Source organism: Puma concolor, chromosome D3 (genome assembly GCF_028749965.1).
Source record: "Puma concolor isolate L17-30 chromosome D3, mPumCon1.1.hap2, whole genome shotgun sequence".
Lineage (NCBI taxonomy): Eukaryota > Metazoa > Chordata > Mammalia > Carnivora > Felidae > Puma > Puma concolor.
This window is the reverse complement of record NC_141678.1, coordinates 94,404,045-94,903,880: the sequence shown is the minus strand read 5'-3', so window position 1 is coordinate 94,903,880 and position 499,836 is coordinate 94,404,045. Positions and strand designations below refer to the sequence as shown.

The 499,836-nt window shown below is 53.8% G+C and overlaps 8 protein-coding genes, 3 long non-coding RNA genes, 1 other non-coding gene and 1 pseudogene across 36 annotated transcripts; 4 read left to right on the top strand and 9 right to left on the bottom strand.

Moving 5' to 3' along the window:
* Window positions 1-7,944: 7,944 nt before the first annotated feature.
* Window positions 7,945-39,651, bottom strand: ADNP2 (ADNP homeobox 2). 5 transcript variants are annotated; one of them, XM_086683313.1, is made up of 4 exons: window positions 39,521-39,651; window positions 31,457-31,577; window positions 17,600-17,689; window positions 7,945-12,706 (listed from the first exon to the last, which is right to left on the bottom strand). In XM_086683313.1, the coding sequence occupies exons 2-4, from the start codon at window positions 31,562-31,564 to the stop codon at window positions 9,431-9,433; spliced, it is 3,474 nt and encodes a 1,157-aa protein (XP_086539439.1). In that variant the 5' UTR covers window positions 31,565-31,577; window positions 39,521-39,651; the 3' UTR covers window positions 7,945-9,430. The 5 variants fall into 5 exon arrangements, with proteins under 5 accessions (XP_086539439.1, XP_086539440.1, XP_086539437.1 ...); XM_086683314.1 differs by lacking the exon at window positions 39,521-39,651 and adding an exon at window positions 37,652-38,925; XM_086683311.1 differs by lacking the exon at window positions 39,521-39,651 and adding an exon at window positions 38,590-38,610.
* Window positions 39,652-56,586: 16,935 nt separating this feature from the next.
* On the bottom strand, window positions 56,587-56,693 carry LOC112868468 (U6 spliceosomal RNA). Its single transcript, XR_003224292.1, has one exon. It is a non-coding gene; the product is annotated as a U6 spliceosomal RNA (small nuclear RNA).
* Window positions 56,694-65,308: 8,615 nt separating this feature from the next.
* On the bottom strand, window positions 65,309-108,849 carry RBFA (ribosome binding factor A). Of its 3 annotated transcripts, none has more exons than XM_086683310.1 (7): window positions 108,664-108,849; window positions 106,005-106,047; window positions 105,204-105,380; window positions 104,512-104,624; window positions 101,894-101,978; window positions 65,763-65,864; window positions 65,309-65,647 (listed from the first exon to the last, which is right to left on the bottom strand). In XM_086683310.1, exons 1-7 carry the CDS (start codon window positions 108,822-108,824, stop codon window positions 65,567-65,569), a joined length of 762 nt encoding a protein of 253 aa, XP_086539436.1. In that variant the 5' UTR covers window positions 108,825-108,849; the 3' UTR covers window positions 65,309-65,566. The 3 variants fall into 3 exon arrangements, with proteins under 3 accessions (XP_086539436.1, XP_086539434.1, XP_086539435.1); XM_086683308.1 differs by lacking the exons at window positions 65,309-65,647; window positions 65,763-65,864 and adding exons at window positions 94,043-96,939; window positions 98,005-98,078; XM_086683309.1 differs by lacking the exons at window positions 65,309-65,647; window positions 65,763-65,864 and adding exons at window positions 94,043-96,939; window positions 98,005-98,078 and having other exon boundaries at window positions 108,644-108,761.
* LOC147575724 (uncharacterized) lies at window positions 83,444-89,067 on the top strand. Its single transcript, XR_015242688.1, has 3 exons — window positions 83,444-83,718; window positions 87,002-87,655; window positions 87,851-89,067. It is a non-coding gene; the product is annotated as an uncharacterized LOC147575724 (long non-coding RNA).
* A 1,031-nt stretch (window positions 108,850-109,880) lies between the features above and the next one.
* Window positions 109,881-140,863, bottom strand: LOC112868363 (uncharacterized). Of its 7 annotated transcripts, none has more exons than XM_086683296.1 (8): window positions 140,770-140,852; window positions 121,439-121,664; window positions 120,586-120,660; window positions 118,187-118,571; window positions 117,160-117,331; window positions 115,558-115,736; window positions 112,800-112,896; window positions 109,881-110,089 (listed from the first exon to the last, which is right to left on the bottom strand). In XM_086683296.1, exons 4-8 carry the CDS (start codon window positions 118,566-118,568, stop codon window positions 109,915-109,917), a joined length of 1,005 nt encoding a protein of 334 aa, XP_086539422.1. In that variant the 5' UTR covers window positions 118,569-118,571; window positions 120,586-120,660; window positions 121,439-121,664; window positions 140,770-140,852; the 3' UTR covers window positions 109,881-109,914. The 7 variants fall into 7 exon arrangements, with proteins under 7 accessions (XP_086539422.1, XP_086539425.1, XP_086539426.1 ...); XM_086683299.1 differs by lacking the exon at window positions 140,770-140,852 and adding an exon at window positions 119,376-119,479 and having other exon boundaries at window positions 121,062-123,958; XM_086683300.1 differs by lacking the exon at window positions 140,770-140,852 and adding an exon at window positions 119,376-119,479 and having other exon boundaries at window positions 121,439-123,958.
* Window positions 140,863-154,211, top strand: TXNL4A (thioredoxin like 4A). 2 transcript variants are annotated; one of them, XM_025931208.2, is made up of 4 exons: window positions 140,863-140,948; window positions 141,219-141,391; window positions 150,752-150,855; window positions 153,827-154,211. In XM_025931208.2, the coding sequence occupies exons 2-4, from the start codon at window positions 141,239-141,241 to the stop codon at window positions 153,996-153,998; spliced, it is 429 nt and encodes a 142-aa protein (XP_025786993.1). In that variant the 5' UTR covers window positions 140,863-140,948; window positions 141,219-141,238; the 3' UTR covers window positions 153,999-154,211. The 2 variants fall into 2 exon arrangements, with proteins under 2 accessions (XP_025786993.1, XP_086539428.1); XM_086683302.1 differs by lacking the exons at window positions 140,863-140,948; window positions 141,219-141,391 and adding an exon at window positions 143,817-143,890.
* Window positions 154,212-154,968: 757 nt separating this feature from the next.
* HSBP1L1 (heat shock factor binding protein 1 like 1) lies at window positions 154,969-165,498 on the bottom strand. Of its 5 annotated transcripts, none has more exons than XM_025931414.2 (4): window positions 165,302-165,498; window positions 164,234-164,300; window positions 163,152-163,246; window positions 154,969-155,486 (listed from the first exon to the last, which is right to left on the bottom strand). In XM_025931414.2, exons 1-4 carry the CDS (start codon window positions 165,350-165,352, stop codon window positions 155,466-155,468), a joined length of 234 nt encoding a protein of 77 aa, XP_025787199.1. In that variant the 5' UTR covers window positions 165,353-165,498; the 3' UTR covers window positions 154,969-155,465. The 5 variants fall into 5 exon arrangements, with proteins under 5 accessions (XP_025787199.1, XP_086539433.1, XP_086539429.1 ...); XM_086683307.1 differs by lacking the exon at window positions 154,969-155,486 and adding an exon at window positions 159,562-160,645; XM_086683303.1 differs by lacking the exon at window positions 154,969-155,486 and adding an exon at window positions 162,414-162,655.
* A 17,138-nt stretch (window positions 165,499-182,636) lies between these two features.
* Window positions 182,637-234,196, top strand: SLC66A2 (solute carrier family 66 member 2). 5 transcript variants are annotated; one of them, XM_086683295.1, is made up of 6 exons: window positions 182,637-183,312; window positions 190,813-190,946; window positions 198,262-198,315; window positions 218,582-218,665; window positions 224,318-224,534; window positions 232,529-234,196. In XM_086683295.1, the coding sequence occupies exons 1-6, from the start codon at window positions 183,110-183,112 to the stop codon at window positions 232,734-232,736; spliced, it is 900 nt and encodes a 299-aa protein (XP_086539421.1). In that variant the 5' UTR covers window positions 182,637-183,109; the 3' UTR covers window positions 232,737-234,196. The 5 variants fall into 5 exon arrangements, with proteins under 5 accessions (XP_086539421.1, XP_086539420.1, XP_025786859.1 ...); XM_086683294.1 differs by lacking the exons at window positions 218,582-218,665; window positions 232,529-234,196 and adding an exon at window positions 225,371-227,554; XM_025931073.2 differs by lacking the exon at window positions 218,582-218,665 and having other exon boundaries at window positions 183,098-183,312.
* On the bottom strand, window positions 217,284-218,942 carry LOC112868123 (mitochondrial glutathione transporter SLC25A40-like; annotated as a pseudogene).
* A 4,493-nt stretch (window positions 234,197-238,689) lies between the features above and the next one.
* Window positions 238,690-308,162, bottom strand: KCNG2 (potassium voltage-gated channel modifier subfamily G member 2). The gene is made up of 4 exons (XM_086683293.1): window positions 307,944-308,162; window positions 282,936-283,028; window positions 265,894-266,484; window positions 238,690-239,533 (listed from the first exon to the last, which is right to left on the bottom strand). The coding sequence occupies exons 3-4, from the start codon at window positions 266,446-266,448 to the stop codon at window positions 238,724-238,726; spliced, it is 1,365 nt and encodes a 454-aa protein (XP_086539419.1). The 5' UTR covers window positions 266,449-266,484; window positions 282,936-283,028; window positions 307,944-308,162; the 3' UTR covers window positions 238,690-238,723.
* A 663-nt stretch (window positions 308,163-308,825) lies between these two features.
* LOC147575722 (uncharacterized) lies at window positions 308,826-310,725 on the bottom strand. Its single transcript, XR_015242687.1, has 2 exons — window positions 310,528-310,725; window positions 308,826-309,963 (listed from the first exon to the last, which is right to left on the bottom strand). It is a non-coding gene; the product is annotated as an uncharacterized LOC147575722 (long non-coding RNA).
* A 30,178-nt stretch (window positions 310,726-340,903) lies between these two features.
* On the bottom strand, window positions 340,904-397,777 carry CTDP1 (CTD phosphatase 1). Of its 4 annotated transcripts, XM_086683289.1 has the most exons (13): window positions 397,118-397,770; window positions 387,139-387,222; window positions 386,421-386,514; window positions 385,052-385,180; window positions 382,205-382,355; window positions 379,669-379,759; window positions 377,731-377,897; window positions 375,650-376,639; window positions 374,139-374,280; window positions 373,362-373,565; window positions 364,651-364,810; window positions 352,760-352,920; window positions 340,904-341,460 (listed from the first exon to the last, which is right to left on the bottom strand). In XM_086683289.1, the coding sequence occupies exons 1-13, from the start codon at window positions 397,420-397,422 to the stop codon at window positions 341,319-341,321; spliced, it is 2,820 nt and encodes a 939-aa protein (XP_086539415.1). In that variant the 5' UTR covers window positions 397,423-397,770; the 3' UTR covers window positions 340,904-341,318. The 4 variants fall into 4 exon arrangements, with proteins under 4 accessions (XP_086539415.1, XP_086539416.1, XP_086539418.1 ...); XM_086683290.1 differs by lacking the exon at window positions 352,760-352,920 and having other exon boundaries at window positions 397,118-397,774; XM_086683292.1 differs by lacking the exon at window positions 352,760-352,920 and having other exon boundaries at window positions 341,324-341,460; window positions 373,362-373,596; window positions 397,118-397,777.
* A 2,162-nt stretch (window positions 397,778-399,939) lies between these two features.
* On the top strand, window positions 399,940-411,826 carry LOC147575721 (uncharacterized). Its single transcript, XR_015242686.1, has 3 exons — window positions 399,940-400,919; window positions 407,533-408,257; window positions 411,195-411,826. It is a non-coding gene; the product is annotated as an uncharacterized LOC147575721 (long non-coding RNA).
* Window positions 411,827-499,836: the final 88,010 nt, after the last annotated feature.

Genomic DNA, 499,836 nt, shown 5'->3' with positions numbered 1-499,836 from the left:
GTATGGAGGTTCTCTCCGAAGGGGGCTGCATGTGTGAACTTCCCTTGAACCTGAAATGAGGTGAGGCCCCGACGTGAAAGCAGGCGGGCCTGGGCTGTGTACCGGCCCTCGTTTGTAACCTCAGACACGACTGAGTCCCGAGCTCTGCACACCTCTGCACACTTTTTCAAGTATGTCCTGAGCTGGGGACAATACAGGATCCATCCTTTTCGAACACGGGAACATTTGCTGATGTCGGGATTACAGGCAGGGATTCTGCAGTCACATTTGCAACAGCTTCAACAGGCTGTTGTGATTTGTTAGACTTCCAGATTGCCCCGGCTTTGGAAGGATCTCTTTCTCTCTTTCCTTATCTTTCTGTGACCTTCTCTCCTATAGTTTCCTACCCTCCCTGGGGGGACAACATCCTTAGAGGGCATGAAAGCCAACACAGGTTGACTCACTTGCCTGGTTTCCTTCATCCGGAGAAATCATACCGATTTAAAGCAACAGGCCATGTTATTCCTACACCAGGAACAGTGTTCAGGTGTGACTTAACCCCTCCCTCAGGCTCCTTCCAGCAGGGGAATCAGTGAGCTCATGCAGCAGCACCTTGGCAGCCTCAGCTTCTCCCCATTTCTCCTTTAGTTCATTTGTTACAAGGCGAAAACATCGTTTTTTAAAGACCTGTCATCATTATGACATAGCTTATGCTAGGAAACAAGGCAATAGTTCCAATTTAAATCTGGTTCTACCACCCACTGTCCCATACGACCTAAGAAAAGTCACTTAATCCTCTGGGCCACTTTGCTCATTTGTACAAAGAAAAGCCTAATGTGCCTCTTGCACAGGATTGACAACACTCAGATGGGCACAGACTGCAGGTGCTATACAAATGCAGAATATATACTCTCAGGAACCATAGTCTATTGAAATACCAAAAAAAAAAAAAAAATCACACCCATTCCTCACCGGATTTCCAGAAAGTTGCCTTTAAAGTAGTCTCCCTAATCACCATACAGTATAAGTAATAAAAATGCTCTCCCTACCACCCAGAAAGACAAGCTTAGGAAGGTAGGTTTCTTAGCCAGTCAACAGGGAATAGGTATTCAATTCTAGCTCAGGTTATGATGCAGGCAGTGGTGAGGTGTGTCCACCTGGGCATGCTCCCTCTGCCACCATTATTTAAGTTGTCGGGAACGACGGGACGACCGCAGGGAGAGATACTTGGATGGCCGTATGTGCCCGTCCACAACTACTCTAGTCGCCACTGTCAGTAACTGCATCACACATTTGGCATGGCACCACAGCATACGATAAAGATGTTTTCAGTCTGTACACTTTAATTACACTTTACTACATGTTGGAAAGTACAGCCCTTGTTCCACTCTCCCTGTCGGGCATACAAATGGCGGTAATGGAAACAAGAAAAAAGAAGTTAGTCAAATTGAATTAATGGCTACTTCTAGGAAGCAACTTCTATCAACTTAAAAACATAAGCATTCCATGTGAAAAGTTTTGCTATTCAAACTATCAAGCTAATAACCAATGCTATTCTTTGTACAGCCATTAAAAACTTTTTAACGATTCCATTCATAAATTGTACAAATTTAGTTCATCCTAAAGTAATATTTATCACAGACCAAAGCCTTTGATAGGAGTCTGGAAGATCTATAGAATTGATGAGCTTGTGAGCGTGTGAGACATGCTGTGTTTGGGTTAGATCTCAAACACTGCTGTGATTTAAACACTAAGACGTAGTTGTATATTTAAATTAAAACGATTTGGATTTTAAGCTAGCTGAATACTTAGATTCCAACTGAATTTGCAACAGATAAAAGAAAGCTATTTGATCTATTTACTTTCTTTTCATTTCAGGCTATTAGCACTTGGCAAAGAGTCAAATGTTAGAAGATAAATCTCCAGGAGCCTCCAGTGATGAGGGATGGGGTCACTAGAACTCTTTTGGTGCAACGTTACTGACTTTGATTTTAGAAACCTAGAATATGTAATATAGTAGTGAAGACCATGCTAATCTAAACTTATGAAGTCAGAGGAACTTAACTTACTCTTTTTAGATTTTGGACTTGCAGTAACTGCACATCTTGAAATGAGGCGGATATAGAAAACCTTGATGGAAGACATTCTTAACGGCTCAAATGGGAAACTCACAAGCAATGTGTTCAATAGCTGAAGCACTTCATCTTGTTTCATTTGGTCTCAAGCTGCCTTTGTATTTTTGTTACCATCTTTCTACTACCAGACACATCATCTAAATTGACGTATCTTTGAGGGGCAGACACATGTATATAGCATAGACTCAGGGAAACTGGGTCCAAAAACACTTCATTGTTGAGGAAGAAAGAGTTGCACTATTACACCCATAGTGAAATATTTATAAAATACTGGATTGTTGCTGATAATCTTAGAGGATGCCCACAAATAGAGCTTTAATAGTGAGAAAACACTATTAGAATATAACATTATCAAATGAAGGGTAGCTGCTTAATTTTTTAAATAAATATTAAATTCTAAAAAGAAAACAAATCACTCTGACACTCTCTTCCTGCACATGGCTTATCATCACAGCCAGAGGGACCTGACTATTGAGGGTGCAGGTGTAAAGAAAGGAACCTCTCGAGACTTTTATGCTAACCTAAGTAGTCTGAGTTAAGTGATGCAACCAAATGACTGGGATTGAGGTAGACTTTATGTTGGAAAGCAAAAACACTGTTACGGGGTGGGGGGGGGGGCAGTTGGCTGGCTCAGTTTGGTAGAACATGTACCTCTTGAACTCAGGATTGTGAGTTCAAGACCCATGTTGGGCATGGAGCCTACTTTAAAAAAAAAAAAAAAAAAAAAAAAAAAAGACTGTTATGGTTACCCTCGAGAATATACTGTGTTCCAAACTCTTTGAATCTGCCTGTCTAGTCTTTTTTGTGTAGACATTGGCAACCCTGTGGGAAAGCAAGTTATAGACATTAATTTGTCTTTATGCAGGTTACTACAAGTAAGCAGCTTGCTGATTAAGTGCCTAGGAAATGGCAAAGACCCATTCTCTATTTCCAGTGGATGGAAAATAAAATGTATGATTATATTGAGACTGTTTCTTATGAAACACAGAAGGAAACACTTACCATCCCCCGCCATTTTGTAAATGGAAAAACAGGCATATGGGGCAAGAACTTGGCATACGTTCTCAGAACGAATAAGGTTAAATAGTTCTTTTTCAGAACTTCGTAAGTATTGAGAAATTAGATAGGAGATATTGCTTAAATTATACTAAATCCCTCAGACATTATGGTGAGTATTTTGATCCTGGAAGCAAAATAGGTTTCATTTGGACAACAGTGTGCAGTCCTAAACATATATTTAAGGATTCATTTCTAAAGTGGGACCCAAATAGATTAGAACTTATAGACATGGTAATGTCCTTAGACCATTTATTACCGAATAGATCTCATACTGAATTTACCAAGTTTTTCATATTAGTTTTTAAAATACTGAATCAACATGTTTAACATTTCAGTAGTAATGAATCTATTTTTGGTACCTCAATCTTACCTTTAGTCACTAAATCAGTTAACACAAAATATTATGTAGACTCCAAGCATCAGCAATGTCAATAGCTAGAATATGGCTAGAAAATTGTACAGTACCGGGTGTTGATATATGTGTGTTCTGCTTACTTCTAAGTACCTTACCGGATGAAAATGGTCACTACCATCACCTGCAAATAAAAACGAAGTGAACAGTGAAACAGACTGTGACTAGGAAGCAGGGGCACCTAGAACCAGTGTCATACAACATCCAGTTCGTATGTTATTGATTTTCTAAGTTAGAGAAGCATAGTAGAACTGAATGTGGCTAAAAGGCCCTCATGGATGTATTTGGGGTCATGTGACCAGAGTGGAACAGCAAGTCACAGAGGCTGAGTGTGGGTCTCCTTGTGCATTTCAAAAATTCCTGCCTCAGTTACTGTGCCTCCTTTTGTGTAAGTTATCTCGCTGACCTACACACGCACTCTATTTAGTTATTTGAAAGCACATATTAAAATCTAGACTAGTTTTTTAAAATAACCCCAAATTACCTTCCCCACAAAGTGCATGATTTCACAAGTCCTGTCCCACGGAAGCGCCAACTGTAGAGGCGCCTTCTGTCCTTTTTAGGGCCAAAGACACTTTCCTTGTAATGAGAAGACCTTAAATGAAATCTACATGAAAACACTTTCCAGCACTCACTGGGCTATGGTCTATGTGATCGTATTAACGTGTGTGTGGTGTTGAGAGCGTGCGCTTTTCTGCTTATTCTCCACCGCTCTTCTCACTGTGAGTATTTCATAGACAGCGCAGGGTTTTCCATGCCTTTGGTCTCCTGACAGCTGCTTGGTAGGGGGCTGGGGAAGCAAAAGGAGGCAACCTATCTGTAAACCCTGGAAAAACTTTTTTTTTTTATGGATTTTACAACTCAACTAACAATATTATTTTGAGATATATCTATGTATCTGTAAAGTTGTCTTAAGAAAAACTACTGAACCGTTAAAACTTTATTATTCATTGCTATCAGTCATTCAATTTTCTCTAGCTTACTTCTACTTCTAGGTAAATGGTAACTTATTTAACATTACATTAAACTTTCCACATCATGGATTTGTAAGCTGTAAGAAACCAATTTCTGAAAAAATATATGCATTTATGACAACTAATTCTGAATCTGTACTTGTAGAACCACACAATCTTAGTTTGTAGTCACTATGTCTATATGGTTGCTGAAGTTTGGTTTATAATTTAAATCTTAATAAAATTCTAAATTTTTATTGGAAAAGCTTGCCTTCTGAAAAGGACTCCATATATTTTTTCTTTAAAAATAAACATATAGCTCATGAGTTTGAGTGGGACACAGAAAAGTGGTCAGAAGCGCACCTCTTTAAAGGCTATGAAAAGCTCATCTGAGCGACTACTTACCACCTTAGAAATATTTCCCCTCAAAATGTGTCAACAGATCAAATGCATGAATGACTGGTATTAGTGTTTGTTCTCGATATGACTATATGGTGGACAGACACAACAGATTTTGTTTGACCTTAATCTATTTTATGAGGTCTTTCTATTAGGATGCACTATATATCTTGATACACAAAGAACTAAGTACATGTATGGAGAGAGTAGATGTAGTATTAGAGACAGTATTGCATCATCGTTAAGTGACAGGTCACCTGGAGTAAATTAACGTCAAGTAGGGTGACCAACTTGTCCCTACTTGCCTGGATGTTCCCAGTTTGGGCACTGGAAAGTCCAGAGAAATACCTCAAGTCCTCAGCACACTGGGACAGCTGGTCATTCCACTTCTAACCCCATTTCTCCATCTATGAAATAAGAGGCACCATATCTCGTCCATCAAGGGCATGAAGCTCTCCAAGCCCCCTACCTTGGGCAACAAAAGGGCCCGCTTTATGCATCAGGTGCCATCTATGTAAAATGGAACAGTATCACCTATCTAAGCAAATGTTAAAGTGCAGATGGCCCTTTAGCAGACAGCACAGCGATCGCTCAGTGTGACATGACATTGTCACTAGTACTATTGTTCAAGTATTCAGCCCATTTCCTAGCAACAGTAAACAGCTGATAAATGTCTAGAAACACTGCTTAAAAGCTGAAGTAAAACTAGGTTAGAGTTTGAGGCTGAGTTTTTCTTCTTTTTTTCTTAGGGTTATTTGTTGCTTCATTTAGTGAGCTCTTAAGAAATCTAGAACTGGGGGCGCCTGGGTGGCTCAGTCAGTTAAGTGTTCAACTTCAGCTCAGGTTATGATCTTGTGGTTCCTGAGTTCAAGCCCTGCTCCCTCTTTCCCTCCCTCTCTGCCTCCCCACCACCACCACCCGCACCCCACCCCCACGGCCCACTTGTGCTCAAGTGCTCTCTCAGATAAATAAACTTTAAAAAGAATGTTTTTAAAGAAATCTAGAACTGCACGGTACTCATCAGATTAAAGGGGCAGCTGGATGAGGCTGGAAGAGGCGGGCAGCTGTCCTCCCACACGCACCTGGGAACTCGGCAGAAGGAGCTTGGTGTGCCAGGCTGCCTCAGAGAACACTCTTGTTCTGGAGGCTCCACCAGGGCTGCTGCCTTTGAAAGCGAGGGAAGGTCGGTCAAGTATCGACTACTGCACAGCAGAGAATTTCCAGGGCTCTTCAAAACTTATGAAGAAATGAGGGCAGAGAGTTCTAAGAACTGTCCATGTGGACTTTTATGAGGGAGATGAAACCAACCTGAGTTTGAGGGAAGGGATAACATGAGCCCAACCCAACACCAAGGAGGCCAGGTGGCCAAAGGTCTCTTATGAGCAACAGCCCTTTCCTGATAACTATGTGGGTCATTTTCTAAAAGAGCTCCGGAAAAACATCTATGCCCAGAGATACGAGTCCAGTGCGGTAACACAGCAGCTGTGCAGGGTCTCCGTTTTGGTGGTTATCTATGGTGTGTGCATGAAGGTCTTCTGGCTCCTGACTGGCTTCGTCGCTGACTGCAGTTCGGTCTCACTGATGGAGGTGAAGGGCAGAAGAGTCAGCACACAGGTGGCTGACCCGAAGAGCTCCCTGGAACCACCTGCGCTATGCAGGTCTCCACGCCACTGGGCCAGCTCCCCTTCTTGGACTAAGGCACCAATGCTGCTGTTGTATCCGGCACTGTCCTTGAACATGGCCACCTTTGCTTCTGTCTGGCCTGTCTGCCCCAACCCTGCACACTTCCATCATGGTGATGTCTGCCATCCAGATGCTGGCCCACGTTACAGAAGCGGCAAAAGGCACATCTTTCCCGTGACCGTGCTATTGGGAGTCACCGTGCTATTTGCACTTGCAGCCTTGGGAGACCTGCCATCCATTAGCGCTGTGGGAGCACCCTCCGGCCTCCTGCTGGCTTCCACCTCGTGCCTCTGCCCTGTACCATTCACCTGCAGCTTTTTAAAGAAGACATTCACAGGGTCCCTGGGTGGCTAAGTCGGTTGTGTCTCACTCTTGATTTTGGTTCAGGTCATGATCACAGTCTGCAAGACTGAGCCCCAAGTTGGGCTCTGAGCTGATAGCATAGTGCTTGCTTGGGATTCTCTCTCTCCCTTTCTCTCTGCCCCTCCCCTGCTCATTTGTTCTCTCTCAAAATAAATAACTTAAAAAAAAAAGAAAGAAAGAAAGAAAGAAAAGAAAACATTCATGACCCTTAACATGAGGCTGAAATCCAAGAGGACTTATCCAGATCTCTCAACCATATTAGAAACCTCCATTCCATTAGCAAGGCAGTGACCCACTCTGGAAGCAGCATGCTGGTGTGGGTGGAGGACAGATCAAAGAAAAGCGTTCACATAGAGACTTAGCATCAAAGGCTGACCGACAGCTACAACACAATTAGAAATGAGAATTCCTGTCACAGTGGTTCTCATCAGGGCAGATTCAATGACATCTTTGGTTGTTATGACGGGGTGGGGGTGGGGGCGGGGGGGTGGCAGTGCCGTGACTGGAGCAGCTGAGGCCACGGGTGCCAGCCCAACACTGCACCGAACAGGGCAGTCACCCCCAACAAAGAATTATCACCCAAGAGGCTAACAGAAACCCTGACTTACATCACTTAACAAAGGTGGGCCAGGTGCTCCCCTCACCGCTGCACACAGTAAACTGCTGCTGTCAGCACCTCCAGACTGGCCTCCACCACACGGACAGTCACCAGCACAGCCTCAGGACAGGCGAGTTCGACGCTACTTGACATCCGATTTGACGGTGGAGGCCAACATCACAGACACGTCAAGAGGATTTAGCCACATCTACCGTGGAGGCACTGGTAACTAGCTCTTCGGGGTTATCCTGACCTACTTTCACAGTGACAAGCAGTGTTTTTTAGCAAATAAATGTGGTATGTATTTCTACATTTAGATGATTACTAAGTCACAGTGACACATCTGTTAAAAGAATTAAACAGTTCTGTTTGCAGTGGTATAACAAATTTTAATTCAAAATAGACACTCTGAAACAATAGGTTAAAAAAAAAATAAACTTCAACAAGCTCTTTTTGGATTTACAACAGAGTACACCAACAATCACAGACCAGTTTCACAATTGCCTCAAAAATGCACATTATAGCAATTACATGCAAGAATTCTACTTTTTAAAATCCATAGAGTAACATTGTCTTATTTCCCAGAGACCGTCATATCCTCTGAGTACGTCGGACAGGTGCCTCTGCTGGGTACCACCAGGAATATGATTTAAGGTCAAAACTGGCTGGTCTCCATTGCTGGCTCTGGTGCTTTTAGTTATTCTGTGTGTGGAAAAAAACCCTGGAGGTTTAACTGTCCAAAGGACAGTAATACAGTGGAGTTCTTCAGCAATCCCCACCCCATTAACCCAGACAACTGGGCCAGAGGAAAGCCCATCTCCCCAGAACAAGTACGTTTACCTCTAGAAAACTGTCAAAGATGTAATACGGCAACACGGATACAGCTCTTGCTCTACTCATTTCGCTTCGTTCTCTGAAAACCTATGTCTACACTCTAGTTAGCTTCCACACTCAGGGGGAAAAATTTTATTCCTGAGTCACATGGTCCTTTCCTTTCACTGGTTTATGAAGAGTTGGATTGGGAGGAGAGTCTGAGTGTGCGTTCAGCATGTATTCTAAAGGCACTAAAAATGTATTGTCTTACTTTTGAACGGGGAAATGACTTACCACCATATCAAAAAGGGGAGAAGTCCACACTAAAAAGGATTTCCGCACCTACAAAACTGCTTTATTTGAAAATAACTCTTAACGAGCTAAATAGCAAGCTTCAGGTTCAGTATATTTTTAACAAAGGAAAACATTTGGTTTTCTATGAGTTGTAATAAAAGACAGCAGCTAGGACAAACTTGAAAAAATGTAAATCAGAATCACAATCTAGAAAGCAAGTACCTTGAGAAGAAGAAACCAGCGCAAGTTAACGCAGTGCGTCCTGAGGGAAGCACACACATCACAGGGGTGTGTACTCACTTCTGTCAGCCTCGGCGCTTACCGTTTGCTGCTACACGTGAAGCTAACTGAGGGAGATCAATGCAGTTAATCAAGTATTCTGAAACAAGCTGAAATTTCCTTAAATGAAAACACAAACATACAGGTTTCAGTTTTCATCCTACGATACTGACACTACGAGGAAACAAGACGTGCATGAAAGAGCTAAGGATTTAATTTACATGACAGGGAAGAACTAAAAATAATTGTTACAAAATCAAACTGCAGGAAACAATAAATCCGAAACAACTATTCACTTCTTTTATATAGAAGTCTTTCTGAGCACCTGAAATAAATCTAAAGAGCAGCATAAAGACCACTGAAATTGATTAGTTCAACATACAGTGAAGAAAATAACATTTTTTTAAATCTCAATTGAAAAAACTACTAAATATCTAGTACTTCAGATTTCCTATTTTTTTTTTTACAAGTTTTGTGGCTCAAACTCAAAGTTCAATCTGTGTTTAACGTTTTTAAGTTCAGACATATCAAAGCCTAAAAGCACAGAAGGCTTGTGATTTTTTATTGCTTTCATGCAAATGTATCTTCTTTTTCCAAAAAATGAAGCCACATCAATCTTCCACACCCACAAGAGTGAGGAAAGAAGTTCTATTTCCTTTTTACTAGGATATGGTCTCTTGTGGAAATAATCTCTAAGAAATTGCTTTTTTTCCTCGTAAGAACGGTCTTCATATTTTTTAGGATTTAATGCTAAAATCTGAAGGGCATCCTCACTAATGAGCGGTCCCTCTGTCCTGATTTCATTCCTTTGTCTTTTAAAAGGCACCGCACTCGTCACCTTTTCGGAAGCCGGGGCTGCGTCGGTGTTTATGACGAGGGGCCGCTCCTCTACGTCCCTCTGGTCTTCTGTCCCAAAGTGGCCATCGGGCAGCTTCCTCTTCACAGAAAAACTGGAGTCGTGGATCACTTCCCCATTCACCAAGAGCAGCTCGCTGTTCTCAATAAAACTAGGCTGGATCTGGAGGTCTGAGCTGCTGTCCTTTGGGGCACTCCTGCAGCGCAGCAGGTGGATGGCGATGGCTGCCAGGGTCATGTTGCCCGTGTAGACCCCACAGCAGTGGATGCACTTGAAGGCCGGAGACTTCAGGATGGTGTGGACCGTTGGCGTGATGTGGTGCCTCTCCTTCAAATGCAGCTCGTATGCCTCCGTCGTCACAAAGGTGCCAAAGCAGAAGGGGCAAGTCAGAGCCTGTTTGCTGGGGCTCCCAGAGGCGCCCTCCGTCTGGGGCCTCACCTTTATATACACAGGCACCAGTGACTTGGAGTGTATCCCCGCCAGTATCGCCAAGTAGACTTCCCGCTCCCCAAGCTCCTCCTTTGGCAATATGGTAATGAAGTCAAGATGGGGAAACAGCAGGTTGCCATTAGCATCGATATCCAATTGAAAACCTTTGTTACTATAATCCACAGGTAACTTCTTCTTCCCTCGGTGCACAGTCCTACTGTGCTCCGAAAGACCTTTAATGTCATGAAAAGTGCACGGACAGAACAAGCACCCCAGGCCGTGCATGAGCAAGTGATGGATAAGCTCCTCCTCGGACACTAAGCACTTACAAGAGAGACAGCGAACGGTTTTCTCTCTCATCCACTTTAAAAACGGCGCACACGCTGCCAGCTTTTCAGGCTCCAGTTTTTCAGCAGATTTGGACTCACTGTGCTTATGAGCCACTTCCATATGAACCTGGTAGACATTGGAAGGGAAGAGCTCATTACAGACCGGACAGGTTTTCCACTGCTTCGCCTGTTTGAGCGCCTGACTGGCCTCTGCCACAGATGGAGACGCCTGAACAAACATATTCTGAGTGGCATTTACCACCACTGGAGGAGAGGGCATGCTGGCCATGGAACTGGCCATCTGCGCAGCTGTGCCCGACTGCAGGAGCTGGATGGGCACCTGGGGTGGGGGGACAGTTGCAACACCTCCTGGAGGCACAGGCAAAGTGACAGATACGGGGGCAAGTGTGTACGTGGGAATCCCATTCACCTGTTTCCCTGTAGGTATCAGCTGTCTGAGAATAGAGCCTGACGTGAGGAAAGTGGTGTTCTGAGAAGCGCCAGGTCTAACTGGCTGACCTGCAGGCAGGATGTTGGTGCTCACAGGCTGATTCAGTTGCAGGACGCCAGGCCTCACTGGCTGGCCCACAGGGAGCACTCCTGACATGACAGGCTGGCTGAGCTGTAGAACACCGGAATTAATACCCTGGTTCACAGGGAGAACACCCGACGAGACCGTCTGGTTGGGAGAAAGGAGCCCCGGTGGGACGACCTGGCCTGCAGGCAGAACCCTCAGCGGGACCGTCTGGCCCGCAGACAGAACCCGCGAAGGGGCCGTCAGCCCAGCAGGGAGAACCCCCGATGGGGCCGTCTGGCCAATGGGGAGAACCCCTGACTGGACCATCTGGCCCGCAGGAAGCACCCCAGAAGTTGCCGTCTGTCCCGAAGGGATGACCCCGGCAGGGGTCATCTGGCCTGCAGGCAGGACCCCTGACGGGACTGTCCGACTCACAGAAATCACCCCTGGTGAGACGGCCTGAAGAACGCCGGGAGTGACGGACGGACTGACAGGAAGAACTCCAGGCCCAGCAGGTCTGTTTACCGAAAGAACTCCAGGCCCAACTGGTCTGTTTATGGGCCCGACCGGCTGGCTAAGGGATACAGCCCCTGGGCGGATGGTCTGGTTTAAGGGGAGGACACCAGTTGCAACAGACTTATTGATAGGTCCGACTGGCTGACTCAAGGGCAACACAGGAGGATTTGCAGACTGGTTAAGCGGGACTCCATGAGAAAGAAAGACAGGCTGCGGGGCTGAGGGCGGCAGAGGGAGGTTGCTCTGGCCCACCGGCAGAGGACTGGAGACCAGGGTCACGTGGGACTGGGCAACAGCAGGCGGAGAGTGGGTGAGGCTTCCAGAAGTGCCCGAGGCCACAGTCACTGGCTGGACTGCGCCCTGCACTGGCTGCACGACGGTCTGGCTTTGGCTGTTCTGTGGCAAGGCAAGACGAAAGCAGGGAGATGTGGCTGCGATGCCCGGAGCTCCGCCGTTTGGGGGCACGGCCAAGGGTGCCACTGGCTTTGGAGCAATGTGCATCTGCTTCAAAAGGCCGGGCTTCTTAATATGTTCTGAGATCACAGATCTGAGTTTATTTTCCAAATCCCTGTGTATATCTGAAGTCAAAATATGGTACATTAAAGCATCCTGGCTGCTGGCATTGGCGTTGCACTTTTTACAATAGTACTTGTCAGACGGTGGCATCTTCTCAGTAGAAAGACTTTCGTCGGTTTTCGGTTGCTCACCCGTTTCCTCAGTTCGCAGGCCAAAGTAGGAGTTAATTAAGTAGTGAAAATGGGCTACCAGCACATGCTTCTTCATACTGTAGTACAAAGTGTTTGAAAAGTTACATTTTAAACATGTAAAACTTATCACATCACTCCTAGAAGACTTAGGTTCGCCTAAAATATTCACTGTGTAGTTCTGGACTTTCCGGACAGGTGCATGAAACATTCTGAAGTGCCTTCCCACAACTTTGGGTTGAGAGGAAAATACACAGTTTGGGCAAGGGATCACCAGCTCTTGATCAATTTCGTCTTCATGGTAGCGATGTAAATGATTTTTGAATGAAGTAAGCACTTTTGTAGAGTATTTACAGAGACTACAACAGTATGGCTTTGTTCGATATCTCTGTAAAAAAAAAAAAAGAAAGTCAAACATACTTCAATAAAAATACCAGATCCTACACCTTCTACAGTTCACAAGTATAGGATTCTTTTTCTTCTAATGTGCCAGATAATGTAACACTATCATCCCTCAGGGAATGGTGTTTTTCTGAGCCAGGGCAAGCTTTTTCTTAGAGGGCCAGAGAGTAAATACTGCCTCTATGCCAACTACTTGGTGCAGCCATCATAACACAAAAGCGCCTGTAGATAATATGCAAGTCAACGAGCGTGGCTTTGTGCCAACAAAACTATACGGACACTAGTTCAAATTTCAAAGAATTTTCATATCACAAAACAGTATTCATTTTTCGCCTCAAACGTCTAAAAATGTAGCAGCGATTCCTAGCTGCAGACGGTGCTCACAGGACCTGGCCCATAGCACGTCACTCCAACCCCTTCCAGGCCATCTACTAAAACCTGAATCTCCTCACTCCAGTACAAGAAACTCTGTTCTCTGCTACAGAAACTTAGTTTCTCCCTTTCACATCCCATTTCCCCTAGTTCCAATGTTGTTTGTACTTCAAATTCTAAAACCTCTAGAATTTACCTGCAAATAACCTAACATGCAAATTGTTAAACCGTCATTACTGTTATTTCCCTCACTCCTGGAGAAGGTAGGAGCCAAATGGACAGTGCTTACAACACGCAAGTGTCCAATACGCTATGTGACAAGTTGTAAGGAAAGAGGCTGTTCCTCAAGAGCTACAACAATCCTGAACGAGTTCCAGGCCAGAACGCAGACCAACCACGCAGAACTTCTCTTCGGGGCAAACATAGGGGAATCCAATAGGCTTGGGGCATAAGAACAGGCATCTGTATAAGAGCAAGACAACGGAGCAATGCAATGTTCTAACATCCAAAAATTTGCTGGGTTTGTGAAGGTCCGACAGCCATGAAGTCTTTGGTCTCGCCAGTCTCCAGACCCTAGAGGTGCTGAACCACAGAACACCTGGCCCTAGTGTCACTGAGGAGGAAGGTAAGACCTGGACCTTCATGCTGGGTCCCAGCATCGGCTGTAGGGGAGATGGGCTGTGTCGTAGATCTCTCTAAGACACAGATTCTTGCTGCCACAGCGGATCACCCCACCCTTCCTAAGCTTGTGTTCTCATGCCCCCACACACATTCTGTAGCTTCTGTCACCCTCTATTTGTACAGGTTTCCCTCTTGTCACAAGTCAGAGAAGTCACCCAAACATGTTCAGCAATGCGGACCTGCCTTCTCAGCAATTAGCAATATCCCAGGTTCTGCCATTCTGATAGCACGCAGAATAAACCTAAGGCAACAGCCAACCCTGGACCAAAAACTAAAAAAACAACAACCCGTATTTCACAGATTCATATTTTATTATCTCAGAAATCTGGATACACCTTACAACTAACAGTTCAACAGTACAACAAAGTTTAAGCATTGCTTTAGGTTTTTTTTTATTAGTGGTTCGTTAAAAAATGGTGTGTCTCAGAACATAGTCAATAATTTTGTAATAACATTGTATGGTAACTGACTACACTTATCGTGGGGAGCACTGAGAAATGTACACAGTCGTTGAACCACTGTGTACATCTGAAACTAACATTACACATCAACTATACTTGACTAGTACAATTTTTTTAGCATTTTTAATTTTTATCTTTTATATATATGTGTGTGTGTGTGTATATATATATATATATATATATATGTATTTTATTTTAGAGACAGAACACGCATACGTGCAAGCAGGGGGAGGGGCAGAAGGAGAGAAAGAGAGAATCTCAAGCAGGAGCCACGCTCGGCTTGGAGCCTCACACAGGCTCAATCCCACAACCCCGCGATAATGACCTGGGCCAAAATAAAGAGTTGGACCCTCCACTGACAGCCACCCAGGTGGCCCTAGAATTTTTTATTTTTAAGTAACCTCCACACCCAATGTGGTGCTCAAACTTACAACCACGAGATCAAGAGCCTCATGGTCTACCAACTGAGGCAGCCAGGAGCCCCAATAATACATTTTTTAAATGGTGTGTGTTATACTTAATGAAATAGCGTAGTGAAAAACCAGTTAATGAAAATTACACTCAATGAAAGAGCCAAAAGCAATTACTAACAACTGCACGTTACTATACATTAATGTTGAACAGATCTTTGGATTAGGGAAAGATTTCTTAAATATGAAAACAAAAACATAATCCATAAAAAAAAAAAACTGATAAACTGGACTCCATCAAAGTAAGAAAGCTTCTGCTCCGTGAAAGACACTGTTGGGGTGCCTAGGTGGCTCAGTCAGTTAAGTGTCCGACTTTGGCTCAGGTCATGATCTCTCGGTTTGTGAGTTCAAGCCCTGCGTCGGGCTCTGTGCTGACAGCTCAGAGCCTGGAGCCTACTTCAGATTCTGTGTCTCCCTCTCTCTCTGCCTCTCAAAAGTGGAAGGGAGGGAAGGAGGGAGGGAGGAAGGAAGGAAATGAAAGAAGACAAGCCACTGGCTAGGAGACAATATTTGCAAACCTCACACCTAATAAAGGACTTATATCCAGAATACATGTTGTAGACATGTTCAAGTCCCAATAAGAAAAAAATAACCCAAATTTTAGAAAATGGGTAAAAGAGGGGCGCCTGGGTGGCGCAGTCGGTTAAGCGTCCGACTTCAGCCAGGTCACGATCTCGCGGTCCGCGAGTTCGAGCCCCGCGTCGGGCTCTGGCCTGATGGCTCAGAGCCTGGAGCCTGTTTCTGATTCTGTGTCTCCCTCTCTCTCTGCCCCTCCCCCGTTCATGCTCTGTCTCTCTCTGTCCCAAAAATAAATAAACGTTGAAATAAATAAATAAATAAATAAATAAATAAATAAATAAATAAATAAATAAAAAAGAAAGAAAGAAAGAAAATGGGTAAAAGACTTTTACACTACCGGAGGGCATCCAGCTGCCAAATATACACATGAAAAGATGCTCAACATCATTAGTCACTAGGTAAATGCAAATTAAAACCAGAAAAGGTACCACTACAACCCTATTAGAATGGAAAATAAGTAGATAAAACCATTAAGCACCATAAATGAGACAGAATTGAGGCTAGCTTGTGTGCACAGTAACTAGACTCCCCCCCCCCCCCCCATCACAGAGGGAAAGCAAAATGGTATAGCCACTTTGGAAAACAGTGTGGCATCTGTCATAAAGATAAATATGTACTTCTTTATCATATACAATCCAGCAATCTCAAGCCTAGGCACTTATCCAAGAGAAATGAAAGTCTACGTTCCCATAACAGCCCCCTGCGGAAGCTCTGGGGTGAATATCACTGGGGAACATGGGGAGTGGAGACCTGGGCCCTACTGGCAACAGAGGAAGAAAAATGACCAAGGACAGATGCAGAGGATGGAGTGAGGCATCTAGGTGCTGGCAGAAACCCCTGCCCTGGACAGTTCACCGTCTCCCCGTCAGGCTGCTTCCTCAGGTCTTGCACTGAGCTCCGTCACCTGACAGGACCTTAGCACGTCTCTCTCCCCAAAACCCGAATGTTTAACAAATCTCTTTTTTCTGAGCCCCTGAAGACCTCACTGTAGCACAAGCCACAGAATCAATCCAGCATGACTGCACATTTCTGCCACCTTAGGAACAAACAGGAATAAGGCCCTGAGCTAGCAGACAGCACAGCCTCTGCCACACCAGGCTTCGGTGGCTTTTCTGAACATGGTGTCTAGTCAACAAATCCAAACACCACTATTTCATACTGATTTAACACGTTATGCCTAGGCTCTATTCACCCCAACAAAAACATACACACCTTGAGGAAAAAACCTAACTTGTACCTCTTTGTATTAGGCACTCAGAAAGTTTTACCTACTTTGTAGCAGGTTTCAAAAAGTGTTTCTTGATGAAAAGCATATAATTATATATTACAGTGCATGTTGCGTTATAGGATCTTCTGAGAATTTGGAAGACAGAAATCAGTGAGATGTAAGAAAAGATTCATGAAGTCAAGGTCTTCAAAGCAAGGCATATCTGAACAGCCATATGCTGTTCCAAGCAGGAGAATTACCAAGTCAAAGGGGTTTCAAGGCATCTTGTGTCTGATGGTAGAGAGGGAAGTGTTGGGTCAAGGAGGGCAGGAGACCAACAGGTGTGACACAAGACAGGCAGAAAAGTGGAACTGAGAACAGCTGACAACAGAAATGTTGATACAAAAAATTGTGACAGAACAATGACTGACTAGTGATAGGAAAAGTTTATTTAAAGTCAAAAGTCCTGGGGAGCCTGGGTGGCTCAGTCAGTTAAGTGTCCGACTTCAGCTCAGGTCATGATCTCGCGGTCTGTGGGTTGGAGCCCCGCACTGGGCTCTGTGCTGGGACAGGCTGAGCATGACAGTGAGGAAGATGCTAATGTTATGGATGGCTGGATAGTAGGAAAGGGTTTCCAGAAAACACTTTAATGAGGAGAATTTAGCTTGAATCTGCTTGGGTTTGGTCTCAAATTATTATAAATTGTATTCCTCAACTAAAAGATCTGTATTTTTAAATTGTAAGCTTTCAACTTTAAATTTCTGAAACCAGGATGTACTTTCATCACACATAATGTCATGGCATTTCTTTTTACTCAGAATGGTTAGAAACCAAGGCCCTTCTTATATGAGTAGCATCTTATGATCAAGGACAAATAACAGTTTCACTACATCACTTTTTCAACTTTATGTATAGAAACCTCTCAAAGCATCAATGATTCTATATTATAAAGCATTTCACTTTCTCCTGCTCCTTCCCTGAGTGTTTACATTTACGCCTCTCCCCCTCACTCATCAGCAATCCAAACACATGTGATGTTCCTCAAAAGTAAACTGAAACTTACCCCCAGCTTCTGAGGAAACATAAAAATCAAATACAAAAATACATACCACTTTCTTTCCAGAAGGTTCCCAGAGAGAAATATCTCCCCATGATGTGTTAAAAAAGTACTTCTCTCCTGGATCAAAGCCTTTAAGGTCCTTTTAAAAAGGGAGAAAAAGAGAGACCATTAAGCAATTTCAGAAGATAAATAACCTGAAGGGATTACTTAGCACCTAAGAAATCTGCGGAAAGTGAAATGAAAATGTAGCCCATGAGCAAACTGCAGCCATAAAGCACGAGAACAGAGGAAAAGGCTGAAATAATCCAATTAAATATTAAAGTCTTAAAGATCTTTTGAAAAAAAATATTTTATGTTTTTAATTTACATCCAAGTTAGTTAGCACATAGTGCAGCAATGATTTCAGTAGATTCCTTAATGCCCCTCCCCCATTTAGCCCATCGCCCCTCCCACAACCCCCCCAGTACCCTGTTCGTTCTCCATATTTAAGAGTCTCTTATGTTTTGTCCCCTTCCGTTTTTAGTTTCCCTTCCCTTGTGTTCATCTGTTCTGTGTCTTAAAGTCCTCATATGAGTGAAGTCATATATTTGTTTTTTTCTAATTTCGCTTAGCATAATACCCTCCAGTTCCATCCACGTAGCTGCAAATGGCAAGATCCCATTCTTTTTGATTGCCAAGTAATACTCCATTGTGTACATATACCTCATCTCTTTTACCCATTCATCCAGGGACGGACATTTGGGCTCTTTCCATACTTTGGCTATTGGTGATAGTGCTGCTGTAAACATTGGCATGCACGTGCCCCTTCGAAACAGCATACCTGTGTCCCTTGGATAAATACCTAGTGGTGCAATTGCTGGATCACGGGGTGAAAAATTTTTTTAACATTTATTTTTGAGAGAGACAGAGAATGAGCAGGGAAGAGGCAGAGAGAGAGGAGACACAGAATCTGAAGCTGTCAGCACAGAGCTCCGAGCTGTCAGCACAGAGACTGAGGTGGGGCTCGAACTCACAAACTGCAAGATTATGACTTCAGCCCAAGTTGGACGCTTAATCGACTGAGCCACCCAAACACCCTTAAAAATTAAAGTTTTAGGGGCGCCTGGGTGGCGCAGTCGGTTAAGCGTCCGACTTCAGCCAGGTCACGATCTCGCGGTCCGTGAGTTCGAGCCCCGCGTCAGGCTCTGGGCTGACGGCTCGGAGCCTGGAGCCTGTTTCCGATTCTGTGTCTCCCTCTCTCTCTGCCCCTCCCTCGTTCATGCTCTGTCTCTCTCTGTCCCAAAAATAAATAAACGTTGAAAAAAAAAAAATTTAAAAATTAAAGTTTTAAATTGTAGTTAAAAACTATAGTTTTATAAGAAATAAACAGATGAGATTTCCCACTAATGATTTTTATTTTTTAAGTTTATTTTGAGACGGCGCAAGCACAGGTGGGGCAGAGGGAGATGGGGAAGGAGGATCTCGAACTCATGAACCCTGAGATTATGACCTGAGCCAAAGTTGGACACTTAACCGACTGAGCCACCCAGGCGTCCCCCTGCCCCCATAATTTTCAAAAAAGAGAAGCTCCGTAAGCAAACACGGTCTTCTGTCAGGGGTGAGCACTTGGGAGGCTCCTGGGAGAGTATCAAGTAGGAGCTCCAAGTGTGTGCCTGACCAAGGACACCAGAGTCCGTATGGGGAGGACAGTGTGGACAAGGGTGCGGCCAACACAACAGAAGGGGGTGAGGAGACAGAGGGAGGGATGGGGATAGTGAGAACTGGACAACCAGATGCAACAGTGTTCACACTGAATCCTGCGTCAGATAAACCAAGTGCAAAACGTATCTGGAGGAAAACTGGAGAAGTCAGAATGTGGACTAGGTATCAGATGAGAAAGACAAGCGTTAACAACACCGAAAGATGCAGGTAACTGAAAAAGCATGACCAGTAAGAGAGTAAGAGCTCACTGTGGTAAAGACTCTACTCACACAAGTGTTTGCACAAAGAAAGAGAAGGCTAAACAATAAGATGTCAGTAGCGGTAATCTCTGAATGGCAGAAATGTGGCATTTAAAATTTTATTTTCTAAAGAAAGGATTACCTCCATTTTCTAACTTTCCCAATTTACACTGCTGTTTTTACAATGATTAAAGATTATTTGTAATACAAAAAAGAATTAGTTAAGCCAGATAATAATATAAAAGCTGTCTTCAAATAGCTGTAATATGCTAATACACTGCTTACCAAGTCAATTCAGAACTAGAGAAAAGTGCAAATCCGTACAAAGATTTAAATTGGAAATAATGTATTCTGGGGTGATAACATATGTACAAGTAAAATGTATGACAACAATAACACAAAGGCTAGAATGGGAAACGAGAGCATAGTATTGATGTTTTTTCTTTTAATCTTTATCTATCAAGTAATCTCTATACCCCATGTGGGACTAGAACTCACAACCCTGAGATCGAGTCGCATTTTCTACCAACTGTGCCAGCCAGACACCCTCTGTAAGGTTCTTATATGTGGAGCAGTATTATATTAGAAGGTAAACAGGGGCGCCTGGGGGGCTCAGTTGGTTAGGCATCGGACTCTTGATTTCAGCTCAGGTCATGATCTCACAGTTCGTGAGTTCAAGCCTTGCATCAGGCTCCATGCTAACGGTGCGGAGCCTGCTTGGGATTCTCTGTCTCCCTCCCTCTCTGCCCCTCCCCTGCTTGTGCTCATGCTCGCATGCTCTCACTCTCTCTCAAAAACAAATAAATAAACTTAAAAAAAAGGTAAACAAAAACATACAGCTAATAAGCCAATAATGGGAGATAAAATGGAATCATAAAAACCGTTCAATCCAAAACAAAGCAGAAGAAGAATAAAAAAGGAAGCACAGAAAAGACAGTAAAAAGAAACAGTGACATGGGCAATTTAAACCCAACCATATCAATAACCACATTAACGAACAAGAGCTGGAAACTTTTTCTAAAGTAAAAGCCAGATAACAAATATTTAGGGCTCTGGCAGCCATGCAGGCTCTCACACAATTACTCAATGCCACCATCATACACAAAGGCAGCCATGAACACTAACAAGCATGGCTACGTTCCAAGACAGTTTATTTACAAAATAGACAGCAAGCCAGATTTGGCCCACGAAGCATAGTTTGCCTACCCCTGGTCTAAATACTTAAATTAAGAGGCACAGAGTATCAGACTGGGTAAATAAAAACAAGATCCAATTAAATGCTATCTACACAAATTTCATTTTAAACGTTTTTTTAAATGTTTATTTTTGAGAGAGAACAAGTGGGGGAGGGGCAGAGAGGGACGGAGACAGAGAATCTCCAGCCGACTTCGCACTGTCAGCAACAAGCCAACTTGGGGCTCAAATTCAAACTCACAAACCAGGACATTATGACCTGAGCCGAAATCAAGAGTCGTACACTTAACTGACTGAGCCACCCAGGCGCCCCCAAAATTTCACTTTAAATACAAAGACAGGTTAAAGGTAAAAAGATGGAAAGAGAGGTGTCATGCTATCACTAATCAGAAGAAAGCTGGAGGAATCACATTACCATCAAACAAAGCAGATTTCAGGGGGAGAAAATATTAATATGGATAGAAGGTCACTTTGTAACAACAGGACAATTCATCAGCAGAACAAAGCAATCCTAAACGTGTATGTACTCAGAGAAAAGTACATGAGACAAAAACTGATTAAATTGAAAAGAGAAATAATCAAATCCAAATATACAGTTGGAGACGTCAACAGCCCCTCTTCTCTCAATGAGAGAATATAACAAATCCACAAAAATCAGGAAGGATAAGGATACACAGGACTGAACACAACCAACCACCTGACCACCTGACCGAACGCTAATAGAGCTCTCTAGCCAGTAACAGCAAATCCACATGAAACACTTACCAAGACAGAGCTTGGGCAGAGCCCTAAGTCTCAATAAATTTAAAAGAATTAGAATAATTATAAAGTATATTCTCTAACCAAAGCAAAATTTAACAGAAATCTGTAACAAAAAATAATCTAGAAAATCCCCAAATTCTAGAAATTAAACACCCTTTTAATTCATGGATCAAAGAAGAAATCATGAACAAAATTAGACAGCATTTCAAAACTGAATGAAAGTAGAAACACAGTAAATCAAATGTGAAGGATACTTCTGCAATGCTCTCAAGGGACATTTATGGTGTTAAGTACTAAGAAAACAAAGGCCTAAAAAACAAGATCACTACAGCTCCTACAGATAAGAAATAATATGAACAACTTTATGTCGATAAATAGGACAACTTAAGTTGAAATGGATAAATTCCTTAAAAAAAGACCACCAAAGCTGGTTCAAAAAAAAAAAAAAAAAGAGATGATAACTTGATATCTAGTCAAGAAATTGAATTCAAAGTTAAAAACCTTCCCACAAATAAAACTCCAACTCCCGATGGCTTCGTTGGGAATTCTAAACATTTACAGAAAAAATATTATCAATTCTACACTATTCTTAAAGAGGAAGAAACAATTCCCAGTTCATTCCACAAGGCCAGCATTACCCTGACACCAAAACCAGACAAAAGATATTACAAAATTAAAACAACAGACCATGTCACTCATGAACATAGATGGAAAAATCCTTAAGAAAAATTCTGCAAATCCATCCAACATATAAAAAGAACCAAGTGAGGCTCCTGGGTGGCTCAGGTCACGATCTCACAGTTCGTGAGTTCTAGCCCCACATCGGACTCCCTGCAGACAGTGCCGAGCCTGCTTAGGATTCCTCCCCCCCCAAATAAATAAATAAACTTAAAAAATGGGGCTGACAATCACACTGCATGGTAACATAATGAACATTCTTACTGCTATTTTAAGCTTCATTTCAATTTTTTTTTTAATTCAATACCACCAAATGTTAAGGATACAACTGAAACCCTCACACGCTATTTTTTTTTAATGTTTATTTATTTTTGAGACAGAGGGAGACAGAGCGCAAGTGGGGGAGGGGCAGAGAGAGAGGGAGACACAGAACCTGAAGCAGGTTCCAGGCTCTGAGCTGTCAGACCAGAGCCCAATGCAGGGCTCAAACCCACGAACTGTGAGATCATGACCTGAGCCGAAGTCAGACACTTAACCAACTGAGCCACCCAGGTGCCCCCCTCACACACTATTATTAACAGGAGTGTGGAATCACACAACTACATAAAGGTCTGGCCGTTTCCTATAAAACTAAACAAATAACCCCATAAACAGATGTCCACAAAAATACTTTTATAAGAACATTCATAAGAACCTTATTCACAATAACTAAAAACTAACGAGAGCCTAGGTGTCGAATGTCAAAAGAAAGGATCAATAAACTAATCCATGTAGGTAATGGAATACTGCAACCACACAGAACAATCTCTCACAGGAGCACATACAATTTCATTTACATAAAACTGTAGAATAGGCAAATCTAATCTATAGTACAAAATTTCAGAACAGTGGTAGTCAGTGGAGTGGGGCAGGGACTGACTGAAACAGGGCCAGAGGAAACTTTCTGGAGTGAAGGAATTGTCCTACATCTTGATGGAGACTCGTATTTCATGAAGATATGCATGTCACAAATCATCATCTGAAGACACTTTAGTGCATTTCACAGCGTATGAATTCCCCACCCCCCAAATGCTGTAACAAACACTAAACTCTAGTGACATGTAAGCTGAATGTTAAGGGTAAAATGTACTGTTGCTGCAACATTCTTTGGAATGCATCAAAAAATAAGAATGATGGGCTAAAGACAAACACATAATTGTTTAATATATGGAGTTATTCCTATATACATACAATATAATTGTTTTACAGATGATGATTTTTATATATGCACACACACACACACACACACACATATATATTAATTTTGTAGAATTTAGGTAGATGAGCTTTCACTGTACAGTCCTTTCAACATCTCTGTAGGTTAAATTTTTCATAAGAAAACACTGGAAAAGAAAGAAACAGCAATGTTTTGTCACAGGAGATAAGGGAGGAGAGTTTATTATTTTTTTAAATATAATTTATTGTCAAGTTGGCTTCCATCCAATACCCAGTGCTCATCCCAACAAGTGCCCTCCTCAATGCCCATCACCCACTTTCCCCTCTCCCCCACCCTGCACCAACCCTCAGTTTGTTCTCTGCATTTAAGAGTCTCTTATGGTTTGCCTCCCTCCCTCTGTAACTCTTTTTTGCCCCTTCTCTTCCCCTCCCCCATGGTCTTCTGTTAAGTTTCTCAAGATCCACATATGAATGAAAACATATGGTATCTGTCTTTCTCTATTTCACTTAGCATAACACCCTCCAGTTCCATCCACATTGCCGCAAATGGCAGGATTTCATTCTTTCTCATTGCCGAGCAGTATTCCTTGTGTATATAAACCACATCTTCTTTATCCATTCATCAGTTGATGGACATTTAGGCTCTTTCCATAATTTGGCTACTGTTGAAAGCACTGCTCTAAACATTGGGGTACATGTGCCCCTATGCATCAGCACTCCTGTATTCCTTGGGTAAATTCCTAGTAGTGCTATTGCTGGGTCAGAGGGTAGTTCTATTTTTAATTTTTTGAGGAACCTCCACACTGTTTTCCAGAGCGGCTACACCAGTTTGCATTCCCACCAACAGTGCAAGAGGGTTCCCGTTTCTCCACATCCTCACCAGCATCTGTTGTTTCTTGAGTTGCTAATTTAGCCACTCTGACCCGAGTGAGGTGGTATCTCAGTGTGGCTTTGATTTGTATTTATGGGAGGAGAGTTTAAAGGAAGTGTTCTCCAATGCCAGGTGTGTGTGGGGGGGGGGGGGGGGCTAGTAAGAAAGAAAAAACAATTATTAGGAAATAAATAGATACTAACAATATTCCAATATATTTTTATAGATAAGATATAGAAACAACAGGTTAATAAGCTCTTAAACATCTACTTATACATATATAGGTCTCTTAAAGATTGGTATAGGGGTGGGCTCACAACATGACAATCTGTAACACTGGTTTAAATGTCAATTCAATCCAAGACTTGACCCACAGAAATGGCTACTCTGAACACAACAGCACAAACTTGATGCGGTGAAGAACCAAGAATAAGTACCTAAACAAACAGAAAGACATTCAATGTTCATGGGCAGGCATACTGTCAAGATGTCAATACTACCCAAAGTGATCTACAACACAATCCTTATCGAAATTCCAAGTCTCTTTTGCATAAATGGAAACCCAACCTTCAAATTCATATGGAACTGCAAGGGAACCCAAATAGCCAAAACAATACAGGAAGGAAGGAAGGAAGGAAGGCAGGCAGGAATTGGAAGGCTCATACCTCCTGATTTCAAAACTTACCATAAAGCTACAGTAATGAACAGTATATGGGCACCTAGCTGGTTCAGTCTGTGGAGCATGATTCATGATCTCATGTAGCACCAGCATGAGGACAGACATATAGACCAATGGAACAGAACTGAAAGCCCAGAAATAAAACCCTAACATCCATGGCCAAATGATTTTTGACAAAGATGCCAAGTCCATTCAATGAGGGAAAAACAGTCTCTTCGATAAATGGTGCCAGGATAATGAATTTCCACAGGCATAAGAATGAAATTGGACTCCTACTTCACACCACATACAAAAATTAATTCACAATGAATCAATGATCTAAACAGAAAGAAATACAACAATAAACCTCTTAGAAGAAAACATATAAAAGGATCTTCATGACTGGATTTGGCAATGGATTCTCTGATACTACATAAAAAGCACCAGCAACAATAAAAAAAGAAAAAAACAAGAAAGAAACTGAACTTTATCAAAATTTAAAACTTTTGTGCATTGGAAGATACTATCAAGAAAGTAAAAAGAAACCTACAGAATGCGAGAAAGTACCTGCAGATCATATCTAATAAGAGTTTAACAACCAGGATAAAGAACTGCAATTCAACAAGAGAAAGACAAATAATCCAATTGAAAACTGGGCAAAGGATTTAAACAGAAATCTCTAAAGAAGATCTACAAATGACTAGTGTCCGATTTCAGTTCAGGTCATGATCTCGCGGTTCGTGAGTTCAAGCCCCACATCAGGCTCACTGCTGTCAGCCTGTCTGTGTAGAGACCACTTCGGATCCTCTGTCCCCACCTCTCTGCCCCTCCCCTACTTGTGCTCTCCCAAAAATAATTTTTTTTTTTTAAAAAAGAAGATACACAAATGGCCAAAAAGCACATGAAAGATGCTCACCCTTGTTAGCCACTAGGATGGTAAGGGAGGGAGAGAGAGAAAGGAACAGAAAAAGAGAGAAAGAGGACAAGGACGTGGATAAACTGGAAATCTCATACACAGCTGGTAGGAATGTAAAAGGGTACAGCCTCTGTGGGCACAGTTTGGCAATTCCTCAAAAAGCTCAACATAAAATTATCACATGATCTAATAATTCTACTCCTAGGTATATACCCAAAAAACTGAAAACAGAGGCTCAAATAGATACTCGTAAGCCAAAGTTCACTGCAACATCATTCACAACAGCTAACACATGGGACCAACCCAAAGTCTACCAAGAGATGAACTGCTAAACAAAAAAGGTGTATTCACACAATGGATATGATTTAGCCATAAAAAGGAACAACATTTTGATACATGCTACAACATGGACTATGCTTAAAAACATTTACCTAAGTGAGATAAACCAGGCACAAAGGGACCAGTATTACAATTCCGCTTACATGACACATCTATAACAGGCAAACCCATGGAGATAGGGTAGATGAGAGGTCACCAGGGGCCGGGCTGGGGAGGACGGAGAGTTACTGTTTCATAATTAAAGTTTCTGTTTGAGGTGATGAAAATTTTGGAAACACAGTGGACCGTGAAACAACACAGGTTTGAACCATACAGGTCCACTTATACACACACTTTTTTCAATGAATATGTACATAGTACTGTAAATGTATTTTCTCTTATGATTTTTTTAACATTTTCTTTTCTCTAGCTTACTTTATTACAAGAACACAGTACATAATACATTCAACATACAACTGTTGGTGTTGACTTTTGATTCTGGTCAACAGTGGACTATTAGTAGTTAAGTCTGGGGGGAGTCAAAAGTTATGCCCGGATTTGACCACGCAGAGGAAGGGAACTCAGTGCCCCCAGCCCCCACAAAGTTCAGGAGTCAACTGCAGATACTGTGGATAGTTGCAAAAACAGTGTAAATGTTATTAATACTAATGAAGTGTGTACGTAAAAATGGGAAAAATGGCAAATTCTACGTTATATATGTTTTGCCATAATAAAAAACAACTTTAAATATCCTTGGAAGATTCAGGAGAAAAAAGAGGGCGAAATATTTCATTACTTACTTTACATGGATTATATGCTGAAATATTTTGAATATATTAGGTTAAGTAAACTAAATTTTTAAATATAAAAAAAAAAATCTGAGGTCTTAGAAAATACCAGTGAGAGCCAACTCCAAGGGCACAGGACTAGTGCAGCTGTATGGGGCCCTGTGCTCAGAAGGGCCAGTGCTGGGGTTTAATGCTCTGCTGTCACCATCTTGAAATTGATAAGTATTTTATCTTTGAACTTGTTTTGTAAAACCAAGTCTGATAGGACAATGGGGCACATGGTCCTACCTCCAGTTTTCCTGGGGAAGAGTCTGTGCCTGCTCTCCACTCCTCACCCTGCAGTCATTCCCACTCTCATCCACACCACCTGGGGGCAGTGACCAAGCCGTTAGGAAGTCCACATTCCATCATCACCTCCAGTGGGAGCCTGGCACAGACTCAGGCAGGGGAGGGCCCAGGTGGGGACCCTGACCCCTGCCTGGATCCAGGTACCACAAGCACCCCAGCACAGAGGCTGCAACCCCTTGGGAGTCACTCACGTGCTGTGGGTTGGGACAACAGGCCTATGGGCCAGCGCAAACCCACTTTTTTATTTTGTACAGTGCCCTGTAAGTTACATCGCCAGCCCCTACTTTAACCAATCAAATGTTAACTTTCAAAAAAAATCAAGAGACTCCAATGAGTAGCAGGATTTAGATCTACTTTTAGAAAAGAAGATGAGGTTCTTGGAAAAGTCTATCTTCACTAAAGTTCATTTTTCTCATACAGGCTTTCAACAAGACTGTGTTGCCTAAAATCTGAAGTCCTAACTCTTGGGAAAGTACAGTCCCAGACACTCTGGAAATCAGAGAAGGTAGCATGACATCTCACTGAACTTGAAATGCTGGGTAAGGAAGAAGGAAGAATCATGACAGGTGTCCGCTCCTTAGCTCCTCCAGTTTCCAATGCAAACTCTGCAAGCCTCACAGTCTTCCGCTAAATTCCCTTTGGCTCAAACTGGTCAGTGTTGGTTTCTATTGCTTGAAACCCAGATTCTAAATACTATGGGGGATTAAGAATAAATGCATCTGACATGGAAAAGAATTATTCATATAAAATTCAGCGAAAGACAAAAACAAAGCTAGTATACTATCATATATAGGTTGATCACTCTCACTTAAATCTAGAAAAATACACAATGTTAACAACGGATATTTTGGGGTAATGGCTTACAAATGAGTCTTCTTTTCTTATCTATGTTTCTGCATATGTTTTCTAATTTTTCTAAACTGAACTTTACATTCCCTGAATTTTAAACAATTTTATAAAATATAGGACCAGCTACAAATTAAAAAAAAAGACAAAAAAACTTCTCCCTCAAAAGAATTAGCAACATTTAACCCAACAGTTAATCTAAATGAATACTTGTAAACCATTCAGATCTCTCAATTTCACCTTATAAAGTATGTACATATCTGTATCCACATAATCAAGAAAGTAAACAAGTCTTGAACAAATTCAGATGACTAAACACATTCTTAGGCTGACGAAGGAAGTAAAAGTTAGTGTACTGTTCTACACAATGTCAAAAACAAAGGACACCAGGATGAAAATTTTCGTTGTTACTGGTGTTTTATCTAAGAATAAAACAAAACCAATTTTGGAACAGAATTCCATTTATAAACTGAATTCACATTCAAGGTCACGAAAGAGACATGACAGCCAAAGGCCTGACCCTAGACTAGGTCCATCATGGACAAGGAGGATGTGCTATAAAGGATCAGAGGATATAAAAATACCAGTTTGCTTCAGTTGATAACCATCCTGTGGTAACGTCAGACTATCCTTATTCTTAGAAAACACACACTTGAAGTACTACACACACACACACACACGCGCGAGCAAATGTTAAAGCAAACTGTGAATGACTGGTTAATTTGGTTTAAGTGTAATGTGTTCTTGAATTCACTCTGCTGGTTGGATGGGGGTTAATCAACTGGGTTGTGGTTCTAAATTCCATGTTCCTGGAATACCCTTTCTAATTCTTCCCACTGAGTAATCCTACCCATTCTTTAAAAATAAAGAAAACATTTCAAATCTCATCTCCATAAAGGCCACACTAGCCTCCCCAGCTAGAAGTGATCTTTCTGCCTATTTCTCACTATTACTGTTAACTATGTCTTTTGACTCCTATTAAACTGCCATCTCTTTAACAAGGGTGAGGATCCTGGTATCTTAATTCTCTATGTTCCTTCACTGTAATAAGGACGCTGAGGACCAAAGATTAACTGATTTGCCCAAAGTCACATAACTAGCTAAGAGCCAAGATTAAAATAAAAAGCATCTCTTTATATCCCCCCAATGATCCAAAAACATTCTTAGTCTATTTACTGAAAGATGCTACTACCCTTCAGGGCCATTTTTTGAGCATCAACCACATGCCAGGCACCACTGTAGGAGGTTCCCACATGTTATCATTTGAAATATCCTGTGTCTATATGTACACACTTGTGTTCTTAGCTTATATATTCTCCACAAATATTAAATACACATACATAGTGCGATAAAGTGATTTACAAGAAAGTTATAAGAAATGATTAATAAGGTTATTCAGATGACCTAATATGTATTTCTCAGATAAATTTGGTCTTCGTTCACAGTTCCTGAAAACGCTTGCAAGCTGTAAAGGTGCAATGGTATTTTGTTATTAATGACGGTGACTGGTAGAACCATCCCCCATCCCCCACCCCCCCCACCCCCCGCCAAAAAGTGCAGCTGGTTTCCAGGATGACCACCCCAGCTTCTGGGGAGGTGAGAGGGGCTGGAAGTTGGACAGACCAAAGACTTAATCAATCGTGACTATAAAAATTTTATTTCTCTCTTCAGGGAGCTTCCACACGTGGGAAACCAGAACACTTCTGTTATATGAGGGTGGGGGAACCCCCCTTACACACACACATTGTAATTGGGTATGCAAACTTTATTATTGTTTTCTTTAATTTTAGAGAAAGAGAGAGGGAGAGAATGGGGGAGAGGCAGAGGGAGAATTTTAAACAGGCTCCATGCTCAGTGCAGAGCTTGATGCAGGGCTCAATCCCACGACCCTGGGATCATGACCTGAGATGAAATGAACAGTTGGACATTCAACCAATGAGCCACCCAGGCACCCTGGAATTGGGTCTAGGAACTTTAAAAGACTTCTCTATTACTAATGGCCTATGTCTACTATCAGCCTTCTCAATCTTGTCTCCAAATAATCACCTTGCTTTCTTCCTCATGCATAAAACATGACTTATAAACACAGATGCAAAGAACTCTTGAGAATCCTCTTACTTTAAGACTGCCGCTGAGCAGTAGCATCTCCCCAAGAGCTTCGACTTCAGTATCTCCCCCATCCTTATATTTGCAGATGGACTTTCCGTCATAGTCTGTTATTAAAAGTATTGCTCTACATGGGTTTTTACTTTCATTCATTCGTTCACAAAATATTTGTTAAAAATATATATAGATATATGTGCGTGTGTGTGTCTGTGTGCGCACACCAGATCACAATTCTGATCACAGTTATTACAGTGGATTACGAAACAAGGAGGTTCTTGTCTTCTTCCATTTAAGTGGGGGAGACAGATAATAAATAACATCAGGTACTATGGGAGGTTTGAAGCAAAACAGAGCAGGTAACACAACAGAGAGTAGAGGGGAAGGCAGCATTTGAGAACAAAGATCTCTCTGCGACAGTAATGTCTGAACAGAGAATTACCTGGAATCCTTCAGAAATTAGTATTTGTCTACTTGAGAGCAACAACCAGTTCTGGCCATAACGAGGATCCTGGTAATTAGTTTTACACCAACTTTTAATAAATAAAATCAATCTGGCTGAAAGTCTGAGATTTAACCCTTCTCAGGCCAATACTGTGACTCAAACTGCTCACGAGTTTAAAAACCAAAAAAAACAAAGAGGACACGGTCTTATTTTGTTAGTTATGAATAAAACATGCATACAATTACCAATGGCTTCAAGGATACAAACCAGACCTTAACGATATTTATTTCTTTACTACATATGCCAGCCATATATTCTCAAGTTATAAGAAAGGAAAAAATTATACGAGAACACAACTTATCAGAGTATGTGACTGTGACTTTAATTTTTAAACTTTTGTTAAGACTGCACATATCAAATTCACAAATCAGAAAACCCTTATCACATCATGTACAAATTCCCATCTGGTGATTACTCCAACAATAGCGGGAAATCAAGTTAGGGTCTTCTTTTGCTAAAATAACAAATAATTCAATACACTCCCTTCAAGGATCAAAAACCAATATATTTGATAACTAATGATGATAAAAAGGCCCACCTGAAAGTAACTTTAAAAACTCGAACAGCTTAAGGTAGCTCACTTTAAGTCAGAAGACATAAAGAACTAATGACGCTCTCACGCGGTCATTTGAATTATTAGCAATTTCCACCTTGAAGAACCTTATCCATTCTTCAAAAACTCCCCGCTCAAATCTCGCCTCCATAAGCCAACCTCGCGCCTCCAGCATCACTGTCCTCTCTCCATCTGCCTCATGCACTCTTACCTTCAGCAACTCCTTGCAGCTGTCAAGCCCAATATCCACAAGAATGCCTTTCACCTTTCTTCGCACCTTCCTGATGTTGTCAAGATTTTCCACAGGAATTTGAAACATTTTTGAATCTTTCCTTAAAAAGAAAGAAAACAAAACTGAGTACCTGCATCTGTATCTTTAACAGAGTTCATAAAACACTAAGAACAGAGTAATTTTCAACAAATTATGCTAGGACAACTACATATCCATATGCCAAAAAATGAAGTTCGACTCTTTCTTACCACCATACACAAAAATCAACTCAAAAATGTATCATACACCTCTGTGTTAAGAGCTTAAACCTTAAATCTCAAAAGAAAACAGGCATAAATCTTCGTGACCTTGGATTTGGCATCGGATCCTTAGATATGACACCAAAAACCACTAACAACTAAAGAAAGAGTTGGACTTCATCAAAATAAAATACTTTTACACCTCAAAGAAAACCATCAAAAAAGTAAAAAGAGAATCCCACAAAAATGGGAGGAAACATTTGCAAATCGTATTTCTGAGAAGGAACTTCTATCCAGAACATATTAAGAAAATACCTCATAATTCAATAACTAAAAGACAAAGAACCCAACTTAAAAATGGACAAAAGATCTGAATATTTCTCCAAAGATAATATGCAAATAGCCATTAAGCACAGGAAAAGACGCTAAACAGCATCAGCTGTGGAAATGAAACTCAAAACCACAATGAAATATGTAACTTTACACCTACTAAAATGGCTATAATTTTAAACAAAAGAAAAAAGAAAACAAAGACAACAGCGCTGGACAGGATGTGGAGCTACTGGACCTCTCATACCTAGAGGGAATCGTGTAAAATGGTGCAACCAGTTTGGAAAATAGTCTGGCAGTTCCTCAAAAGATTGAATATATAAGTATCACATGAACCATTGATTCCACTCAAGAGAAATTAAAAACATGCATCCAAACAAAAACCTGTTCACAAATGTTCACAGCAGCATTATTCATAATAGCCAAAAAGTGGAAACAACCCACATGTCCATCAACTGATGAATGGATCAATAAAATGTGGTATATCCATACACTGAAATATTTGGTCATAAAAAGAAATAAAATACTGACACGTGCTATGATGTGGATTAGCCCTGAGGAACACTGTGCTAAGTAAAAGAAGCCAGACATGCAGGACCACATATTCTAAGATTCCATTCTTATCAAGCATCCAGAACAAATTTATAGAGACAGAAAGTAGCATATTAGTTGTCTAGGGCTGAAGAGGAACTCTACGGTGATGGCTAAGGAGCAACACCAATGTTCTAAAAATCAAATGTGACGATGTATGCACAACTCTGTGAATATACTGGAGGACGGTGAATTATTCACTTTAAACAGGTGAATTGTACAGTATGTAAATTACATTTCCATAAAGCTGTTTTTTTCATGTTTATTTTTTTATTTTTGAGAGAGAGAATGAGAGGGGCGGGGCGGGGGTGGGGAGAACAAGAGGATCTGAAGCAGGCTCTGTGCTAACAGCAGAGACCAAAACACGGGGCTTGAACTCACAAGTTGAGCTTAACCAACTGAGCCACCCAGGCACCCCTCCATAAAGCTATTTTTAAAATATCTGAAAAGGCATAAAATTAAACTAAACCCTGTGGTACCTGACCAGAATAGGAGGTACAGGTGTGACCTTATTGTTTGTAATATATACTTAAATAAAAAATAAGTACAACCGTAAATGTGTGTGTATATATTCCATAGCTTTGTCACTAAGATGGCCTAGAAGCAGCTGCACACTCCAGTAGCAGTGAGCACTCCTAAGGCCCAAATCTTACTTTCTAAATAGAACTTTCCATTAAAAAAAGAACCAGGACTCCTTAGAGAAATGGCTGATTCTAGGGCTGGATCATGGAAAAGACAAGATGAGCTGAGATTGTCCTGTACCAGAAAATAAGGAAGTTGCTCAAAGAATGAAGAGACATGTCAAAAGGACTCAAAAGAAGCCAGGTTAAAGAAGTTCCCACAACCCAAATATGGGACAATTTGGGCATCCAATAGATTACAACCCGTGCCAACAAATTTTCCAAAGACAACGCGACAATATCTCCCATCCCACATGCCGTTTTAAAACATGATCTCGACAGGCCTCCTCAAAGGTGGGGCACAGATGCCCTTGGACCTGGGCAGAACTTTTGTGGCTGCCTCAACCAACGAAGTATGGCAGAAGCAATGCCACGTGACTTACCAGACTAGAGCACCAAAATGCCACACGCTTCTGCCTGTCTAGGAGCCTTCACTCTTGAAATCCAGACACCACATCGTGAGGAAACCTAACTGGCCCACGTGGAGAGACTACATGGAAATGCTCCGACATCAAGCACCAGACACGTGAACGAAGACACTTCTAGACACCTGCCTATCATGTCACCTAGGCCTTAGAGTCTTCCCGGATGAGGAATCAAACAAGTCATCTCCCCTGCTCCTGCCTGAACTCTGGATTCAAAGAATGAGAGTTTCAGAAAATGTTTTATTCTATGAAGTTTTGAGGTGCTTTGGTATATAGCAACAGTGACTAAAATATAATCCACCAGAACATAAATTTAAGTCCATGGTGATTTAAACAAATACACTGAAACTCTGATCAGGAATGGGATATGTACATGATTTCCAAGCGGCTCCCTAAACATTACTTAATAATAACCAAGAGTAATTCACAGAAGTCTGGTAGACTTCTTAGCCCAAATTAAGAGACCCTGTACAAAATAGCCTATATTTATCCAGTGCCCAGACCATACAAGGTAGCACTACTCATAACAGCCAAAAGATGGAAACAATTTAAGTGTCCACAGAATAGTAAATGGATAAACAAAACATGGTACACCCATACAACACAATGCTACTTGGCATTAAAAACTAGGCACTGATGCATGTCACAACAGGAATGAATCTCAAAAACATACTAAATGAAAGAAGGCAGACGCAAAAGTCCTCACTGACTCCATGTACGTGAAATATTTACAAGACAACTCTAGAGATAGAAGGTAGGCAGCTGTCAGCTGGGAGTGGGAACACGTTATTGGAGTGTGCCAGAAATGTTGTATCATTAGACTGTGGTGATAGTCATACAACTCTATATGAATTATACACTTATAAAAAAAGATCATGAAGAAAAAAAAAAGTTACAGAGAGGGAAGGAGGCAAATGTAAGAGACTCTTAAATACTGAGAACTGAGAGGATGGGGGGGGGGGGGGAGTGATGGGCATCGAGGAGGGCACCTGTTGGGATGAGCACGGGGTGTTATATAGAAACCAACTTGACAATCAATTATATAAAAAATAAAAATTAAAAAAATCATTAAGAAAAACTAAAGACCATTTCCCACTGAAACAGTTCCCACTGAAAGATACTAAAAATAAGTAAATACAATGGGCCAGTCTAACTGGATTCTTTTACTAGAAATGTTATCGGAGCTGGCAAGACTTAGTGGGATCTGAGGGTTCCATGGTAATCATGTATTTATTTCCTGACTCGGCTGTACTCTGGATATGCAGGATGCTTCTCTTGTGCTAAACGCATTGGGGGTAATGTGGCATCTTGTTTGGCAACTTACTTTCAAATATTTCAGGGGGAAAAGTTCTTTGTATTATACTTGCAACTTTGTATAAATCTGCAACTATTTCAAAAAGCTTTTTGGTGGCGCCTGGGTAGCTCAGTCAGTTAAGCATCAGACACTTGATTTAGGTTCAGGTCATGATCCCGCACAGTTTATAGATCAAGCCCTGCGTCCAGCTCTGCACTCACAGTGCAGAGCCTGCTTGGGATTCTCTCTCCCTCTCTGTCGCTCAAAAATAAATAAACAAACCTAAAAAAAAATAATTTAAAAAAAGGTTGGGTTTTTTTTAATGTATAAGCTATCAAAGCTAAAAAAGTCAAATTCAAGTTAAAGAACACCAGGTAAAATAATGAATGCCAATTTTTTATCAAAATAACTTTTAAAGATTGATAATATCTATTGATAGTGAAAGTAAGTACACAAATCATAATTTCTACATGTTTAGAGGGTAATTTGGCCATATCTCAAGATTTAAAAAAAATTTTTTTAACGTTTTATTCAGTTCTTATATTGACTTATTTGAGAGAGAGAGAGAGAGAGAGAGAGAGAGAGAGAGCAAGCAGGGGAGGGGCAGAGAGGGAGACACAGAATCCAAAGCAGGTTCCAGGCTCTGAGGTGTCAGCACAGAGCCCGATGCGGGGCTCGAACCCACTGACGGGGACCTAAGCCGAAGTCAGAGCTCAACCAACTGAGCCACCCAGGTGCCCATATAGCCAAAGATTTTAAATGACAATTTCTATGAGTCAGCAATTCCACTTTCACACCCCTCTTGTAACCCCTCCTCCCCCAGCATAAACCTGGTGCCCCTCCAAGTTCACACTTCTTTTTTTTTTTTCAACGTTTTTTTTTTTTAATTTATTTTTGGGACAGAGAGAGACAGAGCATGAACAGGGGAGGGGCAGAGAGAGAGGGAGACACAGAATCGGAAACAGGCTCCAGGCTCTGAGCCATCAGCCCAGAGCCTGACGCAGGGCTCGAACTCACGGACCGCGAGATCGTGACCTGGCTGAAGTCGGATGCTTAACCGACTGCGCCACCCAGGCGCCCCCCAAGTTCACACTTCTTGCACGCACCAGGTTGCAATTATCTATTTATATATCCATTTCTCCTACTCGACTGAACTTCTCAGAGTAGGAATCATGTTTTATTTGCATGTCTGGGGCCTATCACTGAGTGTAATATACAGCAAGTGTTCACAGTAAATGAACAAGAAATTAAATAAAACAGGCTAAGAATCATAAGACATGCAGACAAAGGTTCAAAAAGGTTATGGAGGATTAGAGCTGGAGCCCAAGACAGTCTAAGTGAACAGACCAGCATCAAAAAACGATTGAGGTAAAGGAAAAGTCAATGTATTTGGCAAAAGGTAAGTAAAACCAAAAAGGCAGCCTAGAATCAAATGAGCGGGTTTGGGGGGAAGAGGGGTTAACATGTAAGAGGGAGAGTCTCAGGGTGGGTACAAAGGAAACGCAAAGTTCCTCAGAAGCTATCCTGAAATGAGTTTTCCAAACCCCATTATCTAGGTCAGAAGTGTATCTCAGGCTCCAAAGGAGAGACTGAAGGATCATGCAGCACTTTATAACTGAAGGATATTAAGTCACAGGAAATAAAGTAAAATACTAAAAATATTGGAAATGAAATGCACCGAACTGGGTTCTAGCTTTCAGAAGCCTCACCTCACAGAGGAGCTGTCAGGAGCCTCGTGATGGTGTCCCTAAAAACTAAACCCAAGGTCACTGTCAAGCCCACACTGGCTCCTATGGCCAGAGCAAGGCTCAACTGAACAGTCATTAGATGCTTTCCACTCAACTCCACCAGACTTGCTTTCGTTCCCCCCCTAGAGTTCCATCACCCTCTCTGCCTTTGGGGCTCTTCTTGCCCAGAGCCAGCTGCTGGTTAGAAGTGTCCAAGATTAAAGCCACCACCCACATGTACCTGAAACAAGGAAGCTAACTTTGTCACTTGCAAAGAAGTATGGCTTTACATAGTAAGCACTGGTCTTACAGGGTTTTCACAAGCACCGCATACAGGTATTGGTGGCCTTTCAGCAGCACTAGCTTAGGGGCTGGACTACTGTCACAGGCTGCTTCCTGGAGGCTGCTGCGGACTGCTAGCTGGCCCTATAGCTACTTGTTCAAGGCTTGGGAGTAGGGCCAGGAACTGTCAGTCTTCTTCCTTGAATCTAGAGAATAGGCACTTTTTATTTTCAGACAGAGGTGCCCCCATTCCCACACCATTGCTAAGGCGGTCCCCCCCCCCAAAACAAGTACATTAAATCCTTCTCCGCCACGAAACAGGAGACTAATGCAGCTGCACTCCTCTATCAGTCTCAGTTCACTGATCACCAAAAATCCCACTGATGTGCACCATAGTATTTCCCAAAGGAGCATGTGTAGGGTTTCCTTTGTTGTTTTTTAGCATCTTGATCATTTAAGAACACTCCATTCTGGAAAAAATAACACTTCAAAAAATAGCCATTCAGGTAATAGACGAAACTTTTCAAGCCAGAGAACCCTTGTTCTTGTGAAATCTAAGTTCCAAAAGGGTTTCACATGAGAGGCAACACTACACACTAGTCTCACCGGCAAAGACTCTGGAACTGGGGGGCACCTGGTGGCTGAGTCAGGGAAGCCTCCGGCTGGATTTCAGCTCAGGTCACGATCTCACCGTCCAGGGGTCTGAGCCCCGCTCGGGCTCTGCGCTGACGGTGTACAGCCCGCGTGGGATTCGCTTGCTCTCCCTCCCTCTGCCCCTCCCCTGCTCACTTGTTCTCCCAAAATAAACAAACATTTTAAAACACAAGTATATTCTTTAACCGTACTTCCTGGGTTCAAATCAACTCCACAATTTATAAGCTGTAAAAATCTGGCAAATTACTTAATCCCAGGGCCTCGGGTGACCGTAAAACAGGAGCGCACAACCTCGGAAGCAGTTGGTGAGGATGAGTGAGCGAATACAAGAAAGGCACAAGCCCTGTGCTTGCTATCATCTAACTTCAAAATCCTAATGAAACGTCCCGGCCACTGGAATGATACAGGACTTGCTTTTCAAGCAACTTGAGAAACACGTAATGCCCGTGCCCTACGTGAGAGCACAATTCGAAGGCCCCCGGCCGCCTCCTCACCGGGACACACTGCCTGGCACAGGGCGGCAGCCAGCGGAGGGCAGGGCAGAAATGCGGCCGCGCACACGCGCATCAAGAGCACACGCGCACCAGGAGCACGCGCGCATCGAAAGCACACGCGCACAAAGCTCACAGGTGCCCCGGGGCCGCTCCAGGTGACAGCCTGGCCACAAGTCGGCCTCCGTCTCCCGTAACCAATCAACATCCAGCCACTCCCCCTCGGTCACACAAGTCAACGGGTCCCCCACTCCTGGCCGTCTCGCAAGCGGCACCCCTTCCCCTTTCCCGTACAGATCCGTGGTGCCACGCGTAAAGACCAGCGGCTCAGCGGTCCCAGCTCCAACCGAATTATCAAAGTTCGTTCACAAAACCGCCAGTCACGCCTCCATCACTTACCTCGGACCAGAGCGGAGCCTGCTCTCGTCACCTCCACTTTTACTCGCGGTCCCCCCCACCCCCAGCCGTGCGCAGCCCCCATCAGACCTGTGTGGCCCACCGGCCCAGCTCCCGCCGCGGGCGCCTCGTGGCGCCAGGGCCCGGGGCCGCTCGTTCGATTCCATCAGAACCAGCGTTAACCGCATTCTAGCAAGCCTTCCACTCAAACGCAGAGAAAACACTTCAAAATAGTTAACTATCATCAGGCAACTGCGCACTACTCGAACTGGCAGGTTAGCATTTTTGACGTCCCAAAGCCCAACGTTCGCAGGAAACTCGCAAACACCATCTCTGCCGGCGCAGGCAGCGGAGGCACACGGAAAGTTACAATTTTAATGTCAACATCTGCATATCCATCGTCGCCATTCACGTCAACAGCTCCGGAGTGTCTGTCGCGGTCCGGGGCTGCTCCAACGGTCCCTCTCCGCCGGAGGACAAGCGCCCCCGGGCAAACCTCGGGGCGGCCGTGCCCGCCCGGTCGACGTTAGCGGCCGCCCCCGGCTGCTCCGAGAACAGGCTCCGGGGCGAAGCTCGGGGGGCTCGGCGCGGCGGGAGGCGCGCCCCGCGGAGACCGCCCTCACCTGGCCCCGGCCCGCGCGTCCCTCGGCTCCGCTCCGCCCGGCCCGCCCCTCACGCCCCCGCCTCCGCCGCCCGCGCCCGCCCCCCGCCGACCACCCCCGACCCCCCACGTGACGCGGAGGGATGACGGGCGCCGTACGGGCCGCGAACCCGGCGCCCAGAGGACGTCTCGGGATTCGTGAGGCGGCCGCGGGCCGCGGGCTGTGGGCGGGGCGGGGCGGGGCCGCGGTCTCGGCCGCCGTCGGGACTTCGCGGGCCTGGGCCGGGCAGGGCCGGGGGCGTCGCCGCGGGGCTGGGCCGGGGTCGTACCTACCGCTGGGCGCCAGGAGCGCCGCCGCGTCCCCCGCCGCCTCTCGCCGCGCCGCCGCGGCCCGCCGGGGCCCCGCGCCCGCGCCCGCCTCCGCCCCGAGCGGCGGGACCCCCGCCTCGGCGCGCGCCCACCCCCGCGCGACCCCGTCCCCTCCTCCCAGCACGGCCAGAAAGAGAAAATGGCGCTCGATTTGCCTCCGGAAGTGACGCGTGCCCTCATTTGCATGCCAATACAGCCAGCCAATGGGAGGAGAGTGTGCCTGGGACCCCCTGGACACTGCCCCACAGGACCCTTGGGGCCCCTGCCTAAAGCTGGACTGGAGGCTCAGGAGTGAGAGTGGGGGTCCCCTGTTGGAGCCCCCGCCCCTCCCCCCCTTCCTGCCACAGTGGGCTGGCCTGCCAGCCTCTCACTAGCATCTCTGCAAACTCTCGAGAGAGTTTGAGGAGGTGATGACGTCATTAAAGGAGGGGTGGAGCGAGGGTGGCGTCGACCACGTGACCGGTCACGTGGGCTCTCCAGAGCTTTGACTTCATTTGCATGGAATGGGGGTGGAGCTAGTGGCAGTAGCAGGAATGGGTGACCCCGCCCACATCTCAGAGCCAATAGGAAACCGGGCGTGAGGACAATCTTGCCCTGCCATTGGAGAACAGAACTTGGGCTATCAGAACTTCGACAAGTGTGCCCTTGAAATTGACACATCTTGGTGAACTGGCTGGATGGGGGTCTCTTGAACTCATCATTCTTTTCTGAGAAAACTGTCACACTTTTTCTTGAGAATTCTGATTTTTAAGTTAGAGTCACACTATATGTTGTGTAGGGAAGAGGTTAATTGCATACATTTGTAAAAACTCTTAACTGCCCTAAAAGTTCACTTTTGCCCAGATTTTAATTGTGAAGCAATACTATTATATTTCTCAAAACGAGGTAACACGTGAAGTAGGAGCTTTCAAAATAGCTTTGGGTATTCATCCGTTGAGTCAAACTTGCATGGGGGAAGAGAAGGACCACTCCGCCTTCAGGGATCTTGCACTTTAATGAGAGGCCAGGTGTGTATGCAAACACCTCCTTTTACTTATCCGGTCCTTGTCCTATTCCTGCTCCTTAATGACCATTCCACCCCTTTCCCATCTCATTGACCCTCTCTGGGCAACACCTGCCCTTCCTCGACTTCATTTTCAGCAGAAGACCATGTCTCCTTCCAGAACACCAAGACCATCAGACTTTGTCTGCCTCAATCTCCCAGCTGCTACGTGCACACCTATTTCCTCAACAGCTACCCCGACCCGGGAGTCAGTTTCACAGGATGTGTCTGCCCCTGTTCACAACCAGTCCGTCCCTCCTGGGACCTTGTTTGCCCTGCCCAGCACCTCATGTTCGGCCATTCTCTCCCATAATTTCAGCTTTTTCCCCTTTACCGGTACCTCCTGCTCAGTAGAGCCCAGAGACCAAAAACAGCAGGCACTAAATAAATGTCTGAATTCATTTAAAAATTGTGTTAAATTCAGGGCTGATATTACATAACCACAGTTTGCTTCTTTACAGGAATTCCCTGCAGGGATACAAGTCATGATTGAAGAAGTGTTTGTTCCTTACGTGTATTAATGAATTATGATTTAATATGATAATGAATCAGTGGTAAATGGGTATGATATACCTATATATATTCCATTGAGAAATCATGAGTGTAATGAACAGTAAAGTTAAAGCTTTCCAGTCCCCCTTGATTCAGATAAAGGTGCTCTAAAGAGAGCATTTTGTCACATTTCTCCCAACATTGCCTGGGCTCCCTTGACTCTGCGTCCTCGTGTTCTCCCGCTGCAACCCTTACCACTGCAGAGACGCCTGGGTCACCCGTGACCTCGCAATTGTCAGACCCAAGAACAGATGTGAGTCTTCACCTTCCATTGGTAATCACTCTCCCTTCCTGAAGCTCTCCTCTCCCTGACAACTCCTAAACGTGCCCTTTTATCATCTCCAAGCTCACGGGCTGTTCTTACGTCTTCATCAGCTTCCCTTCCTCAGCTGATCCTTAAATGTGGCTCTCCAGGACTATGCCCACTTTCATTCATTTTCAACCCATGTTCATTACCCAGGTCCTATGTGCCAGGCACTGTAATAGGTATCAGAAGCCCCACCCCTCTCATTTTATTTCTCTGCAGACTCTCCCTTCTTCATTTCCATTGCAGACTCAAATGTCACCACTTCAAATCCCAATCAGTATATCTACCTCTTTCCTAAGCTTCACTTTTATTTTTCTGGCTGCCAATTGGCAGCCCCACTTGGGTCTCCCACAGGCACCTCAGATTTAAAATGTTCCAAACAGCCCATCAGCCCTCCTCGTAATGACAGTGAGCAGTGTGCTTAACTGTCCTTCACTTTCCCATCTCCAGTTCTCCCGTTTTACATCCTAAACATTCCTCCAACCGGTTCTTTCACTGGCAGCCTTGGAACTCACGTCATTCCTGACGAACACCAACACAAGCACCTACCTTATCTCTAGCTTTGGGTCCTCAGGTATATTCTCTAGTCAGCCATTCTACCAAAATAGCTGAGGAAAGCTGGGCCCTGTCATCCTCTTCCTGTCTTCATCCTTCCACATCCCCCCCAGCATCAAGCCCAGTGGGGAACAGGGCACACAGCTCCCCACGCTTGACCAGTCCCAGCCCATCTGCTCCCGAAAACACCACACAGTGTTTGTTCACAGAATTCCTTTACTCCCCACTGCCTGAGCTAATTTTCATTCCGTTGCCATCCAAGGCTGAGTTCTGCTGGCCTCTCTTCCAGGAAGATCTCCCTAACCACAACCACTAGACACAGAAACATCCCAGAATGTGGGAGGCGCTTCTCCTTGGTATTCCAGAACATTCTGTGTGTGTCTGTCACTGCACTCACCGTGTGGTTTTGTCAGCATCTGCTAATGTGTCTCCTTCCCCAGGAGTGCTGACCAACACTCTGACCATGCCTTCTTCAGCACTGTATCCCTGATGCCTAGGCTACTTTAGTAAATATAATGTAAATAAATATTATAATAAATATAATAAAACTTCAATAAATGTTGAATAAAAGCTTTCCCCACTTATTCTTTTTCATTTTTTTAATGTTTATTTATTTTTGAGACAGAGAGCAGAGTGTAGCATGGGAGGGGCAGAGAGAGAGGGAGACACAGAATCCGAAGCAGGCTCCAGGCTCTGAGCTGTCAGCACAGAGCCTGACGTGGGGCCCGAACTCACAGACAGTGAGATCGTGACCTGAGCTGAAGTTGGACACCCAACCGACTGAGACACCCAGGCGCCCCTCCCCTACTTATTATGAAAAATTTTGAACGTATTGAAAAGTTGAAATAATTTTACAGTGAATACTGTCACCGAGATCTTACACTTAACATTTTACTCTATTTGTTTTATCACCCAGCCATCCAGACATTTACCTCTTGATCCACCCTTTTTTTTTTATGCATTCAATGAAAGTTGCTGACATCAGTCCAGGTCACTACATCCCTACATACGTAAGCATGGATATATAAGGAATGATGTTTAAAACTACAATCAACAGCTTTGATGTTGAAAGGACTGTCCCTCTCTCTCCTGCACAGAAGAAATGAGCAATCTGACCCAGCGTGACTCATCAAGATCATTTTCAAAGACTCGGGAAAATTCACTGCGGAGATGTCAGCCAGTCATTCAAAATCAGAAGCCATATCTGAGGAATTATCTTCGAGGCATGTCACGGCACACACGAGTTTGTTCTGCTTTTTCTTAACCAAATTGGTGTCAGAACAAATACAGGTGATTTGATTTTAGTTGTTCAGTTGGGTTTTTAAAAGTGAAGGTGCTGTGCTGAATCTTTCCTACTCTCACCTCTAGTTCACCCCATAATCAGCATTAGCTTTGTGAGTCCAGCATAGAGAGAGCAATCTGGGTGACCACAGAACAGAGAAGAATCTTAAACTAGTCTGACACGTCAGCCCACAGGTACTTTTGTACAAATTTAAAGGGTGGGAAGCCCTTTGGGCTTCTTGCTGCCCCGAGGGCCCTAGCTTAGAGAGAGAAGTGCTATTATAAGTGCCTTTATATGTAAAGAAGGGGGTGGGGGGAGGGAAGCATCCTATCCTCTGGGCAGACCCCAACCCACATCAAGACACAGACGGGTGAACAGAACGGCCTTGATTTCAGCTCCACCCGCCCACCTCAGCTTGTCCCCATGTAGGGTATGCACACTCTGCAGCTACATCTGGCAGCTGTGACTGATATATGCACAAAGAGACAAACTATACACGTGCTCATGTACAATAAAATAAATTGCTAAGGTTAACCTAAAACCACTGAAATTCCTACAGGAAAGAGGAACAGTTATTCTTTGTGAACAACTTATGTGTAATCATGCCTTTTTTTAAAAAATGTTTATTTATTTTTGAGAGAGGGAGACAGAGTATGGGCGGGGGAGGGGCGGGGGGGGCGGGGAGACACGGAATCTGAAGCAGGCTCCAGGCTCAGCACAGAGCCTGATGCAGGACTGGAATTCACAGACCCCAAGATCATGACCTGAGCCAAAGTTGGACACTTAACCAACTGAGCCACCCACGCACCCCGTAATCATGCCTTTCTTGCCTTTGTTCTACATACACATTTTGTGTGTCTGTTGGGTGCTAAAGAGACAGCAATGACCAAGAAACAATAGTTTAGAATCCAGTGGATAAGATCACTAGTGAACTAGCTACACAGTGAGAGTTTAATTATAAACAGAAGTAAACACTCCTGAAGAATGTAGGCTCTCCACACTTCTGTGATGCAGAAACCTGATCTAGAGTAGAAGTCTTTTTCTTAATTCAAATTAGTTAATGTACAGTGTAATAATGGTTTCAGGAGCAGACAGAATTCAGTGATTCATCACTTACATATAACACCCAGTGCTCATCCCAAGAAGAGCCCTCCTTAATGCCCATCACCCATCTAACCCATCCCCCACAGACCTCCCCCTCCAGCAACCCTTAGTTTGTTCTCTGTATTTAAGAGTCTCTTATGGTTTGCCTCTCCCTGTTTTTATCTTATTTTTCCTTCCCTTCCCCTATGTTCATCTGTTGTGTTTCTTAAATTCCACATAAGACTGAAATCATCTGCTATATTTCTCTGACTTCCTTCACTTAGCATAATACCCTCTAGTTCCATCCACAGTGCTGCAAATGGCAAGATTTCATTTTTCATCGCCGAGTAGTATTCCACTGTGTGTATGTGTATGTGTATACATATATGTATATATATGTGTGTGTGTGTGTGTATGGATATATATATATATATATATATATATATATATTGCACATCTTCTTTATCCATTCATCAGTTGATGGACACTTGGGCTCTTTCCATAATTTGGCTATTGTTGATAGCACTGCTATAAACATTGGGATGCATGTGCCCCTTCGAATCAGCATTTTTGTACCTTTGGATAAATACCCAGTAATGCAATTACTGAGTCATAAGGTAGAAGTTTTTATTTTTTATTTTTTTTATAATTTTTTTTTACATTTTATTTATTTTTGATAGAGAGAGACAGAGCACAAGTGGGGGAGGGGCAGAGAAAGAGGGAGACACAGAATCTGAAGCAGGCTCCAGGCTCCAAGCTGTCAGCACAGAGCCCGATGCGGGGCTCAAACTCATAAACCGCGAGATCAGGACCTGAGCTGAAGTCGGATGCTTAACCGACTGAGCCACCCAGGCACCCCAGAAGTTGGTTTTTTTTTAATGTTTATTTATTTTTTGAAAGAAAGAGACAGAGCACGAGCTGGGGGAGGAACAAAGAGAGAGGAAGACACAGAATCTGAAGCAGGCTCCAGGCTCTGATCTGTCAGCATAGAGCCTGACGCGGGGCTTGAACTCACAAATTCGAACGAAAGTTGGATGCTCAACTGACTGAGCCACCCAGGTGCCCCATGGGTAGAAGTCTTAAAGAAGCAACAACCTGGGGCGCCTGGGTGGCGCAGTCGGTTGGCGTCCGACTTCAGCCAGGTCACGATCTCGCGTTCCGTGAGTTCGAGCCCCGCGTCGGGCTCTGGGCTGATGGCTCAGAGCCTGGAGCCTGTTTCCGATTCTGTGTCTCCCTCTCTCTCTGCCCCTCCCCCATTCATGCTCTGTCTCTCTCTGTCCCAAAAATAAATAAACGTTGAAAAAAAAAATTTAAAAAAAAAAAAAAAAAAAAAAAGAAGCAACAACCTGAAGTCAGAAGTACAGGTAAACATTAGTGGCTCAAAGCAGTGAGAGGAGGTAAGAGGAGGTGACTCCAGGCAGCAGGAGCACCCCTGAAAAGGCCCTGGGACTGGAGGGAGCATGGGGTAGTCAGATTGATCAAAGAGACCAGAATGATGGAAGTGCAGATCACAGGAAGAAAAATACTATGAACGGAGGCTAGAGACCAAGTCATGAAGTCATTTTGGTCTTCTTAAGAAGAAGCCAAGTCAGTGTTTTCAGTAGGTGGGTTGATAGAATTAGATTTGCATTTGAAAAGTATAGCTAGCTATAGCAGAAAGGCACCAGTGGTGATGGAGGAAGGGTGGCCGTAGCAACAAGAGTTAGGAGCTTGTTGGAGTGGCCCAGAAGGAAGATGGTGGTAGTGTGGAGTTGAGATTACGGCAGTAGCTCTGAAGATGAAGAGAAGCAGACAGCTGTAAGAGATATTTGGGAGGCGAGGTGAACGAGGCTTGATGATAGTTTGGACACTGCTGTGAGTGAAGTATCAGGAAGGATGGCATTAAGCAACTCAACACCAAAGCCCCCAAAGTAATTCAATTAAAAAATGAGGAGAGGATTTGGATAGACATTTCTCCAAAGAAGACATCCAAATGGCCAACAGACACATGAAAAGATGCTCAACATGACTCATCATCAGGGAAATGCAAATTGAAACCACTGTTTTACTCCTGAAGCCAAGACTACCCTGTACATTAACTAACTTGAATTTGAATATTCCCAAGTTTATTTATTTTTGGGAGAGAGAGAGAGAGAGATCGTGAGTGGAGGAGGGGCAGAGAGAGAGGAAGACACAGAATCCGAAGCAGGCTCCAGGTTCTGAGCCGTCAGCACAGAGACCGACGTGGGAGCGGCTCGAACTCATGAACTGCCAGATCATGACCTGAGCCAAAGTTGGACACTCAACCAACTGAGCCACCCAGGCCCCCCCTTAACTAACTTGAATTTAAATTAAACAAACAAACAAACAAACCACAATGAGATATCACCTCACACCCATCGGAATGACTAGACTCAAAAAGACAAGAAATAATAAATGTTGGTGAGGATGTGGAGAAAAAGGAACCCTTTTTCTATTGGGGGAAATGCAAACTAGTGCAGCCACTGTGGAAACCAGTATGAAGTTCTTCAAAAAATAAAAAATAAAGATGCCATATGATCCAGTAATTCCACTACCGGATATTTACCCAAAGAAAATGATGAATTGAAAAAGGTATATGCACCTCTATGTTTATTTACAATAGCCAACATATGGAAGCAGTCCAAGTGTCCATAGATACATGAATAGATAAAGAAAATGTGGCATATATATATATATATATATATATAGTATATATATGTGGCATATATATACATATATACACACATATATATACACACATATATATACACACACACATATATATATATATATATATATATATATATATATATAATATTATTCAACCATAAAAAAGAATGAGATCTTGCCCTCTATAACAACACGAGTGGACCTAGCGGGTATGCAAAGGGAAAGAAGTCAGACAGAAATACATATACTATATGATTTCACTTATACATCCAATCTATAAAACAAATGAACAAACAGACCCTTAAATACAGAGAGCAAACTAATGGTTGCCAGAGGGGAGGGGTATAGGGAAATGAGGAAAATGGATGAAGGGGATCGGAGGCACAGGATTTCAGTTATGAAATGAATAAATCACAGTAAGAAAAGGTACAGCATAGGGAATGTAGTCAGTGGTAGTGCAGTAGCACAGTGTGGTGACAGGTGGTAGCTATACTTGTGGAGAGCATAGCATAACATACAGAGACGTTGAATCCCTGTTGTATACCCGAAACTAATGTAACACTGTGTGCCACCTATATTCAAATAGAATAAATAAATGAATAATTTTTTAAAATGCAAAGCCTCAAGAAAGAGGGAAAAAGAAAATGATTGTGTTGAGGATGGATAGTGGAAACACTAGAAAAAGAATGAGGGATCACAGATTTGGTCTTGACCACATTGAGCATGGCTGTTGAGACCTCTAGGTGTTAATATCAAACAGATAGTTGGAAACAAGGTCTGAATCTAAGAAGAGAGCCTGGCATAGAAATATACATTTGAAGTTACCATAATATAGATGATAATTAAGCCCTGAACATGGATGAGAGAGAGGAAAGAATGGAACACAAAGGTTCTAGTATAAAAAAGGTACTAGGGGCGCCTGGGTGGCTCAGTCGGTTAAGCAGCCGACTTCAGCTCAGGTCATGATCTCACGGTCTGTGAGTTCAAGCCCCGCGTCGGGCTCTGTGCTGACAGCTCAGAGCCTGGAGCCTGTTTCAGATTCTGTATCTCCCTCTCTCTGACCCTCCCCCATTCATGCTCTGTCTCTCTCTGTCTCAAAAATAAATAAACGTTAAAAAAAAATTTTTTTTAAAAAGGTACTAGATGGAGGTTATTTCTTGGAGTCACTTCTACCCTGTGATTCTATATTTTAATACAATAATAAAGTTAAAGTACAAATCACTTTGTAGACAACCACTTTCCTAGGTTTAGTATGACAACAAGATAATGGAAACTTGTAAATTGTATAGTTGGTGTTGGTGTTATTATGTAATTGGCAAAGTATTAGATCCCATACTGATAGAAAAGAATTCTATCATAATAATTCTAGAAGTAATTTCTTCAGAAGAAAATTTTCAGATATGTTCATTTAGATTATCTACATGAACTATTGTAACACTTTGGGAAAGTTTGACAGGGTCAAGCTTGGTGAGGTGTATAACCAGTGTAATTCAGCTTACGATGGTGGGTAAACACAGCCAAGTAATCAATGGGACAATGACCAGTGGAATAATGGTGTAGTCTGGTGCCGATAGGAGGGGCAACTTACCCAGGCAGGCACTGGGGAGAACTGACCAGAGGAAGTGATGTCTATACTGAGGATGAACCCAGGTGAAGAGAGAAACAGAAGGAGTATTCCAGGTAGAATAAATAGCCTTTCCCAAAGCCAGAAAGGAAAAGAAAGCAAGACACATTACAGAGAATAAAAGGTCAATTTTGTTATCAGCTCAAGAGAGAGGACTGGAAAACCAGAGATACAGAGAGTGAATTTATTCCAAGGGCAATGGGGAGCCATGAAAAGACTTAAAGCAAGAGGGTGACCTAAACAAGTGTGTGCTTTGGGAAGGTCACTCCAATTTCAACTTTTAGTACCTGTTTGTTTCAGGCAGTTTCATAATCTACATGAATCCAGTTTGTCATGTGGAAACAAATGAAGATCACCCAAGTGAGAACACACAGCAGTTATTTATTCAGATCTTCCTCTAACAAGTGAGTCAGCCACCAACACATGCGTTTGGTAGAGTCTCAGAGGGGGCAGAAGAGGGTGCTCCGATTGGAGGCTGTTGGCACAGGAAAGTTGGAGGGGGGCTAACTAGATTTGTCACAGTGTGTGTCTGGGGGCATACAGGTTCAGGGAACATGTTTGGCTTTCTCTTGCTGGTCCTAATTTGGAAGAGGAGAAAACAAATAGGGAAGCTGGCAGTCACTGACCAAGCCCAGATCATTCTGGGCTGATGGCTACAGAGAAGGTTGCAAATGTCCATTTGTATAGTTAGTCTCCTGGTTCTTCTCCCTTTCAGATATTCTGTCACTTGTGAGAGGCTGACCAGTTCATGGGAGGCTGGGGATCCAGATCTTCACAGCTTGGGGACTGTTTGGTGCATCCACAATCACTCACATGATGATAGGTGGTCTTTCTGTTGCTGCATCATCTGACCTGAGAGCAGCAGCTGCCCAGAAGCATTCAAGATCAGACAGGATGTGACAGATCAGCATCATGACCACTAACAATTCATAGTCTTGTAGGGTGCTTTGGAACTAGGAAACCCATTTGCCCAACCCAGGCAAGAAAAACTATCCCATAGGCCATGATGATTAACCTTAAAGAGACAAATGACTTTTCCTTGAAGCAAAGTATGGTCTGTCCTCCTTTGCCTGTTTCATTGATCCAAGTACAGCAAGAAGCATCAGCAGTGACATAGAATGGGCCTGACAGGCCAGCAGGAACTCAAGAGCAAGCCCCATCACCCATCAGCATTTACACGGATCTGTAGCTCCCCAGGGCAGCAGGGACACAGCTTCTCTAGGGTAAACAGCAACTCTCCTTCTCTTTGTAGCGTTCCCACCTTTAGGAACATTGCTCTGGTTGCTGGCATTATAGTGAGTCAGAAATCCATCCAGAAAAAGTGCCTGAATAATCAAGGTAGCCTCATGTTGGAGCTCATGTCTGAGTTAGGGTTTCTAGTGTAGAGGTCTCTAGAATTAGGGCCTCTGTGGACAGACACGCCTCAGAGTACTGTTCCTAAAGTGAATCAGGTGTTAGTCTAATGTGGTAGAACTCCTCCTTAAGGAATGTGGTGAAAACCTCAAGACAAGGGAAGGCAACCTGGCTATGCGTGCACGCGCGACGCTCCTCACAACTCTGTAACACAGACCGCCCATTCAGACTGTATGTTACCACATATGGGAGACAAAGGAGCAAAAATTGTACAAAAGTCTACATCCCACTGAGCTGGGGTCTCAGTTTTTTGGGTGCGAATCCACTGAGCCCGGGCCAACAAGACAAAGTTGCTTCCTGGACAGAAAAGCCTCGCTGTCCCGTCTCTCTGTGTGAGAATCCTGCTACACAGAGGCAAGCAGCGCCAACTGTCCTGGCCCCCAAAGTAGTATCCAGCAGGGGCACATGGAGATCCAGGAACAAAGGACTTACCTGTGACACAGGTGGAGACTAAGGCCCTACTTTAGCTGGTTGTGTATCTGGGTCTCTATTTGTCTCTTTCAGGTGGCAGGTATCTGGCTCATTGTTCTATGAGTTATCAAATCAAAATTTAGAATTACCTAGAGTCTGATCAATAGATTTTATTGATTGATTCTTTATCTGGGAGAGAGGGACATGAGCAAAGTCACGGGTTAGGAAGATTTATGATGAGGAATTGGCTCACACAATTAAAGAGGCTGAGAAGTCCCACATTCTGTTGTGCGAGCTGAAAATCCAGAAAGCCAGTGGTGCAATGCCAATCCGTATCCTGTTGGTATGAATCCTGGTCTAGGACAGGAGAAGACTCTTTCCAGCTCATGCAGCCGGGCAGGAAGAAGAGTGAAGTAATTCCTCCTTCCTTTTGTTCTGTCCAACCCCTCAGTGGCTTGGTGGCTTGAATGATGCCCACACACATCGGGGAGAGCAGTCTACTTTACAGAGCACACCAATTCAGATGCTAATCTTATCTGGAAATACACTCACAGACACACACAGAAATAATGCTTGGTCTGGGGACCCCATAATCTTCATACTAAAATTAACCATCACAACGGGACATGGCCAGGAACCAAAGCCTCAAGGGTCTTTTAAATATCTTCAATGAATTTTATCTGGCAGCTACTCTCCATGGGATTTGAATATGTTTTAGTTATTATATGCATATTTTCAGGATCAGTTGAAGTATTTCCTTGCCAAAAAGCTGTAGCCCTTTATAGTTGCTAAAAACTGTTTGATTTTGTGTTTCCAACCAGGGGCATCCCAACTTTTCTATCAAGTGATCAAGGCACACACTATTGGAACCATTATGAAAGAACTCAATGAAGTGTCCCTACTTGCTCAAAAACTATCCTGCCTCTGTCATCTGCAACATTCCGGAAATGCTGAAAGAGCTAAAGGCATCCTTAAATTAGCAAAATTTTCAGAAAGTCAGGACTCCTTTGGCCAAAAGTACCCCACTAGCCCTTACAGCCACATGGTTTACACCCTCAAGTGCACATCAGTTACCCTATGACCTGGTAATGGGGAAGGCCTGCGCATTAAGGGACTTTCCCTCTGAGACTAAACCCTGCCCTGCTGCGCACAGACATGAGAAAATGTTGCAAAGGACTCACGTACTAGCCCCTCCATCACCAGCAGGTAAAGGAGGCCTTGCCACATCATTCCAAATAGCCTCTTCGTGACCTTCAACTCGGAGCTTTTGTCTATTGGAAGAGACATCTGAGAAAACTGCTCTTGAACTTCATTGGAAGACCCCTCACCTTCCAACCCAGGGACAGATGTATCACTAACATCATATCCAGCAGTAAAACTCAAGAGAGTCAGATTTCACAACGTGATTCACGAGTTACAACTAAAGAAGCAATCCAGAATTACACCCAGTTGGAAGACTATTTCCATAAGGGACCTCAAACTTCAGCCCATCTTCAGAAGCAGGCAGTGGACCTGACACCTGCAGAGCAAGCTGATGGCCTCACAGGGTGGAGCTCTTCCACCCACAGCTATAGTAAATGATGGGCTTTGCTGGAGGTTGAGTTAAAACTCCAGTGGCTTATCTGGATTGTCCCTCCACAAACAGATGATGGGGAGTTTTATAGTTAGGGATGCCAGGGAAGGAGGCTGGTGAAGAGCTTTCTTCAGGTTCCAGAATGCCTGATCAGGCTTCAGCTCCAGGACAAGAGATTCCTCAGGCCCTCCCTGAAAACTTAGTTAATTCGTAAAGAGGTGTCAAAATCTCAGAAGAAAATGGCCTCCATTATCAGTAATATCCAGTTAAACTTGTAAATCCTCCCAAATGCCATTTTGTAAGAGACTTGGGATAAGTTAGGCTGGTCTTTAGTCTACTGGAAGAGTGGATTTTTTTTCCTCCTGAGCTAGGTTATGCCCTAAATAATGGACCATGCTTTTGCAAAATTGTAATTTATCTTTTGAAACTTTATGTCCCTTTTCTGCCAAGGCTGAAAGTGAATGGAGTCCTTTTCACAGGATTTGTTGCTTGAGCAAAGTAGAAAATCATCTACACAGAGTGTCAGAATTGAATCCTGAGAGCAATTTAGATCCTTTCAGTCTTGATTGAGGACCTGAGCAAAATAAGAGGAAGGGTCAGTGAGCCCCCAGGGCATAACCATCCAGGTATACTTTTGTGCTTCCCAGGTAAAGGCAAAAGGCACCACGTGTCTTTATCAAGGGGCCCACCGAAAAGGGCAAAGATCCACCATACTGAGTATGTGGCTTCAGGAGGAATTGATGGCAAAATGGTATTTGGGTTAGTGGGAAGGGAAAATGACAAATTTGTTGATGCCTAAGGTCCTGAACAAGTTGATATCCTCACCCATTTTGTTCCTTTACTGAAAGAACAGGAAGATATGTGGGCAAGTATGGGGCACAAGAAGGCCATGGGTGAGAGGCCTTCAGCTAGAGGCTTGATCTCTTCCTTTGCTTCTGGCTTCAAGGAATATGGGGGAAGTTCAGATGTTTTAGTAGGATCTAGCTGAACTTTTACAGTATAAATGTCCCATGTCCATGGAGTTTTTACACTTGTCAGGTATAGGATCAAGATCTTTATATCTAGGGTCTGCATCAAATATCATGGAGGAGGCAGACTCAACGTGATTATGAAGACATGAGTTGTCTGGGATTCAAGGAATCGTCCTTGTGGTGTGCATTTATGGTCTAGTCAATTTTTACAGGAAATGTTTCAAGTATGACTTTGGAGATGTCAATCTACTTTTCTGGCTTTCTTTGGACCCTCAGGTTTATCATGGAAAGATGGATCCTGTACGTCCCTTTCCAGGTCAGCCCAATTGGCTTTTGCCATCCAGGATTTGGAATATGAAATTCTGTTGATATAGGCCAGATAACCCTGGGTCACATGGATCCAAAAGAATTCTAAATCCAATGAATAGTTGTTGGCCTTATCTGGTTTCAGAGAAATCCTTAATTATAGTTCTTAATTTGCCTTGGGCCCAAGGGTTAAATTCCACAGCTGCCTACATATCTGACTTATGGAAGGAAAAATCTCTAGAGGCAATTGGTAATTTGGGGTTTTAATGGAATTTTGGGGAAAGTGAAGGGGGTCTGGAAGATGGGAGAAGGAGGGCAGAGTTGATGGAAGTATGTATAGAGAGCAACCAAGGCAGATCCCAGGGGGATGAGTCGCTGGTTGTTGCCAAAGTGTGTTAAGTTGTTCATTAGCTTTAATCAGATAATCTTCTGGTGAAATAATTTCCTATTCAGAATATAATTTGGAGGGCTCTGCATACTAATAAAGCCCAGCAGGTGGGCCAGCAGGTGGAACACCAGAGAAAATGCTCTCTCTGAGTCAAAGCCAGGCTCTCAGGACACAAGACTGAGACAGAAGGACAACCTCATCTGGTTTCATTGGTGACTCACAGTAGTTTGTCCAAGAAGACACCAGTCCATGGGAACTACAAACCCAAGTTTTGTGAGGCTGGCTCAGACAATAGGCTCGTGGGCCTATGCTGAGATTCTACTCTGAGATTCTTGTCATTATGACCAAACACTTTTATTTTTTTATTTTTTTTTTTTTAATTTTTTTTTTTTTCAACGTTTATTTATTTTTGGGACAGAGAGAGACAGAGCATGAACGGGGGAGGGGCAGAGAGAGAGGGAGACACAGCATCGGAAACAGGCTCCAGGCTCCGAGCCATCAGCCCAGAGCCTGACGCGGGGCTCGAACTCACGGACCGCGAGATCGTGACCTGGCTGAAGTCGGACGCTTAACCGACTGCGCCACCCAGGCGCCCCCTGACCAAACACTTTTAGACAGCACAACAGAAAACCGCAGTGTAGGGGCACCTGGCTGGCTCAATTGGTACAGCATGCGACTCTTGACCTCAGGGTTGTGAGTTCGAGCCCCACATTGGGTACACAGATTACTTTAACATCTTAAAGAAAAAAAAAAAAAAAAAAAAAAAACAAGAGGGCTGCCTGGATGGCCCAGTTAAGTGATCGACTTTTGGTTTTAGCTTGTGTCATGATCTCACAGTTCATGAGATCAAGCCCCACATCGGGCTCTATGCTGAGAATGTGGAGCCTGCTTGGGATTCTCTCTCTCCTTCTCTCTCTGCCCCTACGCTACTCATGCACAGCTCTCTCGCTCTCTCTCTCTCTCTCTCAATTAACAATAATAATAAATATAAAATAAAATAATAAAATAATATAAAAATAATATAATAAATACAATAATAATATAAAATAAATAGTAAATATTAAAAAACAAGAATGCAAAGACAGCAGAGGGAAAGGATGCCATACAAACGGGAACTAACAAGACCTGGGCAGCAGCCTGAGGACAGCTTATATATTCCAATCAAAGATTGCAGAGTCCAGGGGCGCCTGGGTGGCTCAGTCGGTTAAGCGTCTGACTTCAGCTCAGGTCATGCTCTCACGGTTCATGGGTTCGAGCCCCGCGTCGGGCTCTGCGCTGACGGCTCAGAGCCTGGAGGCTGCTTCGGATTCTGTGTCTCGCTCTCTCTCTGCCCCTCACCTGCTGGTGCTCTGTCTCTCAAAAATGAATAAAAACGTTAAAAAAAAATTTTTTTTTAAAGATTGCAGAGTTCAGACCCCATGCCAAATTACCACAAGAGCCTCTGTGGGGACCACACCTGGTCAGAGGTGGGGGGCTGCAGTGACAGACAGGGCAGACCAGACCTTGGCAGAGCCTGCACCGCAGTGGAAAGAAATGAAGACCACGTGAATGAGAACAAACACAGTCTACTTATCCAAAGCTTACCATGACCAAGGGTTCAGCCACCATCACTTGGCTTTTCGGAGACTCAAAGTGGAACAAAGGTCACCTCAGGTATGTCCTGATAGTGGCTGTGAGCCTGCGGACGCTGTAAGTGGCCACAATCAAAGAAGACTCAATTATAAAACAAAAAAAATGTACTGACAAGCGTTGACTATTTTCAACTATAATCATTTGCCTTTTGGTCACTCATATATTAAAATGATGGCATTGACATATATTGCCTTACTTAATAGATAAATTATCCTTGGTGGCACAGTGACTGATGGAGCTCTAAGGAACTTGCTAGAATGGCATAGTATATTGGAGTTGCTAGAATGGCATAGTACATTGGAGAAGCCACATTGGCTTTGGGGTCAGGCAGAGCTCAGTCTTAACATGGGTTTTTTCCATATGAGCTGTGTGCCCTCAGGCCACTGTGGAACTCCACTGTATGTCACCACATTTGTTAATTGGGGATAATATTTATCTCAGGACTTTTTATGAAATGGAATGAAGTATCGTGTATAAGTAGCTGAGCATAGTGTCTGAAATCTAGTTAGCACTTACTTACTGTCATGTCTCCCTCTCACTTGCAGGTATGTATCAATTGAGTGCTGCTATAAGCCTTATTTGTAGAGAATGGTAACATAAAGACAAGTTGTAATTGCTCATTATTGATTGGAAAATGGCAAAAGAGTCCCAATAATTTACTTTGTTACTTGACTTTACAATAGATTGAGAAGGGGAAAGGAGAGACTTTAACATATAGCAATACATCATGGCAATGTTTAGTTATGGTTAAAAAATATAAGACAAGTGATAATTTTGAGTGAAAATGATCAGTTGAAGACAGAGGATGAGCTACGGATTACATTTTCTTTTATTGAGGTGAAACTCACATAACATATAGTTAATAACTTTAAAGTGTACAGTTTAACAGTATTTAGTACATTCCATCACTTCTCTCAGTTCAAAACATTTTCATCACCCCAGGAGAACATCCTGTATCCATTAAGTAATCACTCCTCATTCCCCCTCCCCCAGCCCCTGACCACTAATCTTTCTGCCTATGGGTTTGTCTATTCCAGACAGTTCGTGTAAAAGGGATCATATGCTGTGTGATTTTTTGTATCTGGCTACTTACACTTAGCATAATGGTTTTGAGGTTCATCCAAATTACAGCATCCACCATAATGCATTCTTTTCAATAACTGAATGATATTCCATTGTCTATATAAACTACATTTTTATTTTATCTTTTTTTTTTTTTTGAAAAATATGGGATGCCTCATGAATTTGTGTGTCATCCTTACACAGGGGCCATGCTAATCTTCTCTGTGTCATTCCAATTTTAGTATATGTGCTACTGAAGTAAGCACTAAATCACATTTTTAAAAATTCATTCATCCATTGATGAACATTTGAGTTGTTTCCACATTTTGGCTATTATGACTAATGCTGTTATAAACATTCATGTCCAAGTTTCTATGAAGATATATGTTTTCATATTTTTTGGATATGTATGTAAGAGTGAAATTGCTGGATCATAGGGTAATTATGTGCTCACCTTCTCGAGGAACCACCAAACTGTTTTTCATAGCAGCCACACCATTTTACAACAATAAATGAAAGCTCCAATTTATTCACACCCTCGCCTATGCCTGCTATTTTTCATTGCTAAAATAATTAATAATAATAATAATAATAATAATAATAATATCATAGCACCTAGAAATATTTAAAAATGTCCAGTTCGCAACATAAATGTACAAAGCATACAAAGAAACAATGCAAGCATGAGCAGGGGAGGGGCAGAGAAAGAGGAAGAGAGAAATTCCCAAGCAAGGTCATGCTGTCAGCACAGAGCTCGACATGGGGCTAGATCTCAGAAACAGTGATATCATGACCTGAGCCAAAATTAAGAGTCAGATTCTTAACCAACTGAGCCACCCAGGTGCCCCAACTTTAAGTGTCTTAAATGTTCACAGGGAGCTGAAGGAAACCATAAACAAGGAACTAAAGGCAATCAGGAGAATGAGGCATGAACAGTAGGGAATATCAAAATAAAGGGATAGAAATTATAAAAGGAACCAAATAGAAATTCTGGATCTGAAAAGTATAGTAGCTGAAATTAAAAATTCATGAGAGAAGTCCAGCAGCAGATTTGTTCAGATCTTTCTGAAAGGATTGACAAACTTCACTATAGGGCAACTGAAACTACCCTGTCTGAGGGGCAGAAAGAAAAAGAATGAAGCAAAAAGAACAGAGTCAAGGAACTTACAGGACATTATTAAATGTATCAATATACACATTATGGGAATCCCATAAGAACAGAGAGAGAAGGGGAGCGGAAAATATTTGAAGAAATAAAGGCCAAAACCTTCCCAGATGTGATGAAAGACATGAATCTACACATCTAAGAAGTTCAATGAACTCCAAGCAGGATAAACTGAAAGAGATATACAATATACAAACCATCAAAAGACCAAAGAGAAAACCTTGAAAGCAGCAAGAGAGAAACAACCTGTAACATACAAACAATCTTTGAGAAGGCTAACAGCCAATTTCTCATCAAAAACCATGGAAGCCAGAAAGCAGTGGGATAACATTTAAATAATGTCAGCTAAGAACTTTATAGCCAGCAAAATTATCCTTCAAGAATGAAAGAGAAATTAAGACATTCTCAAATAAACAAAAGCTAAAAGAATTCATCACTAGTAGACCCATCCTACAAAGGAAACCTAAAGAGAATTCAGTGTAAAACAAAAGGAACCTAGATGGTAACACAAAGCCATACAAAGAAATAAGACCTCTGTAAACATACAAATAAATAAAAGCTGGTATAATTGTATTATTGGGCTATAACTCCTCTTTTTGTTTCCTAAATGATTTAGAAGCCACAGGCATAAAACAATAATTATATATTTATATAATGGGCACACAACATATAAAGATGTAATTAGTGACAATGACAGCATAAAGGGAGAGATGATGCTTGATAGGAGCAGAGTTGATGTATGCTGTTGAAGCTAAGTTTGTTTCTATCCCATCTAGAGTCATAAATTTAGGATTTAACTCTAATCCCCAGTTTCACTAAAAAAATAACAAAAAATTATATAGAAAAAAATGAAATAAAAATCAATCTAATATAAAAGGAGACAGCATTGGAGGAATTAAAAAACAAAAAAATAATAAATATAGAAAACCAAATAGCAAATGGACAGATCTGGAGAGCCTAGCTGGCTCAGTAGGTACAGCATGTCACTTGATCTCGGGGTTGTGAGTTCAAGTCCCACGTTGGGGGTAGAGATTACTTAAAAATGAAATCTTTTTCAAAAAATTGACAGAAGTTGGGTGCCTGGGTGGCTCAGTTGGTTAAGTGTCTGACTTCAGCTCAGCTCATGAAATCACAGTCCGTGAGTTTAAGCCCCATGTCGGGCTCTATGCTGACAGCTCAGAGCCTAGAGTCTGCTTTGGATTATGTGTCCCCACCTCCCTCTCTACCCTCCCCTACTCACACTATGTCTCTCTCTCTCTCTCTCTCTCTCTCTCTCTCTCTCTCTCTCTGTCTGTCTCTCTCTCTCTGTCTCTCTCTTGAAAATAAACATTTAAAAAAATTTAATTGACAGAACTAAGTCCTTCATCATCCATAATCACTTTAAATGTAAATGGATTAATCTCACCAATTAAAAGGCAGATATTGGCAGAATGGATTTAAAAACATGATTCAACTATACAAGAGACTCAATTTAGACCCAAAGACAAATAAGTTGAAAGTGAAATGATCAGGAAAGATATTCCATTCAAATAGTTACCAAAAGAGCTGAAGTGGCTATACTAATATTAGACAAAGTAGACTTAAGTTAAAAAATTGTTATAAGAGAGAAACAAGGGCATTACATATTGATAAAAGGGTCAATTCATCAAGAATATATAACAGTTATAAACATATATGCACTAAATAGGTGGAGCCCCAAAACATAAGTAAATATTGATAGAATTGGAGGTAAAATAAACAGTTCTGCATTAACAGTTGAAGACTTCAACACTCCACTTCAATAATGGATAGACCATCTATACAAAAGATCAACAAGGAAACAGAATTTGAACGATATTAAAATCATTTAAAGCTAGGGGCGCCTGGGTGGCTCAGTCAGTTAAGCATCTGACTTCAGTTCCGGTCATGATCTCACAGTTTGTGAGTTCGAGCCCCACATCGGGCTCTGTGCTGACAGCTCAGAGCCTGGAGCCTGCTTCAGATTCTGTGTCTCCCTGTCTCTCTGCCCCTCCCCCACTCATGCTCTGTCTCTGTCTCTCAAAAATAAATAAACCCTAAGAAAAAAATTTTTGATCAATTAAAGCTAATAGACATATACAGACCACTCCACTCACCAACAGCAAAATACACATTCTGAAGTGTACATGGATCATTAAATTTTAAATCAACAATTGAATGACTGCTCTTTTGATCAGTTGGCTATTGGTAAGAAAAAAATAGAATTACTTATTTGGGTCTTTGTAACTATGGGCAGTCCTTATTTCTAATACTTCCAATGTGCTTTGAAGACAGCCTACAGTACAACATCAAGCACAAACAAGCATTGCCTTGGGTGTGCAGTTTCTTGATGTGCATGAAATCATGTAGAATGATTGTTGATAAGTGTAACATTGTATTTGAACTAAAATTATACTGCTGTTTTCCCACTTGCCAACTTTTTCAGAGGGAGAGATGTCCTTCTCACATTAGGAACGTGAAAATTCAGTCTTTGACAAGTCCACTGTCTCTACTGATACCAGCATAGTAAAGAGGTCATGAGGTGGGCATCCCTGATCCATCATTCCAGAGTCAAGCCTAGTTAGTGCTTTCTCCTTGAATACCAGGAATTCTGGAGAAGGTGCTCATTTCAGGTATAACTAAAAGGAGGTAAAGCTCTTCTGCACACATGAAAAGGAGAAAAAATCACTTTCCTTTTTGTTAACATTTATTTATTACTTAGAGATAGAGACAAAACACAAGCATGGGAGGGGCAGAGAGAGGGAGACACAGAATCTGAAGCAGAATCCAGGCTCTGAGCTGTCAGCACAGACCCCGACGTGGGACTCGAACCCAGAGACCGTGAGATCATGACCTGAGCCGAAGCCGGACACTTAACCAACTGAGCCACCCAGGTGCCCCCAAAATTAATTTTATTTATTGACATGGAGGTGAACTTGAAAATCTAGGGAACTGACAGTATGGTGATGCATGAGGGATCTCACTCCAATCCATTATTATCATAAATCTATTTGTTCATTTCTAACTCCTTAGGCCTGGAGATTTCCTCCTGTACGCTAAATCAAGGAAGTTATGGATCTCAAATTCATTTATTGTGGCCACCAATTACTCCAGCTATTAGTCAACCAACAAAGCAAACTGTAGGAGTCACAACCAGCTGCTCATGCTAACAACAAATCCAGAATATTTGCTTAGTACCTCTATATCAATACATTCAGCTCAATCCAACATTGCTCTACTCCTTATTATCAATAAAATCACTTTCAAACATTTTACTCAGGATTCTTCTGACAATAACTACAAAAAAAATCTTCATATGTGCCTTTTTACCTAGGTTAGACTTTGTATTCTTCTTCCATGATGTGCAAGTGATGAGTTTAGAGGCAACAAAACATGGTGGGATGGGAATAGCATTCTCTTGCAAACTAATTACCTCAGTGAGAACATACAAAGTCTGCAACAGGGAGGCAGAAGTTCATGGAAGTTCATTGTTCTCATATTCATCAGAATCCACTCAAAGATCCCCATTCCAATTCTTAGGGCTCCACGTTTCCCCAGTCAATGTCCTAACTTTTGGTAAAATGTCTGGAGAGGCTGTAGTGTCAACTTGTATTGTTCTCCAACAACTTGAGGGGCACCTGGGTGGCTCGGTGGGTTAAGCGTCCGACTTCGGCTCAGGTCATGATCTCACGGTCCGTGAGTTCGAGCCCTGCGTCGGGTTCTGTGCTGACCGCTCAGAGCCTGGAGCCTGTTTCAGATTCTGTGTCTCCCTCTCTCTCTGCCCCTCCCCTGTTCATGCTCTCTCTCTGTCTCAAAAATAAATAAACGTTAGAAAAAAATTTAAAAAAAAAACAACTTGAAAGATAAGATTTGGGTCAAACAAAGAAGTGCGCTCTTTTATAGCTTGGGGTCCAGCCCACTTGCTGGAACAGCTTATGAAAGTTTAATCAACTTGGTGTCCTTGGAACTCTGTGCATAGGAAATCCCTGCCTAGCCTACGGAGCCCCTTTACCCATTAGCACTTGCAAGGCTCTGTCTCCCCAGGGTACTCTCTGGTTCCCTCTCAGCCCCTTTCAAGAACCCCTGACAGCAAAAATAAGCTGGAACATGTGAAAAATAATAAGCAAAAATAAGCATGGAACAGTTCTTAAAAAGCCTGGAGCAGGCTTGAGGTTTAGAGAAGAAGCAAATTTTTTTTTTTAATGTTTATTTATTTTTGAGACAGAGAGAGACACAGCATGAATGGGGGAGAGGCAGACACAGAACTGGAAGCAGGCTCCAGGCTCTGAGCCATCAGCCCAGAGCCTGATGCGGGGCTCGAACTCACAAACCGTGAGATCGTGACCTGAGCCGAAGTCGGACGCTCAACCGACTGAGCCACCCAGGCGCCCCGAGAAGAAGCAAATTTAAAGAAGCAGAGTGCAGTCACTCTTGTTCCTTGTAGCCTTATTTTGTCGGGTTTGTTTTGCTTACAAATAGAAAGTTAAAACATGCTATCATCTGAGGAAGATTTTTATCAGTGACATATTCAGCACTCATCTTTCCTGGGCCACCCCAGGCAGCAGCTCAGAGAACAGCACCCTATGTAGTCCCCAGGAGGGAGTATCTGGCTCAGTATTTGACACACCTGCAAACTTCACGCCCTGTGATACCAGTGGCTAGTTTCTGAGCACCCACCATCTGCCACACCATGCCAACCACAGTGCTTGAGGCACCCGGCCCTGCTGAGGTTGAACAGGGAATGTTCTGCTTTCTCGTTTCAGCTCCTATCATAAGTGTGTCCTTTCTGTGGCCCATTCGGTGCCACATTTTTTTGTTGTTATTGTTGCTATTGCATTTTTGTGCTTTTTCTTGGCGTTTTCAGTGTTTAAAAAGTCCCCAGGCGTAGTGCTGAAGTGCTATCTTAGTGTTCTTACATGCAAGAAGGCTGTGATGTGCCGTATGGAGGAAATGTACGCGTTAGATGGGCTTCATTCAGGATGGGTTAGAGCACTGCTGGCTGTGAGTTCAATGTTAATGAATCAACAATATATATTAAATAGGGTGTCTTTAAACAAACACACACATAGAACAAGGTTTTGTATTGATCGGTTGCTGAAAATGTTGTGACCAGAGGCTTGTAGGAACCTAACACTGTATTTCCTGAAGAGCGATGGTCCATATTCACTAATTCAGTGCTGGCAGCAGCTTCATAGTGCCTCAGGACCACGGTTACAAGACTCAGTGTATCCGTCTCCATTTTGCTCTAGAGAGAAGCAAAACGACACTCTGTCCTTTTGGCGGAAGAGAAAACCGCAAGCCGATGTCCAAGTATAGTGCAAGCTGCTATTAGCAGAAGCACAGAGCAGCCATGTCCCAAGCCTGGACTGGTTTCACCTCATTTTCTATAATGTTTCTAGTGTTTCCTCCAGTGATTTCCTCCTGCATAGGGTTCTCCAGAGTTCCGTCTCAAGCTCTTTTAAACAGATCCACCTGCCTTAACAGAAAAATAACAGAACAGTTGGATTGCTGGCCTCCTAATGGTATTCTTATGGTGTTCTTAGAAGAGGGATACAAATATTTTTTAGGGAGAGAAAGTCATCATTTAAAAATTGGTTTATAGGAGCACCTGGATGACTCAGTCAGGCGTCCAACTCTTGATTTCAGCTCAGGTCGTGATCTCATCATTCGTGGGATCGAGCCCCGCATTGGGCTCTGTGCTGACAACGCAGAGCCTGCTTGGATTCTCTGTCTCCCTCTTTCTCTGTGCCTCTCCATTCTTCATGCACGTGTGCTCTCTCTCTCTCTCTCTCTCAAAAAAAATAAATAAACTTAAAATATTTCGTTTACACACAATATATGCCTGATTCCCAAACCAAAACACACACACACATTCATCATATGACGTAGAGAAGGGAAAAAGAACGAACATTTAATTCTCAAAACATCCTTAGAGATGTTCTTGTCTCCTTTTACAGAGGAGGAAACTGCAGCTCAGGGAGATTCGGATGGTCCCTAAATCCACACCAGCAATGGCATGCAGAGATGGGCCATCTGACTCCACGCTCCTGGTGTTCCCATTTCTCCACAGGAATCACCCTTCAACACTGGCCTTCAGGACCAGAACGGAGCCCGGCCTGACAGAGTGCAGCTATGACTCCTGACAGACAGCACCAGCAGGAGGGAGCCGAGCAAGCAGTCAGCCACCTTGAGCCTGATAGCAACAAGTTCACATTAAAGACTTCTCGATCTCATTTTTGGTCGTCATCTTCCTCTGTATCTAATTTTTCCTCATTTTCCGGGTTTTGTGTGTTCACATCACCACCGAATAACATTGGGACTTGGTCACCAAAACCTTTCTCCTTATTCTTCCCTCTCCAAGATGTTCTCTTCTCTCCTTGCCATATATATTTTTACATCATGATGCAGTCTTTCAAAATCACCCTCTGTAATTTCAATAACTTTTAGCTTCCTGGATACTCCAACTCCCTCCTCTCTGCCTTTTCTACCAGCTTCCTTTCCTTCCATAAAGTGCTGGCTCCAGGCGGCTGAAATGGGGGTGATTTCTCTCCATTTGCACATCAGGACATACTCCGCATTTGTTTTAAAACACACAAGAAAACGGATTTCTAAATTATTTAGGAGGAAAGTTGATGAGTTTCTTTTAAAATAAAATACAGGTGAGGCTCACATTGAGAACTCAGACTCTGAACCTCAGCTAAGTGTGTGGCTTTCCACGTGAGACACTCCCAGATGCATCCACATCCGTCTCTGCTCTGCAGCGCACGCCCGGTGAGGAGGGCAATGACCTTGGGGAACCTTTGAAATTAGTTATTTACCAAAAAGTAAACATTTTGTATGGAAAACTGCATAATACCTAGTTCAGAATTTGTCCATTATCATAATTGTCATGTTTTAATAAATCTTACTCCTTTTCCTTTTATAAAAGCAGAATGCTCACATACTTCAAATAGGTGCCAAGCTTAAAACTTACCCTTTAAGACAGAAACCATTTCCCCGTATCTGTCTCCATCATTACGTATTTCACACACAATCCTGTCTGCACCATGCAATGTAATTTTATATACGTCCGCTCATTTCTTTTTCCTTTTAGTGATTTTATCTTACACTTCTCTTTTGGCTTTACTGTCCTTTATCCAACTCCAGATTATAAGATTAGAAGTGAACATTTTTTCTGGCCTTGCCCTGGTACACGGCCAACGCTCAAAAATAATAAACATGAGAGGCGCCTGGGTGGCTCAGTCGTCAAGCGTCTGACTTCGGCTCAGGTCACAAGCTCACAGTTCATGAGTTCCAGCCCCATAGCTCAGAGCCTGCTTTGGATCCTCTCCCTACCTCTCTCTCTCTCTCTCTCTCTCTCTCTCTCTCTGCCCCTCCCCCACTCATGCGCTCTCGCGCTGTCTGTCTGTCTGTCTCTCTCTCTTTCAAAAATGAATAGACGTGGGGCGCCTGGGTGGCTCAACCGGTTGAGCGTCTGACTTCGGCTCAGGTCATGATCTCACGACTCATGACTTCACACCCCGCATCCGGCTCTGGGCTGACAGATCAGAGCCTGGAGCCTGCTTTGGATTCTATCTGTCTCTCTGTGCCCCTCACCCCCTCTCAAATATGAAGAAACATTAAAAAAAATTTTTAATGAATAAACATGTTTTAAAAATAAAAAATAATAAACATGAACAGACACGGTCCACCCCTTGTAAGGTTGGGTCTGTACCGCGATTCTTAGCCATTCTGGAACACAGCTGCACAGGCACGGGCAGCCGCGTGCCCGGTGAGGGGTCCTCTCTTGAGGGTGTGGCCGTGGAGGCACAGAAAACAGGCAACCGGAGTCGCTAGTCCCGTCTTAGGTCATCCGACAGTGCCGCTGAATGGACAGACTGCGACAGACCCAAATCCCGTACCGTGGAAAAGACCCGGGGCTTTCCTTCCCTCCGCCACCACGTGAACAGCAGTCACACAGCGTCAGCTTTAAAAATGTCAGAGCTTGCCCTTTGCCGTTGTAAGACCTGATCTTGTCCTGGACGTTGGGTCCGTTCTCTTGGAAGATGCAGAGGGGCCCTGCAAGGGTGGGGTCAGAAGACGACGGCCGCGAGCGAGGTGTGAGGGTCGCCCCTGCCCCTCGCCGGACCCTCCCTTCTTCTCACGGCACTTCGGACCCCGGGTGGACACCCACACTCCATTTCTTGGGCCCGTCCTGGCAACTCCACTCTGCGTCCAGTGGGTCGAAATAAGGCGGGGCCTCCCGGAGCTGCCTGCCGTCACACACCTGTCCCATCTGCGAGGGAAACCGCGGAAGAGCCGAGCTTGCGGTCGCTACCCCTGCACGGCAGGGGGCGGACGGGGCATGCGCGGCGGGGCGCCCGTGCTAACAAGGACGCTCGCACGTTCAGCCGACGCACTGTATCTCCTCTGGCGATGAAAACTCGGGGGCAGGGGAGGGGTGGAGGAAGGCCTACCTGGTTCCGTGGGGCAGAAGGACCAAAACAGCCCCAAGAAACGCGGAGTGCTCTGACCTTCCCCAAGAGGTTCCCAGGTCCGCCTCCACGGTTGGCTTTGCTGTCTACACCCCTCACTTCCCTGGCGGGTGGACTCTGCTCCGGGCCTCGCCCTGAGCTTTCCCTGCGCCAGGGAGGCCGGACATAGATCAGGGGTGCCCGCCACGGCCGGGCTGCACTGCCGGGCTCCCTCTCTGTGGGAGCCATCACTGCGGTGCTAAAGGCCACTCACAGGTGAGCCACTGAAAGGAGTCCTTGACGCCTGCTAACCAAAAAGTAGGGAAACCACACACGCCATGCCACTCAAGGGGAGCAAGTATGGAATGCCTAGAAACCAACACGTCAGGAAAACCACCTCATGAGCAAAAGAGAACATTCGGGCCAGAAAAATTGCTGCAAATCTCTGAAATGCTAAATGTTCCGGTTTTCTCTAAGAGACCCCTTCCAAATAGAGATTGGAACATTTCAAAAGTAATGGTTTGTGTCAAAAGACATGCATTTTGGGATGCCTGGCTGGCTCAGGGTTGGGCACACGGATCTTGATCTCAGGGTCGTGGGTTCAAGCCCCACTTTGGGTGTGGAGCTCACTTTAAAAAAAAAGAAAGAAAGACAGTCATATTTTTTCAGATAACAAACAATATAAACGACGGATGCCCAACTATGATCGATTTGGCCTTGGAATAATCGTCATCGACATTCTTATTACCAAGCTTTCATCTGTAAAGAAGGTCACGGGTCACATGATTATCAGGTATGTGGGGCCAGGATCTAAGCCGGAGGACTGGGGACATCCCATCACAAAGGAGGTGGAGCCATCGCAGAGAAGAGCCCCACGTCTGGTCCAACAGAGGTATGGGCGATAAATGCCTTCCCTATGCAAGCAGCCGACCCAGCCCGATGCAGAGTGAGGCCACGATGGATGAAACAAAACACGTGTAGTTTAGGAATGTTTCCATTCTCAGGGGCTCAGATTAAAAAAAAAAAAAAAAGGCACGATGCACTGACTGTATCACTGGAAGACAGTCATTACGATGTCCTGTGTACACAGCGAGTCTAAATCACCATGTCTAATCTCTGTAGATACCCTCCCCAAGCATTCGGACACAAAACTTACCAATATACTTATTTCACCCCTGCCTAATGATTTTAAGGAACAAATTTTCATTTAGAAAGCCCAAAACTCAATACTCACATAATTCTCTTCAGAGAATACAAATTTGGAGAATACTTAAAAATAAAGAACACTGTCCTATCCAAAATCTCCCCACACTTCTTTGACAACAGATATCGTTCGCTAGGGTTGGTCGAATTACATAAGCTGTTTTCACTTCTGACCCATCTTGGAGGAAGGACAGGTAGGAACAAAGTGCTCCCTGCTTAAAGCAGCAACTGAAACGCGGTCCTGCATTGTTTCCTCCTCTGACTCAGGGGCTGCGGAGGTGGTGGCCGGGCCTCACTAGATGCTGTGTGCCCCGCAGGCCCGATTTGCACAGCTGCAGATCCCTAGCATGACCAAAAGGAGACCGCGTCCCAAGGAAACACCAGCGTACAAGTAATGGCGTGTAATGCAAATGTTTGGTTTGCGCCTGGCTCCGGCCTGCTTCCCCAAAGGCCAAAGATCAAACTGCAAACCCTCAACTCCACATATGCCATTAGCAATACATTTCCAGAGGTTTCAGACCAGACTTCTTGCTTTTTCATTTAAATTTAAGACTTAGGATGTTTATGGTATCATAATACAAAGTTTTAGTCTTGTGAAATTTTGCCATTTTCAGAAGTATCCCTTTGAAGTATTTTTTATGTGTATTTATTTATTCTGAGAGAGAGAAAGAGACGGTACCAGCAGGGGAAAAGCAGACAGAGAAAGAGAGAGAGAGAGAGAGACCGTGAGCAGGGGGGAGGGACAGAGAGACAGAATCCCAAGCAGGCCCGCCCTGTCAGCACAGAACCTGACCAGGGGCTCGAACTCACACACTGTGAGATCACAAGCTGAGCCGAAATCAAGAGTCAGACGCTCAACCTCTGAGCTGCCCAGGTGCCCCATTTTGAAGTATTAAAATTACATGTCCAACGCAATAGTGGGGTTGGCTCAACGCAATGCCAAGAGAGAACATGACACGTTTGTGGTAGGAAACACGTTCACATCTTCCACTATCCGAAGTGCAGAGCCCACGCTGTGTCAGCGGTCATGCCACAGATGTCCTGAGCCACAGAAACTACCTGGTCAGAATCAACTGCTTGGCCAGCTAATTTCTGACTGAACACAAAATGGGAGCCCTCTAACCAGAAAACTTAGTTTCAAAACATGATATTTCTTTAGAGGTTTTGGGAGTTTTTCTATGACCACAAGATTAGGAAAACTTACTTATTCCAGGTTACCTTGTTAGGTACCATCATATTTCTTGATACTCCTGATCATTTTTTTTTATTTTGAAGTTTATTCATTTTGAAAGAGAGAGCATTCATGCGCACGGGTGGGGGAGGGGCGGAGAGAGGGAGAGAGAGAGACAGAGAGAGAGAGAGAGAAAATCCCAAGGAGGCTCCACACTATCACCGCAGAGCCCAGCGCACGGCTCAAACTGAATGGTGAGATCACGACCTGAGTCAAAACCAAGAGTCAGACACTCAATCGACTGAGCCCCCCAGGCGCCACCCCCACCACTGGATCGTTTTCTTCAGACCCACCTTTGTAAGGTGTGAGTTTACACAGCACTATTTTCTTCTCTCCTACTTATTAGAAAACCAAAAAAGCAGAAATGTTTCTGATCACACACATAGTTTTGGAGAACCCACCAGGAACGCCACCCCCTCAGCTGTCATTGCATGTTGTGTCTACGAAACTGTCCCTTCCCCTTTATTTACTGAACTACTCCCAAGCAAAAAGGAAAACAAAAACAAAAGTGCTGTGCTCCTTGCATTTTTCTTAAGTCAAGCCAAACTGGTAGCAGCATGAAGAGCCCACGTACAAAGCAGTCAGTGAAACTTACAGGAAGCCACTCAAAATATCATCAGGGCAAGTCCAACTGTGATTCAAGTTCTTCAGAACAAATAACCGGAGAAACTGAATAAACATCCCCTCCTCTTCTACCTTCAAAAAGAAAAACAGAAGGAGACTTAGCCCCCGTGTCACAAACGCGCCCGACCCAGTGGTCGCAGGACACGGAGCCACCACCAGAAAGCTTCCGTGTGTGTGTGTGTGTGTGTGTGTGTGCGCGCGCGCGTGTGCGCGGCCACCCTGCCTCCATCCGCACTCTGCTTTGCAGCTTGAGAGCAGAGTGTTTCTCATTTTGATAGAAAAAGCTCTTCCGGGAATTTTCTGTACCGGGTCCGTCAGTCCAAAGGACACAACCAAGTCCGTATTGGGCCCCCAGAGAATTCGGCCCTGGCTGGATATCAGCTCTCATTAATGCTGGTTTTAGAGCCGACTCTTGGATGTTATGGAGCACACACACTGATTTTAAAAACGTGTTGAAGAAATTCATCTTCGCAATGACCATGCTGCTCACCACGGTGACTCTTCCTCACTGCCCCTCGACGCTGGGACTCAGACGCCGGGCACACGGCCACACGTGGCGTGGGGGCCACGGAGAACGCACTGTGACTCCAGCAGACGCCGGTGAGCTGCTCCCCGTGAGGACGCCCACCTGCACCCCACGACCACCTCAGTGTGGGAGAGCACATCACCGACAAAGGTGCTTCCACTCACTTTGATCGTCACCCATCCAACAGGAGAAAAACAATTCCGTTTCCTTTTCTTTGACTACAGTCGCCTCCTGGAGCATTTGCTTGCGAAGACCAAGTCCCCCACGGGCACCCCAGGGGCTCTCTGGCTCCCGGTCCTCAGTGAGCATCACTCTGGGCCGCAGGGGGGCTGCCCAGGATCTGAAGGATCAGCCAGGACGGTCACAGGGTTGGGCCACCCCCACAGGCTCCAGAGAGCCTCTGACCTGGACAAGGGCATGGGGCTCAAAAAATCAGTCCGCGAAGACACTGCCCACTTTAACCCCACGGGGAGTGTGAGGTTGGCACGGAGGAGGGTGCCTCCGCCTGCAATTGCCAGGAGACTCAACGTGCAAACATGTGACCCCTCCCCTTCAGTTCCCCGCAAGCGTGTCAGGATGGATTGTTGTATCCCGACTGATGGTCGCGGGATGTGACGGCATGGGGATTTTTTTGAATGGCATGTTCTGCTAGGAGGAAAATATTTTCGATATTTGGGTTTTAGGGGCGCCTGGGTGGCTCAGTCAGTTGGGCATCTGACTCTTGATTTTGGCTCAGGTCGTGATCCCCAGGTCATGGGATGGAACCCCGAGTTGGGCTCCATGTTGGGTATGGAGCCTGCTTGGGATTCTCTCTCCCCCTCAGGCCCTCTCCCCTGTTTGTGCGCGCGCTCTCTCTCTCAAAATAAATAAAATAAAATGAAATAAAATAAAACAAAACAAAATAAAAATTTGAGTTTTAGTTAAATGAGTATGTATTTAACTTAATTTAAAACAACAATACAATACCCAAGGCCAAGCACCCATATCCCATTGACTTTTTAATCCCTCAAAGGGAGCTCTTTTACATTATAAAAACTTTCTTGAAAACTTTAATCTCTGAGCTTCCAGAACTTGAACCTCCCCAGCCCCACACCCTCCACAACCTCCTCCTCCAGAAACAGGCCCCGGGGGCTTCCTGTGTCTCCCTCCGGACCACGGGACCCTCGTGTCTCTAGGGGAAAGAGCTGGGGCTCAGTGGGCCTGTCTGAGGCAGCCCCTCCCTCTGATCTTCCTGCACCCCACGAGCAGACACCCACTTTCCAGGCCAACGGCGGCGCCGACTGACTGCAGAGAAGCCGCTCCTGCACCTCCCGCTGAGGAAGGAAACACACAGGCCGCTGTGCTTGCTCTGCGGGAACCCTAGGTTTCTCATTCCCAGATCCTAGGGTTTCTCATTCCCAGGTCCTAGGGTTTCTCATTCCCAGATCCTAGGCTACACAACGACAAAATAGGTTTCAAATAAACAATAAAAGAGAAGGAAAAAGGAACTATTTCCCATCTTAAGAGGATTATGTAAAAAAATCAGTCTTTAAAATGTTGACTTTCAGAACTTCAGCCACAGCAAAACTGGAAACCAAACACATCCTGTTTCCACACAGTCCCCAAGCCTGACGGTGCCACCTGCAAGAGAGGGGCTGCCTGACTCCACGGGTCAGAAGCCACCGAGGTCCCTGGGTGTGCGCCTGCGGGGGGCGGGGGGGCCGCCACCCCCACCCGCCCCACCCCCACCCCTCTAGTTGGCCCCGGCCGCCCAGAATTCCAGGTCTTCCCCCTGCCCAACACCTGGGAAACCCTTCAGGTTCCGCATGGCCTTCAGGGCCCGGCGCTCGGCGCTGGCATCCTGGTCAGGGTGGCCTGGGCTGGGCTGACCCCCGCCTGCACCCCCGAGGCCCCGTGGGCAGGAGCGCAGGTCGGTCTCGCAGTTCGTCCTTCCTGTCCAGCCCCCGGGGGCGCCCCCTTCACGGCCCAGTCCTCACGGCCTACCCTCCACCACTTTCTCCCCTTTCCAAAGTAATGGAGAATCATCACCGAAGACAGAAAAACAAGAGAAAACAGAATCGCCTAAGCCTACCTCCCAACCCTGCGGTGTGTGATTTGTACCGCCTGCCCGTGAGTTCTGCACGGACCGGAACTTTCTGTGGCTCCCACTTGCCTGCGCGAGCGTCTGCCCTCGGGATTCCGGCTGGTGAAGTTCGTCCCTTCAAAGCCGTGCCCGTCCAGGTTCCAACTTTGACCAATTCTTGGGAGCTGCAGACACCGGTGAATTCATGAACAGCGAGGCCCATGTGGCTGCTGGCCTGCTGTCCCCGCACAAAAGACACAAACGCCCTTCTGCCTCTTGTCTCATGGGCCCTCCCCATGTCTGAGGCATTTTAAAATCCAGTTCTATCATCAGAGTGATTCAATACACCCACACTACAGAAGGCACTAACTCGGCAGGCAGCCTTGGCCACGGGGAGAGGGCCCCGGCTCGGGGTCCGTCAGAGCTGATGGAGGCCCCGGGTCAGGGCCCAGCTGAACGAGAGGCACTGAGCAGATCATGTTCACAGACCCGCAGCAACTCAAGGTGTGGGGACAGGAAGGACTGCAGACAAACACGGCCTTTTCTGCCCCACGGAGGCCGGCTGGCCGGGAGATCACCTGCAGACGGGCCTCCAAAGTCACCAGTTACAAGGACGAAGCTCGTAGGTGATCATCAGGGACGGGGGCTAGAGGGACCCCTGAGAGACTCACGGGTCCGGAAGACACTGCCAGGCTGCCATGTCCCTCGGAAAAGCACATCCCCCCACGCTGGCCGGGACCGCCACAGGGAAGCGGTGTGAGCCGGGGGTGCGGAGACTGGCTCCTGGGAAGACCTGGTGAGGCTGGGGGCTGCAAAAGCACACCGACCCTCGCCTCACACAGGAGCCAGGCATGGAGAAGGAGCACCCCAGCGGAACATGCCCCCGGCCGCCCTCAGCAACACGGCTCCCCCGGGCCCAGAGCAGTGTCCTGCCCCTGCTTGGCAGCCAGGGTGTCCCCTTAGTTTAGTCGCCTCTCCAATAACTTTCTGCACAAAGTCCCGCACTTTCAATGCTTCACTGAAGATTTAGATAATTGTATTTTTTATTTTTATTTATTTTTTTTTTTTTTGAGAAAGAGAGAGAGAACAAGGAGGGGAGGGGCAGAGAGAGAAAGAGAGAGAGAGAGAAAGAGAGAGAGAGAGAGAGAGAGAGAGAGAGAGAGAGAGAGAGAGAGAACCCCAAGCAGGTTCCGCACTGTCCGCGCAGAGCCCGGTGCGGGCTCCATCCGAAGAACCATGAGATCATGACCTGAGCCAAAATCAAGAGTCAGGCACTCAACCGACCTAGCCACCCAGGCATCCCTAAGATTTAGATAATTTTAAAAGCATCACATACTAGAAGCATCATCCTCGGTAAAGGACAAATGTAAAATGTCACTCCCGAAGTGCAATAACCTCCCTCAAAATCAGCATCCCCTGGAGAGGATTCCCGACGAGTGTAACTCAGGTCTGAGGCTCCCTGTCTGCTCTGTGGCCGAGGGGCTGGAGGTCACCGTGGTGGCGCTCCTGGTGCTAGGGGGAGGGGGGAGGGGGCTCACTGCGCCCGGGGGGCCGGCTCTGACAGCGCGAACGCAGGCAAGCAAGACAGCCCCTCCGCAGCTGGGACCACCCAGGCGCCCCGTGTACACTCACACCCAAGCTCCCCATGCACACTCACACCTGTCTGCACCCTGCCGGGGATGCGCCAGCTCCAGTGGCCAACGTGTCTGGAACCCACCACCTCCACACCAGGCGGCTCCCGGTTGGCCAGGCGGCTTTTGCACTTCCGATAACCTATTCTCCACGAGGCAACCAAACTGCAACCACCACCAGGGAGCCACGGCTCCCACCACCAGGGCCCGGGTCCTGGCAAGGCCGACAAGACCCCTCCCGTGCCACGACTGCCTTGAACAGAGGCTCTTCTCTCAGCAGGTGCACCGTGGGCAGCCGGGCGGGAACACGATGCAGGGGTGAAGTCCCGAGTCTGAGCTCGGGCCTGAGCTCGCCACGAGGGGGCAGGGGATCCGTGGGGGAGGACTGTCCCGTGGGGACCCCCACGCTGCAACCCTATGGGGTTAGGAACCTGAGAGCCTGGGACTAAGGGCGTTGTGCACCTGCTGCGCAGACCCACCCACGGCTTCCCGAAGCTGCTCTCCCGAAGCTATTCTCCCTCCCTGGAGGGAGGGAGTTCTGCAGTGGGGAAGAGGGAGAAAAAGCCGACTGAGTTCTAAGAGCTGGGTGGCCACGGGAGGGCTAGGGAGGGGCTGTGGGGACACGCACATGACCTACAAGCGGGGGTCCCGGTGTCAGCGCAATGTGGGCTGGCCAGACACAGGAAGAAACAGCTTTGGGAAGATGATTTCTTCCAAGCCCCCACCCCCCTCTGCCTTCTGCGTTCCTCCTGCCGGGCTTGGACTCCTGCAACCCCAGAACGACCCACCTGGCTTCACCCTAGCCCCTTGGCCTGGTGCTCTGGGTCCAGGAACCCTGAAGCTGGGTGTTTATGGGTCTTTTGGGAGAAGCAGACCCCAGCTCACAAGACATTCCCAAGGGCCTGACCAAAGACAGACTCAGAACTCTGCAGCTGTACCCAGCCTGGCTCTGGCAGACGCCGTGGTCCAGAACCCTCGGGTGGGGCACCTCCTCCCACAAGTCTGCCCCCAATTTCAAACCATCCCCTTCCTCCTCCTTTACACAATGGACCCCGCCTGGCCCTAGCCCAGAGCTTCGGCTTCTGGATGGGGCTGGTCACCAGAGCCCAGCCAGAGTAGACGCCTGGGGCCTGCAGCCCCATACCTGTCCTCAGGGAGGGGAGGGGGCTGGAGACTGAGTTCATGACCCATCACGCCTCCTCCACAAAGATCCCCAAAGTGCGGGGTGCGGGGAGCTCCTGGGTTGGCGAACGCACTCACGTCCCGGCAGGGTGGCCCGCTCCCAACTCCACGGGGACAGAAGCTCCTATGCTCAGGACCTGTTGGGACCTCACCCCATGTGGCAAGATCTTCATCTGGCTGTTCCCCTGTGTCCTGTCACATCCTTTATGACTCGGTAAGCCACTCAGCGTAAGCAAGAGTGTCCCTGACTTCCGGAGCTGCCCTATCAAATGATGGAACCCCAATCGCAGCCGGTCGGTCACAAGTACGGGGGACAACCTGGGACCCCCCGCCTTGTGCCTGAGGGTCTGTGTGTGGGGTCTGCACGAATCCCAATGGTCAGTGTGAGTTCCGAAGTGAACTGAAAGACTGCCGGCTGGTCAGAGAGCTGCAGGATTGGTTGGTGGGGTGCGTCCCACACATCTGATGTCGGCAGAGCTGTGAGTGGCTTTTGCTTTAAGTGCTGGGGTCCACAACTCTGCCCTCCGTCACTGCCGCCCCTGCGTGCATGGAGCTGGTCCCGTGTCTACTTCTCCTCAGCTCAGGCTGAGAGCCTTACCACCCTCCTGCCCTCCTGCGCCCCTCTGTGTCCCCCGCAAGGCCGGGGGCCTGCATCCACCAACACCACCTGCCGCACCCGAGGCCGGAGCTGACCGCGTCACCTGCACTGCCCAGCAGGCGGCTGTCCCAGCTCAGCTCCAGGCTTCAGGGGGCTCCGGGGCCCCTACCTCCCAAGCCCTGCAGACTCAGAACTGGAGCCTCCGCTGCACTTGCAGGAGGCCTTGTGCCTCCCCACCGGGTCCTGGGCAGACAGATGCCTAGTGGGGCCCCTCCCTGGCCTCCCCTGTCTCAACCAAGGGCCCCTCTGCCCTCCCAGGCACAGGAAACCTGCTGTGTCATCTGTTCTGTCACACCCAGCACCCAATCCAGCCACAGGTCCTGCTTCAAAGTTCATCCTGGATGGCCAGCTGCAGAATCTAGGGCACGAGAACCCCCAGAGTTGTGCTGTCCGATGAGGCAGCCTGCTTTACCAGTGCTGTTTGAGTTCCAGTTAACTCAATAGGATACAACTTAAAGTTCAGTCCCTCAGGGACAGTAGCCATATTCCAAGTGTCCAGAGACAACATACGGCCAGGGGCTGCCTGGCTGGACACAGAGCATTCCTGTGGTGCAGAAAGTCTACGGTGGACGGGTTGTTCCAGAAGTCACATCTCCAGCCTTTTCAAAGTAAATTTCAATTCAAAAAATAGGGAACCTAGGGGCACCTGGAGGGCTCAGTTGGCTAAGCAGCAGACTCTTGATTTCGGCTCAGATCATGATCTCGTGGTTCATGGATCTGGCCCCACGTCATTCTCTGTGCTGACAGTGTGGAGCCTGCTTGGGATTGTCTCTCTCTCCCTCTGCCCCTCCCCTGCTCTCTCTCAAAATTAAAAAAAAAAAAAAAAAAGCATTAAAAAAAATAGGAACCGGGGTGCCTGGGTGGCTCAATCGTTTGAGCATCCGACTTCAGCTCAGGTCATGATCTCGTGGTTTGTGGGTTCGAGCCCCGCATCGGGCTCTGTGCTGACAGCTCAGAGCCTGGAGCCTGCTTCAGATTCTGTGTCTCCTTCTCTCTCTGCCCCTCCCCCACTGGTGCTCTGTCTCTGTCTCTCAAAAATAAATAAATGTAAAAAAAAATTTTTTTTAAATAGGAACCTGGAAACTAACAGATTTAAGAAGCATCAACTAATTGCAATATCTGAACCTTTTTTGGATCTCATTCTGGTAAACAAACTTCTTAAAAAGCCTCATGGGCATCCCTGTTCATGTTCCTGACCTTACGGGGGAAGCTCTCGGGTTTTCCTGAGAAATGGATGAGGTCAGCTGGGGGTCTTTCAGATATGACCTTTATGACGTTGAGGTATGTCCCATCTATCCCTGCTTTGTTGAGGGTTTTTATCAAGAAAGGATGCTGTATTTTGCCAAATGCTTTTTCTGCATCTATTGACAGGATCAGATGGGTCTTATCCTTTCTTGTATTAAGGTGGTGTATCACATTGATTGATTTGTGAATAGTGAACCAGCCCTGCAGCCCAGGAATAAATCCCACTGAATCATGGAGAATTATTATTTTAATGTGCTCTTCAATTCGATTTGCTCCAATCTCATTGAGAAATTTTGCATCCACGTCCAGGGGTATTGGCCTATAGTTCTCCTTTTGAGTGGGGTATTTGTCTGGTTTTGGAATCACTTTAATGCTGGCCTCATAGAATGAGTTTGGAAGTTTTCCTTCCATTTCTTTTTTTGGGACAGTTTGAGAAGAATAGGTATTAACTCTTCTTTAAATGTTTGGTAGGGGGCGCCTGGGTGGCGCAGTCGGTTAAGCGTCCGACTTCAGCCAGGTCACGATCTCGCGGTCCGTGAGTTCGAGCCCCGCGTCAGGCTCTGGGCTGATGGCTCAGAGCCTGGAGCCTGTTTCCGATTCTGTGTCTCCCTCTCTCTCTGCCCCTCCCCCGTTCATGCTCTGTCTCTCTCTGTCCCAAAAATAAATAAACGTTGAAAAAAAAATTAAAAAAATAAAATAATATAAAATAAATGTTTGGTAGAATTCCCTTGGGAAGCCATCTGGCCCAGGACTCCCATTTTTTGGGAGATTTTTGATAACTGATTCCATTTCTTTGCTGCTTACGGGCCTGTTCAAATTTTCTATTTCTTCCTGTTTCAATTCTGGTAGTTTATATGTTTCTAGGAATTTGTCCATTTCTTCCAGATTGCCCAGTTTGTTGGCACATAATTTTTCATAGTATTCTCTTATACTACTATGAATATAATACTATGAATAGGGAATTGGAGTATTTCTGTGGTGTTGGTTGTGATCTCTCCTCTTTAATTTGTAATTTTATCTATTTTGGTCCTCTGTCTTTTCTCTTTGTTAAGTCTAGCCAGGGGGTTATCAATTTTCTTTATTCTTTCAGACAGCCAGCATTTAGTTTCGTTGACTTGTTCTGTTTTTTGTTGTTGTTGTTTCTATATCATTTTTTTCTGCTCTAATCTTTATTATTTCCCTTCTTCTGCTGGCTTAGGCTTTATTTGCTGCTCCTTTGCTAGTTCCTTTAGGTAGGAACTAGAAAGGGTAGTTGTGTATTTGGGATCTTTCTTGCTTCTTGAGATCGGCCTGCATTGCGATGTATTTTCCTCTTAGGACTGCCTTTGCTGCATCCAAAGTGCACTGTCATGTTCTCACTTTCATTTGTTTCCATGTATTCTTTTATTTCTTCTTTAATTTCCTGGTTAACCTATTCATTCTTTAGTAGGATGTTCTTTAACCTCCATGTATTTGAGGGCTTTCCAGTAATATATAATGAAACATTATTCAGCAATCTAAAGGAATGACATCGTGCCATTTACAACAATGTGGATGGAACTGGAGTGTATTATGCGAACCAAAATTAGTCGGAGAAAGACAAGTATCATGATTTCACTCATATGTGGAATTTGAGAAACACAACAGATAAACAGAGGGGAAGGGAAGGAAAAATAAGATAAAAAAGAGAGGGAGGAAAACCACAAGAGACTCTTCACTACAGAGAACGAACTGAGGGTGGCTGGCGGGGAGGCGGGTGAGGGAGGGGCCCGGTGGGTGCCGGGCACTGAGGAGGGCGCGGGCTGGGATGAGCGCCGGGTGTGGCCCCTGAGTGACGCATCACCGGAGTCTACTCCTGAGACCAATACCGCACTGTGTGTTTACTGACTTGAATTTAAATAAATAATGTAGTCTTAAAAAAAAAAAAGCCTCCTAGGAAGTAACCACGTGTGGAGATTTCACATTAATTAGCTTGACTGCGGTAATCATTTCACTGTGAAAGTCGCAGGCGAAATGTTATGATGTCTGGGGTTCGCTTCAGAGCAGGTCAGGGTGAGGGAGGGACACGGGAGTGGGGAGGTGGTGGGTACCAGTGACCAGGAGTCGTTAACAGTTAAAGCTGCTGGCGGGAAGGTGCGGACCCACTGAACTATTCTACTTATCCGAGTGTCAGATGACAAACAGAATGGACGGTAAAATATACAGAGCTAAGTAAACACAGCGGGAACCCTGTGCAACCGCTTCTCGTTCCCTCCACGCCCCACCCCTCCCATCTGGGTCCCTGTAACAAGCGCATCACCCACCCCTGCACCCCTTGGCCCTCCCCATTTTCCAATCACAAAGAAAGATTGTTCCAAATAAAAATGTGCATCGACACAGTGCTGTCCTTCTGAGCGTTCCACGAACACCTCCCTTCTGTCAGAGCCAGCGCAGAAACTCCTCCACACCCCAGCTGGTGGCTTCTAGACATGGCCTTTGGAGGGCCCCTCTGGGGGGCCAGAAGCTTTAAGTACTTCACCGGTGAGGGAAGGGAAAGGACAGTCCCTGCCAGGAGTTAGCATCCCTACAATGCCGGAAGAGGAGACATTGGGGGAGCCCTTCCTGTCAGCCGTGTCTGGTCTTATGTAGGTCCCTACACCTGCTGTGGGTGACCCTGAGCCTCAAGCCCAGGAAGGGACCACAGAAATCCCAGGGCTGTGCAGAAGGTACGGATCTCGAACAGAAAGGCTGCACTTGGGGAAGCTGAGGAGACGTGCTCCAGAGCGTCCCCGCAAACCTTTTTATATAGCTGCAAGAGGCCCTGAAGGGGCAAAACAGAGGGGCCACGGGCTCTTGAGGCCAGACTCGAGGTGCACCCCAAGCCCTAGAGCTGATTCAGATCCAGCAGGACGGGGGGGGGGGGCACCACCTCACCAGCGCCACGGAGCAGAGCAGGACGCCTCGCTTTGAGACCCACTGGTTGGATGGGCTCTCTTGGGACGGAGAGACTGGATGAGTTAAAGGAAGGCAGACTCTTAGAAGGGCGGCGAGTCGACAATGTTACCCAGGCCCAACGAGAAAACCTGGGGAGTTTTAAAAAGGATGCACTGGGGAGAAATCGTTCAAGTTGAGAACTGTTTCACCCCCCACTTTTTCATTTCATTAGGGGATGGTTTCATGGGTACTTTAATGGACTTCCCAACGCAGCAGTGGCCATCAGTGGAGCTGCTGCCCTGTCAGCTCCGGGCGACCAGGGTCCCAAGGCCTGGAAGAGAGCTGCCCAGGGTGGGGGCCAAGTTCACTCTTCTTGGCCCGAAGGGTGTTCATCTGATGCGCTTACCTTGGCGTCTGCGGGTTGGGACACGTTATATGTTAAAATGTTGCCAAGCTGACATGGTTTCCCCTTCAAGGGAAACAGCTGATGAGTCCCAGCTGCCTCTCAGACTCCATGTTCCTAAAACAAGGTGCGCAATTCTCATCCCCTCATCCTATTAGAAAACCACAAAACTAAAATATACACAGATGCCAATACCATGATTTTCCCAAACTAAAAAAATAAGGATTGAGTTTAGGAAGCTTGGAGCCCTCTCATTTTATGCGTCCCTCCCGTGCCAGTTCAAGTGCAACAGGGTCCACGGAACCCAGATCATGCCTGCGGTCTGTGCTGACCAGCAGGGAGAAGAAAGGACTGCACCGCGTGCAAGGTGACGCCTATGAAGACAGTGGCCGGCTTGCTCCCGTCAGCGTCACAGTGCTGATGACGGACACGGACGAGCTGGCTTCGGCTTGCTCCCACACAGGGATCGCAGCCAGTTTACTCAAAGACTTGGTGCCGACGGTAGAAGGCTAACAGGCAAGCTCGGGAGGCTGGGGGAGGGGGGGGGTGCTCCATTTTCTCCAACAGGCTGTCAGAACTGCAGGCCAGCAACCAGTTCTGTGCCAATTCACCAGAACCCCAGGGCCTGGAGGCCCCACACAGGAATCACCAAAGGTGACCAAGGTCCAGAGGGTGTTGAGGAAGAACGGTTAGCAGGAGAGGGCCGGGAAGAGGTTTGACTGCCTGCCAATACTGAGGAGTTGGCAGAAAGACATGAAACTGAAGGAGAAGTTCCGGAACACAGGGACGGCCACCATCTTTTTCAAGGATCAGAAATACGGATGTGAGTGAGGCTCACGTCCGGGACCTACCTGTCCAAGGCAAATCTGGACACTAGAAATGGAAGCATTCAGCAAACACTTGAAGCTCTTCTAATTAAGGGAATGCACTGATGCGTTCAGGGTCTCTAATCCACAAATCCAAACTGCAGAAAGCTCTGGAAACCGCAAGTCCTTAACTGACAGCAAGACACGTCCCAGCGAGAAACCAGTGTTATTATTTATACGTTCAAGAGTCTCTTCGTGTTGCGCTACAGAAATTGTATCACGTTTGATAACGGGTTCGCCTGGAGCCTGCTACATAATGTCCAGTCTATGTGCACTTCCCTGTTTTAAAGTCCAAAACATTCCGAAGTCTAAAATGCACCTGGGTCTGGGCTCCAGGTGAGGGAGGATGGGTCTCCATGATATCTAGGGGGTGAGAATTGCACAAATCCACTAATGCATCAGGAGGCCATGAAAGTTGGTGGTAAGGGAGTGTGTGACCACTATTTCCCTAATCCCAACAAGCACCCAGACATAAACACGACCTGAGGAATCCCCTTAAAACATCCCGGAAGCACTCATGAGGGGCTAAGATCAGGGGGCCCGCCCACCTTTAGGGCTCACACACAGTAAGCGGCATGACGCATGACGTTTTCCGCAAGAACGGAACTGCCACTTACCCCGGGGGAGGAGCTGTGAGGTAATCTGGGGTAGCCGGTGTTGAGGTGCCTATTCCTACCCTGGGGAGAGGTCCTCCTGGAGCATTAGGGAAGCATCTTTCAACCATCAGCTAAAATTTAAATAAAAGCTACAGTGAGATCATTGTGTAATTGGAAAAGGCTTTATGTTGAGTTAGTGAAACCAATTATTTATTATCCTTGATGGTATTTTTTTTTAGTTTTTTAAGTTTTTTTTTAGTTTTCGTTTTCTTAGTTTTTTTAATGTTTATTTATTATTTTTTAGTTTTTTTAATGTTTATTTATCATTGAGAGAGAGAGAGCACGAGCAGGGGAAGGGGCAGACACAGAATCTGAAGGAGGCTCCAGGCACAGAGCCCAAGGCGGGGCTCGAACTCACAAACCCCGAGATCACGCCCCAGCCGAAGTCGGACGCTCAACCGACTGAGCCACCCAGGCGCCCCAGATGAAGACATTTTCTATAAAAGTGTCTTCTATATAATTTAGAAGATATTTTCTGGAAGTTTCTATCTCAATGTAAATTCCTAACCGGGAATTCTCCAGGTGGATTTTAATCCCCAATGCAGGGTGGGAGGGCGCCTAGCAGAAGGAAGAAGGAAAAAGCCTTAGTCTACTCGGTCCCGCCCTGGCCTGGGGGGGGGGGGGAGGGGGCGCCTCACCGGGAGTCCAGGCACCGGCATCAGGGAGCTGGAAGGTGAGGCCCTCTGAGGAATGACCCCACACCGCGGGGTAAGAACCCTGAGACCCAACAGAGATCAGCCACCCACGCACAAAGCTGGCGTGAGCAGAGGCACCGCCCCCCCCCCCCGACCCCGGCAGGGTCGAGCGTGGAAGCGCGCACGGTGGGCGACCCAGGCCGCCCCCGCAGGGCCTCTGCCAAGGGACCGAGCGGCACCCGCGATCTGAACAGGCAGGCTCAGGGCTCGCTGACCTGACCTGGGGCGAGCCCCTTACCCTTCGGAACCTCCAGCTCTGGCTGGTGTCGCGGGGACTAGCCCGGGCCCGCACGGACCCGCACAACCGAGGCTGCGGAACCGCGGGAACCCCCCAGCGTCTTCCAGGACTCGCGGTGTGGCCGGAACAACCAGCCCCGGGAGAGCGCAGCCCTGCGCCTCAGGCCTGCACCTCCGCCTCTCCGGCCGCCGCCACTGACCCCGGCCCTTCCCCTGCTTCCCAAGCCCCTGCTCGGCATCCCTCGCCCCTCGGCAACCCACAGCGACCCCGCCCCATCCCCGCCCCTTCCCCGCCCCGTCCGCGCCCACACCCGCACCCCTACCCCCTCCGTCCGCCCCCTTTCACGACCCCGCCCCTTTCACGTCCCCGGCCCGCACCCCCGCCCCTCGGGTTGCCCCCACAGACCCCGCCCCTTCCGCGCCCCGGGCCCGCATTCCCCACCCCCCGCCCCTCCCCCCGCCCCGTCCGCGTCCCGGGCTCACATCCCCCGCCCCTCCGGCCGCCCCAGCGACCGACCCCGGCTCTTCCTCCCCCTCCCGCGCCCCGGGCCGGGGTCGCTCTGCAATTTTGAAACAAACGGCTGGAACCCCAAAGCCACACCTGCTCCCAAGTGGACTGGGGGGGTCCCAAACAGCCGAGCCGAGCGGACGACCTTCACCTCAGCCCCTGGGCGCCCGCAGCGCCCGCCCGAAGCTCACGCGGGCCGGGGCGGCCTTGGGGAGGGGGGGGGGGGCGGCGTTGCCCCGAGGTTCCAGCTTTTCGCAGCCGGTGCGCGGACTTGGGTGACTGGGGTCGGAAGGAGTCTTCTCGGACCCGAGGGCAGCGAGGGCGGCCGGAGGGGACGCTGGTCCGGAATGTCCCGACCCCGGGGTTGCGCACGCCCGGCTCCGGGGGCTCCAGGTACGAAAACGTCAGTAAACGTCCCTCCGCAGCTCGTGGGGCACAACGTGGGCGTGAGGGTGATGGAAACACCGGAGTTTCTTGCTACTGAATCGTTTTCTCCTGCCTTTTGTAAACGTCAGCAAAGGGGGTGGGACTGGAAGCCGCTGCGGGACAACCTCGTTCTGGGGGCGCCTGGGTGGCTCAGGTCGTGATCTCAAGATTCCTGAGCTGAAGCCTTGCATCGGGCTCTGCGCTGACAGCTCGGAGCCTGCTAGGGTTCTCCGTCTCAGAATAAAATAAATATTAGGAAGGAAGGGAGGGAGGAAGGAGGGGAGGGAGGAGGGAAGGGGAGGAGGGGAGGGGAGGGGAGGGGAGGGGAGGGAGGGAGGGAGGGAACTTCGTTTTGGTTCTCTGACCTGATTCCTGAAGAAGCCCTTTAAAAGGGCTGGTATCACAAGCAAGGAAGGCAGGCCCCAGAGGACCAGCCAGGGTGGGCTTTTCTGAACTGGCGATTGTGAATCCAAACCATCCACTGTACGCTCTGGTCTGAGCTGTAAAAGCCAGGAGCCCTTTGCTTGGCTTTACTCCCGTATCCCCTGAAATGGTGAGGCCGCGTATCCAGGTGAAAACTGTGTGTTGCGAGGAATGCCTCATGTGGATCTTTGCCGTGAGCTGAAGCCCGGTGAGAGTAACATCCGACGGGTGTAGACATCAGTCCTCACAGGCTCGAGTTTTGCCTGACGCCAGGGGCCGCGATCTGGGGCCGGGAAGGGTCAGGGCGCCCTTCCTTTTAGGTTGGGTCTGAAGGGGAGGGGAGGGTGGGTGAGCCCACCCACAACAAGAACCGTGAAGAAGGAGAGAGAATGGGGCTGTCTTCCACACTCTCGAGGAAAACAGATATGGAACCAGAGTACAAGACTCTCAGGACTTTACGGTTTTCTAATTCCTCACATTTACAAGTATTAATTCCTTGTTTTCCCATAATAATTAACAGTAAACCCCTTATACCGGAGGATCTTGGGAGGAGGAGGGACCTGTTTTGTTTGTCAGGAGCTAAATCCCCAGAGGGGGTGGGGGTGGGGGTGTCGGCAGCCTGTGCAGGAGGTGGTCCAGCCCCAGGCCCCCAGGACAGCAGCTGAGAAACAGTGAGTTACCATATCCAGAAAAATCCACGAGAAACTGGCATCTGTGGTCTGGATGCCATTTTAACAGGCCATGAACAGGGGGAAAGGGGTTTATGGATGCAAAACGAACAAGCCTTTTTTAAAATTAAAAAAAACAAAAACAAAAAGTTTTATTGGAGCCCAGGTGAGGACAGCTCCCGGGGACACACAATCTCCACAGAGAAGCCAGTGAGTGCTCCGGGGAAGGAACGTTTGCTGCAGGGTCATACGTGTGTTTTACATAAAGAGTTCCAAATCATCAGGAAGAAGGACATTCTGGAAAGTTACAGACAGGTTTTTACTATGTGCACTATGTGAGGGGCTGTGTGATTTTAATCTCACGGGAACCAAGGAGGTTTTTTTCCTCTTATTTATGTCGGATGCTATTTTGATAACGAAGCACGAGTGCAGTGTGTGCCCAGGGCAGAAATACAGCCACAAATCTGAGGTTTTGCCAAGTCTTTCTGACCTTGGTAAATGTTACAGTGTAGCTTCTCTGGGAGCCCAGGAGCAGGTCCCACAAATAGGAAAACTTGGAAACTTCCCTGATCAGGTCTGAGGTGGGAGTGCCACGGGCAGGGCTGCAGGATCTCAAGGCCCCCTCATGCTTTGAACCAGCCCTGGGAGGCCTCTGCTCCCTTACCTGGACCTGTGTGGGCATCTGTGCCTTCCTCCTCAAACCCCTCCTCCTGATCCTGTATTTCTGTCCCTATTCTTACCCCTTGTCCCAGGTAATTGCCCCTCATTCATTGACGTAAATACACCTGTGCCCCCTCCCTTTCAAGGCAGCGGACAGCTTTGAAAGGACCTGTGATTTTTTTTTTTTTTTTTGTCTTTGAGAGAGAGAGCACACAGGTAGGGGAGGGGAAGAGAGAGAGGGAGACCCAGAATCCGAAGCAGGCTCCAGTCTCTGCGCTGTCAGCATAGAGCCCGACCCGGGGCTTGAACCCATGAACCGGGAGATCATGACCTGAGCCGAAGTTGGACACTTAACTGAGCCACCCAGGCGCCCAAGGACCTGTGATTTCTCATCTAACACCTAGACTTTCCTTCCTGGACATGAAAGTAAGCTACAAAACTAGACTTCTGTCCTTCGAGGGGGTCCGGGTCCTTGGAGGAGCCAGCGACTGTACCACACGGGACACTGGAAGACTTGGCCAAGGGAAGTCACCCACAGAGCAGGGACTCTCCACGCCAGCCTCTCACTCGAGCCACTAGGACCTTTGCCCAGGCAGGACCTGGCCCCACGCTGCAGATGCACTGGTGTGGGAGGGGCCCGGGACAGGGGTCTTGGCAAGCACCCTGGGGGCTTGGGTGTGCGGCTGAGGTTGAAAGTCGCTGTTGGCCGTGGCCTCCCTTCTTGTGGGCGCGTCCAGAGGACAGCGAAGCTTCCCTCCTCTCCCTCGAGGTGCCCTCGTGGTTTGCATAGCGTGCTTCCTGAGCTGGCAGCGTGGGCACCACCAGGGCAACGGAAAGGCAGCCGCGCAGCTCGCGGCCGCTGAATCGGGAAGGCCGGGGCGGGCCAGGGTCTGGTTTAGAAGCCCCCCCGGAGACGTGCACTGAAGCTGGACAACCTGCCCTGCCCCAACAAAGTCACGGGTGGCGAGACAGGCGAGTCCGTCGGATTGCACTGAGCAAAGCGAGCGCCCGCAGCCTCACACCCAAAGGCAGCTGTAGGAAGTCAGCATGCGGACGAGCTCATTAGCCTGCTCACGAGGCTGGTGTGAGGGTTTCGCTGGGTCAGTGCTTCCCAGCCTCCTCGTGCGGGACGTGCGCGTGAGGCATCTGTGGAGCCTGGAAGACCCCCAGGTGTGGACTCGCCCTGGGAATGGGGCTCTAGCTCCCGCGCTTCTACTGGGGCCACCCTGCGAGCGGCGAGGGTCTAGGGAAACTTTCTCTGAAACGTGCCCGTGCGTTGTCTTTTTGGAGGCACCAGCATCCACTGTTACGGGCACGGGCTCTGACCTGGGTGCCCGGCGGGCTCACCTCTGCCTGGGCCTCAGTTTCCGTGTTCGTAAGACGAGCACTGGTCTTGCAAGCCCGCACCCCGGCATGGCGAGTGGCCTGGGGCTCGCCGGCCAGGGCGCCTTTCTGCCTCCCCCCATCATCCCCCCCGCCCCCTTTTGTCTTTTCCCCGATTTTCTCTAGTGTCCCCACTACCCCAGACACACTGAGCCTGTCACATACTGGAGGGGACCTCCAAGAAAACACGAGGGCGATGACCTCTTTCGGCAACCAGAAAATTGCCAGAATGTAGTAACCGGCTGGCCTGTGGGCTAAGTGCATATCGGATGTAAGGTTGCACAGTTCCGGCCACGGCCTGGGCTCGTCCCCTTGCCGGGAGCCCTCGCCCCATCCCAGTGGGGCTGGCCCGGTGGCCAAGCTCTCTCTACCCTGGCAGGAGGCGGGTGTGGGAGCCGCGGCCTCTCGCGCTGAGGGGCTCCCCTGCCCACAAATAAGGGGTGCAGCAGAGAAGCGCGGCTGCAGGCTGACTCTGGCTCTGTGATGGGTTACGTCGCCTCTGCCTCCCAGGATTAAATGAATACAAAGTGCTTCCAGTCATGCCAGAAGGACACACGGAGCGTAAGACTTTGTCGTTGCCAATCCTCTGGCGCCATAGGCTCATCTTTGCTCTTCAAGATGGCAGTTGGTTGCCCAAGTGACTCATTAGCACTGAGGTGTTAATGGCGAATAATGGGCTGGCCCACACCCCTTCCCGGCCACAATTCCATTTCAGTTGGGGAATCAGGATGCTTTTAAGGGCAATTAACAGGACTAAGTGAATTTGTTTTAACAACACAGATACTTCTCATTTCGCCCAAGAGGAGGACAGAGACAGGACAGTGAAGGAAGTTCATTCGCGGCTCAGACAAACCCACGCCATGGTTTCCTATGCGGTCACGTCTGCCCGGCACATCTCCGATCAAGTGTCCAGAGGCAGGCAAAGGGGCCTCTCCTCTTGCCCCCTCGCCTCTCACTGGCCAAGTGCCCATTTCTAAACCTGGTGCTGGCGAGGACGGGGCCACCTCGATGCCTTGGCTTTGAGGAGGTCCACGTGTTGCCTCAGCCGGATTCTGGCTGCCTGGGCAGAAGGTAGGGGACCCCATCGTCGCCTTGCTGTAATGCCTCAACCCCAAGGAAGGCATCGGGACCAGTGGAGCCTCAGTTGAGCTGGAGGACGATCCCAGAGCCGCTCGGAACCTCCGCATCTTCCTCTGTACCACGGGCTGCCGGCACCCGCAGGCGGCTGTGAGGGGTACGCGGCTGTGTCCACACAAAGCACGGTTTGCACCATTCGAGCCTTCAGTCAGCGTGTGGTGAATGTCAACTATCACGATTATCATTACCTCCTTTTCCCCCAAAGTCCTTCCTCTGGTGAAGCTACTCAATGTGAATGTTTAAACGTTTAACAATGTTTTTGATACAATGTGCTGCTTCAGACCCGAAGGATTTCAGGTAAGGGTTTGCAGACCTGTGTATGTTTTTCACAAGTATTACAAATGTAAATAAGATAAAACTTTACCTTTTTCTTGAATCTTTGAGCGATATTTGTACTTTTTTTCCCATTTCATTTTCTTCTGATTTTTTAATCGTTGTAAAATACACACAACAGAAACTTCACTGTCTAAACCATGGAAACGTACATTTCAGTGTAATGGACTGACGTGCAGCTGTGACCACCATCCATCCGCCCCTGTAATCGCTTCCGTCTTGGAAAACTGAACCTCTCTGCCCACTGACACTAGCTCCCGGCTCCCCCAGCCCCTGGCACCACCACAGGTATGACGGCGACTGCTCTAAACACCCAGTGTAAGTGGAATTCTCTAGGATATGTGTTTTTGTGACTGGCTTATTTCACTTAACATGGCCGTATCCTTGCCAATACTTGGATTTATTTTTTAATTAAAAAAAAATAACCTGTATTTTATCACATTTAGCAGAAACTATGGTTCCAAATGACCTGGTGCCATTTTAAAAAGTTTTTTTATTACATTTATTTATTTTTGAGAGACAGAGTGAGACAGAGCACAAGCAGGGGAGAGGCAGAGAGAGGAGACACAGAATCTGAAGCAGGCTCCAGACTCTGAGCTGTCAGCACAGAGCCCGACGCAGGGCTCGAACCCACGAACCGTGAGATCATGTCCTGAGCCGAAGTTGGTCACTTAACCGACTGAGCCACCCAGGCGCCCAGACCTGACACCACTTTTTCTAACATGTATGAGTTTTCTATTGTATGGGTGCAGTTTTTTGTTTGTTTTTTGTTTTGAGTAAACTGTACCTCCAATGTGGAGCTAGAACTCACGACCCCAAGACCAAAAGTCACTCGCTCATCAATAAAACCATCAGGGACAGGGCTTTTCTCTGTAGAGATTTTTGGTTACTGATTCAATCTTACTTAAGTCTACTCAGATTTTCTAATTTTTTGTAACTTAGTCTTAACAGGTTTGTGTCTCTAGGAATTTGTCCATTTCATCTAGGTCATCCAATTTATTGGTGTACAAATGCTCATAGTGAAAGGGCGGGCCTACGCAGGCCGACTCCATCTTGTTCTGTGTTCTCCACCTTGAGTGACTATGTCCCCGACATGACCCCTTTTCCGGGAAAATCGCAGAAACCTCAGATCGCGCCTCCTCCCCTTGAGTAACCTCCCGCTCACCCGTTCAAACTTCCTGATCAAAACACGCCCAGCGACCTGCGTAACAGGACTCTGACCCTTCCCCAGCCAATCGGCTGCCCCTAGACCCCTATAAAACCTTTGTGCTTTTGAAACTCGCTCTCTCTCCCCGGTATCTCACCGCTGCGTCGGTGCAGGTAGGGGACTGAGCTCGAGCTAGCTCGAATAAAGGCTCTTTTGCTTTTGCATCGGACTCGGCTCCCTGGTGGTCTTTGGGGATCACGAATTCTGGGCATAACAATAGTACTCTTTTTTTTTTTTTTAATTTTTTTTTTCCAACGTTTATTTTTGGGACAGAGAGAGACAGAGCATGAATGGGCAAGGGGCAGAGAGAGAGGGAGACACAGAATCGGAAACAGGCTCCAGGCTCTGAGCCATCAGCCCAGAGCCTGACGCGGGGCTCGAACTCACGGACCGCGAGATCGTGACCTGGCTGAAGTCGGACGCTTAACCGACTGCGCCACCCAGGCGCCCCAACAATAGTACTCTTAATAATCCTTTTTCTTTTCTTAGAACTGATAATTTCTCCATTTTCATTTCTGATTTTAGAAATTTCAGTCTTTTGTTCATCTAGAGTCTTGAGGGGGCCTGGGTGGCTCACTTAAGCGTCTCTTGAGCTCAGGGTCCTGAGTTCAAGCCCTACATTGGGCTCCGTGCTGGGTGTGAAGCCTACTTTAGAAATAAAATAAAGCTTTGTCAATTTTGTTATCTTTTCGAAGAACTAACATTTATTGATATTCTCTACTTCATTTGTCACCGCTCTAGACTTCATTTCCTTCCTTCTAGCTTTGGGTTTTTTCTGCACGTCCTTAAATTGTAAAGTTAGGTGGTTGATTTTCTGCAATCTTGACTTTTTTAACGTCAGCATTTATACCTATAACCATCCCTTTAGCACTGCTTTTGCTGCATCCCGTAAGTTTTGATGTGTTGTTTTCATTTTCATTCATCTCAAAGTATTTTTTAATCTCCCTGTGATGACTTTTCTGTTGGTTATTTAAGACTGTGTTGGTGTAATTTCCAATTTTATTTGTTACTGATTTTGAACTTCATCCCATTATGGTGATAGATTGCAGGACAGCCTTGTTTTTAAATTCTTGAAACTTAATCTGTGGCCTGACATACGGAAACATGTCCCACGTGCACCTGAGAGCAACGCACGTGCTATTGTTGGCTGGTGTCTGGTACGTGTTCGCTCTAGTTGGCTTATCGTGTTAAGTCCTCGATTTCCCTGCTTCTGTCTGGTTTATGTGCCCACGGTTATGAGAGGAGTATTAAGGTCTCCGACTATCATTGTAGAACTGTTTCTCCATTCAGTTGTGTCAAGTTTTGCTTCACGCATTTCGGTGGCCTATCATTAGATGTGTAAATGTTTATAATTGTTATGTATCGTTTCACTGAAATTTGTATTTATAGTGCCCTCCCTTATCTCTTGTAATTTTTGAAAATTTAAACACATTTTTATCTGATATTAGTGTAGCCACTCCTGCTATCATTGGTTATTATTTGCATGGAACATCTTTTCACATCCTCTCGCTTTTCACTATTTATAGCTTTGGATCTAGAGTCTCTCGGAGACAGCATGTTATTTGGATGATGGCTTTTTATCCATTCTGGCAATCTCTGTCTTTACATTGAAGAGTTTAATCCACTTGTAATCCACATGTAAGATAACTACAGAGAAGGACTTTTGTCATTTTTCTATTTGTTATGTGCCTTCAGCTTCTTTTTGTCCCTCATTCCCTGCATTACTGTCTTTTGTGTTTAGTTTGTTATCGCCGTTGTTTAGTAGTGAAACATTTAAATTCCTTTCCCATTTCTTTTTGTATATATACACTACAGCTGTCTCCTTTGTGGTTACCGTGAGGATTACATTCGACACCCTGTATTTATACCAGCTTGATTTCGGTAACACACACACACTCTCCTTTAACGTCTCTGTCCCCAGCCCTCTCAGTTGTTGTCACAAAACATAAATTAACAAGTATTCCGAACGCACTAGTCTCTTAAATTACGTAGAAATCAAAATGTGGAGTTACAAACTGTCCTAAAAACACTAGTTTTTATCATTGGCCATGAATTTTTCTTTACTGAGATCTTTGTTTCTCCATACAGCTTTAAGTTACACTCCACTGTCTTTCATTTCACCTGCAGGACTTGAGCATCGCTTCAAGGGCAGGTCTAATAGTAATGGCACTCCCTCAGCTTTTATTTACCTAAAAATGTCTTAATTTCTCCCTCACCTTTGAAGGACATTTGCTGAATACAGAATACCTGGTTGAAAGTTTTTCTTTTCAGCATTCTGCGTATATCAACCCACTGCCTCCTGACCTCTGGTTTCTGATGGAAATCTGTTAATCTTATCTGGGGTTCCCTTATATGTATTGATTTACTTCTCTCTTGCTGCTTCAAGATGCTTTGTTTGGCTTTTCGCATGTTTATGTGTCTGGGGCGCCTGGGAGGCTCAGTCGGTTAAGTGTCTGACTCTTGATTTCTGCTCAGGTAGTGACCGGGCTCTGGGCTGGCAGCATAGCACCTGCTTGGGACTCTCTCTCTCCCCTTCTCTGACTGCCCCTTCCCCACTAATGCTGTCTGCCTCTCTCAAATAAACTTAAAGCGGGGGGGAGGCACTCCTGGGTGGCTCAGTCGGTTAAGCATCCGACTTCAGCTCAGGTCATGATCTCACAGTCTGTGGGTTTGAGCCCCACGTCAGGCTCTGTGCTGACAGCTTGGAGCCTGCTTCGGATTGTGTCTCCCTCTCTCTCTCTGCCCCTCCCTCACTCACACTCTGTCTCTCTCCAAAATAAACATTTAAAAAAAATTAAAAAACAAAAAGTTTATGTGTTTTAGTGTGGGTCTCTGAGTTCATCTTGAGAGTTCACTGAGCTTCCTGGGTGTTTCCTCAAACTTGGGAAACGTTCAGCCATTGTTTCTTCCAATACTTTCTCTCTCTCTCTCTCTCTCTCTCTCTCTCCTCCTTCTGGGACGCCCACAATGCATACGTTGGTCTGCTTGGTGGGATCCCACACGTCCCTTAGGTCCCATTAACTTTAACTTTTTTTTTCTTTCTGTTCCTCAAACTCAGCTTCCTAGAGCTGTACAGTATTCAAATTAATGCTAACAAGTCGCACAGGCACGTGCTCACATTCTTCAAGATAAACCTGAGGCCGGAACGCTGAGCCTCTGTTCTCACAACAGGATTTTAGGGTCCTAGAGGGACGTCTTCACCTATGAAGCTCTGTGTTTGTTGCCGGCAGACACACGTGACTTCCAATAGGACAGACTCTGCTCTCCTATCATCTTGGCGTGTCACCAAGACGTGAAAACCTAGCCGTGTCCGTGGGGCCACACTGCAGAGGGCCGCCGGGCCTCCAGTGCGAGCACGTGTACACGGTGCTCCGCGCGTCCTCGTGAGGTAGGCCGTGCACACCCTCCACCAGACACTGAACGAACGCTTCCCCTCGATCCCTTTGCTCGTCAATAAAACCAAGCTCCTAAGCAGAAGGGGAATACAAAGCACGTGCCAGGCTCCACTAAGTCGGCGTTCACGCATTTTAGTATACCCTCATTGACCTTTGAAGCGGATGCCGTTCTCCCCACGGACACCGAGGGTGCTGAGCACGGAGGTCGCTGTTGGCGGACTGAGTACTGAGCCCAGAGCGGCAGGCTTCAGAGCCAAGCGGACGGAAAGTCCTTCCCTGCAGCACGAGGCCGGCACCTGTTCTCCCTGAATATACAAAAGCTGCACCTTGCCTTCTTCCTGTTTCTTTTAACCCGAAGCCCTGGTTTTCTGCTGCAATCTGGTCACAGGTGGCTCTTTCTCAGTCTTCCTTTTGGCCGTATGTTCTGCTTTGCCTCAGCTTTTCTCAGGCCCAGGGTGAAAAAGGGCCTCAGGCCACGCCTGCGTCTACTGCCCACGTTCTCCTCTGAGCCAGCGCTAACACCTACCCCTGACTCGAAGCAGACCCCGCCAGTCCATTAGTCGATCAACACGTACTATACTCTGGCCTGGGAAACCTCATGCAAGAGGCAGACAAGACGCTGACTCAGCAATCAGTGCAGTGAGGTCGTAGCTATGGGAATTTAGGGCACCGCAACCAAAATTGGGCGTTCACAGAAGGCTCCCCAAAGGTGGCCCCCTCCCCAAGGTGAGACAGAAAGGGGGGAAGAGCATGTGCAAACATGACGTCACAGGAACGGGGGCAGGTGACGGGTGGTGCCAAGTGAGGCTCTGTTACAAGTGATGCCACCAGGGTCCTGAGAGAAGCGAGCCCGGAGGCTGGTGTGGGTGGGGGCTGGGCTCATGACTGCAGGGGAAAAGGGCTTAAGTGTGAAAGTGGAAGGATGCTTAGCAAGAAGCTCTGACTCCCAAGGCAAACCTACAGGCAAGGCCGACTCTGACTTGGGGGGTGCGGGGGGGGGGGGGGGTGCGGGTGGTGTCCAGGCTGGGAGTTCAGGGTCGAGGGCACTTTGAATCTGCCTCGTACTTAGTGTCTGCTGTCGGGTCCCGGCCGGGGTGCCCCGCTGCCACGGGATCACCGCACCACTTCTGGAGGCTGCCTCCCCCTCCCCCTCCCCTCTGGCCCTTCCCACTACGGAAGTCCTAGGTTTCAGGAACTGAACGTTAGACGACAGCTGGCTGTGTAGACGAGTACAAGGCAGGGCCGGCCTCCCTCCATGGCCTCCTGCCACCACCTCCTTCCCCCTCCACCACCTCCCCCCTGCCTCCAGCCACACCGGCCACAGACTGGTTAGGACACATGCTGCAACCACCAGACTGCTTTCACGGACGGTGCAATGCTGCAGTTGAATAATATTTTAAATCTTAATCACAAGAATTTACATATAGCCCTATCAAGCTTCACTTGATTAACTTTGGTTCTACATCTCAACCTACCGAAAGGCAATTGTGAGTTCTATTTTGTCACGTGACACATTCTTCCCAGTTCTACACTTTATGTAATTTCGATAGCCTTTAAGGAAGAACTGAGCAAATCCTGGGACACGGGATTTCAGAAACAGGTCTCCACACCTCAACAGGAGGGCGCAGAACACAAGGGAAGTACGGGCCGGAGGAGCACAGGCTTTTCTCCCTCCCACGGGTGATAGGGAGCAAATGGGTCATTTATTTCACTCTAGAGCTTACATGTGTCATAGATTTAACTCGGGCGCGTTGAATATGCTTTATTCTAAGCACTTTTCAGTTTCAAAAAAACAATGCATGTATCACAAACGCTTGAACAGAAAAGGTGCCGTAAAAAAGTTGGAGATATCCTCGGGGCGCCTGGGTGGCTCAGTCGGTTGAGCATCTGACTTCAGCTCAGGTCATGATCTTGCCATTCGTGGGTTCAAGCGCCACGTCGGGCTCTGTGCTCACGGCTCGGAGCCTGGAGCCTGCTTCCGATTCTGCGTCTCCCTCTCTCTCTGCCCCTCCCCTGCTCATGCTCTGTCTCTCTCAAAATAAACATTAAAAAAATTAAAAAAAAAAAGTTGGAGATATCCTGAACTTTACTGATAGGACCTAAAAGGCCAAGACGTCAGAGGGAAGACTCGAGGGAGGAAACCCTTCTGAACATGAAGTGAGTGTTCAAAGACTGAAAACGATGGTCTTCCGGGCAGTCTTCCCATGGAAGCCTGTCAAATTTTCTGTCCTGTTCGGTGTTTCAGCTGCTTGATACGTGGTTATTTTCAGTTCTGTTCTCAGGCTACTCAGTCCTTTCCAGGGTGGGACTGCTGGCTGCCAGCTGAAGCTCCCCCATAGACGCCTGGCTTGCACGAGAGGGAGTGGCCTGGGACGAGGCAGAAGAAGGCACCAGGAAGGCACAGAGCTGCCAGGCCCACCCCCAAACCTCCACACGCACAACCCAGAAGCTCCGTGAACACTCTGTACCTGAAGTTCCAAGTCCTTCTAACAAACGCCAAGGTGAAGTAGGAAGTACTCTCTGCACTCAGAGGTCCTGTGCTTACTGAGGGTTCTTTCTACCCCAAAGAGAAGATGAACCCTTACAAAGGTGCAGAGTACCAAATGCCAGCAGCTAACAGAGATGCTGTTAGCGTGACCTTTAAACCTGTAAAACCAGTCCACACCACCAGGCAGCCCCTCGGTCTCCACTCTAGTCTTGGCCCCGTTTCTGGTCTCCAACTGTACTTACAGGGAGAACCTAAGACAATCGGTAGGAGTACAGAGCACAGAATTTCCCGGTCTGAAAACACATCTTTTTCCTGCCATTTGTTGACTTTTGGAAGCACAGGTGGAAAAGAGGAAAGAAAAGAGCAGGCCAGCACCCTGCACCGGCCTCTCCCAGTGCCCGTTACTTGACACACAACACAGACGGGCACGTCCCCGTCCATGGCACACTGACCTCACAATCCAGGAATCCAGGCTTGTTCCCGCTGCTCCGCACAGACGTCTGGACACCTTCGGCAGTGGAGACCAGATCTACGGTCAGCAGAACGGGCTGCCTGGTGCTGCAGGGTCCCGTATCAGTCAGGGTTTTTATACCGTGTATTTGTGATGTTATAACATCACGGGGGCCTTGCTGGCTGCGGAGACACTGCCCCTCCCAGGGCTAATTCCTACAGACAGTGAACCATTCCCCTGTAAACTCACATTTTATGTACAGACCCACAGATCCAGAGCCCACACTCCCAACCACCTCCTTTATCTGGCTCTTGCACACCAGCCAGTATTTCCTCTGCCGCACATCCCCCAGGGCCAGGACTCAACACGCAGAAAGCACTCCTATAGCCCAGAGCCTGCTGAAACTACTCACACTATCCAGCCTCGGCCATTCATTCCTGCAGAAGCCACACGTTCTCCTCTCCCTCAGCCTCCTGACCGACCCTGGAGCTTCCCCGAGTGGCCCTGCACGGCACGTCCCCACCTCCCGGGAATGTGGTGAATGAACTCCCCTTTCCGGACAGCAGGCTCAAGGTGTATCTTCCCACTCCTGGTTAGAGCAAAGCACGTACATTTCCACAAGCTGACAGTCTGCACGCCAGCAACCGCGCTCCCAGGTGAAATGCTCCACACACGCGGCTACGAGCACCTTCCGGGGCAGACGGGATCACCCGAGTGCCACCTGGGCAGCTACGTGCCTAGAGCTTCCCAGTGGTCCGCCCGTGTCCCATGACAGGTCCCTTCAACAGGGGCTGCTGTGCCCACAAAGGCGGCATTGCCGGTGCTGCCTGCCTGCTGGGCACCGGCCCTGGTACCAGATGCCAGAAGGTGCCCAGGGGACAGCAGTGCTTCCTTCCTGACACTGTTTACAAAAGCCAAGTCCCGAGCCTCCTTGCTCCACCTCACTAGCGCCCGTCTCATCATCCAAGCCGCGCTGATGCCGTCCTCAGCATCTTGACACTGATGGCACTCGGGAAACGGAGGTGCCCCTCGCCCGGGAGCAGCTGCTCTAGGTCACACGTGGAGCAGGGTTTCTTTCACTTCCTTCCAACAGTGCTGTGACGCCCCTGACCCACACTCCCTGCATGGCAGCGGTCCTGCCCGGGGGAAAACTAGACGTGGGGCCGTTCCAAGTCCGCCAGGAGGACAGCGCTTAGGGAATGAGCGGGATCACACACAAGGCGACGCTCTGCCTTGCTTGCTGGGAGCCCGCGAGGGGTGAAAAGCGGGACAAAGACGCCTGACTGTCCCCACAGGCCCCCTTCCTTCTCAGGCTAAGGCACAAGGCTGCCCGGGCGGTGGGACCGTGGTTCCGCCCAGCAGAGCCTCACACCTCACCCCCTCTCCGCCCGCCCCTCAGTCACCTCCGCCCTTCCTGCCGCCCCTTGGGAGCCATCCAGGTCAGGGTCCGGGTGGCCGCTCGCCGCCCCCGACAGGTGGTTCTCGCGGGAGAGGTCACCATCTGCGCAGGGTGTGGCTGCCACGTTTCCCTCTCGTGTGTGTGTCAGTGGAGACTCCGCGGGGCTCTCGCTCCTGCACCCTCGCTCTTTCCTCCTCTTATATTCCATGATCTGTTTGTTGAGTGCCTCGTGATCAATCCCACACAGACTTGAGCAGGCGGCAGGGCCCTGGGTGCTGCGTGAAGGGGCGTCCAGGGCCCCACAGCCCCTGGAGGGGAGAAGAGACGTCAGGTGAAGCGTGGGTGAAGCCGGGCGGTGTGGGGGCTCCTGGCCACCTCCTGGTGGACCCACTGACGTCCGAGGGAGGCTGGGGGATACGGCACGGGGAAGGGGCTCCGCCCCCATGTATGGTGCAGCCCAGGACAGCTTGGACACAGCCCTCCCGTCAGATGCCCTCTCAGTTGCTTTTCCCCAAATACAGCCAGAGTGCTAGGCCCGTCAGGCAGAATTTTGAGTATGGTCCTTTACATGTGCCACTCAGGGTACTTGTCAAAACCCAAACATGGCCGTGTCCTGCCTCTGACCCCCCTCCTGCTCAGCTACGGAAGGCTCAACTCCCTGCTCGTCCGGGATGTGGGCACTCACTGCTGCCTGGGGCCCTCGGGGCGCAGCGTCCCCTCCCCTGGCAAGCAGGTTGCTGGGGGCCCCACCCAAGTCCTGACAGTGCTGCCCCTGACGCTGAGGCGCCCGCTCTGAGAACACAGGCTCAGGACCTGCTGAAGCTCTTCCAGAACCCGGAACGGGGCTCCTCCACATACAGCTCACGTCTCTTTCTCAGCTGCAGCACCGCTCCCACCTCCTGACCCCCCCCCCCCACCGGAAGGGGTGTCCTACATGCCCTTCTTGACACACAATCATCTGTGGATTCACTGCTCCCTGTGGGTCTCCGCCAGCAAAATGCAAGCTCCAAAGACCCCAATGTCTGTTCTATTCACATACGTATTGTACATGCTAGAACAGAGCCACAGGACATGCTCAGTAAAAATGTGCCGAATGGAAAAACAGGGCGAGGGAGAGACACCTGTCCCCTCTCCAGGAGTTACCACAGCGATGGCAGATGCCATGGGCTCCAGCACTGTCGGGTAGACCACCGAGGCACTCCGAGCAGCCTTGCTGAGTACTCAGAACCACTGCAGACTGCCCCCAGGACCCGCCACAGGTCACTGCCAGGCTGCTGGGGCAGTGCATGGCCAGGGGTGCAGAACTGGGCAGCTGCCGTGGGAATCACACCAGGGCATTTGCCCAGGACAATCAAAACCATGTCCACGTGTACCTGGCATCACTTTGCACACGGTCTTCTCTTTCCTCTGGGGGCCCAAAATCAGCATTTGCCAGTAACCAATCAACCTGGAAAGGGGCATAGAGAGCAATTCAGTAAGCCACACCTCTGTGCACCTGCACCACGGCCCAACTCAGACACAGGACTTCCAACTGTCCTCCGTGCCCCTCCGGTGACATCCCCCAGGGATGAGGCCATTCACCAGTCTGTGCTTTCAAACACCTGTTACTTAACAATCACATTTTCTCTAATAACGAACCGAGGCTTTCCTAAAACTACACTTAAAACTTGTAAACTTCAGGCAAATTTATGAAGAAACCAGTTAACTATTAGCTCAATTAAGTAACGTTTCCTGATTCCGAATGAAGTTGTATAAAACACTTAAACTGAACTTTGCCACAGAACTTGTGTGTTTGGGAAAAGAAAGCCTCCTGGCATAGCAACAAAGCCACAGCCAGGGGCGCGGCATGCGAATCCAGCTCCAAGGTGTCTGAGGGGCCCAATCTGGAAACAAGAGCTCCCCTCGGTGGGGGAACGCACAGCACTGCTGAGCCCAGGGTGCTACACAGGCCCCTGCTCCCCGGATACCAGGGGCGGCTCCCACCTCTACCTGAGTGCCCAGGACACACACCTGGACCCTACCTGGCCACAGTGCCGGCCCGGGACGGCCCAGATCCGGGACCAGGGCCCGGCGTTCTGCAGCAACAGACTGCATCATCGCAAACCAACGGCAGAACCAAGGGAAAAGTCAGTCCACAGAAAATACCAGAAACAGCACTAACGATGCCACAACACGAGGACCAAGCACGGGTCTCCCAAGCTGGCTGGGAGAACGTGTGCTTGCGCCCGACAAGGACAGGACGCGTGGCCATCCTGTGAAGGTCCACCCTGAGCACAACTCACAAGACTGGGCAAAAGACCTGGTGGGACCTGACGAAACAAGGAAAGGCCACCAGGCACAGGGGAAGGTGCTCGACTAGTCATCGAGAAGACACACGTGAGCCATGCCACGGCGCCCCGCTCACCTGCAACCAGCGGCTTCCTCACAATTACAGACACTTGCCACTCCTACGTGCTGACCTAAGAGACACAGAAACATCCATCCACACAAAAACGTGTACACACGTGTTCACAACAGCTTCACTCAGAGCAAGCGAGAATTAGAAAGACAGACAAACGTCCGTGAAGTGAACAAATGAAACGTAGTGTATTCGTATAATGACCCCACTTACCAAGAAAAAAAGAACCACTCACACCGAAACAACGTGAATCTCAAAAACAGTGCTGAGCAAAAGCAGCCAGGTGCCAAGACAACGTCCTTGGTGTGAAATTGCAGAAATCTAACAAGGAAAACTTGGGGCACCCTGTTGGCTGGGTCGGAAGAGCATCCGACTCCTGACCTCAGGGTCACGAGTTCAAGTCCCACGTTGGGTGTAGAGATATAGAACTTAAAAAAAAAAAAAAAAAAAAAAAAAAAAAGATGGGTGGTGGGAAGGGTGAGGACGGGGCGGGCCTCTGGGTAAATCCTGCCGCACCAAAGCTTTCGTTAAAAGTCTTAACAAAGAACCAGTGCAGACACCACCAAACCCTAACACGTCAACACAGGCTGCAGGGCTGAGTCCCAGCCGAACTCCGCATGCACAGAACCTCGGGCGAGGACGGAAGCGGCTCAGTGCCCACCCCAAGGAGAAGTCCAGGCTCTAGCATGAGGCCCGTGGGACGAGGCGAGCACGGCCCAGCCACGCCTGCTCTCAGAAGCGGGGAGACCAGCAAATGTGTAATAAATCCCAATGCTGGGAACACAGTTTATGTATTTTCTTTAAAAATCTATTTTTCGTCCTTTGTAATTATGACAAAATCGACATTGTACAAACCCTTTGACTGAAACGTAATACACGGGAAAAGCGCAAGGACATCAAGGCATACGGCTCAATGACATGTCACAAAGGGACTGTGCCTGTGGACATCCCCCTGACATTTAAGGAGACGAACCCCAGGAAACTTCGAGCCCCTCCTGCCCACTCCCTGCCCAAAGACAGGCACTATTGACTTCCGTCACCACAGACCGGTCGCACGTGTCCCTGCACGTCCCACAGACAGAATCACAGGGACCATGGCCTCGCCTGGGGCTCCGCGTTCACCCCTCCACGGCTGAATCAGAGCTAGGCACCTACAAGAAACCCCAACACCAGCACCCGCACACCTCTGGCAGACACGCGTTTCCGTGGGCCCACCCGCGGGAGCTCTGGGTCACAGGATGTGCGTGCGCGGCTTCCACGGGACCACGGGGTGGCGGGGCCGCAGCCCCGTGATTCCTCCACGCTCGGTGTGGTCACCGTTTAATGTCAACCGCTGTGGAGGAAGGGCACGTGCCGTACCTCCCTGTGGTTTCCGTTCCCGCTTTCTTCCCGACACCAGTGACGTCGGGGCCTACCGGCAGTGACGGCAGCGAAGCCAAGTGCCCCTCGGGGCTCGGCCTGGACGGAGCTGGTGCCGCTCTGCTTCCTGACACCGCAAAGTACGCGCTGCGACCACCGCCGGCCGCTACCACTTCCCACCACCCGCGACGCCTCCACGCGTGCAGCCCACATGACACACACGTACGCTGAGGGTACGAGACTCCAAGTTTCACCCACAAACCCCAACTTCAAATCTGCGTGTCTATCCAGATTACTTTGCCACTGGCTGACTTCAACTCTCTTACAAACAGACATAAGGGTCTCAAAACCACCGCACTGACTTCCGCAAGAGCCAGCCCACAATGACCGTGATGACTGTGCACTCGGCTAGCCACCTGCCCCCCTCAGAGACCCCTCGGTCGGGCCCCTGCTTGCTTCTAACTACAGTGACAGCGAGCCAGGCAGAAGCCTAACTCTGCCCCTGGCACAGGAAGGGCACAGAGGACAGACGCGGAGCCTCCACCGCGAATACCCAGCAGCAGCATCTCTGGAGAAAGAACCGCTCCAGGATGCTTTGAGCACTGTCTGCGCCTCCCTCCTTCCAATCACTTTTTCTAGAAAGGAGCCCACGGAGCCAGGTAGGACCTCGCTGGCAAGAGAGGGACAAGCCTGGGATGGTGAGAGCAGAGGTACTTCCTTCCACCAACTCAACCGGACATGCACGCATGAGCTCCCTGCTGCACTCTCCCCGGCAAACGCCTAACCTGTGCTCTCCTGGGTTCTCTAAAGCTGGCACTGGTCACTTCACTCCTCCGTCTCCTTCTGTCGCTAGGAAAAGCCCCTACCTGTCAAGGTTATTGTTTGTATAAGGTTTTCAGTGTTGCTTGTATAATGAATAACAAAGATAAAAATGTCCGACTAGACTTGTTTTCCTCTGTGGCTCTAAAAACTACCTAGTCCTGCAGTGAATAACAGCTACCTAATTATAATCATAAGTGCTACTTACTGGGGGTTTTGTAAACTTTTTAAAAGTGTGACGTATCTTAATGACCACCAGGTAACACCATAAAGATACAAATATATACACACATATATTTACACACAGGTTTTAGACCTCATAATTAACAGTATTTAAAGTAAGGGAAATTATACAAAACGGTTACAGAAGTAACCTCTGGTGTAAAGTAACTGCAGACGGTCAGATCCAGGGAGGGAGGCAGCTTTGCCTGCATCAACTTTGTAAGACAAGAAACAGAGACTTGGTGTCCTGGTGAGAGATACAGTGGTAAGCAGTTAAAATTTAAAGCCTGAAGAGTGGTTCCTTCTGGGGAGTCTGGCTGGGACAGAGGCATGGGAGCCTCACTTTTCATTTGTACCCGCCAAGGGTTGCTTCCTTTAACTGTACACATCATCTGAATCTCTCAAAATTAAATATAAAATCTTACCCATAGAAAAGCTCATTATGGAAAGTCACTTAGCCTTACCTCAGCTAGAGCCGCATTTCCTTTGTCCTGAAGAAACACTATCGGCGGCACGTTCCTCAGGGTCTGCTGGGACATCAAAATGTGCCTGGAGAGAGACAAGGCACACTGTGCGTTGCAGGTGACACTTAGCGGACAGAAAAATATACAGTAACCTCACGGAGAGGTAAGACAGAAGATATGCTTATCACGTTACTCAAAACACCAACACGTCAGCCCAGGAAAGTCTTCCGCAGGCAACCGCCACATCACAAGAGGGATACAAAACACATCATCACAACTATTTTTAGCTGCCTAAATGCAACTCTTGAGATCCTAACGAATAACCTGATCTTCACTTAGACGCCTCCCGGGCAGCACCGTGGCAGTGGGCTGCGTGGTCTGGGCACCGACAACCCGCCTCGGCTTCGTTCCAGTGGACATCCACTGGCACCAAGGCCACACAAGTGCACCGAGGTCCTCAGCCATCCTCAGGCACATGTCATTCTCTGCATCAGTCACTGATACAAGCAGACTAAGGTGAACTGGCTGCAGCCAGTCCGCGGCAAAAACACTGGTGAGCACAGCCTCTCTGCACACAGCGACAGCAGGTCCTGGCCCGTGATTACAGGAGAGCCTCTACACCAAACCTCAGGTGAGCAGAAGAGCTGCGGAAAGGGACGGTCTGTTCGGTTGGATTTTCTGATTACCCAAAAACTCATCAGAAAGCAATGCTGTTAGTACACTTGTCAGAAATCTTTTTCTTGTTTCTGTTAACAAGAGAAAAATGAAATTAACTGAGCACTCCTTGATACACAATTAATACTCTCCTCTAAAGAGACTCCTAGGGCCTCCTGGGAATGATGTCAGCTGAGCTGAAGCAGACGGTATGTGCAAACCCTAGTTCCACATAGGATTCCATCCCCCTATCCTAAAAGTGAAGTGTGAGGTACAAGGAAGAGGCGAGAGGAACAGAGAGAGGAAGGAAGCAGGAAGGAGGGAGTCCAGTTCTGAGTGCTGCTTGGTTAGGTTTCTGCATTTCTTAAGACTGGGGAGAAAACACAGTAACTCCTTTCCCAGCACCCACCTCAGTAGTTCTCAACTTTTTAGTATCAAGACCTCTTTATACTCTTAAAACTTACTGAGCACACCCAAGAGCTTTCGTTGATGAGTGTTGTATCTATCTGTATCTACTACACTATAAATTAAAAGTGAGAATTTGAAAAACAGACATTCGTTCATTCAAGATAACAAACCTATTAAATGTTTACGTGGGATTTTTAATGAAAAATAACTAAACCATTGAAGATAATTATTCCCAAAAAAATGATTGAGAAACTTGGCCTTGTTTACATAGTCACAAATCTCTCTAATGCCCAGCTTAATGGGAGACGTTCTCCCCGCTGCACCCAAGCTGTTCTGTTATTCTGGCTGGACTAGAAGATCCGGCCTCACACTGCCCTGTAACTGGAAAAGGAGCAAATGAACACCACTCCAGAAAAGAATGGATCTTCTCCAACACTCCACAAAAACTCAACAAAGGATACTGTTAAAGTTAGTTGCAGCGTGGAATCTGAAACCAGATCAATGAGTGTCACTGTCATATTAAAATCCACTGGTGTATCTTGACCTCGAATGGCTCTTTCCCTAAGCTTGAGTTTGTAACTTCAGGCATTAGTCATTTGGAATACACTGGCTCACCAAATTACCCAGATTTGCAGAATGTTGACACACTGAACAGTATGACACTGCATTTGTCAACACGACCAACGTTCTCATCGAGAGTCTTTAAGTATCAGAAAGCTACCAAAATCACGGTGGTGGATACAGGTTTTCTAAAATCAACTTTCACTTGAAAGCTTGAATTTTATCACTGGCAACAAGTATAGTCAGTTGTTTTCCCTGAAGGGACAGGTTCACTTTGCTCATTTTAGAGAAAACGTATCAAATACCCAAATCTGAAAAAACCACAGCTTGTGGTTCACTTGTCATTTCCAGTGAACAGTGTCTATTGCAGCTCACAATCAACTGTGTGTTTCCCAGACAACCACATCAGCACAGGTTATTTTAGGCTTCCTTCCCACCACACAGAACATTACAACGACAGGTACCCAAGAGTTAGAATATAATAAAATTAGTAACTTTTGCTTATTCATCATGGATAGTTTTTTTTTTTTTTAATGTTTATCTATTTTTGAGACAGAGAGAGACAGAGCATGAACAGGGGAGGGGCAGAGAGAGAGAGACACAGAATCCGAAGCAGGCTCCAGGCTGTCAGCACAGAGCCCAACGCTCACAGACCGTGAGATCATGACCTGAGCCGAAGTCGGAGGCTCAACCGACTGAGCCACCCAGGCGCCCCATCAGAGAGATCCTTAAACCGAAGTGGCATTGTGTTTTACTGGGAGCACATGGCATGAAGCTACAATGACCACAGGGACACCTGGGTGTCAGCAGTCCCCAGAAGTCTGGGGCCACGCTGTGAGAACTGCTGTCCAAGATGACATCTCACGTGCAGATGTAAACTACATCTTGAAATTTAAGAAAATGCGTCCAAAATTTTCCTTCAAAGCAAAAAAACTTAATGCAACAAGAGGGAAACACAAGGTGCGTGCGGAAGCAGACACGAAGAGCGCGGTCACCTCATGTGCGCGGCGCTCCTCCGCAGGACGGCCTCTGTGTGCGCGTTCTGCTCGGCCGAGACGGTCGTCCTCCAGTACACACGGCAGGCCGAGAAGTCTGAAGTCAGAGACACCTGAGTCCCACCCACCCCAGCCTCAAGTCACTGTCCGCTTCCGTGGGCTTCCGCGGACCACAGGCCGCGGCTGAAGACCAGCTCATCGGCAGTCTTCAGCTCCAGGCACCCACCACCCAGAAGCAGGCACTCCCGCGGGTACCGCGACAGGCCACCATCTCCGGCCACACACTCACAAGGGGTGAAGCCGGGCCCAGAATGCAAACCCTCATCGTCCCTGACCCCAAGCCCACAGCGCACATCAGAACCGCCAGAACTACCACTTATTTTCCCATTTCCCTCCAGCTCAGCTCGCTCTAGGGACAGGGAGACTGCAGGGAGGCACCTGCTGTCTCCTCACCAAGACAAACGCACACGCGTCCACCCATCGTGCTTCCCGGGCATCTGACAACGCCCTCAGTGCTTGCACACCACACACACACGTGCACACGTACCCTCCGTCTTCACAACTCGAATGGTCCCACTTAGCATCACTACAGAACTTCAAAGACCCTGAGTCTAGCGTGGCGCCTTCTTTCTAACCACTAGACGCAGGCCTGCAGGCCTCACCCCGATTCCTCCCACCCGGGCCCAGTCTACCTTGGAGAGCTGCACATTCAGGTCACAGATCTCCTGGCTCACTTCAGGGGTGCACAGCAGATCAGTCAGCGCTTTGTAGAGGAGGCCGTTCAGGGCCCTCAGGCGCACCTGGTCGTCCTTCCTGGTTTTCTTTGAGGTGGTCTTCGTTAGGAATTCCAACTGGGACGGCTTGTACATCTCCATCAAGAAGAACAGACAGAAAGGCCAACGTTACAACCGTATATGTTAAACTTGTCCTAATCTACAAAAAGGGAGCTGGGAAGGACTTAGCACCTTGAAAAACAAAAACCAACGTTACCCTCAACCATCTCAGCTTGATTCATTAAGATACAATTTACAGACCTGGATCCTTCATAGATTTTACCTAGCGCCCCTCCAAAATTAAAAGTACTGTCAGTATATATTTTTTCCTCCCCCAAAATCTCATTGAAACATAATCCACATACCATAAAATTCTCCCTCTCTAAAGATACACAATTCAGTGGTTTTTAACACACAATGTAATTTTTCTAACAAGAACCATTTATTATATAAACTTTTACAGCACATCTACACGTGTCATGCACACACACTAAAAACCACTGTTAGTATTTGATAACAGAGACAACATCCCAGAAAACTTTAGTATGACTCTTTTTTTTTTTTTTTAAGTCAAAATTCACTCTACCAGTGTATCTAGTCCCAGCCTGCAGACCTTGTGCATTCAAACTTGGAAATGGAAGGACGGCCAGGCTGGAGTTTTGCCGACTTCTGGAACCTCACGCCCACCAGAGTCTACAGCAGCTGCTACTCTGGACTTACCAAGTGAGAGCCCAAGGAAGGACCTTCATACCAAAACTTCTTTCTGTGGAGAGAAAGTAAGAACTATAACACTGAAGGCAAATGAAAGAAAAAAATATTATACACACCAACTCAATACTATGATACAAAAATTCTTTTTTTATATTTTTTTAATGTTTATATATTTTTGAGAGAGAGAAAGAGACAGAGCACGAGCAGAGGAGAGGCAGAGAAAGAGGGAGACACAGAATCAGAAGCAGCTCCAGGCTCTGAGCTGTCAGCAAATTGCCCAACATGGGGCTCAAACCCACGAACCATGAGATCATGACCTGAGCTGAAGTCAGATGCTTAATCGTCCGAGCCACCCAGGCGCCCCAATACCAAAATTCTTTTTAAGGGGCTAAACTTGGGCACAGAAATTATGTCACTGGGATGCTAAGGAATTTAGAATCTAATCAACAAGGGTTGTAGGGGAGACAAGACAGTTTTCATTCAACCTTCTGATGTTTACTTAAGGTCTACTTCCAATCCCGAAGGTGCAGAAAGAGAATCTTAAAAGAATGTCTACCAAGCTGCACTGAGCCCCGTACCACACTTGAGAAAGCAGTTTCCCAGGGCCGCGCGGCCATGCACGTGCTGGGGTTGGACGAGTAACAGGGTGGTGGAGGGGAGGCCGGCCGCCTGCTGCAGGGGGAGGTTACAGATAAGCGAGGAAAGGGCGCCAGATGAGCCATGTGGACATCAGTATGGGCTCGTCTCTCTGTGTACCAACACGGTGGTCACGTATAGAAACGTTTACAGGCAAGCGTATGTACAGAGTTAAAGTTAACGTACGTTCTCCTTTGTCAGCTGAAAAAGTCTAACAGACAGGCCAGCTCTCAAACCATCGTTTCTGATGGCGTTCTGCAGTAACAGCAACCAGAGCCCGTTGGAGCAACAGCTGATTCTTGGGCCCACAAAGGATGTGCCAGGAAAAAAGTGCACAAAAGAAAACTTTTTTTTTTAAACCCACCACAAAACCCACAATGAGGAGTGTGTCTAAATGAAAGAGCTAAAACAATCTGAGCAAAATAAAGTAGTATTAGTTAACACCTGTTAAGTCCACACTGACATAAATTAGTAAACGCAGGACAAGAAACGCATCTCTCACAGAATTCCAAACAATTCAAGAGTATGACTCCCCCTCCTGAGATGTGGGTTGCACACGGTGAGGTCCCCCTAAAGAAAATAATAGGGGGGGACACCCGGGTGACTCGGTTGAACGTCTGACTTCAGCTCAGGTCATGATCTCACGGTTTGTGAGTTCGAGCCCCACGTCGGGTTCTGCTCTCAGCCTGGAGCCTGCTTTGGATCCTCTGCCTGCCCCCCTCAGAAATGAACAAACACTGAAAAAAACAATAGTATGGAATGGGGAGTAGGTCTTTCCTTCTACGGTCTTCCGCCCAAGAACCCACAATGCCAACATAATCGTTAGAAGAAAAAAAATCACACAAATCCAAAGAGAGGAGCAGAAAATATCTAGAAATACGTAGAAAATATCTAACCGTAACTCCTTGAACCCATCAAGGTCACAAAACAGACAGTCAAGAGCAGTGGCTAAATGTAATGGGGTCCTTGGATAGGCTCCTGGGACAGAAAAAGGGTGTTTTTACTAAGGAAACTGAGGGGCACCCAGGTGGCTCAGTCGGTTCAGCACCCAACTTTGGTTCAGGTCACGATCTCGCGGTTCGTGGGTTCGAGCCCCGCGTCGGGCTCTGTGCTGCCGGCTCGGAGCCTGGAGCCTGCTTCCGATTCTGTGTCTCCCCCTCTCTCTGCCCCTCCCCCGCTCAAGCTCGCTCTCTCTCTCTCTCTCTCTCTCTCTCTCAAAAATAAACATTACAAAATTAAAAACAAAAAAGTTAACTGGAACAAGGCATATGCTTCAGTTAATAATCACGTATCAGTACTGGCTCCTTAAGGTGACAAATGTGCCCCGCTAACATGTTAACGTAAGAGACGTGGGGTGTGGTTACGCGGGAACTAACTGTACTCTGCCAAGTTTTCTGAAAATGTTTTTAAAAATTAATCTATTAAAATAAAACAAGCACACAACCCTATCTACCACAGTCAGAACTGAAAGTGTGCGACGAAAACCAACACACTGTATTCTACTTCTCTCACGGTAAGAAAACTATCCTCACATTAGGCCAACAAAGGAAGCAGTAACATGGGAAGAAAACGCGCGCGCTTTCTTCCTTCCCTCTGATGAATCTACAAGAACCACCAGAAATGTCCGCACCACTTTGCTTCGTACGTTCCTGACGTACCGTCAGGTTATGACCTCCACTACGGAAGCCGGCTGAGTGGGGACACGAGCAAATGCTAACCAGTGAGTGCGACTGCCTGCGAGTCTTCCGTAAGCATCGGTCTAACGGGCAGACCGCAGCGAGGGCCCCAGGGCAAGGCCTGTGCGTGAAGCCCCGCCCCGTGGACCCATCTCCGTGGGCACCAACCCCCGCCCCACTGACCCATCCCCGTGGGCACCGACTCCGCCCCGTCGGCCCCCCCCGCCCCCTACCCACCCCAGGGACTCCCCCCCCCGTAGACATTGCCCCCTGCCCCCTGACTCGAGAGCGTCGCCTCGGCTGCATGGGCACCGCCCCCACCCCGGAGCCCCTCACCCAGACTCGGTGCGCATTACTTGGTTTTCGAAGCAAACTTCTTGAGTAGGTTCTTGCCACACGGGACTGGCGAGCTGTGCACGCCTCGGACACCGCCCGGAAGGAGAGCCGCTTGCCGTCCGCCGAGCGGCGCCCGAAACGTCTCTCGAAGCCCCCACACTCGCAGGGCCGAAGCCCACATGGCTGCCGGGAGAGCGCCGGGGCGGGGCGACGCGGGGCGGGGCGACGCGGGGCGGGGCGACGCGGGGCGGGGCGACGCGGGGCGGGGCGACGCGGGGCGGGGCGACGCGGGGCGCGCGTGGGTCTGAGCGGAAGCGAGCTGAGTGTGGCGAGTTTGGGAGCGCGGTGTCACCTGGAGGGGGCGGCCCGCTTGTAGAGCGACATTGGGCGGGGCGACGCGCCTCCGGGGACACTAGGGGAGCGTGGTCTGCGTGAATAGCGGGGCGGGGTCTAGAGGCCGGGGAGAGGCGCTGTGAAGCGACGGCCCGCCCCCGAGCGCGGCTGGCGGCGTTCGTGGTGGTGAGCTCTGGGGCGGGCCGGGAGCGCGGTTCACGCTCCCTCGCGGAGCTGGGGAGGGCGCATCGCAAGGCCCGTGCCCCTTCCCCGCCCCATCGTTTGAGGAAGGCATGGGGGCGGCTTGAGCGGCCTCGGGCGCCGGCAGTGGAGCCCCTGCCGCCTCGCCGGTCTCCCCTCCGCTCCAGAAAGGAGGCGCGCCCATTCCGGGGCCTGCCCGCAGACCCCGGCTCGGTGCCCCGCGCTCCTGTCGCCCCCACCAGCGGGCCAGCCCCCCATTCCGGGACGCCGTTCCCGCGGAAGCCCCGGAGCTTCGAACAGCACGCGCGCGCGGCACGCAGACGGTGCTCAAAAACCGCCGGTGGAATAACGGAAAGAAACGAGGGGTTCGGGCTCCAAGTGTCACGGGTACTGGGGTCCGAGGAGCTACGAGAGTTTAACGGGACGGAAGGCAGCGTGGCCCACTGGGAAACGCGCAGACCTGGCCCAGGGTTTTCATCCAAGACCGAGTATTTGCAGGCTGCCGGGACCTCAGACAGGGAATTCTCTGTGCTCCATTATGAAAACGGGGGGAGTTCACTCAGAGCGGCCTGGAGGCTGCGGCGGGAATGGAAGAGAAGCGCCTGCCAAGTTCTCAACAAATGTTACCGCTGTTCTTGAGGCTTTTCGCCCAAAAGAGTATTAATCTGCATGATGGGCTTTAACGTAGATACACAAAACAAGATTTTTTTTTTTTTTTTCATTTAATCTGCCACGTGTCATGCCACGGAATTATCCCAGTTAAGTCGCACTTCATTAGGAATGGGAAGGCCATGGAGAGAAGCCAGGATGCTTGCAACCAAATTTTCCATCATCTGTCTCCTGGCTTGATGAGTAGCACTCCCAGCGTGAGGTGTCAGAGTGACGTTCTCCAACTTCAATAAAGGATGATCTCTGAAATGCAGATTAATTGATGAAAACTATTCCACATTGCCTGCTCTAATTCCATACTCTGGGTTTCTAGCCCCACGCTGAGAAGGGGCCTTATGGCATATTCTAAATTATACCTAGGTATGACCACCACTCATCTAACCCCACTATGGGGGGGCCCAGCATTTTTTGGGTGCAAAACATGTATCCTAATGGCACCCCGGCCATTAGCACACAATAGCACAACATATGTGGTGGTTTAGACAACACCGGTCCACAAAAATGAAAAGGCTCCCGGGGATATGGGTGCTAGTCTAGGCATCATGCGATAAGCTGAATGTGCCTGTAGTGAGTGGTGGCATTCAGAGGGAAAATATTTATGACCTAGAATTAGATGAGAGGGAGTTCTCTCCCAGGAAGAAGGGAGAGGATGGGAATCAGCCTGGGAAAATAAGGAAGTGTTAATGAAGTGATCCACCAGACTGAAACGATGGAAAACGCTAGAAACCAGCATGATGAAAGGGCAGTCACCTGCCCAAACAGGACCTCTTGACTTTTAATACAAAGGCCAAAGCAGACAGGCAGCAGTAACCCTTAATCCTGCCTGAGGCTCAAGGAGCACACCTCTGGGACTTGCCCCCAAACCTGTGGAAGTTCTTTGGGGCACTTGTTATTTATACCAACACTCTGTCCTTGCCCCCAGAATTGATTGAAATTAAGATACAGCCTAGAACACAGCAAGGATAGGAGTTATTCTGAAAAAAAAACAAAAACAAAAACAAAAAAACACTTCGGTCCTCCTAATAGGAAGGAGGTGGGCCCTACTATAACAGCACATATTGGAAACCAGTCTCAGTATGACACAGTGAATTGAGACAGGGTGACTGGTTTTGTCTCTCAACTGACTTGGAACTCAGAAATAACTGAATCATGGCCAATTGTAACAACACCTGTCCATAATATGAGGTGTATAGGCAAGAGCCAACTCTGTTAAGAAGGCGTAACAAATACCTCTGTAACTGTCACTGATTTGTTATATAATAAAACTGAAAACTAGTGAATGAAGCTAATAAAATCTCATCTTGGCAGACTAGCCAACAGGTGAGCATTAGACTTCCAGGTTTCTAAGTTGACAACTGTCTAAAATGCTCAAGTTTCTTAATTTACATTGAAAAAAATTTCTATTCTACGTTAGTGGTTCCCAAACCTTTGGTCTTAGGACCTCTTTACACTCTTAAAATTGAGAACCACAAAGAACATTTGTTTACGTGGGTTGTATCTATCAACATGCACTATGTTAGAGATTAAAACTAAAAAAATTTTAATACAATAACCTGGAAGCACACACTTCATTAGTTGTCAGAGTGATAATCACATGTCATTAGTCTCTGGAAAACTCCACTGTACGATGTACCGAAACATGAGTGAACAGGTAAATAACATCTTACAATATTGTGAAAATAATTTTGACTTCACATAATAATAATTTTGACCCCTTGAAAGGGTCTCCAGACCATGTTTTGAGAAAGGCTGTTCTAGATAAACTATTGTTTTTCTCAGAAATGTAAGTTCTATGGTCAATCTTGATAAACTTAGATATTAAATTTGGTTGTAATGGCAAACATTCAGACAGTAATTTGTTTACCAGACAAATCAAAGCTGGAGGAATCAAACCTGGGAATCGCTAGCTTAACGAATGACAGAATCAAGACTGTAGTCCTAATGGGCTGGATCAATGGGTCAAAACACACAAGCAAATGGCATTAAATGCACAGAAGTGTAAAGCTCCACACATGTACTTAAAGAACAATTGCAAGAATAATTTAAGTTCTTGCTGACTAAAAACGTAATGAACTAAGGGTGCAATGAGGCTGCTGATACAACTTCTGAGCAAGTTTTCTGCGTGGTCAGGCCACAATGTGGACACTATGCTCCGTTCCTGAGAGCACATTTTCAAAGGCCCTTTAAAACTGCAGTGCCAGAAGGCAACAATAATGACCAGGTGTCTGGAAATGCTATCATTTAGGCTGTGATTGAAGGATATTTAGGGGAGAATAAAAGTAAGAAGAAACAGGGGCGCCAGGGTGGCTCAGTCAGTTAGCCATCTGACTTCAGCTCAGCTCATGATCTCATGCACGATTCATGGGTATGAGCCCCGTGCTGGGCTCTGTGCTGACAGCCTGGAGTCTGCTGCATATTTTGGGTCTCCCTCTCTCTCTGCCCCTTCCCTGCTCACAGTCTGTTTCTCTCTCTCAAAAATAAACAAACGTTAAAAAAAATTGTTTTTAAAGTAAGATGAAACACAGTGGTTGTCTTAAAACACAGAAGGTTTGTAAGAGAGGAGAATGATCAGGGGCAAACTGGAGTCAGTGGGTAAGGGAAGGACTATTTTGGTTTGATCTGAGCAAGAATATTCTGTACAGTCTCCATCCATGGGGACTGCTGCCTGCGGGCCTGGAGCTCCCTGTCCATGGTGGTGTTGAAACAGACATCTGATGATCTGCAGGACTGGACAGGCCACCAGAGGCCTTCTCAGGCCCCTGCATGGCCAAGACTCGACTACAGGTCTGTGACAACACATCTGAAAAAGCCCAAAGCAGTGACTATTTGAGGACACCCTACGTGGACCAGGAGGAATGACCGTTGGGGACTGCCCTGCGTGGACCAGGAGGAATGACCACTGAGGACAGCCCTACGTGGACCAGAGGATGTAGATTCTGTCCAGCTTTCTTACCTGGGCAAGGGCTCCGGGTGCGTCACGTCCAGTGCTGCTCCTTTAATAACCCCAGTCTGAAGAGCCTGCACCAGGGCGTCCTGATCGACTAATAGACCTGCGTCAACAAGACAGTTCCTCTGCAGTCGCTACCATTAAGAGTACATGGGATAGATGCTTTGGTCACATTAGCCGCTATTCCAAACACATCCTGATCTTGTCAAAGGTCTGACAAAGAGCACGTGAGTGTCATTCTGCCAGTTCATCATCAGACATTGTGAGCCCACCACATACTAGGCAGCGCACTCAGGCCTTCACCGAATCCTCCACTAACCTGGCAAAGTCAATATTCATTTTATACTTGAGGAAACTGAGGCCCTTAGTTTACAAACACCCAAAGTCACACAGCTTCTAACATATAGACTCAGATCTGAGCCCAGGTTTGTTTGACCTCAAGCCGGGGCCCGTCTCATTTTATTACACCACCTCCCAGCACCACCTAGGAGTTCAGGCTGAGGACACAGCCCCCAGATAGCTGTATATGCACACGAAAAAACTAAGCCACAAGCACGATCCTGTAACTGTCATTTCAAATACAGAAAAGCAGGACATGTTTGAGTAGAAGCTGAGAAGAAAGCCCTTTCCTTCCAGCAGAGCCCTGCAAGGGGCCCAAAGACTGAGGGTGCCTCCTTTCTGCTGACGGGCTGGAAGCGGCCGGCCCGCCGGTCGGGACACAGCCCTGGTATGCTGGTGCTGCTGGGGGAGAAGCCCAGTCCCAGAGGCTTTCCTGGGGCGTTTGCTTCTCCAGAATCTGTAGTGTGCTCGCCAGCCTCTGACATTCCTGAAGGTACCTAATACGCACTGGTCCTTCCTGCTCACCTAGACGGCCTGAATTTTCAGAGAACTCTGAAGCGTATTATCTCAGTCCCATGAGGGTTTTTGGTCTTTCAACAATTGTTTTAGAGTTCTTGGACCCGGTTCCAAAGTTGGGGTAGGGAGGGTCCCACACACACAAGCTCAGGCAGTTCTCGGGACACCTGCAGGGTGCCTGCGGATTCTGACACTGTCCACCCGGAGGCAGCATCAGATCCTGCGCAGTAAGGGCTCAGTCCTGTAAGATGCCCCCACCCCGACTTCGGACACCGGTCGGAAGTCCCAGGCTGTTTGTTACTCGTGCTTCTGACCAACTGGCAATTTGCTGCCGCGGCTCACAGAACTCAGGGGAACACTGCCGCTCACCTGGTGGCTCAAGGAGGTGACAAAGGCTAAGAATCAACCGCCAGAGGAAGAGATCATAGGGACAGGTCTGGGGAAAGGCTGTGGGGCTTCCATCCCTCCCCGCACAGCACTCTTCCCAATCTCCAGAAGCTTCTGAACCCGGTCCTTTGGCATTTTTACCGAGGCTGCTTTGTATAGCCACAGTTGATTAGATCTTTGGCCATTGGCTGATTCAGCCTCCAGCCCCTCCCCTCCCTGGGAGTCGGGGGTGTGACCGGAAGTTCCCATTGGCTGATTCAGCCTCCAGCCCCTCCCCTCTCCACAGAGGTCGGGGGTGGGGCTGGAAGGGCCAACCTTCTGATCACATGGTTGGTCGTCCTGGCAACAGCCCCGCCCTTGAGTGGGGGGTCCAGCCGTCTCCATTAACAAGACACCTTTATCACTCTCAACACTTAGTCAATTTGGTGAGGAAAGAGCCAGGAATTATGGATGAAAACCACAACTGAATGACAAAATATGTATTTCTTACAAATTACACTATCTCATGTGGCAAGCATTGTTTTCCTTCTTTTACAGATGATACACGGGTGGCTGTTGTTAGTCATATGTACTCTGGCCCCCCACCCCACAAAGGTGAGTGGCCTGGATGTCTGATGTCAGCACTGATCCTCTAGTCTTTATAAATGTCACACCAGCCCACAATATTTGGTATCAGCACAGGGCCAACTCCCTCTTGCCTGTAAACACAAAGCACTACATAAATGCCAAATAACCAAACTAACACTGTTATTTATTTTTTAAAGTAAAGTATCAGAGGGGCGCTTGGGTGGATCAGTTGGTTAAGCGTCCAACTCTTGATTTCAGCTCAGGTCATGATTTCTCAGTTCCTGAGTTCCAGCCCCGAGTCGGGCTCTGTGCTTGTGCTAACAGTGTGGAGCCATTTGGGTTTCTCTCTCTCTCTCTCTCTCTCTCTCTCTCTCTCTCTCTCTCTCTCTCCCTGTCCCTCCCCTGCTTATGTGTTCTCGCTTTCGCTCTCTCTAAAAATAAACAAACTTAAAAACAAAAGTGAAGGGGTACCTGGGTGACTCAGTTGGTTAAGCATCTGACTATTGGTTTTGGCTCAGGCCACACTGGGCTTCACGCTGACAGTGCAAAGCCTGCTTGGGGTTTTCTCTCTCCCTCTCTCTGCCCCTCCCCGCCTCGTTCTCACACTTAAAAGAAATTTTTTTAAAGTGAAGGCTCAGAAAATGTATCCCCATAAATTTTGCTTAATCACACCTAGAAGACCAAACTGTGATGCCCCAAAGTAGATGCCCTAATTGGGATGTGAAAACCCCATACTGTACTATTCTCATCCTTTTTGTTACTAATTTGAGGCTCGAAATGATGTGAAAACAAAAATCAGAAATATTTCTAAATAGAAACTCCCTTGAGCTCATCACCCGCCAGTGCGCACGGACTCTCTGGACCCACAGCTGTCCAGGAGAAAGTCGAGCTGGGCCGACTTTGCAGACTTTGCAGCCCCGCGGGCCTCCGCACAGACCGTGGTGCAGGCAAGTACCTCTGCCGATGTTGACGAGAATGGCAGTGGGCTTCATCAGATTCAGCTCCCTCTTCCCAATCAGCCTCTGGGTCTGGGGCGTCAGGCTCACGGCCAACAGCACAAAGTCCGATCGCTGAAGCAGGTCATCCAGACTCTCACAGTAAGTGGCTCCAACAGCCTCCTCCTCCTCTAATTTCCTATGAAGGGGACAAGGAAGAAACACCATGTTCTCCAGTCAGGAATTCATCACGGCACCTCAGGAAGGAGTTTCTGAGGGGAGCCAAAGACTGGGCCTGTTGCTGCTGGGTCCAGGATCCTCCCCCACCATGGAAACACTGGGGGCCCCTCGGGACCTCTGAGGCGAGGCCTCTGGGTCTGCAGAATTGCACCCCACATTGAAGCTCCTTGCGGCCAGGAGCTTCTTCTCATTTGAGCCCCCAGAGACAGGTGTGACCCTGACTGTGCATCGGACATGCACTCAGCAACGACAGAACATTACTGGCAGGAAGTGGGTCCCACTCCCAAGTAAGAGCAGGAGTGTGTACTTCTGTGACCACAGAGCATTGATGAATGCAGCAAACACATCACAGTCTCTAGAAAACAAACAAAACAGGAGAGGGCCTTGGAACGTTGCCTATGAAACGCAAAAGCAAAGATCCAAGGGTCCGATGCAGGCAGGATTTGTTTAACTCCTGCTCTGGCCATCCCAAACAACTGATTATTCAACAGAAATCCAAGATCCCGGAGGCCACAGCATGCCGGGTAACCTCCACTGCTATGCAATATGGAATACATATACGGAATACAAAACACATGTTTGGGTCAGGGGACAGCCCAAAGGAAAGATGAATACGTTGCCCACACCACACACCTTGTCCTGGGAGAACCCTGGCCTCTGTGCCTGCGTGTTCATCACAAGGAAAGTCGTCACATCTACCTAAGTCCCTCCACTGCCCATGGTGCAAACAGTGACTGAAAAACGGGCATAGTTCTAATGCACAAACTCTCAGCTCCCCATACATCCACAAACTGCTCACCAGCCGGAAATGCGTTCCATGTGCAGTGGGAAGCCAGTAAAGGTTGTAAACAATGGCCATCATCTGGCTGGTTTGCAAGGAGAGTGGGAGGTTCAAGAGCAGATGTGAGCAGACTGTTAGGAGAATATGTATTTCAGGTGAGAAAGGACGGGGCCTGAGCCCAGTGGCATCGATGAGGTGAGAGAGAACAGGCAGGTCTGAAGGCTGTTTGGAGAGAGAATCAGTAAGACCGGGTGTCAGGCTGAGGGAGGAAGTGCACATAAAGGAACCAGTCAAATTGCTCAGTGGGTATGGAAAGCTTCCTTGAAAAAAAAAACACTTTAGAAATTAAAAAAACAAAAAACAAAGCTGTGAGTTAAAATCTCTTTTTTGGTGAAATTTTTCAATAAAAAAGTCACAGCCACATTCCTAGGTAATTATAAAAATATCACAATCCCTTTCTTGACAATCAGTCCTATTTTTTGGAGAGAAAGAGTAGGAGAGTCTTATGAAAAGCAGAGGGCTCCTATATCCAAGCCACTTTAAGGCAGTGATGGTATACGTTCTGCTCAGTTAATTTCAAGTCCATTTTCCGAATGTTTACCTGCGTTTCCTATTGTGATACAGAATCTTCATTTCGAATGCTCTGGCCCTCTGAGCAATCTTATAGCCAATGCTGCCCATGCCGATGATTCCCAGAGTGGCCCCTGTAACTTCCTGACCCATCCAGTTTGTAGAAAAGTTCTCTGTATCCGGTGCAATAGCCAACCTATGACCTAAAATATACAAGGGACAGAGTGGTCAGAGCGGATGTCACCAGACACAGAAATCCACAACCTTACTGGGGCAGAGTAGTGAGTTAGAGGGTGCCTGTGGCAGACACAGCCCTCAGGCATCTCTTGACAGAAGACAAGGGTTTCTGCAAGGGGTGAAGGAAAGGGACAAAGACAGTTTCCTCATAACAAAACCAGAGCGTCCTGGTGCAAAGCTTTGAAATACCAACTTCTTTTACATTACGGCAGGATTTCTGGTTAAAACTTGCTGGTGTCGGTATGTTGGTGTGTGTGCATGTGCGTGAACCCGCAACCAGAATCCGAACCAGACCCTGATTCCTGTCTCCTCTTTCCTCAAGCCTCTTCATCAAAGCTTCATCTTCCTCTTTGCTCAGAGCTCCACCAGGAGGATTGGGGGACTGAGGGGTGCGGAACTGCTGCCCTGCCTTTCCTGGGGATATTCCCAGAGATGTCCCCGGTGTGGAGAGGTCAGATTCTGCCTATTCGCTCGTGGGTCTTTAACCAAGAGTAGCATGCTGACTGACCAAAGAATCACCCCAAGGGCATTTCCATAGTAATTTCGATGTTGAAATTACTCCACACACACGTTTACTGCCTGTGAATGAGAGGAATCTGGTGGGGGAGAAAATGGCCGATATGTGCTGGGAAGCGGGGCTCAGGCACTAAGTACGCGGCAAACGACTGAAAGTGACTCCAATTCTCAAGTGCAACAAAGTCCTGGAAGAAATCAGGGCCCAGGAAAGACCTGTAGTTTGAAGATAACATTATGTAATCATCTGCGTTAAGTATCTGTCATCTGCTGTCTTTGGAAAACCAGCATCTCCAAAGCCTGGGTACCTTCCACGACTCTGCGAGCTGCGGCCAGCAGTAAGGCCATCCCCATGTCTGCTGTGGGACTGGAAACCGCCTGTGGTGTGTTGGCCACCTTCACACCACAGCTGGCAATGAGCTTCAGGTCCAGGTGATCTAGACCTGCTCCTGCACTGGCAATTATCTTCAAGGAGGGCAGACTCTGCAGGAGCTCCTGGGTAACGGCTGGCTTTCCGCCCCAGATGTATACAGCTTGGACCTTTGGACCGAATCGTGTGTTATTTTCCAAAAATTCTTGCAGAGTAATGAGAGTAAAGTGTTTCTGCAGATCTCCAATGTGATCCTCACATATACCATGAGGTCCTTCCAATCCAGACACCAAAACGCCGGGTAAGTCCTGATCCCCCATGGCCTGCAGGAAGGGAAGCACAATTTCTGCTGTCAAAGACAGTCTTTAAGAGACAATCAATATGCTCCTCTGTTGCTCTTTTAAGGTTCTGAGCACCAATTTCCAAGTCCCCCACCCGCAACTCCAAGCAGTTCTCGGGATCCCAGCAGCGTGTCCCAGAATTCAATTCAATTCTGACACTATCTACCAGAGACACCATCACATCCTACGGGTTAAGGACTCTGTCCTATAAGATGCCCCCTCCCAGCCCCCACCTTCAGACTCTAGTCACAGGTACCAGGTACCTGTGCCTCTGACCAACCGGCAGCCGATTCTGCAGAATCCTTCGATTCTGTTAACTTGTTCGAGAGCCTCACAGAGCTCAGGGGAAGGCTGACCCGTGCTTACCGGTTCCTTAAAGATACAGAGAGTATGTAGCAACACGCAGATGGGAGAGATCCACAGAGCGAGGTGCCCAACTCGAGTTTCTGTCCTCATGGAGCCTGGGGCCCGGCCCACCGGCACACGGAAGAGTTCGGGTGCCGAAGTGTGGGCCGTCTCCAGAAAAAGCTTTTATAGAGGCTTCTTTGTATCCCCACCATTTATTAAATCATTGGCCATTGGCCGATTCAGCCTCTAGCCCCTCCCCTCTCCAGGCGGTCGGGGGTGGGGCCGGAAGTTTCCATTGGCTGATTCAGCCTCCAGCCCCTCCCCTCTATGCAGGCGTCAGGGGTGGGTCTGGAAGTTCCCATTGGCCAATTCAGCCTCCAGCCCCTCCCCTCTCCGCAGGGGTGGGGGGCGTGCCGGAAGTTCCAACCCTCTGATCACCTGCTTGGTCGTCCTGGCAATAGCCCCGCCCTTGAGTGGGGTCCAGAAGTCTCCTTCATTAAGACACCCTTGTCACCTTTCTGGCTCTGAAGTGTTCCCAGGAACTATGGATGAAGACCAAATATATCTGAGAAGTAGTTTGGTCCTCTGAACGATGAAATATGTATTTCTCATAAATCATTATATTGCAGTTACTCTAGATTTTCTAAATTACATCAACACTGGGATTCATTTTATTTCCTGGACAAGTCCCTAAAAAACCTGAAGGACAATAGACCCACCCCTCTGAAGTTACCAATGTCTCCATCACACCCACTTTCCTCCCTATTCTGCCTGAGTCTTTATTTCTGCCCTTCAGCTGTGATGGCAGCCTCTCAGGTGGCCTCCAAAGTCCTCCTCCTGTTAATCGCACCTTTGTGGGACCCCAACCCCGGTGCTTCTAGTGAAGAGAATACGGCAGAAGCCACGGGAGGTCACAGCTTGGGCTCTCTTCCTCCCTCTCCAGGGGGGAGCCAGGGCCAGGCCGGAGGCTTCCCTGTGCAGAGGCCCACATGAATGAGCTTGGAAGCTGATCTGAAGAGGCCTGACACCAGCCTGGCGAGCCCTGAGGTGACCACAGCCCTGGCCAACCCTCAATTAAAGTGTCATAAGATCTGGGCAGAACCACCTGGACAAGCTACTCCTGGATTCCTGACCCAAAAACCTGGGAGGTCATAGAGTTTGTTTTTACAGCCACTGGAATTTAGGAAAATTTGTTATGTCTGCAGCAATAACTAACACAATTGGCCATTTTTTACTGTGTAAGTAAAAGATATATGTTATTGTCTGCAAAATGGACTAAAGGTTTTATTTATTTTATTAAGATGACTATTTAATTTATTTTATTTTTATTAGTTTTCTTTCGTTTTGAGAGGCAGAGAGAGACAGAGTGTGTGTGTGGGAGGGGCAGAGAGGGAGACACAGAATTTGAAGCGGGCTCCAGGCTCTGAGCTGTCAGCACAGAGCCCGACACGGGGCTCAAACTCACGAACCATGAGATCATGACCTGAACTGAAGTCAAATGCTTAACTGACTAAGCCACACAGATGCCCCACGTTTCACTATTTCTACCTCAAGAGCATAAAAAAGCTCTTAACCACTGACTTGCAAAACGTGAGTATTACCAGTAGTCACAAAAGATTATTTTAAGTTTTATTACTGTCCAACCTACCCAGGGTGCTCCATCAAATTCAGCCCAGCAAGAATCCAAATTGCCAGAATCTCTGCTGTTTTCAGTTGGAAGTTACTGTATTAAAAAAATAAGAATTTGATAAAGCTGGATTTAATTTTTAATTAAATGTGTAACACATTTAAGTTATAAATGTTATTTAATTATTTATAACACATGCAAGTTATAAAAACAATAATCACATGAGCCCATTAAGTGCCGCCAAGCTTAATAAATGTACCACTACCATTACCACTCCCTGCTGCTCAAGAGGTATCCCCTACTTGGAATTTAGTGATCTCCAAGCACACCTTGGAGATATTGCAAGTCTGGTTCCAAACAAACCACTGCAATAAAGTGAATATCGCAATACAGCAAGTCAAGTGATTTTTATTTCCCAGTGCATGTAAAAATTATGTTTACACTATACTGTAGCCTATTAAGTACGCAAGAGCATTATGTCTAAAAAAAGTTCATACCTCAATTTGAAAAGCTTATTGCTAAAAAATGTTAACCGTCACTGAGCTTTCTGTGAGTCATCATCTTTTTGCTGGTGGAGGGTCTTGCCTCGGTGTTGACGGCTGCTGACTGATCAGGGTGGTGGTTGCTGAAGACTGAGGCAACCACGACAATTTCTTAAAACGAGACAGCAGTGAAGTTTGCCACACCACCTGACTCTTCCTTTCACAAACGATTTCTTTGTAGCCTACAATGCTATTTGATAGCATTTTACCCACAGTAGAACTTCTTTCAAAATTGGAGCTAATCCTCTCAAATCCTGCTACTGCCTTATCAACTAAAGGTATGTCATCATATTCTAAATCCTTTGTTGTCATTTCAACAATTTTCACAGCACCTTCACCAGCAGTAGATTCCATCTTGAAAAACCAACGTCTTTGCTCATCTGTAAGAAGCAACTCTCCACTGGTTCAAGTTTTACCATGAGATGGCAGCAGTCCCGTCTGCAGGCTCTACTTCTCGTTCTAATGCTATTTCCACCACATCTGCAGTTACTTCCTCCACTGAAGTCCTGGACCTCTCAGTGTCATCCATGAGAGCTGGAGTCAACGGCTTCCAAACCCCTGCTAATGTTGATATGTTGACCTCTTTCATGAATTATGGATTTTTTAAAAATGCTAATTCCAGTGTAGTTAACATACAGTGGTCTATCAGTTTCAGGTGTACAATATAGTGATCCAACGGTTCCATACAGTACTCAGTGCTCATCAAGTGTTTTTATCCCCTTCACCTATTTCACCCATCACCCCATCCAACTCCTCTCTGGTCACCACCAGCATGTTCTCTATAGTTAAGAGTGTTTGGGGCACCTGGCTGGTTCAGTTGAAAGAGCATGTGACCCTTGATATCGGGGTTCTGAGTTTGAGCTCCATGTTGGGTGTAGAGACTACTTAAACAGACAAACTTTTTTAAACTTTTTTTTAAAAAGGAGTATTTTGGTTTGTCTTGTTTTCCCTTTGTTCATTTGTTTTGTTTCTTAAGTTCCACATTTGAGTGAAATTATTATATGGTATTTGTGTTTCTCTGACTTGTTTATTTCACTTAGCATTATACTTTCTAGATCCATCCATGTTGTTGCAAATGGCAACATTTTGTTCTTCTTAATGGCTGAAAAATATTCATATAAATATGAATATGTGATATATCATATATATATATATATATCATATCTTCTTTATTCATTCACTTATCAATGGACACTTGGACACTTGGGTTGCTTTCATAGTTTGGCTATTGTACATAATGTTGCAATAAACATAGGACAAATCCCTTTGAATTAGTGTTTTTGTATTCTTTGGGCAAATACCCACTAGAGCAATTCCTGAATCATAAGGTTTCAGTAATTAATTTTTTGAGGAACCTCCATACTGTCTTCCATAGTGGCTGCACCAGTTTGCATTCTCACCAACAGTGCACAAGGGTTCCTTTTTCTCCACCTCCTCACCAATACCTGTTGTTAAGTCTTGTTTTTGATCTAGTCATTCTGACAGGTATGAGGTGATACCTCATTGTGGTTCTGATTTGCATTTCCCTAATAATGAGTGATGTTGAGCCTCTTTTCATGTGTGTGTTGGCCATCTGGATATCTTCTTTGGAGAAATGTCTGTTTATGTCTTCTCATTTTTTAATTGGATTGTTTTTTGGGTGTTGAGTTTTGTGTGAGTTCCTTATATATTTTGGATACTAACCCTTTATTGGACATGTCGTTTGCAAATATCTTCTCCCATTCAGTAGGTTGTCTTTTAGTTTTGTTGGTTGTTTCCTTTGCTGTGCAGAAGCTTTTTGTTTTGATGTAATCCCAACAGTTTATTTTTGCTTTTGTTTCCCTCGCCTCCGGAAACGTATCTAGAAAGATGTTGCTGTGACCAATATTGGAGAAATTACTGCCTGTGTTCTCTTCTACGATTTTTATAGTTTCAGGTCTCACATTTAGGTCTTTAATCCATATTGAGTTTATATTCGTGAATGGTGTAAGAAAGTGGTCCAGTTTTCCCAGCACCATTTCCCAACACCAAAGAAGAGACTGTCTTTTTTCCCATTGCATATTCTTTCCTCCTTTGTTGAAGACTAATTGACCATATAAATGTGGGCTTACTTCTGGACTTTCTATTCTGTCCCATTGATCTATGTGTCTATTTTTGTGCCGGTAACATGCTGTTTTGATTACTACAGCTTTGTCATATAACTTGAAGCCTGGAGTTTTGAAACCTCCAGTTTTCTTTTTCTTTTTCAAGATTGCTTTGGCTATCTATTCAGAGTCTTTTGTGGTTCCATACAAATTTTAGGATTGTTTGTTCTAGTTCTGTGAAACATGCTGTTGGTATTTTGGTAGGGCTTGATTTAGATTTGTAGGTTGCTTTAGGCAGTGTAGACATTTAACAATATTTGTCCTTCCAATCCACAAGCACAAAATGTCTATTTCTTATGCATCATCTTCAATGTCTTTTATCAATGTTCTATAGTTTTCAGAGTACAGGTCTTTCACCTCTTAGGGTAAGTTTATTCCTAGGTATTTTATTTGGGGGGGGAACACGAATTTTTTTAAATTTTTTATTCAGTTTTGAGAGAGTGCAAGCAGGGGAGGGGCAGAGAGAGGGAGACAGAGGATTTGAGGTGGGCTCTTTGCTGACAGCAGCAAGACCAATGTGGGGCTCGAACTCATCGTCTGTGAGATGGTGACCTAAGCCGGAGTCGGAAGTTCAACGGACTAAGCCACCCAGGTGCCCCGAATCATAAATGTTCTCAATGGCATCTAGAATATTAAATCCTTTCCAGAAGGTTTTCTATTTACTTTGCCCACATCCATCAGAAGAATCACTATCTATGGCAGGTATAGCCATACAAAATGTATTTCTTTTTTTTTTTTTTAACATTTATTTATTTTTGAGACAGAGAGAGACAGAGCATGAGCAGGGGAGGGCCAGAGAGAGAGGGAGACACAGAATCCGAAACAGGCTCCAGGCTCCGAGCTGTCAGCACAGAGCCCGACGCGAGGCTCGAACTCACGGACCGCGAGATCATGACCTGAGCTGAAGTTGGACGCCCAACTGACTGAGCCACCCAGGCGCCCCAAATGTATTTCTTAAAAAGATCTGAAAGTTGAAATTATCCTTGATCCGTGGTCTACAGAATGGATGTTGTGTTCGCAGTCAGGAAAACAACACTAATCTCATCGCACATAGCCATCAGGGCTCTTGGGTGACCAGGTGCATTGTCAATGAGCAGCAATGTTTTAAATTTTTTTTTTTAACATTTGATTTATTTTTGAGACAGGGAGAGACAAAGCATGAACAGGGGAGGGTCAGAGAGAGGGAGACACAGAATCTGAAACAGGCTCCAGGCTCTGAGCCGTCAGCACAGAGCCCGACGCGGGGCTCGAACCCACGGACCGCGAGATCATGACCTGAGCCGAAGTCGGCCGCTTAACCGACTGAGCCACCCAGGCGCCCCTGAGCAGCAATGTTTTAGAAGGAACCTTTTTTTTCTGAGTGGTAGGTCTCAACAGTGGATTTAAACTATTTAGTGAACCATGTTGTAAACAGGTGTGCTGTCATCCAGGCTTTGTTGTTGCATTTCTAGAGCAGGCAGAGTACATACAGCGTAATACTTAATGATTTTCAGAAAGGACAGTGAGCACTGGCTTCAACTTAAAAGTCACCGGGGACTTTAGCCCCTAACAAGACAGCGAGTCTGCCTTTTGAAGTGTGAAGCCAGGCACTGACTTCTCCTCTCCAGCTTAAAGTCCTAGATGGCATGTTCTTCCAACAGACGACTGCTTCATCTACATTGAAAATCTGTTGGTTAGTAGCCACCTTTGTAAATTACCTTCACTAGATCTTCTGGAGAATTTTCTGCAGCTTCTACATCAGCACTCGCTGCTCCACCTTATACTTGTATGTTATCGAGATGACTTCTTTCCGTAAGCCTCACAGCCAACCTCTGCTGGCTCCAAGTTTTTCCTCCGCAGCTTCCTCACCTCTCTCAGCCTCCATAGAACTGCCAAGAGTTAGGACCTTGCTCTGGATTAGGCTTTGGCTTAAGGGAACGTCATGGCTGGTTTCACTTCTATCCAGACCAAGCTTTCTCTGTATCGGCAATAAGGCTGTTCTGCTTTCTTAACATTTGTGAGTTCACCGGAGCAGAACTTTTTAACTTCCTTCAAAAACCTTCCTTTGCATTCACGACCGGACTGTTTGGCACAAAGACGCCTAACTTTTGGTCTATCTCAGCTTTCGAAACGCCTTCCTCACTAACCTTAGTCATCTCTAACTTTTGATTTAAAGTGAGAGTCGCGCGACTCTTCCTTTCACTTGAACACCGAGAGGCCGGAGTGTTATTAACGGGCCCAAGCTCAATATTGTGGTGTCTCAGGGAATAGGGAGGCCGGTCGAGAGGGAGAGAAATGGGGAATGGCCAGAGGGCGGAAGAGTCAGGGTACACACTTTCGCCAACGAAGTTCACCACCTTATACTGTAATGGAACCCGCGTGTCTGCCCAGCACACAGCAGACACGAACACTGAGACACCAAGTATGCAGCCAGGAAAGGGTTTGCCGGAGGGGCAGCCAAACAAAGACGTGGAGGACAACCTCCCCGTCCGTCTCCCCAAAGGAGGGGTCGGAGACATGTAAAGGCACACAAAAAGGTCTGGGCGCAAAGTTGCCGCTGTGCGGATCATCCGCGGTCTCCCTTCGGTTACTGGTTTCAATACGGGCACAGATCACGGTGCTCCAAAACGTTACAAAAGTAACATCGAAGATCACTAATCACAGACCACCACGACAAATACAATAATGAAACAATCTGGACTACTGCGAGAATTACCAAAACACGAAAGACTGGAAGTGAGCAAACGCTGTTGGAAAAGCGGCACCGACAGACTTGCCACAGACCTTCCATGTGTACAAAATGCAGCGTCTGTGAAGTGCAGTAAAAGTAGATAAGAGAGAGAGGTAAAAGTAGATGAGAGAGAGAGGTAAAAGTAGATGAGAGAGAGAGGTAAAAGTAGATGAGAGAGAGAGGTGAAAGTAGATGAGAGAGAGAGGTAAGAGTAGATAAGAGAGAGAGGTGAAAGTAGATAAGAGAGAGAGGTGAAAGTAGATAAGAGAGAGAGGTGAAAGTAGATGAGAGAGAGAGGTAAAAGCAGATGAGAGAGAGAGGTAAAAGCAGATGAGAGAGAGAGGTAAAAGTAGAGAAGAGAGAGAGGTAAAAGCAGATGAGAGAGAGAGGTAAAAGTAGATGAGAGAGAGAGGTAAAAGTAGATGAGAGAGAGAGGTGAAAGTAGATAAGAGAGAGAGGTAAAAGCAGATGAGAGAGAGAGGTAAAAGCAGATGAGAGAGAGAGGTAAAAGCAGATGAGAGAGAGAGGTGAAAGTAGATAAGAGAGAGAGGTGAAAGTAGATAAGAGAGAGAGGTGAAAGTAGATAAGAGAGAGAGGTGAAAGTAGATAAGAGAGAGAGGTGAAAGTAGATAAGAGAGAGAGGTGAAAGTAGATGAGAGAGAGGTAAAAGTAGATGAGAGAGAGAGGTAAAGAGAGAGAGGTAAAAGTAGATGAGAGAGAGAGGTAAAAGTAGATGAGAGAGAGGTAAAAGTAGATGAGAGAGAGAGGTAAAAGTAGATGAGAGAGAGAGGTAAAAGCAGATGAGAGAGAGAGGTAAAAGCAGATGAGAGAGAGAGGTAAAAGCAGATGAGAGAGAGAGGTAAAAGTAGATGAGAGAGAGAGGTAAAAGTAGATGAGAGAGAGGTAAAAGTAGATAAGAGAGAGAGGTAAAAGTAGATGAGAGAGAGGTAAAAGTAGATAAGAGAGAGAGGTAAAAGTAGATGAGAGAGAGGTAAAAGTAGATGAGAGAGAGAGGTAAAAGTAGATGAGAGAGAGAGGTAAAAGTAGAGAAGAGAGAGAGGTAAAAGCAGATGAGAGAGAGAGGTAAAAGTAGATGAGAGAGAGAGGTAAAAGTAGATGAGAGAGAGGTAAAAGTAGATGAGAGAGAGAGGTAAAGAGAGAGAGGTAAAAGTAGATGAGAGAGAGAGGTAAAAGCAGATGAGAGAGAGAGGTAAAAGTAGATGAGAGAGAGAGGTGAAAGTAGATAAGAGAGAGAGGTGAAAGTAGATAAGAGAGAGAGGTGAAAGTAGATAAGAGAGAGAGGTGATGAGAGAGAGAGGTAAAAGTAGATGAGAGAGAGGTAAAAGTAGATGAGAGAGAGAGGTAAAGAGAGAGAGGTAAAAGTAGATGAGAGAGAGAGGTAAAAGTAGATGAGAGAGAGGTAAAAGTAGATGAGAGAGAGAGGTGAAAGTAGATAAGAGAGAGAGGTGATGAGAGAGAGAGGTAAAAGTAGATGAGAGAGAGAGGTAAAAGTAGATGAGAGAGAGGTAAAAGTAGATGAGAGAGAGAGGTAAAAGCAGATGAGAGAGAGAGGTAAAAGCAGATGAGAGAGAGAGGTAAAAGTAGAGAAGAGAGAGAGGTAAAAGCAGATGAGAGAGAGAGGTAAAAGTAGATGAGAGAGAGAGGTAAAAGTAGATGAGAGAGAGAGGTAAAAGCAGATGAGAGAGAGAGGTAAAAGTAGAGAAGAGAGAGAGGTAAAAGTAGATGAGAGAGAGAGGTAAAGAGAGAGAGGTAAAAGCAGATGAGAGAGAGAGGTAAAAGTAGAGAAGAGAGAGAGGTAAAAGCAGATGAGAGAGAGAGGTAAAAGTAGATGAGAGAGAGAGGTAAAAGTAGATGAGAGAGAGAGGTAAAAGCAGATGAGAGAGAGAGGTAAAAGTAGAGAAGAGAGAGAGGTAAAAGTAGATGAGAGAGAGGTAAAAGTAGATGAGAGAGAGAGGTAAAGAGAGAGAGGTAAAAGTAGATGAGAGAGAGAGGTAAAAGTAGATGAGAGAGAGGTAAAAGTAGATGAGAGAGAGAGGTGAAAGTAGATAAGAGAGAGAGGTGATGAGAGAGAGAGGTAAAAGTAGATGAGAGAGAGAGGTAAAAGTAGATGAGAGAGAGAGGTAAAAGTAGATGAGAGAGAGAGGTAAAAGCAGATGAGAGAGAGAGGTAAAAGTAGAGAAGAGAGAGAGGTAAAAGTAGATGAGAGAGAGAGGTAAAGAGAGAGAGGTAAAAGCAGATGAGAGAGAGAGGTAAAAGTAGAGAAGAGAGAGAGGTAAAAGCAGATGAGAGAGAGAGGTAAAAGTAGATGAGAGAGAGAGGTAAAAGTAGATGAGAGAGAGAGGTAAAAGCAGATGAGAGAGAGAGGTAAAAGTAGAGAAGAGAGAGAGGTAAAAGTAGATGAGAGAGAGAGGTAAAGAGAGAGAGGTAAAAGCAGATGAGAGAGAGAGGTAAAAGTAGAGAAGAGAGAGAGGTAAAAGCAGATGAGAGAGAGAGGTAAAAGTAGATGAGAGAGAGAGGTAAAAGTAGATGAGAGAGAGAGGTAAAAGCAGATGAGAGAGAGAGGTAAAAGTAGAGAAGAGAGAGAGGTAAAAGTAGATGAGAGAGAGGTAAAAGTAGATGAGAGAGAGAGGTAAAGAGAGAGAGGTAAAAGTAGATGAGAGAGAGAGGTAAAAGTAGATGAGAGAGAGGTAAAAGTAGATGAGAGAGAGAGGTAAAAGCAGATGAGAGAGAGAGGTAAAAGCAGATGAGAGAGAGAGGTAAAAGCAGATGAGAGAGAGAGGTGAAAGTAGATGAGAGAGAGAGGTAAAAGCAGATGAGAGAGAGAGGTAAAAGCAGATGAGAGAGAGAGGTGAAAGTAGATAAGAGAGAGAGGTGAAAGTAGATAAGAGAGAGAGGTGAAAGTAGATAAGAGAGAGAGGTGAAAGTAGATAAGAGAGAGAGGTGAAAGTAGATAAGAGAGAGAGGTGAAAGTAGATGAGAGAGAGGTAAAAGTAGATGAGAGAGAGAGGTAAAGAGAGAGAGGTAAAAGTAGATGAGAGAGAGAGGTAAAAGTAGATGAGAGAGAGGTAAAAGTAGATGAGAGAGAGAGGTAAAAGTAGATGAGAGAGAGAGGTAAAAGCAGATGAGAGAGAGAGGTAAAAGCAGATGAGAGAGAGAGGTAAAAGCAGATGAGAGAGAGAGGTAAAAGTAGATGAGAGAGAGAGGTAAAAGTAGATGAGAGAGAGGTAAAAGTAGATAAGAGAGAGAGGTAAAAGTAGATGAGAGAGAGGTAAAAGTAGATAAGAGAGAGAGGTAAAAGTAGATGAGAGAGAGGTAAAAGTAGATGAGAGAGAGAGGTAAAAGTAGATGAGAGAGAGAGGTAAAAGTAGAGAAGAGAGAGAGGTAAAAGCAGATGAGAGAGAGAGGTAAAAGTAGATGAGAGAGAGAGGTAAAAGTAGATGAGAGAGAGGTAAAAGTAGATGAGAGAGAGAGGTAAAGAGAGAGAGGTAAAAGTAGATGAGAGAGAGAGGTAAAAGCAGATGAGAGAGAGAGGTAAAAGTAGATGAGAGAGAGAGGTGAAAGTAGATAAGAGAGAGAGGTGAAAGTAGATAAGAGAGAGAGGTGAAAGTAGATAAGAGAGAGAGGTGATGAGAGAGAGAGGTAAAAGTAGATGAGAGAGAGGTAAAAGTAGATGAGAGAGAGAGGTAAAGAGAGAGAGGTAAAAGTAGATGAGAGAGAGAGGTAAAAGTAGATGAGAGAGAGGTAAAAGTAGATGAGAGAGAGAGGTGAAAGTAGATAAGAGAGAGAGGTGATGAGAGAGAGAGGTAAAAGTAGATGAGAGAGAGAGGTAAAAGTAGATGAGAGAGAGGTAAAAGTAGATGAGAGAGAGAGGTAAAAGCAGATGAGAGAGAGAGGTAAAAGTAGATGAGAGAGAGAGGTAAAAGTAGATGAGAGAGAGAGGTAAAAGCAGATGAGAGAGAGAGGTAAAAGTAGAGAAGAGAGAGAGGTAAAAGTAGATGAGAGAGAGAGGTAAAGAGAGAGAGGTAAAAGCAGATGAGAGAGAGAGGTAAAAGTAGAGAAGAGAGAGAGGTAAAAGCAGATGAGAGAGAGAGGTAAAAGTAGATGAGAGAGAGAGGTAAAAGTAGATGAGAGAGAGAGGTAAAAGCAGATGAGAGAGAGAGGTAAAAGTAGAGAAGAGAGAGAGGTAAAAGTAGATGAGAGAGAGGTAAAAGTAGATGAGAGAGAGAGGTAAAAGTAGATGAGAGAGAGAGGTAAAAGCAGATGAGAGAGAGAGGTAAAAGTAGAGAAGAGAGAGAGGTAAAAGTAGATGAGAGAGAGGTAAAAGTAGATGAGAGAGAGAGGTAAAGAGAGAGAGGTAAAAGTAGATGAGAGAGAGAGGTAAAAGTAGATGAGAGAGAGGTAAAAGTAGATGAGAGAGAGAGGTGAAAGTAGATAAGAGAGAGAGGTGATGAGAGAGAGAGGTAAAAGTAGATGAGAGAGAGAGGTAAAAGTAGATGAGAGAGAGAGGTAAAAGTAGATGAGAGAGAGAGGTAAAAGCAGATGAGAGAGAGAGGTAAAAGTAGAGAAGAGAGAGAGGTAAAAGTAGATGAGAGAGAGAGGTAAAGAGAGAGAGGTAAAAGCAGATGAGAGAGAGAGGTAAAAGTAGAGAAGAGAGAGAGGTAAAAGCAGATGAGAGAGAGAGGTAAAAGTAGATGAGAGAGAGAGGTAAAAGTAGATGAGAGAGAGAGGTAAAAGCAGATGAGAGAGAGAGGTAAAAGTAGAGAAGAGAGAGAGGTAAAAGTAGATGAGAGAGAGAGGTAAAGAGAGAGAGGTAAAAGCAGATGAGAGAGAGAGGTAAAAGTAGAGAAGAGAGAGAGGTAAAAGCAGATGAGAGAGAGAGGTAAAAGTAGATGAGAGAGAGAGGTAAAAGTAGATGAGAGAGAGAGGTAAAAGCAGATGAGAGAGAGAGGTAAAAGTAGAGAAGAGAGAGAGGTAAAAGTAGATGAGAGAGAGGTAAAAGTAGATGAGAGAGAGAGGTAAAGAGAGAGAGGTAAAAGTAGATGAGAGAGAGAGGTAAAAGTAGATGAGAGAGAGGTAAAAGTAGATGAGAGAGAGAGGTGAAAGTAGATAAGAGAGAGAGGTGATGAGAGAGAGAGGTAAAAGTAGATGAGAGAGAGAGGTAAAAGTAGATGAGAGAGAGGTAAAAGTAGATGAGAGAGAGAGGTAAAAGCAGATGAGAGAGAGAGGTAAAAGCAGATGAGAGAGAGAGGTAAAAGTAGAGAAGAGAGAGAGGTAAAAGCAGATGAGAGAGAGAGGTAAAAGTAGATGAGAGAGAGAGGTAAAAGTAGATGAGAGAGAGAGGTAAAAGCAGATGAGAGAGAGAGGTAAAAGTAGAGAAGAGAGAGAGGTAAAAGTAGATGAGAGAGAGAGGTAAAAGTAGATGAGAGAGAGAGGTAAAAGTAGATGAGAGAGAGAGGTAAAAGTAGATGAGAGAGAGAGGTAAAAGTAGATAAGAGAGAGAGGTAAAGAGAGAGAGGTAAAAGTAGATAAGAGAGAGAGGTAAAAGTAGATGAGAGAGAGGTAAAAGTAGATGAGAGAGAGAGGTAAAGAGAGAGAGGTAAAAGTAGATAAGAGAGAGAGGTAAAAGTAGATGAGAGAGAGGTAAAAGTAGATAAGAGAGAGAGGTAAAAGTAGATGAGAGAGAGAGGTGAAAGTAGATAAGAGAGAGAGGTGATGAGAGAGAGAGGTAAAAGTAGATGAGAGAGAGAGGTAAAAGTAGATGAGAGAGAGAGGTAAAAGTAGATAAGAGAGAGAGGTAAAAGTAGATGAGAGAGAGAGGTGAAAGTAGATAAGAGAGAGAGGTGATGAGAGAGAGAGGTAAAAGTAGATGAGAGAGAGAAGTAAAAGTAGATGAGAGAGAGAGGTAAAAGTAGATGAGAGAGAGAGGTAAAAGTAGATGAGAGAGAGAGGTAAAAGCAGATGAGAGAGAGAGGTAAAAGTAGATGAGAGAGAGAGGTAAAAGTAGATAAGAGAGAGAGGTAAAAGGTAAAAGTAGATAAGAGAGAGAGGTAAAAGTAGGCTAAACAACATGTCGTTTGGTTTGGCATATTTTTGCATTTTATGTTCACGGAATTACACCTTGTCTAGTCTTTGGTGATCTGCTTCTTCTAAGTTTATTAGTCTGTGGGATTCATGCCTGTTTATATGTGGAGGGACACTCATTCCTCTTTACAGCTCTATGTGCCAATAAGTACACCTCGGTTTATCCATTTTCCTGCAATGGGATAATTGCATTTCTCTTAGTATAAGGTTGAGCATTGGCCACTTTCATAGAGAACATACTCTATAAATTGGAGAGTTTCTCCCAAGAGCTCAACTCGGGTCCCTTCAGCAGGTCTGGACATAGAGATTTCTACAGCTAAGCAAACTTTCACTACTAGGTGACAGGTTCTTTCCCTCCTGACCATCTCCTACCCAAAGTGAGGAGGTCCTGGGGCACCTGCGTGGCTCAGTCGGTTAAGCGTCTGCCTTCAGCTCGGGTCATGACCTCACAGTTCCTGAGTTCGAGCCCTGCGTTGGGCTCTCTGCTGTAGCACAGAGCCCGCTTCAGATCCTCTGTCTCCCTCTCTCTCTCTGTCCCTCCCCAATTCTCTCTTTCTCTCAAAAATAAGTAAATAAAAGCTTTAGAGGGGCACCTGGGTGGCTCAGTTGGTTGAGCGTCCGACTTCGGCTCAGGTCATGATCTTGCGGTTTGTGGGTTCGAGCCCCGCGTCAGGCTCTGTGCTGACAGCTCAGAGCCTGGAGCCTGCTTTGGATTCTGTGTGTCTCTCTCTCCGTCCCTCCCCCGCTCCTTCCCTCTCTCAAGAAAAATAAACATTAAAATTTTTTTTTTAAAGTGGGGGATTCTTTTGGGGCTCCTTTGCTTGGCTTGAGGTGGGGTGGAATACCCCTTTCTTTTCCAAAGGGAAGAGAACGCACATGGAAATACACATGTGCACAGCTTCCTCCAAAGAAATGATGGCACACTGTTCCCCAAAACATTTTTGCACTTCCTCTTGTGTATCCTAAGGAGTGATGGACAAACAATATGCAAATTATTCTTTCTTCTGCAAGATCTGGAGAAAGCCAGTGTGGCCTCTTGCCCTGAAACATGTAAGCATTTTATTTTATTTAAAAAAAATTTTAAGTTTATTTATTTTGAGAGAGAAAGCACAAGGGGGGAGTGGCAGAGAGAACCCCAAGCAGACTCCACGCTGTCAGTGAAGAGCCTGATGTGGGGCTGGAACCCACAGACTGTAGGATCACGACCTGAGCCGAAATCAAGAGTCAGATGCTCAGCCGACTGAGCCACCGAGGCGCCGCTGAAACGTGTAAGCATTTTAAATCATTTATTTTCAGTTTGGGGCCTCTGCTGAAATTTGAGAGAGAGGAAAGTCTCACTTTAACATTGTCTTACATCTGACTTAAAACATTTTTTCTTTTAAAAATGAAAATTCCTCTGGGAGGGTTACAAGGCTCTCCAGTCACTTTTCATCAGTAACAATTAGTTCAGTCAAATTGCTCTCTTCCTCAACTTACTTCAGGCCAATTGCTCTGAAGGAAGGGGCACTCTGTTTAGACACATGTATCCTTTCACAATTCGACACACAGGGACACCTGCTCCTTCCAAATATCTGTCTTGCTCTTGAGAATTCCAGAAAGCAATACTTAATGCTTATGTTTAGTCATTTTTTAAATGAAAAATTCAATTTCTAACGATCAAATGTAATTCAAGCAGTCTGATTCACTCAGAATGATTTAGCCTACTTATTTCCATTTTCTAGATGATCGGATACGTTGTGAATGAATGGAAGGAAAGATGAGCAGCTTTGGCCAAATAACCAATTTTTCTTGCCTATATTGTTGGCTTTTCAATTCAGTCTATGGGGCCACTATCAGCAAAATCAAACAAAGACAACAAGAAAACTACACACTGATATGTCTTATGAATTAGACACAAAATCTTCAAAAAACACTAGCAAACTTATTCCAGCAATATATTGTTAAAAGTTAATGTGACCTAATAGGATTTTTCCCAGGAATGCAAATTTGATTTAACATACAAAAGTCAATGGAATACTCCATATTAAGGGAATAAAAGACAAAACCCACATGATCATCTCAACAGAGGCATAAAAAGCATTTCACAAAACCTAACAACTTTTCATAAGAAACAAGACAAAAAACTCTCAACAAAATAAGAACAGAATTTCCTCAACCTCATAAATGGCATTTGTGAAAAACCCATAGCAAACCTCATACTTAATAGTGAAAGTCTCAATGCTTTCCCCCTAAAATCAGGAACAAGAGAAGATGCTTGCTGTCACCACTTCTATTCAACATTGTACTGCACGTCCCAGCCAGGGCAGTTAGGCAACGAAAAAAAAACATCCAGACTGAAAAACAAGAAGTAAAACTGTGCTTATCTCCAGATGGCAAGATCTTATATAGGGAAAATCCTAAGGAATGCAAATAAAGAACTTTTCCAAGTAATGAATGGTTCACCAAGATTGCAGAATGCAAGATCAGTATACAAAAACCAATCGTATTTCTGGGGCGCCTGGGTGGTTCAGTTGGTTAAGCCCCCGACTTCAGCTCAGGTCATGACCTCACGATTCTTGAGTTCCAGCCCCACATTGGGCTCTCTGCTTTCAGCACAGAGTCCACTTTGGATCCTCTGTACCCTTCTCTCTGGGCCTTCCCTGCTCTCAAGCACATGAGAGCTCTTTCTCAAAAATAAACAGGAGAAAATAATAATAATCAATTGTATTTCTATACACTAGCCATGAATAATCTGAAAATATTTAAAATAACAATTCCATTTAAATATCATCAAAAAAGAATACTTAGGGATAAATTTTACCTCCTCCTAAAAAAAAAAGTGCAAGATGTGAACACTGGAAAATATAAAAGTTATAGAAATAAAGAAGACCTACATAAATGGAAAGACATCCTATAACCATGGAAGACTTAACATCGTTAGGATGGTAATATGGTATTCTCTAAATGGTGTACAGAGTTAGCACAATCCCTATCAAAATCCTAGGTACCTTTTTTTTTTTTTTGCAGAAATTGACAAGCTAATCCTAAAGTTCATATGGAAATGCAAGGGACCCAGAACAGCCAAACCAATCATGAAAAGGAATAAAGTTGGAGGACTCACATGTCCTAATTTCAAGACTTACCACAAAGCTACACTAATCAAGACAGTGTGGTACTGACATAAGGCTAGACATATAAACCAATGGAATAGAACTGAGAATCCAGAAATATATCCTTACATTTAAAGTCAATTGATATTCTGGAAGGGAACAAAACACCCAGAAATGGACCCACAACAGTATGGTCAATCAATCTTTGACAAAGCAGGAGAGTATCTAATGGAAAAAAGACATCTCTTCAGCAAATGGAAATGGGAAAACCGGACAGCAACATGCAGAAGAATGAAACTGTACTGATAGGGAGAAGTCTGTTATAAGACGGCTGACAGGACAGGGGGATTCCAGTCCCTGCCTAAAGACTCCCCTTCTGGGTTTTTCTTCCCATCCCACTTGCCACACTCCAACAGACTATAAATCATCCGGCTGCTGATGCTCTGGGCTCAGACCTCTGGAGAATGATCTCCTCTGAGCCCACCGGTGTAAACTAAACCTCCTGCCTTCCAAGATCTCCGAATGCTGCTTGGTTCTTCTGCCGGGTGATTCAGACCAGTTTCCATAACAGTACCACTTTCTTACACCATACACGAAAGTAAATTCAAAATGGAAGAAAGACCTAAATGTGAGACAGGAAACCATCAAAATCCTAGAGGAGAAAACAGGAAAAAATCTTTTTGACCTCAGCCAGAGCAACTTCTTTCTAGACACATCGACAGAGGCAAGGGAAACCAAAGCAAAAATGAACTATTGGGACCTCATCAAGATAAAAATCTTTTGCACAGAAAAGGAAACAACAAAACTAAAAGGCAGCCTATGGAATGAGAGAAGATATTTGCAAATGACATATCTGATAAAGGGTTAGTGTCCAAAATATATAAAGAACTTATCAAACTCAGGGCGCCTGGGTGGCTCAGTTGGTTAGGTGTCCAGCTTCAGCTCAGGTCATGATCTCACGGCTTGTGAGTTCGAGCCCCACGTCAGGCTCTGTGCTGACAGCTCAGAGCCTGCAGCCTGCTTTGGATTCTGTGTCTCCCTCCCTCTCTACCCCACCCCTGTTCATGTTGTCTCTGTCTCTTTCTCAAAAATAAATAAGCATTAAAAAAAAAATACCAAAAAAAAACAAAACCATATCAAACTTAAAACCCAAAAAACAAACAATCCAGTTAAGAAATGGGCAGAAGACACAAATAGACTTTTTTTTCCAAAGAAGACATCCAGATGGCTAACAGATACATGAAAAGATGCTCACATCACACCTGTCAGAATGGCTAAAATTAACAACACAAGGCACAACAGATGTTGGTAGGGATGCAGAGAAAGGGGAACCCTCTTGCACTGTTGGTGGGAATGCAAACTGGTGCAGCCGCTCTGGAGAACAGTACGGAGGGTCCTCAAAAAGTTAAAAATAGAACTACCCCATGACCTAGCAATTGCACTACTAGGTATTTACCCAAAGGATAAAAAATGATGATTCGAAGAAGACACATGCACCTCAATGTTTATAGCAGCATTATTAACAATAGCCAAACTATGGAAGGAGCCCAAATGTCTATCAACTGATGAACGGATAAAGATGTGGTGGGATGCATCTCAAGGTTCATGAGACCAAACCCCATGTTGGGCTCCATGTTGACAGTGTGGAGCCTCCTTGGGATTCTCTCTCCCCCTCTCTGCCCTTCCTCCAGTCATACATATGCATGTGTGTGCATGCTCTAAGTGAAAAAAAAAAAAAAAAAAAAAAAAGACGTGGGGCGCCTGGGTGGCACAGTCGGTTAAGCGTCCGACTTCAGCCAGGTCACGATCTCACGGTCTGTGAGTTCGAGCCCCGCGTCGGGCTCTGGGCTGATGGCTCAGAGCCTGGAGCCTGTTTCCGATTCTGTGTCTCCCTCTCTCTCTGCCCCTCGCCCGTTCATGCTCTGTCTCTCTCTGTCCCAAAAATAAATAAACGTTGAAAAAAAAATTAAAAAAAAAAAAAAGACGTGATGTATGTATATACAGTAGAATATTACTTAGCTGTCAAAAGGAATGAAATCTTGCCATTTGCAAGATGTGGATGGAGCTAGAATGTATTATGCTAAGTGAAATAAGCCAGAGAAACACTAATACCATGATTTAACTCATATGTGGAATTTAAGAAACAAAACAGATGAACATATGGGAAAGGGGAAGAAAAGAGAAGGAAACAAACCATAAGAGACTCTTAAATAGAACAAACAGGATTGTTGGAGGGACATGGGTGGGGGAAGGGCGAGATGGGTGATTGGCATTAAGGAGGGCACTTGTCATGTTGAGCAGTGGGTGTTACATGTAAGTGACAAATCACTAAATTATGCTCTTGAAAACAGTATTACACCATATGTTAATTAACCCGAATTTAAGTAAAAATTTGAAGAAAAAATATAATATTTAAAACTATTTTCAGGGGCGCCTGGGTGGCGCAGTCGGTTAAGCGTCCGACTTCAGCCAGGTCACGATCTCGCGGTCCGTGAGTTCGAGCCCCACGTCAGGCTCTGGGCTGATGGCTCAGAGCCTGGAGCCTGTTTCCGATTCTGTGTCTCCCTCTCTCTCTGCCCCTCCCCCGTTCATGCTGTGTCTCTCTCTGTACCAAAAATGAATAAACGTTGAAAAAAAAAAAATCTTCTAAAACTATTTTCAATTAGGGCCACCCACTGGTGGTGGCAAATGAAAATTCTAATGATCTAGCTTAAAACCTATGAACATGGTTCATACTCAAATAAAGAAAACAATGGAAATTTTTAAAACAGCATGGAGGTTCAAACCTGCTTTGCCATTTACTAGCTGGTTATCTTGAAAAAAATACGGAAACACTTGGGGGTTTGGTTTCTCCATCCAGTCATTTCATCTGGGGATGATAACCATAGCACAATTATCTTATAGGGCTGTTGTGTGGGTTCCATGTTCCCACACAGAGTTCCCCTATAGAGTACTGTGAAGAGTGCCTGGCACATCATATTGTGTTTGTTAGCATGGAAAATAAAAATATTTAAAAATTTAAAACTAATATAAAACAATAAAGTCAATTGATTTTCAATAAGGGTGCCAAGGCAATTTCATAGGGAAAGAATAAACTTTCCAAAAAATGGTACCAGAACAACTGGATGGCCACATGCAAAAGAATGAAGTTGGACACCTTATACATAAAAGTTAACTCAAAGTGATCATAGACCTAAATGTAAAAGTTAACGGGGGCACCTGGCTGGCTCAGTCTGTGGAGCATACAACCCTTGATTTCCAGGTCTCGAGTTCAAGTTCCACATTGGCCTAGAGCTTACTTTAAAAAAAAGGTTAAAATTATAAAACTCTCAGAAGAATGCAGGAGGAAATGTTCACAACCTTAAGTGAGGCAATGGTTTCTTAGATATGATACCAAATGCACAAACAACTAAATAGATGAATTGGACCTCATGAAAATTTAAAACTTTTGTGCTGCAAATGATAGCAATAAAAAGCGAAGTCAATCAACAGAATGGGAAGAAATATTTTTAAATCATATACCTATGAAACTCTTAAAACTCAATAATAAGGGAGGCTCAGTCTGTTAAGCATGCGACTCTTGGTTTCAACTCAGGTCATGATCTCATAGTTCATGAGAGGTGGAGCCCCTTGTTGGGATCTGCACTGAGTGCACACAGCCTCCCTGGGATTCTCTCTGTGTGCCCCTCTCCCTCCTCTCTCTCACAAAATAAATAAATAAACTTTAAAAAACTCAATAATAAACATAAGTAATCCATATTTTTTATTGGGCAAAGGATATGAACAGACATTTCTCCAAATGGAGAAAAAGTACATGAAAAATGCTCTCTATATTGCTAACCATCAGGGAAATGCAAGTCAAACAACAGTATCACTTCATATCTACCAGGATGTCATAATAAAAAATACACAAATAACAAGTGTAGGTAAAGATGTGGAGACATCAAACCCCTCACACATTGCTGTTGGAAACGTTAAAAGGTGCAGCCACTTTTGAAAACAACTTGCAATGCCACAAAATGTTAAACGTACTTACTATAAGACAAAATGATTCCACTCATATATAGTCAGAGAAATAAAACTTATATCCATACAAAAATTTATACACATTGTTCATAGCAGCATTATTCATAATAGCCAAGAAATGGAAACAACCCAAATGTTAATTAGCTGATAAATAAAATGCAGTGTATCCATACAATGGAATGTTAACCATCAATAAAAAGGAACTAAGTCCTGACGCCTGCTACAATATGAACCTTAAGATCATTATGCTAAATGAAAGCTGTCACGGGGGCGCCTGGGTGGCTCAGTTAATCACCCCACTTCGGTTCAGGTCATGATCTCATGGTTCCTGGGTTCGAGTGCTCAGGGATTCAGCTGTGCTGACATCTTGGGGCCTGGAGCCTGCTTCTGATTCTGTGTCTCCCTCTCTCCGCCCCTCCCCTGCTTGTGCTCCGTCTCCCTCTCAAAAACAAACATTAAAAAATTTTTTTAAATTAAAGACTACATACATTTCCATTTGATCCCTTGAGATGTCTAGAATAGGCAAATCTGCAGAGATGGAAACAGGTTAGTGGTCATGAGGGAAATGGCAATGATGCCAAATGGGTACAAGATTTTTTTCAGGATGATGAAAAAGTTCTAAAAATAGATCATAATGTTGGTCCCACACTTTTTTATTTTTTTGAGAGCGAGACAGAGAATGAGAATCCCAAGCAGGCTCCATACTCAGCAGGGAGCCCCCACACAGGGCTGAATCCCATGATCTGGGGTCATGACCTAAGCCAAAATCAAGAGTCCAAGGTTCCAGGTTCCAAGTTCCACCGGCTGAACCACCCAGGCCTCAAGGTTCCACAACTCTCGAGAAAAACCACCTTAACTTGAATGAATGAAATCTTGTAGCATGCAAATGAGATTGCAGCAGAATTTGTTAACAAAGAATTGTTATCTGGAGGTGGATATTGCACCACAACACGAAGGGGCTTAGTGCCGCCGAGCTACAAGCTCAGCTCAGGTGGTGCGGTTGGAAGGGTAACTTCCACGTTGGCTCTATCTCACTGCAGGATCTGACCCTCCGCGGGGAGTGCTCTTCTGAACACATCGGTTTCACATGTCAATCAACTGCATTTATGTCCAGAAAACAGGATCGCCCTGATTAATCTGGGGACCTGGTGTGGGAGTGAACAGGACAAGCCTTTCTCCCGATGTCATCCTCTGTGTCCAGCGGTCCTCCAACCCCCAGTCACGGGGGTCATCTCTGTCCACCCCGTCCCCCCTCCCCCCGAGTCACGGGGGTCCTCAGTCCAGCTCCCATTCCCACACCTCAGGTCAAGTGGTCCTCTTTGTCCAGTCCCTCCCCCGCAGTCACGGGGATCCTCAGTTCAGTACCCCCTGCCCACCCCCCACCCCCCCGCCCGCCCAGCGTAGCGGGCGTCCTCTCGGTCCAGACCCGAACCCATCTCGTTGGTCCGGTCGGCCCCCTCCCACCCCCGGGGTCACCGTGGCGGCGCGGTGAAGTTGGGTCTCTGACGGGCCCGACTGGGACCGACAGCAGGTCTGGTAAAGACAGGCTCCTCTCAACCGCGGCGGCTCCCCGGGAAAACCCCGCTCGCGCGGCCCACGCGGAGACCACCTACCCGCCCGCGCACCGCCAGCGCGCAGACTCCAGCCCCCGGCTCCGGACGTCGCGCCCAGCTGCGCCGGACGCGCGCCGCACGTCGGCGGGCACGCGCACGCTCACGTCGGCGCGCACGCACTGTCCGGCGCGGGTCCACGCCCGGAAGGACCGCAGCGCGGGACTCTCTCGGTGTCAGAGGTGCGTGCGGTTGGAGCGGGAGTGGACGGGGGTCCGGGGAGGCAGGGGGTGGGGAACTGAGGTGGGGGGAGACCCCCTCGGGGCCCCGCTCCCGGGCAGTGGCCCGCCGGGCGTCCCCTCGGTCCAGGCCCCCTTCCAAGGGTCTCGTGCTGGCCCTTGCGCCCTCCCCGCGGCGGGACCGAGGGGTGAGGGCGGGGGCGACGCGTGGCCCCTCTGCCGGCAGTGCGGTCTGGCCGGAAGGAGCGGGTGCGTGGAATTCCTGTCCCGCAGGTACCCAAGCGGCCCTGAAGATGTCGTACATGCTCCCGCACTTGCACAACGGCTGGCAGGTGGACCAGGCCATCCTTTCGGAGGAAGACCGGGTGGTCGTCATCCGGTTTGGACACGACTGGGACCCCACTTGCATGAAGATGGACGAGGTCCTGTACAGTATAGCCGAAAAGGTAACGCAGCTCCGCCGCTTCGTGTTGCGTTCCGTGATCAGCTTGCTCATTTCACCGGCATTGCTTTTGCTTGTCTGTTTGGCGGTAGAATTTAAAAGTGGGGTTAGAATCCGTCCAGTGCTCCTTCCTCGTGCCTTTATTCCTGGCGTGCAGCACATTCGCTAGATTAGCACACGGATTCTTACCTTGTGGTGGGAGGCTGTGGTCCTGAAACTATACAGGATAGGTCCTGTGGTTTTTCTGGGAGAAGTTTCCGCAGATTTTCAAATTTTAAAAATGATTCATGATACCTTCTCTATAGTGCCATGAACAAACGCCTACAGGTTTTGGCAAGAACGATCGAGTTTACTTAAATAGTTTAGTTTAAAGGGTTGTCCATTTTTGCTACCTTGTTTATTGTACTCGTAAAGCAGAACTTTCATGTTAATCTGGTTTTCTTCTAGTCTTTTTTCCCCTTTACTCCACGATGCTCTTTGTAAGTCACTTGATTTATAGCTTAGAGTGATTCATTTGCAGGAGATGTTAGGAGAGAATAGAATTGTGCTTTGTGGTACTAGTTTTCCTGATGTTTAGTGTTAGTCCCCTGGCTAGTCAGTCTTGCTTGATAACAGAAGTGCAGTCATTGGCACTATTGTATAACGGGGGGCTGAGCGCTTTTCTAAATTTCCGCATGGCGATTTTTTTTTTAATGTATGTTTATTTTTGAGAGAGAGAGAGAGAGAGAGAGGGAGAGACCGAGTGTGAGCGGGGGAGGAGCAGAGAGAGAGGGAGACAGAATCCAAAGCAGTTCCAGGCTCTGAGTTGTCAGCACAGAGCCCATCGTGGGGCTCCCCGCCAACTGCCAACTGAGAGTAAAAGTAATGGAAGCGTTGAAGCCATCTTTTCTTAGGGATAAGGGGTTAAAACAACACCTTTTAGTAGATAGCAAAGATGTGAGGATGTATTTTGTATTTAGGAAAGGAAAAACTATCTGACGTTCAGAACGCCTGGCTGGCTCAGTAGAGCATGCGACTCTTGATCTTGGGGTCATTAGTTCGAGCTCACAATTGGGTATAGTTTACTTAAAAAAAAAAAAACAAAAACGACTATCTGGGGGCACCTGGGTGGTTCAGTGGTTTGAGCGGCTGACTTTGGCTCAGGTCATGATCTTGCGGTCTGTGGGTTCGAGCCCCGCGTTGGGCTCTGTGCTGACAGCTCAGAGCCGGAACTGCTTCGGATTCTGTGTCTCCCTCTCTCTCTGCCCCTCCCCCACTCACACTCTGTCTTTCTCTCTCTCTCAAAAATAAATAAACATTAAAAAAAAACTATCTGATCTTCTATTGCTAATTTTTACTGTTTCCTATTTGGTAAGAGAGGCAAAGTGAGATGGGGTGATGGCATTGGGGACATTAGGGACCATTCGTGTGTGTCAGTCATCATGAGTGTCACTTGGGATACTTCCCCAAGTGCATCTCAGATATTCTGATTCTTTTGATCTGGGGTGAGGTCCAGAAACAGGCCCAGCTCCCCTGGGAATTCTGATGTGACTTTCAAAAACCCCTCAACAGAGGTCAGGATCAGAATATGGGTGCTGTGATTAGCAGTCATTCCCCTCCTCTTCCCCAAGGAGCTTGAGGAGGTGCCTGGGGAACTCAGGAGAGCGGCAGTTTTCTGACGCTGGGGGTCCTCCCATTTGGGGTCAGAGGGCATAAATGAGGTGGTGCCAGGGGGTCACGCCTCGCTTAGGCTATGGTGGTCAGGGGCAGATACTAGCCAGTTGAGTCGAGAATTGCCTAAGGGCACTTTTCTGAGAAGCAAAGTGTCGCTCTGTTGACTTTGAAATAACTTCGGGTGTGTGCCCCGAATTCTGTGTTGCAGGCGACCGTGTGAACACCAGGCGACGTCCAGCTCTCGCCGCCCTCAGTGCGAGGGTACGGTAATTAGAGATGTGAGGCTCGTTTGGCTTCTCATATCTGAGCAAAACCCAGCAAAATGCTTTTAGCTAGGAGACAGATTTTGTGTGTGAATGTAAGTTTTTAGGGACTTTTACCAGAGCTGTTCTTTTCTCATCCGTTTCTGTCGGTTACAGACGAATCACTGTCGCTGGTGGACGTCCTCTTTCTGGTATTGAACCTGTTGATAAGAATGGCTTAATTGGGCTCATTTTGAGTATTTTTCTTTGTTTTTTTTTAAGGTATTTTTTCTTTTGTCCCAAAATTTGGATTTCTGTCCTAATAAACTTTTAATATAATGTTATAGTATAGTTATTAAAAATGCAAACTTGAAACGCATCACAAGATTATTGTTTTATTTTTTTCTTGGTATAAAGGCAAAATATGAGTTTATAATTCTGGAAGCCCTTTTTGGGGAATCTCAACAGGAATATTTGAAATTTAAAGTTTTAGTATAAAGAACAACTTAACTCTCTATTTAAAAATCTCCCTCTGCAGAAATGGCAGATAGTGGGGGATCTTCCTCATCTTGTTACGAGCCCTGTTTGGATACCCCAGCTGTTTTAAAGTGAGTAAAAGTTGCGCCGTTTAGGCTGGACTTGATTAGATCGTTCTCCTGGAATGTAGTGTGTTGACTTGATGCTTTGACGTTGCCGACCTCCCGACCCCACCTCATGCCGGAGTGGTCTGGAGCTGCTCTGAAGACGTAAGAGATGTGCTGAGCGATTCGACAGATGTCTGGAGCTTGCTGGAGTGGTAATAAGCAAAGCTTCCTGATTAACAGCTGATTTTATACACAGCTTCAAAGAGAGACTGTTTGGTGTATCTCTGAGCTGTCTTGAGCTGTCTTGCCGTTTTGTAGGAAGTTTGTGACAGCTCGCTGTTACCGAAATCCCATAATGGGGAAGAATAAACGGGACATTTCATTTTTGTGTGTTAAAAGCCCAAATAAGTAGTTTAAAATATGCAAAACTTGGGGCGCCTGGGTGGCGCAGTCGGTTAAGCGTCCGACTTCAGCCAGGTCACGATCTCGCGGTCCGTGAGTTCGAGCCCCGCGTCGGGCTCTGGGCTGATGGCTCAGAGCCTGGAGCCTGTTTCCGATTCTGTGTCTCCCTCTCTCTCTGCCCCTCCCCCATTCATGCTCTGTCTCTCTCTGTCCCAAAAATAAATAAAAACGTTAAAAAAAAAAATTAAAATATGCAAAACTTCAATGATATCATTGACTCATGAGCATACGTTCTCATTAAATTGTATATAAGACAAATATATGTATGGAACATTTTAGAAATGACTTTAGAGAAGAGCTTTTTTTTTTTTTTTAATGTTTATTTTTGAGAGAGAGCATGAGCGGGGGAGGGGCAGAGAGCAAGGGAGACACAGAATCTGAAGCAGGCTCCAGGCTCTGAGCTGGCAGCACAGAGCCCGACACGGGGCTTGAACCCACGAACCACGAGATCATGACCCGAGCCAAAGTCAGCCGCTCAACCGACTGAGCCCCCCAGGCACCCTTAGGGGGATCATTCTTAAACCTCGCATAAAGTAAGTTGAACTCTACTGGAAGTTGATGTTCTCATAAGAGCCAACAAAATGTGTATGTTTGCTCTGGATTTGTGTTTCTGGAAATAACAGTCTTGCAGCTAGGAGCAAGCTATGAGGGGCAGTAAGGGTAGAGACCAAGCTTGTTTCTGCTGCTTACTACCCGTATGACCTTAAATAACTTGTCTGTGCCTCATTTTACTCATCTGTGGGAAAGGGATGGTAGTGCCTAACCCAGAGGGCAGTCATGAGGATAGAATTAATATAAAAGACTTCCAGAACACTTCTTGTCTCATAGTAAGCAGTATGTTCCATAATTCTTAGCCACTGTTGTTAGTATCGTTACCACTCACATCGCAGAGTTTTCGAGAGTTATTGTTGAGCTAATCAGGCAAATAGTAGTGGGGGAAAATAAAGTTATCGTGCAGTTTTTTGATGGCTTTGACATGAATTATCTAAAAATTGACTTATAAATAAAATACATAGTGCCAGTTGGCAGCCCATAAGATTTTTTCCAGCATTTTAGGTGGGTTCTTAGCCAGAGGAGGAGTCCCATACAAGAGGGTGGAGTGGTGGTTGGGGTCATGTGCCAGCCTCAGTCTCAGTGATGTGCAGGAGTTACTTTTTGGAGGCAAGTTGAGTGGCTTGTAGAAGGACTACCGAACAGTTTAATCAGCGACTTGGTGACGAAGAAGGAGGGGTGCTTGTAAAACGTGTAGGCAGTCGGGTTGGAAATCATAGTTACTGTTGTAGACAACCAAAAGAATATGTACATTAAGAAACAACTTGAGGGGCGCCTGGGTGGTGCAGTCGGTTAAGCGTCCGACTTCAGCCAGGTCACGATCTCCCGGTCCGTGAGTTCGAGCCCCGCGTCGGGCTCTGGGCTGATGGCTCGGAGCCTGGAGCCTGTTTCCGATTCTGTGTCTCCCTCTCTCTCTGCCCCTCCCCCGTTCATGCTCTGTCTCTCTCTGTCCCAAAAATAAACGTTGGAAAAAAAAAAAAATTAAAAAAAAAAAAAAAAAAGAAACAACTTGATAATAGAAATGAAATTTGTACATAGAGTCGTTGGTTTTTAAAAGATACTGTTGAACAGCCAATTAAAATTACTGCAAATATAGCAGGCAAAATGCTATTTTAGACATAGTAGACTTAGGCGAATAAGTTTAAAGTGCCATTTAAAAAGATGACTCCTAGAAAATGAAATAAATAGATAAATCCTGTGGGTAGAGAGGCAAGGAACCTAAAAAAGAGGAAATTCTCATGGTTAAGTAAACTTCAGAGACACACACATTAAAATAGTGTGCTATCGTTTCTTAGATATAGCAGAGCTAAAAAGGTGAAAGTTAACATTGAGGTACCTGTAGAACGGATCTCCTTTCAGGAGGCAGTTTGGCATCGTATAAAAAGCCTTGAGAATAGTCATACCTTATGCCCAGTAACCCCGCGTCTTCAACAGACGAAGTTTTATGCTCCACAAGACCTTTGCTATAACTTCTGTCCTACCTGGAAACAACAGCAGTGTCTCATGATAGGAGAACATGGTGATGACCGTGAGCTCTAGCGTTTGAACCCTGAGACGCATCCAGTTGCCAGGTGGGAAACAGACCTGTCCTGTGGTCCTCACGATGGCTCCCAGAGGTAGGTGCTGGCACGTAGTTTGTCCAGGCTCAGAAACAGACGGTTGGGATTTAAACTGGGAATGTCCTGTTCACGGGATGGAATGTTATGTGGCTGTTAGAAGTTATCTTCTAAGAGCTTCTTTAATAACATGGGCATCAGTTAATGACGTCAGCCGGAGAAAGCAGAATGTATATGATTTCCTCACAAGTGAGCTTGTGGGTCTGGGGAAAGGGAAACACTTTTTGCTTTCAGACACCCATACTATTGATTTTATTTGGCTGTCCTATATTTTTAAGTTTTGGGTTTTTTTTCCTTTTAGGTAGCCTGTATACCCCACATGGGCCTGAACTCCCAACCCTCAAGATTAAGAGTTGCACGCTGTTCTGACTGAGCCAGCCATGTGCTCCAGCCCAGTGTTTTTTAAACAAGTTGTATAACTTAAGGGCATCTGGCTGGCTCAGTCCGAAGAGGATGCTACTGTTGATCTCAGGGTTATGAGTTCAAGGCCCACGTTTGGGGTAGAGTTTGCTTAAAAATACGGGACTGGACACATAGTAGTGGTTTTTCTTTCTTTTTTCTTTTTGTTTAAAATTTTTTTAATGTTTATTTATTTTTGAGAGGGAGAGAGACAGAGTGTGGGCAGGGGAGGGGCAGGAAGAGAGAGGGAGACACAGAATCCAAAGCGGGCTCCAGGCTCTGAGCTGTCAGCACAGAGCCCGACGCGGGGCTCAAACCCACGAACCGTGAGATCATAACCTGAGCCAAAGTCGGACGCCCAACTGACTGAGCCACCCAGGCGCCCCAGTAGTGGTTTTTCCACTCCATTTCTATATTTTCAAAATGAACATTATTTGTTTATGTGTATTTTATTTTTGAGAGAGTGGGAGTGAGGGAGGAGCAGAGAGAGAGGGAGACAGAGGATCTGAAGCAGGCTCAGTGCTGAGAGCGTAGGGCCCGACGCGGGTCTCCAACCCACGAACCCCAAGACCACCACCTGAGCCAAAGTCGGACACTTAACCTGCTGAAGCACCCAGGCACCCCAAAATGAACATTATTTTTTAATTTTTTTTTTAACGTTTTATTTATTTTTGAGACAGAGAGAGACAGAACATGAACGGGGGAGGGGCAGAGAGAGAGGGAGACACAGAATCGGAAGCAGGCTCCAGGCTCTGAGCCATCAGCCCAGAGCCCGACGCGGGGCTCGAACCCACGGACCGTGAGATCGTGACCTGAGCTGAAGTCGGACGCTTAACCGACTGAGCCACCCAGGCGCCCCTGAACATTTTTTTAAATGGAGAAAATACAGTAGACTCCTAGCTTCATTTCACTTTTATAAAACATACACAGAGTTTTAGTTACCTGTAGGTTCGTCAGTGGGTGTGAAACGTTCAGACCATGTGGAAAGCATCACGACAATTCATGTAACCCGCATTAGAAGCAGCTTGGATAAATGGTAGCTTTTCCAGGGGAAAGACTGGGTAGGTTGCACAGGTTTCTAGGAAGGCCCCTCGGTGCCGCGTGCGGTTCTCATCTGGCCGCCCAGATGGGTGAGCAGCCCCTTGCTTTCTGCAGGTGTTTGAGCTGCAGGAGCTTGAGAGCCTCCCGTCAGACAGAAGTGGCACCCCACCAACCCTGAGGGCAGGTCTGTTTGAACTCAGCGTTACGTGATTAAGCTCACACTGTCCAAAAACACATTTTTAGTGACATTAATGTGTTTCTTGTATTTCAGAATACAAGCTTATTGTTCAAATTCACTCGATAAGCATTTCCTGGTCCCGTGTATGAGTCAGGTACTGCTTGGCTCTGAGGACACGTCAGTAAAGAGAACAGACGTGGTTCCTAGCCTCGGGAAGCCTTAGATTTATCTGGAGAACCATAGTGTACTGTACATAGAGGGGAAGAGAAGAATTAAGTACTGTGCTGTCGTTAGTTGTTTTACTTCTGAACGAGCTACCGTTTTCTTCCTCCTCATTGAAGGCAAAGGGAAGTAGGGCCTGCTCTCAAAGTCTCGCTGTAAAAACCAACGTTTATAGTGAAGATTATATCGTTGAGTTTGGGTAATTGAATATCTTCATGTATAAAACAGGTGGTATATTTTGATCACTTTAAGAGGACGTGGTTTCTTGTGTCAGTTTCTGCTTTAACTTGGGAGATGTGGAGGTTCTAGGAACTGGAGCCAACTGGCTAAATAATTCACATTGAATCCGAAAGGCATCTTGGGCTCTCACTGCATTGGCAGTTTACGCTTTAGGGGACACAAGTGGACGTGTTTGTTTGGTTTTACTATAAGGTTAACATCTGTCAGTGTAAGTTGTGATAGCTCTGTTGTATTACATGGAAAGTAATAACGGAATAATGATAGAGTGAAACGTAGGGGTAGGCAGCACCTATGGATGCACAGGGTCCCTTTCGCCGGACAGCTCTGCAGAGGCGTGTGCTGTGCTCCGGCCCTGCTGTCTGAGGGCCACGGCAGTATGAAAAGAACACTTGCCACAGAGGCCATCTGGACACGCGGTGTGTGGCACACTCGATTCCACAGCTGCCTTGTCTCTGTCACCAGGAAAGAGGGAATTGGGGGTGGCCGGAGGGGCCCCAGCTCCATGCCTGGGTCCCTCAGTAACTTCCCTCCTTTCGCAGCCAGGCTCTTTGTGGGACATGTCCATATTTAATGCCTTCTGTTGGTCAGACCTCAGCCCTGCGCCGTGTTGCACTGTTTATTTTGAGAGAGAGAGAGAGAGAGAGAGAGAGAATATGAATGAATCCGAAGCAGGCTTCACGCTGTCACCCTAAACACATGAACCATGAGCTCATGACCTGAGCTGAAAGCAAGAGTCGGACCCTCAACCAACTGAGCCACCTAGGCGCCCCTATAGGGGCCATTAAAATGTCATGTCTTTTGTTGGAGAGATTCTATTTTGGGAATTTGTTCTTTGGAAATAATGACATATGTACATAGATTTAAAGGTAAGAATGTTCACAGGTGAATAATTGGTACTAATGAAAAATCTGAATTATTTATTTTCGGGAAAAATCAGAAAATAATGGAAGAATGATAAACTAATGACATAGCTGTTTGATGAAGTATTATGTAGCCCTGAAAATTGTGCTTTGGGAAAGTATGTAATTTGTATAAGAGAATGCTCATAATTAAAGCAAGATATAAAATACTGTGGCATGGAATGATCACATTTTGTTAAAACAGTATAAACAGATTTATATGTGTGTGTGTATGCCAGAAAAAATGGGAAAGAGTTTACCAAAAATATATTTGTAGCAGGGTGCCTGGGTGGCTCAGTGCGTTGAGTGTCTGACTTAACTCAGGTCATAGTCGCATGGTTCGTGGGTTCACACCCCACATTGGGCTTTGTGCTGACAGCTCAGAGCCTGGAGCCTGCTTCAGATTTCTGTCTGCCTCTCTCTCCCGGTCCCCCACTTGCACACACACACTCTCTCTCAATAATAAACATTAAAAAAAAAATACATTTGTAGCAATTCTGGTGGTTGGGACTGGAGGTGATTCTGTCTTATTTACAGTTTTCTGAGTTTTCTAAATCTGCTATGATGAATCTGCAATTAGAGAAAAAAATGAAAGAAAATTTGTTGTGTATAGTATTATTTGGAGTAGTAGTCTTTTTTTTCAACATTTATTTATTTTTGGGACAGAGAGAGACAGAGCATGAACGGGGGAGGGGCAGAGAGAGAGGGAGACACGGAATCGGAAACAGGCTCCAGGCTCCGAGCCATCAGCCCAGAGCCCGACGCGGGGCTCGAACTCACGGACCACGAGATCGTGACCCGGCTGAAGTCGGACGCTTAACCGACGGCGCCACCCAGGCGCCCCTGGAGTAGTAGTCTTAGTATCTGCATGTGTGCACCCCTGAATCAAAAAGGCAGGTGTGCAGCAGATTCTAGCAGTGGGTTTTAAAATAGTGGTTTCCTGTGTGCAATTAAGTATTTGTAGAAGTACAAATCTGGAAAAGTTGAGATAGGTTATTACTAGGTCAGCATGAATAACGTACCTGTGGACGTTTTCTGTGGGACTCTCATCACTTGCTGTTGTGAAAATGGTAAAGCGAGGTGTAAGCAGCCAGTTGTCAGGAGCCCGGACGTGCCGAATCATCTCCCTGTGTACTAGCTCTGCCGGGAAAGAATGTTGGGGACTTGGTTTGAAAATTGTCCGCTTATATACAAATTCTCGTGTTTGTTTTTAACGTGCTTTTGCAGAATAAAAAAATGGTGTGTTACTGTACAGGGTTGTTTCAATCTCTCCTAGGTGAAAAATTTTGCAGTTATCTATCTTGTGGATATTACAGAAGTGCCTGACTTCAACAAAATGTATGAGTTATACGATCCATGCACCGTCATGTTTTTCTTCAGGTATGTTCTCTTAAATTTGTCATTTCAGTTGAATATTGTTGGTCTGGAAGTTTGACGTAATCAGGAGATCTTTCTATTTGATGGTATTTAGGTAGTAGAGTCAAGTAACGTCGTGAATTTTAAAAAAGTTCTGTCGTGGAGATTTAATTTAGAAAGGAATCACCATTTGATGTTTGGTCAAAATTTCTTACTGTTTATTGTTAATACAGAAGTTGGTAAATAGCAGTGTTAAGCCTCAGAGCATGCTCCGAAAGTAGAGCTCCCTGGCTGGCAAGGAATGTTTGCGTGGATTGTATAGGGTGTGGATTAGCTTTATAGTCTGTGTAACAAATGAGCACAAGTTGAGTAGATAACACAGCACCACTTATGAGCTCAGTGCTGTGTCAAGGTTCGGGCAGGCTCAGTGGGTTCCCGCTCAGGGTCTCACCAAGTCAGAATCAGGGGCTGAGCCCTTACCTGGACCGTCAGCCTGGGAAGAAGCCACTTGGCTCACTTGGGTTGTTGGCTGAATGCAGTTCCTGGTGCTCACGGGTCCGAGGTCTCTGACTCCTTGCTGGCTGTACGCTTGGACCCCTCCCTGCTCCTGGAGGCCCTTCCGCCTTTGAAGTCTGCACAGTCCCTGAGATTTCCTGTTCTGCTTTTAAGGGCTGTGATTGGAATAGACTCATCCAGATAATCCAGGATTATCTCCTTATTTTAAAGTCAATCGATCAGAAACTTTTGGGACATCTGTCAGAGTCTTTATGCCCCATCATATCACAGTCCCAGGGGATCGGGCAGGAAATTCACAGGGTTTAATGTAGGATTTTGCCTACCAGTCTGCCCTCTGGCTCCGAAAACTCACATCCTTCTCATATGCAAAATCAGGGATGGACAAGGCTTCTTAGGCTCCCGGACACCACTTGTCTGTGGCCCCAGCTCTCCCAGCACACAGTGTGCGACAGCATAGGAAACAGGTCTGGTTTCCCAAGGGGACGTGAGGAGGAAGGGGGCCGACGCCCCAGCGCTGGGAGGGTGCTTGCCTGGATTTTCCTCCCTTTTTCGTGAAAGGCATTCGCAGCTGGGCCATTTTCCAGCCTCCTTCAGCCAGCAGCACATTGGGTTCTGTCATCTCCTTTGGCTGTACCCTCTGTCCCTTGCAGCCGAGTCCCCGGCCTGGGCATCGGGGAAGATCCGTGAGGCACGCCTCCCTCTCTTGTGACTGAACGCTTTGGCCTTTAGGGCTTTCCTGGGCTTCAGCAGTAGGTCGTGTGGCTTCCTTTTCCCTGTACCCCCCGTTCTGCGGCCGTGTCTGGATTTCAGCACCTTCTGCCATCTGGAGAGGCTGAGAGTTGAGTCTTTGTTCTCAATTCTCACACTAGGTTGGCTCTCTCGTTTTGCTGTGAGCACCAGGGAGAAACCAGACAGCACTTTCAAGACTTTGCTTGGCTTTCCTTCAGTTGAATATCCAAGGGCATCAGTCGTTGCAAGTCCTTCCCACAGAACCGCAGGATCCCATCGCGATGTCCTGCCAAGTAACAGGGTCCCTTTCCTCCACCCCCGGCAACGCGAGGTCCTCCCTTCCTCTGGAGCCGGCACCAGCTGTGCTCTCCAAGTCCGTGTTTCTTCTCACAGGCTCTTGGAGGCAGTCTAGGCCTTTTCTGTCGTGCTCTTCGAAATTCTCCCCTAGCCCTTCAGGTGGGAGTGAGGCTGAAAAAAAGAAGCCCCCCGCCGTCTGTGCACATGGGTGTTTTAGGACGGAGGCTGCACCAGAGAAGACAGAACGTCTCTTTCTGCCACCCAGAGTTCTAAGACGAGGCGTGGTGGCACTTCAGTTAATGTTTTCACTAAATGTATATATACTGAGTCCTGCCAGGTTTTGTGGTCTAGTGCTGGGACGCGGATCCTGCCATCAGGGAACTTCGTAGGTTGGGAACAGCTGAGTAAATTAGCAGAGGGAAACAGGTGCCAGAGGGCGGGTATTTATAGGCACACAAATACTGAGTCAGGGTGGCGGGAGCTAAGTGGCAGCTGGGGTAGGTTTGGGATGAGCTCCAGCCTTCTGGGGGACGGGCACACGGCACGAGCTTCATGCTACGTTTGGGAGCCCGAGAGGACACGGAGTGGCTGGTGGGTGATGGTGGGAGACTGGTGGGGGAGGGGGCGGGAGGGAAGGGTCCAGACACCCAGATCCCCACCCCCCCCCGCCAGGGAGGGGGAGGGGCAGGGTCCAGACCCCCAGATTCCTGGGCCAGAGTGAGGATGTGGAATGTTATCCTAGAAGTGAAATTTTGTGGCAGAAAAGGAACATCGGATTTGCCTTTTGGAGGCTCACTCTGGTTAAAAGGTGGCCAGACCAAAGACTGCAGGGTGGATGGAGCACTTCATTCTTAGGGAAGTGAGAAGTTAAAGTAATTAAAACTAATCAGTCTTCAGCAAACCTGGAAAAATTAGTGCATCAGGGACAACCAGGGTTACTATCTTCTATAAAGTGCACATATAAATCATTGTTAAAAGTAGCCTCTTAAGAAATACATTTGTAAAGAATTGTCTATGTCTCTAATCATAAAAATCCAAAACATTATTAATTTCACAGTTAGTAGGATTTTTAATGAAATGTACACTAGGTGCTCACAAGAGCACCATGAAAACTCATCCGTTGTGTTTCCTGAGTAAATTAGTACAACCCTCTGGGTCCAAGTGACAAACACTGTGTCCTTTGAGCTTTCGACTACCCTGTAGGGTATTTGTCCTGAGGAGACAGAGAAGAGTACAGAAAGAGCTTGCTCCCCACGCAAGCTGTGTGTTTTTAAATAGCATTTAGGTTGTTTTCATCTTCTCCTGAATCATGGTGGATCCTCTTGACTGTGTGTTCTTCTCTTAAATGATGTTTAACGAGAGTTTGTAAAGGTGCAAAACGGAAGGCCTCTTCATGGAACTCTTTTTTAGAAGGATTTTTGTGAGCACTGACCCCCCTGTTTCCTCTTTGCAGGAACAAGCACATCATGATTGACCTGGGTACTGGGAACAACAACAAGATCAACTGGGCCATGGAAGACAAGCAGGAAATGATAGACATAATCGAGACCGTGTACCGAGGCGCCCGGAAGGGTCGGGGCCTGGTGGTGTCTCCAAAGGACTACTCCACAAAATACAGATACTGAGCTCTCAGCCCATTCTCTGTGCATATAAATGTTGTGGAGTCCTTTTCATGTGGAAATACCTTGAACTATTTAAAGCCTTAGAGCATTTGGACACGAAGAAGTAAGGGTTGCATGGCCTCAACTTTCCGGCCGCCGGGCCATTGTATTTTTATATTAGCAAATATCTGTAAATACCTAGCTGAGATAAATAAAATACGCAGTGATGGAAAGCCACGATTGCTTCTTTCTTGAGAAACTTGACATACAGATCACTGATCTTGGTAGTCAGAAATTAATCGTAATCTTTACCATTGGGAGCGGAATTCAGGCGCATGTCCTATGGGGCCGCCATGTTTTATACGCCTGGCCGTGGGCGTCTCTGAGGCCTGCCGTCACCCACGCAGACGGGGTGACAACGGAAGCGAGTGGGCTCGCACATCCTGCCGGCTAGGACTCCAGATCCAGGCGTGCTCGGGCTGGGGTCTTTGGGGCTGTGATGGAGAATCTGTTCCCTGCCCCTCCCCCAGATTCTGTAGTTTCTGGCAATCTTTGGCTTGACGCTTCACCCGGATCTTCACGGGGCCTCCTTCCTGTGTGCGGGTCTGTGTCCAGATTTCCCCTTCTTACAGGGACACTGGTCATTGGATGAGGGCCACCCTTCCCCAGCATGACCTCATCTTAACTAATTACATCTGTGATGACCCCATCTGCAACTAAGGGCACATTGTACTGGGGGTAGAACTCATAGGAATTTATGGGGGTCACAATTCAACCCACAACAGAGTCCAAAGGCTTGAGTTCAGAAAGAATAGACACTTGAGGGAAAAAGTATTTTTTAGTCTTCTGGCTATAAAAGCAGTGCAATAAAATAATAAGTCTTATTTTCCTTTTAAATGTAAAGAGTAAGAAGTCGTTTCTTTTTTTTTTTTTAATTTTTTTTTTAACATTTTTATTTTTGAGACAGAGAGAGAGCATGAACAGGGGAGGGGCAGAGAGAGAGGGAGACACAAAATCTGAAACGGGCTCCAGGCTCCGAGCTGTCAGCACAGAGCCCGACGCGGGGCTTGAACTCACGGATCGTGAGATCATGACCTGAGCCGAAGTCGGATGCCCAACCGACTGAGCCACCCAGGCGCCCCAAGAAGTCGCTTCTTATTCCTCCAAACATTGTATCTAACGAACTTCAGCAGGCTGTATTTTCTGTAGAAACCACAGCTCTTCAGTACATGCAGCTGGTTTCCTTATCACAGTGTTGAGTGTCTCTCACCCCAGCAGCATGTTGATGGGTGGGTGGTTAGGATATTCCCAGGAACATCTTGTGGGGAGCCAGGGCCACACCCTGCAGCCCTGTCTGGTTTCACCGCCAGGCTCTGCCGCTTACTGTGGCAAGTGGCCTCCTGGAGCTCCGTTGTCTCTGGAGTGTGGGGGTGGTAGTGTCTGCTGTCCCATGTCTTGGAATAGTGTCTTTGGATGGTGCCTGCTGGGCCCTCACTGCTGTGACCAGATTGACTGTGGTTGGAACACAAGTACAAAGGAAGTGTGCTTTAAATGGATTTAAAACTCAAATGCAAATCCTCAGCTTCATTCCTCCAGCCTAAACTTGCCCATTTGCAGAATAGGGTGTATGATCCCATATCAAACGAGGGGCTGGTGGGAACATCAGCACGACCCCAAGTACCTGACATAATAGACAGTATTCTACTTCGGACGTGTATCCAAGATAGAACAGCCAACAATCCTAGGAAGAGCTCGCTGTCATTACTCATCAAGGAAATGCAAATCAAAGCCAGGAGATGCCACTTCATGCCCACTAGGATGGCTGTGAGTAGATTCAAAGGGTCAGATTACTACATGTGTGGTCAAGGACGAGTAGATTCAAGGTCAAGGACATGGAGGCGTTGGAGCCCTCGTGCACTGCTGGTGGAGAGGTGGAACGCTGCAGCCACTTTGGAAACCAGTTTGACAGTTCCCCAATAAAATCGGGAATTACCATTTGACCCAGAAATATCAGTCTTGCCTATATGCCCAAGAGAACGAACACGTATGGCCACACAGGACCTTGGACAGAACATTGGTGGCAGCGTTATTCATGATCGCCAAAATGGGGAAACAACTTGTGTGGCCATCAACTGAAGAATGGATAGACAAAATATGGCATAGCCATGCAATGGAGTATTAGTTGGTCACAAGTAAACTACTGACGTGGGCTACAACATGGTGAACCCTGAAAACGTCAGGGTAAGGGAAAGAGGCTAGATGCTACGTATTGTGTGATTCCATTCATAGGAAATATCCAGACTAGGCGTAGGGACAGAAAGTAGATTAGTGGGTGCTTGAAACTAGGAGGAGGGGAGGGGGTGCAGTGGTAGCTAATGGGAATGGGGTTTCTTCTTGAGATGATGAAAGCGTTCTAAAACTGTGATGGTTGTACACATCTGTGAATATACCAAAACCAATGAAGTGTGTGTGTTGACTGGGTGAATTGCATAACATGTGAATTATGTCTTATTGATAAAGCTTTATTGCTATTAACAAAAAAATAAGCAAAAAAATTACACTCCACATTTGTAAACTTACTCTGTACTTGCTGTAAACTTGTATTTATAAGTTGTAATAAGTTCATTCACATTTGACTTTAATAACTATCTTTTTCACTGGAAGTGCTTTGTGACTGCAATATAGTTGAATTTATAATAGTTTGGTCTCTTCATTCCAAGTTTATATCTTATCATTATGTACCTACTGTTTACCTTGCCCAGAGCTAAGTGATTTGCAAACCATTTGCCAACCACCTGCAAGGTGGATAGTTTGTAGAGAAGGAAATTAAAGCTTAGGTTGCCCAAAGTTACAACTCCTTACCCAGGGCATGAATTCAAACCTAGATCTTCATGGCTACCGAAACGTGCCTCATCACTGCACCAGGTTGTTTTATTCAAGTTGAAATTAGCTAGTGCAGAAAGTATACCAGTACCCTTGGTTCTCTGAATCTGAATGATTTCTGTTTCCCATCCTCCCCAGGATGGTTTTTATGCAAAGTCCAGGAATTAGTCGTGGCAGCTGACACAGAGGCAACAAGCCTAGAAAGTACAGAATATATTCAGGGACCCAGTAAGTAATCAAGTACCCCAGGGAAACTGACACAGAAGAGATACGCAAGAGTGTTTATTGCAGTATAATTTGGAAACAGTACTGTCAGTGCAAAACAATTCAGAAGGCTATTACACAGCAGTTAGTGACTCAAGTAGAGCTACACACATCAACATAGATGAATTTGAAACTACTGACTGGAGAAGCTGGGCGCAGGATACTATGGTATGATGTCATTTACATACAGTCCTCAGACATTCCAAAGATCCGAAACATTAAAACAACCAGCAACCTTGTGTGTTTGCGGTAGATTGTTACGTGTGGGTCCCTAGACTGCCTTTTTCTAACTTCTGATCCTATGCAGAGGAGAGAGGAGTTGCTCAGAAAGCTACAACTACTCTAAAACCACACCACTGATATTTCTAAAATCTGCACCCTAAATGTCGTTTCTCAAGCTGCTCAGTTAAAATATAGGATGTGTTCGTGGCCTCACCAGGTTTCTTTTCTTTTCTTTTCTTTTCCTTTTTTTAAATTTTTTTAATGTCTGTTTATTTTTGAGAGAGACAGAGCCTTTTTCAGATCCTCTGAGTCCCTCTCTCTTCCCCCCCTTCTGTGCTCTCTCTCAAATATAAACATTTTAAAAAATATTTAGGGGCGCCTGGGTAGCTCAGTCGGTTAAGCGTCCAACTTCAGCTCAGGTCATGATCTCACAGTTCGTGGGGTCAGGCCCCGCATCCGGCTCTGTGCTGACAGCTCAGAGCCTGGAGCCTGCTTCAGATTCTGTGTTTCCCTCTCTCTGCCCCTCCCGGACTCTGCTCTATCTCTCAAAAATAAATAAAAATTTTAAAAATATATTTTAAAAAAGTCTATGGTGATAGGTCAGGCAAGAGACCATAGTTGTAAAGAAAGGAAATTAGGGGCGCCTGAGTGGCTCGGTGAGTTCAGCTTCTGACTTTGGTTCAGGTCATGATCACATGGTTTGTGTGTTTGAGCCCTGAATCCACCTCAGTGCTGACAGCAGAGAGCCTGCTTGGGATTGTCTCTCTTCCTCCCTCTCTGCCCCTCCCCGACTTGTGCTTTCTCTCTCTCAAAAATAAGTAAATAAACTTTAAAAAACAAAAAGGAAATTAAATGTGAGAATTAAACCTTCAGACAATTGCATCCGGAAATGCTGCCTTACAAAGTTAGCCCTTGGGGCGCCTGGGTGGCGCAGTCGGTTAAGCGTCCGACTTCAGCCAGGTCACGATCTCGCGGTCCGTGAGTTCGAGCCCCGTGTCGGGCTCTGGGCTGATGGCTCAGAGCCTGGAGCCTGTTTCCGATTCTGTGTCTCCCTCTCTCTCTGCCCCTCCCCCGTTCATGCTCTGTCTCTCTCTGTCCCAAAAATAAATAAAAAACGTTGAAAAAAAAAAATTTTACAAAGTTAGCCCTTTATTATTAAGCTTGGTGTTCTCATAAGTTCAAAAATTTTGTGTTAAATGAGTTTTAAATTGCAAGTATATGAATACAGCATTTGATACTGAATTCGCAACATTTCACTTAAGTATTCTATGAATAAACTGCTTGCTACTGAAGTTCCGTATCAATCAAGTTTAGATTGGAATAAGCATGGTTAAGCACGTGTAAACCCATGTGCTACGTCCCCCTTTTTCCTTATGGAAGCATTTGATTTCTTTTAAATATATGTAACAGGGTGCTGGAGAATAGCAATCCTTTGCAAAAATGTTAGGAACATGTTGAAACAGGTATGATATTCTAAAATGTCGAATAATCTCTCTAAAGGTTTGAATGAATCATTGAGATGTTTAATGTCAGACGGTTAAAGAGGATCCACAAAGAAGTTAGTATTTTTTGGACAGTATTACTGTTTTTATTTTATTTTTTAAGTAGGCTCCATGCCCAATGTAGAGCTTGAACTCACGACCTCGAGGTCAAGAGTCACATGCTTTACCAACTGAGCCAGTCAGGTGCCCCTCGTGTTTTTATTTAGTTAATAACTAATAGAAGTTTTCTTTTCTACCTACTTTAATCTCTTAAAAATCCTGGATTTTGAATTGTGATCTATGTTATTAATGAGGACTCAAATCTGTTTGGTTTACTTCAATTCAAATATCTACTTTAGTTTCTGCTAAAATTATAATAGCAGCTAAAATGCTTTGGGATTTTTCACATAATCCAATAGAACTATCATGATCTTAAGTCCCCAAGAATACTCAATTAAAAAATTTTTTTAAATGTTTATTTATTTTTGAGACAGAGGGAGACAGAGCGCGAGTGGGGAGGGGCAGAGAGAGAAGGAGACGTAGAATCTGAAACGGGCTCCAGGCTCTGAGCTGTCAGCACAGAGCCCAACGTGGGGCTCAAACCCATGAACCGTGAGATCATGACCTGAGCTGAAGTCGGACGCTTAACCGACAGCCACCCAGGCGCCCCAGAATACTGAACTTAAATGATGCCATTTTAAAACTTTGGATTAAAAAAGGAAAGACATACACCACTGTTGGGAGTATAAAATGATGCTTCATTTCTTAAATGCATTTGACTAATGTACTCGGTCTTCAGTCACACTTCTGACCCTAATGAGACATGCAGAGAATTCACGGTAACAGTGTTCCTTACAGCATTATTTATAGTAGCAAGATGGTGGGAAATATCGTCAATGTCCAAGGAACAGTCAAGGAAATGGTTAAATTATTACATCCATATGATAGAATAGTAGTCAGCCATAAAAAAATATATATATAAGAAGTGTGTGAAATTTTCAGATGGAAAAATGTTTATGATATGAAGAGAACAGGATATGAGATTATAAACAACATCATCAACCGTGTATAGAATTGTACGTACAGAAAAATGTTTACAGTGGCTAATTCAATTTAAATTGTAGAATTATGGGTGGTTTTGACTTTTGTATGAAGAATAAAATCTATCTCATGTGCAGGAATCGTGGTATTTTTACAACGAGAGCCTATTACCGACCCTGTTCTGCTTGACTTTGGCTCAGAGAGGCAAATTGGATAATTATTTGAAAACGTCTCCATATAACCTACAGAATAAGCTGAACTGTGATCTTTGTGCTTCTTCTTGGTGACCACCTCCTTAGGAGCAGAGTGGGCAAGGGTGACCTGGGACGAGGCGGGCTGTTTTCCTGGGTTTTGTTCGGTTTGGAGAACATTGCTATCAGGATGTGTTTGGACTAGACAGAGGACCATATGACTGGAAAAGCTGAGTTGGAATGCAGGTATTGAAAAAGAAATCTCAATCACAAAACAGCTTATGATTTTTTTAAAAAGATCTACCTAGAACTTAATTCAGGAACAAGAGCTGACCTGATATAGCTTATGCTTCCCTCCCATGACTTGTAAATACTAGGTATGCGTTGAAACATGTTCTGCCATTTTAGAACCATCTGGGTCAAGTGGTTAATCGCCTTCTAAACTATGTTCTTATTGCATTGTTCTTTTAATCTTTCACTTCATTAAAATGAATTTTTAAATTAAATAGTAAAAACCAGAACACATACTACGCAAATTGTCATTCAAAAAGTACAACTTTGACTTTATCATATTTTCAAGTCTTCAGGTCTGTAAGAAAAAATTTGAAAGAGGTAATGGTTGATTTATATACCAATTAATGCACGGTTAAATAACCTGGACTCCAAAGCTTTCAATAAAATACCTTAATTTCCTGTAATTTTTTAAAAAAAATTTTAATGTTTATTTATTTTTGAGAGAGAGAGACAGAGAGAGCACAAGTAGGAGAGAGGCAGAGAGAGAGGGAGACACAGAACCCGAAGCAGGCTCCAGGCTCTGAGCTGTCAGCACAGAGACCCGCATGGGGCTCAAACTAACAAACTGTGAGATCATGACCTGAGCCGAAGTCAGGGGCTCAACTGACGGAGCCACCCAAGTGCCCCAATTTCCCTTAATTATTAAAACATTTTGTGGATAGGAAAAATTGAGTGTATAGAAAACCACAAATTTTTCATGTTTGACGGATGGAGTCAGTGTGGATTCACAACTGCAGGTGAATAAACTGCACGTTCTCTTACCGAAACGTGACTCCTGCATCAGTATTCCACCGCGGCGACTGAGCACACAGTACCCCAGAGGGAAGCACCCTGCTCCCTCCACCCACTCCGCCCACACACTCACCGCCTATCTGTGCCCAAGTAATTGCGGGAAAGGTGTTACAACGTCATTTAATGGGGAGACCGACAAAGTACCAGATCTATCGGAATATAGAACAGTAGTTTTTAACATCTTGGGTTCCCCACAACTGGAACACAGGTTTAAGGGGTGTGCACAATCCCTGAGATTTACAGCGCAAGCCGGTCCTGTGTTAACCCTGACCTAGTGCGACCAAGCACAACCAACAAGTACAGATTTGTGCAAACATCTCAGTCTGTTTAGGTCTTTTCATTTAGAAGGCAGTACCACTTTTAAACACACTTGGAGATCTGACCTTCTCTCAGGCTGCGTGCACATCACGTAGTGAGGTTTCCACACCTACTTGATCATTTAACTTGATGCCTAATATTTAGTGGTTTTGACCAAATTTAAAACAGCAGCTAGATCTGAGTGATGGAGGGCAGGGACCTGGTCACCTGGCTGCCATCCCATGCCTGCAGTGTGCCAGATCTCTTCTGGGCACAGGGCTTCCTGCCCTGAGGCTCTCCTCTCCTCACTCAGTCAGCCCTGCAGGGGGGCGGGGGAGGGCCTCCTCGCCCGCCTCAGGACTGGTGGGCCCCGTCGAGGGAGCCTGATTGAAGCTATGTCTTCACCTCAGAGACAGAGCGTCCTCTACAGCGTTTTATGGTGGCAGCAGGACGCAGGTTACGATTACCTTTGTTACCAGGATACCAGATGTGGGTATTTGTAAGTCGCTGATAGGTGAACTGGCCCTGATTTAGCAGGATTAAGTGGGGATCATTTGCCAGCTGACTTAGGATAATTATAAAAGAGACAGTAAAACAAGGGAAACAAAGACACCTAATTGTTCAATGAGAATAATCTATTATTCTTATCTATCAGAATAAAATAGACATAAGTATCTTAATGAAGTTGCGAACCTCCACATATAGCACATGGATACAGATCCAGTCTGAGACCTGAAGCCAAGCATTTCCTTGCATCTTCAAGATTAAATGCAACATTCCACTGGAAAGGTTTGCATTGTGGGAGGCCAGGATGGACGGCCCATGAACCACTGAGAAACGGGTTGAGGGCTTAATGCCCGTATGTCTTCTTCAAATGGTTATATAAATATATTGTCTGAAACAGAAACTACGTTATAATCTCCAGTCTCCAATTCATCATGATTTGTGTTTTGATAGAAGACTAATTTGAGGGGTGGTTGTGAAAAGCACTTTAATAACATCCATTTTTTAAATAGTAGAGCTTGTCATTTAAACTGTACACTTTTTGGGGCGCCTGGGTGACTCAGTCAGTTGGGTGTCCGACTTCTGCTCAGGTCATGATCTTGCAGTCTGTGGGTTCGAGCCCTGCGTTGGGCTCTGTGCTGATGGCTCCGAGCCTGGAGCCTGCTTCAGGTTCTGTGTCTTTCTTTGCCCCTCCCCTGCTTGTGCTCTGTCTCTATCTCTCAAGAATAGATAAACATTAAAAAATTTTTTTTAAATAAACTGTACACTTTTTAAGGAACTATGACAAGGAGTGTTTCTCTTAGTCTATTTAGAAAAGAGCATTTGAGGGGCGCCTGGGTGGCGCAGTCGGTTAAGCGTCCGACTTCAGCCAGGTCACGATCTCGCGGTCCGTGAGTTCGAGCCCCACGTCAGGCTCTGGGCTGATGGCTCAGAGCCTGGAGCCTGTTTCCGATTCTGTGTCTCCCTCTCTCTCTGCCCCTCCCCCATTCATGCTCTGTCTCTCTCTGTCCCAAAAATAAATAAACGTTGAAAAAAAAAAAAATAGAAAAGAGCATTTGTAAATGTCTTATTATTCCTGAAGATTTTCCATGAAGTACAGAGGCAATAATCCCCACAGTGAACAAATACGGGATTGTATTTTTCAAGATGAAAGCAATCAAAAGATATGCAAAAGACAAACATATTTAGTTTCCTAATAATGGCCTTACCATTTGTTCTTTAATAGAATTTTCAATCCCAGCTTGCACCATTAAGTCATTCACATTCTTCTGTAAATCTTCGATGCGATTTCCCATTTCTTCCAGTACAATGTTAAGGACAATTTTACACAGGGTACAGAGCACCAGCCAGAAAGTCCTGAGAGATCCTTCAGATTGCAGCTACTCATCGAGCCTATTGATAAAATGCCCTGGCAGTGCAACACTTAAAACGAGGGATTCAAAGACTACGCGTACTAATACCTTACGGTCAGTGCAAATTAACTATTCCCCTGAGGTTTTTGGAGTGTGTCTTTAACCTCTGAATTGTAAGCTCAGTTCTTTTTTCTTTTTTAATTTTTTAAAATGTTTATTTTTGAGAGAGAGAGAGGGAGATACAGAATCCGAAGCAGGCTCCAGGCTCTGAGCTGTCAGCACAGAGCCCCACAGGGGGCTTGAACCTACAGACGTGAGATCATGACCTGAGCCGCAAGCGGATGCTGAACCGACTGAGCCACCCAGGCGCCCCTTTTTTAAACAATTTCTATGGAATGAATTCAATTAGTAAAGTGAGCTCTAGCGCTCTAAGTCTTAGGACCGATATTACAGCTTATCTGGATTTGCTCAAACTGGAAACAAACATTTTACTCTAATTCTGTTTGAATTCATGTCTTAAAACGGCTGCTGAAGTTGCAAAACCAAACAAAACAAAGGTCAGGAGAGCCATATATGGTATCCTCGGTTGAAGACATTCCATGTGATGTTTGCAAGTTTCTGATTCCGTGGAAGTGCATAGATGTTATTCAGCAGACTACTCAGATTTAGTAGTCTGTAGGCTCAGAAAGCCCCACTGGGTAGTATTGTGCATTGCGTCCTTGTATCGTATTGCTCTCATACAAAATGCCCCGTATGGCCAAGCAGGAAGTAATTACCTGTGAGTGGTAGTTAATACACCAGGGTATCATGGAAAGGCACAGTGTAAACACCAGGACATCGTAGGTCAACAATTATCCATAATAGCAGACAAAAGATATTCCTTGATAATATTACAGTTCAAAAGCATTATAGTATTTGTTATTAGATAGAAAGGATATTTCTGAGGTTCAGAGTTGCAGTTAGAGCTTGAAAATGTTCTTGAAGTTCCTGAAATAGGTTTTCTGCCTGAAAAAAATGAACCATAAGACAATTGAATATAGTATTTACTCTTGATGTAGGGCCTTTTAGCATCATGGAATAGAACCTCCATATAAATATATAGTTAGTTAGTTAGTTAGTTAGTTAGTTAGTTAGTTAATTAGTTAGATTTTGGACAAGGTGCCCAGAGCTTTCTATTCAAAGGCGAAGGAAAATCTTTTGAAAACAGTGCTGGGACAATGAGATAGCCAAACACATAACTAACTAAATAAGCAGAGGTACTTCACACCATACCCCAAAATTAACTCCAAATCATCATACACCTGAATGTAAGCACTGAAACTATCAAATGTCCGAGAGAAAGTATAGGAGAATGCCTTAATAACCTTGAGTCCCTCAAAGAATTCCTAAGTAGAGCTGAAGCAGCCATCCAGAGCACACGTGGGCCTCACGTCTCCCCTGCACTCTGGGGTAGTTACCAGCTGGGGTGGGATGGGCAGGATTTGTTGACCAGGCCATAAGCGAGTATCGGTATTGTTGGTGACGGCAAGCCATATTTGCATATTGCCTCCTTGTGGCTTACCAAGTGAAATCCGGAACCAGGGATAATTGCCTCCCCGCACCTGTCTCTGTCCCCATTTTGGAGATGAGAATACAGAGACGGGTATCAGTGCGCAACCCGCACGTGCGTATGAAGGTGCTGCGGCCTTATCGGGAGCAGTTTCCCTTCGGAGGGTTTGGTGTTTCTGTTTCACTTTTGTCAAGAAAATGTAGCCTCAAGTATGTATAACATCTAACAAATTCTCTTCAAGAAGACAGACTTGCGTTTGAAGTCGCTTCCTGACCCGCAGCCTGGCGCTCCTGCTCCGGGAGCTCCTCCCGGCGAACCGGAAGCGGGAAGGGGGGTGGCACGAAGGGTTTGCGCCCCATGGGGGGGTGGGGGACGCACAGTCCGGGAGGAGGTGCGGCGCCCAGACGGTGAGGAGGGTGAGGAGGGACGCGGAAGAGGGGAGGGGGGCCCCACTCACCGCGTCCCGCAGCGCGTCCCCGCCCGGGGCTTTGGGGCTCCGCGCGTCCATGTCGGGTGATCCGGGTGGTCCAGGTGGGTCGTGGGGGGGAGGGGGGCAGGTGGTCCAGGTGGGTCGGGGTGGGGGCAGGTGGTCCAGGTGGGTCGTGGGGAGGGGGGGCAGGTGGTCCAGGTGGGTCGGGGTTGGGGGCAGGTGGTCCAGGTGGGTGGGGGGTGGCAGGTGGTCCAGGTGGGACGGGGGGGGGGGGGGGGGGGGGAGGGAAGGTGGCTGTGGCTGTGGCGGATGGGCAGCACCTCACCCACACAGATCCCGGCAGCGATGACTGCGGCGGCTGCAGAGATGCTCGGGCTTCGGAGACAAATACTGGAAGAGCCTGGATGTTCGTACTCCTGACCCCCGGACGCTGGAAAAGGGCCCAGAAGGGAATCCCTGGGCAGGGCGTGGCTGTCCGCGCCGGGCACCCTGGGTACCGGCGTCAGGTCCTGGGAGGAGGCCCGGGGAGGTGAGGGCTTGGGGAGGTGGCCGCTCCAGCCCGGCAGTCAGCCCCCACCCCCGGGGGGGGGGGGGTAGGGAGGGGAGACCCCGTGCAGGGAAAAGGTAGCTCGTCCAGTTTGACGGCTTCCCCTGCGCAGGACTGGTTTGCTTTGTTTTCATTGCGTCAGAGACGGAAGAGGGTAGCTAGAGAGTGAGCCTCATCTTTTTACTATTATGACAAAGTATACACAGTATAAAATTTACCATCTTTAATTTTTTACTTTGAGAGAGGGAGTGCGAGCAGGGGAGGGGAAGAGAGAGAATCCCCAGCAGACTCCCCTCTGTCAACAGAGCCCCACGAGGGGCCAAACCCACAAAACCCGTGAGATCATGACCTGAGCTGAAATCAAGAGTCTGACGCTTCACCAACTGAGCCCCCCCAGGCGCCCCTGCCATTTATCATCTTAGCCCATAACCATGTGCAGGGTGCAGGGGCGGGGAGCACCTCACGTTGTGTCACCAGCACGCACCTGCGCAGCCCCTCCCCAGCCCCTGGCACACATTGGCCTGCCTCCTGCCTTTAGGTTTCCTCCGTTTTTATGCAATGTGGTCACTTCTCTAGTGGGATCACAGAGACCCTGGGTGACTTAGCTGCAGCCTGCACATGGCCTCTTGTGCATCCCCGTCCTGGGCCCATAACCACCCAACCACCAGACAGCCAGCTCTTTATATCTCCGCCATTTCTACGGTCAACTTTAAACCTAAGGACGTGACCAAGTCCTGGCACACCGCCAACACTTGTGCCCCTGTTCTGATTTTACTGAAGCCCTGGAAGGAAGGTCTCATAACCCATTTCTCTCCGGGCACCCTTCAGGCCTGTCTGGATTGTGGCTCGTGGGTCACTTCATGGTGACCCCCAGGACCCTGTTTTTAGCAGGTACCTGTTTTGGTTATGTGTCTGTACCCTTCTGGACTCAGAGCTCTGTGGGGCGGGGCTGTGTCTGTCTGGGTCACCCCCGTGTCCCAGGGCCCAGCCTCATCAGGAGAATGCACATCAAAACCACAATGAGATCCTACCTCACACCCACTATGATGGCTGGAATCAAAAGACAATGAGAGTGTTGGCAAGGGTGTGGCAAAGTTAGAGCTCTTACACACCGCTGGTGGGATGTAACATGGCCCAGCCAGTATGGAGAACCTTCTGGCAACTCCACGGAAAGCTACACATAAAGTCACCATATAGCCTTAGTTCTACCTCCAGACATAGACACGAGAGAAGTGACAGCATACACGTGACACAGACGTTCACGGCAGCACCGTTAACAATAGCTAAGGGGTGGAAACAGCCCAGGAGGCCACCATTAGACAAATCAAAGAAAATGTGGTCCATCCATTCAGTGGAACGTTACTCAGCCATAAGGAAGGAAGGAAGCACTGAGGGGCGCTATGACGTGGGTGAACTTGGGAACTTCATGCTAAGAGAGGGAAGCCAGTCACAAAACTCCACATATTGTGACTGGCTTCCAGTTACATGAAACGTCCAGAATTGGCGAATCCATAGAGGAGGAAAGCAGAGTGGTGGTTGCTGGGTGTTGTGGGAGGAAGGGTATAGGGAGAGACTGCTCAATAGTTAAGGGGTTTCTTTGGGGGGGCAAAATAGTCAAAAATTAGGTTAGGATGATGGGTGCACGACCCTGTGAATAAAGTAAAAATCATTGAATTGTATGCTTTAAAGGGCGGATTTGTGGTATGTGAATTATATCTCAATAAAGCTGTTAAAATACCTTTTTAAGGGTGCCTGTGGCTCAGTCGGTTAAACGTCCTGCTTTGGCTCAGGTCGTGACCTCACAGTTTGTGGGTTGGAGCCACGTCTGGCTCTGCAGGGATTCTCTCCCTCTCCCTCTCTCTGCCCCTTCCCCCACTTAAACACGGGTGTGCGCGTTCTCTCTCTCTCTCTGTCTCTCAAAATAAATAAACTTAATAGCTTTTTTTTTTTAATTTTTTTTTTGACGTTTATTTATTTTTGGGACAGAGAGAGACAGAGCATGAACGGGCGAGGGGCAGAGAGAGAGGGAGACACAGAATCGGAAACAGGCTCCAGGCTCTGAGCCATCAGCCCAGAGCCTGACGCGGGGCTCGAACTCACGGACCGCGAGATCGTGACCTGGCTGAAGTCGGACGCTTAACCGACTGCGCCACCCAGGCGCCCCCTTAATAGCTTTTTAAAAGCATGGCCGTGTTGCCACTTTTCGTGTCTTTTTAAGGATCTTTCAGGGACTGAGGAGGAAGCCTTGCAGTAGGGACCTTGGCCCAGGGAGAGGGGGGTGGCAGGAGGTGCACTGGCTAAGCCCTGAGCTTCAGTCTCCTCTCCAAGGATGGTTCTCAGGTGAGGAATCCTGTCCTACGGCTTCTGGTTTCTCTTTGAAGGATGTGGAGGTGGAGAGGCCTCATGCTGGGTGATCTCCGGTTCTCCCTCAGCCACTAAGGACTCAGGGAAAACCTGCTTGGCCAGAGGGCCCAGCCCGGATTCTCTCAAGACCGGACCCACCTTGTCTGCAAGGGCAGGTTCCCTTGTGGAAGCAAACGGCTCCCCAGACGCTCCTTCACACAGGGCAGGGCTGCGTGGTGCTGGACACTTCTGACATTCTGTGCAGAGCTAGGCTGGGGTGGGCCTTGGGAGCACCCTGGGAAGCACGGATTCCCGGGAGGACTCCCGGTGCTAACAGCTGGTCCTAGCTGAAGGGCCGCGTTAATGTGCACGCTCACACCCCACGCAGGCTATGCCTTCCTTGTTTTTAATTACAGACAGTAGACAGCAGGCAGGGAGCACGGCCTGGCCCACGGGAGCCTGGAATTAGACACACAGAAGAGCAGAGGCTCTTGTCTCTGAGGCCACGGGCCTCTCTTCTGCCTGTGTTTCTCTCCTCCAAGGAGCCTCTGTGAGGCTGCCCAGCCTGGCCTCGAGTTGTCTTCAGCCCGAGCTTCCAGGAACAGCTTGACCAAGGCAATTGGAACCTGCTGCGCCCAGCAGGCCACTGGGACATGAGTCTGAGAAAACAAAGGCAGGCCCCCAGCTCAGAGGGTGGCTGGAGGTCTGGGTGGGTGATGGGGTTCTCTCCAGGTAGATCTGGTAGAGGCGGCCCGGCACTACCCTTGAGGGGACAGAGCCTCTGAAACTCCCACCAGAATCTGAGGCCTGGGGGCTCCCTAAGAAGGGAGGGGGCTCAGACCCAGTTCCCTTACTCAGTTGGGAATGATAAGAAAGCAGAGGCAGTGTGATGTGAGGGCTCATGCGGTCACCGAGAAAGAGAACCTGTAAGGTATGTAGGAAGATTCTAGAAGTCCAGCTGTTAGGGGCTCAGGTGGCAAAGACCTTGATGTGGTCATGGAAATAGGTGGTTGTCCTGGAACAGAGGCAGAAGTCACCGGAGGTGGGATGTTCAGGGTCTGGGTGGTTAAAACAGCGCATCCTAGCATGGTTCTCAAGCCACAGCATCCACGTCACTCGGTGCCCTTCCTGAGCCCAAGAATCTACTTTTTTTTTTCAGTTTGAGACAGAGAGAGAAAGAGAGAACCCATGTTCAGGTGAGGGGGGCAGAGAGAGAGAGAATCTTGAGCAGCCTGTTGTAGGGCTCAATCCCATGACCCTGGGATCATGACCTGAGGCAAAATCAAGAGTCGGATGTTCAACCGACTGAGCCACCCCAAGAATCTGCATTTGGACAAGCACATCATGTAATACCTTTGCTCACCCATGATGCTTGATAGTGTTGGGCCAGAGTGAAAGTGAGCTCGATGACTCTAGGGGAGAGGAAAAGAAAGGCTTAGTCCCGTGTTTGGGGTTGCAAGCACTTCCAAGTTCCCAGGTACTCTAGGGGTACGGAACTGGGAGACAGACAAGGTGTGTCAGCTGACTGGGAAGGGTAGGAAAAGTGTTATAGAAAGGGGAATGCCCAAATGCTATTTCTGGAAGAGGGGCTAATACTTTTTATTTCCACTTTCTCATTCATCTCCACAATAACACACTCAAGGCAAATATTATTGCCTTGCCACTTCACACATGGGGCCCTAAACTTCACTAAGTTGTTTGAGATTATAGTACAGTGCCAGGAGTGGGGTGTAGCACCGAGAAAGTCCATCAAAGGATACTATCAACAGAATGAAAAGGCAACCTTCAGAATGGGCGAAAATATTTCCAAGTCATATATCAGATAAGGAATTGATACCAGAATATATAGAGAATTCCTAAAACTCAACAACAACAAAAAATAAACAACCTGATTAAAAATGGGCAAAGGACTTGAACAGACATCTCTCCAAAGAAGACATACAAGTGGCCAACAAGCACATGAAAGGATGCTCAACATCACTGGTCACCAGGGACATGCAAATCCAAACCACAGTGAGATACCCTTTCACATTCATGATGACGGTTATTATCAGAAACACAGAAACAACAGGTGTGGGTGAGGATGTGGAGAAACTGGAACTCTGGTGTATTGCTGGCCAGAACTTAAAATGGAGCAGTTGTTGTGGACAGTGAGGCAGTGGGTCCTCAAAAAATTACAAATAGAATCACCATATGAATCAGCGACTCCACTTCTGGGCATATGCCTCCCAAAGTGAAACCAAAGTGAAAACGGGGTGGGGGGGGTGCTCAGTGGGTTAAGCATCTTATTTTTTTTTAACGTTTATTTATTTTTGAGACAGAGAGAGACAGAGCATGAACGGGGGAGGGTCAGAGAGAGGGAGACACAGGATCTAAAACAGGCTCCAGGCTCTGAGCTGTCAGCCCAGAGCCCGATGCGGGGCTCGAACTCACGGACCACGAGATCATGACCTGAGCCAAGGTCGGCTGCTTAACCAACTGAGCCACCCAGGCGCCCTAGCATCTGACTTTTGATTTCAGCTTAGATCATGATCCCAGTATCATGGGATCGAGCCCTGCATCGGCTCTGTGCTGATTGTAGAGCCTGCATGGGATTCTTTCTCTCTCTCTCTCTCTCTCTCTCTGCCCCTCCCCTGCTCTCTCTCTCAAAAAAAGTTTAATAAAAAAAAAAGTTGTTTAAAGTATATTTTTTCCAGCTTCAAACTCTAGGCTAACAATTCCAGGACCAAAATGAACAAACAAACAAAAAAACATACAGTTTCAACTTAAAAAAAAAAAAAAAGAATTGCAGGACCTGGACCTGGGAAACCTGTGATTCTCTTTCGCCTTTGTGTTTTGTTTTTTTTTTAATTTTTTTTTTCAACGTTTATTTATTTTTGGGACAGAGAGAGACAGAGCACGAACGGGGGAGGGGCAGAGAGAGAGGGAGACACAGAATCGGAAACAGGCTCCAGGCTCTGAGCCATCAGCCCAGAGCCCGACGCGGGGCTCGAACTCACGGACCGCGAGATCGTGACCTGGCTGAAGTCGGACGCTTAACCGACTGCGCCACCCAGGCGCCCCTCGCCTTTGTGTTTTTAAACACACGTTTTATGTTTCCGAAGTGTAATCTCTCTGGTCCAGTGAGAACCTACTCAGAAAGTCTCTGAGAACCACCCCCCTCCCGCCGGAGATACAGGATCTGTCCTTCTAATCTAGCACCTGGGTGGTTTTCACCTATACCGGTTAGTTAGGGAGCAAAGTCTTACTCCTGCATCCACGTGAGACAAATTCATTAATATGGAAGCAAGCATCACTTAATAGAAACCCACCTTAGGAACATTACATTTAAGGAACTAGGTTTGGGGAGAAGAATCCTCTAATGTAGCTGAGGTGGGGCATCCACAACATGAGAACACTGAAATGTGCCAGGAAACTGCAGACGTCAGATGCTGTGGGTGACGTCTCGCCGGTCCAAGGCTAGAGGGATCAGAAAAGAAAGGAGGCAGCAGAACATATTTGTGAAACCAAGGACGTGTCCATTTAGCTTCCTCTACAAGCTAAAAAGGAAGCAAAGCTTTATCTCAACTGGAAACTAAAATTTTGAGAGATGAGAGCATCACTGTGACCAAATGTGAGAGGCAGTTCTGTGCCCGAAGCATCAACGCCAGGGAAGGCTCAGGTGCCCCCGGCTCCATGTGGGGCCTTCACCGCAGGGCCTCACCTGTGCACGCTGCGGACCCAGGCGCCTGCAGCTGCTGCGTCAGGACAGGTCAGAGTGCTCTCTTTCGTCCTTGTCTCATGTTCGTTAAAAGGGCTCTCTTATAGGTACCGATGCAGAATGCGGGATATGGGGCTCCCAGTCTCCCGTCTCTACCTTTGATCTGTTTGCAGATTCTCATTTATAAAATCTGTTAGAAAAGGGGTTCTTTTGGGGTACAGATTTGGATACACAGATTTGAGTAGAAGGTTTCTTGCTTTTTATTCTAAAATAGTGGCAACATTTTCCTAATTTTGAATACTGTTTGTAATTATTTTAGTTTCATGACTTTTTCATGTTTTAATGCAACATTATCCACTATTTTGTAATCCACTGATTATTTACTGTGCCATCTGGCCCCCTTTGTTCAAGTGTCCTCTCCTGGAAGCAATTCTCCTAAGCCATGAGGACTTCCTGCACTGGGTGTGAATTTGAAAAGAGTGGCTCTCAAACCTGGCTGCACGGTGACCAGACTCAGCACTGTCCTATTTGTCAGTGCTCTGGGGTGGCTTTAAATGTTTTTTGTTTTTTGGGTTTTTTTGAGAGAGAGATCGAGCACGTGCGTGAGCAGGGGAGGGGCAGAGTGAGAGGGAGAGAGAGAATCCTAAGCAGGCTCCTCACCGTCAGCCCAGAGCCTGACACGGGGCTCCACCCCACAACGTTGAGATCATGACCTGGGTGGAAACCAAGAGTCGATGCTTAACAGACTAAGCCCCCGGGTGCCCCTGGGGTGGCTGTAAAGCCTCCAGGGTTTCAGTGTGTGACCAAGTGTGCAAAAGCTGTGAGTGAGCAAAGACCTGGGGAGACAGGAGAGAAGGAATTGAGTTTAAGCCCTGCCCCCGCCCCCCCAAGCAAAAAGACCTTCACTGTCTCTGATTTGGATACAGACTAATGAGCCACTGTGAGTTGTCTACAATTTGAAACAGGACAGATTTTCAAAATATTGTCTCCTTTGTGTGCTCAAATCCGCCTTTGATTTATCTGGTGAATTTTTCATTTCAGGTGCTGTAATTTCAGCTCCAGAATTTCTTTTGGTGTTAGGTTTTCTTTCTTGTTGTCAGTAGTTCACACACTGTCTTCTTGACTTTGTCACTCTCCAGCTCTTTGAGCATCTTTAAGACCATTGCTTTAAAGTCTCTCTAGTAGATCTGACACCGGGTCCTTTTTAGGGACAGATTCTGTTGAATTATCTTTTTCCTTTCAATGGGCCGAAGTCTCCTGTTTGTGTGCCTTGCGATTTGCTGAGCGCTGGACATTCGAATCTCATGATGCGGTTACTCTGGAAATCAGATTCTCCCCCTTCCCCAAGGTTTGCTGTTTTGTTGTCGTCGTTCTTTTCATGGTTGCGGGCTCTGTGCCGGGGGTCAACCTGAGGTGTCCATTTAATGTCTTCCCCGGTCTTTTCTGAGCCTTTCCTTGGACATGTGCCGTCGCTTCCTAACTTCCCCCAAATAGGCAGCTGTTTTTCAATGTCCTAGTCTTTAACGTGTGGCTCCCAAAAGGGGAAAAGTGGAAAACAAAAGGGGGATAAGAGGGCACTTATCCCCTTGAAGTCACTCGAGCTGGAGCTGGAGGGGTGACAGCAATGGCCGCCAGCCTCTGAGTCCGCACCTGTGTGGTCAGAGCATGGCCTCCTGCCGTTTGGGGGACAGGGTCCTTTTCGTCCACCTGGCTTCTGCGGGCCGCTCCAGAAACACGTACCCGGCTGCCTGCCCCATGGCTGGGGCGCGGGACGGGTAGGTGCTGCTGTGCTGCGAGCTGGAATGGACCAAAATCGACGACTTCTCCCGGACACGTGGCAGGCCTCGGGCAGAGTCCACAGTTCCAAAGCAGTCCCATCACACAGGTTCCGCCCCTGCTGTTGTCATCTGGGGGGGAGAGATTCCCGGGGCCCCTGCTCTGCCGTCTTCCCTGAATCCTCTCCAAGGTTATAAGCACCTTAAAAAGAGTGCGATACATAATTCCAAATGGCCCCAACAAAGGCTTCCTCATTTCGCACCTTGACCAGCCTTGTGTCTGGTTTTTATTCTGGACTGGGCACCACCAGTGTGGCTGCAGTCTCCTCTCAAAAGCCACCCCGAGAAGAATACAATAAAAAAGTAGCACTCTTGTTTTTTTTTTGTAATGTTTATTTATTTTTGAGAGAGAGACAGAGCATGAGTGGGGGCGGGGCAGAGAGAGAGGGAGACACAGAATCCGAAGCAGGCTCCAGGCCCTCAGCTGTCAGCACGGAGCTGGATGCGGGGCCTGAACCCACGAACCGTGAGATCATGACCTGGGCCGAAGTCGGACGCTTAACCGGCTGAGCCACCCAGGCGCCCCTAAAAAGTTGCATTCTGTGTAGAGTAGAAATAAAATCAGTTCTGCTGTTTCTGTGGATCAAACACGGTGGCACGGGGCTCAGGAAACTCAGCATCTCGTGCCTGGGGGCTTAGTCGAAGCGCCTGGGGACTCAGTCGGTTAAGCGTCCAACTCTTGGTTTCGGTTCAGGTCATGATCTCGGGGTTTCGCGGGTTTGAGCCCTGCATTGGGCTCTGCTCTGACAGCCTGCTCAAGATTCTCTCTCTCTCTCTCTCTCTCTCCTTCTCTTTCTGCTCCTCCCTTACTTACTCCCTGTATCTCTCAAAATAAATAAGCTTAAGAAAGAAAAACCAGTGTCTTCCCATCAATCTCTTTAGGTGGAAACTCTGGAGCTTTGGCCTGGCTCTTGGCCATCAGTGCCTCTCCCCTTAAGTACCTCCTCCCTGTCCGTGGGTCACAAGTGTCTTGGGAACAAAACCCCAAACCTGAGGAAAACAGCTCTTTTCTTTCAGATGAACAATTCATCAAGTCACAGTCTTAATGAGGAGAGCCAAGGAAGCAATCACACGGGCGGGGGCCGGAGGGCACGCGTTCAGCTCCCGGGAGGCTGGGGTGCCGGTTCCAGGCGGAGCACGGGGACCCCAGGAACGGCTCTAGCACACCGAGTGGGAGGGAGGGAGAGAAACCTGTAAGAAGGAAGAGTCTCGGGGACTTGGTAGCCAGTCGATGTGCATTTGTATTAAAATATTCTCTTCAGTTCAATTTATTTTCCTTTCCTGAATGGTTTTGCAAACGTAAGAATTGTGCTACTTTTTGCCACTGCTCAGACCAAGATCATAGGATTTAAAATACTTTAAGGCGTGTGAATAAAAACAGAAAACTAAAGCTGCCTGAAGCTTTTCTGGAGCCCACCCAGGAAGGCGAGTAGGAGGGAGGCTCTCAGGGGGCTGGAGCTGGGCTTCCCTAGGCAGCGGGCGGTGGCGACGGACCGGCCTCCTGCTCCCGCAGGTTTCAGCGGTCACATGACCCCCATGCGAGAAGCCACATACCAAAGGTCACATGTCGTATGATTCCGTTCATAGGAAATAGCCAGAAAAGGTAAATCCCCAGAAACAGAGAGCAGATTGGTGGTTTCCAGGGGCTGGAGGGAGGGGCTTGGGGAGGAGCGAGGTTTTACTTTGTGGCGATGAAATGTGTGGGAACTGGACAGAAATGTGCGGGCAGAGCAGCGTGACTGCACTGGCTGCCACCAAACTGTGTGCTTTAACAGTGCCGATTCTGTGTCGCACGAATTGTGCCTCAATTTAAAAAGAAAAGGGGAAGGTTCATAAGCAAAACCGCGTGCTTCTAGAGCTAGAAAGCCCCTTGTGCGTGGTGTGCACGCGTGCGTGTGCACGCGTGCGCGTGTACGTGGCTTGGACAGGCACTGGCTTCCTCGGTTCGCTCTGGTCGTGTCTCCCCCGGGCGCGCTGCTTCTCCCCAGCAGGGGCTCTTCCGGCCCAGGGAGCTTCCCTCGGTCACACGGAGTCTGCACAGACCGGTCGGCTTCCGCACACCTTCCTCCCTTTCTTGACTGCTCTGTGACTTGTCGTTTCCTTCGCTGCTAATGCCTTCGGCTCATTCTGTTGTCATCCCTACTGTCCCGAAACAGCTCCCTTTGCAGAGTCACATATTTCTGCTAAATAAGCTCATGGGACATCTTTTTTTTTTTGGTACAAGATCTCACATTCATTTTCCAGTGGATTCTTAGCCAAAGACCGTAAATGAGAGTCATGTTACAATTTCTTTATTTGTTCGTCTCATGTGTGGCTGCCATCTTATTACCCAGTTTTTGTTTGAAATGGTCTCTATTCCAGTTATTTAACGAGTTTTGCTCGCAAGACAGCCTGGTATATCTTCTCCTCTCTCTTATCCTTCCTGCTGATGACCCTCCAGCCAGGCAGCAGGACAAGCCAATGACGCGGAATTTCCATTTCACTTTTTGAAAAGTAAGTAAAGCCCTTTCTAGGTCTTTGAGAATTTTTTTTTTTTTAAGTAATCTCTACACCTCACATGGGGTGCAAACTCACGACCCCAGTATCCAGAGTCACATACCCCACTGACTGAGCCAGCTGGGCGCCCCAGTCTTGGGACTCCTGATATGAGCTCACCGGTGCTTTGAGCTCCGCACGTCCCGTGTCTGGACTCAGCTTCTGCGGGTAACTGTACCCGCTCATTCTGGTCTTTTTAGGTTCGGTCAAATTCTGACTGTCTTCTCTCAGTTTAATTTCATAATGGGTTATTTTTCTCTCTGAATGTTTCATAAAATAATTCCTTGAAAAATTTTATAATCATTCCGTAGACCTCTCTCGAGCTTTTCTCTAGCAGATCGCCCACCCGCGTAGGTTTAGTTTCTTCGAACTGCAGTTACACCCTTGAGCCCAGCCTCTTTCTCAGAGAGTGCCTTGTTGGGTAGACAGTTCCCGTGTCCTTCGCCCAGCCTCCCCTAAAAACGTCTTCCACGACCACAGGGCGCTGTCACCACCAGGGACCCAGGACACCAGGACATGGGGCACTGCTGTCAGCTACACTGCACACTTCATCCAGACTTCCCTCCTCCCCTCCCTCCCTTCCACTTTATATACTATCATCATCTGACAAATTTTAAGAATTGCATGTGTTTCTCTGAAATATTTCACCTATTTTAGTGTTTATTTATTTTTGAGAGAGACAGGGAATGAGCAGGAGAGGGGCAGAGGGAGAGGGAGACACCGAATCCGAAGCAGGCTCCAGGCTTCCACTGTCAGCACAGAGCCTGACGTGGGGCTCGAACCCACGGACCGGGAGATCGTGACCTGATCCAAAGTCGGAGGCTTAACTGAGGGAGCCCCCCAGGCACCCCTGAAGATATTTTAAAACAACACACACCCTCTGCTGCCCGGTCACTGATCTGTCACACTTTCGGGACAGTTAGGTTTGCATCAGAAAGGTGGCAAGGCGCTCGGGTCCCGACAAGGCGGTGGTGGCTGTCAAGCTCCCAGGTGCTTCATGAAAACCAGGCTCTGGCCTGAGCCCCGTGGGGCGTCACCGGGCACCTCTGCTCTCCTCCCCGGTGAGGCTCACAGATGCTTCCGAAGTAGGATTCACGAAGATCTCCTACACTGTTTTGGGCTGTTGTTTTCTATTTTCTCTTTGTTGACTAGTTCTGGAATGTTCCTAGCAGCAGCCTGTCAACCTTGTTCCCCTGCTGCAAGTTAGGGGTTTCATTTTTGCAGCTCAGATGCCCCGCAGCTGGTGTTCCCCTGGCTCTCTCTGGACCTGGGTCCTCACTTCCTCCTCTCTATGGCCCGTGCAGGTGGCCTGTCTCCACACCCCAGCAGCTCGGAGCTCCCGCTTTCTCCCGGTCTCACTGCAGGAGGACTTTCCATTTCTGCTACTGTTCTCACGGATTTGGGGAAAGGGGAAATACTTGTCATGGGCTGGTGGCTCTGCCTGGACTGGGTTAGCGCCTTCTCACCGGGAAAAGCCATGCAGCTTCATGAGCAGGAGCTGATTGGGGCACCTCTTAGGGCCCACCCCTTTTCTTTCCTGTTTTTCTGAATATTTCCTCCCTTTTGTTGTCCTTTTATCTATTTTCATGATTTTGATGTTCAAAACTAAAGCAGTAACAATGTTCCTGCGTGGGGTCTCAGCAATCTGTCAGCCACCTGGACATTCCTGCCCCAATGGCTGAGCAGGTCCTTGCAAACTCAAGGCTCTCAAAGGCAGAAGTAGGGCTGAGAAGGGTGGTATTACCCTTGACCTCTGGATGCCAGGGGCCTTTCCTGAGTCCAGACGAGGCCAGAGAAGGCCTGGAAGGTCGGACCACCGTTCCCACGGCCCAGGGAAACGGGACAGGCAGTAGGTCTGTGGTGCTGGAGTGTGGTTCTGTCCTCCGCGTAGGCGATCTGCATTTTAAGAGCCATCTTTTAGGGGTGCCTGGAGGGCTTGGTCCATTAGGTGAAACTCTGGGTTCCAGCTCAGGTCATGACCTCGCAGTTTGGTGGGTTTGAGCCCTGCATCGGGCTCTGCTCTGGCAGGTGGGGAGCCTGCTTGGGATTCTCTGTCTGCCCCTCCCCCACTCATGCTGGCTTTCTCAAAAAGAACCGAACTTAAAAAAAAGAGCCATCGTTTATGAAATTTAAAATAGTTGCAGAGCTGCTCTGCTGGTGGAGTCTTAGTGCGAGGTGCCAACCAGGTGGGAGCTGCATTTGGTCCACGTCTGGCTGGGCAGACACTGCAGGGCTCACAGTGGCTCTTTACGTAACAATATGGGTGTCGGTTTGAAAGATTAGAAGTGGGCTCAACTGGGTTTTTAGGAGTCCTCAGTCTGGGGCTTTGTGCAGTGTGTGTGAGTGTGGTTAAGTGCCATTTGGGAAGTGGTAAGGTGGTGGACATTTAAGAATTCGATTGTATGTTACAGGAAGTAATGCTCATCTGTAATGAACAATCCCAGATTCCAGTGGTTGAGCCCAGTGAAACTCATCGATGTCACAGTCCGACATGGGGGCTCTGCCTCATGTCGTCAGTCAAGCGTCACGTCCCATCTAGCCGGGAGCCACATCCTAGGCCACATCCCAGTGGATTCTCCACTGTCTTGTTTGCACCTGGTCAGCAGGTGAAGGCAAGCAAGGAGGGTCCGGTGGAGGCCCAAGGGGTCAGGCCTGCAGGTGGGGTGAGTCAGTGTCCCCTACCCTCATTGGCTAGAGCTCGGCCACTCGGCACCAGTGCAGGGTGAGGACACAGAGGCTGGTGGTGGGCCCAGCCTCGGCCACGGGTGATGAGCTGCCCGAAGGAAAGGCTGAGCTCAGAGTACAGGCACACAGACGTTCTTTGCCCCACTCCACCAGGCGAGGGCTACGGCTGGGTCGACGAAGACAGCCGGGGTGGGGGTGAGAGTCATCGGGGGACCAGCACCAAGTGCTCTGGGGCTGGCGCTGGAAGTCCGTGTTCCGGAACTTTACAACCCAAGTTCCTTGAGTGAAGCCTCCGATCTGTCTCCTTGCAGGTTTCCTGGACACGGGGGCAGGCACAGCAGCGGAGGGAGGTGGCCCCGCCTCTTCTCTGCCCGTGACGCTGACCATCTTGTTAGTCACTCCCTGGGGACTTCTAGATTCGCTTCCGGTGGTGGCTGTCACCATACACTGCCTGGCAGAAAAAGCAGACATGTGTTCTCTCGCAGTTTTGAAGGCTAGAAGTCCAAAATCCGTTTTACAGGCCCAGGTCAGGGTCCTGGCAGGGCTGTGCTCCTTCCGGAGGCTCCTGGGGACAGTCCCTCCAGTGCCTCCAGCTTCTGTGAGCTGCCTGTGTCCCTTGGCCTGTGGTGGCCTCTGCTCCTTTGTCTTGTCTCCCGCCTTCTTCTTGTAGAGACACAGGAGATGGCATTTAGAGCCCACCTGGGTAATCTAGGGTGATCTCCCTACCTCAAGATCCTTTTTGCAAAAGAAAAAAAATATTTATTTTGAGAGAGAGAGAGAGAGCATGAGTGGGGAGGGGCAGAGAGAGAGGGAGAGAGAGAATCCCAGGCAGGCTCCGTGCTGTCAGCACAGAGCCCAACACAATGCTTGATGTCACGGACCATGACACCGTGACCTGAGCTGAAATCAAGAGTCAGATGCTTAACCAACTGAGCCACGCAGGCGCCCTGCTGTCTCAAGATCCTTAATGTAATCACAGCTGTATTTTTAAAAAACAGTTTATTTTGGGATGCCTGGGTGGCTCAGTCGTTTAAGTGTCCAACTTCAGCTCAGGTCATGATCTCGAGATTCTTGAGCTCGAGCCCCGCGTCGGGCTCTGTGCTGACAGGTGGGAGCCTGAAACCTGCTTCCGATTCTGTGTCTCCCTCTCTCTCTGCCCCTCCCCTGCTCATGATCTGTGTGTGTGTATGTGTGTGTGTGTATGTGTGTGTGTGTGTGTGTGTGTGTGCGTGTGTGTCTCCTTTCTCAAAAATGAATAAATGTTAAAAAATATTAAAAAAATTTTATTTATTTTTATTTTTTAAAAGGTTTCATTTTTTGAGTAATCTCTACACCCAACATGGGGCTCAGACTCCTCAACCCTGAGATCAAGAGTCACACACTCCACCAACTGAGCCAGCCAATGCCCTGCATTTCTTGTCCTTCTCCTTCTCCTTCTTCTTCTTCTTTTTTAATAAGGTAACATTCACAGGTTTCTGGGGATTAGGGTGATATGCTTGGGGGCCATTTTCTGGCCTAGCACAATTTGGCTTCTTTTGTTTGCGGGAAGTCACGTAACACATTCACCATCTCAGATGAGCTGTCCTTCCTTCTCCTGACTGACCGACGGTTCCAGACCAGAGAGTGCCACTCGGATTCCAGACAGTTGGTGTTTAAAACGATTACAAGCCCACTCTCAGTCATCAGCTCACTTTCGGGGTGAAGTCCTGGGCCAAGAACGCAGGGTTGTATCCACTTAGCAGGCTCTGAGACGTGCCCTGATGGATCCAGGGGAGTGGGCGGCTGGGGGCCGGTGACCAATCTGCCCGCCTTTGCCAGCATGAACAGGACCAGTGGACGTGACTCCACGTGATCCAGTGAGAGTAGGAGGGGAGCCTGTCGCTCCACCCCAGCCTCCAGGACAGAGTGGAACGCTCTCGGGCCTGCAGAGGTCAGGAGAGGCGGTTAAGTAGGAACACCTACTTCTTTTCTCCCAGTCTTGCCGCCACTTCCCTCTCTGCGTGTGTATTTTCATTTCCCTGTACATTCCTGCTGCTGTGTTCTCAGTTGTTCCCTGTGGATCCTCTGAGTAGCTGTGACTCAGAAAACCTAACAACAGCCTGGGACACGGGGGGGAAGTAAGCATGACCCTGTGCTTTAAGGAGGCCCTTCTCATCACCCCAGGCTTGTTTGGGACTTAGTCTCAGTGAGGTCCGTGCTGTTCCCATGATTTCTCACAAAATCTTCCCGGTAGGAAGCAGGAGACCAGGTCGGACCTGCGGGCGGGGAAGCTGGCCGACCGGGTGTGTGCCCCCAGGGCCACCTGCTCTCATCCACCAGGCCTTCCCTTTTGGGGTGTTTCAGGTCCCACCGCACTGAGATGGGAGCAGAACCTTGGGGCCCTGCAGTTCTCTGCCCTGAGTCCCTCCTGCAAGAGGCCTGGGCACACAGGGCTCGCTGGTTTCGTACAAGGGTCCTCACGGCTCACCATCCCACCGGGCATAGGGCTCCATGCACACCCAGACCGCCAGCATGCAGGCGCGGTGCACCTGCTAGGGCCCCTGGGGGCTCACCTGGGTCGGGGAAGAGCTCTGTGAATGGGCCGAGGCTGGGAAGCACTTGGCAAGTCAGGGAGCGGCATGTCCAGCACGTCCTTCGGTCCTTCGGTCACGATGTGTCTGAGAGACTGCGCCCCGACCAGCAGTCCCGGCTGCCGCCCTGGGCCTGGGGTACCTGCGGCGGGAGCGGAAGGCGGGCCTGCGGAGGCTTCGGGCACACGGTGGGCCTGTTTCCGCCTCACCGGAGACCAGGTGAGGTTCCTGACACGGCTCACTTCTGCATCCTGCTTCTCAGGGCCCCGCCCGCATCGGGACGGGCAGCCCCCCCCCCCCCCCCCTGACTCCCCAGGTCGTCGGAAAACGAAGGTGCGGAGGGACCGCCGGCATCACCGGGGGCGGGGGGGAGGGCAGACCCAACCCGGGCCCCCACGAGGGGGGTCCCCAGGCCTCGCGCAGACCTCGGCCGTGGACGGCACCCTGTCCTCTGCTCTCCGTGGCGGCGCACCGCGTCCACACGGCCCCTCGCCCAGGCACAGGTCGGGGGACGCGTCTGGTGCGTCCCTGGCTCTCGAGGCGCGGTCTCACCACGCAGGTGTTTCCTAAGCGGGGAGGGGCGGGCCGGGCCGGCGGAGCAGCATCGCCGCGGCGACCCTCAATCCACCACTTCGTTCTCCGTCTAGCTCCGACCCCTCCCTGACAGACAGGTGCGCTCTAGGACCCAGCGCCTCTCGGCCTGCCGCCTGGGTGGGCGGGTCCCCTGCATTGTGACGTCACTCGGAGGCGGGGCTGCGGCGCTGGGACGGACAGACGGAAGGTGCACGCAGAACAGACCGGGCGGGGCCGGCGCGGGCGCGGGTGCGGGCGCGGAGGGTAAGGGCCGCGCCTCGGATCCGCAGGCCGCGTGTGGACGCGGGCGCGGCGCGGGGACCGCCCTCCCCTGGCTCGGGGCTCGGGGCTCGGGGCGGGCGGTGGGTCCCAGGACTGAGTGTGTCTCCCCACCCCCGGGCCGTGCGTCCCACCCCAGACCGAGCCACCCCGCTCTCCTGCTGAGCGCGCCCCCCGGGCCTGAGCGCGCCCCCGGGGCCGAGCGCGTCCGCAGGGCTGAGCGCGCCCCGGGGCCGAGCGCGTCCCCAGGGCTGAGCGCGCCCCCGGGGCCGAGCGCCCCACCAGGGCTGAGCGCGTCCCCAGGACTGAGCGCGCCCCCAGGACTGAGAGCCCCACCGGGGCTGAGCGCGCCCCCGGGACTGAGCGCGCTCCGCCCCACCCCGGCCGCGTGTTCCCGCTGGGACGCAGCCATCGCCCGCCCCCGGACTGAGCGTGCTTCCCAGGCCCGCGTCCACCGCCGTGCGCCCCGCGCCGCTTTCCCCCCGCGGGTGCCGGTTCGCGTGCGCAGGGCTCCCGGAGGCGCCGGTGTCTGAGGAGGGGGTCGTGCCGCCGCCGTGAGCCTCCGCGGGCTTCCGGGAGCGCCCTGGGAGCGCGCCCCTCGCTTTGCCTCCAGGGCCCTGCGCCGGAGTTCACCTCCTTTCCTCTCTCGCCAGGCCCCGATGGTGGAGGACTGCACAAGGTAGCGGCGGCGATGTGGGGGTGACCGTCAGCGCGCGTTCCAGGACCGTGAGAGCGGAGGGCCCCCGGGCCAGGTGGACGTCAGTCGGGATGGAAGCAGAAGGCTTGGATTGGCTTTTGGTCCCCTTGCACCAGCTGGTGTCCTGGGGGGCAGCCGGGGCCATGGTCTTCGGAGGGGTCGTGCCCTATATCCCACAGTACAGGGACATCCGGAGGACTCAGAATGCTGAGGGCTTCTCTACCTACGTGTGTCTGGTGCTCCTGGTGGCTAACATTTTACGGATCCTTTTCTGGTAAGTTGGGAGCTTTCTGTGGGGGTACTTCCAGGGTGATGGCTTTCTCTTTTTGGGGTTTCGGAGTGGGGTGGTGGTGCAGGCGGCTGTACTTCCTAGGAGGGAGCTGGTGAAGTGGGCGGGACTGTTCCCCGGAGAAAATGGTGGGATTGGAGTGGAGAAACTTACTGTAGTCTCACGTCCGCGTCTTCATTTTCTGTCCTTCTTACGTTGTCAAATATTTTCCCACGGACTTCTGTGTGCTGGATAAGGTCCTAGAACTGGGTCCCTGTCCTTAGAATTTGCATGGGAGTGGGAAAGAGAAAACAAGGAATGAGTAAGTGATTAAGATGAAGAAAAAGGGATGAGCTGTAGGAAGGGGACCTCACAGCCTGACCACTGACCAGTGGAGCCCCTTAGGAGGGGACATCACAGCCTGACAGGAAAGAGCATTCAGGGGTCATGTACAGGGACGGTGGTCCCCTCAGCCTTCCTGTTGTGTGTACGGTTTTGTTTTGTTTTGTTTTAATAGGAAAGTCAACTTTCTGGATAATACTTAAGAGACTATTTTTTCTTGCCACTCCCAGCCCAGCTTCCTCTTATTATCATTTGCATTCGGGTAAGGAACCGGAAATTAATTTTAACAGTTGCTAAAGTGAGACATGTTTGGGAGGGGGAGTTTTTAGAGGAAATGAAATGAGATCTTGGAGCCTCATTCTAAGACTAAAAAGGTCTGGAACTTTCCTTTCTACTTGGTGGCGCCCGGACCCTCTGTGAGCACAGATAGTGAGGAAAGTTGCTCCGGAGGGTGGGTGGGTGTGGAGGCCGGATAAGGGCACCAGGCGGGGGTGTCCAGAGCTCTGCTTCTGGCCCTTCCTTCTGACTTGTTCGTTACTGAGTAATCACGTTTTTTGCTAGTTCTTTTTCTTAAGTTTATTATTTATTTTGAGAGAGAGAGAAAGAGAGCGATCAGGGGAGAGGCAGAGAGAGGGAGAGAGAGAGAGAGTCCTAAGCAGGTTCCACAGTCGGCTCAGAGCCTGGTGCGGGGCTTGAACTCACAAACTGAGAGGTCATGACCTGAGCTGAAATCAAAAGTCAGACTCTTAACCGACTGAGCCACCCTGGCTCCCCAGCTAATTCATGTTTGAGTCCGCCTTACGGAGGTACGATTTTCGTGGAATAAAAGCATCCATTGTAAGCGTACAGTTCGATGAGTTTTGACAACGCCCCCTTCCCGTCACCATCACAACCAAGAGATGACTGTTCTGAGTCCCGAAGTTCTCTCCTCTGTGTTCCATCCAGCCGTGGCCCCATGCCTTTGATTTGTGTCCACTGTGCGTTAGTTTTGCCCTCGTCCGGGGCTTTTAAAAGGTGAGCTGGTAAGTTGGCTCCTCCCCGGAGAATGTGTCACACCGCCAGGTTTGTCTCTGGGCCGGGCTGCTTTGAAAGGAGGGCCAGTGGGTGCTTAGTTTTTTCTTTGGCACAAGTTGAAGAACCCCATTTTGAAGATTCTTCTTTTTCCTTTGGGGACAGAGCTCACTCACTTCAGGGTGACACGTGGCTTCCCTTTTCTAAAATGGCCTTAATCCGGTCTAAGGTTGAACGGAAGCAGGTCCCAAAATGCAGTAGCCTCTGACACAGTTGTTAACCCTGAGCGCACTGGAGGGCACTCAGGGAGCCCCTGGCCTGCCACCTGCCTGGTGTCACAGCGTTGGCCAGGAAGGGCACTTCATTAGGCGCTGGAGTGAGTTTTCTCTGGCAGCGGAGGGGAAGTGCCCGAGACTGGCTTCCCTTATGGGAAGGGGGGGCGGGACAGAGAGCAGTTGAGACGTCTTTTCCTTAAGAATACTCATCCTTCGGGGCGCCTGGGTGGCTCAGTTGGTTGAGGGACCGACTTCGGCTCAGGTCGTGATCTCGCGGTCTGTGAGTTCGAGCCCTGTGTCGGGCTCTGTGTTGACAGTTCAGAGCCTGGAACCTGCTTCGGATTCCGTGTCTCCCTCTCTCTCTGCCCCTGCCCCATTCATACTCTCACTCTGTCTCAGAAATAAATAAACATAAAAAAAAAAAAAAAGAGTACTTATCCTTTACGATTGCAGAGAAGAGAATAGGGTATCTAATCTACGTCCAAATACCTGGTTTGGAGAAGGCAGAAGTTAAACTAATTTCTTGAAAGCCAAGTCACCAGGGCCTCTGGATTTAACTGGCATTTAATGCGTTTGGACTAGAAGTTCTCCCTTCACTGCCGGGCCTGGGACTTTGAGAACGAGTGTGTGCTCTCTCCTAATTCAGCACAGGGGGCCTTTAGTGATTCTCAGTTTTGTCCACGGGCCAGCGTATTTCTGTGCATCCGATTGGTCCTTCCCCGGAGTCTGCACCCTGAACCGTCCTGGGTCACTTCAGGGGTCCTGTGGCTACCGTGTGAACCCCAGCGCTGCCTTCAGGCAGTATTCTGGGATGAAGGGGGGCTGGCAGAGGGCACTGGTCCCTCCTCAGGAGTCTCTCTGGCCTGGGCATGTGCTTCTCACATAGGGCAGTACTTGGATTTCACGGGGTGAACCCCAGCAGGCAGGCTGGGCTCCGCCTGTGGCTTGTGACTAACATGTACCTCTCTGCCCACCTAGTCCTAAGACCCCACTCCTGGGCCTCCTCCAGGCTTCATGGGTTAGTGGCCCACATGATTTAATAGGTTTTAGAGGGTTTCCCATGTTCCAGACGCTGCAGATGCCGCAGGGTTTACGCTTCAGCAGAAGCATTGTGTGGAACGTACCATTTACACACATACGGGTCATGGCGGGCGCCCCCTGAGGGGGAAGCAGGGTCTACACTGGAACAGTGGTGAAGTTAGAACTGAAGAGTGTGTTTCCTAGAGCTGGCTGAGAGCGTGGTCCTCAGAGCTCCAGGCTGGGAAGCCCCCTGCAGACTCATGGAATGAGCTCGTGGGTGGCCCTGCCGCCCAGGGAGGCCAGTGGAGCTTGTAAACCCCAGGTTCCTGAAACTCGTGAGACCCTAGCGCTTTATTTCTTACAATTCTTTTTTTTTTTTATGTTTATTTGTTTTTGAGAAGAGAGAGAGAGTGAGCAGGGGAAGGGCAGAGAGAGGGGTACAGAGTTTCTGAAGCCAGCTCTGTGCTGACAGCAGAGAGCCCAACGCGGGGCTCGAACTCATGAACCGTGAGATCATGACCTGAGCTGAAGTCGGACGCTCAGCGGACTGAGCCACGCCGGCGCCCTGATTTCTTGCGATTCTTATCATCCTTTTGCAAAACTAGCATTCAGCAGATTATATTCTATAAAATGCTGATGAATAGGATTTTGCCTCTGTGGTGTCAGGAGAAGCCAAGAGAAAGGCTAAATGATGCCTCGTAGCTCATGTTTGCAGGCTTGTGATTTTGTAGAAGGGACGAGGAGGGAGGGGCCACGGTGCACGGATGATGTTGCAAGGCCCCCCCAGAACTTTGTGTCTTGGTAGAGGTAGTTCTCAAGCTCCATTTGTATTGGATGAACACGAACACACTGCATCAGAGATACGGTAATGTTGGATCAGATGCGTAATAACATTGTATTGGATGCAGTGACGTTGTATCAGGAACGTGGGCACACTTCAGCCATGTAATGACACCGTATCAGATGTGGTAACGTAGCATCATCTATCAGAGATGTAGCAGGGCTGTATCGGAGATGTATTAACACTGTATCAGACGTGCAGTAAACAAAGTAACTGAGACGTGATAACACCGCATTGGAGACCTGCCTTAGCGCTGCACTGGATACGGCAACGTTGTGTCAGCGACGCCGTAAGCTGTTTCCGAGGTGTGGTAACACTGTATTTGGACATGCAGCCTGACACTGGATGGGAGATACAGGAACACTGCCAGAGATACCACACTATTGAGGACGTAGTAACATTTTGCTAAGGGTGTAGCAGTTGGCGTGACACAGGGAAGTAGATACACAACTTCTTTCCGCTTGAGCTTTACTCTGTAACTTTGAAGACCCGGAGAAGGTGATCTCTGTGGAAACTTTGGGTGAAATGTTTGCCTGTCCCCTCTTCGGTGTGTACCTTCCTGGGGGGTGAGACCTAGGGACACTGCAGTTAAGGGAGAACTTTTTTTATTTAATGTATTTTTTTTTTTTTTTAGTTAAAATATTTTTTTTGATGTTTTTATTTGCTTTTGAGACATGAGCTGGGGAGGGGCAGAGAGAGAGGGTGACAGGAACTGAAGTGGGCTCCGTGCTGACAGCAGAGAGCCTGACATGGGGCTCGAACTCCAGCCGTGAGATCATGGCCTGAGCCGAAGTCGGATGCTTCGCTGACTGAGCCTCCCGGGCTCCCAGGCGCCCTGAACCCTTTCAGAGTGGCTGCGTGAGCGGCAGGCCCTTCACCTGTCTGGTAGGCTGTCCCATCATTTGTTCTAAGAAAAAGTTGTGCCAACCCATATTGTCAGGGACAGGCGAGGGCAAAGTGCTGTCACGACATCCCCGTCAGTACAGATTATTAGCATCAAAGGAAGAAAAGCTTAACTAATTTGACAAGTAAAAAATGGTATCTTTGTATTTTAATTAGTTTATGAAGTTGCTAATGACATTGAACCTTGTTTCGTATTTATTTTGTCTCTTGTGTATCTTTTGTGGAAAGTTGTGCCTTTTGAAATTTTGTGTCTCAGCCTGTCTTCACCCTAAGTACTCACCTCTGCTCCCTCTCACTTCACTTTAAATGGTCTTGTTTTTACTATAAATACTGAGCTCATCTGGATTCGATTTTTGGTGGTTTTTTTTTTTTTTTATGTTTGTTTACTTTTGAGAGAGAGAGAGAGCATGTGCGACGGGGGAGGGGCAGCGAGAGGGGGACAGAGGATCCCAAGCAGGCCTGTGCTGACAGCAGCAAGCCTGATGTGGGGCTTGAACTCTCAAACCATGAGGTCATGACCTGAGCCCAAGTCGGACGTTTAACCCACTGGGGCACCCAAGCGCCTCTTTAGGTGTGTGGTTTAAGGAGAAGTGCAAACCTTGATTTCTTTGCCCAGTTTTTCCAGTCATTGTTTCTGTTGAGCATTTAAAACATGAAAGTGGCCTTTCTTGCATGATGAGCTTGGTGTGAGAGGCCCCAGGGCAGCTTATTTATTGTGGTTCTTCCCAGCCTGCTTGGGAAGGAAGCATCTCCAGTGTTAGTAGGCTGACATCTAGCTTCTGCTGGCCCTTTGTCTGACCTTCACCTATAGATGAGTTGACCCCTGGGGTCAGCTGGGTAACCATGGGATCCAGTTCCTAGAAATGACTAGGAACGTCCTTAGATAGTCCCCGGTGTTATAGTCGCACTCTACAGCAGAGATGAGGTGCAGGGGCAGTGGCTCACGGGTGCCAGGGGCCTGGAGCCCGTATGAGCCTACGGAAGCGCCCCCAGCCTGTGCCTCTGACCTAGAAAGCCCCAGGGCACTGTCACCTCTTTCTTCTCGTACCTTCTCTTCACCCAGGCCTGGCTCATCAACCCTTTCTTGCTCCAGTCACTTAGCATTTCCTTTGCAATTCCTGAGGCACCTCAGGAGAGGCCTGACGAAGGAGCGGGGTCCCAGGTGAGCCGAAGTGACATTTCCTGGGGAGGCAGGAAGAAGCTGGTGGTCATGGAGCCGTCTGCTGTGTCCTGGCCCCTCTGCCCTTCCTGGACCCAGGTGGCATGGGCCTGAGCCTCTGTGACCTCAGGCCTGCTCTGTCCTTTGCTCAGAGGACATGGGCCTTGGCGTCAGGAACCAGTGCAGAATGCCAGTCCTGGAACCGGTGTCTGGAACCCCCACTCCGCAGGGAACATCTGTTTTTTCCTGGTTGCTTGACCTCCTGTGGGAGCCCCAGCTGGTGTGGCTCCCCTCCAGGTGGCACATTCTCACCTGCTGGGCCGGCTCACCGTGGCTGTGGCCGTGGCTGTGGTCGTGGCAAATCCTCATCGGAGGTGCTGTCTGCTCTCTCCTGAGAGGCAGGTGATCCGAGCTTGGCGGTGAGGTGCTCACAGACGTGGGCTTGAAGACGCCGAGTCGGCCCTGGAGCGGGTGCAGGGGTCAGTGTCTCTACCTTGGGGACATCGCTGTTTCTTTACCTTGTAGGTAAGACTTGTTAGCATAGGCACAGCTTCCAAAGACATGCCCTGGCCGGCGGGGAGGGGCTGCCTCTGGTCTCATCCTTTACCACGAGCCCGGCCGCTGAGTTTTTGTCCCGATTTCTCATTGATTTGGTGCAGTCCCAGGGGTGGCCCCTCAGGGAGCTCTGCCCCAGCTCTGTGTTGTGGGCGTGGTCGGCCCCCGGTGAGCCCTCTCTGCAGGGGGAGCTGGGTGTAGGCTCAGGCCCGAGGGAGTGAGAGGACGTGGGAGGTGGGGCCCGGGTGATGGTCTCTGTGTTTTCTTGTTTTCGGGAGCAGCTGGGAAATCAGACTGCAGGCTCTCCTGACTTAGAGGTGCTGACCGCCAGCCCCAGTTTTGGGAATACCCTTCAGGCCATGTTGTAGGCAGACCTAGCGGGGTTCCTTCTCCAGAGCAGCTGGGCTAGAATTGGGGCTGGGCCTTGAAAGAGCACGGTGCTGTGCCCTGGCCTCGTCGATGGTAGTCCCGCAGGCCTGCGTGGCCCGACAGGTCACGGCTCTGGTGGTTCTGGTGGCCGTGGCGGAGACCCCGAGCTGCCCCCCCGAAGGGCCGGGCTGTTCTCAGCCCCTGGGGTTCGGGTTCTGCCGACAGGCCCAGCCTGCGCTAGTCACTAGATTGCGATCTCACCTCCTCGAGCTTGTGGCTGAGTTGGTGAGAAGTTCTGCCCCTGGAGGGAAAACCAGCAGGGAGGATGTGAGAGCCGGGCGGGGTCGGGGCCCAGAGAAGAGCGCGAGCCACTAGGCCTCGGCTGGGGGTCAGCGAGACCTGGGTGGGGAGGGAGATTGGACAGAGAGGCCTGGGGGGGGGGGCGGTCAGGGCCTCAGGTCGGGAGGGGGTTGTGCCTTCAGCTGCCTTCTCCTCTCTGGGGTGCGGGGGTGGGGGGTGCCCTGGCCCCCTTCACTGGTCTGCTCACAGCATGGGCTGCTCTGGCCTGCTGACCCCACTCGTCTTCGTCAGGGGGCAGGGCTTCCTGTCATTCCTGGACTCTGGAATGCATCTTCCCAGGGCATCAGGTGGTCTAGGTGCCTCTGCAGGTGCCTCTGCAGGTGGGGTGTTGGGCACCTGGCTGTGCGGCGAGGGAACGGGGAGTCCCGTCCACACCCTCATCAGCGGCTCCTGGGGAGGTGAGTGTGGCTTTTGAGGAGCCGTGCACATGATTCTGAGAGGTGTCCCCGCGCCCAGCCGTCCAGGAGCGTCCCTGCTCACCCAGCTCTGTGCACCGTGGAGCCCGAGGCCGAGGCAGTCGGTGCCAGAGGCTGTGACGGATGTGAGAGACCCTCTGGGGGCTGCTCAGGATGTGGCCGTGGGGGCCTTGGTCGGGACCTGGGCAGGGAGAGGCGGTGAGGCCCCTGGTGTGCGGGGGCCCTCCTGATGCCGTGGTCTCTTTACCTCCCCAGGTTTGGAAGGCATTTTGAGTCGCCGCTCCTCTGGCAAAGCATAGTCATGATCTTGACCATGTTACTGATGTTGAAACTCTGCACCGAAGTCCGCGTGACAAATGAGCTGAACGTAAAACGCCGTTTCTTTGCAGGTTGGTGGTCTGCAACTTTGGGAATAAAGCACTAAATCAGCAAGCAAAGTCATCCTGTGCTCGTGGGTGAAGTAGGGAGCCGCGTTAGTGTTACCTGAGCAGCTTTGAAGCCACCAAATGCTCGGTTGTGTGTCACCGATGTCCGTGTTTTCAGCACGTTAAATGTTTACGAACTAATCTCAGTGTGCCAGCATCCTCTGTGATGATTATGAGGGGATGCTGAATTGGGACAAGATCGGGTCACAGAAAGATGCTGTCTGAGGAGGCAGTTTTATCTCTGTGTGTGGCTTGTACATGAGACATGCCCTTCACTTGTACCATTTACCTGTGGCCGGGGTAGCGGGGATCTTCTCACACACCTTACTGAACATTCACCCAGAGTCATGCTGCTGTGGGGCCTGGTGGGTTGTCCCCTGGAGCGTGGGCAGGACGGGTTACATGCTCGGCCCGCGCTGCTCCGTGACTGTTTGTGGCTCAGCAACGAGAAAATTCTTCTCGTTTTTGCCTTTTCCTTTGAAAAAGCTCTTCCTCAGCTGATGTTCTGTGTTTGAACACGCAGGGGGTTAATGCCTTACTTCTGGTTTTCTTCTAGTTACTACATTGAAGACAGCTCTCGCTTTGATTTTGTCTGAAATAGTGTGTGTTTATCTCCACTGTTGCTCAGAGAAGTGTTTTTGCTAGTTTGTTTGCTTTGGGGACTCCTGTGGACTCGAGGTCTTGCCCCTGAATTTTATTCCTGTCGGTGATTTTCTTTCCGTTTGAGCGGACCCTTTCCCCCTGTAGCTTCTGTCTTTAGAGACGAAGGTATGCTAATTTCAGTCTTTGTAGAAAATAGGTCAGCCTCCAGCTCTGACGGGTGGCCTGGACCGATTAGTGTCACGTCAGCTGTAGAGATCAGCACCATGTGCTTCTGTTGTGTGTTTGTTCTTTCTCGTCTCTCCCTCTTGTGACCTGGGAAATCGCACCACCGGAGGCGGGGCTGCTTGTATCGCTGGTCCTTCCTTGAGAGCGGGCGTGTCCGGCCGGTCCCTTAAGAGGCGAGGGGCTGGGCCTTTACTTGCTCTTACCTAGCAGTTTTCTCTGCTGGCACAGCTCCCGCCCGCTTCTGTCTGTGATCTGGGAACCCCACCTTTCGTGTGCGCAGGGTCTCAAGGCCGGCTGCAGAGCGCCGGCGTGGGGGGGGCGTCAGTAACGGTCCTCCTGCCCCAGGGACAGAGGAGCGCCGGGAGCGGGCACGTGGTGCCCACAGTTGCTTGGTGTCCTGAGCCTCAGGCTTTGAATCATGAGCCTGGGTTTTGTGATCTTGTGCGAAATGGGGTGTAAGCTCGGATGAAGTAGGGTGCCAGATATCCTGCAGGTGTGCGAGCGTCCGGGCCCTGGACAGTCCTGGAGTTTAACATTTATGTGACCTTGCTGAAATACGGGAACGTAGGTACAGTGAGGGTGAGGCAGGGGCCGACCTTGTCAGCGGGAAGCCGGGCCTCTCCTCTCCTGTCCCGGGGGTTCGTTCTGTCTTGACTTCCAGTGCTCTATGTAGATTCTTCCAAAAGCAGCATTTCTCTTCTGGTTAACTAGAACGGGTAGGGTTAAGACCGTGAATCCCGGTTTCCAGGGATAGGGCTGCCATCTGAATTTTGGCAAGTAACCCTCTCTGTGATGAGCCAATTAATGGAGCCCGCTTCGCCCACACTTGGCAACCGTGGTGCTACCTCACGGGGCACAGGGGCTGCAGGCAAGGTGAGTGTGAGGCCTCGGAGGCGGGGGGAGGTTGGCCTGGACTGTCTGGGTGGACCCAGTGTCCACCGGGCCCGTGGAGTGGAAGAGGAGAGCCCGTCAGGGATGGACGTCAAGAGGATGTGGTTCTGGCTTTGGACGTGGGGGAAGGGCTAGGAGCCAAAAGCACAGCAGGCCTTTGAGGCTGGAACAGTCTTCATCTTCCAGCCAGCAGGGACATGGGGGCCTCAGCCCCCAGGATCCAAATTCTGCCAACAGGTTGCAATCACGGGAGGACCTGGGTTCTTGCCTGGAAACTTCAGAAGGAATATGCCCTGACTTTAGCCCAGTGAGACCCATGTCAGACTTCTGGTCTCCCAAATAGTGAGGTGATAAGTCTGTGTTGTCGGCCGCCGAGTTTGGGGTAACCTGTTATGGCAGCTGTGAGGTCCGCAGCGTCTGGCGGGTGTCTGTTGGCGGGCGTTGGCAGCTGGCCAAAGGGCTGGCTGGAAATCCGCAGACGTACAGGTGGGAGGGGCTGCAGGGGCTTTGACCTTGCAGCAGGGAGCAGCCGTCTGCTGGTGACGGCCAGGACTGTGGGGGCAGTTGGCCTGCCCTGCCGGCCTCCGCTTTGCTGGGGCTCTGGTGGGGTACGGAGGGCCAGGCTCCTGACCCCTGGGCTCCCTGCTGGGCCCCAGACGGCCTCAGGGGGAGAATCTACCCTAAACTCCGCATCTTGGGATCGTATCCTGGGATCCGGGATACAGTGTTTGAGAGATCTTGAGATTCATACTTAATTTTTTTTTTTTATTTTTTTTTTAATGTTTATTTATTTTTGAGACAGAGAGAGAGACAGAGCATGAGTGGGGGAGGGTCAGAGAGAGAGGGAGACACAGAATCTGAAACAGGCTCCAGGCTCTGAGCTGTCAGACCAGAGCCCGATGCAGGGCTCAAACCCATGAACTGTGAGATCATGACCTGAGCCGAAGTCAGCCGCTTAACCGACTGAGCCACCCAGGCGCCCCAGTACATGGTCATTGTCGACATTTTGGGGACGAGAGGAACGTGAAGTAAAAACAAAGAGCTTTCCACCCAGCCGTCCAGAGGTGACATCGGGGGTTCCTTCTGTGCCCTCGCTCATACCTGGGGGAGGTCAGACTGGGCTGTGGGTCCGAGGGGGCCAGGCCCACAGGCTTCAGGGGGAGATCTCCAGAAGCTACTGTGGACTCTCCGTGTGGCCGCACAGAGGGCATGAGGTCCAGAGTGGCTTGCGTGTGCTGTATGTTTCCTTTTCGTCCCTCGTGTTTTTTCGTGGAGAACCTCGAACACACATGGAGTCGGAGAGAGCGTGTCTGAGCCCCCCCCCCACCAGTAATCACACCCGCCTCCAGCTGTCCTGAGACCCTGTTCACATCACCTGCCTGCAGTTTTTGAAGCAAATTCCAGACATAGTCTGTATATAGTTCATAACGGATCTCTAATAGATAAGGACTTGAAAAAGTATCCATAATACCATTTTCAGCCGTAAAAAAGTAATCCCTTAATTGTCAAACACCCAGTATTTGTGTAAGTGTGCAGCTTCCTCCTCACTTCCCGACTCGGGGCTGGTTTCTGTCCGTGGGCCGCAGTCGAGGCGGCACGCCGAGGTCAGCTGCAGGTTCTCCCTGATGTCCCTTGTTCCTCGAAACGTGTCTGCTGTGTCTGCCCTGCACATGGTGCCTGCTGTGCACCAGCCCTCCGTCTGTGGCCTGAGCGGTACACGCGGGGAGTGTGGGGATGCGGAATTGAGACCCCGGCCCTGCTGCCAAGCCATGCCTGCGTGTGGACCAGACTCCCGCGGCTGCACGGAGGTGGCCCCGCCTGGCTTCTGCCACACCCCGGGGTGGTGCGTCGAGGCTTCCTGTCTCCGGGACACCCTGTGAAACACGTTTTGAGAAGCTAATTGGATCCAGAGGTCTGGTCAGATCTAGGTCTGGCTCCTTTTTGCCGGACTGTTGTTTCTTCCACAAGGGGCACATCCCGTCACCTTGGCTGACTTTGGATGTGGGTGGTGGAGGGTGCCCCGTGCCTAAACCCATCAGCCGTGGGGCTGCAGAACACCGATGCCCCGTCAGCCTTCGCTCGGCTGTTAGCCACGGGGCTTCTCCGGAGAGGAACTTCCCTGGAAATGCTGTTCTAGCAGTGCAGTTATCCAGGGTGTAATTTGTAAATTAAAGGCAGGCAATTGCTTCCTTCTCTTTATCTGCCAGTTCTCAGAATTGGTCCCTCACATCCTGCAGCTGCGTTCACGTTTGTTTTTCCACTCTCCCGAGTGTGTGGATGTGAACATATTTGATGTGTTCGCCTGATTGCCATTGTCGCGTCCCTTCAAGGCCCCGCGGACCCACCCGTCTGCCAGCGGGAGCCTCTCCGGTCAGCTCTTGACTTTTCGGCAGAGATGAGTGGTCCCTCGGAGCCGTGTCCCTGGTGTGACAGGGTGCTCTGGGCGCGTCATCTTCTGTTCCTGCCCCAGACCTGGACTCGGCCGTTTCTCCCAGGAGCGCTTGTGGCACTGGGCTGTGGCATGTGGAGACCACGGTCTGGCCCCTGGGACAGCTGTGGATTGGGGGTGGGTTTTGGCTTTTTCAGTGGGTGGAGCTGGGAGATTCGTGGCAGACGAAATAGTTCAGGTGTGCGTGCTGACGCGTCCTGTGACCCTTCACCGAGCTCTTCGGTCGTGGCTCTGATCTTCCACGGGCCGAGAATGAAAGAGCCACTTGCTTTGTCCCTGCTCGCAGGGGTCTCGGTGAGGAGGCTCCTGGAACGCTGTTTTGTCGGGGGTCCCGGGATGACATGTTCTTACCGCCAGATGACGTGGCTTATCGGCTCTGGGAACGGTACCACCAGCGGCACACAGGGGCTCACTTGTTCCTTCTTCAAGAGAGAGAAATTGTCTGCGACTCAGTCACATTCACTCGACGTTTGCCCCAAGCCTCAACAGTCCGCTTCCAGAATGGAGTTGGCTGGGGAGGCGGGTGGGGGCCCGGGGGTGCTGCTCACGGAGACGGGGCTCTGTTGTGGGGGACGGAAGTGTTCCAAGACTGCGGTGGTGGTCGTACAGATCCGAACATGCTAAAAACCACTTGATTGTACACGTTCAACGAGTGAATCCTTTATGATATGTGGTTATGTCTGCATTAAACTAAAAACTTGGGCGGGGAGGGTCACATTCCATTCCAGCAATGAAAGCTGAGGACTCCCACTCCCACTCAGTACAATGTTTGTCTGTAAACCATTCTGTATTTTCGAGGGCTTATTGATGTCCTTGGACGTGAGACTACAAATCCTGACCTGCCCTGTCCACAGCCACGACCCTGATGTAGGTCTTGTCTCTCCTTGCCCGGACCTCCGCCCGGTCTCCTGGTCTCTAGGGCATCGTGTGAGGCACCTGTGGCCATCGCCCCCCCCAACCCTCGCGCACTGCAGCGGCTCTCACACTGTGACAAAGCCCAGAAGCCCCTGGGAGCGGTTGATGGTCTGGCCTCTGGTCAGCTCACCGGCCCTCCCTCCTGCTGTCCCGTGGCATCCAGGACGGCCACTTCTCCTGTCTGAGCTCGTCCCAGACTTCTGTCCCATCAGGTTCTGTTCCAGTCTCTGTGGCTGCTCCACAAGTAACCCCACGCTTGGTGATTTGCAAGGACGCAGTGACGCTCACGAGTCTGGCTGGACAGCGACAGTATGGTTGGCCGTTTGCCGGGGCCCTGCCTCCCTCCCTCTTTCTGTGTCTTTCACCCTCTAGGTCCCTCCCTTTCTCTCAGTTGCTCCCGTGTTGGGGGTTCTGCTGGGAGATCTTCACATGGCCTTCTCTTGTGGCCTAAGCTTCCTAGCTTCCTCGCGGCATGGCAACCAGGTCGCAAGGGGAGCATGAGAGGGAACCAGGTGGAAGCCGTGTCTGTGCTCTGGTCTTGGGAAGCATGCGTCGCTTCTGCAGAATGGAGTGGTCACAGGCCCCCCGTAATCAAGGGGCGAGGACATGCACGCCGCCTCCGATGGGGACGATGTGGACACGTTGCTGAGGCTGTTTCTGGACCTCGGTGCCTGGAGTGGGTGTTCACAGATGCCTGAAAGTATGTGACTGTGGACGATGCCCCCTGGTCTCTCAGCCTGGGGACTGGCCCTCCTCCCGTCTGTCCTGCGCAAAGATGATTCTCTAAGGTGTAGGCCTGATCTCACTACTTTCTAGCCGAGAAGCCTTAGGTGGCTTGACTCTGTCCTCCGGAAAGTCTGACACAGGGCAGACTTCCCACCCTGACCCACACCCCCTACCAGCTGCTGCCTTTCCTTCCCCCATCATTGTGACCCGAGAGGCCCCCGGCCGCACTCTCCCGCTCCGGGCCTCCACCCTGGCCTTGCCCTGCTGCCTGGCGTGTTTCCAGCTTGTGTGCCGGGCACGATCAGGCCCGAGGCGAGAGGGGAGACGGCATGGGTGTGTCTGAACTGCACCGGAGCCACGGTGAGCAGTCCCTCCCGCGTCCCCTTCCTTCCCTCCCCTTCCACTTTGGGACCCTGATCTTTAGAGGAAGTGTCGGTGAGCAGTAAACTTGGCCTCAATCAAGAAACAGATGCAGGAAGCTGAGGAAGTCCAGCTGAGTCTGGCTATTCAGAGCCCAGCGGTTCCCGGAGGTGGTGCTGCTGGGTCAAGAAACCCTCAGGTGGGAGGGGCAGCGACTCCTGGTCAGCAGGGTCTGTGGACATGTGCCGTCCCCAAGCCCACATAGCCAGTCTGGCATTTTCTTTTAGCCGTTTACTTGCAAAATGTCCATTTGTAGGCGGAGCCTGCCTCGCCTGGGGCGGATGACACACACCTGCCCCCCGTTCTGTGGCCAGGTCCAGTAACTGCCTGAGTCTCACTCTTCCCACCGTGGAGGGACTCTGGCCGAGTCTTCAAGGGCCGCGGGCTGCGTCCTGGGCAGTGCGGAGCGGGGGGACTCGGGTGGGGCTGGGCTCCCTCCAAACGGAGGCCTTGCGTGCTTGTCTTGGGTGCTGTGGCGGGGCTCAGGGAGCGGTCAGGGTACCACGGTACCCCCGATATAACGGGCCGTCGCTTCTGAGCCGCACGCTTGGCCAGTTCACATGCTGCACTAGTTCCCTGTTCCCAGAGGGCATTTTGTTGAGTGTCCTCTGAAAACGGCTTTATCAGGCAGCCTTCTGAAGAGCTTTGACCTGGGACAGCTGTCTTGCAGTCAGAGCTTGTGTATGGACGAGCTTTTAGGGGAAATGGGGGTACCGCCTGCTGTCTCTGTCAGCAGAGCAGGCAAGCCGTGGGCTTTATGCCATCTCTGACCTTAGAAATTCAGTGAAAATGTGGTGACTTTTCGTTTTGGCCTGAGATTTCCTCCTCCTTCCCCGGGGACTTACATTGGAAGAGGGTAGGTTTGGAGGAAAATCACTCAGAAAGTAAACTTCCTCAAACTCAGACACCAAGATTTGTCCTTCTTTTCCGGTGTTTCTTAAAAAAGGAAATGCAAAATGGACTGGGAGACACAGCCGCTTGCCCGTGTTAAAATCGGTCTGTTTTTCTTTTCTCTTCCTCCTTTCTGTTTTTCTCTCTTTTTAAATGTAGCTGCGGATACCCAGGATGAAGCAATCAAGCCCCCGCCCCGGCGGTCATATCTGGGTACGTACCACACCGCACGAGGCTGCCCGCCCGCTGGAGCCCCTGCTTCGTTCATTCTGTGCGGCTCTGTCCCCGCTCAGCCCTCACGGCCATGCTTGCCCCGCGCGTGCGCCTCATGGTACCAGTGTGCCCACGTCCCCAGCAAACTAACCAACACATAGCCTGCTACTGTTAAGCATGAACTAGTTCCTAGAAACCTGCCCATTGTGTGTGTGTGTGTGAGTGTGAGTGTGAGAGAAAGAGGGAGGGAGGGTAGGAGAGAGGCGGGGACAAGGAGGTGGTCGGAGTTCAGGTTTCCGAACGCTTTTAAGTCTGTTCTTTTTGCTGCCGTGGCGGACGGAATTGTTTTCTTGATTTCATTTCGCATTGCATGTGGCTATCTCCTAGAAATAAAATAGATTTTCATACGTCGATCTCGTATCCTGCAGCTTCGTGCGTCTCGTTTATTGGTGCTGTTAGCTTTTTAGTGGATACTTTAGGACTTCTGTATGTAAGATTACATCATCCGCAAATAGAGATACGCTTACTTGTTCCTTCCCAGTCTGGATACTTTTTCTTTTTCTTGCCCAATTACCCTAGAGTCCGAAATGGCTACAACGGTGAGCCTGGCCGAGCTGGTCTTGCTCCCGAGTTGAGTGAGACGGCATCCCTTCGCCACTACGTGTGATGTCAGCTGTGGGTTCTCACAGATGCCTCAGATTAGCGGAAGCAAGAACCTTTCTGTTCTGAGTTTGTTGTTTCGTTTGTTTGTTGTAGCCCTGAAACAACGTTGAAGTTTGTCTACTGCTTTTCTGTGTCTGTTGAGATGATCGTGTGGTTTTTGTCCTTTATTCTACATTGACTGATTTTTGTATGTTGAACCAACATTGCATTCTTGGGATACGTCCCATCTGACCATGATGTGTAACCCTTTTTATAAGATGCTGGATTCTGTTTGCTAGTATTGTGTTAAAGATTTTTGTGTCCATGTTCACAAGAGATATTGGTGTGCGTGTGTATGTGTGTGTGTGTGTGTGTGTGTGTGATGACTGTGGTTTTAATATCAGGACAGTACTGGCCTCGTAAGGCAGGTTGGGGATGGGAAGTGTTCCCTCCTCTTCCATTTTCAGTTGTGAAAAATTGGTACCAATTCTTTATTAATTAAAGTTTTTTGAGGTGTAATTGATACATGACATCACTTTCAGGTGTATGTTATTGGACGTTCGTATGTACTGTATATGTGGTGAAGTACGTTGTGAAATGCGTGTGTTGTACATAGTCTAGTTGACGTCAGTCATCTGACATGGTTACAAGATATTTTCTCCTTAGGATGAGGACTTTTAAGATCTACTCTCGCTAAGCCAGTTTCAAATGTGCAACACAGTATTGTTTTTTGTTTGTTTTTTTTAATGTTTATTTATTTTTGAGACAGAGAGAGACAGAGCATGAACAGGGGAGGGGCAGAGAGAGAGGGAGACACAGAATCTGAAACAGGCTCCAGGCTCTGAGCTCTCAGCACAGAGCCCAACGTGGGGCTCGAACTCACGGACTGCGAGATCACGACCTGAGCCGAAGTCGAATGCTTAACCGACTGAGCCACCCAGGCGCCCCCACAGTATCGTTAACTATAGGCACCATTCTGTAAATTACATCCCCATGGCGTACTTATTTTGTAACTGGAAGCTTGTACCTTTTGACCACCTTCGCCCATTTTACCCATCCTGAACCCCCCACCTCTGGCAACCACCAATCTGTTCTCTGCGTCCATGGGCTTATTGTGGCTTTGTTTTGTTGTTGTTGTTGTTAGAGTTCCACATATAAATAAGTTCATATGGTATTTTTGTCTTTTTCTGTCTGACTTATTTCACTGACAATGCCCTCAAGGTCCATCCTTGTTGCCAATGGCAGAACTTCCTTCTTTTTTCTGGCCGAATAATATTCCACCATACATATTTACATCACATCTTCTTAACCGACTGAGCCACCCAGGCGCCCCCACACCACATCTTCTTTATCCATTCACCTGTTGGTGGACACTTGGGCTGCACCCACATCTAGCCTACTGTAAATAATGCTGCTGTAAACACAGGGGTGCACACATCGTTTTGAATTATTGTTCTTGTTTTCTTTGGATACATACCTAGTAGTGGAATTGCTGGGTCATGAGGAGTTCTAGTTTTAATTTTTTTAAGTTTATTTATTTATTTGGTGGGGGGGCGTGCAGAGAGACAGAGAGAGACAGAGAGAGAGAGAGAGAGAGAGAGAGAATCCCAAGAAGGTTCCTCACTGTCAGCACAGAGCCCGACATGGGGCTCAATCCCATGAACTGTGAGATCATGACCTGAGCTGAAATCAAGAGTTGGACGCTGAACTGACCTAGCCACCCGGGCACCCCTGCCCTCCTTTATCCTTTATGATTGATTTCCTTTAGTTCTTTGAACATATTTATGATAACTGTTTTGAAGTCATTTCTGCTAAGTCTGATAGCTGTTCCCTTTCAAAAGCAATTTTGTTTTTATTTTTCTTCTCTGTGCAGGCCACTTTCCCATTTCTTTGCATTTCTCAATGTTTTGTTGAAAACTGTATTGCAAAATACTGTAGCAGTTCTAGTTACTGATCCCTGACCTTGGCTGCGGGGAGGCTTGTTTGCTTATTTGTTTAGTGACCTGGCTGGATGAGCGCTGTCTCTGCACCTCTCCTCCCCCAGGTGAGGCTGTGGTTGGTTGATGTACTTGGTCCCCTCCAAGCCCCTGGGTGATCTGCCTCCACTGCTGTCACACTCACCTGTTAGCCTCCTCTAATGGCTAGCTGATTGCTCTGTTGGTTTTGATGACGTGCTGGGGCGTGCACAGGTCTGGTCCAGTTGAGGCCAGGCAGGGGGTCAGGGGGTGTCTTGAGGGCAGTCTTTGAGAACTGCTGTGTCCCCAGGATGACTCTCCTTGGCTGTTTGTGTCTGGTAAATGTCGACCGGGTCTGTTTCCCTTGTTGCCATAGTGGAGCTTCCAGCTTCCTGTGATTGCTCAGGTACCAGATTCCTCACTGTTCTGTCAGCGCCCTTAGGCTTGAACTTGTTCATACTGTGTTCTAAGCAGAGGTTCTCCCTTTCGGGAGAGCTGCAGAACTGGCTGTTCTCACACCCCCCGCTTCCGGGACAGAACCTCTGAACCCCTGCTCTGGCACCCGTGCTGGGGCGGCGTGCTGCTCCTCCCACCGTGGGACCCGTAAACCCCGTGAGCTGGGTCAGGACGGTGCTCTCTGTTGGCTGCGCCCGGGGTGGAGTGTCTGTCCCGGTGGGCAGGGAGCCCTGACTTGTCTGCCCTTCTTGCCAGGAGGAGAGCGGGAGCCCAGCCAGAGGTGAGAAGTGTCTGTGCCCGCACTGGGAGCTCTGGCCGCCCCGCCCGGGGTGGAGCTTTTGCCACGCGGGGTCATGTCTCAAACCCTCTTTTCTTAAGTAGATGTTTCTTCGTTGCTGTATGGCCATAGGACGCTTTCCAGAGATTGTCAATGGTGGTGTTTTAGAGTTCACAGCGGTTCTCTTATTCTGCCGGGGAGAGCGTCTGCAGAGACCCTCACGTCGCCACTCCGTCCCATTCACTGGGTTACCCGACCGGAGCCCTGGCAGCCGGGATTACACGGGATGTTTCGGGCCAGGAGAGCACGATCTGTTTTTATTTGGAGCTTCCCTGAAGGCTGGACTCGGGGCCTGACCGCTTCTTGGTTGGTTTCGTGTTCGTGTGAATAGGACATGTCCTCCGTTGAGTTTTTGGAGGTCGCCTTCAAACTGTAATTGTAAGTGAGGGTGCTGTTTTGACTTGGAGTAAAACTACGTCCCCGTCCCTCTGTGTCAAGGCCTCCCTTGCTCTTTCCCCCGAGTCCAGGGTGCTTGTGTGGAGAGTCACTGCTCAAGCACTTGTCTGCGGGACTGTTGGCCGGGGTGACCAGCCTCCTGCTGGACTGTTGGTGCAGGGCACGGGGCCTCAGCCTGTGGCCTCTTGTCCAGTGTAGGATGCCCACTAACCAGAAATTAGCAGCAAAAGAAAGAGCCAGAAATGCAGTAGGATAAAAGGAAAAGGCTGCTGCAGTTGAGGGGTGCCAGAAAGGCCAGCCCGTCACGGAACCCAAGACGGGCTCACCTCTGCTGGGGGGTCGGCCACGAGGACGTGATGGGCTTACTCTCTGAGAGCATTTTGCAGTGAGGGCCAGTGCTCTGGCTCACTGCTCAGTCGTGCTCAGCTCCCTCGGGTGGGTTGGGGCCTCTGGATCCCTGGATCTGTGTCTCACAGCAGCGGCCCGCTGGTCCCCTGGCCCGCCCGCTGGTCCCCAGGCCCGCCTGGTGGGGGTGGGTGTGGGCGGATGGGGCAAAGGTGGCTCAGTACAGTGAACCCCGGCTCTGAAGGCTGACGAGGGCGTTTGCAGTCCTACAGCCAGATGGCGCTGTTGTCTCTGCTAACCCTGTTTCCCTGTCCAGGCAGAGTGGTTGCAAGCCACCTCCTCCCCTGCCCTGTGGCTTCCCTCCCGCACAGCAGGAGCCCCGCAGGCCCCTGTCCTGAGCTTTCTCTGGTGGCCCCACAGGCGCCACATGCCCCCCCAGAGCCTGGCGTCCCCCTATTCCTTGTTGGAGTGTGAGCTCGGGGACGTGGGGTCGTAGGTCAGGGCTGTGTTCCTGTGTCCCTGGATTGAGCGGGCACTCGGCAGGGTCACAGAGACAAGCACAAGTGCTTGGGCAGGGGCGGAGGACGGGGAGCTTCCAGGAGAGCAGTGTGGTGAGAGCTGAGTGTCTCTTTGACCCGGGGTGGTTTTGTTTTCACGGAGAGTTGATTTTTAAATATTTAAAAATTTTTTGAGAGACCGTAGAGTTAAGGTGGGAATCTGGTAGTGTGTTTTCGAGCTGTTGGAGAACAAGTTGCTGACTCGGTGCTTGGTGACACCCACGTCCTCCAGTGTTCCCTCTGGAAGGCAGGACCTGTGCCTCCACGGCCACAGCGCAGCCTGGTCCCACGAGCCTGGCGCCTGCGGCCTCACCACGCCAGAGCTGCCCTCGCCGTTGGCCGTCCGCTCCCAGGGCTCAGTTCCAGATCTTTGTCCTGGGGGTCCTGGGGCAGTTTGGCTGAAGGTCCCCCGTGCTTCCAGTGCTGGGGGGGGGCCACACGGCGCTGTTCCACCGGCCCCCACGCCTCTGCGGGTGGTTTGTACCCGTTGGGGGACACTTTGAAAGGATGTAAAGAGCCCGTTCCCCCTCAGTCTTTCATCCTGTTCCCGTGTGTGATGGCCATGACAGGGACGCATGGCCTTGTGCCTCATTCACTGACCAAACCCCGTGTCTGGTTGGCCTGCTGCTGGGTCCCCACGTCCCGTCACCTCAGGGTGCCGCGGGTGTGTCCGGTGATCTGGACTCTGCCAGCAGGGAGCCGGCTGGGAGGGGGCGCCGAGGGAGCGGGGACCTGAGTGCAGGGAGAGGCCTGGGCTGGCCCCCGAGCCCCACCAATTTCTGTTCTCTTCATCAGAAACTGGTGATGGGCAGGTCCCCTGCTGGGCTCGGTGGGGTGGGGGGTTGGTGAGCTTTTAATCTCAGGAAGCAGCACAGCACGACTGCCATTGGATTGGAGGGGTGGGGTGAAGGCCACCTGCCGACTGGGAAGTGGCCCCTGGGGATTTTGTTTGGTAGACTTTGTTTTTAAACGTAGCTGACGTTCAGTGCTCAGTAGGTGCCAGACGCTGTTTTAAGTCTTTTACGGGAAATGGGAAATCGGTCGTTTAATTTTCATGCTGGCCTATGCACAGTGTGCTGTGATTCCCCCATTTTACAGGCACAGAGAGGTTGGATCACTAGCCAGGAAGGCACACAGCAGTAAGAGGCGGGCTGGGGCCCCAGAGCCATGTTCACAGCAGGACCATGCGTCCCCCCATCTTTGCTGGCAGCCTTGTGTGTGTTTGCTCCTGGGTCACCCTGGGGCCCTGCACTCTCCGATGGGTGGGCTCTCACCATAGGTGCAGCCCCCCCCCCCCCCCCCCCCCCCCCGTCTGCATGTTACTTCTGCCCTCGGTGGTTCTCCTGCCGGCTGTGCCCCCTTCCCGCTCCCGCGGGGACCCCAGCCTGTGGACCTCGGCCTGCCGCACACACCGGGGCAGAAGCCGTACAGTGTGGAGCCACAGCCTGTCTGCGGGATGGGGGCGGGGGGTTGTGTGCCCAGGCGCGGGGGACACCAATGGACCAGGCAGTGTGAGGGCCCACAGAGTGACCGCGACAAGTGGGGCGCTCGGCTCTGTTCCTGGCGCCCACCGCGTGCAGCATGTTGTCTCTGTGGCTGCTGTATGAGGCCCTCTGGGAACCTGCCTTCCCCCCTTGGGCAATGGCCCTGCTCGCTCTGTAGCTGCCTGCCACGCGGGATCAGGGCGTCCTCTCCTGTAGGACAGAGCTAGCAGCCCTGGCCCGCTCAGCAGCTCAGCCCTGGCTGGCCCGCTTTACTTTGTCACGGTGTGTGTCGCGGACCCTGGGAGCGCCCCTGTCCCCTGGAGGGCAGCCCTCCATTCACAGCCTCCCCTTGGTTTGTGGGCATCTGGGGGCAGGGGCCGGGGAGGCCGGGAGCTGGGGTCCGGGACCAGCCACGGTGGCCAGAGCCCCCAGCATTGTCCATGCCGCTCGGGGCACGTGGGGGTCTTTTGAACGTGGCTCGTGTGGAGAGCCCGTGGCTGTGTGGTTCACAAGACTTTCTCCAACAGCTTCTGGTTGTGGTTGTGGCCTCTGGTGCTGGGCCTCCCTCCACCTGCGGCGCCCAGGCCTGAACCCTGGGCCCCCATGGTCTCTTGCAGTGTTTTTCCAGCAGGAAGGAACTTGCCTGCACCGGCGGGGACAGGCCACACGGGGGTGCTGGCGGGCTTCGAGGTCTGGGAGGCGCAGGGACCGCTCCAGGTTATGTAACTGTTCCGTCATTAATGGGGTCTGCGATGGAGCCCTAAGAGATGACCCGAGAGGGCGGGAGTCTCCTCCTCAGGGAAGGCTGGGGTCTCTGCTGCTCTCGTTCCCTGGGGTGGAATGAGACAGCTGATGAGGCACTGGTTCTCTCAGCAGCCTGACCACCAGCTGCCTCCCTGGGGTCAGGCCACAAGCTGCGGGGCTGCACTTGGCCTTGGTCCCTGCCTGGCCAGGCCCTCTGTGACCCCACGAGGCCCGGGGCTGTGTGGAGGGGCACCCGGCCCCCTCGGTGGCATGCTGGCTTTCCTCAGCCCTTGGCTGAGAGACAGGAGGTGAAGCTGCATTGGCAGGATCCCGTGACAGCACGTGGTCTCTGGGCCACCGTGGAGTCCCTCAGCCATGCAGAGGCCGGTGGCTGCCCCTGCCCCACCAGGGCACAGAGGAGGGGCGCCCTGCCCCAGTGGGGGTGCAGAGGAGGGGCCCCCTGCCCCAGTGGGGATACAGAGGAGGGTCCCCTGCCCCAGTGGGGGTGCAGAGGAGGGGTCCCCTGCCCTGACGGGGACGCAGAGGAGGGGCCCCCCGCCCTGGTGGGGATGCAGAGGAGGGGCCCCCTGCCCCGACGGGGATGCAGAGGAGGGGCCCCCTGCCCTGGTGGGGGCGCAGAGGAGGGTCCCCTGCCCCAGTGGGGATGCAGAGGAGGGTCTCCTGCCCCAACGGGGGTGCAGAGGAGGGGCCCCCTGCCCTGGTGGGGACGCAGAGGAGCCCCCCCCCCCGCAGTTTGTTCAGTGGGAACTCCCACGGCAGCTGTAACAACCTCCTTTTCTCTGTGAAATGTGTCTTCGTGATCTGAGAGTGGAGTTAGTGCATGGAGGTTGAAGAAGGGGGTCTGTTATTTAAAAAACGTCTCCATGTACAGTTTACATACAAGAAAATGCTCCCTTCTAGGTGCGCATGCCCATCAGGGTAGTCACTGGGGGCACTAGAAGGGGGTTTTGTTTGGTCGGTGGGGGTGGTCCCTGGCGCCTGCCCCTCCCGTGTGCCATGAGCCATGTTTGCCCCTGGGGAGTGTAGACCGCGGGAGCCAGATGCTGTTCCTGGTTTCTCATCGCTGGAGGAGCATCGGGGCAACTCCTGCTTCTATCGGCCAGTGAAGTGTTGGGATTCGAGGTTCTTGGGGTCCCATCCAGCTCGAGGGACTGTAATTCCCATGTGGTGGGTCAGAGGGCCCAGGGCCAGAAGGACACTGACCGGCCTCCTCGTCCTTGTGCTGGGCCCACTGGACCCTGTGGTGAGGGAGATGAGGTGCCATACCGCACACACACCTGTGTCGGTGCCCAGGGCCCCCTGGGTCCCTCTGAGACCGCGGCCTCCTGGCCGAGCACCTGTGTGCATGTCTCGGGAAGAAGGCGTGTGGGTGGCTTCACCACGAGGGCTGCCGAGGGTGGGCCGAGCTCGTTCTGTGCCCGTGGGTCTTAATTACCAGACGGCGTGACCTCATGGGGCAGCGTGGCATCCTGAGGTGCTGTGAGGTTAGGCCCTTGTCTCAAGGTCACACAGCTGGGGTGTGTGCATGCCCGATGCTGGCGTGGTGTCAGCACTTGTGAGGGACTGGCCGTGACCCCAGCAGCAGGGGCTCCTCCCCGGGACACCTTTTCACTGGAGCTGGCTCTGCGCGACCCTGGCTGTTCCCTGGGGACGTGGCCGGGTCTGTAGGCCTGCCGGGGGGCTGTGGCGAGGAGAGGGCACCCGTGTAAAGGACTTGCCTGGTGAGGAAGAGGAAGGGGTCGGTAGAAAGGACTAGAGTTTGCTCTTTGGAAAACTTCACGGGTTCAGGGTCAGCAGAGGGGAAAGGAGCTGGGGATTCCTTCCACCTCTCGTACCATCTGCGGCTCGTGTGGCCACTGCACGGGGCAGGCTCCTGCAGTGACTCTGGGCCATCTGTGGTCACCTCGGCCAAGGCGATGCTTCCATCATCAGGGTGACCGTCCGGGCTGCGGAGGGAGTCCACTCCCGCAGTCAGAACAGAACTGACTCTAATTCTGGAGCCCTCGGCTGTAAAAAATAGCTTCTGTGCCTTCTCACACCACACCTGATGGATGGTGGTTAGAGTCAGTCCCTGGGAAGCCTTCTCTAACCTGATCTCCTGCCTCAGGGGAGGCCAGTAGAGACAGGGGGCTGGGGACAGAGGGGGTACTAGGGGACAGAGGGGGGACTGGGAGACAGAGAGGGAGGCTGGAGACAAAGAGGGGGCTGGGGGACAGAGGACTGGGGTCAGGGGGGAAGTGAAGACAGATGTGGTGAGGCTGGTGATGGGGGGGGCTTGGGTCTGTCTGAGCTGGCCTTGGGGGAGGGGCTGCCTGGGTGAGGGTAGGGAGGTGGTCTGGTGTGGCTGAAGCGTGTAGTGTGTGGGGCATGTGGGGTGGGGGTGTGACAGTTGAGGGAAGGCTTTACCACTCAGCCTGTCTTCTGGGGGGGGGTCCGCTGGGGGCTTGTGAGGCAGTTAGTGTCACCACGGCCCCTTCGGGCTCCGGTAGGAAACAGCTTCCGGGTACAACTGTCTGTTCGCATCTGGAGCCAGCATTGCGGTGTTTTTCCTGCACTTTCCTCCTGACTCACGAGCTTCCTCAAAGTGCCTGCTCTTTTCACGTGCGGCTTGCTCAGCATCCTCTTAGAAAGACCAGATCTCTTTCGTCGCCTTTGGAGCATCAGAACGCCAGCGGGTGAGAAATCGGGTCCCTGTGCCCATCAGGACGCCGTCTTCTGGTGCAGATTCCCTGTCCGCGTTCTCCAGACGGTGAACCTGGAGGGGGTGAGGCTGAATGGGAACCCTCGTGGGCTGCGGGCAAGGAAGGGGTCAGTCTGCCAACCCAGGGAAGCCACTGCCCTGACAGGTAGGGACTTCCAGACGTTTAAGTAATGAGGAATCCCTCGTGGCTATCAGCCGTTCTCTGAGCAGCAGTTAAGGGGCAGGGAGGGCTGACCGTGGCTGGGAGGAGGCTGGCCTGTCCTTCGCCCTGCACACATCTGTTCAGCGCTAAACTCCTTGCTTTCAAGTCTTGTCTAGAAAACACCCTGTGGGACCTAACACATCCCATCTTGGTCGGTGTGCGGGTTGTAAAAATGCTGAGGGGGTGTGACTCGGGTTGGCCCTCCCGTGTCCTGTCCCAGCGCCTGGAGCGCGGGCTCCTTACCCGCACCTCTCCCGGGACACTCACTGTAGGTGCAGGGGTCACCTCGGGGGCTCCTTTTGAAGAGTGGGGCTGCCTTCCCCTGTGCCCGGGTACAGCACCTGTTTTTCCTGAGAGGGAAGCCAGAACTCTCTTTAAGTTTATTTTAAAATTTATTTTAGTATTTATTAATGAAATTGTGTGGACATAGGAATCTCTCAGAAGTGTAGAAAAAGTTTGGTTCTATCTGATACAGATCAGGAATCTGTACTTTTTAAAAAGCATCTTCTGGGGCCCCTGGGTGGCGCAGTCGGTTAAGCATCCGACTTCAGCCAGGTCACGATCTCGCGGTCCGTGAGTTCGAGCCCCGCGTCGGGCTCTGGGCTGATGGCTCAGAGCCTGGAGCCTGTTTCTGATTCTGTGTCTCCCTCTCTCTCTGCCCCTCCCCCGTTCATGCTCTGTCTCTCTCTGTCCCAAAAAAAATAAATAAACGTTAAAAAAAAAAAAAAATTTAAAAAGCATCTTCTGTGTTCCTCATTGCAAATCTCATTTCATGCTTTCTGTATTTACCCAGTATTATCCTCGGCTGACATTTTTGCTTATCTAGTTCCCACTTTTCTCTCCCTACCGCTTGGTTTAATTCACTGCAATGTATCAGTTACACCTGATGGGTTCATGGGTTGCTGAATTTATTTTAAATGATCCAGGATACAAAGGACAGCACCTTATACTTGAAGTTTAAAAGAAGTATTTTAACTCCAGCATTAGAAAATATACTTACTAACATGGCTGTTTATATCTGTAGTTTTCTCTATAAAATATCATATACATTAAAACTATTTTGTTCACTAAAATTTGTCTTTTGAGGTATAATTCACATACCATAAAATTTACCCTTGAAATTTTCTTGAGATAAAATTCACAGCAAATTCACCATTTTAATCACCTTAAAGTACACAATTCAATGGTTTTTAGTACCTTCACAATGTTGTATTATCATCGCCACTATCTAATTACAGAACATTTCTTGGGGTACCTGGTTGGTTCATTCAGAAGAGCATGTGACTTTGGAGTTTGAGTTCAGGCCCCATGTTGGGTGTAGAAATCACTTAAAAAAAAAAAAGGTTTAATTATGGAACGTTTCCATCACCCCAAAAAGAAACCCTATCCCTCCCAATTTCCCCCTGACCCCAACCTTGGGAAACCACTCCCCTGTTTTCTGTCTCTGGATTTGCCTGTTCTGGATATTTCACACAAGAGAGTCATACCAGATGCAGTCTTTTGTGACTGGCTTCTCTCACTCAGCACCCTGTTTTCCAGATTCATCCATGCGGTAGCGGGCCTCAGGGCTTCGTTCCTTCCCAAGGCCAAGCCAGATCCGTTATATGGATAGACTGCGTGTTGCTTATCCATTCACCCATCGAAAGACACTTGGATTCTTTCTACCTTCAGGGATAATGCAGCTGTGAATACTCGTGTACGAGTCTGTACACGATGCATGTTTCAGTTCTTTGGGCACGCACATGGGAGTGTTGCTGGCCACAGGTAGCTCCGTGTTCAGTCATTTGAGGAACTTCCAGAACGTTTTCCGATATTCCCACCAGCTGCACATTACATTCCCAGTTTCTCCATGTCCTCACCAAAAGTTTTTATTGCCTCGTTTCGTTCCCGTCATAGACGCTGTGAAGTGGAATCTCAGTGACGCTGTGATTGCACTTCCCTGACGACCTGTGATGCTGAGCACCTTTCCATGAGCTTCTTGGTCATTTGTGCGTCGTCCTTGGAAAAATGTCTACTTAGGCCCCTTGCCGTTTTCTAAATTGTGTTGTCATTTTATTGTAAATCATATATATTCAGAAGGAATATTTCTTCTTCAACTGTCCTGGGAATGCTGAACGATGTTTATTTTATAGATCAGTTTTTATTGGTGCTGCTGTCTTAGGAGATAAACCTGGGATGTGTGCGTTTTCCCCGGCAGCAGCCCTCAGTCTTCCCCGGGGTCTCAGGATAACTGCCTTGGGACCGGCTCGGTGCCAGGAGGGGTCAGGTGGTGGAGACTGAGCTGCTCTCTGGGGTCCCCTGGTGACGGCCGTCACACTGAGGAGGTGCTGAGGACACGCCCAAAGGAGGCTCTGCTAACTTCTGGAATCCAGAAGGCAGAGGCAGTGGACGAGGCCCCTCTGGCCTCAGGTCCCTCATTGGGGAGTCGGGCCCAGGGGCCTGATGAGCCCCAGAGCTTGGCGCTCTGTGCGCACCCCACTCCCCTTGCCCTTTGCGGGAGCTTTGGCCCCGGAGGGGCTGACACACGTGGCCATCGGGCTGGCCCTGCCGGGCCTTGCCGCGTGCCCGTGATTGAGGCTCTGCGGCGGAGCCCTTTGCCGCCGAGCGGTTCGTGTGTTTGCAGGTGGGTGACGCTGTGGTGAGAGCACTAGGGCGCTGCCAGAGCTCCAGGTCGGCTCGTGTGCACTGTGCGCACGCTGCTGGGTGTACTAGTGCCCGGGGCCGCTGCCCTCATCGCGGCTTCCGTGGGTGCCATTTTTATGTTCCTTCAAGCTTCGGCTGTCTTGTTTTGTTTCCTTAATGACATTCAAAAGCGTGTTTGTCTCACACTCTTGGGTAAAATTACTGGTTGGGCTTAGAAACGGTCCTTCTCAGGTCGCTTCTGCTGCAGATGGAAATTCGATCCCTTCTGCCTTCATCTGGTGGTACAGGTGCAGGCAAAGTAAGCCAGTCCTGCCGGGGGCTGCTAATCTGCAGAGTTTAGCGCAGGCAAGCTGGTCTGCACAGGGGCTGAGATCTGTGGAAACCTTCAGAGCTGCAGTTCTGTTGGAGAAGGAGGCTTTAGGGAAAATCCAGCCTTAATCTAAGAAGAGACTGCTGTGTCCTTCAAGTGTCGTTTTCCTTGTTAAAGACGTTTGTGCGCAGAAGGATCTGGGACAGCCCTTGGTAATCGGCGTTCTGCGCTGAAGTACCTCCTGGGTGCTGTTGGCAGAGACTTGTCCCTGGTGAGGATTGTCATGCAGGGTCCCCGGGTCCGTGTGGGACAGTCCCCTCCTGTGCTGTGTGTGGGGAAGGACGCCGGGCACTAGGGGTGCAGAATTTCTTGGTGGGGAAGAATCAGGAAGGATGGTGCTGCTGGGGGCCAGGCGCGCAGAGGGGGTGTGGTGGTGGGAACGGCGTCAGGGGCGGTGTCCTCGGGGCCAGGGGCCACCCTGGGCTGCTTCTCATGTGTCCCTGTTATGTGCTCCGTGGACACGCTGTTTGAGTGCCCTGCCCGTGAGCACAGAGGCCGGAGTCAGGGAAAACCGGGAAGCCCTCCGTGTCCTCGGCTGTCCCTGCAGATGTCCGAGTTGCTTGGAGGACCCGCTGCCTTACCAGAGGGGACGTGTGCGTGGGCCGTGATGCCTCCCCCTGTAACTCCAGGTTAGGAAATGGTCCCACAGAAAAGGCGAGGTCCCCCATGTGTGAGGGACAAGGAATGTGAGCCCAGAGGCTCTGATGGCTGTTTCCCACAGAGGTGGACGTGTGTCCTGTGGTCTGGGGAACGTGGCTCCTAAGAGCCCCGTGGCGGCAGGAGAGCAGCAAACTTGAAAGTCCTAGGCTGTGGAGGTGATGCTGCTGGGCTCCCTCGGGTGGCTGTGCGGCCTGGGGTGGGTGTCACCGTCACCATCACGTCACTGTCGCTGTGGGAACGACATGGGCCCCCACACAGCGCTCCAGCCCGCAGGCACTCGCCGCGGGGAGCAGAGGGGGCAGGCTCGCGTGGCAGGGTGCATGCGAGGGGTGCCTGTGGGCTCGGGTCCCCCACGGGCTGGAGCGTGTCCCTCCAGCCACCCAAGGAAAGTGCCGTGACCTGGAGAGGTAAGGCCTGGGACCCGGCAGTAGCCCGGGTCTCATCTTGGAGGGGGATAAAGCTTCGGCAAAGCTTCGGGGAAAACTGCCGTCATATTCGGTTGACCGTGGGCAGGGCTCAGGAGGCTTGGGGCTGCTGTCACGGACGGACGGGCGCCCCGCCGCGGTGCCTGAGGACTGGGGGGCCCTGTTGTCCTGGTTGTGTGGCTCTGGTGCGCCCCCGGCCCCTGGAACCTTCTCCCTGAGCTTCGGGCAGCTCAGCTGGCTTTTCGCAGCTTTTCTGCGGTGTGATCAGTGCAAGGTGAACACGTGTTTAAAGTGTGCGGTTTGGGTAGGTTTTGACACGTGTTCACCATGGAACCTTCACCCGTGATCTGAGACAACGTGCTTCTCACCCCCCAAAATCTCCTCTTTGTAACCCCCACCCCCCCAAGCAGGCAGCTCCCGTCTGCTCTCCATCACTACACATTCGTCGCCTTTACTAGAATTGGGCGTAAATGAAATCACATGGTGTGTACTCTGTTTTGTCTGCCTTCTTTCACGCGGCAGAATTATCCTGAAATCTGTCCACACTGCAGCGCGCGTCAGTGGGTCCTTCCTCGTTAGTCCGTCTTGATTGTGCTGCCGTTTTTCTGCTTACTCACTGGGGGCGGGCATTTAGGTCACTTCCAGTTTCTGGCTGTTACAGATGAAGCTGCCGTGGCCATGGGGGTACAGGTCTCTATGTGAACGTATGCTTTCTTTTCTCGGGTGTGTACCTAGGAGTGCACGGGCTGGATCCTGTGGTAAGTGCGTGTTTAACTTTTTAAGAAACCGCCCGCTGTCTCCCCAGCAGTGTGTGGGTGCCTGCTGCCCCACCCCCTCGTCTACACCGTGTAAACCTGTCTTTGGTTTTAGTCGTCTGTGGTGGGTACTGGCAATATCATTGCGGTCTTCGTCTCACGAAGGATGTTGAGCATCTTGTCCTGTGCTTGTCTGTCATCCTGTGTCTTCACGGTGAAGTGTCCACGTCTGCCAACTCAAAAATCGTTCGTCCTGAGTTTTAACTTTCTTTATTAGTTTGGCCGTAGGTCCTCTGTCAGACGTGTGGTCGGCAGTATTTTCGGTCGGTTCTTTTTTTGTTCCCTTAACGTTACCTTTGGCGAGAAGTCTTTCAGCTTTTAAGAAGTCTGCTTTATCAGTCTGCTCTTTTGTGGGATTGGGCTTTTGGTGTCCTAGCGGAGATGTTTGTACGACTGTAGTTTCAGGTTTTACATTCAGATCTGTGATCCACTTTGGGTTAATTTTGTCTATGATGTGGGCACAGGCCCAGCTTTGTTCTTGCGTGTGGTCGTCCAAAGACTATCTTTTCTCCACCAAGTTGCCTTTGTGTGCTTGTCGAGGATGAGCTTCTGTGGTGGGGGGACTCTGTTCTGTTGCACTGATTTGCTTCTCTAGCCCTGGGCACTGCCACATGTCTTGATTACTGTCGCCTGGTAATAAGTCTCCGGATCGGGCAGCGTTAGTCTTCCAACTTTGCTCTAGACGCTGTGCGTTTCTGTATGGCTTTTAGAATCAATGTGTCAATTTCTACAAAAAACATGCTAGGATTTTGATTAGGATTATCTTGGATCTTAGATTAGTTTGGGTAAAATTACGATTATGCAGAAAGTGTTAACACAGCAGCCTCATAACTGTGGTCTCTGGAGAGGCCTGCTTGCAAAGGTGGCCCCTGGCTGGTGTCCGGGAACTTGCATTGTAGGAGACTTTGCTTCATTCCCAGAACCGGTGGAGTGGCTCTCTGTGCCGGGACTGTTGGCCCGACATGGTAGACGGTGAACACCTGCTTCCCTTCTGGAAGTCTGGGATTTTGGTATGTGCCAGGCAGAGAGCGTCTACATGGCCGGCACCCAATGAAAACTCCGGGCCTTGAGTCTCTAATGAGCTTCCTTGGTCGACAACGTTTCACACGTTGTCAGTAGTCAGTAGTTCTTTGCTGAAGGAATTAAACTCATCCTGGGTGAGTCCTTCTAGAACAATCGTCAGACCTGGGGATGCTCTGGGAACTCTTACACATACAACATTGAGACCTCTGGACACGAGCACTGTGTGTGTCTCCGTTTATTTACGTTTTTTAAAATGTCGCCACTGCTTCCCTCCCAGTCTTCACGTACTGGTATTGCACATCGTCAGATTTATCCCTGAGTATTTCATACTTTTTGAGGGTATCATATATGGTATTGTTTTCTAAATTTCCGTCTCTTTTCTCTTGCTTACTCGCCACAGTGAGGCGGGTGTGGCGTTGGGCAGAAGGTGGCACGTGCACTTGCCCTGCGTCTGATCTTAGGGAAGGGCATTCGCTGCTCCCCACGAGGACGATCGTTGCCTGCAGGTTCTGTGTGGGGTTGTTTTTTTCACAGGTTTGGGATGTTCCCTTTTATTCTTCAGGTGTTGAGGATTTTTATCAGGACCGAATGTTGAATTTTGTCAGATGCTTTTTTTCTACATCTGCTGATGTGATCCTGTGTTTTTCTTTTTTAGTTTAGTACGATATAGTGCATTACCATTGGTTGATTTATGGACATTGGCACAGCCTTGCATTCCTGGGATAAACCCTACTTGGTCATGATATACTAACCCTCTTATATATTGTTAGATTTTATTTGCTGAAGTCTGTTCAGAGTTTTTACATCTATGATCATGAGTGATATTGGTCTGTAGTTTTCTTGTAGCACCTTTATTTGGTTTCTGTGTCAGAGCAGTGCTGGCTTCATGGAATGAGTTGGGAATTATCTCATACTTTTCAATTTACTAGATGAGTTTTTGGAGGATTGTTATTTTTTCTTCTTCAAATATTCGATAAAATTCCCTAGGAAAGCCCTCTGTGCCTGACGTTATCTTTGTGGGAAGTTTTTAATTCAAATTCAGCGTCTTAATGGATATAGGGTCATTTGTATTACCTTTTTCATTGGGAGCGCATTCACACCTTTTCTGTTTTTCCTAATCATTCGGGCTGGAGGTTGATCCATTTTATTGATCTTTTCCAAGCACCAGCTTTGGTTTCATTGATTTTCTCTATTTTTCTGTTTTCTGTATATTGGTTTCTGTTATCCTTCTTATTTCCCTTTATCTGTTTCCTCTGGGTTTACTTTGTTCTCTGCTCACCCCACAGTGTGCTTGCCCTCCAGTGTGGGCATCGAGGGCCATGCGTGCGGCCGCGAGTCTTTCCCAGCACTGCATTCAACTTGATGTAGCTTTTTTGTTTCAGTCGGTTCAAAATATGTTCTAATTTCTCTTTCCTAATTTCTTTTTGAGTTTTCCTTCTAACACATTTATCTATCTATCTACTATCTACCTATCTATCTATTATTTGAGAGACCATGCAAGTGGGGGAGAGTGGTGGAGGGAGAGAGAGAATCTTAAGCAGGCTCTCTGCTCAGTGTGGAGCCTGATGGGGCTTGATCCCGTGACCCTGAGATCATGACCTAAACCAAAATCAAGAGCAGATGCTCGACTGACTGAACCACCCAGGTGCTCCCTAATTTTTTAAAACGTTTATTTATTTATTTATTTATTTATTTATTTATTTATTTATTTAGAGAGTGATCAAGCATGAGTGGGAGAGAGGCAGAGAGATTGGGAGAGAGAAAATCCTAAGCAGGCTTCACAGTGTCAGCTCAGAGCCCAATGTGGTGCTTGATCTCACGAACCGTGACATCATGACCTGAGCCAAAATCAAGAGTCAGACACTTAACTGACTGAGCCACTCAGGTGCCCCTCTCTTTCCTAATTTTAAGTTTTCTTTCTTTATTCACGTGTTGATGGGCATTTGCTGTGGGTTTATGGTCCACCCTTACCTTTGTCTGCCTCAAGTGACATCCTGCCACCTGCACATGCTGCTGAGAACCTCACCTGCAGGGCGTCACTGACCCCTCCTGTCCCTGTGATTGTTTGGCATATCTAGCTTTATATATGCTAAAACTCTACTGTTTCTTATGTTTGTTTGATAGTCAATTGTGTATCAAAGAGATTTAAGTTATAAGAAGAAAAATCAAATACATTTACCCCTTTAGTTACCATATCTTAAAAAAAAATTTTTTTTTAATGTTTATTTATTTTTGAGAGAGAGAGAGACAGAATGTGAGCAGGGGAGGGGGAGAGAGAGACACACACACACACACAGAATCTGAAGCAGGCTCCAGGCTCTGAACTGTTAGCACAGAACCCAGCACGGGGCTCGAACTCATGAACTGTGAGATCATGACCTGAGCTGAAGTCAGATGCTTAACTGACTGAGCCACCCAGGTGCCCCAATCCATTTAGTTACCATATCTAAACTGAAGATGTTAGATCTGTATTTCCATCTAGTGTCGCTTTCCTTCTGTCCAAAGGACTTCGTTTAACATTATAGAGAGTCTTTAATTATCAAAAATATCTATATCATATAAACAGTTAATTTTGGTTCATAAAGATACAAAATAGCCATACCTTTGAGTGAAGAAATCCTAACTCTGGTGAAGCCTTAAAATAGCAACAGGAAGTTAAAAAAAAAAAACAAACGAATGCATTTGAATTAAAGAAGGTATCTAATAGGTATTATTTGGTAAATGCGAATAATGTTATTTAAAGCCTGCTATCTATTATATACTTCGCTGAAATACTTAAATATCTATGTATATGATTTAAGTGTGCATAAAAGACTTGGGCATTTTTCTTCCAGACTCTCTACATCATTCAGCACACAATTCAAAGTATTATGATGTACCCGAAACATTCTCAATTATAAAACTCTCAGATTATTGCTTTCAGCGCTAAGGAATAATTTTTCTTTTCCTTACAAGAACATTTAATGGTTGTGATTTCTGGAATACCGTTTTCAATATCTCAAAAATGAGAGTAACAAAATTTATTTTTAAATTAGGATTATGATTTAGAGGCAAAGTAGAAATTACTACTTATTTAAATTATAAAATAGAAAATAATAAAATCATTTCAAGATAATGGTGAAAGAGTTCTTGCCTAAGAGTCTCCGACTTATTATTTGGCTCTGGTTGTTATTTCAGGTTGAAACAGCATCACTAGTATTGCTGTCTTAGAGCATTTTGCTTCTGGGAAAAGCCTTCCCAGATTCATAGGTGTTGATCATAATGGCCCAAGCAGGAAGAGTTTTAATTAAACGGGGAATGAGTCCCGTAGATAATCCTGCATACCCATTCTTAGCAACAGTGTTCTTCATGATAGTTCACGCTGACACATGCAGAGGCATAGAAATTTTAGGACATTCACATATCCAAAGTTGTGTCTGCTTTTGTGTTTTTGCCACGTCAAAGGGCAAAGCTGCGATAGCTGCAGAAAAACCAGACGATGCCCCGGAAGTATAACCAGACAATGCCCCGGAAGTATAACCAAGACTACCCCAGAAGTAAAGTGGATCATAAATGTTGGTTCATATAAACCAGATTTCACACACAGCGGCTTCTTTAAGACTTCATAATTATACCAGTACAGTGATCTGGCAACAATTCCAGCAACAGTTGGTATATGACTTTTATTTTCTCCTAATTTTGATTTCAGAAAATTAGTTAATTGATCATAGCAGGTAAACTAAATGACTGTGGCAGGAACTGCCATCACTAAAGTAGGGGGAAAGCCACTCCACAGGGATTTAATGTCCTCATTTCGAATGGTTTTCAAAAAGGCATCCAATGGGAATGTCCTGGCTTCTTACACCATGCTTTGTTGCCTTCCGCTTCGCAAACACATAAATGATCCATAAGTCCATTACTCTGCACAAAACATTTTCCTTTGGAGAATGGGTTGCATTGGGCTTGGAGTTGAAACTTCACAACATCCAGAGGAGTTACCATTAGTGATATCAGGATAGCTCCAGCACGAGAGGCAAACATTTGTTGAAGAGGTGTCACTTTGATAATCTGTGGTCCCTGTGATTCAGGATCCATATTTTTAACTGATTGAAGAAAAATCTGATTTAAGTCTTTTCCTCAACTCTATGCTCCATTATTTTATTGTTTGTAACATCGGTAGCTGAAAATCTGGCGAAGGAGGGCAAGAGGTCCCGGCAACCCTAGTAGGCGGGAATGACCCTTGTAGCGGGTTGGGCTAGCCTCCTGGGCTAACTGCATTCACTATGTTAGGTCAACAAGGAGCCATAAGGACTCTTCACGGTAGTGGAGGGACCCGAAGCCACCGGCCTTTTTAAGCTGTTAAATGTGAAAAAAATCTTCATTATCTGCCTTCATGTTGAACAATAGTTTCATTAGGTATAAAATTCCAAGCTGACACGTTTTTCTTTCAGTCTGTTCAAGACGTTGCTCCGTTGCTGTCTTGTCTTCTACTGATGAGCAACTTGACATTATTCTTCTTTGTTCCTCTGAATGTAATATATCCTTTTTTCTTGCTGCCTTTATAATTTTCTTCTTATTACTGGTTTTGGTGAGAAGTTTGATTATGTTGTGCCCTGGTGTGGTTTTCTTCATGTTTCTTGTGCTTGGGATCCGTTGCACTTCTTAGATTTATGACTTAGCGTTTCCATAAAATTTGGGAAGATTTTGGCCCTTTTTTTCCTCCAGCAATTTTTTCTGCCTTCCCCCAACCTTGAAATTCAGGGACTCTAATCACACAAATATTATGTGCTTTGAAGTTGTTCCACAGCTTACTAATGCTCAGTTGATTTAAAAAATTCTTTTCTCTTTTTTTTTAAATTTATTTTTATTTTTAAAAATGATTTACTTATTTATTTATTTTTTAATTTTTATTTTTTTAATTTTTAAAAAATTCTCTTTTCTCTTATATTTTGCAATTTCTCTTCCTATGTCTTCAAGTTTCCTAATCTTTTCTTCTTCATCTAATCTGATATTAACCCCATCCATATATTCATTTTTCATCTCAGATGTTGTGATTTTTATCCCTAGATGGTTATTTTGGGAGGGAGTAGAGTCTAAAAATATGTATATAATTTTCTGTATCCCTACCTAACTTTTGAACAAATGGAATATAGTTATAATAACTGTTTTGATGCCCTTGTCAGTTCTAACATTCATGTTGGTTCCAATTTTTTTTTTTTTTTTTTTTTCCGGTTGGTCTATTTGTCTCTTCATTATAGATCACGTTTTCCTGTTTCTTTACATGCTTGGTAATTTTTGAGTGGATGTCAGACATTGTGAGTTTTACCTTGCTATCTGCTGAATATTTTTAAGTTTCTATAAATATTTGTGAGCTTTGTTCTGGGGATGTGGTTAAGTAACTTGGAAACAGTGTGATCTTTTTAGATCTTGCTTTTAAGATGAGTTAGGTGGGAGCATTGCTCAGCCTGGGCTAGTTACTCCCCACTGCTGAAGCAATGTTCTACCTAAAGCCCTGTGAATTTCGAGGTTTCCCATTCTGGCTGAAAGGAAGACACTGCTCCTGGTCCTTTGGGAATGCTGCATCCTGTGAATGCTTACCTTTTTCGGCGGTTCTTTGCCCGGTCTTGTGATCGGTGCTTGCTTTGTCCTGCAAACTCCAGCCGCCTCATGTCCTAGACCCAGCTCTGTCTTCCCTACTGGGTTTCTGGGGGCTTGGCCTGGTTCTCACTTCATTTTCTGCACCCTGGAAACTCCAGGCCGAACCTGGGACAGTTTGGGGCTCACTTCACCTGTATTGCATCTCCTAGAGATCCCTGTCCTTTACTGCCTCGTGTCCAGTGTTTTGCAGACATCTATTTTGCCCAGTTTGTGGCTATTGGGACAGTAAGTCTGGTCTCTGTTGTTCCATCTTGACTGGAAAAAGAGTGGCAGCTCAGTTTTCATTTTCCTGGCTTTTGCATTCCCTTAACCGCTCCTAGCTGCTTATATGTGTGACTACCTATCTGATATGGGTTTTTCTTCCTCCTCTCGACACTGGACTTTGCCAGAGTGGAAGGATGCCTCACCCTTCCTTTGGGAAGCAGTGGTGACCGATTGGCTGTTCCTTTTGCCACCTTTGCTTTGTTAGAATCGCTGTCCTGGGCAGCATTAGGGGTCTGCTTTCCCTTCTTTCTTGTACCTGTCTTATTTCACTCAGTATCATGCTCTCAGTTCATCCATGTTTTAGCACGTTGCAGAATTTTCTTCCATTTTAAGGCTGAATAATTCTCCACTGTTTGTACAGACCACATTTCGCTTACGCATTTACCTGTTGGTGGACCCTGAATTGCTTCTGTGTTTCAGCTATTGCCAATAATGCTGCTGTGAACATGGTTGTACGAATATCCGTTTGAGTCCCTGCTTTCAGTTCTTTTGGGTGTATCCCCAGTAGTGGAATTGCTGGGTCATGCGATTCTGTGTTGAATTTTGTGAGGTCCCTCTATACTGTTTTCCACAGCGGCTGCACCATTTCACATACCTGCCAACAGTGCACAGGGTTCCAGTTTCTCCCCGTCCTTGCCAACGATTGTTTCTGTTTTTTTGTTTTTAATTTATTTTGAGAGAGAGAGAGTATATGAGCACGAGCCGGGGAGGGGCAGAGAGAGAGGGAGAGAGAGAATCCCAAGCAGACTCCAGGCTCAGTGCAGAGCCCGACGTGGGGCTCGATCTCACAAACTGGGAGAGCATGACCTGGCCGACATCAAGAGTCGGATGCTCAAGTGACTGAGCTGCCCAGGTGCCCTGTGTTGTTTTGTTTTGTTTTTAAAAGCAGCTGTCCTAATGGTTGTGAGGTTGTATCTCATTTTGGTTTTGATTTTCATTTCCCTAATGATTAATAACATTGAGTATCTTTTCATGTGCTTATTGGGCATCTATAGATGTCCTTTGGAGAGAGGTCTGTTCAACTATGTTGCCCCTTAAAAAAATTTTTTTTTTGAGTTGTAAGCATTCTTTGTATATTCTGGATACAAGTTCCTTATTGGATATGTGATTCACAAATATTTTCTCCCATTGCGTGAGTTACCTTCTTACTCTGTTGATTATGTTATTTGACACAGAACTATTTAAAAAATTTCATTTTTTCAGCTTTATTGAGGTATTATTGACATATAACCTATTTAAGATGTACAATGTGATGACTTAATACACTTATATATTGTGATATAAGTACCACAGTAAGGTTCATTAATACTTCCATCCCTTCACATTATTTATTTATTTATTTTTTTGGTGGAGGTAACATTTAAGATCTACTTTTTTTTTAATGTTTATTTATTTTTGAGGGAGAGGGAGAGCATGAGTAGGGGAGGGGCAGAGAGAGAGGAGGACAGAGGATCCGAAGCAGGCTCTGTGCTGACAGCAGCGAGCCTGTGGGGCTCGAACTCACGAATCGTGAGATCATGACCTGAGCTGAAATCAGGTGGTCAGCTGACTGAGCCACCCGGGCACCCCAGGATCTTTCTTTTTTTTCCTTTTTTCTTTTTGAAGTAAACTCTGCACCCAACATGGGGCTTAAACTCATGACCCCGAAATCAAGAGTCGCACACTCCACCGACTGAGCCAGCCCGGTGCCTCAGCCACGTTCAAGTGTGTAATACAATACTGTTGATTATAGTTACCATTCTGTACATTAGATGCCAGAACTTATTCATCTTACAGCTAGAAGTCTGTGCCCTTTGACCAACATCTCCCTACCTCCCCCACCCCCAGTGCTGGCAACCGCCATTCTGCTCTGTTTCTACAAGTTTGGCTTTTTTGGATTCTACGTATGAGTGAGAATACACAGTGTTTGTCTTTCTCTGACTGATTTTACTTAGCATTATGCTCAAGGTTCTCAAGGTCTATCTATATTGTCACAAAAGCAAGATCTCCCTTTTTTATGGCTAAATAATAGTCTATTATATATATATATACACCAGTCGTCTTTCTCCATTCATCTCTTGGTGTGGACGCTTAGGTTGTTTCCATGTTTTGGCTATTGTAAATAGCGCTGCTGTGAACGTGGGGTGCAGATGTCTCTTCAAGATAGTGATTTCGTTTCCTTTGGATAAATGCCCAAAGGGGAATTGCTGGATCATGTGGTGTTGCTATTTTTAATATTTTGAGGAACCTCCATGTTGTTCTGCACAGTGGCTGCCCCAGTTAGTGTTGCCTTTTCTCCACATCCTCACCAACGCTGATCCCTTTTTTGTTTTTATTCTAGCCATTCTGACAGGTGTGAGATCGGATCTCATTGTGGTTTTGATTTGCATTTCCCTGATGAGTGATGTGGAGCATCTTTTCATGTGTCTTTTGGCCATTTGTATGTCTTCTTTGGAAAAATACATGTTCTAGTCCTCTATTTTTTAATTGGGTTGTTTGTTTCGTTTTTGTTTTTTGTTTTGGCTACTGAGTTGTATGAGTTTTGCATATATTTTGGGTATAAACCCCTTATAACATGACGGTCTGCAAACATTTTCTCCCATTCTGTTGGTCTCCTTTTCATTTTGCTGGTCGTTTCTTTTGTTCTGCAGAAGCCTTTCAGTTTGATGCGGTTCTCCTTGTTTATTTTTGCTTTGCATTGTTGGTGTCCTATCCAAAAATCGTTGCCAAGACCAATAATTTCAAAGAGTTTTTTTTTCCTAGAAACACAGAAGTTTATAATTTTGATACAGTCAAATTGGTCTATTTTCTCTTCTGTTCTCATATCCAAGGAGCTGTTGGCAAATCCACTGTCCTGACGCTCTCCCTCTGTGTTCTCTGCTGAGAGTCTTACCGTTTTCTCTCTCATGTTTAGGTCTTTTTGAGGCAATTTTTGTGTCTGCTAAGGTAAGGGTCCGGTCTCAGTCTTCTCTCAGAAATTTTGTAATGAAGGTATTCTGTTAGTCATTTGCCAGTTGACCTGCTCCTTGGGAACCTAAAATAGAAAGACTTGTGACCGACTGACCTCAGACCCTGTTTCCTAAAGCCCCCTGGACCTCGCCTGGTGTCCTCAGCTCGTCTGTTCGCAGTCCATCCCTGTCCTGGCCCAGGTTCTCGGTTCTGACCCTGTTTTTCCACTCCTTGGGCACGAAGTCAGGAACTTCATCCGGGTCTGAGATCCGCCCCCTAGTCACATCCTCTCATGACTTCATACTCTCTGTAGGGAACACCTCAGTGTTTGCCCCCAGCTCCCCTGCACGCTCAGGCCACCCCCGTGTTACAGCTGGGGTTTGTTCCTGAAGCAAGCCTGGCTCATACCCCGCCCTGCTCTAGGAGGTGACCCCCACTCTGGTGTGACGTCACACCTGCAAACCATGCCCCGCCTCCTGCCTGCGCTCCCCCTTTCTAGCTCAGACTCTGGGCAGTGTTCTCACGCAGAGTGAGGGAATGGAGCCTGAAAAGGGGGGGGGGGGGCGGGGCTGGCAGGACAGGAACATGTGTGCAGGTTGAATGATTCCCTGCCAGCACTTCCCGGGCCCTGGAGGGCCGGACCCGCCGCCCCATACTGGCGCCCATGCCTGCAGCCCTTGCTGGGTCCTTTTCCCGGCAAGGTGCCCTGGCTCCAGATCCTGCCATTCTAAGGGCTGGGCCAGGATCGGGTGCATCCTGCACCCTCAAGCCCTCTTTCTATTTATCCCCATTTCCCTGACCTGCCCTGACGCCGCTTCTGTCCCCAGGACCTCCTGTGTTTATCTGCCAAAGCCCAAGAAATTCACGTAGTTTGCCGATTTGTGAGTGCTTATGGATTTGGTTTCTGCAGGACACATCTATCTGTCAGGCGAACGATAACATTCTATCAACTGTGTAGTGATGATAAGTACATACTTTTATTGGCCCTTATTATGGGCCGGGCACTTTATTGGGTTTGTAAGATTAACTCATGTAACCGTTAGAGTAACCATAGGAGGTAGGTTACCTTATTCCTTTCACACCTGAAGACACCGAGACACCTGGTTAACTGATCCACTTGTGGAGGAAGGGGTGAGGATTCTAACCCAGGGAAGAGACTTCAGAGGCTCCGGTACAACCCCTGCACTATACTATCACAGGATTTAAGGATTTTAACGTCTTTACGGTGACTAATATCAAAGCTCCCTCGCGAGGGCCCTGCCAAGAGCACACGGAGCCCCACGGCCCACGTCCATCTCACGTCCATTGACTTTGACCTCCTCGCTCCGCTCACGTCCTCTCCTCACGGCGCCCTGACCCGTACGCCTGGCTTACCTTTGTCTCGCCTCTCGCCCTAGACTTTGACCCTCGCCACTTCTGGCACTGGAGCAGCTTCGGGGACTACGTGCAGTGTGTCGTGGCCTTCACGGGCGTGGCGGGCTACATCACGTACCTGTCCATCGACTCGGCCCTGTTTGTGGAGACCCTGGGCTTCCTGGCCGTGCTGACCGAGGCCATGCTGGGTGTCCCGCAGCTCTACCGCAACTATCGCCACCAGTCCACTGAGGGAATGAGGTAGGCGGCCCCTGCGGCTCTCACTGGACCCAGTGGTGGGTGCCAGTGCCTCCAAGTTGGTAAGAACGGAATGTGCACGAACACGGCTGCCGTGTTTTCGGTCACGCTTGTGAAACCGCCGGGTGAAGAGCAGTGTAGGTTTGAACATGTTGGCCCTTGATGTCTGGGTGTGTGAGCAGAGACGTGAGTGTGGGACGGGTTGGGGGAGGCCACGGCCCTCTCCCGAGGCAGGTGTGCGGTGCAGGATCTGAGCGCCGCTCTTTCAGGCTGGCCCTGAAGCATGACGGTGGGAGGGACGTGCCGAGTACAGAAGGGGGGGCGAGGGGACAGCGCTCTGGCTGCGGAGCACAGAGGTGCACTCAGCGGTGGGGGCCCTGTGTCATGGGATTCGCTCTTGTCAGGGCGGAGCAGGTGTGCCGATGCCATCCGTGACTTCAGATGTCCTCCGAGTAACGGGAGGCCGGTGGGGCGCAAGTCTTGAAGGCGTTGGGTAGGGCCCTCCCCTGGCCTGGCCTGATGAGAGTCACCTGTGCCATTGGAACGGGGTGTCCGTTGGAATCCCAGGGGCCCCCCGGATTGGCTGGTTCAGAATCTTTGCCATTCCTACTGGTTGTTCCTCTGGCACTTGCTCGCTTCCTGCGATGGGGAGCTCCCTCCCCGTGCAGCACTTACAGCTGTGCAGGGCTCTCTTCGAAGCCTGTAGTAGTACCTGAACCTCTCATGCATTCTTGCCTAGATCCATGCAGACCCTCAGCCCCTCCCAGGGTGGTTGTGTGTGTGTGTGAAGGCAGCATCGTGACCCTACCTCCCCGGGGGCCTCTTCTCACCCTCCTCAGGTGCATTGGCTCCCTCTCCCGTGATATGGCTTACAGGCCCTTCCCTCCCCACTTCTCCCTGGATGGATGTCCATTCCACTGAAGCATGACAGAAGACGACTGGTGTGCACTTTCAGATACGAATGTGCGGCGGGAGGCCTGTCCGGTGGCTGGGGCATGGTGCCCCCTCCTCTGGGGACCCTTGGCACCTGCGGACTCACTGAGGCTGACCACCTGATTTGTGGCCACAGCGTGCTCAAAGTGGGCTCATGTTGATCCCACACCTGCTGCTTCCAAGCCCACCTGCCTGTGTCTGTGTGCTTGCTGCACCTGCACTGTCACTGTTTACTGGTCAGATCCTGTAGGCAACTTACTGTATCCGGCATGTAGGGCATACCCGGGCAGTTGAATCCAACATTGTCTCAATTTTCCAAGTTCAACTTCTGTGATGGGAAAGAACTCTCCATGGGTCAGAGGCAGGCCAGAGTGGAGGCTGCCAGCACCCAAGGTTGGAGGCCGTGATCCACGGAGAGGAAGCTGGGTCCACAGACATCGCCAGAGGCAGGAGATTCAAGCTTCTTAATGTGGGAAATGACACAACAGCTTAATTCCCCCAGTGCCACCAAGAGCAGCTTGCAGGACGCTCGGGAAATTACAAAAACAATTCTAGTTATGGTAATATTAAGAGCGTAAAATACTTAGAAATTAACTTAACCAAGGAAGGGCGCCTGGGTGGCTCAGTCGGTTGAGTGTACGACTTGGGCTCAGGTCATGATCTCACGGTGCGTGAGCTCGAGCCCCACATCGGGCTCTGTGCTGACGGCTCAGAGCCTGGAGCCTGCTTCGGATTCCGTGTCCCCCCACCTCTCTCCGTCCCACCCCTGCTTGTGCTCCGTCTCTCTCTGTCTTTCAAAAATGAGCAAACCTACAAAAATTTTTTTTTCTGAAAAAAAATTAACTTAACCAAGGAGATAAAAGACTTGTACAATGAAAACTACAAAACAGTCTGCTGAAAAAAATTTAAGACATAAGTAAATGGAAAGACATCCCATGTTCATGGACTGGAAGACTCAATATTGTTATAATGTCAGTACTACCCAAAGCAATCTCAGATTTAATGGAATCCCTGTCGAAATCCCAGTGATTTTTTTTTTTTTTTTTTTGCAGAAATAGAAAAACCAGGCCTAAAATTCATATGGAATATTAAGGGACCCCCAAATAGTCAAAACAATCTCGAACAAAACTAGAAGACTCATACTTTCAGATTTCAAAAATAACTAAAAAGTACAATAATCAAGACAGTGTGTTATTGGCATAAAGACAAATAGACCACGGGTCTAGAGAGTCCCGAAATGACATTTACATATATGGTTAAGTGATTTTCGGAAAGGGTGCCAAGATCATTCAGTGGAAAAAGGACAGTCTTTTCAACAAATGGTTCTGAGAAATGGCATATCCACATGCAAAAGAATGACATTAGACTCTTACCTGGCACCGTATACAAAAATTAACTCAAAATTGATCAAAGACCTGAATGTAAGACCTAAAGCAATGGAATTCTTAGAAGGAAACAGGAGAAAAGCATCATGACATTGGATTTGGCAGTGATTTCTTGGATGTGACACCAAAGGCACAGGAAACAACATAAAAAATACATGTTGGGCTTTATAAAATCGAAAAGTTTTGGGGCACTTGGGTGGCTCACCTGGTCGAGTGTCTGACTTTGGCTCAGGTCATGATCTCACAGTTCGTGAATTTGAGTCCCACATCGGGCTCGCTGCTGTCAGCCTGTCAATGCAGAGCCTGCTTTGGATCTTCTGTCCCTCTCTCTCTGCCCCTCCCCTGCTTGCGCTCTCCCCCACGTCCCCACTATCCTGGTGGGTGTCCCGTGGGATCTTGTTGTGGTTTTGATTTGCATTTCCCAAATGACTAATGATGTTGAACATCCTTTCATGTGCTTCTTGACCGTTTATACGTCTATGGAGAGATGTCTGTTCAGACCTTTTGTCTGTTTTTAAATTTGGTTGTTTGTCTTTTTATTACTGGGTTGTAGATTTCTTTATCTACACTGGATACTGGAACTCTGTCAGGTATATGATTTGCAAGTTTTTTCTCCCATCCTGTGGATTGTCTTCACTTTCCTGATATTTTCCTTTTCAGCGCAAAAGATTTTTAAATTGAATGAAGTCCGGCGTGTTTGTGTGTGTGTGTGGCTTATGCTTTAGATGTCATGCCCAAGAAACCGTTGTCTGACCTAAGGTCACAAAAGCCTGCTCTTTTGGGATGTGTTTTGGGTGGAGTTTGATGGGTGGGAGGAGGGCAAGGTCTGGGCCTGGGCTCGTGAGGGGAGGGCTGGGGAGGCCACGGGGCTTGGCCTGCCTGACCTGTGTGCTGTGGGGGAGGCTTTCTGGACTGCGGGGCAGGGCAAGGATGAGGTGAGAGGTATTTTAGGAGTAGTCCGAGAGGAAAACATGCAGGAGCCGAGAATGACGTAATGGGAGCTGGGATTAAAATAGTGGGAGGGGGTAGGGATGGCCAGGTGTGGGAGGAGCTGGTGGCCTGACCAGGACTCCAGCCCCCAGGCTACCAGCCTGAGCAGGAAGGACCTGGCCTGGGGCCTGGGAGGCGACCAGCTGGGCTTCCTGCGTGGTGGAAACCCTGGGCTCCGTGTAGGAGGAGGAGTCGGGGTCTCCCTTGGGTGGCACTCCAGACACCCCAGACATACTGAAGAGTGACAGCCCGACCTCTGCGGCTCGCTCCTCCGTCCCACAGCTGCTGCAAGTGATGGGAATTCACAGCTCACTGAAGGTCCTGGGAGTCTTGGGGGCAGGGCACCACACAGTCTCGGGGTGACAACGTGAGCTTGTACATCAGAGTCCTTGCTGTCTGCACAGGGGCGTTCCTTCCTGACAAGCAGATTGCTCAGGGTGTTGGTTTTCTCCTGCACCGGACGGGCGGGAACAACTTGGTTAATATTTGACCTAGGCGGCTGGTCGTGGGACCTCAGCGAGGCTGTCACATTCCTGACCCCGAGCCATAGCTGACTCAAGGGCCGAGGCTGGGTGAGGCGTCTGGTCTGCGCGGCTGAAAATGTTCTTTACATCAGGTGACCTCACGTCTGAGCAGTGACCGCACGTCTGCACGTGCACCTGTGCACTCAGGACCCAGAGGGGCTCTGACAGGGCGCCAGGGGAGGGGTGGCCTCGGGTCCCGGGACTGGCCTCAGCTGCATTTTCTGCCCGCCCCATAGGGAGTGCCGCCGTGTGGAGTCCTGTCTCTCTCCGAGCCACCAGGGGAGGGAGGGGCCAGCTTCTGGCCAGGGGGCCGTCGAAGGACCGGCACCCTCACCCCAGGAATGGCCTGGCCCTGAGGGGCTGGGGACACAGGGCTTTTCCAGGCTGGTGTCACTCCGGCTCTGGCTGCAGCCCCAAAGCCCCACTTGAGAAGGCTCCAGCCCGGCTGTCTGCCCGACCCTGCTGCCTGAGCTGGATCTGTCTCTGCGGCTCGTTAGGCTTTCCTTGTGTTTTGAGGAGGGTCTGTCAGTCCCCTCCTAAACTTGGGTGTCTCTGGGGGAGACCGTGCCTTGAGCGCCGAGTCCGTAGAATGGAACGAGCCTCTCCCTCTGAGCGCCCGTTGCTTCCCTCCTGTCTTCATGGCACAAACCTCGCTTGCTTTTGGAGCTTCTCCTTGAGGTGCTTGCTTTGTGGCTGTGGGCTTTCCTCGGAAAGTGTGGTGTCGTGAGTGTGGGGGCTGTGAGCAGCTCGGACAGGCCGGCCCTCCGCGGTGCAGTTCACTCCGTGCACCCGGGCCCCAGTCTGGCAGGTGCCTGCGGCCTCCTGGTGGCCCAGCCCAGGCCTGGAGGGGACCGCGTGCTGTCAGCTCCGTCCCCCGTTCACCCCGCTTCCCTCATTCAGCTCGTCTCCGTGGTGTGCCCCCCACCTCCACGGTTCCCCCGGTTCTAAGGGTGCCATCAGCCCAAGTCCCTGCCCTGCCCTGCGGCCCCACTGAGGCCCTGAGCCATGATGCCGAGTCACCCCCAGGCAGACATCCCCAGCTGGTGCTCCAGACCAGGACAGTTCAGACCGAGAGAGAGGCACGGGGTGGGAAGTGGAGGGTTTTGATTACCGCAGGTGACAAATCCCCATGGGAAATGTCACAGCAGCCAGCACCGTCCCTTCTGCTCCTCGGCCACGCTGCCCAGGGTGGACCAGGTCCGATGTCCACAGGGACCAGTCGGGGAAGGCGGCCAGTGGCAGAATGCAGACCCAAACTTCCAATCTCGGATCTTTTCCACGAGGCTGCACGGGGCAAGCCCATCTCTCCCCCTGAGCACGACTGCAGGCCCGGACAGAAGGCACGGAGCAGCTGTGGGGACTCCAGGAAGTCAGCCGGCGCGGGCAGGTCACGGGAAGGAGACCGCAACTTGACACATGGATGACTGACCTGAGTTCCGTTTTCCCGTCCATCTCTGCCAGCCTGGAACTCAGCACTGTGCCCTGGGTAGGGTGGAAAGAGCTCCACGAGGGGCCTCCTCCACTGGTCCCAGCGTGGGGCAGGGCCCCCTCCAGGGCAGAGAGCGAGGAGACGCCCGAGGTTGTTGTCGTTGCTGTTTTGGCCTTGCTCTTATGTCCTGGCTCCAGGCAAGTCCCAATCCTGAAGGGCTGTCTGCCGAGCCGGGGCCGTGTGAGCGGTGGCTGGACAGACACCTGCCCCTGAGAGTAAAGGGGGATCCTGGGGCTCTTTCCCTCCACCCTGCCACCACGTGGACCTGGACACTAAAGCCCTGGCTTTCCAGCCAGAGGACCTGGGAAAGGAGTGTCCCCGAGGCACAGAGTCAGGGAGATGGACAGGAACATCTTGGGACAGGGATCCTGTAAAGTTGCATGTGACTCCTGGGCTCACGCCAAGCTATGCATGCGTGGACTTGGCCCTAACCTACATCCCAGAGGCGTTGAAAACTGAATGTTGGGGAGGACCACCACCCACATCCCAGCCCGACCACTGAGTGCTGCCTGCACAGTCCGGACCCAGACGGCTCTGCAGACGCCTTGAAAACTGAGCTGAATTGACCTGCAGCCCACATCAGCTGCTGTTAGGACACAAGACCCGACATTCTCCATAGGGTTTAATAAGGCACACAGTCTCATTATATGTTAACAATGTCCTGGATACAAACCAAAATTACTCAACATATGAAGGAACCAGGAAGATCTCAGCAGCTGTCAAAGGACACGGGAACCAGCTGACAACAAGGACCGTGAACCAGGTGACAGAGGCACTGCGGTCGCTGGAAACCACTCTAGAGAGCGAGAGCGGACACTCTGGAGATGGATGAAAAACAGAACATCTCAGCAAAGCCGTGGAAGCTATAAAAAAAGAACCAAATAGAAGATCTTAAATTAAAAAATACAGAAAACCAAATAAAAATGTACTTCGTGAGTTCGGTAGCAGAATGAAGGTAACAGGAGAAAGAGTCTGAACCTGAAGACAGATCGATAAAAATCGTACATTCTCAACAGCAGAGAAAAACTGGGCGTAAAAGTGGACGTAGGGACAGGACCAAAAGATCTGACACTGATGTCGTCTGAGTTTAGGAGACGAGTGTGGAGCAGACAAAAATAGTTAAAGAGGTAATGGCTGAAAATTTTCCAAATTTGATGTTAGATAAACACAGATTTCAGACGTTTGGCAAATCCCAAACATGTATCACATCACAATCTGCTAAAAACCAACGTTAAATGTGGAAAGCAGCCAGAAAAAGATGTGTTATGTATAATAAATCTGGATTTTCAAAATGCAGAATTAGTTATCAGCTAACTCAGAACAAACATTTTGAAATACTACGTGAGCCAACACTACAGGCCAAGTGAGATGTATCCGTGGGCCGTTTGGATGTGGATGCCTGCCCACAGACAAGCTGGATGGAGCTCGGCCTTAGGCCATCTCCCCAGCGGCCGTCCCGGAGAACCTCAGGCTGTCGTGAGCGGAAAGGTCAGGAGATGTCTCCGCTTCCCGTCGGTTCTGCATGGCCGGTGTGACACTTCAGCGGGCGGAGGATGGGACCAAGAGCAGTGTTTGAGCGCCTGCTGCCTCCGTGCGCTGGGGTTCAGGAGACGGGGCTCCTCACCCGGTTCTGTCAGAACCAGCCTGGGGCTTGAGGTTGTCCGAACGCCAGGGCTCTGGGGTGGAGGAGTGCCCACTTCCAAGAGCCCACAGCGCCTGCCTCGCCCTCGACGTAAGTTCTCCTCGGTCTGGTGCTTGCGGCTCTGACGGGCACCCTGTCTGCTTGGGGGAACTTCACTGTCCTTCCTGCTGCCTGGTGGCACCACCCCCAAACTCTGTGGCCTGGTTTCGTTAGTTGGAGAAGGTTCGGCCTGCTGGCGGAGGCGGTCCGATTTAAACATAGCGTACGCGGGAAGGCACAGCGGTGCTCCGTTCGTCGCTCGGGGAGCCAGGGCTCGGTGGTGTGCATGTGGGCTGGGGGCAGTGACGTGAGTGACAGTTCCCTCTTTACTCACCAAGGGTCCCTGTCCCCCTACAGACGGGTCTGAGGTGTCTGAGGGGGGTCGGCGTCCATGACCGGGAAGGGAATCACCCTCCAGTGAGCTTTCGCCTGGAGGGGCGGGCTCTGGCCGGGCAGGGATTTCCGAGAGTGGCCGGCTTTGCTCCGCTTCTCCTGACAGCCCCTGCTTTTGTCCCCTGGGTGCAGACCGGGGGCTCCGCGGCCAGGAAGAGAAAGCTGAGGCTCAGGGGGCCACCACCTGTCCTGGGCCAGGCTCCTGTGGCCGGGTGCGGCCGTCCTGAAGTCCTGTGGCTGTGGCTGCTGCCCCTGCCTGGTCGGCCCCCTGGGATGCAGCGTGGGGAGGGGTGGTCTCCCCTGTCCTAAGGCCACGGCGAGTCTCCTGGGGGGCACGCGACAGACGTGCCCGCAGCCGCGAGGGGCAGAGCACCTGTGAGGCTGTGGGGGCCCCACCGCTGTGTCGGCCTTTTCCCGCCGCACACAGCTGAGGCCCCTCCGGCCGCAGGGCCTCCCTGTCCCCGTGGCGGGACATGCAGGGCCCTCATGGCGAGGATGGGAGGGATGGGAGGGACGGGTTGGGGCCGGTGTCCCCCGACTGCCCCGTCTGCTGAGCCCCCAGCCCCGTTTTGTTTACTGACCCCTGGCTGGTGTCTCTGCAGCATCAAGATGGTGTTCATGTGGACCAGCGGGGACGCCTTCAAGACCGCCTACTTCCTGCTGAACGGCGCGCCCCTGCAGTTCTCCGTGTGTGGCCTGTTGCAGGTGCTGGTGGACCTGGCCATCCTGGGACAGGCCTACGCGTTCGCCCGCCACCCCCCGAAGCCCGCCCCCCACGCGGCGCACCCCGCCAGTGCCAAGGCCCTCTGAGGCAGCCGGGGAGGAGGACAAGGACGCGTGGCGGTCTCCAGCCGCAGGCGCCGCCCGGCCGCCCGGCCTCCCCGTCGGGGCGGGCAGGCACCGTGGCCCCAGAGGGGTCTCGGCCGTCGGGATCTCTGTCAGCCTCTGTGGGTCTGGGGTGGGCCGGTGGGGGGGCCTGGGTGCCGGCCTTTGTGCCCGCCCGCCCCGAGGACGGGCGCCAGTGGGGTTCACAGCGAGGGCCGGGCTGCGGCTGCTTTCGGGCGATGGAAAAGCGAGCGTTCTCTTCCTTCCTCTCACAAGACGCCTGTCTGCAGCCTGGAACGTGCTCACAAACCCGGGAAAGGCTGACCTGGGGCTGCGACAGGACAGAGGACACCATGAAGCCCCTCCGGAGTGCAGAGCCCGGTCTCAGAAGGGCCCGGGCGCAGAGCCCGCCTGATACATGTGGAAAGGAGGCCGTGAGGACGCGCGTCACGAGTATTCTTGATTATCGGGCCAGAGTTGGCCCTTTCGGGGCCACCTGCAGTGCAGCTGCCTCACGGGACTCAGGACTCGGCCGTCAGCTCGGCAGTGGGGCCCAGGGCTGTCCTGTGGGCCCCCTGGGCCTCACTGCTACGCTGGCTTCTTCCTGGCAGGCACCGGTGTGGACCCTGCTGGGGCTCGGGGGTGTGGTGGGGTGCCGGTGGCCCGCGTGTGCTCCCAGGAAAGCCAGGGGCCCGCGACCGGGTCCCCCAAGGAGGGCTGCCTTGCGGGGCGTTTTCCCTGTATCCTGGGGAATGCACGTGTCTGCAGCACACAGCCTTCCATCTTCAGGACAGGGGGCCGGTCTGCGGGCCAGGAGTGGGGACACGCGTGGCCCGTGTCCCTGCTGCCGAGCCAGTCCCACACCCCACACTCTGGGCCCTCAGGCCTGGGGTGACCTTCCGGGGTAGGGGGCCTGGCCCCGGCATCTCTGCCCGCCGAACCCCTGGTCCTCCACATCCCCTGCATCTGGCTGCGGTGGGGGCTGCTGGGTGACTCTGGTCGCCCCGTATTTCCCCCCTTCACTGTCACATGAGCATCTCAGCCGTGCCCAGCAGCCCTGGGCAAGCTCCCAGGCCCCCAGAGCCTGTGTTCTGGATGCTTCCACGTGGCTTCCCTTCTGCTGGGCAGAGGGGCAGCTCTGGGGGGGGGTTGACCGGGGTGCCACAGCCCTAGTGGTGTCTGCTGTGGACAGCCGTTCCCTCCTCCAGAGTTTTCCTCAAAAACTCCTGCGTGTTTGAGCGAGGATCCTGCCGAGTTAATGGCTGTGAGATGACCTGGAAATGCTTAGTTTATAAAAATGAAGGGACATGTCTGCAGCAGTAATTGCCTCCGAATTAAAACGTCACCGATTGCAGTGGTGACCGGCCGCGCCCAGGTTGGGGGTGGGGGGGCGCTCCGTTCTGTCAGTGTGGTGACTGTGAATCAATAAACCGCTCGCGGATCCAGTGTGGCCTCGTGAATGGAGTCGGGAGCGAGGGCCCAGGACAGAGGGAGGAACCGGTCCCCGCCCTTACTTCACCTCAGGGTCGCCAGGGAAGGGTGGACGCCCCTTCCTTGGGGTGCGGCTGTCCTTGTGAGACCCGGGCTGCTCGCTCAGGTGCCCCCTCCCCAGGCAGGCCAGCCCCGGACCGGTGACGGCCCTGTGCCGGCAGGGCCCCGACCGTGGAATGCTTTGGAAGGGCGGGAAGTGCCTTGTTTTAGGCCAAGAGCTGTGTCTCAAGAATAATCGACAGTTCTGTATGGCAAGTACGGCCGAAGCTGTTTGCACTGAGCAATTTTCTTTTTTTTCTTGGAGACAATTTACACTGGGGGGCAAGATACAAAAAATGTCAAAATGATACACAAAGTGAAGGTACGTGGAAGTGATAGTTTAAGTTTTGGGATGCGTCACCCCCCAGCCCTGGATTCTAGTCTGAGAGCGAGTCTGGTCTGGGCCGATCCAAGGTGGTGACACAGGTGTGGCCCTCGTTCCGGCAGCAGACATCCCCGGCGTGGGCCCTGGGGGCCGCTTACTGCCGCAGGACAACAGTCCTGCCTGGCGGTGGCTTTTTATTTGCTTTCTGATCATGTGTTACTTAAATCAACTTAAGTTAATGCATGCAGTGAAAACTTCCACAGTAAGATGAAAGGCGGCAAAATATACAAAGGTGTCTTTTTTGTGAACCCATCTGTGTTCCTGAAAACTCACCTGCGGCCTCTTCCTGCGGCTCCACTGACGAGCAGGGCAGTGGCACGGAGAGAGTGCCGTGTCCCTCTGAGGAGTCTCCGAGCAGAGAGCCTCTCAGAGCGGAGAGCCACGGGGCCATTGTCACCCTGGCCGGGACAGCACGTGCCCTGAGCCCTGGACACAGCTGTCTGTCGGGGGGAGGGCACAGGTTTTAACAGCCCCAATTAAAAACAGGTGAAGGCCACCCTCCACAGCCTTAAGCCTCCTGTTTGTTTTCATGGCCCTTCCTCTGACAGGACCGCATTTGGGAGGTGGGAACAGTGCGGGGACGCTGTCACAGCTTCCGGGGTGAGCGCCACGGTCTATCTCATCCTGCTGGGCCTCGGAGAACTTACACACATGGAGGCTTGTGAATGTGCCGTGGCCCTGCCCACGGCTCTGGGGCCACTGATGCTGTCCCGGTCTCCAGCTGGCCAAGGACCGGAGAGAGAGAGAGAGAGAGAGTGTGTGTGTGTGTGTGGGGGGGGGGGGGTGCGTTTTTCCCAAAAGCAAAGTGTGTAGGGATTTTCTGGGCAGCAAGTGTGGGGGAGGGTTTCAGACTCCCCAGCACCGATGCTGGAGCTGGTTCCGTCCTGGGGCTGCCGTGCTCGGCCCGCACGGTTCTCCAGGTTGTCCAGAAACACAGTTCAGCCAGGGTGGGTGTGGGGGGAGCGGGTGGGTGTGATGGGTGTAGGTGGGGGGACAAGGCAGGGCTCAGGTACAAGAGGGAAAGCACTGCATATACACAAAGCGGCCCCGAGGGTAAGGGGGGTGGTTTCTGGAACGTCAAGGCCCCAAATCACACCCCTTACACACTCAGGACGGTTTCTGGTGAGCCAGAGGCCTCTGGCTGGCCTGATGGTTTGGGACAAGTCACTGACCGGTGATCATAACCTGGTGTCAGAGCCTGCCTCCCGAGTCAGTGATACTCCGGGAGCTGGACAGAGCTCTCCGCATAATTCTGGAGGTGATAACGGCCACATTTCCAAACTGCCCCCCTTCATTGCCTTTGCGCATTTCGAACAGATTGGCAAGGTCAGTGTCACGTGTAGGGCTCGCACAATTCTATCCCACAGCAGATGTTTCAGTACAGATTTTGTCAGAGTGTGTGAGGGGGCAGTTGGTGGGGACCTGGCGAGTTCCCGGTCCCTGACCCAGAGGGGGAAAGTGAGGCCACAGGCAGCAGAGGCCTGCCTGGCGCCCAGCGGCAGGAGCTCGGACTGTGTGGAAGGGACAGCGATGGGCTGGGGGGTGGGGAGGCGGGGTGGCTGGTACCGTGGGGGAGGGGAAAGCAAACCTGGGGCTCGCTGGGAAAAGCGCACCCCACGCAGAACGGCTGACAGGTGGGTGCCCCTCCTTCCTGGGACCTGTGGTGTTCCACGGGCTCTCCTAGTCTTGGGGGGGGACTCCGGGGCACCCACAGAACCACTGAGGCCCCGGGCGAGGAGGACAGGGGACAGGTCCCTCAGGCCATCCACCACCTCTGACCTGGTCCTGGAGAGACAGCTCGGGTAATTTCTGGAGGTCTTCGTGGTGATGCTGAGCGAGCCCCACGGCACAGGAAAAAGCAGTTTGCCCCTGGGGCTCATCGGCCGAGCCAAACGAGGAGCAGAGGGGTGGGCACCCTGAGTGTGGCCTCCACGCGTGGGAACCCCACGGGCACCAGCTATGGCACCCGGGTCGAGCAAGACCCAATGCTGTCACTGCAAGAGCGCGGCCACCCTTGGTGTGTTTGTGGCTTCCCGAGCCCCATCCTCTGGGGGTTCAGCTAACCTGGCACATCAGGAAGAGGCAGGGCTAGGCTTCTGGGTTTCGTCTGCCGAGAGCCTGCACTCAGGGGGGTCCCCTGGCCCCCAGTTCCCTGCCCTCTCTCCTGGCAGAGCGCTGCTGGCCTCTGCTTGAGTACGTGGACCCAGGAAGGAAGGAGCAGGGGAGCCTGCCCCAGGGAGTGCGGGTTCCAGGGCAGGAGCCCAGCCTCCCACCTGCCGGGAGCCTGCCCCAGGGAGAAGCTTGGGCTGGGGGGGCAGGTGTCAGGCCGGGTGCGAATGGCCTGGTCTGTGGACAGAGTGTGTCCCATCTGATACGAGGGGACCCTTTCTGCCTCGGAGCTGATGTGAGCATCCGTGCGAGAGCAGACGGTGGGAGACAGCCTTCACCTGCATGTGGTTTGGGGACCCTCAGCTCATTCTGATCCCAGAACGTTTCTCGGCTGCTGGTGAGACCGTAATTTCAGCCTCCCTACTCCTCACTGCCCTTGCCCACTTGACACTGACCTATAGACTCCAGCGGTGGAGCCCAGGTACTTGTGTGTTTGTGAGTGTGTGGAAGTGAGGCTGGGAGTGAGGAGGAAGCAGATACAGGGGAAACTTGTCTGCCGAGAGGCAGTCCACCCCGCCCCAGAGCTGGGGCTGGTTGTGTAAACCCTGCAGTTCCAGCCCCGGGTTCTATTCCAGCCTGGTTCCCAGAGAACGACCAGCCCCCCGGGGGGGTGGGTGTCACAGTGTGGTTGCAGATTTAGGTACAGGGCTCTTTGCGGTAGGACTCGGAGGGGTACAACCCGGCTTTGCGTGCGAGGGCTTTGTCCAGGCAGAGGTGCCCCGCCACCTGCACACACGGACTTCCCTGCGATGGCAGGAAACCCCTTCCTGGCCTGGGAGCCCCTGTGCCTGGGGCAGACGCTGGTGCTGCCCACAGGAACTCAGCAGAGGTATGTGCAGGAGAGGTGGCACTTTTTATTGGTTGCGGTAGCATTTTAGGAAATGTCCACAGAGCAAGGGTCCCCCCCCCCCAGCCCCCCCCAGCCTGTCCTGGCTCTGGCCTCGCACCAGGACCCCTGCCAAAGCTGTGATGGTGGCAGGGTGGGTGCGGGTGTCAGCAGGTCCCCGGGTGGCGGGGGGGGGGGGGGGGGGGAGGGATGCTGCGGGTGATCCTCCCAGGGGCCTGTGGCAGCAATGTCTCCCATGTCATGGCCCGACTCATTAACATGAAAAAGTACAAAGTAACATGATTCGAAAAGTTCCATTCCTTCATGCCCGCAGCAGAAACAGGCTCATGCTTTGGTGAGGACGGGGTTCCAGCGGCTGCACACCCAGCCCCTCCCCCACGGCCCTTGGAGAACCAGGGGGTGTTCCTGAGGCACCCCGGAGGGTAAGCACATCCAAGGCCAGCACAAGGGCCGGGAAGCATGCAGGCCTTGAGCTTTGCAGTCTTTTTCAGGGAGAGCCTGTTGGAGGAAGGGGGGGGGTGTCCAGGAAGCCCCCACGGAGCTGGCCTGCGGGAGGGAGGTCAGAGGTCTGGGCGTGGGTGGCCGTGTGGATGTGACACCTCTGCCCCTGTCCCTGTCGGGGGTGTGGGCTTCAGCAGCGCGCCATGTGCAGGCAGGGGCTCCTTCGCGGTGGGGCACGGCCCCTAGACCCCCTGCGGCCGGCTGCTCCTCAGGGAACTCCCCTACCCGCCCCCCCCCCCGCCCCCGCCCGCCCCGGGCCGGCCGCAGAGCCTTCTGGCATTTGCTGCAAGCTCGGAGTTTCTGGGCCAGAGGCCGAGCTCCAAAGGGAAGGCGGAAAGCGGATGAGGGAACGACCGGGCTGGAAGCGCTGTTCTCCCGCACCTCGCTGGCTCCAGCGACATGCAGTGGACGGCCCGCGGGGGGGGAGGGCGCGGGGCGGCCGTACGGGGTGGTCCCTCCCCTCTCCCCTCCCCTCCCCCGTCTCCCCCCCCCCCCCCCCCCCGCCGGGTCGCGCGGCGGGCGGGAGGAGAGGCGAAGGCTCTACTTCTGCAGAGGCTCTTCGGGAGCGGGCCCCGGGCCCGGGCGGCAGCCGTGGCCGCCCCCGGGCCCCTGCGCGCCGTCCTCGGTGGCGGGGGCCGAGCGCGTGCTGTCCGAGCGCGTGCTGTCGTCGCGCGGGGCCCGCTCGGGGCCGACGGCGCGCCGCTGCTGCTCCTTGAGCTCCGAGTAGGAGCGCGAGAAGGTGTGGAAGATGGACGTGGCCGGGAAGGCCATGAGCAGGATGCCGCTGAGGATGCTGCTGAGCGCCACCACCTGGCCGGGCAGGCTGCGGGGCACCATGTCGCCGTAGCCCACGGTGGTCATGGAGATGACGGCCCACCAGTAGCTGGCCGGCACGCTGGAGAAGTCGCGGCGCGCGCCCAGCTCGCGCTCGGCCAGGTGCACGAGCGGCGCGAACAGGGCCAGGGCCACGCACAGGAACAGCAGCAGCAGGCCGAACTCGCGCGCGCAGCGGCGCACCGTGAGGCCGAGCGAGCGCAGCCCGAGCGAGTGGCGCGCCAGACGCATGACGTAGAGCACGCGCAGCGCCCGCAGCAGGCGCAGCGCCAGCCCCGCGCGCTCCAGCAGCGCCGCGCCGCCCGCGCCCGCGCCCGCGCCGCCCGCCGCCAGCCCCGCGAGCAGCGACACGTAGAAGGGCAGGATGGCCAGGATGTCGATGATGTTGAGCGGCGTCCGCAGGAAGGCGCACTTGCTCTCGGCGCGCAGCGAGCGCAGCAGGAACTCGAAGGAGAACCAGGCCACGCACACCGTCTCCAGCACGAACAGGCTGCGGCACTTGGGGGAGCACTCGCCCTGCGGAGGAGAGGGGGCGGGGGTCACGCCCGGGCCGCCCTTCCCGGCGGGACCCCGACCCCCGCCGGAGCGCCGCCGATGGGGGCGGGGGGGGGGGGGGGACGGTTCCTGTGCCGGACGGTCCCCGATCCCGCCGGAGGCGGAGGCGGCTGGCTTCCAGATCGGGGGCGGGGCGAGGAGCTCTGCCCACGGCCCCCAGCGCCGCTGGGAAACGTCACTGAAGCCTCTGCAAATGGGCCCCGGGGCAAACTGCAAATTGGAACATCTCTTCAAGAAAATGGAGGAAGTTTCGCTTACAAAGGCGAGAGGAGGAGCCCCTCCCCACCGCCACCCCGGGCTCAGGGAGGACACCCCACTGCCCAGCGCCACGGGGCTCCCCCTGGGGGAGTGCGCTTGAGGAGAGGGGCGCCCTGTCCCTGGGCTTGTGGGGTTGCTCCGCGCCCCGCCCTCAGCTCAGAGGACGGGAGTCACCAAAGCCCCCATTCCCAACTCCCCGCCCCTGCGCGGAGGTTTTGCCTGGGGGCAGAAGCGGGCTCCCGGAGCAGCTCATTTCTTGCACAGGCTTCATTTGTAACACGGTAGGGAGAAGTTCCACTTTCAAGGGGTTCTCCGGAACCGTGCGGGTGGTAGTGAAGGAAAACGGAGGCCATTCAGACCGTGGGCGTCCCCAAACTGTGCCTCCGGAGGGGCAGCGTCAGGGGCTCAGCTCTGTGTGTGTCTGGGTGTGTGGGGAGGGCAAGGATATACTCCACCAAAAGAGTCCGGCCAATCACTAAACAAATGGGCAAATAACAGTAGCCCTGAAAAAAAGCGGGGGGGGGGGGGGGTATTACCCAGGGCTGCTACAGTGTACTATGTAAAATGCCCAGTTTCCAATGAAAAAATCATGCCAGGCAAAGACACAGTAAAGTATGATCCACACAGCAGAAAAAAACCAGGCAACAGAAACTGCGTTTGAGAGGCCCCAGTGTCGGATTTTTCAAAGGAGCGTCACCGATGTGCTCACGGAACCAGAGGCAGAGGGAAGAGGTGAAAGGTGCGATGACAAATCCATTGCATCGAACGGAGAATATCAACAAGGAGAAACTTTTTAAAACAACCACATGGAGATTTTGGAGTTGAAAAGTACAAGTAGATATCACGGGAGGAGCTCCACAGTAAGATGTGAACCGTCAGAAGAATGAACTGGTGAACTAGAAGATTATGCCGAGAAGAGAGAAGGGGGACCGAGGAGAGTGTGAAAAGCGTGGGGCGAGTTTGTAAAACGCCAGTGCCGGAAGGAGCTGGGAGAGGGAGGAGGAGACACACGCTTTTAGAAATAAATAAGGGCTGAAAAGTCACCAAATCTATGGAAACACAGTGACCTGCACATCCCGGGAGCTCCACGGATCGCAAGCAGGCTAAATGCAGAGCCGCCCCACCCCCTACCCCAACCCCGGGCAGGCAGAAGCAGCGTGTCCTCGCAAAGTGACTCGGATCAGGCTAACGTCTCAGCAGAAGCAGCGCAGGCCAGAGTGCCGTGGGGAAACGTGTTCAAAGTGCTCGGGAGAGGTGGCCATCGAGAATCCTGTACCCAAGCAAAGCCGTCATTCGAGGGTGAGGGTGAAATACAGACTTTCCCAGAGAAGCAAAAACTGAAAGAATCTGCTTCTAGCGCAGCTGCCCTGCAAAAATTCAGAAGGAAGCTCTTTAGGCTGAAGATCCCAGCATCTTCATGACCTTGGATTTGGCAAAACATTCTTAGAGATGATGCCAAACACATGAGCAAGCAAGACAAAATAGATACATTTAATCAAGATTTAAGACTTCTGGCTTCAAAGGACACTGTACGGCCTGAATTGTTTCTCTTCAAAATCCGTATGTTCAAGCCCTGACCCAGAGCACCTAGAAAGGGGACTGTATTGGGACACAGGATCTTTTTTTTTTTTTTAATGTTTTACCTATTTTTGAGAGAGAGAGAGAGAGAGAGAGAGAAAGCATGCATGAGTGGGGGAGGGGCAGAGAGGGCGACAGAGGATCGGAAACAGGATTTGCACTGATAGCAGTGAGACCCAGACGGGGCTCGAACTCACGAGACCATGACCTGAGCCAAAGTCGGACGCTCAACCGACTGAGCCCCCCCAGGTGCCCCTGGACATAGAGTCTTGATTAAGGAGGTGACTCAAGTTCAATGAGGTCACGAGGGTGGCCCTAATGCAACATGACTGACGTGTCTATAAAAAGAGGAGATCAGGGCACAGTCTCATACGGAGGACATGGGAAAGAGAGTGTCTACAGGCCACAGAGAGAGGCTTCAGGAGAACCCAGCCCTGCCGACACCTTGACCTCAGACTTCCAGCCTCCAGACCTGTGAGAAAATAGGTTTCCATCGTTTAAGCCACACGGTCTGCGGTCCTTTGTTACAGTGGCTGGAGCAACTATGACAGACACCATCTGAAAGCAAAGGATGACCCAGAGGACGGGAGAAGATATTTGCAAGTGATACATCTGATGAGGGAGTTGTGTCTAGAATATATAAAGGATTCCTACAACTCAACAATTAAAAGCCCCAATTAAAAGACGGGCAAAGGAATAGACATTTTGAGAAAGATACACGAACAGCCAAGAAGCCCGTGAAAAGATGCTCAACATCATTAATCATCAGGGAAATGCCAATTGAAACCACCAAGAGATACCGTTTCCCTCCCCCCGGGACGGCTGGAACGAGCCCAGCGAGTGTTGGGGGGCGTGGAGGAAATGGGGCTCTCACGCACAGCTGGCGCGCATGACACAGTCCAGCCACTTTGGAAGAGAGTCTGGCACTCCTCGCGCAGCTGAACATGGCATTCCCACATGCCCCAGCGATTCCACTCCTGGGTGTGCGCCCAAGAGAGGTGAGCACATGTGCACACAAAAGCGTGCACCGGTGTTCGCCATGGGGTGCCGCACGAGCCAACCCGAATGTCCACCGGCGGACTGAAGGGTAAACACAACTTGCTGAATCCATACAGTGGGTACCACTGGGCCATCGAAAGGGACGAGTACTGATTCGTGTGCAACACGGGCAGATCTTCACAGATGTGACCTGAAGGGTGCCAGCCACGGAGGGCCTGCTGTCTGACGCTGCTCCCGCCGGAGCCCAGGACACGGAACGCGTGAAGACAGATTAGTGGCTGTGCAGGGCTGTGGGGGGAGGGGGAGAAGGGGGCTGAGTGCCAGGGGCACCGGTCTCCCTTGGGGTGATAGACACGTTCAAAAATTAGATTGTGGTGATGGCTGCACAGTGCTGTGAATGTACTAAAGACCACCGAATCGCTCACTCTACATGGGTGAATTGTATGGCATGTGAATTATAGATCGGTAAAGCTGTTTTGAAAGAACACTTAGTCTCTAGGCAAACCTGAGTGTGTGGGGGGTCCCAGTGCCGGGGCCTTCCCGGACATCTGCTGATGCGGCGGAAGGCAGAACGTGCGGACCTTTGCAAGCCCCCAGCTGCTGGCGGGCCCTGGTCCGGCCCCGTCTCACCTCTGACCCTGAACCCCCACCTGGAGTGAACCCCCTCCCCGGGGGCTGGAGAGAACACGCCAGACTCAGCCGATGCCCGCGTGCTCTCGTGGACCCACCCCGTGCTGGAGGAGACAGGGAACGGGGGCCTTGCGCTGTCCCCCACTGGCTCACGTCCCTCACACCTGACACTTGCCCAGCTCCTGAGCCCTCTCCAGGGGGCCAGTCCTGGCGAGTTTCTGTCACCCACAGACAGCTGCTGCTGCTTCCAATGGGGGCAGGTGGTGGCTTGCGATCAGTTTTTACGCACTGCAAACATTTACCGTAGCGTTGAGCTCGGCGCTCTGGAGGCCAGCGGTGAGTAGGACCCCATAGGGCTTCTCCCCAAGTCCTGTCTCGCATGTCCAGGGCCAGGCGCCAATTCGTCGTGGGTGTTCAAGGAACCCGAGGCAAACTGGGCTCCCGCAAACCTGTCTCCAATCTGTACTCCCAGCCAGAGGCTCACTGCCTCAGGCGGTGTGTATGCACCCAGCAGAGCTCAGCCCTTCCATTAACGAGCTGTCAGAGCCCAATGCCTCAGCCACCTCATTACTCATCGTCTCTGTTTGGCGACTGGAAGTAATGGCCACGCGCTTGCTGCTTCTGACTTCCACATGCCTGATTGCAGGTGCACAGCTTAGGTGTAAGTCCCCTGAACACCACTTGGCAGGTCTGTCCCGAACAGAGGCCGTGGTGCCTCAGCCCAGATGAAGGGGTTTTCGGACCCTCTCCCGGGGTGTGCAGGCCACCGATTGGGGATCCTCGGCGGCCCATCTTTCCAAGAGGCTTTTTCCTCCCAGGGCTGGTGGTGTCTCGGCCAGTCCAGAGACTTCCCAGGGGTCACCTGGCCCATCCTGGCTCGGGAGTGGACAGCTAGCTCACTGCAGGTGCCAGCGGTGCTGCGCCTGTCCCAGAAACTCCTGTGGCGTCTCTGCTGCCCTTGATTTAAAGACAAGCGGGGGCTGCAGCCTGACTGGAGGGGCCCAGCTTCTTTGTGGACAGGTCTGCAGCACAGCTTGGGGGCCTGAGAGTGTCCAGTCTGTGGCATCGTGTCAGCCCCTGGGCCTGTGTCCCTCTGTCGCATGGAGAGAGCAGAGCTGGGATCAGGGGCTGCTGTATGTGGAGCGCCCCAGGGCTGCTGCCCCAGCCACGCTCTGGGGGTGCCCTGGCCTCTCCACCTGCTCCCACCTGTCAACCTCAGCCCTGCAGATCCCGGGTCCCTGGAGAACACCAGTGAGGCGGGGATATCACCTGCTGGGCTCCCGGGGTGGGGTGCCAGCTGCTCTCCCCCCGCAGACGGTGTTGCAGGCTGGCTCTGCTCATGCTCACCCGGTGGCGGCTGGCGAGGCACAGGTCCTGGCAGGAGGGCACTCGAGGGGCGAGGCCTGGTGGGAGGACAGTCCACAGCGACTGGGGGCACGGACACAGCGAGGGCGTCTGCCGTTCATCCTTCCGGAAAGTTCCTTAGGACCAGGGCCAGCTCCCATTTATTTTCTGCAGGACTCCTGTCCCGGGTGTGCAGAATTTGGCATCACCAGCAGCCGATCGTGGCCGCTGTTATCCCACGGGCTCGGTCAGGCCTCCCCAGCGCTGCTCCGTGCCAGCTGGCGCTCGAGGCACCGAGGACCCCTGCTCCCGGAGCCACCCTGCCCCCAGGTTCGGGTGGGAGTTTTGTCCCAGCTCTTTGTGATGCTTATTTATCCCGGCAGACAAGTCGAGGCTGGTTGCGCTGGGCGATGGCGGAAGGGCTCTGAGTCCTGAACCCCAGGGGGCAGGCGAGCCTGGGGGACATACCCTCCCCAGGATGGGGTCCCGCTGTCACACCCCCGGTGTGGAATCAGGCTCAAGCTAGGTCAGGCTCAGGGAGGTCACGGGACTTCCCCAGGGCAACACCTCAGCACCCGGGCTGGTCAGAGAGCCTGAGGCCTCAGGAGTGGGAAAACTGGATCCAAGGGGGAACCCGACTGACAAGTTTTCAGTAAAGAGACGGCCGGCCGGGGCCCACGGGGGCCAGTGTGGTTAGAAAAGTCCCAGCTTGTGGAAGGACCCGGGACGGGGCGGAGGAGGGTGGCTGAAGTCCGGCCCAGAGCCAGGTCTGGAAGGTGAAGGCAGGGCTCTGAGGACCACGGCACAGGGACGCTCGGTGTCCTGCGGCCCCAACCCCACCCGCACCCCCATGAGGCCCCTCATCCGTCTGGGCCGACTGTGGCCCAGCCCCCGCCACCCCGGCCGGCCGAGTGCAGCTGTGTGAGTCCCCGTCCAGGCGTGACCTCCATGCTCAGAAGGAGCAGATGTAGAGACCCTGGGCCCCTCGGGGGGTGGCCGGGGAAGGCCGTCCCCCAACCCCGCGCACGCACAGTGACCCCAGCATGCTCGCCTGAAGCCAGCCCGACCCCGGTGGGTTCGAGATGACACAGCTTGTCAGAGCCCACCAGAGCCCTGCCCCCGGCTGCCCTCTGCTTAAGGACCAGCCGTGGAGGTTAATTGGAAGGAGCTATTTCTGGAACTTTAACCCAGAAAACAGACCCTGATTTATCATAATTTGACACATCTGGCCTGTTTGGGCAAAATCGGTCAGAAATGAACCCACGTTTGGCGTGGCTCACCCAGTTTTGAAGGGCTCCCTCTCATTATCTGCCCTTGTCTGGCCTCTGCTTCTGTTTTCCTGGGCGTGTGGAGCTGTGCCCAGGTCACAAACCGCACCCGAATGGATATAACACGTTTGTCTGCGCACCAGTCCTGCTGAGCGGCACAGGCCTGCTGGCTGTCCCCGCCTGCCCCGGTGGGGCTGGGGTCCCCGGAGCCCTCTCTCTGCCGGGGCTGGGCCGATGCCTTTTAATCTCTGCCTGCTTGGCTCTAGGCTGCAAAACACCGTCTGTTTCTTTGTTGTGGTCACTCCCTGCTCCCACTCGGGAGCTGGCCTTCGGGAACTGGATGGGGTGTCCAGCCGACGGCTTCTGACCGTCCGCTCGCTGTCGGGGGCAAGAGGAGGGGGCTGTGGCCCTGGGGTCTTGGAGACGACGCAGGGACTCTGGTACAGACACTTGTGAACGGACAGAAAGCGGACCCCAAACCCTGAGATGGGTCTGGGCAGCACCGGTGCTTGCAGACCCCCGGGGACTGTGGGGGCCGCTTGACCCCCACACCCCCTCCACATGTGCATGTGGGACACGTCGCCTCCCATGTGCCAGGAGGTGCCAGAGAGCCCCACATATGCGCAAAACCCCTCCCCGCCGCCCCCGGGCGCAGGTAAAGCGGCTCCAGAACCCATATGCGCTTCACCTCCCAGCCCCGCAGGAATATAAAGTGATAATAAGGGGATCCCAGGAATCAGAGCTCTCTTGCTCTGGCCACACGGCTGCCACGCTGGGGCCCCGGCCCCACGGCAGCCGCAGCGGAGGATGAAGCCTCAGTGAGTTCCCTTTGCCGACACATGCCGGACGGTGCCGTGGGGCCGGTGGACGCCAAGAGGGACAGTGACAGGTGCAGGGGCTTCTCATCAGGGGTACAAGCGTCAAGCTGGGGTGTGTCGGGAAGGAGGGGCCCCTGCAGGCGGGTGGAAGCCCTGGAGACAGGTGGAAAAAGCAGGGGATGTCTGGGCCATGTGGGGCCAGGCCTCAGCTCCTGTGGACGGAGGCAGGGACGTGGGCGGGGAGGTGAGAGCCAAGCCGTGAAGCAGCGTGAGACGAGAGGAAATGGCAGGAGGGCTGGGGTCCGGAGATGGAGACGTTAGGGTCGGGGGGACGGTCCCAGCCCAGACAGGGGTGGTAATGGGGCGGCTGGAGCAGCGCGGAGTGGACACCCCTGCAGGAACGGCCAGGAGCTGTGGGTTATGCTGCACTCAGGAGGGTCAAGGCTGGTGTGGGCCTCCGCTGCCAGGACTGGCCCCAGGCAACGACAGGGAGCAGGTGGCATCCAGGCTGTGGGGGAGGGGCTGAGGACCAGGAGAGCAAAGGCAGAGGAGACCCGGCCTCAAGGCCCAGACAACATGAGGCCGGGGCCAGAGGTCACGGCCCCAGCCCTGGACCCACCGCCAGGAAGCCTGGGGGGCATTAGGTGGGGGTGGTGGTGCTGGGGAAGGCGAGGCCCAAGGGTCTCTAAAGCCTGTGGAAAGGGTTCACTGATGTGGGGATAGGCCCGTGGTTGGGGGAAAGAAAGAGCCCAGTGCAGGGTCATCCTCGGGGACGGCAGGTTGGGAGCCACAGCTGAGTCAGCACACAGGCCTGCTCCCAGCAGGGGCTGAAGGTAACGGAAGGGCCCTAACTCTCTGAGCTCCGAGACGCAGAGCCCTCCTGCCGGGAGCCCCCACGGTCATCCCGACCCCTCCTCCGGAGACGGGCTTGGACACCCTCACCGGGCTCCTCACTGGCAAACTTTCCTTCTCGGTGAAAGGCCACAAGACACTGTGTGCCCTTCCCCAGTGGCCGCCCGGGTCTGGGTATCAACCTTCAAAGTCAGCACGTGGCAGGGAACAAAGTCACCCCAGCTGGCACCTGAGCCCTTGGGCCGTGAGTCCATCCTATTTTTCTTTTGCTTTCTTTCTAGGATAGGAACTGGCATCCTTCAGTGACTTGTGGCTCAAGACTCAAAGGTCAGCTGCCTACAAGGGAGCCAGCTCAGCTAGCACGTTCCGCAGCTTCCGTGTCCCTGTATGTCCAGGCACTACGAAGCCGAACGTCAGACTGGGAACATGTCTTTAAACCTTAGGTAGATGTTATCATTCGCCATCACCGAGACAAAACGCACAACAACAACAACAAAACCCAACACAGGCAAACGAAACTGGGAATATTCTCGTGTGCACCTGCTAGAGCTTGTCTAGGGCTTTCCTGCTTTGTCAGGTGGGACACTTTCACGTTTGTCAGCAATTGCTGAATTGTTCCCCTAAGTAGCTACACAGATTGAACTCCCTCCCCAGGCCAAGGGTCTGGAGGCCCTGGGTGGTTCCAGGCAGATCCCCGGTCACTGGGCAGAGAATAAATTTGTACAAATTCTCACAAATATATTTTCAAAGCCTTCAAAGTGTGTGTACATTTGACCTGGAAATCCTGGTCTGGGAAATGGGTTCTCAGGAAACAGCGGACACGTGCCCACGGATTTACGTGGGAGGATGCGTGCTCCTTCCGGACATGCGTCGAGGCCCGCGAGCACCACCGTGGTCCCCGCCATCTCTGTGCCACCTCTTTGTAGCCAGACTGTCCCCACCCCAACGTGGCAATCACTGACGCCCTTTGCCCCTTCCAGAACGTCCCAGAGATGGAATTATGCCAGATCTTTGCATCTGGCTTTTCCCACTTAGTATAATCCGAGACTCGGTCATGTTGTTTGGGAATCAGTGGTTTGTTCTTGGTCTCTGACTAGCACACGTACGCACGTACGTTTGTCACATCTGCTGGTGTGCGTTGTGTGGTTTCCAGTTTGAGGCTGTTTCAGATCAGCCATACGCACCTTCCTGTACCCAATCTACGGATGGATGCACGAGTCACTGCTCCTGGGTGAAGACTCAGAGTGGGCTGCTGGATGGCATGTGAGCGTACTCAAGTCCTTGTTCTTCAAGCTTTTTCATGCATTTAAAAATCTACAGTTTTCTTTCTTTCCAATCATTTACCTATTATTTCTTTTTCTTGCTTCATTGCACTGGCTAGGACTTCTAGTGCAGGACTGCCAGGCTTTGCTCCCGATCTCGGGGGGGGGGGGGGGGGGGGGGAGGTTTCCATCTTTCATTACTGCATATGTCATCAGCTGCAGGTGTTCTCGATCACGTGAAGGAAATTCCCTTCCATTTCTATATTGTTGAAAGTTTTTGTTTTAACCATTAATGGATATTGAGTTTTTTCAAATGCTTTTTCTACATCTATTGAGATGATCATGTGACTTTTCTTTTTCAGTGCGTTAATATTATAAATTATACTGATTGATTTTCAAATGTTGAACCCGGATTGCTTTCCTGGGAAAACTCATCCTGGTCATGATGTGGTATCCTTTTTATACGTTGCAGTTGATTTGCTAATATGTGTTGAGGAGTTTTGCCTCTATGTTCATGAGATGTTGGTCTGTATTTTCTCTTTTCTTGCAACGTCTTTGTCTGGTTTGGCACCAGGATAATACTGGTCTCACAGAGTGAGTTGGGAAGTACTCTGTCTTCTTCTATTTTCTGGAAGATAGTGTGCAGAAATGATATTATTTCTTCCTTACATTTTTGGGTAGAATTCACCAGTGAAACCACTAAGACTGGAGTCTTCTTTTTCAAAGATTTTAAACTGTGAATTGAATTAAAAAAAATTTTTTTTTACATATATTGATTTTTGAGAGACAGAGAGAGACAGAGCACGAGCGAGGGAGGCGCAGAGAGAGAGGAAGACACAGGATCTGAAGCAGGCTCATCTCCTAGCTGTCCGACGCGGGGCTTGAACCCACAAACCGTGAGATCACGACCTGAGCCCAAGTCAGATGCCCAACTGACTGAGCCACCCAGGTGCCCCTATCCACGTCTTCTTGAGTGAGTTTTGGTGATTGAACGTGTTTTTAATTTTAATTGTCTTACAAAACGAACACATGTGTATAATTAAACAAAAACTCGATAAATACTAAAAGGCTTATTGGCAAAAAAGAGTACTCTCACCCCAACTCTTATCTCCCGGAGGCAATAATTTTCTATTTTACTCGGTTTTTCTGACAGTCATTTCCGTACTTTTATTTCATAATATGTGTATCTGGCTCCTTACAGGCATACTAACTTCATAAATTTATGCTGACTTTGTGTTCAGGATCTGGTTCCCTTACCTCCCCCACCTCACCACCCCCACCACACCCCTGACCCTTTTCCTTCAAAAATAGTTTTGTCACATTCTGGGGTAAAATCAGGAATTATTAAGATAATGTAAATCTTGTTCACTGCTGGCCCCAGGTAGCGGTGTACGATTACGGCTTTTTCCCTCATAAAGTGTTTTCCTTTTCTTAAAGTTTTATGGCCTCATTCTAAAATTGCTTAGCTTGCTATTTTGAAGCACGGTGTATTTTTTCCAAATGCCCAAACACATCAAGTTGTTAACGGGTTCTGTTTGCTTTCCGAGCCCCGCCTGCCCTGCGGGGACCCCGGCCCTCTTGCTGAACGCTGTGTCTGGAGTTTCTCCGCCGCTGATTTGAGCTGCTTAAACGCTGTGCCCCCCACCCCCACTGTTTGGTTTATCCCATTACTCTGTTGAGGTGTAGCCTTCACTTTTCATGAGAAACGGTCGTGGGGGGTGACTTTTTGAGCCTCTGCACGTCTGGGAAGCCTTCGTTCTACCCCCAGCCTGGATTGCTATGACAGTTTGATGTCGAACTATGGGTAGAAATTAATCCCATGCAGGATTTTGTTTTTTTTTAATTTTTTTTTTTTTCAACGTTTATTTATTTTTGGGACAGAGAGAGACAGAGCATGAACGGGCGAGGGGCAGAGAGAGAGGGAGACACAGAATCGGAAACAGGCTCCAGGCTCTGAGCCATCAGCCCAGAGCCTGACGCGGGGCTCGAACTCACGGACTGCGAGATCGTGACCTGGCTGAAGTCGGACGCTTAACCGACTGTGCCACCCAGGCGCCCCAGCCATGCAGGATTTTTAAGGTGCTCCCCGTTACGTCCAAGCTTTCCATGTAGCTCCGGAAGTTTAACATTCACTCGGAAAAGCACATAAACCGTGTCAGGGCAGTTCCAAACGGAGCCCGCAGTCCAAGGCCACCGCGACCTTCACCCTGCACCTGCAGCCCGGTCCTCTCCCTCTCTCCACGAGGCAAACAGAGGCTGCGGGGCCCTCGGCACACGGAGTTCGGGCGAGGCCACGCCGCACAGCCTCCCATCTCTGCCCTGTTCTCGTTTCAGAGCACCGAGCAGTGAGCTCTGCGGGCTCCACCACACTCTGTGCCGTAACTCGCGTGGGTTCAACCGGAGAGTAAGGGCGTGGGGCGGGGCCAGGGGGGCGGGTTTCTCTCTGTAAGCCACACAGCAAGGGCACCTCGGGGCTCCCGGCCTGAAGGCCCATCACCCCGATGTGAGGGGTCTGAACGCAGTGAGGGTCTCGGCAGAGACCCCGAGGCCTGCAGACTTGCCCTGTGTTTACCTGGCGTGTAATTAAATTCTTAAATGGTCACGTGCCTTTGCCGCCTGTGTATTTTCTGGACACCGATGCCCATCTCGCTGTTCATGGGCCCGGTGTAGGCGGCAAAGCAGTCCAGGAAAGCTGGTGTCCTCAGCTGCAGGGCTGGGTCAAGAGTCCACCTCCGTCCCCACGCCGGCCACCGTGAAGGACACACCCTATGAAAAGGACATACCCTTATTGACTTATCTACTCATTCGTGAATGACTTTGTGTGCAGATTTTATCTTCAGCCTCCCATAAGTGCCTGAAAGAAAATATTTATTAACTCATCTCACTGTGAATTTATAATAATTTGACTTTGAACTGAATTGGGATTTATTCTTTCCGATTATCTATGGAAAAAGGTTCTTGTAGTGCAAATAGAAAAGTGAGAGAATATTAAATCTACTTCAGAGAACAGATTGTTTAAAAATAGCGAACATTTACATAGAGATAATGAATGTATTCATTTCAAATTATCTCCACCGAGGCAGGGTGTCAATTCACGTTCCTGCTATCGCTCCGTTGACTAGTTTCGTGCCGTCTTTCGAAAAGAAATGGTTCCAGCTTCACTGTAAAGTGTTCCGTACTCTGCCCGCCCCTACTTGGAACTGGCCTGGGCTTCCAAAGGGCCCCAGTCTGGCGTCGTTGGTTTCTCCTGTGAGCAGCGTCCTGGACTAAATGCCACGAAGGGTCTCTACACAAACGAGGAAGGGCCCACAGTTTGGTGCCCTGAGCAGGGAAGGAGACTGTGCGGTGCCACAGCCTCGAACACACGTGTACCGAGGAGTGTCGTTCGTTCAGCACATAATTTGCAGCCACTGTCCTTCATTTGGGGCCTTAGCTTCCCAGACACGCAGCACCAGTGACCCAGGCGCACTGCGTGGGTTCAGTGGCGAGCACGCTTAGGTGTCTCCAGTGGCCTTCCCTTGTGGGAGTCCCTCCCACTGGACGCGAGAGTCGCGCGGAGCTCGCAAACGCTGGGTGCGGCCGATGACCTCCTTTCGTCTCTGCCGGTAGGAAATGTGCTTCTCTGTCTTTTTTGAAAGAAACTAGACTATTTTTAATTATTTATTGATTTCAATTCTTGTTTTAATGACTTTTTAAGTTTATTTGTTAATTTTGAGAGAGCTAGAGAGAGAACCAGCAGGGGAGGGGCAGAGGAGGGGGACAGAGGATCCAAAGCAGGCCCTGCGCTGACAGCAGAGAGCCTGACTCAGGGCTTGAACTCATGAACCGCGAGACCACCACCTGAGCGGAAACCAAGACTCAGCCCTTAACCGACCGAGCCACCCAGGCGCCCCGGGGGAGTGATTTTCTCATTCGAGACCGTGATGTGCCTGCCTCTCCTCATTCAGCCATTTTGTGTCACACAGTAGAGTTACATTGTTTTTTCTGTTATAAATATCCAACCTTTCTCGCTAAGATTATTCCTGGGCATTTCGTGTGTTTTTTATTAGTGACCAGGATAGTTTTTCCATTAAATTTTCTATTACTGATAATATATTGAAAAGTGGCTGACATTTACATGTTTATTTGGAAGCCAGCGACGTTGACAAATTCATTTACTTATAACAACTTCTCAGCTAGTCCTCTTGGGTTTCATTTGATGTGCAAATAACACAGCAACTTAGCTCTCAGTACAGAACACGGACAAAAGCCTTCCACCTGGTGATGCAGTCACTCAGCTGTGCAGCCTGAAGGGGCGAACGGTGTGTGTGCGAAACAGGGCTCGACACAGCTGTCTGCAACGGGTCCGCCGATGCTCGCGCTCGTGTCCTCGTCTCCCGCAGCTCCTGGACGTCACGGCTGATGGCAGTGTGTTCACAGATCTAGATCCATCTTCTTTATCACTTAGAATTTTATGTGTGAAAGGAACATTTACGTTTCCTTTACCATTCACATTTTATACTTCCTAAGTAAAGAAGTTGATTATGCCAACTGTACTAATCGCTTATTAGAAATAAACGCGTCTGTGGTCCGTCTTCTGTCACCTGCTAACCAGATGCAGTGTGTGCACGGAATCGTCACCCCTCAGGCCTGGTGCCGGGAGGAGCACTCAGGTCAGAGGCAAGGTTCTGGGGAGCCAGGCGGCCACAGGGAGCTTGCAAAGCCGCACCGGACGACGGGCAGCGGGAGGTGGGCACTCAGAGCCGGGGCCTCACCCCAAGTGCGTGCCCCGCCCTCAGATGCGGCTCTCCCTCCCCCTGCAGGTGTGACCTCGGGTGCCCTTGGGGCGCTGGGACCTCCGAGCGCATTCTGAGGCTGTGTCTGTGCCCGCCTGTGCCAAGGCCACGTGGTTTCGTCCGCTGGGGGCACAGGCTGTGCCTTTCCTTGGGCTAAATCCCTCCTTCTGGATTCCCAGGGTGTCTCCTGGGCCAGGGTAGCGGCACCCTCACCTCACAGCCGTCACTCGCATCTTTCCCGTGAGGACCCGCCGTGCGTCTCTTCACTGGGGCTCCTGGGCGTGAGGGAGGCACAGCCAGACACATGTCAGGAGGGTCCCAGTGCCTGCTGTCAGTAAAACAGGTGCAGAGGATGACGGGGGCAGCGCGGGAAGGCTTCTACAGAGGTGGCCTTGGAGGGGCAGCCGCAGGAGCCCCACAGAGAGGCCACCTCGGGCGTGGTGACGTTAACGGGACAGAGGACAGAGGGGCCCACGAGGGCCAGCAGGGGAGGAGGCCACAGGCAGCGTGAGGCCCCTGGGGACCCTGAATGTGGCGGAGGCTGGAGGCCATCCTCCCCGACCCCATGGCGGATGCAGGGCCACTGGGAAAACAGCTGCTGTGCACACAGAGTGAAAAGCAAAGCCACAAGCCAGCGAAGCAGAAGAAAAGAAACCCTCAAAGTGTAAGTGGTAAGTAAACATGTGGCCGGGCGTTGGCCTCCGGCTGATCGAGTGCGCGTCCCACCGGGAGCCGGCTTTCTTTGAGACGCAGGCGAACTGTTCGAGGACACGGCCCAGCGTTCGGGGACACGACCCGTGAGGTGCTCACGTGACCGCACGGGGCCCTTTGGGGCAGAAGTGGGGCCTGCAGCGTGACGGATGAGAATACCCAGGAAACAGCCAGCAGACGGTGGAAGGTCTGTGAGCGAGAACATTCATCCCAATGTGGCCTTACGTCCGCAAAGAACTAGAACCAAAAGCGGTGAGGAGGGATACTCAAGAGTTACACAACGACACGACTGTTCCACGCTGCACTGTCCGCGGACTGCATGCTGCTTTGCGACGGCATAAAGAGGCTCTGAGAGGCAGGGCAGGAAGGTGTGTGAGGCTCTGGACCTTTCTGTAGGCAGCAAGTGGTATGCTTAGCCAGGAAGGCACTTGTGAGGAGCTGCAAATTCCCCAGGCTGGTGACAGGGGTGGGGGGGGGGGTGCAGACGGACAGGACGCCCGGGGACCCCTAGGGCTGCAGTGACAGCGCAGGAGGCAGGTGGGAGGCACCTGACGCACCTGTCCCGGGACAGGACCCCGGGCTCGGCAGCTGTGTTCCCCCAGCTCCGCGGCACCCTGAGCCCACAAAACCGCTCTCGGGGAGGAGCCCGGCTCTGTCTCGAGATGGACATTTCCAGGCCAACTCAGAAAACATCCACCCCTGTGAGTCCTGCCTGGAAACGCAGCTCCGACAGAGCCCGGGCAGCACGGGACCCCGACTGCTCCCCGCAGAGGGCCCAAGAGCCCCCGGTTTACAAATTTCACAAATGTATTTCCTACCGGTGTCCCAACTCCAAACCTTTAGCAAACTACATGTGTTGATAAATTAATATTTTTGGTAAAATAAACAGCAGAAGCTCCTCATTTGGGAATAGCCATTTTGCTGAATTAGAATAATGTATTATTATTAAAAATATCCCTTCATGGGGCGCCCGGTGGCTCAATCCTTTGTGTCTGACTCTTGGTTGCGGCTTAGGTCATGATCTCAAGGTTTGTGAGTTTGAGTCCTGCTTGGGATTTTCTCTCTCCCTCTCTCTCTGCCGCTCCCCTGCCCATCCCTTCTCTCTCTCCCAAAAATAAATAAACATTAAAAAAAAAAAACAAAAAACCAACCCTGATGTCATACTTAATATTTCAGGCTTAGGTGGAGCCTAAAATCGTCTGAATTCTCAGGTCTGTTCTCCTGGGTGGTGATGCCTGATGAATTTAGGTCCCTTAAAAATGCAGCTTCTAAGTCAAAATAGTTCAGTCCTATGAGGGAAACGCTGGGAGGCAATGAGATTATATATGCTTGGAGAGATCTTTCTATTTCCACTTATTTCCTAAAAGCATTTAATATTCTCATAGCTGCCGGCAGCAGCAGGGAAAGAAGGGACAGAAAGACTCCTTCAATGTGCAGTGACAGTAAAGCCCACCTTCTCCCTCTTGGGCTGTGGGGAGTGGGGGAGGGGGGGTCTTGTCTGCCGGCTGGTGGGAGTCCTGCTCGAACCCGGGCTGCAGGCAGTCCCGGGGCTCCTGAAGGGGCCAAGAGGGAGGGTGCGGACCTGGCCAGGTGCTCTGAACCCCAGTGAGCACCCGGAGGGGAGGCAGAGGTCAGAGCGGTGGCCACATCTGGGTCACATCCTAGGTGTGACAAAGCACCTGCTGATCTCCATGCGAGATCGGGCGTCTGGTTTGCCGATGTCTTAGGATTGGCTTTCTCTGCTGCTCCACAGACCATTTACAGAAACCAGCTTTGGGAGAAGAAGGCTCTCCTGGGCACTGCACCCCCCCCCCCACCGCTGCCATATCCTGCACATAGTTTAGTGCCCTCGTTCGCAGAAAGGCAAAGAGAGTGGCCACATATTCAATTCTGTGTGCAAAGCACCATCCAAAGTAATTTACATGAATTATTCAGTTTAATCTCACTAGCTCTGAAGTGTCTGCATCTACAAGATGAGGTGGCTGCGGCTCTGGAAGGAGGCAGGAGTGTTGCAAGGTCTTGCAGCTGTCGGGCAGGAAGTGGGAAGGGCCCTGCTCTGTGTGTAGAGCCTGAGAATTGAACAGGCACCCAGTTTTGCCTCTGACGGTGACAGGGAAGGAGAGCCTTGGACAGGTTCTGGCAAAAAGAACCTGGGAGCTTGTCTCCGGTTCTGCATCAAAGGGTTTCGTCCTACCAATTAAAAGCTGAACAGATGGAAAGATCGGCGGCTCTTTTGGAATCCGGGAGAAGGGAGAATGTGGCCCCAAGACCGGAGAGACAGCAGATATGCGGAGGCAGACGCTCCAAACCGCCGCGGGAGCCGGCGCTGGGCAGGAGAACCCAAACTGTGATCGCCAGACGGCTGGACACTCAGCGTGGGCAAGTGTGCGAGGCTCCAGCCACGGGGTGGCCCCACCACGTGCTCAGACCTGCCTCCAGGAGCTTGACCACGTTCTCACAGACGATACGCGGATGGCAAGTAAGCGCAGGAAAGCACGTTTCACGTCGACGTCATCAGGGAAATGCAGATTAAAACGACGACCAGATGCCACACGCACCTGTCAGAATGACCAAAATCCAAAATACCAACACCGAATCCCAGAGAGGACGCGCAACACCAGAAACTGTTATCCGGCGTAGTGGGAATGCAAAATGGTGCGGCCACTTTGGAGGACAGTTTGCTGGTTTTTGTAAAGCTAAGTGTCCTCTTAGGTTCGATCGCATAATTGCACTCATCAGCTATCCAGATGAATTGAAAAACCTGTATCTACGCAAAAGCCTGCACACGATAAACACAGCAGCTTTATACATAATCTGTCTATTCCTAACTGCCAAAACTTGGAAGCAACCAAGATGTCCTTCAGTAGATGATGGATAAATTGTGGTCCATCCAGACAATGGAATATTATCAGTAATAAAAGGAGATATGTTATCAAGCCACGAGAAGCCACGGGAGACCCTTAAATGCCTATTGCTGAGTGGAAAAAGCCAGTCTGAAAGGCGACATCCTGTGTGATTCCAAGTATAGGACACTCTGGGAAAGACAGAACTGTGGAGACAGGACGACCAGTGGCTGTGGGGGGCGGGTGGGGGGGAGGGACAAACACGCCGAACACAGTTTGTAGGGCAGTGAGACTGCTCTGCGTGATGCCATAACCGTGAATACGTGACCTTCTACTTTGGTCCCAACCCGCAGAATGTACACCAAGAGTGACCCCTAATGTCCACCGCGGACTTTGGTTGATAATGACGCATCAGTGTCGCTTCATCAACAGGGACAAATGCACCACTCTGGGGGGATGCTGGTGATGTTGGAGGCCGTGCATGTCAGGGCGGGGGTCTAGTGGAAATCTCTGTGCCTTCCTCTCAATTTTTCTCTGAACCTGAAACTGCTCTAAAAATGGTTTTGAAAAAAAAGAGGGGCGCCTGCGTGGCTCAGTCAATTAAGTGCCCAACTCCTGATTTCCACCCAAGTCATGATCTCACTGTTGTGGGGCCAAACCCTGCGTCCGGCTCCACTCAGGAGAGAGAGCCTGCTTGAGATTCTCTCTCCTCTCCCTCTGCCCCTCCCCTGATCATGCTCTCTCAACAACAACAACAACAACAAGAATCTTGAAGCCTCTATTCTAGGCATTTGAGTACAAGGCTTTTTTTTTTTTTTTTTAATGTGTATTTATTTTTGAGAGAGACCGAGCGTGAGTGGGGGAGGAGCAGAGAGAGAGGGAGACACAGAATCCGAAGCTGCTCCAGGCTCTGAGCTGTCAGCAGAGCCCGAGGCGGGGCTCAGACTCACAAATGGTGACACATGACCTGAGCCGAAGTCAGACGCTCAACGGACTGAGCCACCCAGGTGCCCTGAAGTCTTTTTTCCAGACTGAAGCACAAATCCCGCATTTTTCCTGCCAGATGTGTCAGAGGCGGAGCAAAGTCCTCACATTTATCTCCCGGCACTCCTGGCCGTTTCCAGCCTGTAAGGCTCTCGCCAAAGGGTCTCCTGCGAAAGCAGGCAATGGTCTCTCCAAAGCGGCGCGGACGACGGCCTGAGGCCTTGGACCGGAGTTGTGGGCAGGCTGGTGGGGCCGCTGGCGCCCAAGACAGCAGCCCCGGAGGAATGATCACCTAATTTTACCGAGAGGAGGGTGAGCCAGGGCCCACACCGGGCGTGTCTGTCCCCCAGAACAGGCGTGGTTCGCTGCACAAAATTTGCCACTGGAGTTCGCTGATCATCGGATCAGATCTTTGCAAACGGGAAAATGAACCAACCAAACTCATTCTCTGTTTCTGGAAGCCTCTTCTCCTGGCAGTGGTCCTGTGGCTTCCTTGGCCACCAGGGGCAGGCACCCCCTGTGCTGTTCTCCACCGTCCGTATCCCTCAGCCGCGGTCTGTCGGGCCCGGCTGTGGGGGCACAGGCTGCTGACCTGTCTTTCCTTCCTCCCGTCAGCAGAGAGCAAGCTGAGTGTCACCTGGGCCTGTGGCCGCCCGGTCAGGACAGCGGTCCCAGCCCCTCCACGTGTGTGCACCAATGGCACGTAGGACACGGGCCGCTCCCTGGGCAGCTACATTTCCTTGTGGAAGCCACCCGTTCCCTGCTGGGCGGGGCCGGAGCCTCTCGGGACGAGGGGGGCGCTGCACGCTGAGCGCTCACAGCTGCCCGTGGCCCCCGCTCACCGCCCCTGGACACGGAGGGGAGACGCCCGTCGTCTGGCCCTCCGGCAGCGGCCCCGGCCGGCACAGCTCTCTCGTGCTGGACAGAAAACTCTGGTGAGAGCTCGAGAGGAAAGCCCAGTCCCTGCGCTGTGCTCAGAGCCCGGGCTTCCTCCGCCTGCTGGCTTTGTCCGTTAGCGGTGTGACAAGCACAGAGCGGGGGCCGGGTAGCAGACATTTGTTCCTCGGGGTTCTGGAGGCTGGGTGTCCAAGATCAGGGCGCCTGCAGATTCAGTGAGGGTCTGCCTCCTGGTTTGTAGACGGTGTCTTCTCGCTGTGCCCTCCTGTGGCAGGAGAGGGGAGGGGGCTCTGGCCTCTTTTTTAAGGACACTAATGGGGGCTTCATCGCCCCCTTGACCTAATGGCCTCTCAAGGCCTGACCCCCTAAAAGCATCCCCTTGGGGTTGGGATTCAGTGTGTGAGTTTGGCGAGACAGCCGCAGTTCCTGTCCTTCCCACAGGCAAGACTCCTCCGTTCTTTTTTTTTTTAATATATTTTTAACATTTATTTATTTTTGAGGGAGAGAGAGAGTGTGAGTGGGGGAGGGGCAGAAAGAGAGGGAGACACAGAATCCAAACAGGCTCCAGGCTCGGAGCTGTCAGCACAGAGCCCGACGCGGGGCTCGAACCCACGGACCGCAAGATCACGACCTGAGCCGAAGTCAGTTGCTTAACTGACTGAACCACCCAGGCGCCCCAAGACTCATTCGTTCTATCCAACAGCCCCACAGTCTCACGTCATTGCAACATCAGCTCCAAAGTCCAAAGCCAAAGCCTCGCTGACCCTTGTCTAAGGAGGGGCAGGCGATACTCCAGATGTGATCCATCAGGGCAAAGTGCCCCCCCCTGCCCCCCCCCACCCCGGCTGTGAACTGTGAACTGGACCAGGCGTGTGCTCCCAAAATGCAACAGTCGGCCGGGGACAGGACAGACATTTCTGTCCAACAGGAAGAAAGAAGGAGGAGAGATAGGTCCCCTTTCGTTGGCTCTGTTTCTGTTTCTCTGGAAAACCCTAACAAAGCTCACAAACAGCGAGGCTCTTACTCAGAGCACCTGGCAAAGCTCCGTGTGTGTGTGTCACGGCCACATGCAGTGGGAGCTTGGCCACCAGCTTTTCGATGCTGTTGCCAAAATGCTCCTGGTGAATTCAGGCTGCAATCACAGTCATGAAATCTGTAATACGCGGGTCTTGTTTTGATCATGTGGGCTTTAAGGACAAAACCTGACTTAGCCCAAGACCGGCACCACCTCAGAGCGAGTGACGGCTCTGACACGCACCGCCTCCCCGAGCGCCTTCCCCGAAGACACCCTGTTCTCCGACAGTCTGCTGTGCGTGGCCCGTGCCCACGGCCAGCCGCGGGGTGGGCGCTCAGCACCGTCTCCCAGCAACACCCCAGCTGCCGCCGCACAGAAGGAACCCAGGAGCCATTTGCCGGAATTAAACTTCCTGTGGCCCGTCCTCCAAACAGTTCGGAGGCCTCCGTTCCGAGCACGGAGTCGCCAGAACCGAGGTCTCCCTGCCAAGTCTGGCTACAGCCCACACTCAGCACGGCCTTGGCCTCTCCCGGCCACTGGAGTGAGCTGGGCCTCGGTGACCTTGCTCACTCCTGATGGAGGGTCGACACAGTAATTCAAGCGCGTGCTCACGGGCGCCCCCACGTGGGTGTGTGGGCACCACAGCAGAGGGGGCGAGGGAGACGGGAGAGCCTCCACCCTGCAGGTGCAGACCACAGATGTCATGGGGACTTGCCGAGCCTTCTAGGGAGAGGGAGCTTGGAGACGACCCTCAGCCTGGGGCCTGGGGTCTCCTTGTAAACAGCGGCGACAGCACCACTCCGGCTCTGTCCCCCCCTCATCCCACACTCCCTGCGAGCTCCTGGCGTCAGAACGTGGACTCATCTGCCGAGTGGAGACCCTCCCACGTGGTCACAAAGGACGCCTCTGGATTCTCACTACTGTGCTGCGTGTTCCGGGAACCGTGGGAAAGAGAGGGTATGCACTGGGCATGTTCTGGTTTAGTAAGTATTTTTTGACGATCAGAGAATTCAGTGTAACTTTCTTTGGCCACGGATGTTTATGTTACCAATGTTGGTCTCTGCGCACAAGGTGGAACCACCGGGCAGATTGCCCCAAGACCTGGCCACGAGTTTTGAATTCAGGATGCCGCCAAGCCTTTCGTCCTGGGACTCCACAGCTGCCCGTGGACCAGGTGCTGGGGAGTGAGCCCCGCTGTTGGCGGGAGCCACGGGAGTGGGGGCCAGCTCTGAGCTGCAGACCTTCTGGGGCCCGGCAGGGTAGGTCCTGCAGGTGGGGGCCGAGAAGCCGGCGGCTGTGGCCCTGGGGGCTGCTATTTGGCCGGGGGGTTGCGGGGTGCAGTGGGGAAGGGGCGGGGTGTGCTCAGAGAGGCCCCTGAAACGAGGAAGCATGCCTCAAAGAGCTGTCGGTGACACATGGCGCCCGGCCCACGGATGAGTTAGGGTTGGGGTGTGGTCCACAGCGCTCTAGGCAGCTGACTTCCCATTACAGACACACGTGCCCGACGGTAAGGTCTTCACTCAGTACAGGTTCACCCTTGCCTCCCCCCGCAGACTCTGCAGGGTGCAGGTCTGACGCCATGGGCCCAGCTACCACTTTTCATGGTTTTCAGGCCCAGACGCCCTCCCAGGAGGGGGGTTCGTTACTGGAGGAGGAGCTCTCGCCCATCTGCTCAGCGGAGATTGTGAACACAGCACAAGCAGCCTGAGGCAGCAGCTCACAGCGGCGTTTACCGTCCCCTGGGCACAGTCCTGGATTAGGGGCCCGATGTTATCCAGGGTCCTCACGAGCCGGAGGCCTGAGGAAGGAGAACACGAAGGGGGCAGAGGCCACCGACCAGGAGCACACCTGCCCTGCAAGCTGCAGGGGGAGGCCGGGGCCGTCCTGTAGCCCCCGGAGGCTGGCCCAGCCCACCCCAGCGGTCTGAGTCCAGCGGGCTGGGGGCCAGGACTGGGGGGAGCCGCGTGGGCGTTGCCACCAGGCAGTCTGTGGCACTTTGTTTCAGGCCGCAGGGAGCACACGCAGTGACCCGCGATGCAGCCAGAGTCAGATACGAGGTGCTCTCCATGAGCAGCACCCACTAACTGGGCCTGACCACGCACACTGTCGCCCTCAGAACGGCAGGGTTTGGCGCCTTGGGCTAAGCCCTGAGGGTGACTCCAGCCGTAGGAGGGGCCCTAGGGTCCCCTGGCTGCACTTCTCGCTCTGGGGTCATATGGGGCCAGCACTGTGGCCTGGCCCAGTCCCCACCTGCTGCTCGGCCTGACCTGGGGTCCTCTGGGCACCGGGGTGCTGGTGCTTCTATGCCAGCATCTGGACGGTCACGGGCCGCCGAGTTGGGGGAATAGTTCTGGGCCCCCCTGGCCCTCCTCATCTTAGAGGGAAGGAGCAGGAGGCAGGGATGAGCTGGGAGGGGGCTGTGCGTCTTCTCTGGCCTTTTGGGAGCAGCCCTGAGGGGCTGCCTGCTGGGGAAGTCCCTCTAAGCTCACGAAGGCCCCCAGAACTCACTGTCACTGCGGTGGGAGAGCTGAGTCCGGGAGGGACGCTTCCCGGCCCGGGTCCTTGGTGTGTTAGGAAGTGGGGCCCGTGGCCCTGGGCAGAAGAGCCTGGCTTCTGTGTTGCCCCAGGCCCCACCCACCCGATGGCAGCAGCTAGTTCCAGAACATTGTGTGCCCCAGGGTGAGTGAAGGGACTCCAGAAGGGACCGGAGAGCAGGAGACCCCGGGACCTCTGCTGAGTCAGGGCAGCTGTGGCACCAGGTGACCCCGGCCATCGTGCAGCTCGAGTCTCCAGGTGCTTGGCTTTCCCCAGCGTGTGGGGAGGCACCTTTACGCCCTCAGCCTCACGCCAAGCTGACAAGCACCCCCAGCACAGGGGTGGACGCGGGGACGGGTGGACAGACAACCAGGGCAAAGGGCGAGCCCTGGCCAAGGCCCCGGGGTCTCTGCTACGTTCTCCCACCCACACAGGCGAGCAGATGACTTTATGCGTGTGTATGCGTAAAATATGCGAAGCGTAACATTTACCACCTCAGGCCTTTTAAGTGCACGGCTCAGGGGCGTCAAGTACAGGCACAGGTTCGGCCAGCTGCCGGCCCCCCCCCCCCCCCCCCCCGCCCCCGCCCCGCCCCCTCCGGGCCGCAGAGTCCCGCCCCTCCCCGGCAGTCACCCCATCGTGGGGCCCCAGAGCCCCGCCCCTCCCCGGCAGCTGGGTTACTCGGCTGGCCGCAGAGCCCCAGCCCGCCTCAGGGAAGGGGTTTCTGTGTGGCAGTGATCCCGTGATGCCCACAGGAGGATCCCGTGTGGGGCCGAGACAGACGTGGACGGAGACGGCCTCCCCGGAGCTGAGGGCTGGGACCCCTGGCAAGGGCACTCGCTCAGTCACAGAGGCATTTTAGGGACCAGCCCTGGGAACCACACAGCTGTTCTCCTGCAAGCCCTTTAATCCCGGGGAACGATGTTTTCTCTCCTCCGTGCTTCTCCGGGCCAATACGCGAAAACGACCGCTGATGCTGGCACTTCCGGAGAGGAGACGGCTGATGGGAAGCACTTGCACTCACCTCTGCTTCTCCAGGCCACGCCCTGCTCCCCCAGCGCGGTTTTCCAGAAGACACTGGGTGCCTGTGGTCAGATCGTCCACTCGAATGTGGTTCAGGAGAAGCAGTTCTGTGGCCCACGCACATCAGAGCCGGTGGCCCACGGGCCTGCCGACCCGGCCTCGGAGGGCTCACTGGGAGCTTCAGAACAATGCTTCCACTTTAGAAAGAAATCTCTTAGCCACTTGTTTAGAACCAGAGATCACACACGGAATATTTTAACCCTGTAACTTTCAAGTTAAATTCTACTGGAAAAGACCCACAAAAAAATAATCAAAGGCTCCCAAGTTTCTCTCTTCCTCTCCGCCCTCCACCCCGTCTGCCTTGTGCCTGGACAGAGTCGGTGGTGCAGCCACGGCAGAAAACAGTCTGGAGGCTCCCCGGAAAAGTACGCGTAGAATGACCGTATGGTCCAGCGGTTGTACTCCTGGGTGTCTACCCAAAATGACCAAGAGCAAGGACTCAGGCAGATGTTTTTACGTGAACGTCCACGGCAGTATAATGCGCCGTGGCCCAAAGGTGGAACCAACCCACGTGTCCACTGATAGACGAGCAAATAAGCAGAAGTGGTGTACGCGTACCACTGAAACGTTATTCAGCCTTAAAAAGGAAGAAAGCATAGACACCTGCTACGACACGGAATAACCTTAAGGACAATACGCTCAGTGAGATGTCAGTCCCCAAAACATAAATGCCGCCGGATTCCGCTTATGTGAGGCTCTCAGAGGAGTCGCAGTCCTAGAGACATGGCAGATGGAGGATTCCAGGAGCCGGGGGAGGGCGCCCAGTGGGGAGCTCATGTTTAACCGGACAGAGTTGCGGTTTGGAAAGGAGAGAAAGTCCTGGGTATGGGTGGTGGTGATAACCACACGATGTGAATGTATTTAATACCACCGGGCAGCATACTTTAAAATGGTTAAGATATTGGTACATTTTGTGTATATCTCATCACACCTAGAAAGGTGACGAGAGACAGCACCTGCTGTTTATTCAGCACCTGCCACGCGCAGCGGGCCAGATGCTCCGTCGGCGTCCCTCACGAGGCAACGGGGAGCGCACAGACATACGTCACCACGTGCTCACCGACACTGGATTATTACCCCGCAGTCTGATAACTGATTTGGTAAAACAGGACCTGGGCGGCATGAAGTGACGTTTCAGGAAATGGGGAGGGGGGCTGGCGAACGTGAACAGTGGGTAACATGGAGGCCAGTGGTTGCTCTGAGAGGGCCAGCTCGACTCCTGGGACGATGTCACGAACTGAGGCACCTCCAACTTCCCTTGTGTCCTGACTCTCACGTAAATGGCTCCCCTCCTATGTGCTGTATGGCGTTACCGCCATTTAGAAAAACCTAAGCACAACCGGGAGCCACGGCTCAGGAATCGGACGCCCAAACAGCCACGGGAGCCAAACCAATTTCCCGACAGTTACATTTACACGCGATCTGTGGTCAGGGTCGCCCTGCTCTCGGTCCAGCTGGCTAATGCCTAATGTTTCAGCTCTCCACCGTGTCTCTCGGTAAGGAGCTGACCCCACCAGATGTGTTCCAGGCACGACCTCCTGACCTCTGAAGGGCTCTAAGCTTTGACGGTGAGCTCTCTGCCCAGGAAAGGGGTTCATTCAGTCAGAGCCTCTGTGCTGCGCCTGGAGGGCGGGGCAGGGGGACTGCCGAGGGGTCATCCCCACCCCCCAGGAGGAAAGGCCGCGCTGGGCTCTGTCCTGCAAACACTGCGGTGTCCTCTCGCCTTCCATCCCTCTCGCCCCAGACAGCACACTCCAGGCTTTCCCCGAATGTTCCCTGAACCTTCCACGGTGCACTCAGTGCACAAACGCTGGTGAGCGTGGCGACATCCTAACCCGGAAGCAACATTTCTGGCCACACGAGCTGGGTGCTGACAGTGTCACAGACCAAAGAGGGGCAGGAAGTCTACCATTTGCTGGGAGACAGCCCCCAGCACCTCAACAGACCGGTAGACTGGGTCTGCCTCAGCAGACGCCCGTCCCTGGCTCCCGTGACCCGCAAGAATGTGGCGGTCACGTCCCCTTGCTTCGAGATGACGGGACTTGGGATCAGAGCACACAACTCCCTAGACCTTCAGGACACTGAACGTTTTAGCTCCAAGTTGTCCAGGCTTTGAAGGCCCGACTGTTGGAGAGGTTCAGGGAAGGCCTGCTGACCAGAGAGAGGCCTCTCACTGGGTTCTCGAAACTGTCTAGTCAGGGCACAGCAGCCGGTCCGATGTGGGGGCCTCCTGGAGAAGGCCCACTCGGGGTGCCCTTAACCGGAGCAGGGGGGCGTCTGGCACCTGCAGGCGCCAACCACCCAGCGGGGGAGGCGTGTCACGGACCATGGCTCGGCTGGCTCTCCCTTGGCCCGGCTGCCTCCAGCCCCCTCCCCCATCCCGGCTGGCCCCAACCTCCCCCGCCGCCACCACCGCCACCGGGTCCCCCCCCTCCCCAGGCCGCCCCCCGCACCCCCGCCCGCACTCACCCGCTCCTCCTCCGCGCGGATGTCCGGCATGGTGCTCAGGCACAGGCCGACGGCCGTGGCGGCCACGAAGGCGACGGATACGCAGGCGAAGAGCTTGCCGGCCGGCCCCGGGCGCGGGTCGTCCAGCAGGTCCCGAAGGCGGCGGCCCGGGCTCCCCGGCGGCCCCGCGCGCGCCTGGGCCGCCTCCTCCTCGCGGCGGCGCAGGCGGCGCAGGCAGCAGCGCTCCAGGCGCGCCTCGTCGATGCCCCAGTAGGCCAGCTCGTCGCGGAAGGCCAGCGCGCACGGGCCGCGCAGCAGCCGCAGCTTCCCGGCGCGCAGCAGCGCCACGATGGCGCGGAAGGCGCACGGGCTGCGGTCGAAGAAGAACTCGTCGCGGCCCGCGTCGTAGTCGTCGCACACGCGCAGCAGCTCGTCGCGGCCGCGGCAGGCCCGCAGGCGCTCGAGGCGCGCGAGGGGACAGCGCGCCAGCGCCGCCCAGGCCAGGCGCACCCTGCAGCCGCCCACGTTGATGGTGACGACGCGCCGGCCGCCCGCGGGCTCGGGGCGCAGCGCCATGGCCCCGGGCGCCCGGCCGCGCTCAGGACGCAGCGCCTGCGAAGGAAAGGAGGCGTCAGGCGGGGCGGGGTGTGGTGGACCCCGCCCGGGAAGGGGCCCTGCTGCCCCCACGTCCGTCCGCGGGGGGCCCGCGGAGCAGACCCGCTGCGTCTCCTGGTGACCGGCACCAAGGGCGGCCGCCCCGGAGGTGCCCCGCCCCCAGGGGATCCAGGCCGGGCTCACCCGATCCTCAAACGAGGTCGAGGGAGGAGGACCACCTGTGGAACAGGGCGTAGGTGGGCTCTGGAAAGCCAAGCTGGGTGCTGGATGTGACAGAGGGTGACCAGAACTGAATCTTGCGGGTACCTGTGCCTGCATTGCGGAGACCATGAACACCTGGGGGGTAGCCTCCCGGCACCAAGGACATGGCTCCTTGGAGTCACAGTTTGGGGTAGGGACAGCCTGGCACCCCCAACTGCAAGGTGAGCTCTGTGTGAGAAACGGGGGGGGGGGGTGCTCTGGAGGGCACCAGGAGGTCCGGGGCAGCCAGGAGGGCTTCCCAGAGGCAGCTGACTGGGCAGCAAGTTGGGGGAAATGTGGAAGAAATTGTGCTGGAAGAGACAGACCTGGGTTACTTAAAATCCAGTGTTTGGGTGGTGAACACTGGGTGCCACGATTTCCCGAGCTGCTTCCTCAAATCGGAGACCCCGAGGGGCTCGGGCTCTGAGGGTTCCAACTCACACGAACTCCAGGGCTCACAGACTGAACTTCTTAATGAGGCAACAGGACATCTGAACACGCGCACTTGAAACTGTGGGGACTCAGCGGCGGCAGCACTGTGCCCGGGAGGCCTCCTGGGGGTGGCCCGTGGCCCTCCTGGGAGACTCTGTCCAGTCCCTGGAGCCACAGAGGCCGGCTGGTTGCAGTTCCGGGACAGGCTCAGGAGGTGCCGCGCCCCGAGTCTGTGAGCTAAGGCAGAGGTGAGCCTTTGTGTGGATCAAGAGCCCCAGGGGGCGAAGCCCACACGCCCTCTCCTGGGGCTGCTGATGTCGCAGGTGGGACGACAGTTTCTGCCTGGAATACAAGTCCGGCTTCACCACGAGGGCCAGGATAACCCGGCTTCTATAACACACATGCTGGAAAGCCTGCTTGGGTTGCACGTGGCCTTGACCCCTCCCCCTTTCCAGGCTCCCTGCAGTCAGTCACACACGAAATTTGCGGAACAGGAGGGAGCATTCCTTTTGTGGCTAAAGCAAATGTGTGCTCCGAAGTCTCTTAGGCAAATGGATTATCAGTAAGAGGGCCAGAACCTGGAACTCCTGTAAACAGTGTTCTTCCCCCGAATATACACTTAGAAATATAACTGTAGGGCTCCTGGGTGGCTCAGTCGGTTAAGAGTCCGGCTCTGGATTTTGGCTCAGGTGATGACCTCACAGTGGAGAGACCTAGCCCCAAGGTGGGTTCCAGCTGGGTGTGGAGCCTCCTTGGGCTTCTCTCTCTCCCTCTGCCCCTCCCCCAATTTGTGCACATGCTCCCTCTCTCTCTCGTCTTCAAAAAAAGAAAAAAAAGCAATACAATCATAAATCATATGTGAGTCTGAAAGTGTTTTAAGTCAACTTCCTGTTGACCTAAGAGGCTGCACAGTCACTTCCAAGCAGCCTGCACACACACCCTGTTCCCAAGGTGCAGCGTGTAATGAGGAGGTCTGAGCACTCTGTTGTCAAGGGTGTGGGCTTGTCAGACGCGCCCACCTCTGGTAAGTGGGTTCGGCCATTAGGACAGCTGAGGGCGTGAACTAACCGGGCCTCGGTTGGGCTACGTCTTCAGGGAAGAGAAAAACTGGGAAACACGCAGCTCCCAGTAGAGGAAGATCGTGAGAGTTCTCTGCCTGGCTCTAGGTGAAAAACGACAGCATGGACCTAAAAGCCCACCTGCTGGGAACACAAACCGGTGCAGCCGCCCTGGAAAACTGTACGGAGGGTCCTTAAAAAGTTAAAAATAAAGCTACCCTCTGACCCAGCAATTGCACTACTATTTATCCAAGAGATAAAAAAAAGGCTCAGTCGAAGGGGCACATGCAGTGCTATCGGCAGTAGCCGAAGTAGGGAAAGAGCCCAAATGTCCATCGACCGACGAATGGATAAAGGAGGTGTGGTAAATATATATATAATGGAATATCACTCGGAAATCAAAAAGAATGACATCTTGCCATTTGCAACAATGCGGATGGAACTGGAGGGTATTATGCTAAGCAAAATAAGTCAGTCAGAGAAAGACAAATATCATGTGTTTTCACTCATATGTGGAATTTAAGAAATAGAACAGATGAACCTAGGGGAAGGGAAGGAAAATAAGATAAAAACAGAGAGGGAGGCAAACCATAAGAGACTCTTAAATACGGAGAACAGACTGAGGGTTGACGGAGGGAGGTGGCAGGGGGATGGGCTAGATGGGTGACGGGCGTTAAGGAGGGCACGTGTTGGGGTGAGCACTGGGGGTTGTGTGTGAGTGCTGAATTACCAACTCCTATTCCTGACACCATTATGTTAACGAACTTGGATGTAAATTAAAAAAAAAAAGTCCACCTGCACAATGGTTTTGAGGTTGGAATTTTGGTTTGTGAAATTCAAAGCCGGGAAATAACCCTCACGGTGGGCAGTCTCAGGAAGTCACCCCCCTGCAGCCTGTGTTAGACCCACACACTGGTCTAGAGCAGTCACTCACAGCCTGCCCCAGGGGGCATATGGCAAGGCCTGGAGACATTTTTCATTGTTGTGACCGAGTGTGACCGACAACGGTAGGCAGGGACCATGGGTGCCGCTAAGCCCTCCAATGCACAGGACACCACCAGAACCAAGAGCTGGAAACCAGCCCCAGTGTCAACAGAGCCACTGGTCTAGAGGGACAAACTCTCACCTCCAGTCTCAGGGATTCCCACAGATGAAGCCCTACCTAAGATGAATTTACAAAACAAAATTATAAAACACCCAGGGCAATAACCCACATGAGCCACACGAAGAAGAAAATTGAGCTCCTGGGAACTTTAGATAACACAATTTTAAAAGATATATAAAGATGTGAAAGAAGGAATTTAAACACCAGAGAAAAAAGACATCTTCAAAGAGACCAGGAGGACCTGAACAAGAAACTGAGTCTCCCTGGGCCCCACATCCCCTGGCTTCAGGCCCCTTGGCCCCCAAGTCTCCCTGAGCTGCACATTCCCCTGAACCCATGTTCTTCCCCCTCCACAATCTCCCTAGACCCACATCCTCTGGTCCCATGTCCCCTGGCTCCAGTCTCCCTGGGTCCCATGTCTTCCTGGTCAAGTCCCCCTGGGCCCCACGTCCCCCTGGACCCATGTCCCTTAGCCCCCAAATCTCCTTGGGCCACACGTCCCCCTAGCTCCCCGTCCCCCTGGGCCTGTGGGCACACTGGGTGAACACCCAGCTACAGCACCTGTGTCTCTTTGCCTGGGCTTCTCTGGCTACCAGGCCTGCACAGACCAGGGATACTTGAGACTCAGTGTCCCCAGGGACAGCTCTCACCAGGACTGAGAAGCCGGGGTGAGAGACCTCTGGAGCCCTCTGGTCCTGGGAGGGGCCTCTCAGGCTGACCTGCTCTGCATTCCCTTCCTGGTCACTCCTGACTCCCAGACTGGCATTCCTGGGGTTGCTTCCCGAGGAAGCTGCCTGCTTCTGCACCCCTGCCCTAGGGTCTGCCCTGGACAAACTGAGCTCAGACATCTGGGAAGTGTGAGGCCAGCTCTGGGTTTGGAGTGCACAGTTGCTGGAACTTTAAAGAAACAGGAACATGCAGGGAAAAGGGTCTAAAAGAGAATGCTATCAGTGGTTTCGTTCAAGCATGCATCTGTCCTTCTAACTAATGATTATTCAGAGCCTCCTCTGTGTCACACTCTTTGATTCAAGAATGGGACCTTCTAGACCCAATGCTAATATCATCCTCAATGGGGAAAAACTGAGAGCTTTCCCCCTAAGGTCAGAAACAAGACAGGGATGTCCACTCTCGCCACTGTTATTCAACACAGTATTGGAAATCTTAGCCTCAGCAGTCGGACAACACAAAGAAATAAAAGGCATCCAAATCGGTCAGGAGGAAGTCAAACTTTCACTCTACACAGATGACATGATACTCTATATGGAAAACCCAAAAGATTCCACCAAAAAACTGCTAGAACTGATTCATGAATTCAGCAAAGTTGAAGGATATAAAATCAATGCACAGAAATCGGTTGCATTCCTATACACCAACAATGAAGCAACAGAAAGAGAAATCAAGGAATCGATCCCATTTAAAATTGCACCAAAAACCATAAAATACCTAGGAATAAATCTAACCAAAGAGATGAAAAATCTATACACTGAAAACTATAGAAAGCTTATGAAAGAAATTGAAGAAGACACACAAAAAAAGGAAAAATATTCCATGCTCCTGGAGAGGAAGAACAAATATTGTTAAAATGTCAATTCCACCCAAAGGAATCTACATATTCAATGCAATCCCTATCAAAGTAATACCAGCATTCTTCACAGAGCTAGAACAAATAATCCTAAAATTTGTATGGAACCAGAAAAGACCTCGGATAGCCAAAGCAATCTTGACAAAGAAAACCAAAGAAGGAGGCATCACAATCCTGGACTTCAAGCTGTATTACAAAGCTGTAATCATCAAGACGGTACGGTACTGGCACAAGAACAGACACTCAGATCAATGGAACAGAATAGAGAACCCAGAAATGGACCCACAAGCGTATGGCCAGCTAATCTTTGACAAAGCAGGAAAGAATATCCGATGGAATAAAGACAGTCTGTCTCTTCAGCAAGTGGTGCTGGGAAAACTGAACAGCGACATGTAGAAGAATGAACCTGGACCACTTTCTTACACCAAACACAAATATAACCTCAAAATGGATGAAAGACCAAAACCTAAGACAGGAAGCCATCAAAATCCTCGAGGAGAAAGCAGCCAAAAACCTCCTTGATCTTGGCTACAGGCAACGTCTTACTCAACACGTCTCTAGAGGCAAGGGAAACAAAAGCAAAAATGAACTATTGGGACCTCATCAAAATAAAAATCTTCTGCATAGCGAAGGAAACAATCAGCAAAACTAAAAGGCAACCAACAGAATGGGAGAAGATATTTGCAAATGACATATCAGATAAAGGGTTAGTATCCAAAATCTATAAAGAACTTATCAAATTCAACACCCAAAAAACAATCCAGTGAAGAAATGGGCAAAAGACATGAATAGACACTCTCCAAAGAAGACATCCATTTGGCCAACTGACACATGAAAAAATGCTCAACGTCACTCATCATCAGGGAAATACAAGTCAAAACCACCATGAGATACCACCTCACACCTGTCCGAATGGCTAACATTAACAACTCAGGAAAAAACAGACATTGGCAAGGATGCAAAGAAAGGGGAACCCTCTTGCATTGTTGGTGGGAATGCAAACTGGTGCAGCCACTCTGGAGAATAGTATGGAGGTTCCTAAAAAAACTAAAAATAGAACTACCCTACGACCCAGCAATTGCACTACTAAGCATTAACCAAGGGATACAAGAGAGCTGTTTCGAAGGGACACATGCACCCCAATGTTTATAGCAGCACTATCGACAATAGCCAAAGTAGGGAAAGAGCCCAAGTATCCATCGCTGGATGAATGGATAAAGAAGATGCTATACACACACACACACACACACACACACACACACACACACACACAATGGAATATTACCTGACAATCAAAAAGAATGAAATCTTGCCATTTGCAACTATGTGGATGGAACTAGAGGGTATTATGCTAAGCAAAATTAATCAGAGAAAGACAAATATCATATGACTTCACTCATATGAGAACTTTAAGATATAAAACAGATGAACAGAAGGGAAGGGAAGCAAAAACGATATAAAAACAGGGTGGGGGACAAAACAGAAGAGACTCTTAAATATGGAAAACAAACAGAGGGTTACTGGAGGGGGTGTGGGAGGGGGGATGGGCTACATGGGGAGGGGCGTTAAGGAATCTACTTCTGAAATCATGGTTACACTCTATGCTAACTAACTTGAATGTAAATTAAAAAAAAAAAGAATGGAACCTTCTGCTTTTTGTAGAAAGAAAGGGGATTTAATGCCATTACCTTGGCTGGTTTACTGGGTCTTTTATAGGAGCTGCTGCTGTTTATGATACTGTTTCTGCGAACCTCGCAGTGCCAACTTCTGCCCATTACCTTCCTCCCCCGTGCCACGTAGCCTATCCTCCAAACTGGGGCACTCTTCAGGAGGCAAGGGTGCTGTTAACAATGACAAGGGACAACAGAGCCAACTGAGAGGGATGTTACCCTGCCCCAGGGGAGCAGAAGGGACCCGGGCAAAGCTCTTGGTGCCCTGCGGAGGGTCCCCTGGGAGAGGCTGGTGCATCAGCTGGAGTTCATGCCCTGGCGGTCTGTTTCCCACCCGATCTCGAGACGGCTGGCTTGGTAGCTTGTGCATTGTGCAGAGGGGACGCAGCCCCTAGAGAATCCTGAGCTCGTTTACTGGCGAAAGCAACAGAACCCAGGCCCAGAGGAGAAGCACGGGGTGGAGGAGGGAGAGGAAGCCCGACCAGGGAGGCACTTCTCACCCTCGGGAGCAGGGCAGACATCAGGAGCTGGGGGGTGGGCACGGTCCAAGGGCAGCGCCAGCTGCTCGGGGGACCATCTAAGGGCTTGCGAGGTGGGAAGACTTCCGTGAATACCGTGTCATTTCTGTGCACCGGGACCCCAAGAGGCAGGTTCTGTCGGCTGCGTCTTGTAGGTTGCAAACCTAGTATCACGGAGTCTGAGTAGTGTCCTCACTGTGGAGTGACAGAGCTGGGGCTCTGGTCCTGGTCTGCACTGGCCGCTGGCCACCCCCACACTCACCTTGCCCTGCTAATTCATCAGTAACGGGTTCTGCTAACCTGTCTGCCTTCACCTTTCTGCCGGATCAACTGACATGTGGTGGTGTTTGCTTAGCCGCCTGCTCTTTCGGCGGTCAGCGGGGGCCCACAGAGCTGTGAACAAAGGCCACGCCGAGCGGGGCCGGGTCTGCAGGCCGAGCTGTGCTGCCTCGTGGCGTCCTCCGGATGGAAGGACGTCCACTTTTTTACCCATGCTTTTTTACCCATGCTTTGTGCATCTCTGTGGCGTTTACTGCTGGCAGTGGTTGGCACGCCGCTGGTGGCTGGGCACCATCCGCGTCCTGACGGCGGCCCGGACAGCAGTGAAGCCGGGCCGCGTGTCCCGCTCTGCCTCCTCAGGGTGGGACCCTCAGGGTGCGTTGGCTCCTAAATGCCTCCTAAACCCCTTCTGGTGCCGGAAGTCCTGTTCACCCCCAAGTCTCCCACTGGTATTCTTTGACTCCTCCTCAAAATTTGAGAAGACTATAGTTTTGAGACTCGACAGCATTTTCCGGACGTTTTATGTGTGTTGTGGAACGTGTAAGAAGGCCTTTGCTTCCTCGCTTTAAAATCCAAGCATACTTAGGAAAGCTCACAGAAAACAAACAGGAAAGAGCTGCCAGCTAGCCCGCTGGGGGCCATGGGACGATGGGGGCCGTGCTCCAAGACGATCCCAAGAACTCGGGAGCTGGTGTGGACACTCAGTGGCCGCACTCAGGAGGTGCCTGGCCTGGGGCGCTTCACCACACAGTGCCTGACGCCTGAAGCCGTGTTCTGTGGTTGTGACACGGGGCCCCCAGCCCACGTCTGTAATGCACACACACTCCCAAGGCCGGCTGCAGAAGCGGACATCGAAGCTGGCCTTGCAGCTCACGCACTCGCGTCCAGCTCAGATTCAGGGGAATGAGGTCTGTGCTCCTGCCCTTACGGCATTTTATAGGCCTGGGCCCGCAAGGCCGCGCACTGGATGAAGAGGGCCCAGACCCCCGTGCGCCAGGAGGCTCACGGCGAGGACAGGCCAGCTTCCCCTTGAGTGGCGTCAGCACGCGGGAAGGAGGCCGCGTCGGCGCCCAGCAGGCAACGCACCCCGACCTCCTCGCCGGCCCGCACAGCGCTGGCGGCAGCCTCCGAGCCGTCCTGTGGTCCCAGCCGCGCCAGCTTCCGCAAGAATCCGTCCAGCCTGGTCACGGCGGCGGGCCGCTGACACCACGGGCCTGACCCCGGGGGGATCTCCTGACTGGTGTGGACGAGCGGTGCAGGCCAGCCACCGCACGGCTCTGAGCCACCACCCCCTCCTGTCAGGACTGCTGGTAGCCGCCCCGACGGGTTTCCTTGCCAGCCCCCCGCCCTTTGCTGCCTGTGCCCAGCACCACAGCCGCGGGGGCTCCTGAAGCCCGCCCGCCCACCATCCCTCCGACCGACCTCCACGCTCCGGGTCTGTTCCCGCGGACAAGGCTGCTCTCCACACGGTGCTGGCGGGGTCGGTGCCGTGCCCTCCCCCTCGCCTCCCGGCACGCTCCAGCTAGGGGTCCCTGTGCTGGCTGTCCCCCTGCCCCGAGCACCTGCCCAGATGCCGCAGCCACAGCTTTGTTCACACTGTGCCTCTTGTTGGGGCCTCCCTCGCTCAGTTTACACCACCACCCACACCCACGTCCTTCCCCAGCCGCGCACCTGCCGAGTACTTTCCTGTCTCCATAGCACTTTTCTCCTCCTGAAGGAGCAGGTAATTCGTTGTTTCACCAATCGCTTATTTTTTTTTTTACTCCTGCGAGAATCTGAGCCCCGTGAGGGAATGGCTGTCATTCTTCTGTTTTGCCCAGGACGTATCACACACCCCAACACCGTCCCTGGAGCATAGCGGGTAGTCAGGAAATATTTGCTGGAGGGACAAGCCAGTGGATGAATGAGCCTCAGACTTGCCCCGGATGTTCCTAGCACATATGGCCCTGACACGTCACCTGCCCCCTGAACGGTGGCAAGAGTGGGTGCGAGTGTGGCTGTCCAGTACACGGACACAGGAGGCTGCTGTTGAACCGCTTTGAACCGACGCAGGGTTGCCCACTAATGGAGCCCACGTAATTTCCCTGGAAGAAGCCACAAGGGTTGTACTAGGGTGGGAGTCGGGGTCCTCACCTGTGGCACAGAAAGAACACCGAGCGGGGTCAGAGGCCCGGGGTTGACCTGTGGCTCTGCTGCGATCGGCTGGGGCCCCACCGAGGAGCTCTGGTCTCCTCACCAGTGAGACGAACACCCGGCTCTGACGGGCCACAGCCCACCCTGGCTGGGGGAGCCCTGAGGGGCGTGAAGTGTGTGACCGTCACGGGTGTGGGGAGACCCAAGGTGGCCAGGGCACAGGCAGGGACGCCAGCAGCCTGCAAACAGGGCTCCGCATTCTCCTCCCGTGACGCTGCCGGGTAGTGCCACATTATCCGGGAACACGTCCTCTCCATTAACTAACGTCTGAACCTCTTGGGTGATTCAACACGTCCTGATTCAACACGCGGGCTCCCGGACATGATTTAATATCGCAGAAATAGAGTGAGGATTAAGTTAATACGAGATGTTCCTCAGGGAATGAAGAGTTCAGACCAGCGTCTCTCTGAGCAGTAGGAGATTCGTGGTGCCTTACTGGAAGTACCAATCGTGGCCTCATCCCCGTGAGAAGGGAGAAAGCTCACTCCTTACGTACTGTCACCGAGGGAGTGGACAGTCGATTTGGTGGCAACCACGGCAACTTGTAATGCCCTCCGTTCCAGCCACCATGGGACAGGTGGAGCCCACGCTCAGGGCATGACGGTGGCCAGGCGGCTGGGCCGACACCAAGCTCCTGCCCTCAAGAGCCGTGCAATCTCAGGAAGTCACTTGGTTTTGCTAGAGCCACAGATCCCACGTGAATAAGCCGGAATAAATAATAGTACCACAGCACCCGCCTCGTGAGGAAGGCAAAGGCCACGTGAGCGTTTAGGACAGTCTTGGCACGGGAGTCCTCTGCAGATGTTAACGCATACATGTGCCTACGCGTTGTTGAAAGTGTATTGCAAAGGGCCTCTTGGCCAAGAGCAGCGTGGTGTCTGTCCTTATCAGCTTTGTGCCGTAGCTGTCCTCTCTGGGGACGGCACCTCAGATCGGCTTTTGAGTAGGACACAGAGCAGGAGCCCACTCCGTCCAGTGATGCTCCTTCCGTGGTGGATGCCGAGCTCTGGGGTCTCTCAGGACAGGCTCCCACTCTCCCGGGAACCTCGCCGTGGGGCCCAGGTGCCACACGTGAGGAAGCCTGGGTGACACAAGGAGGCCATACGCGGGCTTTCCAGTCGCCCGCTGAGGCCCCGGGCGTCGCGGATGCCGTGCCGCAGAGACGTGAGCGTGTGCTGGCGTCATCTGTTCCACAGAAGGGGTGACCACACGCTGGCGAGGGAGGGCTTGGGGCGCCCCGGGCCCGTCACTGCCCCTGGGCCTCCACACCTGCACGAGGCCCCTGTCCCTGACCGAGCCCAGGCTCAGGCGGTGGACGGCCGGGGAGGGACACGTATCTCAGAGCCAAGAGGGGGCTCCTGTCCACTCACAGGTCGGCCCTAGGAGGGCACACTTGTGTCCGTGTTGCTGCTGTGTCTCGAATGCCCAGAACACCACCTGCACTTAGTAGGTGCTTGGAAAAAAAGTCTGAATTTGAATCAAGGCTAAGGGTGGACCAGAGTTGAGTAAGTACTTCCCAGGGCGTCCCTGGCGTTTCCCACATGCGTATGTGTGTGAACAGAAGGGTGTGGTCACCCCAGTGTCACCGAGGCTTTTTGGGAGATGTAACAAATAAACAGCAGGTGCCGGGACATCATGACATTTGCAGTTGTGAACCGGAATGGCTCAGCCCCGAAAGAGCTCCTGTGGGGGCCTCGCAGTCACAAGGGATGCCTTCCCCCAGGGGGCGCCCGGCAGGCGTGCCTGTCCTACAGGTTAACACGCTTCAGAAGGCGGCCCTGGGGAAACAAGGTCATCGGTCCTGCAGCAAAGACAGACCACAGGGCCCCCTGCATGGTCCCAGGGCCACAGGGTGCCATCTGCTCACATTGTGGGTCATCACAACCGGCACCAGAGGTGGAGGTCAGGGCTCCACGGGGCACAGGACGTCCACGGCAAAGAGCTATTCACCCAAATGTCAGCGGTGCCCAGGGGAGACCCCGTTCAAACTAGCCCGTCTGACTCACGGAAGCAGCCGTGCAAGGAGAGATGGTACAGCCCGGCTGAGGCTGGGGGCGTCCCGACGGGGGCGTCCAGGCGAGGAGGAAGCTCAGAGTGGTTTGGCCTCAGCTTACAAGCCATTACTTTAGGATCTAAAAATGTTTTCACACTACAGATGTTGCAAGATAATTAATGCAGCAATTAAAGCCTTTGGTTGTTGCTCCTGCCTCACTTTTGGTTCCAGTGTCTTCACGGAGCCGACTCCCTCTCTGCTCCTCACCGGCCACCGCGGCCTGCGCTGTCTGTCCTCGGGGCAGGGGCGCCTGGCCTTCCCAGGCCCCCTCGGCCCTCCCGGCGTGTCTGGTCCTCTCCCGGGCACACACGCTGCCTCTCAGTCCAAACACTTAACCTCTGAGATGACCCAGTTCACAAGAGCAGACGCATGAACCAGGCCCTGTGACAGCAGGGACACATGATGCCCTTCGGCCGGCCGGCTCCCGTGGGACGGCATCTGAGACCGCCGAAGCCCAAGCACCCTCCCCTCGTGACACGACAGCTCGCAGGCTAGTACTGGGCCAGGAGCCGCTCTGTCTTTAATTCTTACTGTCCCGCCAAGTAAAGGTAAAGATGAGTTAAGGTAAAGATCACCTATCAGTTAAAAACAAAGAGGCAACTGTAAATAACTAATTAAAACATTTTGTTTAATGTTGACTGATTTTTGAGAGACAGAGAGCAACAGAACACGAGCGGGGCAGGGGCAGAGAGAGAGGGGGAGGCCCAGAATCCGAAGCAGGCTCCAGGCTCTGACCCATCAGCACAGAGCCCGATGCGGGACTCGAACCCAAGAACCGCGAGATCATGACCTGAGCCGAAGTGGGACACTTAACCGATTGAGCCGCTCAGGTGCCCCAGATAACTAATTTCAAACAAAACATGATTCTTCGGAGATTTTCATAGTCTTAAAAATTAGTACTCTTAGGATCATTCCTATAATGCCTTTCTGATTTTCAAACCCACATGTGTTCAGTTATTTTGTTTTGAAATGGATTATTTTCTATATGTCAAAGCGACACAACTTAGAAAAGTCTCTAAAGTGTATCTGAACAGACCTGAAGATGTGCTAATTAAATGTATTTGTAGCTGTGTCATCGACGGAAAAATCGACGATTATTTTTCAGTCATGATGTATTAGAACTACATATCATCTCCAAATCTGTAAGACACACGGAAATCTGGCAATTACCCGCACAGCACAGCTGCAAATAACTGCCTCGAAGGTTTTTTAAAATTAAACTTTTAAGATTGCAGTGGCCCCGTGATGCCAGGCAGTGGCATCGTGCAAACTTGCAGGCCCGTCTCACGGCCAGGGTGTCATGTGGGCACTGACCCGGTCAGAACCCCAACCAGCAGGAGGCCCCTGATGCCCCCTCCCTCCCGCCCCTCCCTTACCCTGGACTCAGTTCGCCTGCCCCTCCCCTCCCCTGGACTCAGCTCCCCCTCCCCTCCCCTCCCCCGGCCTCTGCTCACCTGCCCCTCCCTGTCCTCCAGTCAAACCCCGGAGTGGCGTCTTGATGGGCCATTAGGAAGCCGTCCGGGACTGGCTCCCTTTGCTCGGCATCGGTCTCTGGAGGGTCATCCACGTTCCTCCTCCTCCTGGTGATCACTCGTGGCACGGAGGGGCCACAGTCTGTTAACCACCCACAAGTTGTGGCTTTCTTCCTCGTTCTTCTCTTTTTTAAATGTTTCTTTATTTGTTTTGAGAGACAGACAGAGAGAAAGAATCCCAAGCAGGCTCCTCAATATCAACCCAGAGCCAGATGTGGGGCTCCAGCCCACGAACCGTGAGACCATGACCTGAGCCACCAGCCGAGCCACCCAGGCACCCCTGATTTGGGGGAGTTTTAAGTCATTATTTCTGCAGGAACTTTCAGCCCCACCACTCTTCTCCCCTTCCGGGACTCCGACAGCATGAGTGTCGGATCTGGTTATGGTACCGCAGTCTCTGAGCCTCTGTCCATTTTATTTTTGGTCCGTGTCTTCGCTGCTTTTCAGGTTGGGCGAATGCGGTTGTTCTGCTCTGCGTCCACGACTCCTCTGTCCTTCCTGTTGGAGGCCGAATCCACCCACCGAGCTTCTCATATCACGTATTGTGTTTTTCTGTTCTAGAGTTTCCATTGCCTTCTTTTTTATGTCTTCTCTTCCTTCACTGAGACTTTCTATGTCTTTGCTGAGACTCTCTTTCCGTGTCTGCTTCAGGCATGTTTGTAACCACTTGTTGAAGCATTTTTACAGCAGCTGCTCAAATAATTCTGTCATCTTGGTGTTGGTGTCTGCTGATTGCCCCTCATTTGGTTTGCAATCTTCCCGGTTCTTGGTGTGATGACTGATTTTCCAGTGAAACCTGGAAACGCTGGGTTTTATGTTACGGGCTCTGGATCTTATTATAACCTCCTGCTGTAGCCGTTCGGGAGAGTAGAGTGAACACTCCCCACGTAGCCCATAAGATCACACACATAAATGCTAACAACGCACTTAGCCATCAGGGACCGGTCCTTCCCACCTGAGCCGTGTTCGCCAGAAGCGCCGATTCCTGAGGGGAGGCAGGCAGAGTCCGGGGTGGGATCTCGTGCTTTGTGTCCAGAAGGAGAGAGGCACTCCGGTGTGAACAGGCACACGGAAGGGACCTACCGCAGATGCCAAGAGTCTAGACACGGAACGACTCAGCTTCTTGTCAAACATTAGCAAATAGAGGCCGCGAGTCTGTAGTGACGCAGGAATAAAAGAGAAACAGAGAGGAGGGAAAAAACCTTCGCCGCCATCGGAGGGCGGGCGTCTGCACTGCGCCGGCTACCCAGCCTCCGAGAGGGGGACGTGGCTTTACCATGAGGACGTTTGGGCTCACCCCTTAATCCGGTAGCACAACTCAGCACGGCCATCCTGACACTATGTGCCTCGAACGTGACGCAACGTGCAGAGTGACTGGCACCACGGGCAGCCGTCTGGCTCTGCCCCGAGTACACACTCCGATCAGACACGTAGACCCACACCCCAGGGTCCAGAGAATACGGGGCGATAGAGAAACACCACACAGAGACGAGAGCAGAGGCCTTCCTGCAGAATGACTCCTGCATTCTTCACAGAGTCAGTGATGTGGGGGATCAGCCAGTGGGAGGAATGTTCTAGAATCAGGATGGCCTGATTCTCTTTGATGGAGTCAAAGTGATTGAGACATACCAAGCGATGAAGTTTATAAACCAGATTAATTTCATCCAAAAAAATCTATAAAAGACAGTGTTCGGACAATTGGGGAAATCTTCAGTGTTACGTGGTATTGTGGTTATGGAAAAGAGTCACCTTATTTTTTAGGAAATTCATACTTAATTATTCAGGGATAAATGTCTTGATTTCTGTAAGCTAGTTCCAGAACGGTTCATTATTTCATTTTATATGAACGCACACACGTTTCGTGGATGTACACACACATACATGGGTTTCCATCACACTACTCTTCCTACTTTGTGTATGTTTGAATCTCGGTGAGAAAAAACCTGGGGAAAAACAGCCAAAAGCAAAGCAAAACAAAACACAAACTCCAAACCGACCGAACGTAATTCTCGTGATGTTACTTTCTGGGTTGGGCATCCATACCCTTGACCGTCTGCTGTGGGTCACGAGGGTTTCCCTTTCTCTCTCGATCCCGCTCAGTCTGACGGATCCAGCCGCCACCTGCAGCCTTTGGATGGAGCCCGGGTCCGGGACACAGCGTGGCCCCAGGCCAAGGACCCAGCTGGGGTGCGCGCTCGTCTGCTGTGTCGTATGTCCGCTCCCGGGAACCCGTCGACGCACAACGCTGGTCTCTGACCAGACAGGACAGGTTAATCTCGTGAAAAGACATTCACACTGATCTGTCCCTTTCATTCGCGCAGCACACGTTGACCTGCGCAGCCTCTGTCCATCCGTGGGTCTCGGTGAAAGTGCACTTCTGCAACTGTTGTAGCCAGATCTGGGTTTCGTTCTCTCAGGTCCTGCTTTCTCACTCCCCAAACGCCACGCGGATGCGGGCGTTAAATTAGAATCACACGTGACACCGTCCGCCACAGGACCGGTCACGTCAAGGCGCAGCAAGAGACTCAGGTGAGACGTCAAGAGACCTGAGCTAGGCCCGGAGCCTGAGGCCCGCAGAGACACCACGGCAAAGGAAAGTCACAGGGTATCCCTCTCTGCCAAATTCTAAGGGACACGAAGCTTCTACCTTCCCTGAGGAGGGGGGAGTCCGGGCTCGCAGCAGGGGGGGCCCAAGTCTATATTCCGGCTCATGACGACCTGCCTCCCACGGGGCCGTGGGGAAGGGATGTCCCCTTGAGACCACGCTGAAACGACACGTCCAAATGCTGGAGGTTCCCTGCCAGCCGGGCGCTGTGCCCAGCAGGACTCTCGCCGCCCAGGCGGGGAAGCCGGGGGATGAGTCAGAGGACAGGGCTGGGAGACGCGTCCTGGCTGCGACGGCTGTGTATCTGGGGCCCGTCACCCGGATCCCTCAGGGTCCCAGAGTCCAGGTGGTAAACCCAGGGTCGGATGAAACTCTCTACCTCTCCTCCAGATTTAAGGTCTGTCAACGCCAGGTAAGAGTGGACGGCAAGGGAGCCGTGGTGTTTTGGAAAATAGCAGACTGGGGAGGAGGAAAGTAGCAGCAAAGACGGAAGAGGGGAGGGGCTCAAGCCCGTGAGGAGAGCCTGGGGGGCAGGCAGTGCAGGTGGGGGGGGTGTAGGTGAGGGACCCCCTGGGGGGGCAGGTGCGGGACCTTGGGGGGCACAGGTGAGGGAAGGGGTGTAGGTGAGGGACCCCGGGGGACAGGTGAGGGACCCCCGGGGGGCAGGTGAGGCAGGTTGGCACGGAGCTGGTTGTGAGCTATGACATCATCCCTTCTCCGGGTGGTGAGCACCCCAAATCCCCTTCAAGCCTTCAGTCTGGGATCTTGGGAGGGGCTGGAAGAATAAACAGTCCTGTGGGGGATGGGGAAGGCCGGAGCCTCGGGGACTCACAGGACAAAGGATGGGGCTGGGGGACAGCGGACACAGGCTCTCTGGGGGATCCCAGTCCATCCCGCTCTGCAGTTAAAACTCAAGCTGGCACCCTTGACCGCCTCCTGCCGGCCTTCCCGAGTAGCCCTGGGCTCCGGGGAGCCGTCCTGAGGGGACAGGTGTGCAAAGTGGCCTAGCTCAGGACACAGGTCATGGGCTGGCTCCTTCCTATCCCTCACCTAACCCCTGAGGAAATCAGTGCGTTTGTGGCATCGTATGGTAAGGTTCTTTAAATGAGATGGTTTCACCGAAAAGATCAGCCTCCCAGTTTTCTCGGGAGTGGGACGTTGGGGACAGGCACGCTTCTTACCTCCTGTCGGCTTCCCCGTGCGGGGGCTCATCCCAGGCGGCCCTTTGCAAATGCTGCCATCTCATCAGACCCCTGCCAGTGCTTCTCAGGTCCCTGAAACGACACGTCAAATCCCCCTTTAGGGCACGGCTTCTTGACCGTGGTTGGGTCATGAACTTGTCAGAGAATGTGACGACCACAACCCATCTCCTCGGATATAATCTACATCAGCACACACATAATCGTGGCTCGGCCTGGGCCCCCCCCGGCCCTGTGCGTTCCACCCAAGGTCATATGGACCGGCGTGCGGTTAGGACAGAGAAGCCGGGTCCTGGCTCCTCACCTCTCTCTCTGCACCTGGTGGCTTCTGACCTCCTCCCGGACGTCTGGGCACCGCCAGTGCTCGCCACATCCTACGCGCCCAGAGCGTCTCCTTCCTTCCCCCCGAGAACGAGCCGCCCCTGCATCGATGAAGCTGCTGGAACACAAGTCGCTGTAACCGGGGCGCCTGCTCCCCCTGCCTCGGTGTCCCCGGTCCAGCCGACCCCAGGTGTGCACCACGTCCCCTCCGGGTCAGCCATACCGCGGGGCCCCACGAGACCCGTGAGGGGCAGCCTGGGCCCCCCACCCGCGGTCCCATTAGTCTGCAAAGACAGACACACACGCCCTCGTATGTGCCTAACACACCCCTCTCTGCCCGGTGCCTATTTTTGAGAAGACGAGCTGCTCCAGTCCAATTGTAACTGCTAAATCTGTTTCAGCGTATAGGTAAGAGGATTATAATTAGCATACTTGTATGCAAATGTACTGTCAACTTCATTTTTCCTCTGAAGCAGCTATTTATGGGAGTATTTTTGCTTGTGGAGTCCAGAGAAGAGAGACTTCCCTCCGCCCACCACACTCCAAGCGAGCGCTGTGAGCAGCGGGCAGCGGACGGGTGGGCAGGGGAGTCGCCCATCTGCTCGCCGGTGCTTTCCGGGCCCGCAGCTTGCAGGAAACGCAGTCCTGGAGGGAGTGGCTGACACTCCTTCTAGCATTTCCCAAGTCCGCCCTGAGCACCTCTCACCCGCGGTGGGAACCTGTGCAGCCCCTCATCCGGGCAGGGGCTGGACCCTTGGCCCGTCCAGGGCACGGCCCTCAGGGCGCTTCTGCCCGTCCGTTTCTAGCCTGGCGGTGGTGCTACACACGACCCACGTGAAAACCCAGCTCCTTGAAGGCCGTGGAGACGTGTGAGAGCTGCTACCCTCAGCCACTGAGTCCCCTGCCCTGTCCCGGCCCGAGCCCCCGCTCCATCCGGACGCCACGGCCCTGGTGCGGCTTGGCCCTGGCTTCCGGGACAGAGCCACCGAAATAGCAGGGGAAATAATGGGAGCTCGGTTTGAACTTCCCATGGGTTCCGGTAGTTTCCCTGTTCCCGCCCTCTGCCCACGGGCACCCCCGGCACCAGACAGGCCGGGGTGGGGGCTGCAATCCGAGGGCACAGGGTCTGTTTCGGACAAGCCGCCAGGCTCCACTCTGGCTGCACGACCCCGGGGAGTCTCTGCCGAGCCCTCAGTGAGGGGTCCCCAGGCTGGTCCTCAGGCCTCTGTCGCGTCCCCATAAAGGACCAGCGGAGACCAAAGCGGGCCCCCCTCCCCACCCCAGTGACAGCAGGCACAAACGGCAAATCTCGCTGACCCCAACAGGAAGGGAGCAAATTTCCCAGATGATTTAATTTTACTTTTCAATCACGACAACTCTTAATTGGTAATTTCTTTCTCAAATCAATTTTATAAAACAAGCGATTAATCACTGCTCTGCCCCTGAAACAGAACGTAGCGCACATAATTCAACTTTCTGTGAGAAGCCGTGTGCACAGTTGTGAAGTTGCCTCGCCGTGGTGCCAACGGCACGTGTGCGGGTGGGGGGGGGGCACCGATGGCCCGATTTCTGAGTGGCCGTCATTTCCCCACAGAGGGGACAGCACGCCTCCACAGGGTCTGGTGCTGCCCACTTTTGCAAAAATAAGTCTTCACGTAAAGTCGGAAGCAGCAACCTTCACGTGGAGAACTCACCATCCAGGGTTCCCTCAGCCAGTGTGACGAGAACGCTGTCGCGCTTGCCCCGACTTTCGTGCGCCGACACCGCGGGGCCCCCCCTCGCTGCCAGGCTGGGGCAGATGCGGACCCAGGGGGCACGTCCCACAACCTGAGCCCACAGACCCACAACGTCCCCTTCAGGGAGCTTCCTTTCTGCGTCGCTTTCAAGACAATCTTTTCAAGCCTGGGCAACGATGGGGGGACAGTCGCGTCCTACGGGTTTGTGTGTGATGAGAGGGAAACCCCATGAAATGGTGATGTGATACGTCTACCTTTGTGAGTCGTCTGTATTGGCACGGACCACCCCGGTATTTGCTCTGGAAGCTGTGTGAGCCGGCAGCAGGGATGGTCAGAGCCTCCCCGTCGCCGGGCTCCCGTGATTCCCAAGCACTGAAACTACTTTCACGGTGGGCAGTTCTCCAACCGACAGCACGGAAGGGGCATTTTGTAAAACCACACGCTGGCTTATTCTCTGAAAACTGAGAGTGAACAGTAGTCTGTAACGTGTTGCTTTGAAAATAATCATGCTTAAGATTCTAGGATGGCAGGGGCGCCCGGGTGGCTCAGTCGGTTAAGCGTCTGACTTCAGCTCAGGTCATGATCTCACAGTCTGTGAGTTCAAGCCCCGCGTCGGGCTCTGCGCTGACGGCTCGGAGCCTGGAGCCTGCTTCCGATTCTGTGTCTGCCTCTCTCTGCCCCTCTCCCTCTCATGCTCTGTCTCTCTCACTCTCAAAAATGAATAAATGTTAAAAAAAATTTTTTAAAAAAAGATTCTAGGATGGTAGTCTTTTCTGGTCACTCAAACTTCTCCCCCGCCCCCCGCCTTTTTTAACCACATGACTATATTCAAAAAAATTTAACTTTTGAAATAGAATATAAAAAATCATGAGACACTTTGAAGTCTTCTATGCAAATAAGTCTGGAAACCTAGAGGAAATACAGACCGTCAAAACTGATCCCACGAGGGAGATGTAAACATGCCAATCACCACAGAGACAGAGGAAACAGAGAAAGTTATGAAGGAATTACCTAGCCTACGAAAAGTACCAAACCCAGATGAGTTCACTGGGAATTCTACCAAACCTCATAAAAGACCTGATAGTCCTGATGCTCTAGGAATTATTCCAGAGCATGGAAAACAAAGAAAACTTCTGATACTTAAGCCAAACATGATTAGTGCAAAGAAAGAAAACGATAGTCCAGTATCTCTCATGAATATCAATGCAAAAAATCTAAGCAAATATTATAAACAGAAAAAAACCCCAATGTGTCTTTAAAAAAAATACTAGAGGGGCACCTGGGTGGCTCAGTCGGTTAAGCCTTGATCTCTTAATCTTGGCTCAGGTCATGATCTCATGGTTCGTGAGTTTGAGCCCTGAGTCGGGCTCCGTGCTGACAGCACGGAGCCTGCTTGGGATTCTCTCTCTCCCTCTCTCCCTGCCCCTCCCCACTCTTGCGCGCACGTGTTCCCTCTCTCTGAAAATAAATAAATGAACTTAAAAAAAAATACTAGGAAAAGTGGAATTTATTCCAGGAATGCAGGACAGGTTCAATAGCATCATACACCATAAAAATAAATCTAAGGGGTAAAGAATCATCTGATTATCTCCATAGACACCAAGAAAGCCTCTTAACAATGTCAAGAAGCTGAGGAATATTTCATTAACACATAAACTACCACGTGAAAAGCCAGTCTCTGGTTCAGTATGAGAGGTGTTCCCAGAAAAAGCAAGGGAAGGACACCCGCTGTCTCTGAAATCACTCACCACCCTCCTTGAGGCGCGAACTAATGAAATCGCACAGCAACATGAATTAGAGGAGGGGGTAAGCGAAGGAGGGAAAGCCGTGTCCGCTTGGAGACGACAGCACGCTCGGAAAATTGCAGGGAACCAATGGTAAAACTTTAATGACGGAACAAAAGAACTGAGTGAGGTGGCAGGCCACAAAGCCAACAGTTTTCTTCACACACACAAGAAACAGAGGACGTGACGATCGAGAAGTCCATTTATGACAGCAACAGAAGAAAACCAAATACGTGGGAAAATGTTTCCCAAGGAATGTGTACAGCTTTTACAAGGAGCAATTGAAACACACTCCAGAAACACAAAAGGAGAGCGGAACACAGGGAGGGCATCCCTTGTTCTTGGACAGGACAACCCAGCATTTTACACAAAGAAGTTTTCTCCTAAGGTCGGTTTATACGTTCAATTCAATCCCAGTAAAAGGGCAAGCCTTTTATGGAGTCAGTCACATAACGCTATGATTCAGATACGCACGCGTCGTCAGGAACACTCTGAAGAAGAAGTTAGGAGAAAAGCCAACATATAAAGAACTCTTACAACTGAGGGACAAAGAACCACAAACCCCATGGAGAAACAAGGGAAAAAACACAAAAAGGCAATCCACAAAAAAGACAAAAATGGCTCTCAGACGTGTGAACAAATGTTGACGCACACTCATCGTCAGAGAAACAACAGTGCGACGTCATTTCTCGTCCGGGAGGCTTGAACGAGTTACAAAGCCAACCGCACGGCACCGTGAGGCCGCCTTGCAGGTGCAGCCCCCCGGAGCAGGTCTGCAGACAACCTCAGAGCGCGCAGCGCGGGTCCCCCGCAGCAGACATCGGAAACGCCCGTGCGGGGGAGGGACCGCACACACCTGGGGGTCCATACGTGGGGTGTTGCCGGGCGCAAAGGTCCCTAGACCTGGTGTGCGCTCCGGGGCAGGCCATGAGGCGAAACGCAAAGGGCAGAGGAAAACGCAGAGTGCGACACGCTTTGGGTGACACAGAGGTACGTGACAATACACACGTGTCTGACTACAGGAAGAAATTCGGGAGGGTGACCCCCTCCGAGCACCCTCTGCACGGCTATGACCCTTAGAAACATGGTGGTCTCCACAGCCCCTCAGATGCCACGAAATAAATGAGACTTCAGCTCACATGCCACATAAAGCACGACGTCACTGCGGCTGAGGAGGCGGGACCCGACCCGAGGAGCCGTGGGGACAATCCAGGGCAGTAAGAGCTGTGCACAGAGGGCCGGCTCAGGCCCGCACCTTCTCACGGGCTGACAACGGCCCTCTTCTCAGCCAAGGGGCAGGGGACAGGCTGAGAAGGCCACGCCAAGTGTGCTGTGGGGGCCTGGGCAGGGGCCTGGGACAGACGTCAGCAGGACGTGGGCACAGCCGAGGGAGGCTTCCAGCCCGGTCAGTGCGCAGGACGAGCGTCCACGGCCTGGTTGGGTCACTGTGTTCTCGTCAGGTGAGACGTGACATTAAGGAGACGGGTGAGAAGGCCCTGTACTAATTTTGCAGCTTTTCTGTAAGCCTGAAATAGTTCAAATAAAGCCTTTTTGTTTTTGGTTTTTTTAAATCTAACTCTTCTGCTTCAACCCTGGGGCACTGGAATGAAATGTCGTGAGTCTGCATTTGACCAGTTTTCCTGGAAACCTCACACCCTCCCCCAAATATTAGTGCTGGGAGTTTCGCACAGGCCAAACCTACCAGGATGTTCAGCCCACTTCTAGGGTGGCCTCTCAAAACCCCAACGGTGTTTTCTTTCCAGAAACAGAAAAAACCTATTCTAACATTCATGAGGAACATTGGGGACTCGGAATCGCCAAAATAACCTTGAAGAGAACAACAAAGTTGGAAGTCTTGCACTTCCCAACCTCCAAACATACCACAAAGCTACAGTAATCAAGAGTACGGCCCTGGCAGAGGCACAGACACACTGATGAGTGTCACGTACCAGGAAGTCCAGAAATAAGTCCTCACATCCGTGTTCTGCTGATTTTAGACAAGGGTGCCAACACCACTCAATGTGGAAAAAACAGTCTTGTCCGCAAATGGCACTGGCAAAACTGGGCGTCCGCATGCAAAAGGGTGAACTTAAATCCCTACCTCACACCATTGATAAAACTTAACTCAAAGTACATAAAAAATCTAAGTTTAAGAACTAAAACTATAAAACTCTTAGGGAAAAACACAGTGTGAAACCTTCACAGCTTTGGATTCGGCAGTGGTTTCTTAAACATGCCACAGAAGCACAGGCAACAAAAGGAAAAAATAGATCAATTGGGCTCTATTAACGACATTTGTTCTCCCATGGACACTATCAGCAAAGTGAGAAGATAGCCCACAGAAAATACGCAGAAAGTATTTCCCCATCACGTACTCAGTAAGGACTTAACATTGACAGTGTGCAAGAGCCCCCACAACTCCACAACAACAAAACAGCCCAGTTAGAAAACGGGCAAAGGACTGGAAGAGACATTTCTTCAAAGAAGACATACGTATGGCCAATAAATGCCCAAAAAGATGCTCACCGTCATTAGCTATTGGGGAAACGCAGATCACAGCCGCAATGACATTTCACCTGCCACCTCAGGGATGGCTAGGATCACAAAGACAGAAAGCAACAGGTGTGGGTAAGGATGTGGAGAGACCAGAACCCCGTGCACGGCTGGTGGGATGTAAAGGTGCAGCTGCTGTGGAAGAGTCTGGAGGGTCCTCAAAAATTAAACATAGAATTATAATATAACCATGCAATCCCACCCCTAGGTAATGCTTAAAATACTCGGAAGTAGGGACTCCAGCAGATACGTGTAAGCTAATGTTCACAGCGGCCTTATTCACACTCGCCAAAAGGTGGGAGCATCCTCCAACGGATGGATGGATAAAGACAATGGTATATTTGTACAATCTTCTGTGTTTTTTTCTTGAAGTTAAGAGAAGAAATGAAAAAATAATTACAGGGTAATTTAAATTAAACTACGTATTTTTACCAAAAAAAAAAAAAAAAAAGAAATAAAATGAGGTCTAAACATGCACTGGGATGTTTTCAGCCGCAAGAAGGAGGGAGGTACTGATCCGCGCAGCGACACGGAGAGACCGCGAAAACATTGTGCTGAGTGAGTAAGCCAGACACAGGAAGGACAGACGGCGCGTGAAATGGCTAGAAAAGGCAAAGTTATGGAGACAGAAAGTAGCTTAGAAGTTGCCAGGGAGGCTGGGGGAGGGAGGGGGACTTAGCGCTCGGTGGGCGCAGCGACACGTGCGGCCGACCACAGTCACTGCCGCCACATAGGAAAGTTTGGAACGGCTGCAACGGCAGCGTCTGCGTTCCGCAGGGTGGACAGCGCTGGCTCTGGCCCTGCCGGCCGACCGTGAGCCGCACGCCTACGTCCACCTGCAAGGTTGCGAGCGTCCGTGTGGCCACGTGCCGTGACGCAGGGTGGAGGACGCGCCGTCCAGGGGCATCGGCCTGCCCGGCATCCCTCCGCAGACTTCTTCCACGGCCTGCGTCCTGTGGGCGCGTGGTCTGAGCCCCTGCCTCCCGGCACGGCCGCTGCCCCTCCCCGGCCTTGCGGGCTAAGGGCTCAGTCCCACCCCAGGGCTGCACGGCCAGCTTCCCCACCAGGGCCGCGGGCACCCAGCTGCTCCCTTCCTCTGTCTTTCGTTTCCTTCAGCTCCTTGCTGTCACAGGCGCCTCGGTTTGTCATCTGACACACCGGAGCGTCTACCCTGGCCAGGTGCCGGGCCGGGCCCCGGGCTCTGAGAGGCCGGACCGCTTGTCCTCAGTGATGGCAGCCAGACCCCGGGGCCACGGCGGGCCACGGCTCGGTGCAGCCAACTGGGGCGCCGTTTTCAACGGCAAGGTCGCCAGAGGCCCACCTCGGGGCAACTGGGGAGCGGCCCTCCCTGCAAAGCATCCGCAAGCTCGGCGCTGCAAGGAAGGTGCCTTCCAGCCGCTTCTTCCAGGAGGCGTTTCCCCGTCTCGGACACAAGGAGCTCGGGGCGGGAGGAGCTGCTCCTTGGAGACACAGAGCTGATCTGGAGCGCGTCTCCCTGACATAAAGCTACTTAACTGCTCCTGAAGGCACCCTGCACCCTCCGAGGCGCCATCAGGACGGCGAAGGGGCCTCCAGGCAGATTGCCTCAGAAAACAACATTTTTAAAAGAAATTCTGCTTTCTGTCAGCAGAGCGAAGGCTCCCCCGCCTTCACGTTTATCTCCAGCTGCTACAGTTCAAAACGAGTCAAATGAAGCCAACGTCCCGGTCCCGCAAAGTCGTCAGGGCCCCGGCAGCCCGGAGTCGCGGGTGTGCCGTCCCAGCCCTTCTTCAACAGCGTGGCACCTCACCTGCCAGAGGCCGCGGGGGTCAGGGCGGGCCACGGGGTCGGTGACTACCACCGCTTCTAACGACAGCGATACCTTCCTGGAAAACACCTGTGCCGCTTACGTGTTCTCCTCCAGGAAGTCAGTCCTATGGTGGCACCGGGGCGCTAGTGATAAGGAGCCGGGGGGAGGGGGGGGGAGGCGTCCCGACTGCTGTCCTCAACTCACCGGACAGGTCCAGGTTGGGGGAGGGGGTCCGTCCATGTTTTCAAAGCTTGGGGGACCTCGTGGCAGAAGCAGAGTGAGGGAAGCTGGACAGCAGAGGCCCCAGGAAGCAGGTATGTGTGGGGCGCGGCCCTGGACCCTGCAGAGCCCAGGCCGTTGTAAGTGAAAGACGACTGCACGTATGATCGCATCAAACAGGATAAAATACTTAGGAATACACCTGACCACGGAGGTGAGTTTTCTGTGAAAACTACCAAGGCTGCCGGATGAAATTAAAGATCACACAGCTACTAGGAAGTACACCCTGGGGTGCGTGGAGGGCTCAGTCGGTTAAGCGTCTGACTTCGGCTCGGGTCGTGATCTCACGGTTCGTGGGTTCGAGCCCCGCGTCGGGCTCTGTACTGACAGCTCAGAGCCTGGAGCTGCTTCGGATTCTGTGACTTCCTGTCTCTCTGCCCCTCCCCTGCTCATTCTCTCTCTTTCTCTCTCTCTCTCTCTCCCTCTCTCAAAACATAAATAAATAAACATCAGAAAACAGTCAGAAAAAGAGGACGTACACCCCACGTTCCTGTACTGGAAGACTTACTGGACGAAGGTGTCTACACCACCCAGAATGACCTGGAGACCCAGTGCAGCCCTATCAAAGTCCCAACAACACGTGTTTGCAGAAACCGAAGAAATCTATGTGAGATCTCTAAACAGCCGAGACAGTCTTGAAAACAAACCACGTTGGATGCCTCACACTTCCTGATTTCAAAGCCACCACAAGTAGAGTTCTGCTGGCATCGAGACAGACTCACGGACCAAAGGGTTAGAGCAGAGAGCCCAGAATGAAGTCACCGTGCGTGGTCACGGATGCTGGTGAAGACACCGAGGCCATCCACTGGGGAGAGGACGGTCTTTGACAAATGGCGCTGGGAACGCTGGACGTCCACGTGCAAAGAAAGGGGCTGGACCCTCGCCGCGCGCCAGACTGAAGAACTGACTCAACACAGACCAATGGGCTGAATGTAAGAGCCAAACCTTAAACCTCCTAGAAGGAAACAGTGCCTTCACGACACTGCGTTTGGTGATGAGCTCTCGGAGAGGACACGAAAGGCACAAGCAACAAAAGAAAAAATCCACTAATTGGACTTCCTCAACCCTAAACCATTTTGTGGACACACAACAGTATCAACAGTGGAAAGGCCCACAGATCAGATTGAAGGGAGAAAGTGTTTTCAAACCATATATCTGATCAAGGATTAATATCCAGAATACTCCATGTATCCAGAGAACACAGCAGCACCAACAAAACAATTGTAAATGGGCAAAGCATTTGAATAGACGCTTCTCCAAGGAAGATACCCAGATAGCCGATAAGCATGCGAAAAGATGCTCTAACAACGTTAATCACTAGAGAAATGACGCCATCCACACCCTCTAGGAGGGCCGTTCTAAGAAAACACACAGAACGTAACAAGCGTTCGCAAGGAAGCGGAGGCCTGGGGCCCTGGGAGCCAGGGTCCAGTAAGTCCACCTCTGGGCATCTGCCCCAAGATGCAGTCAGACATTTGTACACCCACGTTCACAGCAGCGTCACTCACAACAGCCGGAAGGTGGAAACAGCCCACGTGTCCGTCAGCGGGTGAATCGAGAGCAGAGTGCGGTCTATCCGTCTGCTGGAATATTATTCAGCCTCAAAGAGGAATGAGATTCTGACCCCTGCAGAAATTCACGAGCCTCGACGACGCCGTGCTGAGTACAACGAGCCGGTAACGAGAGGCGCACTGAGGTGCCGACACCCGGGCAGGGTCTGGGGCGGGGGCGGCGCGCTGCCATTTAACGTGCTTGGATGAGAAAGGTCCAGAGACGGATGGTGACGGCCGGACAACAGCGTGAATGTATTCCCGCCCCCGAACCGCCCTTTAGAGGCAGGTGAGCGGCACCTGTCACGTGATGTGTATTTTACCACAGTAACAACCCTCCAAAGCCGTGTAGTTGCTTGTGGCCTTGTCACCGAGTCGTCCAGATTACAGGGATCACAAAGAAAGCGCCGTTTACATGTCCAACACACCCCACGTGGAGTCCTGAAGCCACCCTGGCTACACCTCATCACCCTCCTCTTGGCCACACTTGGCACGAGGAACCCCCCAAATTCTCAGGTGAAGTGCCCTCCTCAGGAGGCTCGCTCAGAATTTCCCGAACAGACCACAGACGGCTGACGCACACACGGGAGTCCCCGGAAATAACCCCTCTCTCCTCTGTGGCCAGGCGCCCCCCTGGCACCCACCCCGCCGAGACCCACTCCTCGGCCCGTGGTCTGTGGTAGCTGAGGGGCGTCAGGGGGCCACAGGCGGCCACGGGCCTCTCCCGGGAGGGGCTGGGAGCCCAGAGGCGGAGTCAGGGTTCAAGAAGATCCCGAGGCCGTAGGGGCCATCCGGGCACACCACTTCCAGCCTGGCTGTCTGCAGAGGACGTCAGCTTTGGGTCCCCGAGGCTCCCCTCACGGCCATCCGTCTCGCTGAGATGCCCTCCCTTCCTGCCCCAACTCTGTCCACAGCCGGTCTTGCTCCTGCTCTGGGTGGAGCCACACTCAGAGGTAGGACACCTGCCCAGGAACCCGGGTTTTAACACGTGAACAACTTCTCCGCTGACTCCTCAGTGATCAGGTCACAACCAGCCGTGTTCCTTTCCGATTATTCGGGGTTCTCTTACCTCTCCTCAGTTCGGATGGTCTCCTAAGCTGGTGATGGCGTTTGCTGTGAAGAGTCAGGGTGACGGGTTGCCGGGTGGGGAGGAGGAAGGAGCCCCGGCCCCTCCAGCTTCTCCGAGGCTCTGGAATGCAGGAGCACCTGGCATGGGCGGGCATCCCTCTGTGCTGGGGTCCTCGCCCCGTGCACGCCCTCTGGGGTGACGGGAGCTCTCGCTCCGAGAGCTTCCTCTTCGTGGCCTCTTGCAGGGTGGCCGGCTTGTGGGTCCCGGGGTAGGGGGGTGGGCTGCCCCCCCTTCAGGGTCAAGGATGAGGCCTCGAGAGAGATGGGGAAGGTGGTGGGGGTCCAGGAGCCCCAGGGCAGGGGAGGCTGTGGACACGATGATGGGGAAGGGCAGAGGACGGGGCATCCCAGAAAGCTCTGTGCCCACCCAGTACCTGCTGACCCTCAAGTATGTGACGGCCTGTGCGACACCTGTGCGGGACCCCTGGGCGTGACGACCGTGGCTTCAGGGAGCCAAAGAGCCACTGGAGCTGGGTTACTGCCCACCTGCCCGCCCCCAGGCATCTGCTGGGTTCAGGAATAAAATCCGCAAATTCTGTATGTGTGACGGCTGTGTTTTTGCGGTCCTTGCTTTCTCTCCTCATGGTGGCCGGACTGTCCCTCCGCTCACTCACATGCTGGCCCTGCTGATGCATGCATGGCCTTACTCAAGTCAGCAAACGTTCCTGTGGGAACGTCTCGCTCCCACACCGTCTACGTCTAGCTAACGCCCAGCATGGCGACTGACCCGGGGGCCACCCAGGGGTGGGGCCCCCCAGCAGATACGACACTCTTCTCTGTTCTTTTAGCCACAAGAAGGGTATGTTCTGGTTTTTCTTATTCTTCTCTACATTCATTCGCCTAAATGAGTCTTAGACGTTTAACTTCACAAAAAATAATGCTCTGATTATAAAAGTAACCCATGGGAAAAATGGGAAATCACACAGTAGAGTAAAATAGAAGGAAAAGAACACCTTTAACCCCAGCGCCCCAGACAGCCGTGGGAACCTGGGCCTTCTTCCTCGTGGCTGGCTGACTCCGTATATGGGCCTCGGGGGCTCTGGGTCAAGGGCAGAGAGGGGCGGGGCTGCACACTGGGAGGACGGGTCGCCACAGCAGGAAAGCCCCTGGGGCAGGAGTTCGAGCGTCCTCAGATTTGTGTCCAGGGCTCTGCTCTTTCCTCCCTCCCCAGAAGAAGTCAACAGTCAAAAAGGTCGAGCAAGACCTGCGAGGACAAGTTTGGGGTCCGTGCCGTCTGGTTGGACGGCCATGGAGTGTGATGATGTCCACGCTTCTGGTAAACGGTGGTTCTCTCACTGACACTGGGAATCCAGTGTAAACATGGCACTGGGGCTTCTTCGACGCCATTAGAAGCCACTCCGCCACATTCGTCTACACCGCTGGCGAGCGTGTTTACAGAAAGCGTGCATACTGTCTCAACCCGAGGATGCGTCATGACTTACTTCGGCGAGTGGACAGTATTTCAATACTAACCTACAGTCAGACACTGTGAACGCGCCCGCGCTTGTCCTGAGACGCTTTCCTCATCCCAACTAAGTGTCTCTATATTAGCATTTACAACAGCCCCCGTGTCCACCGTCCCCTTCAAATTCAATCCAACACCCACAGGTGACTTTCAAGGTGACACATTTGCCCAGAGCTTTTACTAAACCTTTCTATGAAATCTTTGCATACACATTCTGAAGATAAAACTTACTTTGAAATATCTGTGGCTTCATATGCAATTGAAGCACTAATACAAGCACATTCTGCGTGCCCCTTACCTAGTTCCCCCGTGTTAAAACCACCGGGATGTTGACACTGATGCCCCATATGCGGGACGTGCATCCTGACACCCAGGTCCCTCCCTGTCCCCGCCTCCATAACCCCTGGCAACTGCTAATCTGTTTCCCATCTCTGTAATTTGTCATTTCGAGAGTATTATATAAATTGGAATCGTTAGATGATCATTTAGAGATTCACATATTTTATTCAGCATAATTCCCTGAAGATTCATCCAAGTTGTTGGGTGTGTTAATAGTTTACTTCTTGTGGCACCCGGGTGGCTCAGTTAGTTGAATGTCTGACTTTGGCTCAGGTCATGATCTCACAGTTCATGAGTGTGAGCCCCACATGGGGCTCACTGCTGTCAGCAGAGATCCCGTTTCAGATCCTCTGTCTCCCTCTCTCTCTGTCCCTCCCCCACTCACTCGCTCTCTGTCTCTCAAAAACAGACATTGAAAAAAAAATTGTTTACTCCTTCTCACTGCTGAGTACTGTGTCGTGTGAGGACGTCTGTGGTGTAAGCATTCCCCCATAGAGGGACATCGGGTTGCGTCCGGTTTTCGACTATTACAAACAGCACTACTATAAACAGTTGTGTACAGGTTTTTGTGTGAATAGAAGTTGTCATTTCTCTGGGATAAATGCCCAGGAGTGTAACCACGGGGTCATGTGGTAGTTCCGTGATTGATTAGAAATGGCCAAACTATTTTTAGAGTGATCATATCATTTTCCATTCCTATCAGCAGTGTATGAGAGATCATTTCTCTACATCCTCACCAGTATTGGAGTTTATTTTTATTTCAGTCACTTTGATAAGTGTGTGACGATAACCTCTTTATGGTTTTAATTGCATTTCACTAATAGCTAATGATGTTGGACACCTCTCCATGTGCTCATTTAACATCTGTATATCGTCTTCAGTGAAACATCTTTTCATATATTTTGTTCATTTAATTGCATATTTTGTGTTTTTTTGGGGGGGGTGGATTGCTATTGAGTTTTGAGAGTTCTTTTTATATTACAGATTTTGGTCCTTTATTGGATGTGTGGTTTGCAAATATTTTCTCTCACTTTAGCTTTTCCTTTCATGCTCTTAAATGGTCCTTTGAAGGGCAGTTTTTAATTTTCATAAGGTCAGATTTATCAAGTCTACTTTTCATGGATCATGCATTTGGTGTCAAGTCTATCGCTTATTTATTTTTGAGAGAGAGAGAGGCAGAGCGCGAGCAGGGGAGGGGCAGAGAGAGGAGACACAGAATTTGAAGCAGACTCCAGGCTCCGTGCTGCCAGCACAGAGCCCGACACGGGACTCGAACCCACGAACCGCGAGATCATGACCTGAGCCGAAGTCAGACGCTCAACCGACTGAGCCACCCAGGCGCCCTGGTATGAAGTCTAAAAACGATTTGCCTAACCCTAGATCCAAATGGTTTTCTCTCATTTTTTTCTAAAAGTCTCATAGCTGTAGGTTTTACATTTAAATTTATGATGCATTTTTAAAAATATTTATTTATTTATTTTGAGAGAGAGAGAGAGTGGGGGAGGGGCAGAGAGAGAGAATCCCAAGCAGGCTCCATGCTGTCAGTTGTGGAGCCCCACCTGGGGCTCGATCTCACAATTGTGAGCTCATGAGCCGAAATTAAGGGTCAGACACTTAACCGAGGTTAAGTATGAGGTTAGGTATGAGGTTCTTTTTTTCCCCACCTGTGGATGACCAGTTGCTTAACTGTCATTTGTCGTGACCCGACTCTGCTTCCTCCACTGACCTGGCTTTGCAGCTTTGTTACAAATCAGTTGGACATACTGCTGTGGGTCTGTATTCTGTTCCTTTGTTCTGTGCATCTGTCTGTCTCTCTGCCAGCATCACATGGTTCTGGCTCCTGGATCTATATAATGAACATTAATACTGGGTAGTGAGACCCGGTTTTCAAGATTGTTTGAGCTATGTTGGAGCTCACACCTTTCCATATGAATTTCAGAATAAGCTGCCTATGTGTACAAAAATTCTTGTGATTTTGATAGAAACTTTATCAAATCCACAGATCAATTTGAGGAGAAGAGACAAGTAGACTATATAGGGTCTTCCAATCCATGAACATGGTATATCTTTTCATTTGTTTAGGTGGTTTGGGGGGTACGTGCCTTGGAATTTTCTACACAGATAATCATACTATCTGCAAAGAGGAAAAGTTCTATTTCTTCCTTTCCAACCTATACCATTTTTGTTTCCTTTTCCTGTTTTACTTACCTTCCAGTACTAGGTTGAGTAACAGTGGTGAGGATGGACAGTTTTGTCTTGCTCCTGATCTTAGGGGGAAACATTCAGCCTCTTGCCATGTGTATGCTGTTAGCTTTAGGCTTTTTGGAGATGCTCTTTATCTGGTTAAATATCTATTTCTAGTTTTCTGAGAGTTTTCATTACAGGTGGGTGTTGGACCTTATCAAATGCTTTTTCTGCACCAGCTGATCTGATTGTGTATCTCTCCTGTGGATGTGGTGGATCACACTGGTTGATTTTTGAATACTGAGCCAGCCCTGCACACCTGGAGTAAATCTCACCTGGTCCAACAGCTTTATACATTGCTAGAGAAATCTGCTAATATTTTGCTTACGATTTTGTGTCTAAGTTCACGAAAACTACTGATCTGTAGTTCCTTTTCTGTGCTGTCTAGTGTGGTCTCCAGGTAATGCTAGCCTCAGAAAGTGAGTTAGGAGTTCCCTCCTTTTTGTTGAATGTTTGATAGAATTAAGTCGTCTTCAAATGTTTGGTAGAATTTTCCAGTGAGACTACCTAGGCTTGAATATCTCCTTTCTTAGGAGTCTTAAAAGAATTTATTCCATTTTGTAAGTTGTATTAAGACTGGTGGGGGCCCGTTTCAGCCCAGGGACAGGGTAGCCACGCAAGGCTGACTGAGTGAGCGGTGCAGGACTAGTCTGGCCCAAATGCAGGTGCCTACCTGGGGCACAGACCCTGGCCACGCGCTCAGGATCCCCCATGACCCCTGCAGGCTGGGTGCCCACAGTGGCGGACGAGGAGTTTGAAGCCCAGAGCAGTGAAGGAGGCAGGGAGGAAGACTTTCGTGAAATCCCACAACTGCGGTGGGCCAGGGCAGTTAGCGTCATTCTGAAGCTCTTGTATTTTCTAGAAGAGAGGAACAGCTTTCTATTCTAGGGCGGCATGCCACAGTGCACCGTATGAGATGATTCGGGGGACATGAGTGTCCTCCTTGCTGTGACTGAGGGTCAGGGCAGAAGCCCCACAGAGCACTGGTACGCCCAGGCACCCGTGTGTGGCTGGGGGCAGATGGCACCGGGCTCTCAAGTGCAGACTCGGGATGGGATCTGGGGCATCGCAACCGGGACCAGCTTTTCTGGCCGTGGTGTGATGGGGGCCAACCGCGTGAGTGACCGTGGACCCAAAGTGCTGCCAGGAGCCAGATGATGGGAACAGTCAGGAGGGAAGGGGGCCGTCTGGGCCTGGGACAACAAGCTGGGAAAAGGGATTTTGAGTCAGAAAATGTCTTAGTCATTTGACTAGAAGATGTGTGCCCTTGAGCCCATCACTCAGTATGTTTCTCCTCTGTTGCAGCGAGCACACCTGCTTCAGGGTCTCTGTGAAGGTGAGTGCGCGATGTGTGCAGACGGCATAAAGTTCGGGCGCCCACAGTGCTCCCCTGGAGCCTGAACGTGCAGCTCAAGGGCCCACTCAGGTGACAACACGTGCAGGCAAACGGGGGTGCGGGGCAAGCTGTGAAGTGTCTCGCGGGATGCAAGGAAAGCCCCGCGTGCGAACAGCCCTTACACGATGCACCTCTCGGAGACCCCCCTTTGGGGGAAGAACAGAGAACGAGAGCCCGCAGCCCTGCCCCTGACGCACCTCTGCGTTTCCAGGCGTGGAGCCGTGGTGCAGGCCAGCACGTGGGCCCAAGCCCGCCGCGCCCTGGGTCGACCCCTCTGGCTTGGAGTGAGCGCTGGTGCAGCGTCCCCAGAGTTCTTCCCAGGCGGCCCCAGGTTGGAGGCTGATTCTAGTAATGACCCTTAAAAGGATGAGGGAGTTCAGCCCCGATGGAAGCCTGACGCCCAACACAGAGCTGCGAGCCACGGGGAGGGACTGAAGAAGAGAAAATGATGCAAAACCCCCACTTATTGTTAATTTCTAATTCTGGCCCCAAACCAGTGCGCGTTGGGAACGCAGGCCCCCCGGGAGGGAAGAAGCTGTTTTCCTCGGTGTTAACTTCACCTTCACCTGCCCCAGGAGGCTCCCGAGCACTTATTTCTGGGCTCGGCCTGAAAGGGGGTCCCCACCACGGTCTCGGGGCGAGTGCCGGCACCAGACAGCACAGCGAGGGGTCACTGCGCTGGTGAACGGAGACGCGGTGAGGAGCAGAGAAGCGTGTTCTGAAGCTTCCTCCCAGCGGGTGTTAATTGTGCCGACTTCTGAGAGCAGACGTCTGGTTCCGCGAGCTTTCTTCCCCAGGCCTGGCTAAGGTCAGAGAGCACGTCTGAAGAATCCCAGAATAATTCGCATTGCCGAGGGCCCCAGGCAATGCGCCAGCGGCTGGCCGAACACATCTTAGGAGACACCCATGTGATCCCGCCAAGCCCAACGGACCCCAAGCCCAGAGACAAGGTGAACAAAGCCCTTGCTGGCCAGACGGCCTGCAGGGTGGAGCCACCCCACGTGGGGTCAGAGGACGGGCGGACCGGCACGTCCGAGTGGGCACGGAAGGCTCCTTCGTGCATGCTGCCCTTCGTCCCGGGAGATGACAAGACTCTCGGCGGCAGGTGTGCATCCCGGGAGACAGGCTCCCCCCGCTCGGCGGGGACGAGGCTCGAAGTCGCCCAGGACACTTGCGTGTCATAGTGCAGACATCAGCAAGACGGATGAGGGCGAGACACAACATGGACCACCCAGCTCAGCGTGTGAAGGTCAGACTCTCGCTGGGGACTTGAGCCCTGAGTCAGCTCTGGGTCAGCACCTGCTCATCAGGACACACTTGGCGACTTTTGCGAAGGTCACCCCTGCGCCCCAGGCTTGCGTATCCGCGCACGTGTGTGTGCACGTTCGTACGCATGCATGCGTGTGCACTGGAGGCTTGTACATCTACCTGTATCTGTCTACGGCTCCTCCTGCCCCATGATTACACTTGAGATTTTAGAGGGTTGAGACACGTTTTCTAAGTCTGAGCAGACCCAGGTCACCCTAAATGCCCAGCCACGTCTCCTGACTCAGGAGGGTACATGGGTCCCCACGAGCATAGACGGGCCCGAGGACAGCCGGCCAAGCGTGGGTGCTTGCGTGCTGGGCGACCCACCGCAGGCTGGAGGCAAATGCAAACAGTGTCAGGGGCGGGGTGGGCACACAGTGTTCTGGGAACAAGTGCACGCCAAAACAGGGCACAGGAGAGCATCGCAGAGAAACTGAGGCCAGAGCAAGAGAAGGGTCAGCCTTCCCAACAGGTAAATACGACACTCAAGGCAGCAGGGGCTTCTGAGAACACACCCAGATAAGCCGGTATCTCCTGTGCACAGACACGCGTGTCCATGCACGTACTCACGTGTACACGTGTGTGCACACGCGACCCGAGGCCCAGAGGGACAGGGCCCGGACAGCAGCACGTACCCCACTTCACACGTTCTGCCCGTGAGGATGTCTCATAACGAGCATGTGTGACTCACAACCAAAAGGCATTCACTTTGGCATCTGAAGAGAGGAGTGGGTCGAGCAGGAGGGTGTGGGGTGTGCGGGCCCCCAAGGCCCCTGACGGACAACGTGACGTTAGTATCACGCGCCTTAGGCGTTGATGCCTTGTGACCCAAATCAAAGTTTTTCAAGCATTTGTGTACAAAGATGCTATGTCAGTGGTACTTAGAATATGGACAAGCTAGAAACAATCCACGGGGCCAACCGCAGGACACACGGACAGGTTCCGAGAGATCCGTGCAAAACGTGCTCAACAGAACAAGTGTGCAGGTGACACTGTGTGCCGCTGCTGGTAGGTGGGGTGATTGATTCTGCGCACAGACACTGAGCGACAGGGGAAACGTCCTTGTCAACCCGGAGCCACTGCCTGCGGGGAGCGGAAACCACACAGGGTTTTCAAACGTATGCTTCTCTTTACTCTCTGTCTCTGACGTGGGCTTGTTTCGAAAGGAGGGGAAAGCAGAAACAGGTATTTTAACATCGTATTCGTTGCATCTGGAAACACGACAAACTGTACGAGTTCCTGGGGCCCAGTGCTGGCTCACTGCCTTTGCTGGGAAACGGTCCCCTCACAGTTCCCAGAAAAGAGCGTCAGCCCAGACATGACCCACGCGCTGGCCCCACTGGGAAGGGGGGCCCTGTCCTTAGGCTCCTGCCAGATCCGGGGACGTGGCCTGTGCGGAACCAGGGTCCGTCCACAGCTCTGGGTCAGACCGTAGCGCCCATGCCGCCCGAGACGGGTGCATCTCAGCCCCAACCCGGGCCGGCGGGAGGGCCCCTCGGGAGCCGCCGACGTCGCGGGCTGCTTGGAAAAACAACGTGTCGCGACTACCAGAGGGAAAGAGTCCCCTTGTGTCTCCTCAGCGCTGCCCACCGGCTCCTACACCTGCACTTCCTCCAGGCCCTAGAATTTTTCTAAAGCGTTGACTCCTGAGGAAGCCAGCGAAACACGTTTCTTATCTTTCCTCATCTAAATGATGTCTTTGTCTTCTTCGGTGGAAAACTGCAGGGGAATTTGTTCACAGTCAGAAACTGTCCTTTTCTTGAAGGAAACACGGAGCCGAGCGAGCGCGAGCTCAGAGAGACGCCAGAAGTCGGGGTGCTGCCTGTTCCTGACACCACGGTCGAGCCTCACAGACGCCAAGTTTCCCTCCTGCGACCGAACGGCCACGCGACACAACAAGCACTGATTTTTCATGCATTTTATTTTACCAAACATTTCATTCCGCTGCATTAATTGCTACCATGTGAAATAAGACTCGTCGTGCGGCTTACCTTCCCGTTAACGTGCGCATGAAGACGCCTCCTCCACACCCCCCAAGAAGAGAGCAGGGGAACAGGAAGGGAACCCTCTTCCTGGCTTTACCAGACACGGGCTCGCCTGTCTGCTCTGGGGGGTGATCAGAAACCCCGCTGGGCTGCACCCGCGACTCCGCCCAGCGGGACCCCCCCGAGCCTGACCGCGAGCAGAGGAAGCACGACTGTGTGGGGAGCCTGCCAGGCGCCCCTCAGCAAGGGCAGGGCCCGACCTCAGTGCTGGTCCCGGCCCCTTGTGCTCCGGGACCCATGCCAGCCTGGGCTACCCAACTGGGAGCTTTTGGAAATTTCTACAGCTAAGCGCAGAGACAGACTTGGGCGCCTCAAGGCACACACGGTCAGGGGACTGTCCTTATTTTGAACCCACAGTAAGAAATACATTGTATACTGTCCACACACACCAAACCGCACCTGTGAGATACCGAATTCTGATACCTCCTCTTCTCTACCTTGTTACAGAAGTGCCAGTCACAACCCACAAACGAGCATTTCCAGCCTTGCAAATGATGAGAATTACCCAGAATTCGTGTTGAGAATCTGAATCCCCGGGCCCCACCTGACCCACCAGACCGGACCGAGAGAGGTGTCCTGGGGGCAGGCGTCCACCCAATGCACTGATTTCACGCCCCTCCGGGGCCCAGGGCGTGTGTGGGGACAGCCAGCCAGGGGCACAGAAGGTCCTGGAAGCCACACCAGCGGGCGGCAGACGCTCTGTGCACCCAACCCTCCCGAGTGCCCTGGGGCCAGGCAGGTGCAGGTCAGAGCCCAGTCAGGAACGTGACCGCCACACAGGCTCTCCCACGGGTGCTAAGCCTTTACAGAAATAAATCTGCCTCTTCAGGGTACATTGTGTAAAAAGTGCTGACCTTCAGATTAGACTGAGGGTTTCTGAGGCTCCGCTGGGCCCGTAATTCTCGCCTTTGATTTTCGTGGGCCCAACACACTCAAGCCTAATCCGAGATTTAAACTTCGTTGTTCAAATATCTGAGAAGGTTAAACATATCCAGGAATTTCATTAAATTCTGGGAACTGCCACCCAGGGCTCTGACCATGCCAGCTTGTCCACGGGAGGCCGAGCCGAGGGCTGGGACAGAGCCGCTGTGGCCTGTGGCACAGTGCCTGGCGGCCGATGGGAGACACTGCTGGGTCTACAGGCGCCGTGAAGTCCCCGCCCCGTGCTGGGCAGGAGCGGCTGAGGGGCACTGAGCCTGGCCCCTCGGGGGCACCCCTGGGAGCTGGCACCCGCATTTCTGTGAATTCTCTCTCTCTCTGTCTTACCTTCCCTAATTGAACAGAGCAACGAAAAGGTCTTCTGTGCTATTTAAACATTATACTTCAATTAGCCTTTCCCTAAGCATAAATCAATAAAATACTGGTGTTTCCATTTTGAGTGAATATATTACTAACTTCCTTTTTCAGGATGCAAGTTTCTCCTCCAAACATCAGAAAGCTAAGACACGGCTCGTCCCAGCCCGGTCATCTGTTGCGGGAGGAATCAGAAAACACAAGCAGTCGACGACAGACTGGCTGACATCTCCCGTCCCACGAGGCCCAGGACCTCTGCGCTGGCCCTCCCAGGAACGTGCACCCTTAGCCGTTGGGGGGTCTTAACAATAGGAGCCAGCAAGCAGTCTGTGCACTGCCGTAAGTCTGGCTTCACCTGTCGCAAGAAGAGGCCGAAGCAGCCCGTTCACAGGGTTCCTTCAGGAATTCTGTGACTGCGGGTCGACCCAACCCGGCCTTCCCCTGGTGATGTCTTTACACTTGGCATTCGGTCCGCTTGCTTCTCAAAGTGGTTTCTGACTTAAGTTTGCTCTTACGAACGAACCTGCCTGTTAAGTGGAGCCCAGCAAAGACTGCAGGTGCCCCTAGGTGAGACGCCGAGCCAGGAGCTGGCCTCAGAGCCCAGGGACAGGAAGTGCTGGATGGCTATCTCTTTAACCTCGCGGTGGCCCTGCGTGCCTCTCAAGCTTGGAAGCGCCCACTAAGCTCACGAAAAGGCTGTGTGGGGTCCGGGAGCCTGGCTGCAGCCCTGACCAGTTCCAGGGCCATCCTCCGCACGGTGGGAGAGCCAGGTGCCAGGAGCTGGCCCTCACCTGGCTCCCTTCACTGTGTCACTGTCCTCAGACACGGCCCGCCCAGGCTCCCTGGTGCCGCCTTTACTCGGTCGGACCGCGAGCGGGCCCTCAGGCAGCGGGGGCTCCCCGGCTTCGGCCCTAAAATATCCCTGTTCCTCACGCAATTGCCCGTCCGTGCACAGGTGCTCACACGGCCACGCGTCTTGGACCCCCCCAGCCCCCGCACCCACCTCGTCTGGAAAAGCCCACCTTCCCCATCTCTCAGATCCTCTGCGGCCTCCTGATCCCCCAGCACCCCCCCCGCCACGGTGCTGCCCCCCCCCCCCCCGGCTCCCACCCCCACACATCCGCACTTGCTGCAGAAGCGGAGAACTCCCTCCCACTGCAAACACTCCTCAGCTAGTCCTGCCCTCCTGGCGCCTGAGTAAGACGCGCTGCAGCCGGAACCGTGGGACAGGAGGAGGAAGAGGCTGCTGAGCCCTGGGCTGCCAAGTCCTCCCCAGACACTCAGACCCCACCTGCTCGTGCCAGGGCAAACCCCAACGCCTTACCACTTCCCATCAGCCTGCGTGTTCCACACGACCTACTAATTACAGCACATACACCTGTAATTATGACAACGCAGCTCCCAGCCACACACGGGGTAGGAACTCTTAATTGCAACTCCAACAATTAATCAAGCAGCACATATTTTCTGAGCATCTGGCATGCGCAGGACTCGGTGCCAGGCATAGAAAAGGAACGCCTCACAGCCTCCCCGCTTCTGAGCCAGCTAAGAACACACTTCCCTCCTTTTCTCCCCATGCCTACAGAAACACCCATTTTTTCTTGAATTATGGAAATCTCAAGGTATAAAAAAAACTTTTGCAAAGTGGAATATATAAATTGTAAGAGGAAAGAGATCAGAACGCTATTTGGCACTGGCCTTGGAAAGAATCTCGAAGTTGATTTCTTAACCTGTCTCCAGTTAGGATACAAATATGTCTTTTCTTAGCCACAGCGTGTGATTCTTAGTGTGTGTGTGGCCGGTGCACGCCAGGGAGCCACAGCTAAGTGGATGTCACCCCCCAGCCGCAACGCGCCCTCCCCACAATTCACAGTTTAAGAGAACCCAGAGCAGGGCACCTGGCTGGCCCAATCGGTCACGCACCTGACTCTTGGCTTCGGCTCAGGTCGCGATCTCCCGGTTTGTGAGTTCGAACCCCGTGTTGGGCTCTGCGCCGACGGCACAGAGCCAGCTTGGGTTCCCTCTCTGCCTAGTCTGCCCCTCCCCTGATAGTGCACGTGCTCTCCCAAAATAAATAAACAAACTTAAATAAAAAAAGAAAAAAAAAAGAGAGAACCCAGAGCAGTCCCATCCCATTCACTAACTGGGACTGTCAGGGACAGGGAGCCCCAGGAGGACAGCAGCACCCACTGCACAACCCCAGAGACGGTGCCGGCTGACGGGCCACGCTGTGGCTGAAGCGTGTCTGGGCTTTGCGGGCTCCATCCTGGCATCTCGGCAGAAACAGAACCATCTCATGACTCCCTCCACTGGGTTTTCCTTCCGGGTAGACAGGATGACCTGGGAGCGCTCCCCTAACTGACCTCAGCAGCAGCCCCGTCCCCTCCCCGGACAGGGCTGGGAAGTGAACCAATGCCGAACCACGGAGGTCGGTCGTTCTTCGACACTTCAACAGAGTCAAGTCCATTTTACAGCCGCTACTTGGCCCAAACACCGACCTTGAGCACACACTTGAGGAAACCATGGGTCTTTGCAGCCCAGGGAAGAGGGAGGAGAAAGGGACGCCCGGGACCGGGGAAAGGACTTCCAAGGGATTCTGAAGACCACGTAGAACTCACTGGAGTCCACCACGCGCCTGGGCTGGGGTTTCAGTCCGGGTGACAAAGGGAGTAACCGCCCGGGACCGTGGCCCTGTTCAGGGGCCAGAAACCTCTGGAACAGGGCAGGCTGGAAGAACTCCACCGTGACCCCCAAACCGCCAGGACACAAGCACACGCAGGCGCATGCAACGCCCTCAGCACCGCGCCCCTCGCCCCCTCCCCGGCCGACTGACCCAGGGCCGCTCCCGGCGCGCCCCCACGGACCCCGCGCCCCAGCCGCTGATCCGGGCTCCGCAGGCGAGTGCGGGCGCCCCCTCGGCCCGGCTCGGGCAACTGAGTTTGCAGAATTTTCGGCTGCCCGAGCCGGGGGCCCCCTGGGGACCCCCGTTCGGATCCGCGCCGGGGCTGCGGCTGGAGAAGGCAAGGCCGTGCGTGCGCGCGGGGAAGGTGTGTGAGTGTGAGGCGCGCGTGTGAGGCGCGCAGGGGTGGGTACGAGGGGCAGCAGGAAGGGGCGAGGAAGGGCCCCCACGAGCCCCGCGCTCGCCGGCGTCCCGACTCGGGCAGCGGGAGCCGGGGGCGCCCAACCAGCAGGCGGGGCGGGCGCAGGGGGAGCCCCGGCCACCACCCCTCCGGGCGCCTCCTGCCGCCCCTCCCCGCCCCGGGCTCCCGCGAACCCGACGCGGACGGAAGGGGCTCCGGCCGCGGCCGCCCAGACCCCCGCGGAAGTGCCCAGGGCGCCCGGAGTCGGCCCGCCGGCCGGCGGGGGGAGGGAGGACTCGGGTCGCGGCCGGGGGCTGGGGGCGGCGCCCGGCACAGCCCCTCCCCGGCTTCGGGGGTCCCTGGGCGCGGGGAGGGCTCTCCAGACGCCCCCCCCGCCCCGGATCTCCGTCGCCCCCGACCACGCGGCGCAACCCAGTAGCAACGGCGCGCGCGGGACCAGCGCCTGCGCACCCCCCCCCCCCCCGCGTCCCCTCTGGCCGCGGACCCTCCGTGTGGACACCACCCCCGTCCCCACTCCGCCCCGAGAGGCTCCCGTGTGGACCTCTCCTCCGCGCCGCGCCCCCGCCCAGAACACTCCCGCGTAGACCCTCCGCGTCCCCACGACCCCCCGGCTGTAGGTCCCCTGCGTGTTCCCGGCCCCGCCGCGCGCGCAACTTTACCTCGGGGCAGGGACCCCGCGGGCCGCCGCTCCGCTCGTCCGGCCGTGGCCTCCTCGGGGCGGAGCGCGGCGTCTCCGGAGCCCGCAGCCCGCGGAGTCCGGCACCGCCCCGCGCGCCGCCCCCGGCCCGGCTCGGCCCCGGCGATCCGCCCCGCGGCGGTGGCGCGGCGCCCCCTCGCGCCCGGCCGCAGGTCCCCAGGGCCGGGTCCGCTCTCAGCGGGCGCTCGGGGACACGCGAGGCCCGACCCCGCGCCGCGCGCGCCCCACGCGCTCACACTCGCTCGCTCACACACACGCACACAACGTGGCGCCCCTCCAAACCACACCCGCAGCAACCCTGCGGTAGAGGGGAGACCCCGGGCCGTCCTCGTGGGCGCGGCCCCGGGAACCCTCGGGAAGGCCGCTCGGGTCTGGAGACGGCGGGTCCCGCGCCAAGAGGGCCTGCCGTTTGGGCCAGCATCCCAGATGCGTCCCTGTCATGAACTTGGGTGACCCGCGCAGCCTCGGGTGAGGACTCGTTTCCTGGTTTCCATTGCCGGGGAGGAGGCGCTCCCCCCAGCCTGAGCCTGAACACGGAGACCTTGGAAAGAGGGTTCTTCTCCGTAGAAACCCTGGTTGACTGTCAGAGCAGGAGAGGCCTGGCCAGCGGCCCTGGAAGTCCACCCTTCCCTCGGGACGCCATGACTTGTCACTTGCCATGGCTTGTCCTCGTCGCCTCTCCTAGCAGTCTTCCCCAGAGCCAGCAGAACTCTGCCTCTCCGGAGCAGGTACCCAGCTGCCCTGTAGAGGCCTCCGGGAACCATAGCACATAAGCCTCCACCCGAGAACACGCACTGAAGGGCCAGTAGACAAATGGATAACTCATGGAAAGTTCTCGTGCACCTGGCACTCAGCTGGTAGTTTTATTTACACAGGTAAGGATGCGGGTGGGTTTGTATGACTTCTCAGGCTGAACGTTATTCAGGCCCTTGCAGTTCCTCCCTAAAGAATTTTCCAGACCCAGCTGCACCCTGGCTGCCTCTTGCAGACCCTGCACCTTTTAGCGAGTGTCAGGGTTTCCGTGACTGTGCAGAGTGGGACTGGCCCGTCACCTCCCTTTTCCAGACGCTAGACCCCTGTTCATCTGGGCTTTTCTGACACTGCATCACAGTTTCGGTCAACCTTGGCTTTTTAGTCAACAAAAATCTCTACATCTAGTTGTTTTTTTATTTGTCCTGATCCATAATTTGCAGTCATCTGGTTCTTTGCAATGAAGAGTCTCAGAAAACCTAATCCTGTCGTGTGACGTCTTGCTCCTTCCTCACCTTGAGCCGTAGGCAAATCCACAAGTCCAGGGCACGGATACAGTCACTGCTGTCGAAGGCAGGCCGTGCCGGAGGTCCTGGAGGGCTCACGGAGCTCCACCTGGGAACCGGTGCTGACCGGCGATCAACTCACCGGGCCTGACCGCTGGGCCGGCCGCAATCTCTCTCCCGTCTGGACTGTTCCAGCAACTCACATCTCCCATTTTGTTTGGCGTGCATCAGCGGAGACATTCTGGAAAGCCTTTCAGGAACGCGATGTAACTAACCAGGCATCCAGTGGGCTCAGGGCCGCTGTGCATGTACCTCCGTTTACTTCTTACTCCACATTCCCTTTGTTGTGTGTCTTTTTCATGCCAGGCTGGTCTGTAATTTCCCTCCTATGTGTCTCCTTCTCTCCTATTATTTGTATTGCCTTGTTTCCCCACCCCCCAGTGTTTCATCTGTGTTTCGATTGTTGTCGAAGTCACAGCTGGGCAGCGTCAGTAAAGGGCTAACGCTGGGGGCACTGGACCCTCTTGCACAGAGGCGCAGACCCTGTGGCACAGACCCACGTCTGGGGGGGGGGTGCTGTGTGGCTGGTTCACGAGGACAGAAGCCCGGGGCGGGGCTGCCAGAGATGGTGTGCACCCCCCCAGTAGGCTCCCTGTTGCTTTTGCCAGGTAACATTACACTCCTGTCCCGGTTTACGCATTTGCACTTTTGTATAGCTTCGGTTTTCTGGAAGGAGCAAACATTTGCAATAGGTAAATAACGTGCTCGTTGTAGAACATCAGTAAACTTTCTGTGAAAAATCCAAAGGAGAAAAGAAGAACCCCCCTGCTTTCCCATCCCCATCGCTCAAAATCATTACTGCCCCTCTTTTGGTCCCTAATTTTTGTACCAAAACATTTTGTCCTTTTTAAAAGTAACAATATATTTTTGGTTGTTTATATACAAAAATAGCACCATAATGTATGTCACATTTTCACCACTTAACGAGAAATGAACATCTTTGATGTTTTCCAGGCTCCAGCGTCATTCTAAATGATGGCGTAGAACTCCGTCCTGTGGCTGGCACCATACTGTAAGTGACACTCCATTATTTGGCTATTATATTGCCTTGAATTTTTCCCTATTATAAAATACTCTGCCATAAGCAGCTTAGGAGGCGTATCTTGACCCACTTGCCTACAGCAACACAGTGGTGAGTGACACTGGCCGCCGTGCTCTTAGGTCCTTGTGTGAGTGTAGCTGGAAATTCATTTCTCTGAACAAACAGAGTTTGTGTGTGCCTTCACTTACCTCTGTGAAGCCCGGAAGCCCGAGTGTGAGCTCAGTGGACGTCTCCCGAGTGTGCGGCTGAGGAGGCGAGTGACACGTCTAATCCCTCGCTTCACTAATATTTTCCAAAGTAGTCGGTTTTTCTAGATATTTCTAAGTTTCATGACTTTTCACTTCTTGGCTGCTTTTCAAACCAAGAGATGATACATTCCTTCTTTTTTTTTTGGTCACAGCTTCCTTGCGGTAGAATTCAGACCCCAGACAATTCGCCCATTTAAAGTGTGCCATTCAGTGGTTTTTAGGATGTTCACAGAGGCGTGCGGCCACTGGCACGTTCGGTTCAGGACATTTTACTGCCTTGCCTCCCCGGCCCGGTGGCCCTTGGGGCGCGGGCAGCGGGGGCTGGAGCTGGGCTGGGTTCCCGCGACGTCCGGTGCACCCCAGCACCCCTCGCCGGCAGACGCGTGTGTTCTCCTGCTGATCCGCTGGCTCTCGGTTCTTGTTTTGTGCCGTCACGACAGAGGGGACCGTCTCTGCCGCCCTCCCTCTCCGCAGCCGTCTCTGCGGCCATGGGCTCTTCCTCGAGCCACCACCTCCTCCACGGCGCCTCGCCCGGCTCCGCTCAGCTGCCACTGCCAACGCTTCTCTTTCCGCATCTCTGCTCTCAGATCTGTCTTCCTCTCGAGTGTTCGCAGCGCTTATTCTCCTGGTCGCGTTGCCGTTGCCCCAAATGCCTGGAGATCCGCGTCCCTCCCGCGGGCCTCTCTTAGCTCACGCGGCTTTGTCGTCCCGCTTTTGATGGATCAAGCAGTCCCGTCAGTCACCGGGAGCGCCCCCTCCCTTTGAGCTCCTCCTTTGTCCGCTACTTTTGATCCCAATCCCCTAGCTCTGTTCCCGCAGCTTAACTCGAGCTCCAACCGGGAAGCCGTCTACTGAGATGCGAGGTTCCCGACGCAGCAGAGGCGCCCCGGGAATAGAGCGGTGCTCCAGGCGGAAGGCGTGCGCAGGCTTCCATTTTGTTACTCAGTCCGCACGGGATCCGTCAGGGTGAGCTCGGATCAGAGGCACTCGGTGCCCCGTGACAGCGAGTTCTTTCTCAGCTGTTGGGCGACGGAGGGGCTGCATGCGTCCACTTGGGGTTTTTTTATATGAGATGACCTGTCAACTTGGTTTCCATACAACACCCAGGGCCCCTCCCAACAGGTGCCCTCCTCAGTGCCCATCCCCCACCCCCCCTCCCTCCCACCCCCCATCATCCACTCGTTTTTAGCCGACTTCTTCGGTGTCTGGACCCTTGCCTGTGTCTAAATGCTGGTAGTCACCATCTGCCTGAGCTGGTGTCCTGGGGGCGGGCCCAGACGCCCAGACCCTTGTTGGCTCAGGTCAGAAGTCTCTCCCGGGGCCGCAGATCGCACGCCCGGCCCCCTGCAGACGGCCCCCTGTTGTCCGGCTGTGCTGTCCTTCCCCTAGTTGTCTTTTTAAGGACGTGGTCCGTCTCCTCCGAATAAACAGCAAGACCGCGGTTTCTAAGAACGTGTAGTATTTCAGGTACGATTGGCCTTTTGTTAGAATTTTTCCCGGGATTCATTGTCAGCCTCACACCCTTGCTAAGGCTTCCCTTGCACAAACTCCTCCCCACCGCGTCTGGGGGCGGCGTGCCTGAGGTCTGCCGGCCTCCCTTACCACACCAGCGACGTGGCTCCAGGGCTCCCGCAAGGGACCTGAGTGGGTGTGAGCTTCGTGCTCTACACGCTTCTGGCTTCTGGGCTTTGCTAACGAACGACATGAACAACCCCTGAGGCCTGAGGCGCCCCCCAGTTCTGACCGGTCTTCAGTCTCTGGCCGGCCTGCTGACACCTGCCGGGAAGGGAGTGTAGCCGCTCCCAGTGGCGTCCCCGCAGGTCAGACTAAACGTGGCCAGAGCAAGTGCAGTCCTTCCTGGGGTATAAAGGACACACCACACGCAGGTAGCTTAGGGTTTTCCACACGTCCCGTGGGACCAGAAGGATATCCAGGACGAGACGAGGCCCCGGACACAACAGCATCGGAAGCGCCCTGCACCCTTGCAGACAGTGTGGTGACCTCGGAGACGCCGGGAACTCTGTTCCCGGGGCCTCTGTGGTGGTCGCGCCGTGTGGGTCAGGCCGGGGCTGGATGCTACCTGTCCTGAGCAAAGCGATGCCGTGTGTTAAGAGCCTGTCCCGGGCCCCACGGACACCCCTTCTGGGGGCCGGTCCCAGGAGCTCTGACAGGAGCAATCCGTGAGGGGTTGCTCTCGCCCTCGTGCCTACGCGTGTGCGTGCACACGATCCGTGGCATTTATCAGGTGAAACATCACTTTCTTGGTGGTGGGATTTGGAAATTCCGAGGGCATTTTCCCATGAGACACTTGTGTTATCTTCTGCAGTTGGAAGAGTGACATCAGTCTGACCTGGGTCCAGGGAGGAAATAGGTGCACGGGCGGGAGCCATCTGTCCCTGGAGGCTGGCAGACAACCATGGAGCAAGCGTGTGCCCACGTCTCGTTCCCAAGGCACAGCCTTCCCTGCTACGCTCGCTGGGACTTCCTGGTCCCTTCACACGCGCCACCTGATGGGTTTTAACCTTGTGTTGTTCATGCGTGTTTGAGCGATGTGCGTGCACATGCCCGAGGTGTGTGTGCACGTGAGGTGTGTGTATGTGCATGCATGTATACGCACGGACGTGCACGTGTGAAGTGTGTGTGCACACGTGTGACATGGGTGTAGAGTGCACGTGTGAGCATGTGTGTGCCTGGCCCCCCAGCCCGCCCCCGTGTTGGAGGGGAGACGCCAGGTGTCCTCACAGAGGCTGGGAGGGAGTCCTGCGTGTGGCGGGTGCCGGGTTATACTTGTGGCATTAGTTCCGGCAGCAAAGCCTGGGGTCCGGTGGCTGTCAGGCTGCTTCCCCTGCTCCCCATTCCTGGCTTCCGGCCCGGAGCCTCCAGCAACGAGGACACGGGAATTCAGGGCAGCCACGCCCGGGGGTGGGTGAGGGTCTCCCCCATTCAAAGAGGTGAGGAACTGTCCAGAAGGGTGGCCCCAGGTGAAGCTGGGAAGGAGCGAAGGGCCAGAGGATCGATGCTGGAGTCTCCTATTTCTGGGGCCGCCGGAGACGGATGGCGTGGCCCCACTGCCGTGGCACGTGGACCATACTGAACAGGAGGGAACAATCCTGTTGGCCTGTCTCTCAGGCAGGAACCAGGACTCTGCTGTGTGTTATGGGCCACCGTCCGTTGCCACGCCTATACAAGCTTTCTGAAGGAAAAGTAACTTCTTACATTTTGGTAGCAAATCACTCATATTTCTGGCATTTGAAACAACTCATTGGCAAACATTTAAACTCAGTGCAGGGGAGGGGATCGTAGCCGGCTAGAGGTGGTCAGCTAAAACATTCTCTTCCGTTTAGGAACTGCCCTGTTGGAGGTCGCTTTGTATCCACTGGGGAGTCTGGTAAGTGGGCAACGAGGAACTCCTCTCTTCCCCCAACGGCTCCTGAAGGTCTTGGCCGGTGGCCCTTCGTCGTAGCGGGGTCTCTGTGGCGGCGACAGGGCTGGTGGAGGCTGATAGATGTGATGGGTCGGCTTCGATGCCCAGGGAGGGACAACAGGTGTCCTCGTGGGCCCGGGAGGGCTCTCCCCTCCCAGAAAAAAAGGCTTCAGCAGAAACACCACAAGCGAGATGAAAGCTGTCTGCCAGACCCAGACTGGAGCCTGGGGCCTGGGCCCTGTGGGGTGGGGCGTGTGGGGGGTTGGGGGGTGGCCCAGAGGCCCTGTGGGGTGGGGCGTGTGGGGGGTTGGGGGGGGCCCAGGGGCCTTGTGGGGTGGGGACATGAGGGGGTTAGGGGGGCCCGGGCCCTGTGGGGTGGGGCTGGGGGGTTAGGGGGACCCAGGGCCTTGTGGGGTGGGGCATGTGTGCAGGGCTTAGGGGGCCCGGGGCCCTGTGGGGTGGGGGTGGGGGGTTAGGGGGGCCCAGGGGCCTTGTGGGGTGGGGACGTGTGGGGGTTATGGGGGCCCGGGACCTTGTGGGGTGGGGTGGGGCGTGTGGGGGAGTTAGGGAACCTGGATGCCTGTGGGGTGAGGGGTGTGGGGGTTATGGGGGCCCGGGGCCTTGTGGGGTGGGGTGTCTGGAGGGGTTAGGGGGCCTGGGGTCTTGTGGGATGGGAGTGTGGGGTGTGAGGGGGTTAGGGAGGCCCGGGGCCCTGTGGCGTGAGGGGTGTGTGGGGTTAGGGGGGCCTGGGGGCTGTGGGGTGGGATGTGTTTGGGGTTGGGGGACGTGGGACTCCTGTGGGGTGGGGGTGTGTGGGGGGGGTTAGGGGGCCTGGGGCCCCTGTGGGGTGGAGTGGAGGTGTGGGGTTTGGGGACCTGGACCCTGTGGGGTGGGTGCATGTGGGGTTGGGGGGGCCGGGGTCCTTGTGTGGTGGGGGTGTATGGGGGTTGGGGGACCTGGAGTTCTTTGTGGGGTGGAGGGTGGGGTAGAGTGAAGCCTGGGGCTCCTTGTGAGGTGGGGTGTGTGTGGGGGGGACCCAAGCCTCCTTGTAGGGTGAGGGGGGTGGAGGTTGGCCGGGGCTCCTTGTAGGGTGGAGTGGAAGTGTGGGGCGGAGTGGGGCTCGGGATCCTTTGTGCGGTGGAGGGGTGGGTTGGAGGGGTGGGGTGGAGGGGGTCCTGGGGCTCCTTTTGGTGTCGGGTGGAAGGGTTGGGTGGAGGGGGACCCAGGGCTCCTTGGGGGGTGTGTGGAGGGGTGGGGTGGAGGGGGACCTGGGCTCCTTGGGGGAGGTGTGGCAGGGTGGTGTGGAGGGGGTCCTGGGGCTCCTTGGAGGGTGTGTGGAGGGGTGGGGTGGAAGGGGGCCCGGGTTCTTTGTGGAGTGGAAGGGTGGGGTGGAGGGGGACCCAGGGCTCCTTGGGGGGTGTTTTGAGGGGTGGAGTGGAGGGGGGGTCCTGGGGCTCCTTGTGGGATGAGGTGGAGAGGTGGGGTGAAGGGGGACCCAGGCTCCTTGGGGGGTGTGTGGAAGGGTGGGGTGGAGGGGGTCCTGGGGCTCCTTGGGGTGTGTGAAGAGGGATGGGGTGGAGGGAGGCCCGGGTTCTTTGTGGGGTGGAGGAGTGGGGTGGAAGGGTGGGGTGGAAAGGGACCCGGGGATCCTTAGGGAGTGTGTAGATGGGTGGGGTGGAGGGTTCCCGGGTTCTTTGTGGGGTGGAGGGGTGGGGTGGAGGCGGAACTGGGGCGCCATATGGGGTGGCGTGGAAGGGTGGGGTGGAAGGGGACCCAGGGCTCCTTGGGAGGTGTGCGGAGGAGTGGGGTGGAGGGGGGCCTGGGTTCTTTGTGGGCTGGAGGGGTGGGGTGGATGGGGTCCTGGGGCTCCTTGGGGGGGGTGTGGAGGGGTGGTGTGGAGGGGGGCCCGGGTTCTTTGTGGGGTGGAGGGGTGGGGTGGAGGGGGAACTGGGGCTCCTTGGGGGGTGGGGGTCCAGGCACAGACACGGCCTGGGGCTCCGGTGTGGCACCGGTGTGGTTGGGCACGGCCTCTGGATGACTTTTGCTGGGGAAGAGTAATTCCTGAACGGACGGTCACTGGGCACCAAGGGAGTGTCTGAATCACAGGTGTACCTTGACTGGGCCTCCCCGGCAGGTGCCCGTCTGTCCCCTCTGTGCTGTGTGTCCTGTGTGGACAGGGGTCCACACTCTCAAGTGTCTAATGGTTGGGTGGGGCCCTTGCCATTGTGTTCCGCTGAGAATCACTAAAATATCTGTCCGTCAGAGTAGCTGTGTTTTTACTTCTCAGAGCAAACAGATCTTTAGTGCAGCTTTCTACAAGAGTCCCCAACGGTCCTCCGCAGCAGGCCGCGGCCCTGCTGCGCTGTGAGGTGACCACGAGGCCAGCTGAGCTCCGTGGAGGAGAGAGGCGTCCGGCCCACTGGCCGGAAGCCACACCTGGCGGGCAGAGGCTCTGGCTTCTCCCCACTGGGCTTGGCGGCCTCCGCCCAGCTTTTAGTCTGTCGTCTGTCCGATGAGAGCAGTCAAGAGCGGCTCCTTCCCAAGGGACTGAAATGGAAGTGACAAAGTGTAAAAATACCAACAAGCACTTGGAGACGCCGTTGAGGCTCCCTCGAGACGATGTCTCTTCCCGTCAGATGCCCTCTGCACAGGTACCCTTCTCCGCTGTCCCAGATGGGAAGGGGTTGGAACGGAGGGGTCTAGGTCCCAGGATGTTCACAGGAGCTGCATTTAATGTTGCAAAGTGGGAAAATGGGGAGCCACCAAGCTCGGCCTCGTGGGTCGCGGTGGGGGACGTGGACAGAGATGCCGCACAGAACACTATTGCCACAAACGCCTCGTGACGTTGCACGACCCTGACTCCACGACAGGTGCAGGGGGCGGTGTTACACTGCCTTTGGGTTAAAATCTGCCAAATGCGATGCGAACCGGACTCCGGTCAGGCCGCCTCGGGGGTCCCGCTTGCGGGGCAGGTGCAGGAGGACGCGGAGGTTGGGAGGACGGCGTCGCACAGAGCTCGCCGTGCACCTCGCCTGCACATCTGAGCACTTCGTGCTTCTCTGTACTTCCCGTGTCTTCTGTAAAGAACCCGTGGGACTTTCATAACGGTAACAGGTGGGAAACGGACGGTATATAAGGGCCCGTCCCCACCCCACGGCTTCACTCACAGTCACAGGACGGTCACAATGCCCTGTCTGACCTGTAACCCGTAAACTCTATCAACTGATCGAGGAAGTCCTTGTGCTGGAAGGACTTAGTGTTTTGCAAACAATTTGGTAAAATACCGGGAATGTAAAGTGCTATTTTTTTAATTATTTTTTTATTTTTTTTTGGTCAACGTTTATTTATTTTTGGGACAGAGAGAGACAGAGCATGAACGGGCGAGGGGCAGAGAGAGAGGGAGACACAGAATCGGAAACAGGCTCCAGGCTCTGAGCCATCAGCCCAGAGCCCGACGCAGGGCTCAAACTCACGGTCCCTGAGATTGTGACCAGAGCTGAAGTCGGACGCTTAACCGACTGCGCCACCCAGGCGCCCCGTAAAGTGCTATTTAAAAAGATTTTTTTTAATGTTTATTTTTGAGACAGAGTGTGAATGGGGAGGAGCAGAGAGAGAGGGAGACACAGAATCCGAAGCAGGGTCCAGACTTCTAGCTGTCAGCACAGAGCCTGACGCGGGGCTCGAACTCACAGACTGTGAGATCATGACCTGAGCTGAAGTCGGACGCTTAACCGACTGAGCCCCCCAGGTGCCCCTGCAAAGTGTTATTTTTAACCATAGAACATTGGAGCAAATGACAGTTAAATAGGGAAAAAACCCTAATTTATTAAACTGCTTCACATTAAAAAAGGAAAGAAAGAAAGGTAATTCTGGTGTTTTCTGACATTTTCAACTTCAAGTCAAAGGAAGAGTTGCAGGCTTTGCAAAAACACTCCCCATTCCTCTAGTGTGCTATTAAAGAATGAAGGGTTTTATATTTTATTTATATGGTTGCCCCTTTACTAGAAACACTATGACATCAGTAAATGTATTAACCAGAACTTTGGTTGGACACGAGAAATGTTCTCAAGCTGGTCCAGCCTCCAGAGGACTCATCCCTGCAACCCCCTTCTCAGGGCTAAGAGCTCAGCCTCAGGCCATCCTGAATTTAGTGTTCAGATGATGTCATGGGGCCCGTGTTTCTTCTCCTGCTGGTCTGGGCCCTGCCGTCCTGTCCTGTCTGTTCTCAGCAGGTGCCACACGCAGGTGGAGGCCCCAGCGCAGGAGGCTTTGTCTTCCAGCCTCCCGTGCAGAGATGTTCTGGCAGCATTCCCGGGAGGGGTCCCAATGGTCTAGCTCAGGTCTCATTTCTGTCCCAGCGTGGTTATCTTGGTGTCCATGAACTCCCCGGCAGATCAGGCTGGGAGGGTGGGGAAGGGAGGACCAGGGCCGCAGGTCCCCAGGGGGGGACAGCTCTGGGAGAGGGTGAGGAGAGGGACCGCGCAGAGCAGAGAAACACCGGACAGCCGGGCCTCTCCACCTTGGCTCCCTCGACTCTCCGGTGGATCACTATGGGGGGTCCTGTGTCTCCCCAGATGTTCGGCGTCCCCAGCCCCCGCCCCTAAGATGCCAGTGACCCCCCCATATGTAACCAAGACCATCCAGATGTTGCCGAATGTTCCCGGGGGTGGGGGCAGAGAACCCCACTGGAGAACTATTGTGTTACACGACGTCCACACCCCGAATTCTCTGTTAGGATAAAGAAGACCGCTGTATTTTAGAGCTGAAATGAGGTTTTGCCACTTGGACTTAATCTCAGAGGTCATCTGGTGCTGCTGCATTTGTGGGAGCGGAACGTTCAGTAATGTCTCAGATCCAACCTGGAAGCACAGAGAGGCAAGCCCCTGGTTTACTGTACCTGTTTCAGGCCTGACTACTCATCGCACTGAAGGAAGATGTGACCCGCCCACAAACAGAGGAGAAAACGATGGCGGAGTGTGCGGCCGAGTCGGGAGCGGCCCCTCCCCACCTACAAGGCAGCCCCCGGGCCCCGGCCAGCCAGTGCTCCCATGGGCCCCGAAGCCACAAGCCCCCAAAGTGGGAGTCGCGGGAGCTAAAGATAGACACGTTATGCGTGATGGATTCGGCCCGTCTTCTCCCTTCTCCAGCTAAATAATTCCAGTTCCGTTAGCAGATTTTCATAGGGGGAACCTGCCAGCACTTGACTCCTGCGCGCGGCTGTGGGCTGAGTCATCCCGAGTCCGCCCTCTCGTTGTGGGGTCCAGAGCTGAGCCAGCATTTAAAATTAGTACAGGATTAGCGCCGAGGCTCCTGTCAGAGAAAGAGCACACAGTACAATAGATTCCAACCAAGGTAGCCCCAAAGCAACTCGTTCCCCAGACAGCGTAGACGCTGTGTGAGGGGATCCGGCATCGTCCGCTCGTCTTGGCTTTCCCTGCACCGCCCGTATGACGCCGCGCCCTTTATCGATGCGGCGCTCAGCACGCAGTCAACCAGCTTCCCTGGGTGCGTCCACATTTCATATTGAACTGACTGGTTGAAACCCGTATTGATATGCACGAACACAGGGTTGTCAGTTGAATTTCCTGTTACTGTAAAACAATGTCTCCTCATTCCAGAACTTTCCTTAATTACCCTCTCACTGCAAGGTATGGGCCAGGCGCTTGGGATGCAAAAATTCCTGCCACGGAGCAGCTTCTGATCTCAAGGGGAAAGAGACCCACAGACAGGTGTCAGGTGTGATATTCAGAAAGGCAGGTGTGATGGGGCGGCTAGACAGGTGTGATGGTAGAGGTAGGCAGGTGTGATGGGGCAGATGGGGCTGTGCAGGCATTCACGCCGTCATGACGCACGTCCCTTTGCTACACGCTGGTGTTGGTTCAGTGTCTCTTTCCTCCACGTGGGCCTACCTCTGTCACCCCCAATCCCGGGGAGAGTGGCACTTGGCCGGGGCAGAAAGTTCTCTAGAGGAATGAAGTGATGGCACTGAGTTCCGTAAGAAGTGACGGAGTGCCGGCCCCATTCCAAATTCTTGTGTCTGGGTGACACCAAGGGAAGGGAGGGAGGCCCATTTGCTGGAAGCGTGGCTCTCCGCTCACTCTCTTGTACCCGCCCCGGCCCTAGGCCTTCCTCTTTCCGGACCTCACTCTTACCCAGTTTGCCGACTCTGCTCTAACCTATTTGCAGACTTATCTGGCTCTGTATCTCCACATCTTTCTGACGCTCTGATGACTTCCAATGGTCTTGTCGGCCTTTTCTGTCATAACCTTACAAAGTTCTGTGCCATTGGGCACGTACTGTGTCCCTTCTCCCATTGTGTGCCCCAGTTTACCGGTGACAAGCGGCCAAGGAGCCGAGACCTAGCTGGGAGCCCTTTCTGCGTCGGTTGCCTCTGGTGTCTGAGCCAGCGTGAGCAAGACAGACGATTTGATTTGGGGTTAGATGTTTCACTGTTTCGCTATCATTACCTCTTTGTTGGACGCTGTGCTTCGGCCCAGGTGGGCTGCGAAAGCGCATTCCACAGGGAACAAAGCAAAACGGAAACTATTGTTTTCATTACGCCAGCCCTCGAAAGTGGAATTTCTAGAATGTTCTCAGCTGGGAGCAGACACAGACTCAGCCCCCGGTCCTCAATCAGAATCGGGCAATCGGTAGTGCCTCTGGGACCGTGCCGCACAGAACTGTGGGCACCAGGGCTGTGGGGGCTTCCCTGGGTGGAGGCCCCCCACTGCCACCACACAGGTGCGGGACAGTGACCCTGCCCAGATGCAGCGGCCCTGGGCTCCCCTCGGCGGTGGCCGTCCGTCCTTCCCAGGATGAGCTGTAATCCTGAGGGTGACAGCTTTCTGTGGACTCTCATCCCATCCAAGGGTGGTCTTCAGGGGTGTCAGAAGTGAGGACGGCCTTAGGCAGAAGGTGTCCCCAGGTTCTCAGCTGGCCTCGTTCCTGCCTGCGTGGAGGCATGTCACTTAATGAAAAGGGCTCGTGGGGCTGTCCCCAGTCGTGGTGCTGGCACACTTACCTCATCCTTTCCCCATCTCGCCACCACCTTGCAGCCCTTCCTGTGTGGACATCTGAGGGGCAGACCCAGGGGTGGGCTCTGTATATGGATAGAAGTGAGAGGGGTCATTTCACAGCACGATGGGACAGAGCCAGCGGCCCGGAGGGCTGTGTCCAGCGGGGAGGCCACGTTTGCAGGACGGAGTGCTGGGGTGACCATCTTAGGGCCGCTCTGGACCCTCACAGAGAGGATGGACCGGGTGCCTCTCGGGTGCCGGGCCCGCATCTCCCCCTGCGCCGAGGACTCCTGGGCCGGTGATCCCGGGGACGGGCTACGGCCCCCCTCCTGTGTGCCACCTGTCCCCTGTGATGTCATGGGCGGACTCTCCCCCCCTTCCGTCCCCCCTCCCCCAGGCGCGTGCCTTTCACCCTGACTACAGAGGGAGGGACGTGATTACCAGGTGAGGGATCTTGAGTAAAACTCTTCCCCGGCCACTGGCAAGAGCACTGGGCATAAACTTTTACTTGTTTGATAGTGAGACAGTGGTAAGTATCGACAGGCTTTTTTGTTTTTTGTTTTTTTTTTTAAGTAGTCTCCATGCCCAGCGTGGGGCTTGAACTCCCGACCCTGAGATCCAGAATCGCACACTCTGCGGGTGAGCCGGCCGGGCGCCCCAGCTGTGAGCTCCGGACAGGGTGGCCGCGTGCTCCTCGCGACCTTGCTGTGAGCACGGGCACCGGAGAAGGGGCCGCGGGGGCCCCCTGCTGGGTTGGAAGTCCAGCTCCCAGAGTGACTCCAGGACATGACCGTGTTTTGAGAAGGGAGACTCTGGGGAAGCGTTTTGCTCAGAGTGGCCGTGAGAGCCTCATCTGTCTGCTCACTTCCTCTCCGGACGGGGGTTTCTGCAGGACCCATCCCGGGCCAGGCATCCGCTGGGCAGGTTTAGCCGCTGAAGGAGGGACTGTCCCACCTTTGGGGTCTGTGGCACCGGGGTGGGGTGGGGGGGGCGACTCGCGGCACACAGGGAACGGGCTACTTCCTGGGTCAACACGCGGTTCTGGAAATGCTGTTTAGGGAACAGTCTTGGTGTCGCAGAGGCCGGAAAGGCAGAGGCCCGTGTCTGAACGGTTTCCTGCTCACCTAGGTTCCTGTAGGGAACGACTGGAACGACTGGAAAATTCCCCTTCCCTCAACACCTACGAGCCAGAGATTACCGGGACCAAAAATAAAACCATGCCCCACAGCTCCTCTGGCAGGGCACAGCGCAGCGATGGGAGGCCCCCCGGGGCCCCCCCGGACCCCGCTCGCGGGAACCCTTAAGACAGCAGAGCCGTGAGAGAAACAGTTCCTGTTGGGAAAAAAAACAAAAAAAAAAACAAAAAATGCCAAATCCTGCTAGCTTAAAATTTTTCTTTTCTCTTAAAAAAAAAGCTGTTTTCTTTTTTCTCAAATTGAGCTCCAGCCAAGTTCTAAAACTGAAAATTTGGATTTTAGAAGGAAATGCACAGCCGTTCAAGAGTAATAAAATGCCAGGTCTCGGAAGAAAAACGTCGTCACGAAACAGGGCCAGAAGGGCAGTTTCCTCAGGGTGAGCTGGTGCCCTGCACTCCTTCCAAATACAACCACCGCACAATTTGACACTTCCCAGAGCCACGGTCTCCGTGACAACACGTGTGCCAGGGTCCACACCACACGACGAGGCACAGAGCTCGGTGGTGGGGGCGGGGGGCTGGTCCTCCGTGCACCGGGAGATCGGACGGTCCCTCGCTCTCAGGGATGAGACTTCCGCTCATCCTTTAGCTAAAATATGGGAACCGGGGATCGTGGGTACTGGGTGCGGCTCTGCCCCCAGGAGACGGAAGGATGCGGGTGCCGGGTTCCTCCCTGCTGACCAAGCACCTCTCACCTCGGCCGCAGGGCAGCCCGTCACGAGCTGTGTGGCCCAAAAAGCGAAGTGTTCAGTCAGGCAGAGAGCCTGTGGGCCCCAGGGCCGCCCACCGGGGCAGCTCACTGAAGAGAAGCTTCCCCCGGGAGGTGACATTTGAGCTCCAGACCCAGGGCCCGTCATCAGTGCCGTGGAGCTGGGCCAGAGAGGTTTGTTTCCTTTGCAAAAGGAGCTTGAAGCAGTTCTAGTTTTCTCTTCTTTTTCCTTTCCTTTCCTTTCCTTTCCTTTCCTTTCCTTTCCTTTCCTTTTCTCTTTATTTATTCTGAGAGAGAGGGAGATAGAATCCCAAGCAGGCTCCGCACTGTCTGTGCAGAGCCTGGCGTGGGGCTTGAACCCACGGACCATGAGATCACGACCTGAGCCGAGATCGAGAGTCGGACGCCTAACCGACTGAGCCGCCGGGTGACCCGAAGCAGTTCTAGTTCACAGCGTTGTGTTGTGTCGTGTTCTGAAAGCAGAGCTGTTGGCCAATTTGATAACCCTCAGGCCACCCACTTGCCTGGCAGTGGTGTTGTGAGAGCTGATTCCAGAAGGCCGGCAGGACTCAGGCCTACTTACTGCTGTCCCCAAGCTGTGCCCAGCAGCACAGTGGCATTTCTGTGCTTGCCGAGGTCACAGTGTTGACGGCAGACCCCTGAGACAACAACAGTGTCTGTGAGCTGGCCCACCAGGGTCTGTGTGGTTCACTGTGTGATATGCAGCTAAATGTCCTGTTTACACAGGGTCCCCATCATTCTTGTGGTTTGTTTAGTGTGGGTGCAGGTGAGTGCACTGGAAACCACCGGGAGTCTGCACTGGGCAGGGGGGAGGCCGTGCAGGCACAGTGATGAGATGGGCAGGGGGAGGCCATGAAGGCACATGGATGAGATGGGCAGGGGGGAGGCCCTGCGGGCACAGTGATGAGATGGGCAGGGGGAGGCCGTGTGGGCAGAGTGATGAGATAGGCAGGGGGAGGCCGTCCGGGCACACCAGTGAGGGTGGATGAGAAAGGGGAGGGGCGGGCGGGGGAGCCTGTCTGACTAGCTGGGAAGAGATCGGGGCCCGCTATGGGCCTCTGGGGCCTCCGGCGAGCGTCCAGAACAAAGGGCTGCTGCGGCTCTGAGCCGGGCACCTGCACCCTGAGCCTGCTGGACCTTCCAGAACCCAGACCCTGCCCCGGACCACAGACTGCAGGTCTGCACGCCCCAAGATCCCCAGGCGGCTCCTCAGAGGTCCCAGCTCCCGGTCTCTACAGTCTGCCCCCTGCATCACGTGTTCGCTTCTCTTGGAAGAAGGCAGGTTCGGAAGAGGCTGCAAAGAGGCCAGCCGCTCACAGAACGGGCAACGGGGCTATGTTGATGGAGAACCTTTGCTTATTAATATCTGTCTGGGGCGCGTGCAGGCGCCTTCGAGCAGCGGGGGCCCAGGGCTGCTGGGCCAGCATGGGAGCAAGGCGGTTGTTAAACAGCCGTTATTAAAAATTAACTTTCATAAACTTACCAGGACATAAATAGTAAAGAACAAGCCCGATCAATCCCTAACCGCTGTCCTACATTTTCTTGTAGAAACTGGACCCAGGCGGGATTGCTCACACCGCAGACGCACACACACCCTTGCCCGCGATCGCGGGGCGCGTTCCGGCACCCAGAAGGCCCCCCCGGTCCCCAGCACCACCCGCTCCCAGGTGAAGTTTCCACGAGTGACTTGGTCACTTCCTAGAAAAACGGTCGGAGCTCACAGGTTCACTGGTCAGCTCCTAGGCCCGAGTGGGGCAGCTCTGGGGCCACGGAGTCTGGACGAGCGGCCCTGAAAAGGTCACGGGTGGCAGCTGGCGGCCTGACCTTTGGCGCCATGAGGGGGGCCAGGCCTTCCTCCCTCAGGACCGGCGCACCCCCCCGCCCCAGTGACAGGGAGCGGTCCCGGGGGGCTCTGCGCCCCAGACTCCAGGAGCTCCCGGAGGGAGGGACCATCCATCCGGCCCTCCCTCCGCGCTAGAGAGGACGTGCCTCTCGGGCGCTCAGCCCTGACACACAGCGCGCCCCTCTTGTGGGCTTTGCTGAGCTCTTCCATCCGGGCGCTCAGGTCTAACATTCAAAACCAGACTCAAAATCAATTCTATCACAAAGTTCCACTTGAACGTCTGGCCCCCCAGGCCCCCTCTGCCGCGCTGCTGGCCGACTGGGCTCACAGCCAAGGAGGGGATTTTGTCAGAATCCCGCGGAAGAAGCCCCGCGGCGCTGGGTGCACGCCTTGGGGTGTCTTTTCACCTGGACGCAGTCACGAGGACACAGTTCTCAGCAGAAGCCACCGAGGGGTGGGCCTGCCCCGCCGGAGGCTGGCTGCCAGGGGCCGGGACGAGGGATGCGGGGTCACTCCAGGACGCTGACGCAGAAGCACGAGGTTGAGGCCAGCCGCCTCTGCACCCCGCCCTCCCCGGCCTCTCCTGCTGTGTGGTAAGTGGCCTCTGGGTCCCAACACGACATCTTCTGGGGACAAGTCCTCCTCACGCCCGGCCGTGTGTCCAGCGACCATCGCCAGATAACCGTTTGTTAAATGTACGAACGAGTAAGAAGCAGCCCTGTTTCATTGCCGAAAACTCTGGACGTACAGCGCTGGACGTCTGCGCTTAGCGGAGACGTAGACCCTCCCGTCACCGACGAGGTTCTGACGCGGGAGGCGGGACTTGGCACGAGGCGGTCTTTCGAGACCAGAGTGGACGCAGCTGGCTGGCGGGCCCACCATTGTCCACGGGGCCCTTCAATTTAGCAATTGGCTGGAAGTCGAAGCCAGAAGCTTCTAACGAGGGCACCCGTGTGCGGCATGCAGCGTCCCTGCCTGTTCGCGCCCCAGGCTGGATGCAGTGACCCTCCCAGCTCTCCAGCGTCCTTGTGTCCTGAGTGCAGACCCCCTCCCGCCGGCATCTGGAGGGTCCCAGAGTGGGTGACAGGCTGACTGCTGTTCTGACCTCCCCATCTGGCCCCAGGCCTAGTGGAGTAACCATGGGTAGTTTTTCTTGCCCTAAACACCCCTTTCTCGCAGGGCCAGCACCTGCCTCTGAGAATTGATTCTCCAGCAGACCGTGCTCCTCGCCGGGAGCTGCCACCACGACTTCCCTGGCCCGGGGACTCCCCACTGGGTCCTGGGCGGGTGGGCTGCAGGCAGAAGCCCAGACAGACGCAGGAGACAGACTGCTCCTCCGGCGGGCGGGGCCTCGCGCGGGGAGGCCGGACAGCAGGCCCCGTGCAGGGGGAGGCGGCATGGCGCGCCTGCGTTCGGCTGCGGCTGCCACTCCCCCTGCCTCCCACCTCTGTGGTCCCAGGTTTCCGCAATTCCGCGACGGCAAGAGCCAGGTGATGGCCCTTTGCCCAAAGTGGACAAAGTTGGTTTTCGGTTGATGGCTCAGTGCCCCCCCTGCGGGCCTGCAGGTGTCCAAGCCCATGTGTAGTGTCAGCACATGGAGCTCAGACACCCTTCCTGTGTGGAGGTGATCTCTTTATTTTTTTTTTTTTTAACGTTTATTTATTTTTTTGGGACAGAGAGAGACAGAGCATGAACGGGGGAGGGGCAGAGAGAGAGGGAGACACAGAATCAGAAACAGGCTCCAGGCTCTGAGCCATCAGCCCAGAGCCCGACACGGGGCTCGAACTCACGGACCGCGAGATCGTGACCTGGCTGAAGTCGGACGCTTAACCGACTGCGCCACCCAGGCGCCCCGGGGTGATCTCTTTAAAGGCAGACATTGGCCTCTCTTTGTGTCCGTGGCTCCTAGCAGAGAGGCTGATTCCAAGCAGATATTCAATGAACATTTGTTGAGCTGAGCTGAACGTATAGAATTCTGTGTTGGCAGGTGGTTCCTGCCCGAGAGGGCTTTGTGTGCGCACGCGCACACGTGCACACACACACACACACACACACACACACACACACACGTCTTGCTATAAATAGGACGGATCAATGTCCCAAGTGAGAGGCGCTATTGGCAGCCACGACCGTAGGGTTCCCGGTTTCTGCCCGACTTAAGTAACAGAAGGTCCAGGCCACTCAGATTCCCCCCCCCCAGCCCTGCCTGTGTGGCCCCCAACCCCCCAGATCTCGAGCCACCTTCCCACAGAGCAGCCATGGCAGGTGGACACCCTCCGCGAGGGGCTCGCACGGGCTGCAGGGGACGACGCCGGAGCCGGTGGGCCTGTGTCTTAGCATCTCTCCCTCTGCTGTCAGCCATGCAAAGTCCTGGGGCCTTTCCAGGAGAGGGGGGATATGCGGGGTATCGGAGCCCCAGTAAGCCACATCCTTGCCGAGTGGTGGGGTCAGGTTGGCAGACACCTGGGAGCTAGGCTTTACCTTTGAGTCCAAGGCACTGGACAGACCCCCATTTGCTCCCAGCGTCTGGGACAGACTGGCCTGTTGGGCTGTCCGCATCAGCTAGGCTCCGGCTAGTCCCCACCAGCCTGCTTCTGTTCCCCTAAAGTTTCCTCTGTGCGCATCTGTTTGAAGCCTCTTGTTCCTGCCCTGTGGACAGTAAGCCAAGGTCAGGGCTTGGAGCTGGAGCCACAGCCCAGATGACGGCACTGAACCCAGGCCTCCCGTTGCTGGGTCATCACCTGTGTTCCTCAGGCAGCAAGATCGGTGCCTGTGAGAGCGAGGGGGTCCTTCAGAGGCGGTGAAGGCATTCCTGCTCCCTCTGAACCAGGGCCCCGCTCCCCCGGCTCCCACCAGCCCCGGAAAAGGCTTGTCCCTGGCGTTTTCCGGGGCTCTACGAGCGGGATCAGATTTCAGGATAGGACGCGACACAAAGCCCACTCCCCTGGTCTCCCCACCCATCACTCACGCAGACGATGGGACGGAGACAGTCTGGTCAGGATCTTCCTCAAACCCGGAGCAGGAGACCCATGTGGACAGTTAAGGAGGAGCTGAGTGCAGGCTGGGTCCAGGCATTCTGTCCCTCTTCAACATGAGCATATGTATTTATAGTGTAATATATGCAAACAAAATTTAAGTTCATATGCGTGTGGGTTTCATATTTATACCTTTTTCTGTTGCTGAAATGGAAAACCACTGCTAAATATATACACATACATATGTAAGTCATACATATATGATTTATGTTGTGTTCAGCGCACTTAACATTTCATCTCTTTAATATACTTCAAATAATATATTTTTAAGAACACTGAATAAAAAGCCTATGGTTATGTTCTTTGTACTGTGTGCCATGGTCATCGAATTGTCTTTTCTCCTTGAATATTCTTTGCAAAGAAAGATCACTCCTGAGCAAGGCACCCGGGCCCAGTCTGTGTTTCTCAACAGCAGGTGGTTCTGGGACTAGAGCCAGTTCCCTCCTCCAGGACCTTCTCCCTCCTCCAGGACGGCCCCCCCAGGACCTTCTCCCTCCTCCAGGACCTTCTCCCTCCTCCAGGATGGCCCCCCCAGGACCTTCTCCCTCCCACATGATGCCCCCACCCCAGGACCTTCTCCCTCCTTCAGAACCTCCTCAATCATCCAGGACACCCCCCACCCCCAGACCTTCTTCCTCCTTCAGAACAGCCTCCCAGGACCTTCTCCCTCCTCCATTCCCCCCCCCCCCCGCCCCAGGACCTTCTCCCTCCTCCAGGACCTCCTCACTCTTCTAGGATGCCCCATCCCAGGACCTCCTCCTTGCCCCACGATGCCCCCCCAGGACCTTCTCCCTCTTCCACGATGCCCCCCCCCCCAGGACCTTCTCCCTCCTCCAGAACCTTCTTCTTCCTCCAAGACCTTCTCCCTCCTCCAGAATGGCCGGCTGTGGGTTGCCCCCTCTTCTCCGTGTCAGAGGTCTGACCTGGACCCTCCTGACTGCCCGCTAAGTAGCCACCACTATCATCACACAGGTTCCTTGTTGGTTTCTGGGACGTCCTTGACTTTCCAGATCTCTGTGACATTCCATAAGGTGCTCTTCCCACACCCGAAAGCCTGCCTCGGGGGGAGGGGTGGGAAATTCGAGTGCACTTTGTGCATCATTTTATCTTTAGCTTCTTCACAAAGAGCGGTCCTCACGGTCACCCACCCGTTCTTGCCAGCAGCCGGTGTGGGTGCTCATGGGGCCCTCCACCCAGCACAGAAATGCACCGGAGCCTGCTTTTGGCTCTGACGTCCTGGCCTGATGTCCTGGAGATCTTGCAAGATGGATACGCGTGGCTTTTCACACAAGCTACTTTCCAATGTAGAACGGGCTGAAAAAGAAGAGTTGAAGAACCTTATCCGCGTAGCTCGGGCAGAGGTGGTCCAATGCTAGATTTTCACGTTCAGAGCGAATAAAACCATGCGCTCATCCCCTCGGATGTTATTTCTGAGGCCCACCCAGGTGTCCATCTAGCATGTGAGGTGCTGGGACAATGTGCCCCTAGATCCCCGCCACAGGGTCCAGGCACAGGGGACTGTGGGCCGTGACTGCGTGGCAGGGACCCCACGGAGGCCACCGCTGCGAACAGGCTCCTCTGGAGGTGGCTGTGGCCACAGGGCCCTGCCATGTGGCGAGACCCGCAGTGGGAGGGGCTGCAGATAAACCTCGTCACTGGTGCTAAAATCAACGCAAGTATGGCGAGCAACACGATGTTCACAGAGCCCCGGAGACCCTCCCCCAGGGCACTTCTGAAAAATGAGGAGAAACCTGGTGGACACTGCCCTAACCCAGGGATCAAGGTCCACGTCATGGTAATGACACAGCTGCCACCTTGTCCCTGGGAGGGGCTGTGGGAGGGCACCCCACTGTGGGGAGTCCTACAGCGGGGACAGAAATGACTCTGGCCACGAGGACACAGGAGAAAAGCCCAAACCGAGGAAACCGTTGACCAGTACTCCTCGCAAGGCCACGGGAGCTCCCGGGATGGGTTCCGGAACAGAAAAAGGACGTCGTCAGTGGGTCAGCTGATACGGACGTCAACCATGTCTCCGAGCCCGCTCAGTCCACAGACGTTCATGTTTCAGCCAGGCGTTGTCTCCTCTCAGGACAAACATCCACAGGACAGACGGCAGGGGCAGATGCGAGTGACTGTGGACACCAGTCCCCTTCCCCCCTGGGACGGGAGACAGAGGCCCCACCAGGACAGCTGGCTTCTCTGGTGCCCCCACCCACCCTGGCTTTCCATTCTGGAATCCCGGCAAGATGGGCTCCCTGTGGGCCCGAGGTGAGAGTCTTTCTTTCCTTGCCACAGGATGTGGGTGCCGCCAGAGCTGAGGGGCTGTTCTCTTTTCCACTCATTAGTGCGTGTTGTGACAGCCTGAGTGAATTACCAGGGACGCCTCCGAATGTTGCCGCGCGTCTTGGCAAGGCCGGCACCTGCTGTGGGCTCTGGCCTGGGTTTGCACTTTCAGGTCCTCCCGGCAAAGGAGAAGACAAGGGCCCGCGTCTCCCCGTGTGTGCGGCAAGGTCCCAATGGGCCGTTCAGGCTGGTGAAGTTTCAAACGTTACTCGTACTATTGTCATGGTCTCTGCTCTCTTCCTGAAAACTTTTGTTTCAGTTGCGCTCTAGTTAACATACGGTACTGGTTTCAGGCGCTCAACGCAGTGAGCCGGCAGTTCCATTGTTCTTCTTACTTTGTTTAGCGGGAGGCCCTGTCTTCAAACCGGGTCCTGTGTGGAGATGCAGCCTGCGAACAGACAGGAGAGGAGCGGGCCCTCTTGGGAAGGGGCGGTGGGGCTCGAGGAGGGCCCCAGGTGGGGCCCCGCCAGGGACTCCAGGAGCCCGGGACCGCCTAGCGGCCCGCCTCCTCTCCCGTGCTCCCTCCTCCTCCCGGAAGCCGGAGCTTGCACACCCTTGCACTGCCGTCCTTGACGCGCTCAGCAAACAGGTATTAGGCACCCAGTGGCGGTGACGAGGCAGGGACGGGGCACAGGGAGGCTGGGGGCCCCGAACTTTAGGAGGTGGTCAGAGAGTCACTGAGGGGCTGCAGGAAGGCCCCGGAAACATCAGGAGGAGGGCGACTGACGCTGTTCTAGCAAGTTGGCTCTCGGTAAACGCGCCGGGCCTGCAGCCAGAGCAAGGCCACTGAGCTCTTCCCGGGGATGTCGGGGCCAGGTGCCCAGGTGTGCACACCTGAGGGCCCAGGCCGCCGCCCCAAACACTCCAGGCCTCAGAACCGAGGCTCCCCTGTCCCTTCTCCATCGAGGGAGCACAGAGTTGGAGCCACTTCGAACACAGAAGGGTCCGTTTTATCCCCAAGGCCTGCTGCTTGTGCTGCTGACTTTGGCTGGGATCCATCTGGTGGGGTGTGAGGTTCTTTCCCTCCCCTCCCCTCCCCTCCCCTCCCCTCCCTAAGCTTCGAATAATTATTACCAAGTATCGGGAGAGGAGCCCAGACCAGGCAAGGGCTGGCCTAGAACAGTCTTAGGTCCCCGCTGTCTGTCGTGGGGGCAGCACCAATGGCCCCACCAGACCCGTGGGGCAGTGGGGAGTGCAGCCTGGGAAGAGTCTGCAGAAACAGCTTTGTAAGGTGAACGGGACACTGTCCCCGACTGTCACAGGCAGGCAGCCCTGCAGAGTGGACACGGTTTGGGAGGGGGTTGCTCTACAGCCCTTGGTTCTTCATCTCTGGGACTCTCCAGAGGCTCAGAGGTCCTAGGGCTAAGCCCTCCTTGTAGAATCGCCTGGAAGACGCTCCTGCGGAAGTGAGAAGCACTCTAGACGGACTCCCTCCCTCCTGAGAGCCCCTCCTGAGGGGGGACCTGCCGGGTGTCCCCACTGCTTCCCAAAGGGCAAGGCCAGCTGGGCAGAGCCTGGGAAGCTCGGTTGGGGGCGGCTCAGCAGTGGCCTGACTCCAGGTCTCAGGCCGGCTGCCCCAGGAGGATGGCCCCCCAGGAGGACAGCCCCCCTAAGGGGGACAGGAGGACAGGCCCCACCCCCACCCCCCCACGAGGACAGGAGGGTGATTCCCCCCCCCCCCCCCAGGTGGGCGGTCCTGTCTGGCCTCTGTCCTCCAGGTTCCCTTCGGGCAGAGACAGTTCTCGAGGGCAGCGGGCGGGGCTGCAGGCAGGCTGAGCTCTCAGCTCCGCCCCCAGAAACGCACTTGAACACCACCTGCCTCTGAGCAGCGACCCAGGGCCTGGACAGAGCTCAGTGGGCACGGAACGTTGGTGGATTCGGCCCGTTAGACCATCTGCAGAGAAGGAGGGGACAGGCTGACGAGGGTCCCCCGGGCTCTGGGGCAGCAGTCGCTCCCACCTGGCTCCAGCAGGCTGAGTGGCAGGTGCGGGTCAGGGCCCCCTGGGTCAGGGCCGCCCGGAGGGCTTGAACCCTCCAGCTGGTGGGATCTCAGACTCCTCCCCGCAGGGCTGACTGGGCCCATTGGGGCGACCCAAGGGGTAGGGGCTTCCTCAAGCCCCTCGTCCCGCGTGGCTCGACGCTCTGTCAGTCCTGACCTTAAGCCCTGGGTTACACTCCCCGTGGCACAAGCAATAAACCAGGACGTCCCCTTTCTGAGCTCCCTGTCTGAAGTCCAGAGTGACTTTCCTGGAACACTGTCACCCCTGGGGAGAGGGGAGAGCCAGGAAACGGCTGTCCTGAAGGTGTCCTGCTACACGTCCCTCCCTCAAACTGACACGTTGTGTCCCAACCTTGCTGCATTTGGAGAATGTGCCTGGTCAACCCACGTGGCGGGGGAGCTCAGAAGTTAAGGCCAATCCCTTCCACACGATTGTTCCGTATCGGGTGCTGGGCTGCGGCGGGAGCTAATTCCCCCACCCGGCTCCGCCCAGGGCCGGCTCCGCTGTGCTCTGCACACCCTCTTCGCCGGCCCAAGACCGAGACCGTGGGCGTTTGGAGAGGACACAGACAGGCGTGCGGAGCACCCGAGGGCACGTGGGCAGGTGCGGCCCCCCGGCAGCGGCGGACTCTCCCGGGAGCAGTGGCCACGTGGGCACCTGTAGGTCACGGGCGGCAGGGCCTGGGCTGGGAAAAGACCGGAAATTCAGAAAAGGCAAAACTGGCCTCTCACGGAGGCTGAGGAGCGGAGCCGAATACTTTGTATTTCTTCTTCTGCCACGAGGACAGCTGCATTCTACCTCATTTATACGTTTTGACATCTCTCCTCACACGGCTTTCGTCAAGATGGAGAAGTAACTTGGTAAGTGCAAGTCACGTGCTGCCGGGCTGTCGGAAGGACATCGGGCCACACGTGTCACAGCCAGAAAACCCGTAAGGTGTCGCAGGTGAGGTCAACAGCCTCGGCGGCCAGGACCGGGGAAGAAGCCACGCCTCCCAACCCAAAGGCGGCACGTTATCACCAAACACGCCAGGATCGTGCGGCTTGGGCAGCGTGACCCCAGCCTGTGTCCTCAGGTCCCGGTCCTGACCTGTCAGACGTCCCCGGGTTGGCCCTTGCCCGCCTCCCTCCCACTGAGGTGGCCTCAGTTCTTTTCCGCTGAAAGTGCCAGAGCACCTGCCCACGGAGAGCGGGGCTCCGGGGGGTGGCTGCTTCCTGCCTGTCTGCTGAGACACAGCGGGACTTACCAGGTTCCCCTGGACGAGCACACACTTCATGCTGAGGGCGGAGCTGCTGCAGGGACGCCCCCCCTCCCCCCACTGGGTGCGGGTGGGAGCGTGCATGTGCATGCATGTGCGTGTGAGGGCATGCGCAGGTGTGTGCACACGTGCGAGTGTGTGCATGTGCAGACGTGCGCCTGGCTGAGGACGGGGTGGTGTCCCTCTGCCTTTCTGCCGCCTTTGTCCCCGCAGGGCCGGGAGGAAATCCCAGGGTGGCATCTGTCTCTTCTGCTTGGCAGCTGGTCCAGCAGACAGCAAACCCGTGGGAAGAAGGGCAGCTCCCCCCGCGAGCGGGTTCCAGAACCGGAGGCAAAGCGGACGTTGTGAGCAGGACCGGAAGATGCCGGGCGCCCCGGGGGCCTTCTCCTTGGTCCCGTGTATCTTCGTGCACATCTGCGAACAGGGGCCCGGTGGCACGGCCCGGGAGCCGGATGGGAACATGCAAACCCAGGGCCCACCCAGGCCCGTGGGGTCGGGGCTGTATTCCCACGAGCCCCTGGGGCCGTGTGCACACGGAGGCCGCAGGAGCTGGAGCGGCGGGGCCCGGGGGCAGCCTCTCCGTGCCTAGGACTGCGGCCCACAGGGACAGGAGGGGCTCTGGCTCTGAACGTTGACCCCCACCACCGTGGTGCACAGCCCTCGCCCGTCTGGCCCAGCGCAGCGTGTGCCGTGGCGACACGGGCTTGCCCTCTGGACCGGGCTTTGGGGGGCCAGGCCTTCCCGCCCACTGGCCCGTGGGAACCCCGTCAGCCCTGTGTTCCCCATTTATGAGGTCCGTCAGTCCTGCTTCTGTAAACTCATCGGGTTCCCAGGACGGAGGTGCCCTGACGCACAGCGGTGGCGGCAGCTCGGCCCCGCGAGCAGGTCCGGGAGCAGATGGTAAACAGAGGCACAGTGATGACAGCCGCGCAGAGCTGGCTGACTTCCCCACACATCTGCCAACAGGAAGCCCTCGCGCAGAGCAGGCTGTGGGCCAGCGCCAGGAGGTGACCGCCAGGGCAGCCGGCCCCGACTCTCCCCTGGGCCACAGTGTCCCCGACCCACAACCACGTTCTCACAGTTGGGCGAGGCCCTGCTGGGCCGCCTCGAGGTGGGGGCAAGCGAGAGGGCCGTCCTCCGATGTGTCTGACAGGCAACGGCAAACGGGGGCCCCCGGGGCGGCTCCTCAGGAGGGCAGGGGGCAGCAAGGCCCAGGAAAGGCTGGGCCCCAGACGGCACGCAGGAGTCTCGACCTGGATGCATGAAAACCATGCTAGGCAAGGACAGTGGCTCACTTCCTAACTTGCATCTTCTTCAGCATTTATTGAACCCCTGCTGTATGCACAAACTGTTCTAGGTCTGGAAAACGAAGAATGCGCCGGCCCGGCCTCTCAGCCTAACCGGAGTGATGTGGGTGTCGGGCACCGTGCACGCGGGGGCCCTGTACTCTGGGACGACCAAAACGCGTCTTCCCAGCAAGTGCCGGGAGGAAGGGCATCTCGATGGCATCGGAGCCGTGTCCAGAGCGTCTGTCGTGTGCTTCTTCCCGTCCTGGGACACAGGTCGGAGTTACTTTTGTCTTCTTCCTCCCTCTTGCAAAAGATCGGAGTTTTCAGAATCAAGCTTTTTAAAGAAAGTACCTACTAACGGCCTTGATGGAGCCACACCCCATCCCCAGTGCGGCCGCAGGAAAGCGCTCAGCCTTCTGGCCTCCAGCGTTTCACACAAGGGCTTTGGACTCATTCTAAGGCTGTCGACGTCACTAGACGGCTCCTCGCGAGCGCCGACGTCCTGCTTTCTTCACTGTCCAACGTAAACAATGGACTATTAGAAACTAGTCATAACAACTGCAACAAAAATAACCCTTGGGGCTAAAATCTTTACAAGGCCTGGTTTTCCTGCCCCAGCCCTTGGAGGCCAGCAAGGCAGCGGCCACCTGCCCTCGGGTGCTGTGGGTCGAGCCGGTCACGTCCACCGCTGTCTCGACTGTCTTACGGGTTGCTGCTGTTTGTTCTGATCCTGACAGCCACGTGCACCCCTCCCACCACGTGCCTGGTGATGGGAGTCTGGGGTCCCGGACCACAGTCGCACCCTCAAACAGGGTGGCCATTAGGGGCTAAGCTGTCAGGGTGTCCCTCTGGGGACAGTGGCACTCCAAGTGCTGGCACCCCTGGTCACTTGGTGACCATTCGTGTTGCCAACAAGGGCTTGCCTTTGGAAAACGGGCAAATGTGGGGCACCTGGGTGGCTTAGTCGGTTGAGCAGCTTCCCAGGTACGGGACGACAAGGGACAGGTAACAGAGGACAAAGTTTCTCCAAGAAAACCCAGAATAACTAGGAAGCAACAAAAACAATTTAAACTAAAAAATATTCATGCATGCAGACTGGTTCCTAAACAAAAATCTCCAAAGAGGTACGATATCCAAAGAAATCCTGAAGTAAAACAAAATTGTACGGCTAACAATCCTAAAAGCACTCTGGACACAGCTGGGACAGTGGGGCCAGACTCCAGACGCCGGGACAAAGTCTGCGGGACTCTGACAGGGAACTCAGGCCAGGGGCGACTTCTCCTGGGTGGGCTTTCATGCGACATCACATCAAAACGCCGGTTTCCCGACCGCAGGGGCTCAGGAAACACGCTAACATGCGCGGCAAGAACCAGGAGTTGTGGTTAAAAAAGACGAGAGGGTCTCAGTTCGGAGCCAAATTGGGGCAAGTTTTGTGGCGCGGGGGCAGCTGACCCTCCCGTGGACAGGTGGTCCCCACGAGCCCGTGCTGAGCACTTTCTGGCCCGGAGACCACCTGCTGCCATCTCATTCTTCTACTTGCTACAAATGACGGTAAACGCTAACTAAAAGCACGGCCGGGTCGCGGCTTGTGCCTGACCCTCCCGGGTGCACAGGCGGCCCTGGTCCTTTTATTGCAAAGGAGCCTCATTCTGTGCATCTTTATGGAACATTTCAAACACACACACACACACAGAACTCCAGCCTCACGGCTGATAAACCCCGACGTGCTCTGTCCTTTAATACCTCCGTGTGCCCCCCTTTGTCTTGTAGCATTTTGATGCAAATCCCAGACATCCTATCATTGCCATCATATCTCAGTAGTTCTAAAAGACAGGGGCTCTTCACTGACTGTTCTCTGTAAGTGATGAATCACTGAATTCTATTCCTGGAATAATTGTTACACTATATGCTAACTAACTTGCATTGAAATAAAAAAATAGTGGAAAAAATAAAAAAAGCAAAACAAAATGAACAAAACATAGGGATTCTTAAAAAAGCACATCATCTAAAGTAGGTGAATACTCCATAAACATCAGCTGTGTACAGCTGTCTGTGTGGACTCCCGTTCGTCTCAATTAGTAACCCAACAAGCCCACGCGCGGGGATGGGTTGATACGCTTCTTGGGTCTCTAACCACGAGGTTCCCTCCATTTCTTCTTTCTTTTTCTTACAAATTATATTTTGAAGAAACCAGGTTGTCTGTCTGATTTCCCACAATCTGGATTTTGTGTGTTGGACATCGATGATGAAAAGACATAGACGCACTTGGAACGCATGGCACCGAGCTCAAGAGGCCAGTGTGAGAAGCTGCACATGGCGAAAGGCCACACTGGGAAAAGCAACACTATGTAGACAGTAGGAACCCGGGGGGGGGGGTGGGTAGGGGGGCGTCAGGGGACGGGCTTGGGGGAAGGACAGCAAAACTACGTGTGATGCTGTCTGGTGGTCTCATGACATCATACATTTGTCCAAACCCATGGGATGGCCACCCGGTTACCCTGATGCAAACTGTGACTCTGGGGGACTCTGGTGGGTCAGCGTGGGTCAGCAGTGGCAAATGCGTGACTCTGCTGGGGATCCTGATGGGGAGGCTCCGCGTGTGTGGGAACCAGGAATCTAAGGGAGGTCTCTGCGTCTTCCCCTCAACTTTGCTCTAACCTTAAGTTGTTCTAAAAACTAAAGTCTATTAAAATAATATGCATAGGTAGACAAACAGCACACTGAAATGTCAATGTGGTTAACTTTGGGAGCAGGATTCTAGCAATTTTTCTTCATCTTTCATGTGTATATGCTAAAAGGTCACAAATTAATTTTAAAAATCAAGGCAAACGATTGTAGTAAAGAAAATGCTAGATGCGATGATCGTGTTGAGTTTTCTCCTGTTTCCTTTTCTGTACTTGAAAGGTTTTCCACCTGGACAGTACTTTCAAAATAGAAAAGGTTTGCTTAAAGACCAGGCTGCGTCCTTGAACGTGAGCACACACGTGTGCGCATACCAGGCAGGCTCTGGCTGGCTGGCTGGCTTGGATTTCGTTGTAAAACTAACAGCTTTATGCACACGCGATTCCCATACCTTGAGGCGTGCCCTTCTCGTGTACAACCGCGTGACTCCCAGGGCATTCGGAGTATAAAACCCTCCAGGCCGGAGCCTCCGGCCAGTGCACAGGGGCCCAGGCGGGTCGGCCTATGCCTCCAGGGGGAGCTGGCCTGCACACGGGGAGGCTCACGGTTGTTTTCTAAACATGAGAAATTCAGATGGGACAGCAGATCCACTCATATTTACGCAAAATTTCAACACTGTTTCCCAAGAAATAAAAATTTCATTAATTTCCACTGTTACAGATTTTTGAAAGTTTGCAAACAAAAGGCTAAAATTTATCATCTACTTGTGCAGACTTCTGGGGACCTAAGGAGTTCTCCCTTCCATCTCCTGCTTAGGGACGTCCTCACGGCCGCATCGTGGACCCGAGTTCCCCAACGCGATGTTCGGGGAGGCAGGCTCGCGACCATGTGTTCCCGACCAGAGTGCACTCAGTGCTCCTCTCTGCAGCCCCAGCCCGCCCTCCCACCGCCCGGCCCGGCTCTGCAAGAGCCCCACGAAACATTTTTTTTTTCTTAATGTTTATTTGTTTCTGAGAGACGGCAGGGGAGGGGCAGAGAGAGGGAGGGAGGATATCAAGCAGGGTCTGCACTGTCAGCGCAGAGCCCGAACCCACAGACTACCAGATCATGACCTGAGCGAAAATCAAGAGTTGGACACTCAACTGAATGAGCCCCCCGGTGCCCCAAGAGCAGCATTTGAAGCAACTACATGGTTGACTCGGCTGCTGGGGTCCCCTGAGACGCGTGTGCTTGGATGAGGGAGCCAGAGGGCAGGGGTGACTGGTGGCCCCACTGCCCCTCTGAAGAGAAGGCCCGACCTGGTCAGCTGCCTGGCCACTCACGTGCCCAGAGGGAGGAGGATTTGAGTCCTCAGTTTAAAGACGTATTTTCTCTTCATCTGGGGCACAAATGCGTCATTAACAGTGACAAAACCATCAGAGGCCAGATGATGGGGAGCAGACCACCGTGGGTGGGGCCCCACAGAGGGCACCGCAGGCCCTGCCCCTGCCTGGCCGCCCCCAACCTTCCCAGGCCGTGGGCTGAGCGGGTCCCCAGGCGTCCCCCACAGCAGAGCCTCGCTGCAGACGCGCACGTCCCCACACGGACACGTGCTCTGGGGAACATCACCGGACACGTCAAGTCCAAGTGCCCAGAGAAAACTACCACCCAGCAGAAAACAAGGACATCCGGGGCTGCCCGGAGTCCTGACCAGCATCACGGCCCCTGGCACACCCTTCCCAGCAGGTGAAGACGTGTCTTCGGGATGACTTGTCAACCTCCGTGTCTTTCCTGCTCAGGTCAGCTCGCAACTGGGCCTCCAATCGTCCCCTCCCCCGGACCGGTGTCTCCTTTTCCCAGGGCCTCGGCCCTTCTTTGCTGGTGACACCAGGTCCGGGTGTTGGGTCTTCACATTCTACCACCGGCATTGTCCTGTCACTCGTCGGAGCACTCGGGGCCCCGCGGCCTCTGAGCACTGAGGAGCTGTCTTCTGGTCTCCCTCCAGGACCTGCGAAGAGGGGGCCAACCAGCTGAGATGGACACAGCTGGTCACCCACCCTCCCGGGTGTGCAGAGACCACGGTGTCGTCCAGGTGTGACAGCAACCAGCAGCCCAGGACCACGGACAGCCCCACAGCCTCGGCTCAGACACACTTTCCACTTAGTGTGAGCAATGCCGTGAGTTAGCACTGAGCCCTTTTAGAAACCACGGCCTCAGAGACCGTGGGTGTTCACGGAGATCTCAGACATCTCAAACTTACCAGGTTCCCGGTTACGCAGTCTCCGTTTCTGTGCTAACAGGGCCGTCAGAGACAGCCCTCGCCTTCCAAGCCCAGCCCTGGAAACTTTGGTTACTGCTGTTGTGGAGAATAGCAAATAAATGTACGTACACTTACCTTGCTGAAGAGAACAAGACAGTGACGGTGCTTTGATTCCTGGACGTCTAACTGCCTGCCCCTGTCCTGCACCCGTGGTGATACCCCCACCCAGCCTCTGCCTGTCACCAGAAGCACGAATGGGGTCTGACCATCACGCCCAGTGTGCAGGCCTCCTGAGTGCGAGTAGAGAGAAGGAGGAGGATTCAGGTTCTGGACAACACCCGAGTATGCAGTGAACACCTAGAACCGGCCATACCTGAGGCTCCATTCATCGCTTCTCAGACAAGCGAGGGATGTAATGAGACAAACCCACCGGAGCTGTGGTTCTGTCACCTGCAGCTGAAGTCCACATCCACAGCACACAGCGAAACCGGACATGTTACTTCTGATTCAGTAGTTAGTCTAGGAAACAGGGAGGACTCAAGGCTTGTGCTACGGATCGGGACTGGAGAAGGGACATCTTTCACTTCCTACGCTAATTCAACAAGGCCGTCTTTAAGCAGCACCTGTTGTAACGCTGCCGGCCCCAGTCCCAGGTCAGCCTGCCTTCCCCACAGGACCGAAGGAGGCATCGGCCGCAGTGCCGTGAACACATCCTGGGTCGCCCAGAGCCCCGGGCCCACACAGCGCCAGCAGCAAGGGTGCCAAGGGGCCCTTTCAAAGGGAGCGTGAAGACGAATTAACTGCCAGCACCTCCCCGTGGGCATCGTGGACCAAGGCTACTGCCCACACATCTCTGGACAACAGAACCTGAAGACAAGGCCACCAGGCGCAGGACCAGCTCTTCCTACAGCTGCATGAACTCAGGGCCGGTGGGTCAGACCCCGTGACCCAAGGGACAGGGATGATGCACAATCAAGCTGTCAGGGAAAGGGGGGGGGGCACATCCTACGATGAACCCTGTTCTCCAGCTTGTCAGCCAGGATCAGAGCTGCCTTGTTTTCTGGGCTTAGATCCGAGGCTCATGAAGCTTAGCGACTATAAATAACAACGATCCTCTACATTGTTAATGCTTTGGTACAAGCTTTAGAAAAACTCCTAAATGGCAGAAACTCCTGACTAGCAGCCACGGAATGGCCTAGAAGGGTAGGTTAGGTGGTCTGTTATCCTGTGCAGACTTCCAAGGCCTGACCAGATACCCGGAGCGACCTGACACGCAGTGTCCCCTGCCCTACAGGCAGCGGGGTGGGCATCGCACCAAGAACGAGCTTATAAAAAGGAATTTTATTAAATGAAAGAGAAATCTGCTCGGTGGGTCAAATGCGAAATAGATATACAAAAACTTTACACCCGTGTCCCGGAGGAGGAAGGCCCCGTGCGCTGGCCCGGACCCGCCCCCGCCGCCCCGAGCCCTGCCTACCCGTCCCGCAAGAGGCTGCGAGGGGCGTGGCAACATCTTTGGCACACGGCCTCCCGGGACACTGTCCCTTAGAAAAGTAGACCTTCCGTAGTAAAACCTCTAAAAACACCTATTTCTGCAAAATTACGTGTTTCTGTAAGTGGAGCTCTGCAAATATACACGTCTTTCTGGAGAAAAGGAGACCCCATCCGAGGGCCCGCGCGGCCGGGAGCCATCAGGGGCCAGAGCAAGACGCGTGTGTGTGCTGAGCGCCCCGCAGGTCACATGAGGTCATTGAGCTCTGCCTCCAGTGCCGCGGCCATCTCGTCCGCCTCCGAGCTGCTGCCCTCCTCGTCCTCCCCGCTGGACTCCCCGCTGGACGCGCTGCCGGTGTCCTCCTCGGGCAGCTTCCGCTTGTGGCCCCTGCAAGACAGACACATGCCGTGACACGCTCGCAGGGCAGGCACACGCACACCGGGACACACACGCGCATCAGCACCCACACACCTCGGGACGCACCCACGCAGCGCGGCGCTGTCCCGTGGGGGCATCGATGCAAAAGCGCTGTCACAGTTTCAGTGCGAGGAGGAGTTGGAGCTGGGGGTCAAAACCGTGCAGGGCCCGGGACACGCTCTGTCCGTTCCCATGCCGCCAGGCCCCCGCATCCAGAGGTGGCCTGGCAGCGATAGTCACGGAGTCACGGAGGAGGTGACAGAGTACCCGTAACCGTAGGGCTCGTGGGGAGAGGAGTGCGGACGGGTGGGAGGCCTGGAGGGCGTGCCCCTGCTGTCCGTGTCCGCCCCCTGCCCTCCCCCGGGGAGCCCTCGCAAATGCCTTCTCCCCAGAGCTCCAGACGCTGTCACCTCTGATTGGCCCCGAGGAGAACCAGACGGGAACAAATGCGCAAAGCACGACTGGAGAGGCTGGGTCGGCCGTGGGAACTACTAATGCCATTCTGCGGACACGAAAGCCAAGGCACATCCCAGGGGACCAGACAGAACCGTCACCCGGTCCGGCCTGAAAACTCCACTTTCCTTAGGCGGCTTAAGAGGAATTACCCTGATGACCAATGACGCCACGACGGTGGTGGCTGCCTCCGTCCTTGGGACAGAGTTGGCGGACTCAGACCAGACTGTGCCCACGAGATTTCCGCAGCACGGGGCCCGTGGCGAGCACAGCACTCCCCCAGGAGGTGCCCGCTGGCCCCGAGCAGTGTCCCCAAGCCGAGGAAAACCGGCCTGACCACGCGCCCGCCCTGGGTCTCCCCTCACACAGGGGCACCTGAGCCTCACGAGTCAGCCCCCCGGTCTCTTGCGCTGTGATGGTGGGGACACAGGCAGGCCCTGAAGATTTTCTGGCACGCGCACGCACGCACGCACACACACACACACACACACACGGCAGCCACACACACGCGTGTATATACCGAGGCACATGCAGCACACATACAACGTAAAGAACCACACGCATACAGGAAATCGGAGACCACGGTGCTGGTGGAAGGAAAGGCGTACAATTTATTTAAGAGAAATACCGCCAGCAAAACCAGATGGAACCAACAAAACACACGTTGCTGATCGGTCACCGTCCCACCTAAGAAGAGGATGTGCCTGCGGCAGACAAGGTGCCGGGAGCCTGCCGGGAGGCCGGCAAGGACACCCAGAAAGAGCAGCCCCCTGGGCTGTCCCTCGCGCCCCAGGCTCTACCGCGTGTGTGACCGCCAGGGCGGCAGTGCCCTCGCCCGACCCACCAGAGCACTTTGTCAGTGCCACACGTTCAGTCCAAAGTTCAAACGACTATTATTTTCCCATCGGCTGAATATTTTCTAAGGAAACAAACGTTTACGCTGTTACAGAAAACAAGCTGGGCTCAACACTGAAGCGCAAAGTAGGTTTCTCTTATCAGCACCTGACCATTAAGATCTAAGGTTGCTCCCTTAGGAGATCTCTGGAAAACATACAAGCAAAACCGGTGTAAAGGGTTTCTGAACACAGGGATGCTTCAGGGAAATTACCCCGAACATTAGGCCGTAGGCTTCCTTTGCCCTTGGCCCCCTGGAGGGCGGCGTGGCCTCAAGGCTCTTGGCCCGCTGCAGTTCGTGGGACGCGCGTGCGTGGCTGCTGTTTTCCGCTCCGGGCCGTCACGGTGTTGGCGGAGCGTGGGAAGCCCGGCAGCACCAGGATGCACTCGGGCACAGGAGCCACAAGGTGCCCTTCCCGGGTGCGATCCGGGCGCGTGGTGGGCTCGTGGCCACGCCTGCTGAGGGGGTCCCGCCCGCGGACCTCATGCCCGGCTCCCATTCGCACAGAAGAAGGGGCTGTTTGGGGGCCCCACGTGCAGCGGCTCACGCCCCCCAGCTCTCTCTGGGGGCGAATGGTGTGGACCACCTCCTGCCCCATTTTACGAGCTGGTTTGTCAGAGCGTTCAGTCCTGAGAGCTCTTTACGTAGCACGGACGGCATCTATTTCTCAGGCGTGTGCCGCACAGATTTGTGCTTCTCACACTCCGAATGGTGAGGTCTTTGGACTATCAGTACAAAACTGACCACGTAACCCGAGGTCACAAATACTTAGGTTTTCTTCGCAATCTGTTGTGAGTCGGCCTCTGAGTTCATTTCTGAGGCAGGGTTGAGATGAACTCTGCATCTGGACACCTGTGGCAGCACCATTTAGTCAAAAGGAAACTTGAAGAAACGTAGACAGAAATACGTATGTATATACATGCCTATGTTCAGGGAAACCTGCAGTTTGAAAGAAGACCAGAAACCCCCCAAAAGATGGCAGAGATGAGAAAGTCTTCGTTTGGGCGGAACAGACCACAAGCAGAGCCACACACACGAGGTCAGGAAAAGATGTGCGAGACGAGGCCACGTGTGACCCTAAGACCTATGAAACAACCCGCTTTCAAACTGGTAACACAGGAGGTAACCTAATGGAGAGAAACGCTCCCAAATCAGAACACAACTGACCCAATAAACTCAAAATGGACAGAAGCTCTGAGACAGACACCAGGGACTGTAACTGAGGTGATCGGTGGGCCTGCTCAGGCTGGAAAAGTGAACACGAGAGGCCGGAGCCCCGAGGAGCAGGGACGGCGTCCGTGGCTGCAGCACGGCGGCTGTGTGGCCGGCGCCGGGCGCCCATCTGTAGGGCCAGAAGCTCTGGTTGGGCCCAAACCAGGGCAGACATGAGCCTGAGGAGACAGGTAGCTCAGCAAAGGGTTAATTTTGGATTTGTAAGATGTCCTGAAACAAAAGCTATCTTAAGCACAATTACTCTGAGGCCTCTGGAATGACTGTCCTTTTGCTGAGTGGTGACAAAAACAGAGACGCGTTTAGAAATGACACGTAGGCGTAGATGAAACAGACCACCGCCCGTAAAAATGTCAGCTGGCCATCTAATTCCCATAAAAAGGGGTATCCATTGTCCAAACTACTGTGAACACCACCGACAGAAATAACGTCCATGAGCCCTGCCTGGGGAAAAGAGTGGGTGGGCCCCGAGGCACCACAGGGACGCACCAGGCGGTCACGATGCGTGTGCGGCCCGCGCTCCCCAGGCCCCCAGACCTACAGCATAGGAACACCCGTCCCGGCTGCTGGTGAACAGTGGAGGTTTATCCAAAGCAGCAGTGATTCTGAGCGCACTTACTTCAGGAAACTCAGAAGAGTGCTGGCTGTGCCCCATCCCCCGGGCACCCAGCTGGGCCCCAGGCCCGCAGTGTGAGAGGAGGGGTGGGGGGTGAAGTCTGTGTCCCACCAGGGTGCGCTCACCAGCGGCAGCTCCCCCGGCACGATGACGCGTCACCCAACCTAACCGTGAGCACTGTCAGAGCAGCTCTGTGGCCCGCGCCGCAAGGTTTCCCAAGCAACGAGCGCGAGGCATCTCCCGTGCCTCCTGATGCAAACGGTCTGCTCTTGGCCCAGGGCTGGGCCTGCATCCAAGTTCCCTTTTGTCCCTTTGACAGCTTGACGCAAAAAGCAAAAACAGAGAGGAGACAGCTGCTGCCCGTGGGGACGAAGGCCCCCAGGCCCAGGAAACAGCCGGACCCCCTGTGGAGGGGGGACCGGGAACCGTGGAGAAGCTCCCGTGGAGAAGCTCGGCTCCCCAGGCAGAGGCGGGGAGCACCTGCAGGCAGGGCCTGAGGGGAGAGGAGGACCAGGGCAGGACAGGAGTTAGCCGTCAGAACAGCCACCTTACAACAACGATATTGTGTGATAACATCTTTTGTGGAAACGTCTGACCTGCACTTGGAGAGTGTCTGGGACAGAAGCGGCCCACACCTGGACAGGCTCACTGCGGCAACGTCCTCGTGCTCAGACACCTCCCGATGACGCGGAGTGCTGGCATGGGGTGACACGAGCCCTCTTTTCCACCAAACCCGTGAGGTGGGTGTTGTCGCCCCCATCGGTGGCCGAGGAGACCGCACAGCCACATTCCTGCGGGGCTGGACCACACACGACCCACGCAGGTGCTGGGTACGTCAGAGACACGGTGCACCCGTCCTACAGGTCAAGGACTCTCCCGCAACAGGGTCGTCTTGCAGGGAATTAACAGAGGGAGCAAGAGAGCACAGATGAGCCCCACTCAGGTGGTCGTGCGGGGCGTTCCCACGGAGCCCAGTGCGTGGCTCAAGACCAGGGAAAGACGGTCAGTGCCCAGGTGGCAGTGCGGTGTGCTAAGGCTGGTCTCACCCTTCCTGTGACAAAGCAGAACATGAGACGGACTGAGAAGAGAGAAAACCCTTACTCCTGGTTAAGTAACATTCGGAGAATAAATTTTTATACACGATTAAGTTTTAGTAATTAAAAATCATCTCAGGCCTGCAGGTCACGGCTAACAAACGCCTGTGAACGATCAAAGCCTTGTCTCCCCTCAGCACAGCACACGTTTATGTTGTTTTTACAGCCACGTGTGCGGTTCCGGAGAAACGCGAACAGATTTAACGTGGAGAAAACGGAGAGCTGGAAACCCTCTCATGTTCAGGGTGGAAAAAACCCTCCCACGCTCAAGGCGGGAAATAGCACGAACAGGAACAAACTTCCTCCCGGACGCTGCAGCTTCCGAGCACACACTTCCACTGGTGCCCCAAGCGCGCCGAGTTACGGACGTGGATGTCTCAGGGACCAAGGCAAACACACGCCGGCATCTGACCAAGGACCCCCAAACGGCGCCCACAGGGCATGTACTTTTCAGCTCACCGGTTAAACCCGCTTGGTTTCCCGGCAGAAAAAAGCCACAGGGCTGTATGTGGCGAGGTCACCGTCTCGACTAACGAGCCCTTCTCCTGTGTGTGCGGGTGCGGGACAGCCCGGTCTGCATCCTGTGGAACGGTGACGCGCAAGGCGGACCGAACACGTGCACGGCGCGAAGCAAGCGTGGGCACCAGTGGGCACAGTGGGCGCCTGCTCACCTATGAGGACGGATGCCAGCAGCGGCCGGCGCCTCAGGCACAACTGCAGGGAACCCGCTCCTCGCCGTGAGTGGGGACACAGGCAACCAGGTCACCTGACCCACGGGCTCGGGCCTTGCCCGGGCCGCGGGGGGGGCAGCCAACCCTAAACGCGTGCTTCGTGCCGTCACAGCGGCGGTGGCCCCCAGGGTGCTGGCTCCACCCGGCCCGGCAGCAGGACTCACCTATCCTGGGCAGGACGGGTGTCTCGCTCAGGGAAGCCAGGCTTAACGAGTGCGAGTGAGAGTGAGTACCTAACCCGGAGTAACCTGGTTGCCCGGCAACCAGGCTTATCGAGTAGATGACGGGAGTGGCGGCTGGGGCATGAAGCGTGTCCTCAGTGAGTCCTGGACACGGATGAGCACAAGAAGCCCTGCTCTGCGCGACCAGGACACGGAAGGGCCCGGCACAAAATCGAGGCCTCTCACTCTGACAGACGGGCAAGGTTAAAAAACAGCATACTTGATTCGGTGGTTTTGCCACAATCCTGCATGGAGCATGCTCCCCAAACGCGGGTGAACGAGAGGTGGGCTCGGGGCTCCGGGCGCCCCAGCCTGACGGGCGGCAAGAAGGCTGTGCTGCTTTCCCGACGGACAGGCAGGCTCCTGTCACCGAACGCCAGTCCGAGGTGAATTTCCACAAGCGTCTCGAGACCTACGGGAGCCCCCGCTTTCCGACAAGCGCCCTCGTGGGACGGCCCACGCAGGCAGCGGCTTCAGCACGCGTGCCTTCAGGGACCCGTGGTCGGCAGTCAACACGCAGGTGTCAGGGCGGGGGAGGGACGGTCCCCAAAGCACAAGCGTTTGGATCCCCTTCGCCGTGACTGGTTTTGGAAAGCCTGACGACTGACGCGAAATTACACGTAATGAGACGACTTCTAACACCTCGCAGGGAAGGGCAGGACGGCCGCCGGTGCCCCTCTTCGTCACCTCCCCGTCCACGTCCTCACGTCCTCGTGCAGCCTCACGGGCACCTCTGTCGGCAGACGGGTGGGCTCACGGGCGCTCACTGCGACCCCACACTGTTCAGGGCCCTGAGGAAGGAGTCCTCCCCGTGACCGGCAAACGGGTCACCATCTGTTCTCGGGTCACGGGTCACACGACCCACTCATGCTGGGTACGTGCACGTTCACCCCGGCCCTCGTGCACTTCTGATCCTGCTCCTTCCTTCCTGCCTCCTCCGCACGAAACCAGCACACCCCACGTGACGCCCCGGGACGGGGGCCGTCCCCTCGGACTTCCTTCCCCGCCAGGACCCCGCGTCACGCCCTCACAACCGACGGCGGTTTCCCCGGTCGCACGCCGGTGCAGACTCGCCGCCCGGCTCAGAACCCGTGCTTCCTTCCCGCACTACTCCTGTCACGCACGGTCCACCTACGCGTGCCGCACGTGGCCACGGTCGCTACCTTCCGTCCCTTTGCGTCCTGCGGAGCGGCCGAGGGGAGAGGCTCACAGCACGTCCCGCTGGCCCGCCCGCTCGCCACGTCTCCCGAAGCCTCTCGTTCCCACGGCCTCGGCGCGGGCGCCGGCAAGCATCGCGCTTCTCCACGCCACGGGCCCGACGGTTGCGTCCACGCTGCCTCACGCAACTGCTTTTTCTCTCCACTCGGTGAAGAAAGGAGAGAACTCGGAATTCTTCCTGCCTGCCGATCGCCCGCTCGCCCCCACGGGGCTCGCTGCTGTCCGCGTGGATGTGGGTTCTCAGCTCTGTCCGGGTCATCGGCTCCGTGACCGAGGAGCTCCCTTTGGGGTTTCCCGCGAGGGCAGCGAGTTCTCTCAGTTCTCGGCCGGGACGTCTTCTCCGAGCTTCGTTTGCGCCACAGCTCCACCTGGCTGACGGCCTTCTCTCCCGTGTGGCAGCGTGCCGCCCCGGGGCCTGGGCGGCGTCTGCCTTGCGCGCTCCCACCGCGATGCGTCCGGGTGTGGCTCTCTGTGCTGAGCCTGCTTGGAGTCCGTCAAGATTTCGGGAAGTGTTAGAACGTCTTCTCTGCGATCTGGGAGGTTTTCTGCCCCTGGCCCTCCCCTCCGCGCTCCGACGGCTCCCGCTGTGGGAAGGTCGGTGCGCTAACCGGGGCCCCGCGTCTCTGAGCGCGCGCTCCCCTGCTCGTTCTCTCTTCCGTGGTTCGGACGGACCCCCGGAGCACATTTTCTTCCTCGCTGCCCTTCTCAGCGCCGTCCGTGTACTAGCTCTCGTCCTCCCGCACGGCTCCTCCGGCCCGGAGCGCGCCTAGGGTGGCCGCCGGGAGCCGCTCTGTGAGCTCGGACGTCGGGCCGCGCTCCTGGGCGTCTTCCCTTGAGTGGAAGCGGTCGGGTCCCGCCTCTCTGGCCAGGGAAGCTGCTGCGGCCTGGTGACCGGCGAGCCCATTTTCCTCCGTCTGAGGCCCAGGGCACAGCCCGTTAGAAGAGAAGAGCACGTTAAAATGAAGCCACGGCGACACCAACGCTCACCTGTCGTGTTGGCCGTTAGCTGCCACCAAACGCTGTGCCACAGCAAATGAGCGTCATCACCTGCTCTCATGGAAGACCATTCGGCCTTCCACGGAGGCACGAGGCCACCAAGTGCCGGCCTAGAAACGCACGTGAGGAGCACACCCACACACCAGCACGACCAGCACACGTGGTGTTCACTCCAGCTTCGTGTGAAACAGGAGACAAAACCACGTACGAGACACAGGGGAGGTGGCTCCTAGAGCAAGGTCAGGGGGCAGGGCCATGACCCGACTGCAGGGAACACAGGGGGTGCACATCCTATATTACACCCCAGGTGCCAGAGCCACCGCTGGCCACACGGGGGAGATGCCCCACTAGCTTCCACAGGACAGGACGTCCTCGGGTCAGCAACGCCCCAGACTTCTGTCCCGACCACACGCCTGCCCGGAGCTGAAGGGGACCCCGCCCGGGTCCACCGACACCACAAGCACTTTTCATGTGTGCCAGTGCCCCAGAGCATTTTAGTGCCGTCTGTCCCGACGCTGCAGTGAGACTGGGGGAACCTTCTGGAAGGACGAGACCTGCACAGACTGTGGGAGAGCCCCCCCAGCTGTCCGTACGTCTGCAGCGCAGGCTGGAAAGGGGGAGAGAGCCAGCAGGACTGGGCGGTGTGAGCCTGGGACGCGTGTCAGCGATTAGCCGTCAGCCGTGGATTTCTGTAACGTGAGAGTTACCGACCACGTTATGCTATGTTCTTTGGCTGTTAACGAATTAATAATTGGTTTGGCAGAAATACTGTCCTTTTCGCGTGTGTGCTAACTCTAGAAGCGATGGAAGTAGAGTCTTACATCGAGTTCTAAGTCGCCTCTGCCGAATGCGAGCACAGAGCGCCGCAGAGGGTCCCAGTGCGAGACCCGGGCCACCGTGTCCGTGCCAGCCGCCTCACCAAGTGGTGGGGACAATGATGCATCTGTACGGTGTCGCAAACAATTTGAAGGTAACTCATGTGAGCAAATGCTTTTCAAACAATGAATCATTTCTTGGTAGACAAGTAAAAATTACCACCCTTCTCCTTCCAGTAAAACTGGCTTTCAGGTTCAAGGGACAAGAAGATCCGTGGAGCCGCTTGGCCTCGTGGAACCAGCAGGAGGTGATGCCGAGCAGACCTTCCCGTGGGCGCCAGACCTGCATCACTGTCATCACACGCGGGGAAATCATGAAACAAAGGCCTCCCACGTGCAAAACACAACACAAAAAACCCCAAAACGTTTTAACTTCAAATAAAAATACCATCATGTAAAAACTTAAACAAACTTCACTCCACCTCTAGTACCATTAAACGAGAGTAAAATACAGCCAGAAAACCACACTCGCCAACTTTCCTGGCAAAGAAAGAAACGAGGCCCCCACGCCCAAGTCCCCCGCGGCAGCTGATTGGGACCCGCTGTGCACCCCGTCCGTCCGACCCCAGTGAAGGGTCAGAGCCGTGAGGCACGTCTGGAAACACCGAAGCTTTTCCAACAGCCACACGTCCGAGTTCCAAAGCATCAGGGACAGGCCAGGGGGGGGGGGGGGGGGGGGCGGCCGGCCGACGGCTCTCTGGGGAGGAGCGGTTGCCGTCTGGGTGGCTGGTGGAAGAAAGCGCTGTGGGAAGTGAGAGACTCTGACTTACTCCCCAGCTCTCCGGAGGCTTAGGGGCCGGGCTCCCAGGACGCCTGGCGCCCACTGGGGGCTCAGCCCGCGGCACCCACCACCACACACCTGAGGACCTCAAGCTCCTGTGGCCATGTCGGCACCTCCTGCGTGGACGCTGTCCACGGGACGGGCCGGACGCCGGGCTTCCTCTGCCCGCACAAGGCTGACCGCCGAGACACAGGACACCCAGCCCCTCGGGACCAGAACCGCGCTGCTCCGCGGTCCCGTCCAGACGGCCAGCACCCAAACCACATCAAAGCAAAGGCTCTTTCCAGCAAGCCCCGGTGCCTCTTGTTTCTGGGCACACCGGAGCAGATGGGCACTCTCGGCCTGCCCAGCGCCTGCGTCCACTGCCCCACGAGCACAGGCTCCTTCCTGCGGGCTCCAGCCAGGCCTTTCTGGGTCTTTGTGAAAACTGCTCTGAATTTATTTCCTACGTGACAGAGAAAACAAGCTCAACCAGAGCGCGCTCCCCATCCCCGAGAAGCCATCACCACCCTTGGCATCAGCCAGCACCACCACAGAGGTCCTCAGAGTGGGCGGGAGGTCGGCTCCTCGGAAACCCCAGCGGGACCTCTGCATGGAGAAGGCGACACAGCTCAGCACAAGCATTGTGCTTCTCATCAAAGTTGCGTCCTAAGACGACCGGAGAGCACTTCAACGTGGCTGGAAAAGTCTGCCGTGGGACCAGCAGGGTGGCCCCGTAGCACAGCTGCGGACGCACGGACCTTCTCCGAATAAAATTCCGACACACGGACAACGCATCTCTACGTCCCCTCCGTGTGCTGCTAAAATTTCTGGCCCGATCCTGTCTTCTAAGTGGACTGGCTCCAGTACACCAAACTCTCTTCAAAAGCACTTACTCACCTACAGAACGTCTTCGGGTCAGACCAGGTGGCTTATAAAGAAAAGAGCCCCCACACAAGCAAGGGAGGGGGGCTGTTATGTGCAGCTACGTGCACAGGCTGTGCCGGCCTGCCAACGCCCCCATTTCAAAGGGGAAAATGAAGACACGGGGAGGTTCAAGGACTCGCCCACGGTCGCATGGCTCACAGGAGGCTCCAGACGCGGTTCTGAAACCTGATACCGGGGACGCGTGTCTACTCGCTTCTCACGACGGCAGGGTCAGGCCCTGCGAGGAACCCCCGGCCTGGCACGAGCAGCCGTCTGCTCACACAGGTGGTGCCCAACACTCCCGAACACAAGGGGCGGGACGGAGATGCCCGTCAGCAGGGGAGAGAGGCTCGCGCAGCACCAGGTGCCCCGCCAACGCCACACGCAGACAGACCCGGAGCAAAGCCGTCTGGACTCTGAGGGACACAACTCCCTCCCCGGGCTACGGAGCGCCCGCCCCGCAGTCAAGCAAGTGTGGACAGAGCGAGGAAGGCATCTCCTGATGTGCCAAATTCGTTTGCCTCCCACGCACCCTGGTCCACGAAGCTCCTGGAAGATGCATCTAGTCCACCAAAGTAAGAGAGCAAAGAAACAAGATGTTGGAGCCGGGGAACGGTGAAGACGTCTCCGGAGGTGGAGACGACAGTCCCCAGCAGGCTGTAGGGCCCGAAGGGGAGGCTCGGGACACTCGGGACAGCGGTTCTGGCTCCGGGCAGACCGAATTGAGCCGCAGTGGGGAGAATACTTAGAAAAAGGCAAAAAGGAAGGAAACTGAGCTAAGAGAACATGATGTGATGATCAAATCCAAGCGAGACAGAAAGATGCTTCAGAAAAGACGTAGAATCCTGGTGCGCCGTTTGGTCTGGGACAAGATGCAGTCACGTGGACACTGAGCCACCACCGGCAGGCACGGTCAGGTCACCCGCGCCATAACACAGCTGGGCACGTGAAAAATCACCAACTGCGTCAAAACGTGCTGGCCATGGCGTCGTCCTGCCCTCCGCGGCGGGGCTGCCCGGGGCAGGCAGGCGGACGTCTTACCACTTACACTTACACGGGGGAAAGACTCAGATCTCCGTGAGTAGCAACTGAAACAATAAAGACTGTGATAAAAATTCGCGTCACCATAAACATAACATTCTGAAATGCTAAAGCCTGAAGGATCTGTCACGTTACCGCATCGCGCCTGCAGACCTCGCCTGGGCCGGCCCTCACCTGCCCCCCTCACCGGGCCCTCACCCGCACCGCCTCACCTGGGCCCCCGGCTGTCTGCTGTGCTCCTCTCGCTGGATGCTGTGGCCTCGAGCGTGGCCCGGGGCTCCCGGGGCAGTGGCCGCTCCTGCGGCCCCTCCTCCTCCGGCCTCCTCTTCTCGCTGTCGCTGTCATCACTGCCCTCTCCTAGGATGTCATCCACCTGGCAAAGGGGGAGAGTCAGGGCACACACCCGACGCCTACGACCCGACCCCCACGGCAGGGCGGCGCGGCCCCATCTGGTCCCGACCACGTGCGCTCGCCTTGGGCACAGCTGCGAGTCTAGGTGCGTGCCAGGCCGAGTCCGAGATGGGTGACGGCCCGGACCTTTGCAGCTGGCACGTGAGGTGGGCCAAGAAAGCAGAAAAGGCCCAGGCCGTCCCTCTAGCGGGGGGGAGGGGGGGGGGCCCTCCTGGGATCCCAGGACCCCAAGGGTGACCCTGGGGCAGGACATGCGGACAGCCCGACAGTCACTTCTCGGCGGCAAGACTCTAACAGGATTCTCTCTCCGGTGCGCTGACGAACGCTGTGGTGAAGAATCGAAGCTTTCTGTTAAAATGCTCATGATCGGGAAGCCGCACTCGACTGCGTTCCAGGAGGCACTCTGGAGTCTGGGGAGGGGGACGGCGGCCGCTGCCAGTGGGGCCCAGCTGTGTCCCCAGAGGCTCAACAGAGGGTGTCCGTCCCCCTGCCTGCTCCAGGGCGCTTCTTTTCTCCCACAGACCTCACGTTTAACCTTCACGGACGTGCCACGGGAGGGTGACGGGAACTAACGGCCATGGCCCAGGGTCAGCGCTCCCTGCTCCCCTGCAGCCTGGGGGAGGTCGGCTGCCCAGCAACCCGAGTGCCGGGCCCCCAGGGACGCCCACCGAGGGGATGGAAGCTGCCTCCTAACAGCCGTCGAATGGCGGAAGGAGCAGTGACGCCACATTCGGGGGAGCCTGGAGACAGAAGATGGGGTCTAGACTGGGTCCTGCTTTCCACCTGTCTGACCTTGGTCTCCGTGCCTTTCTCTCAGATCCACCACTCTTTCAGCAAAGACACCGGATGAGATAAAAATCAGGTGGACAGGAGAGAAGAAGGGAAGGAAAAGGAGACAGCACACGGCCACTGCAGACACGTCACGCGTCGTGCCGATTCCTCTGGGTTTCCGAGCACCCGCCTCCAATTCCGCTCTTGGAACACTGTTTTCTCAGAAAGCGATGCTTCACTGGTGCAGCTGATACTGTTCTTTTTCTTGGTTCTAAGTTAATATGTGATGGAGAAATTGTGCGGCCCCCCGTCGGGTGGGCTGGGGGTCGCGCAGCCCACGGGCAGCACAGCCAGCCTTTCAAAGACCCATTCGCGGTCACAGCAGCCGAGCCCGGCAGGCAGACATTTCTGGACTCCACTCCCAGGTTCCAAAGCTCTGAGGCAACGCCTCTGTGACGTCCTGAACACCCGGACGAACGCCTGAGAAGTGCCAGACTGTGTCAAGATGGTAACGTCAACTTATTTAAAACGGCACAAAGTGGAGTTTGGAGAAGACCATACTAACACTACGCGTCGCTCAGCCCTCAGTACCATGACTCAGAGCTGAAGATGTTCCCCCCCCCCCCCCCCCGCCAAATACCTGAGTAACAGAGTCCTAGAAACTTGTAGAAACTTTACTCAGAAAAAGCAGTGGTATCAAAAATCCTGTAAGCCAACACAGTAACATTTTTACGACCTTGAACTGGATCAGTATTTAACAAGTTTATCTGATCTTTAGTATGTTTTGTTGGTTTTTATTTTCATTCATCTGAAAGTATTTTTTTTAAGTTTGCTTATTTATATTGAGAGAGAAAGCAAGAGAGTTCCAGCGCGTGCGCAGGGGAAGGACAGAGAGGTACGGAGAGAGAGAATCCCAAGCAGGCTCCGTGCTGTCAGCACAGAGCCCAACGTGAGGCTCGAAACCATGAACCGTGAGATCATGACCCGAGCTAAAATGGAGTCGGACGCTTACCTGACTGAGCCCCCAGGCGCCCCTTATCTGATCTTTAAAGCTGCTTAAAGTGGGTACAACAGGAGGAGATGCTTATTGGTCTCTGAGCCTGGTTCCTGACAGAGCCCCCAAGCCCCTTCAACCTGATGGCTGACAGCATCATCCTTTTTCCTAATGAGGCAACTGCAGGTGGGCTTCTGGATGGGGCTGGTCACCAGAGCCCAGCCAGAGCAGACGCCTGGGGCCTACAGCCCCACACCCGTCCTCAGGGAGGGGAGGGGGCTGGAGACTGAGTTCATGACCCATCACGCCTCCTCCACAAAGATCCCCAAAGTGCGGGGTGCGGGGAGCTCCTGGGTTGGCGAATGCACCCACGTCCCGGCAGGGTGGCCCGCTCCCAACTCCATGGGGACAGAAGCTCCTACGCTCAGGACCCGCTGGGACCTCACCCAGCGGGCTCTTCATCTGGCCGTTCCCCTGTGTCCTGTCACATCCTTTATGACACGGTAAGCCACTCAGCGTAAGCAAGAGTGTCCCTGACTTCCGGAGCTGCCCTAGCAAATGATGGAACCCCGATTCGCAGCTGGTCGGTCACAAGTATGGGGGACAACCCGGGACCTCCCCCTCGTGCCTGGCATCTGACGGGTGTGGGTGTGCGGGTCCAGGCAGTGTCGGAGCCACTCAGTGTGGCCCCCACACATCTGGGCAAGAGCAGAGGAGTGCTGTGCTTTCCTGGACGAGTCTCAACAGCTCAGCATGGGCCGGTGGGTAGGACAAGAGCCACTGGGTGTGAGGGCGCCGTTTCCCCAACAGCCAGCCCACCTGCCGCAGGAACCTGGCACTGGCCACAGCCAGGGGGAAAGCGGGGTCTGTGGGAACCCTGACGGTGCTCTCACGGCAGCTTTTAGACTTTGTGAACTTGGAACTACAGGGATGTAATGGCAACTTAAACGTTAAATTTTAAAAAATGCATTAATTCAGAAACACCAGGTTTTCAGCTTATTCCAGGAAAGAATATTCCTTTCCAAGGAAAGGCAGGTGGTGAGACATATTTAACTCACGAAAACTTTGATTTTTCCCACCAACAACTGGGTGGCGCCCCGACCCACCTCCCGGCAAGGCTGGACAACTGCAGCCTCTCCTTACAAAAAGGGTCAAGGGCCTGCCCTCCTGCCCCCCGCCAGTCCCGTTCGGGGACGGGGCTGCTCACGCCTCCCCTCCCAGGCAGCGGGCACCCCCACGGGGCCGTGAACTGCTCTGCACGGACCGCAAGGCCGCAGGGACACCGAGGGACAAAGCCTGTGACTGACAGAGGGAACGTTCCGACATGGAGCAGCTTCAACCCCAGACCCGCGATCCGTCGGTCACATACTCCCAAGGAGCTCACATGCAGGTCTCGGGTCTCGATCAAATACAGAAACAGTGTAGCGACAGCTAACTAAACAAAGCAACAGCTTCATCAACAGGTTATTCACTGCAAGGTCCTTAGAGGTGACACACGGGGTTTGAGCTAAAGGAATTTAGCAGAAAGCACAGAGCTAATTCTAAGCAGCTACGTTCAGGCGTCACCGCTATATTCACTTGGCTGCGCGTACTCCGTGTTGATGCACGAATCTATTAGAATCGTTAGTATTAAATTTTCCTCTGAAAACATTTCAGGCCTTTGACTCTGCATCATACCTTTTCAAGAGAAAGACAGGAACTTAAAAAATCAGGTATTTTAGGTCTGACCACCAAAGTACCATCACTGCCTCGGAGGCCGCGAAGTGACCCATAAAGCGTCAGCAGTGCCGCTGACCGGAAAGAAGTCTCCTCGCTCCTCCAGCGCGGCGGACGGCCAACCAACGCGCGTGCCCGCTCTGCCAGGTGTTTGGAAGGTTCAGAAACATCCTGCACGGCCAAGCTAAAATTGTGGATACATGTCAGAATCTGGTCGTACTCAAGTTATGCTTCAACTTGCTCTCCCTCGTTCTGTTTTACTCACATAGACGTATCTGCTTCAGAACAATGGACACCTTTCCAGGGCTTTCTCTTATAAAAAAGTAACTACGCACTTTTTGAAAACCAGTAATCTGCAACGAACTTACTTTATGTATACTATTTATATACACTTACTTTATATATACTATTTAAAAGTTGCTAGAATACATATTTCAGAATCTTAAGAAAGACTTGAAAAACAAGCGTGTAAAGACAAAAACCTCATTTTATGGCGAATTAACTACTGAAGTCTCTCAAACAAAAGGCCCACACAGATCACATCAAACACCCTGGAAACTGTTCCCATCACTCACCCGAAGACGCAGGCCCACGAGGAGCTGAGGAGACCTAAGGCAGCTGAGGGGGACGGTGTGGGAGAACAGACGCCTGGAAAGGTGGGCGGCCCAGCCCACCAGGAGTGGGGACCCTGCAAAACAGGCATGGGTCCCGCACGTGCCTCTACCCCTCCTGCTTGCTCCGGGGCGGAACTCGCAGAGACAGGGACCCGACACCCCGGACAATCCCCTGTGGGCCATGCGAAAGTGACCGTGTTGTATGCGCTGGCTGGGACTAGGGGTGGACAACCCTGCGTCCTGGTGACTCGGGATAGTCGCGAGTCGGATGGAGGGAGACGCGTATGCAGAAACACGTATGAACGGACTACTCTAAATGACCGGACGAGGTACCAGCCACACAGGCGCACATCTCTGCTCGGCCGCAAGCGCAAGCTTCCCAGTCACTCCAACAGGCGACCTTCTCTCTTAATGAAACTGAGATGGTGTTTAGACACATTAAGCTTTACTTTCCCGCAGGATGACGCAGAGAAAAGGGCACAGAGGCAGCGCTGCCCAAGCCCACGTGCTCTGCCCCAGCCTGCCCAGGCCTGGACAAAGCCTGCCGTTCTCTGGGCTGCAGCGGCCCGGGAGCCGGGCACGCGGCCGCCGGCCACAGCTCCTTCTCCGTGGCCTCGGTGTGGCGTGCCTGTTCCCAGACTGACCTCATGGAGTGTACAGGACAGTCTGGGACACGAGAAATAAATCGGGATGTATGTCCACACTATCCTAGTATTAAAAAGCTATCTTCACGTTATTGTCTTCAACCTCAGGTGTTGTTTCTAAAGCTCAGTATTTGTTAATTATCTCAAGATCCCTGGGAAGCTCATGACATTAGTTACAGAGCTGCTGCTTCCTAGAACGCAACAGGACCCCACGTTAAGGCACGAGGAATTCGCTCACAGTGGTTTTTTTGCTGAAAGACTTTGGGAAGCCTGCTTGCCCATGGAGATCCCTGAATCTCTTATCTGTGTTAGTGGGTCCGTGAGTACCTGCTCCAAATGGAAGCGTGTGAACAGAAAGGTCACTTGGCAAAAGTTACCGAGATGTCTCTGCCCCTGCCCCACCTGTGCCTGATCACGCTCAGCGGTGACCGTGAGGCTGCCCAGGCTGTGCACTCGTAAGGCGAGCCTCGCCACCCAAAGGGCTGCACACAGAGGAAAAGACCCAGGCTGTCGTGAAAACAAGCAGCTAAACCTCTGCAAGAACTTACCGCTAACAGAGCGCGCGCACAACACCCGGGATCAGACACCCCGGATCAGACCCACACGACTCGGCTCAACCACGCCCGGGACTGGCCTCGCGTGACTAGCCTCAAGTAACTCTCGGAGTAATCTCTGGCCAACAAAAACCAAATCCCACCACACGCCCTGCCCTCATGTCCCTGCCTGGGGCTTCCTCTCCAGACGCAGTCCGCGGGGCCCTTCTCAAACGCGGCCTTTCCCACGCAGCTTGCCGTGGCCCCGGGGAGAAGGGAGCCGGGAGCAGACACAGGTGTACCACGTGACTCCGCTTTCAGGAAATCCGACGACGGGCCAGCCAGTTTACAGCATCAGAAACCAGTAAATTTATGCCTTTCACCAAAGCCTGGAGGTTTTCGGGCACCGTTCCTCCAAGAGTCTTGTCTCGCGCCTGTCTCCTCCCCCTCTGTGGGACTCGGACGGCCCGCACGCACGCTGAGTGAAGCTCTGATGCCGACCAGATGTGCCCGCGGCTCTGACCACTGCCTCAGGTGGCAGCTGCAGCCCTGATCGTGGGCCCTTTCCTCCTCCTACCGGCACTGTCTCCTGCCAGTTTCGGGGACAAGTGTACAGACAGCGTATTTTCCAGTTCTGAATTTCCCACCGTCGTTCGTCGTTTTGCATTCGCTCCAAGGCTGCTCCCTTCTCCCCAGGGAGCATGGCCACTGAGATGCCTTAAGGTGCTGGTCTCCAGAGCCCGACGTCCGGGCTGGCTTGTGTGGGTGCCTGCTGCTGCTCACTCAGACTGTGCCCCGGACGCTCCAATACTGCACCCTCTTACCATCTCTGGGAATACACGCGTGCACTGTAGCAGGTTTAGCCTGATCAGAGTGGATAAGACAGAAAGTTCCGCCTCAGCTTCCGTGGACGCTGTCTTTCCCAAGCCTCTCAGGGTGTTTTCCGTGTCTGTGCTCCTGGAGGTGAGCCTGGGGCCCGGGTTGGCTCCTGAACAGACCGGGGGGGCCCTTCTCTCAGAGCACCCTGAGCTGTTGCCCAATATGGTGTGGCTGGGGTGACCCATGGGGCTAAGAGGCAGGGAAGGGAGCCTCCATATGCTTTGGGCCACAGGCTCCTGTCCCCAGACCCTCTGTGTTTTGGGTGCCTACTCCAGAGTGGCAATACAGCTCCATGACAGGGGCTGACCCAGAGCAAAGCCTGGGGGAGAGACGTACATCCCTCCAAAATGAGGGCCAGAGCCGGGGACACAGGAGAAAAAAATGCTCAAAACCCCCACTAGCATCGCTTGGCCTTCCCTGCTGCATGGTGCTGACTTCCATGAACCAACTTCTTCCCTCCAAGGAATTGTTTGTTTTTTTTTTTTAAGTGAGCCCTAGGCCCAACGAGGGACTCGAACTCACGACCCTGAGATCAAGAGCCGCATGCTCTCCCGGCTGAGCTGGCTAGGCGCCCCTAGGGCCCTGCTGTTCCTGTTTGTGGACCTTAGCTGCAGACCTCACAAAGGGCCAGGGAGGCTGGGGTGGGAGGCAGGGGTTCACCCACCTGGGCCAGCACTGGGGCCAGTGCTGGTTTGTTCTTCCTCCCCACACAGTGTTCCCTGTGCTTCTCAGACGTGTGCTGGGGCATCACAGACTGGTCCTTTGATTACATATGGCAAACGCTTTGTTTACTTATCTGACTCTAAGCTAATTTTGTTTTAATAGGATACTGAACTTTTAACTTTCAAAATAAGTTGTTGTACATTTTAACTTGAAGGATGGAACTTTTCTACTTTGGAGCCACAGCCCACACATCCCACCATAAAAACTGCTCATCAGCCTCGGAACGGACAGTGAGACCTCCATTCTGCACTTCCCTTGTGTGTTTGCTTAAAATGAACACACATGTGGGGCTCCTGGGTGGCTCAGCTGGTTAAGCGTCCAACTTCGGCCCAAGTCATGATCTTACGGTTTGTGGGTTCAGGCCCCACGTCAGGCTCTGTGCCGACGGCTGGGAGCCGGCTTTGGATTCTTTGTTTCCCTCTCTCTCTGCCCCTCCCCCAATCATTCTCCGTCTGTGTCTCCCAAAAATAAATAAATGTTAAAAAACAAACAAACAAACAAACAAACACACACGTGACTAAAGCTCGCCTATTGAAACCCAAGGCTGTGATGCAGACTCCCGCAGGGCGCGACGCCCTGCGAGGACTTACAGGCAGAGCACAGAGCTCCATTAACCCTGTGGGTCCTGCTTTGGACAAAACACGAGTGCATTACTGACCAACCACAACCACAACTAAAACCGTGTCACAGCCACCTGCATGTGCCCCCAAAGCTGGGGTCCTGAGGAGCTTCTGGAATAAAGCTGCTTCATCTCAACATTTTGAAGCCAATGGACAAGGTGCCTATTTTATTCAGAATACGTACTTGCTGCCAGATGGGGCAGACCTGCCATTGGGGGTGGGAAGCCGCTCCTGATGCCCGAGTCCCGCACCAAGCGAAGCATCGAAGCAGAGGGGGAACGTGCTGGTGTGCGGCCTCAGGCTGAGGTCACCACCCGGCAGCGCCCCAGCATCGTGCGACTCCTCCGCCGATAAAATGGGTGAGACCGTTCACATGGATGGACACCAGGGTGCACACATCTTGTGGACTCTCAGGGTCACGTGGCTCCCGGGGACACTCCGGTTAGCTCGGATGGGCCCCCCCTTTAACGCCCCAGACACCAGCACGCCCATGCCCGAGGCCCCACTTCCTCTCAAGAAAAGGACCACTGTGTACAGGCAGGAAAGGTGTGAGCCCACCGCGCGTACTCATCAGAAACAAACCTACACGTTCCACAAAACCACGGCATCCGTACCAGAAAGTAAGGCTCGCCGTCTTATGCATGACACAGAATTGCTGCCACGGCATGAACACGTGGGCGGGCGCGCCCAGCACGTCAGTCTGAACCACAGCACACGGCGAGGTCACCGAGCTTTGGCAGAAAGCGCTGTGTAAACCACGATACACAAAGTATAACCATTCGGCGAGGACTTGACTGGAAACAGAAAGGGGCATGCTAGACATGCGTATTCAGCAGTCCCTCCCTCATCCGTGCAGGTACAGTGCAAACCCCCCGTGGACGCCCGAACCCTACACGTGCATTTACGACACGGCTCGTCCACAAGCCAGGCACAGGGAGAGGTTAACAGAAACTAACAGTAAGACATGACGAGTGTGGTGACGCTGTGAGAACAGCTGTCTGAACGCGGCGTGTCTCTCGTAGATTCCCCACCCTTCCTCCTCTCGTGGTCACGTGGGGGAGGTAAATGACAGGGGCGTGCGACGTGCCATCAGGCTGCCGCTGACTTTCTGATGCTGTGGCCGGAGTGCGGTGGGACCAAAACTGCGGAAAGGGAGGCCGTGGCTGAGGGACGCTGCTGTGGTTTTAGGACCGTCTGGAAACAGTAACCGGAAGATTCTGTCTCAGACCCTGGTTTGCAAGGATGCTGGTCTGAAACGCCAGCATGATGTCTGGTACATGACAAGGACAAAAGCCCAGGGGCGGGCCCTGCAGGAGCTAGAGCACTTTGTCACCGGTGAGCTGTGCCTCTTGGGTGACTTGAGTGGAGCTCCGGCAGGACAAAATGGGAGACAGAATGAAGGGGACCGGGGCTGCTGGGGGCTGGAGGTTGTGTCTGAGTGCCTTTGATGTACCCCCACCTTGGGACACCCTGGCTGCGGAGCACCTGTCCATGCTGATGACAGGCCGTCTGAAGAGCCCCCTCTAGTGGACTAAAAAAATACAACTACAGTGGCCTCTGAGTGCACAGGTGAGCACGGGGGCATCAGGACACGGAGTGGGTGGTCACAGCGGAGGAAGCTCATGTTGGTCAGTCTTATTTACTGGGACCTTCGTTTACTGAACTGAGTAAGACAGTGGCCTGCTGAGGGTACAGAATCCTGCCAGGGGACCTGAGGCAGATTTCACAATTCCTAGAACCTAACAGTATTTGAAGTAAGTACTGGCAGATAAGCCACTAATGAACTGATACGAGAGACATTCGGTTACTCAACTGAACGTTCCTGATAAATCCGAGAACGAATGCACAAAAAGCAGGCCACCCAAGTCTCTAATGCGTACCAATTTCTATGGAAACCAGAACGACGGTGAACAGCAGTCCCCCCTGAATTATCTCAAAAGGACAAAGACCACCAGAAAACAAAAGCAGTCGCACACGTCAGCGGCAGAGACAAGAGCCCCTTCTATCACAAGCAGCTCCAGGTTTGGGGAAGCCGTCCGGGATTCTCTCCAAAGATTTACTTCAGAGTCTCCTAGGAGCATCACCCTCCCTCCCTCCCTTCGGCACAGGCCAGAGACCTCGGCCACCGCCTTGCAGCCCGTGACACTCTCTGAAACCTGCGTGTGCAGCACGATCGTCACACATCTCCCCCTTTCACCGTCTCTGCTCCCCGCTCCCGATGGCGAACCCAGATCCGTTTGAGGGCAGCGCGCCTCACGAGACCCGGCCAAGCCCACGCGGGACTCTCAGAGCCTCCGCCTCGAGCTCACGGAGCAGCAGCCCAAGACCAGCGTCCCCGGAGGCAGCGTGCCTGCTTTCCAGAGGCACGTCTCCTGCCGCCCGACAACGGGGCTCTGAGGCCCGCTCTGGGCACGTGGGTGTTCCAGGAGAAGGGGGCACACGCGGCAACAGGCATCTTCTGACACCAGGGTATCCCTCCTATCAGGGGCACACTCTGCCCAGGACGTCCCCGTGTGGCCTGGCGCAGAGCTGCCGAGACCACCCGGGGCCCCCAGCAGCCAGGCGCGCGGGAAGGTCTCTCCAGCCTCGGCCACGTGCTGGGCAGGAACACCGCCGTACACGGGCACGGTCACGCACGCTCGCTTCCCCGCCGCTCAGTTTCCGACCCCTAAACCCCGCAGCCTCCGGCCCGCCGTGCTTGCCCAGAACCAGGAATCGGGGAAGAGGAGCGGAGGTGGAGTGTGAGCGCCCGAGCGTGGCACCTGCCTCCCTGTGGGGCTCATGGGACGCGGCCCTCTACCGCCACGGCGGCCCGGGGCTCACCAGCTCTCAAGTGCCGGGCTGCTCTGGCCTTTGCCACTTCCTACCGCCGAGGAGCCGGATCGAAGGCTCGGAGTCTCCCTTTCCTTTCTCTCAAAGTGACAGAAAGTTGCACGTAGCACTTTCATTTCACGGTAAGATTCCGACGTCCCCTGCCCTGGAACAAGTACCAAAGTAGCTGTCACCACTTAGCAGGTTGGTGTGTGCGCGTCTGCAGGGTGGCTGGGAGGACGGGGGAGGCACGCGCCAGCGGTCCTCTCCCCCAGGTCTCTGTGGGGTCAGTGACCGCCTGGATCGACCCAGAGATCAAAGAGCAGCGCTGAGGAAATTCTTCCGGAGAAAACGCTTGGGAAACAACAATAAAAAAGCACCTCCACCAGCTAAATATTCAAAAAACGGCCAAGAAAGGGAATCGACACACCTGCAGACAGGCTCCAAGCGCCGCAAGGTAAACCGGCGACGGAAAGGGACGAGGGCTCCCGGTAAGATTCTGTACCGAACGTGCCACTGACGTTGCCCTACTGAAGATAAACTAAAACGTGCTTTTCTACACACGGGCCCTCCCACCGGTGGCAACGAGCACGGAGCACGGTGCGGTGCCGGAGCAGAAACCCAGGCGGCCGTGGGGCCGGCCGGCGCACAGCTTCTGTCCCAAGCAGAGGCCGGTTGGGCGTGACAAGGTGCCACGTTCACTCGGACGCGCGACGTGGCTTTCTGCACTGATGCCGCCCGCACACCACCTACAGACACACGGAAACCCCAACGGGGGGGCCCCTCCCTCGAGGGTATTGGCCGGAGGACAGTAGGGGTCACGGCGCCTGGGGGCCAGTGGGCCTCAGGACGGGCTCCTTTCAGGGGATGAAGCACCGGGCAGATGACAAAATTACCTGCAGTTTTGGCTGTTTTGTCCCAAACGGAGATCCCTACCGTATTTAACCTCTAATCCAAAATGGATTCACGGCCCTATTATTACTATTCCCACACTTAAGGATCTGAAGAGAAAAACGCCACCGATGTCGCCTAGAACCGTTTAGTGGCGTAATAACAAGATCCTACCGTGAACCGCCAACCGTCACCTGTGTTTTAGAGCCCCCGTGACCCGGGCAGGAGGTCACCTCGGATCTCCCGCTGGGCAGTGCAGGCCGCCGGCGGCCCCGGCCCTGCCCGCCCGATGCCGGGCCCTCGCCAACGGCGGGGTCGGGGGAGCGCGCAGGCACCCCCGGTGGGGCGCGGCCGGGCTTTCCGGGGTCACCGACGCCCCGACGCGTCACTCCAGGCCGCGCCAAATCCGCCAGCGGAAGCGTCCCTGGGCAAGCGAGGGCGGAGCGTGAGCGCGGTGGGCGCCCTGCCCCTGGCGTGCGGCGCCCGCGGGCCTCACCTCTTTGTCCATACTCTCTAAGTCCTCCTTACACAGCGTGTACAGCGGCATGGTCTCTGACATGCTGGGCTGTCGCTTCCTCCCGCCGGGGCCGGGCCGCTCTCCGCGTCGGGTGTCCGGCAGCTCCTGAGCGAGCATCTGTGGTGGCGGCTGAACCACTCTGAAACGAACGTCACAGGGCCCGCGTGAGGAGAGGCGCTTCCACGGCCTCCCGACTCGGAGCTCGTAAACAAGCACAGAGGGCACTTAGTTACGAAAAGCCACCCTGTCTCTCCACGGTCCCCGCGTGCTTCCCTCCCGCTGAGAGCGGACGACCCCGCCCACAACCCCCCCCCCCCCCCCCCCCCCCCCCCCGCCCCGGCACGGCACCGCTGCTCTTGGGTCCCTCGGCTCAGAGCGAAGGACAAGACGTGAAGAGCTAGCGAGCACGTTCCTAGAAAGCAGCAGGAGAGGTACTTATCCTCAAAGTAAGGTCGAGCAAACCGCAAGAGTTTTTTAAAAAAAACAAAACCAACGCAGCACGTCTCTCTATTCTGCCCAGAACAGAAAGAATGAGCTGCCCAACTGAAGACACAGGCTGCGGGGACTGAAGTCGGCGCGCCGTCCACCCGGGCACCGGGGAAGGCGATGCGATCCAGCATTCCAGCCGCACGGTTCCGCCCATCAATCAAACACGAACACAAAAGACCAGTGCGCACTTCCAGAAGGCTCTTCCGTGGAGCCGATCCCAGGCCTGGCCGCGCAGCGTCTCACGGCGCCCTCGGCACACGCATCCGTGTCGGTGGCAGGCCCGGAGCACGCGCTCTCAGGTGGGCCACGGCCCCGAGACGGGCACGAGGACACTTCCGACCCCACTGTCACCGCCCAACACGTCCGCTCCCTGAGACACTGACGACGCGGCCAAGCCTCCTGATTTTGAAGAAGACGCGGGTACGAAGTCTAAGCCACAACACGGAAAAGCAGCGGCTGCGTGTCTAACGAAAGGGGGACTTGTTAGGGACAGACACGAGGACCTGACACCGGAGCCTCGCCACTGCCGTCCACACCACGCTGCCCGCCGCCCACCCCGCAGCCAAGGCCCCCGGGGCGACCGTGGGAAACGGCCTCCTAATCTTCCTACCAAAAACAGCCACGTACGGTCTCCCTTTGGAAAAGCAGTTGCAGTTGTAACCAGGGAGCGCCGGCCGGCCTACCTCTCGGGCGCTATCCCTCGAAAGGGGGTGATTCTCTTCATCTCGTAAGACACCGAATCGGCCGGTAAGTCAAGGGCCCCCAGCCCCCAGGGCGTCTCCCCTCACCAACGACACGCCACACGGGAGGCGGCAGAATTTCCTCCTGTGTTTCCATCAAAGGGCGGAGCACAACAGGCAGGTGCAGAGGCCGGTGGGAGCAAGAGAGTCACAAAAGGGCAAGACAAGCCATTCTTAGCGTTGTGTTCCTTTCCCGTTTGGAAAGCAGCTAATACGTTACCGCACAGCTCTTTTACTGTGGTAACGTGTAATGGCTCAGTTTCGTCTAACGTGGGGAGTTCTGGTGGACTAAACCCTCAGGACGGAGAGCTCCCTCTTCCCGACCTGCAAGGCTCCCATGCCATGCTGCTCGCAGAGCTCCCCAAAAACGAGACCGTAAATGCAAGAGGAAATGAAACACAAAAGATTCACGGTCTATTCTGAATCACAAGTTGACTTTACTCCCAGGAAGGCAGCTGGGCCTCTGCCATCCTCCTGGGGGCGCCGGCAGGGGAACACAGAGAGCTGACTCGAGGGCTGACGGAAGAGGGCCAGGAGCCAGTGACGCAAAACACCAACGGGCAGACACAAAGCCCAAAGAGTGGCCTGATCTCTCCAGGAGAAACCCACAGAGGGACCCCCTTGCGGAACAGGAAAGCTTCAGACAGTCACTTGCTCTCCCATAGGCCAATACCACAAACCATGCCCCCGTCACTGGTCTCAGAGAATGCAGAGTGGGGGGTCAGGATCTTCCTCCGGGCCAGCCGGTAATGAGCACCCCCTGACTATGCAGTGTCCGTGGAGACCCTGGTGGCTGGGGCCAGGACAAGTAATGAGACCCTCACCCCAGGCTGGGAGGTGTCAGAGTCAGACGTTGACGTTCACCTGGTTGTAACATGAACACCCACCCGCCCTGTGTCTGTGGCGACCCTGGGGGGTGACCCGAGGTGACCCCTTGGCCCGGCAGCAACAAGGACCCCAGGCTCCCCACCAGGGCCAGGTGCGTCCACCGTGCTGCCGGAGCACAGCCAGGGGGAGACAGCCAAATGCGAAGTTTGAGTAAGGTCGAGGCTCTCATAACGTGCCGTGAAACCACCCAGGCTTCAGCTGAAAATCACTCGTGGGGCGCCCGGGTGGCTCAGTCGGTTAAGCGTGACCCTCGGTTTCGGCTCAGGTCACGATCTCACAGTTCACAGGATCGTGCTCCTCGTCGGGCTCTGTCTGGGCTGATGGCCTGGAGCCTGCTTTGGACTCTCTCTCCCCACCCCCGACCCCTGCTCCCCTGCTCGTGCACTGTCTCTCAAAATAAATAAATAAACTTAACAAAAAGAAAGAAAGAAAACCCCTTGTCCTCCCAAGAACAGCAAGACCTCAAGCCGAAGGAGGACAGCCGGGGAGGTGCACTCTGCGCGGGCAAAGGTCGGGGACTCTCGGGCACGTGGGACAGCATCGCAATGAAAAGGCTTCGACAGGCCGCCAAGCGCCGGTCACGCGGCTGCAGGAGAAGGCCTGGCACAGCCACCGCGGCCGGGAAGCGCCATGGGGCAGCGTCAGAACGAAAACGCGCCGATAAATAAAAATTTAAAACTGCACTGGACGGGCTCCACGTCACGGCAAAAGGGACAGAGCCTGATGCGTAAGAGAAATGGCTCCGTCTACACATCAGGGAGAAAACAGACTGAAAAGGAAGAAAGAGCAGCCTGAAGAACACGTGATTCAGTACTGGTGTCCAGGAGCCCAGAACGAGGACAAACACGACAGAACTGGAAAAGTCCTCAAAGAACAAGGGCTGGAAACATCCTAAATTTGGACAAGACATTAAACTTCCAGATTCGAGAAGCTGAGTGGATCCAAAGAGAACACACCTCCGAATCCACATTAAAACACTCCATCGTCAAACTTCTTATTCAAGACAAGGAAAACACTCTTGAAAACAGCGAAAGAAATGTTACTGGCCAACAAGAGAAACAGAATTCGAATGACAGGCCAAAGACAAAAAACCACGTGCTATGAGTACAGATAAGGCATCTGGAAAAATTTAATATCCATTCAGGATAAAAACTCACAGAAGAATGGGAAGAAAGGGAAATTGCCCCCAATTTGGGAAAAGTATCTACAGAAAAACTACAGGTACCACATCATACTTAAAGGTGAAAAACAAAATGTTTCACCTTAACATCAAGAAAAGGCCCCGGGCGCCTGGGTGGTTCAGTTTGTTAAGCGTCTGACTTCGGCTAAGGTCATGATCTCACGGCTTGTGAGTTCGAGCCCTGTGTGGGGCTCTGTGCTGACAGCTCGGAGCCCGGAGCCTCCTTCGGATTCCGTGTATCCTTCTTTCTCTCTGCCCCTCCCCCGCTCATGCTCTGTCTCTCAAAAACAAATACATGTGTAAAAAAAAAAAAATTAATAAAAAAAAAGTAAAGAAAAAAGGCCCAAATGTGTGCAGATCGAGGGAACAGGTGGGGAACCCAGAACACACCTGCACAGAGGTTCCCCGACATCTGACTCGGGTGCCAGAGCGGCAACAAACCTGACCCCCACCCTAGAATCTCGCACTGTGCACAAACTCAGAGTGGATCATGGCCTTCACTACAGGATGTACAACTACGAAACTGCCAGATCAAGACACAAACCTTCAGAATCCAGGACCACGCAGAGCCAGCACACTCGACACCTAACGTAGAATTCATGAAAAAGGCTGATAAATAAAAGCTGATTGATTCAACAAAATGAAACCGCTTCCGCTCTCCCAGACTCTGCAAAGGTATAGAGCAGGAGAAAATACCTTCGGGTCTCACAGTTCACAAAGCTCCAGTGCCTAAAAAATAGATGATGATTAAACGCAACACAACAACCCAGCTGGAAAATGGGCCAGAGACACGCACACTTGACTGAGGAAGCCCACGAGTCGGGACAGCGCGTCCCTTGACGGCGCACACCGTCTGGCGGCCGCGGTGACATACGGCGTCTACGCCACATGCCAGCAGCGGTGCAGAGAAGGGTCTCTCCTGCTCTGCCGGTGGAACGAAGGCACCGCTGCCACCAGAGGAAGCGGGTTTTGAATAAAACCACACGCTCCGCACACAGCCCAGCAGCTGCACCCCTGCGCGTGGGTCCTGAAGAAAGGGACTGAGCAGACGCAAAGGCTGGGAGCAGCCTTCCTGGCCAGGACCCAGGTTAGACACGCCCCTGCTGTCTTCCTCAGCGGGACGCTGCAGCCAAGAGGAGAAAGCCAGCAATGCGGCAGCAGTGGAGACGGATGCGAGTGGGGGTCACGTACACAGCGCCTGTGTGCGCCACACCCCAGGGAGGGGCGGTGAGAAGGGTGGGGGGGCGCGCTGGAAGGGGGTGGAAAGGGGAGGGGCGTCAGGGGCCCCCTGCCGGTGGAGGTTCTGACCATGTCAGAACAACGGCCAGGCCAGTAGGCCGTGAGACGGGCCTACAGGTTTGCAAGATGCCGGGCAAACTGGGTGAAGGGCACACAGGGCCGCTGTTACATCTCACAACTGCCTGTGGGTCTACAGTGACCTCAAACTACAACTTCTAATAAAAAAACCCCAAATGCTCACAACTAACAACACACCTTAACAATGGGTAAACAAAAAGGAATTCAGAATTCCGGCCCCATCCCTGCAGGGAGAGAGGGAAGGTCTGACGACAGCTTGGCGAGCGCTCCCTGCTCCTCTGTGGTCCTGGCTGCCCCACCCCTGCCCCAGACCAGGCCTCCCCTTCACCGCTGCACCCCAGGGTCCCACCAGGGTCCCGCCTGCGGAAGCCTGAGGTAGACTGCACCCGACAACTGGACGAAGCCTGTTCTTACCCCACGTTGTCCCTGAGCGCTCTGTACACGGGTATCTCACGGGGGAGAAGAAATGCCCTCGCGAACATCCACAACAGTGGGAGAGCCCCAAGGAGCTCTGACCTCTAGGCGGGTCCCCAGCCCAGATCCAAAAACATCAAAACAAAGAGAACAGACACCCACAATCCTCAGGGCCTCAGACAAGTGCACGGAGCGGTGTCCGCGCCCACAGCTCCAGGCGGCCTGTCACAATGGGGTCTACGTGGGGCTCCAGGCTCAGAATGGCGCCGAGCCACCGATCTCGGGGCCCTCCTTCTTGCAGCCCTGGACACACAGGTTCAGGGGGCCCAGAGCCTCGAAGGGGCAGCGGGCAGGGGCCCCGCAGCCCACGGTTCCATCTGCGAGGCCTGGGGGTGTGGATGTCCGGGTGGCCGCGGGTGCCGGGAGGATTACGGACAGAGGCGTGTGGGGCACGTGAAATCAAATAAACAGGTCTCAATGGAAAGGAAGACCTTACTCTATGACCACAAAGACGAAACAACGCATGGGGTCATGAGCAACCCCACAATGCCCGTGAGCGCATGTGCCCGGTCCCCTCCTGTTCCCCTTTCCTCTGAGTTCTAGACTGCTGCTGAGATGGGCGTCACCTTCCCTGTGTGTCATTTCGTCAATTTTGAAAACAGAACTATCCATAAATTCTACCGACAGTCGCTATTTCTAGAACATACGGTTTCCTACACACAAAAAAGGAAGTACAATTGACACAAGGTGACAAGAGTCACTTAAAAAAGCCTCAAGCTGCCCCTGATGGAATCGACCACAGCAGGGTAACACGTTGGTCTGGAAACAGCGGTGCTTCCCACCACCCTTCCATGATTAGTAAGATTCAATGGTCGCTGTTAATAACCTTCCGCATACCTACACGGACCGGCAACGATTCAGTTAACATTTGGCGGAAACCACGCTTCCAAGTTCAAAAAAGAAAATTTCACCAAGAGCCACCTCTGAATAAACCACAGCTCAGTGTGTTTTCCTCCAAGAAGACGGAGCTGAAACGCTGGTTTTTCAGTCATCTGAAACTGTTCACACAAGCCACACACACACGTCAGAACAGAAGGGCAGTTGTGTGCTGCTCGACCGCCAGCGTTCCAGGAGAGCAGCGTTCCGCTCTATTCACGTTCACTCCCCACCTGCACGTGTGCTCAGACAACACCCCGTCACTTCTCCCACGTCCTGGATTTCCTGGCATCCTTCCACTGATTTCGAGCAAGGCCGAACGATCCCCAAACCGTTCTGAACCTAAGTCTGAAACGTTCCAAACGTTTGTTGTCTACACTTACGACTCACTCAAAGGTTTGCTACTGAACCTTCAATGGCACGAAAAGCAGGTTCTAAAGAACCTGAACACGTGAACATCGGTACGGCGTGGATTTCAGGCCTCCTTCCACCACGAGAGGACCGGAAGCTGTGAGTCAGGTGCCGTGCGCGCTCTCAACGCACACGCCGCCCCGTGACGCGCGCCACAACTCCCTGCAGAATGTCACCCACGAAAGGAACCTGAACCACACGACCATCCCAAGGGCGGCATCACGCCTCTCCAAGGAGGGGGCTCTAGGTGCTTGACGGAGGCCCACAGCTCGTACCCCGTGAGCGGCACGGGCCCTACCGCTCCGCTCGAAGTCAGGCGCTAGTCCTCCGAGAGGGCCCGGTGGGGGGCTTCGCGGGGCGGTCTCGGGGGGCTGTCAACTGTACAGCCCACGAGGAAGTGCGTGGACACCGAAGGCTGAGGCCGCTGCAGCACAGTTTTGAAGACAGGACACACCCCCACCCCAGTCCTATGGTCCACAAACCCCTCAAACCCGACTCAGGACCACCAGCCGCCCAGGGTGCAGGGGAATCACCACCCCTTGCAGCCCATCTTGGCTGAGCCTGGCAGTGGAGACATCAGTACAGAGGGTCACAGCACTGCCTGCGAGAAAGGGTAAGAAACTCGGGCACGCCCCAGTGACGTTCCCCTCACCCCGCCTGCGTAAACGCCTTCTCCCCAAGAAGCGTGACACGGGGAAGGCTGGCACTACGGCATCCCACAGCCCCATGGACTCAGGCACGGGGCTCACGCCCCACCTTCCCACCCGCCACGTGCCTTCCCACCGCACCCCAGTGTCCTGCACCAGCACGTGCGGTACTAGCACTGACGTTCACCGGGCGTGTCTCAGCACCAACACTCAGCGGCGTTGCTGAAAAGGCCCTGTCCCAAGCCCCAGCTGTGCCGACAGCTTCAAACCCCAACCTCTGCCCCCGCAGCCCCTGCGTTTGGCTTTGCTCCACACAAGCTGGGCCACCGTGTCGGGGCCTCCCAACCACAGCTTCCAGGACTGTTCGCCGTCAGCAGGAGGATCAGACCCGTAAGAGGCAGGCCACGGGCCACCGCACGATCCGGGGCACACGCCCCAGGGGAGACGCTGGCTAAGGGGGCGCAGAACCGTCTATGCTCCTTGAGCAGAACGAGTGCACTTGGTCCCGTGACCTGCCGGTCAGCACGGAGGTGGCCACCTGTAAGTGGTCTGCCAGCTGACTGCACCGAGTCCTGTTCTCCTGACCCCCCCCCCCCATTCCTGCCCCGGTCTCCCCTCCTGGAGCGTCCACTCACAACACCTGCCTCCACCTGGACCGCATCTCTGGTTCTGCATTGGGCTGAGGCTCCCCTCAGGCCTCCCTGGCTGCCCCCGACAGCTCCGGGGCCACACGTTTCTCGTGCTGCCATGCTGGCTTCCGGCCGAGCTGGCACCAAGGTCCATCAGTGTGTCTAACAGCCTCTGACCAGAACTTTATCAGAAGCACCTCTAAGATCTCCGCTAATCCCGTCCCTGTCTTCAGGCCTCCTGGGCCCCGGCGTCCACCTCGGACCTCACGGGAGTGGCTCCCTTGACCTCACCTCTGCAGACCTGTGCCCGCGTGGCCGGGCCCGACACTGCCCTGCCCAGACGGCCCCCATGGCCTGGCCCGACACCAGCCTCCCCAGAGCCTCGACAGCGGCCTGAACCCCACCGTCCTGCACACCTGTCAGGCTCCTTTCAAATGGAGGGACCGCAGAAGTGGGGTGAGCTCACCATCTCAGCAGTAGAAACGAACTCTCGCGACACACAGAATGTGCCAGCGGGCAAAGAGCGTGTCCTGAATCCTCAGACTTAAGACAGGGGAGCGCAGGACTGACCCAGTGAAGAGTCTCCCCTCCGTTCCCGTTTACAAGCAGCCACCACCTCCCTCACTCAGATCTCGGCAGGAAGCAGGACCAGACACCAGGGGGTGCCCAGAGCTGGCTCCTCCGCCACCACCATGGGGTCGGGCTGGGGAGGTGGGCCGACATCTGGGCACGGGTCCAATCTGCAGACGGAACGGCCTGTCAGAGACAGCGCCGGGCAAATGTGAGAGCGTGCCTGGGGTGCGCAGAACATCTCACCGGCTAGACCCTGACCCGACCTGTTCCAGGGTCGGGGCCCAAGACGGGACAGACTGTGCAAGAGGCCGATGCCACAGCGGGTGAGCCCAGCCCCAACGCAGGACAGAGCAAACCCCAACTTCATGTCCCGCCAGCACCACTTTTGGTCCACTCTCAACGTGTGCGCAGTCTCAGGGGCTCAGAGGGCCGCCTGCTGCTGCACGGCCGCCCCAAGCTCATGTACCTGAAGGAGGAGTGTTCCGTGTGGACCGCCAGGGAGCTGGGGGGCCCGGGGCCCACAGCACCTTTCCGGATGAGCTTGCCCGTGTTGGCATCGTAGATGCGAACTTCCGGCCCAGACTGGGCCCTGGGGTGGACGGGCGTCGGGTGGAACAAGGCGGTCGGAAGTGCACCCTGCCTGTCGGGAAAGGCTGCGGGGCCGTCCTCCCTGCAGGACCAGAACAAGGGCCGAGAAAGCACTGGAACAGACCCAAACACCCAGCAACCGCCGCTTAGCGGGGCGGCAAGCGAAAGCCTATGCCCAGCACCTGCCTGGAACCTCAGCCGGGGCCTGTGGTCTCCACCCCCCTGACGCCCGCTTCCGAACTTTACCCCAAAACAAGCTCAGACACAGAACAGGAGGTGTTTTCTCAGGCTATTCTCGACAGAACAGGCCTTCCCCCTGCAAATGCATAGACGGGGCCTCTCCTGCAGCACCACCAGGCCCGGCAGGCTCCCCTCTCCCCTCCTCACCATCCCTCTGCCGCTGGCACGTTGCTGGCACTCGTGAAGCCTCCACGTGGCTCACGACACCGCCCCAAGGCCAGGAAGGAAATGCAGGCAAACCGAGCTTCCCTGCTAAGACCTAAGGCCGCGTGGCACCGTCTGGACAAAGCGCGGGCAGCGACTCTGCACAGCGCGTGCTCGGCAGGGCTGGGAACGCCGGCCCGGCAGCAAGGGCCCAGCCTGGGTCGTGGGGACCCCAGGGGAGAGGGAGGTGGGTAGCGGGCGCGGCACTCACCTCTGGGCCCGGCCGTAGTCGGCCCTGAGCGGGAACAGCTGCTCCTCCACTCTGTCCCAGCGCTCCAGGCAGCTCCACAGCCAGTCGGGGTTGACCACGTGCAGCTGCCCGCATTCCTGGGCCTGGCGCACCTTCTCTGTGCCTGCAGCGGGGGGACAGCCTGACACTCCAGCCTGGCCGCGGGCAAGGGGCAGCCCTGAATCACTCTGCCTGCCACAATCAACGTGTCTCAAATCCGGGATCTCATTGTCCGTGCTGCCGGCGCCTGGCCCGCCCCACGAAGCAGGGGCCCGCCGTGGGGTCTCGCTAGACCCCCTCACCCCTGCCAGGAGGTGCCCATCTGTTTCCGTGGGGAGTTTCCCACTGCCCCCGTGACCTGCAGCCAGCTGCCCAAGGACTCCTTCTCTGAGACCGTGCACTTGATGTGTGCAAATGCCCCCAGCTTGCTGCTGCAGGAACGCTGCCCAGATGCCCTTCCAGCTGCGTCTCGTCTCCGCTTCTCTGCTGGATGCTCAGGGCCCCACTCAGCACCCCTGCACCCACTGTAGCCCAGGTAGGGCAGGCACAGCCGGACTGAAGCATGGACAGGCCCAGTGCAGGCTGGGAGGGAGGCATGCAGTGTCCCCCGACGTGCATGCAGCTGTGTCCCTGGAATGGCTAACAGCCGGGACACCTGCTGCGCCCAGGCGGGGGTTCTGGGCTCACTGCACACACGGGGTGCGGGGGCTGCCATGAGCCGGCCCCCCTCCCAGTTAGGACCTCCCAACATTTCACACCAACATGGAGCTTCCTTCCATCTGCCCCTTTATGCGACCGTCAAACAGGATGTGATGCACGCAGGGACAGAGCTGGCCTGATGGGGAAGCCTGCCCCGTGGGTAGGCTGCCACCTGGAGGCCCCGGCCTGGAGCATCGGGGGCATCCCTGCTCAGAAAACACCACGCTGCAGTCTGTGAGGACCATGCAGAAACGGTAATTGTTTTGTTTTTTTCTTTTAGCAACCAGGTGGTTTTTCCTGACTCCGCCCATTACTGGGGGGGAGAGAGCGGGCGGGGAGGCCCGTTTTGTTGGCTGAAATTCCTGCAGCCTGAGCATCTGAGAGGGACTTTCCTAGAACGACTTTAATCTTCACTTTTCGGGTTTCGATCCCTTTTGACTTACTCGGTCCCCGCCAGAACCCGTGTCCGGTTTTCAAACCCAGGCTCAGCCGCCCTCTCACCCGCTGAACCGAGCACCCAGACGACCGGTAACTGGGCTCCCCTCATGTTCACCTGACCCGCGGGCGCCGCCCACTCCAGAAGGAGCCCGACTACAGGGAGCGTGTGGCGGTGACCGGGAGGCACACGTGCACAGCACACACCCACACAATGCCACACGGGCACAGAAACAAACTTCTGAAAACTCCGCACGAAACGAGCAGATATGCTCGTTCGGAGAGCGGTCACCCGAGACCGACGCGGACGTGCTCGGCACCGGGGGCACCACGGGCAGGACCGGGGCACGGGCGCTTACCTGCCCTCGCAGCGATCAGGTGGGTGGCCCTGTCGGGGTCGTCGGGGTCAAGCACCAGCTGAGTGAGGATCTTGGCTCCAAGGGCTGTGGCGTGGTAATGCTCCCGCGTCTTCTCGATGGGGAAGTTTGTGGGGTGCAGCCCGCTAAATATTATGGCCACGTCTGCCAGCACCCTGCTCTTGAGCTCAGGGACGATCTTGCGTATGTCGGGGGGTTCCTGGCTGTCCCCGCGGAGGTAGCGGTCGTACTTGGCGTAGTAATCAGAGTGCACCCGAGCGAGGATCTCCTCCAGGTAGACCAGGTGGTCGTCCTCATCCGTGTCCTCCTCCTCCTCCTCCTCCTCCTCCACACTCTGGTCCAGGGACTCACCCGCCGTGATGCCTGACTGCTCGCTGTTCTGAGACTCGGTCTCGGCCTCCTTCCTGTCCGCAGAGCCCCCTCCCAGCCCGCAGAGGCCGTCCCGCTCGTCCTCGTCCTGCACATCCAGATGCTCGCCCGGGGCAGACTCTCCACACGGACTGGCTCCCGCAGGCCTCTCCCCTCCCGGACCGGGAGGGCCTCCCCGCTGCACCACTTTCCCTGCATCTCGTGAGCCCTGAGGCCTTTCCAGGCCCTTCCTCTCCCCACTTTCGCCTTCAGAGGACGACTGGGCGTCCGACTCGCTGTCACTGGAAAGGTCAAAGTCCAGGTCACCGCCTGCCGTGCCCTGAGCGGGCCGCTTTTCCGGCGATGTCCGACCGTGAGGCTGGGCACATGCTGGGGGTCCCCTGCCATCAGCCAAGGGGCCATGGGTGGCGGGCCGGGCGCCTCTGTCCTCCTCCTGCCCAGGCAGGGGCCAGCCCCCCCGTGGGGAGACACCCCCGTTGAGCTCCCTCGTGGGCTTCCCAAGGCCGTTACTTTGCTCGACCCCAGGGACTTGCCGTCCCTCCTCGGTCTCCCTGACGGACGGAGCGTGTTCCGCGACGTCGGCAGCTTTAGAAGACTGAGTCACTACAGGTGCACACAAAAGGGAAGGGGACCGGTGTTTAACGTTCGCTTGTCAGAGCGATGGCAGTGCGCCCGCGTCTGCTCTCACCACGCTTCCAACCTGGGCTCAGCAGCCTGTGGCCTGGAAGGACCAGACAGCCAATATTCCAGGTTTGTGGCCACAGATGGCCACTTGGTTTTGTTTTTCTACAGTGGTTTAAAACCGTACAGAACACTGCTGGTTTCCACGCTGTGGGTGGACGGCCCGCGGGCGGCACCCCCAGCCCTGCTCTGGCCGTGCCATCCCATCTGTGCCCCGCGGGAACGCCCTCAGGCCCCACCTTCTCCTGGCCTGCACCTCCAGCAATCACTGCCCCCCTCAGAACATCTCACGAGCTAAAGATCAACACTTCCAACCAAAACTCTGGATCTTCTCCAGACGGACTCTGGCTTCAAGCTCACCAGACAAGCGAAGCCGTGTGGCACCCTGAAGGCTCTGGGCCAGGGCACAGCGCCACCCACCAAGGAGCTGGAGGTGCTACAACCCACAGCTCATGCTTTCCAAGGACCGCGATGGCCAAGTTCCCAGCGTCCTGCTTGTCTTCTCAGAAACAAGGATGGGGCATCCGGAGGGTCAGTCGGTTACGCATCCAACTCCTGATTTTGGCTCCGGTCACGATCTCGCAGTTTGTGGGTTCGAGCACCATTTCGGGCTTTGTGCCAACAGCATGGAGCCTGCTTGGGATTCTCTGTATCTCTCTCTCTCTCTCTTTGCCCCTCCCCTGTTCACAATCTCTCTCCTCTCTCTCAAAAGTAAATAAATGAAAATATTTAAAAAAAAGAAAGAGAACCAAGATAACAAGTCTCAGATGTACTAAACTAAGCAAATTCCTTAATCTTTATTCAATTACGAAAATACTTAGATTAGTGCTATTAAAAAAAAAAAAAAAAACCAAGTGGAAACCAAACATTGGTTTGGGTGTCGGTCTCAACCACTGAAATACAGATGACGACAGAGTGAATCTCGGACTGACAGCAGCCACGGCAGAGATGGGACACGGGACACACGCAGGGAGGTCTGGGCTAGCTACTCCTCTCCCGACCAGGTCACCCACCTCTCCTCCTCGCCTGGGACTCCCGTGACCCAGAGGGAGCATTGATGTCCCCTGTGCCCTGGAAGTAGACGTATTTCTTCACGGTTATCAGGTTGGGGGCAAACTTCCAGACATCTTCCCGGTCATCAATAATGCACACCATCGAGTCTCCACAGGGAAAGAGATTTCTGGAAGTAAAAATGCACCAGAACTAGCACATTTTACAAAAAATAATCAGTCACGATAATCTTTTCTAGTAGTCAGTAGATCACAGATTCATCAGAGACAGCCGGAAATCGCACTGCAGGACTTTGGTTTAGCTCCTATTTAAACTCTCAAAGTTCCCAGGTGAAGTCAGATGACAGCAGCTACACCTTCTCCACCGTCTGTGACGTTCCTCAAGGCGGAGCCACGGCGCAGAGAGGTTAGCGTCTGGGGGCCGTGCCCCCATCCTGGGCAGCCGGCAGACACTGCACAAACGGCCACGTCCCAACACATTTACAAAAGCAAGTTAACGAGCCAGTGGCCAGCGTGCTGCTGCCCCTCCACAGGGAAAGGCTTCCAGGTCAAGGCGGGAGGACATGACCTCACAGCTCAGCTATCTGAGACAACGGTTTCCTGCAGCGCGCCTGCGTGGTCTCTTTTTGAGTCCAAAAATACTATCAGAATGCGCGGGGTCAGCAGAAACGTTACCAAGGGTCCTGGTACCCTCACACAGCCTTGTTAAATTCTATTTCTGTCCACAATTCTGAGCTTCGGACGAGCTCGGAGGACTCAAAATTCAAAGCGAATTTGTTCTCAGATCTGGAAATAAACTCGGGGGACTGCCTCCCACCATTCCGTTCTCTAGTGGCTGACGGCTACAGGCACCCAGGTACGCACGTTCACGTGTCCAAAATTATTATCACTCGGAGTCTGTTTCCCGTAGACAAAACATATGGCAGCTAAAATAACAACAGAGTTGATGCTTTCTGGCACCTGTAACTCTAGATGAGGGAGATAAAAACTGGGAAGAGAGCCCTGCTGCCTGCACCTCCGTGAGCCACGTGCAGGTCACCTGCCGGGGAGGGATCGGGCCACCTTTCCCCAGTGCTGCTGCTGTAGGCAGCCTCCCCCCACCCCCGAGTCAGTCACGGACAGCACCGCCCGTCGTCCTTTGTTTTCATCAGTGTGACGCTAACTAGCAAATGCAGTATCTGTTTCTGAAAGGAGTGCTCATTCTCCCCTTGGCTCCTTCGGTCTCCAATAGGTCTGGGGCGGCAGGCGGGGCGGGGGGGCCTGAATCTGAAACATGGAACACTCCCTGAGGAAGCCCAGCGGTGGCAGAAGGCCACAGGCCTCGCTGTCACTGCCCAGGTATCCTTAGGAAGCAACATACAAGGAAACAAACTACAACTGATGCCGTATAGGATGGGGGGGCAGGGGCGATCTTTCCGGGGAGAAATGGGCCAAGTCCTGAAATGTCCAGGAGCCTTTGGATGGGGTGGGAGCGCCCGCTCTAAGAGCAGAGGGGGGACAGGCAGGGGCCCATGGCGGTGCCGGGAAAGAGGTGGGAACGTGACTCCAGATCTGACGAACCAGCAGGACTCGCAGCGTGCAAGCCCCTAAGGAAATACCAGCCCCTCCTCTTCTCAAGCTGTGGTGCCTGGGAGGGCTCCGATCCCCTGGCTTGTCACCTCCCTCGTCCCTCACGTCCCAGCCCTGTTCTCAGCTGCCCTCCCCAGACCCCCGACTTCTGGGGCCCCAGCCAAGCCCCACCCCAGGAGCCCACCACTGCCTGGATGCTCGGGGAGTGGGGGAGGCAGGGTTGTGGTGGTAAGACAGCAGGCTTTCTGGGTGCCATGGCGGGGGGCGGGGGACGAAGGAATGGGGGGAATAAACCCAGAATCATGGGTCTGGTGCTCTCTCCGCCACAAACTTCCCAGCGAGCCCCGGAGATGAACACAACCAGGTACGTACCTAAGGTTTCCTGTTTTAGAAAATGGGTCAATACATTCATCCCTCGATAATATTCGATGAGAAAAAAGCTTCTTCTCAGGGTCTAAAAAGCCTTTGGAAAGAAAACAAAATGAAGGTCAGACACGTGAGCCGCGAATGTCCTGCTCTGCAGGTGGTGAAGCCCCTTCTGTACTGTGAGGACAGCAGGGACACAAAGCGTCACACACGGACACCCACCGCCCTCGTCTTTCCTGGTAGGACTGTGATTCACTCGCGGTTCCTTCTACTGTGTTTAAAGGCATGAGTTTGCGGAACATTTACTGAATCTAACACTACCTGGGACTTGGCTGAGAACAGAAGATGAACACGGCTCAGCAGCACGCCCCGGGGATGCTCGCGGTGCGTGGGGGCGACAAACATGTGAACACAGCCTGTGGCGTGTGGGGCGCCGGGACTGAAGAGTCCGGCTGTGCCGCCACGTGCAGCTTCCCCGCACCTTCGGCCGTTTGCGAAGCAGTGAGCCAGGCGCCGGGCAGCTTCGTGCCCATCCGGCGATACGGCCGCGTCCTCTGGAGACCCTTTCAGGGTGTATCCCCTCATCGTTGTGAAGGCGGGCACGGCAGCCCACCTCCACAACTCACTGTCGGCCGGGACCCCAGGACCACCAGACACCCCCCATCAAAGCCAGTGCGCCCCAGGGCCCTGGTGTCTGCACCGCGTGCCCCACGCCGCCGTGCACAGGGCCTTCCACGCAGCACTTAAAGGGTTTAAATCTGTGTGCTTATGAACAAACAACACTGACTCAGAGAAGAAACGTTCCAAATGTACATCCTTACTAAGTAAGAAAAACGTAAGTCCCATACGAACACTGATGTCACTCAGTGGCTAAACCTGAAGCTTCTCATAGAATTACTGGAATCTCTACAGTAAGTGAAAAGCACCTCAAACGCTTAACGGTTTCATCCGAATAAAAAGAGATGTGTCCTAACTACACTAAAAACATACACTCTGTGAAAGCGAGAACTTTCAGAACGTGAAAGGTGACAGGAAGAGGAAGGTGTAGAAACCATGGCTGGAAACTGGTGAAAAACCACGGCAGGGCCCCAGCAGTCTCCTGCCAACGAGCAAGTCTACCCACCTGGTGCCAGAATGCACCCACCCGGCCCCAGGGCCTGCCTGTGCCAGCGTCCTGCCCTCTGAAGGCTCGACCACCTCAAAGCCACGTGGGGCACTCGTCCCTCGGGCCACGGGCTTCCTCCCAGGGCCTCTTGCGTGCGCGGTGCCGTCGCCCGTGCTGGAGGCGGCCACGCGGTGACTGTGGGTTCCCCGGACTCAGTGCTGCTCGGCCGAGGGGCTCTGCACCCGCCCGTGCGGGGACGCTGGCCCACAGGAAGGGGAACTTCCTGCCACGTCTCTGGACGTGGACTCTCAGGCACAAAGCGCGTGAGGCGCAGAGGGCGCCGACGGCCTGAGGTGGGCCTCGCTCTGGAGGGCTGAGGCCCCCGGGAACATCCTCTGGACTGCCAGGGACGCCTCCCCCAAGCCCTTCTATTTACACTGGTGTTATCTTCTCTACCCCATGCAGGTCCTCCTGATGGAGGTCCAGAGAGATGCCAAGGCTCCGCAGGGGAAGGGCAAGTCGTCCTGTGCCAGGAGGCAGCCTGAGGGGGGCACCCGAGGACCTAACCGCTCCTCCACCCAGGGTGCTGGTGCTCACTGGTACGACTGGTACGAGAGTTCCACGGAGTGGTCCCACCACGTTCGCATCTCAGGAAAGTTCCTTCTTGCACGAGGAAGGAACTTCCACACACAGCCGATGTGCTCGTGGTAACAACCTCTTACGGGGCGCTAGGTGTAGAGGAGGATTCGGAAGTCATTTCTCCGTCAACAAAGACCAAAACCAACCCGTAAAAATATTTCCATTCGGAAGTACTTTATTTGGCCACGAAGGAGCTGTGAGCACCTACAATGCAGGTGCCAACATCCACAGTCGGTCAGGGCGGACCGGGCCCCAGCTGCCCCTGCGCGGGGTGAAGGCCGGGCTCGGGGCTCCGCCCCCAGCCAGACGGGCCACCGGTGGGCACCACTAGGGACACCTACGCACACACGAGGCACACGCACGGCCAGCACACAACCACTAAGCTGCACCAAGACAACAGGTTAACACTAAGTCACCACGACATTCATTTACAAGTAAGAGACGATCGTTTTACCTGCACTTAGAGCGTCAGTAAGCAACACGGCTCCAGAGGTATTTCCAAACCAAAACAAAAACACCCTGAGAAGGCTTACGCAGCAAGTTTCTACGTTTCCACACAGCTGCAGTGCTGAGCAACCTTCACACCAGCCCGCGGCGTGCGCCTGACCAGAGCGGGGGTGGCCTGCCCATTTGGGGAGGCAAGAGCTAGCTCGGGGACTGGAAAGGAGCCTGGGAGAGCTTCGTGTGTCCCCTTGTCTTTAAGGATGTCACTGAAAATGAAGAGAGACCTAACCCACTGGGGACAACGCCCATGCGACGCGTGAGTCGGCACGGGTGACCGAGGACTGAGCCGCCCACCTGCGATGGTGTGAGCGTACAGCCGGCTCCCAAACGTGAAGACATGTAGCTCGTACAGCCTGGCGATCTTCTCCAGGAACTCCCTGCAGTGCGGACGCACACGCGTGTGCAGCATCGGCTCGCCGCGGCCCAGCTGGAAGTGAAAGATACCCTGGAAGAACAGGCATGCCCGGTGAGAAGGCATGAGGCGCCTGGACGGCACCTCCAGACTGCGCCCCCCACCCGCCGCGGTAACCACCCAAGACACTGTCAGTGACGGTCCCGGCAGCGAACCCACCCACGTCGCTGCCTGTGATGAACCGCCACGGTCACCACGTTCGGCAACCACGGGCTTCAGCGGTGTCAGCAGATCCTCGCACCGTTTGGACCGTGGTCTTTGTCTGTTAACAGCAAAGCAAGGATCTGTGTCCTCAAACCCTAACACTTGCCAAATAGCTCGGCCACAGCGGATCACTTAGAACAGGTCTCCGGTGATCCACGCATGATCCCCCCCCCCCCCCCCCCCAAGTACTGATGGGAGTAAACCAAACAGTCCCACGGAACTTAGTCTGGCTCAGTGACTGCTTTAAGATACGGGTTTACTAACTTACAAATACAACACCAAACCTGAAACAGTATTTCAAACCACTTTTAGTAGACAGGTAAGATTAGTAACGCCAACAAGTTACATGTCATTAATATACAAAGAAACTTATTTTCCTTAGGAAACTAAACGTTGATCCTTTTAATCCCTATTTATCATTAATCTTCTCAGTAAGAGAACTCTGAAACACTGAAAACTAAAAGTAAGCGACCCTGGGCTTACTTTTTACTAGCTCTAAAGTGGTCAAACCCTTCATGAAGCAGCTGTTCTGTTAAAACATTTTGGAGTATGGAATTCTAGAAATCACGTTCCGTGTCCTCCACAGGTGCATATAAACGTCCTTAAAAACACAAGTTCAGGTTGCCAAAGTGAAGAGTTAAACACATCTTTCTAGACGTCACAACAGGTGTGTGGGTGCACACCTGAGTGTTGGGCAGAGCTGGCCCGCAGGTAACCTGTGGGCATGGGTGGGGGTGGAGCCATGGAGGCCAGCCAGAGCTGAGGCCCGTCCACGTGGATGAGAGGAGACCTTCACCTTGTAGATCACACAAGCTGAGGAACAGGCATGTTACGACGAGTTTAAACTGCTGTGAAATGAATTAAACGTGCCGACTTCAAAGGCACAATGAAGCCCAGAGCCGGCTATGGCCACGTACACACAAGCACATACGTGCAGAAACTACTGCTTTACATAAAGTTCTCCAACTCTTTTTTTTAATGTTTATTTCTTGAGAGAGAGACAGAGAAAGACAAAGAGAGAGACAAGGGGAGGGGGAGAGAGAGAGGGAGAGACAGATCTGAAGCAGGTTCTGCACTGACTGCAAGCAGTCCAATGTGGGGCTTGAACTCACAAACCATGAGATCATGACCTGAGCCAAAGTCGGACGCTCAACCGACCAAGCCACCCAGGCGCCCCTGAAGTCCTCCAGCTGTAAGATAATTAAGCAGAGTTGTTATGAATGAAACAGTCGCAGAGTATTTACTAACACCTTATGCTGCACACAAAAATATATGGTGACACGAGATGTTACGATAGCAAAAAAGTGCTAATACAACTAAAACACGTGCTGTTGGGGCTCCTAGGTGGCTCAGTCACTTCAGCGTCTGACTCTTGATTTCGGCTCAGGTTATGTGCTCATGGTTCGTGACTTTGAACCCCATGTTGGGCTCTGTGCTGACAGTGCGGCCTGCTTGGGATTCCCCCCCCCCCAAAATAAACTTAAAAAAAATACACGCTGTTTTATGGGAGACAGAACTGAAGTGACAAGGATGTTGCTGGAGGACAAGTTCTCCGCTCACGAGTAGGAGATCAGTCCTCACCGTCAGCAACGTCCGGAGGCAGAAGTGACTCTGCGGCCTACGGGACTAGCGGAGATGGTCCACGTTTGCGCCTGTGTCACTGGATTTATTCACGAGGCCAAACTAAAACGGCCTGGTGTGTTCCGAGAAAAGTTTGCAGCGAACCCCCCCAAGACACACGCCCATCCCGGGACCACGAGCAGACCTGTCCTGCTGCCCTTGGGGTCTCACATCCCTGGCTGCTGGCCTGTCAGAGGCTCTCCCACCACGCGCAGCCACAGCTAGGAACCGACACCTGCAGGCACCGACAACAGTCTGCACATCAACCCCACCAACAAAGACTTTAAATAACTGACCACGTCCACGCCGGTGAGGCCTCCTTAGTCAAGGAGGCAGAAGATGGTGCCAGCCTTCAGACAGCCATCCGTAACGGGCACGACTCAATGCCTTGGGGAGGGGCCAGAAATTTAAGTCCCCAGGCTCCATACAGAGGAAAGGAGCGAAGGGTGGGAAGAGGCTCGACGTATACTCAAACAGGGTTCCGCCCCTGACTCTTTACTTTCTCTGGAAATTTAATTTCCCGGAAGGATTTATGCAAAGCGGACCCAGCCTCTATCTGCTGTCGTGAGTGCAGGCCCAGGTACCCACCTGCACCCCCGCCCCCAGTGTTCCAGGTATTTCCAGAGGTGTTGCCGGCTTGTGTCCCCCCCGGACCACTCCTCCCTTGCCGTCCACCCCACTGTCTACCACTGGGCCTTGGGTCCTCCAGGCCCCGAACCCTCAACCTTCCTGATTCACGGGACCACGTGTGGACCAGGCACCAGAGGGTGGGAGCGTGCCTCGGCACCTCCCGGTGGGAACCAGCTAGGGGAAATGGCCCTGGGAGCATGGGCCCTGGGCTCCCGCCCCAGCCAGCCTCCTTGGCCCAAGAAGCATCGCCGAGAGGAGCTGCTGGGGCCGCTCACTTTGTTTGACATCTGCTGGCAATGCTGTTCTGTCGTGTGGATCAGCGTCTGGTCCAGGTCGACCATGAGCACCAGCTTTCTGTTTCGATGTAGCCGCTGCTGGTCTTGCCTTCCCAGCTCCTTGGCTTGCTGAAGCGAAATAGAAAGGAAAGTCGGTAAGTACATCTGGATCCAAAACAAAATTCGATTTTGTCAGGAGAAACCAAAAGAAGCCGGGAGAGGTGCTTCGAGGCTCTCTGCACGCTAACACAGCACATGGGGCCATGCTGCCCAGACCCCAGCCTCCCCAGCCAGTCCACTGGGTCCAAACTCTGATGACGTTATGATTTGTGATCGTAATCCTATGATTTAACGTGTAAACCAATGAAAAAAGAAATGAAAAGAAACCGGTTGTGTCCACAAAAACAGACGGGGGCACACCACAACAGACTCTTAACCACACAGAACGAACTGAGGGTGGCTGGCGGGGAGGCGCGTGGGGGAGGGGCCGGATGGGTGCCGGGCACTGAGGAGGGCGCGGGCTGGGATGAGCGCCGGGTGTGGCCCCTGAGTGACGCATCACCGGAGTCTACTCCTGAGACCGACACAACACTGTGTGTTAACCAACCAGAACTTCAATAAATTTTTTTAAAAGCACAAATCTCATCAAATCGTGACTGAAGAAGTTTCACCCGCCACCTACATAAACGGGCAGCCGGGAGACTGGTCCCCACCAAGAGCTGAGTCTCTGCACAACCCATCAAGGGCTTCATCCTGGTGTCTCTCCCTCACCCGCCATTTGCACCCCTGGCCTATGAAAATGGGGGTCAGGACACCCCTGACCCACACTGCCCGCGTGACTTCTGAAATGCAGGGGAAGTAAGGGCGGTTTCGTGCGCTAGGTCCGCGGGTACGGGGATGCTCGGGGACTGCCCCACAGGAGGGCCGAACTGGCGTGCTCTCCCGTCCCCCCCCGCCCCCACGTCCGCTCCGCCGGCGCTGCCCGCTCAGGTCCGACGCACAGCCGCCTGCTCCCAGCCCTCAAACTGCAGCTTCCGGCAGCTTCCGGCCTTCCCCTCGGTCGGCCTCCCAGACCCACTGCTTCCGGCCACGCACGGGGGACCATGTGAGCCACAGCACCCGGGAGGGCTCCCGGCTCCGAGGCCGTGAGGCCGGCGCATCCCCGGTAAGCAGGACCCTCTGGGAAAGCAGAAGCAGGGGGGGGCGGCACGCTGCTCACACACCGCCGGTCCCACCAGCGGCTATGACGCCCGCAGACGCGGCACTTTCTGCAACCGTCCTCTGCACGGCACAAGGCCCACACATGCTCCTTGCCGTTCTCCGGAGATGTTCTGTCCGACACGTCGCCCCCGCCAGAGGCAGGACTCACCTCGGAGCTCACCATCAGCTCTGGGACGCTGTGCACCATGGACACTGTGGCCGTGGACAGAGGCACCTGCTGCTGCCCGTTCTTACTCTGCAACCTGCACACGGGAGAAGGGCCAGACGTGAACACCCTGAACGAGTTGTACACAGAAGGCACGCAGGACCGTGGGTGACCCCACGACCCACGCCCGGAAAGCACCCGGGGCTTCCAGGGTAGGATTTTAATTCACACTTCAGGTGAGGCTCACTGCTAGCTCAGTGCAGCACGTCCTTCTGCGGCCAGCTGCTGAGAGGCCATCCAGGGTCTGACAACAGGCCAAGTTCTCACAAAACACGAAGGTCTCTTGGAAATGAACTGTGACGGCCACACGGCAACAGAGGCCCTCACCTACGCAAACACAGGACAGTCTGCGCTGCTCTGCACAGACAATGAGCGTGACCGCACAGCACTGGTGGTGAAGGAGCCCAGGGAGTGGGGCGGGGGGGCCCGGGGGGCCCGGGAGGATGTGCAGTGTGCTCGGCGGGGAGGGGAAAGCAAACCGAGCTCGCCTGTGAGCATCCGACGTGCTCCATGCTTTCGGGACTTATGGAAATAAAACCAGAAAGGACACCTCCCCGAGAGACTGCCTCGGGTCACCGGACACAGCAGGGTGCCTGAGGCCCCCGTGCCACCTCCAACGCGGAGAGGCGCCGCCTTCCACCCGCAAGCTGCCAGGACTTACTGGGTCAGGTCTTGGCCACACTCGGCACACAAGCCTTTCATGACAACCGGGTGGCTACAGCCTTCCAACCGCACCAGGACGGCCCTAGAAACAGAGGCGAAGACGGTCCCACGTCAGGAAGGGGAGAAGCACAATCCCCTGGTTGACCACACGCCCCGAGGGTGTACAGCCCCCGGGGTTCAGTACCGATCTTCCCAGCGACCCCCACCTGACCCGGCGCGCCTCACCCCGTGGCGGGGCTCTGCTTCCGGGGCGGGAAAGGAGGGCTTCTCGCCCACGGGTCCCCACGGGGCAACCCAGAACGACCACGCACGACAGACGAAAAACTAGGCACGTCCTGTCGGGAGAACGGACTTGGGACGACGTGAAAGCCTAGGGTATGTGAAATATTGACACTCTCAGGCTTCTGAGAAACCATTTAAAACACGGAAACCTACGCTAACGTGGCAAGGCGCAACTTGCTAGAATACCAACAAATAACTAACGGTGTCGTCTCCCAAATACTGTTCCCAGTCTACAGAGCGGCTCTGATTCAGTGCAAGTTTTCTGACGGAACTCCTGTAGTATTCCCAGTTTTCACCCCACGCGACGATTTCCACACAAACCCAAAGGCTGCGTGGTCAGAGCTCTGGAGGCCCTGTAACTCGGGGCCGTGGGAGTCTCCTGCCCCTTACCTAGACCCGGGGGCACCCAGGCGGCGGTCAGGCCAGCATCTGGGACGCGGGGCCTTCCTGGGTGCTTCCTCACAAAGCAAGGCCGCACGGATGGCCACCCAGACGGCCCCAGAGCTTCCGGACCCAACGGCCTCCACGGGCGCACGGCTGCCAGGGACGGCACCCCCCTTCCACACAGGGCCTCCTTCTTCCCCTCCCGCCCGACTCTGCCGCTCACGACCGGGTACGTGGCGCCCCGACGCCCCTGTGTGTCCGCAGCCCGGCAGCTGGCTCGACCGTAAACCAAGCGCGGGGCAGGGCCACGCTCTGCCGCCTGCCTCTTCCCTCTCCGTGGGTGCGCGCTCCTGCCTTCAGCACCATCGCCACCTCTACCTAGAACCCGCCGTCTCCCCAGTCCTCCGCCAACCGGCCCAGAGATGTCTTCGGGCTCTATATTCCTGCCGGCAGGCCTCGGGACCCCCCCCCCCCACCCCCGCCCCGCTCGCTGCCCACCTTCTCTGGGTGCCCTGTGCTGTCTCTTCAGCCTTCTACCACCGGGCCCTGTGCTGCTGGCGTCCGGAGCAGGCGCTCGGGTCTGGCCTTCCCCACCTGCCCGGCCCTGCAGCACCTCGTCCCACCAAACCCGGTCCCGACTCACGTCCCTGCAGAAGAACCCTTCCTTCATCGTCCAGACCCCACCCCACCCCCACCAAGCGGCTGCCACGGTCCGGGCCTCTCGTACCCCAGCCCTCACGGCGGGCACCCCCGAATCAGCCCTCCCTCGGACAGCCGGCTCGGCTCCTGCCACACGAGGAACACTCCCTCCCACGGAGCTGCCCGCCGGGTGGCCCACCTTGCGGACGACCGGCTGTTCAGACTCCGTCCTGCTGGGCCCCCTCCTTGCCTGTCCTGCTCTCCCAAGTGCAGGCGGGGAAGTAAGAGGTCCAGAAAGGCGACACGTCTGGGAGGACATGGGCAGAGCTGGCAAGGGGACGGCCGTGCACCTTCCCAAAAGTCAAAGGTGTAGGTCAACTGTTGGCTAATAGGGTTTTCCGGGGGGTCTGTCGGGCCTTCTGGACCCTGGCAAAAAGCTGCTGGTTGCCCCCTGGAATGCTAGGGGTAGGTTTTAAAAATGCTGATATTGCCTGTGTTTTAATTACAGGTTCTGGGGACCTATAGTCGCGTAAGAAGGCGCAGGCCACCCAGGCACCAGGAGCAGAAGGACTCCAGTCTCGGGTGCGGTGTGACCTGCTGGCCAGGCCTCCTTTGTGGACACGGCAGACACGCATGACATGAAAAAGCCAGTCTGCACTAACCCACTTCACCCGTTTCTCTATGCAAACTCATGGCTTGGGGAGTATTTTTTTCATGAATCCCCAAAAACGGGAAAGGAAGATTCCACCAACCTCTCCTAAAACATTAACCCGAAGACACATTTGGTGTCCGGCTCGAGCAATAAACAGGTCGAAACACTTTGTGAGGTATGTGTTTCCAGTTGGTAGTCAGCCTTTGCGTTTTCTTAACAGCGGTTTTTGAAGATCAGGTTTTAAATTTTAACCCAGTCCAATTTATCAGATATTTTGCGTCCTTAAGAAATCCTGGTCTTGCCCAGGTCACTGACATTCAAGGGGAGTCCTGAATGGGCAGCTAATTCTAGAGGATTGATTCTCCTCCAGTAGAAGGAAGCTTCTAGGACAGCCCCTCTTCCAGGACAAGGTGACAGGAGGGTCATGACAAACCGAGAGGAAGCAGGTGTGGGATGGAGAGGGGAGCCAAGGCGAAGCCACACAGGTGAGGCACAGCTGGCTTCAGATCGCCCAAGCTAAGAGCACGTGGGAAGTGGCAGACTCGAGACCAACCGTTCAAGGGTCCAGAGCCCTGAACGCAGCAGGGAGGACCCACAGGTGGCGCCGCGAAGGTGCCGGGAGCGGGGCGGGCAAACGAGCTCTAAGTGCACCAGTGCAGGCAGGAGATGCCAGAAGTGAGAGCCGAGGGAGCCAGGAGCGCCGTGGACACTCGCAGATGTTCTTGGAGTGAGCCTGCCAGGGACCAGGCACGAAAAGGACAAGTCTGCCTGGAAAACCGAGCGAGGGAGGCACAGGCACCACCAGCTGCCCACACAGGTGGACGTGTGCCTGGACGTGGACAGGACCACGAATACAGGTCTCGTGGGCTGCTTATCCCAGGCTAGGGCTTAACCGCTGCCAATAAAACAGATGGCAGGCCTTTGGGGAACCCCAACAATTAAGGGACAGGCGGAAAAAAGAATGCCAATCGAAAAGCAAAATCATCATCGTTTCTCGGCCTTTTGGCTAAGGTCAAGTGTAGCAGAAAACAAAATCAGTGCTCGCAAAGGCTGAGGAGCCGGGTCCACAGCAGACACCAGGGAGGGAACATTCCGGGAAAGGAGTATCAGTGTCAAACGCCCCGAAGAGACACCGGACAGCATCAAGACACACACCAGGACGAAGACGTTCACATCGTGACTGTGGGTGGTGCTTTCCAAGGCACACACGTTTGTCAGAACTCGCCAAACCATGCAGTTAAAATGCATATCTGGTACCGGCAGACCACCAACTAACGAGGACACGGCCACCAAACTTGGGGATTTAGGGCTGCTGGTGGCCTTTCCAGAGGACCCTGTGGCAGAGCACCGCAGCGAGGCAGAGAGGAGCACGTGACTAGTCCCCGGGCACCTGCACTGCGGCCCGGCCCTGTGCCCCCAGCACCATCCGGTCACCGGGGGGCTTTGCACGTCACCTGCGCAGAGCAACCCAGGCTAAGGGAGGCGTGCCATCCAGTGTGACAGCCAGCGTCACGGCAGCCGGCCTTCCTGTCACCCCGCAGATCCCTAGGACCTCGCCATGCCACTCCATGGCCACTCAGGTCCCATGTGCTCCACCAGTGGTGTGCCCCCCGAGTGCTGCCGGAGGTCCCCCCGACACGGGGGCTCCCTCGGCTTAGACCAGGCTGCCACTTGCCACCTCTGCCTCTTCTTTCTATCTGAACCCATATCCAGAGCCACACCTCCTCCCGGAAGTCCTCTCAGCTCCCACCGCACTGCGTGAAGCACATATGCGCTCCGCCAGGCCATCCCGTGAAGGCCCAGGAGACACAGAGTCCTTGCTCTGTCAACTTGTTTCCAAGTCCCAGGCAAAGCCTAGCTGTCAGCAGGCAACCGGGAGGCAGGTGGGGACGAAGGGGCACAGGGGTGGGGGCACACGCTCTAACCACTCCACACGCCCTTGGCAACGTGGCCTGAACGTGTACCTTTCTCTACAAAGTCTTCTCTCTACAGATGACATTAAAAGTCATGTAACTTTCTGTGCTGCAAGGAGCTTTGCCTGTCTTATTCCACAGAGCAGATCAGGGCTCAGTCACCTGCTGTGTTTGCTCCCCACGGGAAACTGGGCCTGGAGACGCCTCCAGCTGTCACAACCTGGGGGCAGCTACTGGCATCGACAGGGAGGGGCCTAGTGGGCACAGGATACGCCCTTGCAAACCCCAGGGCAGATGATAAGCACACGGGGTGTCAGCTTAGAAGCCCTTCCTGGTGGACTATCCAAGGCCACGTGCCTCAGCAGCATCCATCCACCCCCAAGAAGAAGGCAGTCGGTGACAGCCAGGAAGCAGGTGCAGGGGGCCCTGCTCTCAAAGGCACTTGGGACGACTCGAATGACCCCAAACACCTGAAAAGAATACTTAACGTTGAACAACGACTGGCACACGAAACGGACACCACACAAAGCTTCTATGAGGACCCCCTCTGTGGCGACACTACACGTCGTCATCACGTGACACGTGTAAGAGCTACATGAATGACTCACAAATCAACCTAACCCCCCCACAAGATGCCTTCGTTCCAAAACTCGACACCTCTCTCTGATGTAAAAGAGTCACCCATAGCGTTCAAAGCTCAAAGCTCCCTATAGTGAATACGAACAGAGAATTTTCCTATTTACTAAATTTAGACACGAGGTCTCCACCTAAATTCACCCTGGCAATGTCTGTCACGTTACACCTGACACAGACGTGGGATCAGCACAGGCGGGTGAGTCCACACAGCAGCGGGAGGAGGTATACCATCATCTGAGGCAAAACAAAACGTCCCTCAATCTTCTCAGACTACCCAAGTCAGAAAACACTAACGTGCCGCATCTAGCAAAGAGGCCCCCAAGCCAAGCAACGTGACAGTAGAAACCCACCACTTGTAAATCCATACAGGGTGCCGAGGCCACACCTGCCAGGCGAAGGGGGGGGAAGTGATTAAAAACACAATACAATACGGTCTCCACACACAAGGGAGGAGCCACGTGTCTTCGCAAAGACGTTTCCGGCAAACGTTGACCAAGGATAAGGTAAAAAGATGCCGTGTGTGGCCGCCGAGCCACCCCAGCTGGTGGTGTGCCCCTCAAGACCAGCTTCTGGAGTTAGCTGCAGCCCAGGAAGGAGAGCGGGAGAGCTGCACACCGGACTGGACCACACGGGACACACACACACTGCACAAACAGCACATGTGCCCGAGTGCAGCACATGACGACTTGTGACTGTCACAAAGGACGGAGACGTGTGGCCAAGGCAACGAGCTGTCTGTCCCCCACCCCTTTCCCATTCGGCCACACCAACACTCACATGTGGCCCAGGGGACAGCAGCTCGGAAACATCTCGTCCGAATTGAAAGGAGGGTAAAGAGACCCTATCTTCTGTCTGAATTAAAAGGTCATTCAGAACTGTCTTGCGGGGTCAGAGCGGAGCTCAACATTATCGGTGGACTTCTTCTGCATCTTTACAAGCGCTAAAAGGATTCTCAAAAAAAGTAACGGATGCCCAAGAGAGAGGGAAAGAGTATTTTTAAGAGGTAACAGTAATGCCCTTTTTCCGTACATGATTTCATCTGCAGATACTGATGCGAGAGGGATGAAAGGCAGGCAGTGACCCTACTGTTTCTACCCTCAACCCAACAAAGAGCCAACACCACCACACCCTGCGGGGAGGGGCATGCTGTGACCTCTGGAGAAAACACTTCACCCGGGAGACCAGCCCCAGAATGTCAAGTCAGTCACCAGTAAATGCTAACTTTCCTGGTCTGTCCTTGAAAAAAATCCATAGGAAAATCACGACGCAATTCCTAAAGAAGTAATTTTTCCCGAAATACACAAATATCAAATTCTTCCTGAAATTTTTGCACGCATCAGCTTTTGTGTCTGGTCTGATGGGAAGGTCCGAGGGCACAGGAAGAGCACAGTGTGAGGAAGCCGGGCACCCTGACTCTCTGCTGGCGGAGCCAGCGCTATCGCAGGCTGGGTCTCACCTTCCGTCTTCCTGCGACAGGCCAGGGCGGCTCACAGCCCTCCGCCAAGCTCTAAACACGGAGCTCAGCACACAAGCGCGATGGGCAAAACGTCACTTGTGCGCCCGGATCTCGGTTCCCAAATGTCAGTCTCCATTAAAAGGAAGCACGATTTCTTGGAGAATGGGGTGATTCCAGAGCTGGGGAGCAGGAGCCTAAATACCATCGGTGTCAGAAAACACGGCCACGCGCCGACCCAAGGGCCTCACCAGAGGAGTCAGCGTGAGGGGCTCCCGCTGGCCAAACCTGGGACAATCGGAGCACTGAGAAAAAATGGTAGTAATGGACTACAACCCATTGAATAAAACAAGAATCCCAGAGTCTACACTGTTAAATTAAGGGTTCTTACAGTAGAAAGCCAACCAGAAATGGAGAAGGAACGACGAAAGGCTTGAGAACATCACCCCTGGACAATCCTGGTAAAAAACAGGAAATTCAGACAAGAGTCCTCAAGATGCCAAAAATGATGGGCGGCCATTTGATGAGAGAACTTAAGATATTTACTGAGTAATAAGGTATCTCTCACAAGATGCTCAACGATTACGACGGGAAAATTAGTAACATTTCACCGGAACAAACCAGAACGGGACAGACCGAGGCTACCTGTCGCCCGACAGGCCTGCTCGGGACACGCACAGGTACGCAGGCAAGCCCTGCCCAAATGCACACGGCGATCGAAACGGAGTCAGTCTGCAAAACCACCAGCTGACGAGAAGAAAACGGAGGACCAGACAGGAGAACCGCTCGAGGCCAGAGATCCAGGAGCTCAGATGGCGGAGCCTGACACAGGACCTGTGTTCTTTCGTTTCCAAGGACATTACTGGCCCATCAGGGGAATCCAAAGAGCAGAAAATAGCCCGGCATGGATGTTATTTCTGATTCTGGCCGCCGCACCGTGGTTAGGTAAGAAAATGTTACTCTGAGGAGACATCTGCAACGTCCTCAACTTGAGGAAGATACCGCGTGTGAGGAAGAAGGGTGAGCAGCTGTGGCAGCGTCCTGACCTGTGGGACAGCCGCGTGACACCTGGAGGATTCCTGGCACCATCCTCGCACCTTTTCTCTAGGTCTGGAATTACGTCCAGCAAGGGGCAAAAGAGCACCCTCGCTCTGATGGTGAACACCGCAGGAGCGGGGGAGGTGCCGGCGACGAGGCGGAGCGGCGGTGGTGGCCACAGCGTCACCCCGCTGTCGTTCAGGCTGGGCGCACGCTGAAGTCAGAGCGGGGACACAGCTGCTTCACAGAACCTCGGCCACCTGTGGCCTGGCGACGGAGCGTGCGGTTGGAAGAGACAGAACCCACAGCATCCGAAGAAACTAAAATAGGAAGACTATCCATTCTCAGTGCCCGCGGCAACCCAGAGTCAGCCACTCAGGTTCCGCGAGGCACTCTTTCTAGAATTCTCTCAAAACTGTATGAGCTTCCAGTGGGTCGACTACGAGTTATTAGACAAAACTCCATTCCTCTAACGTGTTTTAAAAGCAAGTGCTCCCCTGTACCGCTGGGCTCAACAGGCTGGGAAGGACTCACAGAATTTCAGCGTCGTCTCCAGTCCGCACCTCAGAGGGCCACCAAGGTCTTCAAAGCAGCATGCCAGCAATCGTAACTGCTTCCGGTCTTACAAAGCAACAGCCCCCTCCCCACCCCCCACCCCGGTCTCCCCATGTTGGTCCTGCCCCACCACCAGACTTGTTCCCTGAGTATTTCACACATCTTCCTCTGCAGACTTCAACACCTCCCAGTGAATGACAATGAACATAAAAGGAGACAGGTCGAAAAGAAGGACGTTAGGTAAAGTAACAATTAATAGACTGAATTTCTGACAGCGGCTTGTCCTAATGTTTTCAAATCAAAATAATTGTGATCCACGTGACAGTTACAAAGACAGATGTGTACTCTCATTCTGTCTCCCTCCCCACACTGGCACCCCCTGGATGAAACGTGGCCTAAGGAGAGAGCGGCAGGGAGGAGGATGTAAACGTGAAGCCTCGACAAGGCAGCTTGCTGGGTGTGCCAAAGCCCCTTGGGACCCCAGCACCCTCCCTATCTGAGAAGAAAGGATTCGGTTCCTACCTCTACCTGACAGCAAGCACAAAAACGTTCCTCCTACTACTGGCCAAAACGATAATCTAGTGATGAATTCAGGCACACCCAGAAGCACTATTTCTAAGTTCCTAGAACTGACTGTTCGCTGCCTGAGAATAACCACGGACGTGGATGGGACGAACCCTGCTGACGCCAGCGAGGATGAAAACAAGGACAACGTCGAGCAGGTGAGCCTGGCTGTGCCGGTGCCTCACCTGTGCCCACTCACCCCTGCGCGCCAGGAGCAACACTGTCATCGGGTCCGCAAAGAGCCTTACGATGAACCACGGCAGTGAGACACCCTAAACCTCAAATGCCAAAAACACACAAGAAAAACTCCCTACTGAGAACTTGTCATCAGGTACGTTTCTTTGCTGACTGGTGAGATTAACGTGCTGGGTTACTCTGATTTGCTAGTCTGGCTGATGGGATCAAAGCATTACACATGGAGCTTCTCACTGACTAGTCCCCGGCCCGCCTGGGCCCTAACGGCCTTTTGTGTACAATGGGAGGAACAGAAAGACCAGGGCCTGACTTGTCTGGGCCTCAGTGGCCCTCTTTGTATAATCAGAGTAAGACCAGGACACGAAGAGCCCTTCACCTCAGGAACTTTCTACACAGCCTTCTACACCAGCACTGGGCTTCACCTCCACAACTATGGGCTCATGAGTTTATACGCCCAAGCGGCGGTCAGGTGAACTCTGACTTCAAAGTAATGAGGACAGCAAACCACAGTGTGCCATATACACACAGCCCAGTGAGCTCCTCCCTTCCAAAGGAGGCCGGCCAGACGGCTCCGGGGAGGGTGCAGCCCCGAGGCAGCTCCCATCCCATCCTGTCCATGCTCACTGGGCAGGCGCGGGCACCTTACCCATAGGCCAAGGACCAGAGTGCCGTCTCCAAACAACGAGTGGGGAGAAGTGCACACAGGAGGAGGCTCCTGGGGTTGGGATGGAGGCCAGTCCTAGCCCATCCTATGGAAGGGGAGCAGATTCTCAACAGATGCACAGGCAGTGCAAGCCACAAGGAGAGGGGCAGAGACCAGAGCACATAGCACAACTAGAGGGCCAGACTGTGCCCAAGGGGACCAGCGCCTGAGATGTCCTGTGGCCCTCGCAGAAGGAAGCTGTGAGCCAACCACTACAGCAGGAAGCAGGAATGGTCACCTGCCCCGGTTTCTGTTCCAGACAATAAAAACAACCACATGAGTCATGTGTATGTACACACCATACCCACACACCAGCCCAATCTCAGAGCACAACACTGGTAAAGTCGCACGAGGTGTGGGTGGACAGGTTTGCCCCCTAAAAAGAGAAAGGTCCCTTTATGTGATTAAAACGGAGATAACCAACAGCTAGAGTCTATCCGAGGAAAGCGTACTAGCATATGTACTGTTTTGTTACCCTAAACTAATTGGGCTGCGGCTGCACCCCCCTGAGCTATGATGCAGAACTGCACCCGGCTTTACAACCGCGTTTCTCAAGGTTTACGAGAAGCTAAAGATGTGCACCCCACCCCCAGCCGTTTACACTGCGATGACCAGCGTGGAGCGTGCCTGATCGTCCCGTGCTCTCTGGGCAGTTAACCTACAGACGCGGAGTCCTGCGGGGGGGGGGGGGGGGGGCACCTATCACAGAACAGAATACGCCTACTTCCTAAAACTGCAATTTTAGCAGCTAAAACGTTTTAAGTCATGCTTCGGAACGGTTAAATCCCCACAAGTAGTGACTATCGTCCAGCTTTAGAAAGACACGCAGATGCACAACTGCGGTGTGACCCACCCACTAAAGTTCTCCCCGAGCTGTCCCTCTAGCTTCGGCACCGGGGACCCCTTCCTGCCCAGTGCCCGGCCCAGGACCCCTCCAGATCCCGCTCCTCCGACCCCACTCACCCGGGGGCCACCACCTGGCCCGGCTGCGCGCACAGCTCCCGCACCACGCCGGCGCGCTCGGACCTCAGCCTTCGCTCGGCTCGCACACAGCCCCCGGAGCCAGCGCGGGCAGGGGCGGGACCGGCGGGCGGCGCGGAAGCGGCGGCCTCACACACGGCCAGCACGGAGCCGATACGCACGGCCGCGCCCGCCGCCACCTTCCACTCGAGCAGGCGCAGCGGCCCGGGGCCCGGGCAGCGCACCTCGGCCACGGCCACCGGCGGGCCGCCCTCGGCGGGAAGCGGGCCCGCTGAAGGCGCCTCCATCGCGGCCGGGCGGGGTCGCTGTGGAAAGGGAGGCCGGGCGGGGCGCTCAGGGCCCGGTCCCCATCGCGGACGGGCGGGCGGGCCGGCGACCCCGGCCCAGGCAGTGAAGGCGACGGCGCTGCAATTCGCGCTCCGGCACCGGCTTCCACCCGCCGCCCGGCCCGCGCCAACTTCCGGGACAGCGTCTGACGTCGCGTGACGCTACGTGCGTGCGCCGCGGGGCCCGTGTGTAAACACACGCCTACGCGCAGCCCGGAGAAGCGGCTGCGCCGGCCGCGGATGCCGGCCGCGTCCGGGGCCGAAACATGTTGTTGGCCCGGCCCGGCGGGAACAGCGTGGCCTCGCCCCATGTGCCCCGGCGGCGTGGGCCTGCGGGTCCCGGCGTGCAGCGCGCGCCGCTGCCCAGAAACCCCGGCATGCACTGCGAATCTCCACCCCTCCCGGCGCGCGCTGGGTCCCGGCATGCCGCGCGCCTTCCCCCCTCCCCCCCCCCCCCTCCCGGGTCCCAGAACTCCCTCGGTGCGCGGAGGCCCAGGGTCGTTAAACTATGAGTCCCAGCATGCAGCGCGGGCTGCTCCCCGCAGCCCAGTCACGTGCCGAGGACCCTTTTGGAGACTGCGAGTCCCGGCATGCAACGCAGATATCCGGGCGCTGCGGGCCCGGCATGCTGTTCGCCACCCGGGGTCAGAGGGCGGTGGGCGCCCCGCCCAGGTCGTTGCCGAAATGCGGGGTTGAAGGCGCGGGTTGGGTCACCTGGCCGGTGTCCGCGCGTGGGCGGACCCCGCCAGCTGGGCCCCCTCGCGCGTGGGGCGGCAGAGGACAGAGGAGCCAGGCAGCCGCGGCGGAGGGGAGGGAGAGCGAGAGGGAGAGCGCGCGGCCGCGGGACCCAGCCGGTACCTGGGCACCACTCGCTCCGAGTAGCGGCATCCCTTCCCCAGGGCACTCTGTGTGCTAGGACGTAGCACAGTGCTCAGGACACGTAAAAGGACTGCAATCAGACCACGCTCGTTCTCCAACCCCAACGAACGTCGTCAGGAGCGCGCTGTAAAGGCGCGGACAGGAGTTGTGTCTTTGCAAAGTCAGCTTTGCTCAGTCGTAAAGCAGTGGTAGCCATTGTAAAGCAGGTTCAGGATTCCAAGCTCAGTGACGTTGCGTTACACGTTGAACTTGGCTTCTTTCAAGTCACGTAAAGTGACAAAAGAGAACAAGGGATAAGAAGTTTATGCGTCAACTGCAAAGCCGGTTGAGATGAAGCCTGGGTCTGGTTCGAAATGCGTCAGCGGTTCACGCACGCCGCTCACTCTTCGAGCGGAGCAAGCATCCCCTCCGTTCGGAGAGCCATGGGGCCGAGAGCCATAGAGCATCCCGGGGCAGCGCTCAAGCCCTCAGACGTCGGTTTTATTTGGGCGCGGGGGGTGGGGGGAGCGCCAGCGTCTGGAGAATCTGGAGGTTGGTTGCGGAACTCCTACTTTTCACAGGAATTTAATCAGCCTTAGGTCTTTCCAGACCTCCTCCGGTTCTTGTGATTCTCGGCGCCTGGTTCTTCCAGGTTCCATGGCCTTGTGGGTTCTCAGGCCTTAGTTCTGCCAGCCCGTGCTGGTTTGGGTGAGCTCTGCTCTCGGCTGCTTTCCTGATTGTATCACAACTTGGCATGAGTGACGCCATCTTGCACTCTAGAGAACTAAGTTAGAAATCAGCAACAGAAGGAAACCGGGGAAAGTCACAGTTGTGTGGACGTTAAGCAGCGGTCTTCCGTAACTAACGGGGCAAGGAGAGAATCATGAGAAATAAGATGCTTGTGAATGAAAATAAAAACCTATACTAAAGCTTGTGTGCTGCCTGATAATGCAGCGCTTAGAGGGAAATTTATGACAAAAACACCATATTAAAAAAAAAGATAATCTGGAATCTAGCCTTTGGCCATAAGAAATGAGAAAAGCAAACTAAAAAAGCAGAAACAAAAATATTGATTAGGGCAGGAATAAATAGAAAACAGAAAAGCAGTGGGGAAAAACTTACAAAACCAAAAGTTGGTTTTTTGAAAAGATTAACACACGACAAAAACTTTAGCTGCATTGACCAGGTTAAAAAAAAAAAAAAGAGGAAAACTCTAATTACCGAAATTAGGAAAGTGAAAAGAGCACTACTGACTTCGCGAAATTAAAATGATAATAAGGGAAAAATCTAAAAACTGTGTGCCAACAGACTAGATAATTTAAGTGAAACGGATAAAGTTCTGGAAAAACCAAAATACAGAACTTGAAGAAGAAATAGAAAATATGAGTAGACGGGGCGCCTGGGTGGCGCAGTCGGTTAAGCGTCCGACTTCAGCCAGGTCACGATCTCGCGGTCCGTGAGTTCGAGCCCCGCGTCAGGCTCTGGGCTGATGGCTCAGAGCCTGGAGCCTGTTTCCGATTCTGTGTCTCCCTCTCTCTCTGCCCCTCCCCGGTCATGCTCTGTCTCTCTCTGTCCCAAAAATAAATAAACGTTGAAAAAAAATTTAAAAAAAAAAAAAAAAAAGAAAATATGAGTAGACCTGTAACATATATAGAACTATTGCCACTTTTTCTGAGTGTTATAAAAGGCCTCATGGACTCCAGAACTTTCAAAGAGGGTGTTCTATGTCAGTACTTTCTCACTCCTTGGTCCCCACCTCTGATCCTGCTAGTGGTCTCTAGAAGCTTCTTTCAAAGCTCCTGAGTCCTCAGTCGTGGTCAGGTGTTGAAGGAAGCCACACTCCTCAGCAAGATAGAGCTATTGTGTTTTTTCCTCTGGTTATCCGAGAAGCAGATACACCTCACTAAAAGGTATCATTTTTCTAGAATTAATACAGTCTAGCCTTGGGGTGAAAGCGTACATTTTCTACTAACGTGACTTTCATCCTGGTCCTTAGAAGATACCAACACGTTTTTCATATTGTTGCCATGGGGGGCTGCCGGCTCTACCCAACCCTACTGTGCAGGACAAGAGCCACACACGGTGTGGACTCCATCGTGCGTACCTTGCAGTGGTGGCATTTTTATATTTTTCCGATTGCTGATGAAAGGAAGCGACCCTGCCTCCTCACCGTCCTCGGGCCACTCCAGCTGTCACGGAAATGTGCTCTTTCGGGGTCTGGCAATTGCGAGTTCTCCAGCCCCCGCCCTCCCCAGATGTACCCAGTCCTAGAAGCCTCAGGAGGTCAACCTGCAGTGTTCCAGGTGCTATCTCAAGGAGATCCCCGGGACTCACTTCGTGGGCCCCCCAGCCTCCTGCGTAGGTCTGACGGGCCTGGTGCTCTCCATGGGGCTTCTACAAAAACACATCACACGGCGCCCAGGATTGTTTTCACTGGTGTGCCGGACGCTGTGTATCCAAAAAGCACAGAGCTAGAACAGCCTTTCTCCCGTAGGCACACGGGGTGAGGGGCTGGTCGCCTGATCGCAGTCAGCCTGATCTGGGGCACGTGGAGGCCGAGGTCCGGCTCGGTCCGCTTCTGGGTTCGGAGCATCTCCGAGGTGAGACGTGCCGCATGCTCTCATAGGCCCTTCTTGTTCGTGAGGGGTCGTTTAGTCGCAGTTACCACAACTGCAGGAGGTCTCCCGCGTTCTTGCAAGCCTGGCCACACGGCCAGGACGCGCATGCTTCCCTAGCACCAAGCAGATGCCCTGTGTTTGGGGCTCCTTTGTTTCTGGTCGATCGCATCAGCACCCCCGCCCCGACCCCTTGAGTATCTTCCCTTCTGTGTCTCTACCTTCTCAGACGTGGGCCAGACTCGCCAACTGCCTCACGGACAGAAGGGGCCGCGATGACAGTGTGCTGAAGAGCGGCTCTTCCCTCTTCGGGATTTCCTCCCTTTCGGCCCTCTTAGTTTCTAGAACTTTCCGGTGTCTTTTAAGATACCGTGTTTGCAAGATTGCCCATTTCCCCCATATTCTTGCAACACGAGCGATGGCTGGTTTCTGCCTACCTCACCCCCACTGGAAGGCCACCAATGGGTTTCTAACAGGAAGCGGGGAAACGGGACGAGGCACGAGGACCGTCACGGCGGGGGCTCTGGGGGGACCCCTTAATGGAACGCTTTGTGACAAAAATGGGAACAGGACTAGGATGTTTAAAAGTTGCTGACGTCACCGGTCAAAATTCTGACTTGGGTTTTGGAGGGGACCCGAGGCCAGGAGTTTTGCTCACCGGGTTGTTCCGACGCGCGGCAAGGTTTGAGAACCACCTTTGCGGGCCGGGGGTCGTTACTGTGTGTTTTTGAGCGAACGTGCGAGCTTCTGTGATCCGTGCTTAGGGCTTCGGCACTGCCGGCCGCTGAGGGCAGAGTGAGCCTGGAGGTAGAGACCCCACGCCTGGGCCATCTCGACGGATGGCAGCGGTCGCAGGGAGACTCGCCGAGTCACAACCACCAGGTCTTGTCGCTCGCTGGGCACATTAGTGAGGAGGAGGAGACCAAACTGGCCCCTGGAAGAAGACGCATTAACTGGGAAGGGAGACCATGAGCTCCCTTGGCGTCTGTCAGGTCTGAGCTGCGCGGACACGTGGTAGAGGCCGCCGGCAGGTGGGACAGCGGGGCCGGGGGTGCAGATTCCTGGGGACACCCGGCAGTGAAGATGGCGCTAAGGGCAGCGTTTCTCGTGCGGGAAAGGTGGCCACAGCGATGCAGGCAGAGAAGGGAGCGGCCGGTGGGGTCCGGGGCCGTGGCGAGTTCCAGTGAGATGGGGGCTGATGTCGCCCGCAGGGAGGGAGCTGGCCGGCTGCTGCGGTCTTTCTGTCTCACAGACAGGAGTGGGGGCCGGGGAGCGTAGGCGGGCATCGGAGATACTCCTTACCCAGTGCTAACATCTAGTAGCCTTTACTTGGATCCCTTCCTTCGTTCTTTTGCCCCCCATCACAAATTAGTGAAGTGAGTGGTTTCCAAAATCTACGTGTAATCCTAAAACGAGCCCCTCGGCCAACCTAAATCTACAGCGTTATGAATATCATTACGGCTGCCTGTGCTCCCGTCAATCCCATCCCACCCCGATTCCCTCGATGTGCTGTTTGTCACGCTTCCTTTATGCGGGGTTTTACCGCGTGTGCGTGTGGATGCGGTTATGCTCGCTCTCGTGGTTTGCAAACATGCATCACATATGTAGGTTGTTCCTTTGTCTGTGAATGGCTTTCTCATTCATCATAACGCACCCAGAATTCATCCGCATTGCTTTATGTGGTTATAGTTTGTTCACTGTGACTTCTCTATGACAGCTCACTGTGGGGGTGTGACAGGATGTATTTAGCATTCTCTTGGACACTGGGGTTGTTTTAGATTCTTAGGAAAAGTGCTGCATGTCTCCTGGTGCCTCTGAGCTAGTGTCCGAGGGTGAAGCTGCTGAATCCCAGGATAGGTGATGCAGATAGGGGGCAACCCCAGCCCCTTCCCTGCAGCGGCTGCCTCAGCGTGCACGCCCACCACGCCCTCGGCAGCTCTGTGCCACGCTTCCTACTCTCTGCCAATCTGGGTGATGGTCTGTGTGACGACCAAAATTGTAACATGATCCCATGCAGTAACGTGCGGGTTAGCCTGAATTCTTCCAGTAGCCACTCGGGCTAAGTCATTTTTCCTACTGTTTACTGGCCTTTTGTCTGCAATGCCTATCCGTGCTTCTCGATCACTTGTCTATTGGGTTGTTTGTTTTCTTATGGATTTGTATAGTTCCGTATGGCTTCCGAACACCTTTGTTGTTTATATGTTACCCACATCATCGACCAATGTTTGGCTTGTCTTTTAAAAAAATTTTTAAAAATGTTTCTTTTTGAGAGAGAGAGACAGTGTGAGCAGGGGAGGGGCAGAAAGAGAGAGAGAGAGAGAGAGAGAGAGAGACAGAATCCGAAGCAGCTCCAGGCTCTGAGCTGTCAGCACAGAGCCGGACGCGGAGCTCGAGCTCACAAGCTGTGAGATCGTGACCTGAGCCGAAGTCGGGTGCTTAACCGACTGAGCCACCCAGGCGCCCCTGGCTTGTCTTTTTTATTTCCTTTATGAAATCTTTTGATGAACAGAATTTCTTAATTTTAGAAATGTATTGCCCAGCTTGGGATCATAAAGATAGCTTCCTTTTTAACTTCTAAAAATCTGTAAATCTTTGCTTTTCACAGTTAGGTCCTTAAATAAGAAGTGGATGTTTGTACGTAGTGTAAGGTGGGTGATGAGACTTCTTTCCCATGAGGTGACCAGTCGTTCCAGCCCCACGTACGGGAGAACTTACCCCACGCTCCTGATCTGTGATGCGTCTCTGGCATACAGTAGGCCCCCATTAAGTGCGCAAACCTGCCTTGGACATTCTGTCTTGTTTCTGTGATGCATCTGAGGTTCGGCAGGCCCCCATAAATGCACGAGCCTGTTTTAGGTGATCTGTTCTGGTTCATGGTTGCACTGGGCCAATATTGCTGTCGCTTCGCGGTAAGTCGTGGTATCTGGGAAGTTTCTTCACAAGCTTTGTGGATATTCTGGGCCTTCGTTGTTTTGTAAATTTTAGAATTAGTGTGTCGGGTTTATTGGCAAAACCTGGTAGCGTTTTGATCAGAACTGCATGGAATCTATAAGTCAATTTGGGGTGAAGTGACATCTTTGTGACTTGAGTCGTCCCGTCCACAAACACAGTTAATCACTCCATTTATCTAGCCTGTCTTTAATGTCTTTCAGTGAGATTTTTATAATTTTCCCCTTATACGACTCGCACATTAAAAAAAGTTTATTTATTTTGAGAGACAGCCTGAGTGCAAGTGGGGGAGGGGCAGAGCGAGAGAGGGAGAGAGAGAGAGAGAGAGAGAAAGAGAGAGAGAGAGAGAGAGAGAGAGAGAGAGAGAATCCCAAGCAGGCTCCATGCTGTCAGCGCAGAGCCTGACTTGGGGACTTTTCTCCATCTTTTTATTGTTGACTTAAATTAACCTCATTAGGGTTAAATACGATACTCTGAATGATACTACTTTTTTGAAATTTAAGGCTATTGGCGTAATTCCAATATAGGGTTAATATGTGCTTTCAAAGAGTGTGTATCCTTTCCTTATTTGATGCAGGGTTCCATATCTACCCAATAAATCGGGCTTGTTGAACGTGTCCGTCAAATCTCCTAGGCTTACATATTTTTCTGATCGACTAAGCCGTGGTTGAGAAAGATAAGTTGAAATCTCTTGGATGGTTGTGAATTTGCCAGTTTCTCCCTGGAGTTTTGTTACCTGCACGTGTGTGTGGTGTGTGTGTTTGTGTTCATGTGTGTGTGTGTGTGTGTGTGTGTGTGTGTGCGCGCGCGCGCGCGTAGAGAGAGTGGGGGGAGGCTGTTACTAGAGGAATTCACATTTAGAATTTTTATATCCTTGATGAAATGAACCTTTTTCATTGTGTGGAGCCCTCTGTACCCTGAATGATGCGTATCATTTTTTTTATTAAAAACACTTTTTTTAATGTTTATTTGTTTTTGAGAGAGAGAGCAGAGTGCGAGCTGGAGAGGGGCAGAGAGAGAGGGAGACACAGAATCCGAAGCAGGCTCCAGGCTCTGAGCTGTCAGCACAGAGCCCCACGCGGGGCTTGAACTCACAAACCGTGAGATCGTGACCTGAGCTGAAGTCGGACGCTTAACTGACTGAGCCCCCCAGGCGCCCCAAGGCTTATGTCTTAAAACATATTTTGTTTGAAGTACTACGATGGTCGTAACTTTCTTTTAAAAAATGCTTGCCTGGCATATTCTGTTACTGGTAGCGTTTGTACACCTTAAGTTTACGTGTTTATCTTATAAACGCAGTCTGGCTTAGACTTTTATGACTTAGTCTCATAGTCTCTATCTTTTAGCTGCTCAGTCCAGCATGCTTATATTTAACCTCACGTTCCTATGGGTGTATTTTCTCCTCTATCATCTCTTTTCCCCTTTGGTGGTATATTGAAATCTGCTTTCCTGTCTTTATTTATTTTTTCTTACTCCACTTTTATTCTTTTGTTTATCACCATTGAAATTTTACTTTGTGTTCCTAACTTAGTAAGTGTGGAGCTAAGATTCCAGCCAGTTTCTTTGCAAACAATACACGGCCGTAACATACGGTTCCCCTCTAGATTTACGCGCTGCAATTGTCCAGTGTTTTGGTTCTGTGTTCTTATGTCCCCGCATTAGGCACTGTTATGATTTTATAGACCGTGTTTGTTTTGATTTGACATATATTTACCAGTTTATTTGCTCACCATGTTTTCTTATGTTTCGTGTCTCAGTCTTTTCAAGTAAGAGACCATTAGTTAGGAAAGAGAAACATTCCAGTGGAAGGGAACTGGTTCTGTTAAAACAACCGATATCTAACATATATCTAAACTATCTGCGTGATGTGTCACGACCTGTGATGCGACGCTTACGCAAACTCTGCTGCGCGTCAGCCAATCATGACCTGCTCACGGGACTGGCGCCCCCTTCTTGGACCGCACCCTCGCAGTCCCGACCCACGCTCACACACCCCGTGGCATCTTCCAGGGGGCCTTTTATACGAACCTTTCCGGGAGCACTTCCTAGCACTTCGGAGCAACGAGGTAATCACGGCGTCAGAAATAGGCCGTGACCCTTCCCGCTTCTTTTCTTCACTGTCGTGCTTCCCGGGGACGGAGATGCGGTCAAGTCTGGGGCTGGCTCCGCCGGAGTATCTGTGGGATTATGAGTCTCGCGACAGCCCGCAGAGTTAGAAGATTCTCTCAGATTCTCACTGGGTGTATTGATTACAGCAGGCGGACGTGACATTGAAGTCTTGTACTGTTTGAGTCTTCCCCTCTGGCTTAGGTTTAGCTTTTTGAATTACTATTTCGAGTCAGGTGTTGAGAAAACATATTTTAGAGTGAATCTGATGCTCTGAGTCACAGGTTTTCATTTAAAGGCCCACTTTATCGGGTTTAGAACGAGACAGTAAGCCTTTCTCCCAGCTGGAGAGTTTGCAGGCAGCTCGTGGCTCGTGTGGGAAAAGTACATATTTTGGGGAAAGTAAGCATTAAACTTGTTTGACTTTACATCAGGAGATGGGTGTAAAAAAGGCTTTTAAAAGAAGACTCTAGGCTTTATAGACTGAATGTGGTTAGTCCGCGCAGCTTATGAGAGGGCTTTTCTGTTTATTAAAACAATTCCTATGGGGTATCAGTGCTAATTTATTTGATGATTGGTTTAAAAAGACTTTATCATTTCGAGATGTGTGCTGAAATATTTACAGATGAAAGAATACGGTTCCTGGGGTCAACTTCCACAGACTCTGGCAGGAGGCGTGGTAGGTGTGCCCGGAGCGAGAGCAGTAAAGAACATCGTTTTGCACACGTTCTGAAAACTTTCATAATAAAAAATGTTAAATGTCATGTTAGAGGAAATAATCTTCCTGTACGAATTCCACATGTAATTTATGTACAAATTACCTTCTAATTTGCTTCTCCTCTCACGACTGCCAAGTTTCCATTACAGCCACTGGAAAGAGTTTCTAAAAAACAGGTCCCAAGATGAGCATCTTAGGGTAATTCAAAACAGAGAATGGGGTGGAGTCATTGCCTGTCAATTCATTCTCTGTTTTGAATCCAGCACAAGGTAGATATGAGGGTACACTACAGGGTTGACAGAGTCCTTCGTAGAAAGAAATCTCTCTCCAGTGACTCTTTACGATGTTGTTTTGTGTTACATTTTATCACGAGGACCATGAACACCCCCGATTTCAAGTTCTAACCCACTGACCTGCGTGTCTGTCCTTACGCGAACACCAGCTGGCCTTGACGGTCGCAGCTTTACAGCGAGTTTGAAATCCGATAGTGTAAATTCTCTAACTTTGTTCTTTTTCAAAATCGTCTTGGCTCTTCTAATAGGATCACTGTGTCAATTTCTACAAAAAACATGCCAGGATTTTGGTAGTGATTGTAGCAAATCTATAGCAGTTTGCAGGGAACTGAAATATAAATAATGCTGAATCTTTCCGTCTGTGAACACGGAATGTCTCTTGATTTGTTTAAATCTTCCACAATTTCTCTCAGCGACGTTTTGTAGTCTTGAGTGAACAAATCCTGCACTTCTTTTGTTACGTTTAATGCTAAGTATTTTATTACTTTTGATGCTGTTATAAATGGAATTGTTTTCTTAATTTAATTTTCAGGTTGTTGATACTGTGTGAAAATCGGATTGATTGTTTTGCAGAATGATCTCGTATCCTGCGGTCTTGTGAAGATAATCTCATTTATTAGTTCTGGTTGTTGTTTTTTGTTTGTTTTGTTTTTTTGTGGAAGTCTTAGAATTTTCTCTACATAGACTCAGGTCATCTGTAAATAGTTTTGTTTCTTCTTTTCAATATTTATGGTTTAATTTCTCCTGCTTTCTCTCATTCCCTCCCTTTCCTCCTTTCTCTGAAGGGATGTGGCCATTGCTCTGACTGAAGCCCCCACACAATGCTGAGTAGAGGTGAGGTGGTGGGAGCAGACCCCCTGGCCTTGCTCACAGTTTTAGGGGGGAAGGCACTCAAGTCTTCAAAAACTATCAAAAACTATCGCGATGGGAGCTTGTAGGCTATTTGTTTTTATGTGTCCTTTACCAGGTTGAGGACATTCCTGTCTTTTCCTGGTTTATTGAGAGTTGCTCCTTAAAAAACTATGAATAGATATTAGATTTTGTCAATCATTTTTCCGCATCTACCGATTGATCGATTTTCAGATACTCACCCAGTCTGCACTCCCGGGATCAATTCCGACTGGTCATGGCTTACAATCCTTTTTATATGCTTCTGGATTCGGTTTGCTGATATTTTGTGAAGGGTTTTGTGTCAGTGTTCATCAGAGATGCTATGTGAAGCTTTCCTGTGATGTTCTGTCTGGCTTCGGCCTCGGGGTGATTCACATGGCCCATTTCCGAGGCCCCGGTTTCCCCACAGGAACTTCGATGCTCAGCAAAGACACAAGACGGTGGGTTTCGTTTGGCTCATTCGTGTCTTCGTAGCCGCTTGTCCATTTGTCTTCATCGGCACAAGGCTGTCCGTGACGTTCCCATACCACCCTTTCTGTGGTTGGGAGAGACCCCTCCTCTCCGATCGCCGGCTTTGCAGTCAGACCTCCTCTCTTTTCTCTTGGTCGCAGCTCAGGGTCTCTGGGTCTTAGCACTGCTGACGTCGTGGGGGCGGCCCCACACGTTACAGCCTCGCTGACACACGAGTGGACCTGCAGGGGTGAGGTGTGTTTAGGACCAACCCCTGTGGGGGGGGGGGGGGGACGTGAGACCTGTCCCGGGCTGTCAGGGCTGTCCCCAAATGCTGCTAGCGTCTTCCTACCTGCCCCGCTTAGACTGCAGGTGTGGGTCCCTGGGGCCGTGGGTCCCTGTGGGTGTGGGTCCCCTGTGGCTGAGGCACTGGGGCCGGAGGGGCTCGCGCGGCTCGGGCTGGAGCAGGGCGGCTAAGCCCTCCTGGGGGCAGATGGGGGGCCGGTGCTTCTGTCTCTCCAACGAGGGCCCTTTCTCTCTGAAGCTTACACACGAGGAAAACTAGCAGGGCCGTGAAGACACAAGCTGTGACCGTGGCGGATTCTCTCCAGATCTCAGGGCCGTATTTCCAATGTGTTTTTGTGGGATCACGTGCCCCCTCCCCCTTGCTGGACAAAGAGAGACTGGTGGTGTCCTCCCTCCCCGAAAACGTGCTGTGCGCACGCGGCTCTGTTTTCCCCGTACCCACACCTGTAGCTGTGTGAGGCCGGGGCTGCTTCTCAGCTGGAAAATTAACATTTGAATCCTAAATAATAATAATTATTGTTGCTGGTTATTTTGAATCCGCTGACAAGGACCTTTACAAAATAATTGCACTGATCAATCCCCTATGAGTTACAGGGGAAGGTTCTGGAGTTGGTGTGTGATGAGAACATTAGTGGGGATTCTGTAATGGTATTCTGTTTAGCAAGTGTAATTGTGAAGAATATGTCATGTTAAAGCGCCTGACGTAGCGTCTTGCACTAACTAACACATGGTTTCCATCAAGCGGCAAACGTTTCTTAGCCTCCCCTTAGAATGAAAATCATAATTTAACCACACCCACAAAGTCCGCCGCGAAGCCAGAGCAAAGGCGTGTGCTGCACATTTCCCATCTGTGCTTTTGCCGCTTGAAAGCACGTTGTAGGGAGAGCGAGAGCCTTAAAAAGAAACAACTTTTCAGAATGTTGGCTAGAAGACTCTGGGGAAATTGTGTCTAATGGGAGCTGTGGATGTGGTTTACAAACACACAAATAAAAAAATCCATTTCTACGTTTAAGACTTCCGGTCCCTGGAATATAGACCCGATATCCACAAGACAAAGCACAGATAAAGACACCCTCGCCATGCTGTAGACAGTTTAACATCCCAGAAGGTGAGGGTAGTTTTCTCTTTCTGCTCTACTGGATACTTCCACGAGACTTCTTTTGTAAAAACTGAGATATAACTTGTGCCGTGTAATTCGTCCTTTCAGAGCGTAGGGTTCAGTGGGTTTTAGTACGGTCACAAAGTCACGCAACCGTCACCGCCAGCACGGGTGCTTTTTCTTCCCCCTCCCCCTCCCCAAAGGAACCCCCAGGCCCTCACCGGGGCAGGGCTCACGCCCCAGTGTGATGAGAGGTGACCACCACCAGATGGAGACATTCCTCCAGCAGATTCCGCCGGGCCCCGCGCCGCGTGGGGCTGTCCCGGGAGCACTGAGGTTGGTGGGCTTCTGCGGGCTTCTCCGAGGGCAGGCACTTTCTCCAAGACAGTTTCCCAAAGTTGCTACGCTGGATCCTTTGGTTGTACAAGAGGCTCATTAGGTAGCATTTGGACAAACGTTCTTAATTTTTACTTACTATGTAGTTACTATGTGTTTGAATATGTAACAGAAAAAAAGCCACATTAAGCCGGTGGTAGTGTTTATTTTACTTAGGCTAAGGCTAAGTTAAAAAAATAATTGGGGCTCCCGGGTGGCTCAGTCGTTTGAACGTTTGGCTCTTGATTTCGGCTCAGGTCGTGATCCCGGGGTCATGAGATTGAGCCCTCGGTCAGGCCCTGCGCCGATCATGGAGGCTGCTTGGGATTCTCTCTGTCCCTCTCTGCCCCTTCCCAGGTTGCACACGTGCTCGCTCGCTCTCAAAATAATTTAAAAGGTGATTAACGTTTATTAAATAGCCGATAGCACATCTGACATGTGGACATGGCCACCGTCACGTGGGGTGCTCAAGCATCTGAGGTTTGGGGACGGTGCTGGGAGAAGGATTGTGGGAGGCCTCGGTAAAAATCCCTCAAACTCAGGGAGAAGGGGGATTCCATTTTCAGAAACGTGTAGAAATCATCCTCCCTCCTGCTGGTCAGCAGGGAATGATTCCAACTCCTTTGCTCTTCTCCCAGCCTCTGAAGCGAGAGGGCTTTGATTTATTTCGTGCTCTTGGAGAGCTGTGCAGGGGAGAGCGGCCCCTCAGTAATTTGGAACTTCCTCATGCTGCTAATGCAATCAGGAAGCTGGCCCTTTATAGAATTAGAGGCTCCCGGCACGTGCTTGGAGTTCCTAACCCTGTCACTCCGCTCACAGTGGGAACGTGGGGGGTGTGGGGAGGCTCTTTGGGGGCAGAGAGCAGCCCGCGGGCTTAGCCAACGACTCTGAAACCTGGAAATCGGGTGTTTGGACATAAACCGCCGTAGGTGAGTCGCTCAGTGTTCTGCAAACTCTTTCTGTGGCGTGCCCTCGCCTCCGCTCCCTGCCCGAAGAGTCCTCAGCTCTCAGCGCCTGATCTCATTTTAGTGACAATCCTGTGAGCTGAGAGGTTTTATCACCCCATTTTCTAGATTAGGAAGCTGACATCCAGAGCGGCTGTAACTAAACTGGTTCCTGGAGTGAAGGCATCTGGATTCTGGTCTGTGACGCCACAATTGTCTGGACGGGTTCCACCGTCTCAGGACTGTCTGCACCCAGTGACACAGCGTCCCTGCTTGTACGACGCATACACTCAAGCTCCTGTCATGGTGACCGTCAGCTTTTTGGCGGGAAACCCGAGACGTCGTAGACTTCTCCATGTCACAAAGAGTTGGATTTGGGGGAGGGGATTCACATACTGAGTCATTGCCTTTGTCAGGAGGACAAATTGTGGTGGGATAGAGTCACAGTGCGTAAGGGGGACCTTATTTCCTGCTTGACATGCTGGGGGGAGGGGGCACCTGGGTGGCTCAGTCGGTTGAGCGTCAGACTCTTGATTTCTGCTCAGGTCATGATCCCAGGGTTGTGAGTTCAGGCCCCACCTCGGGCTCTGTTCTGGCAGCGTGGAGCCTACTTGGTTGGGATTGTGTCTCCCTCTCTCTCTGCTCCTCCCCCACGCATGCTCTGTCCCCCTCTCTCTGTCTCTCTCTCTCTCAAAATAAACTTAAAAAGAAGAGAAATATTTGTTGAGGACATAAATAAATGAATAAATCAGATAACAGACATAGTATCTGGTCTTAAAGAATGAACAGGGTGATACGATGGGGCATTACCTAACCAGAGTTTCACACACAAGCTGGCGTGGCCCTGCCGTCGTCCATGGTTCTCTCTGGCTGCCGAGGACCCCGCAGGTCCGGGAGACCCGCCCCGTAGGTTTCCCTGTCCGTGCTCTTTCCTGCCACCACACGGGGGCACAATTGGACCTTTGAAAATTATGTGTGCAAGACGAAATGTGTTTTCCTGTATTTATAGCATCCACCAAATGAAAAAGGCAAAACCCAGTTTACTACACAGGGAAAGAGAGGGATCAGGCTTTAACGTGAGGGGTGTGCTGTCGCTGTGCCCAGGGACGGGGAAGGGGCTGAGGAAGGGCTGGGATCCACTGGGGGGGGGGCTGGTCCAGGGTGCCGGGAGCAGCTGATGGCCTGAGCCCCAGTGAAGGGGAGGAGCGGGGCCGTCTGCACGGGCCTCGGCTGGGCCGGCTCCCCGATGCCGTCCTGGTCTGCAGCCACCACCCAGTGTGGTTATGGCGGTGCCTCTGGCACCCCAGAGTGCCTGGTTGAGAGAGCACCCGTGAGCATCCTGGTTGTAAGGGGACGCGGGGGCAGGAGGCCTGCGGGCGAGAACCCTGGGGGCCTAACTGGTACCCATCACGTGGGCCAGGAGAGGACAAACCATCAAAACCAAAGGCAGGGGGTGTCTGGGGGGAGGCAGAGCTAGGGAGTGCGGGGACAGATGAAGGAGACGCCTCAAAGGATCGCAGACAACACGCGATAGGAGGCTCCCGGTGCTGGGGAGCCTGGAGGTATGAGCCATTCTTCCCGATGTGGACCCTGGATCTCAGAGCCAGGCGGCGTCAGAGAGACTCCAGAACTCGGCCTGCGGCTCACGAGGAAGGACTCCTGTGGGAAGTGCCCACGGTGGACTGTCCCCAGGCTGGGGCCTCACTGAGGAAAAGTGAGACCAGAATGCAGGCCTGGGCCCGGGGAGGTGGCGAGGACGCGCAAAACTTCCCTCCCGCCCGCCCCTTCTTCCCCCTTCCTCCCTCCCTCCCTCCCTTCCTTCCTCAGTTAATATAGCTCAACTAATGAATGAGTTAAATTTCACAAACTTGTGTAAAAGTGGCTTAGAGAAATAGGAAATCACATATCAAGATACAGTGAAGGCTGAGTGTATTCCCCGAGGAATCAGAAGCAGGGTCTCCAGAAGAGACTTGAATGCTCGCTTCCTGCCAGCTTTACTCACAAAGGTGGACACAGTCCCGTGTCCGGTGATGGATGAGCGCACAGCAAAACGTGGTCCATCGTGCAACGGAGTGTCCTTCAACCTTAAAACGGAAGGGTGTTCTTTCGCCTGCTGCAACATATGCGAAGCTGGAGCACCGTGCTGTGTGAAACGAGGCAGCAGCAGAAGGGTGAACGCTGTGTGGTCCCATGTGTAGGAGGTCCCGGGAGCCATCAGATCATGGAGACCGAAAGCAGGGGCTGGGGGAGCAGAGGGGAGGCCGTGTTCAGTGGGGATGGAGTTTCCGTCCTGCAGGTGAACGGAGACGGGTGGTGTGGACAGGCGTGCAGCCTCGTGAAGGAACTCGATGCTTTTGCCACCGACGATGGTCATGGGGCTAGATTTTACGTTTTGTGTATTTTACTACGAGTTAACAAGGCGGTAAGGAGTTATGGCTGCAGGAAGACTCCCCCTGCCTGGACGCTTCACTTGGGAATTCTGGGTGTCTCACCGCAGCTGCCTTTGGAGTGAGGGGAGCCCAGGGCACAGGACTCACGGGATCGCGCAGGACTCTCCCAAGGCCCCAGCTCCTCCGGAAGAACCCTGATGCTCTACAGTCGAGGACACAAAATGGGTGGGTTTTGTTTTCATCCCTTTTTTATTTTTTTTTTCAACGTTTATTTATTTTTGGGACAGAGAGAGACAGAGCATGAACGGGGGAGGGGCAGAGAGAGAGGGAGACACGGAATCGGAAACAGGCTCCAGGCTCTGAGCCATCAGCCCAGAGCCTGACGCGGGGCTCGAACTCCCGGACCGCGAGATCGTGACCTGGCTGAAGTCGGACGCTTAACCGACTGCGCCACCCAGGCGCCCCTTCATCCCTTTTTTAAATAGGAAGGAGGAATTCAAGAATCACAGTGAGGAGGGCTGGCCGAGCTGAGCTGGTGCTTTTAGGGACAGCAGAGGTGAAGCCCCCTGGCGTGGTGCAGCAGGGCCGTCCTGGGCGTGGGGACACGTCTTGCGTTCTGCACATCCCCACGGACCTGCTCTGTGGGCTGTGGGGCTGCCGACTCTGGGTAGTGAGGCCGGCACATTCCATTCATCCCATGAAAGGAATTATGGCATATTGTAAGCAGATGTCACTCTCTTTTTTCCAAGTCCAGTAAAACCTGTCCCAGTGGTCCCACGCCTCTCCCTCCCACCGACTCCAAGAGGAAAGGTCTCCGGGCCACCAGCAGCCTCTACGTGGCTACCCGCCCTGTGAGCTGATCTGGGACCCTGCTGATCCAAGGGCACCCCAGGGTGCCTCCAGGAGGGCGAAGCAGCCTCAGACCCTGTCTCCTCCATCGAGAGATTTCTCGTTGGCCCATGACGCTGGTTTGAGGCCAGGAAAGCCAGGTCAGAACGACACAAACGGCCCAGGAGGGGCCTGGGGACGTAGGGCGAGCCGGCCACCTTCTGTTTGAACAAGAGAAACGCTTCTTACACCAGGCTTCTCAAGAAATGTTACTGCCCAAGTATTTTCACTGCAACTTTGAAGCTTATAAAAACCTTTAGGTTGGAGTTCCTTATTTACGGACTTCAAATGCTGGCAAAGTTTTCCTTGGCACAGATGTCCGGGCCGGTGAGATCAGAACCCACAGACTTTCATTCTGAAACAGAGACTGACAGTCTCAGTAGGTCTGGGAACGGCTGCAGGCGGGGGTCCACTCCCAGTTGCCCGCCCCCACCTCCCCGCACGCTCACTGCTGATTCTGGCCTGGACGCAATTAGGGCCACCAGCCCCCTACGGGGAGGCCCCTGGAAACCTCGCGAGAAACGCCCGGAGCCTGCCTCTAAAGGCACTGACGTCTCAGAAACGGGCTGACTGGCACCGAGAAGGTGGGCTCTTCAGCCAGACGCCTCTCCAGACTCTGGGCTGTGACGTCCGTGCAGCTCATTCCAATGGGGGATGGGAGTCTGGGGTCCTCTGCTGCCTTCGGGGCCCTCCCTTTGAGGCCCTCCCTGGCAGCAGCTGCTGTTCCTGCCACACGACGCACGCAGCCCTCTGCCACTTGGCCGAGCCCACCCACCACAGGGCCAGGTGGCGGTTTCCCGGCCCCCACGGGCTCATAGCCAGGACAGAAGGTTCCAGAAGCCAGTGGGCCCAAGTCTGGCCCTCAGCCCATCGCTGAGCCCGAGCCGGCAGCTCCTTGCACCTGGTGGCCTTCAGGAGCCGCCAGGCCCAGCCCATCCCCGGACTTTTCCAGACGATAGTTCTCACGAGTGGGCACGGCGGCTTCAGGTTCCCCTCCTTTTCCCGCTGTCTGGCCCGTCCGCCATGCTGCGCCGTCCAGGTTCTGCGGGTGGAGTGACTGCCCCCGTGCTATGTCACAGAAAGTTAGACCCGTGATACTCTTCCCAATTTGGAAATGCAAGTCGGAGGCTGTCCCTTCTGCAGCTTGTCCTTAACCATCCTGGGCCCCAACCAGAAAGTGCAGCCCCGAGCTGCGTGACCCCAGGCTTGGGTGTGACCCCAGCTCCGGTGGGACCCTAGCTCCAGTGTGACCTCAGTTCTGTGACCCCAGCACTGCGACCCCAGCTCCGGTGTGACCCCAGCTCCTGCGTGACCCCTGCCCGGGGCTGCAGAGTCACATGAGCTAGAGAGCATCGGGGCGGGGAGGGGTACTTTGCTGGGTGATTTCTCCTTCCCCCGGGGGCCCTTTGGGCGGCTGTGTTTTGGTGTCGGCCCAGTTCACAGCCCCAGACAGAAGCCCTTCCGTGACATCACGGTCTGGGCTCCCATTTGGTTACTGAACGTTGGCCTCTCGCGTGATGAAGCCGTGCCGTGGGGAGCCCTGGTGGCCAAGTGCTGTTCTGTGGGCCCAGGGGCCTCTGGCCCCTCCCCAGGTGCTCGCCCCCAGCCGGCAGGATGCCCGGCCTTCCCCTCTGACCTGCAGGGGAACCCCTCCTGGTCGGGCTGTCCCGTCCTGAGGGCAACCACAGGGGCCGGGACCGGCCCGCCGTCGTGTTTCGGGAAGTTTTGGGTCAACAGTTTGTGATAGAGCTCGCGGGGGTCTGGTTCTAACTGCATGTGACCTGTTGTTTCCGGTGGTCTGGCTGGAGGGGGTGCCCCAAGGTGAGTCGGTCCCAGCGAGGACCTGCTAGCCAAGTCACCTGTCCCACCTAGGTTTTGTTTCCGTGGGTTATGCTTATGCTCACGGTGCTCTGTCCGCCCCACGGCCCTTCGCAGGAGTGGTTTTAGGCCGTGTGCGTGTATGTGTGAGTCTGCGTGTGAGGTGGCGCCTTCGCGGAGGAGGGTGTCCGGCGGGTCCCGATGTCCTTGGGGAGCGGTTGGGGTCGCCGCAGGGGCCGGGGTCCGGGCTCAGGTGGCGTCTGTTCCTGCTCCCACGCACCACACCTTCACCCAGCACAGGTGCTCGGTGTTGAGTCCATCCCGCTGCGTGCAGGGCCTGCTCCATCCAAACGCGGCACGGAGCCCCTCGTGTGAACCGTGGCTCACGCGTGCCAGCCGTGCCTGCTCTGGGGGCCCCCCCGACATGCGCGCGAGCCCCGAGCCACCCACCCGCCGTGTCCTGCTCGGTGGTCCGCCGCGACCCCCCACCCCTGGTCCTCACTGCCCTGGGCCTGCAGGGACCGGATCGTCCGCACGCGCCCCTCCCAGCGCGGCCGGGGGCCCCCTCCTCACTGCAGGCTGGACACCTGCGCCCCAAAACGGTGAGAGCTTCTAACAGCGGGATGGGTGTGAGGATGGATGAGTGGGACCAGAGCGAACTCAACACTGAGGGGATGGGGTGCGGGGCAGCGAGTCCTGACCGCCAGCTGGCCTCAGCCCTGCCCTCCCCGGCCCCCACCCCTACACGCACAGGAGCTTGGGAACTCGGCCCCTCGCGTGGAGAAGGAGGGCCTCCTGTCTGCGTTCCCAGATTGATCTTGAAGGTCCGTGACACAATGGGACATTTTGCCAGCCTGTCCACCACGGCCTTTCTCTCGTCCTGTTTTTGTTCCCAGCCCCCACCCCAAATCTCCGTCTACCTGAATCTGGGTTTGAACGTGTTGCCCCACGTGCTCTGTGGAGCTGGGCACGGCGGGGCGTGCACCTGAGGCGAATGCTCTGTGGCCTTGTTCCAGAGGGCCCGTGGGCAGCGGTGTTTGCCTCCTGCCGGCCGATCCGGGGCCCGGGGGAGGGGGGGTCGGGGGGCTGGAGCACATGTTCACACAGATCCAGAGGGTGAGCACGGCGGGAAGGCCACGTCCAGCAAAGCACAGTCTGCCGACTTCCTCCGCCAAGAAACGCCCCTCGAGAGGACGGCTGGAGGAACCCCCCAAGCGGCAAGCAGCCAGAGCCCTGACGTGTTTTATTTTTATTTTTTTATTTTAGAGAGAGAGAGACTGTGAACAGGGTAGAGGCGCAGAGGGAGAGAATCCCACGCAGGCTCCCCGCCCAGTGCAGAGCCCAAGGGGGACCTGAACTCACAAACACGAGATCAAGACCTGAGCCAGAATCAGGAGTCGACTGCACGACCGACTGAGCCCCCTGGGAGCCCCGGAGCCCTGAAGTGTCGACGACTGGTGCCACAGACCCGTCTCTGCACCTCCCTGCTGGAGGCCTGCCGGGTGCCAGGCGCTGTGGGGCTGCAGGTGCACCGGGGGACACAAAGGGGACCTTGATTCCAGGAGACAGCAGTGGTGTGGGGCGCAGTTAAGTGGGAGGAACAGGGAAAAGGTCATCTGGAGAGTGACTTTGAGGGGAGGGTGCGTGATTGTCCTGAGCGACCAGGACGTGGCCAGCATGTCTGGTGCACTCCAGAGGGGCCAGGCCCAATGCTGGGTGGGACAGCGGGGACATGGGGAGAAGTGGGGTGCCGGGAGTTTGGGGAGGAGGGGCTGCAGGGTGCTGGGGAGCAGGGGTGCAGGGTTTGGGTGGGAGCGGGTGCAGGGGCTGGGGAGCAGGGGTGCAGGGGCACAGGCCATGTGAGGAGCATAGTTGGGGGCACTGGAGGACTGACCTCAGGGCCCTGCAGACTGTGGGGAGGTAACGTTGGCTCAGGATGGGGTCGCTCTGGTCATCCACCCAGAGTCACCTGGAAAACTGGACAAATGTGAAGAAGCTGGCTCTCCTCTGCCCTCCTGCTGCAGCTCCAGGGCCTGGGATGTCCCAGGCTCAAGGGTCCAGATGCTCTGGGTCCCAGCGCTGCCTCTGTCCCTTCCTGTGTCCTGGAACCTGGGGTCTCAGGGTGGGGTTGTGCAGGGGGTTCTGTGGACTGTTTAGGGCCCCTCTCAGGGTGGGGGTTGGAGGGGGCCGTTGGCCCCCCAGCCGGGTGCACACAGGGCCCAGGCGTTCCACCGCAACTGTGCCTTAAAGCAGCAGTGACATCCAACACCCAGCCATGTGGGGCCAGAGCCCTGCTGTCCGATCCTGAGTGTATCGTGACCCTGAGCACGCCTGTGTGTTTTGTCAGAAATCCCGCGTCTGGGACTCAGCCCGAGGAGGTGGTCAGAGGCTTGTGGGGTGTCCCTGTCACGGGCGGCGTTGACCTCACCCAGTGGAGCACGGCTGGCCGGTGGTGGTGTGGCCGTGTTCCAGAAGGTGCAGCCGCCAAATATGCGGTTTCCAAGAGTGTTCGTGCCGTGGAAGTCATGCCCTGTGAGAGCAGGCAAGGACGTGAGTGTTTGTGTGGACGTGCAACGGGGAGAGCCAATACTTCTGAGTGCCGCTGCGCTCAGGGCATGACGTCCTAGGGGACGTGCCATAGTCGTCAGGTGACGCGTGGGGTCTGGGTGGTCGGACGTGCCCTTGCTGACCTGGGCGTTTTCTGGGAATTGGCCCCTCACCCGGCGCCCAACCTCCAAGTGACAAGCCCCACACTGTTCGTGCTGCCCACATGCCAGGCCTGGGCTCCAACCCGTGGCCGCGAGGGTTGACCTTTGCTTTAGCTGCCTGAGGTCGCTGTGCACTGACGTAGACATGTACACACACGTGCACACCTCTGTATACACACACACATGCACACCCACACACACGCTCTGTACACACACGTGCACATCCCTGCACACACAAGCACACACCTGTACACACACATGTACAGCCCTGCACACATACACCTCTGTACACACACCCATGCACATGCATCTGCACACACATGTGCACACCTCTGTAACACGTGTGCACACTCTGCACACACACGTGCACAGCTATGGACACACACAGACGTGCATACTCCTGTACACACACATGCACATCCCTGTGCGTGCACACATGTGCATACACGTGCACACTCATACACACGCATACTGCAGGAACACACACGTACGCATGCGTGGGTACACACAGCAGCTGCACCTGACCAGTTCTCCTTATTCTCAGTAACTTTAATGGATACAAATCTCCCTGAAAACAATCACAAAAATTCAAAGACAACCGACACCAGGCTGGAAGCCCGTGTTGCCCGGGACAGAGCATGTGACTCACAGCTAGTTCTGTGGTGCCTTAGTTGGGGAGTCAGGCCTCACTGTGTGCTGGGTTACAAACCACGCGTCCTCCTATTCCCGTGACACATTTTATTTTCTGTCAGCTTAAGCATTTGCTCGCACACATACATGGGAGACTGAGGCACGGGGTCGGGGACTGTCACGTGACCTCCCGTGTGTAGCACCTGCTGGGCATGGAGCTCTGTCCACAGACCCGCGCCCTGGGTCTGGGTGGCACTGGGACTCCGTGTAAGTCACGCAGTGCCCTTGGATTGCCCCGCACACCTCGACCGAGCCAGGGGCTCCAGAGGGCTGGGGAATCCATGTGCCGGGTCTGAGCCAGGATCTCGGGGCCGATGAGCCCTGAAGCTGACTGACGGACTTGCACATCCAGCGTGGTCTCATCCTGGAGACGCGTGAAAGGGCAGGGCTGTGGATTATGAATACGTTTGTTCCGTCGCAGCAGCGATAATAAGGGTGCCCGGCGTTCACGTCCGGCGGGCTGCCCGTGCCCCGGAGGTGTGCCCAGGGGACCGTGCCGCTCTGTGGCCTGACACCCCGTGTCTGTTCCTGAGGGGCGTGTGTCTGTAGCCTCTGTCCTCTCTGATCTTCCCGGGGCCGTGGGCCTGCCCTCTGGGGCTCGCCATGTCCCACACGAGCTGCGCTCGCTGTCTCTTCACTCGCTAGGTGTGGGCGCCGTCCCCGGCCGGCCGTGGTGAGGGATGGAGACGTGGCTCCCCCCACAGCCCTCCCCTGTTCATGGGCCTGTGGTGACGGTGACCGGGAGCCTGGCACGGCCCTCTGGCTCCCGGCGCTGCCTGGCACACGGGAACCGTTCCCTGACCCTCATGCCTCCGTGGGACCCTCCCTTGGGCCGCGTGCTGGCAGCCACCGGGAAGCCGCGGGTGGGAGGGCTTCCGACCTGGAAACACACAACTTCGGTTCTGGTGAATTTTCCCGGGATTGCTGGCTGGTGCCACCTGCGTTCCATGGTCCTTGCTCTCCGCTCCGGACTCCCGTTGGCCGAGCCCCGGCCCTTCCACCGGCCTCACGGTTCCCCACGCTTCCCTCCCTGTGTCTGGCCTTGCTGCGGAGCTGTACTTTCTGGCGGCTTCCCCAAACATCGCAGCCCACGGGCCCTTCCTCGGTTCCAGGCCTGCTCGTGTGTCATCAGTGCCGTGTGACCGAGTGCGCCCGCGTCCTGCCCGCGGTGCCTCTCGGAGGACAGGAAACGGGGCTTCGTGTGCAGGCTGCGCATACCGGGGGCCCCCTGGCCCAGAGACCAGGTTTCAGTCTCTCTGGAGAACAACCCGGGTCCACCCGGGGAAGTGGGAGGCGGCCCCCCGTGTGGATGTGGGGAGAAGATTCTCGAACTGGGTGGCGCCCACGGGGCCGGAGCTCCCGGCTCCCGGGCTCTGGATCAGGCCCGCCTTGGCTTCCCTCTCCGCCGACTCAAGTCCCCCCGTGCTCTGGTCTGTCTGTTTTTCGTTCTGCTGCCTGCTCTGGTTTGTTTTACAGAATGTTTGTGCTGATTTCTACAAAAGTAGGTGTGCTTTCCCACTGCACCTCACCCTGGCTGGGTTAGTGCCAACGACACCAGTTCTCATTCTTTACGACACCCCGGACCAGGTATGTGATGAAAACAAAACGTCCGTCTGCCACACTCTTTGTTGTTTCAGCCACCCGTGGAGCGGGGGCGGGTCCCCAGCACTCCCTGGGGCTCGGGAGAAAGTGCACACGTGTGCCCTGCTTGTGTCTGGGTGCTCCCAGCGTGGAGAACGCGGCAAACGCCTCCCACCGGTTTCCGCCGGACGATGGGACCTCAGGCCGCGTGGATCTGTCCTTCGTGTTTTCACGTTTGTCCCAGGCCGCTTCTGCTCTGGGACCGTGAGGGCGTGGCCGGCCTGTTCCTGCCTCTCTTCAGAAGGGGGCGGGCCGTCTGAGGCCTGGGCTCGGTAAGCGGGAGACAGAGGCGGGAGAAGACCCTTGCATTTCCAGATGTCACGACCAAGCTGACCTCCTGCAGCCAAACAGGTGTGGGCTCCTTGCAGGCTGGGGCCCTGAGGTGCGACGGCCTGAGCACGGCCTGGTACTCCGGACAGCTCGCGGGAGACCCGCTGCCCCTGGTGACCCCGGCGTAGCTGCGTCTACCCCTCCTCGGGCTCTGTGCGTCCCTCCGGCACCCCCCTGCCGGACATTGTCCTGGTGCCCGGCTCCTCCGCCCCTGCCAGCGGGTCCCTTGTCCTCCACGCCAGGGCACGTCAAGCAGAAGAGAGGGGGGAATCTGCATGTAGAGGTCCGGCCCAAGACTGACACCCGCTTATTTGGGCGTCGGGGGTGAGCATCTCAACTGGACGGTCACTGCACTCGTTCCTTGGAAATCGACCGTCTCCTGGTTGCCGGTGTCGCCTCTGCACGTCCAGATGGCCGTCGCTGGACCCGATGAGCCCGTCAGGCCGGCTTCGTGTCCGGCAGGATGTCCCCGAGTGGGCATCCAGCTGGCATCTGCCTGTTAGGAGCCCTTAAACACAGGCTTCTCCCAAATGCAGATTCCAAATGTGGGTGGAAAGCTCCAGTGACTTCCTGACGGCGGTGGCCACGAGCGTGATGTGGGTATACTTAGCACCGGGTGACAGCTCCCTCCCCGGGAAGACAGCCGTGGGCGCTAATAGGTGCCAGCTGTTGGTCTGAACGTCTGTTGTGTTGATACGTTTCAGAGACCATGCTTACATCCTGTGAATAACAAAACACGAGTAGAAACACCCCTTGCTTCTAAAGAACTTTACAGACCCCCCTCCGCTGGACTCTGCCTAAGAGGCTTTGTCCACCTGAGGAGGACTTCAGGGGGGTGGGAAGGACCAGACTTTACAGAGGCCAGTTTGTTAAGCAGTTTAAATCAGGTCTGATTCCAGAAGGGGCTAGTGATGGAGCTTATCGAGTAAAATGCATAAAATTACGAGGGGAAGACAAAAACTCCCCACCAGAGACAGCAGGAGGTGGAACCCACGTCCAAGGGGAAACACGGAGCAGATCTGTGGCCCCCAGGACATATGCGTGGACTGAGACTCGGGGGAGAAGGCCGGCAGCCCGTCATCGTGCCCGAGAGGGAGCCCCTCCTGGGGCCCAGGCTTCACCCTGACCGACTGTGGGGCCGGGGCTGCGGGACGCAGCGCCCCCCAGAAAGCGCTGTCTTGGGGAGAAGGCCAGGGGGTGCATGTCTGCTCTGCTCTCCGGAGCAGGGGGCGTGGACGGGGGGGCCCCTGACGCACCTTCCTAGGCGGCCGGGGCCCCAGCAGGGATTTGTGTCGATTTTCTCCGCGTTTTGTAATGGGACGCTGCCACATGCGCCTGCGGACGTGGCCGCAAACAGCTCGGGCTCAGTCTTGGCCCCGGGTAAGAAACCTCCGATGGAGCCTGGTGCTGCAGTCAGGAGCAAAGCGGCCCCACCAGTCACCGTGCCGGGGGCAGGGCTTGAGTCGGTGTGGAGTTTATTTCGGCAAACGCTACCTTCTGTATTAATTTTCCGAATCGTCTCTGTACCACTTACTGAAGAACTCACTGTCCCGCTGTCACCTGTGTGACGTCTACACGTGTTCGGGTCTGACACAGGGCCGTCCCGCCCCTTCCGCCCGCCTGCCCCCCAGCTCGTCCCTCACCGTTTCGACGTTCTGAACCTTTCAATGTACTGGCAGCACAAGCCCTTCCTATAATGGAAGTTTTTTGTTTGGTTTTGCCTTTCTTGTACTTTTCCAAGAAGAAAAGCTCGGAGGCGCGGGAAGGAACCCCGTCTTGTCTCGCTCACCGTCTCCCGGCTGTGAGTGTGCGGCACCTGTGAGCGTGGCCGAAACATGACTGGAAATTGCTCGTCAGCAGAACCCAGGCCCCGAGTCAACGGGCGGGAGGGTCTCGGTGGGGGCCTTCCCTGTCCAGACACCCGGCCTCGTGTCCCTGCACCTGCGAGGGTTTCCACAAGAATACGGAAGGGGAGACTTCTGGTTTTTCTCTGAAAGGGGAAGCTTGGATCAATCCTGAGTATTTTCGGCCCGTTTATTGTTTCTGCTTTCTCCAGAAATAGCTCTCCGCTGGTGAGACATGTCAGTGTCACAGACTGAACACTCACCCAGGGAAGCCCCTCGTGGCCCAGACGCCTTCCCTCGGGTTCTACATTTTTAATCAAAGGCTCCTTCACAAGGAAATGAATTAGGAATTTACAAAGCTGGTTGCTGGCCCCTGGGACCATAGCTGGGACACCTGTTTGCTCTCAAAACCAGAATGTTGTTGTTATTTTCAATATTGTCTTTAATGCAGAAGCTTAGGTTCAGACAGGAGTCTCAGGACATGGCTTTTCCCCGGTGGGCGCTCAGTCCCGAGTGCCGTGGGCAGTGGTTTACAAGCCGTAAGTTAGCAAATCTTTACGAGACATTGTGGAAGAAATTCCCTCACATAGTGCCATTCAGGGCTCATTTGGCCTATGTAGGATTTTCAAGGCCGTACGAAATTAATTCTAACTTTCAACTTCTACCCAGCTGTATCATGAGGTCGATTCAAACACACTCATAATAATCTAATCAGGAGATCTGTTGGCTCCTAAAGCTGATAGGTCCAGAGGACCTTCAGGGACGGTTTGATCCAACAGCTCAGTGGTGACTTCAGACAATTGTAAATATCTCTGTTCTACCTCATCCTGAGGCTGGTTCCACCTGCCATCATGAGGCGCTTTCTGGCAGGAATGGTGCGTGAGAGTGAGGGTCTTCCTATGCCCATATCGGACCGGTGCCCCACAGGACTAACTTCAGGCCGCCTCACCCGGGGACAGTACTGTGCTAGACGGCACCCTTGAGGTTGGGCGGTTTGGTCTTCCCACATGTCACAGGTCACAGGCATCAGCGTCTCCTGTGAGCACAGGATCTGGGCAGGTCCCCTCTCGTCCTTGACACGCTATTCTCACGCTCCCAGCCTCAGACAGGGGTCTCGCCCTCAGAGCCGATAAAATCTGAGAAAGACACAGGGCAGGGGCATAGGAAACCCCTTTCTCTTCTGTGTACAGGTGATTGTAGAAAATTCTGGAGAATTCTAGAAAGCAAGGCCTTCCCGTTTCCAGTGCTTGGTTTATTGGTACTTGGATTTAGGACACGGTTTTGACTCCTGCTTTGGCAAGGTGGATTTCTCCCCGCAGCCCCAACAGGAGGGCGTCACTAAGAGGTCCCCCAAGAGGGTGTGCGACTCAATCCATCCATGTGAACAGCAGCTTATATTTGGATGTGGTTCCCTTACTCGAAGAAGGACTGACAGGACAGCAGCACCATCTGCCATTGTGACACTGACTCTCCCCCTCCCCCCTCCTCCCTCCCTGACGAGTGCCCAGATGGACCGGTTTGGCACAGGCAGAGTTGGGGTGTCAGGGGGCTCCCGGGACAGGGCCTCCACTTTGAGTCACTTGGAGGCACTGACCCGAGAGACCCTTGGGGGACAACACAGCTTCTTGCTGGGACCATGGTGCCCACTCCAGGGTGGTCTTGCCCCCAGGGCACGAGGCAGAGTGGGGTCAGAGCAGCTGGGTGGGCAGGGGAGACGTGCAGGAAGGGGGGTGGGTGTGGAGAAAGCGGCATCAGCCGCGTGGGGGTCCCACCCAACTGCAGGTGCAGGGTCAGCACAGGCGCGGGGGCAGGTGGCCTCTGTGTGGCCTCCCCTTCCCTCCAAACCCAGGCTGGGACCCGCTCAGACCGCACCTGCTGCCCGAGGCCCCTGCCAGCGTCTCGCCCTCTGCAGAGAGCCGGGCGCCCACCCACTTCTGCCCAAGGTCCTGGAGGCCACACCCCTCGACACCCCAGCCCATCAGCACCGCGTTTGCTGCCCCCTTGCCGTGGCCGGGGCTGGAAGCGTTCCGTGTCTGATGCACACGTCTGCTTGGACACGTCCTCTCTGTGGTTACCCGCGGCTCCCCCGGGAGCACGAGGCGATGAGGATGCCCTGGGGGCGGAGGGCCCTGGGTCGAGGCCTGGGAGAGGGGGCAACTGGGTCCCCGTGAGGCTCCCGCCCGGTGGCTCACTTGGCTCCCTGGCCCCAGGCCGCGGGGACCCACAGCCAGCGCCTTCAGCTTTTGTTTCGTGTTTTATCTCTGCCGCCGCTTGGGACTGTGTGGATGCTGTTTTCACGCTCAGCACCTGGTCCATTAGTACTTGGATTTAGGAAAGGATATGTGGCTCGTGAGCCCTTTACAGGAGCCAGAGAGCACGCGGAGGCCCCAGCGAAGGCACCCCACCTGTGCCTTTGTCCCCAGCTCCGCGGCGTGGGGGTGTCGGTCAGCTTCGCACGTTCTTGCCCAGAGACGTGCGAGCCCATTTCGTGTCTGCGGAGGCACAGTGCACGGACTAAGGAGGGTCCCTCGTTAATTAATGTGTAAGCAACACGGGACACAAGTTCATTTTACATTTGTGCCAGGGTCATAATTTTACCTCTAAAAAATCTATCCTTTAACAAAACTCAGAAACATTTTAGGTGTTAAGGTACAAATGTTTGCAGGGTCCCCTTGCGAACTCCGTCAGGCTGTGCACTTTGCATGTGTCCGTCTTTCTGTACGCACAGAATTTTCCATATGCTGCTGGGTGCACCCCCACTATGGAGTCAGTATTCGGGGCCTTCAACACCCTGGCTCACCCAACCCTCTCCTGATCCTGGGGCGCCTCCTCCAAGCTCAGGGGCAGAGCAGCCGCCCCCCCAACTTGTTCCCCATCACAAACCCTGACCCCCCAGCTTGCCCACCTTGTACTCACCTGTGCCCCCAGGATCTGGGACCTGGTCCCGGTAAAGATGACCAGGACCGTAACCCTCCTTTGCCGAGAGCGGGCGTCCCGTGACGCTCTGGTCACCGATGGTGGCACACCCGTGGGAGGGAGCCACGACGCACACGCACAAAGTGCTGCCCGGCCGGTGACGTGTGCGGAGGCGTGAACGTCCTCACGCAGCAGAGCTGAGAACTGGGTCTGATAAAGAGAAAGACATTGGACGGGGCTGGACGTGTCTAACTTCGTCCCATGCATTATCCCCAAGGCTTTTCGCCTTCTTTCTCTTGGGAGTGCTGGTGGAGCCCTCAGCACAGCCAAGTCATCGGGCGTGAGAGATAATCACGTGTTAACTCTGTAAAATATAATGATGGGTCTCGACGTTGGAAAGTTACCTTAGGTTCAGTCTATATGTAGTTTTTATTTTAAAAGTATCGGTGACAAGATACAAGCCGTTTTCATGGCTTTGAATAAAATCTCTATTATGTGAGTTACACGCCAGACATCTCAGAAGCTAGAGATTTAGTTGAGGGAATTTGAAACATAATTTTGTACAAGTAACCCGCCTTGCCCGGTTTAGACAGAATGTATCAATACATTATCTAAAAGCCTCAGTTGAGAAATATTTCCACATTTCTCTGCTCTTGGTGGAGTATAATTTGCCCTGAATTGTCGTACGGGGCTCCAGATTTCACAAGAGCCCTGCCCATGCACACGCACATGCACGTGCACACCCACACCCACACCCACGTGACCTGTGCACACTCACGTTCACACACACACATGCCCCACTCAGGGGAGGTGGCCTCTGCCATTGGGAGCACGAGGAAGGCCATGAGGGGCCAGCCAGCTTGGGGCTTGGTGACCCTCCCTGACTTTCCTCTGGCCACCAGCTATGATGGGTACCAGAGGCCAGCGGGGAGGGGGAGGGGGAGGGGGGCTCGCCTTGTGGCAGTAGGTGACGGGGCCAGACGAGAGCAGCTGTGCAGTGGAGGGCTGGTCCCTGCGCTCTAGCCCTGGAGCTGTAAGGTGATGCTATCTCCAGCCACGGGACCGTGTGTGTCATTTCTCCGTGGCCTCACAGCCAACACCCCCAGGCGGCTCCCCCCGCACTGTGTAGAAAAGCGGTAGACAGAAGGGGTGAATTCCTGGTCCCCCTGAACCTCTGGCTGCACCGGGCCCCCAACACAGGCCTGTGCAATCTGGCAGAAGCCATCGTCTCAGGGTGCTCCCGGGAGCACAGGGCTGCGAGGCCAGCCTGGCCCAGGGGTCATCTTCCCAGCTCCTTCCTGCCTCCCACGCTGACCGCTTCCAGATGCCGCAGACTCAGGACGTGCCCCCGAGGTACCGGCCAGCTGCGCACCGGGCGGGGGCCCTCCCTGACCCCTGGCCCCGGCTCCCTGGCCAGGGGTGTGCCGGGGAATGCCAAGCGGGAGCATTTGCGGTGTTTTCCCTTAGTGCGTGTGGACCCGGCTGCTTCACACGGTGAGGGCCGAGGCAGAGGGCGAGTCTCTGCCGGCGAGTGGAGGGATCGTCCTCGGCCACCGGCCACCGGCCACCGGCCCCCGGGAAGGGCTTGGGGCGACGGCGCCTGGCCGGCCGGGACCGTGAGAGCCCAGCCCCCACCCGCGCTCCCAATCCCAGCTTCTGTCTGCAAAGTAAAGAGTTAGAACCGAGGATCCTGGCACCCAGTCCTGTCTCCGTACTTCCTTCACAGAAGCTCCTCCTTCACTCATTGGCTGTTTGTTCTCAGTAAGTCGAAGAAGCAGGGGTTTCAGCGTGTTCCCAGCGTCGTGCAAACGTCGCCACGGTCAGGTTAGGATGTCTTCGTCGGCCGTCCGCACCCTCGGCTGCCGCCCCCCGACCGGATTCACCTGGGTCCAGGTTTTGCGTGAATGGGGTCGAGGGCACACGGGCCGTTGTGACTGTTTCTCACGCGGCTCGCGGCTGTTGTCTTCAGCTGGGAATCCCTTCTCGTGGTGCAAAGTACCGCTCTCTACAGACTGGCTTAGGTCGCAGACGGTATTTTAAAAATCTTCCTGCAATGTTCTTAAATTGCCGAAAGAACCCGAGTTTGAAGGTCTTCTCGGGGGAGCTGCACATGTGGCCACCAGTCAGAAGCGCTACTGCTCCGAGGAGGCCGAGCCCCGCCCGGAGGCCAGCTGACCGTGAAGCATCGGGGATGACGGCCTCCGTCAGGCTGGGGGAGGAGGCGCGCCAGGGGCCGAGAGCGCCCGTGGGCCCGTCTGGTGGAAGCAAACGTTTGGTGGAACGTTCTAGGCCGCTCTTCAGAAGGGGCCGCGGGGACCCAGGCACGGGGAGGGGAGGTGGGGGGGGGCGCACGCCCTTCCCCCCTCAGCCTGTGGCTCCTGACGGGGCGCGTGGCCTGCAGCCTGGTCCCAACAGGCCTGGCGTGTGGCCGGAGAGAGGGGGCTCCCTGGGCCCACCCCCCACCTCCGCCGGTCCCGCGGCTGCTGCCCCTGCACAGCCTGCTCCCGCCTCCAACCCCGCCCCCCCGCCCAGTGACCCCTGGGCTTCTGCATCTTCTCGCCGGCCCGTTGTGTGCGTGCTCCGGTGAGGTCGTCTTCGGTGACCCGCGGGGTGGAGAGTCCTCGTCCTCCACGGAAAGTACTCGGATTAAGGCCGGCAAAGCCGCCTGCCCTCTGTGTGGCCCTGTTCTCCGCCCATCCTCCCGCCCTGCTTCTCCAGTTGTGGGCCCAGTGATGACAGGCGTGAAGATTATGTCACAGTGGAGAGGATGCCGTGATGATGACAGTGATGCCACAATGATGACGGTGATGATGTCACAATGGCAGTGACGCCGTGGCAATGGTGTCATGATGTCATCACGACAGTGAGGATGACGATGGTGACGGTGGTGACGAGGAGGGTGGCTGGCTCTTACTGCGTGCCGGGCATCACTCTACCCACGTGGCATGTGTTAACACACGTAACCCTCTCAACCCCTTTCACAGATGCGGAAACTGAGTCCCGGAGGGCTCCTCTGCTGTGTCCGGCTCTGGGCACCCTCCGTTCCTCTGGCCCGGAACGCGGCACCACCCTTAACCCTCTGTCTGCTGGTTGGAGACTTGTCATTCAAGCCCGAGCCAGAGGGTCAGGTCCGCCCTGGTGATTTTCCAGAATTCACTCTGCACCTCCCCCCCCGTTCCTTCTTTGGGTGCTGCGGGCAGGCTGTCCCCGGAGTCCTGAAGTGACGGCCTTTGTCCAGGCCCAGGGCAGGTGGTCACAAACGCTGCGTGCCTGGTCACACAGGTCCCACCCTGGCACAGCTGGGCAAGAGCCTGAGGTGCGTCTGTGTGCAGTTTGTCAGACGGACCACTGGAAACCATCTTTTACGTCCTCGTCCTTTACTAACAAAGCCTGTGGGGGCTCTGTGTCCACTGGCCATTCTGACCGTAGGCAACATGGCACCGTGCCTCTTTGCGGGTGCGGCTGTGCAGTTGTCCCACTAAGGACACAGAGCCCAAAGCAAGCGCGCCTGCAGACCTCGGCTCAGGGGAGCCCCTCGCGCGTGGCGCCGACTACTGACTCTGCCAGCCTCTGCCTCGGCCTCTGCCTCCGCCGTGCCCGCCCGCCTGGTCCTGCCTCCTTCTCACCCAGGCCCAGGCCCTGAAGAGCGTTGTGCCCTGGTCGCACTGGCTTTCTGGCCCTTCTCTTTTCTGGGTTGCCGAATTTGAGACCCTGGAGCAAGTTCCTGGAAGCAAAGGACTTTCAGTAAATTATGGGGAAAGGGTGTTTCTTGAAACCAAAGCCAAAGGTCAAATTGACGTAGGAATAGAGCACAACCTGCTCTAGGCCACCTGAGCCCTGAGGTGTGTGTGTAGGGTGAGAGTGGAGTGTGCCATATGTTGGTGCAAATTCAGTCATGTCAGGCTGGGAAAAATATCTGTAGAACACAGACAGTCAGAGCCCCATGAAGGCGGCATCTCATGTTCGTTGTACTTATGTCAGTGTTCCGGATCATACATAGTGTTCCGGATCGCATGTTAGTGTTCCAAATTGTACGTTAGTGTTCTGGATCACATTATGTTGTTTCTTGGCTTATAAACACCAATGTAGAAATTAAGCATATTTGCCCTTTCGATGAAAATTGTGGCTAGGGGCGCCTGGGTGGCTTGGTCGGTTAAGTTTCCGACTTCGGCTCAGGTCATGATCTCACATTCCGTGAGTTCGAGCCCCACGTCGGGCTCTGTGCTGACAGCTCAGAGCCTGGAGCCTGTTTCAGATTCTGTGTCTCCCTCTCTCTTTGCCCCTCCCCTGTTCATGCTCTGTCTCAAAAATAAATAAACGTTAAAAAAAAATTAAAAAAAAAAAAGAAAATTGTGGTCATCAACTTTTGCTCAAAATAAATAATAAATAATAATGTTCCTTAATTTATATGGCAGAGATGTCTTTAAAAAGCAGATTAGAAACAGAATTTTGCTAGATCAAGTCTTGTTAACTATAGTCTGACTACACTAGAGAATCTCTAGGAAGAAGGGGTGAACGTCTTAGTAAAATAAAATCCTGTCATAATGAAATTCTCTAATTTCTCTGTACTATTCACTTAGATTTGGTATATGAGACTTCCTTAAACTAAGTCTCCCCAAGCAATGAAACCCAAGTTTAGCTAACAATTAGTGTCACCACATGGGCATTTATCCTCCGAAGGCAATAGTCAGATCAGTACCCACCGTCGGGTGCATGTTAGAGACTAATAGTGGGAATCTCATAACTTTTACTATTCCTGCCTATTTATGATTTTAGTAAAAATTGCAGGTTGTCTTGGGACTCTTCATTTGTATTATATTCTACCGCTAGAGGAAATTGCATCTACAAAAGTCAACTTAAAATTATTTTCCAGGGTTGTGGAAAAATATTCTGACATATCACCAGATTACTTGTATTCCAGACAAATCTTGTCAGCTGCAGTGTCATCAAAAAATCTTGCTGGTGGCTGGAGCGGAGAGCACGGGTCTCTGTCCTGCTGACTGTATCCATCCGAATAAGATTTTCCACATTACGCAGACGCAGTACCGACGGCCGTCACTGCCACCGCGATGTCTCCATTACGCAGGTGTTGGGGGCATGGAGTGGATCTCGTATTTTCTCTCTGCGCCCCACCCCGCCCGGCCTGGGTGACAAGGAGCCCTTCTAACCACTACCCCAAACCAGGCCACCCTTTTGAAGAGCACTTCTGGCCCCTGTGTTTGGTGGCAGGATGGAGGGGCGGCACCTGGGCGCTGAATCACACCCGGGGCTCTGGAGGTCAGCTGGTAACTTTGCTTCCAGACGGGGTCTGCACCTGTGGTCCCGAAGCCTCACTTTCTTGTACCCATGGTCCCTGTGGCCCCATCTCGGTGGCCCTGCTGAGACTTTGCCCCGAGAGGAGGGAGATGGTGAGCAAGACTGGCTTTTGTTGGCAGAAGGACTCAACAGTGAATTATTTTGATCTGTTTGGGAAATTATTCGTCTCTCGGTGAGACCTATCATGACGGCTCCTTTACCATCAAAATTTAATGCACGTGTACCAGCCCAACCTTCACATTGGTCTCTAAAACTACCACTTTAGCCTTGGCCTTATTACTTTGCAAAGGGACCCCACTTTGTCCAGTCATTCATTCATTCATTCATGCATGCATGCGTGCCTTTTTTTTTTTTAATGTTTATTTTATTTTTAAGAGAATGAGCGGGGGAGGAGAAGAGGGCAGAGAGAGAGAGGATCCCAAGCAGGCTCTGAGCTGTCAGCACAAAGCCTGACATGGGGCTTGGACCCTCGAGCCCTGAGATCATGGCCTGGGCTGACGTCAGACACTCAACCAACTGAGCCACGCAGGTGCCCCTCCCCCACATACGCCTTTGACAAACAACCGGTGGTGTTGTGATAGCACGGGATCCGGCCACAGGGCCCAGCAGAGGTGGTGATGAGTGTTGGGGGAGGTGGCTCTGGGTGCTCGAATGACGTCCCCTGGGACAGAAAACAACTGGAATGTGTGTTTTCAGGGGATTGACGTGGTCAGATCTGTAGGTTTTATTATGTATTTATTTATGTCTTTTTATTTTTTTACGAAGTGAGCTCTATGGCCAATGTGGGGCTCAAACTCACGGCCCTGAGGTCAAGATTTGCATGCTCTACCGACCGAGCCGCAGGCACCCTGTGGGTTTTATTTTTTAAGAGTTATTGTATACATTTTTATAAAAATAATATGAGAAGCGAAATAGAGCCACAGTGTTTATTAAGAAAGGCAGCGTCCCGGCCCACCTCCCCACGCCCCAGGGGGACAACTTGTGATGCTGGCGATTCCAGCTGTCGTTCTAGGCACTACGTGCACCTTCTCTGCTGTCCCCACTGGAGTTTTCCGCAACACCTACTGTCACCCTCCTGGCTTAGACGAGGGCTTTGTTCCCCAACCTGCCCCCGCCCTCCAGACTCCCCGTGTAACCGCGCTGCACTTTGGTGTTGTTGAGAAATCAATGCTCGGTGTTTACAGTATTCTGTAAGTTTTGCTCACTGCCCGGCCAGGTGGTCTAAAGGATGGCCATAAAGTCTGGACCGATAGACTTTTTTCTAAACATGGACTGTATTACGACATCCATAAGCAATTACATTAATTTCTGTATTCGTCTATGTTTTCAGATGGCAGCTGCCCTGTGCTATAACTACATCCTCTCTTGTATAGCCATTTTTGCTTTTGTTTTGTTTTGTTTTTCTTCCAAGATTTTATTTAAATTCTAGTTAGTTAACATACATTGCAATATTGGTTTCAGGAGTAGCATTTAGTGATTCATCACTTAACATGCAACACCCAGTGCTCATCCCAACAGGTACCCTCCTTAGTCCCCATCACCCATCTAGCCCATCCCCCACCCACCTCCGTTCCAATAACCCTCAGTCTGTTCTCTGTATTTAAGAGTCTCTTATGGTTTGCCTCCCTGTCTGTTTTTATATTATTTTTCTTTCTCTCCCCCTATGTTCATCTGTTTTGTTTCTTAAATTCCACATATGAGTGAAATCATATGGTATTTGTCTTTCTCTGACTGAATTATTTCACTTAGTATAATACATTCCAGTTCTGTCCACGTTGTTGCAAATGGCAAGATTTCATTCTTTTTGGTCACTGAGTAATATTCCGTTGTGTGTGTGTGTGTGTGTGTGCGCGCGCGCGTGTGTGTATACCACGTCTTCTTTACCCATTCGTCAGTTGATGGACACTTGGGCTCTTTCCATAGTTTAGCTATTGTCAATAGTGCTGCTACAAACATTGGGGTGCATGTGCCCCTTGGAATCAGCATTTTTGTGTCCTTTGGATGAATACCTACAGTGCAATTGCTGGGCCACAGGGTAGTTCTATTTAGTTTTTTTGAGGAAACTCCACCTCGTGTAGCTTTTTAATTTTCTGGAGTTAGTTGCTTCTTTTGTTTTCTTGGTTTCTCTAAGTTCCCATCACTAAGTCTTCCTGGACTCCCCAGCAGCTCTATAAAACCTAAGCACGATATCCTCATGGTCGCAGGGACCAGGTAACCCACCCGCTTGGGGCAGGGTGGCTGCCCTCCTGGCCCTGGGGAGCTGTCGGCATGGGGCCCCTGCACCCATCCCCCGCTTCCTGAATCACACACCTACCTGTTCCTTGGCTCACCCCCTCACTGGGTGGAGCACACTCCCAGCTCCCTCAGGGGGCCACTCTCTGTCAGCCGGTGCCACCCTCTCCAATGCCACTGACTCCTCTCACCAAAGGGTTTTAGGGTCTTCGATCCCTGGTGACCTAAACCTTCACAGTAATGTACTTCTTTTTTTTAATTTTAAAAATGTTTTTATTTTATTTTTGAGAGAGAGAGAGACAGGGAGACAGAGCGTGAGTGGGGGAGGGGTAGAGAGCGAGGGAGACACAGAATCCGAAGCAGCTCCAGGCTCCCAGCTGTTGGCACAGAGTCCGACGCGGGGCTCGAACTCACGGACGGTGAGATCGTGACCTGAGCTTGAGTTGTACACTCAACTCACTGAGCCACCCAGGCACCCCAGGACTTCTGACCAAGGAGGCCTCTGCCTCTTCCAGCGACAGGTGGGCCAGGGAAGGTGGTGGTCTCCCAGGTGCCACCCCAGGGCTGGCAGAGGGCAGGGGTGCTGGTTGGAGAGGGAACACGAAGAGAAGGAGTAAGGAATACCCAATGGGGCAAATCAAAGCCCGTCCTGGGGACCCTCGAGGCATCACTGTTGCTCTGCTGCTCTGTCCTGAAGGGTCTCCTCTGCCAAGGCTCAGGGGACAGCGGAGACCAGGGGACCCTGTGGACTCTGACCTCCCCGCCCTCCCTGCCCAGGGCCCAGAGCCCAGAGCCCAGGGGGCTCTCCACACCAGGGGGCCGGGAAAGCACACAACTCAGATTCCCACTGCCCTGAGCCCTCGGGGGCATCCCCTGAAGCCAGGCTGCCATCGACGTGAGTCCACGGCAGAGTTTTCAGAGAGCTGAGTGCACTCTTGGCGTGAGGCCTGGGGCCGAGGGGAAGTGGCGTAAATGGCCCACACCGTTGGGCCGCTCCAGGGTCGAGTGTCGTGGAGTTCACTTGGCAGCCACGGAGTCGGGGCCTGTCGGGCGTGGTGCTCACAGGGCCCCGGGCACCGGGTCCAGGTCTGGCCCAGCCCCACGCTCTGCCCGGGGCCCTGTGCAGCCTGGCTCCTCAGCCCCCGCCCGCAGCGCCCCTGCTCACCGGTCCTCCCGGCGCCCTCAAGGTGGCCCACAGGCCACGGGGGAGGCCCCCGCACGCTCCCCACGGCGCCCCTCACCTCCGCGTCTTGGTCTGTGCTTTCTCTGGCCGGCTGCCCCCTGGCCCGCTCAGACTCCAACCCCAGAGGTGGTGCTGGCGCCCGGGAAGCTGCCGAGGGGCCCCGCGGAGACGGGCGGGCAAGATGGTTGCTTCCCCTACCCTTTCCCCTTCCAGCTGAGCAGTAAGTAATTTGGGGCATATTTATACTAAAATACTGAGATTCAGTTGTTCTGAGATACAGACCTAACTTGGCATCTGGTATTTTCGCTGGCAAACTAATAGAGGCAGGGTAGGAAATCCCTGGCTGGGTTCCCTGGGGCCGTGGAGTCCTGGCGGCTCCAGAAGTCACCCCCACCCCCAGGGAGTTCCTGAGCCCAGGACCAGGGCTGAGGCTGGGCTCTGTCCCCTGCAAACGTCCATCAGGAGCTCTGCCTGCTCTCTCAGAGGTCACCCGTGTCAGCCAGGCAGGCTGTGGGGAGGACATGGGCTGCTCAGCAAGCCAGGGTCACCTCGCCGTGGGTGCGTCCACACGATGAGGCTGCTGTCTCCTCCCGCGTCCCTCCTCCGTGGGGACACTTTCTCATCACCAGGGAAGGCGTGGCAGGTGAGACCCTCAGGAGGGATGTGGGGGCTTCATGCCTGGAGACACACAGCGACAGATGTCACCGCCAGCCAGCGGGCCTCCCTGGCACCCAGGGCCGGACGTCCTCCTGCCGAGGGGAGGTCCCCCTAGGCCGCTCACTGGGGTCAGGCTCTCCGGGGTCAGGCCCGGGCACTGAGGTTGCCAGAGTCATGGAGACGGGGCCCCAGGGAGACCGGGAGCTCGCAGATGAGGAATGGGCGTGCAGGCCACTGGTCCCCACATCACCTGACCCGACAGACACTGGCCCTCAGTGTCATCTTGCTCAGCTGTCTGTCCGGATCCCAGAAGGAAACACGTGGTTGTGTCCACAGACCTGCTGCTGGTGCAACGGAGAAGCCAGAACGGGTCATAGCGGGAGCCCCTCCTCTCCTAGGTCCGGTCATAGCGGGAGGCCCCCCTTTCCCACATCCAGAGCCCCCACTGCAGTGCCGCCTCTGACCGCCCTTCCCCTGGGGGACTCTCCCTGACCTCACGCCCAGGACAGGGCACATAACTTGGTGTCGGTGACTTTTCCAAGGGCTGTCACTTCCTCACCTCTCTGCCCCAGGGCCCCAGCTCGGCCTTCGGGTCACTTCCCACTCAGATGTGGGGCCTGGCCTGACAAGGCGAGGGGCCGCACGAGGTCTCTCTCCCCGATGCACTTGGGTGTGGCCGGCTGTCTGCTCTCCCTCGCCTGCTGGACGGTCTGGGATTGCCGCTTCTTGTCCGTCCGTCACCAATGCGCTTTGACCCGAGTGTCCACGGCCGTGCCTTTCACCGCAGAAAAGTTTGGAAATACGGAGAAAGTATTCCGCGTCCAGATTCTTGAAAAGAAGTAGATTCTGAGTGACTGATGTCTTTACCTTTAGCACAAGAAGGTGACACGCATGATGTCATCACAATCCCCGACCCTGTCACGGAAGCGAATGTGGCACAATCCCCTCCGTGCGCACGCGGGCCGTGGCCAGCCGCGCCTCGGGCTCAGACCGCGAGCACGGGCCCTCACGGCCTACTTAGCGCCACGGTCCGCACATTTGGGTGGTTTTTGTGGGCGATGTCGGGGTTTAAAACGGCCCAGGTCAAGTGCCGGAGAGCCGTCTAAGTGCTGTGGGCGCAGGAGGGCGTGATGTGCTCACGGGGAAAACACGCGTGTCACACGAGCTTCCTTCAGGCGCGAGCTCCGGCCACGAGCTCGTTAGCGAGTCCACAACACATGGTAAATACGGCGTCTTTAAGCAGAAACACGCATACACTGGCGGTGTGTTGCTCGGTGGAGGAAGACGTGAGCAAAGTCTAGAAGGAACCCAGCGCCGTGTCTCCCGGGGCCAGCCACGGTTCGGCGTTTGCTAGTCGGGTGCGGTGACTCTGGAAGGTCAGCGCCGTGAACTATGAGAGCCTGTCGTCAAAGAGCACCTACCTTGGCAGGAAGACCCTCACAGGTGGGGCGGGGGCTTCCTACTGTGCCCAAGATGTGCAGCTACACGTATTTCATAGGAGATAAAGGTGTATACATAAAATACGTGCACTCCATGTGAGGGCCCAACATGCACACGTGCAAATGGCTGTGTGTGTGTGTGTGCGTGTGTGTGCGTCCTTGAAGCAACCGTTCCGGACACGGGATCTGCTAACACTTCCCTTCTGGGTTGAGGGCAGTGCGTGACGAGAGTCCTGACCACCCCTCCCTGGACACCCGTGGGGGCCGATGGAGGCCGAATGCGGCCCCGTCCAAGCTCTGAAGTCCCTGTGACCTGGCTCCGACTTTGCCTGCGTGCGGCACGGACCCTCGATGCGGCCAGCGCGGCAAATCGAGGGGGCCGGGAGCCTCCGTGTGGCATGTGTTCTAGAGGAGCCGGCCCGGGGGTCCACCTCCAGCCCCCGGAGCTGCTCCGTCTTATTTTTCGTGATTACTTTTCCAACGTTGTAACTTCAAAGCCACATTCTCTTCCTGCCTACACGCCGGAGGCAAAGCTGGGGCCTGTGGGCCAGGACTGGGGAGCCGGGCTGGCTCGTCTGGGGAGGACGCTCCCGGGAAACAGGCCGCCGTGTGTGCAGATGGTCTGACTCTAGGTACCCGAAGCTCACTCTCTGCCGGGACCACGCGACAGGCTCAGATGCTCACAGGCCTTGCCCACCGGACAGGACCACCCACAGACAGGGAAAGCGACCCTGCAGTCTGACCACAAACCACACTGCTTTCCCGGAAATGTCCAAGTGCAGGGTGGACAGCGTAGGGTCCGAGCAGCAGAGGGCACCCGAGGGGTCCACTCTCCAGGGCGGTGAGTATACAGAGTCCCTGCTGCCGAGGCTTCTGCACTGACCCCCGGCCCCCGGGACGCAGGCTGGCGCCCCTTGTGGCCAGCCTGGTGGCCCGTGGCCGCACGTCTCAGTGTTGAGCAGCATGGAGGTCAAAGGTCTGAGGGGTCCCTTGGTATTTCTCGTAGCCAGAGAGGCCAGCACACCCCAAAGTGCATGATCCCAGGGTGGGGAGGCTTCTGGATCGCGCCCTGGTGAATGCAGGTCAGGCGGTGGAGGACACACAGAGCAGCCTTCCGGCGTCGGCTGGAAGCTCCAGGCCAGCGGGGGGAGGTGGGGGACAAGATGTACCCTCCAGCAGTTCTAGGGCAGAGTCACGCGAGTACAGACCGTGCCCCACCCCCCGTGCCCCCGAATTCTGAGAAAAGATCGCTGCGGCCACCAGATCCACAGTCGGTTTATGAAGCCCCAAGCGTCGCCTGGTAGGGAATGTTCTTTGCTGTCAGAGGCAGGTGTAGGAGGAACCCCCGGGCTCTTGGCAAGTCAGACCGGAGGGTCTTGGTCTTACGAGAATGGGTTGGGGACAGGATGAGGTTTAAGAGGGGAATTCTCATGAGTGATGCTCAGGGATGGGCCAGGGAGAGAGGACGTGAATCCGGACGTGATGAGCGATCTGCTTCTCGTGGAAAACACGAGTCGGGTATGAAGGTCACTGTGGGGTCAGATGGGGTGCAGGCTTCCAGCTGGGGGTCCCAGGTTTTGTCTCGTCTCCGGGCTTCTTACTCTGCAAACCTGGGCGCATGTGAAATGCCACACTATATTTTTTCTTTCAAATCAAATTAATCCCACTTCCAGCACTGAGGGGAACTAGTGTCCATCATTCCTGGGGAAAGTTTCTGTCTCCTGTGGCCGCCCCTTGAGTCTAGGGGGCCTTGGGGAGGCCACCTTGGTTGCTGTCCTTCCCACAGGGCTGGGGTCTCTGTTGTCCCCTTGCCTGGTCTGGGCACTGGTCTTGGCCATTTCTGGAGACACAATGCTTGTGGCCCAGCCTCCCCGGGTGCCACACACAACCACACCTCCCCAAGTGAGTCCTGCCAGCCCCAGGGGGCAGGCCCCAGCCTCGTCCTTCCCGCTGTGGGGTGTCTGCTCCAGGACCCCGGGGGCCAGGCCCCAGCGTCGTCCTTCCCGCTGTGGGGTCTCTGCTCCAGGACCCCGGGGGCCAGGCCCCAGCATCGTCCTTCCCGCTGTGGGGTCTCTGCTCCAGGACCCCGGGGGCCAGGCCCCAGCGTCGTCCTTCCCGCTGTGGGGTTTCTGCTCCAGGACCCCGGGCGCCAGGCCCCAGCGTCGTCCTTCCCGCTGTGGGGTCTCTGCTCCAGGACCCCGGGGGCCAGGCCCCAGCGTCGTCCTTCCCCCTGTGGGGTCTCTGCTCCAGGACCCCGGGGTCCAGGCCCCAGCGTCGTCCTTCCCGCTGTGGGGTCTCTGCTCCAGGACCCTGGGTGCCAGGCCCCAGCGTCGTCCTCCCCGCTGTGGGGTCTCTCCCCAAGGCTGGCTCTCCTGTGCTCCAGGACCCTGGGGGCCAGGCACTGGCTCTGCACGCAGGCCTGGCTCCTTCCTGAGCCTGCGTGTGTGATTGGACCGGGGCAGGGGCCACAGGCCGGGCAGGGCCTCCAGGTCAGGGATCCCCCCACGCCATGCGGGGCCCTTGTCGCAAAGTCTCCGAACAAGCACACACCGTCCCCAAAGGCTGGGACCGTGGGCCGTGAAGATCTGCCCAGAGACTGTCACCTCCAGGCCCGGCTCCCGACTCTGTCACCTGCTGCTGGGTCTGCGCTCTGCCTTCACTCCCGGGCCCGTCCCGGGCGCCACCTCGCCTGCACTGAGCCCAGCTCTCTGGGGACGTGGGGTGACGGCGGCCAGAGGGCCACCGAAGAGCCACTGCCACGCGCAGGGTTTCGTGTGGGGTGGACACAACCACGCACAGAGCAGAGAGCCATCCCACCGCACGCGGCTTCCCTTTTGCCGACCGCCGACCTCATCGTCCCATCGGCCGATGAGAGCGGACCGTGGACCGTGCTGTTTTCCAGCCTCTGTCCACTTCTCTAGCCCGTGTGTGTGTCCGTGTGTGCCCCCCGGTTTCTGTCCGTGGGCCCCCACCTGGTACTGGCCAAGTGGGGTGGGAGTGTGCACTTCGGGTCACACCTGCGTGTCTGACTTGCACACAGCGAAGCCAGAGGACCCCGGGCTGGTGTGGCCCCTCCACGGCCTGGGACTCCAAGCAGGGTGGTTGGTTCCCGTGTCCCGTTTGTGTCCCGCGCCACCCCCCCCCCCCCCGCCAGATTTGAGTCGTTGGCTGGTTTTGCTGGTCACCGTCTTGACTCAAAGCTGATTTCCTACATAAAAAGCATCTGCCGTGTCCTGCAATGGCTCACAGTCTGGCATCCCCGATGCAGATGCTTCAATTGCGTTTGACACACCGGCTACCTTGTCACTCCTCACACCCGGAGCCCTGCCCCCGGACTCGACCCAGAGACGATGCTCTGCCTGGAAACCCTGCTGAACGCTCACCATCCCCGTGTGAAAGTCACGGCCGCGTTCAGGGTTTCCTGACAGCTCAGAAACATGACAATCACGCCGGTCGAGACGGGCTCTTTAATCAAGGAAGCGAGTTACCATGCATTTGCAGTCCCCCGAGACAGCACAGCACAACAGATGCCCGGTGGATAGTTGCTGAATCAGATTATGTTTTGTTAAATGAAAACATAGGCACTCGAAGGGCCTGGAGGCAGGGAGATGGCTGTCTGGGGGAGGGGCTGAACGAAGCCTGCTTCCGTTTCAGACCAGAATCTGGACAGAAGCCGAAGGGGTCTGTGAGTGGGACCAGCACAAAACCCGGGGAGGCAAAGACAGGAGCTTGGCCTTCAGTGCAGAACTCACAGTGCCAACTCCTCCAGGCAGGCCTCGGGAGATGCTCTTCTACATCCACAGAAAGACCGCCCCATCTCACTTTCTAGAAGGCACTTTCCAGCCATCACGTGGGGGAAACAGACTGAACATTTCCTCTATTAATAAATAGGCCTCTTAGAAATTGCCAACTTGGGCTAAGCAGTTATTATTTGTTTCGGTCTCAGAACACCTTTCAAAGTTACTGAGGACCCCCAAGAGCTTTTGTGCATGTGGGGTGCACCTATTGAGACATATTATAGTAGCAATTAAAGCTGAGAAATTTGAAAAACATTGGTTGATTGATTCATTTAAAAGTAACAATGGGGGCACCTGGGTGGCGCAGTCGGTTAAGCGTCCGACTTCAGCCAGGTCACGATCTCGCGGTCCGTGAGTTCGAGCCCCACGTCGGGCTCTGGGCTGATGGCTCAGAGCCTGGAGTCTGTTTCTGATTCTGTGTCTCCCTCTCTCTCTGCCCCTCCCCCATTCATGCTCTGTCTCTCTCTGTCCCAAAAAAATAAGTAAACGTTAAAAAAAAAAAAAAAAAAAAGTAACAATGATAGACCCTTTAAGTGTTAGCATAAGCAACCTTTTATGAAACATAACAAAACGTTTTTAGCGAGAACAATCTCTTTTATGTCTGGCTTACTGGTCAGAATCTCATCTCTATCCCAAATATTTAGTTGGAAGAGAGGAGCACTGTGTTAGTCTTCTCAGATAATTGTGAGTATTCTTTGAAACGACACAAATTGTGATAAATTCTAGGTTCTCAGGGGCCGGCCGCCACGTGGACTCTGGAGCCACGCCACGAGCCACTTTGACGGGCTGGATCCGCCAAGTGCCTGCTTGTTTCTTTATGCAACAGCACGAAGCCCAGTCGTCAGCATCACCCCCAACCTGCTCAGAAAAGTGGGAAGCGGAGGACAGCCCAGGCCGGTACGAGCTTTCCAAGTTCTAACGCTGGCTGGGAAGCTGACATCTTGCCATCAGCAAACACGTCGGGTCGTTTGCCTTAAAGCAAAGTGCCAACCGTGTTCGCTTTTGAGAAAACTCTCGCCTGACGCCCATGTCTGAGTGACCGTCGGTGTTGGCTGGGTCTCAAGTGAGAATGTGACGAGGGGCCGGTTCGGTCTGGACCAGGCCTCCTCCTTCCCGGCGTGCTCCCGGAGGCTCACACGGAATATGATGAAGATCGGTGCTCGAGGGTTGGAATGTGATAGAGCTAGTACTTTCTTGCTTTATGAAGGGTGCCGGTCAGTGACCTGGCAACATGTGGCTTCGCAGCCCGCGTGTGATCGCGGGCCATCGCGCTTCAGAGGCCGGCGGCAGCTCAGCATCACCGTGAACGGGTTCTGACCTCAGGGACTGGCCGGTGGCATCTTGGGCCTGGGGTCCCCGGGGCCGGGGTTTGCCACCGAGACTGCAGCCAGATGGCTCACCAGTCAGCCGCCAGCTGCCGTTTGGCGGGCGGTGCTTTGGTAAGCCAGTGGGTGAGGCCGAAGATGATCCGTGGGCCGGGGCCGGGGCCGGGAGCCGCGGGGTCTGGTCCTGGTCTGACAGCCACCACGGTGGCCTTCAGGGAGTTGTTGAGTGTCCCTTGATCATGAACCCGAGGACGTCACACCACGGCCTCCAGTACACTTGCCGCGTGAAAGCGCCCCTGCGCTCTGTGGATGGACCTCCTCCTGGCCCTGGGAACCGCGGGCACTCGGACATGCCTGGTTCTCACCATGCCGGGGACCCGGAGTCTCAGTGCAAGCTCGGAGAGACTGTGCGTTTCCATTTGTTTTTGGTCGTTGAATTTCTGTGAACACAGTTCTCCTTAATCTCTCAGAGTCAAGGTCCAGCTGCCGGGACCGGCCGGAGCCGAGTGCTCATCCGCCCAGGGCACACACATCCGTGGGGCGAGTGACCAGGAGGCAGGTCAGTCTGTTTTCTGTGGTTGGCGAGCTCCACCGTGGAGTCGAAGTTTAGTCAGTAAACATTATTTATGGACACCCGACGTGGACACTTGCACCTTGTCAGACAGTTACTCTGTCGACCTCCCGAATGTGATTAGCAGCGACCTCTTCCTTCAGTGCACCGGCTGCTGGGAGCAGGGGTGCAGGATGCGCAGGGAGGGCAGGCCCCCAGGACTGGCCCGGCCGGGCAGCTGGGTGAAGCAGGTGGGGCGGACGCTCGGGAAACGCGGGCACGGCTGTCCTCACTCGTCATAACTACGCCGTTGTCTCAGCCCCACGTCCCCCATCGCTGAAGATACCGAACTAACGCAGACAGACGCCAGACCGGGTGTCGTTCATTGCCTTCCCCTGTCTCTTTCTCGCTTCGCCCACGACACGAGGCCGTGTGAGAGTTCCTGCCCGGGACACACGCGGCTCCTGCTGGCACGCTTTGGGCTCGAGGACCCACGAGGAAGCACGCAGGGGGACGTCGGGAGAGAACACCCACAGCGAATGAGACGGAGCCGCGCCGTGCAGCTGGCGTAGCCTGGGGCTTTGTCCCACTGTCCACGCTGACCCTCGGGCCGAGGCTGCTCCCAGTGTCGGACGCTATCTGTGTGGCTCGCACCTGCGGACGGCACGGGGGGGGCACTGCAATCAGGCCGGGGCCACCTGCGAGGTCAGGCTGAAGCCCCGTTAGGGGCAGGGCAGTGGTGACCGCCCGCATGTGCCCGTGTGCTTGTGTGCCCCCGCATTCCTGTGTGTGCCCACGTGCCCATATGTGTCTGCCTGTGTCCCCCTGTGCCCGTGTGTGCCCACATGCTCGTGTATACCCGCGTGTGCCCGCGTGTGCCCGCGTGTGCCTGTGGGCCTCGCTAACACAGTCCTGCTCCCACTTGCATCCACTGGCTGGGCGCTCCAGCCAGAGTCGACCAGACCCGGGGCCTTGGTGGAGGGCACGCCTGCCCCGGGCTCACACTAGAAGCCACAGGCCAAGCCCTGTGTCCTGTCTCTTGCGAGGCCAGCTCCCGCCAAGGGCCACCAGGCTCCTGGGTTTGCTCCCATGTACGACGGAGGTAACCACGTGCATTCTCTTTGCAGAGCAATTGCCGTTCGAGGAGAAGAGACACAGTGTCCTCTTGCCTGTGATGGCCTCGCCCCCTCCGGTGGCCTGGCCTGGGTCACCATGCATGGGTCCCTGGCCCCCACCCCGGGTGGGTGCTCAGCTCCGGGGCCTGGGTCAGGTCTTGGGCACTGAGCCGTTTCTACTTAACCCCGTCTTGCACATCCACCCACCCTTCAAGTCACCTGTCTGGGGCGCCTGGTGGCTCAGTTGGTCGAGTGTCCCACTCTCAGTTGTGGCTCAGGTCATGATCTTGGGGTCTGTGGGTTCGAGCCCCACGTCGGGCTCTGCGCTGACAGGGTGCAGCCTGCTTGGGGTTCTGTCTCTCCCCTCCCCACCTCTGCCCCTCCCCCGTGCTCTCGTTCTCTCAAAAATAAAACATAAAATAAAACACTGAAGGTCGCCTGCCTGTGGCTGAAGCAGTCGGAGGCTCAGGGCCGGCTTCCTTATTGTCCTCCCCGGAAGACAATCCAAACAGAGGCTCACTCGATGCTTCGGCTGGTCTGCCCGTCCGACACCAGGCAGCCTGAGCCATGTGGCCTGAGGGTGCTCCTCGGAGAACCCACGGGCACGGCTGCTGAGTGACCGTGTGGCTGTTCGTGTCTCCCACCCACCGGCCGTTCCCATTGTCCTGTGCTGGGTCACAGGAGGAGCTGCAGGTGACAGCTTCTTCCCAGAAGTCTAAGGAGACCCTCCCGGGCCCAGGGCTCTGGGAGCCCCTCCCAGGTGACAAGGGTCGCCCTCCTCTGCTCACGGGGAGCGGGTGGAGCACGTTGTCACGTGTTATCTATGGCCAGGGTCCCAGAAGCCCCCCGGCTGCCTTTCTCTGCAGGGAACCCCCCCCCCTTGCAAACACACAGCTGGGGAGTTGCATCCCTCCGCAGGCTGGGGTCCCTGGCACTTCGGACTTTGCATAACAAATGGAAGCATCGGCTGGACTGGGTCTCAGAGGCTGGATTCCCTGTGGTCACTAGTGACAAACACCCCACCGTGGAGCAGAACACAGACAAACCCACACACAGGCATCGCAGAGCTGGCTGCGACCCCTTCCGTGTGAATCGTCACGGACGACGAGCACTTGATTCCAAGCGTGTCCGATGGTACTCCTGTTCCCCCGTCCTGGGCCCAAGGGGGACTCCCGGGTGCCCTCCTGCCCCGCACCACCTCCTTGCCTGTCTGCAGGGAGTCTGGACACCGAGGGAGGGGCAGGCGATGAAGGAGGCCCAGACGAGGAGACTTAACGATCCAGATGGTTTGGATGGAAAACCAGCAGAAACAGAACACAGGTTGCTCAAGCAAAAGACTCCGGATCCCGCAAGGACCCCGAGAGGGCGGGGGGCCCTCCGCTCCTTAGATCTTGTTTCCGTGGACTGTTTACCAGGCCTCTGTGCAAAGGCGTGTGCCCGCTTCACATGCACGGTGGGCTGGGCCCTTTCACTTGTGGCGAAGGCCATTCTCAAGCCAGTGGGTGAGGGAGACAGAAATGCCAGGCCCCGGCGCCACAGGCGAGAGAAAACACGCAGACGCCCCCCACCCCCGAAGCCCCCCCAAAGCCCCAGCCTGGCGACGTGAAGGACAGAAGCACAGGCCTCGACGACCTCAGGAGCCCTGCTTGGCCGAGACCCCGGCCGCAGGCACGAGGGGCCGCGGGTCTGCCATCCACTCGGCCCTCGGCCCGGCCGGCTCCTGGGGCCGGTCCTGCTGGTGAACCTCAACACCCCCCGCCCCCGTGATGCTGCAATGCTGTGGAGTGCGGGGAGCAGGCGGGAGAGACCAGCCCATGCCGGGCCCCAGGAGGAGCGGGGCCCGATTCTGCATCCGGGTGCAGAGCGCTTGTGCGGCAGGTGAGGACGGCCCAGGAGCCGGTCCTGCTGGAGGTGCCATGGTGCGGGTGGAAGCCACCGTGAGATCTTGGGGGTCTCCTGTCCTCCTGGGGGGGCCTCCACCCCCAGGCCGGTGTGGGGGCCGCTGCCCCAGTGCATGTGCTGCACTGCTCAGCTCCTGCTTCTGGGACAGCACGTGGTGAAAAGCAGGGGAACTTCCTCAACTGTATAGAAAGCACCACGAAAGTCATTTGCTCCAAAGGGTGTTTAAATTTCAGGAAGAGGGCTACGTGTGACTTCCTGGGGCCTCTGAGGTGTCAGACATGGGACATGGAGCTGTCCTGCACTCAGAGCCTGTCAGCTGTCCCTTGTCTCCCTCTGTGTCCCCGGGCGGTCAGCCCGGACCCCGCCTGGCGCCCACCTCGTCCTCCTGTGCTGACCGCAGAGCCAGCACCGTGACTGCGCTCCTGAGCTCTGGGAAGGATGAGGCGCTCCGTCCATGTGGGGCCTCGAGCGCCCGGAGGGTACAGGTGCTCTGGAGCCCGCCCACCGTCCAAGTGTGACGGGGGCTAGTTCTGCCCTCCTCGGCCCGCGGCCCTTGAGGGTCACCCGGCCGCCTGCAGACGTGGTTCCTTCCTGCTCCCAGCCTGACTTACCCGGCACTCGACCAGAGGGGACCTTCCGGGCCCCCTTTGGGCCTGACAGCAGGCTTATGAAAACACGGGGGTCTTAGAAGGCAGCTCTGGCCATCCCCACGTTTCCCCAGATGGTGGGTCATAGAGCGAGTTTAGAATTTGCTGTCGGGGCGGAGTGACCCTCACTGCAGAGTTGGCCTCACGGGCCGGTCGGGCAGGTGGGCCTCTGGCCGGGCTCGGCTTGCGGCCTGTTCCTCACAGAAGCCCCCGACTTTGATTCTGCAGGGAGTTCACGTGGAGTCCAAGATGCCCCTTGGTGGGGCTGGGGACACGGCCAGACCACGTGGGAGCCACCCCACCTGCAGCGGAGCCGGGCCCGGGGCCACGGTGTGGGACAGGTGGGACGGGACCCTAACTCCCCAAGGCGGACGTCCCTGCCGAGGGCCGGGTCGACCTGCCGCCAGCCTCAGCGGCCCCGGGGCGGGTAGGACGAGCTCCCGTGCGCCTCGGGCCTGGGCCACACGGGCTCGTGTTTAGCGCCCGATCCCCATTCTGTGAAAAAGCCACTCCTCACGGAAGGTTTTCTGCTGTCTTTCAGTGCAAAGCCCAGACCCCCGGCCGATTCGAATGGGGTGGGGGGCAGACGCGGGGGAGGAAAGCCGGCCGCGCTGGGGTCCGGAGCCGCACCGTCCCTGGGCCGCAGGCTCCTCTCTGCCCCGAGCCGGCCCCACCACTGGCCGGGCTCTGTGGAAAGTAGAGCCCGTGCCCAGTGGGGCCTGGATCACGCTCTCAGCTTAATAAATGCTGCTTCCCTTTGCAGCAAATAAAACAACCCGCTGGCTGTAAGTTAATTAATACAACTCTTGCCGTCTTATTATTCTTAGATACAAAGCTAATTTGGAAAGACACGTGTTTCTTTTAAAGTTGCCTGGTTTAAAGGGCTCAGGGGCCGAGGTGATTGAGAGACAGCGGCCCTTAGCGTGCGATCCTCGCAATCAGAGGGAATATTAGATCACGGCTCCTGCTCCCTCCCTCCCACCACCGCTCCTGGACACCACGTCCACGTGAACTTCTCACGCTCCCCGTGGGCCCGAGATCCTGAAGCAGATGTCCGCCAGGCACCCCTGGGCGGGCATCCCGCTCCAGGACGAGCCCCACGGGGGCACAGACACCATGTGGCCGCCCCACAGAAGGGGCCCCAGTCACGAGACTCCGGGGGGCCGGGGGCTCCTTTCTGCGTCACCGGGGGAGGCGGGACTGGGGCCCAACCTCGCGGCCAGCCACCCAGGCGCCTTGAGGCTCTGCGTGTCTGCAGTGGGCCCGGCCTGCAGGCTTTTCCCTCGAGGAGACCCCCGTGGCAAAGCTGTGCCTGGGCGTTCCCGTCGGGCAGAGGATGCTGGAGGCGTGGGGCCGGCGCTGGACTAGGGGGCGTCTGTGGCCGGCCCCAGGCAGAGGCCGGGCCCCGATGGGGCCCCCGGGGTGCCCGCTTCCCCGAGGTGTCTCCTGCCAGCACGGTCGTGGAGGCTGGAGCCCCTCTTCCTGCCCCGGGGCTTGCCTGTCCTGCGGGGCCACAGACGGCCATGTGGCAGAGTGCACGAGGCGCTGACCCTCAGCTGCTAGAGGCCTGGGTCCTGCCTGCTGTGTCCATCTCTTCACCTTGGGGTCCCCACCGTCAGTACGCCCCTCAGCTGGTGCTGCTGCTGCCCGGGTTCCGAGAAAGACACAGCGGAGGCCACACACGGTGTGAGATGTGTGGGACACACTGCACACGGGCGCTGAGTGACATCGTCCTCGTGCAGGGCTCAGCGCAACCTAGGACTGAGTGCTCAGAAGCCCATTTCACAGATGGGGACGCTGAGGGCAGAACGGGGGCCGAGGGCAGGCCGCCTACCCTCCCCCCCCCACCGCCATACCCCGCATAATGTCTGTGCAGGTGCCACTGGGCCGAGAGCTGGCTGTGGAACAGAGTCGTTCGTCTCTGACCCGGAGCCCTGCCCCTCGCGGGTCTTGACACAGAGCCGTGGGGACCCGAAGGTGGCCGGGCAGGGTCCTCCTCGGCCATCCGTGAGTACCTGCTTTGGGGTCTCTATTTCCATGTACTTCTGTACAGATTAGATTCGGGGGCATGATGGGGTGGGGTGGAGGGTGGGTGGGGTGTGACAGGGAGGGGGACGCAGGCGCCCAGGAAGGTGGGCTCAGGGGCAGAACGCCCCCCCCCCCCCGCCGTTGGTGGGGCCCTCGGGGGAGCTGGAGAAGGTGCTGGCCGGGGAGGGAAGCGTTTCCGGTCTGGATCATCAGATTACACAAGAAGCACATAGGGGCCTTGGGGGCCTGTTCTGTTTCCTGGTGGAAAAAAACGCTGCATCGCCTATTTCTAACAGAGTCCAAATAATGACTTTCTAAAAACCTTAGGAATTATCGTGTGAGAAGTACGCCGAGGGAGAGGACACATGGGCTGTGTAGAATTCGAAACCATTGTGGGGACTCTGCCCTCCAGGAGGGCGCCCTGAGGGCGGGGGTCTCTCCACAGAGAAGGGGTTGGGGCGGCTCCACGTGGGGACCCCTCGGGACCCCCAGCCCCACAGCCACACAAGGATCAGCTGTGATGACTCCTGTGGATGGCGTGAACCGTGACACTAGGGGACAGCACCTCTCCTCCCAAGTCCCTAACTGCAGTGTCGCTACCGGAAAATTAGCACAACCCCCCACCCCCCGCAACCGGGGCACCTAAAACTTCCTCAAAACCGTCCAGGCCTCAGGCACGAGGACCGTCTGAGAGGCTGTCACAGCCCCGAGGAGGCTAAGGTCACGTATGGTCCAAATGGGACGCTCTGACCTGCCTGGATGGGGTCCCAGGAGAGAAGGAGGACGTTGGGGGCACACCAAGGAAATCTGAACAAAATGTGGATTTGGTTAAAATTGGTTCATCATGCATTCATTTAGCTCAGCATTTATGGGATTGATAGCATCACAACGTGAGGTGTTAGTGGCGGGGTAACTGGGTGTGGGGACCACAAGAACTCTCTGTGCTGTTTTTGTAACTTTTATGTAAAATGAAAATTTTATTAAACAATTTTAGAAATAAATTTAGGGGCGCCTGGGTGGCTCGGTCAGTTAAGTGTCTGACTTTGGCTCAGGTCATAATCTCGTGGTCCGTGGTTCAAGCCCCGCGTCGGGCTCTGTGCTGATGGCTCAGATCCTGGAGCCTGCTTCCGACTCTGTGTCTCCCTCTCTCTCTGCCCTTCTCCTGCTCACTCTCTCTCTCTCGAAAATAAATAAAAACATTAGAAATTTTTTATTTTAAGAAGAAAGACATTTAAATTACAGATGTAAAACAGAGAGAACACCTCTTCCTTCTGTTAGAATAAAAATATTCCCATCCTTGCATCCTGTGACTTTTGGGGTCTCTCTGCCAGGAGCAGTCCTGAGTGCCGGTCCTAACGGTCCTGGTGAGATGGGGTCACGGTGAGGGCTGAGAGCCTGCCTTTCAAGGCAGGGTGCTTGCTGGAAGTATTAGCTTTCCTACCTCAGCCCCAAACCAGGCGGGCGATTCCCACATGGCAGAGTCGATAAAGTGAGTGGATAAAGGTTCCGCTGCTGACCCCACTCGGAGAGCTGGGATGGGCTGACCATTAGCCCCCTCCGAGGATGCACCGGGGGTCTCACCTCGGATCTCTGCCAGCCTGGCAGCCACTTTGAGCAAATTCCCGGGCGCTGGTGGGGACTCACAAGAAAAGCCCCCTGCGGGGAAGCCTCTGCTCCTGCCCCGGGGTCTCAGGGGGCGGCTGCCCCGCCCCTCCCCGGGGCCTGCAGCCCTGCCTTGGCATCAGACAAGGCTGCGCTCCGGGGGATGGCCTGGAGTGGTGTTGTGGGAGGTGGGCTGGTCCCGAGCCGGGGGAAGGACCACATTTGCTTCCTCAGAGTGGCCTGGATGGTCAGCAACTTGCAGGACGTGGTGCCCATGCCCTTGGGGTCCAGCCTCAGCCATGCACGTGGACACTGTGGGTGTCTGCAGACTGAGGACCAGAGGACCCTTCCCCAAGTGTCTAGGGTTTGTCGGACCCCCAGACCTTGGGGGAGGAAGGGAGAAGCCCCGGTGAGGAGACTCAGTGCCGCCCTCCGGCAGGTTGGGGCGCTGATGGCCTGTTGTCTCCGCTACAGCCCGAAGGCATACCTGCCACCCAGGCAGAGGGTCTCGCCCCAGGACGAGCCTCTAGGATAGAAGCTGGTGCCTTTGGAAGCAGAGACGGTGCGGTCGTGCCGGAAGGAGCGTCCGGGTCTGAGCTTGGGGTTTTAGGTCTTTGTTCACCTTGCGTGTGCGGGAAAGTTCTTCCGCCGCAGGATGTGAGTGGTCGGATCACAGCGAACTCACAACACGTCCTCGGGCGCCGCGTGATACACAGCCTGTGCTCATCTTTCCGAGCTTGGCGAGGCGTCGGGCCAGGACGGGGGCCGTCTGGACACCGAGGACACGAGCTCCCACGTGCCGCTCAGGGCCAGCCACCTGGCATCCGGGGTGGGGTCCGCGTGAGCGTTGGTGGGGTTTTCCGTGGTGCACCGAGCTGGGAGGCGACCCTGCACCCGGTGATGCGGTCTGGCAGCGGGCCTGCCCCGTGGCCTGTGGTCAGCCTGGGCTCCAGGAGGCCACGGACATTTGCCGCCCAGAGTCTGGGATTCCGAGCAGCCGTTCTGCAGATGGCGTCCGTATGCGCCCCACAGCTCGTCAAGTGCTGCGACTCCTGGGGTCTGGGATCCCAGAAAGACTGGCAAGGACACCGTTGAGTCCACAAGGATGGGGTGAGCAGAGCCGTCCCACTCCTGCCGCAGAGAGGAGGCGTGCTGGGCTGAGCGGGGTCCCCGAAGAGGATGCTCAGGGACTTGCAGGTGTGATGAGCTCAGAGGGTGTCGTCCGGGATGAGGAGGCCCGGGTAGGACCGTCGTACTCAGAGAGGACACTGCAGACCCCACAGAGAAGCCATGAGATGACTGAGACAGAGACTGGGGCCACGTGGTCGAAAGCCAGGGGCTCCGGCACGACCAGACCTGGAAGAGACAGGAAGCGTCCTCCTCCAGATTCTCCGGGCAGCATGGCACTGAGACTCTCGATCTCGGACCACTGGCCTCCAGAGAGAATGAATTTCCCCTGTTTGGAGCTGCCCGGTTCAGGGGGCTTGGTTAGGGCAGCCGGGGGCACTCACAGCCCGGGAAGCAGGCTGCAGGGAGGAGGTGGTCGAACGGGCACCCCCGCTTCAGGTTAGCTCCCCTCTTGCCCTTGGCTCCCTCGGGCCCCAGACGGGGGGGAAACCACAGCTCCGAGGCCGCGGCAGTGACTGGAGCCGGGGGCCGGACGCGCAGGTCGGGCTTCAGGGCGGCCAGCTGTCCGGCGTGTCCACCCCAGGGGTTCCTGGGACACGGGGCTGGGAGCACTAAGGCCAGCCAAGTCCTGGGGACACTGGGTGGCTGGTCACCCTCCTGAGTGTCCGGGGACGGGCAGTCTGTGGGAACAAGGGCCAGCCCACATTGCTGGCCTACCTGGTGACGCTGTCTTTGGGTGAGACTCTGCTGAAAGGAGTGTCCCCGAGCCACAGGCCCCACCGAGGGCACCCGGAGGAGGGCCTGCCCGCCTGGTGGGGGCCGTTGGCACGAGCCGGGCCCAGGCCCTACTCTCTGCTCCTCTCACTGCAAAAAGGCGGACGGGTCTCAGGACCAGAGGCACCTGTGACGGGCAGGGGGGAGGGGTCTGGGCCGGGGCGGAGCTGAGTTGAGGGGTGGGGGAGGCAGGGTTTCCTCTGGGCAGGCCGTCAGGATGCTGGGGACAGGCAGGAGGCAGAGTGTCCCTCCCTGAGCCCCGGGCCCCGAGGCTCTCCTGCAGGCAGGATGAGGCTGGAGCAGCCACCCCGGGCACATTGCATCCCGGGCACCATCACCAGGGTCCCGGCCTCCACGCCGAGGATTCGCTAGAATTGGCCCCAAGTATTTAGTGCGTTAACGTGAAAGGACGGTTTACTGCCTCGTCATCGTGGTTGTGAAGAAATGTCTCTGCACGTGCCTCTCAGTCTGTCCCTCCAACTGTCACAGCCCTACCTGTTACTTTAGCACTGAGATCCCGTCTCCGAGGAGGGTGGGGGGCCAGGGGCACCGGGCGAAGCAGCTCTGTGCACAGGATGGGTGAGGGCGTCCTCCCTCTGGGCCCAGTTACTGCCCGTCTGTTTCCAAAAGGGATTTGGGGTTGTTTACAATAAAGAAAATACCAGTTAACGGGAGGGGGGGAAATGGCAGAGAACAAGCTTCTGGAAACTCAGAGAGGGGTAACTGGGCCTTTACCTCCGAGCTTCCTAGCAGACAAGGCACAAATGACCCCCAGACGTGCAAGGAGGGGGGGACTGGGGGCGTGTCTGCAGGAGGCTGTGTCCGCCCGCCCCAGGTGACTCCGGGTGACTCGTGCACCAGGTTGGCCCGCCTCCTCTCCTGCCTCTTGGCCCTGAAGCTCCAGTGTGGCTGGCCGGTGTCCCTCCCCAGGTCCCGAGAGGGGGCCTCCCTCACCGAGAAGTCACTCCTCTGGGCGCCCACTGCCCGGCCCCGCAGTCCTCCAGCCGTTGGCTGGTCAGTTCCTCACGGTTTCTCGTTTCCGTTGGAGAAGACAGAGACCAGAGGCCATGAGATTCGAGGCACTCCCCTGAATTGGAATTATCCAGTTTTACCTGCATTGGATAAATATCCACTCATTTACCGTTTTTGTCTTAAACAAAGGCGTGGAGAGCTGTTCCTGGATGTGCGTCTCTTCGGGGTCCCCTTCCATTCTGTGTGGTGGCCCAAGGCTGGCCCAGTGTGCTTCCCAGCAGGGTCAGGGTAAACCCAGGGCTAAGGCTCCCCGAGGAAGGGGTCCCTGAACAGATGGACCATCCCAGGCACACAGACCTTCCCCAGAGACACAGACCCTCCTGGGCACAGAGACCCTCCTGGGCACAGACCCTCCTGGGCAGACATGTGGGGCGGGCCCAAAGGGCCAGTCTTGAGTCGAGTTGGTCGATATTGTGACACTTTGCTCCTGGGGGTTGATTATGTGTTTAATCACACAAAGACGTTCAATTCACACCATAAATCATACACTGACATGCTACCTTCTGGCATCTTGTTTTGTTTACTTAAAGCAATTTCACAGACCCGACTTGGAGGTGAGGAATGTTGCAAGTCGCTGGGTGTTTGGGGCAAGATTCATAGATTATCTGTAGCTCCTATAGAGAAAACGTCACGTGCCCCAGCTACTGGTCCCATCATGCTCATTTCTCCGCTAATTGCCATGGGATGCAGGTTCCGTTACGAAATGAGGTGCCATCCATGACCTCAGCCACATTTATTAAAACATAATTGCTTTAAGGAAATTTTATGAAATAAGGCACAGTTCAAACAAAACATTGCCTTCATAAGGCTTGATTTTCCTGGCCAATTACAGAAATGACTACAGGATCTCTAGCTGTAAATTTGACGGGCTTCTGCTGGCAAATGCGTTGGAGGGAACATTCCAGGCAGGGCACCGGGCTCACTGCGGCTGCTTGAACCTGCCAGCTTCACCTTAGTGACTCCCCAGTGGTTGCTGGCAACCCCGGGGGGCGCGAGGGGGGGGGGGCGGGCGTCAGGGAGGGGCGGGGAGGGTCAGCCTGCAAGGTAAGGAGGGCTGCACGGGTCCCCAGGGCCCCGCTCCCTGAGCCAGCCCGTCCCGGCCACCACCGGCGCTCGCCGGTCTGTAATGACCCCGCACAGGTGGAGAGCTGCTGCTTGCTCGCTCACGGCTGGAGCTTTTTAGGCAAATTAATGAGAAACAGACAGAACGACGGGATGCTAGTAAAGAGAGGCCCTCCACGCCAGGAGATATCCCTCTTTGCTTCGTGGCCTCAAGCAGGCACTCGGTCTCCCTGTCCGTAAAGGGGGTCACAACAGACACCGTCCACGGTCGCCCCTCCCGGGTGTGGCCTCCGTGTGAGTGTGGGTCCGTCTCAGCTGGCCTCTCCCCGCTCTTCCTGGCTGCGGCAGAACTAGTCACATTTTGCCACGGGATTCCCTGTTTTAAAAAACCTGATCGAAGTGATTTGGAACATGAACGGCTCACCTTTTGCCTGCCCTCCTCTGGGGAGTCCCGCTCCCTGTCCTGCCGCTGACTCCCGGGGGGGACATGTGCCTGTGTCCCCAGGCCACTCCCGTGCAGCCGAGACCACGGACTGCCCCCACCTATCGCCCCAGGTGACAGGCCAGCATAGGCTCTTGGGACAGAAAGTGAACAGAAGTGTGACTTGCACGCCCCGCAAGTGAGAAGCTACCCTGTGTCACCCGCTGGCGGCTCGGAGCCCCAACGAGGCTTTGTTTCTGGAGGTGAAGCCAGAGGCCCTGACTGTGGTCCTGCTGCTGGGACCCCCTTTGGGGCAGATGCCGTGGTTTGAGCATAGAGGATGCAGTTTGGTGAGCTCCCGGGGGGCGCAGGGGCGAGCACGTGTGCTTGGAGCACCTCCTCCTGCAGACACCTGCCAAGGCCCGTTCGGATCCCCCCGTGCCGTGCCAGTCGTGCCGGGCTTCCCCGGGAGCAGCGTGCTGGGCCTGTGCGGCCTCAGAGGTGACGTCACCGTTTGAGGGCAGGGCAGCCTGACCTGCCCCCAGCCCGCAGCCCTCAGGCCTCGTTTGGGACTCTCCCGCAGTGCCTGCCCTGGGCCAGCCCTTTTGGAGTCCCCCCCCCCCCCGCCCCCGGTCCTCAGCGGGGTGCAGCCCTGGTTCGAGCAGGCACCCTAGGAGGGGAGAGGAGGGGAGAGGAGGGGAGTGGAGGGGAGAGGAGGGGAGAGGGGGAGAGGAGGGAAAGGAGGGGAGTGTAGAGGAGGGCAGGAGGGAAGGGGAGAGGAGAGGAGGGGAGAGGAGGGGAGAGGAGGGGACTGGAGGGGAGAGGGGGAGAGGAGGGAAAGGGAGGGGAGTGTAGAGGAGGGCAGGAGGGAAGGGGAGAGGAGGGGAGGGGAGAGGAGGGGAGTGGAGGGGAGAGGAGGGGAGAGGGGGAGAGGAGGGAAAGGAGGGGAGTGTAGAGGAGGGCAGGAGGGAAGGGGAGAGGAGAGGAGGGGAGAGGAGGGGAGTGGAGGGGACTGGAGGGGAGAGGGGAAGAGTAGGGAAAGGGAGGGGAGTGTAGAGGAGGGCAGGAGGGAAGGGGAGAGGAGAGGAGGGGAGTGGAGGGGAGAGGAGGGGACTGGAGGGGAGAGGGGGAGAGGAGGGAAAGGGAGGGGAGTGTAGAGGAGGGCAGGAGGGAAGGGGAGAGGAGGGGAGGGGAGAGGAGGGGAGTGGAGGGGAGAGGAGGGGACTGGAGGGGAGAGGGGGAGAGGAGGGAAAGGGAGGGGAGTGTAGAGGAGGGCAGGAGGGAAGGGGAGAGGAGGGGAGGGGAGAGGAGGGGAGTGGAGGGGAGAGGAGGGGAGAGGGGGAGAGGAGGGAAAGGAGGGGAGTGTAGAGGAGGGCAGGAGGGAAGGGGAGAGGAGAGGAGGGGAGTGGAGGGGAGAGGGGAAGAGGAGGGAAAGGGAGGGGAGTGTAGAGGAGGGCAGGAGGGAAGGGGAGAGGAGAGGAGGGGAGAGGAGGAGAGGGGAGGGGAGGGGAGGGCAAGAGGGGAGAGGAAGGGAGAGGAGGTTTGGACAGGTCCGGGGCAGGACCTCTGAACAAGGAGGGCTGTTGGTTCCCTGGCTCTGTCATCAGCGGTATGGGAGTCACCATCTGTAACTTGGCCGGACACAGGGGGATCCTGAGCCATCTCCCCTGAGGGGAGACCCTGGCTCCCCGGGTCCTGCCCGGGTTCTGCCCCGGGCCCGGAGTTGGGAGCTGGGCGAGGCACATCTGTGTCCCCTTCCATCCATTTTGCTGGGGGACAGGCGTGCCCAGGCCTGTGTCTTGCTGGGACACGGACGTTCTGTGTGGCCTTGGGGAGACACCGATTTCCCCATGCTTTCACCGTCTGCGCGCCTACTGATGGGGGAGCTGGGCGTCAGCTCAATCCCTGCGCAGGCGGGCCGGCCGCGTGCCCTCCGTCCACCCTCCTGCCGCCCACCCTCGCTCATCCCTGGGCCTCAGCGGGGAGATGCTGCTTGGGGCTGGGGACGGGGCAGGGTCCCCAGGAAGATCCTAGCACCACCGGTCTCCCAGGGGCAGCCCTGCCCTGCGGCCCCCGTTGGGCTGCAGTAGCCGCGGTGACACCTGTCCTGTAACTCCAGGACAGCTGGTGACTCACCGGGGGTGGGGGTGGGGGGCCTCGCGAGGATGCAGGGAAGGGCCGCCAGGTGAGAGGGGTGTTGGTCAGTGGAGACGTGGGGTGGGCCGTGGCTGTGACACTGGCTGGTGGTGGCATGTGATGTCCCTCCCTCCGGTAGGGCAGTTAGAGGGCGCGGTCCGCGGGGTCCACCCTCGTGAGCTCCACGTGCCGTCCCCAGGACTTTCTCGGCCTCTGCGAGCGGGGGCTTGCTGGCCCTCCCCGAGCCCCCCACAAAGGCGCCCTTGGGGGCCTGAATCACCACGCCTCGATTTCCTGGGAGAGTCCGGGACCGTTACCCTCACGGAATATGCTTCCTGAGAAGTCTCCACACGTGCACGGGAGGCGTGCGCGTGGTCAGCAGCCACACTGGCTCCGTTCGGAGGTGGCGGGTGTGGGTCCCCGATGCCCGGGTCGGGCTCTGGAGGTGCCCTCCCGCTCAGCCCTCTGGCGCCGGGGCGCGCCCCCCGCGTGACGCGGCGCCCGTGTTCACGGGCCAGCGGGCACCACACAGAGACCCCAAAGGAAGCGTTGGCAGCAGGCCTGGGCCACGGGAGTCCACGTGGGCCTCCTCAGGGTGGCGTCGACGTGGCCCCGGCCCCTATCAAGCCTGTCCCTGGAGAAGGCTCTGAGGCAGCGATTCCTGGAGGCCAAAGCCTGGGCCGGGAGGGACACTGGCAGGCGGTCCTGGGCCTGCCTCTCCGCCTCCTGCAGGGGCGTGGGGGTCTGTGGGTGACAGGCTGGTGGGATCGGGGCGGGGGATCTAGAGTGGGCTCCTCAGCCTGACGAGGAGGGGTGGCTGGGGACCAGGCTGGGTCCTGAAGATCCTCTGGAGGACACGAGCGCCAGACAGCCGTGTCACTGTCTCTCTTGGGCGGTTTAGGGCCCCCAGCCCACTCCACGCCTTGGCCTCTCCCTGAGCAAGACATCACTTCACCGGCCCCCTCCTTGCATGGAGGAAACTGAGGCCCGGGTCACTGTTAATTAGTGGCTGCGGTTCCATTACGACACTGCCTCCCACAACGGCGTAGAGGATGCGGTGATCCGGGCGGGCGTGCACAGGCCCAGCGTGTCTCAGTGTGAATGCCCCTCCCTCGAGGACCCTGGGCCAGTGTGCCTCCTGGTGTGGTGTCCTTGAAAACAGGAGGGCCTGCATCCACAGGCCCTGCGTCCACAGGCCCTGCATCCACAGGGCCTGCGTCCACTGGGCCCTGCGTCCATGGGGCCTGAGTCCACGGGCCCTGCGTCCACGGGGCCTGCGTCCACGGGGCCCTGTGTCCACCGGGCCTGTGTCCACGGGGCCTGCATCCACGGGCCCTGCGTCCACAGGGCCTGCGTCCACGGGGCCTGCGTCCACGGGACCTGCGTCCATGGGGCCTGCGTCCATGGGCCCTGCATCCACGGGGCCTGAGTCCACGGGCCCTGCGTCCACAGGGCCTGCATCCACGGGGCCTGTGTCCACAGGGCCTGTGTCCACGGGGCCTGCGTCCACAGGGCCTGCGTCCATGGGCCCTGCATCTATAGGGCCTGCATCCACGGGGCCTGTGTCCACTGGACTTGCATCCATGGGGCCTGCATCCATGGGCCTGCATCCACGGGCCCTGCGTCCACGGGCCCTGTGTCCACGGGGCCTGTATCCATGGGCCGTGCATCCACTGGGCCTGCGTCCACGGGCCCTGCGTCCACAGGGCCTGCGTCCACGGGGCCTGTATCCACGGTGCCTGCGTCCACTGGGCCTGCATCCATGGGGCCTGTATCCACGGGCCCTGCATCTACAGGGCCTGTGTCCACAGGGCTGGCCTCTCCAAGGAGCCCCTGCTGTGGACCCTCTGCCCTTTCAGACACAGTGGGAGGTAGTGGCCCCACTTGTCCCAGCAGAGGAGCCTGTGGGGGGACAGTTGAGGGTCTTGGGGCTCCCTGGGAGTGTGGGTGTCATCGCAAGAGGTTGCGTGGCAGCCTCTCATCCCCCTCGATGAAGCGGCCACCGGGGTCTGGCTGCAGTTCTGAATCATGGCCCCTTCCCACCAGGTGCAGGGGCAGCTGGGCCCCCCCCTTCCCGGAGGCCCGCTTGTTCCAGGCCCTTCCAAGGGCGCCTGGAGGGGAGGGGGCGTCTGCCAGGAGCTTGGCTGACGGCCAAGTTGGGCCAGACCCTTCCAGATTCAGCGGGGCCCACGTGGCCACCCGAGAGCAGACGTGGGCTCGAGGGCTGCTGGCAGCTTGCCCAGGGCGGGCACCTCGCAGCCTGAGGGGGAGGGGGAGCGGGCAGGTGAGTACTCGTGGGGCGGGGGCGGCCGCCAGCCGCTCGGCAGGATTCTTCACGAAATGAGACGGTTTCAGATGAAAACCTGTCTGGCCCAGGCAGAGGCCCAGGGGCGTGGGGGGAGCGAACCACGGCGGGGGAGGCATCACAGGAGCTATCCGAGCCCCGAGCCGTGAGCCCCGCACCCTCCGGGTGGCCCATCATCCGTATCAGCTGGGTCCAGAGGAGGGAGGCCATCCACGGGCAACAGGACAGAGAACAAGCCCTTGCCTCTGCTTCCTGGCTCAGCAAACACAGATTTCAGAGTCCAGGGCTTTGAGAGGCCGGCGAGGGGACAGGAGCACTGCAGGCGGGTCCTCAGGGATGGGGCTGCATAGTGCGGGGGCCCCCGTGCCGTGGAATCCCCTCCCCACCCGGCTGGAGACGCCTCGGCCCCTCCCCGGGGACTCTGACGTCAGGACTGTATGCGTATCGTCTCCGGGCTCTGCACTGATGCAACCCTACTCTCCTCGCTGCTGACCTACGTGGTGTATTGCCTTTCCTTTCCTCCTTGGCTCACGGCCTCACTCCCCTACCAGCGTTGGTGGGGTCGCCTCCCAAAGTGCTCTGAAAGTTTTATTTTTTTTATTTTGAGAGAGAGGGAGAGAGAGAGAGAGCGCATGAGCAGGGGAGGGTCTGAGAGAGAGAATCCCAAGCAGGCTCAACTCTGTCAGCACAGAGCCTGACGTGGGGCTCGAACTCATGGACTGTGAGATCGTGACCTGGCCGAAATCAAGGGACAGACACTTAACCACCTGGGGCCCCGGGTGCCCCACAAAGTGCTTTGGCCGCGGACTCATCTCAGGGGCTCTTTGCGTGGGGCCCAGACTCACACTCCTTCCCTGCGCCTGCACGGAGCCCCGCACCGTGTGCTCGAACCGGGTGGCCTGGGGAAGTTCTGTCCTGCTGATGGCGCAGGGACCGGGTGGGGATCTCGCGGGGCAGGCCTCACAACAGACGCGCACTGCCTGGAGTTGTTCGGAAAACCGGGCTCCTGCGGTCCAGGGACGCCGGAGTCAGAGGGGTGAAGGGAACGTGCCGGCCGAGCTCTGCGGTGGCCGTGCTCACGAGGCCACGCGTCCTCTTGGTCTCCAAAGGCATGAGCCCCCCCGTGGGCCTCCCGTGGGCCTCCCCAGGCCCAGAGAGCCCCCCTGCAGAGGGCCACAAGGGGGCCAGGGTGCCCGCAGAGAACAGACTCCCTGTTGGCCACTCGCATGAGCACTAGAAAGGACGAACCCAAACCGGGTCCCTCACACTCTGCCTGGATGGGCCTCATGTTTTCTCAGTGCTCCCAGGTGGTGAGTGCTGGCCCGCCTCCCCAGGCCCCCACGGCGCCCGCGTTCCCTGTCGGTTTGCAGCCGGGTGGGCGGGGAGTCCGGGGCGGCCTGGGGGGACGGTGTCGGGGCCGGTCCAGGGGAAGGGGCGCGTAGCAGTGAAACCGGTCACGGAAACGTCAGGAACGAGATCGGCCCTCCAAGATGGTCTCGCGGGCAGACGGTTTTTCTCCTCTATCACCTGGACTGGTTCCCGACTTGGGGCTTCGCACGTCGGCACCGCTGACCAGCCTGGGTGGCCGCCGTGGGTGTCTCGTGCCCTACGGGGTGCTGAGCACACCGGCCTCCGCCCTCCAAGGCCAGCAGCCCCCTCGCCCCACCCCGCCCAAGTCTGGGCAACCAAAACTGTCTGCAGAGGGCGTCACGTCCTGGGCATAAGAACCACTGGGCGGAGACCTCCAGCCCCCCAGGAACCTCGGCCGGGCGCAGGGCTGCCGGGACTCCACACTCTGTCCGTCTCCCCCATTCTCTGTACCCCCGTGTCTCCTTCAGTTCACGATGGGACGGCGGGCACTGGGAGACGTCCCCTCTTCAGCCCGCGGAAGGGACCGCGGTGGACCATGGCCAGCCTGCCCGTGAGGCCCAGGGAGGATGAGCCGCTCCTGTGTCTTGGCATGTTTGCCTGGACAGACTTCCCGAAGGCCTGGTCTCCTCCCGGCGTGCGTCCCTCCCAGGAGCCGGGCGTGGCCGGAAGAGGCCTGAGAGGAGACTGCCCTCCTGAGGGGTCTCCCCTGGGCACCTCGGTGTTGGTGTGTCCCCGGTTAGAGATGAGAACGATGCTTTTTATAATATCGCTAAAATATCGGCGTGTGCAAGGCTGCCGCAGAGACACGGAGGGCAGGATCAAAATAGAATGTCTAGACAAACTCCTACTGTCTGACCTTTTCTGTATTTCATAATCCACCCAACCTCGCCAAGCTCACTGGTGAGTAAGCAGCGATTCACGCGGCACCCTGTCACCAGGGCCTGACGAGGCCCAGGTCACTGTTATAAATTTCAGTCTGGCTGCTGCGGCGACGCGCGGCTGCCGTCACCGTCAGGGCTCCTGTGTGGTTTCTGAGCTGCGATGCGTGTCTGGATCGTCAAGCACTGATCTCAAGTGTGTGAAGCGCAAAAGCCGCAGGGCTGCCGACAAACAGAGCTCACTTTCAGCCAGCGGGCCCCCAGAGTCTGCACAGACGGGAGGGGAAGGCGGGTCGGGCCCGGGCTCTCCTGGAAGGGGCTGGGAGGGGCCCCGGCGGCTGGCGCTGCTGCTGGGAGGCCGGGGCCCCGAGCACAGCCAGCCGTGCACACGGTCCTCGGAGAGGCCGCCTGGTGCAGATGGCTGGCTGGCAGGGGGACGTCCTTTGTGGTGTGAACATTTGGCTTTGCACAGCAGGGGACTGATTCTCCCCCCGAACCTGGTGCCGGAGTGTCAGCATCGGGCTGGGGCAGGGGCCCCTCGGCCCTGCTGAGTCGGGGGTGACCACCGGCTGTGGCAGTTCCCAGGATGGCCGGGGCCGAAGCCGGCGGAAGGCCTGGGCGATCCCGTGAGGGGTGGCCCGCACTGTGAGCCCTGCCCCCGCCCAGGCTCCCCTCAGGCTGTGGGCTCTAGGGCCGGTGGCCGCCGTCCAGAGCCACCTGCGGCGGTCAGGCAGGGGCCGGCGGGCGCTGGCACCCCTCGGGGGGGGGGGCCCGGGGGTGCTGCCTCACCTCCTGCGGGCACAGCGCCCCTGGGAGTTACACGGCCCCAATGTCCCAAGCGCCCAGGTGGGGGGCCTGCTCTACTGAGAAGGGAGGGGTGTGGCGCTCACGGCTGCCGGGGCTGCGGCCGAAGTTCGCGGACCCCACGCTGGGAGGCACCCCCGGTATGGCAGCTTCACCGTGAGCGGAGCTGGGACAGCGGGAGGCTGGCGTGTGGGGGCCCAGCCTGCGGCCGGCGGCACCGACGGCCGTGCAAACCCACCCTCTCTGGTGGCTTCACAGGAACCTCATGAAGGTCAAACCTGCTCCTGGAACCTACCTGTGCCTCAGTTTCCTCCTCAGCAACAGGAGAAGAATCCGGAGCGGTGACGGCCGTCAGAGCCCCCACCGGGTACGTGGTGAGCCCTCCTCGACGTCCTTGGATCGCTGAGGCCGCTGAGGCCGCCCCGCTCAGTGAAGCCTCCACGGGGGCTGATGTTGCCCAGCCCGAGTGCCCCCCAGAGCTCTGCACCGTGACCCGGGCTTTGCGAGCCTGTGCTCAGAGCTGCCGGGAGCCCCTCTTACGAGGCTGGCTCTCGTCGGGACGAACAACCACTGCAGCCTGTCAGTCACGTTTGCCTTGAAATCTCGGCTTCCTAACGTGCCTTTCGCGGCCTGCCCGATGCCCGGGGCACTGTGCCAACTCCGTGCCCTCAGCAGGCGCATTTAGCTGCCGCTCTGAGGGTCTGTTTCCACCTCGATGCCAGGGGCTACAGTTCCACTGCGGCTTTAGAACACGCCCTGTGCAACCTCCCGATTTCAGAACTTGCTACAGAGTATAGTCACCAAACCGTGTGGCCCTAGCCCCAAGGAGCCCCACAGCCCAGACAACAGAGAGCCTGGACGCAAGTCCCTACGCGTGCGGTCCCGCCGTTCCCGACGAGAGGACCACGACCCCGTGCTGGTGGAGAAGCAGCCTCCTCCGCGGGCAGCTCTGGGAAAACCGCACGTCTACATACAGAAGAACGGGGTGGGACCCCTGCCTCACGCCACACACAAGTCAGCTCAACATGGATCACAGACCTAAAACCACGAAAGTCTCAGAAGAAAACGTAGGACAAAAGCTGCGTGACATTGGATTTGGCAGTGATTTCATGGATGTGACACCAAAAGCAAAGGCAACAAGGGCGCCTGGGTGGCTCAGTCGATTGAGCGCGCGACTTCGGCTCAGGTCATGATCTCACAGTCCATGAGTTCAAGCCCCACGTCAGGTTCTGTGCTCGGAGCCTGGACCCTGCCCCGGATTCTGTGTCTCCCTCTCTGCCCCACCCCTGCTTGCACTTTGTCTCTCTCTCTCTCTCTCTCTCTCTCAGAAATAGTAAAATAAGGGGCGCCTGGGTGGCTCAGTCGGCTAAGCGGCCGACTTCGGCTCAGGTCACGATCTCGCGGTCCGTGAGTTCGAGCCCCGCGTCGGGCTCTGTGCTGACAGCTCAGAGCCTGGAGCCTGTTTCGGATTCTGTGTCTCCCTCTCTCCGACCCTCCCCTGTTCATGCTCTGTCTCTCCCTGTCTCAAAAATAAATAAAACGTTAAAAAAAAAAGTAAAAAAAATAGTAAAATAAATAAAAGATTTAAAAAAAAAAAAAGACCCAGCCGTCCTGAAAAGGGGCCAGAGTGAGGTTCTAGATGCCACAGAGGGGGGATTTGAGACGTGTCCTCCAGGTTGCGTGGCCACGGCTCACCTTCGAGCCTCCCAGGCTCGCCCTCTCCACGAGCCCTGAGGTCCGGATCCTTTAGCGCTGGAGACCCCGACCATGGCAGCGACGTCTCTGTCACATAGAGCACATGGTGGCCACCGCGCACTAGGCCTGAAAGTCTCCTCACCCGCGACAGGCACTCTGGCAAGTGTAGCAACACGTGGCCCCCCTGGCCCGGGCTCCCGAGGCCTTCTGTCCCTGGTGACACTGCAGGCTGAGGTCGGCACTGGATGGGTGACGGGCACGGCAAGGGTAGGGGGCCCAGCCAGAAGCCTCAGAACTGGCTTCCCAGTGATCTCTGTTTTCTGAGGACTTCTTAGTCCCGACCTTCACTGTTGGTGTGCCCTCCCCCCACAGTGGGTGCGGCGGCCACCCTGGCTTCCTCTGCCCAGCCTCCCCACTTTGGGGGCCGAGTCCTGGCAGTCCTGCCCCTCCCCCCGGGCTCTGCGGCACCGCTCACCCCGGCTTTGGCCCCGCGCCTCCCTGGGACCCAGGGGCCCGCAGCAGCCCACCGCACACCTAGGTATTGTCCCGGCCAGCGCGGTCCCATGGCCCTGCAACCCCCAGACCAGAGGGTCCTGGCCCTGCCCGGTCTCACGTCTTCTGGGGCATCTCCATGCTTCGGTGACTCCTCACTGACCGTCCCTCCCTCCCTGCGCCGGCTCCACTTTTCCAGAGCCTTCTGTGTCCACCTCCCATTGTGTAGACCTCTCCACTTACGCTTGTCTGAACTACGAGAGCCTATGGGCTTTGAGCTAAAATATTCCTTCTCAAGGAGGTCTGTTCTGACCCCGCTATAGGTTCCTGACAAACCCAGAATATCTCCATGACAAGATCTGTCCATGGATCATGTCTCACCGATGCTTGTCTTCTGGGGCCCTGAGCTCTGGGGACACGTCCTAGGGGCCTTGGGATCTGGGGACATGTGTCTTCTTCTGCCCGAGGGACAGGCCAGAGTGTAATGGCTCCTCAGGGGACAAGGCAGGGGCGGCTATTCTGGCAGGAACGAGCCATCCACAGAGGGACCCCCATCGATGTCGGCTTCCTCCCCTCCCACCTAAAATCACCTCCCGAATAAAGCGGTTGTGTCCAGGTCCTTGGGGCCCCGCTGAGCCCACAGGGGCCCCGTTCCAGTCTCCCGAGGACGGGGACGTGGGGGGGGGGGCCCATGTGGCTGCGGTGCTGTGACACTGCATGCCCAGGGCAGTCTTGTCCAACAGAAGCACCCATACTGGACAGAGCCCAAGAGAACAGCAAATCCACAGCAGTGTCTGGAAGGTTTGCAGCCGGGCTCACTGGAAGCATCATTAAATGCTGAAGGAGAGGGGACACGGACAGATGGCCTTGCTCCCTAACGGGGAGCAGTGCTCCCTTCAGTGATCGCCGGAGCCCCAGGAGCCGGCCACCGCTTCGTGCTCCAGCAGACATGGCCATCTGTCCTCCGGCAGGGCTGGGCTCCCTCTGGGCGGCTCTGAGACCGCTGGGCCACGATGCTGTCCTGACTCCTCCACTGGGTGTGTCCACAGAGGTGGTGTTTCCTCACCAGTGGTGTGTGTCAGTGACCCGATCTGGATGGGTCCCCCGCTGGCTCCCAGGACAGCGAGGCACCACTCGTGGGCGGCCGGGTACCAGGATTTAACTGTCCAAACGGCGAGGAGGTGGACCCCCACCACCAGGCAACGCGGGTGCCCCGGAGGGAGGCTTTGGTGGGAGGGGACCACGTGTGTGGGACGCCTCAGCCTGGGCCGGGTCTTGCTGGTCTTCACGTGGCCCCAGCTCCCACAGAAGCCCCCACGTGCATGTGGACTGATGAGGTGGGTGGGCCTGGGCCTGGGCCTGGGCCTGGTCCTGCCCAGCAGGGCCCTCCCAACCCGTCTCCTCGTCTGTGAGTGTGGGGCCGCTGTGGCGCCTCCCCGCGGGGCGGTGGGAACAGGGGCAGGACCACCCAGACTCAACGCTGGGCCCTCCGGTCCGGGAGAGCCGGGGTCTGGCTGCCCTTGGGCACCGGGGCTCTCCCGGTCCTCAGGGCCTCTGACTAGCAGCCGGGGTGAGGCCCCCTGGGCCGTGTCGAGTGGACGGGGTCTCGCAGACCTGACGCTCTAGGGGGGACGTGCTACAGGGCTGACCTTGCAGGGAAAGCGTGGTGAGCAGGGGACTGGGTATCTCAGGTTGGACTGAGCCACCAGAAAGGTATGACCACGTCCTGATCCCCGGGGCCTGTGGATGGGACCTGGGCTGGAAATAGGGTCTCTGCAGATGTTCAGGCCAAGATGAGGCCATTAGGGTGGGCTCCAACCCCTTACGACTGTGTCCCTCTAAGAAGAGAGGAATTTGAGGAACAGACACGTGGGGAGGCCAGCTGGAGACTGAAGCACAGACGGACGGGACACGGCCAGGAGGCCAGGGCAGCTGGAAGAGGCCAGAAGGGCCCCCTTAGAGCCTCTGGGGGGAGCCTGGCCCGGGGACGCCCCGGTCTTGGACTTCTGGCCTGCCAAGCTGTGACAGAATACACGTCTGTTGTTTCGAGCCACCCGCTCTGTGATAGTCTGTCATTGCCGCCCCGGGATGCTCACCCAACAGTTCGACAGGGAAACGTGGCTCCGGGGCGCCCCGGGACTAGTCTGAGCCCCACACGGCGGCAGCCCCGTGGCCCCTCCGCCATCGTCTCCAGAAAGAAAGGCCCGAGAATGGATTCCTCATCCGATGTTCCTTTTCAAGGGAAAGTTATTGTTTGCTTTTTCTCTGGGCTCTGTTGTTCCAGGCTCCTCCAGCGACAAGAAAGGATCTGCCGTAGTGGCCGATTGGGCACTTCGCTGAGATTTTACGAGCCTTAACTACTGACGGGCCACGCGGGCGGGAAGCTGAGGCAGGAGCTTAATTCATCCCGTTACCCTTATTGTTCCCAATTACGTCTTGTCATGAAGAACATTTGCTGCAGGGTCGCCTGGGTGGCGCAGTCAGTTAAGCGTCCGACTTCAGCCAGGTCACGATCTCGCGGTCCGTGAGTTCGAGCCCCACGTCGGGCTCTGGGCTGATGGCTCGGAGCCTGGAGCCTGTTTCCGATTCTGTGTCTCCCTCTCTCTCTGCCCCTCCCCCGTTCATGCTCTGTCTCTCTCTGTCCCAAAAATAAATAAACGTTGAAAAAAAAAAAAAAAAGAACATTTGCTGCAGAAAAGGGTGGAGGCAAAAATTCTGGACCCTGGGAGGAGTCAGCACCCTCCGCTCCCGGGCCTGTGCCAGGGAGGGTGGGAACGAGGGGTCCTGAAGCGAACACTGGGCTCTGAGGTCACAGGTGGGAGGGGTGGGACAGGGCCTGCAGGGGGCAGCGGACGGTGTGGGGGCTGGCGCGTGCACACGAGTGCGGCGGAAGGTGTGGGTGCTCACGTGAACACAAGTGTGCAGCGGAAGGTGTGGGGGCTGGCACGTGCACATGAATACAGCGGAAGGTGTGGGGGCTGGCGCGTGCACACGTGTGCAGTGGGAGGCGTGGGTGCTCGTGTGTGCACACGAATACGGCGGAAGGTGTGGGTGCTCACGTGAACACACAAGTGCAGCAGAAGGTGTGGGTGCTGGCGCGTGCACACGAGTGCGGCGGAAGGTGTGGGTGCTCACGTGAACACAAGTGCAGCGGAAGGTGTGGGGGCTGGCGCGTGCACACGAGTGCGGCGGAAGGTGTGGGTGCTCACGTGAACACAAGTGCAGCGGAAGGTGTGGGGGCTGGCGCGTGCACACGAGTGCGGCGGAAGGTGTGGGTGCTCGTGTGTGCACACAAATACGGCGGAAGGTGTGGGTGCTCACGTGAACACACAAGTGTGGCAGAAGGTGTGGGGGCTGGCGCGTGCACACGTGTGCCGTGTTCTGGTGTCAGCCTGTGTCTGCGGCTGCTGCCTCCTTCCCTTCCGAGAAACCCGCGAGCGAGCGCAGACCCTTGTGGGAGGCTCCCTTCTGATTCTGCAACAGCCCGCGTGTCGCGGGTGCTGTGTTTACGGGAGTGCTTGGATGTGTGCCCGAACTGAACAGGAAGTTCTCTAAGGGAGAGCTACTTGGTTCCAAAACCTCCTTGCTACTCAGGGCTCAGGCCTTTGTGCTGGGCTTTGTCCTGCCCACAGCAGGCTGGGTGGCCGGGTGGCTCCCAGGAAGAGGAAAGGGAGGCACGGGCCCTTGGCCCTGCAGACCGTGCCTGACCTGTGCCCGGCCTCTCGCTCGCAGCCTGTCCAAGAGCCGGACCGGCAGTTTAGCCGCCTTGGAGAAGGCTGGGTTAGAACAAGCCTCTGGACTTGTTCACACTAATGTGTGAATGACTGATGGCCTTTTAACAGAGCACATATATTTGCATTTTTAGAATAGGATCCTATTAACCCATATAGTCCTCTAATTGGTTTCATTCCCTGTGGTTTAAGTGGAAACTTCAGGGGGCGGACACTGCAGGGGGGAGGGGGCAGAATCAGCTCCATAGGCCCTCGGGATCCCCCGCTTCTGAAGCCAGGGTGCACTGCACGCCTGAAGGAAGGTGGTGCAATGGCAGAGGGGCTCCTGAAGACCGTCAGAGCCGGAACTTAGAGACCCGCAGGGCAGGGGCTCAGGGCCCGATCCCCCCATCCTGAGACTTCCCTGGAGGAGTGTGAGTCCCACAGGGGCGGGGGTTTCGTTCTTTATTCCGCTTCAGGTCCCGCAACGCTGGGGACCCAGAGCCCAGGCGCCCAGTCTGAGCTTCCCAGTTGCTCCCGGCTAAGGGGCAGGGGTCGAGGGTCGGGGCTCTGAGAGCCATGGGGCTGTCCGGCCTGGAGCCCCCCGGGGGGCACCGGCGTCAGGCCACCCTCCAGGTTGGCCTTTGGGGCGCAGGCCAGGGGTTCGCGGTCCATTTGCCCCTGAATTTGGACCCTGCAGGGGTCTGAGCTGTTTCCCTGGGGGGCCGCTGAGGCCGGACGGGGAGGGGATCCGGGTGGGCCAGGCCACCTCACATGCCAGCACGCCCCGCAGCACAGCTGGCACTGGCTCCCGGCCTCGCTTCCTGAGCCCCCCCACCCCCAGGGTGCGCCAGTGGGCCTCACCACCGGCACCGGCTGCGGTGGGGGCAGACGGAGGGGGCAGCGGGCGTCGGGTGAGAGAGGAGGGGGCTCCCAGGACCGCCGGGGGCCGTGTGTCACAGGACACCTAGTGCTTTCGGGGTCTCCTCAGGGACTGCAGGACAGAGGAGGGCTCGGGGAGGGGCCTTCTGCTCCGCGTTGTCTGCCAGCAGCTGACAGCGTGACAGTAACTGGGGGGCCTCCCTGTGCCCCATGCCCTCCGGGGCCCAGCAGGGCCCGTGCTGCGGTGACGGGGTGCGGACGGCCTGTTCGCTTGGTCGTGGTGACACAGGCTCGATGCGCGCTCCCTCGGACCACCTCGGCCTGTCCCGACTCGCCGCACCCGCGCGCCCACCGCATCCCTCCCGCCACGCCGCACGGGTCCACGTCTGCGGCGGCCACACGTGTGTGCCCCGTGCACCCGCGTGGACGAGTCACAGGGTGTTGGGCACTTGGGTCTGAATCCGGGCGGAGGAGCAGCTCCTTGAGGACGCGCTGCCTCGAAATCTTCGCCATCGCAGGCCAGACACGGAAGGAAGGGGAGAGTGTGGTCAGACGCGTGGACCAGTTCACCGAGGACCGTGCCCTCCTGGCGGCCCGGCAGGCAGGCTCGCGGGTCAGACTCGGGGATGTGGACCGTGAGGGCAGGCAGAGGCTTGTCCCAAAGGCCCGGTGGGCAGGGGATGCCCCTTGCTCCCCTGGGAACCTCATCCCCCACAGCAGCCCCCACAACAGCCCGCTCGGGAGTCCTGGCCAGAGCCCGCGTTTCTCCCTCCTCGGCTCTCTGGCTGTGTCTTGCCCGGGCAGTCGTTTTGGTTGGCGGGATGCACAGGAGAACCTCAGGGCCGGGGGGCCCTTCCTGCCCGGTGCCGGCAGCCGGGCACCCCCCTTCCTCCCCCCGACAGCCCCCTCCGCAGCCACACTGGCCCCCGGGGCAACTAGAGGCTGGAGGGCCTGACGTGCGCCTCACCCGCCGGGACACAATCCTGGGGACACGGCTGCCAAGAACGCCCGCCAGCTGGAGGTGTCGCTGGCGCCCGCACCCTCCCCAGCCGGCCTCCGGCTCACCAAAATACCTGGGGCCTGCAGTAACCCCCTCCTCGCCTCCTGTCCCCCGGCCAAGGCCCAGGGAGGTGGCTCTGTTTGGGCGGCTGTCTCGCTGGGCTGAGGGCAGCTGTGGAATAAGGCGGAATTGCAGGTCTGGTTTCTCCCCCGTGTTCTCATTTCAGTTTATGCGACTGAATGGCTTACAGCTGCTTCCAGGGGACAGACCCCGTTCCTTCATTTGCCACATCGCGGCGGGGAGAGGGGCCGGCCAGCACAGCTGGAGCAAATTAAAACCTACCTACTAGGGCTTGGCAACGCCACCGGCCGGCCGCGCAGACTTCCACGGCCCGGCAAAAACAGTCCTTTCGTGGCAAGGCAGGAAGGAAACCACAGCCGCACGTAAAAAGCCTCCCGTGTTGGTTCGGGATCCGTGCAAACTGACACACAATGAGCTGTGTGCCCCGCACCTCCGCACGGCCCAGCCCTCCTGCCCCACGGCGTCCGTGCGCCCTGGGGCACCGGCTCCTCTAGTCACTCCGCGCACAGGGGCCCCCGGGACTGCACGGGGGAGGGGGGCAGCGTGTAGGATCGGGGGCTCCCGGCGCAGTTGCACCCGTGCAAGATGCACAGAAATGACGCGAAACCAGACAGGTGAAGTTTAGTGTGAATGCGACGAAGGGACTTGTTCTCCTGGCCCAGAAAAGGGCTTTCCTCTTTTTTTTTTTTTTTTTTTTTTTTTTTTAGGTTTTGCATTTATCATCACCTCTCGGTCATCACTGGGGTGCCTGGAACGCATAAAAGCGTATTTTTCCAAACTGAAAATCTGAAATAGAAGCACCAGTAAAAACAGATCCCAGATTTATGACCGTGTTCCAACCCCCCCCCCACCCGCCCCCGATTTCTCTCTCTTTCAGTTAACTGGGGAGACTGGGGACCAGCTGTCCACTTCGGGGTGGGATGGGAGCCCCCGCCTCGCTGTGGGTGGGCCACCGGGAGGGGCCCAGCCCCCGGAGTCCCACCCTCACCGTGTGAACACATGTTCTGGCAGCTTTGCATACAGACCCACTTGGGAGTGAACGTGAACCCAGAACACAAAGTGTGTGCTCTGCGGGGAGGGGTCGCACCCCTGCTCTGCCTCCGGGCCGGGCCCGAGGCCCCGTCTGGGCACTTCGGGCTCTTCCAACAGGATTTCCCTTCTCCACCCCTGGGCCTGGCCCAGCCGCAGTGTTCCTCGGCGGGGGGCCCTGTCCGCTGCACGGGTCAGCACTGTGCCCACGGCCCGCACACGGCTCCCCGCGCCTTCCCGGCCGGGCGCGGACGTGTCCGCGCTGGCAACTGCTGCCCCGAGCTCTGTGCAGGGCACAGCCTCGCGCCGGCACCTGGAACAGGGCCCAGGAGCTGGAGGCCCCTCTGAGTCACGGTTTCCAGTATCTCGCACCCTGGCCTCCGGGCCCACGGCTGCGTCAGGGCTGGGAGTCCTTCAGGGGCCCGGCCTCCGCAGCCCACGCGGCATTTGGCCATCGCAACGAAAATGTGGGCCCTCTCTGCTCTTGCCCCATCAGTGGGATTTGCTCTCAGGGCTGAAGGCAGAAACGGGCTGGACCATTCCCCAAAGCGGCCATTTGCTCCATTGAAAACTACTTCAGCGTAACAGGCACCGAGGACCTCATTTCGTAGTGTTTCTGCACAGCGGTCTGTGGGGGAGACAGGACTCTGTTGCCAAAGGTACCGTTCGTCCAAGTTCAACACAATATCACGTTTGCTTTCATATTATTTTAAATGAAAGCAATTAGGTCTTCGGTTTAGTTTAATCATTTGCCAGACCCGTTTTTTAAATCGTAAGCATTTAGGGGTTAAAGCTTGCAGCCTCCTTTCCGCTCTGTGAACGTCCCAGGAGCTCGGGGCTGACGGGGGCCGAGAGGCTGGTGCCCAGCAGGGCAGGCTCTTCTGGAACCGGGGGAGGGGGCCCACCCGAGGGCACCCGTTTGCCTGGCATCAGCCCATCTCTGAGGAGCTCTGGGTCCCCAGGAAGCAGGGCTCCGGGCGAGCGCCCGCCACTCCCTCCAGCGGAGGCCTGGGCCGGGCTCGGGGCGCAGGGCTGGGGGTCCCCCCAAGCTGTTCGCCAGTCTTCCCCCTGCACACAGACTCTTTCGCTTCAGCAAAACTTCTTTTGTCTATTACTTTGCCGTCTTCCTTAGTTTTTATTTCTATTACAGTTAAGACATTTTTTAGGAACCTGGATGTGTTTTTATAGTTTCAGCCTCCACCAGCCGGCAGAGTGTGCTTGGCCACGCCCGTCCACACCCTGCTTCTCGCTCCCTAAAGGAGCCACTGCGGGCCTCCCAACTTCCGGCTGATTTCGGCTCAGTCTGCACCACTGTTTTAAGACATTCAGGGTTTAGGCGTCATCTGCCGCTCCTGACTCCGAAGGTGGGGGTTTTGTCGCCCTCGGTGTTGCCTCCAGACCCCATCCCCCAGCCTCTTCCACGTCAGGCACCACCCGGCTCAGGTGGCCCGGCCCAGCCGTGGGGCCCCGGGCTTGTCGTCCCCAGGGCCAGCTGTGCCCTCCCCCACCAGAGGAGCAAGTCTGCCTTTGTTAAGACTTAGTTCCCACGGCACGAGTGAGAGGGGCCCGGGGCACCGGGTTCCTCCGTCCCCGGGTGAGCTGGTCGGCCCGTCACAGACGGGACTCTGTCCACGTGGCCCAGCGCCTCTCCAGCCCCCACCCCTCCAGCTTCTCCAGCAAAGTGTCGCCGGGTGCGTGGATCCAAGTCCGAGGCTTCTCTGCACGGGTACGCCCGGGGAACCGGGCTTTGGCTGGCGGGGCCGCTACTTAGAGCGTGGCACGGCACGTGGAAGGGCCAGGCTGGGGCTGGCGGCACTCGTGGACGCAGCCACGGGCTGCAGGTGTGCAGGACTTCTGCCCACACTGCTCCCAAAGCTGCACCCTAATATGTTGTGAGTTCGTATCCTGCCTTGTGCGGATCAACGACCGCCTCGATTTTCGATTTTCCAAGTGCTCAGCTCACGGGGCTGTTGTGGATTCTGCCCCCTCCCCGTCCAGCTGACGCGCTCCGGCGCTCTCCTGGGGACGCCCACCCGAGCCCCTGCGCTCATGCCCGGATGTGGTCTCTGCAAGCCTGTGTCCAGGATGCGGACCGCCCTGTGGGCGTGCTCTCCAGCGGGCACCTCACATTCTATAGGAGCCTCATTCAGATCTGAAAATACCTTCTTCCTCTCGTGCTGGACTGAAAAAGTGTTTGGTTTGGAACTTCCAGTAGGAAATTATTGTCCTAAAAACCAGAAAGGCATTGCTCACAGTGTTCTGGGTTCCGTGTTGCTATTTAGGACTCCAGGGCCATTCCGACATCCAAACTCAGGCAGCTGCTGGTTTTCTCTTTGGCCTCAGAGCCCAGCAGGCCGCGCGGGGGAGGGTCCACTCGGGGCGCCCGCGGCTTTGCTCTTGCAGCCTGGAGAGCCAGGAGCTTCCGTGCGTGGGAGCTCACTTTCTGCTTTCTGTTTCTGGAACTCCTTGGGTCAGACGTGGGGCCGTGTGGATGTGGACCCCTAACTTGTGTGAACTCCTGCTTCTCCAGAGCTCACTCTGCTTCCTAGGGTATTTGCATACTTTTTTAAAGCTTTAAAAATGCTTATTTATCTTAGAGAGAGAGAGAGAGAGCAGAGGAGGGGCAGAGAGAGAGAGGGAGACACAGAATCGGAAGCAGGCTCCAGTCTCCGAGCTGTCAGCACAGGGCCTGACGTGGGGCTTGAACCCACGGACCGTGAGATCATGACCTGAGCTGAAGTCAGATGCTTAACTGGCTGAGCCCCCCACCCCAGCTGCCTTAGGGTATTTGAATTTTGCCTTCAACTCTTCCTGTGAATTTTTATTTGTGCCGTCATTTTTCAAGTTTCCAATTTAATTTAATTTTAATTTCTTTAATTTTTTAATTTCCAGGAGCTCAGCACTCTGAACAATTCCTTTTACCTAGACTGTGTTTTCTCTGATTATGACGACTTTTTGTGTCTTTCCACAATCATGAGGGTTTCCCCTGCTCCCTGGATTTTCCATTGCTGGCAAGGTCTGGCGATTGGCCCTCTGGGGGAAGAAGCCTGACTTAGGATGCTGTCCAATTTCCATAGTGTAAATTCTCTCATCACGGACAATTGCAAGTTACCAGCAACTGGCTGCCCAGATTCCTGAAAACCGAACGAATCCCTCTGAGGGGCCGGCGCAAGGCAGCTCCCGTCCAGGGCCGGCCACAAGCCCCTGCAGGTGCCGGGCCCGCGGTCCTCCCGGCAGCCGGAGCACGTCCGGGAGGTGCCGGCGGAGGGTCTCGGGGATTCTCTCCAGCTCGGCCGTGTCGCACAGCTGTGGGTGCTGTGGGGTCGCCGGGGGCCTCCCCGTCTTGGGACCTGAGCGCGACGCCGTGCGCCTCACACACCGGGTGAGCTCCCGCCAAGCCGCCGGCTCCCTCGTGAGCCCTGTCTCCTCTGTCCCTGCGGGCTTCCGCTGTGTCCCCCTTGCTGTCCCGCTCGAAGAGTCAGGAGGCAAGTTAGAAGAACCCAGCCCAGATCCCTTAGAGCACTGACCCCTAGAGCGATCCTGTCACTGCGGCGGTGAAAGCCTCGCCTTTCCAGAGAGGGCCACCTCTGACGCTCTGAGCTCGGGGACAACGGCCACTCGGTGGGGAGACTCCCTTTCCCTTCCGAGGAGACTGACTCTCACTCTCGAGTCCCTGACCTCCCTGCGCAGGACGGGGGGCAGGAACACAACCACTCTTTAAGGGGACGGTCAGGAGGCCTAGGTCCCTGACTGAGGGGCGGGAGGGCCACAGACCCCACCCCAAGCCCAGAGCCCTCGCAGGCAGAGGCCGCCGTGTGTCCTCCGCGCGTCCTCCGTGCCGCGTGGCCGGCAGGGACTCGCCTTCTCCTCCCTCAGACGCGCTGGCGGGTCCCACCGCGCAGCTGGGCTCGGGGAGTGGAAGGCAGCGGGTCCGGACGGGCAGTCGGAGCTGGTGACACGTGGTCGGAGGCGGCGGTGCAGGGAGCCCGGCACGGCGGTGAGACCACCAGGGAGCGAGGGGCTGGCTCATGGGCAAGACTCCGGAGAATGTTCTGGTTGAGTCATTTTCGGGGCTGCTCAAAACTGCACGTTCATCTGCATGCAAACCACTCCTCCCTGTAATTTTGGGAGAAACCAGCAGCCGAGAGTGGGGCGGGCGGCAGGCTGGTGTTTCTGAAGGACAGACCACATCTCTCCAGTGTCAGGCGACCCCGCCAGATGAGTCACGCAGGGGTGACTAACTCCTGCCTCGTTTCCAGGACGCCTTCCCAGCGCCCAGTGCCAAGAACGCATTCCAGAGGGATGCCGGTCCGCGCTGCTCAGCCCCACGCGCCCAGAAGATGGGCGCCCGCGGGTCCTTGTGGGGCCCCACGCGCCGCCGTCCCGGGACGACAGTGGGAGTCGGGATGCCTGCTCTGCGTCTGCCTGGGCCCCTGGGAAGCCGGGGAGCAGGCGCCCCACCCGCCCCACCCTGGCGGGTGGGAAGGAGACCAGCATTCAGGTTGACAGAAACTGAGAACCTTTCTTGTCTGCCTCTTAATCATGTGACCACAACAGCTTTAATTGCTGCCCGCTATAATGAGCAATTAAAAATGTAAAATGTTTACCTGGACCGAGGCTCCTACGCGCTATGGCGGAGGCTTGACGGCGAGGAGGCTTTCCAACTTAGATGTCGCTGAGAACCGAACCCAGCGGTGCCTGTGGCTGAGCCCCGGGCTCGACGGGGCGTCCTCGGCGTCGGCCTTTCTGGTCGAGTCCGGCGCATGGTCTTGGTGGCCGCGTGTCCCAGCCCCACCCCAGCGTCCTGGGATGCGCTTCCCCCAGGCTCCCAGGAGGCGTGAAGATAAGGCATTTTGTCGCGACCACAGGTCAAGTTATCAGGCCCACATTTGAGCCTCAAACCTCCCTTGTTCACTTCCCTCCCCCTGTGACTTCACATACGAGGGCAGTGTGGGTATTCGTCCTGACGTGCGTGTGTTTACACGGGACACATCAACATTATTCCCCCTCAGCAGGATCCAGAAATGGACCCAGTTCCCCAAAGATCAGAGCAAGCAGCTGCCGGCCTGATTTGTTGGTGTCGTTTTGTCAAAGCTTACCTGAGGGCACAACTAAGGTTCGTGGCGAATCCCGCAAAAGGCCACGGCAAGGCTGGTGTGGCTGCACGAAGGCCCCACAGCGCTCGTGGGCTGCGGGGGGGCGGGGGGCTCCTGCGGGCGTGTGCCTCACTCCATGTGGGTCGATTGACTCCAACACGGTTTGGATCTGAGAGGCGCCCTGGCTCAGATCCAGGGTCGCTAATTATTAAAGAAGCATTCGCGGTTTTTGTGTTTTTGTTGCTTTTGAGATGCTCGCGATCCGATTTCCCCTCTCAGTTCCACGCTGGGAGAAGGTGTGAGCGTAACAAGCAGCTTGAATCCAAGTCTCCCGACTCTCGGCTTTACCTCCACTTGTCACAGGGGCTGGGAACGCCCGAGAGGCACAGAGGCAGCTGGTGCCAAACTGTGAGCGATGTTTATGCGCCACAGGTGACAGCAGGCCCGTCCGCACAGAAAGGAAGCTCTCAGGCGGGCTACGTCCTGAGACCTGGCTTTGGACACCGAGCGCAGCCCGTGGCGACATGATGGGAAGAATGGAGAAACGGGGCAAGGATCGCACCAGCCCGCGGCCGACGACTCTGGACACCTGGACAGGGGGAGCCGTGGAATCGTGGGAGCAGTCGGCACTCGCCGAGGCGGGCGGGACCCTGCGCCCTGGTCGGCGTCCACCGGGGGCACCTTCACAACAGCCCCTGCGGCGGGTGCTGTCACCACGCGGCTGCAGATGAAGAAGCTGAGGCCCCGAGGGGGTGGGTGGCTCCGGCAGCCCCACGTAGGAGCAGAGTGAACGGCAGGCCCCAACTCAGATCCAAGGGCGCCTGGTCCCGAGGCCCACGATTCCTCGAATTCGGTACGACCCGCGCGCGGCCAAGCGTGCGACGGGATGCGTGCCCCTTGGAGAGCGTGTTCCCAGCGACCCGCCGCGAGACCCCAAGACCAAGGTACGGAATGTTGTGGCGCCCCAGACGCCGGCCTCACGCCCTCCCCGGGCGCAGGGCGCTCTGCTGTCTGCTCGGGAAGCTGTGCCTGGAGTCCCGCATCCCACACTCGCGCTGTGAGCGCCGTCCGGCGAGGCGCACAGGTGTGCAGGGCTGCGTCGTGCTCCTCGCCTGCATGCACCACACTCACTGCCTGTTGTGCTCGGCGCACAGCCCGGTCGGGCCCAGCGTTTGGCCCTTACAAACAAAGCTTTTTTGAATGCCAACGCACGTCCCGGGCGGACGCAAGTGCCCGATCTGCCGGGTGTGCGTGCAGGGTGGCGACGGCGGCCAGTCGGACGGCTGCCCTCAGCACGTGCGGGACCCCTCTGCTCCAGCGCTTGGTGCGACGGGGTCGGCCTGTCGCTCGGGTGTCCCCCGAACGAGTGGTCACAGCGAGCGTCTTTTCAGACGCCGAGAGACGTTTGCGCATCCTGTTTGCAGAGCCCCTGCCCGGTCCATCTGTCGAGTTCTGCACGTCTGCCGGTGTGCGCTGGCCGCACCGTGACCTCTGCCCTGTGACAGAGGCATGCTCCTCACTTCCGAGCACGGTCTTCCCGCGAGCAAGGGTTCCTCATCTTACTGAAGTCAGGCGAAGTCGTCTTCCCTTCCTTGTTGGAGTTTCCCGCATCCTGGCTCGGCACTCTTCGCTTACCGCCGGCTGTGCGAGAGGCCCTCCCCTCGGATGTCCCTGTGTGCCCCACGGCCGGGGCTGACCCCACACGGCCGAGCTCTGCTCTCCTCCCTCCGGGCAAGTGGAGCTGACAGGGGCAGGTGGGGCCCGAGGCCTTGCCTCTTCCACGGCCCCCCCCCCCCCCCCCCGCATCTCTCCCACATCTCTGCCAGGGACCCTCTGCTGTGCTGGCATCAGAGGCTGACCGACCGCTCTCGAGGGGACGTGGCACCCTCTCCCCGGCCAGACTCTGCCCAGAAGGAGCGCGTCCACACAGGCCACCGGCAGGGCGACCCGCACAGGGGGCCCAAGCAGCATCCCGCCTCAGAGGGCAGGCGGCCTGGGGCCGTGGTGCCCACGCCCCCCCCGTCCCACTGCTCGTGGGCGGACCCCCCGGTCGGGGGATTCATTTTTCTTTTATTGATATTATTTCTGGTTCTAAAAGTAATGGGATCCGTTGGACACAATTTGGAAAATGCGGTAAAAACACATAAAGGACGTTGTCAGAATGGTCCGTGACCCTGGGTCTCAGGTCCCGTCTACTGTAAAGCCACCTCACACCCTGGCCTCCAGGCCAACGGGGGCTCTGGAGAATGGAGACGTGGGCGCCCCTGCCCCACGGGCCAGGCTGCGTGGAGCCGCCCCGGGGTCACGGGGCGCAGGGGGCGGACGGCGGCGAGGGCGCTCACATCACACGGGGCGGTTGGGTCAGCGGGGTCCAGTCGCCAGCCAAGGAAGGCCGCACAGGGCAGAATGAGACCCCGTGTGAGGTCTGCCGAGACCAGGCGGCTGTTTACGAAGCGCAGGTCACAACCCATCAGCGGATTGTGAAATCAATTTAATGAGCCCCAGCGAGCACGAAAATCAAGAAAGAAGTATCCATTTCTACGATCATAATAGAAGTCATGATTTCTATCAGGGCATCGCTCATTACGCCGAGGGCTGTCTCAGCAACGCCGGCCTCCCGTCTGCGCGTGGGCGCTGGCCGTGGCGTCAGGGGCCTCCTGTGGGGGTCCCGGTTGGCCTTGCCACGGGAGCGGTATGAAAAGCAAACAGAAAGCGGGTGTGGGTCCGAGGAGGTACCAGCCGGGGAAGCGTCCGTGTTGCAGAATGGAGTTCGGTCCAGGCTGCGGGCGCCCTCCGTGAGGGAAAGAAGGTTGGTGGTGCTTTAGTTCGAGGCGGTAAGACCCGGAGAAACCTCCCCCCTGCTCTGCCGCCACACGCTTCCCCGCGGGCGTCACCTCGTCCCCAACCCCGTCCTTCTCGGTCCTGTGGCTGAGCGTCACGTAGCCTGCCGTCTGGGGGCAGCGCTGTGTGACAAGTGCCCGGACGCACAGAGGTGGTGGGAGAGGCTTTAGACTGAAGGCTAATCACCAAACCCTCGTGTCTGGCCTCAATTTGAAGTCACGCTCTTAAGGCCACGTGGTGGCAGCAAAGCCTGGGTGCCTGGGTGGTAAGAGCAAACGCAGCAGGCTGCCCCCTGCGCAGGGTGGACTCAGAGCTCCCGCCCCTTCACGATGGAATGAGGGGCCCACCGTGATGCCCAGGCAGAAGGCGCACACGTCCTACGGCAAAGGTCAGCGGCAGACGGGATCCAACGTGAGACGTGGCCGCACCCGTCAGCTCACACGGGAGTGAGACGACGGCCGTCGGTGCCTTCCTCTAAGTATCTGTAGGATCAGATGTGAATGTGGAGAAGTTGCCGGATGCCCCCCACCTCCACTTAATTCTGTGCGTTGCCCCCACACGTCCACAAATGCCACGGGCAGTCCCCCACATCCACAAATGCCACAGGCAGCCCCCCCACGTCCACAAATGCCACGGGCAGCCCCCCCACGTCCACAAATGCCACGGGCAGCCCCCCCACGTCCACAAATGCCACGGGCAGTCCCCCCACGTCCACAAATGCCACGGGCAGCCCCCCCACGTCCACAAATGCCACGGGCAGCCCCCCCACGTCCACAAATGCCACGGGCAGTCCCCCCACGTCCACAAATGCCACGGGCAGTCCCCCCACGTCCACAAATGCCACGGGCAGCCCCCCCACGTCCACAAATGCCTTGGGCAGCCCCCCCAGGGAAGCTGGTCAGGAGGCCGGGGGAGGGGTGTGCGGGCCAACAGCCAACGCAAGGCGCCACCCTTTCCAGGAAAATGTGCAGCGGACGAAGCTACGGAGAATGGCCCCCAGCGCACAGCCGCCCCACGCTGCAGGGCCACAGGGCAGGCCCCCCCCCCCAGGCCTGCGGTGGGAGCCTCACACTTGTGTCGCAAGCCCAGGCCAGGATGCGGTGAGCCGCTGCGCAGTGATCACGGCTGTGCTGGAGGCGGCGGCTCTCGGCCTTGTGGGCCGGGGTGACCCTCCGCCAGCCCCGGCCGTGTAGCGGACAGGGTGTGCGTGACCGGCCGGCTCTCCCACCGCCCAGATATGGGGGACAAAGGGAACATTCCAGCCTGTTTGGCAGAATCGCTTCTTGGAGCCCTGTCTGAAAATAGATCCTCAATTTCACAGGTAATTAGGATCTTCCTCCGGAACACCATTAAACATGCCGGTGCCATGTGCCCCGAAGCCCCTGGGCTGTCGTGTTTAATCATCTCACAGCCCGCGACCCGGATGGCTGGAACGCCTGCCATCACAGAGCGCACCCGCAGCCTCCGGGCCCGCGAGCGCCGGGCCGCCACAGGGCGTGGTCGGGGCAGGAGGCCGAAGGCCCCCCTCCACTCCCCCAGCCCTCCTCACCCCTGTTCCTGGCCCTCGAGCCCCGTCATTCCCAAGTGCTTCAGGCTAGTGGAGACGGACCGTATTCTGGAATGTTCAAACGCGCCCTGGCTGTCGGCTTTGGGTTTGCCTGGAGGGTTCCGAGCAGGGTCAGCAGGTGAGGAGACGAGTGTTTGGGTGCCGTGCGCCAGGAGCAGGGCCGTGGGCGGCCCGGGGTCCAGGGACAGGCTGCAGGTGCCCTGCCGTGGGGCGGTGGTGAGCAGGTGGGCAGGGGGCCAGTGTCCGGGTGGGCCGGCTGCATCTGGGGGACTGAGTCAGCACCGAGAGGACAGGGACCCTCTCAAGGCAGACAGAGAAGGCGGGCAGAGGAGAGGGCACTCCCCGCAGACTTCTCTCTGTCCCCCGGGGCCCTCCGCCTGCGCGCAGCCTCTGTGCTTCACCCCTGTGTACGTGCAGCCAAACTGTGAGTGACGGCGGCACCACACGGAGGGCCCGAGCCCCCCGACCCAGCCCTAGAGCAGGAGGCCTGGGGGCCAGGAGCAGCCCACGCTCTGGCAGGGGGCTCCCTCCCAGAGCCGTCACGCACCCTGCAGCCCCAGGGTCAGAACTGCTTCCCAAACAGCCTCCTTCCAGGGGCATAGCCGAGTTGTCGTGGGTGCAGGGGTGGAGCCAGAGGGCGAGGAAGCAGAGTTCCCACCATCCGGCAACCCCCCCCCCCCGCCCCCCGCTCCTGTGCTGCCCGCCAGTCTGGTGAGGAATACCGGGGAGAACTCTCCATGCAAGCCTCGGCCTCCGGGCGTTTGTGAAGACATGTTTGTCAAGTTAGGGGAAACACACATTTTATACGATTTGTTGGCTTGACTTAGCACGACTCGACATTTGGGCCTAAGGCACACGGCCCCGCGACGCTGGGCGCCTTCCCACCCGCTGCGGGCCGTGGAGACAACACCGTGGCTGTGTCTCCGCCAGCCCCTCTCACCCGGAGGAGGACGGCACAGGACAGGGCAGGAGAGGGCCCCGCACACGGCCCCACTGAAGACAGTCCCCAGTCAGGGAAGGAGCTGGCACTCTGCGCGGCCCCGGGTTCCGGAACACTCTCGAGGGAAGGCGGCCTGCAGGGTGGGGATGCCGGCCCAGAGCGTTCACCACCAGCTCTCCCGCCGACAGTGGTCTGCGTTCCCAGACAAGCCTCCTCTCCTGGGGCTTTCTTCCCGGGCACGAGCTCCGGCCTGGTGAGCCCGGTGCTCGGCTGCCCCCTGGGCTGCGGCCCGTGAGCCTGGGCCTTGGGCCGCCCCGAGTATGTGCCGCTGCTGTGCGTGGTCTGTCTTCCGGGGGGACCCACCCGGCAAGACACCGAGGCTTCTGGCCTTGGCAGCAGGGACGTGAGGCCTCCAGACAGCATTTCAGAGAGCAAGTGGGCCCCCCAAGCGGAGCCTTGAGGTGACCTGCGCCTGTGTCCCCGAGGACCCCGAGCCGCTCCCTGGTTCCTCGTCCTCAAAGGCCGCGAGATACCGCGTGTTTGCCGGCCTGTGGAGCAGTCCGTGAGGCGGCAGCCGTGAACCTGCCAGACGCGGGGGCGTATCTGCAGAGCCCACGCTCCTGCCTGCTCCTGCCACGGGGGCACCGCCCTCCGCGGTCTCTGTCCGCGCTCCGCTCCGCTCGGGGACACAGGCTAGGACGCCTGCAGAAGTAAGCGTTCTGGGTTGTTCGCTACCGAGTACTAAGAGGGACGATAGACATAATTGTACAAAGTTTTAAAAACAAGATTTGCAAGAAAATGGGTTTTGCAGTCAATCATGACTGACCAGAAAATTCTATTAAACCGAACGCCTAGGTCCCCGACACTCATCTGAGTCAAGGCTGCACTTTATTTCTTACACCCTGTTTTGGATTCTGCAGAGAATTTTACTCGGCTTCTTGGGGAGCGCTGAGACACGAACACGTTTCCAGGGTTTCATTCTGTGTGACATAAAGCTCCTAACAGGTAAGAAGACGCGCAGCTGTGGAGTGCAGGTAAGGGTGTGACGTCACCGTCTTTGGAAGAAACGGGGCAACAGCACAGTCTGACTTCTGGTCGTACGACGGGGAAGGGCCAGAGCCGAGAGGGAACAGACACCAAGTCAGTGGGGGCCACGGGGGCCCCACGGAAGCAGGCGGCAGAGAAGAAGCGGCTTTGGTCCTAGAGGTCACTGCCCACCGCACCCCGCGGTCAAGCTGGCCTGTCCCCTGCCCCGACAGTGGCGGGAGGAACGGGCCCGAGGGACCCGCCGGTCTGCTGTCCAGTGACGGCCTCCGGGACGCTGCGGCTGCCGCTGCTTCTAGAACCCGCTGGCACCTTTCCACGGTGAGCTGCTTGCCGTTACCACCGTGAGGCCCCCGGATGGCGAGAGCCATCCTACAGGAGGCGGCCGCCAGCTGCTCAGGCGGCCGCGTCTGTCTACCTCTCTCCGTCTGTTTCCCCTGTGACCAAGGGCCCTGCGGGACGTGGGCCAGCCCTCCCTGGAGCTGGCCGGGGGACGGCAGCACCCACTCAGCAGCCAGCCTCCTGCAGCAGGCGCTCAGCTGTCACGGCCTGAGTGGGGCTGCACCCCGGGAGCTGGCCACAGGGAGCCCACACCAGGCCCTGCTGGTCTGCACACCTTGACCTCGTCTCTGTGACTTCCCGCAACCACTCTGGAGCCAGGACGGGAGACTCGAGGAGATTGAGACCCCTGGCCACGCTCCGGTGACAGCTGGGTGAGTAGCTCAGGCCGCCCGGAGCTGTCCCAGCCCAGGATCTTGGGGCCCCTGCCTGAGCCTCTCCTGCAGCCACAAGGTTTCTCCTAAGCCGCTGAAGCAATATGGCTTTGCAGCAATAAAGGAAGAGGAGGAGTGAGAAGGGGTGGAGGAGGGGGAAGGGAGGGGGAGGAGAAAGATGGGGAGAAGGGGAGAGGGGAGAGGGAGAGGTGGGAAGAGAAGGAGGAGGGAGAAGGAGGAGGGGAAGGGAGAAGGAAGAAGGAGGAGGGGGAGGGGAGGAAGAGGGGAGGAGGGAGGAGGGAGGAGCAGGGGGAGTAGGGAGAAGGAAGAAGGAAGAGGGGGAGGAGAGGAAAGGGGAGAGGAGGAGCAGGGGAGGAGGAAGAAGAGGGAAGAGGGGGAGGAAGGAGCAGGAAGAAAAGGAAGAAGGAAGAAGGAATAGGGGGAGGGAGGAGGAGAAGGGGAGGAGCAGGGGGAGGAGGGAGGAGGAAGAGGGAGGAGGGGGAGGGGAAGAGGAGGAGCAGGGGGAGGAGGAAGGAGGAAGAGGGAGGAGGGGGAGGGAAGGAGCAGGGGGAAGAGGGAGAAGGAAGAAGGAAGAGGAGGGGAGGAGGGGAAGAGGAGGAGCAAGGGGAGGAGAGAGAAGGAGGAAGCAGGAGGGGGAGGGAGGAGGAGAAGGGGAGGAGCACGGGGAGGAGGGAGAAGGAAGAAGGAAGAGGAGGGGAGGAGGGGAAGAGGAGGAGCAAGGGGAGGAGAGAGAAGGAAGAAGCAGGAGGGGGAGGGAGGAGGAGAAGGGGAGGAGCACGGGGAGGAGGGAGGGGGAGGGGAGGAGGAGAAGGGGAGGAGCAGGGGGAGGAGGGAGGAGGAAGTGGGAGGAGGGGGAGGGAAGGAGCAGGGGGAGGAGGGAGAAGGAAGAAGGAGGAGGGGGAGGGAGGAGGGCGAGGGAAGGAGCAGGGGAGGAGGAAGAAGGAGGAGGGGGAGGGAGGAGGAGGAGGAGAGAAGCAGGGGAAGGAGGGAGGAGGAGGGGGAGGAGCGGGTGGGGAGGGGGGAAGACACTTGCGCAGGGTGGGGAGTGGGCGGGAGGCAGGCCCCGCCCCTGCCGCAGTCCCATCTCGGGCAACTTCCAAGGCGCTGGCAGCTGGAGCTGGGACTAAATCAGGAGACTGAGCCAGGGTCCGCGTGAACACCGAGTGTTCTGAGGTGGGCTTTCGTCTACTACGCAGCGTTTAGGGCGATACGCAGGGTGTGGCTGAAGCGGCACTTGAGTTGGGGGGTGTCTCGGAGCGCCTGGCGAAGGGTCGGGTCAGCACCGCGGGGCTGTAGTTCCGGGGGGGGGGGGCGCCTCGGCGGAGCCCCACCACACGTCAGGCCCTGGTACGGGCGGCTGTGGGCTGGCCTCTGAGGCCACCCGTCACTTCCCAAGTGTCTGGTGCCTCGGGGCCCACCCGGCCGGCCACCAGGGGCTCAGAAGGTAAATGTGGCCGCGCACTGCTTTTGGGCGCAGTCGGCTCTTTCCTGGGCTCTTGGAGCCAAACTGCAGACACGTGAAACCAGTTACTGGGGGCTAGGCAAGAAACGGGCCCGCTCTGGTTTCAATCATCCTGACCATGGTGGCGACTCCCCTCACCCAGCGGGCCCGCCTCCCTCGCGAGGCCAGGAGGCAGCTCATGCCGTGCGTTTGCAGAAGCAAATCTAATACGATCTGGAGACTCCTCTAAGTGAATCAGCGGCCAGCGGGGTGTGGGCATTTCTGTGGCGCCCCTGGAACAGAGCTAACCTCAAAGCCAGACGTCAGGCAGCCCGCACAGTCCTGACATCCCCCTGGCCGCTGGCTGAGGCTTGAAGTCCGCGGTCAGCCTGTGTGTCTGACTAGGGGCGGTGGCTCCTGGCGTGACAGGTTCAGGGTGGTCTGGGTGCGGCACTGAGTCCGTGGCAGTGGGAACGGGGCGTCGGCCGCGGACAGACAGGGACAAGAGGGGGCCTGGGGTGAACGACCCCTGACTCGCGTCCTGTTTAGGGGCAGACCTGCACAGAGTTGAGGACGTCAGGCCTCGTAGTGATGAGTGATGGGGGCGACGCCTGACCCCCAGCTCGCACAGAGCACCGTGGTCGCCTGGCACACGGCAGCGGCCACACGGGGCGGAGCCCGGGGCCCCCGGGGGCGTGTGCTGCGGGGGGCAGGCCTCTGTCCTACCACCGTCTGTTTCCCAGGTCGGCTCCTCATACAGCTGTTCACACACGTTCTATTCAGCCTATTCAGTCAGCGCACAAGAGCACCGACCGGCTGTTTGATCGGCCGTCGAGCCCTGGTCACGGACGGCCGAGACCAGTGCTGGCCGCCCCGCGTGCTCTCTGCACCCCCACGGGGAGCCCGGGTCGGGCTGGGTGGCTCCGGGGCCCGTGCCCCAGGGCTGGGCAGGTGCGGGGCGCAGACTGGGTGATTCAGGAGGCTCCGCCCCCCACGCGCGTCACCCAGGCCGAAGGTGTCTCCCTGGGTGTGGCCCGCTGACACTCGGCCCCACCAACGGTGTGGCAGGCTTAGCACTCGCCGTACTGACTTCAGGTTCACAAGACAAAAGCCTACACGGCTTCTGGCAAAATCCACCCAGAATCTCCACGTCTCGCTCCCACTTCCCGGGTGTTGCCTGTAAACCTCCACGAGCCCTTGGGGGTCAGGGCTTCCCACCCCTGCGGCCCCTTCCCCTCGCCGGCCCCGCCCTGGCCGCTCCCCTCAGACACAAGCCGGAGCGCGAGTGGCCTGGCCCGGATGCACACGTGTGCAGACAGGGCTTCCAGCTGGGTTGCCAAGTCTGGCTCGTCGGCCTCGAGTGCCAGAGAGCACGTTCCTCCCCGACTGAGTCACGGGCGCCGCTCTCCGAGCCGCGTGATCTGTGGTGCGGTGCCCCGGGGAGCTCTGGGGCAGGGGCAGCGCAGCGCGGGGGGCCCCAGGCGCGGCGGATGCGACCGTCCGGACGCGCAGCCGCGGACCCTCGCCGTCTGGGGCGGCCGGACTCCTGGCGGCGGGAGCCCCGGCAGCCCCGGGGCAGCAGTCATGTTATCTTCGGGCCTCGGGGGGCCGATGCTGGGCTTCTCCAGGGAAGCCTGTTCCGTGCGCCTGGGAGGTGAGTCGGGCTGAGAGAGCGGACCGGCACGCTGGATGCGCTGGGCCACATCTCCTGGCGAGGAACGCAGAGCCGCGGTGCCTCGGGCGGCCGGGGACAGGCTGGCTCCCACCCACGGGGCCGGGGAGCTGCACGGTCACGGGGCGAGTGCAGAGAATCGCTCCTTCGCCCCAGTGCGAGTGACCGGGCGGTGCCTCCACGCGCTCCTGCCCCGGGGGGGGGGGGGGGGGCCGCACCTGAGGCGGCAGCAGGCCAGCGTGTGTTTCCGTAATTTCCTGGAGAAGTCCTGTCTCCCTACTCACCTTCCTCAGCTCCGACGAGGATGTTAGAGCGACCGTGCTGCGCAATAAACTCGCGTCTGTCTTCTGCGTAAACTGGCTTCAATCTGCCTCGTTGTGAGAAGCCGTTGATAGCAGCAAGGAGACAACGGGAGGAGAGGCAGGAAGGGCCGAACCCAGGAGGCACTGGCTTGCGCACTGGCGGCCGGTGGGGTCCCTGGGCAGGAGAAGAAGGAGTGAAACCCGCCACACATGGCCAATCCTGCCAGGGAGGCAGAGGTGGGAGGGCCTGCCAGGAGGCTGCGCGCGACCGACCGGCCGTCAGCCGGGCTGGGGGGTGGGGGGGGGGTGAGCCCAGCAGGCCGGCCTCACCCCTGTCAGGGTCCAGCCACATCCCCCCAATATGCATGTGCTGGAGTCCCACCCCAGGGCCCCCGAACGGACCCCTGTTTGGAGACGGGGCTGTTGCAGATGTGCTTAGTTAAGATGGGTCCCCGTCCGGCATGAGTGGTGTCCTCAGAGCAAAGGAGAAACCCGCAGACAGACACACACGCAGGGAGGTGACCATGTGACGACACAGATGGGGGCGCCCCAAAGATCTCAGGCACTGGAAGCCGGGGCGAGGCCTGGGCCAGACTCTCCCTTGCAGCCTCGGGAGGAACAGCCCTGTGCACGCCTGACCCCCACGGCTGGCCTCCGGAGTGTGGGATGATGAATATCTGTTGCCGAAGCCGCCCAGGGTGGGGACGTCGATGCGCCGCCCCAGGACATTCACACGGCCTCCAGCAAGCCCTCCTTCTTGCCGTCTTTTCCCTACTGCCCTTCACAGCCCAGAGCGGCAGCTGGGTGTGGGCGAAGACAGGAGCCACGGGGACTGCAATCCTGCTAATTGGAACTAATTTGCCCAAGTTCCCGGGCAGGTCCCAACAGGAGGTGCTGGAAGGGGAGGCAAGACATTCACGTGACAAGCAGCGGTAGAGCAGGACTGGAACACAGGTGAGAACGGTGCCCTTCCCCCAGTCGGGGCGGGCGTTCGGCTCCGGGACGCCTGCCGGGGCCCCCGGGCTGGAGGGAGGACCCCAGGGTCACAGAGGGTACCACGACCCCGGTTACTCAGTGCCCAGCATCCCATCTCCACGCCCGCGTGGCCTATCTGCGCGGGTGTCGGCCGCCATGAGGACTCTGCCCGGGTCCCGCGCACACCGAGCTCTCATTAAGATGTCCCAACTTGCTTCTTCCTCCCGAGACCCCCGGGGCCTGCGCGTGGGGCCTCTCCTCCCCAGTCTCACCGTCATTTTTGTGCAGACACAGCGGGGGTGCTGGCGCCCCACGTCCTGGTGCCTTTCGTCCCCACGTTGCTGTCAGGGGAAACCCTTCTTCCCCTCAGCCGTCAGCGAGGTCCGTCGGCTCAGGCTTCCGGGTCCTGACTGGGCGTGTGGCCCCCTGGGGCCGTTACGCAGTTTGCAACCGTGTGTTCAGTCTTCCCTCTGGACGTGTGCCCCCTTACGGAGGGATGATGCCTTCCAGCCGCTACCGGCTTCGTCTGGAGGCCGGGAGACGGGCAGGTGCTTGGACTACTGGGCCTGCGTGGGCAGCAAAGCACTCGTCTACACAGGCCTACATCCCGCTTCAGCGTTTGGGAGATGGTGCATACGAAAATTCCCGGGGCGACACTTTGCAGGACATTTTGGAGTCCTCTCTCGCCCGAGGTACCAAGCATAATCACTCCCTGGAGCCACAGGGCCCCTAGCGGGCCCTCAGCCGTGCCAGTCCATGTGGACAGCACCAGGGCCGTGGAGGAGCCCCCTTAAGGGTGACTCCTAAGGCAGGTGCGGCCAACCGGGGCGAAGCCAGCAAGACCCAGGTCTGTCGTCACCACTGCCGAGCACAACAAAACTGCCACCACTTGGTGAGGCCGCGTCGGTGTTCCCGTGACAGCAGAGGGGCCACCGTGACCTAGCTGCCCCGAGGGAGGTTGAGAGGTCCTTGTTCCTCCCCAGGAGTGAGCACGGTGCCCGGAACGCGTTCTCCGCAGATGCCGGGGAGGCCGTGCACTCCTCGGAGTAACTGTTTCTTTAGTGGTTTTAGCCGAGTTGACTGGCTTGTGATTGCAGGAAGGGAAGTCAGGACAGAAGCCGCCAGACGCAGGGACCCTCCGAGGCTGGAGCAGAGCCATCTTCCCGCAGGAGCCCAGACTGTTCCACTGGCTAAATGAAACTGCAGCTGGCCGCCGGGGCTGGCCGGGCGCCCATGCACGCTTCTGGGGGCGCTCCAGCTGGCTCTGCAAGTCGGGGCGCCAAGCGGCCTCTGGCTGCCTGGGTGCCGCTGCCCTGAGGCCGCGACGGCACTGCTTCCCCGGGGTCCCCGCTTCGGCGGCGGGACACCGGGCCCTGCGGCCGGGTGCGGTCGTTGGCGGCTGACGCGCACGGGATCATACCCGTCACAGAGCGGGCTGCCCACGGCTCGTGGAGGGCCCGGCGGGGGCCAGGCTGGAGCTCCCGGGAGGGTCGGCTTGCTTCTCGCTCCTAAGCCCAGAGGGAGTACAGCCAACGGCGGACCCCCGCCGTTTCCTCCCCCGCAGGTTTCCTTTGGCCTTGGGCTCCATCGGCCACGGCCACGAGGATGGGCCTGAGCGCAAGAGGGGTGATGATCCAACCCGCCCCCACCTCCCCCTCCGGCAGCTGGGGGTGGCCCTCGTCCAGAGGGGCCTGAGGGGGCAGCACTGAGGGGGCGGGCCTGAGAGGACGACCCCGAGGGCTGGAAGCCCCTCCTGAGAATGACCGAGCGGAGGGCAGTGAGGGAGCCCGCAGACCAGCTCTCCTTTCATGGACGCGGAAGCGGAGACACTGGCCTTTCGGCTGAACGTACACCGATTCGTCTATGTCCCTTGTGCCAAAACCAAAGACGGGCTCCCAGGCGGGGCTGCTGGAGGGAGGCTGTCCCAGCCCGGGGCTTCCCCGTCCCCACCCACTCCCTGGTTCCTCAGCTGGTGTCTGCGGGGCACCTGCCGGCCGAGGCAGCGAGCGGACGCGTGAGGCTCCCAGCCCCTCATTCCCGAGGGAGAGGCAGTAAACGAGGACGCGGTGTGCAACTGGCCAGCGCTTCCTGGGGACGCGCACGAGGGGAGGGGCTAGCAGGGCTCGCCGCAGAGGCGTGGGGGGCACCGCCGGTGCCACCTCGGGCAGACGGCCACAGGCCCCAGCTCCATCACCGAAGACTCCGGTCTTGGCCACGTGACCTCGGACGCCGCTCACCCTTCCCGGGCCTTCTCTCCCCAGCTTACGGCCGAGTGGGTGGACGTCTGTCCCCAGAGGGCCATCCTGAGAAACCCAGCCCCTGACTCCCCACGTGACAGCTCGTGATGAGGTCGAGGGGCGGCCGAGAGCGCGAGAGAGGGAGAGCCTTCCGTCTTTGAATCCTTAAATCTACGGTCACCACAGTTGGTGAGGAGCTCCTGGGGGCTTTCGTTAAAGTGTTGACAGGTTCCACAGTGGGCTCTGAGGGCTTCAATTTTCTAAGCTTACGTCTGACGCTAGGCTGAGATCTCTCCGCAGGGGGCTCACAACACAGATCGTATCTCAGCCCAAGCCCTCTGCTGCAATCGAGGGTGAGTTTGCTCCGCAAACCACAGCCTTAGTGCTAAAACAAGACCGCTCACCCACCGAGACGAAAGATGGGAGACAACGCACCCTTGTTAGGAACAAAGCGCGCACTGACGGGTCTAGTCAGGGCACGCCAGGAAGAGCGTCCCGGGGAGGACGTCACCGTCCGATCAACACCTGGCCATCAACGGCAGCCAAGCGCTTGCTGTTGACGTGCTTTTGTCGAGCCCCAGGCCCAGGACTCCGCGGGGCAGGGGTCTGTCCTCGCACCCAGCTCCCGCCGCATGGCCCGCGGCGCCCTGGCCCCAGCCTCCCCTTTCTCCACCAACGGCTTCGGGTGGCTCTGGCTTTCGCCCTGACCGCTGCTGCCCCCGTCTCCACCACGTGTGTCCTTGGCACAGAACTCTGGCGTGCTGCATACTGGCAGTCACTGGAGGTCACTGTGGGCAACGCATGGCCCCGAAATGGTGAGTTTTTCTTCCACGGCACAGAGGGGAGGGGGCACTTGGATGGCGGGGAAAGCAGCACTCTCTAACAGAAACGCGTCCCTGTGGAGGCACAGGACGTGGGTGTGGGGCCCGCTGGACGGCGACGAGGCTGGCGGAGCCCGGGAGAGCGTCAAGCTGGCCAAGATAAAGGGCTACAGAAAGGGTGTGGCTTTGAAATATGAGAAAGAAAAGTTGTTGTGCTGTCACGGCCCAGAAGCACGGCACTGCTTCATATCCACAATCCCAGGAAGGGCTTCAAAGCTCGGCCAATCGAGGCAGAGAAAGGATGTGTCCCGAGTCACCTGTCCCTGACTTACGGCTGACACTTCCCACCCACAGGCACCTGTTCCACGCTGGCCGCCCGTCTGTGAGCAGGAGAGAGTGTCCTGGGCCGGGCTCCAGTCGGCGGCACGTGTCCCCACCTCTCGGGGTGCTCTCCAGGCCGGGGGCCGCTGCACCATTGCTTCTGTGATGACACCTCCCCACCCCGGCCCTCCCCCGCACGCAGACCCCAGCCGGGACTCGACTCAGGTTTGAGCAGGGACACCCGGCGGGGCCGTTCCGTCCGCTCGGTCGTGTCTTGGGGGCCGCTAAACCCCCACGTGTGGTCAGCCTGGTCCAGCTCCAGGCCTTGGGCGAGCGAGCCGGGCTCCCAGCCGTGGGCGATGATTTCTTTATTGACGAAGGGGTCCCGCAGCCTGAACAAAACCAGACTTTTCTCTTGGAGCCAAGAGGTTCTCCGCACAAACACAGATGCTTCTGATGAGGACGCCCTCCGACACTGGCTCAGCTTGCCACCCGCGGCCGCCCGTCGTCCCCAGCTGAGGTGCCTCTTGCTTTGGGGTCCAAACCTGACTCCCAGCTTCCCTCTCTTCCGGGCATGTCCTTGGCCAGCTCTCTGGAGCCAGGTGCCCCCGGGCCCCCCGACTGGCGTGTTGAGTGTTACTCTGTGACGCGGGGACCACGACCGCCCTCGCTCAGCCAGTCCGTGCGGCCAGTGCTCCGGCCCTCCAGGCAGCAGACCCCACGCCTCCTCACAGAAGAGGTGGCCTGGGGTTTCATCCCAAGACATCAAAACATCATCCAGAAACGTCTCGTTGATGGAGTAACCAGGAAACAGTCTGGTCAATGGGTTTCCTGGTTAAAGGAGTCTAAAACTGTTAGGTTGGAGGGTTTTCCCGGAACGTGTCCCTGGACCACCACCTTCAATAGCTGCCCTATTACCCTATCTACAAGCCCCACACCCCGAAGACACGCATGGCCTTTCGCAGCTCAGAGATGAGACCGCGGCCGTTTTTCATTCTACAGAAAGAGCCGAGCACAGTTCAGGTTTGCAGGCTCGGCGGGGCTGCTCCCACCTCTGTGAATCACCCGGAAAGCTAACCCCGCTCGGTCCCTGGGGCAGGGAGCCTGAAGTCTGGCGAAGACAGACTGCCATATGGGGAGACGGCTTGAGCAGACCGGGGACAAGAGAACGAGCTGGAGAGAAAAGGCTCTATCTCTCCTCCACGGCAGGGCGGTGGGCTCCTTTGCTGGGGGCACTGGGGAGAAGCAGAGCCCGGCCTGCCTCTCCAGGAGCCACAAGGAGGTGAGCAGGAGGGGGAGAGGTTGCAGGGCTGAAGTCAGAAGGGTTAGAGCCTCCTGCTCAACTACGTCACAGGGCAACTTGCAGAGCGCCCTCCCGCCCTCCCCCTTCACAGGAGAGACCGCGGGGACGGGGCCGCGACCTCACGGGGAGAGGAGCCAAGGTGCAGGCCGCCGCCCCGTGCAGGATGTGGCCCGTCCTCCACACTGCTGCTTGTCCTGACCCCCTGGCCCGAGAGCCCTCTCTGCGCTGGTCATCAGGCTAGTCCTTCCACGTGCCCCATCCCAAAGTTGGGGGGGGCAGGCGGCCGACCTCCCGGCTCAGGCTGGCTGGCTCCCACCTGGCTCCCCGAGGAGGAGGAAGAGCCCGCGGGGACCGATGGGTTTGCAGCTGCTCGGGGCCAGCCGGCCACAGCCTGGGGACTAAGCGAGGGTCTGGACTCCCTGGCCTGTGAGACAGGTGTCAGCATGGCACCGGTTTACCAGGGGCCTTCTCGAGGTGGGCTTGGTGGGGCTGGGTGTGGGCTGCGGGGAGGGTCTGTCAGGGACGGGGCCCACCGGGCACCCCGCAGCCTACCCCCAAGCCCAGCCCCGGGAGATGACGAGTTTGGGGCAGATCTGACTCGGGGCGTCACGGGCCTCGGGGGTCTGGAGGCGGCGAAGTGACCAGGATACGGGCCAGGTGGCAGGGTGTGAGGACGGCTCCCCAAGTCTCTACTCAGAAGACTGCCCAAGCCCCACAGAAGGGCCAGCCCCACTCCAGGACAGGGCTGGCGCCCACGTCACCTCCGTGTGTCAGGTTTGGGGCCCCTGCACAAACATAGCTTCTGTGTTTGTGGGTCGTGAATGACAAGTGTGGAAGTACAGAGAACTTGGAAGACAAAGTGCCACAGCTGGTAACTCAGGCTCCCAAGCCCGGGGTACTGTCTACTGTGGGACTTTCCTCTCCTCAGCGGCTTCTCAGGGCCCCCTTCCCATGCTGCCCCCCCCCCCCCCGCCGGCCTGGCGCCCATGCCCCCGTGTGCAGTGTGATGGAGCTGCCCCGAAGGCCACCCCTCTCACGAGGGCCCCACCGTCTGGGCCTCCGGCTTCACGGAAGCCCCAGGAAGGGCAGCTGGCTCAGGAGTAACTAGGAAATCCAAGCCAAGGGGAAGAGCAGGCCACCTGTCACCAGCACCCAGGAGCGGAAGGCGGCCCAGCCAAGGGTGCCCGACGAGAGGACACGAGGGGCAGGAAGAGCCAGACTTGCGGGACCAGCGGCCCTCGGCTGAGATTCATATCTGCCTGGAAACTACAACCAAAAGACACAAGGAAACCTAAACCTAGGTGCCACTGGATGGGCAGTAGGAGGGGCCCCGGACTCCCAGCAGAGAACAGTCATGGAGCCCGAGAGGGGGTGAGGCACGGAGGGGGCAGAGCAAACCTTAGGGGCCCCTGTGGCTAGGGCTGCGGGCAGCCTACAGGGACAGGGAAAGGAAGGCAGGGTTCCTGAGACAGCTGAACCCAGATCTGTCACCCCAGGCTGTCCTGGGTCCCTCCCCCTCCACCACTCAGCTCCTATGCCAGATGGTCAGTGCTGTCTCCGTGCACTGACTGTGCCTTAGTCACAGCCTGAATTAATTACATCGGTGGAGCTGCTCTCAGGGCCTGCCTGCCGACACTGTGAGCCAGTGACCCTTGCTCGGCTGGCACACGCTGCTGTACAATGATGACAGACTCCCAACATCAGCTGTGTGGTGGGATGTAAGTGAGGAAATGTGCAAAATATGTTAATTCAGTGGGAATGGATGGAGGCAGGGATGGGTGAAGGGGTGGATGCATGATGAGTGGATGGATGGATGAGTGGATAAATGGATGGATGGGTGGGTGGATGGATGGATGGATGGATGATGGATGGATGGATGGATAGAAGAATGGATAAATGGATAGATACATGGATGGGTGAGTGGGTGAGGGAATGAATGGGTGGATGAGTGGATAAATGGATGGATGAGTGGATGGATGGATGGATGGATGGATGGATGGATGGATAGATGGATGGATAAGTGGATAGATAAATGGATGGATGGATGGATGGATGGATGGATAGGTGGGTGGATGGATGGATAAGTGGGTAGATAAATGGATGGATGGGTGGGTGGAGGGTGGATGGATAGATGGATGGATAGGTGGGTGGATGGATGGATAAGTGGACAGAAAAATGGATGAATGGGTGGGTGGGTGGATAGATAAATGGATGGATGGGTGAATGGGTGGAAAAATGGATAAATGGGTGGGTGGGTGGGTGGAAGTATGGATGGATGGATGGATGGATGGATGATGGATGGATAAATGGATGGATGGGTGAGTAGGTGGGTGGATATATGAATGGATGCATGGATGGGTGGATGGGTGGTTGGATGGATGGATGGATAAATGGATAGATAAACGTATGGGTGAATGGATGATGGATGGGTGATGGAAGGATGATGGATGGATGGATAGGTGGATGGATGGATGGGTGGATAAGTGGATGGATGGATGGATGGGTGGGTGGGTGGATGGATGGATGGATGGATGGATAGATAAGTGGATAGATAAATGGATGGATGGATGGATGGATGGATGGATGGATGGATGGATAGATGGATGGATAGGTGGGTGGATGGATGGATAAGTGGATAGATAAATGGATGGATGGGTGGGTGGAGGGTGGATGGATAGATGGATGGATAGGTGGGTGGGTGGATGGATAAGTGGACAGATAAATGGATGAATGGGTGGGTGGGTGGATAGATAAATGGATGGATGGGTGAATGGGTGGAAAAATGGATAAATGGGTGGGTGGGTGGGTGGGTGGAAGGATGGATGGATGGATGGATGGATGATGGATGGATAAATGGATGGATGGGTGAGTAGGTGGGTGGATATATGAATGGATGCATGGATGGGTGGATGGGTGGTTGGATGGATGGATGGATGGATAAATGGATAGATAAACGTATGGGTGAATGGATGATGGATGGGTGATGGAAGGATGATGGATGGATGGATGGGTGGATGAATCACTGAATGAATGTCAGGTTATCTCTCGTCAAAGCATGAGCACAAAATGAGAAAGCCCTGTGACCCTACAAGTCGCTGCGATGCCCCCACCCCACCTCCGTTACTGCATCTATAGATGGGGATTTTGATTTGCCTTGCCTTCCTCACAGGATGGCTTTGAGGTCAAACGAGGAACAACACAGTCGAAAAACACTTGGAAAACTGCAGTTGAATTATGTACAGGAGCCGTGTGCAATTATTACCTAGATTAAGTGACGTCTAAATTGGTGAAAATTTTGGGTTAGGGGGCATACTTTTAAAAAAAGTCTTTATTCCTCTCAAGTATATGTAGTTACAGGGACTAATTGCTAATAGTATATTTTCAAGTTGAAGTCCTGCTGGGCCCACTTCAGTGAATAGGAAAGAAGTCTCATAATTAGTAGCCTTATTTGCACGCAAACAATGAGTGTTCCTAAAGTCCTTAAAACTGCTCTGTAAGACTAGCACTTACAACTTGTTTTGAGGGATTCAATTGCTTGGCAAACTCCTTTCTCACTAAAAAGTTGAAAAGTGAACCTGAATCAGTGAAACGTCATCATGTCCAATCATTTTATTTTCCAAATTAAGGTAGACTTGGTTAGAATGTCTTCAGGTTTAGTCCATGAAAACAGAATTCACAAAAATTCAGCCATCTTCATTTTCGGGGCATAGAGCTAGGTGTGCCGACGGTTCCCTGTGGGTTTCTGGGTGTGTGTCACTCGGGGCGAGACGGAGAGTGGCGTCCTTGAGAGGCAGCCCGACCTTGGCGAGGCCGCAGCGTGAGCCTGGCCGTGTCTCCGTGCCGGTTCCAGGTGAGGACGGCGTCGTGCAGGGGAGCGGAAGGTAGCGGGCTGAGCTCAGCCTGGACAACCCGTCACAGTGACCACACGACACCACGGCCACGTGGGAGGTGTCCCCACCCACCTGAACACAGACACACTTCTGCTTCTCTGTCGCTTCCCTGGGTTCTGTTTGTTCCTCCTCCAGGTAAAAAGCATTCTTGGCAGCTGGAGTTGCTTTTCAGCCTCGGTTTGACGCTTTCCCTTCCGATTAAAATTAAGCGGGGCCCCAAGGCATATCTCGTGATCACAAGTCACTCTCTTGGCGAGCAGCGCAGGTTTCATGTGAATGGCATCATTGTTATGGGTACAAAATGCAGCGAAAATGGAAGCTGGGTTCCTGCCCCGACTGCTCCCCTGCCAGAGAAGCTGTGAGCAGTCAGGCACCAGGACTCCCGTGCTCAGCCAAGGCGGAGTAACAGGAACCAGAGTCCCCCTCTCACCAAACAAGCAAAAAGGGGGGGAAGTATAGGAAACCGGTCACACATTCAACCCCAGGCAACGAGGTGGGGACCCAGCCGGCCTGAGGAAGCGGAGCTGGGAGCCCAGGTGAGAGCCTGGACCCCTGCAGGGGTGAGGCCCTTCAGGGCAAAGAGCTGCCCTGGAGGATCCGACGGGGGCAGCACTGGCCCTCACATAAGACCCCAGGGCGGAAAGCCACGCAGTTCACAGGGCAGCGGGCAGTGTCCCCGGAAGGGTTTTGCCTTAATAGTGGGCAGGAGGAGCCCAGGACATGCAGCGAATACGTGCCGCTCTGGACCCCCAACACAGTTTCCAAGTTTCCAGTTCTTCCCAAGTCGATCTACGGGCTTAGCGCGATTCCCATCGACACCCCGCGCGGCTCCCTGGGGGCGTAGACAACTTTATGGTACAGTCTACGTGGGAAGACACGGGGCCTGGGCAGCTACAGCGATTTTGGAAAAGATGCAGTGGGAGAAATTACTCGAGGGGATTCCGAGACTTACAGCAGCACTGGCAGCGGGGGCCAGCGGGGGGCTCGACCTGCAGATCCCGGGAAGGAAGACAGAACCCAGAAACAGACCCACACCATCCCGAAACGGACGGAGCAATCGGGTGTGTGAGGGGACATGAACCCCAGGTTCACACCTTATGCAGAAAGTTAGCTCAAAAGGGATCATGGACTCAAATGTCAAACAAACCTCTAAAACTTTCAGGACAAAACGTAGAAGGGACTCCTCGGGGCCGAGGGCCAGGAAGACCGCTCTCAGGCTCGACACCAAGCGCATGACCCGTCAAGGGAAAAACTGACAAATTGTGTCTCACCAAAATTCGAGTTTTTCTCTCCTAAAGATCTGTCGAGAGGCTAAGAAGACAAGCCACAGACTGGGAGAAAATATTTGCAAACCACCATTTGACAGACGACGTGCATTATAAAGACCCCTGAAACCTGATAGTTAAAACAAGACAAAAACAATCCTGGTAGAAAACAGGCCAAGGCACAAAGAGTCGTGTCACCAAAGAGAGCGCACCGATGGCGGCCGGGCGTGAGAAGTGCTCGCCACCAGCAGCCACCGGGCACGGCGAGTGCAAACCGCGGTGCCACGGCAGCGCGCGGCGACCAGGATGGCCGGCCTGCCGAGGATCGCTCACGGGCTGCTGGAGGGGTGCTGAGAGCGAGCGAGCGACTCCCCGGAGGACTTGGGGCGCTCGGCAAACGGAGCGCGCTCTTGCCTATGGCCCGCGGCCGCTGCCTCGGGCCCCCGCCCCACGGACAGGAACCCCGTGCTCCCCGCGATGAACACTCACGCGGGCACCCTTCGCGGCGGCCCCCCGGGGGCCCAGCCGCCCTCAGTGGGCAAGGACTTACAGGCGCCGGGCTCCACCCGTGGACGGAATGGTGCCCGACGGCGGGGAGCACGGAGGACGGGCCCCGGAGGCACGGCTGGCTGCGCCCACAGAACACACGGGGCCACGGAAAAGAAACGGCAGGGCCGCAGATACGGAGCGCAGATGCGTGCGGCGGGGGCGACGGACGCGACCCGGGCAGCACATTGCACACTCACCACGCACCCTCGACGCACAGCACGCAGGACACACACGCACACACACGCAGCACGCTCGACCCACACCACACGCACTCCACACACACCCCCGACCCTGGTCCCCTTCCTCAAGGAGTGTTTGAATTCCCGCCTCTTTCCGCTCGACATGGGGACACCCCCATCTTCTGTCCTCGCGCTGGAAGGGGGCGCCCGCGCCGGCAGCGCTCCACCCGCCGGCAGCCCCCCCCCCCCCCCCGGGGAGGACCGTGGCCGCTGAGATGCGGGAGACGCGGGGCAGCGGCGGAGCCCGGAGGTGCCGTCTCTGCTCTGTCCGGGGGGACGAGCCCCAGGGCTCAGCCGGGTGCATTCTCTTCTCAGTGCTGGGGCGGGAGGTTCAGCTCGGCGCCAGCGTGGCGGCCTCCGGGCACGCCGCGGGCTTTCAGACCCACCTTATGTCCTCCCCACGCAGCGGCTGCCGACAGCGAGAGGGCCCCCTCTGTCCGCATGGGCTCCCCTAACCGGCTCCCAAAGGCCCACCTCCCCACGTCGGCGCTCTGGGGGTTGAGGCTCCAGTGCAGGAACTCTGGGGACACGCACACCGCCCGTCACGGATGCCACGAGTGCATCAGCTCTGGAGAGGACAGCCCCTTATCTTACAGACGGGGACGCTAGCGTGCCGTCAGCTGAGTCCCCGGGGACACAGTGCCAAGCGGGGCGAGACGTGCACCACACTTACGCCGAGAGAAGTGAGGGCAGCAGGAGGGGCAGCAGAGGGCTCCATCAGGACGCAAGTCTGGCCGGGCAGCCGGGAGGGCGACAGGAGGAAGCGGGGCACAGCCGAACGTGGGGCCGCCCCCACCGCGTCTCCTCTCCCAGCGGCACCCGCCTGGGCCCCGGGTCCCACCCCTTTCCTCGCCCAAACTAACCTGGCTGGTATGACCCGGGTTCTTCTCATTTCGCTGTAACTCTTTGTTTCGTGGATTATTAGTTTTGTAACGCAGCTGCCTGACGACGGGGCTCGACGCCACCGGGGACATCTGGTCCCGGCTGCCCTGAGTGGGGGGGAGGGGGGGAGGGGGCGGCTCTCTGCATCTCTTCGGCCGTCTGTCTGTCCGTGTGCCCTCTCCCCCTCACACGCCCGGGGATCTGCGGGGACATCCGCACGCGGCCTCCCCACGGCGTGCTCCCTACATCCTGGCATCGGGTGTCCAGGGGAGCTTCTGAGAGGCTGGGCCACCTGGAAGCCGAGGACAGCCGTGTCCACCGTGATGGCGTCTGCCCGGGCCCAGGGCCCGGCCACGTGAGGGTCAGAAACACCGGCCTAGCCCTCATGGGAAAGAAACTCTGCCCCTGCCCGCTGCCCCCTCGTCCCTCCCGGCCTCTCACGAGCGCCCGGTGTGCCTGGCCTAGGATCTCTGCGCTGGTGGTCGCCCCCATGGGGCACTCTTGCTCGGGACAATGTCACCTCTTCGTGTGTTGGCTCGACCAGCACTTTCCCGCGAGGTCTCCCCGACCCCCGCTCTGCTCCCCGCTGGCACCCCTCTTCCGCACGGCTCGCCCGCCCTGCCGGACTGCGCGTGGGCCCTTCCACGGGGCACGGAGGTTAATGGCTCTTTTCCTCCGGAGGAAGTCTCGTCCGCCGTCACACCAAGCTTCTAGAACGTGCCCCGCACAGAGGTGGCACTTGGTCTGTGTTGTGTCCCGTTGCTGACTGCACCGTAGAAGGAAATCATTGCTCCGTTGGAGGAGAAGGGAGGGGTCTCCCCAAATCACAAAGAA

Bases quoted from the DNA above. Each gene is read 5' to 3' on its own strand.
- LOC112868363 (XM_086683301.1), bottom strand. From the start codon at position 118,568: ATGGGGGATCAGGACTTACCCGGCGTTTTGGTGTCTGGATTGGAAGGA. The intron at 112,897-115,557 runs GTACTTGCCTGC...TTGTTGACGCAG, and splicing joins TCTCGTCAACATCGGCAGAG to GTCTATTAGTCGATCAGGAC. The intron at 110,090-112,799 runs GTAAGAAAGCTG...TCTGCATTTCAG, and splicing joins CACCCGGAGCCCTTGCCCAG to AGATCATCCTTTATTGAAGT.
- SLC66A2 (XM_086683295.1), top strand. From the start codon at position 183,110: ATGGAAGCAGAAGGCTTGGATTGGCTTTTGGTCCCCTTGCACCAGCTG. The intron at 183,313-190,812 runs GTAAGTTGGGAG...TTACCTCCCCAG, and splicing joins ATTTTACGGATCCTTTTCTG to GTTTGGAAGGCATTTTGAGT. The intron at 190,947-198,261 runs GTTGGTGGTCTG...TTTTAAATGTAG, and splicing joins AAAACGCCGTTTCTTTGCAG to CTGCGGATACCCAGGATGAA.
- TXNL4A (XM_025931208.2), top strand. From the start codon at position 141,239: ATGTCGTACATGCTCCCGCACTTGCACAACGGCTGGCAGGTGGACCAG. The intron at 141,392-150,751 runs GTAACGCAGCTC...AATCTCTCCTAG, and splicing joins TGTACAGTATAGCCGAAAAG to GTGAAAAATTTTGCAGTTAT. The intron at 150,856-153,826 runs GTATGTTCTCTT...TCCTCTTTGCAG, and splicing joins ACCGTCATGTTTTTCTTCAG to GAACAAGCACATCATGATTG.
- CTDP1 (XM_086683289.1), bottom strand. From the start codon at position 397,422: ATGGAGGCGCCTTCAGCGGGCCCGCTTCCCGCCGAGGGCGGCCCGCCG. The intron at 387,223-397,117 runs GTGAGTGGGGTC...CTCTGTTTCTAG, and splicing joins GGCCAGGTGGTGGCCCCCGG to GGCCGTCCTGGTGCGGTTGG. The intron at 341,461-352,759 runs GTGAGGCGGTGC...TCTGTCTTGCAG, and splicing joins GCAGACAGCCGGGGGCCCAG to GGGCCACAAGCGGAAGCTGC.
- KCNG2 (XM_086683293.1), bottom strand. From the start codon at position 266,448: ATGGCGCTGCGCCCCGAGCCCGCGGGCGGCCGGCGCGTCGTCACCATC. The intron at 239,534-265,893 runs GTGAGTGCGGGC...TCTCCTCCGCAG, and splicing joins TCCGCGCGGAGGAGGAGCGG to GGCGAGTGCTCCCCCAAGTG.
- ADNP2 (XM_086683313.1), bottom strand. From the start codon at position 31,564: ATGTTTCAAATTCCTGTGGAAAATCTTGACAACATCAGGAAGGTGCGA. The intron at 17,690-31,456 runs GTAAGAGTGCAT...CCTTTTTAAAAG, and splicing joins GCTGCAAGGAGTTGCTGAAG to GACCTTAAAGGCTTTGATCC. The intron at 12,707-17,599 runs GTATGTATTTTT...TTTTTTTTACAG, and splicing joins AACCTTCTGGAAAGAAAGTG to AGATATCGAACAAAGCCATA.
- HSBP1L1 (XM_086683303.1), bottom strand. From the start codon at position 165,352: ATGGACGCGCGGAGCCCCAAAGCCCCGGGCGGGGACGCGCTGCGGGAC. The intron at 163,247-164,233 runs ATATCCTTTCTA...TTAACATTGTAC, and splicing joins TGCAACTCTGAACCTCAGAA to TGGAAGAAATGGGAAATCGC. The intron at 162,656-163,151 runs GTAAGGCCATTA...CTTGAGAGATAG, and splicing joins ATTCTATTAAAGAACAAATG to AGACAGAGCACAAGCAGGGG.
- RBFA (XM_086683308.1), bottom strand. From the start codon at position 108,824: ATGTGGGCTTCGGCCCTGCGAGTGTGGGGGCTTCGAGAGACGTTTCGG. The intron at 106,048-108,663 runs GTAATGCGCACC...TTCTCTCCACAG, and splicing joins AAGTTTGCTTCGAAAACCAA to AAAGAAGTTTTGGTATGAAG. The intron at 101,979-104,511 runs GTGACCGCGCTC...GTCTCTCTCCAG, and splicing joins AGGAGCGCCGCGCACATGAG to GCACATTTTGATGTCCCAGC.